Source organism: Anolis sagrei, chromosome 2 (genome assembly GCF_037176765.1).
Source record: "Anolis sagrei isolate rAnoSag1 chromosome 2, rAnoSag1.mat, whole genome shotgun sequence".
In the NCBI taxonomy this organism is placed as follows: Eukaryota; Metazoa; Chordata; class Lepidosauria; order Squamata; family Dactyloidae; genus Anolis; species Anolis sagrei.
This window is the reverse complement of record NC_090022.1, coordinates 252521937-253098652: the sequence shown is the minus strand read 5'-3', so window position 1 is coordinate 253098652 and position 576716 is coordinate 252521937. Positions and strand designations below refer to the sequence as shown.

General features: G+C 39.4%; 7 protein-coding genes across 18 annotated transcripts; 3 read left to right on the top strand and 4 right to left on the bottom strand.

Moving 5' to 3' along the window:
• Nucleotides 1-21243: 21243 nt before the first annotated feature.
• PCSK1 (proprotein convertase subtilisin/kexin type 1) lies at nt 21244-70832 on the bottom strand. Its single transcript, XM_060761811.2, has 14 exons — nt 70267-70832; nt 60100-60204; nt 52880-52990; nt 51936-52082; nt 51019-51095; nt 46968-47056; nt 44537-44709; nt 37556-37768; nt 32975-33075; nt 30446-30679; nt 28727-28884; nt 27282-27415; nt 24807-24968; nt 21244-23825 (listed from the first exon to the last, which is right to left on the bottom strand). The coding sequence occupies exons 1-14, from the start codon at nt 70444-70446 to the stop codon at nt 23466-23468; spliced, it is 2244 nt and encodes a 747-aa protein (XP_060617794.2). The 5' UTR covers nt 70447-70832; the 3' UTR covers nt 21244-23465.
• Nucleotides 70833-159333: 88501 nt separating this feature from the next.
• CAST (calpastatin) lies at nt 159334-249670 on the top strand. 8 transcript variants are annotated; one of them, XM_060761814.2, is made up of 33 exons: nt 159334-159672; nt 174419-174478; nt 186427-186486; nt 203226-203285; nt 208509-208574; nt 210084-210134; nt 212183-212239; nt 212328-212441; nt 214330-214425; nt 214507-214569; nt 216424-216522; nt 217840-217923; nt 218007-218060; nt 220301-220399; nt 220511-220609; nt 223745-223843; nt 225655-225738; nt 228247-228294; nt 228869-228973; nt 230268-230366; nt 230726-230827; nt 232031-232132; nt 233102-233185; nt 236162-236209; nt 237230-237325; nt 238267-238374; nt 239261-239362; nt 240730-240822; nt 241226-241279; nt 242149-242241; nt 245425-245499; nt 247056-247110; nt 248274-249670. In XM_060761814.2, exons 1-32 carry the CDS (start codon nt 159622-159624, stop codon nt 247104-247106), a joined length of 2556 nt encoding a protein of 851 aa, XP_060617797.2. In that variant the 5' UTR covers nt 159334-159621; the 3' UTR covers nt 247107-247110; nt 248274-249670. The 8 variants fall into 8 exon arrangements, with proteins under 8 accessions (XP_060617797.2, XP_060617802.2, XP_060617801.2 ...); XM_060761813.2 differs by having other exon boundaries at nt 159338-159672; nt 230265-230366; XM_060761815.2 differs by lacking the exon at nt 159334-159672 and adding an exon at nt 166382-166488 and having other exon boundaries at nt 230265-230366.
• On the bottom strand, nt 245490-280827 carry ERAP1 (endoplasmic reticulum aminopeptidase 1). Of its 2 annotated transcripts, none has more exons than XM_067464533.1 (20): nt 280697-280827; nt 276829-277373; nt 275433-275571; nt 273775-273909; nt 272505-272625; nt 271466-271620; nt 269380-269493; nt 268792-268923; nt 267130-267261; nt 266915-266980; nt 265766-265923; nt 264789-264868; nt 264166-264349; nt 262628-262784; nt 254447-254631; nt 253759-253920; nt 253196-253336; nt 253016-253097; nt 251837-252020; nt 245490-247083 (listed from the first exon to the last, which is right to left on the bottom strand). In XM_067464533.1, the coding sequence occupies exons 2-19, from the start codon at nt 277302-277304 to the stop codon at nt 251871-251873; spliced, it is 2769 nt and encodes a 922-aa protein (XP_067320634.1). In that variant the 5' UTR covers nt 277305-277373; nt 280697-280827; the 3' UTR covers nt 245490-247083; nt 251837-251870. The 2 variants fall into 2 exon arrangements, with proteins under 2 accessions (XP_067320634.1, XP_060617795.2); XM_060761812.2 differs by lacking the exon at nt 280697-280827 and adding an exon at nt 280472-280642.
• Nucleotides 280828-309101: 28274 nt separating this feature from the next.
• LNPEP (leucyl and cystinyl aminopeptidase) lies at nt 309102-372282 on the top strand. Its single transcript, XM_060761822.2, has 18 exons — nt 309102-309258; nt 332854-333694; nt 336808-336946; nt 339932-340063; nt 341345-341465; nt 346647-346801; nt 347119-347232; nt 350100-350231; nt 352166-352297; nt 354519-354673; nt 357353-357441; nt 358711-358894; nt 359010-359166; nt 360203-360387; nt 362685-362846; nt 365537-365677; nt 366509-366590; nt 367595-372282. Exons 1-18 carry the CDS (start codon nt 309237-309239, stop codon nt 367724-367726), a joined length of 3075 nt encoding a protein of 1024 aa, XP_060617805.2. The 5' UTR covers nt 309102-309236; the 3' UTR covers nt 367727-372282.
• Nucleotides 372283-397546: 25264 nt separating this feature from the next.
• On the bottom strand, nt 397547-449258 carry LIX1 (limb and CNS expressed 1). Its single transcript, XM_060761823.2, has 6 exons — nt 448907-449258; nt 430459-430622; nt 408596-408736; nt 401322-401417; nt 399081-399158; nt 397547-398201 (listed from the first exon to the last, which is right to left on the bottom strand). The coding sequence occupies exons 1-6, from the start codon at nt 449013-449015 to the stop codon at nt 397917-397919; spliced, it is 873 nt and encodes a 290-aa protein (XP_060617806.2). The 5' UTR covers nt 449016-449258; the 3' UTR covers nt 397547-397916.
• An 8710-nt stretch (nt 449259-457968) lies between these two features.
• RIOK2 (RIO kinase 2) lies at nt 457969-477046 on the bottom strand. Its single transcript, XM_060761824.2, has 10 exons — nt 476897-477046; nt 475589-475727; nt 474122-474238; nt 473672-473847; nt 472855-472943; nt 466428-466619; nt 465665-465757; nt 464662-465168; nt 461864-461960; nt 457969-458274 (listed from the first exon to the last, which is right to left on the bottom strand). The coding sequence occupies exons 1-10, from the start codon at nt 476960-476962 to the stop codon at nt 458113-458115; spliced, it is 1638 nt and encodes a 545-aa protein (XP_060617807.2). The 5' UTR covers nt 476963-477046; the 3' UTR covers nt 457969-458112.
• Nucleotides 477047-477150: 104 nt separating this feature from the next.
• LOC132767170 (uncharacterized) lies at nt 477151-552961 on the top strand. 4 transcript variants are annotated; one of them, XM_060761827.2, is made up of 14 exons: nt 477151-477405; nt 489838-489975; nt 490840-490889; nt 499821-499920; nt 501557-501645; nt 504116-504230; nt 510960-511079; nt 519728-519958; nt 535551-535709; nt 540269-540416; nt 541243-541386; nt 545615-545824; nt 550581-550612; nt 552053-552961. In XM_060761827.2, the coding sequence occupies exons 1-13, from the start codon at nt 477355-477357 to the stop codon at nt 550607-550609; spliced, it is 1584 nt and encodes a 527-aa protein (XP_060617810.2). In that variant the 5' UTR covers nt 477151-477354; the 3' UTR covers nt 550610-550612; nt 552053-552961. The 4 variants fall into 4 exon arrangements, with proteins under 4 accessions (XP_060617810.2, XP_067320633.1, XP_060617808.2 ...); XM_067464532.1 differs by lacking the exon at nt 552053-552961 and having other exon boundaries at nt 550581-550808; XM_060761825.2 differs by lacking the exons at nt 550581-550612; nt 552053-552961 and having other exon boundaries at nt 545615-546979.
• Nucleotides 552962-576716: the final 23755 nt, after the last annotated feature.

The window sequence follows — 576716 nt, the reverse complement described above, 5'->3', positions numbered from 1 at the left end:
CTACAACTCCCATGATCATCTGTCAACCCACCCACCCCCAAATCCTGCCAGTATTTTAAGTTGAGCTGGGAAGGGTACATGTGCCAGCTTTAGTCCAGTCTCTTTGTGGTTCAAGTAAATAAACATATAAACATACATATTTGACATATATCTATATCTATACCTATATCTATCAATATATTAAAAGACATCCAGCATGAAGAATCAAGTTACTTCCAAGACATAAAAAACCCCAAGATAAGCAACTGTTATCTTTACAGTGGATAAAATAAGAATGAATTATAATCAATCCCTGGTAAGAGAGAGCAATGCTGGAGATGGTATTAAAGCTCCCTCCTGGGAGACAGTCTTCAATGAGGTCAGATCTAGCTGTCTCTGATAGCCTTTTCACTGCTCCTGGCAGGCAACTCTTAATGCTGCGAAATGATGCCTATCAGGTGTATGGCAGTACATGCTCCAGGAATGGCTATGAATCTAAAAGTCTCACACCAATAAAATTTATGCTAGCCCTGGACATAAATCGGACCCTTCCCCATGGTGTCAATGGAAAGGATTTTGCACTAGGAAATGGAGAAGGAGTGGGAAAAAGTGAAAATTCAGCAAGGCTTTGGATTTGTCAGAAGCACCAGCATCAGAGCTCTCTGAAACAACAGCACTTAAATAGAATGCAGACATATAATTAAAGCGACCACAGCAGGCTGCAGGATGCCTCAGATCTTTTGTCATATGTTTGGTTGGTTTGCCTCTTGGCCTGGGTGGTTAACACTGAATGATGGCCTGCTAGTCTGATACGTGTTGGGTGAACTTTCTGAATTTCAGAAGGCTGTTTGCTTTGATGAAGAGTGGCGAAGCAAGTCATTTAATGGTAGTGGAATAATATTATATAATTAGTTAGAGCCTACCTTGAGTTAAAATCCCACCCCGGTGTCTGGTTTGCTTCTTAGTCACTGTAGTCTTTAGAAACAAAGAAAAATGGTTGATTTTTCCCTTGCCAGGAAACTCCTGACTCAGCTATTCCTTAGTCTGTCATTTTCTCTCTGCCATGATTTGCTTAGCTGATGTCTATGGATGATAATCAAACACCAAGTAAGTCTCTATATATTTGAAGGAACCTATGTCTATATTTAGAGAGAGAAGCTTATGTTCCACTTGCACCACAGCTCCTAAAAAAGGATCCTGCCTGGATTGGTCCCAAATGGAACATTGCACACTCTTAGACAAGTGTCTGAAGCTGATACAGATCTGAGTTTTAATTGTCTTCTAAAATTAAGTTGCAACTGAGGCTCTACCATCTTGGAACATTGGGGTTGCAGCATTGGTTTGATGTGGGTTACACATTCAAATATCTGTAATAAAGGCACAGCAAAAGGACATAAATAAAGTGCAATCCAGCTGCTTCGTATTATTAGTGTTTCAGTCACCTCTGTATCCAGTGCCAAGTTCTCCGGGGTTGAGTCAGACCACCAAAATTAGAACTGAACAAAAGTTAACGCTTACATAATCATGCCGCGAACAAAGACTATGACCTAGCATGCTGAGAATTTGTAGCATTCAGAATTGTCAATGAGAGGAAACTGATGGGGGAATACCATGCTCAGAGCCACATTCCACTTTTCCTGCTCATGTTTCATAATTAAGGGTGGCAATTAAGACCAGTTTGTCTTTACATTTTCTTCCCTCCACTTCCTGGATGATCACCTTAAAGGCAAAAGCTCTGCCTCCTATCACTTCCCTAATAGGACAACTTGGAAATGAGAGGGTTTTTTTTAATGTAAGCTAAACATTCCTACTGGCCATTCTGGTTCAGGGATTCTGGGTGAACTAGCAAAATTTCCAAGGTTGCCTAAGGGAAATATGAAGAAACTATGACTCACCAGTTGCATTTCTTATCAGCAGCAAACAATCAGAAGGATGATGGGAACTGTCCATCATTTCTAATATATCTGTCAGTCCTATATAGCACATTGGCAGGGAAGGCTAAAGATCTTGTGAAACTACAATTTCCAGGATTCCAAAGCATTGAGTCATAGCAGTTAAAGTGGGATCAAACTCTGAGGATGGCGGAAATTGTAACCCAGGAGTATCTGGAAGGTTAGCCTTTGCCTACTCCATCACTAACACATCTCCTATCAGATTCCTATAAAACACAAACAAAAGTGAAGGATGATGGGAGCTGTAATCCAGGAATATCTGAGGGTTTATAGATTTATCACCCTTGCCTTAATACTTATTGAAAGTCTGAAGAATGTTTGGCTCTCCAGATGTTGTTGGAGGGCATTAACTCTTGGCAGCATAACCAGTGGTGAGCGTGATGGGCCCTGAGGTATAGAATTGGAAACACTATGCAATACTCCAGCATTTCCTGCCCTGTGTTTGATTCTGTCCCCACTTTGGAGAGGTCTTTTATACATCCCTCTTTTTTTTATCCTTCAGATGGTCCTAACATGCATTTCTGTTCTTTCTAATTCTGGCAGCAAGCAGAGAATTATAATTATTATTATTATAGTTGTTATTTTAGTTTCTGCTTTTCTCCCAAAATTGGAACTCAAGGAAGTTTACAATTTACAATAAGCAGTGTAGAAGAGGTCCCAGGGTGTAGGGTCAACCACTGAGGCTGGATCTATACTGCCCTATATCCCAGGATCTGATCCCAGATTATCTTCTTATCCCAGATTATCTGGCAGTGTAGACTCATATAATTCAATTCAAAGCAGATAATCCAGGATCAGATCTTGACTTATAGGGCAGTGTAGATCCATCCTGAGAAGGCTCTCTCTAGCATCCCGCCAAAATGCTTGTGAGAAGAGGCAGAAACAATCTTCAAAGCCTGTTAAAAAGCTGCAGCTAATTCAAAAAACAGTGTCTGCTGAGAGGACAGGACATTTTTAAAGTACCATATATACTTGAGTATAAGACAAGTTTTTCAGCCTTTTTAGGCTGAAAAAGCCCCCTTGTCTTATACTTGAGTCAAAGTTACTTATTATTAAACTGTGTTATTATTATTATTATTATTATTATTACATTTATTATTTTACTCTTTATTATTATTGGAAGGATACGTAAGCACATTTACATTGAAGGAGGTTAGAATAGAGTTGGACAGTCTTATCTTAAATTACAGTTTTATGTATATATTGAAAAACATTTAACCTACTGATGCCTCAATTAATGTAATTTTATTGGTATCTATTTTTATTTTGAAATGTACCAGTAGCTGCTGCATTTCTCACCCTCAGCTTATACTTGAGTCAATATGTTTTCCCAGTTTTTTGTGGTAAAATTAGGTTCCTTGGCTTATATTTGGGTCGGCTTATACTCGAGTATATATGATAACTGTTACTGGGTGCCCATTCTCACATTCAAAATGTTCATGCATGGAAAGTTTTCCACTGTGCACAACCCAGAGATTCAAATTGTTTTACAAAAGGAAGTCAATAAAGAGTTGCAAGTACATTTACACACAACAATAATCTAGCAATTTTTTTTAAAAAAAAACCCTACCTAATATAAAAAAATTCCTGAATTAAGATGAATAAAATTTTCCCAAAAGGCTTATCAAAATTTAGAAAGTTGTTTAAAACCATAGATGAATTCTTTTTTACTTTTACTTTCCAGCCCCTTGCAGAAGGCTGTGCAAGAGGAGTGGCACTCATGCAGTTCACAAATTAAATTGTATGTGTCCACTTGCTTCCAGACGTTGTCCAAAAGCTAAAGCTGGGTGTCTATTTGGACACAGCTCTTACTTAAAAAAAATGTCTTGAGTGAATGTGAAACTCTGATCTTGGCACAGCTGCTCCAACTGCCTTTTTGTTTCTGGAAACAACTCTCCAAATGCTAAGGTTTGACTGGCCAGGTGGGGGCTTTTAAGCCGAGAACAGTCTGCATTCTTGCTTCTTTTTTGTCCCTCTGTGCTTTTTAGCAGGGTTGCTTGCATCAAATAAACTTTCTGAAATCATCTTGTTTTTTGCCAGGACATGGTGTCCCAGGACAAAAGCCAGACGTAGCTGTTTGCTTAATCTGGCAACTAGTGACCATTATGATCTTGCAAGAAAGAAGAATGGGATTGTGGTTAAGGCATAGACCTGGGTACCTGGGTTTCCAGTTTGTTCCCCTAGCTGATTCTGTGGTTACCAAACCTGTTTCATCCATTTACAGTTATTATTATTAATATTATTAAACAGATGGCTGTATTGTATTGATTATCAGTGTAGCCGTGGTAGGATGTGCATTATATAATCATAAAATACAATACAGTAGCAACACAAGAACGCTCAGTCCGGTAGTAACTGCTCTGCTCCAAAAGACGATACTGTCTTCTTAGGCCCGTAGCAAACTAGCCTCCTGCTGGAGCAAACTGTGCTAGCATGGCCCTGACGTCATGAGACTGCGCCTCTCTCTCCGCCCCTTTCTCCCTGCCAGAGTGGTTTTTCCTTTGCTAGGGCTGCATTGCCAGCATACTCTCTCAGTTGGCTGGATTCAACTGGTAGAGCAGTCTCTCTAGCAATAGAGAGAGGATTAAAGATGGATGACTGTGTGAACGACCAGAAAGTTGAGAAAGAAATTATTGAATTATATAGATGTAAGTAAATTACATGACTAATAGATTCCAAATTAAAAATAAAATAGTATAAATGTTGTATAGTTTTCGGCTGGCCCCTCCAAGCTGAAAACTAGCCATGCTTTGATTGCAGGTGAACTATAAATCCCAGTAACTGCAACTCCCAAATGTCATTCCCCCCCCCCCCCAAACTCCATCGTTGGTGGAGTTCAGAATGCTCTTTGATTGTAGGTGAACTATAAATCCCAGAAACTGCAACTCCCAAATGTCATGGTTTTTCCCCCCCAAGACTCCATCGTTGGTGGGGTTCAGAATGCTCTTTGATTGTAGGTGAACTATAAATCCCAGAAACTGCAACTCCCAAATGTCATAGTTTTTTCCCCCCAAGACTCCATCGTTGGTGGGGTTCAGAATACTCTTTGATTGTAGGTGAGCTATAAATCCCAGAAACTGCAACTCCCAAATGTCATGGTTTTTTTCCCCCAAGACTCCATCGTTGGTGGGGTTCAGAATGCTCTTTGATTGTAGGTGAACTATAAATCCCAGAAACTGCAACTCCCAAATGTCATGGTTTTTTTCCCCCAAGACTCCATCGTTGGTGGGGTTCAGAATGCTCTTTGATTGTAGGTGAACTATAAAACCCAGAAACTGCAATTCCCAAATGTCATGGTTTTTTTCCCCCAAGACTCCATCGTTGGTGGGGTTCAGAATGCTCTTTGATTGTAGGTGAACTATAAATCCCAGAAACTGCAACTCCCAAATGTCATGGTTTTTTTCCCCCAAGACTCCATCGTTGGTGGGGTTCAGAATGCTCTTTGATTGTAGGTGAACTATAAATCCCAGAAACTGCAACTCCCAAATGTCATGGTTCCCCCCCCCCCAAAGATCCATCCCCCCAACTCCATCGTTGGTGGAGTTCAGTATGCTCTTTGATTGTAGGTGAACTATAAATCCTAGCAACTACAACTCCCAAATTACAAAATCAATTACCCCCCCCCCCCCAACACACACTGCATAATCCGTTTTATCTTCACAATCGCCCATTCTTTTCTGATCTGACACCATCCCTACTCAAAGGAAAGAACACAATGACATGGCTTCGCATGGATCGTAGTTTGCTGCTGCTTCATGCAGAATTGTTTCGCTAGCAAAACTGGCTCATAGCCTCGGGGGAAAAAAGGCGGGGCTTTGGAGCCAGCTCTAGCACAAGCTCGCTCTCGCTTCCTGTAGTTTGCTACGGCTCTTAGAATATGTACCTATTAAAAAGGAAGTGTGCTGATTTCTTACACTGTCATTCACACACACACACACACACACATACACTACAGTTAATAGAATGAATATAAGCATTACTAGTGCCATCTAGTGGATCAAGTTGTTGTAGCCCAGCTGCCTGCTAGATTCCTTTTTCACCCAAACACCACACAGACCAACAATAATAATGTTTATTAAGACAAGAGTATCAAATATAAAAAACAGTTTCAAAATAGTGTTCAAAATAAGCAGACTAAGCATCCAATAAAGTACCAGAAAAACTCAGTATGCAAAAGTAGTTTCAAAGCTGCACCCTTGAGCTAGATTTCCAGGAGCTTAACGAAAAGCAATGACCATATTTGAATATGAATTCCAAAGATCACTGAAGGCAAAAGCCCTTAAACTAGAATTATATCCAAAAGCTTGAAAACATGAACATGATCATAATCAAAAAGCTTGATACTTGAACTTGACTATAATCCCAAAGGCTTGAAATTTGAAACAAGATTTGTAATCCAAACAGGAGGCGTGGAATTTAAACAGGAAAACAAGATACAGACCCAAGAACAGAACTCCTAACTCAGAGCTCTCAAGACAGGCACCTTGACACATGAACATTCAACATTGATCTCCTCATCAAACATTGCCTCCAGTTCCTTAAGAATATTTCATCTTGTCCATAACATCACACTTTCTGACACCTGGGTTCCCTTTGTTTGTCTTTTAGCCTCTGAGAACAGTAAATTTGTCTCTGTTTCACACTATCCCTTCTGAGCTATAACCCTCCTTTCTCCTCCACATTCCTTTCAGAGTCAATCTCTGGCCAATTCCCAAGAGAATCACTGCCTTTCCCCCTGGCAACAGATCTACACAAAACATCCCCATTGTCTCAGAAAACACTTTCGCTTTCCCCAAAAGAAACACCAGGCTCAACCAGAAAATCCCCATCCTCATTCTCAGAGGGTTCACAGGCCTCAACGCAGGTATTATATATCTGTTTTAGACAAAATTTTATCAGTGTTCCCTAGTTTAGGGCCTTCAAGACTAGATGGAATACAATGCCCATCACTCAAGCTAATTACCACATGGAAATAGGAGTTGTAGTCTAAAGTCCAGCAATCTAGAGAGTATTTTCCTTGTGTTGCATAACAGTGCATAACCCAAATTTGGAAATGATGCCAATCCAATACAAATAGTGCAAGATTCTTGAAATATCTGCTTTTTTGTATTGTCGAAGGCTTTCATGGCCGGAATCACTCAGTTCTTGTGGGTTTTTTCGGGCTATATGGCCATGTTCTAGAGGCATTTCTCCTGATGTTTCGCCTGCATCTATGGCAGGTTTCCGTTCATTTATCTATCCATCTATATAACTATCTAGTAGCTCTAGAAAATGCTAACAATCACATAACTTTGGCCAAGATCCTATTTGAATCAGGTGGAGTATACACCAAGAACAAAACTGGTTGTGATTGTTGTTGTGTGCCTTCAAGTCATTTCTGACTCGTGACACCTATAAAAACTTCCTCCCCTCTTGTGTGGTCCCAAATGAAATATACCTTTGTACAACTAAATAGGCATCTTGCTGGTAGCCCTGACGCTCTGAAACTTGTTATCTCCTTTTGTTCCTGAAGTTTATGGGGTAAATAGAATCACAGAATCACATAATCATAGAGTTGGAAGAGACCTTGTGGGCCATCCAGTCCAACCCCCTGCCAAGAAGCAGGAAAATCACATTCAAAGCACACCCGACAGATGACCATCCAGCCTATTTACAAGCCTCCAAAGAAAGAGCCTCCACCACACTTCAGGGCAGAGAGTTCCACTGCTGAATAGCTCTCACAGTTAGGAAGTTCTAATAGAAGGAGCCAAAAATCTTAACAGAATATGTATGATTTGAGTTATATACCCCCTGTTGTACACCTGAGGGCAGGGATGTCTAGACACCTCCTCATGCTGGTTTAATCCCAAAATATGTCAGTGTAAATCATTACAAGACTCCATCCATGGCTAATGAAACGTCTTAAGTTTTCAGAAAGGCCCCAAAGCCTTTCATTCTGTGGGAGAAGCAAGAATTCTGTAGCTCTTTCTCCTCTTTTATCAAGCAAAATATAAGACCAAATACAACAAGCTGTTTGAGGGTTTTTTTTTGGGGGGGGGGGGGATAATAAATAAGGGAAATTGGATGGCAATGCCAACAACAATTGTAGTAACATTTATAGTTGGGAAATATTTTATTATCATTAGACTTCACCACATGCAATAAAATAAGCATTTCTACACATTTAAGAAATGGCTACCAAGAAATGGAGCCTATCACATGATGCAAGCTCATACCAAGGGTTCCAGGTATTTCATTATTTTTAAAGTGTGGGTTTTTTTTTCTATGCTTCCTAAGTCAATTGATAACTGACTTCTTTTTCAATTCCCCATATAGAGACAGGTAAAAATGCCCAGTTTAACATGTGATGGGAATTCCCCCTTGCCTGCTTGCAAACATAACAATTATGTCATCATGGAGGGAGAAGCCGAGATGGACAGTTTTGCTTTCCGATTATTCTGTTCTTCTTCTATTACAGTTTTGGAACCAAGGAGAAAGGAAAAGTAATTTATATTTCTTTTAAAATGTAAATTAATTAGACTTACCTTTTGAATTGAGAGCTATCCGTACTTATAAACAGAAATTGTAATACCCAAAGAAAACGAGGGAGGAAACAGTGAAAGGAGAAGGCAAATAGATAATTAGAAAAGAAAGTGGAAAGAGTGAAACTGTGATGGGAGCAGGAATATCATCTCTTTAATTGCAAAATGGCAGGTTGCAAAGCTTAAGGGAAAAACAGTGATGCCAAATACTTTACTTATGCCATGGGATGAAGTCCATTGTTTTTCTCCTTTGCTGTTACTTACTTCTGTGAATTAAAAACTCAAATGTATCCATTTTAAAATGAATTTGATCTACATCTATCTGTTTTTGAGCAATATTAAAAATTCTAACTGGTATATACAGTATAGCAGAAGAAAACCTTTATTTCACAGAGCGCTCCAGTTATAAAAAGGAAAAGAGATGCAAAATGTAAACAGGATAAGCACAAAATACAGAGTCATCTAGGATTGTGCTCGGACAAAAATAAACTCTGAAGAGTATACTGCCCTCTAGTGAAGATTTTTAGAGGAAAGTGTCAAATTTCACTACAGTTTAAATACAAACACATGGAAATCAATAACTGCATTTTGAAACAGTTGGTTATGTAACAAGCATCATCATTCTTATATTTATTTATTTATTTGCTTTATTTCTATACCGCGTTTCTCAACCAAATTAGGTGACTCAATGCGGTCTCAACCAAATTAGGTGACTCAATGCATTCTTCTAGTTCCTCTCCTACCCTTTTCCTTAAATGTCCTTGTAATTTCAATCCTGTGATATTTATGAAATAAATATTGTCTCAGTTTAAATTATTCATGCAAATCAAGTGGGTAGTTGCATTAGTATGGTGATAGTATGTCCTGAGACACCTTTAGGAATAAGTATTTTATTTATCATACACCATTGTGAACTGCATTCCACCATCTGGAAGGTGTGAAGGATATAGTGTCATTTGGTGTTGTGCATTCAGGGTAAACCTTGACCAGTTTTATGTCCCAGCTTTTGGTGGGGGCCTTGATCCATTTTTTTGGGAGCCTCCCGAAATTGGGAGGACAGATATCTGTTTTTGCTCTGGGGTGCTGGAAGAACTATTGATCCATTATGGGGGAGGGCTTCCCAAGTTTTCCTCCCCATCATTTTATGCATTTAAGCTGTTTTACTCTAGAGGAGAGGTGCTCAGCTGCAGGCAGATGTACACTTTAAGGAGGCTTCTTATCTGTTCTACTCTAGAGGAAAGGTGCTTGGCGGCAGGCAGGCACACAATCTTTCTGGGCCTGCACACCACACATGTACTCTTTCCAAGGCAAGGAGGAAAGTTTTGACTTTCTTACTCTAGAGGAGGTGCTTGACTGCAAGTAGGCATGCATACTTTCTGGACTTGCACCCCACACACACGCTTTCCAAAGCAAGGAGGCAAGTTCTGACTTTTTTACTCTAGAGGAGGTGCTCAACTGCAGGTAGGCATGCACGATTTCTGGGTCTGCACATGACACCTGCACTCTTCTCAAGGTAAGGAGGCTGCTCACTAAAAGCAGACGAGATGCCAGGATCAGCTACCGCTTGCTTTCGTGTTGAGCTGGTTTTTGTACTGGGAGGGGGCTTCTGATTACGTGCTCCTGAAGGTAACAAAAGTAACAAAAGAGTGAATGTAATGAAGGAAAATGGATTCACGCACAACCCTAGTATCATTTGAAAAACAAGACTATTTTTATATAAAAGGTCTGCCATTAAAACCATTGATTTGGACCAGGTTAAGTCATGGGTAGAAAGCCAGCGTGGTGTAGTGGTGTAGGTGTTGGGCTATGACTCTGGAGACCAGAGTTCAATTCAATATTTGACCAGGGAAACTCTCTTGGCCATGGGGACCATGAATGGCCCCAGAAAACCCCACCATAGTCGCCTTAGGTCAGAAAATTCCTTGAAGGCCCAACAACAACAAAGTGTAGAGCTGATGAAATCAGTGGGGGAAATTAATTATGATTACATTAAATCCCATTGATTTTAGTGGGTCTTTTAAAGCATGGCGGTCTGAATCTAACCCATTGTTTGACTACTGAGACAAAAGCATTGATGTTGACTCCAACCAAGACAGAAAGAAAACTGCAGTTAAATTGATTTACCAGGAAGTGTCTATTTTAGTGGAGTCAGTGATGATTCCCTTGTCCTCAAAGATACTGCATAAAAGAAAAAGAAGGCACATATGTATAAGATCCATTTACAGCTTCTGGGAGAAAGGTGGAATATAAATCGAATATATACATAAATAATATGCTAGAGCAGAATTCTTTGAGCTTCCCATATCATAGATGACATCGCAATGGATCATACTAAGATGACAGCTCTTCTTTATTTGAACACAGCTTGTGATTTTAGATAAAGAACACTATTGTTTATATTCAGAACACATGTTTGATTTACAGTGTCAGCCTGAGCCCTATTCCAAAGTTCCAGTTGTAGAGCTTGGCAACTTCTTCCACTGACAAGCAGCTCTTATTGTAAGGAGGTTGCTCCTAATTCTTAAGTGGAATCTCTTTCCTGCAGTTTGTATCCATTGCTCTGTGTCCTGATCTCTAGAGCAGTCAAAAAGAAACCTGCCTCCTCCTCAAGGTGACATCCATTCAAATATTTCAACATGGTTCCCATGTCCCCTCTTAAACCTCTTTCTCCAAGCTAAACACGTCCTGCACCCAGCATGTATTAACTCAGCAGCAGGTTCCAGTGAAACATGTTGTTTATGATGATGCCATGTGCTTCAAATTCAACATACGGCAACCCTCTTACAGTGTTTTGTTGGCAAGATTTGTTCTGAGAGGCTTTGTCATTGCCTTTCTCTAAGGCCCCCTCCACACAGCAATTTAACCCAGTATCTGAAGGCAGAAAATCCCACATCTGCTTTGAACTGGATTATCTGAGTCCACACTGCCATATATTCCAGTTCAAAGTAGGTAATGTAGAATTTTCTTCTGCTGTGTGTTTAAGAAACCAAAGACATTTGCTTTTTCACAAGCATTGTCCTTTTTAGCAAGGGAAAACAAGAGAAAAGGCAAACATATTTAATTTTCAGGAGGAAGAAAAGTGAAAACTGTACTTTATAAGATATATGTTTTTGACAATATTCTAAACACATCTTTGGGCTTGGCAAGCGGGTAAAGCATCCTACATGGTTATGTTTGTTGGTTCTTGGTAAATAACTGTTCAGGGATTTGTTTATTTAATATTCCACCTAATAATATGTCTATTAAAGGGAGTTAAGTTATACTGCATGAGGTATAGACTTGTGTATGAATTCAACGTAGGGTAGTAATGCTTATAGTAACCATTAGATGGAGCTCTGTCCTCCAAGATTGCTACAAAAATTCACATGTGGTGGGATGTAGGATGTTTCTGTTGGCATAATATAAGAATTACAAATTCTGTTAATCTATTCCAATTGGCCTGATTAATTCCATTTTGACAATAACTGAGACCTCACCCTTAGCCTATATTATTTTGCTGAGCTTTGCCATTTGCGCTGTGCTAGACAAGGCATGCTTTAACCTAGTGGTCCTCAACCTGTGGGTCCCCAGGTGCTTTGGCTCACAACTCCCAGAAATCCCAGTCAGTTTACCAGCTGTTATGATTTCTGAGAGTTGAAGGCCAAAACAGCTGGGGACCCACAGGTTGAGAACCACTGCACTGAAATATTATGTGCCCAGGGACACCTCTTCTGCTGTTATGGCTACAGTGCCAGACTCCAAGAAAATCTTCACAAAAAAACAAACAACCTCTAATCACATTCTGTACTGGTCCCATAGACCTTAGATAAGAGTGATCATATATGCATGTGATATTGCTAAGGAGTACTTGTCACTTCAGTCCGACCCTTCAATTTCATTCCATTTGTTCTGTTGTGTGGACTTTGCACAATCTGCACTTCCCAAATTGTGTAGTGGCAGAATTCCATTCTGTGTGACAGAGGGCTATGCATTGCCTCCAATAAATATATAAATAAGAACATATTTAAGGGAAATACACATTCCCATAACAACAACAACAACAAATGGAACTCTGAAAATGGAGACAAAGGGCCTGATTCTGGCAGCCCAAGAACAAGCCCAAGAACAAATGTCATCAAAGCCCAAATTAAAAAGTTGAAAACAGATCCCAAGTGGAGACTCTGCAAGAAAACAGATGAAATAATATATCACATCCTCAGCTGCTGCAAGAAGATTGCGCAGACAGACTACAAGCAGAGGCATAATACCATTGCTCAGATGATTCATTGGAATTTGTGCCACAATACCATTTGCCTGTGACAAAGAACTGGTGTGATCACAAGCCTGAAAAACTTACAGATAATGAATATGTCAAACCACTCTGAGACTTCTGAATTCAGACTGACAGAGTTTTCGAGCATAATACTCCTGACCTCACGATTGTGTTAAAAATCCAAGTATGGAACCAAGTATGGACCTCACAACCTCTGAGGGTGCTTGCCATAGATGCAGGCGAAATGTGGCCATACAGCCCCAAAACCTACAATAACCCAGTGATTCCAGTCATGAAAGTCAAGTATGGATCGCTGATGTTGCAATCCCAGGCGACAGCAGGATTGAAGAGAAACAACTGGAAAAGCTGACACGATATGAGGATTTAAAGCTCGAACTGCAAAGGCTCTGGCACAAGACAGTAAAGGTCATCCCAGTGTTCATCAGCACACTGGGTGCAGTGCCTAAAGACCTTGGCCTGTACTTAAACACAATCAGCATTGACAAAATTACCATCTGTCAGCTGCAAAAGGCCACCCTACTGGGATCTGCACGCATTATTCATCGATCCATCACACAGTCCTAGACACTTGGGAAGTGTCCGACGTGTGATCCAATACAACAGCCAGCAGAGTGACCTTGTTTGCTGTGTACTAATCTTTTTGTGTTTCAAATAATATTAATTCTGAATGCATTCAAAATATGATGTAACCAAACTTTGCAAAGTGGAGTAGATAAACATGTAAAAGGAACGTATGCAGCTTAAAAAAATACACAGTTGTATGCACATTTGAAAAAATGCACCCCTATTAAAGATACAGAAAAGAAATCCATATAATCCATATACTTGGCAGATAGAGTCTTGATGCTACTGATAGAATACCCTACTAAAGGAAGCCAATTTTTCTAACCCTCTCCTTCCCCTCATTTTCTCAGTTACACCACCCATAGGCTACCAGTGGGGCACCTATCTCTCAAGAACAGCTTTTCATGGGGCCAGTGGGGTGCATATGGGAAGAGGAACAGGCAAGCATCTGCTTCCCTTAGCAGCAGCCATCTACTGTATTAGACTCCTGTAGAGAACAAGGCCTTCAGAATCACAAGAGGTAGTTTATATCCAACCCATTAGATTTCTAATTATTCATTGTATTCTTCTTAGTTTGTCCTGAGATTTTTAAAAAGTCCCCTTTGGAGGACAACATGGCAGTGACAAATGACATTAAACTATTGCCATTTTCAGCATCTGGCACTTGCAAAGCAATTATAGGACCGGGTTGCTGTAAGTCTTTTGGACTGTATGGCCATGCTCCAAAAGCATTCTCTCCTGACATTTCACCTGCATCTATGGCAGGCATCCTCAGAGGTTGTGAGTCTATAGGACTATTTCTTGTGCTAGCATCAACACATACAATCAATCAAAATTAGAAATTACAAGCAGGGAGTTAATGTTTTCTCAAAATTTGAATCATATGATAGAATTATAGAGCTTGGAAGATTTATTTTTTGGATTGCAGCCAGCTAGGGTGTTTAGGGAATTCTCAACACTGTAGTGTTATGCTTCCTTGAGTGACAAGAAATCCAAGAGTGTGCTATGGAATGAGAAAGCACTAGAGATTTATACCTTTGCTTGCTTGCTTTATTCATTTATTTTATTATGGTTTGTTCTGTATTCATTTTTTATTTATTTTAATGGTTTTATTCCCTAAATGCAAGCAAGTTTCTATTGGCAGCAACCAGAGTTTGAAAACAGGTATCCATTAAACCTACACCCAGTTCCCAGAAACAGCCTCCACAGAGACCTCTCCAAATGCATCCCTGCCCTTTTCAATTTGTTGTCGAGTGTTTCCTTGTCCAGTTATCTTGGGTACTGCCTTCTATAAAATAAAGAAACATTCCCAGTTTATTAAAGAAGAATTCAGGCTCAAACAGATGATATTTTCTGGAAAATAGAGTAATAGACTCATTCCCAGTAATCAAGCTGGCGAAATTCACAGGATGATGTCAAGAAGAAAATTAATTGAGCAAGCGATTGACACATTTGTGAACAGCAGATGGTGCTCTGAGTAACAGAAACTTGATATTTGCCTGGAAATGACTAATCTTTCCATAGTTTGAGAACAAACAAAAGTTTATCTTGGCTGTGAGGTATTGTTTGCGGAAGAGCTAGTGCAGCTCTTCCTGACATGGCCAGGTAAAAAGATGAGACAAGCTGCAATGCCTATATACTGTACAAGCGTTTGCTTTTTGGTAAGATACACCAAACTGTCGTCATAAAAAAGAAATCAGGGAAAGAGCTCCTTTAAGCCATCTGCTCTTTGTTTAGAATCTAGTTTGTTTAGAATCAAATAAGAAGAGATTAGATCAGTGGTTCTCAACCTTCCTAAAGCCACAGCCCCTTAATATAGTTCCTCGTGTTGTGGTGACCCCAACCATAAAATTATTTTAGTATTATTTTATATTTCATAACTAATGTTGCTACTGTTATGAATCGTAATGTAAATATCTGATATGCAGAATATATTTGCATTCACTGGACTAAATTTGGCACAAATACCCGATATGCCCAAATTTGAATACTGGTGAGGTTGTGGGATTGATTTTGTCATTTGGGAGTTGTAGAAACTGGGATTTATAGTTAACCTACAATCAAAGAGCATTCTGTACTCCACCAATGATATAATTGAACCAAACTTGGCACACAGAACTCCCACCACCAACAGAAAATGCTGGAAGGGTTTGGTGGGCATTGGCCTTGAGTTTGTAGTTGTAGTTCACCTACATCAAGAGAGCACTAAGGCTCAAACAATGATGCATCTGGACCAAACTTGGCATGAATACTCAGTATCCCCAATGTGAACACTGGTGGAGTTTGGGGAAAATAGACCTTGACACACTGCCATGCACCGAGCTCGCTTGCTCTCCCCTCCCCACTTGGACTCTCAGAAACAACCCTCCCCTTTGCTGAAAGGTCAACTGAGAGCATTCACCATCTGTTTCTAAAAAGGAAGAGAAGGACAGGTGGAGAGATCTTCAGCCTTCTCTGCCAAAGGGATTCCTAAGACTATCAGAAATATGTTTTTTCTGATGGTCTTTGGTGACCTCCCTGACACTCCCCTCACGACTCCCCCCCAGGGGTCCCAACCCCCAGGTTGAGAAACATTGGATTAGATGGATGCAAAATTGGTGATTAACTGAGTAATAACACACTTTTCTTTATTTCCTCTATATAGCTATAGTGGTAAGCCAACATGGTGTAATGTTTGAGTATTGGCCTATGACTCTGGAGAATCCCCACATAGCCAAGATAACTCATTTGGTGACCTTGGGCAAGTAAGTAACTCATTCGCTGGGTTTTCCTACACCTGTAAATAATTCTGAAGTGATCACTACAGGGTGTTGACATGACATTCAGTAGTTTTTGGTCATTAACATGGAGTACACTGGGTTGAACCAGTTTAGCCTGCACTAAGGAAAGTTGAGGAATGCTCTAGAGTTTCAGCAAAACTCTGCAGCAGCTCTGTAATCTGGGCAGAGTGTGAACAGCACAACCAGCTCTGATGTGAACCGGTCAGCTCTGTGCATGGGCTGACACCACCACCTTCTTTTCACTGCACTTGTCAGTGCATGAAAAGAACCTGGATCAAGTCTATGCCATAATGCTCAAGGAGATGTGTCCACCCATTATGTTGGCTTCACAGGTGTGACTGATGGGGATGAGGGACAGGGCCTTCTCAGTGGTGGCCCCACGGCTGTGGAACTCCCTCTCGAGTGAGATCAGATCGGCCCCCTTCCTCCTGACTTTTAGGAGTCAGCTAAAGACCTGGCTGTAGAACCAAGCGTTCAGCCCATCATAGGAATATTTAAAATTAAAGTTGAAAGTGCAATGACCCAGGACTGTTTACGGACAACGGCTATGTCTTTGTCTGATATGTGATGTTATTTTGTGTGATGTGTTTAATAATATTTAATGTTTTATCAGGAGAGGGTCATTTTTGATGTTTTAGACTATTTTTTCTCGTTGCATTGAATTGTTGGCAGCACTGTGATTCACTCTGAGTCCCTTTTGGGGTTGAGAAGGGCGGTATACAAATACCGAATACACACACACAAACACATATATAAAAGATGCACCCTGACTTAAGTCTTGGAAGGGCCCTAAGACTAGCCCCAGAACTGGTCAATTTTTTCTGTAAACTTCAGCTGCAAAATAACTTGAGTGGGAAGATTAAGCAAACTGCAACATTTTGTTCTGTGATAGTTTTATTGTGCCATCTCATGCAGGCACCCATTTCCCAAAAAAAAAAAAAAGAAAGAAGTGAAATGGTCAATTCCAGCTATGGGGTGTTCATGACATAGCAGAATTGCCATCAACCCTTTTGTTGTGTTATAGGAATGCTTTTGATTGCTAAGCATGGCTAATACTTACCTGGTCCTTTTTTCCACCGAAGTTGTGGCCCTCCAGATGTCTGGGCCTCCAAATCCCAGAAGCCCTAGCTAGTTTGTCTGATAGCCAGGGATTCGTGGAGCTGAAGTCTAAAATACCGGGGGGGGGGGGGGGGGAGGACACGCTTGACACTGCCTAGCTCTTCTTTCTCTCTAACAAACTCTCTTACTCCAAGATCCTCAACTATAATTAAATCTTAACCATGATAGAAGACATAGCTGCATTTTCTTTAACCATAGTGTACCTTAACTAGGTTTAAATCTTGCAGTGGATGGGAATTTTCATTAAGTTTGTTGTAGCCATAACCTTTGAAGAAGTGTTACGACTCTTGGTGAAAGTTCCAGGAGTTTTCACACATGAGAAGACTGGAATAAGAGAAGAAGTGCACAGTTTTAATTATGGCCAATGGTTGCAAATGGTGTATTTGTATTTGAACCAAGATCCAATGAGAACATTTTGCTAGAAGACAAAAAAAGGCAATAGGTGAATGTTTCCACCAGTTATCTTACATCTCTTATATATCTTTGCTATACTTTTTAACTTGGCTCTTTAAATACTGATTATGGAACGTTCCCTTCTTTCTGAGAAAGATTATTTTCTATGTCCTGCATTATAGACTTCTTAGATCTTCAATTGAAGGAGCACTATCCTGGTTCACTACATTTAATGGAAATGACATATGCCAATGCCTTTATTGAGCTTTTATTACTTTATTCCATCAAGTAAAACTCTGGGATCCTTAATAACCCCGCAAATCTTCAGTTCTAAGTGCACTTCCTTATCATGCTGCCCAGGCCTGCATTACTGCATGTTTAACATTCAGAATGTTCTGCTGATAACAGGCATTGTTACATAAAACATTTCAGGGTAAAATGAGAGCAAATCCATTTGTTGCTGGCTACCAATATCACACTAGTAACTCATCTACACCCTGAAGGAAAAATAAAACGGCTTGTAGCTGAGATTCTCCCCTGGATCATTGTTCCTTTTACAGCTCCCACAGACAATGTGAAGTCTTATGTATCTCTACTTTATGCATCAGAGAAAGTAAAATAGAGTAGAGGAAGTTGGCTGTACAGCTGCTCATGCTAAAATAAACCTTTAAAGGTTTTAAAGACGGCACAAGCAGAGCTGGGGAGATGGGACAGCGCTAGTTTTTGGAACAATACCATTAGGTATAGACTTTTTGAGGATCAGGCCAATGCAAACTGGACAGTGAAAAACAAATAAACAATACATTACAAATTAAGTGTTGTCTCAACATACTAGAGTAGTGGTTCCCAACCTTTTTTTGACAAGGGACCACTTTGACCAGGGACCACTCTCCAACATTAGTACCAAAAGAGTTACAAATCAGTTTTTGGTCAACTTTAGATTCGGTTTGGTTATTTGGGATGCTGATTCAGAAAATTCCATGGAATATATCATATCAGCTCTAGTTTCTGATACAGAAGATATGTCATCCAGTAGTTGCCATCTTCTCACCCACAGAAAACCATATTTAGTAATCTAGAACTGATGTGGTCTATCCAATGCAATTTTCTGAATCAGCACCCCAAATAACCCCAAGAAAAGGCCTAAAAACGAAGGCACCAAGGTGCCCCCGTTTCCAGGCACCACGTGGAATGGCTCCGCTCAGGGGGAGGGAGGATGAGGAGTCAGGAGGCTTGTTGTCACACCTTTTGTGGGTAGTTAGCCTCTCCCCTCCTGACATTCCCGTTGCCTCGGCACTATAACAGGGTTTTGTGAAACCAGTTGCTCTCATTCAGTGGTGTAGATGGTAAAGCCGCAAACCATATTTTAGTTCTTTGGGACCACAGGTTGGGAACCACTGTAAAAGAGATTGGCTATAATGCCTGTTGCTAAAGTTAGGGAAGGGTCCTGATCATGGAAGTTGCCCACAGTTCATTGCAGCTCTTGGCTACTGCAGACAGAAGGGAAATGCACTCTTCTTTGTTGTATGTGACTCAAATGAAAAAGAAATGGAATTAAGATGTTTGAAGTCAATTGTACCTACATTTTGACTCAGGATGTTGCATTGATATTGTTGTGCTTGAAACTGTCACCATTGCTGGATGCTATAACATGGTATATTACAATAAAGCCATTGGGGTGTAGTGGTTTGAGTGTTGAGTTATGACTTTGAAGACCTAGGTTCAAATCCCTGCCTAGTCATGGAAAACCACTGATTGACTTTAAGCAAGTTACACTTCTTCCGCCTGAGATGAAGCCAATGGTGACCTCCAATTAATGTTGCGAAGAACATCCCATGATGTATTGCCTTAGGGTAGTGGTTCCCAACCTTTTTTTGACCAAGGACCACTTGACCAGGGACCACTCTCCAACATTACTACCAAAAGGGTTACAAATCGGTTTTTCATCAACTATAGATTCTGCTTGGTAATTTGGGCTGCTGATTCAGAAAATTGCATTGGATAGACCACATCAGCTCTAGGTTCTGATACAAAACACATTCCACTCTGAAGTCGCCATCTGCTTGCCCACAGAAAACCAGATTTAATAAACCTCAGCACTATAAGAAGGTTCTCTGAGACCAGTCACTCTCGTTGCAACTGTGTAGTAACGGTGAGGCCGCAGGCCATATTTTAGTTCTTGCAGACCACTGGTGGTCCATGGAACACAGATTAGGAACTACTGTCTTAGGGTCACCTTAAGTCAGAAATTACTTGAAGGCACACAACAACAATACTATCACCACATTTTCTCCTCTCTGTTTAGCTAACTCTGTCATGGTTTTGTGCACATTTATACCATTTTACATATTATTTTCCAGCTATTTCATTTTAAGAGATCTCACTCTATGTTGTGTTTCTTTACAAATGTTAAGACCACACACTCTGGGCTCTGCTAACACATTATGCTGTATTATGTATTTGCTATGATAAAACAAATATAACTTTTCACATCACATCGCATCACATACACGTGGCTGTTGTCATTACAACATGCCATTAAAATACTTTACTAGACAAAGATCGTTTGGCTTAAATAAAAAAAAAGGTTTGTTATAATTTATTATTTTTAAAGTTTGTCATCATTTATTCTTCTTTAAATTGCATCTGATAAAAGCTTTAATATTTTATAAATACCTGTAAAGAAAATATAATGTTCAGTTTCTTTGAGATAAAACATTTGTATCTTTCATTTTCACAAAACATAGACTGGCACCAGAAAAAGACTAACAAAAATAATTTTAAGTCTATATACAATGCACTCTAGGTTGGAAACATTCAAGCAATACAAGTCGTATCAGATTAATTTAATTAGAGATTTTGTGGGTCCATTAAATTGCATTATAAGCAATGATCTTAAGATCTTAAAGAAAAAACAAATAAGCAAAATCACATATTATAAAGAGTTAGCCTGAATATAGTAATCAGGTACTGGCCATTGATGCAGCAGTTATTAAGGTGTGGAATGATAAAAAGCAATGGATAATTATTCGTTCGACTATTTTCTCAAGAAAGAAGTCTGTATAATTATCTAAGATATTTGTGAGAGTTGAAAGCATTATGTTGTCCATAATATAGCTCCCAGGTTTTCAGACTTTTAGAAGGAAAACATTGCTATTTGCTTTTGTTCCATCACTTCCTCCATTGGTTTAGGCCAATGGTTCTCAACCTATGGGTACCCAAGTGTTTTGGCCTACAACTCCCAGAAATCCCAGCCAGTTTACCAGCAGTTAGAATTTCTGGGAGTGGAAGGCCAAAACATCTGGGGACCCACAGGTTGAAAACCACTGGTTTAGGTAATTTTATCACTGAAATGCTTAGTTCTTTAAAGTTTAAGGCCTAAACGGTGTTGGAAGTGGAGAACATTCAAGTAAAATCATTGTCAAAACCTACCACTATTTTGAAGTGTTAACAGTAGGACAAAAGGAAAACAGATTATTACATCTAAGGGATATCATATTTGGATTCAGAACATATAGCTGGCACTTGGTTTCCCCTGGGATTTGGTTCTAGGATTACCCATGGATACCAAAATCCATGGATGATCACACTCATTATATACAATTGAGCATTTGAATGTTGTCACTTATGTAAAATAGCAAAAATCAAGGATTGTTTGTTGAAATATTTTATTGGGGGGGGGGGGGTATTTTCAAGCTGTGGATAGTTAAATCCATGGATCCAGAGGGCCAACTGTGTAATAATCGTGCATTCTCGTTAGCATAAAGCTTTCTGTCATTACTAGAGGAAATTGGGTGGCTAGAATACAATGGAATTCAGTGCTCGAACTGTATTACAATGAGAGCATTTTCCCGAACAAGGGAATATGAAAACAGAAAGTAAAACAGGAAAAACCCAAAGAAGCAACCATTAGCATGGATTTGGGAACAGCAAAAGTATGTGTGCTTTCCATAATGGCCATGATAGTCATTGTGCACTACCAACTATCCCATGGTTATTGGCACAGCCACATTATTCAAGGTTAGTTGGTACCCATGACATGCACCTGCTTGTCTCCCTGGAAGCAAAAACATAGTGCATTCAATAGGAAATAGTTTATTTTTAGACTGAAGAAGAAATATCAGATATCCTAGTTGGTTTCAGAAAAGGCAAAGGCACTGGGGATCACATTGTGAGAATGGGACTCAACAAAATGAAAAATACAGAAGAAAACCAACCTGCACTTTATAGATTATAGCAAACCCTTGACTGTGTAGATCATTAAAAACTATGGATCATTCTTAAAGAAATGGAGTGTCCTGTTGTGTAACATTTGCTGAGGACAAGAGGCTAATTTTAGAAGACAACATGGAGAAACGAAATGGTTTCCAGTTGGCAAATGGGTCAGGCAAGGCTGCATTTTTTCATCCTATCTATTTAATTTGTAAGCCGAACATATACATAAAATGATTAGATTCAAAGAGAGGAGGCATGAAAATTGGAAGAAAGAATATCAACAATTTGAGAAATGGAAATGACTTGAAGGCACACAACAAGAACAACAACAAAGCCCTATACAGGCAGTTCCCAAGTTATGAACAAGATAGGTTCTGTAGGTTTGTTCTTAAGTTGAATTTGGATGTAAGTCGGAACAGGTGCATTATTTAAAGGTAACTCCAGTCAGAAATATATCTATATATAGCTTTGGATAGCATAATTTTATTATTATTTTATTATTAACACTCCCTGTGGTGTTTCTTTGGCTGTCTGTGAACTCATTCAGAAGATTTCACCACATTTTCTGTTCCTGTGATAATTGGATTTTGAAAAAAAATGGCTTATTATGGAAACAAGGATTGACGATTAAGCTTCAGTGGAGACAGTTTCTCCTCATGATAATAACTCTTTCCAGAGTGAATTTCCCTTCCTATGGGAAGATTTCTCTCACTTCCTGTTCTCTCACCCTCATTCTTAACTATGAACTGTTTGTAAGTCAGATGTTTGTTACTAGGGAACTACCTGTACTGTATTTCACCTGATAACTTTTCTCACCTTGGAGTAAGCCCTGTTGAATTCAGTGGGACTTACTCTGAGTAGTCACACATAGATTACACTGTAGCAAAACATAACAGTATTGTGTGGAAAGAAGATAATTCAGTATTTCTTCTGCAAATGGATGCAGTGCTTCCCAACCTTTGGTCCTCTAGGTGTTTTAGACTTCAGCTCCCACAATTCCTAACACCTGTAAAATGGCTGGGATTTCTGGGAGTTGAAGTTCAAAAGATCTGGAGGACCAAAGGTTGGGAACCACTGTAAAGGCATATGATTGCTAGCTTTGGTGTCCTTTGACCTGAAATAATATCTCCTGAACTCAACAGAAAGAGTATCCCTGATGTGGATTGGGCCTTCAACAAACCATCCTTAGATATTCTTCCTATGCTTCGTGTTGCTAAAGTATGGATTTCCCTTTTGAATTTCCAAAAGTGAAAAAAAACCACCCTTATTTAAATCAGACAATGTGGGGTGTACACTGTTGCATTACGTTTGGGATGGGTCTCACCTGAAATCATGGCTACAATATTTTTCTGGTTTATTAAAAAAAAATATTCCTGTCCTGAATCTCAAATGTTTTCTGAAGATCAAGGTTTTATTTGATTCTTGAAAAACGCTTGTCTACCTTGAAAGGATTGCTGAATGCTTTGAATAAATCAGTGATTATCTCAACATCTAAGAAGCTGCATTTCTTCCTGCTTTTTCTATTCTTTAGGTCATTCATAAATACAATGCAATGAAAGCTGAGTTCATGCAAATTGCCAGAATAAGCAGGACTTAATCTGAAATGAGGAGTGCTATGGAGATGAAGCAGGTGAATATTTCCAACCTAGTGCTTTTTGCTGTATCTTTTTTAATCTTCCTCATTCAAAATATCAACCAAGGCTTGCAGTAGTCGATCATCTCTATGTTTGTATGGTTTAGAATTGTAAAAAAGGTCAACATAGTCACTATACAGAGACTCCTCTGAGTCTTTCAACTGGGAGGCTCGGTTTAGTTTCTCGAGAGCTTGTTGGAAATGTTCATAGGGAATGTTGGTGTTTCCATTAAGTCTCTTCTTTGAGACCTGATTGCTGGCCATCTGGCTCCGAAATGCGTTTTGCAGTAGACGGAGCACTGCATCTGAAAAGGGGTTCTCCTTTGTTTTCCCATTGCTGCTGGTAATTTCTGCCTCCTTGGTTTTTTCCTTCAAGTTCTCCTGTGTAGTGTGTTCCTGAAACATATATGAAACATACATGAAAAATATACATGATGAAGAAGCAAACAATCTACAGACCCACTAAGAAAATCCAACAAATGCTATGTTCAGCAAAGGACAAGAGGGATCTTCTCACCTCTCTCCAGGAGTCTACAATATACTATGCAGGTGTGGACAAGTGTACATAGGGACCCCCAAATGCAGCACCCAAAATGAATAAAGGAACATGAAAGACACTGCAGGCTACTTCAGCCAGAGAAGTCAGCCATAGCAGAGCACCTGATGAACCAACTTGGACACAGCATATTATTTGAGAACACAGAAATGCTGAACCACTCCAACAATTACCATGCCAGGATACACAGAGAAGCCACCGAAATCCACAAGCATGTTGACAATTTCAACAGAAAGGAAGAAACCATGACAATGAACAAAATCTGGCTACCCAGTATTAAAATCATAACTGTAAATAAAGAACAACATTAAAAAAACAGGGGAACTCCAGACAAGAAACAATCAGGGACAGCTAATCACTTCTCAACAAAGGATTCCCCCAGGCAGTAAGAAGCCACACCTTGAAAACTGCTAGGGGGCCAGTTGAAACATTCACACATACCTCCAACAGACAAGAGTTCTTTCTCCCACCCTGAACATTCTACGGATATATAAGCCCCATTTTTCTAGTTTCCAACTGACCTCACAACCTCTGAGGATGCCTGCCATAGATGCAGGTGAAACATCAGGAGAGAATGCTTCTGGAACAGCCCAAACACAGTGTTTCCGGCTATGAAAGCCTTCAACAATACATACATGAAAAAAAAATACACAAGAGTGCTGGATCTCATTTGAAAGAGATCACTAGGAGCCAGGTTTGGCCTACATCATTTTGATGCCCGAGAATAAGAAAAGTCAGGTAAGCTATAAAGCAAAACAATCCCCTTTGATTCTCCACATACTTAAGGAAGAACTGTATATGCATGTGAATAAAAGTGATACCTCTACAAAGTCCGTCATCTTTTCCACTCCTCTCCTATCATTTTGGACAGTGTTGTATGATGTATAAATTCGGGGTTTCTTCATGTGCTCAGGCCGGGTGGACGTGCCATGCAAAATCAATTTCCAGTTCACAATTCGTCCTTCATTTTGCATTCTTCTGGACTGAGAGACAACAACATCAGCATTAGTCTTCTGTAGAATCATGAGAACCTCGTTCAAAATACTCCCTGAGAGATCCATTATATGGAGATTCATCAATGTTCACTGCTATGATCAAGGTTTGGAAAAGCTATTTTGGACTACAATTATCAGAATCCCCTATCTGTGGAATTCTATGAGCTGTAATTTATAAAAACCATTTTTGAAGCTTTGTGTAATAAGCCGGTTCCACTTGTAGACATAATGGCCCCTTCATTAAGTTATAGTTATATGTTTTAATCTCACGTTCATTCCTTACAAGGGAAAAAGAAGAATTTTCCCCAGTCACTTTACAAAGGGGGAGAATGGCCATGAATTAATCCCTTATAACTGAATTCATTCTCTTATGCTTAGTTCCAGCATTTGCTTTACAGGTTTTTACATTTGGATGCAATATGTGTAATAACTTTGAGCAATATAGTGAAAGAAATGATATCCCTAGAACTAGATCAAAATATAGCTTATGTCTTGAGAAGAAAAACTATTGTTGTTGGATGCCTTCAAGTCATTTACAATTTAGGGTGACCTGCAGGTCTCTTCTACACTGTCATATAAAATCCAGATGATCTCCTTTGAAATGGATTATATGGCAGTGTAGATTCTTATAATCTTTATCAAATCAAATAATGTGTATTATCTGCTTTAATAATCTGGATTATATGGCAGTTTAGAAGGGACCTAAGTTACCCTATCATGGGAAAAACTATACTCTGCAACAAAATCCTGTCTTTCAAACAAACAAAAATCCCCAAAAACTAAAACATCAGAGGACATCCCAACTATAAATGTCCTAAAGCTATGGAAAAACAGCATGAAATATAAACACTGTGATATTAGAAAATATTATATTTAACACAGGTCACTTCCACACAGCTGGATAAAATCCCAAATTATCTGCTTTGAACTGGAATATATGGCAGTGTAGAATCAGATAAGCAAGTTCAAAGCAAATATTGTGGGATTTTCTGCCTTAGTATGCTGGGTTGTGTAGGAAGGCCTGCAGTGAAGCCAAATGCAGATGGGTACCATTTCTATTTCTAGCAGCTTGAACTTCTTCTTTTTTTTTTTTTACACAAGGAAAATAGTAGGTTTCATGAATTGGTGTTGTTTTTTTAAGTGTTGGATGCTTGTAAAACTTCACTTTCTTAAATGTATTTAGTTCTAATTGGGAGAAGTAGAAACTATAAGTGAATCTTAACAGCTAAAAACAAGTGGGGTCATCTCAAATCCACTGCTGGCAGCCCACATGACATTTGGAAGTTTCTGCTGAGTATCACGAGTTTTCTTGCTTTGCTCCAACTTTGCCCACCTTTGGACAAAGTCAGGGGATACTAGAGCTTTCTGGAAACTTTGGAGTATCATGAGTCTGCATGACACTCTGAACAACAGGTTCAGGTCTGATTCACAACCTCATCACAAAGGCTGCTGGAATCACTACACATTGTGGCGATTCTGGCAGTGTATGTCAGAGGGAACCCATTGCCCCATGCCCTGCAGCACCCAATTCACCATCGACCACCCAGCCTTTCCTTTGTTCCTGGCAGAATACATGAAGCCTCCTGTGTTGCCACCACGGTTGCATGCTCCACTTCGCCCTCCCTTTAAGCATGGATCTCCGCCGGAAGTAGCTGTGCATCATGTAATGGGAGCCAGTGGGCTTTATGCTTAAAGGGAAGGCAAAGTCGAGCATGCCACTGAATTTACCCCTCTCTGGTGAGATTCGTCTGATCTGTGCCATCAACTTTTGCTTGCATGGGTGATGACTTGTCCTGTATTGCTGCAGCTGCTCCCAGCCAGTCACATAGCTCCATTGAAACTCTTGGCTGTTGTGGACACCTCTCTTGATGTGAGAATTGGATGCCCATGTGACCAACAAGAAGAAGAGAATATCTGGACACCAATATGGTGCTGAAGCAAACTTAATCACATGCACGTTGTTGTAGGTTTTTCGGGCTATATGGCCATGTTCTAGAAGCATTCTCTCCTGAAGTTTTACCTGCATCTATGGCAAGCATCCTCACAACCTCTGAGGATGCCTGCCATAGAGGCAGGTGAAACGTCAGGAGATAATGCTTCCAGAACATGGCCATATAGCTTGAAAAACCTACAACAACCCAGTGATTCTGGCCATAAAAGCCTTCGACAATACATTAACCATATGCAGTTGGCCACCTTTGGACTGGTGCTGGCTTTAGTGGCCAGTGTAGGCTTGACCTATGTCTCCACTTTATTATTACTTTTATCTATATCACTGCTTCTGACATTTTCCTTACTCACCAAATCAACAATTTTTAAAGTCCATGTTCCTGTCGGATCCTCTCCCCAGGTGTGAACTGACATAAAATCCCAGTCTTTAAAACCATTAGGTGACTTGTCCCTTTGCCTTTCAGCCAGTAGGACTGTGTTGGTGCCTGCATTAGAAAAATGGAATGAATGTCTGTCTTAGTATAGCTTATATGTGGAACAAATATGTCTCTTAGCTCTCAGAAATATATCTGTTGTTGCAGATGAAGAAATTGATGACAAATGATAACTGAGGATAAAAGCCCTTTTCTCTGTCTTACCACCCTCACAGGTACATCTGGTGGGAACACTGGGAAGGGCCTTCACAATGGCTGCTCCCAGGCTTTGGAGCTTCATTCCCAGAAAGCTTTAGCACCTTTCTTATTATCATTCCATAGGTAGATAAAGACTTTCTTTTTTGGCAAGCCTTGGAGGATAGATTAGTTAAGAGGGAATATGGACTTGCCGAATAGCATGGATTTTCTATTTGTTGTTTTTCTTTTAATGGTCTATGTTTTTAATAGCTTTGCATTTTTATATAAGTTAATATTTTAAATTTTGCATGCTGTGACTTTTCAATTATGTTCATTTTAATTATTGTTAGCCACCTAGAGTCCTGAACTGGGAATAGTTGGGATATGAACAAAATGCCTGATGATAACTTTGCTCGATAAGCTAAGGTTCACAAAGCAGGGGGAATCCAGACAAGAAATAATCAGGGCCAGCTAACACCTCCAAACAAAGGATTTCCCCCAAGCAGCAATCAGCCAGGCTTTGAAGCTGCAAGGGCATTAAATAGTAATCAAAGTGGTCAATTGCAACATTCACGCTTGCCTCAAGCAGACAAAAGTTCTCTCTCTCATTTGGGACATTCCACAGATATATAAACCCCACTTGCATAGTTTCCAACAGACCTCACAACCTCTGAGGATGCCTGCAATAGAAGTAGCCAGGAGAGAATGCTTCTGGAACACGGCCATACAGCCCAGAAAACTCAGTGATTCTGGCCATTAAAGCCTTTGACGACACATTAGATTCATATTGACTAGAACCTTGTAACCCTGAGAATCCATAACATAGTAAAGAGTACATATATCCAAATAGACTTTTTGTGGATGTTTGGAGAAATGAAGAGCAGAACATGTAATTCACTTCTATCTTCATTAACACTTTTAGTACGAAGTGTGTTCAGGAGAATTTGACGATTTAGTACCTCCAGACCTTAACAGGCATATATACAAAGCAGAGAGATGGGCCAGCCTTGATAGAGAGAGTTGAGGGACAGACAGGTTTTCCATGTAAGCCAAGATTCTGCTATTGATCAGAATGTTAAATATGAGTAAAACACTAAAAGCAAAGAAAGAAACAAAACTGATGGTGATGACCAAAGAGGTACAGTTACTATAGGAATAGAGCAATGGATAGATGATGTCTGATACCTGATGGGGAAGTTAGGGTCACATGAAGATCACCTCTACGGGAATATTCAATTGTGGCTTCAAACTGTACATGTTCCAGAGATTTAATGGCATTTTCTTGACCTTCGCAAGCTGTTGTGGGAATTTCAATGGCAACTTCACCACTAGCTTTTAGCAACCTGGCAACATTATGGGAAATTGAATTATTATTTCCCCCAATTATCTCAAATAGCTCTGCTGCTTTTATTTAACAATTCTGCTATTAACTACAACAGCTGTTGCATGGAGTCATAAAAAATGAGTGAGCACTGAAGAGGGGTTTTGGGGCATTTTTTTCATCAATGCCAGACAATCTTTCCATGCATGTTGGTACTTTGCATCAAAAAGAGAAAGGGCAGTAGGTCATGCAGAAACATATTTGGGCCAATTATGGAAGTCTTGGGCTCTTTCACAATACATCGTTAGAACACTATGAATCCATATCAACTGCCATGACATATTAACAAATGCTGGAATTAGCAATTTAGGGAGAGGTAGTTTGAATTCTCAGCCAGAGAGTTCTAGTGTCTTGCCAAACTACCAGCTGCAGGATGTAACCTCGGCAATTGAAATGGAATTATAGTGCTATAATTGTGTAGTATCAAAGTGGCCCTTTGATAAAGGGTCTGATCACAAAGGCCAGGCGAAGAATCTGTCACCCTGCATGCAGCTTCCTCTCAACAACACACGAGGGAAGTGTCGCCATTCTGCAGAGGATCCATGCTGGCTACATTGGTTGGGGGTAGGACCTCCATCTGAAGTCACACAATGTTGTGTGATGGCCAGAGTGGGGCTCCATCTCCAGATGGTGGAAGCATCATAGGACACTGATTTAGGTGTGTGTGTGATGAGATCGAAAGAGAAAGTACAGTCATTCCTCTACTTTCACTGAGGTTAGGGGTACAATACTCCTACAAAAGTGGAAAAACTACAAGAAAACTATTTTCTAGAAATTTCTAGGTTCTCCTTTTGACTCTGTAGTCAATTTCTCCAAAAATCACACTGGAGGACCTAGAGATTGATATAAAAAACAATTTAATCACATCCACAAAAGTGGAGGGATGACTGTATTCCTTGCTGCCTTCTCACACTGGAACCAAATTATAGACACAGACAAGATTTTTAATAAATATTCTTCACATCTCAACTGTACAAATAGTGGAGCCTCTCCTCTCCAGACAGAGAAGAAATGCCAATGGAAGTTTGAGGCCACTATGATGCAGGAAGCAAGCAGACCTTTGCTCGCTCCCTACACCTTTGAGAGGTATGGAAACCTCACTTAACAGTGCACTATTTTCAGACCTGCCATGGTTTGGAATGCCATCAATAGTACAGTTTTACCCATATGTGTGTTTTTGTCCCTGCAGTGGGAAAATTTACAATCACACACAAAGAAAACTCTGTGAAAAGCATGGAGATCCCAAAGGCTCAGAGGAAGTATTAATTCCTGTATATCCTTGTAGGATATAGCATTGGCAGCAGGCCTCCATGGTTCTGGACATTACCTGCTACTTATCAATGGACTGAATTTGGGTCCATTTGCATACATGGTCCCCAACTTCCCTTTCTTGCTCATTTCATGTGAGAGAATCGCTGGATGAAAGCAATTCATTTTGGGCATTTTTAAAAATGTGCTTAATGAACTGGAGATATAAATAATACCAGTAGGCTTCACTCAGAAACTATCAATGAGACTCTTACCTTGGCTCAAAGCTGCTGTCCCTCACAATGCACTCTTTCTTTTCTGGGATGCCTTTCCAGCTTTTAGGATCTGCCAAATCTACCAATGCTTTAGCATTGAGTAATCCAAATCCAAATCTGCTGTTCACCATCAGCCCAGCCCCATTCTTCTTCCATCCTGGATTGTTGGCCAATGGATCGAATTCAGATGTCCAGACTACCAAATGCTGCATATCCCTCCAGGTTAGATTAGGACTATCACAAACAAAATTCTAGTCAATTTCTAAATATCTCAGTGGTCTTTAGCCACAGTCATTGGGATGAAAAAGTTTCTACACACTAAAACACATTATTTCCAATGGGTGAGGCTCCTCACAGAAATTTAGGTGATCTCGGCAAAATATCACCCAACAAAATATGGTTGTATTCCCACAGCACAACGGGTTCCAACTGTACTCCCTATGGTTCCAGAAATTACTGGAACCCCAGCCATATTTTATGCAAGAAAGATTGCCATCATCAAATGTTTATCTAGGATATATAAAGAAACTCAGTTCCATGGCTGATATAATGGGAAAGGCTATCTATATTCATTTATTATGAGAGTTTATTAGTCATCTTGATTTATGATTGTGTTGTTGCTGCAGTAGATTTAATTAATAATATTCCTATTCCACTCTTCACTTGTTTTCTTAGCATTTTTTCTGGTCGGAAAGAGGAAAACAATCTAGTTGGAAGACCGCTTTTTTCAACCACACACACCACCACCATCTTAATAGATTTACCCAGCTACTGGAGATGATCAACAACCAGAAACTTGCAAGGTACTTAACTGCCAAATAAATATTGCATTTATTGTTTTTGGACTGTACAGTTTGGGGAACTGTTTAAACAGTTCAGGAATCTGTTTAAACATGTATGATGGTATGTATGCTTAAATACAGACAGATATCTGAAGTTCTGGGTTGGGTGATGTTCTCATTTGTATAACAAAGATGACAGAAGAGAAAGAATAGAGTAGTAAAAGGGTTCATGGGAAGAGCAGTCGAGTTCAGTTCCATTTCAGTATTACACATTCTATATCTTCCATATCAACAATGCATCATGTTTCATTTATAATCTACATTTTAAAAATCTGCAGAAAAGTTATTCTTAAATATATGTTTAGCTATATATTTCTATATTAAATGTCTCTATATAGATTGTATATATTTTTGAAATCTCAGATTGATGCTAGTATAAAATGTAACAGACATATGTACATGTGAAACTGACATGAACTGAAAAATATATTCCTTTCCCCTGCTTTTAGTCCCTTTTGAATACATTTTCACACAAAATACACATCTACCTATACATTTTTCATAAAATAAGCATTTCTAGGTGTATTTTTGCTATCTCTTTTCCTCTCTAAATCTACTTTATCTCTTTATTTCATTACTTTTTTTGCATTCTATGAGGGTTGTCTGGAAGGTGAGGTTACAAGGCACGTAGCTCTCGAAGAGAATTTTCGCAAGGGAAGCTGGTATCACTGTTGTGTAGCGGGAAGCCAGCAGAAGCGAACAAGCAGTGACAGTCATCAGTAGTTCATCAACTGGCCCTGTGGTGAAGGTTAGAAATAGGCGTCCTTATGCCATTTCCCACCAACTGCAAAATTTGGACTGTAATATGCTACCTAAATGCTATGGCCATGAACACCGCTACAATTTATCACAAGAAAAATCGTGGCGTCAGTGTTATAGGACAAAAAAGGGGTTCTGCTTGTTCATTTTTTGGAAAGAGGTGAAACAATCAATGCTGCAAGATATTGTGAGACCACAAAGAAACTTTGCAGAGACATCCAAAACAAACGTTGTGGGATGCTGACGGTGGGAGTCTGTCTCCTTCATGACAATGCGCATCCACACACCTCTCATGCAACACAAGAGTTATTAACTTCATTTGGTTGGGATGTTTTAAGCCAACCCTCTCACAGCCCCGATCTTGCACCCAGTGACTATAATCTGTTCAACAAATTAAAGAACACTTGGGTGGAAAACACTTTTCTGATGAGGAGGAGGTGAAAATCGAAGTGATGAACTGGCTGAAAAAGGCAGCTTGAGACTTCTATGACACAGGCATCAAAGAACTTGTCGCACGGATGATCAAATGTATTGAACTGAATGGCGATTATGTGCAAAACTAATGCTATACTGTACCTATGCTATAATCCATGCAAGTTTTATAAAGATATATCCATTCTTTGTATTTTTTTAAAAAAAATCTTGTAACCTCACTTTCCAGATATCCCTCATATTTCTTTGCACTGCATTGAAGACTGTATCTTCTTTTGTCCGTTCCTTATATGCATTTTATTCACATTCTTGTTCACGTTTTGGGCAAAGAATGCCTTGCATTACAAAATTTGGGAAAGGATGCAGTTCAAATAATAACTACATTTGGATTTAGATGTTAGCTCAGGAGCTAGGCATTGGGTCAATTCCTACTTCACTGAGGACCACACAATCCCCAAGAATTTCTAATGAGTGGTATTTATTTATGCAGACTTACTTGGCTTCAAGAGCAAGGGCAAAAATCCCGGCAGCTAAAGGTGCAGAAGCTGAGGTCCCAGTGTGAGTGGAGGTGCATTCATTATGAAGGTCAGCACTTATCTGAAGGCAATAAACACCATGCAGCTGTTAGGCAGTCTGCCAAAGTTTACCATTGGAAAGCATAAACAACAGCCTTTATTTTGTAATGGGTTAAACCTTAGAGTTTTCCTCTTCTTTCTGTTAACATTTTATGGTTGAGAATGGAAAACTCTTTCTTGTGAATCTATATTAAGTATATTTTTGTATCCCAGTGACTCATATTGAAGGAAAATACTCCCACATCAAACAGCTTGTCTGAGTCTGAGACCCCAAGAGTATAAAAATAAGTGTTTTGTAGTAAGATATGAATCTTAAAACATATCATTGGGTTGGGCCAAGGCATTTGAAAATGATTTCTGGCTTTAAAAAAATATGTAGAGGTTAAGAGTGAATGCTCCTTTCCCTCAACAGGAACACAGAACTATAATTTGGAAAATGAAAGAGGTGGATTGTAAGAAAACGAAATAATCTACTTTGATGAAGTACTTAATGTGCCTGCTTTTGCCATTATAATTGCGAGGAATCAGGGCATGGCAGTGTCTGCCATATCTTAGTCACCAGTTCAGAACTATTCCAGATTCCAGGGCTAAAACCTGAAATGTAGGTATGACACCCAGTGATGTTAATGGGCCCTTCTGTTGTGGTCCTTAAGCACTAAGGGGTGCAGGGGTGCATACTGCATTGAGTGATACCATCAAAGGGGGTGACACCAAAATTGTTGTCCATAGAATTTCTGTGCAGTAGGTTACTGTGAGTTTTCCAGGCTGTATGGCCATGTTCCAGAAGCATTCTGTCCTGACGTTTCACCCACAAGTATGGCAGACATCCTCAGAGGTTTTGAGGTCTGTTGGGAACTAGGCAAGGGAGGTTTATATATATGTGGAATGTCCAGGGTGAGAGAAAGAACTCTTGCCTGCTTAAGGCAGGTATAAATGTTGCAATTGGCCACCTTGATTAGCATTTAATAACATTGCAGCTTCAAAGCCTGGTTGCTTCCTGCTTGGGAGAATCCTTTTTTGAGATGTGTTAGCTGGCATTGATTGATTCTTGGCTGGAATTCCCCTGGCCTATAGAGTCCAGTTTTAGTGGTTCAGTTCACCTTGGAGGAGGTGGGGTTTGCAGATTCTTTTTGCACAGTCTGCCAGGGCTTTTATTGTGCTTCTTTTTTTAGTTGGGTAATGGTTGGAGTTTTTATGTAGGTATCTCTGTGTGTAGGTTTTCTGTAAACTGTGTGGCTTAGTTGTTGATTTGGTTTGCAAATGACAGGAACTTCTAGAAATTTTAAAGCTATCAGCCTATTCAATGCTAAGCAAGGTGGCCAATTGCAACATTCACACCTTTTTTAAAAAACAAACAAACACAAGAGTTCTTTCTCCCACCCTGGACATTCCACAGATATACAAACCCCATTTGCCTAGTTTCCAACAGACCTCACCGCCTTTGAGGATGCCTGCCATAGATGTGGGTGAAAATCAGGAAAGAATGCTTCTGGAACATGGTCATAAAGCCCAGAAAACTCACAGCAACCCAGTGATTCTGGCCATGAAAGCCTTCAACAACTTCTGTGCAATGTTTCAGAAGAAATGTATTTTTGAAATATAAAAATAACCTTGGCATCATGTCCAGTCAGGCAAACTTCCCTTCTTATTTCTCTCCCACATGCAGGTTTTTGGTGACCATCAAAATCGTGCAGGTTTCTTCCTCCACTCCCAATACCTGTTCTTTAAATTCTTAATAACCACCTCAGTTCTTTTAGTGTGGTACCTTCTTTCCTTCAACCCAAGCCACCAGATTTTTCTAGCACAAGAAAACATTTCTGAGGATTTTTTATGGGCAGGTTTGAGAAGAGATTCATGGGGGTGACACTATGAGTTACCGCAGTGGATGACACCAACCCCAGTGACGCCACTACATTAAACATGATAAATTAAACTTTAACCACAGAGGTACAGAGTATGCCATTCTCATTTAAAAAAACAAACACTTTATCTAACAAATGAACAAACAAAACTCAAGAATGTGGTATGACCCTGCGTTCACTCCCCCTTCCTACAAGGTCTGAAGAAGAAGAAGATGGCCCGGAGATCTTGAACTCCTAGGGCCCTTCCACACAGCCCTATATCCCAGAATATCAAGGCAGAAAATCCCACATTATCTGAGTGTGGACTCAGATAATCCAGTTCAAAGCAGAGATTGTGGGATTTTCTGCCTTGGTATTCTGGGATATAGGGATGTGTGGAAGGGCCCCTAGACATCATATGCATTTTAACATTGATGAAAGGCTTGATAACTCATCCACAAAGGTGATTTACTGCAAAGAGTGGTCTTTCTCATCAATTACACTTGTTAATTTTACCGCCATCTGTTTTTAAAATTAATTTCAGTGTTAGCACCGCAGGAGTGGTGTGGTTGCCAATGTCATGTTGTCACACCTCAAGCTGATTTAACAAGAGTTCAGAAATGAGAGGTCACTAGGATCTGGTATTCCCAGTGGTCATGCTGACTTGGGATTATGGAAACCATAGTTCTAAACTGAGGATCTGGAGATTTATCATTTTGCTGCTTTCCTACACTGGTGTCTCCCTTCTTCCTGGGTGAATGATAGCAATAGCAATTCACCAAAATATAGCCAAGGTGAATCACTCCAGAATGCTACCACTTGAGCGTTCGCAAGCACACTTGACACAAAATAAAGCAACAAACAATACTTCACCTATCATTATTCACTCAGCTGGGAAGCATGTAAGTCAGAGCAAAAGGGAGGGAGCATTGCAGAGTGTGAATAAGAGCTGTAATAGGAAATCCTGCCCTCAGATTTGTAACACTGCTTTTCTTTAACCCTGAGAGCTAATGACAGGTTTCCAAAGATAGTGCAATCTTTGTGGAGGGCATTTCTTAGCTTGGGTTTTTTTTTCCTGAGAGATTATTGTCTGACAATACTTCCATCTGGAAATCACAGTATTTACTTAGTATACTAAAGAGCTCTCTCTCCAATTTTACAGAGCAGAAAGGGGGCAATTAATTACTCTTAAACATTGGCAAGCTTTATGAAAAAGCAGTCTAATTTATTTTTAAAATATGGCTTTTATTTTGAATAGGATCTTGCTGTTATTGCCTGGATTGCATACTGCTAAAGAAAGATACTGTAATAACACGTTGAACATTTCTGAGAAACCCACAATGAATTATTTCAAATCAGAAACAGCTTATGACATACAGTAGCATTACCACTGTTGATTCATTTTATCATCATTCCCATAATGAGTGATTCACAGGTCCAAGTCATCCTATGGGTTTTCAGTGGAGACTAGAACCTTGATGCATCGATTTGTATTGAATCCAAGCCCATTCTAGTAATTGCTGTCCCACACCGCATTTAATCTGGTCACCAGGTCATGGTTTTGTTTGTGTGAATCAGGCATCAGAGAGTACATGAATAATGTAAGGGGAATTATAATAAAACAGTAGAGCATCATTGTTATGCTTCTGTAACCATTTCTAATTGGGTTATTATAGCTTCTGTATTTTGTTTAAGCACATAATTGTAGAGGAAATGCTATCATGGCAATCTTAAATGAATCCATATGATGGCTACAAGTTGATCTTTGATTAGAAAAGCTCCAGAAAACATGCCAATTTTCTTCCTCAACACTAAAAGCCAATAAATTATGTTCTACCACCATACCAGGGGTGATCCAGTTTTTCAGGGTGGTAAAAGGTAAAGGTAAAGGTTTTCTCCTGACATTAAGTCCAGTCATGTCCAACTCTGAGTGGGGTGCTCATCTCAATTTCTAAGCCAAAGAGCCAGCGTTGTCCGTAGACACCTCCAAGGTCATGTGGCCAGCATGACTGCATGGAGCGCTGTTACCTTCCCACTGTAGTGGTACCATGGCATCAAATTTCAGAGAATGTCCTTTCAAACACAGAGTATGGTCCCATATCCACAGGGTATGGGACCAAAGATCATCACCTATCTCCAAATACATGAAACCATGGACAATGGCAAATCCTTTATTTTGACTATACATGGGGTGGAGGCATCCCATAGAATTGCACTGGGGGACCTAGAGAAGCCCACAAACACTTCTGTGGGGGAAAACTATTTTTGGAGTGTGGACAAATGAAACTGTGGACATTGAATCCATGGAGAAGGCTGTGCTACAGTATCATTTTTAATTCCCGGGGGGGGGGGAGCATGGGGGTAAAAGTAGGGAACGTTTATTTTGATCAAATGAAATGGGAGTGGGTGAATAATAGAATGGGATTTTTCAGAAGAAATATAGTCTGTGTCTAAGGTTCCATAGTTAATGAATCAGAGACGGGAAAAATTACATTTGAGGATACAATTCCCAGAATTTCCCAACCAATATGACCACTGATCATGGCAATTCTGGGGTTGTAGTTCTCAAAACTTTGAAAAGAAGTAGGCACATTAAAACATTAGCACTGGTTAGTCAATTTCCCCCTTCAAGAATTGTTAAATGAGATCAAAACAACTTACAATTTTCTGGTCAGTATAATCCCCGCTGCTGTATGCTGTGGCCAGTGTTGAAGAACACTTCTCTGCATACCATGGAGAAAGGCCTTGCTGCGAAGCACTGCTGATGGAGATGGTGTAGATGCTATCTGTATAGCCATCACAGTCACAGTTATCTCCTTGTCGGCCACCATTCCCAGAAGCCCAGACAAAAATAGAGCCTTTCCCTTTTCGCCCCTGTAAGGAATGAAAAAAGGAGTATGATTAATACAAGGATGGAAGCATCATGGAAGAACAACCCAACAGAGATTATTGCTCCATCTCACATGCATAAGGTCCAAACAACCATTCTTAGTGTTTTGGATTTTCTAATACAGAATACGGAACAGTTACATTGTGCATGAAAAACCCCAGAATCGCCTCACTCAACATGGCTCATGGATATGTTGGCTGAGGGAGTCTGAGTGCTGTAGTCCTAAAATGTAACATGTTCATATTTTGATCAGAGTTTTTCTACACCAGTAAAACAACTGATGCACACCCTGAATCCAGCACTTGCAATCTTAATGACACACGGCAACTTTTGGTACATAAAAAACAATGGATTCCCAAAATCGCAAACAACACAAACCCACTACAAGCCGTAGTACATAAATCACAGAGGTAACTTTTGCAGCTTATATAATACAATATTAAACGTGCATCCAGCAGCATTGAGTGATATACAAGGAACAAAAAACTGTTATTTATACAGTGATTTTACACCAGTCACAAAAGTAGAGTATTTTGTGACTGGTGTAAAGCAGACTTCTCCTAAGGGCATGATATCCCTTATGTTCTGTAAAGATACTGTTGAGTGGAGCTTCGAGTCTCTTGTAAGAGGATATCAACGTAGAGGATTTGCAGACCAGTTTTGACTGTCTTAAGTCTCCCTCAGGTGGAAACAATATGAAGAGTACAATGAAGTGGACATTGCCTTTAACCTAACATCACTCCACACTAAGCAAAGTCAGGGGATACTCATGATGTCACAAGTATTGTCCAGCAGGAGCCAGCTAGAATACCAAAATGCCAAGGCTTTCTTAGGCAGATGATTAAAAGACTACATGTTTCCAGCAAAAAAAAAAAAGAAAAAGAAAGACTCCCTGGGACCCAAGAGAACCCCCAAATATACATGTTGTTGAGGAATAACAACCTGGAAAAGCCCATGGAATGAACAGGCTGCAAAAAAACAACAATTACAATTATGTGAAGAATATCTAATGTGCATGTATGTGTCTGTGCGTTTTCCATTATATGCCAAACATTTTATAAATCAGCAGGGAATAATTGTTGTAAGATTTCATCATGTGGTGACTATTTACTTTTAAAAGAATAATTAAGATTATGCTTTTTAAAAGGCTGTACATTGCCTCACATCCACCACTGGGAGAAAGACAATATACGTATGCACAAATAAAATTTAATAAAACAAAACATATATCCAACCCAATTTTACCACTTTGTTTGCTTTGTTTTTCTTTTTTCTGCTTGAGCTATCCTAATTGGTCCATTGAATAATATGAGTCAATAATATGCAGAAAAACAAAGTGTAACAAATAAAGATGGAATTCCAGGTACATTTAAAACACACAACTTAAAAAAATAGAAATTCATTTCATTTTTATTTGTTTTGTTATAATATTGCTGATGAATTAACCATGTATGATTCACTGGAAATGCATTTGTATTTTAAGTGTTCTATGTTTGGCTGCAGGCGTTTACTTTCCTTGGGAAGAACCAGGAAAATCTATAAACTCTGGTTTCCTGTAAGTTCAAAATTCATCGCCCTCTATAATTGGTGTCAATGGCTAGTTTGCACCCATTGCCTCTGCAGTCCTTAGTGGAAGATGAGTTAGAGAAGTGGTTGCCAGATATTTTTTGACCAGGGTCTACTTGGCCAGGGACCACTTCGGCCAGGGACCACTTTGACCAGTGACCATTCTCCAACGTTAGTACCAAAAGGGTTATGAATCAGTTTATGGTCAACTTTAGATTCAGTTTGGTTATTTGGAGTTCTGATTCAGACAATTGCATTGGATAGACCACATCAGTTCTAGCTTCTGATACAGAACATATGCCATCCAGTAGTCGCCATCTGCTCACCTACAGAAAACCATATTTAATAATCTAGAGCGAATGTGGTAGTAGTAATCTTTTGTGGGTAGTCAGCCTCTCCCCTCCTGACATCCCCGTTGCCTTGGCACTATAAGAGGTTTTGCAAGACCAGTTGCTCTTGTTACCATGTGGTTTCAAGGCAACTGTGCTGTAATGGTGAGGCTGTAAACCATATTTTCGTTCTTGCGGACCACTGGTGGTCAATGGACCACAGATTGGGAATCACTGATCTGGAGGCCTCGATAAAAATACAAACATCTGCAAGATACTGAAAGAGCAGCAAGAAAATAAAAGTGGTGGATGGATCTTTTAGCAGACAATGCTTACTGAAGGAAATACATGCAAAAATATTTTTAAAAAGAGGTTTGATTAATGTAGCGCTCAATATAACGAACAACGTGATTCACTGTTATTTCTCCTTGAATGAATTTCCAAATGAAGAATGAATTAATATCTCCAGAAAGGAACATAGGACTTTATGTTCTCACTGCCAAGAAGATGCATGGTGTTGTTTGATATCTGTAGCATTTGGATGAAAGTTAGGAAGAAAGGCTCTCTCCACAAACTGCTGCAAAAGCCTGGGTCCTGAAACTCAGCCTTGTCCAAAGAAATGGCATCCACTGGGGGACAGATATAAATTAACTCTTGTGTGTTGCTGCTGTGTGTACTTAAGTTATTTTCAATTTATGGTAATACTACCATGGGGTTTTCATGGCAAGATTTGTTCAGAGGTCAAGAGGCAGAACACCGTCCGGGAGCCGGTCATCGTCTGAGCGGAAACTACGGCCACCTCCTCCTGGTGCTGTTGGGACCGAGGAAGTGGCAGCAAAAGGGGGGGAAGACTGGGAGCCCCCCCCCCTTGCACTGCATTGCACACCATGAGTTAGAGAAGTGGTTGCCAGATATTTTTTGACCAGGGTTTACTTGGCCAGGGACCACTTCGGCCAGGGACCACTTTGACCAGTGACCATTCTCCAACATTAGTACCAAAAGTCTGGAGTTGTCTGGAGTTGCCTTTGTCTGGAGTTGAAAAAACAAGATTTCTCCAAGATCATCCAGTTTATCCAAGAACACCCAGCTGGGTACTAACAAGGCAAGCACACTACTAACAAGGCTAAGCATGGATTTGATCCTTGGTCTTCTAAAGTCTAGTTTAGGCGTGGGCAAGCTTCGGCCCTCCAGGTGTTTTGAACTTCAACTTGTTTTGGAGTTGAAATCCAAAACATCTGGAGGGCCGAATTTTGCACATGCACGATCTAGTTCAACCCAAGATTGGTATACCAATCTGCTTTGCATGTCCTTAATAAAAATAATTGTCCCAATTTTTACAGATTTATTGTTTAATCTGTTTTAATTAAGATTTCAGTAGTTTATTGCTGAATTTATTTTAGCCCCTTATCAAAAATGGAAAGAAAGGACATTAACTTAATTAAATAAATATGTTTTGAATAGGTAAGCAGCTTATGGCACCTTTGTACCTGGCCCATGGCCTCTCTTCTTTAACTCTGTACAAGTGAAAAAACAAATCGTCTTTGTGTTAAATGGGAACATTTCCCTACAGCAGTAGTGACCAAAATGCAGCCCTGCAGCCATATGTACCCCCAAGCTGTTTCTGAGGTTCCCCAAGTCACCCAGACTGGCTTTTGCTAGAAATTGGGTGAACTGGCTCTACACACACTGTGATTCCATTGTAATTGCCATGGCAACATTAAGGGGAGTTATGGTATTTGCAGTTTAGTGATGTGTCTATCCTCTTTGGTTTTCTTTACAGAAACAGTTATTAGCTTGCATTTACTAAATGTATGTATAATGCAGGAACTTTAATGGTAATAAGCCTAATAGCTTACATGAGCCATATCCTGAGTAGTGGTCCTAAGCAGGCCTCAACTTTGTCCAACTCATCTGTCCTATGGGAATAATCCTAGCATCTTTGATCATTCATTTGTAAGGGCAACTGAAAATATAAGTGAAGTGCTTTGAGAACTTGAAATACAATTGCTACAGTTCTAAACTGCCTTGCAGCCATTTAGCTTTGTGTACTTTTGGTGATGGATCACTTCTATAACTATGCTAATGTTCTTGTTGCAACCTTAAATAGAGCAAGCTGCTCCTTCATCTATAACAATCTAGTTCTAGGGAACCAATCCCATGGATCAGTTAAGGCATTGGTACAGAGGAGCATTTCCATTGGCATCAAAATTCAGTGCTGGGAAAAGTTACTTCTTTGATTGCCAGAGTCTCTCCACTAAGAGGTCCGTTGCAAATACACAAAGATATCTCATGATGAGAAGCTAGCTGTCTATTATTTTCTATAAGTTCTAAAATGTATTGGTTCTCATTACTTCATCAAATGCAGAGAGATATCTCAGACAACCATTAGCCATCAAAGTGGTATCTTCATAATTTATGTCGTCTATGGAATACAAAAGCAATATGTATTTTTATATTGTCTTTTATAATTACAAGCACATAATTTTTCAATTTTGTTTTCCTGGATGGTTTATTTTTCTTGTAAAGAGCTTCTGCATTACAACTTTGTTTATATTGGTCTGTCTGTACCTACCTTCAATAACTTAGATTGCTCTCAGGTCTTATATAATAGTTTAATGACACATTTGTTGTTGAGCCCTTTGAAAGTAATAATCCTACACCTGTAGGACCAAAGGTTGGGAACCACTGGACTAGAGCAAGGATAGGAAACCTCATTTCTTTCAAATGTTTTTGACCATTTAAAACCCAGCTAGCACAGTCACTGGTCAAGAATTATGGAAGTTGTTTCTCTCAAAGCAGGTCTCCCTGTAGCTTAATATAGAGGTATGAAAGGAAGCAATGATTGAACATTTTTCTTTTTAAATCCATGAATCCCAAACTCTGGTTCGTAGGTATTGATAGATCTCAACATCTAGAAGTCGTAGCAAGCATGGCCAGTGGCTTCTGGATGATGTAGTTTAACCACATTTGGGAATCCAAGTTGAAAACTACTGGTTTCTTTAAAATGCATATTGATTACTCAGAAAGCTCTTTTCCAATCTTGTTAGGAATGCTCAGTGATGTTTTTTTATTCAAGTCAGTCAGAAGATTCAAGAAACATTCCCAGTGTAGGAGTAACTCGTACCGTACTATGGATCCACTAGTTATAATTCATGCTCTTAAAGTGGGCTCTTTCCCTCTGGTTTTCTGCCTACCAAATATGTTTGAGCTGAGCTAGTGGTATCTGGGCCATCCCTGTCAGTTGGGAATGGAATTCACTCTAGGTTTTAACCAAAGATTTAAATTAGTTCTTCAGGGTACTAAACCCTACAGTCAAATAGGTTCAGCATCTTGGATAGTTCCTTTAAATCTAGACAAAGCTTGGGAAATCCCCCACTAACATGGAAGTCACCAATTGCCACAGAGTTGGACACAACTTCCATAACAGCCAGCTGATGGAGCTAGAGAAAGGAGAGTTGTAGCTCAGCATGCTTGATATACACAAGGTTTAATATTCATAGGTAACTGTAAAGTGTCAGGCAAAGATACATTACCATTCATCTTTGACAGTTCTTTGGTAAAATTCTTATCGTCATTGTTGATTTTTGTGGATTTAAATAAAAGAAAGTGTTTGTATTCTACTGTTCTCCGGCATTTCCAAGGCTTTTTGATTCCATGTCCAAAAGCCTTCTATGCCAATTCACAGAGCCTTTTAGCTAAGTATACGGAACTAAGCAGCAGAGCAAGCTTGTTTTCTGCTGCCCTGGAAAGTAGGACGTGGAACAATGGCTTCAAACTACAAGAAAGGAGATTCCATCTGAACATTTGGAAGAACTGACTGTGAGAGCTGTTCAGCAGCAGAACTCTCTGCCCCGGAGTGTGGTGGAGGCTCCTTCTTTGGAGGCTTTTAAACAGAGGCTGGATAGCCATCTGTCGGGGGTGCTTTGAATGCAATTTTCCTGCTTCTTGGCAGGGGGTTGGACTAGATGGCCCATGAGGTCTCTTCCGACTCTATGATTGTATGATTTAGGCTCTTAGCTGTTATTAGAATTTATCTCCCATTAGCTGTAGCCAGTATGGCCCAAGGGGAGGGATGGTGGGAGATGGAGCCCAATACTATCTGAAATGCCAAGCAAATTTCTTCTTCATTGTTTTAGGTTGGTCAATTACTTCCTTGAAGGAAAAGATTTCATCTTTTGAAATGCTGAAACCAAAGCCTATTTGTCACTGCTAATGTCACATCCTCTAAATATATGTAAAGCCCAAAACACTATAATTCTTCCCTCCCTGACGAAATGGCTGGTATGGCAGTGCTATGTGTGGATGCGTCATAAAATGTTGCCAATGAAAAGCTGCTTGGTGTGCCTATAGAAGTCCACAGAGGAGGTGCTTCCCAACATTTATTCCCCTTCCCTTAATTAGAATTAAACTGAATTATTCACAGGCTTATGCAATAATGCTCTGTATCTTGGCTTGCAAAGAAAGGTAAGTGCAATATTCACGAAGAAGAAAATGTGCATGAATATTTTATAGGCGCTCTCTGCATAAAACCTCATTAATATTCAAAGTAAAACAAGCGGTTCTTGTATGGAAGGAGGAAAACTGAAAAAAGCAAGAAAAGAGATTTGGGACTAAATAATGCTTAAAAAGATGAAGGAACGTCCATCAGCAAGACACTAAGCTCTAACTTCTAAACATTTTGAGATATTTCCCTTTGACTTATCTCTGAAGCTTCTTTCATGTTTCTAAAAGAAATAATCCATCTAAAATAACAGCCCAGCAAAGAATACAGATTTCCTTGGATCAAGGAAAAGATTCATATTTTCCTGTTCCCCAGCCTTTGAAAGGCTGCAAAGTAACACTCTGAAAAGATCTCACCTTTTTAATTCCATATTCAAAAGCCTTCTGTGCCAATCTACCTGGCCCTTCGACAGTTTTCCCGTCATCATTTGGACCCCAGCTGGCACTATAAATGTCCACGTGATCTGGGCTGAAACCGATTGAACTGGCTTCTATGGCATCAGTGACTATTCCGTCCAGCATTCTTATGCCTTCGTGGAGAGATGGGAGGGAGGAAGAAAGCAATAATTATTTCGTGCTGTCACTATATTAGCAACACAAAGTGTTGCATGTTGCCATGTAAACAGAAGTGCATTGCCCTTTAGAATAAGCAGCCTGGAAAATACAGGAGGCAGAGAAATCAATATTCCAACATATTCATTTAATGTCCTTCCCTTCTGAGACCCAGGATGGCATGGGGCTTGCTCTCTCTACCCTGAGATGCAATTGCTTCATTTGGCAAAAACATAAAGGGGAATAGCTACATCAGATTGGAAACTAACAGCTTGCAAACACTCATTAACACAGAATAATTTAAAATGTGAGAGTCGTCAGCACAGATGTCGGCAGCTGTCCCATTTCCATTCATTTTTACAGGGTCTGTCCCCTTTAGCACTACATCACATCCTTCTCAGGATTCTCCACTGAGAATGTGTGTTTGACAGAGACAAACACACAGACAGAAATGACTCTGCTTGCAATACTGGCATGCAACTCAAATGAAAGATAAATAAAGTAAACACAGATCGTTTGGAAATTTGTCTGGCACAGTAGAAATGTAGGATGGATTTTTTTTTACTTTGCAGGCTTTATTATTCTTGATGAGATTTTGGAGCTACATGTCAATCATTCTAGTATTTTTAAAAAAATGCAGAGCTAGAAAACTTCCTCCTGGTCTTCTTCCACCACCTTCAATTACCAACTTCCCAAAACTTCAGCTGTTATCAATAATAGCCTGGAGATTCTGGGAGTTGTAATCCAAAATTCTCACTATTCTAACTTCTCATACCCCCCCCCCCCCAAATCAATTTTCTTTTATTCAATCAGATATAATCAATTAATAGTTATACACTGTAAACAATGGGTTCCTTTCAGGGTTGGTTATTATTTGGCTATATTTTTTTATTTCTTTACTTTTAAAAATCGACATTGCACTGCTTTCTAATAGAATTGGAACACAACATTCTGAAAACTGTTGATATTTAAGGATGACTGTGTTCTGGTTCTCATATTTATTCAGCAAATCCAAAATCCGCATGTTTTCATTGTCAAGATGCAAATCAGTCAAAATTTCCTCTCCCATTCCTGGATTGCAGTGGTTACTAGGCTGTGTAGCAGAGCAATGTCCTGGTCACTTCATGCAATGTCATGACATTAAGAATTTGCTATGTTGGGAAATTACACCTCACTTCAGCAATCAGATTTGCTCCCTATGGGAAGGAAGCAACTACATTCATTTGTTTTAGAAACACATTCCAATCTATTAGAATCTTCGAAGAAATCACAACAGCAATCCAGTCCATTATGTGGAGCCATGACATGAAATTGCCACAAAAGCTTTCGGTAACATTCTCTCCCTTTCTGCCTAAGTTTGACACCACTTGCCATTAGGCTTATGCACGGATTCGGAATGGTTGGTTCCCTTTGGCCAATCCAGCTTGTTTGGCTTGACTGGATGGCCATAAGGGTAAGGGCTCACCCGTCACATTTTTTTGTCCATAATGGGACCACATGGCAGCCGATCATGGATCCTCCTCTCATGTGGGTTTTCCTTGTGAGCCCTGCCTGTTGGGCCAATCTGAATAAAAGAAATCCATGATGTGTCTTATGCATTGCTTCCTTAAACCCAGACATCCTTGAAAGGAAGAAAGAAAAGGGTCCCAGGAAGAATTTTTCCTTAACCCTGTTGCTAAAACCCAGACTCCCTTGAAGGAAAAGAAGGAAAGAGTCCCTGGAAGGGTGCTTTCTTAACCCCATTGCTCAAACCTAGACTCCCTTGAAAGAAAGAAAAGAAGAGATCCCGGAAATGGAAAGGAGAACTTTGTAAGTTCCCATTGCCGGCAATTGGCCGGATCTTCCCGGATCTTTTGGCTACCAAGCCAAAAACAGATATTTCCATTAGCCAATTTTTGGGAAGATCACGAAAAACAGGTATGGGTTTCCAACGAAATTCAGATGCCAAAACTGAATCACCTTCTAGCCAAATTGCACAAATGTACTTGCCATGACTCACTGCAATGGAGCCCTGGGGTTTATAGTTTGGTGAAACATCAGCAGAGAAGCCTAAAGTCCTACACAGAAAGCTACAGAATCACAGCTCCTTTTGTTCCATATCATTGAAGCCTGGCAGGTAAAGTAGTATTAAACTGCATTTATTCTACAGTGTAGATACACCCTTTGTTCAGTACCCCTTTAATCCTTATATAGAGAAAATGTTTTACTAAAACCAAATATTAAATCAATTTTTTACCTCCAACTTTGGAATTGTATGCCACTCCAACTCCACATTTTAAGTTGTTTGCTTGCATGGCAATCTCTCCTGCACACCGTGTCCCATGCCTGCAACAAAACCACCAATTCCAAACAGATTATACACAAATAGGAAAGATCACAAGTTAGTCTATTATATATGATAAGGATTCCATGATTATGCTCTGCTTCCTGAAAATTTGATATTTAAAACATTTTTTGGTCTCATAGCTTTTTGATTGTTTACATAAAGCACAATAATTTTTTTTTTAAAATGCCAGGATTATTCATTCAAATCTATCAAACTCAAATGGAGTCAACAGGGATTAGATCAGGCTTGGGCAAACTTTGGCCCTCCAGATGTTTTGGACTTCAACTCCCAAAATTCCTAACAACCTCGGGCCCCTTCCTTTCGTCCCTCAGCCGCTTAAGCGTCTGAGGGGTGAAAGCAAGGGTCCTGAGGCTATTAGGAATTGTGGGAGTTGAAGTCCAAAACACCTGGAGGGCTGAAGTTTGCCCAAACTTGGATTAGACCTTACTGTCAGCATAGAACATAGAGATGTTGTAATTAAATATAATAGTAAGTTAGATTTTATAAAGAAAAAAAACCTGATTTTCTAAACTATGAAATACTACTTTTTAAAGTAATGCTTATGATATCACAGATTTAAATGCATAGCTCATTTTTATTACTACTGCAGATTAAGTGCTAAAATATTTTCATTGATGTGTTCTATGATCCCTCACCTTCACTACATAAAAGGATGGCTCCCTCGTGAAAAGCGGCTTTCTTTAGCAGTTTTATATGTAATATAAAATACAGTTTTGTATGTAATAGAGCAGTTGAATGCTTCCAATCTGAATTCCTTTTTCATATTAATGATGAATAGATTTGAAGTAGAGACCACAGATTTTAAAAGTAGAGCCAATGGTCTCCCATTGCCTATAAATGCTGCTGCTTACAGAGTGCTAAATTTTCAAAAGCCTGGAAACATTTATCCTTTGAAAATCTTCTACTTTGATGCTATTATTTGTGTTGTGACAGCAGCTGTACAATGAATTACACATCATTTTGTCCAATAGGGACTGGTGAACCCTGTTGAAAGTTTTTTTATTGTGCCATTACAAACAATGACAACTTTATTGGTTTGTAGGGGCTATTTGGTCAATATTCTACTTTAGAAATGAATAATTAATTTCTGCCTTCTTGGGCCCAATTTGCAGAAGAGCTATTAAAGCCTATATGACTGTTTGACTGGATAGGCTACAGAAAGGGAATTGACTATCTCCATTTCACAAGGACTAGATTGGTTCTCAATCTAGTGGCGCAGCTGGCTGGGTGTCAGCTGCATTAAGATCACTAGTGACCGAAAGGTCATGAGTTCGAAGACAGCCCAGGTCAGAGTGAGCTTCCGGCCAATTTGTGTAGCTTGTTGTCGACCTTTGCAACCTGAAAGACAGTTGGATCTGTCAAGTAGGAAATTTAGGTACCACCTATGTGCAGGGAGGCTAATTTAACAAATGTATGAGGCCATAAAAAATCTCCAGCAAAAGCATACGGGGAATGTGGAAAGTACTTCATCAGTGTCACAGATGGACGGTGAAGCGACAGCTCCCCTGGTGGCCAGAAAATTGTAATGTTAAATAGCCTTTCACCGTCTGTCTATATGTGTTGTGTACTATGGCATTGAATGTTTGCCATGTATGTGTACATTGTAATCCGCCCTGAGTCCCCTGCGGGATGAGAAGGGCGGAATAAAAATACTGTAAATAAATAAATAAATATTGGCCTCACCAAAAAAAAAAAAGATATATTGAACATACGTCAGATTAATAGAGCCATCTTATTCCTCGGGCATATGTCTCCTCTATGTTCAATGAGCATATTGCCCTTTCACACTAGACATTTATAAGACTATGAATCTATTTTGACTGCCATGGCAACATCCTATGGATACTAATGGTTTGGAATTTAGAGCCAAAGAGTTCTAATGCGTCACTGAACTACAAAAGCCCAAGATTCCACAACATGTAGTCATGGCAGTTAAAGTGGAATCATACTGCTCTCATTGTGCAGTGTGGAAGGATTCCAAGTAAGTGTTCATAAAATTGTATCCTTTAGCTCCTTGAATAGTGATTTCCTCTTTCCAGCAAATGTATTCTGAGATGACTCAGGCTCTCTACTGAGAATTCTGTGGGCTATACCAAATCCCCTGCCTGCTGAACCACACCTTGAAAATCACAATAGAACAAAACTGCTATACAGTTGTGGTGCAGATATCTCGATAGTGATTTTTTAAATACAAAACCAGAATCATATAGCTGTACAATACTGAAAAATCGCTTTCTTGGTTCTTTCCTCCAGGTTTAAGGTCAATATATATCTATCTGGGGTTGGTAGGGGAATAAGCGGGCCCTCAAGTACGCCGGCCCCAGACCATGTAAGGCCTTAAAGGTTAATACCAGCATCTTGAAAGTAATCCGGTACTCAATCGGTAGCCAGTGCAGCTGTTGGAGAATTGGGGTGATACAACACCTCGCTGGCACCCCGGCAAGAAGACGAGCCGACGCATTTTGCACCAGCTTCAGTTTCCGGATCACTAACAAGGAAGGCCAATGTAGAGGCCATTACAGTAGTCAAGCCTTGAGATGTCCATCACCTGGATCACCGTAGCCAGGTCGTTCCTAGATAGGTAGGGAGCCAGTCGCCTAGCCTGATGTAGATGGAAAAATTCAGATCTGCTCACAGCAGAGACTTGGGCCTCCACTGTGAACAGTGAGTCCAATAAGACACCAAGACTCTTTACAGAAGACGATGGACGTAGTGTCTCGCCATCCAGAGTAGGCAGCTGGATCTCCCTCCCACCCAGACGGCCCAGCCAAAGGATCTCCATCTTCGCTGGATTCACACTCAACCTGCTTGCATGCAACCATCCAGTAACGGCCTCAAGGCACTGATGGAAATTTTCGGGTACAGAGTCTGGCCGGCCCTCCATCCTCAGAATGAGCTGAGTGTCATCAGCGTACTGGTGGCACTCAAGCCCAAAGCTTCGCACCAGATGTTAAACAACAGAGGAGAGAGGATAGCTCCCTGCGGGACCCCGCATATTAGCGGAGACCTCTTGGAAACCCTCCCTCCCCTCACCACACGCTGTCCCCGATTCTGGAGGAAGCAGGACACCCACTTAAGGGGTATCCCCCTAACCCCAGTCATGGCTAGGTGGTGGGTCAGTAGATAATCATTGTATTAGTTTCATAGTCACTTATTACACTGCTCAGAGTTACTGGTCAAAAGCTTGGTTTCACAACCATGTTTTTCATTTTTTCCTGAAGGTCAGGAGGGAGGAGGCCAATCTTATTTCACTGGAGAGGGAGTTCCATAGATGAGGTGCCACCACTGAGAAGGCCCTGGCTTTAGTCCCCATTAAACGTACCTGCGAAGGAGGTGAAACCAAGAGCAGGGCCTCCCCCAACGATCTTAACTTCCGAAGTGATATAGCTCATTGGACAATTTCCCCCCTGAATCTCTATGCCAACATGCTCATAAACTGGGAAGCTTGGAGATTTGCAGACATCTTAACAATCCTAACATTTGGGATATCCAGAAATGTAGCTTTCTGAAGATTTGCCATCACTGACATCTGGAAACCACCAGCCACCAATAGGGATGGAAGGAATTTTGTAATTCCTCATTGCCAGATTGAAGATGGGTTCCTTACAGGAAGGAAACTCCATCAGGAAGAAGAGAACAGAGAGAAATTTGTAAAGTTCCTTCTTGATATTCAGTATCTAACAATGTTTAGCAAGAATTATTTTGCAAAGAAAACCACTTTGTGGTTGTTTTGCATGAAAAAATGTTTCTATGAAGAAAATGGGCTCCCCCTGCAGTAAATACTGCTTTCTGTGTTTGAACATGCACATACACACACACACACACACCACACATGTTTTTGTCCACAGAATAAGTACCATGCAGCATGTTGGGATGGCTAAACATGCAAGGATGACATAGTCATTGGTATCAGAAGTTCATTGGGTTGATCTTTACTCACTTGTTTTCATTTGTTGGATCATATCTAGGAAAGGGATCCTCATCATTGTCATTGAAATCATAACTTGCCTCTGGATCCTTGAATGAGACAAAGAAAAGAAAAAGAGGAAATTGGATAAAAATATATTCCAAATCGAAATGTTGAAGTAATGGAGTAGCACATAATGTAAGAACATTAGAAGAGCACAGCAAAAAGCAATTCTCGTTGGCATCCTGTGTCCACATTAAGCCCTCATAATTGCCTACAGGAAGCCCATGAAAAGGAAATGAATACAGTAGACTTTGATCCTAGAGTTAATCGGTAAGTATTGTAATTAGCCACCATTTATAAACGTATCCTTCATGAATGTATTTATATTAATTATAATATACATTGCTAATAGCTTGCATTAATCCCCCCTAGAAACAACACACTTTTCTAAAAAATCTAAAATGTTTAAACACATACAGTATGGTTCTCTATCTCAGAGATTCAATATCCGTGGTTCCATTTATCCACACTCCAAAAAATATTTCCCCCAGAAGTGTATACTGGTCACTCTAGTTCCTCCAGTCTAATGTATGTCCAAGCATCCCGCTGAATAGCACTGGAGGCCCAAGAGAAGCCCACACATGGAAGTGTTCGTTGGTTTCCCTAGTTCCTCCAGTGCTGTTCGATGGTATGATTCTCCCTCAAGTATCAACAAAATATAGAAGTCAATATTATCCAGGTTTTCAGATGTCCACTGAGTTTATACTCATGTTTAAAGTCTCTTAATGATGAGAGCATCATGGGCTTATCTCATATTTATCCTCACTATATCCCAGACAAGTAGATGATGCTGATGGATAGTAACTTGAATGCCATTGAGAGATACTGCTGAACAAGCCCTGGAAATCAATGGTCGGTGATCACTGCTGTTAAAGTATTAAACTCACATAGTTAGAATAAATATCTGTGTGATTCCACTCCAAACCATCATCAAGCACTGTTATGACAACCCCTTTGCCAGTAATCCCCTTTTGCCACACTGGAAGAACATGGAGATCCAATTTGGGCAGAGATTGAGTCATTCTTGTGTCTTGCTAGGAAAAAAGAAAAGAGAATACATTTTTTTTATTCACACAACCAACTTGCAGTTTTTCAAGTTGCTCCTGACACGAAAAAAAAAGCTCATCAAATCGCCTCTCTATTTTAAAAGTTTTGGAAAACTCTAGTAGAGATCCAGGAGACCACTACAAAAGAATGGGACAGAAGTGACAACCAAGAAATCTCAATAAAACCCAGCTATGTCACAAGAGGTCACACTTTTAGACCAGTCCAGAAAAATCATAAGAGTGAATATTTTCCATCTCAAAACCTGAATACGCTTTCCAAAAGTTCTTGTATAATATAATGTTCATTTTTACTATAGGAAACTAGCATCATTTATTAAGAGTTGTAAAACCTTATAATAATTCCATGTAATTTTAGTGTATTCCATGTACAATTTTGGAAACAATGCTGAAATAGCATTTCTTATGACTTTTAAATTTGGTAAGGTAAAGGTAAAGGTTTCCCCTGACATTAAGTCTAGCCGTGTCTGACTCTGAGAAGTGGTGCTCATCTCCTTTTCTAAGCCGAAGAGTCGGCATTGTCCATAGACATCTCAGTAGATACCTCCAGTATGACTGCATGGAGTGCCGTTACCTTCCTGCAGAAGTGGTACCTATTGATCTACTCAGATTTGCATGTTTTCAAAGTGCTAGGTTTGCAGAAGCTGAGTCTAACAGCAGGATTTGAACCCCCAATCTTTTGGTCAGCAAGTTCAGCAGCTCAGTGGTTTAACCCACTGCGTCGCCAGGGGGCTATTAAAATTTGGTATGTAAATGAAAATTCTTACCAGATACCATTGTTGATTCCACATCGGGTCATTGAAAAGATTTTCTGCTGAGCCTTTGAATACTGAACGTTTACTTCGTTTTTTTCCATACTGCTGTTCTGCCCAAGAAACCTGAAAAAGAAGTGTCTGAAGTAAGCACGGAAACAAACCAAACAGTGTGCTTATTTTAGTTATTATGCCCAAATCTTATTTATTACATTGACCTTTGTCATGCTACGTCTGTCATGTCTGATAATGCTGACTGCATCAATAGGAACTTCAGTCCAAAACATCCAGAAGGACCCAAGGGGGGAGGCTGCTCTAGAGGACGAGCAATTTAGGGCTACTCATTGAATTTAACTACTGAGGTGTGTCTCATGCATTGCTGAGATAAATGTATGTACCTTTAACCTGTCTTTAATTGGCCATAGAGAAATTATATTTTCTGCAGAAGAGGACTCATTTAAATAGGTACTTTTTTTTAAACTTCTCTTTCCTTCATTTTTAGAGTGTCAGCTTAGTATTTAGCATTTGAACAAGAAAACGATTGTTATTCACAGGCCATATGTTCCTTCACATGACAGCACCAAGCATCTGACAGCAGACTATTCACATTATGAAAACTGTTACTACTAGGTCATAACTAATAATAGAACAAGCACATAAAAGACAGTGGGGTTGCACGCCTATTAATTTAATATGCTAGTTTATGGATATATTTGACACATCCTGTTTAAGGGCAAAATGTTTTATATTGCTGGATTATTTTTGTGACTTGGTGTTTGTTTTTACTTTGGAAAATGAAAGCACTTCCTAAAACTCTGGATCTTTTAACTAAAAGTGTAAATGTTAATTTTTAAAAAGGGCAAGGTTTGCCATTCAAACATGTCAGGAAATATGGTGCTTCTGACCTACTAGAGATATAGATTATTTTTATTTATTATTATTATTTGTACATATCACCTCCAGAATAATATCTTCCTCAAAGAGCTTACAAGAGTACTTATGTCTTTAAAAAGTAGTGGTTGCATAGGGAGGCTAGGGAGAAAAGATGAGATCAGGCCTGACAATATTCCCTCCTGAGGTTAATAGCAGAAGAGGTTAAAACATTCACCATCCCCGCACCCTTTGATCTCCTCATTGCAGTGATCAGTGATGCTGGCTGGAGTGAGGCTGGCTGGAGTGATGAGGCAATTGGAGAAGCGAGTGGGGTGCAGAAGGGGGTGGCACAATGAGTTAAACCATTGAACTGTTGAATATGCTGACCTAAAGGTTGGCGGTTTGAAGCCGTGGGTCAGGGTGAGCTCCTGCTTTTAGCCCTAGCTCCTGCCAATCTAGCAGTTTGAAAACATGCTAATGGGAGTAGATCGATAAGTACCACTTTGGCAGGAAGATAATAAAGGCTCTCATGCAGCCATGTCAACAACACAACCAGGTGGTAACTATGGACAACAGACTTGGAAATGGAACAAGAGTACCTCCTCATGGCCAGAGTTGAGCATCACCTCCAGAAAACCAGAGATGAAAGGGGAAGCATTTGCCTTTGTTCTGTGTACTTGTATGTCATTGTTATTCCACTGTATTAAGCCATTGAATGTTTGCCTATCTGTGTATGTTGTAATCTGCTCTGAGTGCTCCCAGGGAGATAAAGCAGAATATAAATAAAGTGTATCAGTATTATTATTATACTTCTTCTCTTTCTTCTCCCTCATGTGTCACTCTGGCACTCCCCAGATAACCTCCCTCCAGGTAATAAGCAACAGATATGAATCAGGTTGTACCCACTGGTCTCTGCAACAAGGAAAACAATGACAGGACAATCAGGGCAGACATCTGGACTCTATCCCGCCTCTACAGTGGTGTAGGGGAGGTGGTGGTCCAAACCATCCCAGGGTGGATCCAACATTCACCTCTCTGAACTGGCTCTAGGACAAGTGATCACCATAGATCCATCTATAGGACAATGTTCAAACCACAGCAAACAACCGGGCTCTCAAAGGCATATCTACTTCTATCATCATCAACATCATCATCATCATCATCATTGGCTATCACTGAAGGCCGAGTATGATTGTCTTCCGGATAAGGGAAGAAAATCCCAGGGGAATTCATATAATTTGATGCTATTTTCTCAAATTGAATTCAGTTGAAATTCAAGTCGAAACCATCTGTTCTTCTCTTCTTCCAGCTATGATTAAACAGGGAGCTAAAACCTTACCATAAGATATCTATTCATACTTCTCTGCAGGAAACATATGTTCTGATTTATATTCTGATATATGTTTTTATATTAGCAGTACTGTAATTCTATTTTCAAAGATCATAGCCAGAGCCAAAGACCCATCCTTATTTTAGCAGGCATCTAAAGTCAAAATTCTTTAATATCATGCTCCACACATATTGTGTAAAAGTATATTAAATTTTAACTAAAATGCACTAAATATACCAAAAAAGTAGAGGACGGAGCCCTCATGTATATCAGTTCATTATTCTGATAAATGCTAGGTGTCAGCAGTTATCTATAATTTTGGGATGCACATTTTACTTCATACATGTCCAAGATATTTTAAGCATAGTGGTTCTCTGTTGAAAATTTAATGTGTATTATTAATTTATTTGTTGTCATACTGAAATGACTATCAATTAATATTTTTTTCCAATTGCATTTTTGTCTTTATATAACCAATTATCAGCTGTGACAATGTTTTCTTTTCATATCCATACTTTTTTTGCCATTTGAAGTAGGCTCATGATGAGTTAGTCTTTAGTCTTCCAAAACAGGGGCTATTGTTCAAGTGGAGAGAATTGCAGAAATGTTTGTTAACTTTCACATTTCCAAATTACAGCTCATTCTGTTAAGTACTAATTTGAATAATAAATGTCATCTGCAAGCAAGTGGAATCTTATCTTTTAAATGTCACTGACAACATTTTTAAAATGCCGAATTGTTTCTTGATATAAATTTCAAGTAATTATTTCATGTTAGGGGATTTTATCAGAGATCCTACATCATCTCAGTGTAGCAGAAATATCCTCTGGAAGCATTATGCTATGCTAACAATACACAATATTTTTACTGAATATACATCATATAAAAAATGTTTAACGTACATAGCTGTGGCCTCATTGCACAATTATTAATGCCTAGTGAAATGGATGCACTGCTCCAGATGCATTATTGTGTACCTGCATAGCTTCACAACAAAACCTAACCCCTGATCACCAACTGGGTGGATATATTCATACCTCTTTGTCCAAAAAAACCATAGCAAGACCTATGACTGAATATATAATCAACAGGATTCTGGTCATTGTATCTAATTTCAGATCCAAGATATATTACGATTTAGTAAGATATAGTAAGATTTCTGATTTCAAGTCTTAAGAAACGGGTTCCTTAAAAAAACAACAGACACTTTGAAATGAATGAGACTTGTTAGTCATAGCTAACATGAGTCTTGTTTCTTTCAAAAATCTGCTCCATATGGGGTTAATATTGGATTTTGTCCAGGATACTAATGAGATTTCTTTTATCCAAGAGTCATGAAAAACCAAGATACTCACAGTCAGGCCTGTAGCGAGGGGGTGGTTTTAGGGGTTCAACCTCCCCCCCGAAATGTTTCAGATTTTTTTAAAAAACCTGGTTTAATCATGAATTTTAACTGGTTAACCAAATCCCCATGCTAAGTCTATGAGATGCAAAAAATTAAGAGTCCCTCCAGAACTGTAAGCATTATGTCAAGCAAATATCGACAATTTATTCACATTGTCATTACTTGCAGCAATAGCCGATGTAGTGAAGCAACCAAGTTGGGGTGTGTGTGTTGAATGCTCTCATTAAGGAGGCCAGACTTGGTGGAGGTGGTTGACAGGGGTGGAGCTGCAGGCTATGGAAGGTTGCTCTGCCCTCTGCTGTGCTCTTTGCTTCAGCGTGAGCTAGGAGGCAGGTTTCAACCCTACCCCCCCCCCCCAAATTTCAACCCTCCCCGAAATTTTCAACCCCCCCCCAAATTTTCAACCCCCCCCCCAATTGTCAACCCTCCCCGAAATTTTTTTCTGGCTACGGCCCTGCTCACAGTTTAAATACAAACCAGTTAATGATACAAGAATCAATGTGATATTGGATATCATAAAGTAAGGTGGAGGAATGTCATCTATTTGAAAGCATCCTCTGGAATGTGTTGTATGCCTTCAAAACATTTCTGACATGATGAAATATCACAGGATTTTCTTGGCAAGATTTACTCAGCTGAACTTTTTTTGCCTTCCCCTAAGACAGTGGTTCCCAACCTTTTTTTGATCAAGGACTACTTGACCAGGAATAACTCTCTAACATTAGTACCAAAAGGGTTACGAATCAGTTTTTGTTCAGTTTTAGATTTGGTTTGTTTATTTGGCGTGTTGATTAAGAAAATTGCATTGGATAGACCACATCAGCTCTAGTTTCTGATACAGAACATATGCCACCCAGTAGTCACCATTTGCTCACCCACAGAAAATCATATTTAATAATCTAGAGCTGATGTGGTAGTAGTAATCTTTTGTGGGTAGCCAGCCTCTACCTTCCTGACGTCCCCATTGCCTCCGCACTATAAGAGGGTTTTGCGAGAACAGTCACTCTTTTTCCCATGTTGTTTCGAGGCAGCAGTGTAGTAATGGTGAGGCCACGGACCATGTTTTCATTCTTGAGGACCACTAGTGGTCCACAGACCATAGGCTGGGGACCACTGTCCTAAGAGACTGTGACTTGTGCAATGTCACCCAATGGATTTCCACAGCTGAATGGAGATTTGAATCTGGAACTCCTAGTATACTATTAAAGCTTCCAGCATTTCTCACCAATGGCTTCACTGGCTAGAACAGTTTGGAGTTGCAGTCCAACATTTGCTTCCAATAGCTCTATAATAAAATATTTGCTACTTATATACCACTATTCCAATAAAATATTCCAGTGTGGACTAGGATTGGGAAGATTCAAATCCGTCCATGTTACGAAGCATTTACTGCATTTTGTTGACCGCCGTTCTCAGCCCTAGGGCGACTCACGTTCTCAGCCCTAGGGCGAAGCACACTGGGTAATTCTGGGTCAGTTATCACCATTTACCATTCAACTAGGATATGAGTTCCATATATAGCTTGAGTGCCTCAAGCAAAGGTAGAATATAAATGTATTTTAAAAATCCAGGCTAAAGAAATTCTTCCCTCAAACACAATGTTTAATATGACGGAGGACTGAACAATATTCATATGTGACATGTGAATCAGCCATTGAGTGGGATGGCACACAGTACAAGTAAGTCCTTCTGTGCTCACTGGATTTCTTCCCTTAGAAATGTGGGCTGGAATCCTGAATAGTCATAACATGAATAGACTTAAGTTTAAGGGAATTCAGCAACGTGACTGATACATATTGATACTTATACACAGGAGTCCCCTTGCTCATTGATCCTGACTAGGAAGTGTTGATATGCATGACAACATCCTTGTCCCATTATGCATTGTTGCAATTCACTGACAGGACTCCTCTATTAAATAGTTACTAGCTGTGCCCTGCCACGCGTTGCTGTGGCCTATAGTAAAACTTATCAAAGTTGAGGTAGATATCTGGACTATTATGAACGAGAGGTCCCTACCTATTCCTTCCCCCTTTTCCTCCCCCTTTCTCTCCTTTCTTCCTTCTCTACCTCTTTCTTTCTTTCGCTACTTGGTTTCATCCTTCTCTCTTTCCTTCATTCCCTCCCCCTTTCTTCCTTTGCCTTTCTTCCCTCCCTGTTTGGTTCCTTCTTTCTCTTTGTATTTCCTTTTATTTCACCACCATCATAACAATAACAATAATGCAATGCATTGCCTCTGGGACCTGACACCTCTCCCATTCCCCCTAAAAGGGTCTCATAGGAACAATACCATAATAATAATAATAATAATAATAATAATAATAGAAATAACAACCTTTACCCGCCACGTGTTGCTGTGGCCAATCTTCCCTCTTTCTCTCCTTCTTTCCCTCCCTCCCTCCCTCCCTCCCTCCTTCCTTCCCATCTTTCCTTCTCCTCTTCTTTCTCTACCTCTTTCCTTCCTTCCCCCTTTTTCTTTCTTTTCTGCTGTCTCTCTTTTCTTTCCTTCCATCTTTCCTTTTCTTTCCTTTTCTTCTTCCTTCTTTCTCTAACTTTCCTTCCTTCCTCCTTTTTCTTTACCTCCCTTTCTCTTCCTTCTTTCCTTCCTTCCTGTCTTTCCTAGATTTTGACAGAGCGGGAAGGGGCGGGGTGGGGTTTGGAGGGGGCGTGAAGTAAAAGGAGGTAAGATTGGGGTGGGGGAGTGATGGAGTGTGGGGTTGTGTGTGTGTGTGCGGCGGCGGGGGGAGTGGGGTTGCGTGTGTGCGTGCGGCGGCGGGGGGAGTGATGGAGTGTGGGGTTGCGTGTGTGTGTGCGGCGGCGGGGGAGTGGGGTTGCGTATGTGCGTGCGGCAGCGGGGGAAGTGATGGAGTGTGGGGTTGCGTGTGTATGTGCGGCGGCGGTGGGAGTGGGGTTGCGTGTGTGTGTGCGGCGGCGGGGGGAGTGATGGAGTGTGGGGTTGTGTGTGTGTGTGCGGCAGGGGTGTGTGTGTGTGCGGGAAGCGGCATGGCGGGGCTTGGAGTGGGCATGGTTTCCGCAGAGGGAACGTTGGCCGGAAGGGCATGTGCGCGCGCCAGGGAACTTGTGGCTGGGCGCCAATGCGCATGCTCAGTTGTTTTGCCGTTTTGTGAGTGTGTTGTTGTGTTGTTTTTCATTTTGAGTAGATATGTTTGTACCTTGTGAGTTGTGTTATGGGCATGGGAATTTTGGTTAAGTTTCGTTGGGGTTTTTTTGAGTTTTGTTTTTTTTGCCATTTTGAGTGTGTTGTTGTGTTGTTTTTCATTTTGAGTAATATGTTTGTACCTTGTGGGTTGTGTTATGAGCATGGGAATTTTGGTTAAGTTTCGTTGGTTTTTTTTAGAATTTTATCCTTTTGCCGTTTTGTGAGTGTGTTGTTGTGTTGTTTTTCATTTTGAGTAGATATGTTTGTACCTTGTGGGTTGTGTTATGGGCATGGGAATTTTGGTTAAGTTTCGTTGGGGGGTTTTTGAGTTTTGTTTCCTCGTTGGATGCCCCTAACAAATTTATATATATAGATGTATACATAAAGTTATATAACATGCACCATGATAGAAGATTTTGGCCATGATTAGTGCTACAGACTATGGATAGTGCAATGATAATACTTACTCGATGGTCATCCGACAGCCTTTTTGTGAGGAGAATAGCGCTTCTTCGAGATCTTCTTGTATGGCTTTGATGTCTGAACAGATAATGATTTTCAAGTGATCCAATCTGTAAAGCACAGGAAGATTCCAAAAATATTTTCTATAGTGAACTACAGCCAACAGCAACTGACAATCAGAATTTCCTTGAAATGTGTTAAACTGAAGGGCATTGAGTTTTGCAAGGTGACATGCTTTTGAATTTTTTTAAAAAATGGGAGCATAAGGCCTGTGGGACTTAAATTTAGCATCACCAATATTTTCAAACACTCTGTATTCCCAATAAAAATGAAAGCAATTGCTAAAAAACACTGTTTTCATATACCAAACAGGAATGTCTATTTACATGAGAGATATGATAATAATAATAAGATCTCACACTATTATGCATGACGTGAAGACGTGGCTGTGGAGTCAGGCCTTCAATGAATGAGACAACACCATAGGACCCTGGATGGAAGTTGAGGTAGATCCATCTTAATAGGACGACTGACCACTGTAGTTTTATATATAGTGTTTTTAAAGTTGTTTTTGTAATTGTGATATATGATATTTTAATGAGTGTATATGTTTTTATGGCTGGAAACCGGGCTGAGTCCCTCAATGAGGTTGAGAAGCTCGGTATAGAAAACTGTGAAATAATAATAATAATAATAATAATAATAATAATAATAATAATAAATGTGTGAAAATTATATTGACGATCCATATTTTTAGAGCACAGCATTATTTTGCCCCTTTTATAAAATGAAGCTTGGACACATTATACTCCATTTACTCGCTCTTCTTCCTCTTCATGCAATCCTATGAATGCTTGCTCAAAAGTAAGTCTCACTAATTTCCATGGGACATACTCCTTATCAAGGGTAAATTGTACCCTTCTCCTTTCTGCCTATCTCTTTGCATATTCTTCACTCATATATGTTTTATTTAGCTATCTAGTTGTTGAGTTTATATTCTTTTTCCAAATGATGAGATGCAAAGTGGCTCATAATAATATCATGGAATAAAATAATACAGTTCAGATTACAAAACAAGATAAGCAACTCCCACCATTACTAACAGCCGCAGGCCACTTAAGCAGCTGAGTGGGGAAAGGAAAGGGCCTGAGACTGTTAGGAATTCTGGGAGTTGAAGTCCAAAACACCTGGAGAGCCCAAGTTTGCCCATGCCTGGTTTAGATAAATACAGCAATGTACAATTAATGACAGTTTACTTTGTCTGGTTTTAGTCTCAATGTTGCCAAGCAGACCTTGCAAGCTTATGAGGCAACAAAGCCTGTAAACAGAGATCTCACTTTCAAACTGTCACCAGTTCTCTGGGAAAATATCATTGGATTGGATCTGCACTTGTACTTAGCAGACACTTAAATCCCATTGCTGTGTGAGCCTTGTGTTCAACAATACTGGAAAGAATTAAATATGTATAATTTAGTTATTAACTTTATTTACCTTTTTTTCTGCCAGAATTCACTGTCATATAACTCTTAATAATATAATCCAGAGGGTAAAGATAAAAACATTGAAGCTACAGTATTAAAATACAATGAAACCAGTTATATTATTGAAACACATTATAACCGAAAGCACCTTAAAATTATTAGAGCACCAACCTAATGAAGGACAATATATTGTCGAAGGCTTTCATGGCCAGAATCCCTGGGTTGCTGTGAGTTTTCCAGACTGTATGGCCATGTTCCTGAAGCATTCTCTCCTGGCATTTCACCTGCATCTATGGCAGGCATCTTCAGAGGTTGTGGGGAGCTAATCACCTCCCAACAAAAGATTCCCCCAGGCAGTAAGAAGCCAGATCCTGAAACTGCTAGGCCATTACATGCTAATCAAGGTGGCCAATTGAAACATTCACACCTACCTCAAACAGACAAGAGTTCTTTCTCCCACCATGGAGAGTCCACAGATATATAAACCCCGTTTTCCTGGTTTCCAACAGACCTCACAACCTCTGAGGCTGCCTGCCATAGATGCAGGCAAAACATCAGGAGAGAATGCTTCTGGAACATGGCCATAGAGCCCAGAAAACTCACAAAAATCCAATAATAAAGGACCATGCCTTAGCAAGCAATCCTTTGCCAAAAGCCCACCTGAATAAAAAGGTTTCTTCATGAGAATAACAAAGATGGGGGAAACATGTTCTCTTTTGAAGATTAATTCAATTAATCCAACTATTATGAGATTTTTGTTGGTCGTAACAATCCCTCCTTGGCGTTCTCATATCCCATAATTGTCTCCCAACATCTGATTTGTAAAGAACCAGTGACAGAGTGGTTCCACAGTCTGTTAACTTCACTTCTACTCAGCATTGGCTATTACTCATTTGGGCATGCAGTGTGTGCTTCTAGATGGGCACAGGCAGAAATGTTCTCCCCTGGGGGCCATACAAGCTGTCCAAAATGTCCCTCCCTAAACTCACTAAATGATTTTTTTTTTAAAAAAAATGAAGATTACCACAGTATGTGAATAGGTATAGTACATTTAAATATTCACACAATATGGGGGAGTGGGATTGCCTCTTTTTTCAAAGGCAGGTTACCATTCCCTGAGGATTTCAGCAGGAGCTATTCACTTTGAGGGGGAGGACAGAAAAATGACAGTATGGGGTCTCTGTAGGAGTCGAGGGATTCCTGATTCAGGCATTATGAGTATTTCATTCAAAGAAAGCCTTTTCTTCCTAATTCTTTGTAAGTAACATCCTACTATTAGGCAGAGAGAGGTAATTGCCCCAGTAAAGGTAAAGATTTTGATATTAAGTCTAGTCATGTCAGACTCTGGGAGGTTGTGTTCATTTCCATTTCTAAGCTGTAGATCCACGTAGTCGCCTCCTAGGTCAAAGGACCAGCATGACTGCATGGAGTAACATTACTTTCCCATCAAGGTGGTATCTATTGATGTACTCACATTTGGATATTTTTGAATTACTAGGTTGGCAGAAGCTGGGCCTAACAGCGGGAGCTCACCCCACTCCCCGTATTCGAACCACCAACCTTTCAGTCAGCAAGTTCAGCATCTCAGGGGTTTAACCTGCTGTGCCACCAGGGGGCAGTAGCAGCAGTCATTCCCATCTGCCAGAAGACAGAGCTTATTCATGCCTCATCGCTGCCTTCTGTAGTGTTCTGAAGGAGACACAACTCCTTGTTCTTTGCTTCAGGCAGCAGGACATCTTGCTGCCCCAGTAAATATGCATGCCAGTGCCAGTAGCTCCAATCACTCCAACAGACATGTGCTGGAGCCAATGAGACATGATTTCCAACCAAGCTGAGTTGATTTTTGCTAATGACAACGGCACCGCTTTTATAACACCTGAGTTGGCTGCAGTGGCACAACGGGTTAAACCGCTGAGTTGCTGAACTTGCTGACTGAAAGGTTGGTGGTTCGAATACGGGGAGTGGGGTGAGCTCTCACTGTTTGAATCTGCAGAACAAAGTGAGCTCCCGCTGTTACCCCAGCTCCTGCCAACCTAGCAGTTCAAAAACATGCAAATGTGAGTAGATCAATAGGTACTGCCTTGGCAGGAAGGTAAATGGTGCTCCATTCAGTCATGCCGGCCACATGACCTAGGAGGTGTCCATGGACAATGCAGGTTCTTCGGCTTAGAAATGGATATGAGCACCACCTCCAGAGCTGGAGATTAGCACCACCCCTCAAAGTTTCTATGTTTCTGTGTTATCTGTGTTTTGCTATCTCTAGGCATTGGATGTATGCCTTTGTGTTCATATATACTGAGTCTAGTAGACTAGTAGACTAGTGGTACTAGTAGACTAAAGAGATCCTTACCTTCTCATGAACCTTTGGATATTTGGTATAAAGCATATATTTAGTGTAGAGGAGGTGTCCAGAAAAAAATACAGAGATCTCTACGACATTTGTGTTTTATAAAGTTTAAAAGACATCAACACAGTAGTAATAACCAATAGCTACCCTTTCAACATAAATGCCAGAACGGTTTGTATCTAGTCAGGGCCGTAGCCAGGATTTCGTTTCGGGGGGGGGGGGGGGGGGGCTAAAAAAAATTCAGGGGGATTTTTTTGGGGGGGGGCTGAGTTTTGGGGGGGGCTGAGTCTGAGTGAAAGAGGGTCTAGCCTAGCAAACCTTTTGTATCATTACCCCAATACCCCCATGCATATGGGATATATTGAGTATGGTGATCAGATCATGATATGAATAAACATAACAGTTTAAATAATGCACCAGTAAGGCCTTTTCGTGAACCACCATGAGAATTTTGGGGGGGGGGGGTGCTGAACCCCCTCAAGCCACCCCCCTGGCTACATGCCTGTATCTAGTCTAGGTTTTGTCCCAAACTTTAATCTTCAGTCTAAACTACACTAAAAAGGTTGGAGCCAACAGTACATTATTTATGGATATCGAACCATACAGAATTGGTTTGCTAATCATAATAACCTTGTAAGCCCTCTTTGAGAGGGTAGGTTCAATATTTTGGACGAAACCTTGACCACATTGCTGATACAAGAGTCATCATGTACAATTGCTTGAGAAATACAAGTAAAAGGAAATGATGTTGCTATATCTTTTTAAAAATAACATTTCTAGCTTACTTCATTTTCAGTGAGTTTTTACATAATTGCATTTTCTTACATACAGTTTGAGAAATCCCAGTCCACTTCTGCCTTGTAGACTTCCGATTATGTGGTATGTCATTCGCTTAACCAATTGTGGGGTGGAGGCTCACTGCCTTCAACATCAGATTTTCATCATCATCGTTGTCATTATAAGCAATCCCTCATGGCTGAGTAAGATTGTCTTCCAAGGGCAGAATCTTGATGGTATGTAGTAAGTCAGGCATGTAGCCGGGGGGGGGGGGGGGCTTGAGGGGCTTCAGCCCCCCCCCCCCCCGAAATTCTCATGGTGGTTCGCAAAAAGGCCTTACTGGTGCATTATTTAAACTGTTATGTTTATTCATATCATGATCTGATCACCATACTCAATATATCCCATATGCATGGGGGTATTGGGGTAATGATACAAAAGGTTTGCTAGGCTAGACCCTCTTTCACTCAGACTCAGCCCCCCTCCCGAAACTCAGCCCGCCCGAACCCCCCCCCTGAAAAAAATTCACACACACCCCAAAACGAAATCCTGGCTGCGGGCCTGTCGTAAGTGATTGTAGAGACCTATACTGGACCTGTGTGGTCTTTCAAAGGGAGGACATATTTTTCCAGATGGAAGGTGGTCCCAGCAAATGCCAGGACAAGGGGAGGTATTATAGTGCTGCAAAATATATTTTAGAGGAGGGAAGTGGCAGAAACCACACTATTCCTTGCCTAAGAAAATCCTATGAACTTCATAGGGTCACCATAAAATGGCAGGTGACATAGAATCATAGAATCATTGAGTTGGAAGAGACCTTGTGGGCCATTCAGTCCAACCCCCTGCCAAGAAGCAGGAAACATAAACACACACACACACACATATATTATGGTGCTTAGGGATTGAATTTGTTAGATAAAACAAGAAACTTCACTACAGAAGAGTGTGTATCTCTTTTGCTGCAGTAACCCATCCTCAAACAGATCTTTCTATGCATAATATGGAGAAAGATTACATCCTGCTGTGTTATCTATCTATGGCAGCAGCCCCTTTAGAACAACAGCTCACAATCCTCTTCTCTGTCCATCCTTTTGTGTTAATACAGTCAGCCTTTGGTACTTGCTGCAGTTTGATTCTAAGACCCCCCCCCCTCCCCAAATAGAGATACCAGAATGCTTCAATCCCATTACATACACCAGAGTAGGAAAATTGTGTACCTTGGATAAAACAGCAAAATCATGGTTTGCTTTTGGGAAGATTTTTTAAAAATATTTTCAAGTCATGGATGATTTAATCAATTGCACAGAACCTGTGGATATGAAGGGACAGCTGTATAACTGATTCCATGGTGATGCAAAAGGCAAGAAAGGGAACATTTTGGTCCTGAAGGCTGTTTTTACAGCCATACTCCTTGCAGCAGTGCTTTTCTACTAGCAAAGGATGAATTCCATCTCGGAGAAGCTTCCCAGAGGATGGATTTTACCTTTTACCCTGTTTTCCATTTACCTGGAGCCCCCAGTGGTACAACACGTTAAATCCTTGTGCCAGCAGGACTGAAGACCAACATATCGGAGGTTTGAATCCAGGGAGAGTGCGGATGAGCTCCCTCTGTCAGCTCCAGCTCCCCATGTGGGGACATGAGAGAAGCCTCCCACAAGGATGGTAAAACATCAAAAAAATCTGGGTGTCCCCTGGGCCACATCATTGCAGACGGCCAATTCTCCCAAACCAGAAGCAACTTTCTCAAGTCGCTCCTGACATGAATTTTTTTGTACCTGTTTGAAAAATGCTTCTTTTTCCAAACCAAAAACACAGGACCATTTTCTTCTGTGCTAGGATGTGCTTTTGTGAATCAGTAGGATCCATAGAGGGAAAAGGACAGAAATGTCCACTGGATTCTCCTAAGCTTTGCTTCTCACATGTAGGTTAGTGTGGTGGTCATCCTTACACTACATATCAGAACTGTGCTTCTCTGCTCTGAGTCGATGCCACTGCAATTTAATCAATGCCCTGTCCACTGATCTCAAACAGACAAGAATGTCTCCTGCTCTTGGTACAGTGACATTGGAGACAACAGAGACTCTGATCTTGTTCACTTGTGTTTTTCAGCACAGCAGTTCATTAAATCTGACCATTAGCCACTACTTTTAAATGTGTGTGTATGTGTGTGTGAGAGAGAGAGGGAGAGAGATTTGCTTTCAGCATTAATAATAATATGAAACATGGCCATACAGCCTGGAAAACTCACAGCAACCTATTAGCAACAGAGTTTGCTTATTTCCTGCAGGCAGTGAGGATGATTAAACAAAAATTAATATTAGACTCTGATCTCTATCTTTTTCATTCTCAGCTCCGATTGCTCATCTTTGGACTCATTCAGCAGTTCCTTTAGAAACCAAATTGGCGGAGATTGGTTTCAGGACTGTGGAAGCCAATAGCTGAAGTACAGCAGACAGTTAGCAAGCTCTGCAAGACAACAGAAGCAAGCCTTACGCTATTACTCAAATGAAGTTACTCATCCCTGACAACACTGACGTCATGATGTGCCAAAATTGTTTGGTGGGGAATGGCAGGGAGGGGGAGGAATCCTATGGGATGAGAGGGAACTACCAAGCAACACTATGAACTTTTAGGATCTGTGAGTTTTCTTTTCCCAATCGACGGTATATAAAAATCTGGAGAGGATTTGCAGTAAACGGATCCATTCCTATGTCTGGCACAACATTATTAATTTGTTATAGAGGAAGAAGAGGAACTGAAGTGGGAAGAATGGGAAAAATCCTGGATCTCAATTGTTAATCCAGGCTAATTGAGACATTCTTCATGTACAATCTCAGATATCTCTGGCATCTCAGGTGTGAATGAAAGGCACTCTGCATATGCTCAGGAGCACCATCCTTTAGATTGCTGAGTTTCTGGCAAGATACTGAAGGACCCAGCTAGAAATATCCCTTATTTGGCAGGAAGAGAGCTGTGATGGTTAAAAGCAAGGCCAGTTTGAATTGCCAAGGGGATTCCCTCCTGTAGGCATCTCCCTTGTGCCCTGCCTTGCCATCCCCAACAGCTGTTGCCAGTTTTGCTCCACTTGGCTGCATTTGAGCTTGCTTTTGAGGGAGCCAAGCATTGCAGAGCTCAAGGGAAAGAGGGCAGTTCTTTTGCTCAGGCATGGGCAAACTTGGGCCCTCCCTCCAGGTGTTCTGGACTTCAACTCCCACCATTCCTAACAGCCTCAGGCCCTTTCATTTTCCCCTCAGCCACTTAAGCGGCCAAGGAAAGGGCCTGAAGCTGTTATGAATGGTGGGAGTTGAAGTCCAAAACATCTGGAGGGAGGGCCCAACTTTGCCCATGCCTGCTTTAGCCCCTCAATACCCCTGAGCTCAAATACTGCCATCTTAAGAAAAACAGGGATGGATTGGGAAGCCAAACTATTTATCTCCTCCACTGTAGAATGGATGCAATTTGGCACTACTTTAACTGCCATGGCTCCATGCTATGGAATCATTGGAAGTTGTAGCTTAGTGAGGCATTCACTCTCTTTCAGAGAAAAGGCTACAGATCTTGTAAATCTACAACTCCACAGCAGTGAAAGGGTGTTAAACTGTAGTGGAGATGCACCCCATGTGGCTAGAAGGAGCTTGGAACGAGTCCCCAATAAATAGACAAACAAACACTTACTAAGGTGGGTTGTTGAAGTTTTTTTTGGGCTGTATGGCCATGGTCTAAAGGCATTCTCTCCTGACGTTTCGCCTACACTTTGGCAAGCATCCTCAGAGGTAGTGAGGTCTGTTGGATGCTTCTAAGGATACCTCTGAGGATGCTTGCCAAAGTGCAGGCGAAACGTCAGGAGAGAATGCCTCTAGACCATAGCCATACAGCCCGGAAAAACCTTCAACAACCCAGTGATTCCGGCCATGAAAGCCTTCGACAATACTTACTAAGGTCTTGCTTTCTTTGAAGCAGCGTTTCTCAACTTGGGTGTCGGGACCCTTGAGGGGGTTGTGAGGGGGTGTCAGAGGGTTCACCAAAGACCATCATAAAACACAGTATTTTCTGTTGGTCATGGAGGTTCTGTGTGGGAAGTTTGGCCCAATTCTATTGTTGGTGGGGTTCAGAATGCTCTTTGACTGTAAGTGAACTATAAAGCTCAGCAAGTACAACTCCCAAATGTCAAGGTCTATTTTTCCCCAAACTCTACCAGTGTTCACAATTGGGCGTATGGAATATTTGTGCCAAGTTTGGTCCAGATCCATCATTGTTTGAGTCCACAGTGCTGTCTGGATGCAGGTGAACTACAACTCCAAAACTCAAGGCCAATACCCACCAAACCCAGTATTTTCAGTTGGTCATGGGAGTTCTGTGTGCCAAGTTTGGTTCAATTCCATCATTGGTGTTGTTCTTTGATTTTCGATGAACTATAATTCCCAGCAACTACAAATCAACCCCCCCCCCCCCCAACCCCACCAGTATTCAAATTTGGGTGTATGGGATATTTGTACCAAATTTGGTCCAGTGAATGAGAATACCTCCTGCATATCAGACATTTACATTACGATTCATAACAGTAGCAAAATGACAGTTGTGAAGTAGCAACAAAAATAATGTTATGGGTGGGGGTCACCACAACATGAGGAACAGTAGTAAGGGGTCGCAGCATTAGGAATGTTGAGAACCACTGCTTTAAAGGAAGCTGCCTTCCTTCAAAAGCAGGCAAGGGGAGCAGAGTGCAGAGCACAGCAAAGTGAGGCTTAAGGGAGATCCTTCATCAGGAAAAGCGCCCTTGGGAGAACCCATCCCTCTCGCCCCCAACTCACAGGCCTTTCAGCCACTTGCATCTCCTGCCAATTAGAAATAGATAGAGCTGTCACTGGCAGCCCTCTGCCTTGACAGAAGGGACATGAGCCTTGATTCGGAGAGCCCCTGGTGGCGCAATGGGTTCAACCCTTATGCCGGCACAGGTCGGTGGTTCGAATCCGGCGAGAGCGTGGGTGAGCTCCCTCTGTCAGCTCCAGCTCCCCATGCGGGGACATGAGAGAAGCCTCCCACAAGGATGGTAAAACAGCAAAACATCCGGGCGTCCCCAGGGGAACGTCCTTGCAGACTGCCAATTCTCCTACACCAGGAGCAACTTGCAGTTTCTGAAGTCGCTCCTGACACGAAAAAAAAAATTCCGGAAAGAAAGAAACTTGAAAAAGAGAGAGGGGATGGAATGATAGAATCATAACATTGGAAGGGACCCCGTGGACCATCCAATCCAATCCCATTCTGTCGGGCAGGGATACATAATCAAAGCCCTCCCGACAGGTGGCCATCCAGCCTCCGTTTAAAAGCGTAAAGGGAGAGAGAGAGAGAAACTCGAAGAGCGGGTTTAGAATAATAGAATCTTATTGTTGTTTACTTTTATCCCGCCTTTCTCCCACGAATGGGACTCAGAGCGGCGAATCGTAGAGCGAGAAGGGTTCCCAAGGGCCATCCAGTCCAACCCCGAACACAGCATCCAAGCCCTCCCGACAGATGCCCAGCTCAAAAGCCTCCCGAGAAGGATAGGCGCGCCTCCTTGGAGTCCTTACCTGCCCGAGGAGTTCGTACTCCAGTTCCCGGGCGATGGCTTGAGCCGCCTCGGGCCCGCCGGGGATTTCAGCTGCCCACTCGTTGACAAACTGCCTCCCCGCCCGGCTCGGGCTGGCCGCTGCCCAAAGCAGAGCCAGCGCCACGCAGAGAGGATGCCCAGCCCAGCCCAGCCTTGCCATGGCACCACCCGGAAAGAGGAGAAACCACAAGACTGATCAATCAATCAATCAATCAATCAAGATGCGGTCCTCTTCTGGGGGGTTCCTTCTCCTCTGGTTGCTACGCGATCAGTGCCGTAGGCATAAGCCCTGGGACCCCAATTGCCTGCCTCTTCCCGCGTGGCGCGCTGCTCGGTCTCTGGCGGGGCTCCTCATGCTGCCCGGACCCCCGCCCGCCCCACAGCCAAGGGAGGAAGCCAGGAAGGAGGGAGGGAGGGAGGCAGGCTGCGGACACGTCAAGACGACGGAAGCCGAGCCCTGACGTCAGGTGCCCGGACTCGCTCTTTCGGGGGAGGATCCCGGGGGAGAAGAGGCAGCCGCGCGCGGGAGCAGCAGGGAAAAAGGAGGAGGAAGAGGAGGAAGAAGAAGAGGCGGGGAGGCTTCCCCGGGGACCATTGGGAGCTGTCCATGGTGCGAAGGGAGGGAGGGGGAGAGCCACGCCAAGCCCGCTCACTCTCCGCTTTTTCCATCCAGCCAGTCATCTTTCTCTTTCTCTTTCTCTATCTCTATCCCCTTCTCTATCTCTGCCTCTATCTTTATCGCTGTCTCCACCCCTTCTCTATCTCTATCACCATCTCTATCTCTGTCCCTTCTCTATCTCTATATCTATCTTTATCTCTATCTCTACCCCTTCTCTATCTCTATCTCCATCTCTATCTCCATCTCTATCTCTACCCCTTCTCTATCTCTATCTCCATCTCTATCTCCATCTCTATCTCTACCCCTTCTCTATCTCTATCTCTGCCCCTTCTCTATCTCTATCACCATCTCTATCTCTATCTCTGCCCCTTCTCTATCTCTGTCTCTATCTTTATCGCTGTCTCCACCCCTTCTCTATCTCTATCACCATCTCTATCTCTATCTCTGTCCCTTCTCTATCTCTATCTCTATCTTTAGCTCTATCTCTACCCCTTCTCTATCTCTATCTCCATCTCTATCACCATCTCTATCTCTATCTCTACCCCTTCTCTATCTCTATCTCTGCCCCTTCTCTATCTCTATCACCATCTCTATCTCTATCTCTATCTCTACCCCTTCTTTATCTCTGCCCCTTCTCTATCTCTATCACCATCTCTATCTCTACCCCTTCTCTATCTCTATCTTTATCTCTATCACTATCTCTACCCCTTCTCTATCTCTATCTCCATCTCTATCTCTATCACCATCTCTATCTCTATCTCTGTCCCTTCTCTATCTTTATATCTATCTTTATCTCTATCTCTACCCCTCCTCTATCTCTATCTCTATCTCTATCTCTATCTCTATCTCTGTCACCATCTCTATCTCTATCTCTACCCCTTCTCTATCTCTATCTCAATCTCTATCTCTATCTCTGTCACCATCTCTATCTCTGTCTCTACCCCTTCTCTATCTCTGTCTCTACCCTATCTCTGTCTCTTTTTTTTATCTCTATCTCTATCTTTATCTCTATCTCTATCAACATCTTTATCTCTGTCTGTACCCTATCTCTGTCTCTGTCTCTATCTCTACCTCTTCTCTATCTCTATCTCTTCCTCTTCTCTTTATCTCTATCTCTACCCTATCTCTATCTCTATCTCTATCTCTACCCCTTCTCTATCTCTATCTCTACCTCTATCTGCCTATATTATCTACCCATTCTTCAGCTAAGATTCTCTCCATTTCTCCACCTGCTTCTGTTGTCTATCCATCAATCCACTTATCTCTATCTATATATCTATCATCATCCCCCCCTCTCTCTATATATATGTATATTAGTATCTATCCATCACCCGCCTGCCTATATTATCTATTCATTCTTCAGCTAAGATTCTCTCCTCTTTTTCTCCATCCACCTGTTTCTGTTGTCTATCCCTTCATCTACTTAGATTCCCTCTCACCTCCATCTATTTCCCTGTATTTTCTATCTTATCTATTCTCTTTCTTTCTCTATCCATATAGATAGAGAAAGAATATTATCTGCCTATCATTCATCTATTCATCTCCATCTGTCTATATTATCTGTCTCTGTAGCCCTCCTTCTGTTTGCTTATTCTGTCTATTGTCTTCTCTATATTCATCTGCCTATATTACATACCGACCTCTGTATCCATCCCTCTGTTTATCTATCTAACACCTCTCTATCTCCATCTGTCTATATTATCTCTGTGCCCATCCATCTCTTTGTTTCTTATCTATTTATCCTTTTATTGCTATCTGCATGTAATATCTATCTATCAGTATTATATCTATCTATCCATCCATCACCTGTCTCTCTCCATCTGACTACATTACCTCTGTATCCATTCCTCTGTTTATCTATCTAATACCTCTATACCATCTATTTATCTATCTTCCTTTTATTCATCTTTCTGCATATATTATCTATCTATCTATCTATCTATCTATCATTCTATCATCTGTCTTTATTATCTATCTCTGTATCCAGCCAGATTTCTGATCTATCTATCTATCTATCTATCTATCTATCTATCTATCTATCTATCTCCATCCACCTATATTATCTATGACTGTATACAATCATCTTTCATCTTAAAGTATTTAGCTATCTATCTGCCAGTGTTATCTATCATTATATCCAACCATTTTCTACTTTGTCTATCTATCTATCTATCTATCTATCTATCTATCTATCTATCTATCTATCCATCCATCCATCCATCCATCCATCCATCCATCTATCTATCTATCTATCTATCTATCTATCTATCTATCCAAACCACCTATCACTGGCTTTTCTCCAGAGAAGCGTTTCCATTTCTCTGAGCAGTGAGGGGGTTTGGTTTTGCCCGCAAATAGATCTAGTCAGAAACCAGTTAAAAAAATTTCACAGTGGCATCCTAATCTGATATCAAGCCTCTTTCTGAAACTCTGACAATCAAGAGCAACAAAAGATTATTCCTTGTGGTGGGAAGGGAGGCTCTTCTCCAAATGTGTGAAGCTTGTAAACAAAAGAGAGAAGGGGAGGATGAGGTTAAAGGTAGACCACCTTCCTCCATCCCTCGCTCCAGTGTGGCTGGCTTGAGCTTAGAAAGGAAAGGGTCAGAGAGATTTTCAGATATGTGTTCTGGGAGGAATGGATGGAGAAGAGAAGCAACACCCTAGGGGATGAAGACATGGTGGGGGGAGAAATGCACAACTATCTGAAGCTGGAATTTGTTTGTTTTTTACCTCCAACCTGACACTTATTCAATCCGGGCAATATTTTCTGGGCTAAATGACAAGGAAGAAAGAAAAGAGAACAGGAGAGAGAGAGAGAGAGAGAGAGAGAGAGAGAGAGAGAGAGAGAAAGGAAGAGAGCCCATTTTTTAGGAAGGAGGGGGTAAGTGGGAAGATGTGAACCTTATATTTTGGCAGCCTGTCATTCATTCAGAGTCAAGAGTCAATGATTCCATCTTTTATATCAGCTCATCTCCCTGTCAGTTAAGCCTCAGACTCTCAAAATCCAGGCTTCTTGGCTTTATAAATGATATTGCAAAGGCACCTTAAACACTCACTTGTTTGATCTGGCACAACCATTCATGGACTGCAGCTTCCTTCTCCGAATGCATAATGGCCCTGCCTAACTTGTTATACCAGCCAAACTCTAACTTTGAAGTTCCTTCTAATGTTCAATCAAAATCTGCTGTCCTGCAACTTAAAACCATTTGACCTGGGTCTAGTCCAGGCCTGGGCAAACTTGGGCCCTCCAGGTGTTTTGGGCTTCAACTCCCACAATTCCTAACAGCCTCGGGCCTCTCCTTAAGCCTGAGGTTGTTAGGAATTGTGGGAGTTGAAGTCCAAAACATCTGGAGGGCCCAGGTTTGCCCAGGCCTCCTCTAGTCTCTGAAGCAGCAGGGAACAAGCCTCCCCTCTTCTCTCTATGAAAGCCCTTGACGTATGTAAACACTGCAGTCATGTCATTGCAGTCTTCTCTTCACCAAGCTGAACAAGCCCGGCTCCTTCAACCTTTAGCTATAAGCTTTTGTTCTCCACACTTGTTATCAAACTTGTTGACATTCTTTGAACTTGTTCCAACTTGCTTATTTCCTGCTGAAAATGAGGCATTTTCATTTATTTCTATTTAGTGTAATGTTATCAATTTTTTGCATAATTTTCTAAGTTTATTAAGGTCATTTATTTTCCTTATCTTCTAATGTTTTGACTACCCTTCTCAGTCTTGTGTCATCTGCAAACTTGATCAGGATTCCCACCACCCCATCAATTGGAATGTGTGTGTGTTTAACCCATAGATTTAATGAAATTTGACACCACTTTAACTACCATAACTCAGTGCTATGGAGTCATGGTAATTGTAGTTTTACCTTCTCTACCCAAGAGTGCTGGTGTCTCATCAAACTACATCTCCCACTATTCCATATCACTGGGCCATGGCAGTCAAAGTGGTATCAAACTGCATTAATTTTATAGTGTAGATATGCCCTGTCATTAATAAATATGTTAAAGAGTAATAGCCCTAAAGAACAACCTGACACATTCCACTCGAGATCACCTTTCAGATTGAGGCATAGCCATTGATAGTAAATCTTTGCACATGATTTCCCACCAACTGTGGATTTCCCTCCTGCATGTCTTTCTGATAGACCAAAGGTAGGGAAGATGTGGACTACCAAAGGTTGCCATAAGCCCTATAAAGCATAGGCAGTTATGAGAGATAATGGGAGTTGCGATCCAAATGCATCTGGAGGACAACGTGTTTCCACTCCCTATTGTATTGTTTATGTACCGACAAAGCTGTTGTCCTTTGGTATTGTATAGTAACTGAAATGCTAATTGGTGATGATGAACTAGGGAAGGTCATATAGCTTGATATAACTAGAGGATTTTCCCTTTCTTCTAGACCACAGGATATTTTGAGAAGAGAATAGATCTACTAAACACTATTGGGTTATGTATGCAAGTTAAAGCAAATCCCACTAGTCAGTAAGTGTAATTAATTGGTTACAGGGGACTTGTAGGTAAACACACATACACAAATAGGTGTGCCAAGGTGCGAAGCCAATTTTGTTTAATAATCCATATTTACTGAGCAACCTCCTTCCTTTCACTGTTGCCACCATTCTCTCCTCCACTTTCACAGTTCTTATCCCAACAGTCTTTTAGATTATGTCCTTTCCCCTCAATCAATTGGGATTTTTCTCTGATCCAGCTCTAAGTTAAAGCAAATCCCACTAGTCAGTAAGTGTAATTAATTGGTTACAGGGGACTTGTAGGTAAACACACATACACAAATAGGTGTGCCAAGGTGCGAAGCCAATTTTGTTTAATAATCCATATTTACTGAGCAACCTCCTTCCTTTCACTGTTGCCACCATTCTCTCCTCCACTTTCACAGTTCTTATCCCAACAGTCTTTTAGATTATGTCCTTTCCCCTCAATCAATTGGGATTTTTCTCTGATCCAGCTCTATATAAAAGCTTACATTTTCTGTTCTGCCTTTGTTTCTTTTCTAGGTTCTTTCCATTCTCTTGTGAACGATTATTTTCTTGCTCCAGTTTATTTCAAAGCACACAGCTCCAGCCCCTCAGCTATTCTATCCTTTTCTTTAAATTTCTCAGAGTGATGGTAACTGAAATTAGAGCTTGTTCCAGGTCTGTTAAGCTATGCAGAGTACTGGCAAATTGAACTTATTAGTGACACTGAGCATTGCTTTAGATGACCTGACTCTGTTCCTCAAGCCATGTTCTTAGATGCTTCTGTGTTGTGTGATACTTCATTGGTTCGACTTCTATTCTTGGCTGTCTTTCAACTTAAATAAGGAAGACCTCTTTTTGGTGAAATGTAGACCATTGAACATTTACTTTTTGAGGCTATAGCTCCACAAATTCCACAGCCAGCATAACAACTGCACACCAAAAATAATAACTCGACATCAAGATTAGAAAAAGTCCCATGTCCTGCTTAAATTTTGGGTTAGGTGCAGTGGCAGCTATATTGAGGAATTGCTAGTGCTCAGATCTCCCCTCTGAGTAGAACTAGGTCAACCTGAAAGCACAAAACAGAGTAACCTAGTGTTCCAGAGATCAGGACAAAATAATTGCTCCTTTCTATGACAACTCCGACAACTTTCTATGACAACCCCGCACATGCGATGTGCGGGGATTGATGAATGCAAAGCTGGGGTGAAAATTTCTGGAAGAAACATTAACAACCTCAGATATGCAGATGACACCACTCTGATGGCCGAAAGCGAGGAGGAGCTGAGGAGCCTTCTAATCAAGGTGAAAGAAGAAAGCGCAAAAGCTGGGTTGCAGCAAAACATCAAAAAACCCAAGATTATGGCAACAAGAATGATTGACAACTGGGAGATAGAGGGAGAAAATGTGGAGGCCGTGACAGACTTTGTATTTCTAGGCACAAAGATTACTGCAGATGCAGACTGTAGCCAGGAAATCAGAAGACGTTTACTTCTTGGGAGGAGAGCAATGTCCAATCTTGATAAAATAATAAAGAGTAGAGACATCAGACTGGCAACAAAGATCCGCCTAGTCAAAGCCATGGTATTCCCTGTAGTAACCTACGGATGTGAGAGCTGGACCTTAGGGAAGGCTGAGCGAAGGAAGATCGATGCTTTTGAGCTGTGGTGTTGGAGGAAAGTTCTGAGAGTGCCTTGGACTGCGAGAAGATCCAACCAGTCCATCCTCCAGGAAATAAAGCCTGACTGCTCATTGGAGAGAAGGATACTAGAGACAAAGTCGAAGTACTTTGGCCACATCATGAGGAGACAGCAAAGCCTAGAGAAGACAATTATGCTGGGGAAAGTGGAAGGCAAAAGGAAGAGGGGCCGACCAAGGGCAAGATGGATGGATGGCATCCTTGAAGTTACTGGACTGACCTTGAAGGAGCTGGGGGTGGTGACGGCCGACAGGGAGATCTGGCGTGGGCTGGTCCATGAGGTCACCAAGAGTCGGAGACGACTGAACAAATGAACAACAACAATGACAACTCCTAGATTCTGGGGAACTGAATTCCCAAAGGGTAACATTTCCAAGTTCTGCTTAACTTTGTGAAAATGTACATAACCTATATCTTTTTTTTTAGTAGTTGCTTTTATGGTAGCAAAACAGCTAAAAAATGGATCTTATTTATGAGCTGGGCCTGACTATGATTGTCTTGATCTAGTTAAAGGTTAGCTGTTACAGTGGCCTAGATAAAAATTGAACCTCATATTTGTACTTAATGATGATACTTGTACTGGGATGACAATTTTGAAAAGGAAAAAAAAAAGTGCACAAAAAGGAATATCTTCATTCTACACATGCATCTAATCTACACCATAGAAATAATAATAATAATAATTAATAATAATACACATTATTTATATTCTGTCTCCCTTATGGGACGCAGAGTGGATTACAGTATTTACATGCATAGGCAAACATTCAGTGCCATTACAATCATATACACTGAGACACACAAACACAAAGGCAGAGGCTTCTCCTTTCATTTCCAGCTTCTGGAGGTGATGCTCATATCTAGCTCAAGGGAGGGCTTTTCTCCCTTTTCAAGCCAAGGAGCCTGTGTTGTCACTTCCTGGTTGTGTAGCTGGCAAGATTGCTTGGAGTGTTGCTTTGCCTTTTCCTGCCAAAGCGAGACCTATTTATCTACTCACATTTACATGTTTTCAAACTGCTAGGTTGCCAGGAACTGGAGCTGACAGATGGGAGTTCACCCTGTCTCATTGATTCAAACTTCCAACCTTCAGGTCAGCAGTTCAGAAGCACAAGGGTTTAACCCAGTGGTTCTCAACATGTGAGTTCCCAGATATTTTGGCCTTCAACTCCCAGAAATCCTAACAGCTAGTAAACTGGCTTGGATGTCTGGGAGTTGTAGGCCAAAACACCTGGGGACCCACAGGTTGAGAACCATTGGTTTAACCCATTGTGCCACCATGGATCCACTGTACCACCACAGCTCCACGAATGCAGTTTAACACCACATTAACTGCCTTGGCTCAATGGCATTGATCCCAGGAGTTGTAGTTTGGTGAGGCACCACTGCATTTTGGCAGGGCATGTGAAAGATTCTGGAAATGACAACTCCTATGATTCCATAGCATTGGACTATGGTAGTTAAAGTGGTGTCAAACTGCATTAATTCTACAGAGCAGATACACCCAGATGTAAGGAACTGACTTACATTTTGTGGCATTATGCTGTGAATATTCCCAGCACAGAATGTTAGACCAAGCATGTTTGATGGATCAGTGTGCCTAGGACTTCAACCTTAATCAACTGAACTAATGAATTCTAATCTACAATCCTGAATTAATATACAGGGTTAGTCAAAATGCATAGGCCAAACATACATACAATTGTATGTATGTTTGGCCTATGCATTTTGACTAACCCTGTATATGAGAACATAGCTTTAGTTTAGTAATCCCAGAGCATTTGATGATATTGATATGCTAGCATGTTTTAGAACAAAGAATATGGTCTTCCTTTTTCAGGATCATTATTTTTTACTTTTCAGCACTGAAGCATGGATAACAAGTAGCACTTCTGATGGGAGATGATATTTTCCATTAAATCACTACTTTGGAAGATGGTTTCAATTTAGAGAACAGTGCAGGGATTCAGAGCAAATTCACCTTCTTCTGCCCAGTCTCCCCTGCTATCAACCTTGAAATCAGAGGTGGGAAATGTGTGACCCTCTGCCATTGCATTGCAACTTCCATCAGTTCAACTAGCACAGCCAATGGCAAGGATCATAGAAGTTGCAACCCAATGAAATCTCGAAGGCCAGGTATTTTCTGTTCCTGCTTTTAAAAACACACCAGTAAAAAATCCTGATAACATGCATATTGCTTGGATGATATCTTTTCAGCTCATTTGACAAAAGGTACATTTCATATATGTGTACAGAAAGATAGCATCCCCTCTTTGTTTTCCTTTCTAATTACTTAATTCTCGACCTGGGTTGGGACCCCTGAGGGGAGTCACAAGGGGTTGTCAGAGGAGTTGCCAAAGACCATCAGGAAATGTAGTATCTTCTGTTGGTCATGGATGTTCTGTGTGGGAAGTTTGGCCCAATTCTATCATTGGTGAGGTTCAGAATGCTCTTTGATTGTAGGTGAACTATAAATCCCAGCAACTACAACTCCCAAATGTCAAGGTCTATTTTCCCCAAGGTCCATCAGTATTCACATTTGGGCATATCGAGTATCTGTGCCAATATTGGTCCAGATCCATTATTGTTTGAGTCCAGAGTGCTCTCTTGATGGAGGTGAACTACAACTCCAAAACTCAAGGTCGTCTAGTATTTTCTGTTGGTCGTGGAAGTTTTGTGTGCCAAGTTTGGTTCAATTACATCATTGGTGGAGTTAAGAATGCTCTTTGATTGTGGGCAACTATAAATCCCAGCAACTACAACTCCCAAATGGCAACATCAGTCATCCCTCACTCTCCCCTCCCCCCCCCCCCCCGCCAACCCACCAGTATTCAAATTTGGGCATATTGGTATTTGTGCCAAATGTGATCCAAATACATCTTGCATATCAGATATTTACATAATGATTCATAACAGTAGCAAAATTACAGTTATGAAGTAGCAACGAAAATAATTTTATGGTTGGGGGTCACCACAACATGAGGAAATATATTAAGAGGTCACGTCATTAAGAAGGTTGAGAAACACTGTCTTAGAGCTAAAGAGAGATGTGTTTGGTAGTTGGATTCCTGGCATTGCCTCCTCAAGAGGAGCATATGGCTCCTGCTATTTTTATGAACAGCGACTTCTCTGTTTCAAGGGAAATGGGAAAGGGCTTTGTTCCTCATTATAATGAGAACTTAGCAGTCTAGTATATGTATCAGCTAGTGTTGAGAGAGCTTGCACTGAAGCTCTCGGGAGACAGGGAGAGCTTATAGAGATAGAATCATTTTTACTGTAGTTCACAACACAAAGGGTTGGATCTAAAAGCTACCCTGATACAAAAGGGATCCTTCCATTAGTGTGTGGGTGGGCATCCCTTTTTCTACAGACCCCAGGTATCTTATCACTCAGCCATATGTGCTGTCGAATTCCTGCTCTAATAGCTGTTCCCATCTTAGCAGCATAAGGCAAAAACATGTTCTGCTCTATAGTCTTGCAGAGCACTATGACATGGATGGAGCCAAAGGCAAGCGACTGGAGCTAAAAATACATCTGATGAGAAAGGGACTTCTTGACTGCTGTTAGGCTATGGAACTATCTTCCAAATGAAGCTAGAATGATTTCCTTTTTGTTGCTCTTCTGTTAGCAGAGAAAGACTTTTAAAATTATTATTCCAGCATGTTTTGACAAGCTCTTTATAAAGAAATGGCATTTAATGGTGTCCCGTACTGATTTTATTTCTCACTTCTTTGATGGCTGAGTTATAAATTGGGAGAGGTAGCATGGCTTAATGCTACAAATGTATATTTAGGGCTCTATAAGACTGGGGTGCAAATCCTTGCTCAGTTATGGAAATCTACTAGATGGCGTTAAGTGGTTCATACTCTCAGCCTCAGAGGAAGGCAGGAAAAACAAATCTGGCCTAGAAAAATCCAATTGTCATAAGTTGGAAATGGCATGAAGGCTCACAACAACCTCATTATGAATTCCTTGAAAATCTATGGATAGCATAACTATATTTTGATTTTGGCATGTTTTAGTGATATGTGTGTCCATCTATCAGGATGTCCATACCAGTAAGGAGCTAGCTGTCCCCATGACATGATGTGCCGAGGGGGAGGTTGAGAGGATGGATAGGAGCACATCAAAGATAAGGCCATCTGGCCTTATGAGAAAATGAAACTGTAGGATAGCAACTGTGGGAATGGAATGTAGCCAGTAGAGGGTGATGGGACTGGGCAGTAATATTCAGGAGGGAGGGGGACGGCGGGAAACCTTTAGAACTGTCTTTCTTATGGCTGTGGTAAGACGGAATAAAGCTGTATCCAAAGATTTTCCTTTGTGAGCGTGCTTCTGTTCCAAGAGCCTCCAGGTTCTGACACCATCTATATATGTTTTAATTTTTGTAAATTGCATTGAGTCTTAGTTCGGGGGAAAGAAAGGAAGCAACAACAAAAGAAAAGTGCCATCTTTCTGCTGAAAGATCTTATTGCTAATAGCTCAATATTCAGTGTGAACTCAGAATAAGAAACCACTGAAGGATGATGTCATGGTGAAGAGTCCATGGCCCCCTGGGATACCCCTGAGGGTCAGATGAGGACACCAGGACCTGATGTTTTGCACCCCCTGCCATAAATAGCCCTTGGCAATGAAGAATTGCAAATATGGAAGATGAAATATCTAGATCTCCCAGTCCCCTGTTTTCATTCTTCCATTTTTTTGACTAACTACTATGCCATATTCCTTTCCCTATTTAATACTGTATATTAAGTTGAGAAATGACATACATGTTCACACATTTTAATTTATGATTACTTTAGTTTTAGCTTTTGCTCACTTATGTATTCAACCTGGAAATCTTGTAGTCTTTTTCTTTAATAATATTTTCTGCACCTATTGACCAACAAATTATTTTATAACTGCAATATGAATCATGGTTAAAAGAAGAAGAAGAAGCCCTGAATCACATGCTAATGCTTCTCTAAAATCAATACTTTTAGACGTATGAGAAATATTCTCCAAGCTCTTTTCTTGCTTTTGTCTTTATGATGGAATGTAAAAACAGTAACCCACGCAAAGCATTAGGTGATGATGAGCAAAGTGTTTTCCTGTTCCATAAATAGTATTCCTGTTTGGTTGATTCTTAGTGATAGATTTGTTTATACTGTTGGATTCCTAGTGGTATTACAGCTGTAACACATTCTGCTGCAGAGTAGCAGATGTGTGTGTTTGTTTGTGTGGAGGAATCACTAAAAGTACTACTTGAATTTGTGATATATCATTAAATACTTCCAAGCCCCACAAATTTTATCAAAGGAGCAGAGAAGTTTAAAGCATGCCTTGAAGCCTTTTTCTGAAAACTATGTTTAAGTTTTTGCTGATTGTCCCTTTGTTTTATTTTTCAGGGGCAAACAGACTCACCCTCTTACCCAACTATCAGAGGGGAAGATAGGTAAAGTTGCTATAAGGTAGAAGACAACAAGCTCTGATCCTCTTTTCTTGCCATTTTGGATTTATTGAAGGTGCACATAAATTACCCAAGTTGTTTCTTGCAACCCTGCTTAAGAGGAAAAGGGGGAAAGTAGCCAACTTTTGATTTATTACATTTATATCCTGCCTTTCCCACCAATGAGCACCTCCTCCTCCTCACTTTAGACTCATAGAGAAAATAATGTGACATGGCAGTTAGTGATGTCAAACTACATTAATTCTACAGTGTAGATGCATCCTGAGTGACTGGTTGAAGGTTACCTGACATATTCCATGGCTTGGTGGTTGGCATAATTCAAAATTGTGGCCATGGCCTATAAAGCCCTATACAGCTTGGATCCAGACCATCTGAAAGATTAAATTTCCCCATTTGAACCTGCCAGAGTTCAAAACCCTACAGGGAAAGGCTTTCTCTCAGTCCCACTACCATTACAGTCTTATATGGTATGGACACGAGAGGGGGCCTATCTCAGTGGCTGCTTCCACCCTCTGGACAACCTTCTATAAGAGACTAAGTTGGCCCCTTTCCATTCATCGGCACACAAAGACATTTATTTTTAAGCAGACTTTTAATTTCTAATCAGGGGAACGTCTTACTGGGTTGTTTTGCTCATTTTATACAACTTTTGGTTGTTTCTTTAAATTATTTTTTCTTATTCTGTGGCAATTTCATAGTTTCAAAATTTCCTTGTGTATGTTTAATTGTTTACACTATGTAACATGATGTTTGTTCCTGGTTTATAAATGTCATTTCCTAATTAGTTCTATCATAAAAACACAGAAAAAATTTATTAAACTGCAAAAGCTTTGTTTTTGAGGGACATCCTGTAACACATTTTGCTGTAGTTTTTCAATGAGTATCATAGACTCATAGAATCTTTGAATTGGAAGAGACCTTGTGGACCATCTAATTCAACTTCCTGCCAAGGAGCAGGAAAATCATATTCAAAGCACCCCCGACAGAAGGTCATCCAGTTTCTGTTTAAAAGGCACCAAAGAAGAAGCCTCTACCATACTCCGAGGCAGAGAGTTCCACTGCTGAACAGCTCTCACAGTCAGGAAGTTCTTCCTCATGTTGAGGTGGAATCTCCTTTCCTATAGTTTGAAGCCATTGTTCTGGGTCCTATTCTCCAGCAGAAAGCAAACTTGCTTCCTCCTCCCTATGACTTTCCCGCACATATTTATACATGGCCATCATGTCTCAGCCTTCTCTTCTGAAGGCTAAACATGGCCAGTCCTTTAAGCCGCTCCTCATAGGGCTTGTTCTCCAGAACCTTGATCATTTTAGTCTCTCTTCTCTGGATACTTTCCAGCTTGTCACCAATTGTGGTGCCCAGAATTGGACACAGTATTCCAGATGTAGTCTGAACAAGGCAGAATAGAGGGATAGCATGACTTCCCTGGATCTAGACACTATACTCCTATTTATGCAGACCAAAATCCCATTGGCTTTTTTTGCTGCCACATGACATTGTTGGTTCATGTTTAACTTGTTGTTGTCCAGGAGGACTCCATGATCTTTTTCACACATACTGTTGTTGGGCCAGGAATATCTCATAGAATCTCAACCTACTCAACATAGTTTGTGCAGCCACAAAAATGAAGTTTCTAGAGAATAACAATACTTTCAAAGTTAGTACTACACAATTAAACAGCAAATAACACTTTCAAACCAGGAACAGAACTTTTTTAAAAAATTTTGTTACTTGGTGTTATCCCTGGAAGCTTCCTTGGGTCTGATTTTGGGAGAAAGGTAGCAAACAAGTATTTACCAATATATATCTTATCTCTGTTTACAGTTTGTCTGTTCTGTGGACTAGTCTATTACTCCAATAAATGTATTGCTTTTATCACCTTTCTGGATCATCCACGCTTTCTGGTCTGAGCAACTATGCTTGTGCCATGCATTCCGGTTCTTTGGCACCATAGGAAGGTCTTGTCCTTCAACTTAGGCCACTGAACTGGGGTTGTGGTTTGCTCCGGCATCCACAACCATTGAGAGAGAGGGAACAGGAAAAGCTTCTCAGCTTATTACTCCTAGGACCCTGGACTTTTAGAGATTATAAAGCATTTTTCCCTGTTGAAACATCATGTTTGTGTCAAAGAAAGAACTAATTGTCAACAATAAACACCATTTTGAGTTACTTGTTGTGTTCTGGTCCTTGGGAGTTCCAGTTTCCCTAAAGGAGGGCAAGAAGCAATCCCCTGGGGAAAGAAGTCACGTCCATGCCTCTTTCTCTATAGCCCCAGGCACGACGGCACATGTTCCTTTTAGTCAGAACTAGCATTTAACCTTCATTTGAGTTTTATTATCAAATCTGTCCTGTTTTCTTTGCACTGACAGCTGATTTTCTTTGACTACTTCACCTGCTATTCAAGTACTACCACGTACAAGGAAAAACAGATCAAGTGTAGGTCCAAAGGACAAAATGTCCTTTGGACACAACTTCCTGAACTATGATCCCTTTCAAACTGTCTTCCAGATCACAGAATTAGAGGGGATAAATCTAAATGATGAATAATCATGTGTACTAAAGTCATTGCACTAATTATAGTACTGTTGATGTTATATTGATTATGACTTTTGCTACATACCGTAATGATTACTAGAGCACATGGAGCATATAAATTTAATATGCTAAATCCTATACAGAAATTTGGAAGTTGAAAACATAACTGATAACTGAATGGGGTTGCTGTGAGTCTTTTTATTTATTTATTTATTTATTTGCTTTATTTCTATACCGCATTTTTCAGCCCTTAACAGGCGACTCAATGCTGTATGGTCATGTTCCAGAAGCATTCTCTCCTGACGTTTCACCCACATCTATGGCAGGCACCATCAGAGGTTGTGAGGTCTGTTGGAAACTAGACAATATCTGTGAAATGTTCAGGGTGGGAGAAGAACTCTTGTCTGTGTGAGGCAAATGTGAATGTTGCAGTTGGCCACCTTGATTAGCATTAAATGGCATTGTAGCATCAAAGCCTGGCTGCTTCCTGCCTGGAGAAATCCTTTGTTGGGAGGTGTTAGCTGGCCCTGATTGTTTCATGTCAGGAATTCCCCTGTTGTTTGAGTGTTCCTCTTTATTTACTATCCTGATTTTAGAGCTTTTTAAATATTAGTAGCCAGATTTCGTTCATTTTCATGGTTTCCTCCTTTCTGTTGAAATTGACCACAAGTTTGTGGATTTCAGTGGCTTCTCTGTGTTGTCTGACATGGTGGTTGTTAGAGCGGTCCAGTATTTTTGTCCTTTCAAATAATATGTTGTGTCCAGGTTGGTTCATCAGGTGCTCTGCTATGGCTGACTTCGCTGGCTGAATTAGTCTGCAGTGCCTTTCATGTTCCTTGATTGATGAAATGAAATGCAAAGATTCAGAATGGGGGAGGATGCCTGGCTCGACAGCAGTACGTGCAAAAAAGTCCTCGTGAACAACAAGTTAAACATGAGCCAACAATGTTATGCATCGTCAAAAAAAGCCAATGGGATTTTGGCCTGCATAAATAGGAGTATAGTGTCTAGAATCATGGAAGTCATGCTACCTCTCTATTCTGCTTTGCTCAAACCATATATCTGGAATACTGTGTCCAATTCTGGGCACCGCATTTAAGGGAGATGTTAACAAGCTGAAATTTGTCCAGAGGAGGGTTACTAAAATGATTGAGGGTTTGGTCTGATGGCCATGTATGTGAGGGGAAATCATAGGGAGGAGGGAGCAAGCTTATTTTCTGCTAGAAACTAGGGTGTGGATCAATGACTTCAAACTACAGGAAAGGAGATTCCACCTGAACATTAGGAAGAACTTCCTGACTGTGAGAGCTATTCAGCAGTGGAACTCTCTGCCCCCGAATGTGGTGGAGGCTCCTTCTTTGGGGGCTTTTAAGCAGAGGCTGGACGGCCATCTGCGGGGGTGCTTTGAATGCAATTTTCGTGCTTCTTGGCAGGGGATTGGACTGGATGACCCACGAGGTCTCTTCCAATTAAAGAATTCTATGAGTCTATATTTGGGCACTGTGATTGATGGTCCCTATGTAGACTTGTCCACAGCTGCATTGTATATGGTAGACTACTCCAGCAACTGAATTGTTGCTGGAGTAGATGATTTGGAGTACTGGATTGCTTGTTGGTGTGTGCCATTTACTTTAAATACCTGGAAGGGCCAACCAGGCAAAATTCACTTTGGTCATAAGATTTAATACCTCTTATAAAACTATGGTCTTTTTCATCCGTGCTGTTTGTTTCTTCCTTTCATCCAGTCTCCATATTTTCAAGAAATTAAAAGCTAATCTTAACAGAGTTTGCATGTGTAGAAGCGATTATGAAAAATACAAGGAACACCTGTTTTTCGCTTCAATTATGGTCTGTACACTAATAATGAGTGTTTATTTTGAGATATTGCATTTGCTTGTGTAATAGTGCATGACACATTTTCAGCGCTACAGCAGATAAACAGTGAAAGTGGCTATGAGAATCTGAGTAAACGTAACACAAACATGCCCTCCCAGCACATCCATGGAGTTGAAGAGAGGTATTATGACACCACGCATTACTTCCTCTGTCCGCTGCAAGATGAGCAGGAAGCAGCTGGCGAACAATCCTCGTCTTTCCATTCTTAGCAACCTGTCTATAGCTGTTTACCTAAACTCTCAGGTTAATTCAGCCAAAAGACAGAAATTGCATAGGCAGGACTATATAAAAAACAAAAGGTGATATGGACGCATCAGTATCTTTATGGTAAAGGGCAATAAATTCAAATGGATATGTTGTACCTAATGTTATATGTCTTGCCCTTTCCTCCCTTAAATGCTCATTCAATCTATTTCACTGAAGGTAGCTGCCTAGAATGGACAAGGTTTTGTGAGTGCTTAAGAGCTCATCTGCACATTTATACTGGAGTTACATGGGGACAACCAGGGTGATCATCATTTCCAAGAAGCAAAGGCCACTGTCCATTGATACAGTCCACTGTTTGGGGCCAGAAAAGGACCAATGGCTGGATCTGGAGGGCATTCGGTTGACCAAGGCAGCTGTATATTATGCTTTGATGCACTGCATAGACTACTGCAATGTAAAGAAGTCCATGTTTAAGTCAAGAGTGTGCATTTCTAGACTACACATACTTATTTACTTACTTAGGCAATCCCTCATTGTCTGAGTAGAATTGTCTTCCAAGATTGGTGTACTGGTGGTGTTTATGTAGGTGACTGTGGAGCCCTATTCTTGATCTGCATGTTCTCCCGAAGGGAGGGCATTGGTTTCCAGGTGGAAGACGGTCCCAGTCAGGGTTGGCTTGATGCGCCTTCCTCTTGGCATGTTTTTGTCTTTTTTCCTCCATTTGTGCCTATTCAAATTCTACAGCACTGCTGGTCACAGCTGACCTCCAGCTGGAGTGCTCAAGGGCCAGGGCTTCCCAGTTCTTGATGTGTATGCCAGAGTTTTTAACGTTGGCTTTGAGCCTATCTTTAAATCTATTTTCCTGAACACCAACATTCCATTTTCCATTCTTGAGTTTGGAGTAGAGCAACTTCTTTGGGAGACAGTGGTCAAGTATTCGGACAACGTGGCTGGTCCATCAGAGTTGATGGCAGAGGACCATCACTTCAATACCGGTGGTCTTTGCTTCTTCCAGCATGCTGACATTTGTCCGCCTGTATTCCCAGGAGATCTGCAGGATTTTTTTGAGGCAACACTGATGGAATCGTTCCAGAAGTTGCATGTGATGTCTGTAGACAGTCCATGTTTCACAGGCATACAGCAGGTTTGGGAGGACAATAGCTTTATAAACAAGCACCTTGGTATCCCTACGGATGTCCCGGTCCTCAAACACTCTGTGCTTCATTCAGAAAAATGAATTTAAATGAAAAATGAATTGAAAGATGAAAAATGAATACAATTCCCAAGATGTCTCATTATTTGTGACCCTGGCTACGACTAGCATGGATTGGAGTTGTCATTCTTTCAGACCAATGGTTCTCAACCTTCCTAATGCCACAATACCTTAAATCAGTTCATCATGTTGTGGTGACCCCCTACTTCATAACTGTAATTTTGCTATTGTATTGCTATTCCTATTAGAGGACAAGTGCCACAGGATGACTCTCATAGTGGCAATATTTCTCACAGTGGCAACAAGGCTGAGAAAGCAACTTCTGATAGGGGTATTACTTGAAACCATGTAGATGTATTTTGCACAACGGACTTCTCCTGAGATGGGAGAATTTATAATGACTGTTGGTTTTACTGATGGATCTATGGACCGTAATAAAATGGTTGTTGATCAAGTATATGTGTGTGTGTTAAAGAAAACCTTATACTGTTTATTATTGTGTGCAGCTGCTAATGTAGGTCCACTAGTAAGTTTGGACCACACGTGGTGGGGTATAACTGTATTGGTTTTAGGATACAGTTTAGCTTTGAGGAGCCTTTGCTCAGGCATTTTGTTCAACCATTTGTACTGTTCTCTCATTTAGAGGAAATTGAAGAAGCCTTATTCTGTATTGCTTACAAGGACTATGTAAGTTTGTTGCACTGTTTGTTTTTGTTTGCAACATTGCAAGTTTATGTTTTAACTCTGCTGATTAAAGTTTTTTTGTTCTTTTTCCTCTTGCCTGGATGCAATGTTATTGTGCTTCTACATTGGACCTGACTGAAACACACTATGCGCAACAAGTTGTAGTTGCTGGGATTTATAGTTTGCCTACAATCAAAGAGCTTCCTGAACTCCACCAATGATGTAATTGAACCAAACTAGGCAACAGAACTCCCATGACCAACAGAAAATACTGGAAGGGTTGGTGGGCTTTGACCTTGAGTTTTTGCATTGTAGTTCACCTACATCCAGAGAGTGCAGTGAGGACTCAAACAATGATGGATCTGGACCAAACTTCAATATGCCCAGACCTTGACATTTGGGAATTGCAGTTGCTGGGATTTATAGTTCACCTACAATCGAAGAGCATTCTGAACCCCACCAATGATAGAATTGACCCAAACTTCCCACACAAAACCCCCATGGTGATCCCTCTGATGCCTCCTTGTGACCCCCTTCCAGGGGTCACAACCCCCAGGTTGAGCAATGCTGCTTCAGATGATCACAGTTCCTCAGTCCTGAATGAATAGCTCTTTAGGTGTGATAGATATGTGTTACTCATTTGTGAGAAAGGGTTCTTGGAAACTGAGGGTGCATCCACTGTAAAATTAATGCAGTCTGACAACTTAACTGTTATGACTCAGTGCTATGGAATCCTGGGAGTTATAGTTTTATAAGGTCTTTAGCCTTCTCTGACAAAGAGTGATGATGCCTCACCAAACTACAAATGGCAGCTAAAATGGTGTCAAACCACATTCATTCTACAGCATAGAAGTACCCTGGATTTCTCAAGGGGTCTAGAAGCATGGGGAACTCAACCTGTTCAGTTTCAGATATCTATTTCCTATGAAACTGGTTCTTCACACCTTTTCACGAGCACCATTTTCAATGTTACTTTTGGCTCTATTATATTCATTACAAAAGAAGTAATGAGAAAGTAGAAAGGGAGTACATGAAATGTTTAGACTGAAAATTAATTCAATCATGTTGAGCATGAACACTAATAAGTGAAAATGTAATTTGGTATGTTGTTCATTAGCATGATGATTAAAATGCCAGTGTTGGGCCAAGGCAAGGGATGTACAGAGAATAGAACAGAACTTGTCATGTTGACATTTTGTTGCTGGGTCCTTCAAAAAGGTCTCTTTCTGCCCTTTCAAAGTGGCCTTCCTCCAACCTGCAATTTCCCCCCACATGGATTATAAAGCCCATAATATGACTGGTGTCTGGCAATGGTAGGAGTAATAACATCTAGGAAATGTCAGGTTGGGGAAAGCCTGTCCAACTACTCGATTTCTTCCTGATCTGCATCTCACTTTTCATTCCACCCCCACCAAAAAGTCTATTTCATTCACTCTTCAAATGCCTCAGCTGTTAAAGATTAATAAGGAGCAATTTATTTCAGTCAGTGGGTACTGATCCACCACAGGTGCCTCAGTGAAAGCATAGCTTTGGCATATGGCCTAAGGGTTAATCAATACAATTTACTACTAGTACTACTACTCTGCCAACTTAGCAGTTCAAAAACATGCAAATATGCGTAGATCAATAGGTACCACTCCAGTGGGAAGGTACTAGCGCTACAGCAGTCATGCTGACCACATGACCTTGGAGGTGTCTATGGACAACGCCGGCTCTTTGGCTTAGAAATGGAGATGAGCACCAACCCCCAGAGTCAGACACGGTTGGACTTAATATCAGGGGAAAATCTTTACCTACTACTACTGCTGCTGCTGCTACTACTACTACTGCATACCTGGAAAGACTATCCTTTCAAGAGAGAGAAATTCTTAATCTGAAACTGTTAACAAGGTTGCTTGGACAATATAGAAAGTTAGCTGAATTTACTAGGAAAAATAGGTACTTGACAAACTGCTTAGAATTCCATTTGGGCAAAAAGTCGGATAACAAACAATGAAACAAAGAGTTGACGGTAAAATCTAAATGGAGCCCTTTTACAAGGGTTGAATGAAAAGTAATGCCTCCACCTTTGTTACTTGGGTTTGAATGGGAATATTTTAATAAATCAAATACAGAAATAATCCTTAGAATGTACTCTTTAACTACAACTATTCACTTTTCCACATAATCACCAGACAATTGGATACATTTCTGCCAACAATGAACAAGTTTTCTGAAGCCGTCACAGAAGTTGACACTCTGCTTCCGTAATCAGCATCTCACAGTTCTCTCGTCCTGGGTACCCATCATGCACAGGTCTTCTGATAGCCAAGCAAAGCAATAACGTGTCCCACATGTTCTTGTGAAATGCCGATTTCACTCTCTGAGTGATACGACGATCAACTTGAATCAATCTGTCAACTTTTTGCTTGTGAAACTCAGTGGTTGCTGTCACAGGACATCCAACTCTTTGTTTTTCACACAAATCAGATGTTCCAACCTCAACATCTTCAAACTTACTCACCCAACGACGCACAGTACTCACATCAATACAATCACCATAAACAGCTTGCATTCTCTGATTAATCTCCTTTGGGGTGACACCTTCTGCTGTCAAGAATTCAATGACTGCACATTGCTTAAGTCACATTGACCGACAGTCTGCACAGTTTGCTTCCCGCCAAACTGGAACTGTAGAGGAGAGTCTACTTTACAAGCCAGTACCTGCCGCATACCAGCACTGCCATCTGTCGAGGAGTTACAAAGGTGGAGGCATTACTTTTCATTAAATCCTTGTAAATACACACACATACACTTCATTTGAACTCATCTGTTACTCCGGGCCCGTCTATACAGCCATTTAATCCAGTTCAAAGCAGATAATCTGGTTTTTATATGGCAGTGTAGGAGGGCCTCATTCTGTGAGAACCGGCTGGAGTGAGATGAAACAAGATGAGATCAAACCAAACCTGTCAGAGGATGAAAACAGCACATTACAATATTGAAAGTTACCCAGCATTTTAAGTCAGTGATAGCCACCATTACTAACTAAATAAATATACCTACACAATAAATAAATAAATAAACACAGAAGCTCTTCATTATTGATAATGTACCAAAATCATCAGAATTAATAATCCTCTACTTTAGCCTGCCCTACAAGCTTGTTAATTGCCTCTCTCAGCCTTGAAAACAGCTATTATGGGCTGTGTGTTTTTCTAGCCTGCTTTCCATTCTCTGATTCTTTTGTCTTTTGCTCAGTTTGTTTGCTGTCTGTGGTGTGTTTGAACAGAACTCCATTTACTGATCTGTTCAGTTCAATTAAATAATGAGGCCTGATTTATATTCCAGGAAACAATGCTGTTTAAATGTTTGCTTTCATTAGCTTCGTTTGCATATGACAAGATGGACTGAATTACAAAAATTCATTGGGATTTCATTTAGAGCATATTTTGAGACTATTCTAGCCAGCTAGCCATTTGGAAATGTACCTAGCATGGTCAGGACCAATGGTGATATTGCTTATGCTTTGAATGAAACAACAGCCTGAGTGGTTGTAACTTCAGTCCTTAAATATGTATTTCTCACCATGTTCCACTTGGGAAGGAATCCCACTGGAACATTGCAGCACACCCAAATACCTGGGAGTTACCCTGGGCTGTTCTCTGATCTACAAGAAGCACTGCTTTAATGTCAAACAAAATGTGGTGCTAGAAACAATAGCATACGAAAGCTGACAACCAGATACAATGAAGACATCTGCCCTTGCGCTTTGCTAATCTGCTGCTGAGTACGCATGCCCAGTGTGGAACACATCTCACCACACTAAAACATTGGATGTGGCTCTTAATGAGTCATGCCACATTATCACAGGATGTCTGTGCCCTACACCACTAGAAAAATTACACTGTTTAGCCTGTATCGCACCACCTAACATCCACTGGGAAGTAGCAGCCAAAAATGAAAGGACCGAGGCTTTGACATCTCCGGCCCATCTTCTGTTCAGATATTAGCCAGCACGCCAATGCCTTAAATCAAGAAATGGTTTTCTAATATCTACAGAGATATTTGCAGGAACACATCAGCAAATGAGAGTCCAAAAGTGGCAGGCTAAAACCTAGAACCACAATCCATGGCTGATACCAAATGAGAGACTCCCTCCTGGGCACACAGAAGTGACTTGGAAGGAACTGAACACACTGCGCTTTGGCACCACGAGATGCAGAGCCAATCTTAAGAAATGGGGCTACAACATGTGAGTGTGGAGAAGAGCAAACTACAGACCACCTACTACAATGCATCCTGAGCCCTGCCACATGCACAATTGAGGACCTTCTTATAGAAACACCAGAGGCACTCCAAGTGGCTAGCAACTGATCAAAGGACATCTAATATAATGCCAAGTTTTTTAAAACTTTGTGTTTTTTAAATACATTACAAATGTACCTTTGGTTTGCTCCTGATGCGATAAATAAACCAGGTTCCATGGAAAAGGGATGACATCCAGCAGTTTTCCAAAAAGAAGATAGTACACATGTTTATTAATAGATTTTTACACTTACATCTTTAAAAATAAAGAAGAAAGCCTTTCTTGTTATAATATCTGTCTCTCTCCTCACAACTGATCACCATACCTTGTGCCTAATGGGATTGAAAGGAAGAGTATTTTGGAACAGAATCAACTATATAGTAGCTCTTAAACATCTCATATTTTTCTCTTTTTTTTACTGTAGAATTCACATTTATTACCAAAATCAATAATTATATATAGATTATCCCAAAACATTTGTGCAAGTTGAGAGTTGATCAGCATTAGTGGAGTAATGATTGAATGTATTATCTTATTGGCTCCATATGAAGCATTCTTTGTGGAGTTTTTGTTGCTCCTTACGAAAGGTTATTTGGGGAATTTTAGTTGCCATTCCCAACCTGACTTTCCTTACCTTCAAGATCTGCACAATCTGATTGCTGGCTATGGATGAGGGGGTTTGTAGTCCAACCTATCTTGAAAGTGTCAGGTTGGGAAAAGTTGCCCTTAAAGCATGGTATCTAAGAACATGGGCAAAATTAAGTATATTACAGATTTTGCACTATCTCTTTCTTTCTCCTCTCACTCACCCCTAGTCACTTGTATGCTGCTCATATACCCTTCAAACATTCTACATTTTGACAGGCCATTTCCCAAGAGATTATTATTTTAATGGATATTTTAAGAAGCATTTTGACCGGTCATTTGCCATGAGAATATCCATTAAAATAATATTTAAAATCTATTGAATACATTATTCATTATACCAGTACAGGCAACAAGGTTATGTTATTTTTAATGCATTACACTAAAAGAGCCAGGGCTATAGCTGGGGGGGGGGGAGGTTAAGGATTCACCCCACCCCCCAAATGTGACAGGTAAAAATATCCCTGGTTTAGTCATGAATTTTAACTAGTTAATCAATTTATAAGGAAACCAGTTTTTTTTAACCTGACACATTTGGAGGGGGGGGGGGTTGAACTTTTAACCCACCCACCCCCCTCCCCCCAGCTATGGCCCTGAAGGAAGCATAACAATACATCCTCCTCTAAACAAAAGAATGGCCTCCCTCAGGAAAGTGTGCTTGCTCCATCAGTGTTCAACATTTGCACAAATTATTAGCCACTGCTGGGAGGGACAAAGAGTTTCATCTATACTGACGATCGTGCCACTATACTGACGATCGTGCCAACACTGCTCAAGGAGGGAGCTTTGAGATGGTTGAACAGAAGCTCTCTGAAGCTTTAGGCGCTCTTACTGCCTATTATAGAAAAAACCAGCTTATCCATAATCCATCCAAAATGCAGACGTGTGGTTTTCATCTTATGAACAGACAAGCATCTCAAACTCTGAAGATTACCTAGGATGGAATTCCACTGGAGTGAGAGTCCAAAAGTGGCAGGCTTAAAACCCAGAACCTCAATCAGTGGCTGAGACCGGATGAGAAACTCTGTATGTAATCCAGCATTTGATTGTGCACTCACTGGGGATTCTGGGCCTGTTAGGCACACTGATGGTGACAGTGGGGATTCTGGGCCTGCAGATCAGCAAAAGAATCAGGAGATTTTAAACCCTGAGAATGAGAGCTCTCTGTCCGAGGGAGACCACATTCCAGAAAGGCAGTTCCCTAGAGATGCAAGATCAGAGGCAGAAATGAGCTCAGGGAAGGAAGCTGCAATAGAGGAAGAAGCAACTCCAGGTGGACGAGCTAATGAGTAACAGTTAGATAGAAGATTAATGTTTCATCAGCTTAGGATATCTCATGAAGCCTATTAACAAAGAAGCCTTTATCAGTTTTGGAAGGTCAACGGCGCAGGTTAGAAAGGCCAGCAGAATATTCACTCAGTCCAGACAACGTTGAATTTGGAGCCAAGTCATGGATTTTAGTGTGAGGTTTCCTTATGTTCACGCTTCCTGATTCCATGTTTCATGTTTCATGTTCCTGTGGACTGCTCTTGTGTTGAATATTTGGAATTTGCCGGCTTTTGTATTCATGGTTTTTGATGCATTTCATGTATTCTGAACTCTGAGGATTATTCCTGTTTTTTGGACATTGATTTTTACAGTATTTTGCTAGATTGCTTTTTAAATATATTCTTCAATAAACTGTGTTGCTATTTTGTCTTGAACTGGATTGTGTGTTAAGTACAGAGATGATTCCCAGCCTTGGAGTGCAACAAACTCCCCCCTGGGCACACAGAAGACTGGGCAACTTGGAAGATGCTGAACAGACTCTGCTCTGAGACCATGAGATGCAGAGCCAATCTTAAGAAACCGAGCTACAAAGGGAATCCGTGTCATGCAAGTGTGGAGAAGAGCAAACCACAGACCACGTACTACTATACAGTCTGAGCCCTGCCACATACACAATGGTGGACCTTCTTACAGCGACACCAGAGACACTCAAAGTGGCCAGCTTCTGGTCCAATGAAATCTAGTATAATGCTAAGTTTTAAAGTTTGTTGTGTTCTTTTTTAAACACATTATAACTGTACCCTCATTTTGCTTCTGACACAATAAATAAATAACCCTGATAGAGAATAAAATAACTCAGCCTTATCTAAGTGACCTTGAGATGTTTTGGATGGTATCATCCAGTGGCAATATTTTTAAATACTATTTTTAATGCATAACCCATATTATGACTTGAGGAAGGCTCAATTTGTTTCTGTTGCAACTCAAGTTGCCTCCATGCACAACAACTTCACAGGAAACTACTGGCGGTGGTTGAACCTAACAAACATTTCTCACCTCTGCATTTTCTATAGCATAGTGTATATTCAGAAAGCCACACAATTCTTTCTTAGGATTTTGTGAAGAGGATCACATTCTTTTCTCAATAGCAACCCTAATCCTCACAAGTGGTAGCAGGTGAATGATTGATGATATCAAAACACAGCTTTCCTATGGATTAAGCTGATGATTAATTCATAAAGACTTATGGGGAGAAAGTTATTTTAGAAGCAACCTGAGCACTCAATGACTTGAAATTCCTAAATGTGCACACATTAGATGCATGAAGCTGGAGTGACTGCATTCGCTCTCATGGGAACAAAGATTTGTTCTATCAGAGAATGTGTGTACTGAATCCAGAGTAGAAAAGCCAGAGTCAAGGTGGAAAACAGAACTCAATTTGTCAGGGGAAACCACATCCAAAATAGTTCTGAATAGTGTCCTCAGGCACAGGTGAGGATGGAGAATATCTTGGATGAGGATGGAAAAATCAATTCTCAGAGGAAATATTTCACATTAACATGGTGGCTGAATAATTGGAAGCAAAATAAGTTTCTAGCAATCAGACAATGAAGAATACAGCCACACTTATGTAAATTGCCAAAAAAAGCTTCAACTGCCCAGAGCTTGAAAACTGCCAACAAAGTGCTGCTTCCTAGCATAGAGCTTGGAGAAGTTACTTCTTTGAACTCCAGCTTCAGAATTCCAGGAATTCCAGCACTGTTTGGAGAATTCTAGGAACTGGTGTCCATTGAAGTAACTTTCTCAAATTCCCAAGCCATACCTTTCATAAAGAAGAGGCAGTAAATGGCCTAAAAAGTCAACTTGCCAGTGTAGATCTTCCTGTTGTCCCCAGCCACATTTTTCTCCATGACATCACTGAGGCAAAGGGCTTTGGAAGCATTTTTGCTCACTAAGTAGAGTCAACTGCAATGGAGCTTTTGGAGGAAGCTTTGCTGAGGTGTGCAATTGCCGGGATGTAGGCGATTTAGTGCATCTTTACAGTTTTTTCACACCATATAATTATAGCTCCACAATCCCACTTCAACTGCCATGGCAACATCCTATGGAATCCTATGGCTCTATCTGTAGGAAGGTTGAAAGGTCAAATATCCTGCGAGAGATCTACTCCAAAACATCCATTATCCTCCTATATACATCTATTAATCTTCAACAATCAGAGGGTTGAAGATTAATAGATGTATATAGGTGAATGTAATGAAGAAATTCCACAGCCGGGAAAAAATTACCGAAAACATCCTCTCATACATTCTCATCAAATGAGCCTGTGAGAATGATGCAATAATGAGAGAGCCCTCCCAAATGGTAAAAAACAAACATAATAGGCAAAAAATAAAACTGGAATTGACGTCATGTCACTTTGAGCTCTGTGAAAACATTTCTATTAATGGAAAAAAGATACACTCAATTTTTATATGCTATTCAAAGGTTTTATTCTAGCTGGAAGACAATATCAAAAACAAAGGTTACCCTTTTCACTTTCTTGTGACCTTACCAGATAACCCAATGTCCTTTTGCGATCGTTCCTTTACCGGTCAGCCTACAGAGCTCTGACTCCCTTTGGCATTTTCTGTACAGACTCCCTTCTGAACTTGCCAGCATCCCCCCTTTTTTCTTTGCTGAAAGAGTTCAACCTATAAGTTCCATATGACAGTTTGTGCTTTGCACTAACTTTTTAAGAAATGTCACCTATACATTGTCTGTTATTTAACATTTAGCCTTAAATCACTAGACCTTTGCTTTATTCAACTTAAATATTGGAGCTGTCATTAAGGAGTTCTGTCTGTCTAACAAAAATGTGTGGGCTTATTTATTACTCAGTCCATTTTTAAAAGCTATGGGTTGTATCAAATGGATGGAAAGGGGTTTTTTTTTTTGGACTACAACTCCCAAAACTTCCCTGTTTCTGAGGATCTTGCATAAAATAAAGTGGGGGGGGGGAGGAGTTATAATGTGCTTTATGTTCTAATAGTCTTCTTTTTAAAGCTTGGGAAAGTAACTTTAAAAAAACAGTGGTTATGTTAGCTGTGGGAGTTTAGAAGTCATGGTCCAAAAAGGACCTCCTCTAGCTCTAGTTCTGTCCATCAGACCATAAGAAGAGGTGAGCTGGGTCCAACCAAAGGCCTATGTAGAGTAGCTTTCTCTTCATGCATGGCTGCATCTATTGCCCTTGGGAAGCCAACAACCACAACATCGAGTGCTATAGACACTGCTTGAATTCCACAGGGGTATCTAGGGGCAGATTGGGGACCAACAGCATCAAAACAGCTTTACTGCTTATGAATTTATTTCTGGATACAATTCAAAGTGCTGCCCATGATTTACAAAACTCTATATGACTTAGGCCTGGACTATCTAAAATACTCTATCTCCATATATGAACTTGCTGGAATCTTGAGATCTACAGGAAAGGCTTTCACTCAGTTCCAGTATTTTCACAGGCTCAACTGGAGAGGACACAGGCCATAGTCTTCTTAGTGGCTTCCCACTCTCTGGAATTCCCTCCCTGCTCTCCTTTCATTAGCAAGCAAAGGTTTTGCTGTTGTTGTTGTTGTTAATATGTAAACACATGTGCTTTGTTTTTAACTTTGATACTCTTCTAAATTAATTTTATATTGCTTCAAATGTGGAGATTTTAATTTTTAAACTGATTTAATTTTGTAAGCCACATTGAGTCTCAATGCATAATCACTGTCATCACCATGGCTATGAGCTACTGCTGACCAATAGGTCAGTGGTTCAAATCTGGGGAGAGCGGGTTGAGCTCCCTCTGTCTGCTCCAACTCCCCATGTGGGAACATGAGACAAGCCTCCCAAAGGATGGTAAAACATCAAAAACATCCGGGGCACCCCCTTGGAAATGTCCTTGCAGACAGCCAATTCTCTCACACCAGGTGTGAGTTGCAGTTTCTCAAGTTACTCCTGACACGAAAAAAAGTAGTATGAGTGCAAAGATGACACAAACATGTGCCTGATATATTCTGCATTTTCTTGAGAGCCCACTGCCCCAGTGTAAGCTTACTCCTTCATCCCCAGATGCTTAAAAGTGGATAGACTGCACTCAGGTACACCTGTAATAATCAGTAGTTAGAGAGATGGAGCTTTGGATATGAAATCCAACTGGAATGATGATACGGCTGTTAATACTGTTTTTATTGTTTTAATTAATGTTCTATTTATTGTTTAATTATTATATTGCTTTGTTATATGTAGTGGCATCAAATTATTGCCAAATGTAAGCGCTCCTGAGTTCCCCCTTCGGGGGCTGAGAAGGAACGGAATAGAAATACCATCAATAAAATAAATAAATAAATTATCCTATTGGCGCACGCCAAGGGGAGGAGGCAGTGCAGAAAGAAATTCCATGTACATCCTTATGCAATGCCCCCAGTGTCATTAACAAGATGGAGGCATCACAAGGTGACACAGTCCCTGTGCCATGAAAGGCCATGGTCATAAAAATGCCGTGCATACCAGTCTTGGGATTCCTTTCAACTATACAATTCTTTTCTTCTGTTTTTGTGACTCCACTCTTTCCCATACCTTGCCTATTTCCTAGCTTGTCTCTTGCACTTAATAGTTTTCCTTCAAGTTCTTTTAAGTGTTCTTCTTTTAGTCCTAATCTGAGATTGTAATAATAATAATTTTATTTCTTACCCACTTCTCCTTGGGGCTTCAGATGGAATGCACCATTGCTAAAAACACATACTTATCTAAAACATCCATATTAAAACATATTTCTACAAAATACATATTAAACATAAGACACAAGTTTAAAATTCATGATTTAAATTGGCTGGATAAGCCTTCTGGAAGAGCTAGGTCTTCAAATATGTTTTAAATTCTGACAGCTCATTGTAATGTTTGACTGACATCCAACTGTTGACCCCATGCCTGCATTTTACAATTGATGGGATGCTTTGGTTTAGGAAGTCATTCACAAATCAGTATGTGGCTTTTTGAGGACCCTAATCTCCTTATTGTTACCCAAACCCCATGTCTCCATATGTCAGATTGTGGTGATAGTGGTGCTGTTAAAATTCCTATTCTCTCATTAGAATCCCAGTCCTGTGAAAAAGCCACAACTCCATCTGATATGAGGAGAGGTTGGGTCAGTAACACAGGGATGGGAATCTGTGTCCTTCCAGACATTGCTGCATTGGGGAACACCCTTTGGCTATGTTGGCTACTGTCCAAGATCACCTGTTTCATAGTGTCATCTAGCTTCATTTGAAGCAGGGAGATTCAAAACAAGGAGACAAAGGAAAGCAGGGAAGCCCAAGGCAGTTGATACAAAGGAAATAGGGGTATGTTTTCAGTTGAATAGCATACTGTGGGTTCTATAGAAAAGCCACTTGAGATTTGAAAGCTTGTTCTCAAGAGAGTGCTCCCTAGAAGATCTATCCAACCCATCAGATGCCCACTTGCTGATGAGGCTTAGGGGTAGTGTTTTGGTATGTTCTCTCAGGAAGAAAGGAGAGTAAGGAAGTTGTGATAGCTTTCTCTTCATTCCCACTCTGCCAACAAACCATTCATCATCGTCATCACCGCAACCACCGCCATCGCCATCGCCATAGCCATCACCATCACCAACACCACCATCACCATCACCACAACTATAACCACCCAATAGATTATTTTTTTTCTTTTAAATAGAAAAATGCTCACCGGGCCAAATCCAACTTTTAGTATCATTTAAAGTTAACTCACTGAATCAGTGCAAATTTGGTAAATCAACACTCATCAAAATTACATTAATTCTCTAGATTCATGCTGGTTGGGACCAACAATTTGATATTGACCTAGCAATCTCATCACATTGACTAAATCTTTGATTTCCCTTTCACTGCCCAGATTTATAGGTCTAGGCTTCTTACTAGTAGGTGGATGGTGAGTAAGGCCTATCTGGTTTCTTGTTTCCTTCTCTGCTCTTCACATAATATGTGATTTTGGAGGTAGCTGCTATTTAGGGTGCTTCTATACATGACAGAAATGCACGCCAAAGTAAGATTTTAAAATTTGCTTTGGTACAAATTTCTGTCCCCACCCCAATCTTCCAAAAAAACCCAGGCTTTCCCAGTACGCTTTTTTAATTTTAAGACTTATCTTGGGGTTTTGGGAGCGGAATGGGTGCCTTCTCAGTTTTTCAGGCTCATGGTGTCCGAAAAATCGAGATGGCTATGTGGATTGGGTCTGGGTACTCACCATCCACCTACTAGTAAGACGCAATCCCTGGGCCCAATCCACATGGCCCACACCTGGTAAGGCCCAGATATTACCTAAGATTGGGATCTTACCAGGTATTTAATTAATTTGGAATTAATTTAGTTTTACCAGAAGCATCATTTGGATGCCTCCAGTAAAACTGAGACAGGTCTCATGTTAAAGGCCTGTCTGGATAGGCCCTTAGTTTCCCTGTTTTATCCAGGTACATATGGCTATAGAAAAGATTGCCTAGATTAAAATCATATCCTTTACCTGCTCAAGCTTTATTTATTGCATAGTGTGCTACTGACATTCCAATGCCAACATTACCTATTTCTCCAGTTCTTCTTCACCATTTCCTAGTGACAATGCTGCTAAAAAGAATGATGGGGAAATGGGCTATGAGTGGGCATTCAGTCTTTTTAAAAAGTAGTTTCACTGTCAGACACGTTGTTAACTAAGGTATACTGTCCATTCTAATAGCTAAAATATTGAAAGAGAATCATTATTTTTATAAGACCTGGTGTTCAGATAGTATGGTTTGAAGATACAGTATCTGTCTAAGTTGAAAATGTTAGACAAGGGCTTATACTCAACTTTAGATATGATGATTGGTATGTGAATTCACACTCTGCAGAGAAGTTCCTCTCTAGTTTTGGTTGTGAGTACCCACCAATCACGTATTTGATTTATTTTAAATGATTTTCATTTTTACTCTGCATTTCATTTTTCCTCTGCTCATGCTTGAGACAGAGTCACCGAATTCTCAAAGTGCGTCACTCTGAAGCAATTGTTTGGTTTAGTATATGATGTCATTTCAATTCTTACATTCTCATTTGGTGGACTTAATCCATAGACTGCCACCTACATCCTCCTTTTATGAACAAGATTCAAAAGCTACAATCACCATGGAAGTCCTTTTTTCTTTTCCCTCCCAGTTTGCAGTACCAAGGCCAGGCCAGCTGTCTCATTATATAATATGAAGAAATCTCTAAAGACTGAACAATGGGGAAGAAACATGTGTTGAAGCATGCCACTCGCATGAAACTCTAATTGCCAAGCAAAAATGCTGAACGGGAATTGACAGCTTGGTGTTCCAAATGTTTAGTCTGAAGACATCAAATTCATTATATTTTCCAAAGCATTCACTTTTTTGTCTTATATGTCGAGATGTTTTCACAGACTGCTCTGGAAAGATACCTTCACAATACTTCTAGAATACAAATAGGCCAACACAAAATACAAAAACAGATGGCAGTGATATCCTTATGACATATCAACAACATTTTGTTCTCAACTTGAATCTCTCCCTGGTACATCTTTTCACTTGCATTTCTCAAATAGTGAGCAAATCAATGTGCTACTGGAAACTGGAAATACTTCCACCGAGCATAATTTGTGGAAGGTTATTGTTGACATATGGTGACCCTAAAAACATAAAAATGAGACAATCCTGTTGTCTCAATCAGGTAGAATATTTATGAAGATTCCCATTACATGTAATATTGAAAGGTTTTTAAATGATCTATCATTAGATGATAAATGGAACACAAACCTAATTTGTATTGTTATGTGATTTCAGCATTGCAGAATAGTGGGTTCAGGGTCCCAGCATGTCTAAGCTTCGAAGCTGTAAATCAGATATAAACAGGGTGAAGGTGGGATCAGAGGTTTATTCACTTTGGCCAAAAGTGGATGTCGGAGAGAAAGAAATCTCAAATCAGACATAAAGGCAACGGATACACACAGAGACATTTATAGAGACTTGACAGCAATTCAGAAAAATTGACTTTTGCCACTCCAGGCACAGATTAGTGAAAGTTATGCTCTGCTCACTTATTGGTGGTGATGCACTGTCTGCTGCTGCAGCTGATTGGTTTCCTGGTCTGGCGGGAAGTTTAATAAAGTATCATTGCTCAGTTTGAAGCAAGTGGCTATTTTCTGTGTCTGCCTTCTTTAGGTGCTTAGAGAGAGGAATGTGGGCAAGGTCCGGATCTAATTAGCTTTGATGGGTCTATTCCTGTCAGCTGGGATTTGACAATGGGTCTGACCTCAGAAAACAATGGGTGCTGAAACACCTTGATGGGTTTCCAGGGAGGGACAAAAGAAGGGTGTTGGATGCCCTGGTGAACTTTTGGGATGGTTGGAGATTAATTCATTGTTGGGTGGATGGGTTCATTGTTGGCCAGGAAGAATGGACTGCCCTTCTCAACTGCCAGGAGGAGTAATGCCATTAACCCTGTATCCTCCCTCTGAGTACTTGGGGGAAAGGTCATCAGCTGACAGGAACCTCTGTGGTCATTTGATCGGACCTCTCTGGGCCACAAATGGTTGGGGTCCCTGGTTTCAATAAGACTATTACTACAGGAGAAAAACACACAGCCCGTCATTTGTTTTTAAAAGGAGCAATGAAGAGAAATTAATTACAAAACAAGGTTTGGTGCTTGTTCTCCTCTGAGGCATGAGGATAAAAAGAAAAGAATCCTGGCTGGTTCAATGAGTCAGTGGGGAGGAAACTAAGCATATTTTAATGAGCGCTACCTGCTGAAGATTTATATAAGCTATTCCAGTTATTTTTCATGGCCATGATATAATCTCTGCTAGAGCAATATAATTAGCACAGTGAAAGAACTGACCTTTCTGAATATCTTTTTTTACTTTTTTCCTCCATTATACTAAAAATATCAGTGTGATCTTTGATGTCCTAAGCACTGTTGAGTACTGTAAAGAGAGAGAGAGCTGCTGTTCAAAGAGAAATGTAGAATTGATCAGCAAACTGTTATTACTATAATCTACTGAAAACAGAAAATGAAACAGGCTTCATATAATAATCTAAAGGAGAATATAGAATCAGAAGTATTAATATGTTACTCTTGCCTTGCTTTTTAAAATTTGGGTCCATTTTGCTACGTATTAAACAACTCTGTCAACATAATCTTATTCACTATCATGTTGAAAAGTTATCATACGCTGGATCTACACTGCTATACAATGCACTTGGATCTACGTTATATGATCAGTGCAGATGAAGATTACCAGCTCTAGTTATCACCCATGGAGGACACCAGCCAAGAGAGAGAAGGACTCAAGACATAGGAGGATTGGGCCTTCCTAAGGTTTGAAAGGAGCTCCTGGTGGCGCAGTGGATTAAACCACTGAACTGCTAAACTTGTTGACCAGAAGGTTGCAGGTTCGAATCCGGGGAGCAGTGTGGGCTACTGCTGTCAGCCCCAGCTCCTGCCAACCTAGCAGTTCGAAAACATGCAAATGTGAGTAGATCAACAGGTACTGCTCCGGCAGGAAAGTAACAGCACTCCATGCAGTCATGCCAGCCACATGACCTTGGAGGTGTCTTCTGACAACGCCGGCTCTTCGGCTTAGAAATGGAGGTGAGCACCAACCCCCAGAGTCAGACATGACTGGACTTAATGTCAGGGAACACCTTTACCTTTTCTTTAAGGTTTGTGTGCAGGTACAGCTGTACCAGGAGCTCCAGTTTTGTTTGCTTTGCATTGAATGTTTGTTGTAGCCCTAAGTTTCAGGGACTCTGCAGATAGGTGGCTTCTTTTGGCTGCAATCATAGGGCAAGCCACCTGTCAATTAAAGTTAGGTTCCCTGGTCCTGCCCCTTTTTGGATTTTGGAGGGAATAGGAGCCAGTTTGGGTTCAGTCCACACAGAGAAGCTTTCCATGCAGGACATAAAACCAAGAGCTCCTGTAGAAAGCTTCGTCTTCTACAGCTTGGCCGGGGTTATATAGCCCACAGCTTGGCCGGGATCATACAGCCTTACAGCTCCTTTGCTGAGAGACTTCAGCTAGCCATCACAGAAACCTGAACTCCTTTTCCCCTGGAAGTCTACAAAGCTCTGCTTGGTAAGGGTCTCTCGCGGAAGCCAGAAGCAGTTGGTACCGGGTGTAGGGGCTCCACGCCAACAGAGGCAAAGACAGACTGCCCAGATTAGAAGTTAAGGATTTCCCCATTTTTTACAGTTAAGAAGATAGTGCCTGTTCCCTGTGGACAAGATTGGAAGAGCCAATAGACTGTTAAGAAAGCCTTAAAGTACTTGTTTGTTTTCATTAATAAAGAACTTTGTTGAACCTTTGAGCAATCTAGAGACTCTGTTTTAAGGAAATCAAAAGGTCTTTAATCTGAGGCAGCCCCGGCAGCCCGTTGGGCACACAGAATTTATGTCCTGTCTACAGTCTTATGCACAGGCCCAGCGTGCGACAGCACAGTTTGAAAGGAGAGGCTTTGGAAGTAGCTCCTGTAAAGTCTTTTCTACACAATATCCTGCAGACTAAATGTCTATTTGTGGCACCATGTGGGGGAAAACTATAACTGCCACTTGGAGTTTGTTTTCTTAAACTTATTCATTATTCACAACCCAGAAAATGTCCCATTATGATATTCATTACTTTTCATAAAATCATAAAGTTACTGTAAAGGGCATGGAGTCAAAAACTCTGCCATGCAGGAATACACAACTAAGGCATGCTCAAAAGATAACAATCCAAGATGGAGCACTGCCATCTCCAAGAAAGTCTATTCCACTATTCATCAGCTCTTGCCATTAGGAAATTCTTCTTAATACTAGAGAGGATCATTTCCTTTGCAATTTAAATTCATTGATTCATGTCCTAGTGTACATTTACGAGGGGTCTTCAAAATGTTTCAGCACTGTTTGAAACAGTGAGGGCAGGAGTAATCTGAGAGTGTCATGCAACTAGTCTGTCTGGAAAGTCAGCTGACCTTGCAGTTTAGTATAAGAGTTGTCCCACTGTGGTGAAGATGGCTTCCAAGCTTATGCATTGCACCAAACAGGACCAGTTCTCTGTCATGCACTTTTTCAGGGCGGAAGGTATGTCAGGAGCACAAATCCATCTCCATATATGGGCTTAGTATGGAGACAAAGTTCTTTCTTGCAGACTCATCTAAGAGATTAATTTTTTTTTAAATGGCCATACTATTGTCATGAATGCAGAGCACATCAGACATCTAGCTACAGTCATGAGCATGAGGAATGAAGAAAGAACCCTGGAAATGATTTGCAAAAACAGAAGAATAACAGTCATAGAGGTTTCAGGAAAGCTTAATGTGAGTTTAAGGGCGCTTCAAGACAGTGCCAAAATCCGTTCCCTCAAAAAAAAAAAAACAAAAAACTGGCTTTTCTGTGGAGGGGGGTCTAGATGTCATCCCAGTAACATCCAGCCACACTGTCCGTCCTGTCCCCCCAAAAGGTCCTAAAATTAAAAAAACAAACAGGGCAATCATTATGGTGGTTCTTCAGTCCTCCTGGTGCATAGAAATGACATGCCAGGAGACTGGGGGAGGGGGGGGGGGAGAGGAAAATTGCTTCTCACCCCCCCCCATCTCCTGGCACATCATTTCTATGCTCCAAGAGAACTGAAAGACCATTTTAATGGTGACCTGTTTTTTTTAAAGACTTGTTTTAGGGGGCTTGGGGGAAGGGGTGCCATCCTGCACTTTTAAGCTCCAGAAGCCCAAAAGGTATGAGATGGCAAATGGCAACTCACCCCCGGATAGTTTTGGTTGGTCCTGGAACTACCCAGTGGCGAGTCCCCACAGACCCAATACCCCATTAGACCTAGACCTTTCTGGATCAATTCAAGGAAACTCTGGTCTCAGAGGCCTGTTTGGATGGGCCCTTAGATCTGCCTATATTCTGATTAATGAAAGCCCTAAGTTCAATAAAGCATGTGTCAGGTGGAGGTGCGTAAGTACATTCTTCTTAATACAGAGGAGTATAAGCCCAAGCTTAATGAGAAGATGTTTGTATGATAATGATACAAAAGCAGCGATACACAAGTGGCTATGCTCAACCAAAAACATTTTTTGCCGATGGCATTAAAAAGTTGTTACAATGCTGGGGAAAATGCAGTGCAAAAAAAGGTTACCACATAGAAAAGTGATGTAATTTGTTTTTGAAATTCTTAATAGAGTTTTAAAAGTGCTGAAACTTTCTGAAGAACAATGTAGAATTATTGCTGTTTGACATGGCTCAATGCTATGGGATTTGTAGTGGTATAAGGTATTTAGCCTTCTCTGCCAAAGAGTGCTGGTACTCACCAAACTACAAATCCCAGGATTTATAATTCCTCTGACCAAATCTTGCTAAGAAATCAGTTATAGGTTCACTTCAGGGTCTCTATAATTGGAGATTATGATAATAGCAATCCAGTGCTGAGAAAATGTGATTGCACCGCAAAAGAGCAATGCAGCTTTGAAGGACGGTATCCATACTGTACTCAGGACATAGGTAGCAAATCTATAGAGCGTTTCTGCTCCATAAAGAAGATTTGTCTCAAAAACACTGTTGGGAGCAATGAAGAGTAGTTGTTAAGTGTGAGTTTAGAAGTTTGATTGAACATCTTTCAAAAGGGCGAATCCTTGCTTAGAAGATTTTCTTCTAAGGCAGATGACATTAACGGATATTTATATGTGGCATTTCCTGCACTTAATCCTATTAGTCACAAAGGGAACAGAGTCATTAATCTGAACCGTAAGTTGTTTATTTCTTTATAATGCTGCATGCATGGAGGTTGTGTTTCAAAGTGAAGGCAGGTAGAAAAGGCCTCTCTCAGGGGAATAAAATGGAGGAAGGGAAGAGAAGGATATGGCATGGTTGGTGGAACTGGAATGAGAATTTTGTCAATTTCAAGGCAAGAGAAGGGTACGGCTAGAGATGGGATTATGTAAATAGGACTGGATTTAGGAGACTACTACATCTAATTACATTCATTCCAGATTTCAATTAACTGTCAATGGGTTTTATTATTCTTCATATAAGCACCCCATTGAGCAAAGACTACAACTGGAAGATTATTTTAGTCTACTGTCTGATGTGGGACACCCTAACTCACTGACCATTAAGTAATGCTACACAATTTATTTTACAATTGACTGTTTAATCTAGTTTTTTTAAAAAAAAAACTGGTTTTCTTATTATAAAGATTATTGTGTTTGACTTCACTTCTGTTCTTTGTCTTCTTATGAGCATATGTCTTTTGCCCAGGGCAAGAGACAGATATGATGATCAACAGGTCCTAATGCTTTCCAGAATTAAGATCAACTTTTCCTTCTGAGATCAACAACACTGGGAATGGGATTCTAATGTTCATTTATATATGACCTTTCCCCCCAACACTAGGAATACTCACACCAATGCAGAATAAAATACAGTGAATAGATAGATAGATAGATAGATAGATAGAAGAAAGATATGAACAGAAAGGTATTCACCTGCCATCAGGACAGCAAGCAATGGCAGTGATGGCAGATCTTGTATTTCACTCCTGTAATAATAATAATAATAATAATGATGATGATGATGATGATGATGATAACAACAACAACAACAACACTTTATTTGTACCCTGCTACCATCTCCCCAAGGGAGTCGGTGCGGCTTACATGAGGCTGAGCCCAAACACAACAATACAAGCAATAATAACAACAATACAAGCAATTAAAAAAAACATAGACAATAAAATAACTTCTGCCTGTTCTTCAATGCGGAGAACATCAGCAAAGAGTTACACCGCTTTATATGGCAGGATAGATGGGGCCATTATCACCTTTGATTTTAGCCCTTCCACACCTAATATGCCTATGTTTAAAACGGAACTTGAAAAAGTAACTTTTTTGGATGACAGCTCCCACTGGCCATGTTGACTTTGGATTTCTGTGTTCTAGTCCTCCAAAATAACAGTTTCAAGATATAGATTATTTTTATTGAGCTATAAATCATTGGTATAAAGATACTTTGCATTTTGAATGAGAAACTCAGTCATTCCCAATGCTTGAAGAAGAAAGAAAGAAAGAAAGAAAGAAAGGTTAAGTTGTAAATATTCATTATTCTGGTAATATTTGGGGATGGTACCAGTGGCAACCTCCATTTTGGTGACTGTAGATCAGTGGTTCCCAATCTTTTTTTGGCCAAGGACCACTTCATCAGGGATCACTTTGACCAGGGACCGCTCTCCAACACTAGTACCAAAAGGGTCAACTTTAGATTCGGTTTGGTTATTTGGGTTGATGATTCAGAAAATTGCAATGGATAGACCACATCAGCTCCAGTTTCTGATACAGAACATATGCCATCCAGTAGTTGCCATCTGCTTGCCCACAAAAAAAAATATTTAATAAGCTTCAGCACTATAAGAGGGTTTCGCAAGACCAGTTGCTCTCGTTGCAATGATGTAGTCGTGGCCGCAGTGAGGTGCTTTGAATGCAACTTTCCTGCTTCTTGACAGGGGGTTGGACTGGATGGCCCATGAGGTGTCTTCCAACTCTATGATTCTATGATTCTTGTGGATCACTGGTGGTCCGCAGACCACAGGTTGGGAACCACTGCTGTAGATATTTGGAACACTGAAATATGAGAAGAAGGAGAAGGCACATTCAAAGTTAAAAGATAATTGGAAAAGATGAAAAAGCTTAGCAAAGTAAAAAAAAAAGTAGGAAAAGAGGGAGACAGATGTCATTCATTCACTAAAGGAAGCTATGGCCATAGGTTTGCAAGAATGGTTCTGTTCTGTTTATAACTTGAGCTCAAGGAGATCTTTCATTTATAGGGTTGCCATACCTTGAAGCTGACTCTGTGGTAAATAACATCACTATCACAAAAGCATTAACTATCATCCTGCCTGTAATCTCTGGTATTTTGTCTAACTATGGTCTATTGCGCAGTTCTTTCTGAAATCTCTTCCTTCGATGAGAAGGGAAAGGTGCATATAGGCTTCTTGTAAAGGTCGACATTACTAAGTGACACTACAGATCAGTGTTTAACCAGTATCTATAATCTGAGTTGAAAGGGATTATGAAAATGTGTTTCTGTCTTTTCAGTCTGAAAGAAACACAAGCAAAGCAAGACTTGGGGGTGAAGGGAAATGATGCTGCTCTAGCGGATATGTGTCTCCCAGCTGAAATGCCATCTGCCTGGCCTCAAATTGTTTTGACAGCTAAAAGACAAACACTTTTTATAGAGTTGGTGTGTGCCAACAGACTGGTGGCCTGTTGAAATATTATGAGCTTTGATATTTTCATGACAGGCTTTTCCACTTTTAACAATTGTCAGGCCAGGTATAATCTTAACGTTAAAAAGCTGTTAGGATTTCTGGGAGCTGTAGGCCAAAAACATCTGGGGACCCCAGGTTGAGAACCACTGCCCTAGGGTCCATTTCTGCTCTGTAGTTTTTCTCATGTATCATGTTCTGCAGTTGATGGTGGTTGGTAGTGGTAAGCCTAGCAGTTGGTTATTGAAGGGTTAATGTAAGTCTTAGTTTTAAAGGGTTGAGTAATCTGTAAGTAAGAGTTCATGGGTGAAAGCAATTAAGGGTGGTATGCAAGTGATAGGTTGCAGCTGGGTGTTTCTGGATATAATGAGCTAACCTTGGGAGTGATCTTTGGGAGAAAAGTGTTTGTTTTATTTTGGTGGTAGATGCTGCTGGTTTCCCCCGAGGTTTGTGGATTTTCGGTATCCTGACCTGTCTCCTGAATCTTTGGACTGGCTTTTGGCTATGGTATAGACTCTTGATCCCTGGACTTTGCTCACCGAATTCTTGGTGTTTGACTGTAGTCAAAAGGTCCACTGGACTGGACCTTTTGACTACGGTGTTATCTTGAACCTGCAACAGTGTTTGCTGTCAGTTTTTGTTTATATTATGTGGCTGAGTGCTATTTTATGTTTTATATTTTGTACTATTAAAACCGCCAGGAAGCAAGTGCTGTTTTAATTAAATTGTTTAGCACAAACTTGGTGTTTATTTGATTCACCTCTGCCAGAATAATGGCAGAGCCCTGGCATCATGACACCCTCTCAACCTATGTTTCTGTAAGCCAGGAGTTCTAAAAGTGTGCTTCACAGAACCCTTGGGGCTCTGTAAGTGACCGTTAGGGGCTCCACATCAGACACCACTGTGCTGCTTCCCTCCTCCTCTTCTTTTCTTCTCTTCCTCCTCCTTCTCTCTAGACCAGTGTAAAGGTACACATCAGCAGCAATGGGCTGCTTCCTTTCTCCCCACTTCCTCTTCCTCCCCCCCTCCTTCTCACCCTCCTCCCCTTCCCTTTCCCCCATCTTAGTGATGCAGGCTGCCAGATATATGGCACATCCAATGGGCAGCCACCCTGGGGCTGTCCCCCAGAGTGGATTGGTTGGCAGGAGCAGCTTATTGCACAAAAAAGAGAAAAGCCAAAAACTCCAAGCTCAAAAACTGCCAGTAGAGATCACAGGAGCAGAGCTGAATCAAGGAGCCAAGCTAAGGGACTCATCAGGCAGTGAATGTGTTTGAAAGGCAAAGGAGATAGAGAAGGAGAGAGGGGATGGTTGGAAGTAAACAGAGCTGTATCATTAGCCAGGGGAACCATAATAATGAGGGTGTTCCAGGCATTAAAAGAAGACATGGCAAAGAGGGAGATTTCAACACCACTAAACTCTGACAAACTCTGCCACAAGAAGCAGGCACATTGTTCACATTAACTTCAGGTGTACATGTAACATTGTAACATTTTTCAAATATCTTAACTAGTTGTTATCCTATATACCTTCTATATACCTTATTATTCATACTTCTGTATATGTATTGTGTGTAATATGCCTCACAGAACATAGACAGATAGAACTAAACACTAAACAGTCCTTTTGCTTCACAAAGGGCTCAGGGGCTGAAAAGGTTTGCTGTAAGCCAAACATACCCAGCTCCCACAGCCATTCTTCATAGGGCTTGGTTTCCAAGAATTTGATCATTTTCGTTCCCCTTTTCTAGACACCTTCTAGCACAGACATGTGCAAAATTTAGCTCCCAGAAATCCCCATCAGCTCACCATCTGTTAGGAATTGTGGGAGTTGAAATCCAAAACATCTAGAGGGGCAAAGTAGACCCATGCCTGTTCTAGTTTGTCAATAAGTTCTTGAATTGTATAGAGGACTGACTTTTAAGTTTCTAGGTTAGTTTAACAATGGCATCATTTATATAAATAAAAATGTAATGTTAGTTTGTGGGATTAACATAACTCAAAAACCACTGGACGAATTGACACCAAGTTTGAACACAACATACCTATCAGGCCTATGAGTGATTATCACTCATAAAAACACTGAAAAACACAATGGAAGGGACTTAAAAAGCCAAAAAAGCAAAAAGATGCTACAGCGCATGCGCAAAAATGACTCCCCCAGCAAATAAAACACACAATAGCATACCCACACTCCCTTCCAGATTACTGTTCCCAGCATCCCCTAGATCAGGCCCTTTAGGAGAGGAGGATGATCCAAATGCACTGCTTCCAAGATGCAAGCTTTCTTCTTGGATTTCTTTGAGAGCATTCCAATCCCTGCATATTTCCAGTTTCTTATTCCTTGATTGCAACTTTTGTTCCCATTCTTCAGTGAGTTTCCTTCTAATTCTAGGATTTATTGGAATAATGTGCTTTTGAAAGAGAAACACATATACAGACGAGTTTAATAAACAGCAGGGCTCGACGAATGTGGTTTTAGGCATATTGGCACCAGGTTAGCCCCAATATATCAAACTACAGAAGAATGCTTCCTGGCTAACCAATAGAGTGGCCACCTGTCCAGTTCTACTGAACACAGTTCTCTATTATATTATACACAATATTTCTGTTTTCATGAACAGCAGGTGATACTGGTTTGAGGACCACAAACTTCATGTTCCTGCGTTTTGGTTTCTAGCTAAAAGGGGTTTCTGTCTAGGCCTCTTAGGATCAACAAAGGCATCCGACATAACCTAGTCCCTCCTCGCTCTACACTGTCTTTATTTGAGACTGTTAAGAGCAAGTGAATCATACTGTTCCGACTGTACCTGCTGTTACAGTAATATGCTTCCTGATTCACTTAACTTATTGTGTGAAACACAGAGAGGCTATTAAGATATAAGATTGCAATGTACTGTACTCTGAGTCCTCATCCCATTGACTATGATGTAGAATCTCAATGTGGCATATAGTATGTATGAATGACAACTTTGTCGTGCACTAAGGACAGCTTGAACTTTTAGATTTAAAAATAATTTATTGATGCTGATAGAAAAGCGGAACTGGTACTGTTGGGAAGAGTAGGATTCAGTGTGTCCCATTGTTAATTTATGTGTGTATGTGTGTGTGATTTATAGAAAATTGGATGTTCATTTGTCAGCATTGCACCCTAGTGGCAAATTTTGTTATTGGTTCTTTCAAAATTATCCTTTTTGTTGTTTCAAGTTGTCTTCTTAAGCTGCGAACTTTCTAAATCAAGGTGGACCATTGTTTGGTGGTTAAGGGGCCATATTGCTTTCCCTAGGAAAATTCATTCAGGGCTTCATTTTGACCAGAAGTCCTTGAGGTTTTTCCCTCTTCTAAATGCCTCTCTAACATCATTTCAGACACAGAGCTTCTTAAGTTATTGGATCTGGCAGGTATCCCCCCTCCCAATGTGCCAAGGACCAGCACCATATTTGTGGCCATGGGTTACAACAGTTTCCTGCTTTCCTGGAAACTTGCTACAGACCAAAAGCCAACTGCTCTTTGATCATCACCAATGGCTCATTGACTACCAATTTTAATAGCTCTGCTTTAGGAGTTGTGGGGGACAATTTTGACACATTTTGGCCCATTTTGAAGTACATCAGAGGAGAGATTGTTTCCTCTTTACAAGGAGCTCAAAATTATTAAATTATTACACAGTACCAGAATGCATCTATAATATATAGGAAAGGAGATTCCACCTGAACATTAGGAAGAACTTTCTGACTGTGAGAGCTGTTCAACAGTGGAACTCTCTGCCCCGGAGTATGGTGGAGGCTCCTTTTTTGAAGGCTTTTAAGCAGAAGTTGGATGGCCATCTGTCGGGGGTTCTTTGAATGTGATTTTCCAGCTTCTTCACAATGGGTTGGACTAGATGGCCCACGAGGTCTCTTCCAACTCCATGATTCTATGTAGAATTAATGCAGTTTGTTCCTTCTTTATCTGTCATGGCTCAACGCTATGGAATTCTTGGACTTGCAGTTTGGTGGGGCACCAGCGCTCTTGGACAGAGAGGGCTAAAGAACTTATACAATTACAATTTCCATGATTCCATAGCATTTAGCCATGACAGCTAATGTGGTGTCAGACTACATCAGTTCTACAATCCAGATACATCCTCATTTGTATACTCTCCAAATGTCCTGATTTACCAAGGGCGGACATGATTAATTTTCCATCATCCCGCTTTTTCATTTCCTTTTAAAACATCTCAAGTTCTCTTATCTCCTACCATGTCTCTCCTTTGTCTTCATCATAAGTCACTTGCAACAAACTATGTCCAAAGGGCAAAAATAATTTTCAGCCAATTAAATCTGAAGGAGAGGGAAATAATCTTGCCCTGCGCAATAGGTTCAGGCAAAAGCAAAATCCCAAAGCCTCTCCTGGCAGAGGTTTTTCTCAGTGATAACTTCTGCCATCATGACACTGCCATGTGTATTCTGGCTTTCATTTGTGAAATGTATGCAATTGAAATTATATCTGAAGATAACCAGTTTTAAGGAAATTGATGGGGAATATGACTTTCTCAGTGGAGCATTTAAAATAAGAGTATCAACCACACTTTCAGTCCTTTAAAAACAGAACCACATGTTTGTCAGGGTTATAACCTGGGGGAGAGCCGTCTCCCCCAGGTTATAACCCTGACAAACATGATGTCAAAAGTGGACCCAAAGTGTATCAAGAGTTACCATCACTACCTTAATCTTTTTATCAGATTGCTGTGCTGTTTGTCTATTTGAGCTGCACCGTAATCTTGCATAAGCCTTTGCCCAGCGGTTTTTTATCTGTAATTCTAGTCAAATAAACCTAATGTGCTTTGAGGTCTTGATGAGCATACTATATTTGGCACTAATAGGCTATTATTCCATTAGGTTCAAAATGCACAAATTTGTATGTTGGTAGATTCCTCACTCATGGAGAATTTGTTGGCCTGGTTGTCTTAGAACAGTGTGACCCAAGCGTGGTTTTTAGTTCCCTGTCATTATTAGTGCTGCGTAGATAAAAAGGATATGCTGAGGATTTCAGCAATGGCAAAGAACAGAATGATTGAATTACATTATGCAAAGAGGTTGACACATGGAGATATTTCCAGTTGTGTCAGAGTGGCCTCTGTCATTGGTGATGTGTGCATTCAAGTGGCATAAAAGAGGTACAGCTGACATGGTGAACTGAACAGCTTGTAAGATAAAATTAAGCTGTAATGCAACCATATCTGAGGAAACAAACGAGGTATAATGTGTAAGAATAAAACCAGCATATTTTCAAGGTGTCTCATAAACTGAAGCTAACTAACGAGATGGTGCATAAAAATAAAAAATGAGAGAGAAAAAGAAAGATATTTTTATAAAACACTAAAGATTTCAAAACTGAAGAATTGTAACGTGCTATTCAAACATGGAAGAGAAAGAAAGAACTCAAGAGAGAAATGCAGACAAGCAACTGAGCACAAGCACATCAGAGCCGGTCTTTAGCACAGCTGGCAAATCACCAGCAATGATAAGATCTAAAGATTGCCAGTTCAAAGTCCCAGGATGGTGTGAGCATCCGACTGTCAGCCCAGCTCACTGTTTACCTAAGATCTACAGAGACACTCGCTGGAACACCTCAGCAAGTGAGAGTCCAAAAGTGGCAGACTCAAACCCAGAACCTCAATCAATGGCTGATACCAAATGAGAGACTCCCTCCTGGGCACACAGAAAACTGGGCGATTTGGAAGGCTCTGAACAGACTGTGCTCTGGCACCACGAGATGCAGAGCCAACCTTAAGAATTGGGGCTACAAAGTGGAATCCACAACATGTGAGTGTGGAGAAGAGCAAACTGCAGACCACCTGCTGCAATGCAACCTGAGCCCTGCCACATACACAATGGAGGACCTTCTTGCAGCAACACCAGAGGCACTCCAAGTGGCCAGCTACTGGTCAAATGACATTTAATCAACTACCAAGCTTGCAAACTTTGTGTTTTGTTTTGTTTGTTTGTTTGTTTGTTTGTTAAAAAATGCAATGCAACTGTTTGGTCTGCCCCTGACACGATAAATAAATACTGTTTAACTAAGCAGTTTGAAAATAGCTTGAGCTGTAAGTAGATAAACTAGGTACCACTAAACAAGCAGGGGAGGTATTTTATGACACCATACAGAAAAAGATCAGAAAATGCCCAGCGACCAAAAGGAAGAAGGAAATCCTGATGGCTCTTCATCATAGAGGATGAAGCAACAGCACCCCCCCCCCCACCCCGGTGGCTGGATTCGAGCGCAACTCCAAGGCGCCAAAAAGCTGGTCGTCGACACAACATATCCCCTTTCTGTTCTGTTTATCTCTGTCCTGTCTGTCCAAAATAACATTGAATGTTTGTCGTGTATGTGTACTGTGATCAGCCCTGAGACCCCTTGGGGAGATAGGGCAGAATATAAATAAGGTGTTGCTGTTGTTGTTGTTGTTGTTGTTATTATTATTATGTTGCTACATCTGACAGTTTTTTCAATCCTTGAAACTCCTTCAGTCCTGCTCACCCTTTTGTTAGCAGTTTGAAATTTTTTGTTCGAAATGGTGATATATAAATGATATATGTAAATAATGATACCACAGGTTGCCAAGAACTGGCAGGATGAATGCTTAAGCATGGACTTGATCACACAGGACTGCCCTTAGCCAGAGAAATAGCAAAAGTAATATACAGAACAGCATGTATACTATTATCTTTTCCTCCTTCCATTTTGCTATTCCTCCATTATAATATGTAATCTAAATGCACCATGGCGTGAAGAGGTAAACGGAATAAGCAAAAGTTATTTATTTTGGTGCTTTTAATGGTTGGGCAGCAAATAATGAGCAAGACACCCACTGTACGTTTAATGAGACAATTTACTTCATTGGTCATATGAAATAACTGATACAAATCATTTCCCCTTCAACGGATATGTAATAAGAATCGTGTCAGAGGAAAGTGTTTTGGACTGGTTAAGGAAACAGCTGATCTTTTAAATCATTCTGTAAATTATTACAGTTTTAGAAATGTAAGATGTCATATGCCATGTATCGTAATAAGCAAATATAGCAGGGGAACACAACAGCAGAAACAGTCAAATATTCAGGACAATTCTCCAACAACTGAAAACCAGGATACATGAGGCTGGGCATGGTCATCATCAGCGTGTGGATAAAAAGGTGTGGAAGGCAACAAAATGGCTACAAAGACCTTAAACGTCCCCACCCATAGTAATAAAATAAATCCTAGGCCTATAGACTTTGGACAAATAAAGATGGCAAATTTTAAAACTAAACTGGACCTAAAAGAGACAAAAGACATAAAAGGGGCAAATAGGAGACACTCAATGGCGGGTCCACCAATAACAACAGACCCTCCACCAACAGAAGAACCAGGGTTAAGAGAAATATTAGTGGGAATACAAAATGAAATACAGGGTCTCTCGAAAAAACAGGATAAACTACAAGTGGACTTCCAGGATAGGGCAGAGAAACAAGAAGCTCAACAAAAAGCAATACAACTAGAGGTATCACAAATTAAAAAGGAACTTAAGGTGGACATGGACCAAATGAAAGGAGAACTAACAAAAGCAATACAAGAGATTAAAGAAACTAAAGCTAGCCACATAAAAATAGAAAAAACACAAATGAAATTGGAAAAAAAATGGAAAAACTAGAAAAACAAAACCTAAAAGTTGAAAAAATACAAGAGAAGATAATACAAAATGACACTGAATATCAATTACGTTTTAGAAATATATTGGAGACAGAGAATGAAAACATCAGGGAGACCATGATCAACCTTTTGGCCAAAGTCTTAGATGCACCATCTCAAGAAATTGACAATGGACTGGACAGGGTGCATAGGATAAACACTAACTATGCGAAAAAGAATAAAACTCCAAGAGACACACTGGTAAATTTCGTTAGGAAAAAGACCAGAGACGAAATATTGAGAGTAAGCCATCTAAAACCAATTTACCACATGGAGTCCAAAATACTAATATTAAAAGAATATCCACCAGACACTCTAAATAAAAGGAAGAAGTATTTCTTCCTAACAGATGAGCTGAAAAGGCTAAACATCAGGTTTAGATGGGAAAAGCAAGAGGGAATTATGACCACCTATAAAGGGGAAAGATTTTGGCTTACCTCAGAGGACAAAGCCAAAGACTTTTATAAAAGGCTGGAAAAAGAGTTCAAAATTAGAACTCCACAAAGACCAGAAGAAAAAAGGAAAAAATCCAAGCGTAAAAGAAGTAAGTCCCCTGAACCCGGATCATTGACCTTGGACCCGAGAACCAACGACGAGGAACAGGATGATGAAGAGGAGTCTGACGAAATGGACCATGATGAAGCAAAGGAATAATATGGGAGACATCTTACAACAGGTAAAATTTTTTTCTAATAACGTTAACGGGTTAAACTCCCCAAATAAAAGGAAAATGTTGTTTAATCATCTAAAACGAGGGAAATATAACATAATTGCATTACAAGAAACCCACATATCCCAACGACATACTACTCATCTGGTGTATAAAAAATTAGGTAAACTGTACCAATCCTCAGCTCCGGAAAAAAAGAGAGGGGTAGCTCTTTATGTAGACGAAAACATCCCATCAGAACTCTTCTTTAAGGACCTGGAGGGCAGAATCTTAGCGGTAAAAATAACCGTAGGCACAGAAAACATCCTTATTTGTAACATATATGCCCCCAATGGCCCTAAAGGGAAATTTGTAAAGATCCTGAAAGATAAAATTTTAGCAGAAGACTTCCCCCACTTGGTCATACTGGGAGATTTCAATGGGATAATGAATCCAAAACTTGATAGAACTAGAGCCCAGAAGAAGAAGAGATCCGATAAGAGCAATACACTTCCAAAAAACTTTTTGTCCTGTTTTGAGGAATATGACCTAGACGATACCTGGAGGTTCCACAACACTGGTGTGAAGGACTACACTCACTACTCCAGTAGGCATTGTGTATGGACTAGAATCGATATGATCTGGACAACGTCATCTATTACGTCCAAAGTAACAGAAATTAAAATACTTCCACGGGACTACTCGGACCATAACCCAATAATCATGACACTAAATCATAACCAAAGAAGAAGAAAATGGAGAATGGACGATAACCTACTCAAGACAGAAGAAGATATAAAAAGATACAAAGAGAAAACGCGGGAATACTTTCAACTGAACACTAAAGAAGAAACAAAAATTCAAAGTGTATGGGACGCTTATAAAGCGGTGCTAAGAGGCCATCTAATTCAGCATGCGACAATCAGAAATAGAGTTAAGAATAGCCAAAGAGCGCTGGTGGAGAAGAAGATTGAGAAGACAGAAAACGATTTGAAAACCAACCCTGAAAGCCCTATCATAAATGAAAAATTGGAAATGCTAAAAAAAAGAAAAACATAGGATTGAATTGGAAAGAATGGCAAAGCAAATAAAATTCACCCGCCAAAGGGAATTTGAGAATGCGAACAAAATTGGAAGATTACTGGCATGGAAGGTGAGAAAGAAAACCCAACAACAACAAATTACCAGAATAAAGCAAGGATATAGATTATTGACAAAAGACAGTGAAATAATAGAAGAATTTTATAACTATTTCCGAGAACTCTATAGTAAGAAAGAAATTAACATGGAAGAAATAGTAAAATATCTTAGCAAACAAAAACTGGAAAAATTAACAGAGGAACAAAGAAAAGACCTTAACCGAGAAATATCGATAGAGGAAATTAAGAATGCGATTAGAGATCTACGCAACAATAAAGCTCCGGGCCCCGATGGCTTCTCGGCAAGCTTCTACAAAACACTGCAGGAAGAAATCGGGATCCCTCTTAAAGAAGTTATGAATAAAGCACTGCAAGAAGGAGTCATCCCCGACTCGTGGAGTTCCGCGGAAATTATCTTAATCCATAAAGAGGGCTCTGACAAAGAGGATATTAAAAACTACCGCCCCATATCCTTACTTAACAACGACTATAAGATCTTTACAACCATTTTGGCTAATAGGTTTAAAAATTTCTTAGTAGGATGGATAGGGGAAGACCAAAATGGCTTTCTGCCCAATAGAAACATCAAGGACAACGTAAGATCCATTCTTGATACAATTGAGTACTATGAAACCCATCACCAGAAAGAAGTTGCACTTCTGGCCATTGACGCCGAAAAGGCGTTTGATAACATCTACTGGGAATTTTTTAAATCCTTATTTCAGGAAATGGATTTTGGGTTTCAATTCAGAAATGCCATAGAGGCTATTTACAGAGATCAGAAAGCAAAGCTGGTTATAAATGGAATCGCCTCGGAGGACTTCCAAATCGAAAAAGGCACTAGACAGGGCTGTCCCCTATCCCCGCTAATCTTCATCTTTGCATTGGAAGTTCTACTTAAAGAGATAAGGGGGGATGAAACACTGAAAGGCCTAAGAATAGATAAACAAGAACTAAAGATGCGAGCCTTCGCAGACGACATCATTTGCGTTATAGAGGAACCAAGGGAGAAAATACAATTCTGGCTTGAAAAAATTGAAAAATATGGAGAGGTTGCGGGGTTCAAACTAAATAAGAGGAAAACCATGTTATTAACTAAGAACATATCAAAAATGAATCAAAAGAAATTAAAAGATCTCTCAGGAATAAAAACAGTAAATAAGATCAAATACCTAGGAATCTGGGTCACGCGGAGGAACCTAAATCTATTAGAGAACAACTATATAGAACAATGGAAAAAAATTAAGAAAGAGGTAGAGACATGGAAGACGCTAAATCTATCACTGCTAGGTAGAGTAGCAATTATAAAAATGAACCTTCTACCTAAGCTCCTATACATCTTCCAGAATCTCCCCATTGTCAGAAACCTCAGAATTTTTAAGGAATGGAATAAAGAACTTACAAAATTTATCTGGAAGAACAAAAGACCTAGGATAAAGCATACGATCATGATAAAGCCAACACATAAAGGAGGATTTGGTCTGCCCGATTTACAAACATATTACGACTCTTGTGCACTAACGTGGATCCGAGACTGGACTAATTTAACAAATAGTAAGATTCTTACCATCGAGGGGTTTGACCTGAGAAAAGGTTGGCATGATTACCTATGGTATGAAGGGGCTACAAAGGAAGGAAACTTTGGCAATCATTTTATAAGATCGGCCCTATTAAAGGTCTGGATGAGGCATAAAAAGTTTTTATTTCAGAAAACCCCGCTGTGGGTTTCCCCCCTTGAGGCAAAACATCGAAGACTATTAGGTTGGAGATCATGGCCCACCTATAAAAATATCCTCCTCAAAAGGAATGGTTTCTGGGAATTAAAAACGCAACAGGAAATAAGCAAAGACTTCAAGAACATCTCATGGCTACAGTATGCCCAGATTAGGGAGTGTTATAAGGAGGACAAAAAAATTGGCTTTGGGGAGGAAACAGACCTGTGGAACAAAATTCAAAAAAAGGGAAGAAAGGTAATAACAGCCCTATACCAGACCCTACTGGGGTGGGCTACCGAAACAGAGACAATCACAAATTCGATGGTCCTGTGGGCAAAAAATGTAGGGCATACAATACATTTAAGGGAATGGGAGAACATCTGGAAGAAAAGACTTAAATACACATACGCCTCAGACTTAAAAGAGAACTGGCTAAAAATGCTACACCGCTGGTTCCTAACACCACAAAAAATAGCAAAAATGTATGAGAATACTGACAATAGGTGTTGGAAATGCAAAACGACGGAGGGGTCCTTTTTTCACCTTTGGTGGCAATGTCGTAAAACAAGAGAGTTCTGGATGAGTATTCACAAAGAATGTAGGAAAATCCTCAAAATAAAATTCCCACTGTGCCCAGAAATGTATTTACTAGGTATTTATAATGAATCTGTTTTTCCCGATAAAAACTCAGAAAAGCTGTTTACTTTTTTTGCAACTGCAGCTAGAATAACATTCGCCAGACTGTGGAAACAGGATTTGACCCCATCTGTAACACATTGGAGGGACAAAGTTCTGGACATTCAAGAAATGGATGAGCTGACTTTCTGGCTAAGACCGAATAATGGAATAGGGTCTGTGATGACCAATTGGAGCCTGTTTAAGAATTATATGGAGAAAGAATTACAGGAATAAGTAATCCTGTCTGTGTGTAATGAAGGGAGGAGGATTATTATGTAAAAGAAATACAGTATTATGAAAGGATATGAAAATGAATGAAAATGAGGGGAAGTCGGTTTTAATAGGGGGGTAGGGAGGGAGGGAGGAGCTGAGGGAGGGAGGGGATTGTACAAGCAATGAATATGGTGTTCGAGTCATATCATTTAGTATCTAATGTGTTAGGCATAAACTGTACTTTATATATTTAGGTATTCATGTATTTATGTCCATATGTTTTTTGTATGTATGTCACATACGTTATGTCTTCTTTCACGTTGTCTACGTTCTTTTTATACAACAAACTTAATAAAAAAATATATTTTTTAAAAAAAACCTACTGGGAAGGGAAAACTCTGCCTCCTCTCCACCTCTACTTCCTGCTGAATCAACTGAGTGAAAACTACTATCTTACTCTGACTGTAGTTTGCTACAACTCAAGGATGAAGGTGAAAGTAGAACTGGGACATTTCAAAAGTAGTTGGGATGGTAAAAGATTAAAGGGGCTTGTCCCTACCAAACCATGACAGTTGGAGGATATGGAGCAGCAGTGGCTCTGGTGGGAATAGGAGGCCCGAAAAAGAAGATTTTGAAGATTTTATGTTTCTATGTACGATACAATAAAAAAAAAATTAAAAAGGAGGCCCGAAAAAGATTGATGGCCATAGCTGAGACGAGATTATATGTACAATCATGTGTTTGTACTGCAGACATTTCAGATCAAGCCTCCTAAGTTTCCCAAACATAAAACCACTATATATTCTTTGAAGCATGAGAACTTCACCATTAACTTCAATAGCAAGGAAGTCCTACTGTGATCTAGCCCACTCCATCCTTCCCTCTGCAAGACAGTACAGGTGTCTGAGTGCCTTTCAATTTGGAAGAAAAGGACTTCTTGGAAATAAATAGCACATTTGTTGGACTTGTTGGGTTGCTAGATCACATTAAGAACTTTTAAGGACATTTTTAGCCATTTTTAAGAGAGGTTTCTCAGGTTTTATGCAATTCTCTTCTTAACCTGAAGGAGCTTCCCTTCCCCAACCCACCCCCCACACATGCTAAAAAGTCATGTAATATAACAAAATGCTTAGAAGCAACACAACAATAGATAATTGATGTGTTAGCTAAAAATGAAGCTTACATCGGTAGGGAACAAACAAACAAGGAGTCTTTCCTGTACTCTTCCTTGCCTGAAACCCATATCCTGAAGACAAGGAGCATGAAAACACTTTTGCCCGTTCTAGGTGGAATCCAGAAGTAAAGTCTTATGGATTTTGGGGATGCACTGCAACATCTTTTTCTTGTGGGAAAAAGAAGTTCCACCTATGCACCAAAGACTCCATAACGTATTTATGAATTAATACATTCAACCTTAAAACTGGCATAAAGCTCATGTTAATCAATGTAGTGCATTGCAAATGTATGAAATGGTTCAATGTTTTCCTCTCTCACTGCCCATTGTCTATGTACTTGAGCTCAGTTCATATGAGGACATGATGATAACTCTTCTCATACAAATTTAAAAGCCCTGGCTTTTAATGTTCTGCTAAGAGAATCCATTGTTTTCATGTTCAGTATTATCCCCATGAAAAGGAACACTCATGTACTTACAGTCTGTTAAAGAGGGTTGAGCGATATGATGACAGTCATCAATTTTATATAAGTTTTATGTAATATATAAAATAGACTTTCTCCCAGGGCAGATCTTATGAAGGCTGGATTTGGATGAATCCTGAAATTGCCAGATCTCATTCCCAATTGAGCATGCTCAGAACTGGAGGCTGCAGATCTTCCTTTATGCACAAAAGGTGAGAGAGGCACTCATAAAATTCATCTTTGTGTTTTCTTCCAATCCCCATTTATTACTCCCTATTTTGTGTTTTCACAACACTAACCACAAATGTGGACATCCCTGTGAGTGCCCTGTGTGGGGTTATCCTTAAGGCTGAACCAAATATATAACACCTGAAAAAAAATAACTGACTGCCAATAAATAACTGACTTGAGAACCTGCCTTGCCCTTTATAGATTATTTGGTCTTTGAGATCAACTGGAGAACCCCTTTTGATATGGCTGTATTCTCCTGAAATCTCTTTGGCAGTCATTCAGAGAAGGGCATTTTATGTGGTGGCACCTATTTTATGGAATGCTTCCACATTTTTAAAATATTGTAGGCCTTTCATCTTTGTTCAACTCAGTGTCTATTATGTGGCCAACATAAAAATTAAGACTGGAACTCTGTTGGTGACATGTGTAGAACTAGAATGCAGACGCATATGAGAAGCTCAGCCTGTCATTGAACATCGAGAAAACCAAAGTGCTCTTCCAGCAGTCACCAGCCAATCCCTCTGCAAATGCCAGAAATACAGATTAATGGTGTAATGTTAGAAAATGTTGACCATTTCCGCTACCTTGGCAGCCACCTCTCCACAAAAGTCAACATTGACACTGAAATACAATACCGCCTGAACTCTGCGAGTGAAGCATTTTTATGAATGAAGCAGAGAGTGTTTGAGGACCGGGTCATTTGTAGGGATACCAAAGTGCTTGTTTATAAAACTATTGTCCTCCCAACCCTGCTATATGCCTGTGAAATGTGGACTGTCTACAGATGTCACACTCAAATCTGGAACAATTCCATTAGCGTTGCCTCCAAAAAAATCCTGCAAATCTTTTGGGAAGACAGGAGGACAAATGCCAGCATGCAGGAAGAAGCAAAGACCACCAGCTATGTTCCTACAGCATCAACTCTGTTGGACTGGCCACGTTGACCGAATGCCCAATCACCGTCTCCAAAGGAGTTACTATACTCCCAACTCAAGAGCGGGAAATGTAACGTTGGTGGACAGGAAAAGAGATTTAAAAATGGGCTTAAAGCCAACCTTAAAAATGGTGGCATAAACACCTAGAACTGGGAAGCCCTAGCCCTTGAGTGCTCTAACTGGAGGTCAGCTGTGATCACCAGTGCTGCAGAATTTGAAGAGGTGTGAATAGAGGGTGAAAGGGAGAAACATGCTACGAAGAAGGTGCATCAAGCCAATCCTGACTGTGACCGCCTTCCACCTGGAAACCAATGTCCTCACTGTGGGAGAACATGCAGATCAAGAATAGGGTTCCACAGCCATCTACGAACCCACCGCCAAGACACTAGACTTGAAGGTCCATCATCCTCGGGCTACGAGGGATCATCTAAGTAAAGTAAATTAAGAACTAGAGGACAACATTAGCTAGGATCTTGGGAGGACAGTTATTTCTACATCCACTCCCAGCTTAATATAGGGGACGTGGGGTATACACACCATGCATTGCAGTCTTCCTGGGTAATTTTAGCCCAAGAAGAGCCTTGTAAACAATAGATGAGGCACAAAATCACTTCACGTCTTGTTTCTCAAAACACCTCTCCTGGACAAAACGTAATTGGGGGACACAGTGAAATTCCCCTAACATCCCCTACAAGAATCTTGGAAACATTTGAGATAAAAAAAAGAATGTTACCCTGGGGTTCGGGGTGCTCAAATATGTGAAATTTCCCCTAGATGTCATTTGAGGCATGCGCTTGCTTGTCATAAGATGATCCCAGCATACTATTTGCATTTATTCAACTGTTGTCATACATAAAACATGAGACTGTTTGCATATCTCAAGCACTATAAAGTCTCCCAATGCATATCTCAAGCACTATAAAGTCTCCCAACTATGAATCATTGTAGGATAATAAATAAATAATCAGTTTAAAGTATAAGTAGATGTGACTTTCTCTTAATATCTTCTTCCTTTCTGTAGCATTTCGCTCTACCAACAGTATATAAATAAAATAGAGCATTTCCCATTACAATTTAGCATTCCTGGAAAGACATACAGTGAAAGCATCACAGCTCGGTAAAGTTATATTTGGATTGCAATGCCCAGAATCCTTCAAGAAGCATGACTTGTAAAGGACTTTGACGAGTATAACCTGAAATTTAAAAGTTTATCAGCTCCAAGACCCACAAATGTATTTTCTAGTGTGCACACTCTCCACTGCCCATCGTGGCTTTTTAGTGAGTGTGCACCTAGGAAGATGGAAAGCTAAGTGTTTTTCATCATATTTAATCAGAATTTTTCAATTTAGTTGAAAGCAGATTTGGTAAAATTATGATTCTAGATTACAACTCCCAAAATTACCATGAGAGATTTTCTTTGCTGGTTGGTGATTCTGGGAGATATAGTCAAAAAGTAATCTTTTCAGTCTTTAAGTTTGACCTCAGTGACCGCCTGCAAAGATTGGTGGCACTGGGTAATTTGCAGACATAATTTGCAACCTGTGATATCTCCCTGTTGCCTTTGGTTAAGCAATGAAATATTTCCTTTACACATTTTTTTTCCACCAGCAGTTCAGGATGTGATCAAAGATTTATTGCAATGATTATTTTCTCACTTGCTGACGTAAATTTGCTTTATGGAAAAACCTGAGATGTGTCTCAATATGCCTCTAATGAACCATAAGTCTGAGTCAGAGCAGCTGATGATAGAAACTCAGGGCAACTTCTGCTGGAAGAACCTGTAAAAAACAGGGAGAGGTATATTTTCTGACTAGGAGCTCTTTTAGGAGGTTACAAATGCTTTCCAGTAAACACGGATAAAGTGTTTATTTTTCCAACTAATGAGTGGCTACACTCACCCAATAATTAACATTTGCTTTCAGGTGGAAGTGTCATAAACTAATGATACAGGAGGATTACAGGAAAAGTCTTATTGACTCTGACATATGCATTTTATCACCTGGATTCTGTAAATAGTGCTCAAGGCAATCACTTAAGACTTCAACAAACAAAACTGGGGGAAATGCGGAAAAACAGGGGAAATCGTCTTCTTGAGTGTAAAATAGTCATCTTTGCATGGGATTCCATCTTTTAAGAAGATGGAGAATTTACTTACCTCCATTACACAAGATCGCTTCCTCCCATCCCGCCTCAACCATCGACTTAGAGGCATCATTCTTAAGGGACAACTTCTATGGGCTACTTTACTCTCCCGCGTCATCTCCTTAAGCTAGAGGAGACCCAAGGTACCATCCTAACTTCCTATAGTTGGTATAAAAAAGAACAAAATAGTTTAAAGGTAGTAATAGTGCAATTTTGAAAGACCAGATTACCAGGAAGGAGAAAAGGCAGCAAAAGCAAAGTGGTGATATCTTACCATTGCACTATTCCTTAGGATTACACACATACACACACACACACATACACACACACACATATATACATACATACACACACACACACACATATACATACACATACATATACACATACACATATACACACTGTTACAGTCTCTTGCAGAAGGATTTTGGGTATGGTTCCATTATGCAGATGGAAGCACTGGAGGTACTAGACTTAGTCCATGAACTGTTTTAGAAATGTGTGGAAACTACAGGAAACAGGGACAACATCGGTTTGATTTTCAATGGGTAAACATTTCCATCAAATAAGAACAGGCAGAATAAGGTAAGAGTGATAAAAATAATATTTCACATTTGTATCATGTTTTATGATCTTCAGAATGTTTCTCATACGGTGCCATTCTTATCTCAGACTGTGTCTTTAGCGCTGAAAGATAGACCAGAAATATTACCTCCAATATTAGGGCAATATTGTAACATGGTTCTCAGAGCTCAGGGCCAGAGTCTATCATTGTCATGGGCCATCTCTCAAGGAAACAAGGGTGCAAATATTCCAGTTTTGAGCAAAAACAAAAGGCCATATGCACATCTCCAGCTTAGTTAATAGAACAGCAGCTTGCTTAAATTTTGCAAGGCTTCATTTGCCTGATGCTGCAACTTCCAAAGACTTTTCCAGGGTTATTTTGTAGGTATTTAATTAGTTTCCTTCTTCCTTCCCAGTTCTTACATCACCACATTCACTCTTTGCTCTCCAGTCATCTTCTGTTAAGAAAGAAGAAAACTGCATACAAGTACAGACTGATTGAAAAGTCCCCCATTTTGTTCCTGTTTTCTCCAATTCCAATTTTATACTGGGTTAAAACTGGCTTGGGGAGCTGGTATAAAATGTCTCTGATCTTTCAGAGAGCTGCTAGAAAATATTTTGAGGTAAACAAATGCATTAATCACCAAAACAGGAACAAAATCTGGGACTTTTTAATGTGCTTAGTCAGTCTGGATGTGCCCTAAATGAGGAAGGATGACCATCTCACTTCAGTTAGATCTGGAACCACCCCATTTGGATAGCTGTCTTAAATCTCCAAATAGAAACATATGTTTTTTTTCTATCCGGTCCCCATTTCTTTCTCATACACTCACAGTTTGAATAATGCTCCATCTACACTGCCATATAATGAAGTTTCATAATACAACTGCATTAGGTATATGGTAGTGTAGATGGGGCCTAAGTTGTGAACAACTATAATTGGTACCTATGTTAAGTCATAATGCTGAAAGACACTGTTAAATATCTCAGGTTATGGACCAGAAATTTCTGGGTCTGGAATGATCCTGAATTGGCAACCCTATGCCTTTTGCCATCTAGTGGCGAGATATCAATAAAAATTGAATTCATAGCTGTTTGGATAAAGAGCATGAATTTCTCAGTATGTGATGTTTCTCAAGCAACCATATCATATGTGGATTTATACATATGCTCTCTTAATGGGTACCCACAGTTTTTAATAACCACTACCTATGTTCCTATATAATATGGATATGCAAGAAAAGTTCCTCACCCACACAGGCATACTTTTCTATTATATGACTGACACATGACACATTACAATCAGAATTTTAACATATCACAAATCAGTCCTAAGAAGTGCAGTGAGAGGGAAGTTCACGGATCCACCCGGTGGTTATGAAATTCTGGTTGTTCCCTCTCCAAAATGTTGAGATGAGGTGAAAAATCACAAAAAGATGACTTAAAATATCCTGCCCCTAAGTTTTTTAAAAACCTTTTAGTTGATATAGTAGATGTTCCGCTGTGCCTTCGACTAGACAATTCCCTAGACAGCTGGCCCCAGCGAAGACCCAAAATCTCTCCTCGCACTTTACTATTGTTCTGTATCCAAAGCTATAATGACCTATTTCATATTGCTCTATCATTACTACTGCCATATGACATATGCACTTTATCCACCAGGCCTATTTTTTAAATTGCTGTTGCACCAGTCCGCCCACCTGTGACAAGAAATGAATGTCATTATTGGTTGTTGATTTCGGGGCCTGTTTTTATATATTGTTATAATATTGTTGATTATTTTACTGTGTTTTTAACGGTGTTGATCGTGCTTGGCCACATGTAAGCCACCCCGAGTCCCTTCGGGGAGATAGAGGCAGGGTAAAAAAATAAAGCTGTTGTTGTTGTTGTTGCTGTTATTGTTGTTATTTTACTGACACAAAATTCACAGCAAACAAGATATATATGCTGGATTTCGTATCACAAAATCACAAGTCGAACACTTCCCAAGCATCTAGGACTGTGTGATGTATTATGTGTTGTTGTTGTTGTTGTTAGTATTATTATTACTATTATTATTTGAAACACATCAAGATGAATCCACAGCAAACAAGGTCACTCTGCTGGCTGTTGTACTGGATCACACGTCGGACACTTCCCAAGTGTCTAGGACTGTGTGATGTATCGACAAATAATGTGTGCAGATCCCAGTAAGGTGGCCTTTTGCACCAGAGGCACTCCAAATGGCCAGATACTGGTCAAAGGACAGTAGCAAAATTACAGTTATGAAGTAGCAACAAAAATTATTTTATGGTTGGGGGTCAGCACAACATAAGGAACTGTATTAAGGGGTCGTGCAAGTTGAGAACCACTGACTAGCCCAACCAGAAGTGCTAGCTACACCTCCATGTTTCTTTAACCTAGTGCTGATCCCTTGAGTTAGAGAAACTGACAGTCATTGTAATGATGAGCAATCCACTGTCTTCCTGAAAGTATTACTTTGATCTGATTGCCAGTAATATACTACCCTTCCTCTGTACAGTCATGGCAATTACATAAGCGTGAACTATACAAGTTGACTGGAGCTGCGACCTCATCACTCTTGCTCAATTCTCTCCCAGCTCATCACCTAAAAAAACATCACAGGCCACAGAAAAATCAGTCTTGTGGACAAAGCAGCCTGTTGTTTACATCTTATTATACGATTGAACCCACATAGTTATAAGTTCTACTGAATCCACTGATTCAAAAATGTGCACATTTATATTAGCATTACAACTCAGATTTCTTGAGTGGTTTCCTTGGACATATTTCATCTCAACATCCACAAAATTGCCCATTTGACATTCTGCAAAGTTCCATCTTGGCCCTATACTCATTTACATATACATGGAAACATCAGGTGGGATCACCTGAGAAACTAAAGTCAAGTGTTATCAGCATGATCTCATATTATTCAAGGCAGGTGATGCTGTGGACATGCTGAGCCACTGTCTGGACTCATTAATAGGTTAAATGTGGGCCAGACATTTGAAGCTTAATCTTTTAAAAATGGGTAGGTTAGTTCCTTGTCCTGAGAAGATGATGTAATGCTTGTCTATGTGGGTTATCATAAACCATGAATGGACAAAATTTGTTGCTTGGAGTGCTCCTTGATCCTATATCTTCTCTTTTACTACTAGATCGTAGCATCTCCAGTGATTAGAAGCACCTCCTACTAGTTTTTGTTTCAGGTGGTTTATTAGCTATGAGTTACTGTCATGTATAATACAACACTTAGAATTGAGAAGTATTTGTCTGCTAGAATTTGACTGCTAGAATTATGGTTTCCCCAGAAGAGTCACATTACACATATACTGATGGACCTATTTGTATACTTGTTTGTTATGATTCAAAATGTTGGTGCTGAATGGATGTATTGTCGAAGGCTTTCACAACCTCTGAGGATGCCTGCCATAGATGCAGGCAAAACGTCAGGAGAGAAGATGGCCATACAACCCGAAAAACCTACAACAACCTAGCTGAATTGATGTTTTATAGTGTGTTATTTTCTTGCAAGTTATATTTTAGCATTTTTTTTTACTGAAGATGTGTACTTTTATGTATACTCCTCTGGAATTCATTTTCAGACATAGGAGCAATTTATAAAATAAAGGACTGCAACGACAGATAGGAATAGACAATGTGGAACGAAGTATGGACTCTGAGTTGGCGAACGCTGCGCATGAGATTGGCTTTTGACTGTGATATATATTGTTGTTTTAATTGTTATAACTGTTTAACTGCTGTTTTTATACGTTTATTGTATTATTGTGTAGGCGTCGAATTGTGCCATTTTGTAAGCCGCCCTGAGTCCCCCCTCAGGGGTTGAGAAGGGCGGGGTAGAAGTATACGAAATAAATAATAAATAAATAAACTAAAATAAAGTGAGATGTTGTTTATTCCTTTCCCGATCATTTATGTTGTGATAGTACATTTATGTGATAAGTTCATCTGACTTTGGTATTGTGATATTTTGCAACTTCCCATAAGCATTATTTCTGATTGGAAAACTTACCTGCTTGTTAGAGTCATACCCAATATGCAGTCCAACCCAAAGATATTCTGAATCACTGTATGAGGGCTGTGCAAACAACAGGAAGCAGCTGCATGATTGATTGAGTGTGTGGGTAGGTGGTTGAGTCCACTTCAGGGAGTGAGACAAAGGGGGAAGAAGGGTGGAATCTGGAAAAAAAAATCAGATCTCTGCAACTTGAAAAGAAAGAGGATGGTATTACATACGGAAAAAGTAATTTCTGCCTCTGAATGAGTGGCATTAACACAGAATATGGAGAGTGTGACAGATTCATTGAACATACAAGCAATCATTAAGAAGCAGGAGAGCAAACATTTGGCATCTGTCAAGTGCGCCGCAGACGTCATCAAAAAATAGAGTAACGGTCATGCAGCACTCTGCTACCTGTATTCCTAACTACAGTTTCCCATAATCACCAGACAGCCTGAATATACTGGCTAGGATTATTGTGTTTGTAGTCGAACACATTGGCTGGAGAAAAGTTGTAGCAGTGTATAAGATAAAATCCCAGCGCACCTAATTAATATTCAATGAGAGGTATGTTTTGGAAGTGTTTTTATACTGTCGAAGCTGGGTATCTTTTCCACATCAGTGCATACACCCTGGGAAACAGCGAAATCTAAACACTCCTGGGGCTCACTTCACCAATGAGTATCAGTGCAATAAATATGGTAAATAAAAGTGAACATCTGGATAGCAGCTGGCTAATGACGCAACTGTAAAAATCCCTGTAGCCCGTGAAAGGTAATTTTGTGCCCCATATCTGTACCTTATACCCGTGTGAGAAAGAAAAACTTCATTTAAATATATGTTCAGAGAATTAACAGTTATGAAACTGAAGCTGAGATTTATTGGCATTTTGCCTGCTCACATACTTGTTAAATGTGACCTTTGTACTTCTAGTCAATAAGACTGTGGAAATATTAATCCTGCAAATTGCAGCTGCCGGTCTGTAGAGCCCTTTGGATCTCTTTGATTTATGTTCAGACAGTTGACAAGGCACATAATGAAGAAAATGCAAACACAGCTGCCTGTTCACCAACAAACAAGCTATTAAGTCATCATTAATCCCAAACTCAAGAGTGGCATATTAATTTTGAAATAATGGTCTTCTGTGATTTCAATAAACTTAAGAAGTTAATTATATCACCTTTGGATCTGATTTGATAGTGTAATTAAGATCTTCCAAAACAGTTGTGTCATGAGAAACATGATTTCATAGCTTCTTCAGAAGATCTCATACTAGTGACTATCATCTGTTCACTAAATTGAAGGAACACCTTTGGTGGAAAACACTTTTCTGATGACAATTAGGGGAAAATCAAAGTGACAAACTGGCTGAAAAAGGCGAAGGGAAGCTTCTATGACACAGGCATCAAAAACTCATCCCACAGATGACAACATGCATTGAACTGAATGTTGATTATGTGGAAAAATAATGTAATACCTATACTACAATCCATGTAAGTTTTATTAAAATATATTAATTCTTTGTATTTTTAAAAAACATATTGTAACCTTACTTTCTGGACAACCCTCATACATAGTAATGACCAAAAAACGAACATGGAAGAAACCAAACTTTTGAGAGTTGCCCTTCCAGGTCCAGGTCTTTGAGGGCTTAATTCTTTAAAATCTAATTTTTAAATTTTGCTTATTTAACATTATTTCTGGTACTGAATTCAGGTTGTTGCCTCTTTTCATATAAGAGGCATCCAATCCTTATTCAGCATGCAGACACAATAAGGTTGTCTCCTTACTTGGAATAATTATTCGTGCTGAATTTGGTTAATGGCAATGAGGAGAATTTATTTTGGCCTGTTTGGAAGAGTTTGTCTAAATTTGCAAACTTTTTCATATTTAGGATGAAAAGAAATTGATTCTTGAAAAGAAAACAGAGAAGTAAAACAGAGTTGCAGATTCCCCATTTCTATTTTTGTGAACTAGCACAAAGCTGTAAATAGTATAGTTTTGTGGCAATAATAGCAAACAGATCACATCAGGAAAAGCTCCATCTAAAAGGTTACACTGTTTATCAGGATTTTGTGCTATTAACACATGAACTAACAGAAGCTGTCCAAGTTGCAGAACTAATTAACAGGTTGAGATACAAGCATGGAGTGATGTTGCTTAGCAACTAAGCAGCAAAGTCTAGAGGAGGTTTTATCCAGGGCTTCCAGGTTCTGTTCCACAGAGCTGTGTTGCTGTCTATTCCTATGTGGATCTCCATAGCAAAATAGTCTGCTCTTACCAGTCATTTGGAGTTAGAGCCTTATCGCACAAAGTAGGAAACACGTAATTGCATTACAGTAATAGCAACTTTAGTGGCAGTTTACTGCATGACATTGTCACTCTTCAATTGTTCCATATTTATTTATATTTATTGTATCAGAAGCAAACCAAGGGTACAGTTGTAATGTATTTTTAAATTGTTCCATGAGAGATGGCTTTAAAAGCCATTCCTTTTTCTAGCTGAAAAATATCTGTTAGTGAGCTCCTTTCCTGTTATGTTGCACAATGAGTTCTTGTACAAAATTGAGTATTTTCTCTGATTTTTTGGATGGTTAGGGGAATCTAGTGGGAATGCTCTGGGTGGGGAAACATGGGGAAACATAGTGATGTGAATCATATCATTAAGTTGGAAGTGAACCCAGAGACAATTCAGTTCAACCCCTACCAAACAGGAACACATACTCAAAGCACTCCCAACAGATGGCCATCCAGCCTCTGCTTAGGACCTTTAGAGAAGGAGACTCCACCACATACCTAGGCAGCATATTCCACTGCTGAAGAGTTGTTACCATCAGGAAGTTCTTCTAGTGTTTAAGTGGAATAGTTTTTCCTTAGTTTGAATTCAACTAAACAGAATTCTAAACAGAATTGCTTTCTGTTTAGAAAGCAAGCTTGCCCCCTCTTTAGTGTGACATCTTTTGAAATATAACCTACTATTATGTCCCTTCTCAGCCTCCTTTTCTCCAAGCTAAACATCCCTGCTCCCTGAACTATTCCTCAAGTGCTTGATTTCCAAATCTTTGATCATTTTAGTCACACTCATCTGGATACATTCCAGTTTGTCCATCTCCATCTTGAATTGCAGTGCCCAGAACTAGACACAGTGTTCCAGATGAGGTCTGATCAAAGCACAATAGAGAGGGATTATGACTTCCCTCAATCTGGAAACTACATTACACATGTATTGTTGAAGGCTTTCATGGCCAGAATCACTGGGTTGTTGTAGATTTTTTCGGGCTATATGGCCATGTTCTAGAGGCATTCTCTCCTGACATTTCACCTGCAACTATGGCAAGCATCCTCAGAAGTAGTGAGGTAGTGTTTGCTCAAAATGCATTCATCATATACTAACAAGAGAATTTGTTGTCTGCCATTCAGAAGTGTTTTATAAGGGATTCCTCCTTGTTAACCAAAATAGCCTCATCTCTTTCCTGTATTGAATTTTTCTATTACTTTGACAAATTCAAGGAGAAGCCAGGTTTAGTCACTCCTTTGTATTGTTTTAAGTCCCATGCCATAATGGGCTGTAAGGAGCCTTCAAGAGCACAGAAACCCCATGTTCCACATCTTGGAAAAGTCAGAGTTAATTCAACCACGGTCATAGTATCCATTTAAACAACATTTTTATCAGTTGGGCATCACTTTGGGAAAGCTGAGTGGTGGTAATAAATGCTTCTAATAAATTATAAATAATAATAAGTAAATGTTACATTGAAAAGAAGTACATTCACATTCATTATTTCATGAAAATTTAATCTGTTGCATGAATTACTGCTAATGCATTAGTTTAAAAAATGCAATTACTAACTATTGGCCCAAATTATCCACTCTCCAATGGACCAAAATAATAAAAAATAGTAACATTTTCCAAACCAGTTAGCACCATTGTCTCCATTAAAATAATGATCTTTAATCATTTTAATTATATATATATATATATATATATATATATATATATATATATATATATAATGTAATTTTTATTTAAAGAATTACTTCCCAGCTTTGTCTCAGCCTTTTCTCTCGATACTCTGCAACAGCACCCTCCTTCCTTGACAAAGAGCTTATCTATGTCATCTAAGGACCACGAATGGTATCTAACTTGACTTTGTAAAGGACTACCTACAGTGGGGGTTGGTGGGGCTTTCAAGCCAGTATTTCAGTGGCTTCTCTGGGTTTTGGCCTGAACTTTATAGATGCTGTCCAATGTTCTGAACCTATTTTGGGCATGAGGGGTCTCAGTTGACTTCAGAGAGATTTGGAAGATCAGTACCTTGATTAGTTCCTTTAACATTCAAATTAACATCCAAAGTGGATTCACCCACATAACCACAGTTCACAAAATGAATTTTAAATCACAGCAGACCCTGTCCTCTTTAGAATAGGTGATATTTCCAATCTATTTCCCTCTTGTATTGTCGAAGGCTTTCCCTCTTGTTTCTGTATTCCGCTCTTGTCTGATTTTAGAAGAGCTACTCATATTGCTATGGAGCCACTTGTTTACATTCTCTACTTTATCTCCAGCTCAGCTAAGTTTCTCACATGTCTATCCAGTTTCTATCTCCTTTCCTCCTGTCTCATTAGTTTTCATTCCTCCCTAAACACTCGCAAGTAACTGTATATCTGTCTGACCTCTCTATTCTCAATCCTCCTTTGCATAATTAACCAAAGATTTCCCTGTTCCATTCAAATGATGTATATATCTATATAATTTTGTAATAAATCTGGTATGTTATTGTTTCTCTCCATTCATGTATTCCTGAATTTCTTATGTAGTCCACACACACACACACACACACAATGATATATGATAACATATGGGAACTGATGGTTTGGCAGCGTATGAGGCAGCTTTCTCTGTCTGCAAGAGCATTAGTGTAGCTTTGCACAAAAGACATGGGTGCGAAAAATGTAATTAACCAGACCTTGTGGGTGTCTCCTATCCACCTTACCAACCCACATGTTAAAGATTATGAAGGGGGAAAAAGCCCATGTGGATCTAATTATGGCTGGCAGGTTATATCAATATGACAAAATCTGCTAGGTGGACAGGCTATGTAGAGCTGTTCATACTGTGAGTCTCAATAAATTGTACAAGAAATATGTTTTGGTAAATCTGTTTACTTTCCATAATATTGCTGTTTATATTACTGGAATTGGCGCAAGCTTTTGGAAATTTTACAAACCTTGGATTTTTAAGCCAAACGAAACAAAGGAGGAAAAAGTATAAATGAACAAAAGAAAATTATTACGTGTCTAAACATTCACTAACAACAAGTTCTAAAATATTAATAGCTCCAGGGGGCTGTGAAACTCGGTCCCCTTATGTGTTGGTCCAATTAGAGCACTGAGAAACCCAACAGGAATTCTATTTTTACACTATCATGATATGTGTCAGAACTTGATGCGTCTCCAGAGGATTCTTTAGTTGGGAGAACATAGAGAGAAACCTCCACTCCATTTTCAAAGAAACATCTCTTTTTGACAGAAGAAGGTCTTTTGGCAGCAAGATCAAACAAAACTCAAACAATCTCAGAAACTGGCTTTCATGACTAATTAGTTATCCTTTAGCCAGGCCTTTAGCATTGCAGAAAATATCAATTCCAGGGTGATATATTAGAATGCTATGGAAAAAGCAAGCTGTAACTCAGTTTGGTGCAATGCAGTAAAGCTTCAGAATTCTAATTCTGTTAGCTGCACTTAGGATCGATGCAGTCTTCTCTGAGGCATTATGCCTGACCAGACAAATATTCTGCTGAAGAAGCATGATGAGCAGAAGTCAAGCTCTCTTTCTTTCCTACAGCATAAAATTTATTGTGTATCTTCAAGCTGTTTCTTACCTACAGCGACGTTAAAGGTACCCTATCATAGGCTTTCTTTGGCAAGACTTGTACAGAGAAGGTTTGCCATGATCTTCCTTTGAGGCTGAGCGTATGCTTCTTGCCCATGTTCACTCCATTTCCATGACCGGGCACAGATCCAAATTCTGGCTGCCAGAATCTTAGTCCAATACCCAAATTTACGCTACACTGGCTCTCAAACAACATAAAATAGTTTGGCAAAAATACACTACTATTACTGCTCATGTTACAGCCTGATACATTAAAGATTGATTGTTTAATAGTTTCTCCTGCCTAGGTCCAGCTTTCAGTCCAAGAGGAAAAGAGGGGTGCCACAGTTCACACATCCTATAGCACCATATAGAATAGGAGTGGGCAAAATATAGCTAGGGAGCCGCATACATGCATGCACACAACACATTTCTTGGTCCATCGGATAACACTGCACTATACTTTTCCTTGCAAAAGAAAATATGGAGGTGGGTGAATGGTCTCTTTTGCAAGCTTCCAGGAATAGTGATTCACCTTTAAAATAGGTTGCATGAGTCCACATCCTAGATCAATCAGGGTTCCCCATGATTTGGAAGACTTTTTGATACATTTTGAATGTATAAACATAGACTCTGGATTAGGAGGATGGGGAGCAAAAGCCTTCCAAGACTATCCATGAAATGATGAGACAAAATATAGGCCACCAATGCATCAACCAAGTTGAGCCTCCTTGGGTATTATTTACCACAAGTACTAAATGAAGCATGAAGAAGCATTAAGACAGCTGTAGTTATTGAGCCCTCCCGGGAATAATAAAGGCTGCTTGTAATCTATCCTATGCACATTTACTAGACTGAACACATGAATTGAACTTTGAAATACACATACTGTTTGTTTAGATTCTTCATATTTATGTGTTTTATTGATGGGTGGAGAAAGGCAAAATGAATAACAACCTGCTTCCCAAAGTTGAAAGCTCCACTACCTTAGAAACAGATATGCTTCTGCTGTGAATCTGAGGACACAAGGCTGTCAGTGCAAGTAAAACTATCACACAGTTGACAAGAGTATGCAGATGTCTCACACTATATTGCTCACCTGCCACTGTAATTTCTCACAATGCTCCACAGCAATGCTACATCACTGTATGCAATCACAATGGTACAAGAATATTCCCATTACTCTCCATCTCTTCTTCAAAGAACCCCATGACAGGGAGGGTGCATGCTAGAAATGCCCTACTAGAAAACCCCCTTGGACCTTCAGGCCCCTTGGGCCTAAAGAAAGTACTGAAAAGAACCTTGTGGAATGGTATATGATGTGCAGGGAGGAAGAAACCAGAAGCCCACTCCCTTTCAATTTCTGCATATGCAAAGAGATTTTAAATCACATTGCAGCGTTGAGACCTAAGAGCATTGGACTTCAACCACAGCTATCTGATTGTTAATAGTTATGAAACTCAAAGTGTGATTAGACAGTTATGAATCAGCCAAATATATCTGGAAGGCTGGCTGGATTAAGTGAGATCTTCACAGAAGCCTTCACAGAAGTTTGCAGATCTCTCCTAATATTGTTCATAAATGCAGGGCATATTATATATTTGGTGTTGGAATAAAATTCAAGGTAGATCCTCCTGCAAATGAGAACGCTTGCAGCCTGTTACCCCAAAAATATTGTTCTAATCAACGTCTGTCCTGTAACTTTCATTTCCTGGGATGAGGTAAACAACAAAAACAGTATGAATTTCAAAGCCCAAACCTATCTCATCCCATCCTGATTTTCCTATGATAATTCAAATTCAATAAGTGAGTGCTGGGAGCTGTCAGATGTGCAACATATTTTAATAAAGAGGTCATAGCTTTCCTTTTCAATCAGATGCACAAAAGATGCCATTGTGAATTAAACTAAAATAGAAGAATGGCACAGAATGTCAGCCTAGCCATAGATCAGGTTTTCATTTTGCAGAAGTGACTCATCTTGTAGCTATGGCAACTTCCAACTAGCATCACCATGTTAGCTGTGTCCCACTTCTCATCAAGGCCAAAAACTATATCTGGACTGCATCACTTCAGACAACTGCATGGTTCTCTCATAAGATGGAATGCTTCCTCACATTAAAACAACTACAGCTGTGATGTCTCTCTCCACCACCACCCCCCATTATGAAAATGTACCTCTTATTTTTCATAGACTTCCATACCAGCTTATGCAACACAGCCTGATGATAATATGAAAAACATAGGAAACAGGCCATAAAATAAATTTATAAAGGAAGGGCAGATAACTTTGGACCCTCCACAAAGTTGTGTAGGCCACAACTAGGCAAAATATTTCATGGAAAAAATGATTAGAGTTGCCTTCCTTTTGCATGTGAAGTTGTAATCAAAGCACATCCCTGCCATAAATCATAAACTAGGAAAATGGTCAAAAATCTTCTTGGGTAGGAGTTTTAGCCACATTTCTAAAGATGCCTGACATAGATGCAGGTGAAATGTCAGGAACATGGCCATATAGCCCGAAATCCTACAACAATCCAAAGGTGAAGACCTTGTAAAACAACTCTAGTGATTATAGCAATGAGCCAAAGTGTGTCAATTCAACATTAATTTGACAGTGTGGATGCTCCCGTTGTCATTTGGCATCCAGTGAGAGTTCAGGTTTAATTTCCTCTTGAATCCAGATATATATCTTTATAGCCATCCATAGTGGTCTTCTCCAGCAGCACATCCCAAATGGGTTGGTTTTCTTCCTATCAGCTTTATTTACTCCCCCGTGTTCACAACCATAGATGGACATTATAAATACTATGGCATGGATAATCCTGACTTTTTAATCTAATGAGATAACTACATATCATCTGGTACCTCATGTTATTTACATAGGCATGAATGAGAAAACCAAGTTGTAGCCCTACTCTCTACCAGAAGGAAAAAAATTGCACCCTTCCTGGCTTTAGAATATACAAAGGAGTTATCAGCATTACTTATGCTCATAGTATAGGATGATAACAGTGGTCATCCCTACATATGCTGCAGCCATTTCAACTCTTCATATTCAGTAAAACCCTCTAATGAATAACAACCTTATCAATAATCATCTTTGTATATAACAGAACTTAAAGAACTGCTGATCTAAAATTTGTATAAATTAGAGGTGATTTAAAGCTTCTTAGTTAGTAGTCTGTTTAGTGAGTTACACTCAATGACTTTTACAGAATGACTACTTCCTGCCAAAGAAGAAGTAAAGATTTTCTCTTTGATGAAACAACTGATTATCTGTAAACGTCTGACCTGAATGTAGAATTCAAAATTAGAGTTGGGGCAGAAGGTTTGCAAGCTGTGACACATCATTCAAACCATCATTTATGGAGAAAGCTTTGAATTTACTAGGAGTCTTATCTTCAAAGCCTGCTTAATTTCATCACACCGGATCTTGAATGAAGATTGGACTGAAGCTGACCTTGGGTGAATCACACATTCTCAGCCTCATGATAGGGTCGCCAAAGGTCACCATAAACTGGAACTGATCTGAAGGCACACAACAAGTAATTTGAAACAATTAGACTGAGCCTCCAATGCTGACTAAAATGAATTGTAATTAAATTATATTGCTCAGTTTCCATGCATGAAGTGCTACAAGATTTCAGCAGAAATGACAAGAGTGTCATCATTGTAGATTGCACAAGTTTATAATAAGCATGTGAAGAAGAGAAGGAACCAGCCCTGCTAACTCAACTAGGCATTGTCTACATTGTGTGTAGAGGAGAGGGTTTCAAAATGTGTATTGGCCAGTAGGCTTGTGCGCTGAATTTGTTTCTTCTGTTTCCTTCAGTACCTTTGGTCGTTTGGGAGCCCATAATGGTAAGGGCCCTCCTGGTACAAAAACCCACCCAACACGAAACCAAGCGGGAGCCAATCTTGGCTCCTACTCTGTTTTTTGGCATCACAGTTTAATTTTTTTATTCATCCCTCAGCAAGCAAATCAAAAACCTTTATTTCCTGAAAACTACTAGCAATTACCAATCCTCTTCCAGGAGATCATCGCTCTTCCTTACCTGGAAGTGGGAAGCCTCCTTAAACTGCCTTGGAAAGAGTGTGTGGCTGCTGACATGATGCAGACCTGGGAGAAAAAGCATGCACACGCCTGCCTGCAACACCTCTCCTCTAGAGTAGACAGCGTTAAGAACAAGAAACCTCCTTAAAGTGTTCCTGCCAGACTGCCTACTTTAATTGCTTTGTGTCTTTTAAAATTACCTACTGTAAGATGTTTTGACTCCCGTTCAGGGAGAAAGCAAGGGTAGAAATCCAATAAATAAACAAGCATGGCTAGGGAAATGGATGGATAGAGATAGAGGATATTAGGATGACTGTCTTATAGGCTCAGCACTCGGATCTCTTCCTTCAAAGAGTACAAAAACAATGAGAGCATTAATGCAGGAGATCAGATTGCAGCATGAAGCAGTTTCTGAAAATGACTACAAAATGCACAGGATGATCATCACAAAACTTGCTTTTGCCACATTGCTGCAAACATGTGGGAAGTGAATGGCACATCATAGCTGTGTGCACATTTTACATGTTTGGCTTGCAATAATATACATGTCTAGTCAAAGGTAATCCCTATGAAATGCATAAGGACTACAGCCCTGACTTAATATTTATTGAAAACTGAAGATTAAACTGTTTCTTACTGAGGAGAAACAGCCTTGTGATTACCTCTTTCAAAAGCAAGAAAGAACCACCAGATGGCAACATATACCATTATTTAGCAATGGTTAGCAGATGTCTTACTATCTCTTGTAGGCCAGGTTTTGTTACCTGTTATTGAAGTTCATTGTTCACTTCCCTATTTTGTACTGCCATTAATACAGTATTGCTAGTAAGTAGGTCATATCTAGAATCCTTCTGTTTATTGTATCCCAATCCAAATGACAGTCATAAGAAGGCTGATAACCATACTATATTCCATCTTTCTTCTACACTGCAATCTGCTCCAACATGGTGCTAAACTACAATTTCCAAGACACAAGACTGAAACAGGGCAAATGTAATATTTTCCAGCAGAGAAATCAAATCTGAGAATTACCTTCAAAATTAACAAAAGGAGACAAGCCTTATGAGAAGATGACTCACAAATCAAATGTCCTCAATTTCTTCAATTTAAGAAAATTTAAATGAATAACTAGCAGAAGTGGTAACTATTTGGAAGTGACTCATAGATTCAAGGGACAAAGGAACTCCATTAAGCCATGCAAACTCACTATTAGATTATTTTGGGCAAACCACACTCTCACAGATTCAAATGAAGGCAAGGGCAAACCCCTTCTGAACAAATCTTTTCAAGAAATCCACATGATGAGTTTATCTAGGGTCATCAAGGCACACAACAATAACAACAACAAGAAGTTTTGGGTTCTAACCCAGTGGTTCCCAACCTCTAGCTCTCCAAGGTGTATTGGACTTCAACTCCCAGAAATCCCATTTTACCAGCTGTTTGGAATTTGGGAGCTGAAGTCCAAAACACCTGGAGAGCCAAAGGTTGGGAACCACTGTTAACCTCTAAAACAGTGTTACTCAAACTCTGGTCCTCCAGGTGTTTTGGACTTAAGCTCCCAGTAATCCTAGCCATTTTTCCAGCTATAAGGAATTGTGGGTGCAAAAGTCCAAAACACCTAGAAGAACAGAGTTTGAGAAACATTACTCTAAAGCAACAGGGGAAAAGCTCATTCCATTATCTAAATTGTTCCTTTAGATATTTAAAGATAATTCATCTCTCATATTTCCTCTTAATCTTCTTTTATTCAAATTAACCATATCCAGCTCTCTCAGCTTTTTTAATTGGGTTTGTTTTCCAGAACCTTTATCATCTTGGTCACTCGACTCTAGACACATTCAGACTTGCCGGTACATTTCTTAAACTATGGAATCCAGAACTGAATAGTGTTCCAGGTGAGGTTTGAATAGAGCATAACACAATGATATTATTACTTTCCTTAATCTGGACACTATAGCTGTCTTAATGTTGCTTTTTCTTTTGCCATTGCATCACATTGTTGACTCTCGTTAAGCTTGTAAGTCTGCAAGGACATCTAATTCCTATTATGGCTGTTGTCAATCCAAGGACCTTTAGTCCAAGAATGATAAGATGGGAAATCCAGATCTTGCCAATCGACAATAAGATGACTAAGCTGGGACAAAAGTCATCTTGATACAATCTAGCTTATTAGGGTGAGTTGTATTACTTTTTTTAAGTGACAGATATTTCTATAGGTTTCAGCTATACATTTTGTCTGCTATCCTGTTAGTCGGTAAGACTAGAGTTATGGCCACATAACTGTTCCCTATTCACATTTACAGGTTTGTTTTTTAAAATAATCTTTATTGAAATTTTTGGTTTACAATTAAAAGAAAGAAAATAAAGAAAAAGAAAACAAACAGAACAAAAAGAAAAGTGTAGAATAAGATCCATGTCTAAAAAAGTGTGATAAATCTACTGAAAGTAAGAAAAACAGAAAAAAAAGTGTGTGTGTGTGTAATATTTAAAATGCAAAGATAGCGATAGTAAGACACTGAAGTTATTTTGACTTCCTGGTATATTCTAGAGGTCCATTTCTTTTCTCTTTTTCTTCTTCTCCCCTTCTGACTTCTTGTTCTTGTTTGTTTCTTCCCCTCTCCCCTTAATCTCTCCCCTTATCTCTATAATTCTATTTTGCTAAGTCAAGATCCTCTTGTTTCTTTCTTTGAAGTATTCAATAACTTTTTCCCAGTTTGTTTCTTTCATGTTTGTTCTTTTATTCCTTGACATTAGAAAAGTATTGTGGCCTCATTACCATGATAATGACATCTGTATCTACAGTGAAGACATACATATATGACATACAGTCAAACATATGTGAGATACAGTGAAGATGTCTGTCCTTGCACTTTGTTACTCTGCTGGTGAGTAGTAGACATGCCCAGTGTGGAACACATCTCACCATGTTAAAAAAGTGGATGTGGCCCTTAAAGAGACATGCTGCATTATCACAGGATGTCTATGCCCCACACCACTGGCGAAATTATACCGTTTATCCGGTATTGCACCACCTGACATTCACCAGGAAGTAGCAGCCAATAATGAAAGGACCAAGGCAGTGAAAAACTCTGGCCCATCCCCTGTTTGGATATCAGCCAGCACACCAATGCCTTAAATCAAGAAATAGTTTTCTAAGATCTGCAGAGATGCTCAGCAAGAGAGAGTCCAAATGTGACAGACAAAAACCTGGAACCTCAATTCATGGCTGATACCAAATGAGAGACACCCTCCTGGGTACACAGAAAACTGGACAATTTGGAAGGTGCTGAACAGACTGCACTTTGACACCACGAGATGCAGAACCAACCTTGAGAAATGGGGCCATAAAGTAGAGTCCACAACATGTGAGTGTGGAGAAGAGCAAACCACAGACCACCTATTGCAGTCTGAGCCCTGCCACGTGCACACTGGAGGACCTTCTTATAGCAACACCAGAGGTGCTCCAACTATTGTTCAAAAGACATTTAGTACAATGCAAAGTTTTAAAACTTTGTGTTTTTAAATACATTGCAACTGTACCCTCGGTTTGCTTCTGATATGATAGATAAAATAACCATGATCATAAATGACCCTGAAACCCACCTTAAAAATCAGTCAGCTGAGTAACTAGGTTCTGCAGTGCTGATGAGTGGGGCCAATGATTATGTGACCAGTCTCTTCCCATCAGTAAATGATAGTGCAAGGAATGGAAGCACAGATCCTTGCAGCATGCTTTTATAAGTTTGTCACACCATCGTTGACTCAAAGGAGATGTTAGTAATGCCATCCTTCTGCTCCTGAATCATCACTAATGCAGAACTCAATCACTGGACAGGTCAATAGTTTTTAAGTTGGGTTTCAGTGCTCAGAACAGATATGATGCCTTTTGTCTTCTGCCTTCTTGGGCTGCTTAAAATAGAAGTCAAAGATGTGGCACATAAATAGATATCTAAACTTTGCAGAAATGATCTAAAGAAATAATTCCACATCTTACTCCACCTGCTTCTTAAATCATAGCTACTTTTAGATGTGAGTGTGTTTCATTGTGATTTTTATCAATCCAATACAACACACACACACAAAAAAAACCCCTTCCAACTCTCCATAATCCCTTTATCCTGCCATCCTTTTTCCAAGCCCAGGCATTGACTTTTCCCCTGTTATCAGACTGCTGGATCAGGGGATCTTTCTGAAGATTTTAAGTTGCACTTTCCCATCTTGGTGCTTTCACTTTTGCTCATTTTATGCAGCACCAGTAAAACTATCCACATGATGGCAGGAGACAGTGGAAGACTTGCTCTTCATTGACAAGCTCTTTGGTAGCGAGTGCATCTGTAGTGCGTATTGTACGTATTGTATTGCATACCTATTGTACATCTTGTTTTATGTACATGTGTCCCTATTCTAGAGAGAGAAACCACATCAAAGTTTTGTTTTTATTTTAAAGTTGGGAAGATTACTGAAATGATTGTTTCCAAAAGGGTGGGTGTGTTGAGCTGTAGCAGCAAAGCCAAAGAGTCGTGTGGCACATTCAAGTCATTATAATACCATCCTTGCTGGATTACAGCCCATGATCACTGGTGAGATGGCTTGGCTAGTAGGGTCATTGAAAAGGCTGTTTGAGTTGTCCAAGCATCCAAAGTGCTGCACTTTTAAAGAATTTGGTGTATTTTCAAATTTTTAATGGAGGAATTTGTTTAACTTTCAGTAAGTAGCCATAGAAGAGCTGCTTTGTTGGTTGTTGCAGCTCTGTCTCCATTTTTAGGGATATTTGTACAATTTTCTTGGACCTGCACAAGGACACATCAAGATTTCTTTAAAAAATAGAGACTGCAGCATGCTTTGTTGAGATAGTCTCATAGTTTGACTCCCTTAGCTCTGTTCTGATTTTTTAATATCTTTTTAAAAAGAATTATATGGTGATAATGTGCCATTTCACTGATGACGATGATGATGATGATTATGATGATGATGATACTTTATTAATAAATGCCATATCTCCCAGAGGGGACTCAGAGTGATTTTCAACAGATATGGTAAGCATTCAATGCCAACAAAGAAACATATCAACAAATTACATCAAAACAAGACACATCAAATAATACAAAACAGCCTAACTATAAACTTAATACCAAATAAGAATATACCAAAAAAATCAAACTTAACAACCCTAGCAGACATAATCACATAATATAAATTTACATAAAATAAAACACTTAAAATAACTGGACCCGTATTAAGAGGTAGGATGTTTTACAATAACTGACAGGTTAAGGTCAATTCCAAAATAGACGGGATATAATGTATCTTAATGATGGTATATGTCGAGACATATTAGTCTTCCTCTTCTCCATATGCCAGAGTGCACTGGTGTGTTTTAGCAACTTTTTAAAGGTGAGGAAAGGGGGGGGGGCGTTTTTAGTTTGTTTGGGAGAGAGTACCAGAGGAAGGAAGGGACCATGGAGAAGGCCTCCTCTCTCATTCCCATCAGCTGTGCTTGAAATGAGGGTGGGATCAAGAGTAGGGCCTCCTCCACAGACTGCAGAGCTTGAGCAAGTTTGTAAACAGAGATGTGGTTCTGCAAATAGTCTGGGCCTGATCTGTTTAGGGCTTTATAAGCATTTTGTATTCAGCCTAGTAGCAGACTGGCAGCCAGTGGAGCTGCCCCAGAATGGGAGCCGTTCTCTCATGATATGGCACTCCAGTTAGTAACCTGGCTGCTGATCTCTGCACTAACTGCAGTTTCTTCAAAGGCAGCCCCATGTAAAGAGCGCTGCAGTAGCCCAAATGGGAAGTAACCAAGCCATGGCGAAGTCTGGCGCCTGAAGGTATGGGTACAGCTGGTGCACAAGTTTTAACTGTGCAAAGGTGCTCCTGGCCATCGCTAACACCTGGGGTTCCAGGGTCAGAGATGAGTCCAAGAGCATCACCAGACTGCGAACCTGTGATACATTACTATAGCCTTATGATTATTATTTTTAAAAGAGAAAGGTGGAGAGAAGAGAAGAGGACGGAAGGGAGTTGTTGCTCTGATATATCTCAAAACTTCAAAGAAAGCCACTTGGTACTGGAATAAAAATATTGCTCCTAGTGCAAGGATTAGTAGAAAATAGTCTGGGACAATAGAAACATCACTTGAATAAGTTAAACAGAAAAGCCTGCAAACTATATAGGAGGACTAAATATTAGACCTAGATGGCATTTTTTAAAAATCTGACATGGAAAATATGATTTGGCATTTATCTTCCTGTTCACAACAGCCTGTGTCAACTTTTCCTCGCTTGAGGGCGCTCAAACATGTTAGATGCCATATGAATTTTTCTGCATGTCTGAAATGACTACCCCTCCTTTGATTCAGCCAATAGCTTTCCTAGGCGCAAGGCAGACACATTTCACGGAGCTGTTTGTTGATGGTGATTCAGCAGGAAGCTATGGAGTGATTCATCATTGCTTCTGAAATTGCAGGCTGCAGAACATCCAAGGGAGGGGAAAGCAATACTTTTTAAAATCCATGTTAAAGTCATAGGCCACAATAGAGAGGGAACAACAAGTCTAGATTTTAGCGATTGAAATGCAATGTAGGCAAATGAAGAAAGAAAGTATCAGAAAAACCTCATAACTGTCACTTCTCCTAAACACATGTGACCCCCACTTTTCAGAGGCAGCAGCAACAACAGCAGCTAATATTGGCAAGGAGGCTGAAATGATAGGAAAAGCATATTTTTTTGCTTATATTGTGAAGGAAATTGAGAACCAAATTAGTAGTGTACATGCACTAAGTTCAAAATCACGAACAAGAGCAAACAGGCCTTTCTTTTACAGAATTGTCAACAATAAGGCTGATCAGATGTCAAAGGATGATCTGCTAACTTGCAGCATAGTGGCTGAATCATCTTTTTCCACAGAAAGTAAGGACAGAAATATGAAGAAAAGGTTGTGTCAGTGCTAAGCTAACAGAGTATATTAAAAAGATATTGCAAATTGGAATTTGTGCTAATATAATTTCACTACAGTTTTGGACGGGACATTCAGATTCAAGTCCCTGTTGATGCATAAAACTCACCAAGGGTGCTTCTACACGATAGAAACAACAACAACAATAACAACACTTTATTTATATCCTCCCCCCTCTCTCCAAGGTGACTTGGGGCAACTTACAACAAGAGGAAACAATGTACAATATAATAATGCAGCTTGATCCCACTTTAACTGGCATAGCTCAGGCCCCTTCTATATTGCCATATGAAATCCAGATTATCTGCTTTGAACTGGGTTATATGACAATGTAGATTCATATAATCCAGTTCAAAGCAAATAGTGTGTACTACCTGCTTTGATAATCTGGATTATTTATTTTCTTTTATTTACTGTATTTGTATACTGCCCCTCTCAGCCTTCTGGTGACTCGAGGCGGTTTACAAGGCAAAATTCAATGCCACAAAACACAAGTACAATTTAAAACATTAACATCAATAAAATCATAACAACAGCAATAAAACATAAGTCAATAAATCATCGTTAAAAAACATTCAGTCCCAGCGTATAGTTGTTCCATTTTCCTATGTCCGTTACTCCATATTTGCAAACGCTTGCTTGAAAATCCATGTCTTGAGTTTTTTCCGAAATGTTAATAGTGAAGAAGCTGATCTGATGTCCCTAGGAAGAGCAGTCCACAGCCAAGGGGCCACCTCTGAGAAGGCCCTGTCTCTCGTCACTGCCAGACGTACTTATGACGAAGGCGGAACCAAGATCAGGGCCTTCCTAAACGATCTTAAAGACCTTGATGGTTCATAAGGGGAGATGTGTTCGGACAGATAAGTTGGGCCAGAACAGTTTAGAGCTTTATAGGCCAAAGCCAGCACTTTGAATTGGGCCCGGTAGCATAGTGGCAACCAGTGGAGCTGGCGCAACAAGGGGGTTGTATGCTCCCTGAGAGCCACTCCTGTTAGCAACCTGGCTGCCATCCTTTGGACCAGTTGAAGCTTCCGGACTGTCTTCAAAGGCAACCCCATGTAGAGCGTATTGCAGTAGTCTATACGGGATGTAACCAGAGCGTGGACTACCATGGCCAAGTCAGACTTCCCAAGGTACGGGCACAGCTGGCGCACAAGCTTTAACTGTGCAAATGCTCCCTTGGTCATAGATTAAATGGTAGTGTAGAAGGGGTCTCAGAGCTATGGGAGTTGCAGTCTTTCAAGGTCTTTAGCCTTATCAGCCAGAGTGCTGGTGCCTTACCAAACTACAAATCCCAGGATTCCATAGCATGCTACCATGACAATTTAAGTGGTATCAAACTGCATTAATTAATTCAATTAATGTTAAATTAACATGCACCCCAGATGAGTTTAGATCACTTTCTTTCTCTCTCTCTCTCTCAGGCCCCAACTACACTGCTATATAAAATCCAGATTATCTGTTTTGAACTGGATTTTCTGACAGTGCAGACTCATATAATCCAGTTCAAAGCAGATAATGTGTATTATCCGATATGATAGTCTGGATGATATGGCAGTGTAGAAGGAGCCTTAGTCTTATCTAATTTATCTCAGAGAGCTGTATGAAGATGCCAGGACAAGGAGAACTGTGTATGCTGTGTTCAGCTCTTTGGATGGAGCCCCGGTGGTGCAATGGGTTAAACCCTTGTGCCAGCAGGACTGCTGACTGAAAGGTTGAGGGTTCAAATCCAGGGAGCGGGGTGAGCTCCCACCTGTCAGCTCCAGCTTCTCATGCGAGGACATGAGAGAAGCCTCCCACAGGATGGTTAAACATCTGGGCCTCCCCTGGGCAGCATCCTTGCAGACTGCCAATTCTCTCACACCAGAAGCGACTTGCAGTTTCTCAAGTTGCTCCTGACACGAACAAAAAAGCTCATTGGATAAAAACAAGGATATAAATGGAACTGAAAAATTATTGATAACATTGAATTTGCACTTATTTGCATTCTTTTTGGCATCCTCTCCAAATTATAATGTCTAGGTTTCTTTGGAGGGTGGCAATAGATGTTTGCAGTATAGAAATGCTTTCATTAAAAAGTTTGATCTACAGAAATTGTCTTGAATTGCTTGTTATCAAATGCATTTATTATCAGTTTCACATATTATTATTGTATCGCTATTTCTATAACAGAAATAGTCCCTTTTAAAATTAGTTTTCTGTGTATTAATTTTAACTATATATTTATTTTGAGAGTTTAGCAGTCACGTTGACAATAAAACTAAATTGGAAACAGCTTCGCTGGGACATAAAGTGAATATGAAACTAATTTCATATCTGGATTTAGATCCCACCACCTGGATATCTCATTATGTATATGCATGTATTCAAAACACAGACAAACCCCAATCTGAAAAACAGCACTTCTGGTCCCAAGCATTTTGCCTAAGGAATATTCAACCTATACGACTCTAGTTCATCTTCTTTGCTGCGGCAGCAATTAAAACTAAATAGTTTGCTTCTAGCTCTTGAAATTAAAATAATTCTTTAGCCAATTAATTGTGTGAGAGAGAAACAGAAAAACCAACCTAACAAGGTGACCAGACACTCCCTACGAGTCACAATGTTTGGAATTCATATGGGCAACACCCTGTTTGTTAAGGTGTTGTTTTAGCTTTATTTCTTTCTAATCAATATCACTTTTGCCTATCTCGCACAATACTTTGCCATTCATGCCAGTATTTGCACTAATAACTGTAACTCCTTGTACATTGCCCAGATATTTCTGTAAGAGGAGCAACAAGATAACTTCCTTGAGGGGAGGCAAGTGTCAACCAGATGTGGGGGGGGGGGGGGAGAAGGGATTAGTTTCAAGACTTCTGCTTAGAGTTTACATATCTGCATTCCTAATAATAGGGCAGAGCTGTGTGTGAAATGGGAGACAGTACTATAGCAAATGGGTTTGCCTTTGTTCTTTTCAAAGAGGTCAATTTTCAAAGACATATGGTGAAGGGAAAAGCTGTTTGCACACTTAACCTATGATAATTCATCACTCCTGCAAACACTGGTTTTTATAAGTATGGGACCATACCCGTCAACTGTCCCAGTTTTGGCAGGGACAGTTCCAACTGCTTTTAAAATGTCCTTGCTTACCTATCCTCTTCCCCTCTTTATCCTCCAAGTGCAATAATAGATTGAACTGAATTAACCCAGCAGGATGGCCTAGAGAAGGCAGAATCTAGCCCTTCCCAGTAGACGAGTGGTTCCCAACCTGTGATCCGTGGACCACCAGTGGTCCCCAAGAACTAAAATATGGTCTGCAGCCTCACCATTACTACACCGGTGCAATGAAAGCTAATGATCTCGTGAAACCCTTTTATAGTGCCAAGGCAACAAGGATGTTGGGAGAGGAGAGGCTGACTACCCACAAAAAGCACAACAACAAGCCTCCTGATTGCAGCTTCTTCTCCTCCTTCATCCCCCTGAGAGGAGCTGTTCCGTATGTGCATGGAAGTGGCGGCGGCTTGGTGTCTTCATTTTTAGGCTTGTTCCTGGGGTTATTTGGGGTGCTGATTCAGAAAATTGCATTGGATAGACCACATGAGCTCTAGATTATTAAATATGGTTTTCTGTGGGCAAGCAGACTGTTTTCTGTGGGCAAGCGACTACTGGATGGCATATGTTCTGTATCAGAAATTAGAGCTGATATGGTCTATCCAATGCAATTTTTTGAATCAGCACTCAGAATAACCAAACTGAACCAAAAACTTATTCATAACCCTTTTGGTATTAATATTGGAGAGTGGTCTCTGGTCAAAGTGGTCCCTGGTCAAAAAAAAATGTTGGTAAGCACTGCAGTAGATTGTGACAAAATCACACCTCTCCAGCTTATCCCAGTTTGTGTCTTTGTCCTCATTAATAACTTTTACTATCTTTTTCACACTGTGGCTCATTTTTTCTCTGTGAAAGTTTGGAGCATATGAGATACCACAAAATCAAGCCACATTCGCAAGACCTTGCACATACAACAATTCCTGCTTAGATCTTGTCCTGTTTCTTTTGGGGTCATCAGCATGACTGATCAGGCATGCAGCCGGGGGGGGGGGGGCTCGGGGGGCTTCAGCTCCCCCCCCCCCCCGAAAATCTCATGGTGGTCTGCGAGAAGGCCTTACTGGTACATTATTTAAACTGTTATGTTTATTCATATCATGATCAGATCACCATGCTCAATATATCCCATATGCATGGGGGTATTGGGGTAACGATACAAAAGGTTTGCTAGGGCAGACCCTCTTTCACTCAGACTCAGCCCCCCTGAACCAAACTCAGCCCCCCCCCCCCGCCCTGAAACAAAATTCTGGCTACGGGCCTGTGACTGATTCATGCTAACTGGAGTCTTGCCAAAAAACAAAGCGGCCATGATGTTTGCCCTACAGTCTGAAGGCAGAGTAATGCTAAGGCCACCAGAGATTTCTGCAGCCCTTTGGCAAAACCACCAAGAGAAGCCAATGTATATACACATTCATTAATCAGTCATCATTACAGGAATAATTAAATATATGCTACTGTTACATAACATTCATTGAAAAATAAAGAATTTGCATAAGGTAGCAGAATCTATCAGTGGTTCCCAACCTGTGGATCCCCAGGTGTTTTGGCCTACAACACTCAGAAATCCCAGTCAGGTTACCATCTGTTAAGATTTCTGGGAGTTCAAAGTCAAAATATCTGGGGACTCACAGGTTGAGAACCACTACTCTATATCATGAATTGTTTTCAACAAAAATATCCATTTTGGCTACCTGTATCTATGTACTCTCTTAGCAGACTCCTTTTAATCAAAAGTCCTATTCGAGTTCTCTTATTTATGAGCTCTATCTAGGACAATTGGAATAATTTAAAAAGTACCCATTCCTTATAGGAAACTGGAGTAGAAGGCAGGTAATGCATATCACACTCTGTTCCTAATCTGCAAGATAAAGGGTATTATCCATAACAATGTTTACATTTAGTTACAGTTTTAGAAGGTATTGGATCACAAATCTGTACCCTAAAACACGGTTGCATGTATGTCCAAGATAGCAACTTCTTGGAAGTTGCAGTTTTACAAGGTCTTTAGCTTTCTTCTGCCCAAGAGTACCAGTGCCTCCTCAAATTACAAATCCTATAATTTCATAGTTAAAGTGGTGCCTAACTGCATTAATTCAACAGTGTAGATGCACCACAAGATGACCGTCTTAATATAGTACTATTGATTGATGGCATGCAAGATGGAATTCATCCCAGGAGATCTGGCACCATTCCTCATGTGCTACTTATGCCTGATAGCTTGCAGTCGCCTGCAGCATTGCTCTTGTTGGGAGTTTGGGAACTCAGGTTGTATTAAACCACAGGCCTGTGCTGGGAGTGGTTACTAGAATAATACCTGCATTTCAGCTGAGAATGTACATTTCATCTACACAGGATGCCCTTGCATTTCCTGCTGGGTGACCTTGCATTTGGAATTGTCCCTGCCTGGACATGTGCTTCCCATGGGGACCACCTGGTTTTAAATCCTTGGATTATCTTGACCTGGCTTCTATAGCTATTCCTGAGTTGGTTTTGTCTGAAGTGAAAGAACAGTTCTGACATTTAGACAACTAAGAATTTCATCCTCAAATAAACACCAGACTTAAGTCTGTACTTAAATGTAAGCATCCAGTTTGCCTCACCTCATTTTTATTATAATCTTAAATAATTAGGATTTGAATTTTACTGCCATTTGTCCTCATTTTATCCTCCCTTCCTCTACTTGTGTTTGTGTGCATCTGTCTCTAGTCCACAAAGGTTTATATTAAAATAACACAGTGGTTCTATATACTCATGGCACTTAAATGTGGCAACAAGGCTTACTTTTACATATGTATGTCACAGGGAATTGGATAGATTCTCCAACTGTCCTAATCTAGCATGGACAATCCCAATTATCTGTCTCCCCTTTTCAGCTGCTTCTAAAACATCCTAGATTTTTTTATCTCATTCTGCTCTCCTCCTTTATCTTCAGCTTACTTTGATTGCTAAAAACTGAGTTTCAAATCCAAAAGTAGTTCACATTCAGTCAATTTACAGGGAAAAGAGAAGGAAGGGGAAGAATCTTGCCCTTCCCAGTGGATTCAGGCAAAAGCAAACCGCTGCAACCTTTGTCATCATAAACACACTGTGATGTTTCTCGGCCACATATGTCTTAGTTTTCATCTATGAAAAACTGGAGGATATGGAATTATAGTATTATTCTTAAAGGTATACAAGGGGCTTCTTGTTTTGTTGGACCAAACACAAATGGCCAACCTTCTGAAACATATTTAATTTCAAACATTTTTTCAGTTACTGGAGATAAAAAATATAGTTTCCACTAGAATAATGATTCCCAACCTTTGGTCCTCAAGGTTTTTTGGACTTCAGCTTCCACAGTTCCTAACAGCTGGTAAGCTGGCTGGGATATCTGAGAGTTGAAGTCCAAAACAAGTGAAGGACCAAAGGCTGGGAACTACTGCACTAGAAGAAATCTAGTGTTTATTGTTGTATTGATGTTTTGATGTTAATTAATTGATATTGCTGTTTTAATTGACTAATGATCTGTTTTGTACTGTTGAATTGGTTGTTAACCGCTCTGAGTCGCCTGAGGGCTGAGAAGAGCGGTATACAAGTGTATATTTGTTCATATTTGTTGTGAACCGCTGTGAGTCGCCTTCGGCCTGAGAACAGCGGTATATAAGTAAGGTAAATAAATAAATAAGTAAGTAAGTAAGTAAATAAATAAATAAATCTTCATTGAGAATGGACATTTGGCATACTTGCTTGAGAGCAAAAAGACTACTTTTCTGGTCTAGAAACCAGTGGCTCTAAGGCAGCGTTTCTCAACCTGGGGCTCGGGACCCCTGGGGGGATTGCGAGGGGGTGTCAGAGGGATCGCTAAAGACCATCAGAAAACACAGTATTTTCTGTTGGTTATGGGAGTTCTATGTGGGAATTTTGGCCCAATTCTATTGTTGGTGGGGTGCAGAATGCTCTTTGATTGTAGGTGAACTATAAATCCCAGCAACTACAACTCCCAAATGTCAAGGTCTATTTTCTCCAAACTCCACCAGTGTTCACATTTGGACATATTGAGTATTTGTGCCAAGTTTGGACCAGACCCATCATTGTTTGCATCCACACTGCTCTCTGGATTCAGGTGAACTACAACTCCAAAATTCAAGGTCAATATCCACCAAACCCTACCAGTATTTTCTGTTGGCAGTGAGAACTCCGTATGCCAAGTTTGGTTCAATTCCATCATTGGTAGTGTTCAGAATGCTCTTTTATTGTAGGTTAACTATAAATCCCAGCAACTATAACTCCCAAATGACAAAATCAATCCCTGCCAACCCCATCAATATCCAAATTTGAATGTATTGGGTATTTGTGCCAAATTTGGTCCAGTGAATGAAAATACATCCTGCATATCAGATATTTACATTACATTTCATAATAGTAGCAAAATTACAGTTATGAAGTAGCAATGAAAATAATTTTATGGTTGGGGGTCACCACAACATGAGGAACTGTATTAAGAGGTCACAGCATTAGGAAGGTTGAGAACCACTGCTCTGTCATTTAAGATAAGACTGTCCAGGGAATCCTGAAAGCTTTTCTCCATTTTATTTCATTATTCTTATTGAGGAGAATGAAGCCTTCCTTTCCACATTTTTGCAGCCTTTATAGTAAGGACTAGTATCCTGTGCATTGAACCCTTAGGAATGCAGTATAGTCTAGTTAGACCAGTTGATTGGTGAGATTCAGGCATTGCTTAAAATTGAAATACACACAAAAATACAAGTCATCTGTTTCAAGTAAGGCACACCTTTTCTTCTATTGCCTTCTCTACATTTCTTCACTGTATACCAGTTAATCAGTGCAGTACTTAAGAGCATGAGCTACAGGTTTCAAGTCTCTAATTCAAATTCAACAGTTACATTTGTAGGCAAATTTGTGAAAATCTTTTCCAGTTAATGGCCCAAATCCTTTTGTTTTTGTATTATGATTTGTTGTTCTGTGTTGTTTTGGTTGTTATTATTACAGGTATCGGGTATAATTCTTCAAGAGATCGATATACCATATATACTCGAGTATAAGTCGATTCAAATATAAGCCGAGACACCTAGTTTTACCAAAGAAAATTGGGGAAACGTATTGACTCGGTTATAAGCTGAGTCTGGGAAATGCAGCAGCTACTGGTAAATTTCAAAATAAAAATAGAGACCAATAAAATTACATTAATTGAGGCATCAGCAGGTTAAATGTTTTTGAATATTTACATAAAACTGTAATTTAAGATAAGACTGTCCAGCTCTGATTAAACCATTCTTCTTCTTAAATGTAAATGTGCTTATGTATCCTTCCAATAATAATAATATAAATAATAAATGTAATAAAAATAACAGTAATACAGTAAAATAATGGAAATGTAATAAAAACAGTAAAATACAGTAAAATAATAAATGTAATAATAATAATAGAATAAAATAAGAAATTCAATATAATAATAATAATAATAATAAAGAGTAAAATAACAACAACAGAGTAAAATCATAAATAACATTTACTCGAGTATAAGCCGAGGGGGGCTTTTTCAGCCTAAAAAAAGAGCTGAAATATCCAGCTTATACTTAAATATATACGGCAGTCTTGCTTGCTCTTATTTTTTTCTTGCTCTCTCTCTCTCTCAACAGGAAGGAAATACTCTTCTGCTATTATTCCTCTAGGCTCTCATTAAATAATTGGGAAATTATTGTTTTTATGGCTTAAGTTATTGTTTTATAATTATAACAGAATGCATTAAAATATTTATTGTAAACTGCCTTGGGAATATTTTTTCTAGATGTTCTTTCACTGTGAGAGTCTTCAAAAAGATGCACAGGTTGCCTGTCTGTGTTGGAAATCAATTCAAAATGCCGGCATTAACTTTTATAGTACGCGGGTGGGTCAAAACGTTTTGCCTCCCATGACATAAAAACATTATGAATGAACATATAATAGCAGAGGTTGCTACAGACCATAGCCTGAACTGTCCTCTACACAAAACGACCGTTCAACATAGTCACCATCCATTTTTACACATTTGTGCCATCGTTAACTTTGAACAGGAATCCCATTGTCATTCTCTGCATCAATAGCAACCTCATCATTAGAACCTCATTGTCATTCCCAACATCCAGACTACCCTGATCATTAGACACAATCACAGGCTGAACTCCAACAGTAATAGGCAGTAAGAGCACCTAAAGCTTCGGAGAGCTTCTGTTCAACCATTACAAAGCTCCTTTCTTGGGTGGTGATGGCACAATCATCAGCATAGATTAAACTCTGTTCCATCTGGCAGTGGCTGATCATTTGTGTAAATGTTAAACACTGATGGAACAAGCACGCTTTCAAGGCAGGCCATTCTTCTGTTTTCACTACCTGCTTCTTTGCCTGAAGGGGAAAAAGGAAGGGTCCTGAGCAGGCCTGTAGCCAGGATTTCGATTGGGGGGGGGGGGGGGGGCTGAGTTTTTTTCAAGGGGGAGGGGTTCGGGGGGGCTGAGTCTGACTGAAAGAGGGTCTATTCTAGCAAACCTTTTGTATCATTACCCCAATACCCCCCCCCCCCCATGCATGTGGGATATATTGAGCATGGTGATCAGATCATTATATGAATAAACATAACAGTTTAAATAATGCACCAGTAAGGCCTTTTCGCGAACCACCATGAGCATTTCGGAGGGGGGGGGGGGGCTGAAGCCCCTCAAGCCCCCCCCCCCCCCCCGGCCCGGCTACATGCCTGGTCCTGAGACGGCTGATAGGAATGGTGGGAGTTGAAGTCCAAAACACCTGGAGAGCCGAAGTTTGTCCATGCCTGGTGTAGCTGCACCCTGAGTTAGTGCTTGGCTATGGGAAGCCACACAACAACAGCCATAGAGCAAAAATAACTTGTGTGCTTTGGACTTGTAGGTTGATGCTTCAGACTGTGTGTTCAGACTCTTTATCTACGATTACTGGCTCTAATGATGAGGAAACCTTGTTGTGCCTGATAAGAGAGAGCAGGCCGAAAGCCCGGGCTGGCCAAAGGAGCAATCCGAAGGGCGAGGCGGTTCGGCTCTGTCCCAAAGTTTTGAGTGATAGATGGGCTTTTAAGCTCTCTCCAAACAAGAGGCAACGGAACCTCCCCTAAAAGGGCTCCGGGAGTTTGCCTAAGTCTCAAGCGTGTCTTGGCAAACAAGGAGCCTGGTGCCCAGCCCGCCTTTGGGGGTGTCCTCCTGGCCCTTCCACTCCTCCCTCCGGCCCACGAAACCCGGCGGGCCCCAGGAATGCGGGGCTGGGTGGGAGTTTCTCTCTGCAGGAAGAGGAGGGACTTGGGTGGCTCCGCAGCTGGCCTGGGCACTGGAGGGGAGCGACGGGGGGCTCCGTCGGAAAAGCTGCCTCACCGCCGCTGCCCTCCTCCTCCTCCTCCTCCGCCTCTCCCTTTGGCACCCTAAGCAGGCCCAGAAGAAGGAGCACACGCAGCCACCATGTCGCAGCCCACGAAGGGAAAGAAACACGCCGCCAAGGCTGGCAAGACGGTGAGTGCGAGCGGGGAGGGACGGGGCTCTCCGCGGCTCCTCTTGCGGGGATTTGAAGGCTTTTGTGCCTGTGTCAGAGGCAGAGATCTGCCCACTCGCTGGGCTGGGCTGGGACGGGCAGCGCTCCAAGGCAGAGAACTTGAGTGCGCCTGCACTGCTCAGTTAATGCGCTTCGATACCACTTGAGCTGCCCTGGCTCAGTGCTGTAGGATCGTGGCAGTTGTCTTCCTCTTTTCCCTTCTTCCTCCCTAAACTGCAGGGTGGGCCAAAAGTCCCCAAAGTTAGGTAACTTTTTGAAAACGTTTTCCTGAAAGTTAAATGTCTTAATGCCTAATTATTTCCTATCCATACAATACATTGGGATTGTAAATCTAAAGCAATACATTATTATTATTATTATTATTATTATTATTATTATTCATTTCCAGTATTTCTATCCAGTCTTTTCTCAACTCAGGGCGGCTTACACCGGCAACGATTCAATGCCGCAACAAACAAACAATATAAAGAATTATAACAATAATTTAAAAACCATAAATTGAATTAAAAACAATATAAGCAAGATTGTCAAACCATATAGTCATTAAATAAATAAATAAAGCTGTTACTGAATATTGACATTGCATAACATTGAGTCCTGGCAATTCAAGTAGTGTCAAACTGATTCTACAGCAGGCATGGGCAAACTTCGGCCCTCCGGGTGTTTTGGACTTCAACTCCCACAATTCCAACAGCGTATCAGCTGTTAGGAATTGTGGGAGTTGAAGTCCAAAACACCCAGAGGGCCGAAGTTTGCCCACGCCTGTTTTACAGTGTAATAAATGCATCCCTAAATGCATGTTATAGGTCAGTGGTTCTCAACCTTCCTAATGCCCTGAACTCTTAATACAGTTCCTCATGTTGTGGCGACTCCCAACCATAAAATTATTTTCATTGCTACTTCATAACTGTAATTTTGCTACTGTTATGAATCGTAATGTAAATATCTGATATGCAGGATATTCACTGAACAAAATTTGGCATAAATACCCGATACGCCCAAATTTGAATACCGGTGTGGTTGGAAAGGGATTGGTTTTGTCATTTGGGAGTTATAGTTGCTGGGATTTATAATTCACCTACAATCAAAGAGCATTTTGAACTCCACCAATGATGACATTGAACCAAACTTGGCACACAGAACTCCCATGACTGACAAAAAATACTGGAAGGGTTTGGTGGGCACCTATTGAAGTTGTAGTTTATCTACATGCAGAGAGCACTGTGGACTCAAGCAATGATGGCTCTGGACCAAACATAGCAAAAATACTCAATATGCACAAATGTGAACACTGGTGCAGTTTGGGGAAAACAGACCTGGACATTTGGGAGTTGTAGTTGCTGGGATTTATAGTTCACCTACAATCAAAGAGCCTCTTGAACCCCACCAATGATAGAATTGGGCCAAACTTCCCACACAGAACTCCCATGACCAACAGAAACTACTGTTTTCCTATGGTCCCCTTTGATACCCCTTCACAACCCCCCAGGGGTCCCAACCCCCCAGCTTGATAAATGCTGTTATAGGTGGTAAATGCATGTTATAGGTGGGTTTGGGGATGTACAGGGCTCTGCATTGTGGAATCTCTCATCTCCTACAATCCTGCACCTAAAGATGTGGGAATGGGGCCCTGTGTCATGTCTATCCATGCCAGATTGAATGTGGAAAGGATGAGGTGACAGACTTCAGGCCCCTCCAGATATTTTGAATGTCCTCTGAACCAAATCCACTGCCTGGATAAAAATTCGCAGATTCCAAAGTTTTGTCCTCCTGGTGCCTTGGACTCCCAAATTCCTGATAATCTTCCAACTGGGCTGGAGCTTCTGGGAGTCCACATTTATTTTTTTAATTATTGTGTCAGAAGCAAATAGAGAATATACTTCAAGTCACTTCTGGTGTGAGAGAATTGACTGTCTGCATGGACGTTGCCCAGGGGACAGCCGGATGTGTTACCATCCTGTGGGAGACTTCTCTCATGTCCCCAGATGGGAAGCTGGGGCTGACAGATTGAAGCTCACTCCATCTCGTGGATTCAAACCACCAACCTTCAGGTCAGCAGTTTGACCCATTGCACCACAGCGGCTCCTTGATGTCCACATCTATGATGACCGTTTAATGCAGTTTGAAGGCAGCTGGATAGTACAGTGTTTATGGTGCATGCCTTGCAGCTCACTTCAAGGGCTTTAAATCAAGGATGCATCTATATCAGGCATGGGCAAACTTGGGCCCTCCAGGTGTTTTGGACTTCAACTCCCACAATTCCTAACAGCCAAGTGGCTGTTAGGAATTGTGGGAGTTGAAGTCCAAAACACCTGGAGGGCCCAAGTTTGCCCATGCTAGATTTGTACAATGAATGCCGTTTGGCTCCACTTGAACTGCTGTTATTCAATGCTGTGGAGTGGTCACTTAGGGAGGCGCTAGCATTCTTGAACCAAGAAAACTATAATTGCCCAGACTGAGCTATGGCTGTTAAAGATGTGTCAAACCGCATTCAATCTACAATGTACAAGATTGCACATACGTAGATGCACCCTGAGATAAGGAAAGTCAGAGCATACTCCGAAATAGAGCCCTTAACACACTTCAGCATGCCTGAGTGTACATCGCATTGCATGGCGAAACCGATTGAGGGCTCTGTCAGTCAGCACAGATTGGCAGAGCCCTCCGCAGTTGTGAAGTCATAGATCTTGTGGATCTTTAACTGGTTCGAGGTCAGCCTCTGCATTGCATATGTGTATAAGCACCATCCAGGCTTAAAAGCTGGACTTCATATGTCGTCATCTGGAAATTGGAACCACTTCCTTCTCGGCTGGTTTCACAGTGGCCTAAGTGGTCAGTGTGGGTGTGCCACCAAGTATCTGGAAGATGAGGCTAGAATAGATCTGATGGGACTCAGTGTCCAAAAAACAAACAGCCCAACAACTGGACAGCTACAAATGTCCTATATTTGTTTGTGTTTTTCTTAAACTCTCATTCGATCTATCTAGTCTGGCCACTGGTAAGTGGATCTGTAGATGAACGTAATGAAATGGGAAAAAAGAACATGGTAGTTCCCACCTTCCTTTTAAGGACTATAGGTGATGATTACTATATGTATATCCAGATCACAGTGAGGTCTTCTACACATTGCTGGGCTTGCTGTTGTATTCCTTGGTCATTTCCAATTTATTATAATTTGATACACAAGATTAGTACACAGCAAACAAGATCGCTATGCTGGCTTTTATATTCGATCACACATTGGACACTTCTCCAGTGTCTAGGGAGGAGCCTTTAACAGCCGCACTAAACTACAAACCCCAAAATTCTGCAGGAGGCCGAAACCGGATTTAAAGTGGATTCATTCTCTAGCTTGATGAAGTAGTAGGATGGCAAATAATGCGTGCAGATCCAAGAAGGGTGGCCTTTTGCAGCTGACAGATTGTAATTTTGTTAGCGCTGATTGTTTTTAAGTGCAGGCCAAGGTCTTTAGGCACTGCACCCAGTGTGCCGATCACCACTGGGACCACTTTTACAGGCTTGTGCCAGAGTTTTTGCATATTGCTGGGTTTGTTGTTGCATTCCTTTAAGTCATTTCCTACTTATTATTATTATTTATTCATTTTTATCCCACTTTTCTCCCATGGGTGGGGACTCAACGCGGCTTATGGTCTATCTATCACATGGTTTTCTTGGCAAGATTTGTTCAGAGAAGGTTTGCCTTTGCCTTCTTCTGAGTCTGAGAGTGTGTCACTTGACCAAGGTCACCCAGTGGTTTTCTAGAGCCAAGTGAGCATTCGAACATTCATGTCCCAGTGTTCTAGTCCAACACCAGCACCATTCCACCATGCTGTTTCTCGCAATTCATTTATTATTTATGTTATTTATTTCATGCATTTCTACCCTGCCCTTCTCCCCCAAAAGGGGACTCAGGGCAGCCTCACACAAGCACCATACAATGCTATCAACATGTAAAACAACCCAAAATACATTAAAGACATTGAAAATCATTTAAAATATTATACAATTCATTAAAACAGTAACTTAAACATGCCAGTTAAAACCATATCCAAGTCTGGGCAGATTCAATATCACATTTTCAATTGCCAGTATTCACTAATCAAATGCCTGGTCCCAAAGCCATGTCTTCAATTGACTTCTAAAGGACAGGAGGGAGGTGGCCAACCTGATGTCCCCGAGGAGAGAGTTCCGTAGATGGGGGGCCACTGCCGAGAAGGCCCTGTCTCTCGTTCTCACCAACCGTGTTTGCAATTCTTTTAATCCTTCACCATTCGGTCTGTTGGTGTAAGCTGATGGGAGCTTCAATCCAAACAATATCTGGAATGCTGTGCAGTACCAACCTCTGCACTAGAGCTATGGTTGTGACAATAGAAGTGGACCCATGATTAATTTCTAATGTGTTTCAGAGGGGTGGGAATAGTCTGCAGTCTTTTCTTCTAAATCCCAGCAGTTACTTGAAAATAGGAAGTGGAATTGTGCTGTTTCCAAGTGTAACTGTGACTGAAGTCAGTAGCTTTCTTTACCATTGACTGCGCTGTTTACAGTTCCAGTGCAGCCGCTTTTGCAGAGATGCACGATTCTGACAGCTGCTTTAATAACTAGCTGATGCCCTTAAAAGTTTATGTCACCAGAACTTTACAGGGCCTTGAAGGCACAACAGCTCTTCTGCTTCCATCCCCTTCAGTTTCCAAACTGCAGGGGATCAAACAAGACTTGGGGTGCATTTACACAGTGTAGAATCAATGCAGTTTGATACCACTTTAACTTCTATGGCTCACTGTTTTCGAATCCTGGGATTTGTAGCTTGGTGAGGTGCTAGCATTCTTTGACAGAGAAGGCAAAAGACCTTAGAAAATGCAACTCCTTTGATTCCATGGCATTGAGCCATGCCAGTTTAGACTGCATTAATTATACAATATAGATGCACCTTTAGAAGCCTGGATCACTACTTTCAGGTACATGGCAACTGTCTTGAGTTTTGATAGAAATTACTCTGGATATGCTGAACTATATATGCCTGAAAGAACATGGTGTTTTCTGGCTCAGGTTGTTAAGTGGCAGTTATATAAAGAGTTGGTTTCTGTGGGTAGAGGCAGCAATTGGCTCAAGACACTTTCTCCAGGAAATGACTTGGGTATTAGCTCTTCCCTTGCAAAATAACCAGGGGAGGGGCTTAGTATTTAGAGCTCCTCCTCTGAAAAACAAAAATAACAGAGTGATATACGTTATCCAGCGGAGAGTTAGATTTTAGGATAGCATTTTTAAAAAATCATCCAAATAATGGTTTTAATACTGAATTCTCGTCCTCGTTGTCCCACGCCATCACACCACAGCCATTTTCCAATATACTTCCTCATTTTGGCACCTCCCTATGTTCATTATGCAGTCTTGATTTCTCAACATTTGGAGCCAGCACATGTGGGCTACAGCCTTCCCACATTGACATCTCTTGCAGGTGTGATATTGGGGGCCCTGATAGGACCCTTTGCAATGTGTTGCTATTATGTGCCCTCAATTTGACTCCAAATTATGGAGACAGGGGTTTTCTTGAAATGTATTACTCAGAGGGCAAGTATTACTCAAAGGGTTCCCACTGTCTTACTCTCAGCCTTAGAGGGTGTGATTCATCAAAACTCACTCAGTGGATTTCCATGTCTGAGCAGGGACTCGATCCCTGGTCTCCAGAGTCTTTGGGTGCATCTAGAGTTGATGCAATTTGACACCACTTTAACAGTCATGACTCATGGAATCATTTGTTGAGTAACCAGCCCTCTTTGACAGAGATGGCTAAAAATCTTGTAAAACTACAGCTCCCATGATTCCATAACACTGAGCCATAGTGAAGTCAAACTGCATTCATTTTGTAGTGTAGATGCACCTCTCAACACAGGTCTCAATGAGGTGGGGAGAAACAGGTTTGCTGGTTGGCAGTTATGGGTTGGTGAGACACTAGCACTATTTGGCAGGGAAAGAACTTTTAAAACAACAACTCCCATGATTCTGTAGCATTAAGCTATGGTGGTTTGAATTCATTTTGAACAGCATTAATTCCACAGTGTAGATTATGCCCAAGGGGACAAAACCTTCTTTCCAGGAATTGGGCCAACCGGGGTAAAAATAACTTTTTGGAACACACCTCTCAGTCAGGTCATTGGTTAGGGGCATGCTGGGAAATGTAGTCCAAGTGGTAATCCTCCAAACAAGCTCTGGAATGGAAACAGGAGGAGTAAAACCCTAATCCAAATGTAGTCAAGTCAGAGTGCATGTGCACTTCAGAATTAATGCATTTCAACACTACTTTAACTTTGGAATAATTTGAATTGCAGTTTGGCAGTGGCACCACTAGCACTTTTTGGCAGAGAAGGCAAAAGACTTTTTGAAACTACAACTCCCAAGATTCCATAACATTGAACCATGGCAGTTCAGGTGGTGTCAAACTGCATTCACTCTGCAGTGCAGATGTGCCTCAGTTCCTGTCCCTGCTCTCCTCCAAGGGAAAATGCTTGTCTGGAGGGCAGGAGGGGCCCCAGGCAAACAATTGCTTCTTTCCCCGCTCTCTCTCTGCCTCTTTTGGGCGGGTTTTACTGGAGCAATAGGGCCAGGTCTCCACCCCACTCCTTTCCCATGTGGCCCGCCCTGCTGGAGGGAGGGACAGGCAAGCAAGGCAGGCATCTGGGCTGTGGTTAGTAAGAAACAAAACCAAAGTTGGGAAGGCGAGGAGGGAGCTGCCCTGTGCTGTTTCAGCCATGGCTTTTGCAAGCTGGTGGTATGCTACGGTAAATATGCTCAAAATATGCTGCTAGGGAAGGGTTTGCGGTTTTGGCTTTCATGTTTCTGCAAAGGAGTGCCACTCACTGTCAGTACGGTTCAGTGGAGAAACTGCACTCTGGGGCTACGAACACAACTCTGTCCAGGTTGCACCAGGGATGCCTTTATCTACATTGAAGAGGAAGCTTCCACCCTGCTCTGGTATGCAGAGGCTGAGCGGCTCCCTTCCAGCAAGGTTTGCTTTTGTAGTCCTCTACACTGCGGAATTAGAGAGGTTTGATACCACTTTAACTGCCATAGCTCTAGGCCAGGGAATCCTGCAGCTTGTTGCCTGTTGTGAGGCATGAACTCTTTGGCAGAGAAGGGTAAATATCTCACAAAATTACACATTGTGGAATGCATAACATTGAGCCATGGCAAAGTGGTGTGAAGTGGCTATAATTCTGCAGCGTGGATCCAGAGTTTTGGGATGGGGTTGTTGATTAGGAAATTGGGCCAGGTCTTGAAGGAGGAGAGCAGAGGGTGTATCTACACTGTCCTTTGGAATATCCTTTGGAAGAGATGGAGAAACACCTTGTAAAACTGCAATTCCCAGGATGCCATATCATCAAAGCGGTGAGCTCTAGTGGTGTCGAACTGCATTAATCCTGCAGTGTTAATGCACCCCAGATCTTGAAGGACAGGGCTAGGTTTTGTGTCTGTACAGTTTCTAATTTGTGTGGATTTGTATATAAAAGCATAGTAAAATGGTGTCCCTTGTATACAATGGCAAAATCAAGGTTTGCTTTATAGATTAAAGTAATAATTTCAAGCCATGGATGGCTGGATTCATGGATACAGAGGGCTGATTATATGTAGGTTTTTCTTCATCAAAGTTGTGAAGAATCATATTTGAGCTGCTTGTATTATCAGCTAGTGATTGTGGAACCATTATTATATATTTGCCTCCTCGTTTTTCATTTACCTCCTCATGATGGCAACTGGACAAGTGGACATACAATTCACAACTAATTGAAATGTAAATGTCAGGTTGCTGGTTACTTAGCATGGCTGTGGCTGTGTGTGTGTGTGTAGTAATTCTTGTTTTCCCCAAAAAACCTTTTTGTGGCATGGTTGTAATCAGAGAAAAAAATGAGCCAAGACTTCTGAAATGTAAATAAAAATCAGGCTTGTTTTCATTCTGTGCAAGAGTGTAACACAAAACTGGTTTTCTTTTCAGAAATGCTGATAGCTTCAAGGACTTTACAACAGAGTTGCATTTCTAGCTTATTGTAGCATTCTCTGCAATAATTCACAACACTTTGAAGTTTGGGTTTCTGTCACTCAAGACCATACTAAGCAAACCTACAATTAGAGGGTTTAAAAAAAAGCCATCTGTATAATTTGCTGATTTTGCAAGCTTGAGAAAATACTTGTAAAATTGGGTAGGGGAGTTGCTGTGTGCAAGGATATATTGCAAGTGGGGGTAAAAGGAAGGCGATGCTCCCCTCAAATAAGAATTGTGCTCCCATGAAATTTTTATTTAGGCTCCAGATTTCTAGCACTGGAGAGCACGAGACATTGCAAATTATTCACACTTAGAATTGTCCTATTTGCTGTGCCTATGATTTCCTGATAACTTGGCTAGTTCCCTCTCTTGGTACCTTAATTGTGCTCCTAGATGCTCAACCAAGAAGTTACTTCGGTGCCAGAAATTTGGGGATTGTAAGAAAACCTAATGGGGTGATTTCTTATTGTAGCATGCCATTGTCTTCAAGGCATATACGCCTCTGTTATAGTGAACTTCATTGAACTACATATCTCAGTTTTGATAACGGACCACTGAATTTTGGACAGATGGGTCATGGTCAGCGGTTCAAATCCAGGGAGCGAGGTGTGCTCCCATCTGTCAGCTTCAGCTTCTCATGCAGGGACATGAGAGACGCCTCCCACAGGTTGGTAAAACATCTGGGCGTCCCCTGAGCAATGTCCTTGCAGATGGCCAATTCTCTCACACCAGAAGCAACTTGCAGTTTCTCAGGTTGCTCCTGATGCAAAAAAAAAAAACTTACTGATTTTGATGGGCAAGTTAGCAATGAGTAATAGGCAAAATATTTGCCTGTTTCTTTTTTTACTAGATTATGAAAATCATTTTTTTAGTTTGAAGTTTTAACTATTTTTAAAGTATTTTAAGCACATTGATTCACAGCACAATGCTATGCATGTCTATTGAAAAGCGAGTCCTATTACATTCAGTAGGAATCAGTTGTAGGTACAGTAGACATAAACAAACCCGCAACCCTGAATGCTAATTCCCCCAGGACGCATTTTGTCAGCCTATGGTTAAGAATTACATCCTTCTTATTCTATTAAGATTAGTTTTCTGGTTCAGTCATTGGCTTATCTCTACCACAGAATCAATTAGCAAGTGTAGATGAAAGGTGTTTGGTAGTCTTAATTAGGGTTGGGCATGCATGCAGAACAGTATGCTTGAAGCAGGTGTGCATTGCATTACACAAACTGTGCTCATGGGCAAGGGAATGACAAAAAACCACCCAGAAAGTCTCTGCACATAAAAGGAGGCGAACTCAAAGCCTCTTATTAGCTTAAAAACTCTCCCAGGCACTCATCTGAATAAAGAATGATCAATCATATTTTATATGACAGTAAACAGAAACCAGAACCTTGGATTTATTACTCAGTCAAAATACCTTAAATAAAATGGTAAGCATTACAATCTTTTATAATTTTGTATGCTCCCTGAACATATAAAATTTTGTTTTTTCCCCGAATCTTCATGAAACAGTATAGCCAAACTCCAGGATTTGTCATAATATATCCTGTCTGCTGCTGTACAAAACCCTTGTCAATACATTTCTGTCGATTGATCTATATTTGCTATCACCCCACCAAGGAAGTGATAAGTCCCTGTTGCTTGCCAAACAATGTAATACAGCAGAATGGCTACTTGGCAATTTGACTAGGATGGTGCAGCAGTTAACAATGTGTGTTCAAGGGTGTGGTGTCCTCCTATCACCAAATCTCCTGCAGTATACTGCAGGTGAAAACCATAGATTAGCATTATTCTCAGAGTCCTGAGAGAAACGGTAAAGACATTGAGATTGAGAGAGAAAGAGGTCGAGAGAAACTTTAGCACATATGCACAGTGAAAGAAAAGGTGATGGCAGCAATAGTTTTTCTGGACACTGCAATTTGAGTCTCCCAGTAAACTGGAGATTTTTATGGATAGGGACACATTGGAGCAAGGCTTGGGTTTATTTGCATGTATACCTGTTTGCTCCTTGGGACAAGTAAGCTTTCCCCTGTTCATTTACACATGCTTAAAATTTGATCCAGCTCCATTATCTTTGCAGACCAAGAAATCTACCCAAGGGCCTCATTTCTGAAACAGACTTTTTCAGTGTTGTGGTTGAGATAATGTACTTTTTATGTTGCTCCTAGTAATGGTTAGACCTTTTCTTTGTTGTCCTATAGCAGTATGCAATTAGTGGACTACCTTTTGGTCTGAGAGTCATTCAGTGCAAGAGAGGTAGGCACTTGCCAGGGATTGGGGGTGCATATTGCCCTGTTAGTTCCAGATGCCTCAAACCTACACCTGTTGATAGACTCTAGTTATAGCTAGCTGCCAGTTATAGCTAGCTGTCATTGCCCCCTGTGATGGGAAGTTGTTGCCAACTGCAAGCGAAATAACGTTGAACACCGTGAAAGTCATCCACTGCATGGCTATCACCCTCCTTCCAGCAGAATCAAATCAAAGAAAAGCTTCATGAGAACCACCAGCAACAGCAAGAGTATCCCTCTGGGCAGCTGAACCAGGAAATCCCAAATGGATGCCCCCCCCCCCCCCCATGAGGGTCTGCCTCCATGGGCAAACTAAGAATGGGCAACTTAGAAGTCCCTGAACAGACTCAGAAGTGGAGTGGGCAGATCAAAAGGCAACCTTGCAAAACGGCACTACCTAGAAGAATCCTCCACCTTGTGTGACTGTGGAGCAGAACAAACAACTCCACATCTGTATGCTTGTCCACAATGCCCTGCCTCATGCACAAAAAGAAGAATTGTTTAAAGCAGTAGTTCTCAACCTGTGGGTCCCCAGATGTTTTGACCTTCAACTCCCAGAAATCCTAACAGCTGGTAAACTGGCTGGGATTTCTGGGCGTTGTAGGCCAAAACATATGGGGACCCACAGGTTGAGAAACACTGGTTTAAAGCCACAGACAATGTGGTTGCTGTTGTCTGGTTTTGGTCAAAAATTATTTAGTTGCTTGTGCTCCCTTATCAGTCTTATACTTATTTATGTAATGCTTTTGACATGAAATAAATAAAGTTCTAGTTGGCAGAGCAGTATAACTCCACGTTTAGCAGATTAGAAGGGAGAATAGAATTGTCTTTCATGTTGCATAAACTTCATGAGGATATTTTTGCTAGAATAATACTGAAGTGATCTTGGCTGTCCTGAGGAACCTCAACTTGATCTTGTTGTCTATAGGAATGCTCTCCCATCTCTTATGTTGGGACCAAATGGAAGTTCAAGTTTTTCTTGAAATATTAGCCATGGTGGTTAGCATGAAATTGTTGTTTCTCCTGTTACACACTGTCAGTTAGCCTATACTGCCCAAGCGTTCATTTCTAGGGCCTATGGGCTATATTATGCAATATATAAAATTAACTGATACACTACATATGGGTAGAAGAGGTTCAAAGATTTATGTTCTCTGAATTCTTTCAAAATCCTGCTGCATTAAGGCCAGTTCTATTTCTTTTAAAATACTAGCCAATTGGTGCAAATAGAGGCTTTTTGCAACCCCTCCATTGTTTGTGTGGTTGGGGGGAGGGCATTAAGAGAAGTAATAATTTTGGCAGAGAAAGCTCAAACTTTCCTTACCTACCCATAGGAGTCCTGTTGCTGATCAGGATCCATTCATGCTGATTAGTAAGCAAAAAGGAAAGAAACACCCAACTATATGATACATATTAACTTGTTGAGCAATTCAGTTCTTTGTCCAAACTGTTTGTGAGGTTTAACTTGTAGATCGAGTCAGAAATTATAGGTGTGGTTATTAAGCAGCATACTCTATGAAGCACTTTATTGTGATTCATTGAACGCTATCATAAATGCTAATGAAGAAAATCCTGTTTGTTAGAAGGTTGTACAGGCTGAGTATCCACTATGTGGAATTCTGAAATCAAAAATACTCTGACATTGGGCTTGCTTTCTGATGGTTCAGTGTGACCAAACTTTGTTTCATGCACAAAATTATTAAAAGTGTCATGTATAAGATTGCGTTCAGGCAGTGTGTATAAGGTATTCATGAAACATAAATGAATTTCATGTTTAGACTTGGATTTCATCTCCAAGATAAAGTATCACATTACAAATATGCAAGTTTCCAAAATCTGAAAAAAAAATCTGAAGTATGGAACACTTCCAAGCATTTTGGGCAAGGGATATTCAATCTGTATGTACATGTCTAGACGAGCTGTGCAGTTTTCTTTTCCTTCACTGTATTTTTTCTGATTGCTGTGGTTATACACATTGAGACATTATTCTTTTATGTTTATTTGAGATACAATAATAAAAACATAGTTCCAATTCAAAATTGGGTAACAGTATCAGTAGAGAGGTTGGACTTTGAAATTGTACTATTACTGTTGATCTTGTTTGCCCTACCCAAAGGATACTTAACCAAGGCTTCGTGGATGTATATTTGTGTTTGATGTAGCAACACTTTGTTGTTGGATCCAGCAAATTCTTACAGCTGCTGTTTGAAGAGGAGGTTTATGGGCATCTAATGTTTGCATCTATGGCATTGTGTGTGTTTTGTAGTAGCTATATAGTACTTGGGGCAAAGGAATGTATTACAACAGTGTTAATCTTAGTGCTAGTTCGCATGAGCACTTTAGGAATTCCTAAAATAATATCAGATAATGGCCTCTGTTTCTGAATGAGCCACTCTGGATTCATTGCCGGAGATAAACCTTTCATATCCTCCAGTGTCAACATAAATAGAGACAATGCAAATGTATCATTAGATGCCATCAGGTAAAGACTATATATATTCCTGTCAGATTCTTTTAAAAAACAAGACCTTTCTAGGGAAACATAGTAAATTGGAAGAAGAAACTAAAACTTTATACATATATACAATATAGATAGATAGAGATATATTTTCTTGATAACATACATCTTGTATAAAGAGAAATTGTCTTCTTCCTTCTCTTCTTTTTATTATTATAGTCATACCCAGATTTATCTCTCCCAAAGGAGACTCAAAGTGGTGAAACATAAAAGCATTAGCATGCAAGTTAAAATATACAAATATGCAAACACTAAAACAGTATTAATTCTCAGTTAAAAGCCATTAAAACAAATTCAAAGTTTAAAACCACAGCATGCCCCAAATTGATCTTTAAAATCTTCTCCTTTAAAAGCCTGTCTGATTAAAAAGGTCTTAGCCTGCCACAAGAAGGACAGCAGGGAAGGGGCCCTTCTGGCTTCCATGGGTAGGGAGTTCCAGAGTCGAGGGGCTGCCACCAAGAAGGCCTGCTATTTCGTTCCCACCAACCAAGCTTGAGATGGAGATGGGACCAAGGGAAGGGTCTCTTTTGAAAATCTCAGGGCCTGGCCAGGTTGGATTACATTCAAGCCAGGGAACAATTGTTACCTTCTTTGGAACATCCCAGGATCTGAAACTTTGGTTTCAACTTAGTAAGTTTCAGATCTGGGTTTGTTCTCAGCATAACAACAAAGCTTCACTAATTTCACAATGATGGTAAACAATTGTGTATATCTTGTGATTCTTTCGCCAACCTGAACTAATCCATATGATGATGCCTAATTTTAAAAACCTTACCCAATCTAATGTGGATTAATTGTTCTGGTTATGATTAGTAGCCTTGATCTACATGCCTGCATAAAACAGAATATTGAAAATTCATGTTGCTGTCATGTGGCTGTCAGCTCTATATCTTCCTTTCTCTTTCCACACATTGGCACAACGTTCTGGAAACGAGACTGCAGTGTACATATTGGTTGTCTCCATGATGAAGAACCCAAGCTAAACAAATTTATGCATTTCGAAAATAAGAACATTTAGAGCAGGTGGTCTTCTTCAGACCTTGTTGCCAATGACAGGCCTGTTTGACATAATCAATTGAATTCAGCACAGCATTATATAGAAAGATTAGTCTCTCTTGTTGGTATTGTCTAATTTTCCCAATAGAATTAAGGAAACAGTTTGCAAAATAAATAAAGAAAACATGGTTGGAGGTAGGAATAGGGCTTGATTTCTCCCAATAAGGCTTTTGGGTTGGCCAGGGGGAGGGTTTTTTTTTTTTTTTTTTTTTGTGGCACCTGCTTTCTGTGTTATGAATTATAAATTTCCTATTTTATAAATAAATAGTTTGTGTTTGCTTCTTTGGTTGTATGTGGATGAATGGATGGGAAGGTGAAGAGAATTAAAGTGTTGCAACATATTGAAATCAGGTTGTGCTTTCTGCTCCAAAGATGGAGATACCGCTGTGTGGAAAGCTGAGTGGTAACACACTAAATTCTATTGTAGACTCACTCAATAAAGAGCATTTTTAAGTCACCACACACAAATCCTGTGGATTCAGTGGTGTTACTTGCAACAATTGTGTCTGTGAAGAATGACTGTCTGATTTCTGAGAATTTTTCCAGTCTACTGTACAACAAAAAGAGCATTTTTCTGATTTTATATCATGACTAAAACTATGAAAACTTTCAGGACTGCATTTGGAATGAAAATGGGCAGTGATATTTTTTTCGCAGCATAGCCAGGGAATGCTGCTCCAAGAATAGGAATCCTAAACTTCAGGGAGCATACGTAACTAGATGTATAATTCTCTGGATCATTACAGCATCTTGCTTAGTCATAAGCTTGTTAATTAACTGTTTGGCATTTCAATTTCTTACAGCATGCTGATAAAAGTGCACCTGGAGCATCTGGAGATAAAAAAGCATCAGAAACAACAGAGGTAAATGAAATTTTATTCTCAAAATAATAAATTTTAATCAGATGGGCTGTAATTGTGATATTAAATGCTTTCCCATTATCCCTGATGAAGTTACTATACTAGGTGGACCTGCCATAGTTGCAAGCAGAGGACCTGCAGATTCAATCAATTATGTATTCAAAGCGGAGGCAGGAACAAACCCCAGCTGCCAGGCATACATTTTGGGGCTTCCCTGCCAGACACCTGCTTCTGCCTTGTGATTTATCAAGCAGAAATAAGGTTGCTTAGAAGGCAAAGGTTTGTGACTGTTGTACTTCCCAGAGGTGGGAGACCCCAAGAATGCATTTGTAGTGGCTGTGGCTTACCGCCATCATTTTATAAATAAGGATGTAATTGTCCTTACTTTTGCCATTCATATGCGGTCCTGGAACCAAAGTCCTATGAATACCAAGGGATCGCTCTTTCAAGAAAGCAATTAATTCCTTACTCCTAGTACATTGAATTTTATTCCTGCAAATATTATGAAAGTTTTTAATTCATTTCTGCAACTGGAAGCTATGAATGTATAGATCTATGTTTCCCTTAACAGGGATGTGTGATTGGTGAGGAATATGTGGCTTCAAGGTGTAATTGAATTCAAGAGCCCATCAGATCCAGCTAGCATATCCAAAGTGAGGAATGATAGGAGATGTATTCCTAAGGAAAGATATGGAACAATGTGGGTTGCTGTCCCTACTGTTTGACTATGATAGCAAAAGCTTGTTGTTGTTGTTGTTGTTGTTGTTAAACTTTATTTATACCCCGCCACCATCTCCCCTCAGGGACTTGGGGCGGCTAACATGATGTCAAGCCCGATGAATACAATAAACAAATTATATATATATATAAAAATAATAGTTAGAATTAAAATTAAGATAGAATTAAAACAGGGGTCCTCAAACTAAGGCCCGGGGGCCGGATACGGCCCTCCAAGGTCATTTACTCGGCCCTTACTCAGGGTCAACCTAAGTCTGAAATGACTTGAAAGCACACAACAACAACAACAATCCTATCTCATCAGCCAAAAGCAGGCCCACACTTCCCACTGAAATACTAATAAGTTTATATTTGTTAAAATTGTACTTCATTTTAATTATTGTACTGCATTTGTGTTTTTTGCACTACAAATAAGATATGTGCAGTGTGCATAGGAATTCATTCTTTTTTTTTTTCCAAATTATAATCCAGCCCTCCAACGGTTTGAGGGACTGTGACCTGGCCCTCTGTTTAAAAGGTTTGTGGACCCCTGAATTAAAATAATATACCACAATAAAAACAATAGCATAAAAACAATAAAGGAGAGTTAACACAGTGGGATATAACATCAGGTATGAAGTGAAAAAACAATTATGGACAAGGAGTAAATCAAGATGGGCTAAGCCAGATGCACAGATAAAAATGGGACAAGGGCGGGATAGGAAACTGGAGCAATTTATCTGGTGGGAGGTACAGGAGGGACAAGCTATGGAGCTTAATTACCTTCTAGGAATAAAGAGAAGTGCATTAAGGAGATGAGTATATGCTGGGATGGACATAGTATGAGGATTGTTGTTCATTTATTAAAAGCAAGGTGGAACAGCCAGGTTTTCAAGCTTTTCCTAAAAGCCGAGAAGGTGGGAGCTTGCCTAATCTCCCCAGGTGATGAGTTCCAAAGCCAGGGGGCCACCATCGAGAAGGCCCTCTCCCTTGTCCCCACAAGCCACACTTGCGACTGAGGTGGGAGTGAGAGGAGGGCCTCCCCAGAAGATCGAAGGGGATGTGTAGGTTCATAGAAGGAAATGCGGTCGCAAAGGCAGACGGGTCCCAAACCGTTCAGGGCTTTGTAGGCAATCACCTGCACCTTGAATTGGGACCGGGGTGAGAAGGGCAGAATATAAATACTATAACTAATAAATAATACCAGTTGCCATTGGCTCACCCATTGAAAACTATGATAACCATATCTAAGAAACTAGAGCTGATGTGGTATACCCAATGCAATTTTCTGAATCGGTACCCCAAGTAAACCCAGGAACTGGTCTAAAAACCAAGGCACTAAGAATATTTGGGGGTGGGGGAGCTCTGTTACCTGAGTCAAAAATGACTAGAGAAGACTTGCAGAATCAAAGAAGGGATTAACTTATGTAATTGAAGTGGAGAGATAAGCTATTCTTAACTAAGATTTTAAATTCAAAAATTATAATGCCATAACAAAAATTCAAAAATGGTAATACTATTACAATGTGTATGTTACCGTGATTGTTGCAGCCAGCATTAAATCACAGCTAGGAAAAGTACTTTTGGACTGTTGTTGTGTGCCTTCAAGTGATTTCTGACTTATGGATATTGAAACACAAACCTATCATAGGAGTTTTGTGGTTGTTGTTGTTCAAAGGGGGTCTGTCCTTGCATTTCTCTTTGAGTGAGAGAGTATGACTTGCCCAAGGTCACCTAGTAGATTTTTATGGCCAAGGGAAGATTTGAAACCCAGTCTCTCAGTATCCTTGTCCATCTCTCAAACCATTAACCCACATTGACTCACCTTTTGGACTGCAATTCCCCAACTCCCCCTTCCAGTGTGAGTATTAACCATATCAGGAGATTCTGGGTGTTGTACTATCAAAAGTAACTTTAATGCTCTGCATGAAACAGGGAGCACCTTATTCTGAGTAAAGATGCTTAATTGGCTACAATGTCAGACACATTTATTAGTAAGCAAGTCCCATTGAAATAAATGTAAGCTACATCTGAAGAAACTTGCATATGATTGTACTGTAGTTAAGGTAAGCAAAATGGTTTCGTTTGCATGTAGAGGTCTACAATAATATTTGCTTTGTCGGGCACCTGGTGTCATTTGACAAATATGAGATGTCTAGAGGTTAGCCATAGCATAGAGCTGTTAGAATAGGAATGGTACATGATATTTTATCAATCCCATCCCTAACATAGTTTAGAAATGATTTTATAAAGTATAGGTTGAGTCTCCCTTATCCAAATTGCTTGGGATCATAAATATTTTGCATTTATGGAACTATATTTGCATATAGGTACATGATGGGAGATTTTGGAGTTAGGATCCAAGTCTAAACACGAAATACATTTTTGTTTAATTTTTAATATACAAATCCTACAGACAGTTTTATACACAATATTTTTGATAATTTTGTGCATGAAGTAAGGTGTGTCTGCATCAATCCATTGAAAAAACAAAGGTGTCACTATCACAGCCACAGATGTGGACAGTTTTGAATTTTGGAGTATTTTGGATTTCTGCATGAGAGGTTCTCAACCTGTAATTAGATACAGTTATAGTGTCAAGCCCTTCTTTCCAAATGGTTAGTTACTGTCATAATTTTTAGAAGTAGTTATTTACTTTTCCATCTATTATCAAATAATTACTTTTGGGGGAAAATCTTAATGTTACAGTCTACTAGCCTACAGTACAAAACATAATAACTTTTGTTTTCTCAGAAAAAGGTATGAGCCACAGCACAAGCTGGTGTCGGACCAATGACATATCTTTACTTCGGCATTTAGTGAAGCCATGTGTCCCTAAGTGTAAATATAACTAAAAGTTATAGATACACTACAAAATTATGTCTAGTTACAGTTGTAACATAACTTTATTATGCCTTGATTATTGCAAAAAAAGAAGAAGAAGAAGAATACTTTATAATCTCTTGTATATACTTGTGTATAAGTCAACCACAGACATTTGTCAAGGACAGGTTTTGGGACCAAAATGATGGATTTTGATATGATCCACGGATAAGGTGAGTGTCATTCTAAAGAGGGGGAAAAGCACCAGTGTCACCTTGGGCCCCTGGCTACTGCCATTTTTCCAAAGAATGAAAAAAACCCAGAACTGTTGCAGTAGTGGAGAAAATAGAAGAGACAGATACTTCTTTTAGGTTCTTCCAGGATGTACTTAGCTTTCACCACTCATAGATATTTCATTCATTGTTATGGTCTATGGTGCAGTTCTAAAACTGACCCATAGATAAATTGACCCAGTTTTATGGGGTCCGTTTTTTGAACAAAATTTCTAGACTTATATATGAATGAATATACAGGCAGTTCCCAAGTTACAACCAAGAAAGGTACTGTAGGTTTGTTCTTAAGCTGAATTTGTTTGTAAGTTGGAACAGGTAATTTTAAAAGTGTTACTCCAGCCAAAAATATTTATTTTTTTAGCTTTGGATAGCATAAGGAAGAGTTAACACCTCTGTGGCATTTGTTTTGCTGGCTGTGCCACTCTTCAGAAAATTTCACCTCACTTTCTGTCCCTGTGATAATAATTGGATTTAACAACAACAACAACAACAACAACAACAACAACATTTATACCTTACCCTCTCTCCCCAGGGGGACTCAGGGCAGCTTTGGAAAAATGTGGCTTGAGAAAACAAGGATTGGTGAGAAAGCTTCATTGGAAGCACCTTAACTCTTTCAGGAGTGGATTTCCCTTCTTAGGGGTAGATTTCTCTCATTTCCTATTGTCTCACCCTTGTTCTTAACTATGAGTAATTTATAAGTGGGATGTTTATAGCTCTGGGATTGCCTGTATACAGTAATTGTCCACCCTATGGGAAGACAAGAGAGGACAGGGAAGGAATAGAGCAGCAAGGAAAAGGGGCACAACCGCACAGCAGACAGCTTTGTTAACAGATACCTGCCAGGCACACTGAAATTAAACTCTCTGAGTTCAAAAGAGCAGGGTTCTGACATTTCAACTGCACCAGCCATCATGTTACTGTAATCGTTATTGTTCCTTTTGAGACTTCCTGGATGAATGGCAATTTGCTGGTAATGCAATCTCTTCTGCCTTTGTATTAGAGAGATGAGTAAATATCATGTTTCCTGAAGAACAGGGCCTTGTCTGATACATTTTCCTTTATCCTGTCATCTCATTCCTTCCATTGACGAGGCTTTTTTCAACCTACCTGCATAAAGAAAGGTGTTGTGCTGAATTCCTTTTAGCTAAAAATGCAGTGACTGGGATTGCACAAAGTGTACAAACTGCTCTGTTCTTGCATTGTGTGTTTAAAAAGAATATTGAAGTCATGAAAATTCTGTTTACTTCTAAAATATATATCTGGAAGCATTTAAATGTTGGTAAACATATGTTTATGTTAAAAAGTTATCAAGTGTGACTAAGAATTCATCTTATTGGTAGTGCCCTTGGCCCAAATAAAACAGAGCATAATAGAAGACAGCACAGAAAGTTCCATGTATTTAAAAAACTCAGTTTCCTACTTTTAGGTGAAATTAGTCTTCTCAGTCTGATCTCTTGTTATTTTATTTATTGCATCTGTATGCTGCATATCACCCAGAGTATCACCTTAGATGGTTTCAGAAACAGAATTTCATAACTTGTCACTGTCTGAATTTGCCTTTACCACATCTAACTCTTAGTTCCTTCACATTCTATACTGTTAATATCGGCTGATCCTTCGATAGGGGACTTTCCTTCAGTGTTGCTAACCTGAGCTTCAGTCTAATTTAGTGTTTCTCAACCTTCTTAATGCTGCAACCCCTTGATACAGTTCCTCATGTTGTGGTGACCCCCAACCATAACTTTTCTTTTTGTTGCTACTTCATAATTGTAATTTTGCTACTGTTGTGAATTGTACTGTAAATATCTGATATGCAGGATGTATTTTCATTCGCTGAACCAAATTTGGCACAAATACCTGATACACCCAAATTTGAATACTGGTGGGGTTGGGGGGAGGATTGATTTTGCCATTTGAGAGTTGTAGCAGCTGGGATTTATAGTTCCCCTACAATCAAAGAACATTCTGAACTTCACCAACAATGGAATTGAACCAAATTTGGCACACAGAACTCCCATGACCAAGATAAAATACTGGAAGGGTTTGGTGGGCATTGACCATGAGTTTTGGAGGTTTAGTTCACCTACATCCAGAGAACACTGTGGACTCAAACAAAGATGGATCTGGACCAAACTTGGCACAAATACTCAATATGCCCAAATGTGAACACTGGTGGAGTTAGGGGAAAATAGACTTAACATTTGGGAGTTGTATTTGCTGGGATTTATAGTTCATCTACAATCAAAGAGCATTCTGAACTCCATCAATGATAGAATTGGGCCAGACTTCCCACACAGAACCCCCATGACCAACAGAAAATACTGTGTTTTCTGATGGTCTTTGGTGACCCCTCTGACACCTCCTCATGACCCCCCCAGGGGGTCTATTTGTGAACTAATGAGTGGATTTAGGCCAGGAGTTGATCGTGTACAGACCTCCGGAAGTTATTAGATTGTCAATTCTTCACCATTGGCTGTGCTGATTGATGGGAGCTACACTTTGCATACACCTAACTTAGGCCATATATTCCAGATATTAAATGTTGCTTTCATGTCTCTAATTCTGAACATTCCCCATGTCATGCTTCCTGCTCTATTTCCAGAAAGATATGTGCATGTATAGTTCTTAGAGACCTCAAGATGTGTTTCTTATTTCAATAACTTGGCCATTGTTGCTTATCAACTTTCTGAGCTCACCTTCCTGGCTCCATGCCATCTTTTACACCTTCATTTGGAAAGTGAACATTTTGTGGTCACAGTGGGAGTAAAGGGCAAACAATTCTAATTTGTTTGTTTCTTTTCCTGGGCTCTTGCTGGAAAAAGGCTATGATTAAGATTATTATTTTAAACAAGTTGTGGTCAAATGTTTCAGGTATGTATTTTCTCTGTGGAACCCTCTAATTTTACTTTCCTTAGTTTAAAATAAATGGCTAGCATCCTACTTTAACCCTTGCACTGTGTGTCTGTCTGCCTCATGTTGGAGTTTTCTAGTTCATATTACCACTATAGTACATTTATGCTGCTGTTGATACAACCTTGCTGTAACCAATTTTGTGACTAGGATGAACATGCAAATGTTTTACTGTGATCAGCAGAAGAGCGGCATTAGTTTCAAAGAGAATGGGAAGGGGATTAATAACCACTTTCACAATTTTATTGGAGGAATTATCCTAGGTCCATAGCAAAATTGCAACATAGGACATGACTTTTTAAAATAAGGATTGTATATAAAAGTTTAGGTGGACATGAACAGACAAGAAGAGTTCTCTTTCATGTAGAATTCAGTGCAAAAGCTGTTGAGAATTAGTGAGTTTGTTATATGAGGTATGAGTGGGAAATGACAGCGAATGGCCAGCAGAACAACGTTCTTTATGTTTTTTATTTTTTAGGATTTTCATACTTCCATTCAGTGTGGGAATTTTAGGTGATGTCTTCTAGGAAAGAATATCTTGCTCTTCAGTAGTTTGTTAGTCATGTTGTTAAGCATAGATCCTAAATCAAGATGGGCATGGTGGGTCACTATGCCCATCAATCCTAGCATGATGAGACACGATGGAAGTCACAGTCTAATAGTATTTGGAATGCCAAAGGTTGTCAACTTCTCCCTCATGAGGGTCACCAGATTAAACTGATTAAACTGACAAATGTACTTGTAAAGGTATTGTTGCAAAATAACATACAAAATATCAATACCTTCTGTAGGAAGTCATTGCTACAGGTACCGGTACTTTCGTGCAGAAGTGAAACTATTTAAAACTTTTATTAATCACCATTAATTTAGCATTCAGTTCATAGTAAAGCCTAGAAAGTCTCTAGTTCAGTGCCAGTTAAAAAGGTTGGATAGTAGAAGATGGAGAAGAACCTTCAAGGCTGTAGGAAGCTACTACTAGTGTTAGTAGGAAATTTGGGATTAGATGGACTGTAGTTGCACATGGAATATAACAATATCCAATGGCTCTGTGCATGAAAGTAAATGTGATAGCTCAATGAATATTGTTTGAAATGTGTATAACTGCAGAATGAACAAGTACCGGTAAGTATCACACATCCTGCTAATTATACTTCACATAGAAACCAGACTTTTTGCATGACTCAGGGTCTACTATTAGAGAGCAATGAGTATTTGATGAGGTATACATTCTTCCCTGAAATGTCTATGTTTTTAATGTGGGATAAAATTAATTTGACGTAGCCTGATCTACGTCAGATATAAGATGACAGAGTTCTCATCTTATATTTGACATAAATCAGGCTAAAAGAGGCTCCTTGCAACGTTTGCTTCTGGGTGATAAAGTTATCAGCTGAAGATTCTTCATCTTTAAGAACCACTCAGGCCTAGGCAAATAAGAAACTCAAGACTTGCAATTTATAAAGGGATATGAAAGTAAGGATATCTTTTAGATAAATTCCTCATTTTGGACTCAGGCACTTTATAATATTTGCATCCTAGTTCCTCTCCTAAACAGTGTAGGCAAAAGTGGTCATTTGGGTAGGCAAAAGTGAGTAAGCCCAAATCCTGTAGTTTGTTAGAAAAAAAAATCAGCTCTAGAGTTCCAACTAAAGTAACCAATATATTTAAATCAATGTAAGACAATAAAAGAAATATGAGACAGTCTTAGGAAAAAGCAAGCATATATTCAGTACCAATACACTGTAAAGCAGACTCAATTGTTAACTTACTCATACCTGTATTTACTCAAATCTAATGTTCCCCTTTTTTGGCAAAATTAGGGTGTGCATTATATCAGTGTCATACAATACAGTAATCTTAGTATGTGTGGATTAAGATTAAAACACAGTTAAATATGATAAATACACTTCAAATAGTATTTAAAACTCACAACCTCTCCAGCAACATGCTCCCTATCTTTTTTAAACAGAAAGGTCTGCTTGTGGAAGCCCAGCAGGAATGGAGCCATCCTGATCTCTCTTGGGAGGAAGTTCCACAGTCTGGGAGCAGCCACCAAAAAGGCCCTCTCCTGTGTTCCCATACATGCTTGAGCCGGTGCTGGGACAGAGAGAAGGCCCTCCTCAGTTGATCATAGATGCCTAAGAGGTTCATAGAAAGGGAAGACCTTTCAGAATACCTGGATCGAAGCTGTATTGGGGCTTTGTAAGTCGAAACCAGCACTCTGAATTGTGCTCTTTAGACCAACTGAAGTGCCTGAGCTCTTTTCAAAGGCCCCATGTTGAGTGTATAACAGTAGTCCAGCTGGAATGCCACCAAGGCATGTACAACCGTGGCCAGATCCGACTTCTCCAGGAACTAGTACAGTTGTGCACTAGTTTTAATTGTGTAAAAGTACTCCTACTCCTGTTCATTGCTGATACCTGAGTCTCCAGTTTCAGATAAAAGTAGCAATAAGTGACAAAGCATGTTCAGCTGACCTATAACAGAATATGGGTCATTCCAGGCAACATGTAGAAGGAGAGGCAAAAGCATTGGGGAGACATAATCCTTTTAATCTCTAGAGTTTCTGGAGAACATCCGGATGACTTGAAGGAATGAGAGAAAGGCAAGCTTCCTTGATGTCTCTGACGTTCAACACATATACAAAGCTGAACAAATCACCCAGAGAGGTGAATGCAAGCAACTTCCCTTTGTTTTTCTGCTGTCTTGGATTAGCCAGGAGTGTAAGAATTTTAAACCAACAGGAAAGTGGGAGAATTGGTTTCCCTACACAATGTGTTCATTTCTGCTGTGTTTGCTCTTTGCAGTACTTAGTGATACAGGTATCTACTGAGTGTTTTGTTGCATCACTTTTCTCCTCCTTATACCAACAATAATTTGTGATGGGTTTTGTTTTGCTTTATGAGAAGGCAGATTGCAGTGTGGCTACCCTTTCTGCCACATTGCTGCTGTACCTTCACTTCTTTTGTGCTATTTTTTAAGATGCTTAGATTCCAAATTAGGTGCAAAACTGTTGTGTCACTGTAATGCAGTTTGAGCTACTATCTGGGGTCCTATCTACACATGCTGTAAAATCCAGAATGATGTAGTTTATAAGGGAGGGGTAGTGGATAGCAAAAACACACACCTCTAATGCGCACTGCAATGTGCAACCACACTGAAAATGTGTTTAAAAAGTTCAAAAGAAAGTCCAGCTGATGACTGTAAGAATGCTACAGAGTAAAAATTCAGCAGCAATGTGGACGGCACTCATGTAAACAGTACCACCACTAGAAAATTCAAAGGACGGAACGAGCTATGGCACTTTAGGTAAACAAAAGACCTTTGAAGGAACTAATTTTTCTAATCTATGTTCTAATCTGGAATTATGTGGCTGTGGAGAAGCAGCCTGTGTTTTGAGGCCTTGGCTTTTGTAAGCCGCATCGAGTCCTTTGGGAGATGCTAGCGGGGTACAAATAAAGTTTAATAATAATAATAATAATAATAATAATAATAATAATGTCAATCACTTAATATGCTGTAGGTGAAGAAAAATAAAACAGAATGGTGGATACTTCTATGATGATAAAAATAGATACTTGAGTATTTTATTGGAAAGTGGATGATGGCAGTTGAGTTGAAAGGCACTTGCCAATTTTGTGTGCTTGAAGAATTGTTATTAGGGAATAGCAGAACCCATTAAAATCTGGTATTAAGGAGTCATGAAAGGACCAGAGAGGCCATTGAGTGTGTCTCATCTTTCTTCTTGAGATGCAAGTTGTCTATGAGTGTTGCAAAGCAATTTCCACCCAAAACATATCTAACTGGAAAATACAGTAATGTTTGGAAAAGTAGAAGTTGGTGGGACAACACTGTGTAACATCATTTTTGTTCCTTGGGTTATAAATGCCATGTCCTAATTTTTTCTTTGATAAAAACATGGAAAAGGTTTATTAAACTGCAGAAGCTTTGCTTTTGTGGTCTGCACATTGAAAGGTTAAAAATGGCACATTTTCATTAAGGAAAATTACAAACGAAGTGCCTAGACTGAAGGAAATAATAGTACTATCTTCAGCCACAAAAACGGGACATCCAGCAGCACATTTTGTTATCATTTTTAATTAATATCACATTGTGTCTCAACCAATTAAAAATAGCTTGTGTCAGCCACAAAAACGTAGTTTCTGGAGTATATTATTTCAAACTAAGTACCACGCAATTAAACAGCAAATAACACTTTCAAACTAGGAACAGAAAATCTTTAAAATTTTGTTACATAGTGTAATCACATTACAGATGGGTTTGATTCAGTAAAAGAGGCAGGAGATCTGAACATGTAAGACATTGATGACCAGGACTTGTGAAGGCCTCTCATTCATGGGATCACTAAATCATAACAACAGAATAATTATGTCAGCAATAGAGCTTTACCATCATGGTAAACGGGATTTTTTTAAAGCCCCACTTTGTCAGTAACAAAACTGAATAATTGTTCTTTCCTTCACCTTTCTCCCTTTGTTTTTTGCTTTATCATAACTTATCATAACCTGTAATGCAAGTGCACATACATTATTGCCTTTTTGTGTCCCAATGTTGTAAAAAGCTGAAACTTTAACGAATAAATAGTGATACTTGCTGCTGTTCACCTTCAAGTCACTTCTGACTTATGGGGGACCTGAAAGGGGACCTTTCAAAGGATTTCTTCACCAAGATTTGTTCAAAGGGGGTTTGCCTTTGCCTTTGTTTTTTACTGAGGCTGAGAATGTGTGACTTACTCAAGGATATCCATTGGGTTGATATGACTGAGAAGGGATTTGAACCCTGGTGTTCAGAGTCTATGCCTCAAACCACTATACCACATTGTCTCCAAGCAGTGCCAAATAATGATACCACAGCAGAACATAGAATAACAGAGTTGGAAGAGATCTCGTGAGCTATCCAGTACAACCCCCTGCCAAGAAGCAGGAAAATCATATTCAAAGCACCCCTGGCAGATGGCCATCCAGCTTCTGCTTAAAAGTCTCCAAAGAAGGAGCCTCTACCACACTCCAGGGCAGAGAGTTCCATTGCTGAACAGCTCTCAGAGTCAGGAAGTTCTTCCAAATGTTCAGGTAGAATTTCCTTTCTGCATTTTGAAGCCATTGTTCCGCAACCTAGCCTAAGATCTGTATTTATTAAACCATCTTGCACTATATTCCTAAACTTTTCATTTTTTTTATATTGCAGAAGAAGACTCCTGCGGAATCCCCAAAAACACAGACAAGTGGCACATCTCCTGTCACTAAGGTAATTTGATCAACAATTGCCCGGCCCAATATCCTTGAAATACTACTAATCTTGACTCTTTATTTTTATTTTTATTTTTTGCTGGTGTGATTTGCCTACAGTGACATATTGTCTTTGCAAACTTCTCAGAACCATGTTCGGGAGTTGTGTACTAGTATCTACAGTTGTATTTTTCTACTGTGTGTGCATGCTTTCTTGTATGTGTGTGTTCAAGTCACCTATTGACTTATATTGACCCCATAGGGTTTTCTTAGGCAAGGAACTCAAAGGTGGTTTTTCCAGTTTCTTCCTCTAAAGTCTAGCCTACAGCAACTGGTATTAATTGTCAGTCTCCCATCCAAGTACTGACCAGGGATTACCCTGTTTAGCTCCTAAGATCAGACAGGATCTGGTTCTGTGTAGGAGTTAGCAAATCCTTTGTGGCATTGGCTACTCTAAATACCTCCCTAACAGTTTGAACTAAGTTTGAAGTTATTTGGAGTTTAGTAAATAGGCGTGTAAAGTGCTAGTCCGATAGGGGAAGGGAGGAAAAGTAATCCCAGTGGATATGTTTAATTATTTGGTTTTCTTTAAAATCCTAAGTAAAAAATCTTGTTGGTTTGAATTTTTAAAGCAGAAAATAGTGTGCGTCAGACAGTTGTAAACCCCAGTAGAGATCCAAGATGGGCAGAGGAACAAAGCCAAGCAGGGAATTCCTGCTATGTGTTATCACTGGTTAAAGTTACGAGATTATAGTTGATGGAAATTCCTTCAGAAGTAATGCTACCCAGAACAAAGCTTAGATATTTAACTACAATACAACACCTAGAGTACCCTTGTCAGCATGGCCACTAGATTACAAGAAAAAAAAACGCAAAGGAGATTCAAAATATGAAAATTGGCAGAATATGGTACTTCTTTCTAGGAGCATTTAATCCCCCAATTTTCTACAGTAGTATTAATGTGTTTCCAAATTTCCCTATCACAGGCGCCTTCCCAAGACATAGAAGGGATGGAGACACCTAACATATTCCTCTTACTGCAAAAAAGACCCAAAATTAATAATAAACCTAATCAAGGGTGGGAATAAAATGCTGCAGCTGGTGTTGGGAATTGCGAGAAAATAGTCTGGGACAACAGAAAGATTATATAAATATCTTTTAAAATCAAATGACAACAACATAAAATGCCACAGCATCCTGGGACAGCCCTCCTTGAAATCTCACCACACTTGTTCTTCTGGGTGAATAATGACTGTCTTAACCATTTTTTTAGTATTTCAATAAGTGGTGAAGAGAGATATTGACAAGCTGGAATGTGTCCAGAGGAGGGCAACTAAAATGATCAAGGGTCTGGAGAACAAGGCCTATGAAGAGTGGCTTAAAGAGCTGGGCATGTTTAGCCTGAAGAAGAGAAGGCTGAGAGGAGATATGATAGCCATGTATAAATATGTGAGAGGAAGCCATAGGGAGGAGGGAGCAAGCTTGTTTTCTGCTGCCCTGGAGACTAGGACGCTGAACAATGGCTTCAAACTACAAGAAAGGAGATTCCATCCTAACATTAGGAAGAACTTCCTGACTGAGAGCCGTTCAGCAGTGGAACTCTCTGCCCTGGAGTGTGGTGGAGGCTCCTTCTTTGGAAGCTTTTAAACAGAGGCTGGATGGCCATCTGTCAGGGGTACTTTGGATGCAATATTCCTGCTTCTAAGCAGGGGGTTGGACTGGATGGCCCAGGAGGTCTCTTCCAACTCTATGATTCTATGAAAGTTGTCTTTTGTATTTTGGAGCATTTCAGATTTCAAATAAGCGATGTTCAGTTTGTACAGTAGGCATTTAAACTCCTTTCTCCCCTTAATGTCATCTATGATATTGCTACATTCAGAAAAAAAGTGGAATTGACAAATCTTGTGATTTAAAAGAACTGGTATCTAGGATCAGTTCTGTTCATTATCTTGTATTGCAAGCCACGGAGGTGTAATGCCCCCACTATATTGAGGCCGCATTGCTTTTTCCGTTTTGGTTAGGCTGCCTGCTGCCTACTTCCTCCTTTTCTTTGGGAGGATCTCTTGAACGTCTTTGAATAAATATTCATAGAGAGGTGGAGCTTTAAGCCTGCAGAGCAGAGTGCTTGGAGGGTGTGCTGCTTGGATTGGCTGTGTCATCCTCAAATGACAAGGGCTTGGCCAGGACTGTCTTAAAACTGAAACTGGGGCAGGACAGATACCAGCCGAAATGAAAACAAGCTTGTGATAAGGATCCATGTGATTTGCTTATTTGGAAACTGGGAAGCAATATCCTGAATGTCTAAAGTGAGTACTTCATTGGTGCTGTTGTTGTCTCCGGGACACTTTCATTTCTACCTTAATGCCTGGAGTTGGATTAATGTTATTTAGTTTGGGCTTCCTTTTCTGCACATCTCCATTATACGCAAACACAGCCTGAATTGGGTTGAGATAGGTTTAGGAACCAAACTACCCCATTTCTGTAGTTGTGCATTTTCAAGCAGATCTTCTTTTCTTTCTTTCTTTTATTCCTAGCCTTTTTCACAAGAGCGAATGTTGTTTTTGTGTGTTTCTCAGGAAGGATTTTGTAGAAGGGGTGTGGTGCAAAATGTTTAAAGTTCAGTAAGCTTTCCAGGATTATGTGGCTAGAGATTGTTCGCAGAAGTCTCACTAAATGAAGCCAACTGTCAGGATCCCACAGTGGCGTCTTACATATTCAGTGACTTTTTCTTCCTTCTATTATATTTGGAAATGCATGTTTCGGGTGTGGCATTCAGTATAGCAGAATACCTTTCTGTGTTGAGGCATGTCTAGGTGTCCCTTCCGGCCCATGAACTGTATTTATTATAATTTTATGTTTTAAGTACTGTATTTATTCCATAACAACAAAGCTGAACGCCAGAGCTGTTGCCAACCCAGCAGCTTTTTTCTTTCTAAACATGGAAATAACTTTTTAGTCTCTTGTGGGTTTTTTTAAAAAAAATCAGTCCTCTTCAACAGTGAGGTTTAGAGTTGAGTGCTTTCGTTAAATTAAATGTTAATGTTTTAAATTACTGGAGCCTGTCATCCTGAGAGAAAGGGAGGGTATATATAAACTCAATAAATAAAAAATGCAGTTAGTTTTAGTCTGACTCATCCTTATGTGGAAGTCACTGACCAACTGAATTTAGTGTTATTTACTTCTGAGTAGATATGCATAGGATTCCACTGCTGAAATTGAGTACAGTAACGCCAATAGTGGTATTAAAATAGCTTCATTGCTCTGATTTTTCAATTTGAGTGAACTTTAACTTGTTATAGAGTTTGTCTATCCTAACAAAAAATGTGTTTCACACTACATTCCCAGTCCGCGCTGACCCCACGGAGGCAATGTCAACATCACACACACCACACATATTCTGGTGAGATTGCCATAACCAGCCACACATTTCTCCATGGCGAACTCACCTTGGTGTAATTGAGTACTCAACAATGTCCAAATCTTTCATATTATGTTTTGTCCACTTGACTGTGGCTGCTCTTCCCACCCCTCCCATGTGAAAATACATATTTCCTGTTAAGTGGCAATGCCCTTAATCGCAAGTTTGAACTGCTTCTTCAGTAGCTCGATGTCATTTCCCCACTACTTCTCCTATATCCTGCCAAAAACAATAGCCCCTCCCTCCACTGACTATCTTTCCACCACAAAGTCTTCTGCTAGATTTTCAACCCCTTTCCTCACTATCCACACCATCCCACTCTCCTTCTAGTGTCAAAATTTAAACCCCTTTCCCAACAATCCACATCTTCCCCACTCTCCTGATTTCAAAATTCTTTCCAAATGAGCCACAAGCTTCCCACTCTCCTAAAGGATCACTTGTGGCCTCCCACTAACCTGTTCTGCCTACTACTAACTCCTGCTCCCCATCTTCACACCAATGTGATGCTGCTTCAGAGAGGTGGCCATATGCAAAAAAAACTTACCAGATTTTCTGGAAAACTGCAGTGTAAAAGTCAAGATTTTTTGAACTGGATTAAAGTCCAAAGCATCTTATTCCAAACTAGCCATCCTCTGCCACGTATTGCTGTGGCCCAATCTGTGTAGAAGTGTTTTGTGTATATGTGTATATATCTGGTTTTGCGCGCTCGCATTGTAATTGGGTTTTTTTTGCTTTTAAAGTCTCTTCTGTTGTGTTTTTCAGTGAGTTTATGAGTGATGGTCAGTCGTTGGCCTGATAGGTGTCATGTGTCCAAATTTGGTGTCAGTTCGCCCAGTGGTTTTTGAGTTATGTTAATCCCACAAACAAACATTACATTTTTATTTATATAGATCAGGGGTCCCCAAACTACAGCCCGCGGGCCACTTCCGGCCCGCCAAGGGCCCTGATCTGGCCCACGGAGGAGGAGCGCCTCCCCCCCCCCCACACAGTGCCCCTCCACTGGCTGGCTCACGCTGTCCGTCAGGCCCGATGGACAGCCTGAGCCAGCCAAGGGAGGCTGCTCCGTGTGGTCTACTCGCGCGTAAAGCATCTCGCGAGGTGCTTTACTCGCAAGTAAGCCGCGCGGGCCTGCTCCTCCCTTGGCAGGCTCATGCTGTCCATCGGGCCCAATGGACAGCCTGAGCCAGCCAAGGGAGGCTGCCCTGGCGCTCCATGCAGACATGCTGGCCACATGACCTTGGAGGTGTCTACGGACAACGCTGGCTCTTCGACTTAGAAATCCAGATGAGCACCACACCCCAGAGTCAGACACGACTGGACTTCATGTCAGAGGAAAACCTTCAACCAGGAAAATTGTGGAAGATCCAGGGTGGGAGAAAGAACTCTTGTCTGTTGGAGGTAGGTATGAATGTTTCAATTGGCCACCTTGATTGCCATTTCATAGCCTGACAGTTTTTAGGGAGAATCCTTTGTTGAGAGGTGATTAGCTGGCCCTGATTGTTTCTTGCCTGGAGTTCCCCTGTGTTTGAGTGTTGTTCTTTATTTACTGTTATAATTTTAGAGTTTTTTAAATACTGGTAGCCAGATTTTCTTCAGACTAGAAATAGGAAGATTTCCCATTCTCTGCTCCTGGAATTACTGCCTAAAGAGGTCTAGAAAGAACCCCCTCTAAGGGCCCATCCACACAGCAAAATAAGATATGTGCAATGTGCATAGGAATTTTTTTATTGATTTTTTTTTAAAAAAATATAGTTCGGCCCTCCATTGGTCTGAGGGACAGTAAACTGGCCCCCGGTTTAAAAAGTTTGAGGACCCCTGATATAGATGAATGATCAGGAACATAATGTATCAGGATCACAGCAGCTACAGGATGACTATGATTTTTTTTAGTCCATGTAGACAAGCCTATAGTTGAAGGTGGAATAGTAAAAATGCATGTAATTCATTGCATACGTTATGTGTATTAACATTTGCTCTTTGGAATCCATTCATATTCTTAGCACATTAAGGAAATTCTTAACATTGTTTCAGAGATAAAATAATGTTTTTAAAGAAGCAGTGGACTGATTTGGATTATGTTTTGAACCGGCGAATTAACTGAATGCTTATAATCGTTTTAATTGTGTTAATTGTAACTGTGTTTTTCAATGTATTGTTTTTTGGCATCTAATGACTGCCTGCTGTAAGCCGTCCGAAGTCCCTCTTCAGGGGTGGGAAGGACAGGATAGAAATGTCCCAAATAAATAAATAGACATTCCATATAAATCAACATAAATAAATTTGAAAGAGGAACTGCATCACGGACGGGCTGTTAGTAAGGGGATTTTCTGTCTTATTAGAAATTAATGACTTTCATTTACAGTGTAGTAGAGTGTGGTATAATGATACCATTACTCATAAGACTAACTGATGGGACAGAAGATGAATTAGGTGAAATGGGATTGAGAATCCTGCTGTTATCTCTAATCCTACTTTTATTTTCCTTATCACACTAAACTTTTATGTCACCTTGTTCCATTTTCAATCTCCTCCATCCAGTCTCATGAGAGTATCTGATTGTTGGTACTCTCAATAGCATCCTTGACTCAGTTATGCTTTAATAGCACTATTTTCACATTTCTTTTCATCTACATTAATAATATGATCACTGACTATTGTATTCCTCCTCTTGCTACATGATTGGTTTGTCTGATTTTCTCAAAATATGTAGCCATAATAGTGCAGCAACACTATGACAACATCATGATGATATGACTGTGCATTGGCATTAGCAAGCCCTCTGCAACTGCCAAGATCTCTTCTATTAGAGAAATGACCCAAGAAATTAAAGCCACCATCCCTTGCCATTTTCATCCTCTTTAATCTGCAAGTTTTGCTTTCCTTAAACTGCAGTTTTGCAATGGAACTGGTTACAAAAAAAGTAAGTAATACGATAACATGGTGGTATAATAGAAAAACAACAAAAAGACACACACAGAAACCTTTTGGCTCCAGAATACAGGGGTTAGGGATGGGACTTCCCTAAAACCTTTTTCCAGCTGTATTAGATCTGCAGACCAGAGGTTCACTTACTTAGAGAGTATTCTCTTGTGCTAGTGGACTGCCTCTGGCCTTTAATTGATAATGAATCTTTTCATAAGAGGCCAGAAGTGCATTCTGAATAATTGATTCCTCTTCATTTCTTCCCAATCGCCAGTAGGAGATCAGAGAAACAAAACACAATACCATTTAGGATCAATTTATTCAACTGAGGCTGCAATTGTTTTCAAAATTAGCTTGGAGTGAAACACATTGAACTCAGTGGGAATTCTTTCTAAGTAAACGTGGATAGACATTTATAATAAGCCTGTCAGAATGAATTTGTTTTATATCAGTGGAATTGAAGCACAGCCAATTCCAAATCTATTCAGGTCCATATTACTTTGGAATTCTTAGACTGGATCCAAAGTTCTTAATAGTAGAACGGTTCCTGCTGAGGAAGCTTGAAGGAAGTGTTTTTTGTTGTTGTTTATTTCTCCTAGATGCTTAGGTGGGTTAGATCTGGATCCAAATTCATTTTGTGGAAGGAATATGGTAGATTCAACCACCTGGGCTCATAAGACATGCTTCTGCTTATGTTGTAAGTCACCCTGAGTCCCCACTGGAGAGATAGGGCAGGGCAGAAATAAAGTCTCATTCGTTCATTCAAAATACATAGCTGGATAGGAGGTCTAGTAGAGATTCATAGTTTCTATAAAGTGGCTTTTGGACATTTATAACAATTGCTTGAATGAGCCAAGACAGTGATTTGAGTTTTGGTCTAGGACTCTAAGAGAACAACGAGAACAACAACAACAACAACACTTTATGTATATCCCACCACCATCTCCCAAAAGGGACTCTGGGTGGCTTACACAGCACTACAAGTGTAGTATATAACATAAACAGTACATGAGTATAAAAACAATATCACATAAAAGTTATAAAAACAGCCACTATTAACACATGAAATAAAATAAAAACACAGTTTAAAATGCAGAACATCTGTAGTTAAAACTTACTGCCTTCAAATCACAACCAAAGTGTCAACCTCATATGGGCCCATTTCAGCCTATTCGAGGCAAAAAGCCTGCTTAAAAATCCATGTTTTTAGGTTGGGGGAAGTGTAACCCCATCGAGCACAGGTTTCCGCCCTATACCCCAATTGGCCTCATGACTGACCAGGAGGACCTCAGAGAAGGTTTGAAATCCCTCCTTGGCCCCTTTAAACAATTCTTGCTGGAAAATCCCATTGTAGGATTGCCTTAGCTTTACTACAAGCCAGAAAAAACTGGCAGGCAACAAGAAGTACTTGAGAGCAGGACTTGCCACTGGTTGGACAAAGGGACAGTAGGCAGAAATACGGTTGTAAGGGGGAGAATAATATTCCTAGCTGGAACTAATTAGAGAGGTCATATCTTCAAGCATCCCATCCAGTGACTTGTTGTAATTTCTGATTTCCATGTGCCTTCATTTGATGAAGAATCTTGCTGCCTAGGTGGAGAGTAGTAATTAATTAATTTATTTATGATATTTCTACCCTGCCTTTCTCAAACCCACAGGTGACTCAAAGTGGCTTACAACCAGGCAGGCATTTGATGCCTTAACAATATACAATTAAAACCACATTAAGGCAAATTTGAAGGCAAGTAGGTGACCCTGGGTCCTGGGAAGGGTCCAGGATTCATGATATGCAAAAATAGACTAGCTCTACAGACAAGCCACAAGGCATACTTTCCCTGCCCTTAGTGTAAATAGTAGGGTCTTGGACCTTTTTGGTGAACATTGTAGATAAGGCGAAGGTTTGTTCTTTAGGCTCACGTCCCTCTCTGATTTCAGATATCTGGAGGCAGTTAAGGAATTTTAGACTAAGCACTTAGTAATCTTATTAGATAGCACTGGTCAACACATATTTTGGTGTCTCAAATATTGGACCTGTTTCTGAATATATTTGACCTGCTGGTTCCAAAAACGGCATCAGTTTTCCCCTTTCAGCTCTTGTTTTTTGAGATACAGAATAGAAAACCATGATAACCATATATAAGTATTTACTTACTTAGGGGATTCCTCATTGTCCATGTATGATGGCCTTCCAAGTTCTTGGCAGACACCTGTGCCTGAGTTTTTTTAATGTTTGGAGGTCGGTGCACAGCTGATCAACACACAGTCTTCACAGAGTGAGGATGCCAACCAGTGGCGTGATTAACATGGCAACTGTGACTTCTCAGTCTGTTGCAGCCTTCTTCCACCTTCAGAGCCATTGTACCATGTTATCTTCTGTCTGATCTGCCATTGAGGTCTTCGGATTGGACTGTGTAGATGGAAATATTATTAATTTATTGTATTGTGAGAAGGGGAGTTAGTTTGAATGGCCATGCTTATTAGTCTGCTTTTTTTCAAATTGTAGCAATAAATTCCTGTTGCAATTGGAGGCCTATCTGCTCAATGTCTTTCATCATCATCATCATCATCATCATCATCATCATCTACTTATTAATCGCCCTCCATCCGAGATGCTCCAGGCGATTTACATAGCAGAAATTATACAGGATAAAACACATACATACAAATATTAAAATTAACATGGGTCAAATGCTCTAGTAAAAAGCCAGGTCTTAAGTGCTAGGATAAAATGCCCTGACTCACACATGGCTCTCAAATAGGGAGGCAAGGAATTCCATAAGACAGGGGCAGAAATAGAGAAGGCCCTGCGTCTGGTGCTTTCCAAGTGCACTTCCCTAGGACCCGGTATATAGAGCAAATCGCGTTGGGATGGTCGTGGCGACCTCCGATGATGGTAGAAGGAGAGACGGTCTCTAAGATACAATGGACCCTGGCCATATAAAGTTTTAAAGGTCAGGACCAGCAACTTATACAAACCACGATACTCAATTGGGAGCCAGTGTAGATGCTGCAGCACTGGTGTTATATGGCATTTCATGGGTGTTTTTGTGAGTAACCTGGCTGCAGCATTCTGGACAATACAGAGCTTCCGGGTCGTAGAAATTGGAAGGCCAACATACAAGGCATTACAATAGTCTAGCCTAGATGTGACCGTGGCATGGATGACTGTTGCCAGAGCCTCATCCGACAGGTAAGGTGCCAGTTGCCTCGCTTGTCGTAGATGGAAAAAGGCCTGTTTGCTGGCAGCAGCGACCTGAGCCTCCATCGTTAGCTGCAAATCCAAAACGACACCTAGGCTCTTAACGGTAGGCGATGGAGATAGAGCAGCACCATCAAAGGTAGGTAACGGATGGGTCGGACCTATCGGGCGGCCATGCCACAGGATCTCAGTCTTCGCCGGATTCACCTTCAGTCTGCTAGCACGTCAGGTATTGACGTTACTCCAGGCTCCAAGCGCAACAGGAGTTGGGTGTCGTCCACATATTGAAAGCAGTCCAGGCCGAATCTCCGAGCCAAACTGGCAAGGGGTCTAACGTAGATGTTGAAAAGAAGAGGGGGAGAATTGCACCTTGGGGTACCCCGCATAGGAGGGGGAACTTTCAGAGACTTGGTCGATATATTCCACGCACTGACTCCGATTTTGGAGGAATGAATGGAACCAATTGAGGGCCTGACCGCGAACTCCGGACATGGCGAGACGGTAGATCATTAAATTGTAGTCAACGGTGTCAAAGTCTTGGCCTGATGATATCAGTGTCCTGAAATGCAGAGACAAATATTGATTGTGATATTACAAGGTCTGGATCATATTGTTAGAAGTGACCTTGGGCTTTCCAAACAAAACTATTCCATCAAACAACTTACACAATTACAAAGTTTTTCCTAACTTTTAATATATTTGCAATTGGAATTCATTGGCTAGACTCTTATAGTCTGGACTTGTTACTGATTGCAAAGCATTTAAAAAAATTTCTCTCAGCTATTTAACAGCCCATGACTCTGGTCATTGTGAGAAATGGCATGGATGCTTCATTACTGCTGTGTAGTACGTACATGAAATTGGAAATCTCTGTTTTTGAGTGTAGCCTGTTCCATGCAGGTCAGCAAACAGTTCTCCATTCTTGTGATTTAATAGGGTGTGCCTCTTTCTAAGCAGGCTACAATCTCTTCCATTTCTATTTTGCTATGAATCACTCCACTATTGTTGGTTACCAAGCAACAGTTTCATATTTACATCCACATGTATTCATATGTTGCATCAGTGGGCAAAATCTTACTTGTCCGTGGCCTCACACCGTGGCAAAAAGAGATGGTGTAAAATAAAATAGTTAAAAGATTCTTGATGATTACTTAAAGGAGATTAGTAGAGGAAATGGGTAGTAATAAATCTATGTAGTTGCCTGCCAGTCAGGCAATTAGCTAAAGTACATGCTGCTGTCTTGGATATTTGCTTTGTTTTGTTGTGTCACTGCCTCTGTGATTGGCTTGACTGTTACTTCAATGGTTCACAAAAGTAAAATATGCCCGGCACTGCTGCTATGCAAATCTGTATTGTGGGATTTCTGTACCATGTAAGTATGTACTTGTAACCGGTTTTACTATATTATTGTTATTATGTTGAGTTTCCTCCTAATTCTTCATTTGCCGTAGCAAACTACAGGAAGCGAGAGCGAGCTTGTGCTAGAGCTGGCTCCAAAGCCCCGCCTTTTTTCCCCCGAGGCTATGAGCCAGTTTTGCTAGCGAAACAATTCTGCATGAAGCAGCAGCAAACTACGATCCATGCGAAGCCATGTCATTGTGTTCTTTCCTTTGAGTAGGGATGGTGTCAGATCAGAAAAGAATGGGCGATTGTGAAGATAAAACGGATTATGCAGTGTGTGTTGGGGGGGGGGGGGGGTAATTGATTTTGTAATTTGGGAGTTGTAGTTGCTAGGATTTATAGTTCACCTACAATCAAAGAGCATACTGAACTCCACCAACGATGGAGTTGGGGGGATGGATCTTTGGGGGGGGGGGAACCATGACATTTGGGAGTTGCAGTTTCTGGGATTTATAGTTCACCTACAATCAAAGAGCATTCTGAACCCCACCAACGATGGAGTCTTGGGGGAAAAAAACCATGACATTTGGGAGTTGCAGTTTCTGGGATTTATAGTTCACCTACAATCAAAGAGCATTCTGAACCCCACCAACGATGGAGTCTTGGGGGAAAAAAACCATGACATTTGGGAGTTGCAGTTTCTGGGATTTATAGTTCACCTACAATCAAAGAGCATTCTGAACCCCACCAACGATGGAGTCTTGGGGGAAAAAAACCATGACATTTGGGAGTTGCAGTTTCTGGGATTTATAGCTCACCTACAATCAAAGAGCATTCTGAACCCCACCAACGATGGAGTCTTGGGGGGAAAAAACTATGACATTTGGGAGTTGCAGTTTCTGGGATTTATAGTTCACCTACAATCAAAGAGCATTCTGAACCCCACCAACGATGGAGTCTTGGGGGGGAAAAACCATGACATTTGGGAGTTGCAGTTTCTGGGATTTATAGTTCACCTACAATCAAAGAGCATTCTGAACTCCACCAACGATGGAGTTTGGGGGGGGGGGGAAATGACATTTGGGAGTTGCAGTTTCTGGGATTTATAGTTCACCTACAATCAAAGAGCATTCTGAACCCCACCAACGATGGAGTTTGGGGGGGGGGGGAAATGACATTTGGGAGTTGCAGTTACTGGGATTTATAGTTCACCTGCAATCAAAGCATGGCTAGTTTTCAGCTTGGAGGGGCCAGCCGAAAACTATACAACATTTATACTATTTTATTTTTTATTTGGAATCTATTAGTCATGTAATTTACTTACATCTATATAATTCAATAATTTCTTTCTCAACTTTCTGGTCGTTCACACAGTCATCCATCTTTAATCCTCTCTCTATTGCTAGAGAGACTGCTCTACCAGTTGAATCCAGCCAACTGAGAGAGTATGCTGGCAATGCAGCCCTAGCAAAGGAAAAACCACTCTGGCAGGGAGAAAGGGGCGGAGAGAGAGGCGCAGTCTCATGACGTCAGGGCCATGCTAGCACAGTTTGCTCCAGCAGGAGGCTAGTTTGCTACGGGCCTTAGATAGGGAGGGGAAGTGCTTTTTTCCCATAACGATAGTTTCTTGCACATGAGTAGAATAGGGCATTGCAGACTATGGTATGATTTGAATGTAATGTTAAGCAAACTGTGTTTTACCATGATATCAATGAGCTTTGGATTCATGTGATCACCATGTGATTATGACAAGACCACCAGGAAATCCATTTTGTGTTTTTTGTTTTTTTAATATGATCACCAAAATGGTACTTTTGAACCTAGTGTTTTTGACTGTGGTTTAGGGGAACAGGTAGGATTTGGGCATAATGTTAGAACATGATTAGTTAAAAATGAAGATGTCAGCTTCCAGTCATTTTATGTGACAGAGCCAGAGGATGAGAAGGGAGCAGAAAGCTGACATAGCTGAGGCTGACCCATGTAACTCTACACAGTGATTCATCAAGCTGAATCCACATTGAGCCTCCTGTGGCGCAGTGGGTTAAACCCTTGTGCCGGCAGGACTGCTGAAAGATACGTCAGAGGTTCAAATCAGGGGAGAGCGGGTTGAGCTCCTTCTGTCAGCTCCAGCTCCCCATGCAAGGACATGAGAGAATTCTGTTTTACAAGGATGGTAAAACATCAAACATCGAGGCATCCCCTGGGCAACGTCCTTGCAGACAGCCAATTCTCTCACACCAGAAGCGGCTTGCAGTTTCTCAAGTCACTCCTGACACAGGAAAAAAAAATCATGCTGTACAAATCAAGCAGTGAGTCATTTAAATCTCTTCCAATCCAGCTGACAGTCAATTTTTAAAAAACGGACGTTTCACCAGAAAAAAAAATGTTGCCTTGTATCAGCAGAGACTGAGTTTTATTTGGTTTTGTATTTGTGTTCGTTAACATTAATGGTAGTTTTATGGGTTTCATAACATTTATACCTGAAGAAGTTTTTTTTCCAGGAGCCAAAGCCTGATGAACCGAATCTGCCGTTGTGCTTGTCAGTCACTGTTATGAGTAACAGAGTTTTGGATTAGACAGGCCTTTTGTCTGAGCTAGGTGGGGTGGTGATATGTTCTTATTTGATGGAGAGAAATAAATTGCTAAAAGGCTATTTCTTGGTTCAGTTAATAGGAGGCCAAAACGCAAGGAGCTGTCACCATGACTACTGTACTTACAAATGTTTAGAATTCAGGATTTCATCTTGAACTTCTTTTTCTTGGAACGTTTGTAAATTGATAAACTCAGTCAATCAAGGCATGAGTAGGGATATTGATAACAAGGTCACTTGGAGATCTCTTCTTCAGATGATTGCTATAAATCAAAGTCTACTTGATGGCAATAGCAAATTTATAAAGTATGGCCCCGGTATCTACAGTTTTCTTTAATCCATTCCTAGGCATTTTCTAGGTCCTCCTGTTCGATGCTATGGTATTTATGGGCCAGACAGCTTTCATTTCCTTAGGATTCACTAGTATCCATGATTCTGGGCAACCCTATGAATCTGGGATTATATCCCCCATGCTTATGGAGATTATACTGTATGTATATACTACTTTATCTACAACTTAGACTTTTTTTTTAAAAAAAGGAAGGCAATGAAATATGCCATTTTTAATATGGTTTGAAGTTGTACTTCTAAAACTAATTACAAGTTTCAATACAAAGATGATTGGAATCAATTGTTGTGCCCATTGAAGTAATTTCTGACTTACGGTAGCCTTAAAGCTGAAAAGCTTGACTTGTCTAAAGTCACCCAGTGGATTTCCGTGGGGTAGAGATTCAAACCCTGGCCTCCAGAATTGTAGCCCAATGCTCAAACATCTAAATAATAACAACAGCTACTACTAGTAGTACTACAACTTTATTTTGTACCCCGCCTCCATCTCCCTGAAGTCGCTTCTGGTAGCTTCTGGAGTGACTGGTCAAAGGACATTTAATAGAATACCAAGTCTGCAAACTTTGTGTTTTGTTTGTTTTTAATGCAATACAGCTGTTTTGGTTTGCTCCTGACATGATAAATAAATCTCCCTGAAGGGACCCAGGGCAGCTTACATTTGGCACAATGTGCCTAAAACAATGCATAATAAGCACACAATACAATACAAGATCAAATCAATAACATATACTGTAAAACAAAGTTTAAGCTCAAAACAGTGCCCAATAACCAATGATGAGAACTGTCATAAAACATAGCTAACTAAACCAGGCATGGGCAAACTTCGGCCCTTCAGGTGTTCTGGACTCCAATTCCTACAATTCCTAACAGCTGGTAAGCTGGCTTGGATTTCTGAGAGTTGAAGTCCAAAACATCTGAAGGGCCGAAGTTTGCCCATGCCTGATCTACGATGCCGGCTCTCTAGTGAAATCAATACAGTTGCTCAGTTTGACTCAATAATGATTTAAATTCATTTCATGAGATATTACATTTCAAGGAAAGATTTTTCCATGGAAAAATGTAGTATGTAGGGGAAATGCTATATGATTTTTCCTGTGTTGAGTTCTCATTGTTGTCAGCTAGATGTCTGCAGAAAACCTGCAATCAGAGATATAGGTCAATAGAATTTTCTTGCTCATGTTCCTTACCATCAGGTATTAGCTTATTGCTTGAATATTGAGGGCAATATATTTCCTCGTCACCCATGGCCAAGCAAGCCCCTTTTAAAGCCTTCCAATTTGATAGGTATCACTATGTCTTGTGCCTTTTTTTATAAAGGTAGTTTGTACTAGACTTAACTCCTATTAAGATGCATATTTACTTCATGACAATACTGAATGTGACTAAGGATGGGTGGAACAGATACTAGTCCTTTATTAAAAGGTGGCTTTATGCAAGCCATTTGGTTTGTCTTGGTTGACTTGCTGTAGAGAGAAAGTATGACCTCATGGTCTAGCATTTATATGGTGGAGATGGATGGGAAATGCGGGCAAATTCAGATAGCCGGTGATAACTTAATAGAAGCTATTAAATTATTGAATTCTGGCTCAGGTGAAGCTTCTAAATGAATATTCTAAACAACATGGAATCATAAAGTTGGAAGAGACCTCGTGGGCCATCCAGTCCAACCCCCTGCCAATAAGCTTGAAAATTGCATTCAAAGCACCTCCAGCATCAATGTACTGAGTTTATAAAATGTGGCCACAAAAAGTTATTCAAATAAAGTGAAGCAGAAGAAATAAAGGAAGAATTTGGAATGATTCTTCCACAAGCATTAGGCTTTCTACATGTGCACTTTTCAGATGGCCTAGCCTAGATTTGCAGTGATTTTTAAGGCTGGTTTTGGAATGCTGGGATGGAAATGGATTTATGAGTAATCAACTAGTTTATACAATAATCCTAACTGCATAATAATTCATAATTACAAGAACAAATACATGTGTACATCATTAACCTTGATGAAAGTGGAGTGGGAACTCTGTCTTGATTATCATATTTCTTCATTTGTTTTGTAAACAGTCTTTATTGGTATCCTTTTGTTCTTCTTAACTCAAGCCATAGGCATTTGATAGCACTAAAAGTCTTTTCAAAGCACATTCAGTCCTTAACCAACACTCTTCAATATTACTCATTTCATTGAATGTGATTTTCCTGCTTCTTGGCAGAAGGTTGGACTAGATGACCCAACTCTATGATTCTATGAATAAATGTAATCTTTTCTGAATGAAACATAGTGGGATAATATGAAAAAGCAGTGTGCAGATAAATGCAGATATAAGTATTCTCTTTGATTTTGGTTCCAATATCTTAAGTGTTGAATAAGTGGTGCAGCGAGTTAAACCACTGAGCTGCTGAACTTGCTGACCAAAAGATTGGCAGTTCAAATCTGAGGAGCAGGGTTCCTGCTATTAGTCCCAGCTTCTGCCAACCTAGCAGTTCAAAAACATGCAAATGTGAGTAGATCAATAGGTACCATTCCAGCGGGAAGGGAACGGGGTCCCATGCAGTCATGCTGGCCACATGACCTTGGAGGTGTCTACGGACAGCACCGGCTCTTCGGCTTAGAAATGAAGATGAACATCTACCCTTAGTCAGACATGACTAGACTTAGTGTCAGGGGAAAACCTTTATTTTAATCCAAATGTGTGTCTTGCTTGATTTTTTAACTGTTTAAAACAATGAAGTTGTTATTGTGTGTTGAGTGCACAAGAACACTCAGATTGAAAAAAACCTGCATTCACATCCTAAACAAAATCTATCAGGTTTAGCAAAGACCAGCGAGCTTTGGAAAACAAGTATAAATATTCCTTGCTCTATTAGGAGGAAGTTGTCATAATTTTAACATCAGTGTTAATATTTCTGTTGCATAATAAATTTATACACTTTTGTACTTTAATGCAGGTCCCATCTTCTTCCACTGTTGCCCCAAAGACTACTGCTATGAAGCCTTCTGAAACAAAGGTGTGTCTTCCAAAACAGAATATAAGCTAGCGACCAATTTGTATCTTGATCGAGTAGCTGTTTCTAACTAGGATAAAGTTATGATGTTATATTCAATATTTTGATCAGCGTGTTCAGTAATTCCTTTTAATGAGTAAGCTGGCAAGTGATTGGCTGCCTGAATTCCTAAAAGAGAATTCCTAAAAACAAAGCACAATAGTTGCAGTCTGGAAAATCACATGTTAGACAAAACTTAGCCAGAAATTTGAAAAGTAACAGTCTGCCTTTCTACCCTCATTTCTACATCAGAATATTAATCTAAAGAAGTTATGATTTTTTAACAAATTGCATGTTTTTGTTTTATGCAGAAATTTCATTATTATACGACAGTTACCTCCTTTTCAGGTGTTTACATGACCTGTACATTCCTGTTCCTTCACAGTCAGCACTTAATCTTTCAGCCATTATACTGTTTTTAAAATGTATTTTGTGATTGTAATGTTTTGCTGATGTTGATTTTATTTTGTTTCATTTTGTTTTATTGTGTGCGTTTTAATCTTGTTTTTTCGAGCTTGTCCCTTTGTAAGCCGCCCCGAGGCCCTTTGGAGAGATGGTGGTGGAGTGTAAAAATAAAGTATCATTGTAATTTCTCTGGTGAGCATTATGCTGCTGCTTACAAGAGAAATGCACTCCATATTCAACCATTTATTAATGCATATACACAAAGGAGAATTTGTGAGTGAATTATGTGCAATGTCTTCATCAATCAAATCTTATTTTGAAATTCTTTCTAATTTTTAGTACTTTTTAAAGTACTTCAACAGATTTCTTTTAAATCCTTTACAGATTTCTTTTAAATAGTTTGTGTGTGTGTGTCAGGAGCGACTTAAGTAACTACAATTCGCTTCTGATGTGAGAGAATTGGCCGTCTGCAAGGTCATTGCCCAGGGGACAGCTGGATGTTATACCATCCTGTGGGAGGCTTCAGCCATGTCCCTGCATGAGAAGCTGGAGCTAACAGATGGGAACTCACTCCGCTCGCCGCATTTGAACCGTAGACCTTTCAACCAGCATTCTGGGGGCTCCTGGTGTTAAATAGTGAAATCTGTGAAATACTGTTTCTCCTGTTACATTTATAATTAAGACTGACAGATGCAGTGCAATGCCTATATACCTAGCTAACATCAAATTATATATAGCTGAGAGTTTTTATTCCCATCAAGATGCTTACTAAGAAGTGATGAATAATTTTCTAATAATATGTTTGCTGATAATAATAATTATAATAGTAATTAGCAAACATCAAATTAGACATGGTTGAGAGTTTTTATTCCCATCACACTGCTTACAAAGAAGTTATGAATAATTTTCTGGTAAGGCAGAATTGTCATACCATATAAATACATTTCTCATTCTGTGCACCATCATCAGAAATCTGCAAGTTCTATTTTTACACTCTTTACTTATTCCAGCCTTCAGGTGGCCATATAAATAGACAAATAGTGGTTGTCCTATTTATAGTTTCAATCAGATAAACTTCACACACGTTTTACCTTGTAAGAAGGACTATCAAAAACAAATGTATTGAGATAAAATACAGAAGTTGAAATTGAAAGCCTGTTTAGCAAACAGCAAAGACTGGGGTGCAAGAAACATTCAGGAGACAGAACTGAAGAATAATACTGTCCTTTAGTATTGATTTATAGATGCAGAAGTGGTTAATAGAAGTTATTTAACATAGGAAGGAGAAAGGACACTGAAGACTAGAGGAGCAGTGGAAATCGGCCTCTAGAGAGTCTCTTCATTCATTTTAGTTGATTGTCAAAATGATTATAAGCATTACCAAAAAACAAAGGAAGACTAATTTAAATTGAGATATACAAATATCGACATAATTACCCTAGTTTATGTAGAACAGTGGTTGTCACCTGTGGGTCCCCAGATATTTTGGCCTTCAGCTCCCAGAAATCCTAACAGCTGGTAAACTGGCTGGAAATTTTAAACTGGGGACCCATAGGTTGAGAACCACTGATGTAGGACATACCATAGTGTGGGAGCTTGTGACCCAGGGATTGCATACCTGTCTGTGAGTTGTCCAACGACCTCATCAGACAGGGTTGTTTTTGGCAGCATATGACGGTTCCTCAGCAGTTTTGCAATGGATGCCGGTGGCTCCCATCCCATGACATAGAACTACTTCTTACGGGCCTCCATCACAAAACTGCAGACGGACTGGTGTATACTTCTGCCGTGGCAACACAGGAAGTTTCTCATGTTGCATTGGGATCAATGGATGGGGGACAACGGCGGATACTTCCTACTGTGGGATGAAGTTGAGAAGGAAGCCAAACAGTGTGGGACATGGGGCAATGGGTTCCCCCCTCCAGGCACCACCAGATTCACCACGATGATGAGGTCACAAGTATTATTGATATTTTTAATGCCCTTGGTGTCTCTTTATGGTTCTCATATTTCTGATTTGTTCAGAATAGTCTTCAGTGTGTCTGTCCTTAATCCTGGGTAGATTTACCACCTTCCAAATGCAAGTAGATTTAGGTACTCTGGAACTATCTACAGCCAGTATATCTATGTCAAGAAGAGAATTGTCATATGTGTTAAAAAACAGTTTTAAATTCACTTTGATACTCCACTTATTTTAATACTCTGTTTATTCTGCACATGATCTGGACAAGAAAGCGTGAAGGGTTCTTCTATTATTGGGAAATGTTTTAATATAAAATCTTAATTCGGAGAATTTAGTCGACACATTTTTTTCTTGCATAGGCATAGCATACTTAAGGAAAAATAAGCCTCTATCTTTCCCAAATAGAGTGCCATGCTCTCAGCCCCAGAAAACAATTGTGATAATTGTGCCATAAGTCAGAAACAACTTGAAGGTGCACAGTGAAAATAATGACAACCCTATCCTGAAACTAAGAAAGCAATGGTTAAAGTTTGTGGACTAAGAAAACAAGGGAATAGCTCCTAAGAGTCTTCCCTCCTCTTCTGCAGAATTGGTTGGTGTACTTCCAACACTTTGGCAAATTAAAAGAAGGGCTTAAACGCCTTTTCCTTCCTTGGTGCCAGGGTGATAGTATTTTCTTGTACTTGTCATCACTTATCTGCCTATCCCATTAAAGAACTTTCTTCACATTAGAGTGAAAACGGATACTATAAGAGCATAAAAATCTCAGAGATAATGTGCAGGAAGCTGTTGTTTATTGTTTCTCAAATAATGAGAGCCAGCATTGTGTGGAGATTTGAGTGTTGGACCAGAGTTTAAAATCCCTGCTCAACCATGGAAACGTTATGGGTGATCTTGGGCCAAGCCACCCTCCCACCTTCAAAGGAATATTAGGGCAGACCCCTCTTAACTAATTCTGTCAAAAAAAATCCTGTGATAGGTTCACTTTGTGGTTGCCATATGTGAGTTTGAAATTTATCTGAATGCACTCATCAACAGAAATAACAAATTTAGTTAGATCAGTGTACTGGTTACAGTAAAGTCTCGCTTATCCAACGTAAATGGGCCAGAAGAATGTTGGATAAGCAAAAATGTTGGATAATAAGGCGGGATTAAGGAAAAGCCTATTAAACATCAAATTACATTATGATTTTACAAATTAAGCACCAAAAGATCATGTTTTACAACAAATAGACAGAAAAAGCAGTTCGGTACACGGTAACGTTATGTAGTAATTCCTGTATTTATGTATTTAGCACCAAAACATCGCAGCGTGTTGAAACAGCTGTGGATCAGGCCAGGAGGCAGACTGCATTGGATAATAGATAACGTTTGATGAATGAAGGTTGGATAAGTGAGATTCTACTGTACTTGTAGGAATTTTAACTGCCTTTCTTGTCTGGATCTTTTGTAGTAGGTTCAAACACTTTTACACTCAAGCAATGATCCAGATACATAACTAGCATGTTCTATATAACTGAGGTTGGGCTTGTGTTTCTCCAACAGCAGACTCTCATGCCACAAAATCACTAAGGGGATTTAGAAGAGGATTTTCCAATTTTTCGTAGTGATCTGCTATTTAAAGGGAAGCCACTGGACATTATTTGACACTTAGCTATAGCTGAAACAGTGTTTAGATCTCAGTGACAAATGTTTGTATACTGGGCATTCAGAGCCCACTATAATGCCGTACATATAAAGCTGTTGCTTATAACAAATTAATGGGGTGAAGTGACAGTACTTTTGAGGTAATGAGAGCATCATGGCAGGGATATATATCTGTTTTATATGTGTTTCATAAGAAATTCTGTAAAATGGTATAAGAGCACAAACCAGCAGTCCAGCCTGATTGAGATAGTCGAGCAGTAAAAGGTTCCAGACATATTTTTGTAAAGGAGGAAAGTTGTGAAATGTATTTACAGACTGTTAACTCCCTTGTCCCAACATACCCTTACAATTCTTTTGATGCAGTTGATATTTGCCAGTCTCCTAAGTGGGACAGTATGCTAGAGAGGTCACTGTTGTACTTGGCACCAAAGACCCACTATTATCTTACAGTGATCAGTTGCTAGGCTTCATATGTCCAGCTTTCATATATCTTATCAGCAATTGTGAGCTTTTGAGCTTATATGGTTCTGTGGGAACCCGCTAGGAGGAAAAGGAGTGGTGTGTGGGAAAGAAGAATAGCCCTAGAGTTTGGAAAATTCAGGCCAGTCTGATTAAGGGAATTCTGGTAGTGATAGTCTGATCAACACGGGGACATTCATATTTGACCCCATGTATGTGTGTATTTGACTTCAAGTTGCCTGGCAGATTTTGGTGACCCCATGGATTCCATGGGGTTTTCTTAGGAATATGTTTACAATATCTGGTGTTTGTTGGTGGTCTTTCAGCCAAGTACTAATTACCCTGCCTAACTTCCAAGATCAGACAGGATCTGGTGCTTTTAGGATGTGATGCTATGTCACCTAGCATTTTTTAAAAGCAAAACCAAATGGAAAAACATGGAAGCATGGAGTACTTAGACATGTCGGTGTAACCTGTAAATCATATCTAAAGGGAGAAGAACTTATGATGGCAACCAGGGAAGACTCTCTGTCCAACTGTTACTGAATTTAGTATTGTGATTCAGTATAATTAAAAACCTCTTTTGAAAGTTGTTTTCGGTGTTAATGCTCTGTGCTTTAAAATGTCACTGTCCCCAGTTTTTAAAGACAGATTGCTTTAACATTCCTTAAGCAATTTCTTTAAGAAACCTGAGTTTGTACTCCCAATATTAGGCTTCTTCAAGCCAGCCAAAGACCAGTGGATCAGAGTCCCACAAAAGGAAAAGAAACAAGAAGAAGGTGGTAACAGGCCTTGGTTTCTGTTTGTCTTTGTTTGATCATAACAGCAGCCACACCAGCAGCATGTGCTCATTCATTAGTGCTGAACTAATAAGCTATGTCTGCCTTTATTTCTATGAGATCACACTTGCACTCTTTTCCCAAAGGCATAGTACACCATGAAAACAAACCACCCAAACATTTTTGTCTTTTTATCTTCTTTGATGTATTTTGTTGTTTAGGTTATATAAAAAAAATCCTGGTTATACCTGTGTAGTGATGGGACATCGCCATTGGGAAGCATATGGAGTCTGCAATATAATTTACTTCCTTCGGTTAAAAGGAGGAAACTAGGATTTCTTGCTTTTGCTTAGAGTTTGAAAATCTTGTACGCTTTTAAAACACATTGGGGTGTTGTGTGTGTGCTTGCATCAGAAACATGCTTTTGCTCAATTTTTGTCTGTTTGCGCCAGAGAAGTGCTTTTGCCCCATTTTAAATCAAGAGGGAAAAAATATGCAGAGCTTGAGTTGGAGTGAGCAATTTATTTGTGTGACATTTGTATATAGTTCTGAACTAAATGCTTTGCTGTTATGCATATATGAAAGTGTTCCTAAGGTCTTCTGAGCTGCCCTATGTCCTATTTCCAGATAAGGAACATCTACCTTGCTTTTTATTGTATTTAAATTATCCTCTTCAGCATCACCCTAACATATCTTTTTGACATCTCTGATGCCACTTTGTTTTGTACGTTGTTTTCCTTCATTCTGCTGTCTTCTAGCAGTGAGCAGTCTTGTCTCTACTACAATGGTTCTCAACCCGTGGGTCCCCAGATGATGATTTGGCCTTCAACTCCCAGAAATCCTGGCAGCTGGTAAAGAAGCTGGGATTTCTGGGAGTTGTAGGCCAAAGCACCTGGGGACCTACAGGTTGAGAACCACTGCTCTACTATTTTAAGATTTATTGCATCTGGAATCTTAGCATCTTTAGCTGCTGTCACAAGATTGCAGTTCCTACCACCAACAGTTCACAAAACTGAACTTCACAAAACTTCAGTCTGCCCTCTGTATCTACATATTCTTCCTCCATGAATTCAACGAACTATGACTCGAAAATATTTTTTTAAATATCCCAAAAGCAAACCTTGATGTTTTGTGTGCTGAACACTATGTTAATTTGTTGGCATACCTGCTATAGCTTCCTGCCATTTCACAAATTCATAGGCTCTCTCCAGCACATGTGACTTGGTCACCATTTGATATACAGAATGCCATTTTGCTATGCCATTATGTTTAATGGGACTTGAGCATCCACAGATTTGGGTATTATTGGGGGGGGGGGGGTCCTGGAAGTAAACTCCAGGAGATACCAAGGACCCACTGTATTCTACCAGATGGTCTTGAGGGAGACTGAAACATTCTATCCAATCCATGTCATGCTGTTTTTGCTAAATGTTTCTAAATACTTCTTCATTTTAAGTGAATTTTATGCCTTTTTTTGCTTTACTAATTCAAACTGTGTTTATATTGCAGGCAGCTCAAAAGTTAAAGGCAGAATCTGAAAAAGCAGCTGAGTTAGTCAAGGTAAGATGGCACAGTTTTTATTCTAAATGTGAGTGAATGGAGCCTACTCCAAGGATGGCCAAAGTCGAGTCCCTAAGACCTCCTTCAGCACCACTTTTTCCTGACTCTTTTAAAACTAACCATACTTTTCCAACGCCATTCCTGTTTTTCCTCTTTATTTAATACAAGCCTCTTCTGAGCCTAAAAAAGTAAAGGACCTGAGAAAAGTGATGGAATTTCTGCCTCCAAGGTGAAGAAGGTATTTTTCAGATTTTGGAAAGACAAGGCGCTCCCTTCAGCCCTGGCAGTTGGCTTTAGCTGGCTTAGCGCATAAAGTAGGAATGGAAAAATATTCCAATATATTTGGAAAATTTCCAGGTCAAAATGGGCTTCCTGGCAGTCAGGAAGAAAAAGTGAGCATTTTCTGCAGTTTGTCTTGTACAACAATTACTTGGTGGAGAAAAAAACACCAGGATTTTCTCCTTTCAAAAATTCATTTTTCTCTTGTGTTCTTCGGCAGCCCAATTCCACATGTCTGAGTTGAATGCCAGTATGTTCCTATTTATTTAATTAATTTGGTTTCTTCCTTTTAATGATGATATAGATAGGGGGTTAAGTTTCATAATCTTGATTAGGGAAAAGTAGGATCTTTGGGAAATACAAGTTTTAATATTTTCAGATTATAGGTGTACATCGATTAACAAAATAAACTGGTAACAGAGGCGGAAATAGCATTGAAGGAAAGGGGATAGGTTCGTACATTGCAAAAAAGAAGAGCAAGTCAAGTTTTAGCAAACCTTTTATTCTAAATTTAAATATATAGACACGTGAAATATAAACCATGTCAGTTTAGCCAATAATAATAATAATAATAATGATAGAATACTTTATTTATAGACTGCCCCCTCTCCCCGAAGGGATCAGAAGCTTTATTCACAGAAGTTTCATTCTGAGAATTCCTGTACTTGAAAGGGATATTAATATACTATATTTTATGTATAAATCAATTTACATTAACATTACTGAAAAGAAAATAAGAAAAATATAAATTACAAAATCTAACAGAGCCTACCTAGTTGACTTGCTGAGAATACCTGCAAAACACAGGTATGGAGTTTATTTCCAAAAGGTATCAAATCCAAACAAATTGAAAAATGAATTAAAGGGGGAAATACAGTGTTAGCTAGGAGTAAAATATTATGTACAGATCAAAACTATCAATATGTATCACATCACTTTGGTACAGGGCTTGGGAAATGTTTATAGCAAAATAATGCATATCCTCAGAAAAAAAATCCTGTAAAAAAATCAGATGAATTTGGTACTTTCTGGAAACAAGGTCCACAGATGAGCTTTAGTTCCCCACCTAATACTACAAGAACAGAACAAGAACTACTGGAAGGACTACACAGGCCTTCCCTCCTACCTTTCCTTTTTGATGAAGATAATAAAAAATGTATCTATTGAAAGATTGCAAATATCTGGCACACATATTGCTTGCAAATGATGTAAACAATGTGTGTACCCCCCTTGACTCAGAATTATGATGTTTAGAGAGCTTCGAAATCCCACTTTTGTGGTTATTTCTAAGCAGCATAATCACTCTGTTGCTGAACAGGAAGTGAAATGCACAGAATTGTTCCAAAATATCGGACAGAGCCACATGCCTCACTTCCTGCCCCAGAGTTATGTCATGTAGCCCTACGGATCTTAGTTGCCATTCTGGAAGCAAGGCAGAAGATTTCAGAGATGAAAAAGAAGTATGGTTCAATTCAGTGTAATCTCCATTGATCGTGTGGAAGGATTGTGTCCCTCTCAGTTAGAGCTGTGCATTGATTGGGAGCAGAGGCATTAGTTGCGTTGGGCATCCCTATTTCTAAGGTCGTTGTGTTGAGAATTATAGCCATGTGATGCAAGTTTAGCTTTTCGCATTTGGATAGCGTTGGCTCTCAAAATGATATAATGCTGACTAGTATTTTGTGCATTTTGCAAATTAAATTCCTCTGCATGAAAAACCAGTAAGATCAGTTTATAATTAATTTTTAATATTTCTCTTTGTGTACACACAGTCTGATGATTCTCAAACTAAACAACCACCTGAAGAGAAACAGAAAGACCCAGGCGGGGTAAGTTATTTATGCATTATAGTACTGCAATTCATTTTAACACAGATTTTAATGATACTCATAATAAACAAGCAAAATATGTTTGTAGGCAAAAAGCCCAAGTAAACCTTCTGTGGTAACACAACCTACACCACCGAGTCCTGGAAAACCTGCACAGATGGACAAGGCACCAGTGCAGTTGACATCAAAAGAAGAAGCAAAGGTAAGACAAAAGTGGAAAACTCTTTAGAAGAAACCACTTGTGTGGCATATATAACTGATGCCAAAAATTGAGGGAGAATAAATAAGTGGAATACAGTTTTTATCAGGTCAGTGCAAAAATACAGTAGCATTATACCAATTCAAGTGACCTGTATTGTTGACATTTCTCAAGAGATAAAAGCATGCTAATAATAAACAAGTTTCCCATACAATTAACAAATTTCCAGAGGGATAGTTGTGCTAGCTTGTTGCATCAAAGCAATAGGCTTGTGACATTTTAATAAAGTTTAACATAGGACATTGGCTTTGATAAACTGTCAGAGTGTACACTACTGTAATACATTAATATACAAGGATATGATTCCATTCTTTGTGCTTATAAAGTTTTAACACAATTCTCTGCAAGTACTAATGTAATCTAATTTGAGTAAAATGAACAGAGTTTTCTAAATGATTGCTTTAATACATCAAAATCTCCCAGTAACTTGAGGAAATGCACCAAAGTCAACTAACTGCTCAAAGTATCTATGTTTTAGCTGATTTTAGCCGTGGTGGCGCAATGGGTTAAACCCTTGTGCCAGCTGAACTGCTGACCTGAAGTTTGACGGTTCAAATCCATGAGATGGAGTGAGATCCCATCTGTCAGCGCCAGCTTCCCACACGTGGACATGAGAGAAGCCTTCCACAGGATGGTAAAACATCTGGGCATCCCCTAGGCAGCATCTTTGCAGATGGCCAATTATCTCATATTTATTATTATTTATTCTTATTTACAGTATTTATATTCCACCCTTCTCACCTTGCAGGGGACTCAGGGTGGATTACAATGCACATATACATGGCAAATATTCAATGCCATTAGACATACAACATATATAAACAGACACAGAAGCAATTTAACATTCCAGCTTTCTGGCTTCATAAGGGTATGCTCTATTCCAGCCACAGGGGGAGCTGCCGCTTCACCGTCCACATGTGACACCAAGTCCTTGATGGAATACTCATACCAGAGGCAACTTGCAGTTTCTCAAGTCACTAAAAAAGCTGATTCCATAATGCCTGGAGATAGATAGATAGCTAGATAGATGGATGGATGGATAGATAGATAGATAGATAGATAGATAGACATGTCTTAATATGATCCCATGTAGTTATTTGGTAGTCCTTGGGTAATATTTCTTGCTATAATGTTGATACTCTATGTGGAGCAAATGTGTTTAGAAATTATATCAGTCCAAAATAGTTGTGTTTTTTAGCTAACTACTGTCATTAATGCAAACTGATTTTTGAGATAGTGAGTACCATTTTATTTGGTTTTAAGTTTTAGTCTATTAAATTCCATTATGTTAGGTACTAAATTACTTTGGAAAAGTCAGTACCATGGATTTGATTCTCTACCTTAAAGAATGGTACCAAAGGTAATCCCAAGGAAAAAAAACGATATAAATCTGCACAATATTTATTACAATGGTAGAGGGGCTTCAGTAAAGTTGCCTACTACTAATATACTTGAGATGTAATATGTCATTGTGGATGGAAATGAAAGTCCATATCTAATAATCTGTATTGGGATTACAATGAGCCTTGGGTATCAATGGGGACTTGATTCCAGGACAACCTACAAATATGAAAAATATGTATGCCCAAGTTCCTATTAAAAACATCACTTCTGCCTTGTGAAGGAACCCTGCCTTTGAACGATAGAGTGGTGGCTGGTGTGTACCCCACCGTAGATTCATATATACAGCATTGTGTATAATTAAATCTATGCTAGGTTACCTACAGATATTGCGGGCCCAACTGTATTTTCATTTTTCAGCCTTATATGTTTAAAGCTTGTGCAAAATTCATATAGACCTGTTTATCTCATTTTGTTTCCTTCCCTTCAGGTTAAAACTGACAAGAAGCCGTTGGCTGGCCAAGCAGCTGTTGCTGCCACAGGCGGAGGAGTTACAGCTCCTGATAAAACAGCTGCATCAGTGGAGGTGCGTTTAGTTGCACGTGATATTTCTCAAATGCACCTGTAATCATACGTTTGCTCTGAAAAATGCATTCTTTATTTTCAGGTTAAAGAAAATAAATTGGCAGCCACCACTCCTGCCGCTGCAGACAGTAAACCAGCCGAAAAGGTGAGCAGTGTTTTATTTATCTAATTATGTAAAATATATACAGCACAGTATGCTATAAATGGTCAATTTTAACTTCAATGGTTCAAACTACCCATATGAGTAATCTTCCTCTCCTGCTCATCTTTTATTGCTTCTCCTTCTACTATTGGTTAAAGTTCCATCTACACTACCATATAATGCAATTTGAAACTGCATTATATGGTCATAAACTTCATTATATAAGTCTACACTAACCATATAATGTGGTTTCAAATTGCATTATATGGCAGTGTAGATGTGGCCTAGATTTGCTTCACATTCCATAGCTTTTCATTATGGAATAATCCAGTAGCTAAAACTTTTGTAGCCCATTCCTTAGTAACCTTCTACTGTATGGCATGCTGTGAGTTTTCCAGGCTGAATAGTCATGTTCCAGAAGCATTCTCTCCTGATGTTTCACCCACATCTATGGCAGGCATCCTCAGAGGTTGTGAGGTCTATTGTAAACTAGGCAAGTGGGGTTTATATATCTGTGGAATGTCCAAGGTGGGAGAAAGAACTCTTGCCTGTTTGAGGCAAGTGTGAATGTTGCAATTGATGACCTGGATTAGCATTGAATAGCCTTGCAGCTTTAAAGCCTGGCTGTTTCCATTGAAATCCACAAGCATGTGAATAGTTTCAACAGAAAGGAGGAAACCATGAAATTGAACAAAATCTGGCTACCAGTATTAAAAGAAACCCTACAATCAGGACAGCAAATAAAGAACGACACTCAGAAAATAGAGGAATTCCAGACAAGAAACAATCAGGACCAGCTAATCACCTCCCAACAAGGGACTCCCCCAGGCAGGAAGCAGCCAGGCTTTGAAGCTGCAGGGCTATTCAGTACTAACGAGGGTGATCAGTTGCAACATTCACACTTGCCTCAAACAGACAAGAGTTCTTTCTCCTACCCTGGATGTTCCACAGATATGTAAACCCCACTTGCCTAGTTTCCAACAGACCTCACAACCTCTGAGGATGCCTGCCATAGATGTGGGTGAAACGTCAGGAGAGAATGCTTCTAGAACATGGCCATACAGCTTGAAAAACTCAAAGCAACCCAATGATTCTGGCCATGAAAACCTTCAACAACACACTTTTACTGTATATTTATGACTGGATTTCTCTTGCTTTTGGTTAGGGTTACTCAAAATTATTTAAATAACCCTGATCAAAAAAAGAGCAAAATGTTTTAGTTTGAACTTACTTTAATACTGTGTAGCAGTAGAGTCAGGTCAATTTTCTTTACAAGGATCAGTGACTAGACCAGAAACATTCAGCCAAATAAACATTTGTGGAATGGCTTGACTGTTGAAAGTTGCATAAGGAGTAAACATTTCAGGAGCATTTTGTGTAGAGAGTGATGTGTACTACTTGCTTAAATGTGGTCAAGTGGTAAGGAGAGCAATATCCTGGCAAAATTATTTAGGCAAGCATTTTATTTTGTTGTTCGGTCTTCTCAGCAGTAGAATTTCCAGAATTTAATATTTAGTTTGGATTATCTGTTTAAAAAACCAGCAAAAAGGGTAAGTTCTGCTGAGGAGCAGAAAAATAGCATCTCTTCGATATAACTTCCCTGTTCATTGGTTTTACTATCATTTCTTGGGACTTTGTTGTTGAGACTGTTTTAGATTGATTTATATTTATAAAGTGCATAAACATAGGCTTTGTGCAATTCTGGACACTCTCATTGACATTTAAATGAGAACTTTTAAATGTTCAAAGTTTTCTATTCAAGCAGACAGTGCCGAAGGTAGGCAAAAGTTTTAAATTCATACTTCAGGAATAAACTGCAATTTTTGTAAGAAAATAAATAATCTGTATGTTGTCTAGTCTGACTTAGATGCTGCCTTAGATGATTTAATAGATACACTTGGAAGTCCTGAAGAAAGTCAACCAACACCTCCAGCATTTACTGGACCGCAAATTTCGGTATGGGATTTCTCTATCAAATTATGGCATCTAATTTATTAACCCTGCATTTTGTCCATGTTTACATGCATATACACGGGTTATCTGGAAAGTAAAGTTACAAGAATTTTTTTAAGATACAAAGAATGAATATATTTTAATAAAACTTAGATGGGCTGTAGCATAGGTATTACATTATTTTTCCACATAATCACATTCAGTTCAATACATTTGTTATCCATGGGAGGAGTTTTTGATGCCTGTTTTATAGAAACATACAAATATTGTCACTTCCAGTATGTCCTGAGTTGGCCAGCATAAGGCTATATATAGGTCTAGTTCCATCCCTTCTTTTTCCAGTTGTGAGTTCTCATACAGTGATCATTTCCTTGATTCACAGTTTCATTTTCACCCCTTGACCCTCTCCTTGGAAGGAAAGTAAGCAGGTCTGGAGTTGCATTCAGTTGCTTCTTAAGTTACTGAAAGGGCTGGCACATACCATTACAGTGGTGTTGAAAGGGTGATTACATGCTTTTCTAAATTTAGATTGTAGAAAACAGAGAGGTCAAGTAACAATCAAGGTTTCATAGGAAGATAAAAGTAATAGGGCTCCAAAAAAAACTAATAAAGGGACTATTTTAAATCTAAAGTGTAGTTTTTATTACTCCCTTGAATGAGACTGTACAATAGCCTTGCACCCATCTTTTCCGTGATCAAGAAAAGGGTAGAGAAAAAGATCCATTTATCACGTTTCCATTTTTCAAATGAGAACAAACCACAGTTACCTGCTACTCACAAACCTTGAACTGTGGTTTATTCTAGCCACAATGGTGTTTCAACAACATATCAAGTTTTTTTTAAAAGTTTGGATTTCAACAATCAGAGGTGTGTTTGTTTCTTTGGGGTTTGTTTGTTTGTTTTTGTTGTTTTTACAAAAAATAGAAATACGCACAGAATGAAAGTGTTTAATTACTGCATTGGTTTTAGGTGATCTAATAGGGAAAATGTTTCCTTTTTTGTTATGATCCTGGCAACATTCTTCTGTTCTAGGGGCAGGAAATTACTTATGGGTATAAATGGAGATTTCTTCCCAATTCAAAGACCAGCTTAAGAGCAGATGTTTCCATTAGCACTGCAGATCTCTAGTATTTTTAAGTAGCACTTTAAAACACAAGATTGGTCTTTCAAAACCAAACATAAGGATAGAAATAAACCATGATTACTTGGTTCCATACACAGTGGGGGATTCACATTAAGTGAAACTTTTGTTGTCCTTTTCTCTTATATAAATTTGGTTTGTTGATTTCGAGAAAACTGACAATACTTTATTTGATGCAGGAGGGCCCTCTATCTTCCTTATATATAGAAGAATTGGGCAAACGAGAGAGCTCCATCCCTCCAGAGTACAGAAAACTATTGGAGGTAAGTCAGAGGTCACAAAGTCTACCTAATACGTTTTCTCTGCTGCATATTGGTACTCATCACTAATTGATTTTGTTTTTCAGAGTAAAGGAGATGACAAAGTAGTCCCTCCACCACCAGCAACAGATAAATCTCAGGTATGGTGAGTTTAAATATCAAAAAATTGAAAACAGAAAATTATAACTGTTTCTTAAAGGACTGCTTTTACATTAGTCTGTTTTTTATCCCAATCAGGCAAATTTACTCCCAATGAAATCTTTCATGCATGACTAATCTAGTTTGGAATTGTCCAACTCAGTACGCCAGTACTTTTGCGTCAGCTGCAATTGTACCTCGAAAAGCCTGACTCGGCCAACGTGGTCCATGCCTTAGTTACATCCAGAATTGACTACTGTAATGCACTCTATGTGGGGATGCCTTTGAATATGGTTCGGAAACTGCAGTTAGTACAAAGGTCGGCTGCAAGATTACTAACTGGAGCTAGCTATAGGGAACATACTCTGCCCCTACTAAGGCAGCTCCACTGGCTTCCGACAACTTTCCGGGCTCAATTCAAGGTGCTGGTTATTACCTACAGTGCCCTGTATGCTTTGGGTCCAACCTATCTTTGAGACTGCATCTCTTTCTATGATTGGGCATGGCCTTTGAGATCGGCAAGGGAGGACCTTCTCTTGGTCCCACCACCGTTTCAAGCGCAGTTGGTGGGGACGAGAGAGAGGATCTTCTCTGTAGTGGCTCCCCGACTCTGGAATACCTTCCCAAAGGAGATTAGATTAGCCCCCACCATTGAATCTTTCCGAACATGGATTTTTTAGCAGGTTTTTGGCCTCAAGTAGGCTGAAATTAGCCCATATGAGGTTGACAATGTGGCACTTTAGTGTAAATTGATGGCAACTAGTTTTAACTACTGATAGTTTTGCATTTTAAATTGTGTTATTTTATTTTATTTTATGTGCTGATAATGGTTGTTTTATAATTTTTATGTAATATTGGTTTATATTCAAGTATTGTTTATGTTATATACTGCACCACATTGTCTTGTAAACCACCCCAAGTCCCTTTTGGGAGATGGTGGCGGGATATAAAAAAGTTGTTTATTTTTATTATTACTATTACTATTATGTATTATCCTGCTGTACTTGAACAGTCTTGGTTATTATAATTATATTTATGATTCAGATAGCTTGACTGTAACAGTCCATGGATTAAATAGTTTTTAGTATTATTCATGGTTAACGTTGACATATCATGTCTTCACTTAGTTTCCAGTAGAAATAGTGGCAAACATCCTAAGAAGTTGATATAGATATCCACAAAAGACATTCCTACCCTTTGTGTGGTGTTAAATGGTTGCTGCACTCTTGATTGAAGATCTTTAGACCACATTTTGTCTGTGAAGGGTCATAAGACAAAACTGATGTGGAGGTTCATAGGACAAACCTGCAAGCAGCTATTGGAGCCATCCAGTAGTCGCCATCTCTTCACCCACAGAAAACCATATTTAATAATCTAGAGCTGATGTGATAGTAGTAATCTTTCGTGGTTAGTCAGACTCTCCCCTCCCGACATCCCTCTTGCCTCGGCACTATAAGAGGGTTTCGCGAGACCAATCACTCTTGTTGCCACATTGTTTTGAGGCAACAGTGTAGTAATGGTGGGGCTGTGAACCATATTTTTGTTCTTGCTGGTCCACAGACCACAGGTTGGGAACCACTGTTCTAGAAGAACACTGAAAAATATTGTAGCACTTTTTAATGAAAGAGTTAATTGAAATGTCATATAATATGGCTCCTATATCCATTGGAGATATGTTCTAAGACTTTGTGTAGATACTCAAAACCCCAGGTAATCATGAATCCTATTGAAATGAAGGACCTTTAGTCAAAAATATCAAAGAGTTAGGCTGGTGGATCTTAAGATGCCTACAACAACCATATTTTGTCAAAAGTGGATAAATGAAACTGCAGATACCATGGATATGGGGGTCATACTGTATTTTAGTTCAGCAAGCTATTCTCAGCAAATAATTCTGGGTAAAAAGAAGCCCATCACTAGTAATGGTTAACAATCCCAGGACATAAAGGTATCTCTGTAGGAAAAACAAAGCGTTCCTATGTTCTGTTGTTCTTTCTTTTGCTGTTTCAGAGTGAGTGGCAGTGGAGAATTTGATACATAAGCCACTGTGACAATGGGAGGGAGTCATCTTTCCCTCTGTTATTTACTGCTATTATAGTTCTTGAAGGAACAGCTGTTATTTTCATTTCAGGAAGCAGCAACCTATATACACCTCTAAGCTAATTAAGTGAAATGCCCACAGGTTCTAAGCAGCTATTGGGTAAATAGTATAAGCATAACTCATTTTTTGTTTTTAATGTAGCCAACCATGACAGATGATGACCTTGCGGATGCTCTGTCATCTGATTTTGCTTCCAGTCCTGCGTTACCTGCTGGAGAGAAGAGTGTTGCGCCAAAAGAGGTACTGGTTTTGCTACCTTTCCAATTTAAGCCAAAACATTAAAAACATAAATGACTATTTTAATAGGTTTTTTCCTGATATTGAAATGAATTTCAATTGTTTTTGTTACAGAAAAAGCCTGCGGAAGAAAGTGATCTTTTACTAGCGGAATCTGCCACTTTAGCTAAAAGTGCAGCTCCTCCCAAAGAGAAGAAACCAAAATTGGAAGAGGTATATTCTTTTTGTATAGGAAATATTCTTAATTGTTCAAAAGATACTTGTTGAATCTTTCATGACCTTTTAACCTGTGAAAGTGAGAAAATTGTGAATCCAAGAACCTGGTTTTTCTACCTGATAAAACATTTATTTAGGTATTTGTACATCTTCTAGCATTACTCTGTGGTTAACATCCACCAGAAGTTGGCCATAGAATCGTGCTGGGGGACATGCAGATGCCTAGAGAAGTGTCCTCTTGAGGAACTCTGGTCCTCTAGTTGGTCAATATCTGGCAGAAGTTGACCACAGAATTATGCTGGGCGTCCTTGATCATAGCAAAATTCAGCCACAAAAATAGCCCTCCTCGTCAATAGAGCAAATAACAAAAGTTTTTTTTCATAATTGAGGAATTTATGAAGAAGATATTCAAATAATGAAATCCAAAAAGTCAAACGCTGGGTACCATTAATGTAAACCATGTTGGTTATTCACCATATTTTTAAACCTGGGGAGATTGGAGTGGATCCTGTTGAAAGAAAATGACTTCCTCTGCTATTCTCGTCCAACATGCCTCTTGCTTAATGGCCTAAATTGATTTAAAATGTTAGTAGTAGATTGTAAGTATACAAAGCCAGACATGCATGGTACACACAGTGTTATAGAAGAGAGATATGGGCTAACATTTTTAAAAAAGAATTAACTATTCATTTCAAAATAATTTCAGCTTGTATATTGTTGTAGTCTGTAATGAATATCTGAAAGAGTTGAGGCCAAATTTAAAATAGTCTGTTCGTATAAAATGTCTTGTGATAGCCCCAGGAAATTTCTTAAATAGATCATTGGGCTTTTTTTAAGCATGTGTCCTTGTTAACTACATTGCTTGTTGAAGTCAGGATGTGATTGCATTTCCTTTTATATCTGATAAATTAAACTTAGTTGCTTTCATAGTATGCATTTTGTATTGGCCAGGCCTCTGTGTTTTTGCTGTTTAAGTTTCATTACAACATCACTCTTACAGCTGTCTACTGAGATTAGAAGCATTTAGCATATCAATATATTGTATTGTCGAAGGCTTTCATGGCTGGAATCACTAGGTTCTTGTGGGTTTTTTCGGGCTATAGAGCCATGTTCTAGAGGCATTTCTCCTGACGTTTCGCCTGCATCTATGGCAAGCTTCCTCAGAGGTTGTGAGGTCTGTTGGAAGTAGGAAAAATGGGTTTATATATCTGTGGAATGGCTGGGGTGGGGCAAGGAGCTCTTCCCTGCTGCAGTTAGGTGTGAATGTTTGGCTGATCACCTTCATTAGCATTTGAAGGCCTGCCTGAGCCTGGGAAATTCTGTTGCTGGGAGGTGTTAATCTGTGCCTGGTTTTTTTCCTCTCTGTTGTTTAGCTGTTATAATTTTAGAGTTTTTTAATACTGGTAGCCAGATTTTGTTCATTTTCATGGTCTCTTCCTTTCTGTTGAAATTGTCCACATGCTTGTGGATTTCAATGGCTTCTCTGTGTAGTCTGACATGGTGGTTGTTGGTGTGGTCCAGCATTTCTGTGTTCTCAAATAATATGCTGTGTCCAGGCTGGTTCATCAGGTGCTCTGCTATGGCTGACTTCTCTGGTTGAAGTAGTCTGCAGTGCCTTTCATGTTCCTTGATGCGTGTCTGGGCGCTGCGTTTGGTGGTCCCTATGTAGACTTGTCCACAGCTGCATGGTATACGGCAGACTCCTGCAGAGGTGAGAGGATCCCTCTTGTCCTTTGCTGAACGTAGCATTTGTTGGATTTTCTTGGTGGGTTTGTAGATTGTTTGTATGTTGTATTTCCTCATCAGCTTCCCTATGCGATCAGTGGTTCCCTTGATGTATGGCAGGAACACTTTTCCTCTGGGTGGATCTTCATCTTGACTCTCGTGGCTTGTTCTTGGTCTTGCAGCTCTTCTGATGTCTGAGGTGGAGTATCCATTGGCCTGGAGAGCCCAGTTGAGGTGGTTCAGTTCATCTTGGAGGAGGTGGGGTTCGCAGATTCTTTTTGCACGGTCTGCCAAGGCTTTAATGGTGCTTCTTTTTTGACTTGGGTGATGGTTGGAGTTTTTATGTAGATATCTATCTGTGTGTGTGGGTTTTCTGTAGACGGTGTGACCCAATTGTTGATCTGGTTTGCGGATGACATATCAATATATTGTATTTGTATGCCATATTTATCTGAGGTGGTTAGAAGCCACATTTTTATCCTGAAAAAGGACCCCTCGGCTTATACTCAAGTGAGGGTCCTGGCGGGAAGGCATGGGACTGAAAGAAGCCCTTTGCAGGGCTTCTACCAGCTGCGTTCCTCCTCCCCTTTTGGCACAGCAACCCAGCTGGATCTCTGTGCTGAGAGAGGAGGAGAGGAAGGTGCGCAGCCTCTCATCTAGGTTGAGAGGAGAGGAGAAGCTGTATGCCTCAATTAATGTAATTTTATTGGTATCTATTTTTATTTTGAAATTTATTCGTAGCTGCTGCATTTCCCAACCTTGGCTTATACTCGAGTCAATAAGTTTTCCTAGGTTTTTTGTGGTAAATATATCGGCTTATATTCAGGTTGGCTTATACTTGAGTATATATGTAATTTATTTCTAACTTCAAAAATGAGGATCAGATTAAGGTATGTTGCTCAAGCCAGTTTCATATATTAATTGCAAAAGAAATGCAGTTTATTGACTTACTTGTGTATTTATGCTTTCAAGCTACATCTCAACTTTTAAACAGAGGGTGGATGGCCATCTATCTTGAGTGCTTTGATGTACCTTGGGAGTCTCTTCCAACTCTATGCTTCTATAACTTATGTTGACCCCATGAATTTCAAAGGGTTTTCTTAGGTGAAAAATACATAGAAGTGGTTTTGCCAGTTGGTTCTTCTGAAATATAGCCTACAGCAGCTGATATTCATCAACAGTCTCTCATTCCAGTACCAACAAGGTCTCATCCTACTTGGCTTTCCAGATCAGATAGGATCTGATGTCTTTAGGTCGTTTAGGCCATCTACCCGCATTGTGATGTTGTAACTATTCTCTCTCTCAGTTTAATGCTACAACATCAGTCCTAATAATCTCAATATGCTTGTAGGTATAATATAGCATCTCCCATATTTTTAAAATGCATAATTTTCTTATATAACGCAGATTGGTGACATGGCTGCCTTGGATGCACTTGTGGATACCCTTGGGATGCCAGAGCCAGAACCTGAAGTTGATCTTAGTTCCATTGTAGAAGTTGAAGAGGTATTGTTTACAAAGAAAAAAATGAAACCATCTGCTATCTGCCAGATACTCCGTGTGTGTTATTTTATTTTTCATTAGTGCTAGCAGAGACCTAAATGTAACACCACAGCAGACTTCCTCACTCCCTGCAGTCTTCCATTCCACTTCAAAACTTTGCCTGGAGGAAGGTTTTTAAGGGATCTGGAGACAGCAGGGAGGAGTTCATCTCTCTAGGAGGCACTTCCATTAATTGGAGTGCTGTGAGTTTTCTGGGCTGTATGGTGATGTTCCAGAAGCATTCTCTCCCGATGTTTCACCCACATGTGTGGTAGGCATCCTCAGAGGTTGTGAAGTTCCATTAATTGTTAAGGAACTGTGCACATGTACATCCCTAGTACTTTAATCTTATTGATTTTGATATCAACATTGAAAGTCTGTTCAGCATGTACCTGTTGAAATGAACAATGTCTAAAGTTGATAAGCATTGATAGAATCTCCAAGCCAAACACAAGGTTGTTACCATAGGATGTATTAGTAAAAACAAGGTGAAAATACCCTAAAAGGACTCTAAAAGGATATTTTTATTTATAAAATTTTCAAATGTAGTGAAAGCTTTTCAAAAGAGAGATTTTCTTCCTATTTAAACACAATGTCTCAAAAGTTGCCAAAGCTTGAGACACATTGGGGTTTTTTTTCTGATTATAAAAGTGATCATTTAGAGCAATTTTTGGAATGTTTTTCTTGTTGTAAGGCAGGACATTTTTCTTGAGTTTGTAATACACACAAGTGTCCTTTATCTTGCATTCTGTTAATTTTAAAAATAGTTTAAATGTATGGATTTTTTTAAAAAAATGATTAATTAGTGGCACAAGTTACTAGATGAAGAACAAAAATTGGAAGGAAATCCAAAGGTGTAAAAAAATCTCTTTCAGGATATTTCCTCCAGCCCTACTCCTAGCCACCTATTAGGCTTGGTCCCAGTTTGAACAAAAATGAATTATTATATTCAGTGGTCCATTTAATATACTCTCCAAAAACGGACTGGGTAGGAGGGAACTGAAAAACTCTGCAAAACGGATTGAGAGAGCCAGATTTTATCAGCTACTGGAGAGGATAGACTTAGGCACAATATACCTGAGGTAGGGATCTGGTGGGACTTCTGGAGAAGATAGGATTACTGCAGGCCAGAGTCTTTTTCTCTCTCTCCAGCAGCAGCAGTAGTGTTCCTCCGTTTCTTTTTGGAAAGTTCTCCAGAGAGGGACCTGCTGGGAACTCGCTTTCCCAGCAGCACTTACATGGGGTGGGCATTGAAAAGGTCTCTGAGTTCCTCTTGGAGCATGATGGGAGTTGAAGTTTCTCTCTCTTTCTCTCTGTTTCTCAGCTAATAAAAAGCCTGGTTGTGCCCATGTACTGATTGGCTGAGAATGGACACAACCGGCAACTACAATTCCCAGAACCCTCTCTTGCAATTTGTCTTATTTTTTAAAATGTTATGGTGAAAACTTAAAACAATTCTAAAAAACCAGTAGATTGATGAATTGTTTTGAAACTTTGCAGGCCTGCAGTTGTAGGTGGGGTCTAAAACTGAAGTATGTTTCATGCAGATACGCCTTAAAATGACTGAAGGTTGAGCTTTTAAAGTTTCCCATTGTAGCCAGCACCCCTCACGATTCGAGTAACTTCGCAGTAAACAGAACAGGGGGTTAGCCGTAAATGGACCCCAAAATGGCATGCCTTTTTGGCCGAATTGCACACCTTTACTATTTATTATTCAGGAACAAAAATCCATGAGGGTTGATACAATGTGATTATTTTATTATTCTTTTATTCAGCCAAAGGCCAAAGAAAGAAGGGAGAAGAAACCTGGGGAAGATGATGATACAATTCCTCCAGAATACAGATTAAAACCAACCTTGGTAATGCTTTTATCACATTTTATTGTATTTGTTATAAATTCATCTCTTTTTCAGGTATGGCTCAGTTTTAGAATATTAAATTGATTAGGGCGTTCTATGTCTTAACCCGCATTACCTTAATGTTCATTTTTCCTAAGTTTTGCCATATTGAACTCACATTAAGGGAAAAGTTTCTGATTTTAACACTAGTTGATGACGCTTTAACAAGGGAGAGCTCTTTTTACTCATATTCTTAGCTGGGGTAGGACAGATTTGGGATCAACAGGCCATCATTTTAAGGGAGTGTAGTAAAATTTTGGAAGTTCCTAGGAGGGGGCTCCAGGCAAGCCAAAAATAGGAAATAGCTTCCTTGATGCTTGTGCTTGCAGTCGTCTGAAGATTTAGATATAGGACCTTCTGTGCTGCATAAGATGGGAGAGTATTGCATTACAGTTTGTTCTCCTTGTATAACCAGTGATGATAGGCAAGGGAACACGGACAGGAATCCCTTTCATACAGCTGTCTCCTTCTTTCTGAGGAAGCTCACTGATGTCTTTCCGAACTTACCTTGACACCCACAACAGTTGTAAAACGTGTTCATTATATTTTATTACCCCTTTAACCTAAAAAAAAAAGGAGTGGGCAGAATGTAGCTAACAAACAACTCCAAAATATGAATGTAACGATGAAACCAAGACCATTGTTACAATTTCTTTCTTTTTATTTACTTATTCCTGCCCTTTTTTCATTATGGGAGCCAAAATGGCACATTGCAAAGGCAGAAACAAAATACACACACAAAATATTATGATAAAGTTTTAAAAAGCATTTTTTTTAAAAAAAAAAAAAACCCACAAAGACCACCTCACCCCCTGCCAACCCCAGAGATCTCTCCGCTCCGAGGACCAATATTTATTGGAAGTTCCCAGTTTTAAAACCTTGCGTCTAACAGCAACTAGACGCAGAGCCTTTACAGTAGTGGCGCCATCGCTCTGGAACACTCTGCCACCAGAAGTTTGTGCCTTGCGGGACTTATCAGCCTTCCGCAGGGCTTGTAAGACATATTTGTTTCAACAGGCTTTTGACCTTTGATCTGTTGTTTTAATTTGTGTTGGATTCCTGTTTGTTTTGTAAGCTGCTCCGAGCCCTAGGGGAGTGGCAGCATATAAGTTTGAATAATAAATAAATAAATAAAAATAAGTAATATGGAATGGACACAACTATGGGAACAAAGACATTTTAAAAACGTATCAATATGTGTAAAAGAAAACTATTATAAATTAATATGAAAATGGTATACAACACGAGTAAAAATAGCTGATATTAACAAAAATCACTTTACAAATTGTTGGAGGGGATGTCAAGAAATGGGAACATATACATATGTGGTGGCAATGTAAATATGTAAGTAATTTTGGGGGGAAAGTATTTAAAGAAACAGAAGATATTATGAAGATAAAAACTGAAAGGTTTCCTAATATAGCTTTATTATCACTGTATAGTAGTAAACAATTGAAAAAAAGATGAAAAATATGTAATATCCAGCTATTAACTGTGAATGTGAAAAATGATTACCTACATCCCATCCCATTCTGTGGAACAACAGAGAAGAAGGCTTCCTTGTTTGCCCATCAAGTGAGGCTCCATTGGCAGTGGTATTCTTAGGAGGTTCTCTCCTGTAGATCTTAATATCCAAATACTGTAGGTTCATTATAAGTTTTTATAGGCTCATTATAGTTTAGCTTTTGTTTAATAAAAAAGAAAGAAAGAAAAACATTAGAATTATAGGTGCATATTTTATATATGTAATGATTAGGGACTGTTGCCTGCTACCTGATGTTTTTGCCTACAGTTCCCACTATCTTTCATAATTGGTCAAGCTGGGAGGAAGGATATGGGTTAAATACTTTGAGGGTGGGAAAGGGCAAGACACAGTCACCATTACACTTTTTACTAACAAGGAAATAGATGCATTTCTGTCATGCATTTCAAAATACATTAAGAGCGTATAGTCTTGCCAGAATCCCAAATTACGTGTTAAGGCAAGACACAGGTCACCAACCTGACTTCACCTCTCAGGCAATACATAGCAGACACAAATAAATATCCTGGCACCATCCTAATTTTCATTTTTCTGACCTCATTGTTTCACTGCATGTCATAAGGCAGAGACATTGAAAACACCTCTCTGTAATGAACACTTTAGGTTGTCTACCCCTGTTTTAGCCTCCTCCTTCTTCTTTTAACATTTGATTGTATGTGCTTAATTTTCTCTGTGGCATTTGAAAAAGGATTACCAGTATGTTCAATAGAGAAACTGGGAAGAAAGCCTTTTCATTGTGGGGAATGCATGTAATGCTTTGGAGAGAATATATGTGTGTGTGTGTGTGTGTGTATATACACACACACACACACATACACTATTATCACTATAGACACATATTCTCTCTCTCTCTCTCTCTCACACACACACACACACACACACACATATATTCACTGTACAGTTAACATTTTTCTTTCACTTTTTAGGATAAAGATGGGAAGCCTCTGGTGCCAGAACCTGAAGAAAAACCTAAGGTTGCCAATTATACCTTCTTGATTTACTTTTCATTAGTTGCATGGCAAATAAAATGGTCAAACTGAACTATTATTTTCTATGACTATAGCTTTTACTGCAGACTGAAGTCTTAACATTCAGAATTAAATGTTCTGCCTTTATAGGAATGTTTTTTTTTTGTTCTGTCATTGTACTTAAAGTATTTCATCCAATCATCTCTCTGTCAGTATTTCAAAGCTTTTCTCATTATATGGTTCAATTTTGGTTTTATTGATGCAGTAGTTCTAATATAAATGAATCAAATCAAGATGATGGTTCTGGCAAACATGCACACATATTAATATGCACAGTAGTGCGCCCAGACTTGTACTATTTGCTATTGTTGTGCCAAATAACTTGTCCAGATTATATATTGATTTTCTAGTCAGAGGCTACAACTCAAGCTGTCTTTCCCACAAACTGTATGACTGTTTTCTTTATTTCCACATTACCTTTAGTGCTTTGACTTATTATTTCATAAATGACAATTTTGTAGTTCTCTTTTTGAAATTCACCCAATTACCCTGCATCACACTTTTCTTCTTTCTTTTACAGCCTATTAGTGAATCCGACCTAATTGATGAGTTTTCAAAAGACTTTGATAGTCCTGCTCCTCCTGCAGAAGTGTTGAAACCATCTAAACCTACGGATTCATCTGTGGTAGGTTCCCTTTTTTTAAAAAAAAAATAGCCCTATCTTAATATCTATTGTGTAAAAATTCAATAACTAAAGATAAGGGAGGCAAGATTTAAGCATTGGATTGCTATTTTGCCTCTTCCTAACACCAGGGGTTTGTGATCTCTACTGAAGACAAGGTGTGGATGTGCCAAGGGCAGGGGCATATACCAGTCGCATAATGAGAGTCCATTTGAATGACTGTTGGGGACAGATGACAGGGGCATTCTTGGTGGTGGCCCCTCAGCTGTGGAACTCTCCATTGAGATAAGATCAGCCCCCTTCCTCATGGCATTTCGAAAACAACTTTAAATGTGTCTTTTCAAGCAAGTGTTGGGGAGTGAGATGAAGTAGTTAAATGACAACCTCGGGATTGTGCAATGGCTAGAGTCATAGAATCATAGAGTTGGAAGAGACCTCATGGGCCATCCAATCCAACCCACTGCCAAGAAGCAGGACAATCGCATTCAAAGCACCCCCAACAGATGGCCATCCAGCCTCTACTTAAAAGCCTCCATAGAAGGAGCCTCCAGCACACTTCAGGGCAGAGAGTTCCACTGCTGAACAGTTCTCACAGTCAGGAAGTTCTTCCTAATGTTTTATGTTTATGTCTATGTTCGATGTTTTATAGTTGAATGGTTTTAATCTATAATTATATGTTATTTTAGATATGTGGTGTATTTTACTTTTTCGTGAGGCATTCAATTTAGCGATTTACTATGCTGTGAGTCGCTTTGAGTCATCCCAGGGGTGAAAAAAGTGGTATCGAAATGAAATAAAATAAAATACATACATACATACATAGCAGTTTTCTACTTTATCTTTGCTGCAGAAGGGACAGCTATTAGAAGCTGGAGATTGTATTATCTTCCAAGGATATGTTGGATGGTTTCCCTCTCCCAACATACTCTTCACAAAATTATCAAATGTTTGGCTCCCATATAGCTTCTAGGATTATTAAGAGACATTTTGCCATTTCTAGATTCCTTCTGAACCATTTTAGTCCCATGAGAGGCCTTTTTTGTGATGAGGAACTCACTTCCTAGGGGCCTAAAACTCACTTTTCTAAGAGACAGATATTGTGAAATGCTCCACATGTTCCTAGAGCTATTTGGGAACTTAATTTTTTTGAGATATTTAAACTGATAGGAGCATCTTAATAATCAAAATCCATTATTTTATATATAAGGACATTCTTTTGGGACCTTTTTTAATGTACTAAAACTAAAGAACCATCCCAATAATCATAATTGATTGGCTGTTTTTTTACCTCCAGAAGCCTGGAGTTCCTGTGCCCCCAAAAGTTCCCAAAGGAGAAGCAGCTGCCTCACCCGTAGTTCCTGTTTCACAGCCTTCAGCTCCATCAGGAGTTCCTACCGTGAGTAACCTCTGGGAACCAAAAACTGATTCTAGATTTGGAGGATAACACCCCCATTTGTGTTCATTGTAACAAAAATGAAAATATATTGCAGAACAGGAAATGGACTCACTTCTAATATCATTAGTCAGAAGCACAGCTGGGGAATATTACTCTTTCAGATTTCAGCTACCTAGCCTAACCATGGCTGGGGGGATTTGGGGAGTTATAATCAAATCTACAACTTTCCCAACTTTGAACATTATCAAGATGACACATCTAAGTATATGATAAGTTGAGCAATGGGGTTGTATTCACATTCTAGGAATCTGGTCCTGGTTATCTGGTTGTCAGATCTGATTACTATTTTCATATTTCAGAAACCGTCACCAGCTGAGTCCAAAAAGAAATCTACTGAAGAAGTGGTCTCTGTTGCCTCTGCTCCCTCTATGCAGTCTTCGGCTCCATTAGCAGTATGTCCAGTGAGTAACCTAACCACCATTAACACACAAAAAAAAAAAAAACCAAAGGATTACTTGTTGAAAAATGTGTATACTTAATTTGTTGTAACCATTGAATCACTACAACCTGAACTGCCAATGGCAAATGTTTGGGATTTTGAAGAATCTGAAACATTTTCTCCCTGGACATTTGAGATAAGTTGATTTCAGATTTTCTCTGCTGCTACTCATCAGCTATAAATGTGTTGTATCTACTAGGAGCTTCTCTTGACTAAACCCCATTGATTTTAATGGATGTTTTTTATGTATATAGACTCTGTGCATTTTCACTGGGCGAGACTGGGGAAGGTCTGTCCTGCAGTGAGAACTGGTCCATAAATCTGAGCAGTTTTGTCACATTTATTTTAATTCTTCAGTATTTATTCATTTATTATTTACTACATTTATACCCCACCCTTCTCACTCCAGCAGGAGGACTCAGAGCAGCTAATTCTTGCACTAATTGTATTCATTAGCTGTTTTGTTATTGGGAAAAAGGAATATAGTGTCTAGATCCAGGGAAATTATGCTGCCTCTCTATTCTACCTTGGTTAGAACACACCTGGAATACTGTGTCCATTCTAGGCACCACAATTGAAGAGAGATATTGACAAGCTGGAATGTGTCCAGAGGAGAGTGACTAAAATGATCAAGGGTCTGGAAAACAAGCCCTATGAGGAGTGGTTTAAAGAGCTGGGCATGTTTAGCCTTCAGAAGAGAAGACTGAGAGGAGACACGATAGCCATGTATAAATATGTGAAGGGAAATCACAGGGAGGAGGGAGCAAGCCTGTTTTCTGCTGCTCTGGAGACTAGGACGTGAATGGCTTCAGACTACAGGAAAGGAGCTTCCACCTGAACATTAGGAAGAACTTTCTGACTGTGAGAGCTGTTCAGCAGTGGAACTCTCTACCCTGAAGTTTGGTGGAGGCTCCTTCTATGAAGGCTTTTAAGTAGAGGCTGGATGGCCATCTGTCAGGAGTGCTTTGAACATGATTTTCCTGCTTCTTGGCAGGGGGTTAGACTGGATGACCCATGAGGTCTCTTCCAACTCTATGATTCTATGTTGGAGGAGTAAAAAAATGCAAGAAATGACAAACATGTGAGCTCTTATACATATGGTAACATTGTTGCTTACAGCCCATTACTTTCAAATAACAGTTGGTCTAAATAACATGATTTATAGAGTGCGCCGGTTCCTGATGAAGCCCTGGAAGCCTTATCTGGAAGTTTAGGAAAAAGAGAACCTGAACCAAAAGAAAAAAAGCCTGCTGTGGATAAAGTGAAGGTAAGAAGATCAGCCGCTGCCTTCTATCTTCCTGATCTTGAACCTCAATTACTTTCTGACTGATACACTAAAATTTCCAAGGATACTGAAACCTAACTTCTGGTATGTGCGTAGTCCTGAGATGAACAAGTTGAGTATCCTTTATCCAATGAGCTTGGGATTGGAAATGTTTTGGACATTTTAGGATTTTGGAATACTTGTATTTAAATATACTTACATAGTGAGATAACATGGAAATGGGGCCCAGGTTTAAATGTTTCATATACACCTTAAATAGATAGCTTGAAGGCAATTTTATCTAATATTTTCAATAATGTTGTGCATGTAATGAAGTTTGTGCATATTCTATCATCAGAAAGCAAAGATATCACTCTCTCAGCAACACATGTGGACAATTTTGAATTTTGGAGTATTTTGCATTTTAAAATTGTATAAGGAGTGTTCAGCCTGCTTTTTCTTCTAAAATATGGACTTTGGAAGTTTCCCATTACAGTGCCCAGACTTCAACACAGACTAAGTCAAATTATTCATGGTACAGGAAGGCTGGGCTATGCAATTCCTATTGTCCAGAGCCTGGAAAAGTGCTTTTTCAACTACAATGGCGAGAATCTTCCTGATAGCATGGTGTGAAGATGGTAGTTGGAATGACATTTTTCCAGGCTCTACTTGAAAATGCCATAAGAAACAGGAAACACTGATATAACATCTAGAAACAGGTCTGAAAATGGAGTAACCATGGAACATTTCATGCATTTAACCATCTCTTATTTTGTAGCTAGGAAAGTACCTTTGCTTGCAGAATATAAAATGGCTTTATAAGAATTTTATAAACTGCATATAGATAGTGTAACTGTATAGTACTGATTAGCTGCATTTTTATGCAGTGCAACAAACTTCAATCATGTCTTATAAAATGTAAAATGCCGATACATGCTTGAATAATATATGAAATATCTCCCATCCGTCCAGGAGAAAACCAAAAAAGACAAACGAGAGAAGCTTGGGGAAGATGAAGAAACCATCCCTCCTGATTATAGACTTACTGAAACAAAGGTAATTCGTATTTTATCACATAACTTTCTGTTGAAAGTCCCCCTTTTATGTAGTGCCTTGCCAGAGAATTGAGAATATTAATGTTCTCAAATCATTATCTATTCCCCCACCCCTTTCCCTTTGCTTTACTGTTCATCTATACTCTGTAATGATTGGCAGCTGCTCTTTACCTGTTGTAGGCACATGCATCTGCAGTTGAATCAGACAGAGCAGAGCCCTATGTTTTCACAATTTAGGCTTCATTGCATTGCTTATCACAGACGTGTTTATAACGTAGCACAGAAAATCAGTGTTTCTCAAGCACTCAGTCTTTGTCTCCAATACCAAGGCTGCTTAAAGCATCCAGCTAGACAGAGAATAAGGAGGAAGCGAGGGGGAGCGGGGGGGGGGGGGGGCTGAGGGCATAAGCTGGTGTAAAGAGTGCTGTGAGAGATGTATGGATTTTAGGCCATGGAGTTCTTAAATGATTTGAAATCCATCTCTTGACTTGCAAGCATCATAGTGCAATGCAGTTCAATAACACAGACTGAAGATATTGCTACTTAGCTGCTATCACTGAGGAGATGGGTGGCTGTATTTATTTATTTTATTATTTATTTATTTACTTTACTTGTATACCGCACTCTCTCAGCCCGTAGGCGACTCAGTGCGGTTTACAGCCAGGACAATATACAAGGTGCACAACATTAGCATTTAAAACAGTAACTAAAGCAACTACATCGATATAATAGTACATCAATATAACATCTATACATCTATATAACTAATCCATCACGTCTCATCAGTAAAGTCATAATCCGATCTCCTCGTCCATTATTCCAAGTTCCAAAATCAATCAGTTGGTTGCACTGCTTAATTAAACGCCTGTTCAAAGAGCCAGGTCTTTACTCTTCTCCTGAATGCCAGCAGGGAGGGGGCCGATCTAATGTCTGCGGGAAGGGTGTTCCACAGCCGAGGGGCCACCACTGAGAAGGCCCTGTCTCTCGTCCCCACCAGCCGTGCTTGTGAGGCTGGCAGGATCGAGAGCAGGGCCTCCCCGGACGATCTTAATGTCCTAATTGGTTCATAGGGGGTGATGCGTTCAGACAGATAGGTCGGGCCAGAACCGTTTAGGGCTTTAAAGGCTAAAGCCAGCACTTTGAATTGTGCCCGGTAGCAAATTGGCAGCCAGTGGAGCTGGCGCAGCAGAGGAGTGGTGTGCTCCCTGAGTGCCGCTCCTGTTAACAACCTGGCTGCCGATCGTTGGACCATTTGTAGCTTCCGAGCAGTCTTCAATGGCAACCCCACGTAGAGAGCATTGCAGTAGTCTATACGGGATATAACCAGCGCGTGGACCACCGTGGCCAAGTCAGACTTCCCAAGATACGGGCACAGCTGGTGCACAAGTTTTAATTGTGCGAATGCTCCCCTGGTCACCGCCGAAACCTGGGGTTCCAGGCTCAGCGATGAATCCAGGATCACACCCAAGCTGCGAACCTGAGTCTTCAGGGGGAGTGTAACCCCGTCCAACACAGGCTGTAACCCTATACCCTGTTCAGCCTTACGACTGACCAGGAGTACCTCTGTCTTGCCTGGATTCAGTTTCAATTTGTTCACCCTCATCCAGACTGTTACAGCGGCCAAGCACCGGTTCAGGACCTCGACAGCCTCCTTAGTAGCAGGTGGGAAGGAGTGACAGAGTTGGACATCATCTGTGTACAGATGACACCGTACCCCGAAACTCCGGATGATCTCCCCCAACGGCTTCATGTAGATGTTAAACAACATAGGAGACAAGATGGAACCCTGAGGAACCCCACAAGACAATGGTTGTGAGGTAGAACAGGTGTCTCCCAATAACACCTTCTGAGATCGACCCTCTAGGAAGGACCAGAGCCACTGCAGAACAGTTCCTCCAAGGCCCATTCCCGCGAGGCGTCCCAGAAGGATACCGTGGTTGACGGTATCGAAGGTCGCTGAGAGGTCCAGCAGAACCAACAGGGACACACTCCCCCTGTCGAGCTCCCGGCATAGATCATCCACTAAGGCGACCAAGACTGTCCCTGTTCCATGTCCCGGTCTAAAGCCAGACTGCTCCAAATCCAGATAATCCGTGTCGTCCAAGAATACCTGGAGTTGTGAAGCCACCACACGTTCCAGGACTTTGCCCAAAAAGGGGAGATTGGAAACTGGCCGAAAGTTGTCGAATTGAGTGGGGTCTAGTGATGGTTTTTTCAACAGCGGTTTTACTATAGCTTGTTTTAAGCTCGCTGGAATGTTGCCTTCCCGAAGGGAGGCGTTAACCACCACCGTTACCCACTCGGCCAATCCCCCTCTGGCTTGCTTCAGAAGCCAGGATGGGCAGGGGTCTAGGAGGCATTTGGTAGGCCTCATTCCTCCAAGTATCTTGTCCACATCCTCGGGTTTCACCAATTGAAATGAATCCATCAAAACCGGGCAAGCAGATGCTCCAGCTACATCCTCAGAGACTGCCGTTAATATGGCATCCAGCCCAGAACGAATCAAAGCGACTTTGTCTGCGAAGAACTGAGCAAAAGCTTCACAGCGTGCTACCGAGTTGTCAGGGCTCCCATCCTGAGTGGTGGGATTTAAAAGGCCTCTGTATTATGTTATAGCTCTGTATTATGTTATAGCTCAATCAGCCAGGCTATCTATAAGAGATATCATGAGAATACTCTAACCTGATAAAAGCATTAATCATTGTAGCAATATACCATCTGAGTAGGAAGAGATGGATGCCATCAACACCATGAAATTGCTTAAAAGCACTACTGGCAACTCTAAACAATATCTCATTTATCAGCTGTTCCACATCCTAGAACACATTGAAGCTTTGTATGTGTTCAGATGGGGTAGTGTGTATTCTGTCAATTCCTCACAATGTTATTTTATTTATATCAGTGTTAAACCCTGCCAAAGCATATGTACTATATTGCAAAAACTATTGTTATTATGTAACTACTGCCTTTTTTGCAGGATAAAGATGGGAAGCCTCTTTTGCCAACACCTGAAGAAAAGCCTAAGGTGTGTATATAAATATTTCACTAGGTTTTCGTGAATGCTTGTGTTGTTTAAATAACATTCTAACATTTGTTTGTTTGTTTGTAATATTTGTTCAATTATATTTGTTTGTTTGTTTATTCAGTTTCTATCCCAAACACGACACAAGGCTATTATTCAGCATGATTGAATAAAAATAGAATTAACACTCCAAACTGTTCACGTTCTATAATGACACAATTAAATGAAAACACAGGTTAAAATGCACCAGTGAGGTAGAGGAGGGAACAAGTGTGATAAAATATCTCTATCTCAGAAGTCAATCCTTTGCACACAAAAAAAGTTCTTTGCTTACAAGTAGAAGGACAACAGGGACTCCTCGATGTCCCCCTCGATGGACTGTCACCTTGTCGTGGTGAGGGGGCTTGCGCGTTCCGATGAACCTGTAGGCACAACAACTGGAGTCGTGCACAACAGGGAGGTAGGACAAAAATCAAGGAAAGAAGCCAGCATCACTCAGAGCAGCAACTGAGAAAGGCAGTAGTGTCTCTGAGGGAAGGATGGCAGGACTAAAAAAAGACCATGTCTTGAAAATCATAAAGTTAAGGGAGGTTCATGTGAGGAGATACCATGAACACAAAAAAATTGATAACCATTTTTATAATTATAATAATAATAAAACTTTATTTATATTCTGCCCTATCTCCCTGGGGGGACTTAGTGCACATCCCTACATATAAAAAGGCAAACATGCAATGCTTCAGTAAAACAAACAAATACCGCTATAATAATCCCGAATAAACCCACATATGAAAACAATATTATTAGAACCTAACATCAATAAAATAAACAAAACCATAGCCAAACAAAAATTATATAATGGCATAAAATCTGAACATAAAACATCCATATTTTTTCCTCATAAAGGAGAGTGCCCTCACTTAACTGACATACTGAAATCCATAATTCCAAAGATAATGGAATATTGGTCTGCATATTGAGCAGTTGTAAAGAAATAAAAAATAATCTCATTTTGATTTTTAGCCTCTGAGTGAAAGTGAACTTTTTGATGCTTTGTCAGAAGGGTTTTCTTCTTCACCTGCACCAACGTCCAAAGCTGTCCCAGCTGCTTCACCTCAAGTAAGTCGATACACTTGTGTGTACAATTATGAGAAATTGAAATCAATGTGTAAGCTGTGGGAGAGTGACTTGATATCTTTTTCTGCTTTATTTGTCTTCAAACAATTGTCCCCGCCCCCCAGCACCTCAGTATCTACATGGCAGTTTTCCAAATGGTGTAACACATTAGTATGTTGGCTTCAGTGTGTAGATGTGTCATGGAAACATAACGAGAAACTGCTCATTGTGTGTGAAATAATCAATAAACCATATATTTTAAAAATATAAATGAAAGTTTTTCATCAGATATGTTTTGTTGCTGTACATTTAATTATTGCAATTTGCATTTGTATCTATCCTCATAAGGAGTTGGTTTAACCTGCGGTTTGCTAGTAAAGCTGAATTACTGTGTTGCGAAATGATGCATGTCTCAAAAGTTTGTCACTAATATGAAATGTTTGAAAAGCTCTGATCTGTATAATCAATGTACATTTGCTTTTCTGGAAGAATTGTAGCAAAATACCTATCCTAGTCATAATAGTTTTGGACATATAACTTGGGGGCATTTATAGTTTGTTATGGTCCTCTGTGATGTCAGTAGTGTTGGTGACATTTATTTATTTAAAAGTTTTGTATACCGACCTTTTCACCTCTCTTGAGGGACTCAGACCAGTTTCCAATCATAATATCACATATAATCAATAAAACATCATAATACATATTACAGTAAAACAATCAATAACTATAATGGTCAGTCGTCACACTAAAATCGTTGCTCATCATCCTCCATCCATATCTCAGGGTGTTGGCTCACTCGTCGAATGCTTATTCATTTATTCTGCATTTACAATAGTCCATCTAAATAGTATTTTTCCTACATAATGTGCCATATATGTTATAACGTCTCCTTACAGATTCTGTCCTTTGTCTGACAAGTTTGTCAACCTCTTGCCATTTTGCAGAAATCTAAAGGGGCCAGCAAGCCTGCTGCTGCCTCCACTGAAGAAGTGGTCTCTTCCGCCTCAGCTCCTGCTGTACACTTGTCAGCTCCACCAGCAGCAGCCACCTCAGTAAGATGGAGAATGTTTCCTAATTATTTCAAATGTTTTTAGATCTGTGATTGCAGCATGCTTTAAAACACTTGCTTCTTTAGAAAAGTGGTGTCCAACCTTTATGTCTCCAGGTGTTTTGGACTTCAGCTCTCCAAATTCCTGACCATTCAAAAAGCTGACCAGGACTTCTGGGAGTTCAAAACACCCAGAAGAGCAAAGGTTGTACACCGCTGCTTTAAAGTATTTATACTCTATCCATAAGTTGCTTATTGTTTAGCCATTATTGATTAACACCTTTGGAAGATTTCTTCAGAAGAACCTGTAGAGCATTGTACTTAAAACATGGGCCCCATACCTGCAAGGCATGCATTTCTGGACTTCAAGAGAATACACAAATCTGTGGAGAACTGCAAATCCTATTGAAATGAAAGGCTTCCAGAGAATACTATAGAGTATTCTTGGTGGACCTTGAAAATGCCTTGAGAGACCATATATTGTCAGAAGAAGATAGATGAAAGTGCAGGTATCAGTCCTGCAAACAGACATAGGGGTCCTACTGTACATAATTTGAGCCCATTTATTTTCTGTTTTTTCAACTAAGGGCTGATGATCTTAACAGAATTTCCTATTTTTGAACCACAACTTTTCACCAGTCAGGCTTGATTTATATCTCTCTGCACAAATGGGAAAATGGCTTTAGGTATGCTGGAAATACAAGTCTTCTGCTTTCATTGGGAGCGGAATTAAGAGTGCTGTTCTTCCCTCTCTATCCCAGGTGATCCTTTCATGGTTATTGTGATTGCACTGCACTTAACTTTGTATAACATGGCTGCTTGCCTTTTGGCATTTCTACTGGAGATAGCATGGAGCCTGTTTTGTTCTTATTTTTTCTCACATCTGTTAGGATCGGAAAGAACTTGATGATGCTGCAGATCGTCTTGCAGATTCACTGGGACAGAGAGAACCTGATCCAAATGAAAATAAACCGGTTGTGGATAAAATAAAGGTGAGGAGAGCGGTTGTACCTCTGCCTTGCTTGGGTGATAGTGGTTAGTATTGCATCCATATCTTAAAACCACAATCAGGGAACAGTATTAGTTCCTGTGTTGGAAAAGTCTTGTCTTCTGAGGGTAAAATCTGAATCTCTTGTCCACAAGATCTCAGCCTAAGAAAGGCATATTTGCAGCATTTTTAAGTAAAAGGAATTATTATCAACTAAATTTGTGGTATTACTACATTCAGTGCTACCTTTTTAAAAAATGCCTGTTTGTATGTGTGTTTCATTTATTTGTATTGTACACAAGTGAGCAGAAAGAAAACCGAATTTGTGATCAAGCAACAAAATCTTTTTTGTACCTTTCAATAATATTGTGAGCCGTTGTCTTCCTGATTTATGTTGACAACCATCTATGGGTGTGAAATACCTTGTACCTGATATGAGACAAAAGCCCTGAATAGACAGCTGTGACAAGACTGCTGAATTGCCTTTGTACGTCAGCGTACAAAGATTTGCAATTCTTCTAGTATAATCCAAAGTGCTATGTCAGTGATTAGTAATCTTTGAGAAGGTGATTGAACCAAACAATGATTAAAAGCAGAACCAAAATCTCACAGAAGAAAGTGTGGTCTTGGTTTTGAAATATTCCATTACAAAGTATCGTTTGTAAGCAGCTCATCTTCAGAATTCCTAAAGAACAAAATGTTTGTTTGGGTATAGTTTTTTTTAAGCTCTAAAAATAAAACTATTTTAAGGAATATTTTGAATATACTGTCAGCCCCCCATGTCTGTTGGCATTAAAGGGACAGAACCCCTGTAAAACTGAAAAAAAACTATAAATAAAGGAATTATTATATTTTTAACCAGATAGAACATCTTACTAGATCCTCCAGCACAGTTATGGTCATCTACTGCTAGAAGCTGAACAAAGGATCACATTGGATGACTTAGATTCCTAGAGAGATATTCTCTAGAGCAATTGTTCTCAACCTATGGGTCCCCAGATGTTTTGGCCTTCAACTTCCAGAAATCCTAACTGATGGTAAACTGGCAGGGATTTTTGGGAGTTGTAGGCCAAAATACCTGGGGACTCAAAGATTGAGAACCATTGCTCTAGAAGTCTCTAGGTTCTCCTACATTACTGAAGGTCAAAACTGCCAATATGAAAAGAAATGACTGTATATGATAAAGGCATTGATTTGTGAGTTTTCTTCTTCTATTTTTGTTTGTTTATTTTAACCTTTAAAAGCTGTCTTGGCATTTCAACTATTTTGGAAAATGCCCAAATTGGCCATCACATAAATACCTGTTTGTGCATGGATAGTGTTCTACAGAAGAATTAAAAGCACAGTTTTATGTTGTTGTTACTCTTATAGGAAAAAGCTAAATCTGAGCATAGAGATAAGCTTGGAGAGAGAGATGATACCATCCCACCTGAGTACCGGCACCTTCTAGACTCTGATGAGAAGGTAACCAGTTGCTTTGGGAACTCATACATTACTTACCATATATTTTAATTTTAATTGGCTTGTCAAGGTTCTCATTTTTCCATGGATTACCACAATGTTTTCAAATGATGCCTTCCATGCTCTACAGAAACCATGGTATCTTAACATGGATCATGAAAGTTTCCTGCTTCATTTCCTCTCATATGAACAGGGGTGTTGCTTTCAGTTTTTCAACTGCAAGTAAGACGTTAAGCATACAACTAGTAAAATGCCCAATGGTTATAAATGGAATTAGAATTTAGAAATAGCTTTAGAACCCATCATTGTCTAGTTTTTGATGAGTTTTTGCTAAATGTAGGTTAAGTTGTAAGCAAGAATATTGATAGCTTTACTAAATAATGCTCCTTTGTTGTTTTTCCTAAAGGGTAAGCCAATAAAGCCATCAGGCAAGGATGGTGAAAAAACGAAGGATAAAAAGGTAAGAGGGAATCTCTATAAATTGTATGTTGTCTGGGCTGGATTAAGCTATGCCATAATGTATGACCAATTTTAGTCCTCATACCTAGCATAATATAAAACCCGAATTTCATAAATGTTTTGTGTATTTTCCTAATTTTGAGCATCTTCATAATCTGAGCCCTTATGTAATAGTTTATGCATAAAGGCAACATAGTGACTGCATGTGGACATCCCTGCTTGGCTGTAGGATCACATCTGATTCATATGTTGCATGTATGCATTAAAGGAATGTTTACTCTTTAGCTAAAATGCTCCCAGAACAGCTTATATAACAGCAGTAACAGACAAGAAACTTCTTGCCTGCAACCTAACAATCTAAAATGTGTGACACGCAAATGGAGGAAATGAAGGAAACATATACATGTGTTCTTAAAGTTTTTTTTAATCATATTCTGGCAGGTTTGAGTGAAAACCCAATGGGGCTTTGTCATTTGACAGTGTTGCTTGAGTAAATCAAGTTTTAGTCCCCAAATATGATAAACCCATCAAAACCCAATAGAGTTTCTTAGGGCCCTTCCACACAGCCATATAACCCAGAATAGCAAGGCAGAAAATCCCACAATATCTGCATTGAACTGAGTTATCCGAGTCCACATTGCCATATATTCCAGTTCAAAGCAGAAAATGTGGGATTTTATTCAGCTGTGTGGAAGGGGCATAAATCACTGCTTACATTCCATTATTTTCAATGAATCTTCTATCATTACGAATACCATTAAATTTAATCCAGTGGTTTTAACTTGGAAATGGGAGGCTTTTTCTTCACAGAATATTTTGCAAATGCTGTAAAACTTTAGATAATATTTTAAAGCATTCTTTTTATTGCAGAAGCCATCTGACGATTCAGCAGCTATTGATGCCCTTTCAGGGGATTTTGATAATTGTGGGAAACCACCAGTCTCACAACAGCCTTCACCAAAGGTGGGGCCTCTTTCTTAGATTGGGAGAAGTCATTCTTCAGTTAAAAGTTGGGGGTTTTGTGATGCTCTTGGAATTTATATGGAAAGTGTAGCCAAAGATACAGATTGCAGAACAGGCTTGAACATGCTTTTAGAGTTACAATAGGATTAAATTAGGCAACTTCCAAGTGAGATATGTTTTATTTATGGTTGATCAATGAACCAAACATTGATTGTGCTATTCTGAAAAAGTAGCGCCTGTTAGGCTGAGTGAATATTTTATTCAAAAAATACATAAATCACATGGTGTTAAAGATGCCAGGGTTCCCTTGGCAGAGAAAGGATTGTTGTTGTTGTTGTGTGCTTTCAAGTTGTTTCAGACTTAGGTTGACCCTCAAATGACCTTGGAGGGCCGTATCCCGCCCCCGGGCCTTAGTTTGAGGACCCCTGCCCCTGGTCTAGAGCTATCCCTTGGTATCAAGATCTTAGGCTGTTTATGCCAGCATTGTCATCAGTATCTTAATTCACCAGTCTACATAGATTGGGCACCTAAAATATGGAAATTGTATTTAGAAAAGTGTGCACAAAAAAGATGTGTACAACCTAGGTATCCTGAACAGGTGGCTGAATCATTAGTATTATTAAACTTTTTAAATAGTGATTTATAAATAAAACATGTCCTGCAAATTTAATGTCAATGGAATGTGTAGCAAATATGAAGTTCCCTTTTCTATAATTTATACTGTATTTTATACTTCTTTGCTATATATATACCAATAAAGGCTTATTGGATTGGATTGGAAATTTAATGTTTCCTACCTTGATGAGGGAAACATCTCAATTTCTCCGGTCTGTATCAATTGTTCAGTCTAGAGCTCCATCTGCCTCTTGTAGACTGTATTTTTTACAGTTTTTGTCATTATATAATTCTGCATGAAGCTTCTTTCATTTTAGGCAGGTTGGCGTTTGGTTGCTTCTGCAGAAAGCTTTAGAAAATTAACATAATTGCATCTCAAACCAATATTTTCTTTCTAGCCAGAAACAAATTCAGTACACTTTCCGCATTTTCTCCCACTGGTAGCCTTAGACTAGTAGGAACTGCAAAACAGTATATATACATGCTTTTACAGATTCAATGTGGTTGGCAATGCAAACCGTACAGCTGCTCTAGAAAAGGGGGGATTTGTGTAGAAAACAAAACACAGAGTTGCCCCACATCACTTTTCCCATTAGTTAGATTTTCTAACTAATGGGCAGTTATGTAACAGTGGGAGAATATACAATAAATGTGCCTTTACCACAGCAATGCAACTATTGTTTACTTTTATTTCTTAGTTTTAAATCTAAATTTTATTAGGCTCCTTAATTTCTTCAGTGTGAATTGTGTTCAGTTATGGCAAAGAAGCTTGTCTCCTCATTTGACAAGAACATTTCTTTGATCTTAACTGTTCTTGGCATACACCTCATGCATGTATTCCTAACAGTCAGCTCTGTTACATTTGAAAAACCTCTCACAATAAAGCTGTCTGAATCATGGACTTGTTTCTGGAACCATCTCTTTGATCACTTGAATACTGAGATGTCTGTTGCTTGAAGGAGTGTTTGTACTTGTCTCTCCAACACACTATAAAATGGGCTCAGTGGGTGTGTCTCTTTGTACAGCCACTGAAATAAATGGAACTTGCCAAAGAACATAGATGAACATAAAATACCTCCATTTATAAATTTAAATTTTAAGTTTGTAGTAAATGAGAAGTTGATAGCATGAATAGCCATTCTTGGATGTGCAGAGGTGCAATCTACAATCCTTGAGTTATATCACCTTGTGCTACATAGTTCCACTGGCAAGAGCCACAAGACTTTTTTTTGTAGGCCTGGGTAACAACGCAAAAATTTGTTTCTAAAATCGATTTGTATTTGGGGGGGTTTTTTGTTTCGATATTTAAAATAATTACAAATTTTTCCCTTAAAAAAGTTCGGTATTTACGAAATTTCGTTAATATTTACAAAACATTTTGTAAAGATGGCGCCCTTTTTTTTCAATATTTTTTAATTTAATTATTAATTTAGTAGAATAGGGAGGAGAAATTATTATTAAGGAGGGAAGGCAGGCACTCACTCTGGCGGGCCCTCAAGCGCTGCCGCCGAGTCGGGCCCGGCTCCTCCGAAGCAATGCGAAATTGGGAGAAGGGCTCCCCAAAGGCCATCTAGCCCAGCCCTCCACTAAGGAATTGGGAGAACGAAGCACAACCCTCCGCTAAGGAATTGGGAGAACGAAGCACACCCACCGCAAAGGTGAGGAAGGAGGGACGGGCCCCCTTCCCGCTGAGGGTCGCTCGCCCTCTCGCTCGCTTGCTCAGCCGGCGCCTTCCCCGCCCTCTCCTCCTCCTCCTCCTCCTCCTCTTTCAGGCTCTGCCTCTGACTGGCTAAGGAGAGGAGAGAGAGGAGAGCTCCCAGCAAGCATCTAGCCAAGCCATCTTACGTATTTCCGAAATGGACGGAAATACAAAATTTTTTGGCGCATGCCGTTTCGATATTTAAAAACACTTCCGGGTTTAAAAATAAGTTTTGTAATCGTTTTGTAATTGCTAAAATTAACGAATATTTAACGAATTACAAAATTAACGAACAAAACCGCCCAGGCCTATTTTTTTGTTCTGTTGAATTCATTGATTCCTTCTCTGCCTCCCCCGCCCCCCCCCCTTAATTTTTTGAATTTTGCTTCAGAACCGGTGTGAGGTGATAAAATTTAAGAGATTGTGAGCTGCTCCTCAGCACTCTCCAGACAATGTTCTGATATGCCAATAGTATAAGCATCAGTAATCCCCAAAGTTTTCACACTTTGTGTGGATATCAGCAAAGTATCTCTTTTCTGGAAAAAATGTTTCCCACAGCCTTAGCAACAGTTGTGTTTCAGTCTAAACATTTACAGTCAGTCGCCTTTATTTCGGTCAACAAGTAAAAGTAGAATGATGGAACACAATATTTAAGTAATTAATAACATCACATTTGGCTTATGATTAATGAAAACAAGTATCACCATTCGTTATCAGTTGAATGACTGCCTTTATAATCTAAAGCAGGAACTGATTGCCAATTAGTAATAAGTCTCCCAAGTACTCTTTGTTGCACTCTCAGCACTTACAGGTTATTCATGAAGCACTTGACTAAACATTTACATACAAGCCTTCTCCTTTGGTTGTAGGATGAAAAAACAAAAGAGGCCCCCACATCTAAGTCAGCTAGAAAGGATGAAAAGAAATCAAAATCTGGTAAAAAGGTAAGGAATTGTTTTTATTTTATTTTATTAGAAGTATTAAATAAATTGTACAGGTTGTGGTTGGTTCAGTCACATTTAAGCTGAGTTTATTTTGGGGGTATCCTGCTTCAAATTCCCAAGCTTAGGAGCTATTATTTTGTCCTCCTTTAAAAAAATTGACAGTGATTCCTAAAGCTGGTGTACAGTTTGATAAATATGGAAATACCAATAGGACAGTGCAACATAGAACTCATAGATTGCTCTTCCTCGCAGAACCTCGTATGCATATCAAAGGGAGATGAATGCAGGGAGCAAAAGGTGTTTAACCTTCTTCTAGTGGAACCATATTGTTAACTGCTGTCAAGTTGACTTTGACTTATGGTGCTCTCAAGAATGAGAGATCTCCAAGACACCCTATCAACAACCCCACTTAGGTTCCCTGATTGAGTCTGTCCTTCTGGAATGCAGTCTTCTTTTCCTACTGCCATTACTGTCTTTTCTAGTGAGTTGCGTCTTCTCACAGCAACCCATCTTCTCAAGATGTTTCCAAAATATGACAGACTCAGTTTAGTCATCTTGGATTCTAAGGAGAGTTCAGGCTTGATTTGCTCTTGCATCCATTCTTCTTCTTTTTTAGCAGTTATCGGTAACCATATACCAGCTTGCATATTAGTACCTTTCATTCAGCGTTAATCATTTCACTGTGGAATGAAACAATCTACTGTATATACTCATGTATAAGTCTAAAAAAATTACTTGAAAATTGACTCTGAAACTGCTTTATCTACAGGTCAATGTAAGTATTGTATCTTAAATTATCAAAATGGAGTCATCCTCTAATGGAATCATCCTTCAAGTACAGTCCTGTTGTTCCTAGGCTTGCAGCTTTAGGCAGCCTTGGCAAATATTCAGGAGTGATAGTAGTTATAAGTGAACAATATATGAAGCCACAGGTATCTACCCTTTGTTTAGATGAGAAAAAATTGTTAACCACTCAGGTTTAAGGCCATTTTACACATATGCAGATTTTGTTTCTGAGATGATATTGAATGATGTAAGGATCCCGAATGGCTGGTATATGCAGATCATCTGACTTCCAAATGCTGGTAACTATAGGTGAGCTTAGTAGTTCAAATTGGGTTTGGAATCCAGCTTTTGATGTAATAGAAGGAATACTTCCCTTCCAAACTGTTACCTTCTGTTAGTATTTTTTTTTGGGGGGGGGGGGGGGGGTAAAAGACACATGCTGTTGTCACTTCCAGTGATGTATGGCTAACATGAGCAGAGGGAATTTAAGTTTAAAAACAGACACACACTTATCCAGCATCACTGTTTTGGATGTCACAACAAATGGATCAATTAAGAATAATCTATCAGAACTGTAGCCAGCTGTAGGTTTCCTGTGTACCATAATGGGGCGCTGTCAAAAGCTGCACTTCTCACTCCCTTATTTTTGACAAATACACACATTTTACGCTTTTAGTAATTGGCCATCTTCTTTTTAAAATTATGTATCCAGTGTTTATTACATCAGTTGAAAATTCAAGCTAGTAATCTTGCTGTTTTATTCCTCTAAGGCAAAGGAGCAGTCTTCCAGTGCAAAATCTGAAAAACAAAAAAAGAGTTAAACAGGTAAGAAGTAGTTAAGCTGCTCACAAACATCCAAGATACTTTAATAATTGGGGGGGGGGGGGGGGGGGCTCTTCAAAAAGCCAAGTTTTTTAGGCCTACATTTTAGGACTTAAGAAAAAAGATTAACTTGCATTATTTCAGTTGATGAGATTCCTGATACTTAAGATGATTAAAAAAGAAAAAAGCCATTGTGGACCTACACTGGGGATCCTAAAAACAAGGAGTAAGGAACCTGTCATCCTTCCTGCTTTAAAACTTCTATTATTTCAACCACTGGTCATGTTGGACTGTGACTGGTGCAAACTGGAGGACCACAGGTTTCTTCTCCCTGCCTTAAGAATGAGCAGACAATGGGAGCCTCAGCATTCTTAGGGATTGCTGTTGGATAGTTCATCTGCACGTTTTCCTTTTAGTAACAGTGTGCTGATTTTTTTTCTTGTGTCTGGAGTGACTTGAGAAACTGCAAGTCGCTTCTGGTGTGAGAGAATTGGCCGTCTGCAAGGACCTTGCCCAGGGAACGCCCAGTTTTGATGTTTTATCATCCTTGTGGGAGGCTTCTCTCATGTCCCCGCATGAGGAGCTGGAGCTAATAGAGGGAGCTCATCCGTGCTCTCCCCAGATTCGGACCTGCGACCTGTCGGCCTTCAGTCCTGCCGGCACAGAGGTTTAACGCACTGCACCACCAGGGGCTTCTAGTGTGCTAATAATACCTATTCTTTTTAGGAAATCAGCCACCACTTCAGCAATCATATCATAATAAATAATAAATTATAATAAACTTTATTTATACCCCCCCCCCCCCCGCCCACCATCTCCCCAGGGACTCATGGCAGCTCACAGAAGCACTACCAGTGCCGAACATAAAATAAACAATACATAAACATATATAGACTATAACAACGTAAATTTACAACAGCAAACATGCATAAAAAGACATAATAAAATGTTTAAAATTCGTAAAATGCAGTGGTGCTTGCGGGTAAAGCTAACAGTCTTAAATAATGTTCAAGATGTATCAAATTTATATCTGCTTTATTTGTGTATTTTCAGTTATCTATGTGGAACTGTTCTCAGTTTCCCCTGATAGAAGTCTGTTCTATGTAATAAGCTCTTTTGACTACTTAAGCCTGTTTTCTCCATTTCTCTTTTCTTTTCTCCACTAGTGCAAAGAGTTTTCATGATGGTGATGGATAACTGCACTTGAACAAAAACTATTTTGCAGAAGCAAGATAGCCTCCTGAGTGGTTTTTATATCGTGGTATCTGGATATTTTGGCATGCTATGCACTTTTTTGCTATTTTTGAGAATGAACTAACTTTTTCTAGTCATTTATTTTCTTGTCCTTATTTTGTAATTTTCTTCCGTTCTGAGAGGGAAAGGATGCTTTATATTTGTATGAAATGTATTTCCTATAAATTTAATAGCAATGGAAAAAGTCTGCAGAGTTTTGCACATAGTCTTCACATAGTGCCTGTAAATCTCAATGAGTTCACTAAATATGTGCTTGTGCACTTGTTCGCTATATATTTTAGTATAATTTGTGATTTAAATCAGCAGTTGGCAACTGATAGCCCTCCAGACATTGTGGAACTGCAGCTGATGGAAGTTGGTGATCCAGCACCATCTAAAAGCCTGTAGGTGTCCAACCTTGCTTTAAAGATTCTGGATTGCAATGAACTTTTGTATATCATCTGCCTATTTAGGTCAATGGGTATTCCTTTGGGAGAATGGTAAAAGGAGCACCCATCTGCAAGACTTTGAAGTAGACACAGCCTAGAAGTTATACCTTCTTCCAACAACATAGTATTGAATATGAACAGTGCCATTAGTATTTTATTTTTAAAAACTTCAGTGCTTCCTGTCACCATCTTTGGTGCTACTAGCTTCCAGTAAGGATATAATAGTGCATCACAACTACCAAATAATAAAATCGGAGGAGATGCAGGTTGGCACACTCTTCAATGGACAAAATAGTACACAAGTCTTTAATGGACAAAATAGTACACAAGTCCAACCACAACACATATTCAGAAGACACAGAGCAACTTTTTCCTGATATATATGTGCGGAGCAGATTTAGAGTTCATTTGGATGCGAGGCTTGCTCAAATCTCCCTGACGTATTGCTTGTTTCCTTTTGTATTTCTTGCAGTGAGAGAGGGCTTATGGCTCTAAGTACCAGATTCTGATATGCTTTGCAATCTGAGTAGCATTACCCTTCTTAACTTGTGGGGTGTGGTATTGCTCCTTGCTTAATAAAATGGTTGAACTAGCTTTCTTATCTACCATTTTGTCAGATATGCAGGCGACCAAGAATATCACCTGTGTGAGCCTTTTTCAGCTGCACTGAAGTTATCACAAGATAATGCCATTTTGTGCTATGGCTCTTGTTTTCTTTCAAAAGGAGGAAGAGTGGGAGATGTTGCCCATGGATTGCATCTTTCACTTTTAGGAAAATCAGAATTCAAGTTGTCTTTTACCATTTATAATATTAATGCAGCACTGTATTTGGCAGTCTGTATGGAAATTCTGTGTCACACTAATAAAGTTTTTGGAAAGTATTATCTTGTAATGAAATCCTGGGTTTTCATCAACACATCATTATTGTTGGAAGAGTTATGTATGAGCAATGTTAATCCTCTCTGTTAAAAAAGATACACACATTTGTTTAAATCCAGTCCCTGCTTTGTTCTCTCTTTTTCAAGGTCCAGCATCTAGCACTGTTGCATGTGCAGTTGTTTGATCAGGCCTTTACATATAGGCAAAATTGCAGTTCTTTGTTCACAATAATTGACATGAGTCCTATGGTACACATATCTCTGAGTAAATACATCTTATAATTCAAAATATGCAATTAAAACCCCAATTCTTCATCATGATTACAACAGCTTTGCAAAAATAAATTAAAATATTAAATATTATATTAATAATGTCGCATATATATCACTTGTCTAAAATAATGAATACTGTAATCTAAGCCTAAATCACACTTGAATCTGTAATCACAAAATTAACATTACTGAGTTTCTTTCGTCTGATTTGTTTGGGATAAAAAGTGTTTTGGATTTTTTCCCCCATATTTTGGAATGTGCTATCTTGGAAATGGGATCCAAGTCTTAAATACAAATTTCATTTATGTTCGATGTATACCTTATGCACATCACCTGAAGGTAATTTTTATGCAATACTTTTAATTCTGTGTATGCAACAAGGTTTGTATACAGTGAATCATCAGAAAGCAAAGATGTAACTATCTCAACCACCCTTGTGGACAATTCTGAAGGATTTCAGATATCTTGATAAGGATACCCACCCTTTTTAAAGTAAGATGTGAGGAGAAAGCAATTGCTGTCTGGTTTCAGGTGAGAATATTCTTCAACTTGGGTTGCAGCACCATGTCTACCAGGCTCCAGGGAAAGGTTTTAGGCAAATAACTTCTTCACAGATTTTGCCATCTGTGAAAATGGGGAACTAAGTAACCAACTGCCAAGACTTGAAATAATAATTAATAATAAGGAGAATAAGCCCTATGAGGAGAGGCTTAAAGAGCTGGGCATGTTGAGCCTGAAGAAGACAAGGTTGAGAGGAGACGTGATGGCCATGTATAAATATGTGAGGGGAAGTCATAGGGAAGAGGGAGCAAGCTTATTTTATGCTGCCCTGGAAACTAGGATGTGAAATAATAGCTTCAAACTACAGGAAAAGAGATTCCACCTGAACATTAGGAAGAACTTGATAACTGTGAGAGCTGTTCAGCAGTGGAACTCTGCTGAAAGTGTGGTGGAGGCTCCTTCTTTAGAGGCTTTTAAACAGAGGCTGGATGATCAGGGGTGTTTTGAATGTGATTTTCCTGCTTCTTGGCAAGGGGTTGGATGGCCCACGAGGTCTCTTCCAACTCTATGATTCTATGATCTAACATTGAGCTTTTGAAAATATGTTGAAGTCCAGTGTGGAAACATATCTCTGCATTGTCACAAGTGCACTTCTATTTCTGCATGACCTTGTAAGCACATTTGTAAGCTCTGTACTTTTTTAATAGTTAAAAATAACAATTTTGCAATTCTAGCTATGTTTAAAAATTTTCCAATAAAACTTTAAATCCAAAATTTATAGCCCCAAAAGTAGGGAGAGTGGGAAAGGAAGAGAATCCTGTTTCCTTTATTACTTTGGAAACAGAATGACCCCATCGCTATTGGCAGCTTTTCCCATCAATAGTGAGGGCAGTTTGAATAAGGGGTGGGAGGCAGGTTGGCAACATGGTGTGGAAAGTTATGTGCAATTAGCTCATAACAAGCCACCAATAATTTCTCTAAATAAGACCTAGGTCTCATTTGGAGTGGAAATCCACAATGCTTTCAAAGTCAAATATTGGTAAAACTTGTTTTGCTTTGTCAGGGGCTTGTGCAAAAGTATTTTAAAATAGTGGCAACTAATAAGCTCAACTTAAAGTGTGTCTTTAGGAGCAATTTGTGTACAGATACCTCCACTCCAAGGTGCTAAGGCAGTTACAGCGATACAATTTAGTGAAGGTTGCAAATACATAATGTCACACGGACAGAAGGTGTTAGTGCTGTTCCCTTGCCTTTGAAAATGGATTTATATGCTCAGACTTTTGTCTCTAGAGTACACTTAAATATTTCCACCCAGCAATCCCACAAGTTTATTTTCAGAATTTTATATTAACTTATTTTGCAGGCAACATGTATCACATCTTTTCCAGAACTTACATTTCTTAATCCTGAAAGGAAGTCAAGTAGACTTTCAAACACTGCTATTGATCTGTAGCCACCTGATGATTTTTTCAAGGTTCTTATCCATCCAATTGATGTTTTCCTCAATGGTTTCTATTGTCTGTTGGACAGCACGGAGCTCTGCACTTTTTTTGTCCAGAGAGCTGAAGTATTCTTTAACCTATGGGGTTAAAACACATACTACAATTCATTATTGCATCATTATCATTGTTATAGGATCTAAAAGCCAACATGGTGATGTGGTTTGAACATCAAATCCCTGCTTGGCCACAAAAAACCACTGGGAGACCTTCAGCAAGTTATGGTTTCTCAGGGCTCTTCCACACAGCCCTATATCTGAATGTGGACTCAGAGAACCCAGTTCAAAGCAGATATAGTGGGATTTTCTGCCTTGATATTCGGGGATATAGAGCTGTGTGGAAGGGCCCTCAGTCTCCAAGACAGGAAAAGATAAACTTTTCTGAACAAAGCCAGCCAAAAATGCATATGCTCACAGAAGCATTAAAAAATACCCCATTTATGGTCTTTGATAAACTAATGCATTCCCAAACAGCCTTTTCTTTTACTTCTGATTTTTTTAAAAACATCCCAAACAGGATACTACACATAATTTATTGTTCACTTGAAGTACCAAAACTTCATTTATCTGCTCCAAGAACCTTTACGATAACCCAGTGGAAGCTTTCCAATACAGTCATCTAATTTGTGAATCATTTGTCCATCAAATTATAAATGCCTCACCTTCTGGTTTGGCTCACTTTTGCAATAGTAATGACAGGCAGCGACTGGTATAAATGCTATTCTGCTTCCAAGGGGTTATCTAACTCTTATTTAATTAAATTCCCGGCCTCTCAAAATTCTAGCTCTGATTCAATAAGATAAAATCCAGGCAGTTTACTGTCAGAAATAAAGCAATCATTTATTTGAATACTTATATCCTTCCTTATATCCAAGGATCTCAGGAGACAGTGTTTAAGATCTTAATGCTTGATTTGTCTTCTACTATTGCTATTATTTTAGGCAAGCTGAACCAATTATAAAATTTTAGGGAAAAAACGAGTTAAGAATAAACCTTACGCATCTAAATCTATATTGGACCCAAATGAAAATAAAATCAGAGCAGTGTGTAACTAAAAATATGAAACATATACATACATCAGCAAGTTGAGCCTTTGTTGAATATTTATTTGTTACTCCAGTAATCATGTGTGCAATGGAATGCGAACCAAGGTCAAACCTACAAAGCAGTAATATGTACAGTAAATAAACATCTGTATGGTTTAATTTAAAAACAGGATTAGAGGTACTGGAAGAATATTAAGAGTAGGTACCTACTTTTTCACAAGTGTCTGCCAATTGTCCTTCAAAAACTTCCAGGCTAATTGATAACCTACAGGATTCCTTCCAACACTTACAACAATATAAGGAAGATCTTGAGTCTTTATAATATCACCCCGCAACCCTTGTTCCATCAACCTAATATAAAACCAAAGACACCACTTTGCTGAAACAAGGAAATAAATACAATTTCCTAACACAATATCATTTTCTAGAATCTAATGTGGATAAAAGATCTACAGTGCCAACCTATAATTTACTTGGAAATAAGTCTTAACAGCTTTTTTTGCAATTCTACAAAGTAACTGGCATTTGAAATTTTATGCAACCATCTACTGTAGTGACCTTAGAAATTATAAAGAATATGGCAACTGCCACAGGGCAAGTGGCCATTCTTAGGTTAGCCAGCTGCTTCCTGGCCATTTTATTTTAATATACAGAAAAACTAATCACATATACATAAAGCAGATTTAATAACAGGTGGAATTAAAATTATTAAATCACTATCCAATGCATACCATGGCCTACACATTAGTGACTTATAAATCAACTACACTCACCACTGAAGCCTTTCTTTATTTTGGCTGAGGCTGAGGACAGTTTCAATCAATTGCTTTTCAGTACTGAACTCAGGTAGTTGGCATTTGCTGAAAAGGAAGTCCCAGCCCACGTCTGTCTGTGCTCCAACAGCATATACAGCAAACTTGATATCATTGGGCAACCTGCAACAAATTGGGCTTCAAATTACATTCTGATGTGCATGTTATTTTTTTTAATAACCATGGATACAACTGCAAACTACTATGCCCTTAAGACATCAACACTACTGAGATTCCACCTGAACATGAGGAAGAACTTCCTGTGAGAGCTGTTCAGCAGTGGAACTCTCTGTCCCGATGTGTGGTGGAGGCTCCTTTGGAGGCTTTTAAACAGAGGCTGGATGGCCATCTGTCAGGGGTGCTTTGAATGCGATTGTCCTGCTTCTTGGCAGGGAATTGGACTAGGTGGCCCATGAGATCTCTTCCAACTTTATGATTCTATGAATGATGAGAAGGGGATATTTGAATCATCTCCCCTTTTTCACAGTTATATCTACATCTAGAGGCAATCACTTGCAGCTGGGTATTATTTTCTGCCGAGGGTAGAGTCCTGGCAGTGGGTTCATTGTAGGTCACAGCTTTACACTACATGTTTTGTTCTGTGAAGATTAAGGATGCCATTGCAACATGCTAAAAGTGAAATACTTACTTTAGTGTTCCATTGGAATGCTTCCATTTTGTAAAGTATTCTTTTGCTTTGTCCACACATGGTTGGTACCTGCGCACACAGGCAAACATAAGAAGGGAGCTCCGAAGTATTCGCTCTGACATTGTGCCTTCATCCTCCCAAGACTGTTTGTCAATCATGTTTTTAAACAGATTGACAATGTATCCCTAAAGTGAATTCATAAAAAAGCAAATCAGTGGAGTATCCCAAGAAGCCCCAGTGAAATTAATAACTTTGCCTAGGAAAGTGTACCATCAAAAGTCATGGTAGGTAAAGGTAAAGGTTTCCTCTTTACATTAAGTCTAGTTGTGTCTGACTCTGGGGGGTGGTGATCATCTCCATTTCTAAGCCAAAGAGCCAGCGTTGTCTGTAGACACCTCCAAGGTCATGTGGCCAGCATGACTGCATGGAGCACCGTTACCTTCCTGCAGAAGCAGTAACTATTGATCTACTCACATGTACGTTTTTTTTTAATTAAATTTTATTTTGAAAAGATAATACACCAACCATATATGTTGCAAAAATGTACACATACACAAACAAACACACATACACAAACAACCCTCCATACAGTTACCCCTCCACCCACCCCCAGTGCTACCCACCACCTTGACTTCCGTCACTAATCCACGCAGGATTTATGCACAACTTATTTAACCCTCTATACTTCTAATTCAATAAATTCCTCTTGTTTTTATTTCTTTAGCTCTCCCGTCAAGTATGCTAAGGCCAGCTTCCAGTTTCTTTCAAATATTTCATTATTTTCATATTTCAAATTGCTTGAAATCTTAGCCATCTGTGCATAATCCCACAATTTATCCTTCCAATCTTTGATGCTTAATGTTTTCTCCCCTTTCCAATTTTTGGCAATTGTAATGCGTGCAGCCGCAAAGCTGTACAAGCAGATTTCTCTCTCTGGCTGTTCTAAGCTGTCTCTGAATATCCCTAATAGGCACATCCCTGGGTTCTTTTTTACTTTGTTGTAAATCATTTTATTTGTTTCCTTTATTATTCTTTTCCAATAGATCTGCACCAGTTCACACGACCACCATACGTGAAAGAAAGTCCCTTTCTTTCTTTTGCATCTCCAACAGGATCCTGTTTGTGACTTGTCCATTTTGGCTAGGAGGGCTGGAGTTATGTAGCATCTGTAGAACATTTTATATACATTATCTCTAATTGAAGCTGCCACTGTAAATTTAAATCCATTGTTCCACAGGTTTTCCCAGATGTCAAAATCTATGCTTCTCCCTAAATCTTTTGCCCATGAGATCATGGGGGTTTTAACACGATTATCTTCCAAATTATAGTGTAGAATATATTTGTATAATCTGGCTATTAATCCTTTTTCCCCTTTATCTAATATAGTTTCCAGATCTGATTTTTTGGAAGCAAATCCCCTCTTCTCGTCTTTTTTGAATCTATCGTATAATTGATGATATTGGAACCAATCTTTAATACCCAATTCGTCTTTTCCCCTCAGTGCCCATTGGCCATTGGACCTGATAAGTAGTTCCCCGTATGTTCTGACATCATCCTTGCAGGTGGGTCTCCCAATGGCTTCTATTGGCCTCAGCCATAGGGGTGTTTTGGATTCCATCCCTAATTTGTATCTTTTCCAAACATCTATTAAGCTTCCCCTAATTACATGTTTATTGAATGCCTTATTTAATCTCTCTCCTTCATACCAGAGGTAAGAATGCCATCCATATCTGATTCCATGTCCTTCTAAATTTAGTAGATTTATGTTCCGGAATTGTATCCAATCTCTGAGCCAGCTCATGCAGGCGGCCTCATAGTAGGTTTTTAAATCTGGTAAATTTAGTCCTCCCCTCTCTTTGGTATCAATTAAATTTTTGTAAGCAATCCTGGCTTTTTTCCCTGCCCAAATGAAATTCATGATATCCCTCTTCCACAAATTGAAAATTTTAGTCCCTTTAATAATAGGTATGCTTTGAAAAAAGAAAAGCATTTTGGGAAGTATCATCATCTTAATAATTGCAATCCTGCCCAGCCATGTTAATGGTAGCTTTTGCCAATTGTTCAAATTTCCTTTGATCTCCGACCATGTCTTCACATAATTATTTTGAAACAAGTCGATGTTCTTGCTTGTGATAGTTATTCCCAAATATTTTATCTTCGGGACTACTTTACAGTTAGCCACTTCCTCTAATTTCCTAATAATTTTAGTGTCTAAATTTTTTGTAATAAATTTAGATTTATCTTTATTTATTTTAAAACCCGAAACCTCTCCATACAATTTGATTACCTCTAATAATTTTGGAACGCTCTGTGTTGGATTAGATAAAATACAAACCATATCGTCTGCATATGTTCTGATTTTGATTTCCTGGCCTTTTACTTTGAACCCTTCAATTTCATTGTCATCCCTAATTCTTATACTCAAAATTTCCAATCCCAAAATGAATAGTAATGGCGAAAGTGGACAGCCTTGTCTAGTCCCTTTCTGTATATCTATGGCTTTTGTCAGCTGTCCATTTATTTTTATCTTAGCAGATTGCTTAGAATATATTGCCCCCACTGCTTTTCTAAAGCGATGGCCCACCCCATATAAATCCAAGACCTTTTCCAAATAAACCCAGCTGACCTGGTCGAAAGCTTTTTCCGCATCCAAAAAAAACAATGCTAAATCTTTATTGGGGTCGCTCTCCGCTACCTCCAAAACATTCAGAATTGTTCTGACATTTTGGCTCAGGTATCTATTAGGTAGAAATCCCGCTTGATCCTTATGAATGATTTCTGCTAATGTCTGTTTGAGTCTGTTTGCCAAGATTGTAGTAAATAATTTATAGTCACAATTTAGAAGCGAGATGGGTCTGTAATTTTTAATTTGGTCTAGGTCTTTATCTGATTTTGGGATTAGTACAATTGTAGATTCTTTCCAAGAATCTGGAATCTCACCTTTTTCCAAGACTTTATTCATTACAGACACCAGTAATGGTGTCAGCTCTTCTTTAAACGTTTTATAATAGAGTGGGGAAAGACCATCTGGGCCAGGAGCTTTATGTGGCCTAATCTTATCTATTGTTTCCATTAGTTCGTCTGGTGAAATTAATCTATCTAGATTAGCTTTCATTGCTTCAGTTAATCTTACAATCTTGGTCTCATTAACAAATTGAATGGTCTTGTCTAAATCTTCCTGTTCTTTTTTGTAGAGCTTTGAGTAATATTTTTCAAAAATTGTCTGGATTTGCTGCAAGTTTGTAATTGTCTCTGGTAATCAGTTGGGATTTCTTTGTACCTTTCAGCTGCCAGGCAAGAAATTTGCCTGGCTTGTTTGCATTCTCAAAGAAGTTGTACCTATTGTACCTGATTTTCCTCTCAATATCATTAGCAATCAAGAGGTCATATTGCTGGTGTAAGTTTTTCAATTCTGCTAGAATTTCCTTTCGCTGCCCTCTTTTCCTCTCCAGCTCTATTTCCTTTCCTCTAATCTTGACTAATAACTCTAGTTGCTTTTTATTATTACCTTTGTACCAAATTGAATTTTGCTGAATTAATACCCCTCTTATTACAGCTTTTCCAGCCTCCCAAACCACCCTATCCTCTAGGTTATCATTGGTGTTGTCTTTCAGGTAGTATTTTAATTCCTTTCCAATTTTATCTCTATGTGTTTGTATCCTCAGAATATAGTCGTTCATTCTCCAGCCCCCCCTGTTGCTATTTTCTTTTCTTAGTTTCAATAGAATCGGATTATGGTCTGCAAATGTTCTTGCTAGGATCTCTATCTTTTCTGTTCTGCAGATGATGTCTTTTGTACCAAATACCATATCAATTCTGGAGGCTGATTTGTGTCTGTGGGAGTAGTATGTAAATTCTCTCCCAGTTGGATTGAGAGTTCTCCAGATATCGAACATATCCCATTGATGTATTTCTTTCAAAAAAGCACCCGGTAATCTGCCTTCTTTCTTGTCTTTTTTTATTCTATTACTCCTATCTAACTTTGTATCCATGACCCCATTAAAGTCACCTAGCCAAATCATATCTTTTTCACCATATTCGGCAAGTATACCCGCAAGTGTCTTGTAAAATTCACTTTGTTTGGTATTGGGGGCATAGATACCTACTATGAGAACTGATTTACCCTGGATGAGAACCTTGATTATAAGAATCTTGCCTTCCTTATCTGAGAAAATTACTTCAGGGTACAGCATTTTCTTAATGTATATTGCAATCCCATTGGTTTTCTTACAATTGCAAGAGGTGAATAACTGGCCTAGTCTTTCTTGCCCCAATAGATGTATATCCTTTTCTACCATGTGGGATTCCACTAAACAAGCTATATCAGGCTTAATTTTCTTCAAGAAATGAAATACTTTCTTACGCTTTGATCCACTGTTTAAGCCATTCGTATTCCAAACAATAGTATTCAGAGATTTGGTGCCCATTTTAACAGTGCATTTTATAATTACCCTGCTTCCCCCCGCCCCCGTCTCCCCCTTAGATAAACTTATATAACTTATATAACTTTCTCAAACAGAGTCCACTGCTACCCAACTTCTTCCTCTTCTTCTTTCTCTTCTTCTGGAACAGCTGGCGTTTCTTTCTCCTCCTCCTGCTCTGGCTCCTTCTCTTCTTCTGTATGGAACTGATGGTTTTGCCCCAAGTTCTCTTTCTTATTTCTGCCATGTCCTTGTCTTTTTTGTCTTTCTTCTTCCTGCTGGGAGTCTTCTTCAGCGTCAAAGTCCTTGTGATATTTTCTTAAGAACTGCTCAGCCTTCATGGTATCAGAAATAGAATGTCTCTTGGTTTTGTAGTAAAAGGCCACTCCTTGAGGGTAGAGCCATCGAAAGGATATCTTCTTCTGTTTGAGTTTGCTCACTAGGAAAGCAAAGTCTTTCCTTTTTTTCAAGAACTTTCCAGGGATCTCTTTTAGCATCAAAATTTTCTTTCCCCCTATTATAATGGGGGATTCATATTGTTTCTTCAAAATAATATCTTTGCATATTCTTGTGACAAATTGCACAATGCAGTCCCTGGGGAGTTTCTTTTGTTTTGCTATTGCAGAACTCACTCTGTAGCATGCAGATATGGAATCCATCATCACTGAGAGGTCATCCTCCCCCAAAAGGTTTGCCAACAATTTACTTATAAACAACTTCAGATTGTCACCTTCTTCCCCCTCTTGGATCCCTCTTAATCTTAGAGTGTTATCAGCAAGTTTGAGTTCTAGCATGGCCATGTTATCCAACATACTTTCTTGCTTATCATTAAAGAGTTGTTGAGCCCCTTCTGTTTTTTCAAGCCTTTTTTTAATAAGTTTCTGATCAGTGTCCAGTTTGTTCACTTTTGCCTCAGTCTTTTCTTGGCGTTCAGAGATCTGTTTCAGTTCTTTGGTAACTGCCTCCATTGAGGTCTTAAGTTCCACAAACATAGCTTTAATTTCTGAAAGCGTCTTCTCTTGAGACTGACTGGGTTTTTTTGCCTTCTCTGTCACCACTGTTGACGCTGCAAACGCGTAGGAGGAGATTGGTCCCTTGGGCGTCCGCGGTGACCCTTTATCCATAATTGATTGTAGTTTATGAGCGTTTGTTCAAGGTCGCTGCAGCAGTGTTATCTGCCTGAGAGAGATGGAGACGTGCTTGAGAAGGGGCGGAAGAGAAGCTGGGTTCAGCCCACCATCTTTTTCAGTTGCATTTTAAGCATTTTAATCATCTTGCCATTTTTTTTAAAGAGAAGAAAGCAAAGCTCAGTCTGTTTTCTGCTTATATAGATCTTATGTAGATCTGGCCTTTAAGGTTTTGCTGTCTCTTGTCAAACCACAGAGCAAGATTTCAAAGATTTACTGTTGTAGCAAACAGCTTAATGGCTCTTCTTGGGAGACACTTAAGGCAATTAAGGATCGTAAACTTTACAAGTAGGAATGTGGAGACAGACTTTGACAGGTTTCCTTCGTAAGAGCACCACGTGGATAGTGTACTTTAAAAAGCAAATATTGCAGTCTTACTTGAATCTGTTGAATATATTGGATGTTGAGAGCGTAGCGAAGAGGACAATATCGCGGCGGGAGCTGTCTTCACTTTGAGATCAGACAAAGTGATTTTCTGCAGACCAACTCTCCTTTCTCTGTCTCGCCCGAAGATAAGGAATCTGTGAGGAAAAAGTTGCTTTCTCCTCTCACCGCTCACGATTCTTCACGGAGCTCCGGCTCCATGCTGCTGCCTCTCTCCGCTCCCAACCCATGTACGTTTTTGAACAGATTGGCAGAAGCTGAGGCTAACAGCAGTTCACCCCGGTCCCTGGAGTCGAACTGCCAACCTTTCAGTTAGCAGATTCAGCAGCTCAGCGGTTTAACCCACTGCACCACCAAGGGACACAAAATATATGAACTAAAATCAGTTCTGCAAACAAGCATTCTTGTTTCAAGGAAGGAGGACTAATAATAAACTGAGTCACAAATGGTTTAAGTAAGCAATTGATCATATAAAGTGGTTTGTAGAAGAATCCACTTTGACTTTTAGAGTTCTAACTAAAGTTAAACACATGCAGACACAGAGGATCTCTGACTTCATTGCAGCTCAATGCTAACATATCATTAAGTACAATAAATACCTCACAAAGGATAACACTTTACACATACATCCCAATCATAGAAAGGAGTTGTTTTTCAGAATATTAAAAAGCGTCTAGCCTTACAGTTTGGTGTCTACAATAGTTATTTTCTTCCTCTACCTGTCATAAATAATAAAAGACGGGTTCCTTTATCCCACACTAGTCAGAGTACCGCTGTCATGGCCAGCTCATTCAAAAAATAAATCTATCAAGAGACAGTATCAGAAACATCAAGTGTAAAAACAGACATTGTTTCCACACAAAAAACTTCTATTTACAATAACAAAAAGACTTGTGTGAGCACAAGGAACCATCTGATCTCTTTACTGAAACTATTGACGCAGCCTGTATATGTATATAATACCTGTTTTACCATGTGTTTCATGTACTAATTAGCTGTCACTTCAGCCTGAATATTATTCTGAAACACATTTAATTTCATATTTTCTAAGCTCTTTACACAACGTGTTAGGACAAAGTTTTATTGCACCTGTCAGTTTGCTGTGATTGGAAATTTACCAGATGAACCTAACCAAGAGTAAGCTTTGTATTTACAAAGTACCCTGGGTGACAAGGATTGTATAAAAGGTTGGTAGGAAATGGCAGCTGGCGGAATGTGCCTTATGGGTTGAGTGTGGGTGGAAAGATCCCTGCCTTAGAGAAACGGGACTCTCGGCTGCTCTCATCTACATTACATACCTACATTCTATTGCTTTATCACAGCTTTTTGTTGTATTAAAGTGGTGGTGCAATGGGTTAAGCCCTTGTGCTGGCAGGACTGCGGTTCGAATCCAGGGAGAGTGGGTTGAGCTCCTTCTGTCAGCTCCAGCTCGCCATGTGGGGACATGAGTGAAGCCTTCCACAAAGAAGGTAAAACATCAAACATCCAGGTGTCCCTTGGGCAACATCCTTGCAGATGGCCAATTCTCTCACATCAGAAGTGACTTGCAGTTTCTCAAGTCACTCCTGACATGAAAAAAAAAAAACAACTCTTTGTCATGTGTTTATGTTACTGGACTAAAAGATTCTCCGAAACAATCAGCTATTTGAAATATTTTGTTTCAATCTTTGTTTCCTCATACCCAAGAGGCCTCCTATGCCTTCTGAACATGTGCTCCCAGAATGATACAAGTTTTAAAAGGAAGTACAAATTTGCAACAAAATAAGTTTCACCTCTCCATCAGCTAACCCTAACTGGATTGGAATCCCATTCATTAACTAAAAAGTGCCTTTTGGTCACAGATGGGCAATTCTGGATCTATCCCTGTGTGTCTATGTGCAATAGAGCCCAAAGATTTCTACATTCCTGTACAATTTCAATAACATCTTGAGACTAAATTTGGCTCAACAATATAATTTCTTTCCTCACATACATTTTTGTTGTATTGCTAATCACTTCCATTGGAGCCCATCTATTAAGTGGCTCTACATATTGCCTCCTCTGCATATTATATTCAAATGCTTACATCATTCCCCACAGCTTCTACAACAGATGATTGCTACTTTTTGTTAGCTTCTGTCTCCATAATTAAATATGTGAGCAGACAACCTGCAAGTGCCACTGCTACCTGGACTTTCTCTCCAATTTACCTTTAACTGGTGTTCAGTCTCATTCATATCCCTCTTCTCCAACAGTTTGTACAAAGGGATAAGTTCATCCAGTCCTTGATGCACAGGGATATTTTCTGATTCATGTTTTAGGTATAATGTTAAATCAAGAGCTTTGGTAATGGACAGCTTTCCAGCACTGGAAAACAGGAAGTATTAAGCATATAAAATGTTTTAAGTAACTGATCCATTATTATGTAATGAATTTTCTATTTAATAATACAGCTTGAACATCCCTTTTCCAGAATTCCAAAATTCAAAATACTCCAAAATTGTCTGCACAGGTGGCTAAGACAGTGATATAACTGCCATCGGATAGTTCAATGTACATAAATGTTGTTTTGGACACAAAATTATTTTTAAAATGTTATCTTCAGGATGTTTGTAGAAGGTATATATAAAATATAAATTAACTTCATATTTTTGATATTATGTAATATATGAAAACTCAGGTATTCCAAAATACTAAAAATGCTAAAATCTAAAACACTTTTGGCCTCAAGCATTTTGGATATGGGATATGCATTCTGCATATATATCAAACATGTATATTCAGCCAATACTTAATTTCTCAAAATATACATTACTGTAATATAGTGCCCAGTGTAGCTTTGGACAACAAACTATGTCAAGAGATGTATGTTTATTGATGCCATTCAAAACAAATAGATTAGGATATGCAACAGGCTACAGGCTTCTTGTAGTGCCTATGCTAGACATTATGAGTACACTTTCTAAGGTAGGATGGGCAACTGCTTAGGGGCCAGGGACAATCCCCTCAACTCCACTTCCCTGTGCAGTCCCTTTCACAATGGTGACTGAACTGGCATCACGCCTCTTCCTGCTCACCATTTTGAGAGGGACTGAAGAAGAAAATGTATGCACTTGTAGGTAATATAGAACTCCGGGGAGCTTGTGGCAGTGTGGTTATATTTGCATATTTTTAGAGACTCTGCTGCATAGCTTAAATGCAAAAACTGCCCCCAAAGTAAACCAAATTTTGGTTGAGATACTGATAGGGGCTTTGCAGGGTCTAGGACCTAAACATGGCACAAAGGCTGCACTTTCCCCTCCCAATTCTTGGGGAAAGCTCTCTGTCTTAACAGAGACACAACTAAGCTCAAGTATGATGCTGGTGAAAATTGAACTAGTATCTGCAAAGGGCTACCACACACAGAAACAGAAATCTTTAAAGGACAAATGCTAACCCACAGTGGGAAGAAGAAACAGTATTTTATTCTGAAATATAATGAGATCTGAAGCTCGTAACTATTTTTCTCTATTCATCTAATTTGAGTCCCCCTTTGGGGGTTGAGAAGGATGAGATACAAATGCTCGAAGTAAATAAATAAATAAATAGTTCTTCCACTATTTGTGGAGTTATGTTTCTGGAAAAGCTATGGTTTCCATTATTTATTTGTTACATTATAAAGCCATGTTTCTTGTTGGGCTGTCCTACACAACAATTAAGTTTGCAATCTTTAAGAAAGAATCATATAGTTGTGCTCATAATCTCTCACCTCACCAGTTGGAATGCGCTGTTGATGAGGCTGGCCCTATCATTACTGCTCAGAATTTTATGGTTTTCTTTTAGAAGATGAATCAGAGCATCCCATCCATCTTCACCATAGTGCACAATATAATAACCATTCATTCCTACATTAAATTTTATCCATTTCACTTCTTCTGGGAGGGTGATAACATCTATAAATAAAATATATTATGGTCAGTAGCATGTCAATAAGTTTTTCTATACTAGCAAAAAAAAGAAAAGAAACACAAATAAAAACAAACCCACCCAACCACTTAATTGACTAGCATCATGGTCTACATCTGTCTACAAATGTCAGTCTCAACTTCTGGCATCATTGTGCAGACCTCATCAACCTGCAGCCCTCCAGGTGTTTGGAGCACCAGCTTATTCAATGGTCAGGAATTCTGGGAGCTGAAATCCGAAACACTGGAGGTCACAGGTTGAAGACACCTGCCTTAGAGTCTTCTATTAAAAAGCTGTGACTAGGAAATCAATTTTGTTTTCAATAGCTGAAGAAAAGGACACTACAGCTCTGGACCTTTTCTACTTCTTAACATATTTGATAATAACACTGTTATGCACTTACAATATGAATTAGATTGCACACACCTGTTCTTGTTGTCAGCAAAAACCTTTGAACAACATCTGATTTACTGGTAATATATGTTAACGGAATATGCCACAGATTCCTAAAACAAAATATGAGTCAACATTATTAATTTAAATGGTTACTGCAAATGTCATATATGGTTACTGAGAAACAAAAAATCAGGTTGTTGTGTGTTTTCCGGGCTGTATGGCCATGTTCCAGAAGCATTCTCTCCTGACGTTTCACCTGCATCTATGGCAGGCATCCTCAGAGGTAAGAACTCACAACTTCTGAGGATGCTTGCCATAGATGCAGGCAAAACTTCAGAAGGGAATGCTTCTGGAACATGGCCATACAGCCCAGAAAAAACACAACAACCCAGTGATCACAGCCATGAAATCTTTCGACAACACATTAAACAAAAAAAAATTATTACATTAGTCATGAAGAGTAACAGGGCAATGGTAACTCAAAATACCTCTAGTTATGAAGACAAGGTTCTTGCTAGCAGAAATGCCAGGATAACTATTCCACTGGCTGAGATTTGCTAGCAGAAGGCCAAAATAGGTGGAGTAGCGAAGCTAGAGAAGTTACTCCAGATCCAAATTTCCACCGGTCCAGGAGCAGCCACAATGTTAACATCACATTAAACTTTGCTATTACTGTTCATGTGTAACTGCAAGTTATTTCTGACTCGTAGGGCCTCTAAGGTGACCCGATCACGCACAATCTCTTTCATTTTCTTTCCTCTGAGTGATTTGTTAAAGGTCTCTCAAAGTTCAACTCCAACACTTAAGCCATTACACAACACTTGGGTAAGGGATAAAGAATGCTATGTAACTAATATATCTAGGCTGAGAATGCTTTGGATTCAACAAAGCTTCAGCTGGCTCTACTGCCAACTCTGATGATCCTTGCCAATTCTAGATTGCGTTCTTAGTCAGAAATGTATGTCTAGACTTTAAAATATGAAGTTCATTTATTCCTTCAGCATTACCCTTTGGGTGAAGCAAAATTAGAGCTCTTCATATAGTGTTCTTGTTGCAAATGGACGTTCTTTCCTTTTACTGTCACGGTGACTAATGGATATCCTTTTTGTAGCGTCCAAGTGTTCATTATTGCTGTTACATCATTGATAACACTTTTTGTCCAGTGCTACATATCATGGTCACAAATACAAAAGGAAATAAACAATGTTTAACAAGCAACATTAGAGGTTAAAACCACATATTTATTATACTTGTGTGACTTCCCACAATTAAGGAAAGAATAGTTTCAATTGGGGTGTGATGTTTATAATACAACGCAAGAGAAGATTTAAGAAACACTTTATATAGTATAGCCTCCTAAAACAGTTAAATGACATCCCAGACACATTATCTTTTTCTTCTGGAATTTCTTCTGGAATTCTCATTTTCTTTGTCTACCTAACATCATACAAAGTTAAACTATGGGAAATTGTATTATTTCTTATTTCTTCTGAATTACAGTTTTAAAAAATAGCCATATTTAGAGAAAAGCCGAAAACCTATTTTGCTTCTGCAGAAATGAACCACTGCAAACCAAAAAGTTAAAGTTAAAGGTTTCCCCTTGATATCACATCTAGTCGTGTCTGACTCGGTGGGGTGGTGCTAATCTCTATTTCTAAATCAAAGAGTCGGCATTGTCCATAGATGCTTCCAAGGTCATGTGACTGGCATGACTGCATGGAGCACTATTACCTTTCTGCCGGAGCGGTATCTATTGATCTTCTCACATTTGCATGTTTTCGAACTGCTAGGTTTGCAGAAGCTGGGGCTAACAGCATGAGCTCACCCCGCCTCCCAGATTTGAACCAACCTTTTGGTCAGCACATTCAGCAGCTCAGCATTTTAACATACTGGACCACCATGGGCTCCTACTGCAAACTATAGCCTCATGAATATCCTCTCCTTTCCCCTTGTTTCATCTGCAAAGTATGAATTTTTTTTGTTAACTTGACTTTACAGCACTGACAGGTTCCCTTGTTATTTTAGGATTCAAGAATATATTCCTAACTATCAAAATTCAAGTGCTGTTCACCTTTATTAGTGAAAGACATTTCTAATACTTTGGAGAAATGTTTACAGGATTCTAAACGCAATCATGGAATAAAACACAAACTTACAGAGCTTGAGATTGTTTCCTTGTTTCTTGGGCAAACTCCGGCGGCAGCAGCATCCACAGAACAGCCCTAAAACAGTCACAGGACATTAATAAACACAGTTGCCCAATACATCACAACTTGAGCAAGCACTGCTGTTCCAAACAGCAGTTCAAGTTGGTAACACTTTTAATAGGACTGCTGACTTGGCAGTTTGTAAGACAATAAGTAATACTTGCATCTGACAAACTGTTCCACAGATCCTTGTTTTGTGTATTTTGATAGCTGAACTGCAACAAGTATTTCACAAGTCCAGCCTTAAACACCTCTGGACTGAGGTAATCCTGTAACATGTTCAGAATACAAGCTCCCTGGAAAAAAAGAATTAAACAATTCAGTTTATAAAATTAATTTTATTACAAGTCTGAATTTAAAATATGTCATTGTTCTCTGCTCCAGCAAGAACGGTTCTAAGCTTTGATTCCTCATCTTCGGGTTCATTCAAAACTTCTTTGTTTCCACAAATTAAAATACAATTAAGTAGCATTCTTTGCATACAGAAAATGGCCCAAAATGGCAGGATCAAACTGTAATTGGTGTCAAAGTTGTTTCCACCAAGTACTGACTCAGGGGAAACTGATTCAACTAACAAGTGCCAGGATACTTTTGTTTTCTTAACCTCTGTGCTTCATAGTGTGTAGAATCTTATGCACATGAAGCAGTAACAATGTCGATAAAGTCTGTTATAGGTTGTGGAAAAGTAAACTATGTATATGTGTGAAAACTTCTTCACTCTTTTTGTATTTTTGTACATTGAGATAAACACATAATATGCTGTCAATGATAGCAATAAGGTAAAAACTATGGATCACTAATCTCTAGCCCAATGGAGCTAATGGAAGTCTGAATTCATATAAATCTCACTGGAACCAAGAAAAGCATCTCTCTAATAAGAGAGAAACAAAAAATTCTAACCTGCAAAGTTCTGTTGAATTTAAATAAAAAAGCAATAACATTTTGGTGATCAAACTGAAACTTCAACTGCAAAAACCCCCACCCTAGTACCTTGCAACAGTTGTAATGTTTTTTTTTATCCAAATATATTCTTACATTGGTTTATATACTCAGAATTACTGTATATACTCATGTACAAATAAAAATGCCAAAAAAGGTCAACTTATATATGGGCAATATTAAGTACTGTACCTTAACTCTTACTCAAAAAAGGAACCACTGAGTAGAATAGCAAAAGATGAGAGTTTAGTTCATCCAGGAAGAACCTGAAACAAGCACTGACCTCCCTCTACTCTCTCAGTCACGGCACCATTTCTAGTCTTTTGAATAGCTGGGTGGGAAAATGATGATGGTCAAGAGGTATCCCTCGGTGTTAGGGTGTTTTCCCTTCTCTTTGGAATGATCCTCAAATGATGCACATGTCATATCAAAATCCATAATTTTGGACCTAAAACTTGACTTTGACTTATACATGAAGTCTACTGATACACAAGAGTAAGTGTAATGTTTTTGTTGCTGAGACAGTGCCATTCAGACACAATAGAATGGAACCAGCAAGCAGAAGTATAAAATATTAAGGAATAATCCACACTCCTTTCAAAAAATCCAGTGAGGACTGCACATACTCAGAAATTCATGGGAGAATAAAATGCAAGGAAAGTCGGTATAAAATGGAGTATAAAATAGGGATAACATGGGAAAGGGCTTGGTTGGTAAATTGAACAGAAATATTACCACACTTCAGATAATAGAAGTTAAGCAAGTCTGCCCATGTGAAATAATTAAATTTTAAAGCCATTGTAATAAGCTTAAATGAAAGCAAAGTTTTTTTTCACATAAGAGCAAAAAAACCCAGATTAGACCCCATCAAAAGATTCTTCTTTTACCTTATCATAGGAAACATCATCAAACATTTCTAGAATCTGAGATGGCTCTTCAACAGGAGTAGATATAGGATGTGAAGAGTTTAGAGCATCTACTTCCATGGCTTCAAAATACTTGTTTAAAAAATAATCTTCCTGTTAAAAGAAATAAGAAGTTGAAATATTCTTTTTAAAACGTAATAATAATAAACTTTATTTATACCCCGCCACCATCTCCCCGATGGGAACTCAGGGCGGCTTACATGAGGCAAAAACATTCCCATCTTCTCAATTCAAAAACAGAAAATAAAGGTTAGACAGGAGAAGGAATTAATTATTAAAACTCTTTATAATTACTTTATATTTTCCAGAGAAATTTGAAGCAGTATCCTGGTGTTGCTCAGTCACAGATGGCTTCACAAAGTGATTATTAATTCTGTTTGCATGCTCACATTCTTTTAGAAAGTGGACATATAAATGTAATTTTTTCTTGCAGGTCCAACTTGTTGTTAATAACTACAACAACTTTGACGACTAACCAGCACATTTTAAGCACTAGTTTATATTTATATATATATATATATATTTTAAAAAAACAAAATTAATACTCACAACTTTCAGTTCTGGGTGGGTCACCCTGACTGATAAAAATTCCATAAACTTTGCAAATCCTTCATTGAGCCAAAGATCATTCCACCATTCCATGGTGACCAGGTTTCCAAACCACTGCAAGAATAACATATCTTAGAAGCAGATCAGTTATTTTTTCACAAGTTTTATTTTATGGCTGTACCTTGGGTGAAGGAAATCCTGAATATTCTCTGCCTTATTCACTTTCTAACTATCAACATACTTTCTGCAATGCTCTATGAGCGAGTGGTATAGATAACCATGGGAATTTGATTTTTTACCCTAACATTACATATACAAGGAACAGCCAGGAAGAGTCATACTAGTATTTTACTTGTGCAACAATAAAATATTATCTTTCTGGCTAATGGTCAAAACACTAATTTATGCATAAAAATGTGACTGTGTTTATCATTAGGTAGTGCAAACACTGGAGATCTCTATAAGCAAACAGGGTATTTACGTGGACTGTATAAAAGCGTTTAACCAGACAGGCTAAATTATGAAAAAAATCCCTCATTACTGATTTTAAAAAAGGCTATGAGTAACAAAAACAAGCATTTTTAATTTCCCTACATCACTGGAGAAATTACACTGTTTAGATGGTATTGCACCACCTGACATCTGCCAGGAAGTAGCAGCCAGCAATGAAAGGACCAAGGCAGTGACATCTTCGGTCCATCCCCTGTTCAGATATCAGCCAACATCTTAAATCAAGAAACAGCTTCCTAAGATCTACAGAGATACTTGCAGGAACACCTCAGCAAGTGAGAGTCCAAAAGTGACAGGATAAAACCCAGCACCTCAATCAGTGGCCGAGACCAGATGAGAAACTCCCCCCTGTGTTTTTAAATGTATTTTAACTGTTCCCTCAATCTTGCTTCTGAAATGATAAAGAAATTTCAGTAGAAGAGGTACTGACATTGAAAACAAGGAAGTGGCTCCTTCCAAAACAATGTGTAGCTCTAGGCCTCTCCTGGGTTCTTTTAGTGCCAAACATTAACTCATATACTGCTACAGTATAAGTTTTATTGGTTGTAAATGATTCAGAGAGAAGCATACCAGACTTTTCACTGATCCACTGATAGGACCCACAGCCAATGGTAGAAATGGGCCCTCAAAACAAATTATAAACTTGGCCAACAATCAAATTTCTCACCACTGGATATATGAAGAGCCCTTGAACTGGAGTACATCCCTCAAACCAAATTAGCAACAGAGAAAGATTCACTCCCCAAGTTGATTTAGAGTCTTCATATCTTTTCCCAGCCTCAAACTACAAAGTGAATCCAAACATACTCAACAAGGTCACAAATACAAGTTAACTCTTTCACACCATTGGACAAATGTTAACCTTTGGCTACTAACAAGAACTCAAAAACACAACTGATGGGTGGCAAGTGGCTTTATTTTCAAAATTTGTAAACATTAGAGTGCAAATAGTAACCTGTCCATTACCAAATTAAAAACTCCACCATCCTCAGTTCTTGTAAATAATGTCTGTGATTTGAGAGAAAAGATAAATAATTATGAGGGGTTTGTGAAAAATTCTGAATTGGAAATGTGTCCACCATCTTAAACAAAACATGTCCAAGGGTATTTGAAGGATCTGTCACTCCAAGGGCAAGGAATCCACTCTTGATTTTACTGCTGCTCCTCTCGAATCTGCTTTGAGTTGAACAGAATGTCTCCTGAATCTAGAACCTCGAGAATTTGGCACTGGGAGGATCCCCTCCAACTCAGAGTATTTGAAGGTGGACTGACCATAAAGTCAAAAGTGGAGTTGCCATCCTCATGGCAGCAGATGCTTTGGTCACCCCAGCAAGATCTGGTTTAACATTTTTATGCCTTATATTTACTAAATAAAACATTTAAATGTCCAAACAGCCTATATCTAAATTACCAAACTAAGAACCCATTATGTCAATGTTTCTCCTATGATAATGATGAAGTAATAGAGTACCACCACAGATACAGCTTTTCATCGCTCATTTGCATTAGAAAATACAATTCAGCAGATATTTGTATTCTTCCTGCTGCAAACAGAGAAATGTCAATCATAACTTACCTGGTGAGCAAGCTCATGGGCTACAGTCAAGGTAATTCCAAGTTTACTTGATGCTATGGATTTTTCAGGATCATATAACAAAGCAGTTTCCCTGTATGTAGTCAATCCCCAATTCTCCATTGCACCAGACTGAAAATCAGGAATAGCTGCTAAGTCTGTAATGAAATAATTTTAAATATAATTCTCCCTTTAAAACTAAACAATATACTGTAATACTGACACTTTTAACGGTCAAATTTGGGCTGTGGCTGGGATGTTGCATTATTCATTTTCATGCCAATTAGTGATATGTTTTATTGATTTTAATATGGATTAGTTTTTTATTTTTGTAATGTACTGTTTTTATGAGAACTGATATTGTCATTGTCTAATATGTTGATGTGATTTTACCTGTATTTTATGAGGTTATGGCACTTGTATGTGCTTCTGTAAGCTGCCCTGATTCTTTTCTGGGAGATGATGGTGGGGTATAAATAAAGTATTATTATTAATAATATTATGTTAGTAAACATTTAAGTTTCATTTATATAAAACATTGCATTTAATGATGATGATGATGATGATGATGATGATGATGATGATGATGATTGAGTCCAAATTGGGAAAAAACCCTGAAAATGAGCATGGACTCCTGCCAGTCAGGGATAATATGCAAGAAGAACCCAATCATGATGGATTGCTCCTCAGTCCATCCCAAGATCACTTAATTTATCTTCTTGCATCATTGTTTCTAATTTAAAAATATTAAAAAATGGAAGTTGACCTTCTTGACAGAAAACGAAACAGTCGTTGAATATTTTGAAATAATGTTACAAAGCTCTATAAATAGTTTCAAATAAATGAGAAAAGGAGTTTTGGACATTAAGAAAAAGCTAATTTATACTATACACTATACTAGCTATTTACAATATACACATTTTTATTTACTTTTGAAAGTAAATGCCATGGAATGTTACCGTCAAAATATTGATCCAGCTTGCAAAACTATTATTTGATTAATGTACTTGTTTTTCTTAGGATATTTCAGAATAAAAAGTACCTTGTTTAGGTAAAGGATATGGAATGCTAAAATATTCCTCAAAGAACTCTAAGAGCTTCACTGCTGCATCCAAGGCATAATCCGCTTGGCTGATCTTGTGTGGTACAGCATATACCGAAACCTAAAAACAAACAAACACCAGTACATTGTGAATGCAACTGTAGAAAGATGGAGATCACAGCTTCACAGGCTATTTGATGCAGTGATCACCACTCTGAATAGCACTGAGGTACATACAATTTGTCAGCTTTTCTCTAAATGAAAACAAAACGAAGCAGCTATGGTGGGCCCATCATATTTGTGGGCTCACAATTCACAGAATCAATCAACTGCAGATTCAAATGAATAGAATATTGTAATTTGATTCTATGGGAGAGAGCATACTAGACGTTTGCTTGTGGGTGAAAGATGGGATGACTTCTTCACATGGAGAAAGTGGGCAGATGGAGGAGCTTACCATCACCTCTGCAGCTGCCCTATGCCATTGCCAACAATGAGTTACTGTATAAACCTTGCTTCAGCCTCTCTGCAAGCCTTGATCTATACAGTAAGTTAAGCTCCTATTAAAATAGTGTAGGGCAGCAGATGTTGTAGTGAGTCTGGTCTCCTGAGGCATCACGTTCTTCAGTATATACCCATGTATAAGTTGACCTCGTGTGTAAGTCAAGGGCAGTTTTGGGGGCCAAAATTATGGATTTTGATATGACTCACAGATAAGTTGAAGATCATTCCGCAAAGAGAGGAAAACACCAATACTTCCTCTGGGAGCTGGCCACCATTGCTATTTCCTCACCCAAGCATTCAAAACGGCCAGAAGTCGCACCACAGTGGAGAGAGTAGAGGGGGCTTGGTGCTTCTTTTAGGTTTTTTCTGGGATAGACTAAGCTCTTGCCTCTTATTACTCTATTCAGAGAAGGGGATTGTTTCCTTTTTAAAAATAAGTTAATGTACAGTACTCATACTGAACTGTGGATAGGTTGACTCAGTTTTTTTGGGTTAATTTTTTTCACTAAAATGTCTAGACGTATACATGAATATATAGGGTATGTCATAATTAAACTTGAGATATTCTCTCAGGGAAAATGAAGCACTACTTGCTAGCATATTATTGTACACAATTTCGCAAACAAAACACATAACTTAGGTAACAAAAGTTGTTGACCATTATCTATTTAAGAAAGAAAACCATTATCTCTAGAACTACCACTGCAACTTTAACATTTTGCTTAGGGAACTATTTTAAAATTATATATATATATGAAAACTTTACCTTAACTCCCCGGGTAGTACTTTTGGAAACCGATTTAAAATCTGAAACAATAAAGGCCACAAGATAAGTGCTCATCTTTACGCTGGTCTGAAAGTGGTCTTCAAGGAGCCATTCCTTGAGGTTGATAGATTTCACCTAAAATGTTAAAAAGAGCTATTACAGTTCATCTTTATCTTAAAAGTATGTTTATAATTTTTTACACAGGGAAATGTACTTTATCATCTTGACAGGAATTAATTGCTACATCCTCTTTTTAATAGTTGCAAACCCATAGCCAGAGACAATTGGTACTACAACCCTTTACATCAGTGGTTCTCAACCTTGCTAATGCCGTGACCCCTTAATGCAGTTCCATATGTTGTGGTGACCCCCAACCATATTATTGTTTTTGTTGCTACTTGATACCTGTCATTTTACTAATGTTATTAATCGTAATGTAAATATCCGATATGCAGGATGTATTTTCATTCACTGGACTAAATTGAGCACAAATACCCAATATGCCCAAATGTGAATGTTAGTGAGGTTGGGGGAGGATTGATTTTGCAATTTGGGAGTTGTCGTTGCTGGGATTTATAGTTCACCTATAATAAAAGAGCATTCTAAACTCCACCAGAGATAGATTTAAACTGAACTTGGCACACAGAACTCCCATGACCAACAGAAAACACTGGAAGGGTTTGGTGGGCATTGACCTTGAGTTTGGGAGTTGTAGTTCACCTATATCCAGAGGAGTGCTTTGGATTCAAAGAAGGATGGATCTGGACCAAACTTGCCACAGATACTCAGTATGCCCAAATGTGAACACTGGTGGAGTCTGGGGAAAATAGACCTTGACATTTGGGAATTGTAGTTGTTGGGATTTATAGTTCACCTACAATCAAAGAGCATTCTGAACTCCACCAACGATAGAATTGGGTCAAACTTTCCACACAGAATCCCAATGACCAACAGAAAATACTATGTTTTCTGATGGTCTTTGGTGACCCCTTTGACACCCCCTAACGACCCCCTCAGGGGTCCCGACCCCCAGGTTGAGAAACACTGCTTTACATGTTTATGCCTTTAATGGGAATTATCCCCAGGCCTAAAAGTAGCATATCAGAAGGCAACTGCTCTCTACTGTTAATACTAACTAAAGGTAAAGGTTTCCCCTTGACATTAAGTTTAGTCATGTCCGACTCTGGGGGGTGGTGCTCATCTCCATTTCTAAGCCAAAGAGCTAGCCACTGTCCACAGACACCTCCAGGTCATGTGGCCAGCATGACTGCATGGAGCACTGTTACCTTCCCACTGAAGCGGTACCTATTGATCTCACATTTGCATGTTTTTGAACTGTAGGTTGGCAGAAGCTGGGGCTAACAGCGAGAGCTCACCCCATTCCACTGACTTTTCGGTCAGCAAGTCCAGTAGCTCAGTGGTTTAACCCACTGCGCCACCGTGGGCTCCACTGTTAATACTACAAACTCAGAATGCATAATCTTTCTTGCATTTTTCAAGACATCAGTGAATTAGATTTAATAATTTGCTATGTGAGCACAAAGATGCATATAACAAATGCATATACTCCGAGAAGAGGTTTTTTAACAGTATGTATATTTTCCTCTTTTTTCCATCCCACAACCAGACAATTCAAAATACCAATAATAGATACATACTAAAGGCATATTAGAGAGTGCAAAATATCTGGGTTCTCTTCGGATCTTAACAGAAAATTTTGCTTTGAATGCAGGTTCATCAAAGCAAGGGAAAGCCATACGAGCAGCTGTTGGTTCAAACTGGGTTGATGCAAGCACCCTGGAATGAAGGAAAACAATATATTTACACTTGTCATTCATACCTGCCATGCTTACACTAGTCAAACTCTTATATTAGTCATATACAGAGAAGCTCGCTAAGAGTGTTCCTTAATGGAGACTTAACTTGACGAAAGGCAATTAAAATCAGTTTATGTGCTAAAAATATTAATCATGCAATTTTTTCCACATTTCCTTAGAAATAAACCCCATGCTGGGCTTAATGCAGCTTTTGTTGCAATAAAAGTGAACAGTACCACAGCATTAGTTTCAGGTGTTACTTCAAGTTGCCTTTTCTAGAATTTACATCTTGAAGCAGATCTAACACTGGATTAATTTTTATATTCCTTCATCTCTAGCTCCTTTGCTTGAGAGTACATATAAAGATATTACCTATAGCATTCTTGGTGGGAAAATGCATAGAAAAAACAGACTATTTTATAGGACTCCATATTTCTTTGCTCTTTAATTTCTAAGATAAAAGATGGAAGGATCAAAGCTTTGTTCAGGGCAGTAAATAAAGCTTTTATATCACGAGAGTAAATAAAGAGCAACACTAAAAGAACAGGGTAATTCCAGACAGGAAATAATCAGGGCCAGATAACACCTGCCAACAAAGGATTCCCCCAGGCAGGAAGCAGCCAGGCTTTGAAGTTGCAAGGACATTCAATGCTAATCAAGGTGGCTAATTGCAACAGTCACACTTGCCTCCAACAGACAAAAGTTCTTTCTTCCACCCTGGACATTCCACAGATATATAAACCTCACTTTCCTAGTTTCCAACAGACCTCACAACTTGGTTGCCTGCCATAGAAATTTAATATACAACCCCCTTTTTAATCAGAAAAGGCAAATGGGAAAGCTTCATATCAGGGTGTGCCTACAAAGCAGAATTATTTCAGTTTGACATCACTTTCATCATTGTAGCTCAAAGCTAGGGAATCCTGGGATTTCTAATTTAGTGAGGCATCCTTTGGCAGAGAAGGCTAAAGATATTGTCAAACTACATTTCCCATGACTCCATAGCATTAAGCCATGGCAGTTAAAATGCTGTCAACTGCATTAATTCTACAGTGTAGATGAATCCTCAGTATTTTCCTATTATAAAAAAGCATTTAAAACCTCAAAAAACAGATTTCTGAAGCAGACATCAAATAAGATATGAAAGATCCATACAAATCCAAATGTAAAAACATCCAAATACAACAGCAAGGGGTGAGAATGTTTCAAACATTACTCTGCAAGAGGATTAACCTACCTTACTTCTCCTTCAGGAGTTCTGTATGTGCTTTTATAGAAACCATGAAAACTGTCAGACAAATTTGCAGAATACTCAATACTAACAATGTAGTTGCCAAGGCTCAATGGTTCAGTTACAACCAATGCGATCTGCTCAAATGGTGGATATTCTAAAACTGACACTGTTTTATCAATATGGATATTTTCTTTGGCTTCTTGGATGACAGCTTTGGTGATCTGGAGGTATTTGCCGTGCAAGATGATTGAATTGGTTTCCTGGGTAATATTAATCTCTATTTTGGCTAATCCAGTAAAGGTCAGAGTGGTGAGATTTGGATGAATAAGAAGATCATAATGAACTGGAAGGACATGCTTGGGAAGTCTCATTTTGTTCCAAGGAAATGGACTGCTTCCATTTCCAGTAACTGAATATCGACTGTGCTGATCAGAGCCAAATACAGATACAATGTTGAAAATTGCTAGCAAGAATATCATCGTTGTCTTCGGGGCAGATTTCTGATCTTGAAACCAGGGTGAGTGCCAGGTTCGTATGGTATAGGAAATCTAATAAAGAAAAACATAAAGATTAAATAAATATACTGACTCTGAGATAAGCTTTGACACCTGAGCACGTTTTTGAACTCACTTCTCTCCCCATCCACAATTTTCTTGTACCACTTAGCCTCAAGGAGAATTTCGGAAAAGTCAAGAGGTTTTTGAGGAATTTCTCTCTTGTAGAAATGTGTTTATTCCTAATAAAGTCACTGCCCTTTTGAATTTCTGGATTTTTAAAAGGTTTCAAATAGAAAGTAAGCAACAGGTGGCTAATAATAATAATAATAATAATAATAATAATTCCGAATTCAGACAGATAAGAGTTTTGGAGCACAATACACCTGACTTCACAATCCTGTTAAAAAACAAAGTATGAATCGTTGATGTTGCAATCCCAGGCGACAGCAGGATTGAAGAGAAACAACTGGAAAAGCTGACACGATACGAGGATTTAAAGATCCAACTGCAAAGACTTTGGCACAAGCCAAAAAAGGTGGTCCCAGTGGTGATCGGCACACTGGATGCAGTGACTAAATATCTTGGACTGCACTTAAACATAATCGGCACTGACAAAATTTCCATCTGCCAGCTGCAAAAGGCCACCTTACTGGGATCTGCACGCATTATTCGCTGATACATTACACAGTCCTAGACACTTGGGAAGTGTCCGATCTGTGATCCAATACAACAGCCAGCAGAGTCATCTTGTTTGTTGTGGACTCATCCTGTTGTGTTTCAAATACTACTACTACTACTACTACTACTACTAATAATAATAATAATAATAAAGCAGCTTAACATAGGGTTGTTGTAGGTTTTTTCGGGCAGTAGTGAGCAAAGCTTATTATTTTATGTATTTATTTTTTGCATAAATGACAAGTGCTCTTTGGACTGAAATGAGAACAAGTCTTTCAAAAACACACTGGTTACATTGTATTTGATTGGTTAGATTAGTTGTGCTAAGATTTTTAGAGATAAAGTTAAATATAAATATTTAATACATTTTTAAAGTGCCCAAAATGCTATGAAATCATGTGATTCCTAGTTTGGTGAGACACCAGCACTTCTTGGCGGAGGAGGCTAAGGACCTTGTAAAACTATAACTCCCTTGATTCCATAGCATGCAACCATGGCAATTAAAGTGGTATCAAACTTTGTTAATTCTACAATGTAGATGCTGCCTGAAGTGACATGGTGAGTCTTGTGAAAGACACTGAAGCCCTCAAGCCCTTTTAACAGTGACTTGTTACTTAGATGTCAGAGTTTCATAATGTTCAAAAAATAGAGCGGGGAATTATATCCACTTCCTCAACATTAAAAGTAAAGGTTTTCCCCTGACATTAAGCCCAGTTTTGTGCGACTCGGGGGGTTGGTGCTCATCTCCATTTTTAAGCTGAAGAGCCAGCATTGTCTGTAGACACTTCCAAGGTCATGTGGCCAGCATGACTTCATGGAGCACTGTTACCTTTCTGCAGAAGCGGTGCCTATTCATCTTATTTTTAAAATTTTAAACTATTATATTTGGCCCAGCCATTGGTTTTTAAATGCCGGGCCAAATGCTGTTTATTGTTTGCTTATGTGATTTATATTATTTCTATTGTGTTGATTGTTTTTGTTATTGTTTTTGTTTATTGATGTACTGTGGGCTTGGCCTCATGTAAGCCGCACCAAGTCCCATGGGGAGATGGTAGCAGGATATAAATAAAGTATTATTATTATTATTATTATTATTATTATTATTACTCACATTTGCATGTTTTCGAACTGCTAGGTTGGTAGAAACTAGGAACTCACACCACTCCCCGGATTTGAACCTGCAACCTTTCGGTCAACAAGTTCAGAAGCTCAGCAGTTGAACCCTCAATGCTATACATGCTTTTATTTTTCTACAAAGTACAAGAAAATTCCATCCTTTGAACAGCCATGGCTCAATGCTCGAGAGTTGTAGTTTGTTGGGGTACCAGCCCTCTTGGCTAGAGAAGGTTGAAGACCTGAAAAAACTGAGCCAATGAAAACGCTATGGAAATTGTGTCAACCACGGTAGTCCACGCTTTGGTTACATCCCGTTTAGATTACTGCAACGCTCTCTACGTGGGGTTGCCTATGAAGACTGCCCGGAAGCTCCAACTAGTCCAACGTGTGGCAGCCAGAATGCTAACACAAGCAGGGAGCATACTACTCCTCTGGCTGCCAATTAGCTTCCGAGCACAATTCAAAGTGCTGGTGTTAACCTATAAAGCCCTAAACGACTCCAGCCCAGTTTACCTGTCCGAAAGTATTCTCCCGTATGAACCATCTAGGTTGTTAAGATCGTTTGGAGGGGCCCTGCTCTCGGTCCCACCGGCCTCTCAAGCACGTTTGGTGGGGACGAGGGACAGGGCCTTCTCGGTGGTGGCCCTTCGACTCTGGAACTCTCTCCCACTGGAGATCAGAACTGCCCCCTCCATTCTGTCGTTCAGAAAACGGGTGAAAACATGGCTATGGGGTTTGGCTTTCGACGAATGAATCAATATTTCTGTGATCGGATGGATGACGATGAATGAGACAACGAATTCACTATGACGACTGGCCATTGTTATTATGTGATTGCATTTTGCTGTTATAACGTTTTAATTGAATATATTATATGATGTTTTTAATTATTGTTTTGTGAAATTATCGTTGGAAAATGGCCCGAGTCCCCCGATAGAGGGGAGAAGACCGGTATACAAAATTGCTAAATAAATAAATAAATAAACCTTATATTATGATGACTGAGGACACCAGACATACTCAAAGTGAGGCCCTCCAGCCGCCTGGGCCTCCAACTCCCAGAATTCCTGGCCACTGAAGAAGCCTGCGAGGGCTTCTGGGAGTTGGAGGCAGAAAGCGCTGGAAGGCCACAGTTTGAGGAGGCCTGAGTTACTCTCGCAGAGGGCGCGTGCTAAGCAGAGGGCGCATGCGCAGTGTGGAAATCCAATCTGTCGCGGGGAGGGAAGAAGTAGGCCGCAGTTGCGAGCCTGGCTTTCCTAGGCTGCTTTTCTCCCTCTCAAGTTGTATCACTCCCCTTTGCGGCCCCTCAGCCTCGGAAGGCCGCTTCATGCCGCCAGAGAAGGCCCCCTTTTTACCTGTTCGGGACTGTCGAGAGGCCCGCTTTGGCTGCCGCTTCTCCCTCCAGGCCCCGGGAGTGAAAGCGAAAGCGAGGGGAGTCTCTGAGGGCGACCTTCGAAGCTTCTTTCCTTTCTACACGCAGCTTCCCATCCCCCCTCCCCTTTCCGGCCCATTTACAAGGACTACTGTACGAATGAAGCGAGAGGTCGGAAAAGGCCATGAGGAAATGTTACGGTACTTACTTCTACGGCAGAAGGACTTCAGGTTTATATGTACGAGGGCCGCTCAGCTGTGAGGAATATACGCTCCAGTTCACATGTTCTGGTTTCCTCGTACACATTCCAGCAACTTCAGGGATGCCAAATGGAAAGTGGGAGAGGCCCCAAACTTTCCTAACAGCCTCAGGCCCCTTGGGACCTCCCTCCAGGTGTTTTGGACTCCAGCTCCCACAATTTCTAGCAGCCTCAGGCCTCTCTCACTTTCCATTTGGCATCCCTGAAGTTGCTTAAGCTTAGTTACCTGAGGCTGCTAGAAATTGTGGGAGCTGGAGTCCAAAACCCCTGGAGGGAGGTCCTAGGTTTGCCCAGGCCTGCCCTACACCTATTGTTGTCATTTGATCATAGAAGAGAAGGCTGAGAGGAGATATGATAGCCATGTATAAATATGTGAGAGGAAGCCACAGGGAGGAGAGAGCAAGCTTGTTTTATGCTTCCTAAGAGACTAGGACGCGGAACAATGGCTTCAAACTACAAGAGAGGAGATTCCATCTGAACATGAGGAAGAACTTCCTGACTGAGAGCCGTTCAGCAGTGGAACTCTCTGCCCCGGAGTATGATGGAGGCTTTTTCTTTGGAGGTTTTTAAACAGAGGCTGGATGGTCATCTGTCAGGGGTGATATGAATGCAATATTCCTGGCAGAGGGTTGGACTAGATGGCCCATGGGGTCTCTTCCAACTCTTTGATTCTATGATTCTTGGCAGGGGGTTGGACTGGATGGTCCACGAGGTCTCTTCCAACTCTATGATTCTATGAATCACAGAGTTGGAAGAGACCTCGTGGGCCATCCAGTCCAACCCCCCTGCCAAGAAGCAGGAAAATTGCATTCAAAGCACCCCTGACAGATGGCCATCCAGCCTCTGCTTAAAAGCTTCCAAAGAAGGAGCCTCTACCACACTGGGGAAGAGAGTTCCACTGCTGAACGGCTCTCACTGTCAGGATGTTCTTCCACATGTTCAGATGGAATCTCCTTTCTCGTAGTTTGAAGCCATTGTTCCGCGTCCTAGTCTCCAAGGAAGCAGAAAACAAGCTTGCTCCCTCCTCCCTGTGACTTCATAGAATTATAGAATCAAACAGTTGGAAGAGACCTCATGGGCCATCCAGTCCAACCTCCTTCCAAGAAGCAGGAAAATTCCATTCAAAGCACCCCTGACAGATGGCCATCCAGCCTCTGTTTAAAAGCTTCAAAAGAAGGAGCCGCTACCACACTCTGGGGTAGAGAGTTCCACTGCTGAACGGCCCTCACAGTCAGGAAGTTCTTCCTCATGTTCAGGTGGAATCTCCTTTCTTGTAGTTTGAAGCCATTGTTCCGCATCATACTCTCCAGGAAAGCAGAAAACAAGCTTGCTCCCTCCTCCCTGTGACTTCCTCTCACATATTTATACCTACCTTATCATGTCTCCTTTCAGCCTTCTCTTATTCAGGCTAAACATGCCCAGCTCTTTAAGCTGCTCCTCATAGGGCTTGTTCTCCAGACCCTTGATCATTTTAGGCACCCTCCTCTGGACACATTCCAGCTTCTCAATATCTCCCTTCAATTGTGGTGCCCAGAATTGGACACAATATTCCAGGTGTGGTCTAACCAAGGCAGAATAGAGGGGTAGCATGACTTCCCTGGATCTAGACACTATGCTCCTATTGATGCAGGCCAAAATCCCATTGGCTTTTTTTGCTGCCACATCACATTGTTGGCTCATGTTTAACTTGTTGTCCACAAGGACTCCAAGATCTTTTTCACACAAACTGCTCTCGAGCCACATGTCCCCCAATCGGTATCTTTGCATTTCATTTTTTCTGCCTAAGTGGAGTATCTTGCATTTGTCACTGTTGAACTTCATTTTGTTAGTTTTGGCCCATCTCTCTGTTAAGATCGTTTTGAATTCTGCTCCTGTCTTCTGGAGTATTGGTTATCCCTTCCAATTTGGTGTTGTCTGCAAAACTGATGATCATGCTTTCTAACCCTTCATCTAAGTCGTTAATAAAGATGTTGAACAGGACCGGTCCCAGGAGGGAAACCTGCGGCATGTATTTATTTATTTATTTATTTATTACTACCTTTCTACCCTGCCTTTCCCAAACCCAAAGGTGACTCAAGATGGCTTAAAACCAAGCAGCCATTTGATGCCTTAACAATATACACTTAAATGGGCACAATTCAAAGTGCTGGCTTTGGCCTCTAAAGCCCTAAACGGCCCCGGCCCAGTTTATCTGTCAGAACGCATCTCACTTTACGAACCACACAAAGACTAAGATCTTCTGGGGAAGCCCTACTCTTGGTCCTGCCACCGTCACAGGCACGTTTGGCAGGACAAGAGACAGGGCCTTCTCACTGATTGCCCTGGACTGTGGTTTTTAAGTGGCTATAAGTGATTTTAATGTTTGTATATATTTATGGTTTTATGTCCCAGCATTGACTGTTTACTGTATATATGTTGTGCTCCGCCCTGAGTCCCCTTGAGGGTGAGAAGGGCGGAATCTAAATGTTTTAAATAAATAAATAAAAACATTTAAAACAAAATTAAAAACCATACAAAGAGCTTTAGTGTCATATAAAAACCAATGCCTTCACTGTTAATCTTGTTGTCCAAACACATTGTCTGAGCCATTCCAAAATTAATTATCACATAGTTCCGTGTTTGTCTATTGCACTGTGTTACCAAAGTCTTGTTTGAAAAGCCATATCTTCACTTTTCTACGAAAGGTGAGGGGGGGGGGGAGGTACTGAGTTTAATGGGAATTATCCCCAGGCCTAAAAGTAGCATATCAGAAGATAGCTGCTTTCTACTATTAATACTAAGTAAAGGTAAAGGTTTCCCCTTGACATTAACTCTAGTCGTGTCCTACTCGGGGTGGTGCTCATCTCCATTTCTAAGCTGAAGAGCAAGCGTTGTCCATAGACGCCTCTAAGGTCATGTGGCCAGCATGATTGCATGGAGCACCATTACCTTCCTGCCAAAGCGATACCCATTGATCTACTCACATTTGCCTGTTTTCGAACTGCTTGGTTGGCAGAAGCTTGGAGTAACAAGGGGAGCTCACCCCGTCCCATGGATTTGAACCACCAACCTTCCTGTCAGCAAGTTCTGCAGCTTAGCAGTTTAACCCACTCTGCCACCTTGGCCCCATTTATTTATTATTTATTTATATCCCACTCCTTCTTCCCAAGGGGCAGCTTATAGCAAAGCAAATGAATACAGAAAATGATATAACACAGACAATAATCAGATATCACTTAATAAAAACAAAATAGCACAATAGTGTAAATATAAATAAATAAACAGCTTAAAAGACCTTTTAGCCCCCTCAAAACAGTATACTATATATATAAACTCCATTTAAAACCACCTAATTCCTATGATCAGGGTATCCAGCATTAGAAAATTGTAGTTCTAATGACCATTTAAAGTCCTGTCCAATAAGATGGTTGATACTCTTGTCCATTAAATAGCAAGGTTTTCATCTCCTTCCTGAAAGTTATGAGTGTGGGTGCTGGTCACTGCCTCTTTTTTTCTCTCTGGGCACATGTACACTAGAATTAATGCAGTTTGACACCATTTTGACTGCCATAGCTCAATCATGATAGTTGTAGATTTACATTGTCTTCAGGCTTCTCTGCCAAAGAGGATTGGTGCCTCACCAGTCTACAACTCCCACAGTTCCCTAGCGTTGAGCCATGGCACTTAGAGTGGCATTAATACTATAGTTTAGATGCACCCTCTGAGGCCACATAGCTGGGATGGAGGGAAGGGCCTGTCATCTGTTTTAATGGCGGGGAAGTGGTAATTTCAGCAGGTGTTGCCTGTTTACAGCCAGTTAATAGGCAACTTCTGAATTTCCCTCTTCTACATGCTCATACAGGAGCCCTTTTCAGTTCCCCTTTGGCAGATCTTGTGAAAGTTACAGATTCAGATTGCAAGGTGTGCTGGCTAGGATTTCTGGGAACTGTAGTTTTAAAAGTCAAAAGCTTTTATAGGCAAGATGCTCATCCAGTGGCTTTCAGCTTGCTGCCACAAGAGGTAGCTGTTTTTCTATTCTTGCAGCCACGTTCAGAAGACCAAAATTTTTAAAGAAAATACATGGTACAGGAAAGCAATTTTTGTTTTTTTTCATGTCTTTAATGCTTAAATTTAACTGAAATAATGTGAATAATTATTTTCCAAAAATTAAACATCTCCCAGGGTACCAATTTTAAAAGAAAACTAAATTGTAAGGTTTTTTTTTTTTTAATAAAAGTGTTATGCTTGTTCATTCATTTCTTCAACATCTGGTGTGGTAATTTGACAAGAATTTTGGAAGAGCAGTTCCAATTCCTGCTCAGCCATGGAGACCCAGTAGGTGACTTTGAACACGTCACACTCTTTGCTTCTGAGGAAAGTAAAGGCAACGCTCTGAATAAATCTTGCCAAGAAAAACGTAGATTGAACTGGCATAACAACCAGATGCACCCCAATACTTGAAATAAGATGAACTTTGACAGTAAATAAAGTGAAGAAGCAGCCCAAGACACTAATGCATATATTTGAGAAGGAAGCCATGTAATATTTTGGTACTTGCCGACAAATAAAGATTCACCATTAATCTGGAAAATACTAAGACAGTCAGATTTAAGATTAATTAATCTTATTCTGGTCAATAGTCAATATCAAAACCTTTCTGAAGTTTCGTTTTTTAAAAAAGTACATAGTTTTCTTTTTTCAAAGGTTGTTGTTCAATAAAAGATCTATTTAATTGCACAATTGACAAGTATCTATGGTGCTATAGTTGTTTTTATAGTTTATCTGAGTATCTCGGATAATCCTGTACTGGCTGAAGTTAATTGGTAATATAGGCCATATAAAGACAATGCGTACTCTGTCTATTCAGAAGGAAGTTGAATTCAGTGGAGTTTAAATGTATAGGATTTCAATTGAATTTCAGTTGAATTAATTTAGTGTCACATGATGAATGTACATACCCACAGTTGAATGTATATCTGCATAAAGCACTTCATGCTACAATAACTAGTTTATAGAAAACAAAATGGTAGTATAAAACAGGTTATACAGGTTTGTGGAGTTTCCTTCCTTTTTAAAAAAACGTTAACCATTATGACTGCTCTTCTAGAATTTTATTGTTTTTACAGGGACACTAGCCCAGGGTTTGTGTGTTTCATAGGATTGGAAGCAACATGCCCTACAAAAATTGTAAATTTTCATTTTAGTTAAAATGTAACGGTTCGGGTCCTGTCTATCTTTGCGATTGCACCCCCTTCCCCATGAACCACTGCAGGTGCTAAGATCTGCCAGGGAGACCTTCCTTTTGGTCCCACCACCGTCACAAGCGCAGTTGGTGGGGACGAGGGAGCGGGCCTTCTCGGTGGTGCCCCTCCGGCTTTGGAACACCATCCCCAGGGAGATCAGGCAGGCCCCCACACTGTCCTCCTGTTTTATTTTGTCTTCTGTTTTTGGGCATCTTGTGCTGTGTGTAATCTGCCGAGTCCCTTCGGGGAGGTGGTGGTGGGATACAAGAATAAAATTGTTGTTGTTGTTGTTGTTGTTCTTATTATAGCAATCATTTTTGCATTAATGTATCTGAAGTAGCATAAAGAATTACTTCAAGTTCTCTGGGTCAAGAGCAGCACATATGAAAGAAAAAGAATGGGAATGATAAATGTGCATCTAAGCTATGACTGTTGAGTACAGTTAGAGAAAAGCACCAATCAATTAAAAAAAAACATTCCTTTTGGTCACATTTTTGTACACAGTATTGTGTACAACAGTATCTGCATCAAGATAAATTTCCCCTGATATTAGAGAAGGATAAAAAAGATTACGGCTTTCCTCCCATATCAAGAGAAACCTCATACTATCCTTTGTGTGTAGAGTACATACCTCTGGGCGGCCAGGATCAGAGATTTAAAAGACATTTAGGAATATTCTTTTCTTCTTTGTGTGGCTGTTTTTCATTTAAAATGTGTACAGTGAAGTACAAAGATGAAAGCTCCTTCTCCACAAAGCTATTTCCTGAAGTGAGGAGGTCAGAACATTTATGAATTTCAAAAGGGATCACTTGAGCACTCAGGCATCATTAAACATTATTATTCTGAAATACTGTTATGCTGTGGTCCTGTCAATTACCTGACATTAATCTTTTCCAGGGAAGAGGGCAAAATCTGTTCAGAGTTCACAACAACCATCCATCTGGGAGCTGTCTGTCTGTCTGTCACTGTTTGAAAGTAATTATGATTGTTCCAAGGAATGAGGAGAATCGGAGTAGCCTTCATTTAAACAATACAACCATTTGGATTTCATTACTGATTTGAATACTTTTACCTCTGGCTGTCTGGCTGTAGATTATTTGGAAGGATCAAAAGCTTCTGTGGAAGTGAGACATGATTACATTTTATAGCTGGTAAACATATTTTAACTTTATTACACCAGTGTGATTGAGCAAATATACTGTCCCCCATCCATGATACTGTTGCTTTTGTTTTAGTTAGATCAAACATCTCCTTTAGATGCCTCCTGAAAGTAATATAATTTTTATTGCACTCTTACACAATTCTTCAATACAACTTGTTCAATCCTTATTCATGTAGACTTTCTTTAAAAAAAGAAAGATTGTGGAATCCATTGCACTAAAGAGTGCTGGACTTTCCATCTTTAGAAATCTTTAAAGGTCTTTAATCTGAGACTGGATGGACATTTTTCAAGGGTGCTTTAGTTGTGTATTTCTGTGTGGCAGGTGACTGGATTAGATAGACCTTGTGGTTCTTTCCAATTCTATGATTTTGTGATCTTCAATCTTTTTTGTTTAAATCTAGCACAGCTCTGGTGCAGCAACACTAACACAACAGAGCTTCCTTTGCTCCTTCCTCCATTTGTTGGACGTGTCTGAAAATCAGTTCCAAAGTGTTGCTCACTGGAGTTAACTTTGGGGTGCTCAGGGGATGGTGTGTGAAAGAAAATCATTCCTCTCTCTCTCAGTGCATCTACACCAGGGGTCCACAAACTTTTTAAACAGAGGGCCAGGTCACAGTCCCTCAACCTGTTGGAGGGCCGGATTATTTGGGGAAAAAAACCATGAATGAATTCATATGCACACTGCACATATCTCATTTGTAGTGCAAAATCCACTTGAAAACAATACAATAATTAAAATGAAGAACAATTTTAACAAATATAAATTTATTAGTATTTCAATGGGAAGTGTGGGCCTGTTTTTGGCTGATGAGATAGGGTTGTTGTTGTTGTTGTGTACTTTCAAGTCGTTAACAGACTTAAGTTGACCCTAAGCGAGGGCCGAGTAAATGACTTGGAGGGTCGCATTCGGCCCCCGGGCCTTAGTTTGAGGACCCCTGATCTACACTGTCGGACTAATGCAGTTTGACACCACTTTAACTACCTTGGCTCAATGCTATGGATTTTTGTGAATTGTGGTTTGGTGAGTCACCAGCACTCTTTAGTGGAGAGGGCTAAAGACCTTGTGAAACTACAACTCTCATGATTCCATAGCATAGAGCCACAACACTTAAAGTGGTTTCAGATTGTATTATTCCTAAATGTACTCTCAATGCACCAATAGAGGTGGTTCAGATTCTGCTAAGCCAGTGGTTCTCAACCTGTGGGTCTCCAGATGCTTTGGCCTTCAACTCCCAGAAATCCTAACAGCTGATAAACTCAATCACAACTGCCTTGTCTGTCTGTGTTTTTCAAGAACATCCCAGGATGGCGTATACCTAGTTCAGAGTCACTGTCTTTGAACACAACTTAAATAAAACACAGGATATAAAAGAAAACAGATGAGAGAAAAAATATGTTCAGTAAACTATGTCTTGGCAAGGTATAGGTTTCTCCTTTAGAAGCCAGAGCAGTGGCAGTTGGAACCTGGATAAGTGCTTGCAGATGGTCCAGACATGATGGAGGCATGTCTAGTTGCTTTTCAGTCCTCTCTGCCCAGAACAGAGGCAGTTGAAAATGTTCTCACCAATGTTTTGTGGATTGTAGCACTGTCTTCCCTGTAGAAAAAAAACTGGAAGAGAGGAGCACAGTATATATAAAGGTTTTAGTACTGTAGAAGAAGCAAGTCAAATAAACTGTTGAACAGCTATTACAGCCTGGAAATTCTATCTGAACATTAGGAAGAACCTCCTGACCATAAGAGCTGTTCAACAGTGAAACTCACTTCATTGGAGTGTAGTGAGGGCTCCTTTGAAGGCTTTTAAACAGAAACTGGATAGCCATCTGTGGCAAGGGGTTGGACTGGATGGCCCATGTGCTTTCTTTTATCTCTGATTCTATGATGTTTATACACAAAGGAAAGTGAACAGGTCATGTCTGGTAGCTAGATCTTGGGTTTTTAGCTTCGCTGCTATTATCAAGTGCCCTGATGTATGTCTTGTTTACCTTGTTTGTGTTACTGTAATAACTCTCTGCAGGGCAGCCTATGGAAACTGTTCAGAAACCAATGCCAGTCCAAAATGCTGTGGCTAGAGTGCTTGCCTTAGCTAGTTTCAGGGAAATATTCGCTCCTCTGTTGAAGCAGCTTTGCTTGCTATCAGTTTATTTCCAGACACAATTCTTTTTTATTTTTTAATATATTTTATTGATGTTTTCAAATACAGTGGTGCAAATCATTTAGAGGAGTAGGGGAGGGCGTCAGGAAAGGTAGGAAGGGTAGCAGACACAATTCAAAATGCTGGTTATGGGCTATAAGACTTGAATTCAGACAGTGTGAAAAGCTGTTATCTTCCGCTGCCTGAGTTTTAAGATCCTTGGAGAAGAGGTTTGTATTCGTCTTGCCACTATCCCATGCACATGGCTCTCTTCCCTGCCCTAGGAACCTCAGATAGCCTTAGCTTCACTTTTTCCCTAGCAGAGAAGATCTTCCTGTGTATGTAGACATTGAGTCATAACTCTGATGCAGCAAGTGTTTTAATTGGAGTGTGTTGTATTTTTATCATTTTCTAATATTATAGTTTGTTTTGAACTTTTGCATTATCAATTATTTTTATTGTATATATGATTTAATTATAGACAGCCTTGAATCCCATACTGAGGAAATATGTTGGATATAAATAATAAATAATATAAAAATAAATTGATGTGAAAATGCACTGAGAATACTATGGCTCAATAATTTTTGTCATTGTGTGAGATTTGGATTTCCCTGGCTGATACTTCAGTATCTCTGAAAGTAGGAATACCATTCATTATCCAGTTTAGATTAAGTTCAACATGGCCGTGTGCTTATCTGTGTGTTTCTGTGGTTCCCTCAGGTTTCTGCCTGTGTGCAGAATGACAGTTTGTGAGAAGCCACAACTTGATATGTGTTGTATTAAATGTCTGAATTGGCAGCATCTTCATTTTGCTAAAAAGTAGAGAAGCAAGCAATGCTCAGTGATACAAGAAGAGTGTAATACCATCTGTAGGAACTATCTCTTTTGGTTCAAATTCCACCTCAGATCAAAATCATTTCCATTCACTTCATCTTCTGTGCTGCTTACGCATTACAAAAGTAAATGTGGTTAGCTATTTTCAGGAGATGTTCCAAAAAGTGGTAAATCAATACACATGAGGAGTAATTACGGGTGCAGAAGATGAAATGGAAACAAGTTGTGGTTGACACTAAAGTATGTAAGTATAATCATTCTTTCCAATGGGGTGCTTGATGTCAACAGAAAGAAACCTAAATTTGAGGTGTCATCATAATTTTTTTAAAAATTGATTTTAAAAAATACTGAAAATGGGAGTAGATGGTGGAGTACTTTCCATGGATGAAAGTGCTGGGAATGAAGCATTCACATGAGCTATTCCATGAGGACATACAATATTTTGTTGCAGGGTCAACTTCTAAGACATGATACATATAAACACAATACAGACATGTATGTTCATATCACACATTGTTCTACAGCAAATTTGCATAGAACAGTGGCAGGGGGTTGAAAGAGAAATAGAGAAATTAATATTTATAAATGTGCTGTCGAAAGTATACTTGGCAAAGCTTTTTTATAGTGTCAGATGCATTGCTTGTCACTTGGCTTGCCATTTCACTTTGCTAATACAAGGTAAGAGCATGTGTGAAATAAGATACTTCATAAGATCTTAACAGAAGAGAAATCCTTTGTTTGCCCTTCATTTTTTGTTAATTTAAGTATGTCTTGTTTACCTTGTTTGTGTTACTGTAATAACTCTCTGCATAACTGTCCATAAGCATTGTAGCATCAGCAGTCTGCTATAGCACTTGGTAGTTAAACAGGCATCTTCGAATACAGGCATCTCAGGAGTTGATATCGTTAAGCACTGTTGTCTCTAAGTAGTATCCTGCATCCATTATAACTATAAGGAGTTTAATGGGCATCCATTACAATCATAATAGGCAATGTTGAACATCCATGTTCAACATCTACACAAATGACCAGCCACTGCCAGAAAGGACAGAGAGTTTCATCTATGCTGATGATCGTGCCATTACTGCTCAAGCAGGAGCTTTGAGATGGTAGAACAGAAGCTCTCCGAAGCTCTAGGTGCTCTTACTGCCTATTACAGGGAAAACCAACTGATCCCTAATCCATCTAAAACACAGACATGCGCCTTTCACCTTAAGAACAGACAAGCATCCCGAGCTCTGAGGATTACCTGGGAAGGAATCCCACTGGAGCATTGCAGCGCATCCAAATACCTGGGAGTCACTTTGGACCATGCTCTGACCTACAAGAAACACTGCCTGAACATCAAACAAAAAGTGGGCGCTAGAAACAACATCATACGAAAGCTGACTGGCACAACCAGACACAGTGAAGACATCTGCCCTTGCGCTATGCTACTCTGCTGCTGAGTATGCATGCCCAGTGTGGAACACATCTCACCACACTAAAACAGTAGATGTGACTCTTAATGAGACATGCCGCATTATCACAGGGTGTCTGCGCTCCACACCACTGGAGAAATTACACTGCTTGGCCGGTATTGCACCACCTGACATCCGCCGGGAAGTAGCAGCCAATAGTGAAAGGACCAAGGCAGAGACATCTCCGGCTCATCCCCTGTTTGGGTATCAGCCAGCACGTCAACGACTTAAATCAAGACATAGTTTTCTTAGATCTACAGAGACACTCGCTGGAACACCCCAGCAAGCGAGAGTCCAAAAGTGGCAGGCCCAAACCCAGCACCTCAATTCATGGGTGATTCATGGGCACTCAGAAGACTGGGCGACTTGGAAGGCGCTGAATAGACTGCGCTCTGGCACCACGAGATGCAGAGCCAATCTTAAGAAATGGGGCTACAGGGTGGAATCCTCGGCATGCGAGTGCGGAGAAGAACAAACCACTGACCACCTGCTGCAATGTACCCTGAGCCCTGCCACATGCACGATGGAGGACCTTCTTGCGGCAACCCCAGAGGCACTCCAAGTGGCCAGATACTGGTCAAAGGACATTTAACCAAATACCAAATTTACAAAATCTGTGTGGTTTTTTTTTCTTTTTAATCTCAGTGTTTTGTTTTGCTCTGTTAGAATTGTAATACAATGGTTGCTGATGACACATAATAGGCAACATGTCTATTTTAGCATAAATGTTTTTCTTACCAGTGCTATCTTTACTAATATGTCTGTGCTGTTTGTCAAGAACAGCACAGTTGTCATGAACAGTGTTCTTCATCAGTTCACCCAGGCTATCAGGTGTCAAATCAAAACAAAGGTGCTGACTGCTCCCTGTGTATGAGATCCAATTAAAACAAAGCTCTTTGCCATAACCCTACTTGTGGTATACTTATCTTTGGCAGCTTACCATTCTAATTCACCAGGTACTGCAACCACTAATCCATTATAGGTCATACTTGCCCACATCTCACAGCATTGTTTGAAGTGCATACACTCTCATACTCTCTCTTATGTACATTTCAGGATGTGTTTTGCCCAGACAAAATGCATCCTGAAATGTACATAAGAGAGGGTATGACAAGATTAAAAAAAAGATTACAATGTAAGTGACTAAAGTTTTTGTTTTTTGCCCTTGTGAAGATCACTTTGTTTTGAATCTCAATCCACACAAAAATTAAATATAAGAAATTATTACATGTATAGCCTGTAATAATATTAATGTCTTAGATGTCTGTCCAAGAAGTAAAATCCTGCATAGATGTTTTGTCATTCCTTATATCATGATGATAATCCTGCAGTCCAAGAAATGTTGAACTGCAGCTCACAGCATTCCTTACTATTGCCTATGCTGGCTATGGATGCTGTAGTAATAGTTCAACAATATTTGGATAACTGCACAATTCTCACCTCATATCCGGCAGGGGTTTATTATAAAATATGGATGCAACAACAGCAGGTGCATGTTAAGGGGGAGGGAACATTCAAATGTTTGTGCCCCCCCCCCCCAATGAGGAAGAAAAAGGTAAAGCAAATTCTAACCATTTTCATTTCCAATACAAGCAGGTCATTTAGAAAATTCATGGGTTTTAATTTGTATATTCAGGACCAAGCCACCTCAGAACACTTTGAATCATGGATAATTTGAAATATTGTTGTTGTGATCTTCTCAGTTCTTGTCATGATTGATACTGAGCTCAAAGGGAACAAGAAAGTCTTAGAAGGATATTAAATAATGCCGTTGTTCTCATTTAATAAGAAAACCTGCTTGTTCACACCCTGGAACTGTGGCTCCAGTGGAGATAGATAGAAGACAGGCAGACAGACAGACAGAGGAATTTTAAATCTGGTTCTATTTGATATGGATAAAATTGTTACAAAATCAACTTTATGGACTGTAGTTTTAAGCATTCCCAGCCAGTATGACTTCTGGGATTTATAGTCCCAACTGTAATTATTCCAGATTCTGCTTTCAACTGGGAAATAGCATTGTTCTGGTCCCAAGATTCCTGTGTTCATCAGCAAGCTGCACATAAGGAGCAACACAAGCACAGATTCCCAACAGATGGCCAATGCTGTCAGCTCTGATGATACCACTTATTTGTTAGAAAGTGGAAGGAAGACATGGAGCCTGTTTTTAGTCCCATTTACACTTCCTAACAGATGGCCCATGCTGTCAAAACTGCCAGCACCAACTGCCCTTTCAGGTCTGCAAGCATGATCCTACTCCAATAATTATTCCTTTATTTTTCAAGTTCTTGTTTGTCATCTTACTCTTAGTAAGTTGTGCTAGCATGGACATTAAAACCACAAATCATTTTTACATACTCTTAAAAATAGAAGTTAAAGCTAATTATCACAAACCTATAAATATTACTGAGAAACAATAAATTAAGTAGGACCATGTGCATGTTTGGATAGTACATAGGAGTCTCAGATTTCATAAGGGCATTTAAAAATAAACCCCTGATTTGGGCCTCTTCACACATAACTTGGAAGCAACAATAAGTAAACATAAATAATACTTGCATTCTCTTTCTCTTTTTACAAGCAGTGTGTATTTTTTTGTTCTACTCACAAAAGGAATATATTCCTTATGTCTGTGGGAGGCTTTTCCCTTTGCAGAAAGGGTAACATACAAATACAGCAAGATCTCTCATGGAGAAATAATATAAACATAATAATATCTATAATATACACAACCAGCACAGAGTAAAAATCCTGTAAAAGATGTTTACAGGTTTGAATAACTTGGCGTACATGCTTGGCAACTGTATCAGCTATAAAGATTGTGTAGCACTGGTTTGAGTTTTGACAAAAGTTTTGGAGACCAGTGTTCAAACTTCTACTCAGCCATGGAAAACCATTGGGTGACCTTAAACAAGTCACACACTCTCAGCATCAAGAAGTGGGAAAGGTAACCCCCATCTGGACAAATCTTGTGATAGGGTTGCCTCGGAGTCAGAAGTGACTTATATGCACAACACAACAGTGATTCTCAGCCTGAGGATCCCCAGGTGTTTTGGCCTAAGACTCCTAGAAATCCCAGATAGTTTACTTGGGAGTTGAAGGCCAAAACATCTGGGGACCCACAGACTGAGAACCATTGAGCTAGAAGATGAAAATCATCTTCCACTGGTGGAGAAGAGCTCTGCTGATGGGTGGAGAATACAGTTCTAGAGGTCACCAATATAAATCTACTGTCAGAAGCGTTCCTTCCCTTTGTGGAATCACAAAGGGATAATGTGTATTTTATGCACATTCCAAGAAAGACAAGATAGAGCAGGGCTTGTTAAACCTTTCCAACTCATGACTCCTTTCACCCAAGAAATGCTTATAGGTATACAAAGCATAATTCACTGATAATAAATAATAAATAATTGTTTTTGAAACACTTCATTTCCTCAAAATGAAACTAGTTACACACAGTTAATGAAATTAAGTCACATATGAGAAGAAAATCCCACAAACCCCCTTTCTTTGTCTCAGATGTTAATTCGAATAGCTAAGGCAGAGGATATCAAGAACTTCTTGATGTACTTTTAATCAAATGTATACAGATTCCTCCAACCTCCACAAAGTATCAGAATCTGCCCTCCCATTAGGTACAATGTAGCAGCCAGCCCAGAAAGGAGATGTTGAGAGTCATGGAAGGATTTTTAAAAGTATATTTACTGCCAAAGATGATAAGGGTGCTAGAACAATTTTCTGTGTTATATGCTAAAATTCACTTGCCTGGCTTGGGTATATGCATCTTGGCTTGGAGAGCACACCATTTTCTGTTCTTTTCTTTACACAGCAAAATGTATTGGGCCAAATATACTTTCAAAAGAGAATGAAAGTGATGCTGAAGTTCTCTTAGGAGACTGGAATTGTCATTGCTTAAGTATGACAGTTGCAACCTGATTATAAACTACTGTGCTGGATTCCAGGTCTGTACCGTTCTCTTATTATTTCAGATTATTATTGTTTCCAGAATGCACAAATCCACCCTACTTTGTGAAATGAATGTAAAAAAGAACTTGAATTTCTTATCCTCCAAGGCAAAGGGCATGGTGTGCTCATATACTGCCAGGACTGCTGAATAAACCACAGTCTGTTAATTTCAGTTGATCTTACAAGGCAAATTTTCTGTTGAGCGCTGCCATGTAGACACTGTCAGTATGACTGTAACCTGTCACATCTGTGTAGCACCATACAGGGAAAAATGATTTTTTTAAGGTCACCTGTCAGTTTCTGTAAGATTGTACTAGTACTTACAGCAGACGTAATCTCTGTTGTTCTTACATTTTTGTCACTTAATGAGGAAAGTACTATGTATATGTTCTCTTTGATGTACTTTCTAATAAAGCTAGTCTGCCCATTATGCAAATGGAAGAAATGGCTTAGAGTGGCAATTTTGGGGTGTGCTATTCCTCTATAGGTCTCCCTGGCCCCATATGTTCTTTAGGGGGCAAAACAGTATAAGTCAATGGCCTGCCCTAGTGCTCATTTACACTGACTACTTACATTGGAAGAAACCATTTTTGCTGTGTGGATGACTAGATTAACATGTCTGGAACAGGTTTGAGGCCAGGATGGTGATTACATTTACCAAGGAACTTGGCCTCAAATTGCTATGCATTTCCCCCCATTTCCTCAAGAGTTTTGCGCCAGTGCTCCAAAGGAATATGAGGTGGTGAAAAAAGGGGGAAATGACAGTTGGCAGTGGCTTATCCACCTCCATGGGTTATTTAGCACCCTGTTGCCCAGCCAGTATTTGTAGACGAAATGTCCTGGACCTCAGCCAGTAAAATGTCTTGGCTATCCGTGCTTTGGACCATACCTGCAGAGGCCAGAGGGTGCTATGGTGATCATGTTCTGGGACGGACTTTGGTTGAACAACTTTGACTACTGTGGGGAAAAAACATGGGATTAGATAGGTCATTGATCTGGTTCTACATGACTCTTCTTACGTTGAAACCTTTAATTAAAGCTAAATATAATTGTAGTTATTTGTGACAAATGCATACATACATGATTTCTTTCCCTTTTCATGTTGACTAATTTTGCAGGATTTTACCAGTAGACTAATGTGGTATTTCAGTAGCCATACAATCCATTCACTCCACATCTTAATCCCAAATACATTGTTCACTATAAACCCCTATTTAATTCAATATAGTCTAAATGTCTTCCCTGGTTTCATTAGGCAAATGGTATTTTCAGTAGGCATGTAACATAAATTTCTTGTACCTGTATTGGAACAGAAATCACAACATGTAATAATTTTCAATTACCGCTTACTACCATTAGAATCCAATAGATTTTTAACTTGAGTTTTACATTCAACAAGAGACAAATTCTGTGTTTTCCCTCTAGTGTAAGCTCCATAAAATATTTCATGTTAAAAATATCTCTTTTCTTCTATCATTCGGAAATCCCTCTTGGTTTTTAAACAATCCATTTGTACTGTTTAGAGTGGATACCATTGCACTCAATATGTAATATGATGACAGGAGACGTAATTGTATTCACACCGGAACACACAGATACAGTATTAGCTGTGCTTTTTGCAAGTCAGATACAAAAAAAAGAGTTGCAGAGCACCTTGAATCAATAATATTATGTGGGATGAGCCGGCACCAACATCTTTCCAGACACTAACACTCACACATCCAGTTACCTAGGTCACAATGCACAGAATGTGAATCTATCAAGCACAATGAAAATACCATATTTGAATCTAAATTGATTTTATATGGATTATTTTTGGTTCCCTAGTTTATATGTCTCCATTTAATTTTTATGGTTGTACTGGATTGTCTTTATAATTTTATGAATGCCAGGCTGGGGTTGCTTTTAGTGGTGAAGACTTTGTGTATGTATGTATGTATGTTGTATATATGTGTTTGTGTGTGTGTGTGTGTAGGGAAAGTAGGAATTATGAGCAGATTGTTTAGCATATAGATTGTCTTGATATGAATGTTTATTTTCTTTCTGTCTGTTTTGTGATTTGGCTTTTTATTAGATTCTTTATATCTTTCTACTCTTGTCTAACATGGGAAAGGTCAAGAGAGAATTATTAGGAGAGTTAAGGTATGATAAAGAAAATAATTAAATTGCTCTAAACTTCTGCAAATATCATGTGGTTGGTGGTGAAGTACAGCAACAACTGACCATCCTGGATCATTACATACAAACTATGTTATCAATTCATTTCTGCAAAGCATATTTTGAAATAGGATTGTAAAGAAATCAGATCTGAAGCTTCATTCTTGCTAGGTGACAAAATAAAAGCTATCTAATAGGCCTGGGTAACAACACAAAAATTTGTTTCTAAAATCGATTTGTATTTGGGGGGGGGGGGGGTTTGTTTCGATATTTAAAATAATTACAAAATTTTCCCTTAAAAAAGTTCGGTATTTACGAAATTTCGTTAATATTTACAAAACATTTTGTAAAGATGGCGCCCTTTTTTTTCCAATATTTTTTCAATATTTTTTAATTTAATTATTAATTTAGTAGAATAGGGAGGAGAAATTATTATTAAGGAGGGAAGGCAGGCACTCACTCTGGCGGGCCCTCAAGCGCTGCCGCCGAGTCGGGCCCGGCTCCTCCGAAGCTAAAGTTTCAGTGCGGAATTGGGAGAAGGGGGTCCCCAAAGGCCATCTAGTCCAGCCCTCTGCTAAGGTTTGAATGCGGAATTGGAGGAAGGGGCTCCGCAAAGGCCATCTAGTCCAGCCCCCTCCTAAGGTTTCAATGCGGAATTGGGAGAAGGGGCTCCCCAAAGGCCATACATTCCAGCCCTCTGCTAAGGTTTCAGTGCGGAATTGGGAGAACGAAGCACACCCACCGCAAAGGTGAGGAAGGAGGGACGGGCTGCCTTCCCGCTGAGGGTCGCTCGCCCTCTCGCTCGCTTGCTCAGCCGGCGCCTTCCCCGCCCTCTCCTCCTCCTCCTCCTCTTTCAGGCTCTGACTGGATAAGGAGAGGAGAGAGAGGAGAGCTCCCGGCAAGCATCTAGCCATCTTACGTATTTCCGAAATGGACGGAAATACAAAAATATTTGGCGCATGCCGTTTCGATATTTAAAAACACTTCCGGGTTTAAAAATAAGTTTTGTAATCGTTTTGTAATTGCTAAAATTAACGAATATTTAATGAATTACAAAATTAACGAATGAAACCACCCAGGCCTACTATCTAAATATGTATAATGTTGGAATCACAGACACCTTAAAGGGCCAGACTCAAAAGTGGCTTCAAAACAGAGTTTATTAAAACTAAAGAAAAAGGATGCAGAGGTACTTAAATGCAGTGCCACTGATCAAAACTCAAGAAACAAACCAGACCTGGTCCAAAAGATATACAGAAATATAATCCAGATTAATGGGATGCAAAAGGAAAGAATCAAACAAAGCGCTCTGAGGCAAAACCAAAAGGCACAGTATACAAATGGTTAACAAAAAAGAGGGGCCGCAGGAAGAGAAGCGTTGTCAGCCAAAGTCCAGGGTTGAAGCTGGAGAAATCCAAAACAGCGCTGCTCCAGTATCCGCAGAAGCAATGTCTTTAGCCAAACCGGTCCAGGTCCAGGAAGGGAGAAGTCCACATTCACAAGAAGGCAATTTGGGTCAATAACATGTAAACGATCAGGAGATTCAAACTGCAGATCCAATGCTGAAAACGAAACAGGCAGCAACAAGTCTACAAGAATCTTTTCCAATACACAGCACCCAACACATGAATGTTCACCAAGGACCCATCACCCCTGAACCCACTTTTATTTACAAATCATCATCAGAAGATGAACTGACCACCACCCCATCATTATCCCCCGCAGCTGCTCGCGGCTCTTCATGTAAATTCCTTGTCTTTCCTTCCAAGTCCTCCATCTCCTGTTAAGACTTAGGTCCCCCCAAAAGTCCGTTGGATCCCCTGATTGCCAGTCTTCACCTCCAGGGAACCCCACAGAGGTATCACTAGTTGTTGGCTCCTCACAAATAGCTTGCACTTCTCTTATCTTAGTCCAATCCATGGTGTCTCCTTCTTCTCTTTCACTCATTGACCCATAATCCCCAGAGAATCCCTCAAACGACTCCTCATCTGTAGGTGTGGTAAATATGTCCTGGATCCTCTTTCTCTGCTACTCATCATCAGAATCCTGCTCCCAAGTAACCCTTTTCCCCCTTCTTGCACCCATACTACTGGACCCATCATCCCCAAAGAATCCCTCAAACGACTCCTTATCTGTAGGTGCTGTAAATATGTGCTGGATTCTCCTCCTCTGCTGGTCATCATCAGATTCCTGCTCCCGAGGAACCCTTTTCCCCCCTCTGGCACCCATACTACTGTTTATAACATTACTCAGAGGCTCTACTACAACATATAAAGCTGTCTCTCAAATGATTACTTAATGCATCCAGCCATGGCCACAAAACATTACATGCAATAGAAATAGAGCCAAATCAGATGGATAGGCCTCTTCAAGTGTCCTGGTAGAATGGAACTACATCCTAGATAACAATTGAAACAGCAGGTGGTCAGATGCTTTCAGCTGGTTAATAATAATAATAATAATAATAATAATAATAATAATAATAATGTGCACCCCGCTGTTTCTCTCCCCAAGGAAGCTGGAAGCAGCCAATCTTCACTTTTTCATAATAGCAAAGCAAGAACATGAAGTTGTAGTATAATAAAGCCATGGCTCGTATGATCTTACAACTGCTAGGATGTTTCAATTAGTAGAGTCAAAGACATCATGTATCCCCTTTCAACTTCATATTTTTGCCTAAAATTAGCTGAAAGCCTCACAGTAGCTGAAGACTATACCTATATGAACAATCTTCTTGTCAGGGAAATTACTTGCAGATGGCTTGAGCAATTCGCTTTACAAAATTATCAATTTCTGGTGGAAATAGAAAATTGCCAAAATGTATTTGTTGACAAAGATCAGCACAGCTGTCTGCACTTCTGAACATCCCTTGTGATTGTGACTATGGGTTCTGTCAAAATGAGCCCTCCAAAATTCACTCCAGTGCTACAGATCCCAAATGATAATTCTCCTCCTGGTGGGTGGTTGACTTTCCTGGGATCTCAGCCAGGGCTTCTGGATCTCCTCAAGGAGCCATTACGTTTGATTCGAACTATCAACAATCATCTTTCAAAACTGAAAACAGGAAAGGGGCTGTCCTCCTAGAATAGTTGATGGCTGTGAGAAAGGAACTAGCAGATAAGTCTTATGGGGATTCACAGCCAAGGACACATATGTATGCTTGAAGAAAAACTCTTAGTCTCACATAACAACTCACTATGAATGAGTCATAGCACAAACAACATGAAGGACCAATTGCACCAATGTCCCCTGTATGATTGGTTTCCAATCCATGTCCCTTTCATTCAAAGGAAGGCCTGTATCACAAGCTTTTGTGCATTAATTATGAAAGATAGCAGAAGATGCACTGAACTGAAGTTAAGGTGCTGAGATATTTCTGCAATAGTCTTAAGTGAGGAAAAGAGTTTATCCTTCATCACACTACAGAATGAATCCACTTTAAATCTGGTTTCTGCCTCCTGCAGAAATCTGGGGTTTGTAGTTTAATGAGGCTGTTAAAGGCTCCTCCCTAAACTACAAACCCCAGAATTCTGCAGGAGGAAGCAACTGGATTTAAAATAGATTCATTTTCTAGTGTGATGAGGTGTGTTAGCCAAAAATATGGCTCTATTAGGAAACAATATCCCTCATCAGAGTTTAGCAGAATTACAGGCCTCAATCTTGGGTATTTAGTATCCACTGGGGTTTGGTCACAAGACCCTGTTTGCATACCAAAATCCATAGGTGCTCAGTTTCTACTATATATAATGGCATAGTAAAATGAACCCACTGGGAATGGGTTCTAGGACTAGGATACCAAAATCCATGGGGCTCAAGTTCTCTGATATAAATGGCAAGATCAAGGTTTTTTTGTTTTAAATTTTTTCCAAGCTGGATGTTTGAATCCCTGGATGCAGAATCTGACAATATAGAACGTTGACTCCTGAGATTCAACCATCCACAGCATGAAAAAGAATTTCCTGGCTGAGACTTGTGAGGGGAAAAAAGCAGGCGGTATCATATTTCAAATTAAAAGACTTAGTAATTGCTTTTAGATTGTACACATGCACCTGACATCCTTACATCCTAACTAATGAAAAGATTAGGTCAAAGGCAGTGCTTCAGTGAGCTTTCAACTCACCATCTTCTCCAGTTGAGGAGGGGAAAAAGGGCAAAGAGGAATTTGATACAGATCCACAAAGTATTTATAATAATGCATTGTAAGAGGTAGAAGAACAAATGGCAAAATCTTAGCCAAGGAATTCAGAATGTGTATAATCTTGCACTGGGATCTATATTATCTGAACTCCCTAATTCCTCTAACATCAGTACGAGGATTGGGAAGAGAATGTCTGATTTTCCAACATCTTTCTCATTTGATGATTTTTAGGAGCTTCTGTTTCTGTAAGACCTAATTATTGTCACATAATTTGATTTTCTTCTCAATAACAGCTAGTGTGACTTCATTATGGCTGGAATCCAAGGTTCCATGCATGCTATTCTACTTGTTCATATGTAGCTTTTCTTTCGCAAAAGCTGTTCTCAGACCCACTTCATCAAGGTTAAGAACTCAGTAAAGCCCAACTCATGATGGGACAGCAAAGAAGGTAGTATTTACCCCATAATTGCCGCCCCCGTGTAGATGTGGACATTTTTCTGTTCCTGCAGTAAAAGGTTTGAATCCTACCTAAAATATTATATCTCTGCTTGTTTGTTTTGTAGAGCAAACAAGGGAAACTGTGAAATGGCTTATCTATTGCATTCACTGTTGCCTTAGTGAACCCAATTTCTTTTTTTTCTTTTCCTTTTTGTCCTTGGCAGTGTTTGCTTTTTAACTTCTCTTATCACACAGAGTTGTGACTATGTCTCTTTTTTTACCGTTACCATTCATAGAATGTATCTGTATCCATGACTGGTGACTTGAAAGTATTGAAAACTACAATTAAAAATAGCAGCAGGGGTATAGAATGGGTTCTAAACGCCATACTTTCTTTCTTTTTTTTTTTTTTACTGATTGTTCACATTTCTAGATTTAATAAAATAAGAGTAGTTTACTGAAACAGACAATGTCTTAATAAAAAGAAATAACAGTTATTTTAAAAACCCAGTAGGCCCCTTCAAACTTGGCTAAAAGATGGCATGCTGTTAACAAACAACTTACCATTAAGTACACATTTATCTAATATGTTGCCAAATCTTTAATGCCTCCATAAAATTGCAATAAAACCAAAGCAACAGAAAGGGAAAAATATATTATCTTGCCCGTGATTTCTGCAATGTCCAGTGTGGATCAAGACATGACTTAGAGCTGTTATTCCCATCTATGAAGAAGGGTATGACAGCCACCTGTCTTGTCAGGAGAGTATTATATATCTATGATGCCACCACTGAGAAGGTCAATTCCCCAGGATCTGGCAACGCTATTTCCAACAAGATGGAACTAGAAATCAGATCAGAAACACTGAAGCTAATTATATTAAAATTCTGCAAGTTCACATAGGCACATATGTTATTATGTATTATGGTAATATTTTTTCTTTTGATGTTGAAACATCTTTCAAAGTCTTTCATGATCTTTCCAAAGCCACTCATTCTCGTCTCTTGTGGAAGTGATGATTAGATTATTAATCCTCAACTCACACACAAGGCCTATCTTTAACTGATAAGCTACTTTAATGAGATTCATGTGTAATTATTTACAAAGTGCACCAATCTTTCTCTTCTTTTCATCTCTCCTTGCTCTCTTTTCTGTGTTTTTCCTTTTTCCTCAGATGACTTGCACCCATTTGTGTAGAAAAGGTGGAGTATAAATAAAATTGTTATTATGGGGGTGGTTGCAGTTGTTGCTGGTTTTTAAAAAGAAAAATAGAAAAGCAGTGCTGCTAATGATATGACTTAATTTTGACTGGAGAGAAAAAAAAAACAGCTGCAGTGTGGCCTCACCCACCAATTTCTTACTTGTGGATAAGGGAAGTAAGGATTAATATTATTAACTGACTAACGAAACTACAATGGCACCCACTTTACTTTCAATCACCCAAATGGTTTGGAGTAGACAATCTGTTTTAGTGTAATAATGAGAGTGCAGTGGATAATGAAAGTGCAGTGGATCCAACACATCTGGAGGCTGCCAGTTTGAAAGATCCTACTTAGATCATGTATTTTAAATTAATTGTGTGAAATACCTGTCAGTCTTCCAGAGCCCCTGAGGCAACATGTGACAGATGTAGGGAAAACATTTTTAACTTTAAAGAAACACATAAAAACATTCCAAATAAAACAACTTCTTAAAATAGTTTTTAAACCACAGACTGTTAAAGCAGTCCAACAGTCTCTTATGATTTGAAGGAAATGCAGAGTAATAAGTTTCAGCTACCTTCTCGAAACTCAAAAGGGAACTGAGCACCCAGCATGACTTCCTTTGAGTAGGAGCTGTGAACCCAAGATGCTGCTACAGAGGAAGTCCTGTCCTGCCATCAACAGGGCTCCTGTCAAAAATCTCAGATTTTGGATAGGTTCTTTTGGGAGGAGATAGTTTCTTGACCCCAGGCCATTGATAGCTTTCCGTATTAGAACCAGAACTCAGCTTGGAACTAACTGGAAGCCAATGTCATTCACTTAAGACTAATGATATGTGGTCTGTAGATAAGATGAAATGCCTCTGGTTCTATCAAGTGCCATCTAAATGCATTGTCCATTTTCAGGCTTAAAATACATGTGTAGATGGACTGTTGTGGACTATTAGCCAAAATGCTGCGAAATTTTAACAGTACAGATAGTCCCTGAGCTACAAACATACGGCGTACAAATGACTCATTGTTAAGAATGAAGGTGGGACAACAGGAAGTGTGAGAAATCTACTGCTCGGAAGGGAAATTCACTCCTGAAAGAGTTAAAAGGTATATCCACTGAAGCTTGGTCACCAATCCTTATTTCCACAAAAAAGCCAAATGTTTCAAAATCCAATTATCACAGGGACACAAAGTGAGGAGAAATCTGAACAGGGGCACAGACAGCAAAACACACCACGGGGTGTTAGCCCTTCCTTATGCTATCCAAAACTAAAACATATATATTTTTGGCTGGAATCACACTTTAAAAAGTACCTGTTCTGACTTACATACAAATTCAGCTTAAGAACAAACCTACAGAACCTATCTTGTTTGTAACTTGAGGACTGCCTGTATACCCTAATTAGGTTCATGGACCACAACTGTGACCAGAAATTACATGCCAGTGGAAGAAAATCCAGCCTGCAGAGCAGTGTATTACACATGTCAATACAGAATACTTCCTATCTGTCTGTCTATTGTATCAGGAGCGAACCAAACAGTTGTATTTTTTTTTTTTAGAAAAAAACTCCCCAAAGTTTGAAAACTTGGCATTCTATTAAATGTCCTTTTACCATTAGCTGGCCACTTGGAATGCCTCTGGTGTTGCTATAAGAAGGTCCTCCATTGTGCATGTGACAAGTGGCCTGTGGTTTGCTCTTCTCCACACTCGCATATCGTGGACTCCACTTTGTAGCCCCATTTCTTAATATTGGCTCTGCATCTCGTGGTGCCAGAATGCAGTCTGTTCAGCACCTTCCAAGTCGCTTAGTTTTCTGTGTGCCCAGGAGGGAGTCTCTCATTTGGTATCAGCCATTGATTGAGGTTCTGGGTTTTAGCCTGCCACTTTTGTACTCTTGCTTGCTGAGATATTCCAGCAAGTGTCTTTGTAGATCTTAGAAAACTTTTTCTTGATTCAAGTAGTTGGTGTGCTGGCTGATATCCGAACAAGGGATGGGCTGGAGATGTCATTGCCTTGGTCATTTCACTATTGGTTGCTACTTCCCAGTGGATGTCAGGTGGTGCAATACTGGCTAAACTGAAATTTCTCCAGTGATTTAGGGTGCAGACACCCCATGATAATGCATGATGTCTCATTAAGAGCCACATCCACTGTTTTAGCATGGTGAGATGTGTTCCACACTGGGCATGTATACTCAGCAACAGAGTAGCAAAGCTGAAGGGTAGATGTCTTCACTGTATCTGGTATCCCCAGGTTGTGCCAGTCAACTTTCGTAAGATATTGTTTCTAGCGCCCACTTTTTGCTTGATATTCAGACAGTGCTTCTTGTAGGTCAGAGAATGGTCCAGGATAACTCCCAGGTATTTGGGTGTGCTGCAATGCTCCGGTGGGATTCCTTCCCAGGTAATCCTCAGAGCTCAAGGTGCTTGTCTGTTCTTGAGAAGAAAAGCACCCAGAAGCGACCAGAAATTATGTGTGAAACTTGAGCTTAAAGAGAAATAAGCATGAGTCAGCAAGCTGCTCTTCCTAAAAGCAAGTCTACGACTTTGGTTTTGTACTTCAATCAAAATTTCTAAAGTTTAACATTCCTTTTCTAAATCTAATTAAAAAATATTTCTAGAATTGAATGTAATTTCCTCATAATAGTATTATGTTTTCATTTAGAGAAACAAGAGACTGGAAATATCATGGGATAAAATACCTGAAATTTAGTGTTTTTCCTTTCATTTAGAAATCAAAGTCTTCCAACAAACAAAAGACTTTCATTTCTAAAGAGCTGGCCTGTTTAATAAGTCAGAAAGTTTTTGCAGATTTACGTACTTTTATTTGTTTTCGGAATACAAATAAGATGCAAATAACTTTGTGCAGTTTAGGAGGTTTCAAAAAATAGAACGTGGATACCTCAAAGGATGGCAAAAAGGGGAAATGAGTGGTTTTATTTGCTAATTACAAATTCTTTTATTACAGCTTATTTCTTGCTTATGAATGCAACAAAGCAACAAAAATGCAGTAATATATGTTTATATAAAATCGTGCTTATGTATTTCAAATACTGGATCACAAGGAAGAGCTGCATGGGTTCTCATAGTTTGCAACAGGCTGACTTGAATAGATAGGTAACTGGTAAATATATTTGCAAATAGGAAACTGGTGTGGTGTCATAGTTTGAGCATTGATTGGACTTTGATTCTGGAGAACATGGTCAAATCCCTGCTTGGACATGGAAACTTACTATGTATCTCTGGGCAAATCACACTCTCTCAGCCTCAGAGGAAGGCAAAGGCAAATCCTCTCTGAGCAAATGTCGCCAAGAAAACCCTGTGACAGGTTCACCTTAGGGTCACTATAAGTTGGAAATGACTTGATAGCACACAACGACGACTTGAATACAGGCTATCCTCTCTCTATCCCTCTTCCCCGAGTTACAAACCCCGACTTACAAATGACTCATAGTTAAGAATGGAGGTGAGACAACAGGAAGTGAGAGAAATCTTCCCCTCAGAAGGGAAATTCGCTCTTGAAAGAGTTATGATGGGGAAAAGGTGTCTCCGCTGAGGCTTTCTCAGCAATCCTTGTTTCCACAACAAGCCAAATTTTGTACCTATTCTGACTTACTTACAAGTTCAACTGAAGATCTTTAAAGAGAGACATGGGGGAAAGGTGTCTGAAGCTTTCTCACCAATTCTTGTTTGCACAACAAGCCAAATTTTGTACCTATTTCGACTTACATAAAAATTCAACTGAAGAACTTTAAAGAGTTATTTAAAGTTTAAATGGGATATAAATAATAATATTTTAAAAAATTGGCAACATGCCAATATTTATATATATTGGATATATCTGGAGATATATATCTATATATATATATATATATATAGATATATCCCGATTTTCCTAGAAAACTGTATAGTAAAAGGAAATGTAATTTTTTAACTGGATTAAAGCCCAAAGAGTCTCATTTCAAGCAAAATATCAAGAATGTCATGCACCTGGATTTCAGCGCCTACAAGGCTTTCTTTTGGTCTGTTTAGACATGCTCTAAGAGTTACTGTTGGGGAACCTGAGCTGTTAGGCTCAAAAATAACCCTCAGTTAGGGTAATTCAACCAAAATATAGCAGAATAACAAGAGTGAACTCCATAACTAGCAAAACTTATGTGTGGTGAGCAGGAACAGCCTTTTAATCTTTAGGATGGCTGAGGGTTGCAGAGGCAATCTTGAGGTTCAAAAGATTTATTAAAGTAAAAAATACATTGTTGATAGAAAAGTTTTGGAGCTAACTATCTCGCTAAATTGATGTATTGGTGTTTTGATGCTGATGTTAATGATGTTAATGACTTGTGATGCTTTTGTTTTTTTAAATGCATAATGATTTTGTATCCTGTATATCTAAACTGTTGTAAACCGCTCTGAGTCGCCTAAGGGCTGAGAAGAGCGGTATACAAATAAAGTAAATAAATAAATAATATAAATAAATAAATAAATAAATCTCATCTTCTAAAGAAGGTAAAGAGGGAGAAAACATGGCGGCATAACAGACTTTGTATTTCTAGGTGCAAAAATTAATGCAGATACAGACTGCAGCTAGGAAGTCGGAAGACGTTTACTTTTTGGGAGGAGAGCAATGACCAATCTTGATAAAATTGTGAAGAGTAAAGACATCACACTGGCAATGAAGATCCGCATAGTTAAAGCAATGGTATTCTCCATAGTCACCTATGGATGTGAGAGCTGGACCATAGGGAAGGCTGAGCAAAGGAAGATAGATGCTTTTGAACTGTGGTGTTGGAGGAAAGTCCTGAGAGTGCCTTGGACTGCGAGAAGATCCAACCAGTCCATACTTCAGGAAATAAAGCCTGACTGCTCATTGGGGGGAAGGATATTAGAGGCAACGATGAAATACTTTGGCCATATAATGAGAAGACAGGAAAGCTTGGTGAAGAGAATGATGCTGGGGAAAATAGAAGGAAAAAGGAAGAGGGGTCGACCAAGGGCAAGATGGATGGATGGTATCCTTGAAGTGACTGGATTGACCTTGAAGGAGCTGGGGGTGGTGATGGCCGACAGGGAGCTCTGGTGTGGGCTGGTCCATGAGGTCACGAAGAGTCGGAAGTGACGGAATGAATAAACAACAACAAAGAAGGTTAAAAAAAGTCCATGTAGCTACATTTTGCCTACAAAGAGGCAAAATGCGTCCTCACAGGGAGAAAGAAAAGCAGCAGTAACATAGTGGACACCACATGGCCTTCCTGGGGCAATTTAAACTTGAAAGGAAGTTCCCTCACAGAATTCCATTAGTATGTCATCAAAAGGGGGCGGAGACTGGCTAGCAGTAGAGATAAAGACAAAACCCTTTAGGAAACATGCGTAGGAATGTGGGAAAAGGAATCCCTGCGCTTAGCCCTGTCTCTAGTCTAGCTACTCATTGAGGACTGGAAACTTGATGACACAAAGGCTTGTGTAGTCCAGGGATGAAATCCAACAAGTTGCACATTGCTGGGGTTTTGAGGACACCTTTTGAGTTTTAAGAAAATGTCATGGCCCTGAGGCTGTTAGGAATTGTGGGAGTTGAAGTCCAAAACACCTGGAGGGAGGGCCTAAGTTTGCCTGGGCCTGCTCTACGTCGTAGAATTAGTGCCTCGCTGCGGGCGGAGACATGCAGCAGGAGGAGGGGAAAGGCGAGTGAGGAGGAGCCGGCTTGCTCCCCTCCCTCCCGGTCCCTGCGTGTGTTTTCGTGAGCCTCTTCCTCCCCGTTCGGGCTTCCGCGGCCCTCCGCAGCAACATGGAGCGCTTCCCCAGCGGCGGTGAGTAGGGCGGCCTCCCGCCTCGGGCCTAGCGCGCCCTCCCAGTCGCCGGGCGGGTTGTTCCCCCCTCGCAACCAGGCTCGTTGCGCCTGCCAGGCCTTACTGTGGTTGGTGTTATCTTTAGCAGCACAGGCCGCCTTCAGGAGAGGCCCTCGCCTTGCCCAGGCTGCGAAACTTGAGGCAGCCTCAAGGCCGCGCATGGCTCTGGGCAGCCCGAAGGTCAGGAGGGGAGGGGGCCTCTCTCTCCCTTTCTCCCATCTCTCCTTCCCTTCTTCGTTCGCCCTCTCGCCTCGTTTTCAGTCTCTCTCTACTGCCTCTTTTTCTCTCACTGTCTCTCTTCCCCCTCTCAATCTCTTTCTCCCCCTTTCTGCCTTCCTCCTCTCCCTTCCTTCCCCCTCTTGTCACTTTCTCTCCCCCTCTTATCTCATTGTCCTTCATTCTCTTTCTCCCTCCTCTCTTATCTTTCTTTTCCTTCCTCCATCTCTCATTCTCTTCCTTCTTCTCTCATGCTCCTTCTTTCTTCCCCCTTTCTCTCTCATTCTGCCTTTCCCCCTCTATCTCTCCTTCTCCTCTCTCTATCCCTCTTCTTATATCTCTCATTCTCTCATACTCCCTCTCTTTCTTACTCTCTTATTCAGTGTTCCCCTCTCCTTCTCTGTATCCCTCTTCTTATATCTCTCACTCTCTCTTTCTCCTCTCATACTCCCCCTCTCTTTCCCTCCTCTCATATATCTCATACTCCCTCTCTTTCTTCCTCCTCCCTTCTCTCTCATTCTTTCTTTTCCCCCCTCTATTTCCCAAACTCCTCTTTCTATCTTTCTACTTCCTCTCATATATATATGAGAGATGGAGGAAGGAAGATAATGAGAGATAAGAGAGGAGGAAGAAAGAGAGGGAGTATGAGATATGCGAGAGGAGGGAAAAGAGAGAGGGAGTATGAGAGAAGGAAGAGAGAAAGGGAGATATAAGAAGAGGGATACAGAGAGGAGAAGGAGAGGAGGAACACTGAATAAGAGAGTAAGGGGTAAGAAAGAGAGGGAGTATGGGAGAATGAGAGATATAAGAAGAGGGATAGAGGAGAAGGAGAAATAGAGGGGGAAAGACAGAATGAGAGGGAAAGAGGGAAGAAAGAAGAAGCATGAGAGAAGGAGGAAGGATGAGCATGAGAGATGGAGGAAGGAAAGAGAAGGAGAGGGGGGGGGACACACACTGAATAAGATAGTAAGGGGGAAGAAAGAGAGAGAGTATGAGACCTCTCATTCTCCCTCCTCTCTCATATATCTCATACTCCCTTTTTTCCTCTCCCTTTCACTCTTTCCCCTTTATCTCTCTCCTTTCTCTTTCCCCCTTCTCTTACATCTTTCTCTCTTCCTCCTACTCTCATTCTCCCTCTTCTCTCATATATCTCATGCTTTCTTCCTCCCCCTTCTCTTTCCCTCTCTACTTCTCGTTTTCTTCTTTCTTCCTCCTCTCTCATATATCTCATACTCCCTACCTGAGCTAGCGGGGGTAGTCTCGGACCTGGCATTGGAGTCCCAGCGGCTGCTTGTGCTGGGGGACTTCAATGTCCATGCTGAGGCTGCCCTAACGGGAGCGGCTCAGGACTTCATGTCTACCATGGCGACCATGGGTCTGTCCCAACAAGTATCTGGCCCCACCCACAGTGCTGGACATACATTGGACTTGGTTTTCTGTCAGGGATGGGAGGAAGGAGGCGGTGTTGAGGAGTTATCCATCTCTCCGTTGCCATGGACCGACCACTTCCTGGTCAGCTTTAGACTTACTGCGCCCCTTAACCTCCGCAGAGGTGGAGGACCTATTAAATTGGTCCGCCCCAGGAGGCTTATGGATCCGGAAGGATTCCTGATGGCTCTTGGGGATTTTCCCGCCACCGCGGTTGGTGATCCTGTTGATGCCCTGGTCGCTCTCTGGAATGGGGAGATGACCAGGGCAATAGACACGATCGCTCCAGAACGTCCCCTCTCAAGTAGCCGATCTAAACCGGCCCCTTGGTTTACTGAGGAGCTGGCGGTGTTGAAGCGAAAGAAGAGGGAACTAGAGAGCGTGTGGCGTTCGGATCCGAGCGAGTCAAACCGAACACGGTTTGTGGCCTTTTTAAGGTCATATGCCGCGGCAATAAGAGCCGCTAAGAAAACTTTCTTCGCGGCCACTATTGCGTCTGCAAAGAACCGTCCGGCTGAACTGTTCCGAGTTGTCAGAGGCCTTTTAAAACCCACCATTCAGGATGGGTGCCCTGATGACTCGGCTGCTCGCTGTGAAGCTTTTGCTCGGTTCTTTGCAGACAAAGTCGCTTTGATCCGCTCTGGACTGGACGCCGCATTAACGGCAGTCTCTGAGGATGTAACACGAGCATCTGCTTGTCCGATTTTGATGGATTCATTTCAATTGGTTCAAACCGAGGATGTGGACAAGGTGCTTGGAGGGATGAGAGCCACCACATGCATCCTAGACCCCTGCCCATCCTGGCTTCTAAAGGAGGCCAGAGGGGGATTGGCCGAGTGGGTTAAGGTGGTGGTTAATGCCTCCCTTCGGGAAGGCATTTTTCCAGCCAGCTTAAAGCAAGCTGTGATAAAACCGCTGTTGAAGAAGCCATCACTGGACCCCACTCAATTGGTAAACTATCGGCCTGTTTCCAATCTTCCCTTTTTGGGCAAAGTCATGGAACGTGTGGTGGCCTCACAACTCCAGGCATTCTTGGTAGACACGGATTATCTAGATCCGGCACAGTCTGGCTTTAGGCCGGGACATGGTACCGAGACAGCCTTGGTCGCCTTAGTGGATGATCTCCGTCGGGAGCTCGACAGGGGGAGTGTGTCCCTGTTGGTGCTACTCGACCTCTCAGCGGCCTTCGATACCGTCGACCACGGTATCCTTCTGGGACGCCTCGCGGGAATGGGTCTCGGAGGTACTGTTTTGCAGTGGCTCCGGTCATTCCTCGAGGGTCGGTCTCAGAAGGTGTCACTGGGGGACTCCTGCTCTACCCCACAACCTTTGTCTTGTGGGGTTCCTCAGGGTTCAATACTGTCCCCCATGTTGTTTAACATCTACATGAAGCCGCTGGGTGAGATCATCCGGAGTTTCGGAGTGCGGTGTCATCTGTACGCAGATGATGTCCAACTCTGTCACTCCTTCCCACCTGCTACTAAGGAGGCTGTCGAAGTCCTGAACCGGTGCTTGGCCGCTGTGACGGTCTGGATGGGGGCGAACAAATTGAAATTGAATCCAGACAAGACAGAGGTGCTCCTGGTCAGTCGCAAGGCCGAACAGGGTATAGGGTTACAGCCTGTGTTAGACGGGGTCGCACTCCCCCTGAAGACACAGGTTCGCAGTTTGGGTGTGATCCTGGACTCATCGCTGAGCCTGGAGCCCCAGGTTTCGGCGGTGACCAGGGGAGCATTCGCACAGTTAAAACTCGTGCGCCAACTGCGACCGTACCTTGGGAAGTCTGACTTGGCCACGGTAGTCCACGCTCTGGTTACATCCCGTCTTGATTACTGCAACGCTCTCTACGTGGGGTTGCCTTTGAAGACGGCCCGGAAGCTCCAACTAGTCCAACGGGCGGCAGCCATGGTATTAACAGGGGCTGGACGCAGGGAGCACACAACTCCTCTGCTGTACCAGCTTCACTGGCTACCGATTAGCTACCGAGCCCAATTCAAAGTGCTGGTTTTGACCTTTAAAGCCCTAAACGGTTCTGGCCCTACATACCTATCCGAACGTATCTCGGCCTATCAGCCCACCAGGACCCTTAGATCTTCAGGAGAAGCCCTTCTCTCTATCCCACCTGCTTCACAGGTGCGGCTCGTGGGAACGAGAGATAGGGCCTTTTCTGTGGTGGCCCCCCGGCTTTGGAATGCCCTCCCTACTGAATTAAGATCAGCCACCTCGCTAATGGCATTTAGGAAAAAACTAAAAACCTGGATGTTTGAGCAAGTCTTCAATTGACCTTCGATGTGATGTTTTATCTGACCATGGATTAGCAATCAAGATAACGAATTGGATGATGATTTTAACTATGAGATGTCCCGATCTGTATTGGTGGCCCAATACTGTGTATGTTTTTTGTATGTATTTTTATTTTAATTTTATATGCTTAAATGAATTGTATATTTTAACATGTTGTAAACCGCAATGAGTCGCCGCACAGGCTGAGATATTAGCGGTATACAAGCATACCAAATAAATAAATAAATAAATAATAAATAAATAAATAAATAAATACTCCCTCTCTTTCTTCCTCCCCCTTTCTCATTCCCCCTCTGTCTCTCCAACTCCTTCTCTTTCTCTCTTCCTCTTATCTCATTCTCCGTCTTTCTCCCTCCTCTCTCATATATCTCATACACCCTTTCTTTCTCTCTCTTTTTCTCCTACACTCTCCCCATCACTCCTCCTCTCATCTCTTCCCCCCTGCTCTCATACTCCCTGTCTTTCTCCCTCCTCTCTCATATATCTCACACTCCCTTTCTCCCCCTTTTTCTTTCTCTCGTACTCTCTTTCCCCCCTCTATCTCTCATTCTCCTCTCTTATATCTCATTCTCCCCCCCCCCTTTTCTTATACTTCCTCCCTCTTTCTCTCACCCCCCCCCCCCCAATTGCCCTTCCCTCCTTCTTGGGGTAAAACCCACCCTCCGTGGTTTTGCACAAGGCACGATGGAGGGAAAGTTTGGCGTGTGGCGGAAGCCGGCCTCTTTCTGTTTCGCCTGAGATGCTGCTAAGGCTTCTGCTTCTGCTTGGGTTGGAGGGGAGGGGAAAGGCCCCAGAGGGTGCTTTTTCGGAAGGGAAGGTTGTATCTTGAAGGCCAGGTCTTTCAGGAGAGTTGGAGAGGGCCAAGGGAAGAGCCCAGGAGCCCCCTGAGAATGGAACAAGGAGGGCTGTATGTCCTGTCAACACAGCAGCCATGCCTCTGACCCCAAAGTGACACAAACTCTTCCAGCACCTTCAGTTTGTTTGTTTCTGTAATTTTGTTTACTGTTCATAATAGTACAGGTTGGATAACTCATATCTGAATGCTTGGGGTCAGATTTCCTAGGATTTTATTTTCTATTTTTAGAATACAATATCTGTATTTGTGCATGAAGCCAGGTTTGTGCACCTATGTGGTTGCATGCACAAAATATTTTAAAATACTGTGTATAAACTTCCAGGCTATTTGTGTAAAGCAGGCATGGGCAAACCTTGGCTCTCCAGGTGTTTTGGACTTCAACTCCCACAATTCCTAACAGCTGGTAGGCTGTTAGGAATTGTGGGAGTTGAAGTCCAAAACACCTGGAGGGCCAAAGTTGGCATGGGTGAACTTTAGCCCTTCAAGTGTTTTGGACTTCAACTCCCACAATTCCTATGCTGATAGAAATGGTGGGAGTTGAAGTCTAAAACACCTGGATAGTCAAAGTTTGCCCATGCCTGGTGTAAAGTGTATATGAATCATACATTGATCTTGTGCTGAGACTTGTGTGCATTTTACACTGTAGAATTCATGCACATTGACACCACCGTAGCTACTATAGCTCCGTGCTATGGCATCATGGGAGTTGTAGTTTGACAAGGACTTTAGCCTCCACTGCCAAAGAGTGTTGATTCCTCACCAAACTCTCTCTCCCATGAGTCCACAACATTGAGACATGACAAGTGGTGTCAAACTGCATTCATTCTGCAGTTGGATTTAAATTTGATTAAATTTCTAGATCCAGAAATTCCTAGAGAAATGTACTCAAAGGTTAAAACCCTGCTATTTTTTTTACTTGAGAGAATACCTCTCTAGGAATGTCCTGATTTTTCAGCATGAATAGAAAATCTAGAAATATAACCAAATCTATGAATGATTACATCCACAAAAGTTAAACTTACAAATGTGGAGGGGTGGACTATATTGCGTGAAGAATACCTTCATTTCTAGCTGTCATTTATCTAACCCAAATTTTAACCTTTTTAGAGCTGGAAGCCAAGGGGGTGTCATTAAACTAATAGATAGGAAGGAGCCCCCAGTGGTGCAGTGGGTTAAACTGCTGAGTTGCTGAACGTACTGACCAAAAAGTCAGCGGTTCAAAATCTAGGAAGCGGGTGAGCTCCTGTTGTTAGTCCCAGCTTCTGCCAAGTTCAAAAACATGCAAATGTGAGTAGACCGATAGGTACTGCCTCGGTGGGAAGGTAATGGTGCTCCATGCAGTCACACCGGCCGCGTGACCTCGGAGACGTCAATGGACAACGTCGGCTCTTCAGCTTAGAAATGGAGATGAGCACCATCCCCCAGAGTCAGACACGACTAGACTTAATGTCAAGGGAAACCTTTACCTTTTAATAGATAGGAAACATAATTGCCAGCTGATGTAAGATTATTCTGATTTAGTATAAGCTCCCTCCCCCCAATTCTAGCCCAGTCTCTGTCAACTGATACCCTCCCAAAACTGTAAGTCTTACTATCTTTGATTGTAGGCCATGCTGGTGCACATACAGATAGAAAGAGTAGTCCAAAGTAGAGGGAGGGTTCAGGGAGTCATAAAAATGTGGTCAGGTGGTATCTAACTCTTGAGAAGTGTTACTTTGCATTTTAGAAATGGATGGAAGGTTAAAATGGGAAATACATTAAACATTATTTGCAATATTTTCTTGCATTTTAATTCTTTCATAAGAAATGATAGTATTATAAAGACCAGTTTGACTTTGAAATTTGGACGTCACTACATATCTCTATCTGTAGATCTGTTTAAAAAAGCCAGAACCCAGAAGGGACCAAAACTTTGGCTTTCTTGGTTTCTTGGTTGCTTGGAGAAGTTGGTTGTATTTTGTCAAGGAATTGAGGAAAGGACTTAAAAGTTACTAACCTTGAGACAGGTGTGCACCACAGGAATGAGATATCTCATTCATAGGGATGCTAGAAGTGGAAGATAACTTGGCAACAAATAGCTACTACATTCAGGGGGGTATGTTTGTTGTTTCCTTGTGGCTTTTTATTATGTGACAGATGTCACTTAGTTTCAATGTATACACATCGATTAAAACTCTGCCGAGAAGCAAAAATTGATAGGTCTGCAGGACACTTGCCAAGCTTTACAGTACTTCTTTCAAGATATAGATTGAGGGCGGCACTCACAGCTAACTAGATGGGTAAATTATTTTTCCCTCGTTCTATTTTTTAACAAAATTTCACTTATAGACAAGCTCAGGAGGGTGTCTATATTTCCTTTCTCCTACCTAATGTATGCTCACAATGACCCTGTGAGATGGATTCAGTTGAAAGATGACTGGCCAAGTGTCACTCATATTAATGGCCAAGTAGAAATCAAGTAGACACACATATACAGATCAATCTCCCCAGCTCTCCTCCAGCATTCAAACGATGATTCTACACTGGCTCTTAGTTTACCTGTTTCGGTCTGAATTCCTTTTGCTACTCCCATCCTCCATTTGTTAGATTACTTTTGAACTTAACTATGGGAGGCACAGACAGTATACACTTAAATAGTTGGAGAATATAGATGGGAATGCAGCATATGATGTGCAAAGCATTGTTGCCTTGTTGCGGTGCTGGAGCTTGAGCACCCCAATGACGCCATAGGCGAAACCATGAAGGGACACCCAAGACAGGAAGTTCATGGCAGAGAGGTCTGACTAAAACGATCCCTGGATGCCATAAAAATTGATGGAACCTTAGATATGCAGATGATACCACTTTGATGGCTGAAAGTGAGGAGGAGCTGAGGAGCCTTCTAACCAAAGTGAAAGAAGAAAGTGGAAAAGCTGGATTACAGTTAAACATTTTAAAAAAACCAAGATTATGGCAACCAGACTGATGGATAACTGGCAAATAGAGGGAGAAAGTTTGGAGGCAGTGACAAACTTCATATTTCCAGGCACAAAGATTACTGCAGATACAGACTGCAGCCAGGAAATCAGAAGATGTTTGCTTCCTGGGAGGAGAGCAGTGACCAATCTTGATAAAATAGTTAAGAATAGAGACATCACACTGACAATGAAGATCCTCATAGTTAAAGCAATGGTATTTCCCGTATGGATACGAGAGCTGGACTATAAGGAAGGCTGAGTGAAGGAAGATAGAGGCTTTTGAACTGTTGTGTTGGAGGAAAATTCTGAGAGTGCCTTGGACCGCAAGAAGATCAAACCAGTCCATCTCCAGGCAGTAAAGCCCAACTGCTCACTGGAGGGAAGGATATTAGAGGCAAAGATGAAGTAGTTTGGCCACATAATGAGAAAGCAGGAAAGCTTGGAGAAAATAATGATGCTGAGGAAAATGGAAGGAAAATTGAAGAGGGGCTGACCAAGGGCAAGATGGATGGATGTCGTCCTTGAAGTGACTGGCTTGATCTTGAAGGAGCTGGTGGTGTGGAAGGCTTCTGGGAACTCTGACGTGGGTGGTCCATGAGGTCACGAAGAATTGGAAGCGACTGAACGAATAAACAACAACAGTATATGATACTTTTATAAGAGAGAGAGAGAGAATCTATTGGTGTGTAGTTACCGGTGTAACAAAACTCCTTTATTACTGTGATTTGTAGTGTTGACTTGCCTGTGCCTGAAATGTTGCCTGAGGTAACCTGCCGAGCCATGTCTGGCTTTTGGCAGAAATGCACTACAACCATGTGCCTGTGATTCCTATTCTCTGTGTATCTGCTGGACAAGATATAAGTGGGTCCTTTTCTTAATAAAGGAGATGTCTTTAGTCAAAGATATATTAGACAGGAAATAGATCCTATCTGTCAAAATCACTAGGTTGTTTATGACTCTTGATTATATAGTAAACAGACCAGAACTACCTTGCTATTGATTTTTGTAAGCTGATTTCAGCATCTTTTTTTGACTGAAGAGCAACTTAAAACAGTTATAAATAAAGATGGTAGATAACAAGTATAGTTAATATAATTGTTTATACTAGCTTACAAGTTATTTCATTCTTCTGAACCTTATATACAGTTTGACAATTTTTACTATAATAAGCTGGTATATGGCAATTTTGATGAATTCACTTGATATGTGTGAAATGGAAGCAATGGAGAGAACAAGTATGTTTTGTCTTCATAGAACAGCATCTGTAGGCCTGATTGGTGGGTAATCAAGCCATGAGTTTATATCTCCTTTCTTATTCCAATAACAATGCAGATAAATTTTGGTCTCTAACAAAGGCATGCCCTTTGCTCTACTGCATCCTGGTCTTAACTGAATCTCTGAGCATTTGAGAGAAAAAAATTAACCTGCTTCAAGATAAATTATTTCTTTTACGTGCATTGTAAAACAAGGTAATATGCTTGTTGGTGCTTTCAGTCAGTCACAAAACTAATGAAATTATTTGTGATTAAGATACAAATTGCTATAAATTATGATTATCTGGCCTGAAGGGAAATCCAATTGTAAGATTGGAAGGTCATCTAGATAAGCCTTTTGTATAATACCTGCAGCAAATAAATAGCTGACATAAATCAGGGTTGGGGAAAACCTTTTTTCTATCATTAGTAATCTCAGGAAGGGAGGCTTTTCATCCAGGTGGTGGATGGGACCGTTTGTTCTTTCCACTCCTTCTTATATTTGTCCAGCAGTGTTGAAAGGAGAGACATTTCTCTCTTGAGGTCAGAATTTCTTCATACAGAAATCCTCCTTCTATCCATCACCCTTTATAGTTTGTGTCCTATCTTCTGTTCTTCTCAGTTCCCACATCAACATAAGAATAGATAGAGCCATAGCTTACCTACCCCTGATCTTAGGCCTTTTAAAAATTGTGTCAGAAGCTACTTGAGAAACTGCAAGTCACTTCTGATGTGAGAGAATTGGCTGTCTGCAAGGAGATTGCCAGGGGACTCCCAGATGTTTTACCATACTGTGGGAGGCTTCTCTTATGTCCCCATAAGGGAAACTGGAGCTGACAGATGGGAGCTCACTCTGTTTCGCGGATTCAAACTGCCAACCTTCAGGTTAGCAGTTCAGCTGGCACAAGGGTTTAACCCATTGCACCACCACAGCTTCACATTGGGGTGAGCTTCCATTTGTCAGCTCCAGCTTCCCATGCAGGGACATGAGAGAAGCCTCTCATAGGATGGTAAAACATCCAGGAGTCCCCTGGGCAACCTTCTTGCAGATGGCCAATTCTCTCACACCAGAAGCAACTTGCAGGTTCTCAAACCGCTTCTGACACACACACAAATCTAAAGTGTAATGATCCCATACTGTGTTTTGTTCCTGCAATCAGACTATGTTTTTAAAAATATTGTTTTCAGTTTTTCAGTTTATGAGTGTAGCAACAAGTGTTCTTGGTTCAATTTGATACAATTTTGAACCAGAATGTTGTCACAATATATTGTTTGGTTGCTTCAGCATTTGTTTACATTGTCAAGCTTCTCATCTGACAAAGAGAATATCATATGCCAAGAGCAAGCATGATATTACTCAGAAGTAATCCAAAAATAATGTTAAGAGCCATTAGATTTTCACTGAGGCATCAGAGTAAAAATTAGCTTGTTTTCTTGAGAGATTCTTAAGTTTTCACCATTGACTCTGCTACTGGTAGGGTTTTGCTACAGCACAACAGTGATGTTTCTCAGATTAATTGTTCTTAAGAAATGAAAAAATACATCCCTAGTCTGAAAATTGTGGAAATAGTATTTAATGGAAAAATGGCTGGCATGTGCCTGTAATGTAAGCAGTCTGAATATAAAATGCTGGTATTATATGGCCATGCATGCAATCTCTGAAAAAAAATGTTTTTCTATTTCTGTATCTTCCCTATTCCTGTAAAAAAAGAGGGAGCAAGTTTATAATGTCACATACAGTTTCTTTGGGAAAATATTTTTTAAAGGTAAAATGAAAGAAATTGCTTTTGCTAAGCATTTAGAACACAAAATAAGTGGATTCATCTGTGTCAATGTCTTTTTATTTCTGTAGATACTTTCTGCCAGCATATATTTTGGTGAACTGGGTTAAGAAAGCATTTGAGCATAATCCTCGCATTTGGCAAGATTTCTATATGCTCTATTAATATTTATATGACATCATGGCTTGTCTTATCAGGGAGTGTGCTGGCATTAGCATCATATAATTGGAGACAGATAAACACACATGATGTTATCTGAATATGGTACCAACAACAACTTCAAACAATTCTAAATTTAGCATCATGTCTGATGATCACACAGACTAAGTACTGGAATGTGTAAGACCTCATTTACACTGTCATATAAAATCTAGATTATCTGCTTTAAATGGGATTATATGGCAGTGTATCCACTTCAAAGCAAATAATGTGGACTCTCTACTTTGACAATCTGGATTATATGGCAGTGTAGAAGGGGCCTTAGAAATTTGTTCAGTACCATTATCCTCTGAATGATCAGAGGAACTATGTAATATGGTAACAAAATATTTTACAGAAGTGTGTGAACAATGATTGATTTAAAAACAAGCAAAATTCTAGATTAAGCCCCATGAATCCAAATTTTATTTGGCTACATGAGGGAACATGGCTCCTGCTCTATTTGGAAGACATGATTATATGCAAAGCCTATATCATTGGCCAGTACCCTAAGGTTAGGGGTGGATGGAAAACTTACACCTAACCTGCCAGGGCATCAGTGGACAATAGTGGCAAGTGTGGGGGCCAAATTTTGCTGTCACAAAGCTGTAGCACCCCATTCTGCTGAAAATCAAGCAGAAAATAGCATCAGAAGCCTAGTTTCGGTTTTGACTTCTCCTTCAGCATAAATTATTTTAGTGTGTGACTGTTCAAAAATGTGTTTGTGGGGTTTCCTCTTTTCATACTGTGTTCATGTTCTCTTGGATGGGTCTGAGGTCAGATTCCATGGTTTTACTGCCCAAACCTACACATTACCATACATGCATGTGCAAACCTGGGGTCGCTCAAGTGATAGCTGCATACATGAACTACATGAGATAATTCCTACCTTGCTGTGGGATCTGGAAAAAGGATAGATGTGCTTCATTTTTTCTTACACGGTGAGAGGAGAGATGGTTATGTACTTCTCTGGAGTATTTTCTCCAAATTCAAAACCTCCAGAAAGAGTTTCTTTGTGCTTTCTGAGGCTTGGCGTCACAGGTCTTCTAGAGATGGCCTGGGAATTCCCTTCTCCACTTTCTCAGGGGAGATTCCTCATTCAAGGTATGGCTTCACACCATTCCATTAAAGTTGAACTACAAGCCTGTTTAATAAGCAGGCTCCCTTCAGACTTCCTGGGATACATTTTGCAGACAACTTATATTTGGCTAAAGAAGCCAAAATAATTTGATGTGTCCTTTTCCAGACTGAATGCACACTCATACTTTAAATAACTGAAGCTTCACATTACCACCAGTTCTGTTCCCCACACAACTGTGTAAACTATTGACTTCCTTCTGGATGGCAGAATGGTGCCCTTATACCATAACTTCGATATATAGTATACACTAATATATCATTTTCTCTTTATAAAAACTTCAAATGAAAAACCAAGAATTGTGGTCCCTTGCTGTGCAGAGTTTGTGGCAAATTGTTCTAGTTATGTGGACAATTTCAACAGAAAGGAGGAAACCATGAAAATGAACAAAATCTGGCTACCAGCATTAAAAAAACTCTAAAATTACAACAGCAAAACCACAGAGGGAAAACAATCAGGGACATCTAATCACCTCTCAACAAAAGATTGCCCCAGGCACTGCCAGGCCATCAAATGCTAATCAAGGTGGTCAGTTGAAACATTCACACCTAGCTCCAGCAGACAGGAGTTCTTTGTCCCACCCTGGTCATTTCACAGATATATAAACCCATTTTTCTAGTTCCGACAGACCTCACTACCACCGAGGATGCTTGCCATAGATGCAGGTGAAACATCAGGAGAGAATGCCTCTAGAACATGGCCATATAGCCCGAAAAAACCTACAACAACCCACTGTTCCAGTTCTCTTTCCTAGTAACTGCTGCTTTGTAGTATTATCAGGTAGGGCTTGTGTAGGATCACAGAACATAGCAGTCTAACAGGCTCTGCTCCTTTCAGATATTTCCTTAGCAGTATCTATGAAAAAGCTCAACATCATCTCTCTCATGTTTGCTCCTTTACTTTCAATACATTCCTGCTCCAGTGTTAGTCTCAATGAGGTCTCTGTCATGTGCGCCAGGTGTCCTTTCACACTACACATTTAGAGCAATTTGACTGCTATGGTTCTGTTGTGTGGAGCTATGGGATTTGGAGTTTATGGGGTGCTATTTAGGATTCCCTCTCTCTAGTACCTCTTCAAACTATAAACCTCAGAATAGGATATGATGCAGCCATGGCAGTTTAATTGGATTCTTAGGGCTATCAATGTGTAATGTAAAAAGGCCTCATTGAGTTATAGGCTATGCTTTTCAATATGTTCACCATACAAACCCACAAGCAAAATTCCATTTGATTGAAAGTCACATCCCAAGAAATATGTTCTCTACTAGATTATATTACTTGTCTTAAGTGATAGTTTCGCAGTATGCTATAATTTTCCAGGGTATACATGCTGCTTTTTACCTTGCTGCTTACCTTGCTCCTCCTCCTCCTCCTCCTCCTCCTCCTCCTCCTCCTCCTCCTCCTCCTCTTCTTCATCATCACTTTTTAATTTGTCACTGTCCCACCATTTAGAGCTGTAGTAACTATATGACCAGACTTAGCTACTGCCTTGTATGCTAACAAACTTTTCGGTATAAACGAGGCTTGGCATGATTGCACCATTTAACAATATAATATTTCTTGCTGTGTTATTTATAAAAATGTCTTCTAAAAATTGGGTTTACAATAGAAAATGCAAAGCACAGTAGTAGAATAACAGAAGTCATTCAAAGGCTGTCTAATCCAGTGCTCCATTAGCGTGGGAAGCTACTATATTTCTCCATGCCTTCAAAAACAGCTTCAGCTAAGGATAGTGTGTCTCCTCTGAATGAATGCCTGGGGAAGGTAATGGGCTGGATGAGGAAAAAGAAATGGAAACAATCCAGGCAAAACAAGTGCTTGCCATCAATGATCCTAATCTGGGGATGGAGTTGTGTCAACTAGTTATGGAAGGGGTTACACTCTCCCTGAAAGACTGTTTGCAGTTTGGAATGTTCCTCTATCTGTCTCTCTAAATGTCAGCCCAGATAGATGCGACTATAAGGAGTACTTATTATCAACTTTGGCTCATATGCCAGCTACACCCTGTCCTAGATTTAGAGGACTTTAAGATGGTAGTGCATGTACAGGATCACCTTCTCCCATACAATCTACCTCCCACACTGAGGTCCTCTGAGGGGCATTTGCTCCAGCCTGCCAGAACCCGACTGGCAACCACCACCAGAGAATCTTTTCATCGGCCGCCCCACAACTGTGGAACAGCTTGCTGGTAGAGCTCTGACAGCTAGATAAGCTGTCGCAATTTAAGGCACAAGTGAAGACCTATCTCTTCCAGCAGGCCCACCCAGACAGTTTTAATGACGAATTTTAAACTTGCACTATATGTTTTGTTTTGTGTATTTTAATACATATTATATGGAAATAGGTTTTAATATCTGTATTCTGCAGAGTATTTTAAATGATTATATGTTTTGATTATGTGTTTTAGCAATGTTATAGCCCTCCTCTAGACATGAGGAAAGGCTGATAGAAATAATAATATTATTATTATTATTATTATTATTATTATTATTATTATTATTATTGCTAAAGTAACCCAAGAGGCAACCACATCTGTTTAAAAACATGCTATGTGTGTCTCCAACCATCTGCAATTAAATGTGAAAAAGGCTCTTAACATAGTTATAAAGTTGCTGTGAGTGAAAACTAAACACAGTTGCAAAGCTCCTAACCTTATTAGGGATTGTGAGAGGAAGCCACAGGGAGGAGGGAGCAAGCTTGTTTTCTGCTTCCTTGGAGACTAGGACGCGGAACAATGGCTTCAAACTACAAGAGAGGAGATTCCATCTGAACATTAGGAAGAACTTCCTGACTGTGAGAGCCGTTCAGCAGTGGAACTCTCTGCCCCGGAGTGTGGTGGAGGCTCCTTCTTTGGAAGCTTTTAAGCAGAGGCTGGATGGCCATTTGTCAGGGGTGATTTGAATGCAATATTCCTGCTTCTTGGCAGGGGGTTGGACTGGATGGCCCCTGAGGTCTCTTCCAACTCTTTGATTCTATGATTCCATGATCCCACTTCCTGGAGCTTATTTAAAGAATTGCATTCATCTGAACACAGATCAGAGTCCTTTTAAGAACTTTGTGCTGAATACATGAAGGTCTAAGTGCTTGGAATTATGCGGTGTAAAATACAATTTTAAATCTTTGTTTTAAGTATAGTAGCATGAATACAAGATGGGTATGGTGCTAGCCTTGCCCCCATACCATTTGATAATGCCTGAAGACAACTCTGAGATGGGAGCTTTCCAGCTGTTCAAATCTGATTTTCAGAGAGCACAGGTAACTGCAAAGGAGTGGGAGTTTGCTACCTTCTGCTTCTTCTGACAAAAGTAGTTCTGACAAAACTGTTAATGGATGTCCCTTCCTGGATTTAGATTGAAATGGCTGCTTCTCTTTTTAGTATATCAGAGCATTGCTTTTGGTCATATAGACAAAAAATTCAGGAAAATATTGAGGAGTTCCCACACTTCTTTTAGTAGGAACTTAGAAATGATTTTAAACATGAACCTCATACAAACTCTCAATGTGTTGAATTGTCACCTTTGACACTTTTTAAAGGGCCAGTAAAGATTCTTTGTAGTAGCAGCATAAAAAAGTAAAATGTATTTCAACATGTTCTGTTACACAAATATATTAAAAAGTACTCCTCAATTTATTGTAAAGTAACAACAGAACAGGGTCTTCTGCATTCTCTGTGCAAAAACCGAAGCCAAAGTAGCCTGAAGGATTTTATTGCAGATGCTGATAAATTAAGAATAAAATGCTTGTTTAGTTATTTAAAGAATTTCTATCCCACTCTTCAGCCAAAATGTGTCCCGTCCCCCTCCTTCTCCGGGCTCTGAGAGCAGCTTCAAGTTTCAGAAAATCCATCCTACTTCATAGTTTTACATAGGTGTGTTGTTGTTTTTTAGGTCCTATCTGTTACGGACTTTTATAGAAATGTTATGCCAACTACATAAATCAAGTATAAAGATAGGATACAATGATTTTAGTAACTGATTATGCCACATGTCCTTCCCCAAAGTACAAAAGTGAAAAATAATAGGATGAGCTGTTACTAAGTATTATACCATTTGCTATATAGCACTAATATTCCATGTGTTGTGCTTATATATGCACACTTTTAAACTGCTTTAAATGCTGTAACAATCATTGTCATGGGCTGGGATTAGAAAGAGGAATGAAATGAAAAGGTCTATTTTACTGTCAACCTAGTCATCATAGTTTTAATATAGCATCTAAACCAGAAGTGGGGAATATTTGCACATCTGCATGTTTTGGAGTATTACTTCTCCAGTGCTTTACTGTTGGGCATGCTGGTTGGGGACAGAAGTCCAAAATATGCACTTATCCTGCTTTAGACTTACGTCCAATCTTAAAGACATCTCATTATGTAGGTACAGGCAGTCTCCAAGTTGTGAACAAGATAAGTTCTGTAGGGATTTTCCCAGGCACAGCCAGGCCTTCAAATGCTAATGAAGGTGGTCAGTTGAAACATTCACACCTAGCTCCAGCAGAGAAAAGCTCTTTGCCCCACCCCAGCCATTCCACAGATATATAAACCCATTGTCCTAATTCCAACAGACCTCACTACCTCTGAGGATGCTTGCCATAGATGCAGGCGAAACGTCAGGAGAAATGCCTCTAGAACATGGCTCTATAGCCCGAAAAAACCCACAAGAACCTAAGTTCTGTAGTTTTCTTCTTAAATTGAATTTGTATGTAAGTCGGAACAGGTACATTTTAACTGTAGCTCCAGCCATACACACACACATATATATACACCCACACATACATACATACATACATACACATATACACACATACACACATACAGAGGGAGAGGGAGAGAGAGAGGGAGCTAGAGTTAACTAGCTAGCTAGCTTTGGGTAGCATAGGGAAGGGTTAACACTCCTGTGGCATTTGTTTTGCTGTCTGTGCCCCTGTTCAGAAGGTTTCACCTCACTTCCCATTGTCTCACCCCAGTTCTCAGGATTTTTGTACAGAAACAGCAGGGTTTTTTATACTGGGAAAATATTAACTTTCCTTTCCATGCCAAGACTTGGTGGCTGTATGAAAATGAAAGGAATGAGATTTATTATAGAAACAAGGGAACTCTTGCTTAGGATATGGTTCAGTCAGAGTCAAGGTTCACTTTGTCCCATTCATTTCAAGAAGGCCAGACTGAAGCATGTGCATAATTTTCTCATCAAGATCAATGGGGCTTTATACTGCTTAACTTTTTATTGGATCTTTCTCTTAGATTTGTTTAGTCATTCAACAGTGTTTGTTAAACAAGATAAATGTCCCCTTGATAACAGCTATCTCTCAGCACTCAGCAGAAGACTAAATTATTGGCATGATGTTGCATATTGGCTGCTGCTGTTATTCACGGTCAGGATGTGAGAGAATTTTCTAATTGGACTCAAATGGTCTTTACACTGAAATCACGCTCATAACATTTTAGGGAGATTTTATATGACAGAGAAACTATTAAGAAATTACACTGTGTGCTTTCTTAAGTTCTTTGGAGCTTAGTGGAGTACAGAAACGCAACCCTAGGCTTCTTCTTGAGACAAATTGCAGCTGTGGAAGAAGAGTGTAGCAGGAACATATGATTGAATTACTCTCCCCTCAATGCCCTTATCCTGATGGCAACCCTTGGTTGTTTATCAGAGAGGGAGGAAGTCCAGCAAACAGCTGCTAACTACATACTCAATGTAATGTATTCATGCATATGCAGACTATAAGAAAAGACAAATACTTATGAGAGTGGAGCAATAACCATTCTTCCTACCACAACTTTTAAGAGAAGGGTCTCTGCTTGCAGAATTGACAAATTAGTCTTGTTTTGAACATAGAAGGCAATGGGGCAGGATACATTTATGTACCCAATGAGAAGTGAAACCTCAAATAGACTTACAATTCCATGGTTTTTGTCCTATCTCCTCCATAGTGGCACAGCAGGTTAGACCACTGAGCTGCTGAACCTGCTGACCGAAAGATTGGCAGTTCGAATCTGGGGGGCGGAGTGAGTTCCTGCTGTTAGGCCCAGCTTCTGCCAACCTAGCAATTCAAAACATGCAAGTGTGAGTAGATCAATAGACACCGCTTCTGTGGGAAGGCAATGACACTCCATGCAGTCATGCTGGCCACATGACCTTGAAGGTGTCTACGGCTCTTTGGCTTAGAAAAGGAGATGAGCACCATCCCCCTGAGTCGGACACAACTAGACTTAATGTCAGGGGAAACCTTTACCTTTTTATATATTCTTCAGCATAAAGGGAGCATAAAGTTTTCTTAGGCAGGTTAGAACTGCTTGTCCTTGATGAGGAAGCAAATCACAGTCTCCTAAGAGTGACTCACAAATGTGCAACACTGAGGGTAATGACAAGTAGAAGTATTTCTAAAGTTTTCTAAAGATCTTGAAAGATTATGCAAATTTCTATCTGTTTTCTTTGGTTGTCCAAATAAAAAAGAAAAGTCAAGGTGAAACCAAGTGTTCTCATTCTAAAATTACTGACACTTTCCTCCATGTTTTTGTGCTTGCGTGTTCATTTGCTTTCAATACATTTTTAGATTGAAAAGGATCTTTGCATATCAGTTCCTAACACTGGTTATTCCTTGTCAGCATTTCTAAAATCATTCTGGTTCCACAAGTCAGGAGCCAGTCTTGACTTCAATCTTGCATGACTTTGGGCTAGATTTACAATTAACTTCTGGGAACTGTATTTAAATATTTCTTCTCATCATTGCTTTTTTCAGTTTCAGAAGCAAAATTGCTTTCTATACAATCTTGCTATTTAACCAACTTTCCTTTGAATTAATTCTCATCAAAGTCATTGTTTTGTCCCCAAAGAATAGGAGGTAGATGAGCAAGCCCTAGTTTTTGTCACTGATTTACAAACTTTGAAAATTCACTAAATGGTATAAGCAGAATCTGGCTACTTTAGAAGAATGAAAAAAAAGGAAAAAATAAATTTATCTTCTGTGAGGTGAGATATAAGAAATAAGTTAAAAGCTAAACAATGAAATAATTGTACCTGTCAGTAGTTAGAATATGCTAGAGTAAAATGACATTAAACAAGAAGATAAAGATATGAAGAATAAGTCTAATTATAGTAATAAAAAAAAGAGAGAGGGAAATCAAGTATGTGCTTTTGGTAATCATGAAATGCATATATCCCTAGTATTTACAGTCAATGGTGTATGCTATGGACATACAGTTCAGATGTTAATTGTTATCAATCATCTTCTCTGACTTACTGTAGAATAGCCATTCTTTACACAGTTTCTTAAAATACAAATAAAAGACTTGTGATTGTATAACTAGCAGATGGCAGTTTTTACTCTCCTTTCTATCTGTAATCAAGAACATTATACAATTTGATCAGTTGGATCAGAGTATTTAGAGGAGGGGCACCCTGTGCCAGGCAGCCTTCTGGACCAATGTTGGACTAGAGCAGACATGGGCAAACTTCAGCCCTCCAGGTGTTTTGGATTCCAGCTCCCACAATTTCTAACAGCTGGTAAGCTGTTAGGAATTTTGGGAGTTGAAGTCCAAAATGACGGGAGGGCCGAAGTTTGCCCATGCCTACTCTAGAGCCAGCAATTATTTTTTTCCATGTGTTAGGGACCACTGCTTTAAGTAGCGGTGCTCTAGACTAGGGCTTCTTAAACCTTTCTTCCTGAGAAATCTTTATGTGAGCCCAGGCATGTACACAGGTAGGTATAAAAACCAAACATTTACTGATAATAAATTAGCGTTTCACACGGCTTGCTAAACAGGTTTATTTTCCTATTTGTGGAGTACATCTAAAGTATTTTCTGCAGACTCAACTGTAAACACTGAATGTTGTTGTTAACAGATTTGTGTAAATAGGTGGCATTCAGAAATCTTTTACTGTTGCCAATTTTTTTTCATGACTCCAACATTGAACTAAGAGTTTGGGACCTGCAGTTTAAGAAGCAGTGCTCAGACTGTACTTTATGCCATTCCTCACTGTTGGCTGTAATGCGCAGGGATGATGGAAGTTGCATGTCAGCAACATTTGGAAGATCACATGGTTCTTACCCATGACTTACACTGTCTTAAAAAGGTCCATCCCACGAAAAATATTTTCTTCTCTTAAGTCCTGAAAAGGTTTTCATAAAATCGTATTTTAATGTTGCTACAATTTTATTCAGATATTGTTTAAGAAAGTGCAGAAAAATTCTGAGAGATTAAGTAATGCTTTTGTTTTGCTATACAGTATTTCCTGTCCCATTTGCCTCTATTATAAATCTTCCTCTTGAGTTGCCATCTTAATAGCTATTTTCAACATTTATATTTCTATAAAAATACTATACACTATTTGTATCATTTTTAAAAGGCCACTTGAGGAACATATATATCAAAATATAAGGTCCTTCAAGGAACATAGTGTTACCATTTGTTCAATAAGCTTTTCTCAACTGTGTTCCAGAATTGAAAATGCAGAGAAACACAGAGCCTGCTCCTATTTTTGAAAGCTGAAACATAAACTTACACTCTTTCTAAGAAGCATGGGTAATACTTCTAATATGATAGAAATCATAATTATAACAGAGTGGATCAATGAATGCGCAGTGAGCGGAAATAACCGAGTTGGAGAAGCTCTGATCAATAGGTTGATTCTCATATATAGTTTTTACATCCAGTAGTGCTGATTAGGTCCTATGTGTATGTGCCATTATGGGCATTTTTTGTTTGATTTTAGATTTAAAATTTGATTGGATATCTCTTGGTACTATTTTAAGTAGCTATACATGTCAGTGAAGCTATACAAAGCAGCCATAGTTGTGCAAGCTGTAAAAAGTAAAGTAAATGATAGTAAGTTGTACTCTTTTTCAGATACTTTTCATCCCACTCCTAATTCCATTTTGGACATTCTCAAGGAAATTAGTGAGACTAATATCTCAGTCTGGTATATGATTCCACCTCAAGACTTGTTGACTGTGATGAGGCTGAGATATTTTAACTTACGTAAAGTCAACCAGTGAATTTCCATGACTGATTGGGCATTCAAACCTTGGTCACCACAGTCATAGTCCAATGCTAAAACCATTACACTACTCTGGCTCTATAGATTTACTGCTATGAAAAGAGCTTGGAATTAAAGGCTACTAATATGCTGCCTGCCTATACCTGAACAGGATTAAGGCCTCATTGCAGAGATGGTTTGTACTTGGAGCAATTGTCTTCCATCTATATGTCTGAGATTGGCTTCGGTTTTTTTCTCATTAAGTTTCATTTGTTTATATCAATATTACCTCTGTTTATAGCTTGGAGGCTATGCCCAGATAGTGATGGTACAATGTCTCTAGAAGCAGATAACTCTCTCAACATTATAAATTCACTATCCATAACCCAATATGCAATCATTTAAGAAAGTTGTACTTTTAATAGATATCTGATAGGGCTTAGAAAGGGTAAATTAGAACAGCTACCCTACTGCATTAATGATAAAATATAGTGACACAGTTTCAAACATGAGAGTACAGCTCCATTCATTTCAGTGGAGAGGTAGCAATTCTACTGAGCCAAGAGATGACGAATTTGTTATGTGTATCAAGCTGAAACAGTGACTAAAACAGTCTTTGTCAACAGGAAAGATGTGGAGATATCAGATGTTTGTGCCCAGGAAGAACTCATAAGATTTGATACCAGATTGTCAAAACCACTACTACTTAGAGGAACTCAGTGTTACACTTCATCCACGTGGATAAAAAGCAACAATTTTTAATGACTTCCTGAGTATTTTCTTACTTTCTTATCTTTGGGGGAATAAAAAGGACTCAAGAGCCAAGGGAATTCTACATAGATGTGTACTTTTACAAGGTCTTTCACCTTATCAAGCTACACCTCCCATGATGTCATAGTATTGAGCCATGGCAGCTAAAGATTGTCCTATAGCAGTCCTATAGAAGTTTAGGCTGTTTGACCATCTTGCTGTATTATATAGTATACTACCCAGGCTGGCAGAGGCTGTCTAATGTTTTAGGCATGAAATTTTCTATTATTCTTTGTTTAGTTATCCTGTCAGAAGCAACTTAAGAATACAGTTATAATGTATAAAAAACCACAAACTTGGCATTATGCTAAATTTCCTTTGACCAGAAGCTGGCCACTTCAAGTGCCTCTAGTGTTGCTTTAAGAAGGTCCTCCATTGTGCATGGGGCAGAGCTCGGACTACATTGTAATAAGTGGTCTGTGGTTTGCTCTTCTCCACACTTGCATGTAGTGGACTCCACTTTGTAGCCCCATTTCTTAAGATTGGCTCTGCATCTCATGTTGCCAGTTCTGCAGTTGCCTTCCAAGTTGCCGAGCCTTCTATGTGCCCAGGAGGGATATTCTTATTCAGTATCGGCCATTGATTGAGGTTCTGTATTTTTTTCTGCCACTTTTGGACTCTTGCTTGCTGAGGTGTTCCTGTAAGTATCTCTTTAGATCTTAGGAAGCTGTTTCTTGATTTAAGTCGTTGGCATGCTGGCTGATATCCAAACAGAGGATGGGCTGGAGATGTCAATGCCTTTGGTCCTTTCACTGCTGGCTGCTATTTCCCGACGGATATCAGGTGGTTCGATACCGGCTGAACAGTATAATTTCTCCAGCGGTGTTGGGCGTAGACATCTTGTAATAATGCAGCATGTCTCATTAAGAGCCACAGCAATATTCACAATTTCCAAATGTGGTATAAGAACTTCAAACATGCCTAAGGAGGAGTTACAAATGCGTACTATCTTATCCTTAGGCATGTTTGAAGTTCTTATACCACATTTGGAAATTATGAATATTGTTGTTAATGCCATCAATATTGGTCTTTTTATAAATCCGGTGCTTAAAATGTGGTGCTTTTGTCAGAGCAAATATCACAGCACCTGTTATACCTCATCAAGGAAAAATTGTGCACCAGCTTGGAGCTGTAACCTTTGTGTGAGGCATTTTATGACAAGCCGTGTAGTGGCAAATTCAGATGTGCAGGGTTTGTTAGGTCATGAAACATTACTTTTCTGAATACAACATCCAGAATCCCTTAGCCAGCATAGTGTAATATTTACTTTTCAGAACTCCAAAACCTACATAAGTTTGTTCTAAATACAATTCGGTTAAATGGAGTTTATTTCCAAGCAAGTTCCATTGACCATACCATTGCAGTATAACTGAAAACTTACATTTCTGCTGTGAAACATGCACTGATATGTGCATATAGCATCAAGTTTTGTTCAACTTGGTAGTTCTTGTGGGTACAGTAATATGGAAGTTCACATCAAGGCTACAAGCCTGTGCTTGCTTTTGTGAGAGTAAGCTCTGTGTTATTGTGGGTGATTGTTCCTTAGAAATCAAAAGTCGTTTTTTTGTGCTTGACAGAACACATTCACTCATGTTCCTCACTCATGTTTAATGATATGTTCCTTTTGTGTTTCTTAGATCGAATCCAGTTACCTAGGAATATGATTGAAAACAGCATGTTTGAGGAAGAACCTGATGTAGTTGACTTGGCTAAAGAACATAATTTGCACCCGCTGGAGCCTGATGAAGTGGAGTATGAGCCAAGGAGTTCTCGGCTTCTTGTACGTGGACTTGGAGATCATGAAATGGATGAGGATGAAGAGGATTATGAATCATCATCAGCTAAACTTCTGGGAATGTCTTTTATGAACAGAAGCACTGGCCTACGTAATAACTCAGGGGGTTACAGACAGAGTTCTGATGGATCATGTTCTGCACCTTCTGCAAGGACCACAGTGATTTGTGCTGTTGTTCTTGTGATTGCTGTCTCAGTAATAATGGCAATCTATCTTCTTCCCAAATGTACCTTTACCAAAGAAGGTTGTCATAAGAGGAACCACACAACAGAAGATATATATCCTTTGGCAACAAATGGGGAGCCCTTTCCGTGGGCAAATTTTAGACTTCCAGGTTCTGTTGTGCCCATACATTATGATGTTGTTTTGGAGCCAAATCTAAATACTATGACATTCAAAGGTTCTGTTCAGATAACTGTGAAAGTTCATCAGGTGACTTGGCATATTATACTTCATAGTTCAAAACTTAATATTACCAAGGCAACCATTGCTTCATCAGGTTCAACCCTGCCTAAACCAGTTGAACATCTGGAATATCCATTGAATGACCAGATTGCAATTTTGGCTCCAGAGGCTCTTCTTGTAGGACAAGAGTATAACATCAGCATGGAATATTCTTCTAATTTATCAGACACATATTATGGTTTCTATAAAATTGCCTTCAAAGATAGCAATTCAACAAGGTAAGCTTGGAAAATTATTGTTGTTTTTATTTGGAGTAAATCCACATGCATGTAATATGTAAAGAAAATCTGTTTGAATGAAGCCGTATCTTGGTTGAATGTTTTCTTCACTCATTTAGCATCAGACCTCTCCTGGAGATCTGTACTAAAATAGCCATTTCCCTCAACATTGCAAAAGAATGTAGCTCAGTTAAAAAATAAATCTACACCATTTGTTAATATTGTCCCTACTGTTGTCTGTTAAAGCATCTCAACAATAAAATAAACTATTATTCTTTAAAATCCACACAACTATTCCTTTTCCCAGAAATTCCTTTCACTTGAATTTGTTTCCAGATTCTTGTTTCTTTGGCCCATTCAATTTCAATGTTGAGTGCATCTGTATATGGAAGGAATCCTGTGTTGTAACACAGATTTATCCCACAGAGCTTCCTGTGGTCCTGGAGGGGATAAGTGTGGTCTTCCAGATGCTGTTGGACTGCAGCTCGCATTAGCTCTAGCCAGCAGAGCCAATGGTAAAGGAAGCTGGGAGCTGCAATCCTGCAAAACCTAGTAAACCACAATTGGTCAGCTGTGTTACAGAGTCTGTGATACAGATTGCTTGGGATACCAATGTCTCTGCAGTTGTGCAGAGCAGCTGGGGCTCCTAAACACATACCTAGGAAAGGCAGATTTCAGGAAGTCAAGCCCAGTGCTTCCTCTCACTGAATATTTCCTGAGAGAACGATTGACTAAAAGGAATAGTGGACTATTCAACATTGGTTCCTTAAGTCCAACATTGTACCCAAGCTCTTTCTTGGCCTTTTGCTGGGGTTCCATTTTGCAAATGTTCTCCTTGTGTTTCTGGAAAGAGTATCCATCCAACACTCTCCTTCATCTGGTTTTCCCCAAAGCAAAATCTGGTTACAGAAAAGCACATGACACCCTCTGCTATTAACTCACATGATCTTTCCAGTGGAGACCAGGCTGCTTGAAACCAGGGCAACCCTATGAATAGACAACATGGTGAATTCTGATAACCTGTTTTACTTGACTGTGTTTTACTCATAAAAAGGGTTATTAAAAACAGGCTAATAAGCAGTTTCTAATAGCAAAACATTATGGGCAAGGTTTCATTTTTCCTTTGCAGGCTCAATATATTCCATCTTAGCTATGAGGAACAGAAACCCCCTTTCTTCATGGTCAGGACTGAAGCCATTCAAGCTAGCAAAAGAGACAGAGTTTTCTGTGTCTCCTTCTCCAGCCCATTCACTATTTTTAACAAAAATTCTATGCACTCACATGTTACTGCATGCATGTGGTGTATTACAGCCAGTAATATTATAACATGTTCTGTCCAGTGTTGTTGCCAGCAGTGGTTTGGTCTTACATTCATTTCAAACAGTGCCGTAGTCATGCTCACTGTTATATCATTGGTATGGATATCTTTTCATTGCATGCTGTCATAATGTTTATGGGAAAATGTGTTGGGAAAGAATATGTAAAGAGTTTAATGTGACAGCTGCATGAGAGATGATGAAAAATCTGTTTGCTTCATGTCATTAGTATGTCAATCTAGAATGCTTCCTATCGCTATCTCGTTGTGGTAATGGCCAATTTTAGGACACCCACTTTGTTCTACCTTGCCCTCTTCTATAGTTTTCAACATTTACCTGTTAGAAAGATGAGTGCTATAATGGTTTTTTATACCAATTTCCTATTATTGGTAACTTTCTTGAGTTTTCCCAACTTTTCATTGTCAATGACAGTTTTCTACAACCTGATGTGCTATAATGTGCATTAGCATCCGATGTACTACTAGTTCAATGCTAGCACTGGTTCTGGCTAGGATGGGGGAAATTCCATTCCTAAATCTATTTTTTCCATACTCTCTGTCCAGAATACCTGAAGGATGCAAGGTTGAGCAAGCTAACCTAGAACAAAAAGCACAATGCTGTACCTTTTTGAAGTAGACACTAATTCTGAGCAATTTAGATGTCCATGTCAGAACAATTTTCCCCCTTCCTGCCTATGTTTTATCAGAACTTATTGAGCTGTGGAAACATTTCATACTTCAATACTATGACATTCAAAACTGGAGATGGCAGTGTATGTTTTTTTCTCTGTGGTGGCCCCTTGGTTCTGGAACTGGAGATGGCAGTGTATGTGTTTTTTTCTGTGGTGGTCCCTCGGCTCTCTTCCTAGGAAGATCAGACAGCCCCCCACTCTCTCCATTTTCCACAAGGAATTAAAAACTTGGTTGTTCCATTGTGCCTTTGCTTAGCCGGTTCACTTGAGAATTATCCTGACCTTATCTAAGCTCCTGCACTTTAGTTGGCCCCTTTCCTGTACTTATGACACTTTAGTGGCCAAGGGCATTACCCTGGCAACCCAGCCCTCTGACTATTGCACTCTCCCTCTGTTCTCCCAAGGAATCATTGCACTTACTCTGAGCCCAAACCCAGTTTCAAATTGGCCAGCCAGGGTATTGTTTTATGATGTTAATTGATTTTAATGTTTTTATTATTTGTTGTTATTGATTGTTTTTACTGTGTCCGTTTTATTTGTAATCCTTGGGCTTGTCCCTCTGTAAGCCGCCCCAAGTCCCTTTGGGGAGATGGAGGTGGGGTATAAAAATAAAGTTGTTGTTGTTGTGTTGTTGTTGTTGTTGTTATTATTGTTATTATTATTGCTTAAGAGGCTTTGAGCAAAACCAAATGCCAAATCCAAAATGTAAATTAGAATGTTTGTGTCACATTTTAACATTTGGCTAGCTTAATACTTAAGAAAAACAGATGTGTGTCAATTGCAATAAAACTGAATAGTGTCTAAAACTGCAACAGATGTGAATTGGCTTAGAGTAGGTATAATGGTGACCTGGAAAACTTTATAAAGCATCACATGTACTAAAATTATATGAAGAAGAACAAATACCTGGAGTAATTTCAAATAGGCTATTTGTATGCCTAGTGTGCTATTAACATATTTACAGTTTTAAAGACTTTCTGGAACAGTAATAAGCCTTTCCTCTAAATATTTTTTTCAACTGCTTTGAATGTATAACAACCTTAAAAAAATCATAATATAAATTACATTTCTAGCATTAAACACTATATTTTTTCTGTTTTTATCAGGTGGCTTGCAGCAACTCAATTTGAACCCCTGGCAGCAAGATCAGCATTTCCATGCTTTGATGAACCAGCATTCAAAGCCACTTTTCAAATCAAAGTCAAGAGGGAAAAGCAATACTCTACTCTGTCAAATATGCCAAAGGTAAAATTCTGTACCCTTATTTAAATTGGTGTGGGGATGGGACAGGGTTGGACATCCTATTATGCTATAGTGTGTAGTAATACTACTGCTACTACTATTGTACTTTTTATTTGTTATCTGCCTCCTCTCATTGCTCAAGGTGGGTTACAGCACAGTTAAAATACATAGCTAAAACAAAGGTTCATAAAATAAATAGATTAAAAACATGGAACAAAGATTAAAATACAAATACTAACAAAATGAAAATTTAAAATTCATGGTTTAAAATTGATTAGGTAGGCCCTGTTGGAAGACATCTAGAGTTTTGGAGTTGGGTGCCATCTCTACCCAGATGACACAGAACTCTACTACTCTTTTCCACCTCATTCCAAGGAAGCTCCTCAGATCCTGGACCAGTACCTGGCAGTTTTGATGGACTGGATGAGGCCCAATAAGCTGAGGCTTAATCCAGACAAGACAAAGGTCCTCCTGGTCAGTTGTGAGGCTGATCAGGGTATAGGTGGCAACCTGTGCTCAATGGGGTTACATTCCCCCTGAGGACACAGGTCTGCAATCTGGGTGTTTTCCTGGACTCATCACTAATGCTTGAAGCACAGGTATTGGCTGGGAGGGCATTTTGCACAGTTAAAACTGGTGTGTCAGCTGCAACAGTACCTCGAGAAGCCTGACTTAGCCACTGTGGTCCACACATTAGTTACATCCAGAATAGACTATTGTAATGCTTTCTACATAGGGCTGCCTTTGACAACAGCTCAGAAACTGCAATTAGTACAAAAGTCGTCTGCCAGATTACTAACTGGGGCTAGCTATAGGGAGCATACCACGTCTCTATTAAAGCAGCTACACTGGCTTCCGACTAGTTTCCGGGTCCAATGACCTGCAGGCTTGACTGTGCTTTAGAAATGTTAAACTCTTCATTTTATCAATTGCTGTTGTCCTTTGTATTCAGTTAATTTATTGTTCTGGTGCTATGTAATTTTATTCCTTTGTGGCACCTTGAGTGCTTTTGTGAGCTGCCCCGAGTCCATTCAGGGAGATGGGGCAGGGTATAAATAAAGATTATTATTACTATTACTATTACTATTATTATTATTCTATTGTATTTTAAATGAAATTTAAATTTAAATTCAAGTGTAACGGTCATATGTTTTGCCACATAATTGGATAAACTTTTTGATTGGTGGAAAACTCACTATCGTGATGAAGTGCTCAGGCTTTATCTTCTACATTAATGTGGAGAAAATATAAACATGTGGGCATTGCCTAATGAATGTTTAGTAGGCAAAAGACTATAAGAAAAGCCTTGTTGGATCAGATAAAAATATCACCGTGGAGATCTGGCTTAATGGTTTGGATGTTGGACTAGGAGAATTAGGTTTGAATCCTGGCTTAGCCATGGAAACCCATGGGCTGGCCTTTGGAAGTCAAACTCTCTCAGCCAGAGAGGAAGACAAAAGCAAACCTTCTCTGAATAAAACTTGCCAATAAAACCTGATGATAGGATCCCCATTAGTCAGAGTTGACTTGAAGTCACATGACAATAGCAACAAATTTAGTATCCCACAGTGGCCAGCTCCACGTGTTTGTGAAGTGCTCAATATTCAAGCCTGGACAAGTCATATAACTAAATTTTGTTTACAGTCCACCTTGAGGGGAAGGGCCACCTAATTACTTCTGGTTTGCATAAAGCCAGACATAATTAGGTAGGCTGACACTGACCCTTGGACCGTCACTGAATGGTACTAAACTTGAAATTATATTCCAAAGCTAGTGTTGTGCTACAGTCAATCGGTGTGGGTGGGTAGATAAGACAATTAAATTTTAACTGATGGCTACTTACTACAAAAGTTTCTATGCTTTTCTGGCAATCCTGCGAAACAAGGCGTTTTGTGTTCTTGAGAACGACTGAGACTAGGTACTGTTTGTGCACTGGGAGAGGCACCTAGTGTTCATCAAATTCAATGTCTCACCCTATCAAGTGGTAAAAGGTTCACTCAGAGGTCGTGGTTGCAAAATGCCACGATTTCAAATAGGGGCCGTTTTTTTAAACACCCTATATATCATCTATGGAGCCGGAATTAACATTATTGTTACCATAAATTCAAGGTGTTTGGTGATAGAAACACTGGAGATGGGAGGGAATGGTAGCTTCAGGGTGAAACTTTAAGCTAACAAAATAAAAAATGTTATTTTGATAATGATTTCCTACCTACCCATAACTAGCAGGAGGATTTGTTGATTTTTTCCCCTCTTAATTATAGCCTCATTTTTTTTTGTAATTATAGCCTTATGTGTTTTAAAAGCTGCTTGCCCATGGCTGTATTTCTTTTCATTATTCTGAAGGTTTGAGCCATTCTTCTTCAGTACAGGATAATGTTTATTGAGACGGTCCACTAAGATCAAAATCATGCAATGTATCATTGTTAACTTCAATTTTCATTTATTAACCTTCAACTTTCAGAATCTCCCATTACTGCTTATATTGCTAGGGCTTCTGGAATTACTAGATAGGAAAAACGGAAAAATTGGGGAAAAAACGGAAAAATTGGGGGAAAACAATTAGAAAAAGGGGGAGGGGGGTGGAGTCTCTAGAAGCAAAAGTCTCAAAAATCTTTCATTAAGGTCTTCATGTTATACAGTTTGAATACCGTGTAATATATAGATTATTTATCATCAGAAAAGAACATATTCTACACACTGGCCTTCTCATCTCTAGGAATTATAGTCCCAAATTCTTTAGATGGCTACAGTTGCTCAGATGTGGACTTCATGATATTAATTGCAAGCTGTTAGGCAGTGCAAGTGTAGGAAGCCTCAACATCTTACACCATACATTCTGTATATTAGGATACATATATCTATATATCTTTGCATTAGTTTATTTTCTGAGCATCAATATAGGCTGATGCTGTGGTTCTGTCTTGTTCCATGGTCTTTAGGCTTCTATTTACCAATTAAGCACCAGTGTCGCATTTGTCTTTCCAGAAAGCAATAAAACCACTGACAGATGAATTGGTTCAAGATGAATTTTCTGTCAGTTTGAAAATGAGCACTTATCTAGTAGCTGTCATTGTCGGAAATTTGGCAAATGTCAGTAAGGAAACAAGTGGAATTTTGGTAAGTATACTTCTAACTTACTTACTTTTTCCTTCCTTGTTATTTTTCTGACACAACATTGTGGTGTATTTCCTTAGTATATAGGTTAAACAGTGTTCCCTAGTTTTTGTGAGCAAATCATCAGGTGTTGATTGTAGTTTTCTTATCTGGATTAAGCAGAATCAAAGCATTCTATAAGGAGCCCCCAGTGGCGCAATGGGTTAAACCCTTGTGCTAGCGGGACTGAAGACCGACAGGTCGCAGGTTCTAATCCAGGGAGAGTGCGGATGAGCTCCCTCTGTCAGCTCCAGCTCCCCATTCGGAGACATGAGCAAAGCCTCCCACAAGGATTGTAAAACATCAAAAACATCTGGGCGTCTCCTGGGCAACATCCTTGCAGACAGCCAATTCTCTCACACCAGAAACAGCTTGAGTCTCAAGTCGCTCCTGACACAAAAAAAGGAGTTCTGTAAATGCTCATTTTACCAATATAAAATTATTTCAAAAGGCTCTCAGAGTCCAGTGGAACCAGTTATGCCATACACAGGATTTGCACTCTTGCAGGAGATATATTGTGGGGTGGATTCTATTGGTAAGGCCAAGAATCTATTGCTTCTTTATAGTTCTGTTGTTTCCCACTTTTCTCCTTTTGGGAGGGGAATATTTGTTTTCACCCTTTTTAATGCTTTGTAAAATGTTTTCATTAGAAGAGAGAAACAAGAATCATTTATTTCTGGTTTTAATCAGTTATTTCTGTTGTTTAGCACAGAACTGTAATGAAGATGTATTAACCTTGTAGAAGCTGCTCCTTTTTTAACAGAAACTAATTATTCAGAAATCTTGTAGCATAGATGTAGGGTTGTATATCATTGTATTACTTGTTAAACAAGTGATTGGGAGAGATATGTAAGTAGCATGTTGCGATCCCTGTATCCATGTTTCAACACCTACCCCCATGGATACCTGAAACTATGGATAATAGGAAACCCTGTTGTTGTTGGTTTTTTTTATCATACATGGGCTGAAAATGAAAGAGAATTTTATTGGAGGATCTAGAGCAGCCCACAAACGCTTTTTTTCAGAGTGGGTAAGTCAAACTGGATATCGAATCTGATTAAGGGTGTTGTACTGTACTATACTGTCCATTGTAGAATGCGAAACCAGTTCTCTTTGAACTACTTCACAAATGTAATCATGTTCATTACATTAATAAATCTCTAACATGTACAGTGTTCTCATTTAAACAATATAGATTACATTGTGTCTTCCTCTAACTTGCAACCATCTTTCCTGCTGTGATAGGTATCAATCTATGCTGTGCCACAGAAATCAGTACACACTAAATATGCTTTGGATAAAACAGTGAAACTACTTGAATTTTACCAGAAGTATTTTAATATAACATACCCTCTTCAAAAATTAGGTAAGATGTTTTATGTTATTTTCTTATGTGATTGTCTGACATGCTACAAACATCCATTATGTTATAGTATTTAAACTTTTTTAAGGGAAAGATTATATGCAGTGCACGTAATCTTTTTCCCCTACATCTTTTCTGGCAGAAATAATTGTCTTAAAGTCTGTAGGCCATACTTCTTTGATTCATTTCACATCTGAAAACACTTCCAGGAATGTTGTGAGATTGAGGGAAATTGTTAGCTTCATATTCTCCTATGTTTGAATTTTCTAAACCTTGAATTCTTTTTACTCATATGTGAAAGTATGCATGGATTTTGGTAAATTCATTGCAAATATCCAAATAAAATTTTCTTCTACTTGCATTTGCCAAAATAAGTAGGGCTATTTCCAGCAGAGAGGGAATAATATTGTGTCTTCCTGTCATCATAGAAGCACAGCAATACATATCTAGACATAGGCACACCTAGATCTGCAAAGCTGTTTTTATTTTTCCCTCATCAAATATTTTTGACTCTCAAGTCCTTTCCATCCTAAATATAAATAAAATTGTAAATCTTCATGAACTCTAATAATAATAATACTAACTATCAATAGTGAGAAAGTGGCATAACTCCTTTTTCTTTATTTTGTTAAAACTCGCAGTCACTCAGTGTGCATGATTAGCTGAACATGTTGGGATAGTCTCTGCATAGTATACATGCGCTTGTGTTTTATTTTTCTAGGCCAACTAGTTTTATTTATTTCCTAGTTTTCCTAGTTGTTAGTTTACATACTAAATTTTTGTAGATACTTTATAAAGCTTAGATAAAGTCATCTCTTGCTCTCAACCTTCCAGTCAAATAAGCAGAAGTAGAAAAGGACTGGAAAATAGCTGGCAAGCAAGTAAATTCACCCACTGATTATTAAATAAACATTGGATGGCTGTTGATGAAAAGCCAAATGATGGGATGGAGATCACTGAAATAGAGGTGTTTTAGTAAGATGGGTTGTTTTAACATTTTAATGCTTTTATTTTGGCAAGAGCAGCTATTTTTGATGTTGATGTTATATGTTTTCAGTAACTGCAATGGTTCTATTTTAAGTTACGTTAATTTGACCTACGTACTACTGTTTTTTGTATTGTTTTAACTGCTACTTGCTGTAAGCCGCTCTGAGTCCCTTCCGGGAGAAGGGGCAGGATATAAATAAAACTACTACTACTATTACTACTTCTTTTTCTTATTCCTCTGCTGCAGCAGATAGAAGCTGCTAATAGGAGTAGAGTTTAGGCAGCTGTTGTAGCTGCAGCCCTTCTTGAACTGAGATTGTATGGTGATGTCTCCGGTTGGTATCTCACTTCTATTTTATTTCATGCAATGCTTGAAATAGCAATAAGTTCAAAGAAATAATAAATGAAATGTATATGGCAAATTAATTATTGAAGAAGGGCTTTTCTGAACATGATGCTTAAAGGACATAAGATTATTGTGTCTCAGACCTTCCTAGTGAGGGTGTACTCTAATGCCATTAGTAAAATGACACTTTTGATTACTCATACCCTAACCAAGACTGCCTTGGATCCCCTCCGGAGTGAGAAAGGCAGGATATAAATATGATAAATAAATGAAATCCAAAAAATATTTCTGAGACTAACCATACATAACAGCAAGATAGGTTCTTCAAGCATTTTCTGTACCAAATCATTTAATGTTCAAGAGCTGTATTTGAATGGTTTCCAGAAATACAGTGTTAATCAGTGGAACTATTCAGAGTGGCATAGTGTAATTAATACTCTGTTGACTACATTCTGAAACAGCTGGAGTTTTCTTACAGACTGTAAGAGCGGATTTTCCTGTAATGCATTGCAAGTAGTTTAACTTGCAATAATTACGCATATCTTAATCAAATCTGTTATATGAAGGTAGTGTTGAAGCTAGTGCACCAGTGATCCCAATCAAATATCCAAAATGCAACAGATCTTCTCTTCAAGGGGAGCATACATATCTTCAACCAAAACATGCTAAGTACTCTTTCCCAAAGGGATCAACCCACCGGCTTAACAGGGCCTTCATCTATCTTGGATCCTATGTGTTGTTCCCAGCTCCTGTTCTTATTTTTACTGCATCTTTTAGGTTGGACATGTTAGTGAGAAAGAACTGGGTGTCATCCTTATAATCCAGTTAATGTAGATATTTTAATAATATGGAGTGGAGAGTGAACCTGCTGAGCAATGCACTGCATATGCCATGCCGGCTATCTTTAGCACCATCTTCTGGACAGTGTATCTGCCATATATACACAACTGAAGCAATACCTTGTTTAGAAATGATAGTAGATCCATAGGACAATAGTGTTGATACTCACCTTGCCTCAGGAGGTGCAGAGGATATGATATGAAATGACTGCCACTGTTGCAACCTCCACAATCTCCCAGCCCATATGAGATACATGGAAAAATTCCCATTGACCTCCTCCTGTAACACAGTCCTGCACATTTTGAACATTCTAGAGACCACTCGATGTTTTGTCCAAAATGCATCCAGGAATTCCTTTTCCTTTTACTAGCCTCCACTTTTCTTGTTCTTTGTTTTGGTGGCTTGTTTTAAAGATCTGTCCTCTTTTAACAAGCTGTGGGTAGTTGCCGAATCCCAGCATGTTAAAAGAGCGGACCTGATGGGATCCCTGCTGAAATCTTTAAAGAGGGAGGACCTGAGCTGACACATCAACTCCACCAGGTCATAGAAAAAGTGTGGGTGACCAAGAAAATCCCAGCAGATTTCAAGGATGCCACCATCATCACCCTCTTCAAAAAAGGGGAAAGAACAGACTGTGGAAACTATCGAGGTATCTTCGTTCTAACCTCAGCTGGGAAAATCCTCGCCAAGAATCCTTGCAAACTGCTTTTTGCCCCTCTCAGAAGACACCCTCCCAGAATCCCAGAACGGCTTCCGCCCCTCCAGAGGAACCGTGGACATGATCTTCACTGCACAACAGCTCCAAGAAAAATGCAGAGAACAAAATCAACCTCTGTACATGGCATTCATCGACCTTGCAAAGGCATTTGACACAGTGAATCGTAGCGCCCTCTGGACCATCCTCCAAAGAACTGGGTGTCCTAACAAATTTGTGAACATCCTGCGGCTCCTCCATGATGACATGATGCAACAGTCTTGGACAGCAGTGACTCCCAAAGTGACCCATTTAAGGTGGAATCAGGCGTCAAACAGGGATGTGTTATCGCCCCAACTTTATTCTCCATCTTCATCACTATGATACTTCACCTTGTTGATGGGAAGCTTCCCACTGGAGTGGAAATCATCTATCGGACAGATGGCAAGCTGTTTAACCTCAGCAGACTGAAAGCCAAAACCAAGGTTACAACAACATCTGTTATAGAACTCCAGTATGCTGATGGCAATGCCGTCTGTGCGCATTCAGAAGAAGATCTACAAGCCACTATAAACACCTTTGCAGAAGCATACGAGAAGCTCGGCCTGTCATTGAACATCGAGAAAACCAAAGTGCTGTTCCAGCAGTCACCAGCCAACCCCTCTCCAATGCCAGAGATACAGCTTAATGGTGTAACATTAGAAAATGTTGACCATTTCCGCTACCTTGGCAGCCACCACTCTACCAAAGTCAACATCGACACCGAAATACAACACTCCCTGAGCTCTGCGAGTGCAGCATTTTTCCGAATGAAGCAGAGAGTGTTTGAGGACCAGGACATCCGTAACAATACCAAGGTGCTTGTCTATAAAGCTATTGTCCTCCCAACCCTGCTATATGCCTGCAAAACATGGACTCTCTACAAATATCACATGCAACTCCTGGAACGATTCCATCAGCGCTGCCTCCGGAAAATCCTGCAAATCTCTTGGGAAGACAAGCGGACAAACGTCAGCGTGCTGGAAGAAGCAAAGACCATCAGCATTAAAGCGATGCCGCGATCAACTCTGCTGGACCGGCCACATTGTCCAGATGCCCGACCACCGTCTCCCAAAGCAATTGCTCTACTCCGAACTTAAGAATGAAAAACGGAATGTTGGTGGACAGGAAAAGGGATTTAAAGATGGGTTCAAAGTCAACCCTAAAAACTCTGGCATAGACACTGAGAACTGGGAAGCCCTGGCCCTTGAGCGCTCCAGCTGGAGGTCAGCTGTGACCAGCAGTGCTGCAGAATTTGAAGTGGCACGAATGGAGGGTGAAAGAGAGAAACATGCCAGGAGGAAGGTGCATCAAGCCAACCCCGACCAAGACCACCTTCCACCTGAAAACCAATGTCCTCACTGTGGGAGAAGATGCAGGTCAAGAATAGGGCTCCACGGCCACCTATGGATCCACATGAATACTGATCATGGAAGACTATCCTACTCGTTCAACGAGGGATAGCCTAAGTAAGTAAGTTGCCAAGTCAAGTTTATATGTTTTGCTGTTTACGTACGCTTAGTCAATGATTCTGGATGCAGCTGTCATTTATTTTTCTTGTTGCAAGCAAGCACAAAACTGCAGCAGAAACACATTCTCATGCAGGCTGAAGAAGCAGTCCCAATCTTTCCTCAACCTTATTCCCAATGCCAATGCTACTAAAAAGGTTGCAGCTGGACAGAAAGGACAAAGAGGAAAAGGAAGCAGAAAGACATTTCTTTGTTAGAAGCTTTGTTAATTGGGATATGCCTGTAAAGGTGTACAGGTAGATTTATGGTCATGGTCTTTGATTTATTTGAGCTCTCCCGTGTGATAAACAATTATTCTAAAAACAGTATGCACATAGTATGCATATCCATGCAGCATCATATCAGTGTAGCACTTTTAAAATAGTGGAGCTGCACTATGCTAAATACTGAAGGGATCATATTAATGGTGACAAATATGGAACCTACTTAGCAATAAACTGGTTGCGTAGAAGTAGAAGAGAGAATGAGTTACTGAACCACAGATATAATTTTGTGCATGTTTCTTACCATCTTGTCTGGGAAATTGCATGTTCCTTGTGCTTTGAGTTTTAAAGATTATATTATTTATGATGGATATAGAAATAGATAAAGATTGTGTCTGCCATTGGAATTAGCAAATCACACAAACTTACTTCATCAGATAATAGTATAGTGTGTGTAACCAAAGGGTTCAATAAACTTAATTAGTAGGGAGTTAGACATTCTAATGCTACTGGCTTATTTTAAATGCTTCCTTGTACTCCCTGCAGATTTGGTGGCTCTTCCTGACTTTCAAGCTGGGGCTATGGAAAACTGGGGATTGATCACTTTTCGAGAAACAACACTTCTCCATGATGACGAAATGTCTTCAGCAATGGATAGAAAGAGAGTAGCATCAGTGATTGCTCATGAGCTGGCACACCAGGTGTGAAATGCATTCAGTCTTAAATCATTGCCATTCTGATTCATGCTATTTACAAGTGAATTTGCATTTGGTTATTTCTGCCTTCTAGAAATGGTATTCTCCATCACTCATGAGGATAGTATGATACTGCTGGACTGATCTTGATTTGTGCTTCAAATTTATATATGCAATGAATAACTAAGAGGAATGTTGTTATAGGCAACCAATTCTTATATGTGGATCTTTGAACCCGTCTCAAGTCTTTTTTGTTTGTTTAAAAATGTGCATAATTACCTCTTCTGATGCAGTGAGAATATTTATTTGTTTTGCATTCTTAGTGGTTTGGAAATCTAGTGACCATGGAATGGTGGAATGACCTCTGGCTGAATGAAGGATTTGCCACTTTTATGGAAAACTTTGCCATGAAAGAAGTGTTTCCAGATTTATATAATGTAAGCATATATTGGGTATCTATCTATGTGTTAAAATGTTTCATTTGGATCTGTCTCACACTTCACTTTCAAAATCAAGAGCTGGTTATAACTTTATCTAAGATGCAATTATTTTAAAGAAGAAGCTGATTCATATCCAATTTGCAGATTACAAAAAATATCAGCTGTCTGATGTTTAGTATGTAATGTAAATGCTCAGTTTTACAGTGTTGACTTATGGTCTATCTTTTGAGTTTTCACCCGACTCTTAATAACTATCAGCAGGTACATATTCCATACAATGCAAATAATGAAACTATTAATTTCTGTATCAGCTACAGTCAGTAAAACTGTTATAGGTAGGAGAAATTGTACCTTTCCTTGCAACATATTCAAAATGCCTAACAATAGAGGCAATTGGCACTAATAATGTGTGTGTGTGTGTTGTGTGTGTGTGTGTTGAGGTATGGGAAGAAAAGTAATGTTGCCAGTCTAAATTAAAAAGGGAAATAATACAGTAAGCAATCCCTAGAACGACACCTCTAAAGACTGAATTTAATCATCTGCATTGATGTATGTTACTACATCCAAGTTTTAGTGTGTCCCCTCTGAAAGGAGCCAGATTTCAGTAAAGTTATTGAGATTCAACTGCCCACTCAAGGGCAAAGTATTTTGCATTTTGCAACTGGGATAACTTATAACAATATATTGCTACTGTAAGGATTGCTGAGCCAAGCCCAAAGGGAACAGGGAATACTGATGAGGATGGTAAACGGTGCCAATATTTCTCTTAATGGAAAAGGTTTCTGTGCTTTGACTCTGTGAGCCTGACTCTACCAAAGCAGTTGAGCGTAACTGGAGACTTTGTCATGTAGCCGAACTCATTATGATGGTATCTATTCTAGTGCTTACCAAGTATATGCTAGTTGTGTCATATGCTTTTTTTGTACTGAAGTTTTTTCAAAAAGTCTAGAGAAATATGACTTCTCAAGCACATGAGCCTCAGTAATTATGTATAAGATGTGTAGAGGAATAAAACAGATTCAATTTTTGAAAGTAAAGATAGGTAGCTCAGCTTAAGGAATTTCTCTTTTTCTATAATCTCTCTGCATATTAATTTCTGGGTAGGAGTAATAGACTTTGAACCAAGTAAGAAGTTGGTGAATGAAATGTTCACCACTTGGTGGTGCAAGGTTGCTTTATTAAACAGAAAATTTCTTTGTGAGTGAGCGACCTACCTACTTGACTTACACTGTTCACCTCCTTTTCTTTTCTCCCCTTCCCCCAGCACTATCTGCTGGAATGTCTGGCCACCTGGGGCTGACCTCGGACAGTGATTAATGATCTGCATCTAAAATGTTCACCTATGGAATATGTGTTCAGGAACAGGGGCTAAAAATCCTTAAATAAAACACATTATAATAGCCTACTGAAATTCACTAGGTAAATCAGTAATGTACTCCTTTGCATAAATATTACTGAATAGTAAGACCCACTATGCTAAAGGCTTTAGCCTGGATGTGACTTAAATGAAGCAAAACTCAGGAAGTTGGGGATGAAAGGAGGAAAAACGTGGCAAAATGTATAAACAGTTGCCTTTCTTTTGAGTTTAAGTAACAAAAAAGTATACTTCCTTGCTCTGGCTGACAGTGAGTGGAAGAGATGAAGTTCATACTGTCATTTTTCAAACCTATGACCATGTTGTTCCATTGTCTCTCACACCAATGTATATTGTTTGCTTTACGAGATCCAACATGCCTATGGCATGTGCCCTCACAATCTGTTTCTTTAAAGTGTATGCATTGCAATGAGTGGGTGCTAGAGGAAGAAATGTGGAGTGAATGAAGGCAAAGTCAAGCCCTGACGCGTAAACAGGTTTTGACAACAGAAAGATTGTTTCTGTTCTCAAAGTATTCATTGAGACTGGGAGTTGGGCATGGAAGTATTGCTTGCTTGCAAGCCATAACCCCATCAGGTTGAACACATGACTGCTATGAACCATGTTTAGCATGTTAAGCAGTGTGTGTGTGTCAGACAGAGAGACAGACAGATCAAGCCACTATTGCAACTAACAGACATATGCCTTTTAGAATCTTTTTCTTTTATACCTGGGAGCATAGATGTTCATTGCATGCCTGACATGCAAAATGTGTTGAAGGTAAAATAAGAATAAGGTCATACATAAAGTCGGGAAGAAGAGCTTCCTGGCAAATGCTCTTAGGTAATCATAAAAAGAGCTCCCATCAACATGGGATTGTTTGATCATATTTTGCTGTAATTATGGAATTACAGTTTGACAGGGAAAATTCTCTAAAATTCAATTTGCTCTTTGAGCCCAAATGTTTAATTTGCTCTTTGTGGCCTCAAATGTGCGACTAACCAGGGCAGCAGTAGAATATTCTCTTTCTGATTTGTCCTTACTAAGAAGTACTCATTTTTACTATCCTACAGTTACTGTCTATGGGATGCTGACAGAAGAATTAATGGTCTCAGCTTTAGAAATTCCATGTCCCTCTTTTATTTTATGTGTAATGTAACATCAATGTTATATGAGGTCTGGTGTATATCCCCCAAAGAACACCTAGATAATTAGAATTGAAAATGTGAAAAAGCCATTTCTTCAGATCTTAAATGTGTCTCAGTACTGAATGTACTATTTTTAAATGTTTTAAATGCTCAATATGTATTAATTTCAATTTTAATGTTACTGGAATTGTATGTGTTTTAAGCCATTGAATAATTGCCTATGTGTAAGCCACCTTGAGTCCCCTTTGGGGTAGAGAAAGGTAAGGTATAAATAGAGTAAATAAATAAATAAAGTAAAGCTGTTGGAAAATTTTCAAGTTCATTCCAACATAGGTAATTTTAAATGTATTCCTATTATTCAGGACGACTATTTTCTAAGCCTGCGTTTTAAGACTATGGACAAAGATTCCATGAATTCTTCTCACCCCATCTCCCTGGCTGTCAAGTCATCAGAAGAAATTGAAGAAATGTTTGATGCAGTCTCCTATGTCAAGGTAACTTCAAAAAGTACTGACCAATGTGCTTTTAATAAAGTTAAATGCACTTGCAAAGTTCACACAAATATGTTTCAAATCACATTCTTAGTGTGGGAAGCAGCAGGTCATGAGCTTAAAGGGAAATAAGTGTTTCTAGAATGGGTTAGGAGAGAGGGAGCCTAATGGAAAACATACACAACCATGTGAATTATTATTTGAATTTGAAATTTTAGTAAAACAAAATCTGGTTTTAGTAATATGTTTTATTCAAAACTTTTTTCCAGTAAAACAGTTTTGCGGTTAGGAATTCAAATTATGGGATTGAGCCTAGCCTTTTCAGCTTCCTTCTAGTCTTATTGTGCAGCTATGAGATAAGAGAAGCACAGTGGCCTCTAGAAATGAAAAAGAGGGAGAATAATAAGAAAAGCAACTTTATTTTTATACCCCGTGTCCATCTGCCCAAAGGGACTTGTGGTGGCTTACATGGGGATGGGCACATTAAAATATATAATGGCAACATAAAAACAGAATAAAACAACAACATTATAAAAAAATACAAAAGCAAAACATCAACCAACAACCAACGAGCTCTATGATAACAATCAGTTTCTGGGTATGGGTGGGCAGACTGGTGAAAAGACAATTGTGAGGATAGGGCTGATGGATAAAGTACACAGATCACATGAGAACAGTGAAGATGAAGGGCAGAGCATTATGAATTTAAGTGCAGAACAATAGTAAAATGCTTGGACAAGATTTTGGATCCTAGTTGGGGCCAAGCTATCTGGGAGATTGTCTAGCCAAGTATAGAGTATAACTGTATAGGACACTCTTGAAGCTTCAGCTTCCGTTAATAGACTTGGAAATGGCACAATTACTCTAGGGTGTTTTTTTAATATTTAGATAAAATTGTAACGTCTCTCCTTAATTTTTTTCTTCTTGCAAGTTAATTCTGTACCACATGTTTGATATATTATGATATATTGTGTATTTGATATATGTTCATTTCATTCAAAGAAACAGCTTTTATTTCTTTTTAGCAATGTTGTAATAAAGTGAATATATTTACTTTCAATAAATAAATGAACAAATAAAATAATTAATATCCATCTATGAAGCACAGAAATATGACATTTATGCCTGAATATATTCATACTTACTAACTACAAATATTGGTTCTAAATCCACATATAAATGTATAGAAAACAGATGTATGTGAACTGTTTTCCCACCCCCACTACTTTGGTATTTCTAACCATTCCACAATCATATGTGGCCAGGCCACATCTTGCTCAGATTAAAGGGATAGCTAAGAGCCTTTTTTACCGTCACATCTGTTAAAATGGCCAAAGGTGAAGTTTCTTGCATGTACCAGAACTGTTGATATGAGAGGGAGGGGGGCTCACAGTATGGGGACACATTATCCTTCTGCATTTTTAGTTGTCTTATCTTCAGCCATCCCCAGCTGCTCATGATCATCAAGTCTTGCCCAATTTGCAGACATCTGGAAGCAGCAATAAACACATGCAGGAGTATAGCAAAGGCTGCTTTCTTTTTCTCCTCCTCCTCCTTTTTTTTGGGGGGGGGGGTGGTCAGTGACTTTTTTATGGTAACTCACATTTGTACCATGGCTGATTACCTGAATTTTGTTAGTATCACTGCAGTTCCTCCCCCAGCCCCAGCATCTCTTGTTGGTTGGTGGATTTAGTGAGAGACGAAAGGTCCTCCAGTTTACCATTGCATAATTATTCACATGAAGCAGTTCCACCATGGCAGCATTTACATATGGTTTAACTGTAGATTGTTTCATGTGTATCAAGCTTCAAAGCTACAAAGGCGATAAGAGAGAGAGAGGCAAGCTTGTCAGTGATCTACCTTGTCAGCTGAAGCAGAAAGATTGGAGCAATGAATTGCATTGCAAAACTGCATATGACTTATTTTGTTTCTTACAGGGAGCTTCTCTTTTGTTGATGTTGAAGAACTTTCTCCACAATGATGTCTTCCAAGCTGGCATTCAGATCTATTTGCATGACCACAGCTATGGCTCCACTTTCAGTGATAACTTATGGGATAGTATGAATGAGGTAAGTCTCTTGAACAAGGGGTGGGAGGACTGAAGAAAGCTGGCCACACTGGCCTTATCTGCCAAATATTCCATGTCTGCCTCTCAGGGCTTGTGTAATAATTGGTATAGGTATTAAATGCCAAACAGGAAAGAAGCCCAATAAGAATAAAACAACAGATGCCAAAAGCAGAGATTTTTTTAAAAAATTATTTATTTATTTATTTACTATACTTGTATACCGCCCTTCTCAGCCCAGAGGCTTAGTTATTAAGGAATTATAGGTCTTAAAATTAAAATGCACAAAAAATGAAAAAAGTTATGATCTAGTGCAGAAAAGATCACAGTATACAAGAGTAGTTTAGGGGAGGGCAATTCATAACTAGGTTACACTACTACTGGAAAGATCCTCTGTAATGGCCACCAGATACACCATTAGATATATGATAAAATATGGTATAATTGTTAGGAAAAACTACCCTAAAATACAGCAGAGAATCCAAACATCAAACAGGATACAAAAAATTGAGCATCAGCTCACAGCTTGCAAAGCATGATGTACCGTTGGTTGTGGCTGTTTCAGAGCTTGGGAAGCAAACATGCAGAGTCTAATCTTAAAAACTCACAAAATGTTTATTTACAATAATAAAGAACTAACTACATTTCTTCATGGTAAAGTACTGGGTCTGAGGTACTTTTAACACCCATCTCTTCTAAAGTTTCAAAGAGAAGGAAAAATCATGCAAGCACTACATCTCTGACACACAGAGAGAGATCTCAAAGCACACAGCACATGCTTTCCATACTAAAGTGTAAGAAGGCAGAAGTCAGATTCAGAAAGGCTTGCAGTAGAGAAGTATCCATATTAAACAACCAATCAGAATGAGAGCCGAAAGAGAGAAGAGAGAAGAAAAAGATACATTCCCAATTGTCATTCAGGAGACATGGGGTAAGGGAAACCCTTAATAATAATAATTAATAATAATCTTTATTTGTACCCCGCTACCATCTCCCCAAAGGACTCAGTGTGGCTTACATTAGGCCGAGCCCACAATACAACAATGGAACAATAGCAACAATAATACAACAATAAATAAAATTCATAAATAGAAAATAGCAATAAACATTAACAATAACGCAACGACGTTTAAAAACCTATGGCAGGGCCAAATGTACTATTTAAATTTTAAAAAATAATGCTGGGCTTAGTCTATACTAAGCTAACTAAACTGTTTCTCATTGAGGACTTGAGACTTGGGCAGTGTGGGGTTGGAAATGGCCCATATAACCATAATGTGGTTATATGGGACATTTCCAGTTACGGTAATCGTTTCCTTTCCAATATTTTTGGGCTCACTGATGTTTTCTGTCAGTTTCCAAAGGGAGCCCCACATGTGACACTGCAGTAACCCAAATGGGAGTTTAGCAGAATATTCTCAATTGCAGCAAGATTCTCTGTCAAAACAGCGTTGTAGCTGACAGTCGCACCTTAAAACTGGAAAAAGGCACTACTTGCTGGGGAGCTGATAATGCTAGATTGAAGAGTATCTGTGGAAGCGTAACTGTTCCTTAGTTGGACTGTGTTGCAGATATCCTCCTTATTTCCTTATAGTCCTCAGCTAAAATCTGTATTAAAGATATGTGCAGGATCTACCAATAAGGAGTGAGTCCACTTAAAAATCTCGATCCCTCTTTTTAGAGGGAATAAGGTAGCTTTCCTTTTGGATCTTCTCCTTCCCCAGTGATCTCCTAGTGTTCTTCTAGCTAAGACCAACCTTCACAAACAGAGGTCAATCCTTTCTGGGCAGGCTTTGTTCTCAACTGTTGGTGTTTATGCAAGCAAGGAAGGGAATTTAATAATTGCAGAAATGAAATGATGGTCAATTATTCAAATTTGGACTTTCCTGTACTTTTAGCACATCTGCAAGAAATAAACACGAACCATGTGCTAACTAAAGCCGTTTTCTTTTCTTTTTAGTCTGATGATGATTTTAATAGTTGTTCTTTTTGTTGTTGAAAAGTTGGTTTTAAATTTAAGTAAATAAAATGTGTATATTTGTGTATGTGAAATTTTTTTTGTGTAAAGCTATGGTAACTTATAAAATAGGCAGCTTATTGCCCTCTGGTGGTGTCAAGGATGGGGGTTAAGACTGTTTGTTTAATGAACAGAGAAGCAAAGCACTGATTGTGTCCCTTTCAGTATTTTTACCTCAAAGCTTGTTCTTCTGTGTGTGCTTTCCTAGGTAACCAATGGAACAGTAAATATAAAAACCATTATGAAAACGTGGACTACCCAGAAAGGATTTCCCTTGGTGACTGTTAGAAGGGAAGGAAAACGTATCAATTTGCAGCAAGAGAAATTTGAGCATGATTTGGAAAACCAGACCTTTCCTTCAAGGTTTATTTTTTTCCTTTTGTTTTTCCTTTGAGTAGCCTGCCTGCAGGTTTTTCCTTCAACTTCAGGCATTTAAGTCTAAGACATTGTATCTATCTACTTGTAAAATATTTTCCTATGTATATTTTTAGATATACTCTCATATATACATTGTTAGACACTAGACTTCCCTCCTTACTGTATTTAAAGTTGTGCAATAGATTGGGGAAGCAATTATAAGATGAAAGTGGAGGGTGAGGTGACAATAAAGTAAAATGCATTTGTGACATTTCAGGAATTCCATAATTTCTGTAGGGAAAATGGGGTTGGTAATGGATCTCCAGTTTAATTTATAGGGTCTGATGTATTGGTAATGAACTTTACTCCTTGCAAGCCGTTTGTAAGATTTCTGTGCATCTTGCAGTGCATGTTATTAAAACTTCATTCATGATGAGAGCAGTGTTGGGGTGGGCAACTTGTGACTCTCCAGAAGCTGTTGGATTGCAGCGTTCATCAACCCTAAGCTGAGAAATGCTGGAAATTGTAGTCCAACTACATCTGGAGTGCCATATATAGAAGCAATGATAGGATGAGGAATATTAATTTGGAAAACGGGAAGCTGTGTGTCATAAAATAAAAAGAGTATCAATATAAACCCATTTTGTACATGCCAAGTAGCAGAAAAGTATTCTTTCCTTGATTTCTTTTTTCTGTAGTAATTTGGATTTGCTCTTTTTCTTTTCTTTTCTTTTCTTTTCTTTTTTTTGCTGTGAAATAATGTGTGAATCCTCATATTATAGGAGGAATGAAAGAATAAAAGCAATAAGGTAGACTTCCTCTGCTAACCACACAGACCTCCAGGATGTAACTATAATGACCCATCCAACGTAGTCTAATGAAGTTCTAAGCCAGTGGTTCTCAACCTGTGGGTCCCCAGATGTTTTGGCCTACAACTCCCAGAAATCCCAGCTAGTTTACCAGCTGTTAGGATTTCTGGGAGTTGAAGGCCAAAACATCTGGGGACCCACAGGTTGAGAACCACTGTTCTAAGCCAAAGTATTTTTTAGGAGCTAAAGTTGCAAACCTTGGCTCTTTGACATTAAATGGGGGACAGTAAGTTGCTGACACTTCTTTCCACATTCAAAAGAATCAATTGCTATCATAACTTTTGAAAAAATGCTCTGAGCAGGCAAATCTGGATATTAAATGAAGGATGGGGACTACTGATAAGTTGTTTGTCATCTAGCCAGTTCGCCATGGTTACAATTACAGAAGCCTGATTCCATTCATATAGTGCCCTCAGCTGGATCGAAATGACAGTATTTGTGTGGTTTTATATGTAGTGGAAGAGGTGTCATTACAGTCAAATAATAAAAGCTGAACTCATTTCAGTGCTGGATGCGGCACTGAATTAAGAGGAGCATTCTCTTTCCTCACCTATAATACAGAAAACTCAAATAAGCCATAATACTAAGAACACCTAAGGATTTAATGCTGATGTGATGGTAATGGTAATAATGATACTTTACTGCCACTTAGGTGAATTTTCTCCTACTTTGTATTTCTGCATATATCCGTAGTGTTGGGGTTCAGCCTGAACTTGAACTTGAACCTGATTCTCTGTTTGTTCCTCCTGATGCTAATGAAAGTATATTTACTGATGCTAGTGGAAGTGTACCTTTTGATGCCAATGCTCCTGAAATTAGTGAGGAAGAAACTGCTGTAGGTTTGGAAAATGCCAATGTTCCTGAAATTAGTGAGGAAGGAACTTCTGTAGATTTGGAAAATGAAAGTACCAGTGTTCCTGAGAATGTTTCAGAGGGAGACCTTGAACTTTCCCTCCCTTCTGCACCTGTTAACTGTAATGACAACAGAAGGGGCCAAATTTGGGAAGACAGAAGTAAAACACTCAGTTTGCGTCGATCCTCCCGAATTCAAGAATTAAAAACATTAGCTTCAAAACAGAAGGGCGGTTCACGGAACCGATTCTTGAGTTTTAATTGCAATACGCCAGGCTGATTGCCTCAGTTCAGGCATCGTTTCAGAATTGATGAAGACCTTGGCAGTTCTCCCGGTTCCCTGGCCATAGTTTAGGAAGATTTCTAGGATATCAAGTACAGTTAGTGGATTGCTAACAGATTCCAGTATTTTCCCAGTGAGGCTTTTGGTTTTGCTTTGTCCATTTAAATTCATGTTTGCTGATTTTGCTGTGGCTTTTGACTTGCATTTTTCCTTTATTTTGTAACCATTTTTTCTTCAATAAAAAAGGATTGTTTTTCATAGCCAAGTGTGGTGGATAGTTATCTGAGGGCCTCGTTCCCTGCTCTGGATTGCAACATGTAGTTAGAAAATGGCTTTTAAATGTTTGTGTGTATGCAATTAAAACAAAAGTTCCTTCAAGATCTATTTGTTTGTGTAGTAATTGCTTCTGCAAAACACTTCTATTGGCATTTTCATCAGTGGGATAAACTGCAGCAAGCCACACAAGCAACTATCAATATATTCCTAGGAATTACCATTATTACATTGACTTGTTTCTGTGGTTATGATGATTATTTTTACCCTGGGGATTAGTAGTAATGTGTTTTCCATTTTAATTTAACTTTGTGCATTTCCACATAAATATTGAGAATAGTAGCTACAGTTATCCTACACAAAAGTGTAGAATTTTACAATAAGTGTGTAATTACTTTTCTTTTTCAGTTCCCTGTGGCGTATACCTCTTTCTTACAAGGCCAGCAATCACAGTTCATTTCTCCCCTTTAACGTATATTTACTGGAACAAAGGTCAGGTATGTTTTGTGTCTTTGTGTGTGTCTCTTGAAAACATGGGAAGGGGGTGACAATGATTGACTTCATTTAGAGAAATTCATGTCACAAAAAACTCAGTAGTTCCAACCCCTGGTTCCTTTCACTCACTTTACTCTTTTTCACCTTGTAATCTCTCTCTGGATTGGGTACCCTATGTGGACCAATGGATGTGTTGTTCTGTGGGTTCATTGTGGTAAGCATGACCAGATACTGAATGGTATCAGCCAGACACAATTGGAAAAAAAAAGAAAGATCAAGCAAGCAGAAGAGAATTCTTAAGACACATTGAGATAACACACTAAACCCTATTTAGTTCTTCTTTCTAACTTACAGTTCTAGGTCTGGTATAGTTTTTTCCTGTTCTTAGGCCATCTATTCTTCTTTCTACATCACCTTTCCCCATAATTGCCTTGTGTTAGAAACAAGCTGCAGTTTTGTATCATTCCCGCATACCGTAGCCCCCCCCCCCTTCACAGCGTTCCCTGAGCTGTGATTGGCTGACTTGCTCTTCATAAGGCTAGAATTTGGAAATGTAACCTTTTTTTAAAAAAAATGACATGTCTAAATATATCGAGCACTTCTGAAGGTAGATACAGAAGATAAGAGAAAGGGAAGGGAATGTATCTGAATGGAAACATTGCATGGCTAATTTAACAACACACCCTGTTTACTTAAACCCAGCTAATGTATACATATAACGCTGTGTTTCTGTTGCACCCTACTTCTTTTGCTAATTATGAGCATATTGTGCTCCTCTCTTTTGAGATTTGTAGATCCAGGTCTTTGATGTCTAATCTGAATGTACTTTCTATTTGGCTGAAGGTAGCTCTTTGAACATAGCAGACCTACTTTGAAGTTTTAATGGAAGCCAAAATTGTTGTGGATAGCTTTATGTAACATAAATTACACTATCTAAGATATAGAATGAATGGGGCAGTAGAGCCAACCACAAAGATGGTTTGGAGCCTTGACCTTGTCCTCAACGCACTGAGTAAGCCCCCTTTTGAGCCTATATATCAGTGGATATGTTGTATATGTCCTGGAAGATGGGCTTTTTGGTAGCAATTACTTTGTCTAGAAGGGCAAGCGAGTTGTGTGCTCTTTGATTGGAGGCATCATATCTTTGGTTCCAAAAGGAAAAAGTAGAGCTCTGTACTGATATCGCTTTTCTGCCCAAAATAGCATCTAAGTTCTAAATATTAGGAAGGATTTTGAATATTGAAACAAATCAATCCTCTCTTTCTGCCCAGGTTTTATTGACCTTCCAGACCCAGTGGAGTGGATAAAATTCAATGTAGACTCAGATGGTTACTACATTGTCCAGTATGCGGAAGATGACTGGAATGCTCTAATTGAATTACTGAAGACAGATCCCACTGCTCTAAATCCCAAAGACAGAGCAAATCTGATCCATGACATTTTTAATCTAGCAGGGTAATTCTTTGTTTGTTTGTTTGTTTGTTTGTTTGGGGAGGTTGTTAAAGTAAAAAAACAACAATCACCACATTTGAGCAAAATGCTTGACTGTTTCTTATTGATGTTCCTTTAGGGTGGGAAAAGTACCTTTGGCCAAGGCCTTTAAGTTGATTGACTATTTAGAAAAAGAAAACAGCACTGCTCCAGTCATGCAAGCTTTGAACCAAATGAGCCATATCTTCAACCTTGTTGAAAAAAGGAGAATGCAGGACCTTTCATCCAGAGTACTGGTAAGTTCTTGAAAAGTTGTGCAGTTCTGAAGGTTAGAGAGGCTGTGTCAAGTAGCAGCACGATTCCTTGTGAAAACTATCTCTGTATGGCATCTGTTGTATTTTTGTTTATGAAATGTTATGTGTAATGATATCTCACTCACTTTGTAGACCTTGCCACTTAAAAGCATGTTGTAGTATCTTAGTGGATGAAAATACCAACTGCATATAACTACATTCCTTGTATCATGGTGAACAGAGATGCATATTCCAGACAAAACAGAAGAAATAGCACACAATACTTTTCATTTCTTCAAGCTTCTAATATTTTTAATTAAATATTATCTATTCTAGTCATATGCTTAAGACTGCTAGTACCCATTGCATGGGGCTGGGACTAGGAAGAGGTTTTGCCTTTCCCTGGGGTTTGGCAGACCAAATGTTCCTCTAACTCCCATGTTTAAAAATAAATTTCCAAGGACAAATTACCCATCCATTAGACTACTAGATGCAGCAGTCTATCATTTGAATGTAATTTCATCCCAGGCCTCCTTTAGGCTAGAACAAGCATTTCTTCAAAAAAAAAAAAAGAAAAAAAAAAAGACAGGATTGGTCAGAAATCCCTTTTTTGCCATTTAAAATAGGATAAGCGGTTGGGAGTGGGATATGACATTTAAATGATAAATCATGCTCTATAAAATAAATGGCCATTTTGCAGGGTGTTCAGGCAGCTTAGAATATAGTCTGGAACTGCGCTGTGCATTTTGGGAAGCCAGATCTTTCCCTTAAAAAAGTGTACTTTCACTAATGAAAGAAGATTTTCTTTAGAACAAGAAAAAAATGACTTTTTTGTGACATGCAGTGCCTACAGTGAGATGTTTTCCTTGTACCACCTCTTTACAACTTTACTGCTCATCTTACATTCCTAACAGTTAATCAATTCTAATATTATTGCTTCATGGAAAAATATAGTTTATAACTAACAAGTGCTACAAAGAAATAATTACAGAATGTCTGCAGTAGTTTGGTGGAAATTTTAGCCTTTGCTGTTTTGTAGTACAAGATAAACAAGCTACTTGGGGACAAGATAAACCAGCAGACATGGACAAATAATGGGACCCTCTCTGAACAAGAGCTGCAGTCAAACCTATTAACGTTCGCCTGTTCCCATGGCTTGGGAAAATGTACCGAGACTGCTATTCAGCTGTTTAACAAGTGGAAGGACTCCAATGGCACAGAAAGGTAAAACCTTAAAAGTGTTATTTGGTTCAAACCATGTTTGCATTACAAAAATTTAATTTTTACAAAAATGTGAATTGGCTGCTGTCACCACAAAAGGATGGTACTTTTTCTTTATATCGATTTATATTGACATCTTTTTACTAGATGAGAGACTATACTGTTCAATAGATGCTTTTGCCACAGAAGCACAATATAATAGCAAAACCATTTCCTGATTGTTCATATATGAACTGGATAGGTACAGAATGCAGCTTTCTCCACGTTTCCATGGGCTCTTTAATCTGATTGCAGCGAAACTGAAGCTAGATGTTGCAGTCAAGCTTCAAGAAGATTAATATGTAAAGTATAGATGAGTAACTTTGTGAAGGCCAAGAGTATTTCCCCTGCTGACCTTCCCTCCCAAAACAAGCACAATTAACATTGTTTTCCTCTGCAATCCCTCTCAGAATAATTACAGAAAGTGATGGGCTGCTAAGGAAAACGAAAGTGTTTGCAGGTCATATGTGGTTTGGGGTATTTGTGTAGATGGGGAGTGCTTGAATATTCGCATGTGAGTGGAAGGCTTCCTGTGTGATTTGGAGTACACATTTTAGCAAGATAGGCCGGAGTCTTAAAAAAAGATCACAAAAGTCAGGTTCTAGGGCTGAAGGCAGCCTACAGACTGCACTGTGTTCACTCCAATGAAACATGAGTTCATCTAATTGGATATGAGTTGGTTGACAAGAGATTTTTAGCTTTACAGCATTCTTCTTCATAAGAAATAACATTTACCTTAACCTTTCAGTCTCATCTCCCTCAGCACACCCATATACATGCCTTGTTTGTAGGTTTATTTTATGTTATGTATATGCTGCCTTTCCTCCTAGGCTTAGGGACATGTACTTAATTTTTAGTTAAAATGCTTTCAATAAAACTACAATAAAATATACAGGGTAAAAAGTAAACATCCCAAAATACTTATAGTATTAAAACACCAGTTGGAACAGTTTAAAATCACAATGCCTATGATAAATAGTAAAACATTTAAAAGTCCAGCATATTCTTTTTAAGACATTGGACCATATCAAGCAGGCAGTTCCTAGAGGTCTTTAAAGAAATTTACAGACTTTCTCCAAGCTCATTCTAAGAATTCAGTCCTGATTTGTAGAAATGAAACTTGAGTCTAGCACTCTGGGGAACTTTGGTTCTTCATTTCAGGGCAAAGAGCTTGTGTTGCTCCCTCAGCATCTCATGGAGAGCTCTTGCCACAAAAGAACTTCCTTAAGGCCCGTCGCAAACTAGGTTTCTGCTGGAGAAAACCTTGCTAGCAAGTCCCTGACGTCATGAACCTTCGCCTTTCTCCCCGCCCCTTTCTCCGCCCCTTTCTCTTTGCGAGCGTGGTTTTTCCTTTGCTAGGGCAGCATTGCCCGCATTTTCTCTCAGTTGAATTCTGCCAACTGAGAGAAAATGCGGGCAATGCAGCCCTAGCAAAGGAAAAACCACGCTCGCATGGAGAAAGGGGCAGAGAAAGGGGCGGGGAGAGAGGCGGAGTCTCGTGACGTCAGGGACATGCTAGCAAGGTTTTCTCTCGCAGGAATAGAGTTTGCGACGGGTCTTAGTGAGGAAGGGGGAAACCTACTGACCACATCTCCTAAAGCTAGAAAAGGGTTGCAATGATTAGGAGCTGTAATAAAGAAATTCCACCCTTTCTTTAAAGGCTCAGAGGGTGAAACTGTTCGGATTACCTTGATCTGCTTGAACCTCAATAGTACAGCAAAGAGTGGGGCTGGACTGTCCATTAGTTAACTTTCTCAGCTGCAGCTATCAGAGCTTCACCTTTTGTCATCTTAACTCTATTTTTTTGTGAACACTTGGAAACAAAATGGAAGTTGGCTCTGTGCCTATGGGACATGACCCTGCATGTCTGCTGTCTCATTGGTCAAAAATAGCACTTGTAATGGTATGCCATTATTGAATCATTAATGTGATTGTAGTCGTGTCAGCATAGTCCATGAGCCAACACATAGGTTTTTCAAGCCACAGTACTGTATCCTAATGGAAATGTGAGTAACTCTATTCTGATACAATTTTTACTCACGGAATTACAGTGTTTCATAACATATAGCATTGGCTCATAGTTGCCAAATATCTAAAAAGTTTTGCAGTGCAAGCTTGTATATCATACAGATTGTTTCATCTGTTTGAGAATTGTTTTGAGAAAAGCTATCACTCATCCTGTTTTACCTAATGCTTTGATGTGGATGATATTTTTGTCTATTCTCATAAAGGTTTTCCTTTCCTTTTCCCCTTCTCTTTAGCCTGCCAACAGATGTTATGAAGATCATATTCATAGCAGGGGCGAAAACTGGATCTGGCTGGGACTTCCTTTTAAGCATGTATCATTCTTTGGTTTCTGAACCAGAAAAACTCAAAATCCTTGAAGCACTGTCCAGCTCAGATGATGTTAGAAGACTGAGCTGGTATGAAGCTGTTCCCCCAACTGACATGCTGCTCACTTTTACTGTATTAATTTTGGCTACCTTTCGTTAAACCAGTTGAATACGGTTGATTGATTTAAATATGGGTCATTGAGAAGAGCACAGTGCATCTGGTGACATAGAGTAGATGTGTCTTCCTCCAGGTCAGGTTGGAGCATGTATATTTCACAACAGTATGGAAACAAAATAGAATAAATATTTTAAATATGGGAGTGAGAGCTGAGAATCAAGGAAACTTCCACAGCTTGAATAAATAATAACAAGCATGTTCTGTTTGTGCAGATGTTCATTTAGTCTTGTTGGAAAATCAAAGCCTGTGCTTATGTTGTCTTACTACAGACATCCATGTACCGTATTTTTAAATTGGACTGCAAGGAAACAAACCTGAACAGGGTTTTAAATTGCAGCACAATGTATCATTTTAAGGGTTTTATATAAGACTAGCCATCCCCTGCCAGGTGTTGCTGTGACCCTGACTAGTAATCTGGAAATGAAAGTAATGAGAAAGTGTTGGTTTCTAATATATGTAATTTCTTTATGCTTGTGGGTAAACAGCATTTCTTCTTGTTTCTTTGTCATTGTTGATGTAGAGATTGTCTGGTTTGCCTACTCTGGATAATGCAACATATAATTGTCCTTTTTTCTGAATAATCTTTATTTAGATTAAAATACAAAATACATTTTGTATTTTGTACAAAATACATCAGTAGTAGCTACTGATACTAAAGAGAATCAGTAGCTTTAGATAGCTAATATAAGAGTATAGTTAGAATTATTTATTTATTATTTTATTTCAGTTACTTCTACCCCGCCCTTCTCACCCCCGAGGGGGGACTCAGGGTGGCTTACAAAAAAGGCACAATTCGATGCCTATGTCAAATATATATACATACATAAAAGCAATTAAACAGTTAACAGGTTAAAATCATTAGTACATAACACAATAGTATGATTGAGAATGATTGAGATTGAGGGAAAAAGAAAGAATAGCAGTTGTGTAGTGTGTGTGGGGGTGTCTGTGTATGTAGAAATAGAGAGAAAAGCAGCGAGGAGTATAAAAGCAGATAAGAGTGTAGCATTTTTGACTTCCCGGTATCTTCTATGAGGTTCTTTCCTTTTCCTTTTCTTTTTCCTTTTTTGTTCTTTTTTATCTTGTTCTCCCTCGATTTGTATTATCCATCTATTTCTTTTTAAATAATTATTTTCATGTTCTTTTCTTTTATTAGGTATGTTGTTACTTGTTTCCAATCTGCCTTTGGCATGCCCTTCTTTTTAGATAATAAATAAGTCAGTTTATCCATATTTCTTATGTCTAGGATTTTTGTTAGCCGCTCCATTATAATTGTCCTTCTTTAGGGGCCCTTTTCAAATCTATGATACTATATCTGTCATATACATATGTGTGTGTGTGTGTGTGTGAATCATCTATATCTATCTATATCGCTGGCTGGATGGCTCTTTGTCAGGAGGGCTTTGTTTATGTTTTCTTGCCCTGGTGAAGGGAGTTGGACTGGATGGCGTTAAGGCAGCATTTCTCAAACTGGGAGTCAAAACCCCAGGGGGGGTCATGAGGGGGTGTCAGAAGAGTTGCCAAAGACCGCCAGAAAACACAGTATTTTCTGTTGGTCATGGAGGTTCTGTGTGAGAAGTTTGGCCTAATTCTATCATTAGTGGGGTTCAGAATGCGCTTTGATTGTAGGTGAACTATAAATCCCAGTAACTACAACTCCCAAATGTCAAGGTCTATTTCCTCCAAACTCCATCTGTGTTCATATTTGGGCATATGGAGTATTCGTGCTAAGTTTGGTCTAGATCTTTCATTGTTTGAGTCCACAATGCGCTCTGGATGTAGATGAACTACAGCTCCCAAACTCAAAGTCAATGCCCACCAAACTCTTCTAATGTTTTCTGTTGGTCATGGGAGTCCTGTGTGCCAAGTTTGGTTCAATTCCATCGTTGATGGAGTTCAGAATGTTCTTTGATTGTAAGTGAACTATAAATCCCAGCAACTACAACTCCCAAATCATTTTTTAAGTGATGGTCACTCCTTGGATCTGTAGGTGTCTTCTGGCCAAATGTGATGGCAATTAGTCCAGTGGTTTTTGAGTTCTGATGTCACTCAAAATGAACAGAGTATTTTTATATATAGACTAGCTGTGCCCTGCCACGTCTTGCTGTGGCCCAGTCTGTGTATATGTGTTTTGTTTGTGTATATATTTGTGTATATGTATATATATGTGTGTTTGCATATGTGGTTTTACGCATGCGTTGTAATTTTTGTTTTGTTTTTTTGGCTTTTTAAGTCCCCTCTGCTGTGTTTTTCAGTTTTTTTATGAGTGATGGTCACTTGCTGGCCTGAGAGGTGTATTGTGTCCAAATTCGGTGTCAATTCGTCTAGTGGTTTTTGAATTATGTTAATCCCACAAACGAATATTACATTTTTATTTATATAGGTTATTAACTCTGAACTCCAGGCTGTGGAGCCATCTAACACAAAAGAATTTTTTTTTCTAATTTGAGTCTCAAATATTATGCCTAATATTGAAAAACAACCAAGTAATTATAAACAGGTTGTAGTTTGCTATGAATTATCTAGTTCAGGTGATAGGTGATAAAGATCTCTTGGAAGTATAAAATGCCCATAAGCTGTCTCTGTCTGTTTTCTTTTAAAGGTTAATGCAAACAAGCCTGAAAGGAGACATCATCAGATCACAAGATCTTCCAATTGTTATAACTACAGTCAGTCAGAATTTGCCTGGGCACTTGCTGGCATGGGACTTTGTCAAAGAGAACTGGGATCAGCTGATAAAGAAGTAAGACCTTCTTTAGTTCTCATAATAACTAATGTGTGTACCTCCACATCCCAGGGATGCCATATCAACAGTTTCTAGCATTTCTTCTTTCAGTTGTTTTAGACATAAATTCCTACCATTCTTAGCCATTGGCTATGCTAATTGGGGCTTTGGGGAGTTGGAGTGCAAAACATCTAAGGACCAGCAGCTCAGTAGCACTGCATTTCCTAAACTAACTGCATGTCTCTTTAACAAAGTGACACTGCCGATGCTGGTAAGCATCCTGGCTAGATCTGCTCTAATTCCTTGGATCTAGGTAACTGAAACTGCTTTTGTTGAACAAAATGTGCCTCACTGGAACAATATAACAATGATTCTGAGATCAATTTTGGAAATCAAGCAGGGTCAGCTCTGGATAGTATCTGAATGGGAAATTGATGTTAATTATTGCTAGCTCTGTGTATTCCTTGCCTAAGAACACCATATAAAATTAATGGGATAAGTTGCCAAGCAACTTGAAGGCACACAAATACTGAAGACTTTAAATTGTGTCAATTTTTAGTACACTTCACATGATTTGCTATGATGTCTTTTAAGCAACTGTGATGATTATTGCTAGAAGTTGGTAGCCAGCTCCCTATTTTTGGAAGATCTGGGGGAAAACTCAGCATAGCCTAGAGGCCAGTAATGTATTAGTCAGTTATAAACAGGTTGGTCTTAAAATTGGTTTCTTAATTTTAAAATGGTATGCACTATATTCATCATGAGTTTCATAAATATATTAACTATCATTTGAATTAAATATACTCTAAGTAAACATTAGTAATGTTGATACATTTTCCTGAATTTCAGATTTCACCGTGGATCATACACCATTCAAAATATTGTAACTACAACAACATGCCACTTCTCCACCCCAGAACATCTGCTAGAGGTTTGTTGCATAAACTGTTGCAAAAACTATTACAAATCGATAGGAAATAGGAACCAAAAATGCCGTTTGTCTTGCATTAGTTGTTTCTTTTTTTTTTCATTGATAATAATGTAGGATCCCTCCACTAAAAGTATAGAAATGATTTCCAGTAACCTAATTCATTTACTAATATGATAGTTATCAGCTTAAACTTTAGGCATTTCAAAAATTTAAGAAATTATGTTATGCTCCTTTGATTTCTTCTATATCCTTCCAAAACTGGAGGTAGGGAGGGGGAGATCCTTTTTCCTCCTTCTGTCCACTCTGGCCTTTTGCTCCTTCTGCTATCCCACTCGTTGCTGATGGCCTTTTTGGTAAGGTTATGACTAAGCTGCCCCCTTAATGTCCAGGGCACTGAACTAGAAAAAGCAGAGGAGGTTCTCACACTTCCACAATAGCATTGTTAGTTTTCCAAACTAATAATAATAATAATAATAGTAATAATAATAATAAAATTTATTTTTGTACCCCGCCTCCATCTCTCCAAAGGGACTCGGGGCAGCTAACATGGGGCCAAACCCATTCAAAACAATTTCAAATGTAACACATCAAAATGCATAACAGTGTAAAACAAAGGAAAACAACAACATTGTAATGATATAAATCAGGCATCAAAATCCACAACCAATAACAAAATTCAGTTTATCCACTTCTTAGCGGAGGACACATTATTTCTTTCATGTCTTCTCTACCTTGTGTGCCAGGACTCATCCAGCACCTGGATGGGTTATGTCAACTAAACATAACATTGTCTAATTTTGGACTCTTCCAGTAATAGCATTTGTATCCTTTCATTTTGGTGGGATTTTACAGTCAGAATCTATGATTAGCTCATTTAAGTGTTATTGTGGGGAGAACTGGGGAGGAAAAGGTGTACATTGTTAAACACTGTTTCCTTCTGTGACTACCCTCAGAAGAAATCCCCACCATCCAGTTTTAACCCATGTGTTATATTACTCTTTTAGGTTAAGACATTCTTTGAATCTAAGTCAGAAGAGACTTTTCAACTGCGGTATGTCCAAGAAGCCATTGAGACAATTCAGTTGAACATCCGATGGATGGAGAAAAACTTGGCAGAACTAGAAAAATTGCTATAGTGGTGACAGTTCCTGGAGAGCTTCGATTAGCCACTTGGAATGTTGCAGCTCTTGCTCTTTTGCTGCTTGTGCAGGGAGTCAGGGCTGGAAATGGGTGATGCAACTGTTTTTGCACTGTGAGAGGATTCTAGTTAGCTCAGGGTACATCTTTTCCTATGCTGGCTCTCTTTGGAGGGTTTGGGGACTTGACATATTTGCTGATTAAGAGGATGTTTATACATTGACCAACATTCACACAATACAAGGACAATACTTTTTATCATCATAGTACAGCTCCCTTCCATTATAGGAAAGTCCAGTTCCATTTTCTTCATACTGAAAGAGACATCAAAACAAAAGAGAGCAAGACGAGAACTCTCCTGAGGGCTGCTTATTCTTCGCAAAGCACTGTTTAATTAGCCTTCCTCATTGTTCATCGCTTCTTGAACTGTAAATACTATGCCTGCTGTGAAGCATGTGGGTTTTTAAATTAACATGATTATAAACAGCTGCTAAGATGCACATAATGGAGGTGAGCAAAAAGTTGGATTTCGGGAAGTTCTAGATCTTGATTTATCAAAGTGTTTTCTAAAAATGATACAGATGTCAGAAATATATATCTATATATAATATAAACAATTATTGTTAGAAATTTTTTATTTTTGTCTGCAACATAGCTGGGTGCTATGGATACCACGCACTGAATAATTCAAATAGTTTTTGTAAAGACAGAGGTTAATATTGTGTTTTTTGATGGTGGTGGTGAAACTATGCTGAAAAATACAAATTGTCAAAAAGCATCTGAGTGGTAGTTTGGAGAACATTTTATATCAAGAAAGTTTTGTGATGAAGATTTCCTTTTCCCCAAGGTATCCCAGGAATTCAAAATGTCTTTTTGTGAATATTTATTTTTTTCATGACACCATAAGCTAGAATCGTTACACTGTTGTATTTTCTACCCCAAAAATTGGTTTTGGCTTGCCCACAAGGCAGGTGGCTGGAGTGTTTTACATCCAGCAAAATGAAGAAAATTTGGCCCAAACTTCTGCTTCTTGAGGATGCTGTCTGGCTTTCAGATCATGTATTCATTTCATTTATGTGCCAAATAGCATTTACCATACCATTGTGGCAGTACAAGAATTGTCAGTCTGCAAATTCTGCAGCTTTTGAATCATTCAGATACATTGAAGTCAAGATGCTTCACAATTGTTTGAGTATACAGTCCTTTCTGGAAATAGTCATATCTGTTCTTTAGCCAAAATCATTGGTTTGCAAGCCATGAAACATGTCCAACATGCTTTCACCAACAATATAATCATTACATTTATTAGTGTAAATTATCTCATGCCTATGAAGTGCTCCTTCCTTGTGCAGGGTATTTATGATGAAGCAGATAGCAAAGCACTTGGAGGTCATTTAACAGAAATAATGCACATGGTGTTCAGTACAGGTCCATAGCGACATCTCACCAATTCAAAATACACGAAGAAAATGAGCAGGATACATACTTGGTTTAAGTCTTTCAGCCACTTGATCTTTCACATGGGAATCCCAAAAGTTTTCAGTCTTCCGATATTACTTTCCCGTTGTTTTCTGTGTTGTCTATATCAAAAATGAATGCTTAATAGACATGTGCAAGATCTTTTCCAAATAAGCCGTCAGCGTCAAGTCAGAATGTTGATGCAAATTTTGAGTTCCTTCCTCAATTTAAAAAAAAAAAAGGAAAACTTAAGCCCCTGTTCAAAGGCATATTAAGGTATATGATTGGGAGTCCAGATAAAAGCTGACACATTTAGTGGTTGTTCAATCACTTGCACCATTAGGCAAGCATTACCTGAATGGTCCAAAGGTGAACTAAAACCATGTGCCACATCTCCTGTGGTGTTCCAATCATAACCTGGTCTTGCTGGCAAAGAATAGCCCCTCACTACAGACACCTGTCAGGCATTTTGGTGGTTGATATCCCTTTTTCTGGCTTGGCCTACTGTGGGATATTTTCCAAAAACTGATTTGTGTTGACTTTGCATATGATTGGGCAACTTGTGCATTCTCATCAAGAGCAGTGAGTTTAACTTGCACGCTCCTTCTGTCATTTGGCCGAAATTCATTGGAGTGATGCTAAAGGATGCATATAGATGAGTGAGAAATATGTACAGCAGCTCCCATGATGTTTGTAGTGGGAGCCAGGGTTTTGTTTCAGTAATTAGACTACACAGGACAGTCAGAGCTTGGCAGGCTGACATTTCAGTGCTGGTAGCTTTTGCTATTGAGAGGAAGAGTTCAGTATGGAATTAGTCAATCATGTTAATAACCCTAAGATGTTGGATCCTATCTTCCTAGATAACAACAACAACTTCATTCTTACATCCCACCACAATTTCACCAAAGGGACTCAGGCCAACTTACACATGGCACAAGGTGCCTAAAAGTAGAACATAAACACAGTATAAAATACAATAAGCAAAACACATACGTATATAAAACACCAACCAAAACTCAACAAAACCACTGTTGTAAACGTGGCCAGACTATGGACAATAGGGCAAGAGAATGGTATAAGTGCAGAGCTGTAACAATGGAGAGAGGGCATGGGATAAAAATGCAGGCTGCATGACTGTTACCAGAACAGTTAGGGACTAAGCATTCTCAAAAGCTTGTTTCAATAGCCAAAACTTCAAGTCTTTACGAAAGGAAGACTGTGGGGGCCTACCTAATCTCCCAGGAGAGGGCGTTCCAAAGCCGAGGGGCCACCACCAAGAAAGCCCCTCTCTCTCATCCTCAGCAACTCCATTTGTGATGGTGGCAGGACTGAGAGGAGAGCCTTCCCGGCAGATGTTAGAGCCTGCTCTGGTTCAGGGTGGGGGCAGGGGGGGGGGGGGTTGGGGATAGCCGTGAAACTCTGACTTGGTGTCATTTCTAGCATTAGAGCAGGATAAAGACAACTGTTCCAAACTAAATGTCTTTTTTCTAATTTTATTTCATAGTTCTCTGCTGAGGAATCTTTTAAATCTCTGTCTTCCTTATGTCTCCAAATCCCAGTTTTATATAATGCTGTACTGGGCAGCTTGCTTTTATTCCCCATGTGCTGCCTTTAAAAACAACACAGGCATGAAGCTGATTCGTAGTATGCTTTAAAACTATTTGGAACCATTGTGAAGGTAGAATGATTAGGCTGTCAATCAAATCTAGCTGTTCAAATATGAATTTAACACCATAAAAATGATTTAAAAAACCTCTTATGGATAAAACAGTTTGTGAGGGGAGGAAGAAAATTTCCTTAAATTATTTGAGAATGTACTTTTGGGGACTTCTGAATCATTAATAGTCTGAAGGCAGATCGATCAATAGAGCCCTTTAAAATTAGAGCCCTTTAAAAAAACTTGGTTGAATAATTCAACATCTTTATGGAACCAAAAACATTATCTTGTATACTCTTTTGCCAGGAGGAGAGGCAATCTTGTTTGCTGGGGAATGAGTGAAAAGCAGGGGAAAATTATGTGGAATGACTGCTATCTTAATTCTCTTTCAAGTCACCTGACTGTGTACCTTGAATATAATGCGTACATGCACTTGCTACTGAAAATGTGAGTTGTACTTGAAAATACAGTGCAGATGTATTCTAGAATTATGAACACGTTTAAATTAAAACTTTAAGAATATTTTTCAATTATGTATCTTTCTGTTATGAATTTTGCATTAAGTTGCACCTAATGTTTAAATAGAAATGTAAATTCAACTTTGGTTAGCTCATATCCGAATCTGAGACCTGAGCCCCAATGGAAACAAACAAAATTCTTTGTTTTCTTTCTGAATTGGAAGGTGTGGAGAGCAAGGGAGAAGTTCAAGCTATAAGTGACAGCTCATGCTTACTTAATATTAATGTAACCTGAACTTGTCTTGAGTCTCCTTCAAAAGAAAAATGTACCATATTAATATGAGAGGTCAACTTTTGTGTACTAAAAGATTTTCTGCTATGTTTAGGGCTAATGTCAGTAGTTTTTGTTTCTTCTTCATTTGATTTAAAGTTTCCTAGCATACAAAGACTTGATTTTCATGTCAGGCTCAAAACTGTTGTGTTTTAAGATATGTTAATTTAGCACTGTATGCGTGTGTATCTTTATCCCAGTAAAGTGTGACAACGCCCCCAGTTTCGCATACACAGCATTGAGAACATCATTACATTTTATGGTGAAATTTTTTTGAAATCTTTTTATTTTTAAAAGACATTTCAGTGTAGAAATATACTGCATAAATTAATATTTTCTCCCAGTTTGTGCATTAAAGCATTCTGGATTTGGTTTGTATTGGAAACCGATCAATCATGACTGTATTTTAAATCAAATAGTAATAACTGTTCATGTGCCTTAGGATATATTATAAGGACTATGAGATTAATATATTAATATATAATAGAAGCTTGGCTTTAGCCAGACAAACAACCTTCTTTCACAACTGTCTTCATGGGCTATAAAAGAGGTGTGGCTGTAGAATAATACAATAAAGGTATATATTTTAGTTCAAGTTAAAAATCCTTGTCATTCTGAAATAATATTTGAAATAAACCTGATTTTAGTCTGTCTGAGAGCTTGGAGCTTGCAACCACTATCCAGAGTTTGACTATTTCCAACTTGCATATGTGTATCCATACAAACACATGCATGAATGTAGAGGGAGAAAGCATACAATTTACATCGATTTTCTTTTGATTTGTTATATAAAGCTTTCAGAAGTATGTGATGCATATGTGCATGTGTATACTCCCATAACATGATTCCTACATCAATCACATTTTGACACTGCTGACAGCAGTAGGGAAAGGGCAACTTGTATGAGAATCACCATAAGAGGGATTTGAAAACCTTTATGATGGTAAAACCAGAGGAAGGAAGGTGGTGGGGGCCCACAGGGTGTCCCTGGTGTGAACTGGAAGTAAAGTTTTGTGAAGCACAGATCATCCACCTCTTGCTATAATGGAAATTAGACAGAAACTAGTTGAGTGATGTGTTTCTACAGTTGTATATGCGTTCCTCTTACTTTATTGTACTTCATATAAATGTGGCCCATTGCCCAAAAGGAAGGGGACATCACCCCCAGAATGAGACCATGGGTCACCACCAACTGAATATGCAGATTTTGGGGTTTGTTGCAACACTATAAGTCAGGTTTTGAACAATAAAAAAGGACTGACTTCCCCTAAAGATGTACAGAGTGTGGAGTGTAGGATTGTATGTGAAGGGCTTCTTGTACCATTGTATAGAGTTGCTAAAATAGATTCCAGGAAGAACAGAGCTAGTGGCCATTATCAGGTTGTTTTGGTGGATGATGTTAAACTTTCTTTAAACCGCCATCCATCCCATTAAACTAGATAAAGAAGCTGGAACTTCAAGGTATTGGATCTGAATACTAAAATAAGTTTTCCAGACAAGTTTTAAATGCACCTTCTCTATACACATGTTGCATTTTCAGCTACTGTGATTTTTCTTTACTTTTTTCACACTGTACCTTTTTGAAATTCTGGGAGTAAGGAAGTATTCCACATTGTAGAAAGTTGAAGGAAAATATAGCTTGATGTGTGAAAATCATTGTATTGAACAAGCTCTTGTTTTTCCCCTCCAACTTTCTCATGCAAAAATCACACGTTAGCTTGAAATGCATCCAGTGTTTAGAGAAAAACAAAACAAAACATTAAAGCTGTTTTTACATGTGCCTTGAGAGAGACTCCATGTGTGTGTTGGTATACATCAGTCTATCCTCCCCTTCCATGTATAGCTTGCTGTTCTGTAAACACATATACATAATACAGCAATGTTGTTTGAAAGGTCTGTAGCCAAAGTAAAGTGCATACTCTCCTTCAAAGCATACAATGGTCAAGATAATCTGTCCCCCCCCCCCCCCCACAAATGGCACATTTGTATTTTAAGTATAACAAGATCTGGATGGTAGTGGTCAAGAGGTGATATTTCTGTAATGCAGTGTTTCTCAGCCTGGGGGTCAGGACCCTGGAGGGGTTGCGAGAAGGTGTCATAGGGGTTGCCAAAGAACATCAGAAAACACAGTATAAGTCCCAGCAACTACAACTCCCAAATGTCAAGGTCCCCCCCCCCCCCCCCCCCGTCCAAACTCTGGCAGTGTTCACATTTGGGCATATGGAGGCTTCGTGCCAAGTTTGGTCCAGATCCATCATTGTGTGAGGTCTACAGTGCTCTGGTTGTAGGTGAACTACACTTCCAAAACTCAAGGCCACCAAGCCCTTCCAGTATTTTCTGTCAGTCATGAGAATTCTGTGTGCCGAGTTTGGTTCATTTCCATTGTTGGTGGAGTTCGGAATGCTCTTTGATTGTAAATCCCAGCAGCTACAACTGCCAAATGACAAAATCAATTCTCCCCAACCCCACCACTATTCAAATTTGGGTGTATTGGGTATTTGTGACAAATTTGGTGCAGTGAATGAAAATACATCCTGCTTATCAGATATTTACATTGCGATTCATAAAAGCAGCAAAATGGCATTTATGAAGTAGCAATGAAAATATTTTTATGGTTGGGGATCACCACAACATGAGGAACTGTATTAAGGGGTTGCAGCATTAAGGAAGGTTGAGAAACACTGCTGTAATTGATCTCACTGGTTTAAAAGTTGTCTATTCCATTATATGTTGTATATGTGCATTGTAAGGATATAAACTCTTAAGGAATGTGGCCTCTTTTCCCTCTTTTACTCGCTCCATGTTACGGGATACTGAGCCCTGAATGGATTTGCACTCGCATGTGCATATCTTTCACCTGTTCTCTATTAGAACATTCCCCCTTCTGATAGTTTGGCTTTCTTCTGGAAGATGTTATCTCTCAATGCACTCTGAAGTTTATTTAAAAAATGCCTCATATTACTGTACATGTTTGTATGTATCTCAAATTGTTTGTATGTATCTGCTCTATGTGAGCAGTTAGATGTTATTCCTTATTTTCCATTTCAAATGTTGATGTCATTCAAATGCATAAAATGTTCTGCCTATACTTAGAAAAGGGGTGGCATGAGAATACTTTCTGAATTATGTCCGATTCCTGCTGGTCTTCCTACAAAAAGTTGACAGTGCTTTATCCTTTTGATGAAATGTCTACAGTTTTTGCCACTTAAAATTGTAGCATTGCCATATTAAATTCTCAGTTCATAGCCTCCAAGGACCTAAGCAACCTAGAACTGCTATGTTACTCAAACTTGTAGAAATACAGCTCTTTTCATCTTTTTCATCAACTCAACAATCTGACATTTAAAAAAAGTTAGTCATGGCAGCTTGTCGAAACTTACTGTAAAAATCTAAAATAGTTACACTTTTAAGAAAAGGAACAATATGATGGAGTTTGTATGGATCATTAAAAGCCACTGATCACACAAGAAGTGGGTTTGAGAGTAAATTTGTACCCCATCTATTGAGAGATGTTCTGTTCATAACAAGTAGATATCTTGATAACACCAAAGTAATTCTGAAATGTCAGTACTTAAATGAATATAGAAAGGAATTCTATATCTGTGTTCAGTACCTTAGAGAAAGTGCAAGGTACAATCACATCAAAACAGTAGCACTTCAAGTTGTACAAAGCTTGCCTTGCAGAGGACATGTACGTGTCAGACATGTAAACACATTAATATGCAAATTTGTGGGTTTCCTTAATTTGTAAAGAAATAAAAGCCTATTTTCTTATACTTTGAAAAAAAGTGTGTATAACCAGCACTGACTGAAGGGCATGTGTATCGCAAACACTGTTGCATTTTCTTTTATTTTGTGAAACAAAAAATAAAATCTTTTAAATACAAATGTGCCTAACTTTCTTTATACTTTTTCCTGACACAGAACTATTTGCCAGATAAGGCTGACGACCTGGTAGAACTACAACTCCCAAGATTTAAGTGGTGCTAAACTGCATTAGTGTACATGTAATCTAAAATACTGGAAATTATGTTTAAATTGTTTTCATCATGCTTTCTAAAATAACATTTATTTTTAAACTTTGGTAAATTAATGTTTTAGACGAATATTTTAAAAACTATTTCAGGCTGTCTTGAATCCGATCTTGGGAGAAATGAAGTAATAAATCATGGTAAATGTATATTGCCGACAAAATATCAACTAGACTACAGTGGTGCAGTGGGTTAAACCGTTGAACTATTGAATCTGACCTAAAGGTTGGCAGTTCAAAGCACAATGAAACACAAAGCAGTAGTTTCCCCATCACACCTGGAAATATAGGTCTCTGCAGCAAGCCCTCTAGTGGCTCTACTGCCCTTTTGCCTTTGGTCTGGTCCACTACCAGTCCTATTAGCCTCAGATCTGGCTGGCTGCAACTTGCATCTGACTTCCTAACCAGTCAGTCAGCTCAGCCTTCCTATTGGGATGCAGCTCCCACTAGCCGCAGTCTACTTAGGAAAAGGGTAAGGATGATGGGAGATAGGCTGATGGATGTTTGAATGTTTTACCATCTTTGTAGGAGGCTTTTCTTACGTCCCCGCATGAGGAGCTGGAGCTGACAGAGGGAGCTCATCTACACTCTCCCCGGATTTGAACCTCTGACCTGTCAGTCTTCAGTCCTGCTGGCACAAGGGTTTAACCCATTGTGCCACCAGGGGCTTTATCTATCTACCTGAAGTGAACACTTCTAACATAGAGCTGGTCCAGGAGAAGCTCTTTGGCCGTATTTCCATTGCTGATAGCCATATGATAACAAGTTGAGTAGTAACGAGTAGGTTATAAACTATGTATGTCCTAGACTTCAGATTTCACCTTGAAGTCAAATATGCGGGGAAAAAGCAAATGTGTTCTGCCTTCTTTCATTTTTTTTACTGTGTTGGAGTTGGCTTGGATTTATTTCTGCACATTCCTCCTTTCAAGAATATCCTTGTTATCTTGAAGATTGAGGGAGAAAGAAGAAGATTTGAAATCCTGTGTGGCCCTCATGTGAACCACACAGGAAGAAAAAAAGGCTACTTTTTATAGCCAGTTCACCTCCCAAGATCTGACTGTATTTAATTATCAGTATAAAATTCAAACCAGCATACTGCTGTCTAAAAGGGAAAAGAATGATTAAATAAACCAGCACTACTTTTTCTTTTTCAAGTCCTCCCACCTGGGGGAGACAGCTCGCCAAACTAACTTCAATGTAGTAAACAAACTTTTCAAAAAGCGAATATTGCCTCCTTGGTACTGTAACTTCAAGAGTGGATGATGTGTTTTAAAACTGGACAACTGATTGGAAAACTTAAAGCATGAAATGCTAACACAGCCATGCTAGTAAACCAGAGATGTAAACAGATATGCTTTCTGCAGCAAGAACCTCCTTCGGCTGTCTTGAATCTCCAGACTCCTTATTCTTTTTCCTGTGTGTTTGTGGTTTTCAAATGCTACTCAAATATCTGATTAGTGTGCTCTATAGTTTAGCTACTTGGCTTCCTTAAGCTTTCCCTGTGATTCGTCCAGGGTTCCTCATGTTTGAATCAAGCTGTGCATTCCTTAACATAACATAAAACAAAAGGGGAAGCAATGCTGGAGCAGTTTTTTTTAATCCACATTGTTATTGAATGTGACCAGGAGATCAGCTACAAATTGTTAACATCTGAATGTCGGCACTCCTAAGCTTAAAACAAAATTATTCGGTAGCAATATGTAAGTTCAACATTTTTCATCTCCGAGAACTAACTGTGCTGTGTGTTGGCAACACAACTTTTATTCTAAACCTGAAGTTTTCTCCATTTTCTTCTGAATTTGCATCTCTTCTTTAATGAAGGAAGCCTCTGAATAGCAAAACAAATTAGAAATTGTTTTTAGATGTAATCACTATGGTGATCTATGGAGCCCCCCGGTGGTGCAGTGGGTTAAACCCCTGTGCCGGCAGGACTAAAGACCGATAGATTGCAAGTTCGAATCTGGGGAGAGGCAGATGAGCTCCCTCTATCAGCTCCAGCTCCTCATGCGGGGACATGAGAGAAGCCTCCCACAAGGATGATAAAAACATCAAATCATCCGGGCGTTCCCTGGGCAACGTCCTTGCAGACGGTCAATTCTCTCACACCAGAAGTGACGTGCAGTTTCTCAAGTCACTCCTGACACGATTAAAAAAAAAAACTGGTGATCTTACCATGAAGCAAGTGTGAGGCATGTGCAGTGGTACCTTTCCACACTGTTTCCAACCTAGATTTTTACTAGATCAATTTCCACTACTATGTAGAACAGCTGTTCCAGATTCTGAGGCCCAGTTCACCAGAATTCTGACAATGCATGTGTTGTACTAAGAAGTGGTTGTTGTTGTGTGCCTTCTAGTCATTTCCAACCTGTGGTGATCCTAAAGTGACTTTTGTGTAGTTTTCTTGTGAAGGTTTGTTCAGAAGGAGTTTGCCATTGCTATTTGATGAATTGCATTTCCCACTGTAGACCAACTCAGACACTGTGGTCTTCAGAGGGGGCCCTCTTCTTATTCCTACCCCCATTACTGGCAGGAATGAGAGAAAGGGCCTTCTCCGTGGCCGCCCCCCACCTTTGGAATTCCTTTCCCTTCCAGGAAGAAATAGTTTTATATTTTTTGTTTTTATTGCATTTATGGTTTTAAAATGTATTATGATGTGATTTTTTCTTTTTCTTTTAACCAATGTATGTATGTTTATATGGCATCTAATTGTTGCCGATTAGTACGCTACCTGAGTCGCCTTTGGGCTGAAATGGGCGGGATAAAAGTGACGTAAATAAATAAATAAATCCTAAGGAGTGAAAGATGCCCCCCTTCCTCCCTGTCTTCAAGAAACAGCTGAAGATATACCTTTGCTCACTGGCTTGTGAATAGGAGGAGGGGTAGTTGATAATACTACCATTATACCTCTGAGTAATAGCTACCATCTGTATCCATGCCCTGTTCGCCTCACCCGTTCAATAGATATCTTGAGTAATGATCAATCTACTTGCCCCAAGGCACTGGGAAATTGATGCCTCTGTTCAATGTTTTGTCTTATGTCTGATATAACAGGTTGTGTTTTTAAATTTTAATTTTAGTTGTTAAGTCAAAAAAAATTTATATGTTGGGTTACCAAATTTCGTCACTATGGGTGTATTGTTGTTGTGTTCAGGCATTGAATGTTTGCCTTTTCTGTTTGGAATCCTCCCTGAGTCCCTCCGGGGAGATAGGGCAGAATTTAAATCAAGTTTTATTATTACTATATTTCTCTGAGCTGACAGAGTATGATGTGTCCATAGCCAAATAATAATAATGATAATAATATGCAAAATAATACAAAAACATCTATATAAATAAAATGTAATGTTTGTTTGTGGGATTAACAGAACTCAAAAACCACTGGTCGGGATTGCCACCAAATTTGGACACAAGACACCTACTACCCCAAGGAGTGACCATCACTAAAAAAAACCCTGATTTTGTCATTTGGGATTTGTAGTTGCTGGGATTTACAGTTCACCTACAATCAAACTCCACCAACGATGGAATTGAACCAATTTTGGCACATAGGACTCGCCCATGTCCAACAGGAAATTCTGGAAGGGTTTGGTGGGCATTAACCTTGAGTTTGGGAGTTGTAGTTCACCTACATCTAGAGAGCACTGTGGACTCAAACAAGGATAGATCTGGACCAAACTTGGCATGAATATTCCGTATGTCCAAATGTGAACACAGATGGTGTTTGGGGGAAATAGACCTTGACATTTTGGAATTGTAGTTCCTGGGATTTATAGGTGCACCTACACTCAAAGAGCATTCTGAACCCGACGAAAGAGAGAATTGGGGGCAAACTTTCTACACAGAACCCCCACGACCAACAGAAAATACTTAAGGCCATCCAAACCAACTCCCTTCACAGGACAAGAAAACGTAATCCATGCCCTCCTGACAAAGAGCCATCCAACCATAGATATAGTTAGATAATATATAAGATTCACACACATATTATCATAGATTTGAAAGGGGACCCCTAAAGAAGGACAATTATATGTTGCATGTTTCAGAGTAGGCAAATCAGACAGTCTCCACATCAACACTGACAAAGAAACAGCAAGAAATACTTTTAACCCACAAGCATCAAGACATTACATACATTAGAAACCAACACTTTCTCATTACTTTATTTTCAAGCTCACGAGACTGGGCCACAGCAACGTGTGGCAGGGGATAACTAGTACAATATAAAACAAAAACATAGGCATAAACTGTTAACAAAATATATACATTAAAATCAATTTAAAACCAGTTCCGCTCTCTTCTTCATGCAAGGTAAGCGGCCAGGGGCAAAGATTTCAATAAGGGGCCTGGACTTTTTGGAATGGGCTGGGCCAAGACTAGTACAAGGAGAAGGTGAAAATGGGGCTGGCTGAATGCAACAGTGCAAGGATCGGTCTCAGCAATGGCCCTACTAGGGGACCGGGGCCACTCAATTCCAGAGCTAATTAAAGGACTATAAATAAGGATTTGAACTCTAGTATTAAGAGCCATAGTCCAGTGCTCAAACCACTGTACCACACTGGCTGTCTAAGGCCCCATCTACACTGTCATGAAATGGCATTATATATGTAGGCTCATGTCATTATAAAGCAGTGTAGAGCCAGCATCTAAAGGCAAACCTAAGGAGTCCATATCAGAGAGGAAACGTTGGCTAATCAATTAGGATTTGTGAATGCAACCCATTTCAGCTGTCTGTCTCCAGTCATCTCTTGAAATTCTTTCCCCCCCAGCACAACCACTTTGAAGTCAGTGACACAGTGTTTTCTGCATTTAATTATTTGCTCTTGCTTTGTCTTTTTAAAAATTGTACTTCTAATTCCATATTACTCTAAGGCATACTGAGTTCTGTTTTGGTGAGAAAAGTATGATGCAACTCTCTGACCCCCAACTCAATTATGGGGAGGCAGGATTATGGATGTGTATTTAAGCATCCCTAATTCAGTTCCAATATGTGATCTGCACCACAGGACTAACTGGGTTTTTCCCTCCACCATAGCAGATACAGACAGCTGCTTGAACACTAACTATAAGTCAAATGGTTCTTCAGTCTTCAGGAGAGGCTATGCAAACTAGCCCATTCAGATGAGTTTTGTTAAATTGAGTACATTTAAAGGCTTTGTACTTACTCTGAAATGTGATCTCATCAGTTCCTTAATGATTACATCAAGAATTCACTTGGCTTGCAGTGTAGTGATCACAGGATGTTACATAGGGATCTTACCATTCTTACTTACCTTTCTAATGGAGACGATAAGTGAGGCAAATCTGGAGGCTTCTGGACCATCGGTGGGTGCAATTTGGCCTCCTCTCTCTTGTCCTAAACCAGGCATGGGCAAACTATCTAACTTGTGGGCCACATGGCGAGCCAGTGTGTGGTGAGAGGGCCAGGAGGGAGGGGGTTCTCCCCAAGTCCCCTCAATGCCCTTTCCTCCCCTTCCTCTTCTCTTTTGGAGGCAGAGAGTGAAGGAAAGACAGGAAGCGTTTGGATCCCAAAAGGATTGGCCTTGATCTGGATGAGATGGTGGACAGGAGAGAAAAAAGTGTATCCATTAGACCTCATATTGCCTACTCCAGATATAGAATCCCAGAATCCAAGAGTTGGAAGAGACCCCCAGGGCCATCCAGTCCAACCCCCTGCCATGCAAGAAGGCACAACCAAAGCACTCCCAATTGACAGTCTCTGCAGAAAAGCCTCCAGAGAAGGAGACTCCACCACACTGAGGCTACCTATGCCACTCTTCAGGAAGTTCTTTCTAATCTTTTCAGCCAAATCCCTTTTCCTGTCATTTGAATCCATTGCACCCTTGTCCCCTGGTCTCTAGAGGAACAGAAAGTCAGCCCCCCCCCCTCAATGGGACACCCTTTTAAATCTTGAAACATGCTTCTCATTTTCCCTCTCTTCTTTTCTCCCAGCTACACATCCTCCAGGAGGAAAGGAGGAAGGGAAAAAAGGAGAAAGGAAAAAAGAAAGGGAGGAAGAGAAGAATGGAAGGGAGGGAGGGAGGGAAGGAAGAAGGAAGGAAAGACCAAAGGGAAGTAAAGATAAAAGGGGAAGGAATGGAAGGAAGAAGAAAAAAAGAGGGAAGGAGGGAAGGACGAAAGTGTCAAAGGGAAGGAGGGAGGAAAGAGGGAGGGAAGGAAGAAAGAAAGGGTGGGATGAAAGGAAGGAGAAAGAGGGGGGGAAGGAAAGAGGGGGGGGGGGGAAGGAGGAAGGAAAGGGAGAAAGGAAGGATAGGATGGTGTGAGAGGGGAGGGTATGAGAAAAGCAAGGAGCCACATCTGACCCCCGGGCCTGGGTTTGCTCATACCTGCCCTAAACCCATATAAGTTTCTCCAAGTCTTATTAGAATGCCTCTAGAACAGTGTTTCACAAACTGTGCTCCTCCAGGTGTTCCAAACTTCAGCTCTCAGAAATCCCAGCCAGCTTACCAGTTAGGAATTGTGGGAGCCGAAGTCTAAAACATCAGGAAGAGCACAGTTTGAGAAACTCTGCTCTAGAGAGCCGACCTATTGAGACATTCCTCACTGGTGCTCAGAACAGTGCCCTGTTTCTGTCCCATCCATTATCCAGATAGAATTTTATCCTCACAACTCAGAAGGTCAATTAGGCTGAGAAACAGTAATTGAACCAGCGGCCTTTGTGGTTGTGTGGGGCTTTGAACTCAAGTCCTGCTCCAATGTTTTGACTTCCTACTCCACTGACATCTGCTATACGTATGAAATTACTATATGCTTAATTGAGCTTGTGCATAAAATAGATGCCCTAAGTGCATTCTTTCCCAATTTATGATCAGTTAGAGAAATGTTTCCCCACTTCTGAAGAATCTGTCCAGTCTTGCTAGATAGAGTTTATAGAAGGCTGAATTCTTTTTAAAGGCTGTGGGAAGTATGGTGATAACCTAAATCATTTTCACTTTGTCTGTATGTCCTGCATGAAGTTTCAAGTCAAAGATCTTGCTATACGATTATGCATATTTTGCTTCAACCACTTAGAAGGAATGCTCTTTCCCCCTCTGTTTCTTGGCTGATATTATCTTTAATTGCACTCTGAAATATAAAACAACGTTACTTCATCTAACCATATACTTTTGTATGCCTTTATGTATCCGGATGTATATGTTAACTCTTGTAGTTTCTGTATCGGATTTCACATAGCTATATTTCTCCACATGGTAAATGTTAAAGTTCCACATTTGGTTACATTGTGGATTTAAACCTAACAAACCAAAGAGTAAACTTTTTAAAGCTGTTGTTTTATTTCTGTGCCGGCAAATTTTGTTTGGACCCTAGAATAGCAATAAAATGGTCGATGGTTTCAGGTGAACTACAATGTTATATTCTTTGCATATCTGTTGACATTTCACAGACGAAAACTGGGACACGTTTGGCCAAGCAACATTGTAGTGTAGCCAAGATTGCAAAAGTCATTAATCTGGAAGGCCACACAAGTTAGGAAATACTACAGTAGTTTCTTTTTGTCTGTGCCTATTGGGAAGGATAACATCCTGCCCTCTTATCTCAGCTGAGTGAATGGTTTAAAATCTACTTTTGCACTTTGAATTCCCTTTACAGCGATGATTCCCAACCTGTGGTCCGTGGACCACTACTGGTCCACAAGAATGAAAACATAGTCCACGGCCACATAAGTACTACAGTGTTACCTCAAAATTACTCAGCAATGAGAGTGACTAGTCTTGTGAAACCTTCTTATAGTGTTTTTGTCATGACAGGAGCAACTTGAGAAACTGCAAGTCACTTCTGGTGTGAGAGAATTGGCCATCTTCAAGGACGTTGCCCAGGGGATGCCCAGATGTTTTGATCCTTGTGGGAGGCTTCTCTCATGTCCCCGCATGAGGAGCTGGAGCTGATAGAGGTGGCTCTTCCATGCTCTCCCTGGATTCAAACCTGTGACCTGTCGGTCTTCAGCCCTGCCAGCACAGGGATTTAACCCTCTGCACCACTGGGGGCTCCTCTTATAGTGCTGAGGCAACAGGATGTTCGGAGGGGAGAGGTTGACTACCCATGAAATATTACTCCTACCACACCAGCTCTAGATTATTAAATATAGTTTTCTGTGGGCGAGCAGATGGCGACTACTGGATGGCGTATGTTCTGTATCAGAAACTAGAACTGATGTCATCTATCCAATGTAATTTTCTGAATTGGCACCTCAAATAACCAAATTGAATCTAAAGTTGACCAAAAACTGATTCATAACCCTTTTGGTACTGATGTTGAAGAGTGGTCCCAGGTCAAAGTGGTCCCTGGTCAAAAAAAAAAAAAAATTAGGAACCACTGCTTTACACCAATTGAAGTAAGCTGAGAATTGAAGTGGAAAGTTGAACAAAGAGAGAGGGACATTTTAAAAGTACTTGAAAATGTGGGATGACTAAAGTTCCACATAGCACTTAATAAGGTCTCATCCAAAAATACCCATTGTGACCCAAAATCTTACATAATGTTTAATCACAAACAGCACCCCCGGTGGCACAGTGGGCTAAGTTGCTGAGCTGCTAAACTTGTTGACTGAAAGGTTTGAATCTGGGGAGCAGCGTGAGATTCCGCTGTCAGCCCCAGCTTCTGTTAACCTAGCAGTTGCAAATGTGAGTAGATTAATCTGGCAGGAAGGTAACGGTGCTCCATGCAGTCATGCTGGCCACGTGACCTTGGAGTTGTCTATGGCCAATGCTGACTCTTCAGCTTAAACATGGAGATGAGCACCAAGCCCCAGAGTCAGACACGACTGGACTTAATGTCAGGGGAAAACCTTTACCTTTACCTAAGTCTCACCCAACAGGGGACTTTTACAATTCAATCAGCAATGCTGATTTCTATTTACATGTCCTGCCTGTATTATTGTTTTTTTTTTGCTGATCACAGATAAAGAATTATTAAAGAATACTCTATTGTTTCCCCCTTAAATAGTGCACCTTCTTTGTCCCAGTTTCCCTGTGGAAAACATTATTGTGTGTGTATGTATGTGTGTGTGTGTGTGTGCCAGCTATTCACTTGTCATTGTTATGTACCTTCCAGCTCACTCTCTGAGCTGTGGTGAACCTATTATAGGGTTTTCTTCTCAACATTTATTCAGAGATTTGCCATTGCCTTTTGATTAGGCTGAGAGAGTATAACTTGCCAAAGATCATGCAGTGGGCTTCCATGGCTTAGTGGAGATACAAAATCTGATCTTAATCTAAGACAAAACTTACTACACCATATTGCCTCATGAGGCTGGTGATATATTCTAAAATAGTGGTTTGGGCATATGTGCACACCACAAATTTCTCTTCAATCTTTGCTAGATTCCAAAAGATAGGACATGGATGGAGGTGTACAAATGAGCAAAAGCTGGGCTATATTTCAGTTGGTTAGCTGAAATAGCTGTGACGGCATAAGAGAAGACTGTGGCCTTATTAGGTTTAACATACCTTCACATCACAATTGGCTCTATTATGTCAAGGAGCCAGCCTGAAAGGGGGGATGGAAAGCTGGGGGTGATGGAAGAATTTTGTGGAGTACTTGTAACAAGGAGTAAGTAAGGTTTTTTTTTTTTAAAAAAAATGAAGCTAAATCACCAGATACGAAATTAGGAGGCTAAAAAGATGGTGTGAGGGAGGCAGCAGATTGCTAAATTAAAAACAACATCTGTGTTCTTTGTCGATAACAATGGGAAATAACCTTGGCTGGTATTTGGTACTGTAGTTATGGATTTCTAACCTAGAATTACCAATTTGTAACTAGTCTGTGTTCAGTGTGATTGGGAAGCTACATAAATGCCACTTTAGTCCACCTTAAAAGCTCTCCACTTGATCCATTCAGTTTCTAATTTGAGCACAAAGGGAATGATGTTTCCATGCCCTGCCAACAATGAGTGAGTTGGTGACAGTCAGAATCAGAACCCCTGTTGTAAATCCTTTTCACAGCCTTACTCACTGGCAGGAAGAGTAAAAATATTATCCTCCTTGCATCCGGATTAGAAGTTGAATGGACCTTCTTTGTCCTATCTGGAGGTTATCTCTCAAGATGAGCTGAAGGCTAGATTGAGCCAGGAGATGTTCTATTGACATAATTGAGAAGCTGATTTAGGATAAAAAGGTAAAGGTAGTCCCCTGACATTAAGTCCAGTCATGTCTGACTCTGGGTTGTGGTGCTCATCTCCATTTCTAAGCCGAAGAGCCAGCGTTGTCCGTAGACACCTCCAAGGTCATGTGGCCGACATGACTGCATGGAGCGCCGTTACCTTCCCGCCGGAGCAGTACCTATTGATCTACTCACATTTGCGTGTTTTCGAACTGCTAGGTTGGCAGAAGCTAGGGCTGACAGTGGAAGCTCACACCGCTCCCCGGAATCGAACCTGCGACCTTTCGATCAACAAGCTCAGCAGCTCAGTTCTTTAACCCACTGCACCACTGGGGGCTCCATCTGATTTAGGATACTTGAGTGTAAATAATAATAAAACTGGCCTATATACTATATAATCTATATAATAATAATACTGGTGTATATAATAATGATAATAATATCAATGATACTGGTCTATATAATAATGATCAGTGTGCTTTAGGGAAACCCTCCCCTCCCCTCCCCTCCCCTCCCCTCCCCTCCCCTCCCCCCTCCCCTCCCCTCCCCTCCCCTGTTTTTGATGTCAAACATGTTTTTATCTGTCACAGGTGTGACATCTATATAATAGTAGGTCTGTGGATACATAAAAACATTTGCCTGTTCAAATGCTATGTTCTGTCCAAATTTTGAAGCAATCGGTGAAGTATTTTGGGAGATTTGAAGTCATTCACAAATGGACATTTACATACACACACACACATACACACACACACACACAACCCTGTGGTGTTTGTTTTGCTTCTGTGCCCATATTCAGAAGATTTCACCTCACTTTCTGTCCCTGTCATAGTTGGATTTTCTTTTAAAAAAAATCTTGTTGTCAAAACAAGGATTGGTGATAAAACTTCAGTGAACACACCTTTACTCCATGATAATGCTTTCAGGAGTTTTCCTTCTGAGGAATGGATTTCCTGTTCTTAACTATGGGTTTCACCCCCTTTCTTAGCTATGGGTCATTTGTAAGTTGGATGTTTGTAACTTGGGGACTGCCTGTAGTTCAAATAATCCAAGATACCAAATTAAATCCTTCCATAAGAATGCGAAAGCTGTTGTCTCAGCCAGGTTTAATAGCCAAATTGAATTTTCTAATTTATTATGTATTCATTACATTTATATCTGCATCTTATCTTCCAACTTTCAGTCCAGAACTCCTGCTAAGATGCTGCACTACTCTGACATTACTTTTGTCCAGTGCTTTAATGTATACTAAAAGGATATTCTTGGTTTCAAACTACACAGTCTCCCAAAAGTTGATGCCTCAAACAGGAGTACGGCACAATCAGAAAGGTATGTGCCACAAAATTATATAATCACAGTTGGAAGGGTCCCGAAAGGGCATTGTTCAGTTCCCTGCTGTGTATGAATATACAACTAAAGCAATTCCTCAAAATCATTATCCAATTTCTGTCTGAAGGCCTCCAAGGAGAAAAAGCTCATCATGCTTAACTACCCAACTTGTTGGTGCCATCAGAAGTTCTTCTCAGTGGAGAACGTCTGTTCTTGGGATTTGTTTTGTAAAGTATCCTGTTTTCTTCATCTTCCTTCACAAGCCATTTATCTTTATAGCTCTACAGCCCATTTCAGCTTGAAAGCAGAAGGCCTCTTCTTTATCCTGTCTGCTTCCCTCCTTCCTCTCTTCAGAGTGTGTAAGTCTAAAGGGACCCAAACATGTCACAAATCTGTAAAACAGACATGGGCAATTCAGGTATGTCAGAACCACAGACTATTACACAAATAATGATGTTTGGAAACTTATATATATGTGTACCTTTTGTTGCTGTTTTGAAATGAATTTTAAGCATTTGTTGTTTGGAACAAAAAAAATCTACACCTTTATTCTGTACTTTTGAAGGATGTGGGGTCTACGGCACAAAACTTACCATTGTGAGAGATGCGAGAAGGACTTTATCAGCTGTGCGGCCCTGAGATACCATTTTCAAGCCAAACATCTTGGGAAAGTCGGCACAGAAATTTTTAGAAAGAACATTGAGCCACAGAGTTCATCACATCATGCAAAGGTAAGAGATGGAGGGTGCTGGCTCCCTACTTCTTTGCTTAAGCCTGAGTATCATCATTATCAGTTTCACAGTCCAGTTACCAACTGGACATTGGGAGTATCAATGAGTCTGATTCAATAAAGAATGTAGGAATCAGTCAGTTATCACTGGTTATTGTAGCACGATCTAAACACTGTCACAGAATCACAGAAGTTATTCTGCCACTGTGATTCTAATCTAAGGTAATTTCATTCATATGTTTTGTCAGTCCATTTGGAATTGCTTCCAGAGTTCCTAGCAACACTATAAGTTCACTTCTCCTTTTTCTACAGTAGTAGATGTAGTAGTTGTTGTAGTAGTAATAGTTGTAGTAATACAGTGGACCCTTGGTATCCATTGTGCTCTAGTTCCAGGACCCCCCCCCCCCCAGTGGATACCAAAACATGTCGATGCTCAAATCCCATTATATACAATGGTGCAATAAAAGGGTATCCCTTATATAAAGTGGCAAATTAAAAGGCTTGTTTTTTGAAATTTTGTTTGTGAATATTTTTAAGCCACAAATGATTAAATCCATGGATGCAAAATCAAGGTAAATGGTGGGTTGACTGTACTTTGTTTTGAATTGAATATAGTCTGTTAATGCGGTGTAATCGTTTATTCATTCAGTAATTATGGCCTTGTAATGTGAAATGCTTGCTAATCACCAGACAACTCACCAGTGAAGAAACATAATGAAATCTGGGTACAATCCATGCGTTGCATCCTGTTAGCCACTTATATATGCATAAGTATATCTTTTCTTTTCGTGAGAGAGGGGTGAGCTATTCTTTGGCCATTTGCGCTATGCTTTAAACCTTCCCTGGCATTTGAGAGGCTTTTAGAGGGGCTGCTCCTGATTATCAATTGATGAAGACAGGGAAGGAATCCAGATGACGAAGATGAGGCTAATCTGGCCTCCAAGGGAAAACAAAAGGAAGATGTATGTCACCGGGGAGTGTGCTATGTTTGCCCCAGAGTAGAGTAGAGAGCGCATGCTTCTGATTTGTCCAAGTTCCCTGTCCTCTAGGGTTTGGAACGAGGAGAGAGCATAGAACTACATGGGCAAAGTGTTACATTCCACCTGCTTGATGTGAGATCTTAACTCCCTATCTCCTGTTGCCATCTTTGTCCCTTTTTATCACAATGTTGTTTTTGTCGTAACCCCTACTGTGTCTCTGGTTTGCAAACTAGCATCACACAATACAGTGACCACATGCTATCAATACCACACAGCACCTCACATATCTTGCATTTTCAACAGACTGACCATGAAATAACACAGATGGAAAACCTAAGGTGTTGCTGGATGATGGCTCTTAAGAGGAAAACAAAATCTGGGGCTATGGGAGTGTCTACATCATGTAGAATGTGTAACAAGCAATTTGTAACAGTCCATGTTAGAGAAAACCATGAGAAACAAGAGCATCACTTCACTGCCAGAAAAAGAGGTAACATGTCTATTTTGAACATGATCTTGAAGTTCTTCATTATGGTCTCTGTAAAATCACACGTATGGTATTTCCTGTGCCTACGCAGTCAGAGACAGAATCTTCTAGAAAGCTTAGATACATTTTAGATGGTAGCTCTGTCTACTTTCCCCATATCTGCGAATTCACAAGGACAAGGTTGTGCTATGCACTGACATACCCTACCTGCCTAAGGTGGCTTCCTGCATTCACATGTCTCAGGAAGTGATCTTGCCAGCCTTTTTCGAGAACCCCTCCTCTTCTTTCAGGAGATGTGGCTGCCAGGGTAGCTGAAATGGTCAAGGTTTTCTAATGTTACACCTTTAAGCTGTATTTCTGGCATTGCAGAGGGATTGGGGTATACTGTATTTACTCATGTAAAAGCAAAAGATTGGGCAATGTGTTTACTCATATAAAATTTAGTTTAAAAATCAACCCAAAAAACATGGGCCGAGATATCAATAGATCATTGCAAGTACTGTATCTTAACTGTGTTCCTGGGTATCATTTCTGTAACAGAAATTTAGTAGCAGAGGCATAAATAACATGGAAAGAATAGGGATAGGTTCCTATACCTCAAAAAAGACGAGTTTAACTGTTTAAACAAATCCCCCCCCCCCCCACACACACACACAAAATATGCACATGAGGAATGAAACCTCCAAATCAGGTAAACAAAATATATGTGGTCTTTTTAACATGCTAGGGGGAGTTGGTGAAGCAGGTTTATGTATTTCGCCTTTGTCTCTGTTTTACTGTTTAAAAGTTTCTGGAAGTAGCTGTTGTTTGCCTTGCCTGTTGTAGGTAACCACAAAGCTCCCTTAGAATCTTATTCATTCCCAGCTGAAGCTTTATTGGATTGCTTACTACAGACATATTGCTGCAACATGACACTGAAAGTTTCTATTTCTCCAGTCCTCCTTCACCATCCTCCCATTGCCAAGGCTGTTTTTTTTTTTTTTAAACCCAAACCTTCCAGCCAACCAGAAAATGGGGAAGAAAGGGATGAGTAAGACTTTGCAAAAAGGAGCTTCCCTGTTTGAGGCTTTATAGACTGTACATTCTTTTCAGGAAAATGTAATGTATTTCTCTTTCTTTCTTTCTAGCACAAATGTCTATTGGATTTAAGCCTGAAAGCATCTTAGAATATAGAACACCAATGGAAATCAATAATTTTATGGAAACAAATCTCCGACCCACCCGAGGCTCTGTGAGATTAGGCTGTGCATCAGAAGTTGAAGGAATTATTGGCTCAATAAAAGAAGAGTTTCCAATGCCAATAACTTACATCACTAAGGTATAGATGATCCCATGCCCCACTTGAAAATTATGATCACAGTATGTTCTTTTCCACTAAAGGAATAGTGCTGGCATTCCATATTTAATTACTTTTCCATATGTGTGTGTATATATGCATTAAATGCTCATTAGTTCCCTATGGTGAGGAGATCCTGTTTTATGAACGCTCAAAGTGCAATATTTTATTTGGGAGAAAATTCACCTATTTCTGTCAGAGAGAGATGCTTCGTTTTGTTGGTGAAAATCCAAATGGAGTCCCTCCACCACTGTAAATATAATAATTTACCAATTGCTAGCATATCTGACTTTAATTGAAACCCCTCAAAGGCACATCATAGAGATTAGGAATCTCTTCTCCCCAATGAAATCCCAGACTCCCTTCCTTCTTTATTTGGATCTGTTGGCTGAGGGTCAAACTAAATTTAGCACCTTTAAATAAGAGTAGTTGAAGATATGTATAGTATGAACCTTGTATAGCAGGGGATACATTTACGTAGTTGGTGTGAACATGCAGCACTGTGGTTAATAGTGAATCCTATTGAAATGAAGAACTTCTGACCAAAGAATACCACAGAGTTTTGCTGAAGAACCTAGAGAAGACATATTTTGTCATATGTGGATAAATGAAACTGTTCATACAGGGACTGTACTGTATTTTTCATAACACGTGATCCTCAGCTTTGTATATTCACACAAATGTGTCCCTCCAATACAAGGAGCATACTTGAGGTTCTACTGGAGGGCATTGTACATAGGCCAAGTAACATAAGGAATTAGCCATTTTTTGTATTATTCTATGTAACAGGGTGGCTCGTATATAAAAGGAACAGACATACAAGAGTGGTCTGACGTGGACATGGTTCTTTTTAGCAGTGGCTTTAGAGATTTAGAGGATTACCAAAAGAAAATTGCAGAGGTACTAGAAGAGTTAAGAAGAAGACTGATGAAATCTTCATGGGCCAACAGGTGTGTACTCAAACTTGAGTTCAGTACTATAAGCTTCTGCCTCCATTTCCATCTGACATTTCTTTTCTCTTTATAAATAAATTCCATAAAACTAATTGTGCCATCCAATTCTTCCTTTTGCAGGCTAATTTTGCAGAAAATGACCCCATTTTCCTTAAGATTCTATTTCAAGTGTTGTAAAGATCAACATGGCCATTCACTTGATATTATGCTTTGTTATGGCATCCTTTGGTTTGCAATATTTCCAGGTAAGAGCTGACTTTCATTTTGAAGGCCGTTCCACTTCTATTCCCACCCTTCACTCATTATTCCTGTAGTACTAATATTATTTCAATATTATTTTCCATTGGCTCACAATTTCTTGAATTTGGTTTTAGTTAAGATGTGAAGATAATGTAGGTCAAGGCAGTGACATTAGTCTTATCTCTTGCTTGGTGTTAACAGGTTTAAAAGAGAGCTTTTATCACCAGCTCTACCTCTGCAGTGACAATGATAAAGTCCAGCTGTACACAATGGCTCTGTTAAAATACCAGGTTGAATTTGTCAAGGCATCCACAGAGAGGGTGAAGGGTCTCATACGTTTAATGAAGTACTGGTTCAAAACTTCCTTTGCAGAACCAACAGAGGAAAATAAGTAAGTTGCTAGTACAGACATGCCATGTTTAATTTCCCTTTATAGCGCCAGATCATTGTGTTTTCTCAAGCTACAAATAATATTATATGGAGACTTATGTATCTCAGAATCCTCTAGCCCAGGCATGGGTAAACTTTCTAACCTGGGGGTTGCATGGTTGGCCAGAGTGAGGTGAGCAGGCAGAGAGGAAAAGGGTTCTCCCAAGTCCCCTTCTTGCTCTTTCTTCCCCTTCCTCTTCTCTTTTGGAGGCAGAAAGTGAAGGAAAGACAGGAAATGATTGGATCCCAAAAGAGTTGGCCTTGGTCAGGATCAGATGGTCGATGGGAGAGAAAAAGTGTATCCATTAGGCCTTGTAGAATCCTAGAATCCTAGAGCTGGAAGAGACCCCCAAGGGCCATCCAGTCCAACCCCCGCCATGCAAGAAGGCAAAACCCAAGCATTCCCGATAGAGAGCCTCTGCAGAAAAGCCTCCAGAGAAAAAAACTCCACCACACTCCGAGGCAGCCTATGCCACTCTTAAACAGCTCTTGCTCGCAGGAAGTTCTTCCTAATCTATTCAGTCAAATCTCTTTCCTTATCATTTGAAACCATTGCTCCCTTGTGCCCTGATCTCTACAGCAGCAGAAAGTCAGTTTTCCCCCTCCTCTTCAATGGGACACCCTTTTAAATTTTGAAACATTGATCTCATTTTCCCCCTCTACCTTCTCTTCTCTCAGCTAAACATCCCCCAGGAGGAAAGGAGGAAAGAAAAAGAGAATGAAGGGAGGAAAAGAAGGATGGAAGGGTGGATTGGAATGGAGGTAGGGAGAGGAGGGAGGAAAGAAAGAAGGGAGAAAAGGCAAAAGGGAAAGAAGCAAGGTAGGAAGGAGAAAGAGAGGGAAGGAGGGAGGAAAGAGAGAAGGAAGGAAGGATGAAAGGGTGGAAGGGAAGGAAGGAGGGAGGGAGAAAGAGGGAGGAAAGGAAAGAAAGAAGGGAGGGAGGGAAGGAGGAAGGAAAGAGAGGGAAGGAAGGATAGGATAGTATGTTGAGAGAGAGGAGGGCCTGAGAAAAGAGCCCAAGGGGCCACATCCAGCCCCCAGGCCTGGGTTTGCCTGTACTTGCTCTAGCCTATACAGCCACTCAGTCTGGGATTCTGTGAGCTGCAGTTCTCTATGCAGTAGCCAATATGTGAAAACAGAGAGCATGAATAACTGATGGGAAGCAATGCTTAATATGTTATCATAGAGATATTCATAGTTACTATTGAAAATCTCACCGTAGCTAACAAATGAAATGGAAACACAATTGAATTTTGCTGCTGGTCTTCAACACTGATTTGATTTACAAGGTTTGATTCTAACCATTCCTTATAGCAGCTCATTCCATGAAAGTAAGTCTGGTGCATGTTTGTGTTTAGGTTTCGCAGACTCCCTTCCTCCTACGCAGTGGAACTCATCACAATCCATGTATGGGAGCTAGCTGGGAAACCCATCTTTTTCAGTTTTGTACAGGGGATGCGAGCTGTACTCAAGCTTCTGATTCAGTATCGGGATATATGCATTGTATGGCACAAGCATTACAGACCAAATTTTACAGTTTTCCAAAAGGTGTTTTTGAAACAAACCAGGTGAGGGAGCTTCAGAAGGTTCCTTGAACATTGATAGGGATATTAAGTGATACCATCAGAATTGTTGCTTGTTTGCTACAAGGGTTAGTAAGGATATGTGAACAGTTTTATATGGAAACATTTTGAAGATTCAGGCCATAGTGAAAGATACCTCAAATTCTTAGAAACAGCACTGGATTAGGAATACAATGGAGAAAAACTATTCTAGAAATTATCTTAGAGCAAAATAATTATTCTGAATCCCTGTCCTTGGCAAGTGTTCCCTCAGGGCCTTAATGAAGAACCAAAACTTGTAAATTCTAATATTGTCTTTATTGACTTTAGGTGGTGTTGTTTTTGCTATTATGGTTTATATCAGTGGTTTGCAAACTTTTTTTGCCCAGGGACCACTTGGACCAGGGACCACTTTCCAACATTAGTACCAAAAGAGTTATGAATCAGTTTTTGATGAACTTTAGATTCGGTTTGGTTATTTGGGGTGCTGATTCAGAAAATTGCATTGGATATACCACATCAGCTCTAGTTTCTGATACAGAGCATATGCCATCCAGTAGTCGCCATCTCCTCGCCCACAGAAATCTAGAGCTGATGTGGTAGTAGTAATCTTTCATGAGTAGTCAGCCATTCCACACCTGACATCCTCATTGCCTCGGCACTATAAGAAGGTTTGCGAGACCACTTGCTATCGTTGCCGCATGGTTTCAAGGCAACGGTGTATTAATTGTGAGGCTGCAGATCATGTTTTTGTTCTTGGGGACCACTGGTGGTCCACGGATCACAGATTAAGAATGACTGGTTTATATAGACAAGATTTATGTTATATTTGCCATTAATTGCTGTGTAAGTAGTTATGAAAGAATTGATTTTGAAAACTTTAAATCAGGATCAGGAATTGTGCAGCCCATGGGCTACATCTGGCCATTTGCAGGAGTTTTGAGATCCACACCAACTCTTCCAGAACCCAGAAAGCCTTGAAAAATAAACCTAAATAAAATAATTCCAGAAATATTTATTTAAAGAAACCTTTGCAGGACTGTATGGCACTTTTTTGGGAGGCTCTCCATCCTATTGCAGCATACCTGAGGTGCAAGGAGCAGGCCCAGGCCTGTCTACACGGATAAAAAGATTGTACTCACCTTGGAGCTATCTTGATACTGACACATGATGTATGATCCCTTTAGCAGTGAAAGCTAAAGCTTTTTTAGCCTTTAATGCAATATAACAAAATTCACTTCTTGCTCTACAGTTTATAGGAAAATCAGCTCTGTTGCAGTCATATGCTACATGGGTATAATCTAGACCAGGGTAGCTCCAGGAGAAAGTGGTGGGACTTGCTGGGTAGCAGGAATCATAATTTTATTCCCTTCATTATCTCTTGTTCCATCTTTACTCCCATTCCCACTTTCCATGGTCACATTTTCAAGCCTGATCCAGCTCTCAACCGCTATCTTTCTGTGTTGGAAAAAAGAGCAGTGCTGATCTGGATTGGGGTGTCTGCTAGGTGTTAATGGGGTAAATTTGTGGCAGCATTGAAGCTAATTAATCTGAATTGTAGCTAGTTTATTTTGGTAGTCATAGGGTGACCACAAGGTCAAAATAAAGGTAGAGCCATGCTGAAGGAAAAAATCCTCAATTTTAGAAGTTGTGGAGTTATAGGAATTTTAGGGGAAATAAGATTAAGTAGATTCAGTGTTCAGCTCCAATATCAACTAACTAAAATGAATAATCTAACTACAGAGAACAATCTGAAACATAAGGGAAAGGTCTAAAATGAATAGTTTTCACTTGAAGTTTACTATTGGCCGCGTCACACAAGATTAAAATCGGCGGCATGCGCTGATCTAGTCCCAGTCACCCATAGAACCGACTGGCTCCCATCAGACAACGTTGTGTGGACTCCATGGGTGGAGGAGGGTGGAATGGGTGTTGCCATTTATTTTAATGGGCAGAAGCTGCGCATACCATGCTTCCTCCCATGGGATCAACAGCTGCAGGAGCTGGACAATGCGGGGTGAAGGGCAGCAGCTTCCCCATGCCCTGTGGTGAAGCGAAGTGAGGTGAGTTCTTGTGGGTTTTTTTCGGGCTATATGGCCATGTTCTAGAGGCATTTCTCCTGACGTTTCGCCTGCATCTATGACAAGCATCCTCAGAGGTAGTGAGGTCTGTTGGTAGTGAGGTCTGTTCCAACAGACCTCACTATCTCTGAGGATGCTTGCCATAGATGCAGGTGAAACGTCAGGAGAAATGCCTCTAGAACATGGCCATATAGCCCGAAAAAACCCACAAGAACTTAGTGATTCCAGCCATGAAAGCCTTCGACAGTACATTGAAGTGAGGTGAGCCTTTTTGGTGGCCATGTGATGAGGTCACAAGTTATTTTCTGTTATTGCTTAGTGATGGATGTTCAGAGATTTGTTATTATGTATTCATTATCCTCCTGTTATAGATATATGTTATTATATGCAATGGATGGGTGAACTTTCCTAAATTGTTGCAAATTATTAAGCTGACCAAGCTGTGTTTGCAGACATCCAGTTCCTTTAGTATACATGCTGCAAGGCGCATTCAATATCTCCTCAAATACATCCACAGATATAAGTGAAGATTTACACCAGAATATGTTACCAAGAGGCAGTGCCAGATTTAAGACAATTGAGGCCATGTAATAGTTAAGTTATAAGACCTCTTACATGGACTCTGAAGGAGGCAGGTCCGGTAGGCCTACACTGCCTGCTTCATGGCACACTCCCATATCGCTCCAAAACAGAACACCTTCAAATTTAGAATTGCACCACACAAGCAAAATCCATCATTATATATATGTAGGCAGGAAGATGCCCCCCCCCCCCCCCCAGCCAACGGGGCCATGTGCTTAAGCATACCAACCACAATGATAAATCCGGCACTGCAGAACAGGTGTCTGCATCTTAGTACTTGATCCTCTCTTTCTCTTCATCAGGCCATTTATCCTGGATCCAGTCAACCCAACTTTTAATGTATGCGAGAGCAGCAATGCCTGGGATGAAGTTGCTTATGTGGCCAAAGAAAGTCTCCATAAGCCTCTCTTCAAAGGAATGCAAGCAAAGGAGCCATGGCTTTTTACAAATAACTGGTGAAACTGGGCCTGTAACTGAGCTTCATTCATCTTCATGTAAACAAGAAAAACATGTATGCAGGTTTTGCTACCATTAGGCATGTACTATAACTAGCTTTTTCCCCAGGAAGAATATCATCTTGGTTATCTTGCAAATGTGATAAGTAAGGTTTCAATGATTTCACTAAACATATCCAAACCTTGATTTGAATACAGTTGAGTCTCACTTATCCAAGCTTTGCTCATCCAACTTTCTGTATTATCCAACACAGTCTGCCTCCTGCCCGGATACACAGCTGTTTCAATACATTGTGATGTTTTGGTGCTAACTTCGTAAATACAGTAATTAATACATAACATGACCAAGTATTGAACTGCTTTTTCTGTCAATTTGTTGTAAAACATGATGTTTTGATGCTTAATTTGTAAAATCATAATGTAATTTGACAAATAATAGGCTTTTCCTTAACCCCTCCGTATTATCCAACGTTTTTGCTTATCCAACGTTCTGCTGGCCCGTTTATGTTGGATAAGTGAGATTCTACTTTAATGAAGAGAAATACGCACAGCTTTTGCTAATTTCAAGGAATTTCTACTTTTCTTCCCTGAAACGAAGGGACTCATTTACTATAGACAATTCAGTCAACTTTATTTTGATTATACAATAACAATTGCCTTTGCTAATCAATGCTTGTATTTGTTCTTAAAGAAGTCAGAATCCTAAACTATAATTTTTTTAAAAAAAAAACCCCTAAAATTTTCCTGGTCATACAGATTTTCACATTGTGTAATGGCAGCTTTGGAGTATTTTCCATGTAATGTAGAAGGAACCTCTCCACCCTTGCTGTGAACTTGCATATGATGTCCCTGCTGCTCAACAATCCCATCTTGAGACTCTGCACATTACACAATTTGTTGAAGGCCAACAGTTGCTTCTCCTTGATTTTAATAATCCTGAATTAGCCCATTGCAGCCTGGTCAAGCCACCTTGCCCTAACGGTAGCCACTCAGAGCTAGACTCATGTGATCATCATTTGAGGAAACAGCACTATGATCACTGTACAGCTGACTGAGTGCTAAACTTAGGATTTCTTTTTTTTCTTTGTAGAACCGCAGCTCTTGTCCAGCTTTCCTGGTTTCTTCCAGTTCTCGAAGTGCCACTTGGAGCTCTTGTGAAATAATGCCTGGAGTGTCTTGTTCCTTCATAAGCCAGTCCAGAGCCATGTGACTTCGCATCCTTTCATCCAAACTGTATTGAGAATAATAGGAAATCACCTCCTGTTACCCACCCACCCCAACATTAAGAATTAGTAACAAATATTTATTTATTTATTTATTTATTTATTTATTTATTTATTTCAGGCATTTATACCCCGTCCTTCTCGACCTCCGAGGAGGGACTCGGAACGGCTTCCAAACAGGCAATATGTCACTGTCTTCTAAAATCTAACACATTGACAAATAATGTATCAAGTCTGGAATTTTAACCTTCTAATGTTGACTTTTCAGAACAGATATGGGCAGTATATTGGACCATGAGATCCACAGCAGAAACATAAACTAAAGTAAAGAGCAGTTAATTTACGTCGGGGTAGAATTTCCATGGCCAATGGCCACAGATGGCCTGGAGTGGAGTGCTGTGTAACTTCTGCAATTACTCCAAGGATTAGAAAACTCTTATAATTTTTTAAAAAACTGCTCTCCCAAAAATATAATTATTGGGTAATACATGCTTTACCCATAACATCTTGTTTTCTTCCAAAAAAACCTTTAACAAAATCATCTCTCCAGAAATTTACTAGGTTCTCCAGGCTATTCTATGGTATACATTCCCTGGACCATAGAGTCACCCTAGAGGATCTAGCAAATTTCTTCTCTGGGAGCAGAAGAAAGATAATTTAATAACATTTGCCTGTATCCATGATTTCAGGTAATAGCAGTCCAATTGGAAATGTAACCCCTGTGGATATGGGGTCTCAAGGTATATTAAACAAAGTTGCAGCAGTTAACTTTGCATAGTTTACATTGCTTTTCCATGCTGTAACATAACAAAATATGAAAAAGTAGTGGGATACCTCTGCAAAGCATTGCAAGTAAAGATTGGTAATAACTGTTGCAGAATATCCCAAATGTTACACTTTTATTCTAAAAACTTACTTGTCGAGAGCACTTAGTTTCACGTAAGGCTTTGAGGCTTCCATTCCAATGCAGTAGTTGAAAGACTATCATCAGTTCCTAAAGAACAACAATGAAAATAATGGCAAAATAAACTGCTTTAAAGCAAATTCTCACTTTGATAATAAGATAAGTAAGGTTTTGGAGTGGGAAATGGGCATTGGTTCCAAAAGTGTACTATTACCTCTCATGTGAGAGCAATGGCATAAAATCCAAGGATGTTCTTTCATTTGCACAAGAGTAACGCATAGCTGTTAGTTCTATCAGTTTTGAAATTCTGGAACATTGATTATGTTTTTCATTGACTATCATAAGAATCCTAGATCGGCCACTCAGTTAAGAAAACATACCTAATATCTTCTCTAGGCTGATCCCCTCCCTTTCCATTCCACCTTAAGAACCAGCTGCTGGATTAGGTAAAGCAATATCTTGCTGGCAATTGGGGTACAAGGGAGAGGATGGTCCCCCATACCAACAAGATTGTGACAAGGACTTGCAATGTGCTTCTGAGTATCTGCCTTCCTTGCTGGTGGTAGGATGATGGGAATGTCATCCTACCTGCTCCCAGATCACTATAGACCTCTTTTGCCCAATGTGGCTCCTACCTCTTCAGATGGGTTGTAATTGTAGCTACATAGGATTAGTGACTACAAAGCAGTTATGGATCCTTAACTCTAGTTTATGAATAAGTAACCACAATACTGAATACCATACTATACCTTTAATTAAAAATGGCAATACTTGTCATTTTGAAATGAATGCTAAAATCCAACCTCTTCTTTAGTGCTGCAGATTCAGACCAAGATATTTTGCCTCTTTAGGACATGGTTGTTTGTGTTCCTCTCATCTTCCAAATGCAGAACATGAAAGGAACTAAATTGGCTGTTGAACCTTATTTTGATTTGGGTGACAATTAGAGAAGGCCTGCACAATCTGTGGCCCTCCAAGTATTTTGGAATTTGACTCCTGAATAAAATTGATAGTGCAAACTAAAGTTTGTTGTGTATGCATTCAAATCATTCCTGACTTTTGGTAATCAAGTGAGGTATAGAGATTTGAGTATTGGACTATGACTCCGAAGAGTCCAAATCCCTCCTCAGACATAACAGCCCACTGGGCACCCCTGGGAAAACCACATTCTCTTAGCTATAGAAGACTCTGTTATAGGTTCACTGTAGGGTTGCCTTGTTGTTGTGTGTTGAACGCACACAACAGAAATAATCATGGGGTTTCTGTGGCACAATTTATTCAGAGTGGGGTTGCCTGTGCTTTCCTCTGAGGTCGAGAGAGTATGATTTGACCAAGTGGATTTCTATGGCTGAATGCAGATTCAAACCCTGGTCTCTAGAATCGTAATCCAAACTAGAAAAGATCTATCGAATTGATTGCTGAATGGTAAATCAACACATAAATATGATTTTAAGTCTTGGATTACAGCTCCAAAAATGCTCTGGCTATCCTTGCTGTGGGATTCCAGGAGTGGTGGTCCATTTTTAAAAAACATTTCCAAATGATGTCTTAAAGAAATGGAAATAGATCCCATGTTCTAGCTTGTGATCATTTTTTTTATCTATCCCCAGAAGATACAATCTATGGTATTCCAATCTTTTAACAACTGGCATATGTTTGTGGTCTGCCTTTCATCAGACATAGGAAAAACAGCAATTAAACGCAAAGACAGTATAACTTTATTTATAAAGAACATGTATTCCCTGGACATATTTTGAAATATGACTTGGATCAGTTGTTTTGGAACATCAAAAAGTATCAGACTGAACCACATTGTTTTTCCAGTCCACATTAAAATCACTGTAGCGATGAATAAAAGGTATCTTTTCTCCAACTGGAATCTAATCTGGGAAACAGTGTCCAAAGGGGAAATGTCAAACCCCAATCTTTAAAATATTGTGGAAAAAAGTATACGTATGTGTGTATTTGTGACCACATGCCTTCTTCGGTTACCTTTGAAAATTCATTTTTCATTTCAGATGCTGCTTTCTGTCTTACCCAATTTGTACATTATAAATATTTGCGGTCAAAGAAATGATGGCACACTAAAAAAAATCAAAATAAATAATACCACAGTTTTAAAGCAACACTTTTACTAGCATGAAAGCTACACAGAACACAATGAGACATAACCATGCATGGGATTCCATTGGAAAACTTCAAAATACTACCAGATATGAACATAAACCAAACAAATCACATGCATAGCAGTACCTGAAATTCCAGCATGGTTTTCCCCAAGTTTGATTCCAGCATGTAATGATAGGCTCCGATACTTGTACTTGGGTCATCAGCATCATTTAAAGTACCCTTTAACAGAATGAGAAAGTTTCTGAATTATACAAGCATATTTTATGTTTTTAAAATATCCACTATTTCCTATTCTCAGATTACATCATTTATTGTGTAGAAGTGGTGACAAAATGATTTGATACCCAAAATTCCCAGTGCAGCTTGGGAAGTGGAACGCAGCTACCCAGAAAAGTTTCCCCTCTCTTTTTGTTTGGCTATTGAAATAGATATAGTATTTAGGCATAATTAGAATTGCAATTAGTTTTATACTTTGGATACTTCTGAGGCCAACTTCCTAAATGTGCGGTTTATGAAAAAGTTATCTTTTTGTACTCGTGCCAAAACATCTTTTAGCAATTATGTAATGAACAGGTAACAAGTGTGATACAAACAAGATGCGGTAGGTCTGGCTTCCATTCATGCTGGAGAGCATCAAATTTTAACAAGAGTTTCCATTAAATGAGAGACTGTGCCTGGTATCCTTAAAATGCAAACTGCAAGTTGATATCCCCCTCGCTTTTTTTTACTAAAGTGCCCAAAATTAGTTATTTATTTATATCAGAAGTGAACCGAGGGTACAATTGTAATGTATTTTAAAAACACAAAGTTTACAAAACTTGGCATTATACTAAATGTCGTTTGACCAGTAGCTGGCCACTTGGAGTGCCTCTGGTGTTGATGTAAGAATGTCCTCCATTGTGCACGTGGCAGAACTCAGACTGCATTGGAATAGGTGGTCTGTGGTTTGCTCTTCTCCACACTCACATGTCATGGACTCCACTTTGTGGCCCCATTTCTTAAGGTTGGCTCTGCATCTCGTGGTGCCAAAGCACATTCTGTTTAGCGCCTTCCAAGTCATGCAGTCTTCTGTGTGGCCAGGGGGGGAGTCTTTCATTCAGTATCAGCCATGGCTTCAAGTTCCGGGTTTTAGCCTGCCACTTTTGGACTCTCATTAGCTGAGGCATTCCTGAGAATATCTATATAGATCTTAGAAAACTATTTCTTGATTTAAGGTGCAGGCATGCTGGCTGACATCCAAACAGGAGGTGGACTGGAGATGTCACTGCCTTGGTCCTTTCTTTATTGGCTACTACTTCCCGATGGATATCAGGTGGTACAATACCGGGTAAACAGTATAATTTCTCCAGTGTGTATGGCATAGACATCCTGTGGTAATGTGGTATGAGAAAAGTTTCCCCACAGGATTGCAACATATCTGGGCGTCCCCTGGGCAACATCTTTGTAGACGGCCAATTCTCTCACACTTCAGAAGCCCAAAATTAGTGAACTGCAATGAATACATTAAAATTCTATCTTATGGCAAAACAAGACCAGACTAGTTGCTGCAGGGTCATGAGGGTTTCTTCATGTATTATCTTCTTGTTTTTAGATCCTTTCTCACAGTATAGGTCTCTGACTCTCAATTTGTCCATATGTGCATGTGTTCCCCCTTCCTCCTTCTTTGAGGATGAAATTGAATATTAAATGACTTTTATGATGCTATTTATATGTCCAACTCCACACCAAGATGAGGGATGGGTCAAGGGTCAAGAAAAAACTGAGATCTTGCTCATCCTTTGGGAGGCATGTCACACATTTTAGGACCTCTGTCTTATGTTCCTGGTCTATTTAATATTGCATATTCTACTTCAGTGGATCAATATATCAGCACTTGAGACAGAAGGAATATTTTTCTTAGCTTCATTTCACACACAACAACACTGTTGCTTTTTTACATTTCGGAGGACAATCTGTGAATGAAACCCTGACAATCCCTTTTATACTTCCCAATGCTCTAGAGAAACTATGCTGAACTGAAACGAACAATATACGCACAAGACAGTTCCTTTCACAGAACTGTCAGCTAATTTATAGCATTTGAAATGTAGAAACATTAACACACTGCTGTTGAAATATTTATGCTGGGTTTTAAATATCCCTGAGGACATTATCCCAGAACCCTGCAATTTTAAGCTTTTGCCTTAGAAAATTTCCATAAAAAATGATGAATTGTATCAAATGAACCTTCTTTTCCAAAAGCGCTTCTAAATAAATCATGGCTCATTTCCCCAAAACTTACATATGGTGTTGTCCCACAAAAGGGCACAAGTCTCATAAAGAAGATTGAAAAGAAAGGCTTCCTTTCATCCACAGACCAGATATATACACCGGGCCTTTCTCTCTGTTCTTATGTACCTAACTTTAAGAGCTCCTTTCCACTTCCCCCAAGAATCTCATAACCAAGACTTTCAATGAAAGAGGAAGAATTTCACATTAGCCCTCACCAGAACCTTCAAATCTCCTTTTCTCCTCTTATCTGCAGTTCCTTCTGCAGGGATTGGAGAATTTCATTAAGCCTTCTAAGGACTGGAGCATACATCTCTTGCTTAGCCAGCATTTCATAAAGAGAAAAGATTACACATTTTGCTGACTTATTCCTTGGACTAGCAACATCCTTGTACTGAATCGGAATTTTGTTTTCTCCCACCAGTAAATGCAAACTACTGAATCTTAACAACATTAGACTCCAAGACACATGTACAGTAATGACATTCAAGCTTCTGATCCACTTGGACATGCTTATAGCTTGTGATAGTGGGGAAATCACAGCAAGAACTCACTTTATTGTGGATTTGGTGGAGTGTAATTCACTGGTGGCTAGCCTTCAGCCAAGAAACTCTATAACATGTGCCCAGAGGTTACATGGCTATACACAGAACTGAGCTTTGTAAACTGAAGATCAATTATATATAGATATTAGGCTGTGCGAAAGTATTGTTAGTTGTGTAAAAATTCGTTAGATTTGTGCAAACAAATTGCTATTAAGAAACATGCAAAAAAGGGAGGGAGAAAAATTTAAGAATCAAAATATTAATAATGTTTATTAAGACACGGTAACATTTGAAACCCTCCCAAAATCAGTTTAATTTTCAGTATAAGCATTAAGCAACTTTGGTAAAGCCAAAGAGGAATTGCTAGACAAGGCTGCTTACCAGTCACCATAAGGAAGGGCAGCTAGTTGGGCTGGGCAGGAGACTGAGAGCACAGCATCCTGGGAAATGCAGTTTGGGAAGGCAAGGCCCCCTGTGGCAGAGAATTCAAAAGTCCCTGCCCTAAACTACATTTCCCAGAATGCAGTGCTCAGCATCAGAAAGCCCAATGAGGGCTGCAGCAGCCAGCCATTTAGAGTCATTCTAATAATAATAATAAATAAAATTATATGTTGAAGTTCTGTGGTAATTGTGTGCCATATAGACACACTGTTAGACATTCAAGGGGATTGCTGTTATGGCTTTTTGGGAGATAAATGTTTTTGTCAAAACTTTTAAAAATCCCCCAAAATCAGTAGATATGTGAATTGTTCTGAAACTTCCGGGGATTGACGCCCTAGTTATCTTGTGCATTGCTGTATATGAAATTCAAGTAGATAGATCTTGTAGTTTTTTTAAAAAGATTGTTTGTTAAAAAAATCAAAAATTCCCTAAAATTTAATGAATGAGTATAATATTCTGAAATTTTGTGGGCTAACAGTGGAAAATGTATGGTACAATTATAGCATGTTTCATCACAATAGTACTGGTAGTATTGATAGGATCTCTCATGTCAAACAGGCTTTTATTGAAGAGCCAAACAGCTTTTGGGACCTACAATACTGGGAGCAACACTGGCAGAGGATCTCTCAGAGATAAAGCAGTGGCACCATAGGTAACATTTGTTTATATTGCACATAAATAGGCCTGGTAAACCCCTTTTGAATGTTTTTCACTCTGGAAACCCTATGATGAGCTAGTCCAAAGTGAAAGAAGAGACAGTGCGAGAAAATGAGTCTCCCAGATTGTAAGGTACACAGTGAGCTACTGTAGTATAGCAGAGGACAATGATGTGTAGTAGGGCTGGGCAACCATGGAAAAATTTTGTTTCTCAACTCGATTCATTTTTAGGGGGTTTTTGCGTTTCGATTTTTAAAAGAATTCTGAAATTTTCCTTAAAAAAGTTCGAAATTTACGAAATTTCGGAAATTACGAAACAATTACGAATTGATTCGTTAATGGCGGGCACGATCGTGCAATGCGCTAAAAAAAAACCTCTCCCTCTGTTGTTGACTGTTGGTGTGATAATTATTTTTTTTTTCACTGATAAAACAAACAGCAACCCTAAAACTTGCACCAGACATGCGGAAATAATAACGAAACGATTTCGAAACAATTTCGAAACGATTTCGAAACAATTACGAAACGAATTGGAAACATTCGTTTCGTTTTTTAGTTGCTCCTGAATGGTTCAATATCGCTTCGTTATCAAAAAAAATAACGAATTAATAACGAATTACGAAATTAACGAACGAAACCGCTCAGCCCTAATGTGTAGCATTGTGGTAAATGACACAACTGGATCCAAGTCAAAAAGACATGCAGCTATTGACATGCTCAGAGGTAAATGTATCCTAGGAAAACTGGAGAATTTGGCCTCAGGTCAAGAAAAGTTTGTTCATTGCAAGCACATTCTTCAGACAACCAAAGAAGTGACTGTATACCTGTATATATAGAAGTCAGATTACATAATTGGAAGCAGAAGATGAATAAACTTTAGTCCATATAAAAACAGGACCAGGAGCAAATTGTGGCACAGATTATGAATTGATAAACTCAAAAATTAATATAAAACTAAATAAAAGCATTAAATCAACCATATTGCCAAAAACAACCTGAAGAAAATTCCCAAAGAATGTAAAGATAATGTAAAAAGTAGATTTGCAATATTAAATCTATTTGTCTTGAAGCCAGAATAACTTCTTCCTGAAGGCAGAGACCCTGTTAGGGAGGAATGCAAAAAGACACGATCTGCGGTCCTTCCACTGCCTGAGGGAAGGGGAGGGGGAGGGGGAAGGGCTTTATTGGGTAGCAGACAAACTTCTTCAAGGAGAAAGGGACAGAGGAGAAGCAAAAAATGGAAACCTAGGCTGCCATTGGCTTGAATCCTGTTGGTTGAGACCAACTAGAGTAGAACCACCCAGTTCATCATTTAATGTTAAGTCCACGTGCAGTCAAATCCAATCTATCCAATAAGTTTTAGGCCAAAATTAACAGAACATTTTTGGGAATCTCTTACGAGATTTTAATATAAAAGTATTGAGCCCAGCACACTAGTTGTGACTTTTACAGGCTATTCCCAAAGCATGTAGCTTTTACTAAATTCATAATGTGAAGGATGAGCAAAAGGGAAAGTATATTCCAGTTCCCTAGCTTGCATTTACATGTTTAGGGATATAAATAAATAAGTAGTAACTGTACATATGTGTTACTTGTTCAAGCAATATATACATAGTTCACAAAGGAATTTATCCATATATCAAGTCCAGCTATTTTCACAATGGAATACAGTTGCTGTTGACAAGTTACAATATTACTCCCCCACAAACTTACAGCTAACCCCAATTACAGCCTGATTTGGTTTTTGTATATTGAGTGACAAAAGCTCCTTGCTAGAGGCAACAATGCTGAAAAAATAAAATAAAATAAAGGGCTGCAATTAAGATACAGGAAAGCAAATTGAAGGCAGGGGATTCTTTACTGCTCTGGGTTAGCCCTGGGGCCATTACTGGTTTTCCTATATTTTGTACTTCATTTCAAGAATGTCTGTTTTCCCTGAAGGATGGAACTGAGTTTTTCTGAGCATTTATCTTAATGACATTATTCTTAACTCATGCTCTGAAGTTTGTTACAAAAAAGATGAATTATATGTCTTTTGTGTTATGGGACCAATGCCCTGTTGATTGGTGAGAAATTTGAGAAGCATGGGCAAGCTCTATACAATGAGATATCTTTACTTTCGTACTCGGAAAACAGAAAAGGCAGGCACAGGGGCAATAGAGAAATGCCCTGGCATGCTGCTTGACCCCCATTTTCTGGTGAGCTTTGTACCTATGACTCTTCAAATATGTTGGATTTTTCTCCCCTGAAACTCCTGTCAGCATCCCGAATGGTAAGAGATTATGAGAGTTGTAGTCCAAAATATCTCTCAAGCCAAATATTTCCTACCCTTGCTTTCCAGAGTATGACTAGATTCTTACTTCTAATACAATTGTGTCCTGCATGCCCCCTTTCTTAATTCCTTGACCACATTCATGATTGGTTTGCTTTTATGATCCCTATACATTTACTAGTTTAGGGAATATATAAAGACATGAAAGACAATTCTCACCTATTGGGGACCATCCAATGCAATCAACAGGAGTCTGCTCCATTGTAAATTAGGAAGCAGTGGGGTGATGTTGCCAAATCCTACCATGAGTGATCTCCAATGTGAGGTGGAATTGCAACTGTGATTCTCCTTCATAGTGTGTCAAGGAAGATCACTTGAAGGAAGGGGTGGAAATGTCAGTCAACTGCTTCCTGATCAATAGGGTAACGGATCTCTGTTGTTCACAGGGGCTATTATCCAATAAGTAATGATTGAAGTTGGGTTTTGGGCTAGGAGAGAGATACTAGGAGGTACATAATCAAATGGCTCAGCATGAATTGTGGTCCTTGTCTTGGATCTGCTTCTCATTTCCATTTTTGGAGAGGGACTTTTTTGGCATATTTTGTGGTAGGCATTTAAAAACATTTGTCTAAGAAATGCATTTGGATTGTTTATTACAATGATCACCTAATGGTTATAACTTTATGCAGCTAATCTAAAAAAAAAGTATGGAAAATTGGTTAATTCCAAGGTGGGGTGTGTGTAGCCAACACACTGGCATGGATACCTGGTGGCTTCCACAGTAGTAGGGTGATGTATTTGCTTTTGGGGGGAGAGCGTTGTGTGGGCTTTGGAGGATATATCAAAGTGCGCAACCCTATTTGAAAATAAATTCTGCATCTTGGCTAATTTTAACTAAAGTTTTGACTAAAACTTTAAGTTGCTTCATTTGACACCTGACATAGCCAGTATCTGCCACTTTTGGATATGTAATCCAAAAATATCTAGAGGGCAGTTTCCCACCCTTGCAGTAGTTACTTTTGACCTCGGCATCAGCCTAGAAGGTTCCACATGCAAAGGGTCTGAGGTCAAATGGGATACATTAATCAATGTAGCTGAATCTTATCAATGGGGACACTGTTATATAGATCCTGACACAAATCATTTCCTTCCTGCCTCTAGTACCACCACAGAAACAGTTGATGACAACAGACACATCTAAATAGGTTACTTACACTTGTTGAAGAAACCGCTTCCTGAACACTCTCCATAATAAATTCCTTTGTGATCTTACGACAAGGCAACTCATTGAAAAGAGAATTGATCAGAGCTACTTTGGCTGCATCTCTTCTTGCTTCTGCCCTGCTCAGGCAGCACTGAAATAGAAGCAAATGTTCATTTTCTCTCCTGGTATCAGACAGACATTTTAAGAAAAGTAATCCCCCCTAAATGTATCTCATTACTTCGATGCACCATCATTACTTAGGAATGAATCCTCCCATATAGCTCTTGGATTTCCTCCATTTTGATATTACATGTGTAAAGTGTAGTTTTGTTTTAATTCGAGAGGAAACTGCCTACTTTTATATGATTTCAGCTTCTCAATAAACACTAATTCACCCTCTGCAGAAAAGACTAGCTGTGGAAGTGTCCGAAAAGAGCAGTCATACCAGCTAAGGAGTTTAAACATCATTGTCAGAAGAAAAACTACAGCAATGGTTCTCCAACTAGGTGTCCTCCAGATGTGTTATACTCCAATACATCTAGAGTGTATGTAGTAAGATACTGAGAATGCACCAATTTGTAGTCCAATACATCTAGAAAGCACCAAGTTCATGAGAGATGCTAGCTTATAGAATTTGGGGTTTTAAATTTAAAACAAATTTGACTGGATATATGGTGGTGAAAGTGAGTACTTCATTATTTTCACCTCCTTTTTGAGTAGTTCATTATTTTCTCCATACTACCATTTCTTTCATTCCTTTGACAGGGCAGAACAGACAAAATATAATGTGTGAACTAAATTTAATATATGCTAATTTGTATAATGCATAAATTTTGTTTCTATCCAACCATCTCTACATATACTTTGCCCTTGTTTAGGTACAATTTTTTATTGTGTTATATGAAGGAAAGAAAAAAAAACCATTCGATCTTCAAAATTCAAGATACAGTTATTATTTCCCCAGTCCCACCATGTCCCTCTTTCCACCCGTGAATCACTACCCATGACTTCTGACACTACACCACATGGAACTAGTATTTAACAAAACTCTATCCTTATCATTACATTATTAAATTCCTTGTGCGGTTATTTCAAAATCTATTTTTGTCTTTTTTTTAAAAAAAAAATACCCAAAGGCAAGTCTCCATTTTCTAACAAAGACTTCATTGTTTTCCCTCCCTTAAGCCATTGGAGAGCTTGGCCATTTGGATATACTTGACTAATTTTCTACTCTAATCCTTAATGAATACTTTTTCCTCCTCCCAAGACTTTGCTATTGGAATTCTTGCAGCTACAAAGCTATATTGGCAAATTTCTACATCATGTTTACTAATTCTATTTTGAAACAAACCCAGTAGACACCTTTCCGAATTTAATCATGTACAAATTGATGGTGACTATGTTGAATGGTCGTTTTGTGTAGAGGATAGTTCAGGCTATGATTTGTATAATGTTCATAATGTTTTTATGAAACAAGAAGCAAATATTTTTGACCCACCCTCTTTACACACACACACAATATCTTCTTATGGTAAATATCGTAGTTGCAGTTATAGATTTGCCACATTACATCACATTAATTTCGGTGGACACTCGTATATCATTCTTTTACATGATGGACTTCGAACTGTATTAGCACATAGTACCAGTTGAGTACACACTAATTCTAGATCATTATGCCAGTAAGATAAATTTAATGTTTAAAAGTAGAATGCATATCTAAGTATGTATGCACTATGCAGCATTTTGGTGTACCCTTAAATCATGGGGAAGGATCCCCATTCAACCTAGCCCTAGTCCAACCCCGATTCATGACTTCCTTTAGTTCCCTGCATCAGCCAATGTTGTTGTTGTTGTTGTTGTTGTTGTTGTTGTTGTTGTTGTTGTTGTTCTTCTTCTTCTTCTTCTTCTTCTTCTTCTTCTTCTTCCTCTTCTTCTTCTTCTTCTTCTTCTTCTTCCTCTTCTTCTTCTTCTTCTTCTTCTTCTTCTTCTTCTTCTCCTTCTCCTTCTCCTTCTCCTTCTCCTTCTCCTTCTCCTTCTCCTTCTCCTTCTCCTTCTCCTTCTCCCATACATTTCTATCCCTCCCTTCTCCCTACAAGGGGACTTCTTTTATTAGTTTTCAACTTTCTCTTACTGGTCATACTTACTTTCTGAAATGCCAAGAAAAAAAATTCAGGCTTGCATGTTTTCAATAAGAAACATTATAATAGAAACCAACCCAAATAAGTTGGATTTAAACCATCTTTCTGAAGACTAAATCCCTTTTTAAAATAAAGGCTAAAGGGAAGTATTTATTTTAAGAAAGACAAGTAAAGTCACAGATCAAAGAGTCTGCACAAGTTTAAAAGCAAATGGCAAACATTTGCAAACCAAGAGATTTACACATCAAGAATAATTATTTCACATTCTGAAAGTAACTGGAGACATATATGCTTAAGCAAATGTAGAGTTATAATTTAAGTATTTGACACCTCACTTTCTCCTGGAAGATTTTAAAAGTAACCCACCTACTCAGCCAACACATAAACATGAGAGTAATACTCAAATGAATTGATCCCTGAACAGTTTAGTGAAAAAACTAAAGCATTTCTCTTAGGGCAAAGGTTCCTGCAAGAACTGCTCAACAGTAGTGTGTGAAAAGGTTTTGAAGTCAAAGTGAAAAGAACTATAAAGTATTTGAATGTGAATACAAAGGACCTACATCCTTCTTTAGTTAATGATCTTGGGCTGGGTGATTCACTCCCTTATTGTACACAAGAAACCATTAAAGGAGAGAAAAGACCCATGGCCTCATTTTGGAGAAAAACATTATTTTACAGAGGTAGAACTAATTTAGTTGCTACTTCAACTAAGGAGCCCATGGTGGTGCAGTGGGATAAATCGCTGAGCTGCTGAACTTTCTTACTGAAAGATTGCAGGTTCAGATCCGGGGAGTGGCGTGAGCTCCCTCTGTCAGCCCCAGCTTCTGCCAAACTAGCCGTTTGAAAACATTCAAATGTGAGTAGATCAACAGTGGGATAAATCGCTGAGCTGCTGAACTTTCTTACTGAAAGGTAAGGGTAACGACACGCCATGCAGTCATGCTGGCCACATGATCTTGGAGGTGTCTACGGACAAAGGCGGTTCTTCGACTTAGAAATGGAAAGGAGCACCAACCCCCAGAGCCGGACACGACTGGACTTAATGTCAGGGAAAACCTTTACTTCAACTAAAATAATTGAGGTTACACTTTAAGAAGTCTTTATAAAATAAATTTTGGGAAACCTTTTCCAATAATGAAAGTACAATCAGTCCTCCAGATTTGTGAGTTTGAGTTCTGTCAATTTGATTATTCACAGATTTGATTAATATGTTCTCTATAGGAACCTCTAGGTTCTCTGGTGGAAGATGACCATAGAATTGCAGCCAGCCACATCTGGGGCTGAAAGAAGTCAAAGCTTCCAGAAATAAAAGCAAGAAGCAGTGGAGTGACTAGAGCAGGCATGGGCAAACTTCAGCTTAAGCAGCTGAGGAGGGAAAGGAAGAACCTAAGGCTGTTAGGAATTGTAGGAGTCGAAGTCCAAAATACCTGAAGTTGGCCTATGCCTGCACTAGAGGGTTGCCACAAAAATCTATATCTCCAGAGTGTGGACAGTACCTGAGGGACAGAGAAACTACTGCTTTGTGTTTCATTGTGGAAAAAATGTTTGTTTATTTAATCAAGTCAGGTGATTGTGGAATACCTGTAAAAAAAACCCATAGGACAAATCACTTCAAAAGCAAACTCAGTACAATTATTGCGAGCAACATGATTGACAACTTAGACAGCCTGGTGACAGAACTACCCTTACAAACATAAATCAAAATTATTTTTTACTAATAAATATAATAACAAATGCAAACCTGGGCAACACTGGGTACACGGGCTAGTTTAATATAAATACACTTACCACTTTGCTGTATTGATTTACCAACTTTCCCTCAGGACTGGGGCTCATGAAAGTTGAAAGAGACCACAATGGGTTAAAAAGGGAAGGAAGGAAGGTAGGATGTAAATTCTCACAAAATGGAATGCAATATGCCTCTAGGGCACTTGGGGATACCACTGCTCCAAGATGACATAGAATGGCCAGGCTGTTCTTTTCATATCCACAGCTTCCCTGTTGAACTGTATTGGCACGTCTTTAGATAAAATAATCCATAAGAGAGATGGATGACATGGGCCATTGGGGAGAAATGGAGGGGAAAACCAAGACATGAAATTCTTGGAAGGAGAAATGGAGTACAGAAGGCCACAGAAGTGAATGGGAAGAGAGGGGAGGTCCAGATACTATTTTGGGAGTAGATATTACTTTCTTAAATACACACACTTTGGGTAAACAAAGACTGTAGCCATCAACGTTCTGATCAGGAATGCTTATTTTTCCTTTTCTTTTCTGAGAAAAAATGTTCTCTGCTTTAAAATAGTTCCAGGCAACGGAAAAGAGAGAAATTGGAATGGGGATGGGAGGAGGAGGAAACAGTAGGTGGCCATGCCGAAATAATATTGTTTAAAAATAGCTGTTTGTGTAATATGCCTCTTTTGTTCTGGGGAAAAATGTATCATGTCCACAATCTAGGACACACAAGCATGTATTGGTTTTCATGGTATCTTGTGTTGTAGGTAAAGGTAAAGCTTTCCCTATGACATTAAGTCCAGTTGTGTCTGATTCTAGGGGGTGGTGCTCATCTCCATTTCTAAGCTGAAGAGCCAGTGTTGTCTGTAGACACCTCCAAGGTCATGTGGTCAGCATGACTACATGGAGTGCTGTTACCTTCCCGCTGGAGCGGTACCTATTGATCTACTCACATTTGCATGTTTTTGAACTGCTAGTTTGACAGAAGCTTGGGCTAACAGCAGAAGCTCACCGCGCTCCCCAGATTTTAACTGACGACCTTTCAGTCAGAAAGTTCAATACTTCAGTGGTTCAACCCACTGCATCACCGGGGGCTTCCTTGTGCTGTAGTTTACATATATTTCAACTGTCCTGACTTGGCAGAGAAAATCCCAATTAATTCTATGGAATCTCACTTTTTCAATTACTTTGAACATGACCCATTTTCCTTCTCCTCCCATCATTTTCTTTGTCTTCTGCATACCACCATTAAAATGAACTGAGGCCACCTCTATATTGACTATTAAATGCAATTTCAAACCAGTATTGAAGAGAGTGCACAGGAAATCCTGATTACACAAACCACAAAGCACTGATGCACATGAAGGGTTTTCTTTTGCACAGTTTTAGGGATTTTTGTTGCCTGACTGCCAGAGTTTGAATTGCATTAAATGGTCAGTGTAGATGGATCCTGGATTAATAGCACAAAAGTGGTCAATTAACTCAGGTAGGTGGAAGGAGGCAGTATTTTGTCCTTCCTAATATGTACAGGCAAAAGTCAACTCCTGCAGCTTTTCCCATGGTGGCACAGTAGGTTAAATTGCTGAGCTGCTGAACTTGTGGACTGAAAGGTTGGTGGGAGTGGAGTGAGCTCCTGCTGTTTCATTGTTGTTGTTCATTCATTCATTCAGTTGTTTCCGACTCTTCGTGACCTCATGGACCAGCCCATGCCAGAGCTCCCTGTCGGCCGTCACCTCCCCTAGCTCCTTCAAGCTCGTGCTGTTAGGCCCAGCTTTTGCCAACCCAGCAGTTCGAAAACATGCAAATATGAGTATATCAATAGGTACTGCTTCTGCAGGAAGGTAACGGCACTCCGTGCAGTCATCCTGACCACATGACCTTGGAGAGGTCTATGGACAATGCCAGCTCTTCAGCTTAGAAATGGAGGTGAGCACCAGCCCCCAGAGCTGGACACCACTAGACTTAATGTCAGGGGAAACCTTTATCTTTAGTATGTCCAGGCAAAAGCAAACTGCTGCAGCTTTTCCTAGCTTGTTTATTCTTCCTCTTGCCATCTTGACCATACTCTGATGTGGCTTGGCTGCATATATCTTGTTGTCCTTTACTGAAAATGTTGAAGAGTATGAAACTTCTAAGGCATTTTGTAAGAAATATTTTTTGAAGTTTTCTGAGAAAAGCAGCTGACATGCTTATCACGGAAAAGCCTCCAGTCAGTGCCTTTCCAGCCTTGAGCCAATGGTACTAGTGTGGAATGCAAAAGACGGCCTAAATCAAGGCAAAGCTGTACCTAAATCAACTACATTCTAAGCAGAACTGATGAGCGCATAAGGGAACAGATGCATAGCAAATGCATTTTCTTGTAACTTCCCTGAAAACCTCCCAGAATTCTTGTGCATGCTAGTCTACAGACTTTTGGCTCCAGTTGACAAACACACACACCCTGGCCATATCTGCCACTGAATTCAGCATTACTTTTGAATATTGTTTGAAATTTTCATGGAAATCCAACACCTCTTGAGCTGTCTTCTGCTCACACAAAAGGGCCTCCCATCTGGAGCAAATGGAGGAGGGCCCGGCAGTCTCTGGGGAAGGGGATTTTTCCTTTAACCAAAGAAATCTATTGCTCTTGTGGGCACAGTTGGATCAAGCCCATTGGCTTGTACACAGACTTACGCACATTGAGACCAATAGGATTTTAATTCACTTAACTACTTCAGGTCTTATGGATTTTCGTGAGTCTTGCCTTATGACTAAATCTGGATCTAATCCTCTGTGCATTGCTGTTAAATACTATCCATTCTGATAAATACCATTTGCAGTCGTATGGAAGATAAATGGATAGACTGAGGGGTTTCTTTGTAGTTGCCTAGATTTTCATGCCGTCTCATGAGGCCAGAGTGGAGAATTCTTCGTGCATCCTAAGCTACTTTTTTCTCATTTTTCTCTCATTATACTTCCAAGTCCCGAACTTCATGAATAATAGTTGTTCTCAGTACAAAGCGTTTTATTCCAGGCACAAAGCAGAGATATAACAGAGCTTAGGAAAGCCTTTTAAAAATGGATTACAGTCTGACTCCCAGAATTCCCAAAGCAGTATGTTAGTCATACCACATAAATACTCTAAAGGTACCAGATCTTGTCTGATCTTGGAGGGCTAGGCAAGGTTAGTTGTGGTTACTATTTGGATGGGAGGCCGCCAATGAATTTTAGTTGCTGTAGGTTATATTTCAGAGAAAGAAAGTGGGAAAATAATTTCTGAGGATTCCTTGCCTAAGAAACCTCTATGAAATCCATGTCATCAAAAGTTGACAGGCGACTTGAAGGCACATGCACACAAGGTATTCATAATGTTTTCAAACTCTGGAGTATACCAAAGGTAAAGGTTTTCTCCTGACATTAAGTCCAGTCATATCCGACTCTGGGGGTTGGTGCTCATCTCCTTACTTACTTACTTACTTAGGCGATCCCTCGTTGGACGAGTAAGATGGTCTTCCATTATGGATTTCCTTGTGGGTCCGTATGTGGCTGTGGAGCCCTATTCTTGCTCTGCATCTTCTTCCGCAGTGAGGGCATTGGTTTCCAGGTGGAAGGCGGTCCCGGTCGGGGTTGGCTTGACGCGCCTTCCTCCTGGCACATTTCACTCTTTCACCCTCCACTCGTGCCTCCTCAAATTCTGCAGCACTGCTGGTCACAGCTGTCCTCCAGCTGGAGCGCTCAAGGGCCAGGGCTTCCCAGTTCTCAGTGTCTATGCCAGAGTTTTTAAGGTTGGCTTTGAGCCCATCTTTAAATCTCTTTTCCTGTCCACGAACGTTCCGTTTTCTGTTCTTAAGTTCGGAGTAGAGCAACTGCTTTGGGAGACGGTGGTCAGGCATCCGGACAACGTGGCCGGCCCAGCGGAGTTGATGTTGGAGGACCATCGCTTCAATGCTGGTGGTCTTTGCTTCTTCCAGCACGCTGACGTTTGTCCGCTTGTCTTCCCAGGAGATTTGCAGGATTTTCCGGAGGCAGTGCTGATGGAATTGTTCCAGGAGTTGCATGTGACGTCTGTAGACAGTCCACGTCTCACAGGCATAGAGCAGGGTTGGGAGGACAATAGCTTTATAGACAAGCACCTTGGTCTCCCTACGGATGTCCCGGTCCTCAAACACTCTCTGCTTCGTTCTGGAAAATGCTGCACTTGCAGAGCTCAGGCGGTGTTGTATTTCGGCGTCGATGTTGACTTTGGTGGAGAGGTGGCTGCCAAGGTAGCGGAAATGATCAACATTTTCTAATGTTACACCATTAAGCTGTATCACTGGCATTGGAGAGGGGTTGACTGGTGCCTGCTGGAAAAGCACCTTGGTTTTCTCAATGTTCAGTGACAGGCCGAGCTTCTCGTATGCTTCTGCGAAGGTGTTTAGAGTGGCTTGTAGATCTTCTTTTGAATGCGCACAGACAACGTTGTCATCAGCATACTGGAGTTCTATAACAGATGTTGTTGTAACCTTGGTTTTGGCTTTCAGTCTGCTGAGGTTGAATAGCTTGCCATCTGTCCGATAGATTATTTCCACTCCGGTGGGAAGCTTCCCATCAACAAGGTGAAGTATCATAGCAATGAAGATGGAGAATAGAGTTGGGGCAATAACACATCCCTGTTTGACACCCGATTCCACTTTAAATGGGTCACTTTGGGAGCCACTGCTGTCCAAGACTGTTGCCATCATGTCATCATGGAGGAGCCGCAGGATGTTCACAAATTTGCTTGGGCACCCGATTTTGTGGAGGATGGTCTAGAGAGCGCTGCGATTCACTGTGTCGAATGCCTTTGCAAGGTCGATGAATGCCATGTACAGAGGTTGGTTTTGTTCCCTGCATTTTTCTTGGAGCTGTCGTGCAGTGAAGATCATGTCCACGGTTCCTCTGGAGGGGCGGAAGCCATTCTGGGATTCTGGGAGGGTGTCTTCTGAGAGGGGCAGAAGGCGGTTTGCAAAGATTCTTGCGAGGATTTTCCCAGCGGAGGTTAGAAGGGAGATACCTCGATAGTTTCCGCAGTCTGTTCTTTCCCCTTTTTTGAAGAGGGTGATGATGGTGGCGTCCTTGAAATCTGCTGGGATTTTCTCGGTCACCCACACTTTTTCTATGAGCTGGTGGAGTTGGTGTGTCAGCTCAGGTCCTCCCTCTTTAAAGATTTCAGCAGGGATCCCATCTGGTCCACTGGCTTTGTTATTCTTCTGCTGGCTGATGGCATTGCTGACTTCTTCCAAACTGGGCAGTGCTGCAAGCTCATCCCTGGTTTGTTGTTGTGGGATTTGTGAGAGGACCTCTTCGGCCACATTGGAGCTGCGGTTCAGGAGGCTTTGGTAGTGTTCTTTCCAACGTAGTGCAATTGAGTTTTGGTCCTTCAGGAGTTTGGTTTGCTCATCTCCATTTCTAAACTGAAGAGCTGGCGTTGTCCGTAGACATCTCCAAGGTCACATGGCCGGCATGACTACATGGAGCGTGCCATTACCTTCCTGCAGAAGTGGTACCTATTGATCTACTCACATTTGCATGTTTTCGAACTGCTAGGTTGGCAGAAGCAGAGACTAAAAGTGGGAGCTCACGCCGCTCCCCGGATTTGAACCTGCGAACTTTCGGTCAACAAGTTCAGCAGCTCAGTGGTTTAACCCATTTCACCACCAGGGGCTCCTGGAGTATACCATACCAAGTCATATTGAAAGACTGCACATATTTTGTAAGGGTGATAGAAAACCAGCAGTTCAAATTTTTGCAGATGGCTGATTGCACTGAGCCTCTGTTCTGATCCTATGTTCTCCAATAGTTTCTCAAGAGTTAACTTGTGCTACAACTTGACCTCAGAGTCCATGTGCCACTAATTAGGGAACACCATTCAAGAAATCCTATTAGGCAGTAGCAACTCTGATTGAGAGCTAGAATTGTCTGCACACCTTCTTAATCCCAAAATATCCATTTTACCTCACCTGGACATACCCAGCATTTTTAGGAATTTTAATCATTACATTTGGCCCTGCCAAGGTTTTTAAATGTGCCGTGTTTTGTTATTGTTCTGCTTTGTTATGAGTTATTTATTGTTGCATTGTATCGTCGTCGTTGTGTTTTTTGTTTACGATGTATTTTGGGCTCGGCCTCTTGTAAGCCGCACTGAGTCCTGTGGGAGATGGTAGCGGGGTACAAATAAAGGTTTATTATTATTATTATTATTATTATTATTATTATTCGTAGTAGAAGTAGTAGTAGTAGTAGTAGTAGTATTGATAATCTCTTGCCCCACTTTTTCAGCACTCTTAAGGTGCCCCAGCATCCCAGCTCTTAAAGTGTCCCAGGGACCAGAACACTGTCAAAATGTAGGAATGGTTGAAAAGGATTCATTCATGTTTAACTGCACATACAATGCTGAACACAACATGACACTGAATCAACTGAGGAAAAGATAGCACACTTAGGGTGTATCTATGGCAGACCTGCACAATATACAGTTTGAGGACCACTTGTGGTCCTCCAAAGGATTTCAGACAGCCTGTGAATAATGTAGAGGATGTAAAAGAAAGTATAGATGGAACATGTACTTTGTCTGAGCCTGACATTACCCAGTACCACCCTACTTTTACTAGTCACTGTCCGAAAGAGCAGACTGATGAAAAGTGAGTTGTCAAAAAGCCTGTATTTACATCCCAACTGTCTCCAAACATGAAACTCAAATGGTTCACTGAAGAAATTATAACAAAATACAGCTATGAGCTTACATTACACACCAAATGATAAATACAAAAATATGCATTATCTTTGACTCAGCTCCCCAAACCCACATTAACTGATTGACAGAACACCAGCCACTGATGACAACAGGTTTTTGTTTTAAATTAAAAGTCTCTCCTACTAAACCTGACATTAATTGAGATCAGTTTAAAAATTTTTTAAACTTAGGTATGATAACAAATGCAGAGTTCCTTTATCCCCTGGCATTAAAATACCTTTCTGCAACAAACAGTTAGTTACCAGAATCCAGTCTAAACAAAAATGACTTTGGCTGCCAAAAGAAGAGCAGAGACGGAGCTGACTAAGTCTTCTGTATGAGAGAGTTCACTGCCCTAACTTGCCCTCACCAGATGTGCTGGGACAGTGTGGGGACTGACAGAAAGCCCTTTTCTGAGGCTCAGGCTTTCAGACGGTGAACCCAAGCCATAAAGGTCATAACCAGAGGCCTTTTTACATCACACAACTTTGATGCAGGCTGAGTATTTTTTATGTAGGATTACAAAAACTTCCAAAATCCAACATTGTCCATATGGGTGGCAGAGATAGTGACACCCTTGCCTTCTGTATATTGGGAATATGCAAACTTTGTGTCATGCACAAAATTATTAAAATATTGTGTATAAAATTACTGTCCATCTACATGCATTTGAAATGTACATGATTGTTACGTTTAGACTTTGGTCCATCACAAGATATTTCATTCATATGCAAGTTTTCCAAAATCTGGGGAGAAAAAACATCTAAAATCTTAAACACTTCTGGTACCAAGAATTTTGGATAGCGGATGCTGAACTTGTACCACTTTAACTGCTTTGCCCTCACCCTACAAAATCTTAGTTTCTAGTGCTGTTCTTCGCTTTCTGACAGAGTAACCTGATCCCTTCTTCTTTGGTGTATGTCTGCCTATGCTTCCAATTCTTGCTCTAGATATTTTGCATCATTTTATGTGTTGGCTTCACATTTAAGTAAAACACACATAGATTTCAGTACATTTGAGCTGTCTGAAAGAGGGCTTCAAACCAAGAACGGGCCGATAATGTTCTATAATATAAGCCATTTCCAAATCATTTTGCTTGAATGAAACCAAAGAAGATGTAATTTGAGTGTTGTAATTGAACTACCTTATTTATTTTAATCCTTGCAGTAGTTTAAGTATGGAATTTCGAGATTAAAGGAAAGGGCATGCAAAATATCACTGGATGGAAACAGAAGGCAGAGAGACCTTGGGGGCGGGGACAATGGCATCCCCCCCTAATAGCCAAGGATGTGGTTTCAGGAAGTTACCTAAGGCTACAATGAAGGAGATGAAAACCATATGCTCATATACGTAGGTGATGATTCTCCATGCCCAGTGAATTAAAGATCTCTGTAAATCACAATAAGCCAGAGTAATGAAATTAAGCTCTTGCCAGTACAGAAATAAATAATGGCTGTCTATACTGGAAACCCTATTAAATCTCTTGGAGGTTTGCTTCTTTGTTAAAAAAGGACTTAGAAGTCTCTCTTTGCTATTATAGTCAGTCCTATAGAAGACCGATAGGAGATTTAGGCAAGGCAATGATAACAATTTGAAATCATACTGACTGCCATGTTTCCATCTTATGGGATTTATAGTATGAGGAATTCTCTGCTAGAAAGTTCTAGTGTTGTACGTCAAGATGTGTTGTAGACAATTCAAAACCTCTTAACCAAACTACAAACCCTAGGAATCCATAGGATAGAGCTATGGCAGTAGTAGTGATACTGAAGTGCCATAACTGTGCAGTGTGGACACACCTGTGCATAGATTACCAAGTGAAAAAGTGTGAGTGGATGTGTTGAGGATGGACAGAGAAAAACAACTTCAGTGATTAGTAGTAATATGATAAAATCCTATGTTTCATATTTACAACAGTACAACTGTTCATTTTTTAAAAAAATCAATCCATAAGTTATATTTAAAACATTGTGAATAATTGCACAGATTCTAATCTTCACACATGCACGATTATTAATGTACAGGGTTAGTCAAAATGCATAGGCCAATAAGCCATTCAATTGAATGGCTTATTGGCCTATGCATTTTGACTAACCCTGTATTGTATTCAGCAGTCGTAAAATATCAATACTCTATTCAGATCACGAATCTATATTTATTAGCACATACTGGAACATATATCTGTTCATAGAAGACATTCTCTAGCCTCGCTCTATTACTAAAGAGTTAATTTCCATGGTTTAAAGCCAATTTCTAGTCAAACTAGGGTGTTGTTGTTTATTTATTCAGTCGCTTCCGACTCTTCATGACCTCATGGACCACCCCACACCAGAGCTCCTTGTCGGCCATCGCCACCCCTAGCTCCTTCAAGTCAGTTACTTCAAGGATAGCACCCATCCATCTTGCCCTTGGTCGGCCCCTCTTCCTTTTTCCTTTTCCCCAGCATCATTATCTTCTCCAAGATTTCCTGTCTTCTCATTATGTGGCCAAAGTACTTCATCTTTGCCTTTAATATCCTTCCCTCTAATGAGCAGTTGGGCTTTATTTCCTGAAGTATGGACTGGTTTGATCTTCCAGTGATACAAGGCACTCCCAGAATTTTCCTCCAACACCACAGTTCAAAAGTGTCTACCTTCCCTCATTCAGCATTCCTTATGGTCCAGTTCTCACATCCATAGGTTACTATGGGGAAGACAATTGCTTTAACTATGCGAAACTTCGTTGCCAGTGTGATGTCTCTACGCTTAACTATGTTATCAAAATTGGTTATTGCTCTCCTCCCAAGAAGTAAACATCTTCTGATTTCTAGGGTAGACCTACTGAATTACTTTCTGAATGATAAATCAGCATTTATGTAATTATCAGTGATTCAGTGAGTCTACTCTAGATGTTGTTGATATCTGCCTTCAAGATGTTTCCAGCTTATGGTGACCCCAAGGCAAGCCTATCACAGGGTTTTCTTGAAAAGATTTGTTCAGAAGAGGTTTGTCATTACCTTCTTCCAACGCTGAATGTGACTTGGCCAAGTTCACCCAAAGGGTTTCCATGGCTGAACAGGGATCCGTACCTTTGTCTCCAAAGTCAAAGTCCATCATTTCATGCTGGCCCCCAATTTGATTTAAACTCATATATCTATTCTGATTTGGTGGATATCTTAATGACACAATATAAATTATGTTGTTATTAAGCAAGCAAAATCAAATCCCAGCTATTGTTCTGTATTTGACCTCTAGTCTTGTATAGATTGCTGTCTGGAGTAAAAATTGGTAGACATACTAAAGATAATAGAAAAATATTACCTCATTAAATAATTTTTGCCAAAATAACATTAATTTCACTATAGTCCCATAAAATGGCTTTTCATATACTACTACTGTCTTTTCCAGATAGTTTCCTACTTTGGAAGCATGCAATGTTCTAATAAGCTGTAATCATTTTATTTTATGTCATTTTATTGTGGCCCAACTTTACCATTGTTTTTTAAAATGTAAAATTTATATATACAGCATATATACACAGGGGAGGGGGGTGGGTATTTTCAGAATTTACTGGGCTTATTTAGCCTGGTAAACTGGGAATACTGTCTGGACTGCAGTATTCTGCAGCCCAGAACCAGAAATAGTGGGTTTATCCCACGCCTTCCAAGAAGGTACGAAATAAACCCACTATTCACTGCAATTCAGGGTTTTCCTGGTTTGTAGTGAATTAATTTGGGACTGTCCAGAACATTGTCTGGACAACCTCTTCTTTATTGCGGTAGATACTGCAATAAAGGTCCTGTCTGGACAGGCCCTGAGTCAAATGAGATTATTCCTTGCTTTCCAAATTCCAGGATAATAGTAAAGTGTAGAAAACGTACTGCCACTGCCTCCTAATACTGAGAGACAGAAACAGGAGCTAAAAGCTTCTGACACCAAAGACATTCTGTATACATTTTATGATTAATGAGATTTAAAGTTAAAGGAAGCACAAACCAGTGTGCTTTAAGGAAAAGACATCTTGAGACTGCAAATGGAAATGCAATCTAAATGATAATAAAAGGAAGAGATTTCTCAGCACATCTATCATTAGGTCTCCTCTTGACTTCCCAATTTCCTGTCCATAGTTGCAAAGTTATCATCTTGCTATTTCTAACCTTTCCTCCTTGATGTATTTTCACAGTTAAGAAAATAACCAAGAGCATTTCTGAGGTAGGGAGGTGGTTTATTAATTGACTGATTTGCAAACATTTGTATGCTGTTTGCCATTTTAAAAAATCCCAAGGGACTTCACAATAAAATAGTAGTTAGATGAAAAGAGAAAACAAGAGAAAACAATAAAATCCATAGAAGCATTCATTAAAAAAAGAGGTAATAGGAAAATGAACTGAAAATGCTTGGAAAAACAGACATGTTTTTTATTTGGTGGTGGAACATTCACCTAAGTTCAGTCATAACTCACTGTAAGAACTTATTATTTGACGTCGGTGAATTTCCAAGCCAGCTGTCTCAGATCAAATGGGCTGATTTGAATTTTTATTTGTTTTGTTTTTGATTTAAGTAATCTTCTAATAATATGGAAATATAATAGAAAATGTCCTGTGAATATTGGTGGTATTAAGACTTATCTCCATTAGTTAAAAAAAGTTCTCAGTCTGAGTTGTACAGGCAATCTTCATGATGCACACCAACTTTCAGTAAGTATCATGATATTTTCACCAATATCCCAATTTTGCTCTGCACTCAGTGAAATTTGGAGGACACCCTGGAATATGCAAGGAAGTCCAAAATATCTGCAGACTTCATGGCTATCTGGAAGCTGGATTGGGCTCATTTTGGTCTCATCCATTGTCCACATGTACACTGTTGCCATCACCCTTCCTCTGAAGGGTGATGAACATAAGGAAGGGGATTGGTCTTCCTCATATCACTGCTACTCCTTCTTTCTGGCCATGGAACACCCCATGGGTACCTTACCACTGCAGTTGCATCTACTGAGATCAGAATGAGGCACCTATGCGATCAGTAAGGAGGAGTGGGTCACTTGCAGGGAGCTATGAGGCTGAAAATAGCAGTAGTGGTGACATATGGGTAAGCACACAGGCCAGCAATGGGATGGCCTATACAATCTGGACACATGGCCCCAGATTCAGTAGGTACATGCCAGTTCCTGGGCAGCTCTAAGGCACAAATGCCACAGATTAACCCATCCCATGTAGACAAGAGTAGTTAAAGCTAAGTGCAACAAACTGGGAAGACTGAGCCCAAACCAGATGTTTCTCTGACATTCTAGACAGGTACCTACACATTCTGAAAAAGTGCATGAAACCTTATCTTTATCATAGTACTGGCTGAGTTTTGGTTCGAACATTTTTCTCCTGCTTAATCCCTCAAATACTACAATGAGTCCTTAAAGCTGTATACATTCATTTGTTGTTAATTAGAGATGTATTAAACCTATTCATTATATTTAAATAAATACTTCATCGCTGACATTCCTATTGGTAAGAAAAGCAAAAACATCTGCTGAAGTTATGAGTGGGTTGACATCAGAGTTCAACTAAAGGGGAGCCAGAAATTTATCAGATAGTCCTCAAGTTGCCCTTCTTTACTGTAATTCAGAAATGAAATACCATTTTCACTGTTAGCTCTAATCACTGGGTCCTGATACAAATGGCATCAGAAGAATATGGGAAGTATATGAATGTAGAGATGCATTGAGCCATACTTCATGGATGTTAAGCATTCAATAGGCCAAGATATTGCATAATTCTTAGGTCAAAGAACAAGAGAAAAAAACACACAAAAACCAACCAAACAACAACTACAAAAACCAAAAAGCTAACAAATAACAAATCCCTTAAATGATTGCAACTTTAATGATAACTCCTAATGCAGACAACATCTGAGTGTCAGCATAATTTATATTTAAAACCAATATCACATATATAGAAAGCATACAAAAATGCACTTGAAAGCAAAGTCTCTGAGGCATATTTATTAAAAACACATTTGTAGCAAATAAGTTTAAGGCTATAGTACTAGAGTGTATCAGGTAGCTTTCAATGGGAGGTCAGATGTGGAAGAAGAACTACACAATTTTCCGTGTACAAATGGTTGCTTGATCACACAGAGAGCCCTTCCATGACCATTAGGGGGTTGGACTGGATGGCCCACGAGGTCTCTTCCAACTCTATGATTTTATGATTCCAGACAGGCACTTAGTCCAGAGTAAGAAAGTGGGATTAAAAATTCTGGTACCTTAAGGAGAGTCCTTACATGGAGCCATTAGTCTCAGGAAATGGTCACACGGTCTCCAGAAAGGTTTGGATAATGTGGATTGAAGGGAACCACAAAGGTTATGGGACATTCGCTAGGAGTTTTCTTCTAATTTTTTTCTTATTGACACTGAGATGCATTGCACCTCATAAGTGCTGATGCCGATATAGCTAAGTACACACAAGCAGATTTCTTGTCATCATCTCATCTCACCTCCTGTGGCCTTTAAATTTGACCTCTTGAACTCTGTTTCACTTTTGGGACACTTGCCTACCATGCCCCTGTGCAAATTCAATTTCATAAATATGGGAACTAAGGAATGGCTGGAGAGAGTTCTTATTGGAATTGCTTTTCTCTCGTGCTTCCATTTGGATCCATCCATTTACATCACTCATCATCTGATTTGGGATTATAAAATGAGGATAAGCGGTGGAGCAGTCTGCACCAGCACATTGCAAGGGACGCTTGTGGTTTTTTGAGTTTGGGGATATACAGTGCTCTGTAGCAGCACATCTCTCAGATTTTAAGCAAACCTTTTTATCATGTGTTTTTCATGCCATCCTGTGATCCAGCGTCATCTAGCCCCCCACCCCTTGTATCCCACTTTCTTCTGGAATTTAAGGTCTGTGTAGAAGGGGGCTGAATCAGAAGACCTGGTACTTTTTTCTGTTGTTCAAGGTCATATTAGAAAATCTCAGGGCAAGAGCACTTCCCCGAAAAGACCACTGTATCGCCTTATTCATCAAAGTTTTTCAGGTCACATCTGGCACCAGAACTGAGTGGCCTGACCATTTTGAAGACTTACATATGTGTAAATTCTCCTGTGGTATATTTGAACATGTTTGCTTTTGGTTTAAGGTTACAGAAATTGAATTGAATATTCGTCATGTAGGTGAATATCCATCTTTTTCTGCTTTAAGTGACAGTCACACTCCCTTGGGCTCAGAGCAAAGTAAAGACAAGCCCCAATCTGAATTAATCTTGCCAAGAAAGCCCTATTCACATTAGGTTTGCTATAAGTTGGAAACAACCCAAAGGCACACAAGCAACCATTCTTATTCCTTAATCTCTTGCTCCATGTACCTCTCGTACTCTGTTCTCATCCACCTCCTGGCTAATTGTCGTACAGGGAGCATACAACTCCCCTGTTGTGTCAGCTCCACTGGCTGCCGATTTGTTACCGAGCCCAATTTAAAGTGCTGGCCTTGGCCAATAAAGCCCTAAACATTTCCAGTCCAACTTACCTGTCCAAATGTATCCCCTTGTATGAGCCCACTAGAATTTTAAGATCATCTGAGGAGGCTCTGTTCTCAGTCTCACCCTGTTCGCAAGTGCAGTTGGTGGGGACAAGAGACAGAGCCTTCTCAGTGGTGGCTCCTCAGCTGTGGAACTTCCACCCCAGTGACATCAGACAGGTCCCTTCTCATTTTTAGAAAAAAGTTAAAGATATGACTTTGCACACAAGCATTTGAAGAATAGTGACTACGGACTTCAACATGGTTTGAATATGAATTATGAACAAGGATCTTGGATGAAAGATACTAGATGGAGTCCTTCAAATGCTAATGAAGGTGATCAGCTAAACATTCACACCTAACTGCAGCAGGGAAGAGCTCCTTGCCCCACCCCAGCCATTCCACAGATATATATAAACCCATTTTTCCTACTTCCAACAGACCTCACAACCTCTGAGGATGCTTGCCATAGATGCAGGCGAAACGTCAGGAGAAATGCCTCTAGAACATGGCTCTATAGCCCGAAAAAACCCACAAGAACCTAGTGATTCCAGCCATGAAAGCCTTCGACAATACAATAAAAACTCTATTTAGTCCAGTTATAATGTCTAAATGGTCTTGCAAGCAGTATCTGCAAAGACCTTAACAACAGAATATGGAAATGCTTTTTTCCTGTTAAGAGCAGAGCTTGGAAATTTTAATTGCCAACTAGAGAAGTATTTTATCATTTGCGAGGCTATAAGTGACATGCTCTGAGGACTTGTGGTTGATATTCATGCATCATGTGGATCATCGTATTTCCAAGTAAGATTGCTCTAGGATTATTCAAATTCTATGAGGTGCCATGACTGGAAAGTGGATAAACTGATCAAATATGCTTAAAGCTCAGAATTCTTTTGATTTAGTTTAATTGGCCATAACAATTTGTTGGCCCCGGTGAAACCCTTTTTTGATTTGTTGGACATTTCAAGGGATGCAAAGGACATCCTTTTCACTTCTGAATAACTGATGTAAGAGACTATAAGTCAAGAGTGACTGGCTTCTGGCACACCAAAGAAGAGCCATTCTAGTGAAGTACATAAACATATCTTGTAATCCTTAATACAATCAATATTAATACAACTGCTTAAAATTGTGCAGTGCTTCCATGGGCCCTTCCACACAGCCTTATAACCCAGAATATCAAGGCAGAATAACCCACAATATCTGCTTTGAACTGGGTTATCTGAGTCCACACTGCCATAAGTCGCCTAAGTATATCCCAGTTCAAAGCAGATAATGTGGGATTTTATTCAGCTGTGTGGAAGGGGCCTGTATGACTATTATGCCTTTCCACAAATTATACTTTATTTTCCCTTTTAAAAATCCCTTTCTTTTTTCTATCAGCATTTGTTCCCTCATGTATTTTGGGACCCAACCTTTATTTAAGGTATGACCTTTGCTCCTACAGGTGTTCTGGACTACAAATCCCACAATCTTTCACCAACAGCCAAAAACTTTCAGAGGGTCAAAGGATTCCTCAATACTAATCTTATGGATAGAATGAATTAGCAAGAGGAGGGACTGTGTGGTGCTATTTGGGTTTTCTTGAAAACTCAGGGGATAATAAAAATACAGTAAATTATGATGTTTGCTCATTTGGGGGGGCTAATTTGTAAGAGGGAAAAAACTCAACCATTTGGGATACTTTTGGATACTACTGAAATTGATGGGTTCTTGGATAATTCTCATCCATTTTAATAGATCTTCTGTTAGATAACCTTATAAGCTCACTAACTTGGATAACACAGCCATTTCACCTAAAGAAGTGCACATAAGATGTTTGCTGACATTTCCTCCTTATACCTTCAAAAAGACTCCTTGTTATGGCCAAAATAAGGACCCCCCCCTGTATGGGGGGGGGGGCTACTGAAGAAGTGGGAACTATCAGTGAACCCCTAAAAACCTCCTTAATTTTGTGTTACTCCCTCATAGAATCATAAAATCATATTTGGAAGAGACCTCGTGGGTCATCCAGTCCAACCTCCTGTCAAGAAGCAGGAAAATCGCATTTAAAGCAACCCTGAAAGATGGACATCCAGCCTCTGTTTAAAGTCCTCCAAAGAAGGAGCCTCCACCACTCCAGAGCAGAGAGTTCCACTGCTGAACAGCTCTCACAGTTAGGAAGTTCTTCCTAATGTTCAGATGGAATCTCCTTTCCTGCAATTTGAACCATTGTTCCACGCCCTTGCCTCCAGGGCAGCAGAAAACAAGCTTGCTCCCATCTCCTTATGAAAGCCCTCCAACAGCCTCTGTCTCATCCCATCTTACATGGCTTGGGAGGGCTTCTGGGAAGTGAAGCCCTCCCAATGGAGTAGTTTGGGGGAATAAGAATTGCTGAGAAAATGTTTCTTCTGTGGCTGTCACTAAATTAATTTATCTTAGGTTAAGCATGCATGGGAAGCATGCATATTTATCATCGAACATACCAGCAGCCTTTCCCTTGGTAATGCTGCTAATCATTTCCAGTAACATTTCTCCTCTCTTTGGAAATTGCTCATTGCTCTGAGACTCATCTGCACCCTTCTTAATATTTTCCTGAAGGGATCAATCTACAGAAGCCTCCAGGGCATCCATCTGAAGAGGAGATAGGCTCTCTCCAACCAAATGCCTCCAATATGCTTTCAGCGGCACCGCTAGAGGTATGTTGGTGTTGAAGGGCAAGTATTGACAACTGAAGCTAAACATAATGGATGCTCCATGCACACTAACAGCATTAAAAGTGCACCATCAATTCCTTTGTAGTGCACCAGGGAGACATTTGATTATGTGACAAGAAAAAAAAAAGGAATTGGTATTGATGCATTTGCAAGTATTAGCAAAGCAGAGTGAAATATTATACAGTGATGACAGTGTACAAAGTAGTAACATAATTTGGTAGAAAATACACATTCAATTGACCACAACACATTTCCACTGTATCATTCTCATATTTTATTTTTAAAAATGAAATAAAGAGAACTAACACTGGCTGTCTACTGTTACCTCATTCCTCATATTTCTAAGCTCTCTTGTAAGTCCAAGAAATTGTATCCAGTTTGTATAAATGTTTTTCATTGCCCTTCTGAGACTTTCTTAATACAATAGTTTTAAAAACCTAGAGAGGTGAATAAAAGCAATTATAAGACACAAAGGTTTAAAACTTTCCTTGCTAAGGAGATTTTTTTTTTTTAACATACAGTCCTACTGGCTCCTTTGTACATCCCAAAGCCTCAGGACCCACCCGAGATGTTTGTAAAAATTTCAGGTTGAATTCCTGGCATTTTAAAATCAGCTCAAAGTACCACAACAGCTCGCAAATGTAGTAGTTTGTTTTCCACAACTTCTCAAAGGCACCCTCACCAAACCCTCCAGATCACCCCAAATTGTTTTAAATATTTGGGCCTGATTTTGGGGGTTCTTTTTTCATGTGCTGCCCCAAACTACTCACGGATGCAGGCATTTGCTTTTCCGACTCCCTAGAGTCCACAACTCTTCTCAACTGGCCAAAATAGGTCAGTGTGGTTCATGGGAGAAACTGCACTATTCCTGTACATTTGCCCATTCCTTCTCCAGAAAGGAGACTGCAGTATATGTTTCTTTTTTTACATATTTGAACTTTCCCCCCTGCCTATTTCATTGGGAGACCCAACAATTAAGAACTGAAAGAGGGCAATGGATAGCTATGACAATCAGGATGAACTTATTGCCATAATAAATCTCTCCCCACTGTATGTTCTGTCATGTATTCTTACCTGAAAGTTACCAAAGCAGCTTCCTCCAGGGAGGGTGACATAACTCACAAAAGGCGGCCCAGGTGAGTTTAGTGACTCATAAAGCACGGTGCCTTCACTTGAAAATATGCCTTTCTGTTTCTGCTTATTCTCCCAGAATTCCTGAAGCATTGCCACAACATTCACTGAAAAATATTTTTAAAAATGAAAAAAAAATAACAATGTTCAAAATACACTTTTAACAACATATTTGTTTTACTAATAGCAGACTGTTTGCCCATATTAGGAGGTAGATGAGGCCATACCCTGCGTTAAAACATGTATTTCTTTAACTTTAAATTATATTGAGGGTATTCCATTAAAGCAGTGGTTCCCAACCTTTGGGCCTCCAGGTGTTTTGGACTTCAGCTCCTACAGTTCCTAATAGCTGGTAAGTTGGCTGGGATTTCTTGGAGTTGAAGCTCAAAACACCTGGAGGGCCAAAGATTGGGAACCACTGGGTTAAAGGATACTGTTTCATTATTTGGGCGGAGGCCACTAGGGGTTGCTAGAGAGAGAAGGATAGTCCATTTTATGGGGGTAGGCGGTGGATTGAAGGAGTTATACCATTTCCTCCTGTATTACTGCTATTCCCCTCACCCATGTCCCTTTTATGGAAACAACCCTCATTTATGATATGGGATGGGGGGAGGGAAAATAACTAGCAAAAATGGAGGAAATTGTTTTCCTCCTTCATCCTCCTCCCTGTAAAATGGACTATCCTTCTTGCTCTAGCACCTCCTAGTGGCCTCAGCCTGGATAATGAAACAGTAACTATTAAAGTAACAGTAAGGTACAGGAATTTTCAGAGAAACAGAGGCATAACTGATTCAATTAGATATACAATTATTCAATTATGTAACACAATGATGTATTTAATTTAAATTGTTAGTGCTGTTGTGTGCCTTTGACTCTAACTTACGACAATTTTCTCATGAGGTTTTCTTAGCAAGACCTTTTCAAGGGGAGAGGACTGACCATAGCTTTCCCCTGTGGGTGAAAGAGTGTGACCTGCCTAAAATCGCCCAGCGGGTTTCCATGGGGATTCAAAACCTGGTCTCCCAGAGTCCTAGTCCAACACTCAAGCAATTACATCATGTTGGGTTTCAGTACTAAATATAGTTTCACAACTATTATTGTTTATCTTGTATGCCTGAAATTTGATTTCAGAAAGTCACTCGGTCAGAGGGTTGGAATTGCAGCTATGTAGGGAAAATACATATGATTGGGTTTGGGCACAGTGAAATCTTCCTCTTCTTCCTTTTTCTTCCTGAGCAGAAATTAGCCTTGCCTCCTTAATTACAATCCAGCCCTCTGAAACCCTCAGCATTCATTTCCTAAGACCAAGAGATACCCTAACAAAGATCTGTATTTAGAGCCTTGTTCTAGGTCAGTGGTTCTCATCCTGTGGGTCTCCAGATGTTTTGGCCTGCAACTCCTAGAATTTCTAACAGCTGGTAAACTGGCTGGGATTTCTGGGGCGGCACAGGTTGAGAACCACTGTTCTAGAGCTATACAAAACCTGTAATATATCCTCCCCATGACTACAATATAAGGTATTTTACAGGGTAGACATTTTTACTAATTTTCTTCTCAAAATAAGAAACAAGTAATTTTAGCAATTCCCACCACAATGTTTTCTAAAACTACACAATTTTGGAAGATTATTCCCTATTTGGCGCTTCCTTGTACATGTAGTTGTTATGCTTTTAAAAAAGCATTTTTTTTCTATGCAGAAAATAGCATTTTTAAAATGAAATGAGCCCCCCCCCTCCCACAAACCACTTGTCACTTGTAACAATTTTTCAACATTTGGAAAACATGATTTTCAACACTTTCCCAAATGTTTCTTTTTTATATTCTTTCACTCAGTGGCATCAGCATGCTATTGCATCCCCTGCTTACACTGTCCATACGTTATGGGGCATGTCAGCATGATGTAGTGGCTTGAGTGCTGGATTATGGCTCTGGACACCACAGTTCAACTTTGCTCAACCATGGAGACCCACTGGGTGACTTTGGATGAGTCGCATACTCTCAGCTCCAGAAAACCCATTAACAGGGTCACCTTAAGGGTGACCAGAAGTCGGAAATGACTTGATGGCACACAACAGCAACAAATGTCTTTAATGCTAAAAATTGCTGACCCCTACTCAGTCAGAGTTCCTAATCACAGAAAAAGCCTATATACATATGCTTGGTTCCCCACTGCTCTTGATGTGAGGATTTTGAGGAAAGGAAATTGTTGGGAACCCGAAAGAAACGTAGTTGAGCCCCTTTTCCCCACTCACAAGATTGCTCATTTTTCAAGAAAGAAACGACAGAATGGGGCTATAGTTATCCACACATGTGGTGCCTGAGACCCAAAACCAAAGCTCATATTTCTCTGTTCCACGTTTGAGGGTGGTGACATCTCATCTAGAAAGCACAGTGGAACTCCTTATGGCTTATTGATCTCTCCTTTTCAGCAAAGCCATATGCTGTCAGATGGGATTTTCAAATGTTTGGATAATTTTACCTCATAAGTTTAAGATCCATTTAAAATGTTAGTGGCTGAAAATATGATAGCTTGCCTGTGGGAAATTGCTGATGTGATAGAGGGCAACCTGTGGTGGAGAACGCAGTTCGCAAAACCACAGTTAGAGAATTAGGTTCCCAACTGTTGTCAGAAGTCAATAAATTTAATATATTTTTTCATGTTTCTCAAAAGGGGCACAATATGAGCATTTATTCTGCTCCGTCCACCCAATGTAATGATTGGCACTCTAGAAATCCAATTTTTATGGCCCAGTTATGCTGAAAAGCTGCTTTATATGAGAGGCACAGAGTCTTAATGTTGGGCTAGTCTCTTATTCAGTGACTTCCATGGATGATCTAAGTGGAAAACATAACAACTCTGTAAAATAATATGAATAATAAAGCCTGGCTTGACCTACCTTTCAGAAGGGCATGGAGCTCCCTTGCCCCAATTAAACCAAAACGAAAATAGAAAACAGATGGTTATCTCAATCGGTGATGGTAGAATTAAGTTTTGACACAAAATGAACAAAGGTGAAAACCCAAGCATTCAATAAGAAAAGGGATAGAAAAAAAAGAAAAGAAAAATGTTTTCTTTTTTCTAAATTAAACGTGGGATCTTTCCCTTGAGACAAGCAGAATTTATTAGCTGCTTATTTCGTGTGCCCTGCTACTTACTGTTGATCTCTGAAACTTATCAAAGCAATCTAGTAGATGGAGCTATGATTGGTGACCTGTTGGTTTTACATTCAGGAAAGACAATACTTTCTTTGCTATGTTTTTTGCCTTTAATTTATGATAATACTAAAACTTAAGGTTATGGTAAAATGACTGAGTCTTCTGTCCTATACTCGAGTCTAACTGAATTAAATAGACATAAGTAGTTATTGTACTCATAAAGAACTACATTTGGTCCAACAATATCCAACCAGGTTTGCATTTGAAATCTGGTCTCTTTAAATACTCTTCAGGAAAAACACAGCCCTTGAAATGCTAGATTAGAAAAATAATTGGATAGCATAAAACATTAGAAATTCACTTTTTCCCTCTCTCTCATTCTTCTTTTTCTATTTTCCTTTCTGAAATGTAACTGTTTGTCTGTCCCACAAAGGCAGTTATTGATCTACCTCCCTGTCCTTCCTCCATGCAGGTAAAAAAAAGTTTTTTTTAAATTTGTAGTTTTCCCATTTTCGGAGCGGGGTGGCTGCTCCTGGATATATTAGCACTGTAGAGGAAAGCCAATGACCTATATAGCTACCAGGGTGATCTGGAGGCAGGATAATTATCTCTTTTGTGGTATTTCCCCAATGTCAGGGCTGGATGTTTTTGGACTTTTGTTCCCATCATCCTCAGTCAGGCTGGTCAGTGGTTAAGCTATTACTAGGGCAACAAGAGTTACAGTGTCATGGGCCCCTTGGTGGCAAAGCGGGTTAAACTGCTGAGTTGCTGAACTTGCTGACCAAAAGGTTGGTGGTTTGAATCTGGGGAGCAAGGTGAGCTCCTGCTGTTATCCTAGCTCCTGCCAAGCTAGCAGTAGAAAACATGCAAATGTGAGTAGGTCAGTAGGTACTGCTTCTGCAGAAAGGTAATGGTGCTCCAGGCAGTCATGCTGGCCGCATGACCTCGGAGGCATCTACAGACAATGCCAGCTTTTCAGCTTAGGAATAGAGACAAGCACCACCTCCCAGAGCCAGACATGACTAGATGAAATGGCAGGGGAAACCTTTACCTTTACCATTAGGCAATGGAGACTCGGAGTTTCGAACTTTACAGAAGCTATCTAAGATGCCTAATAGGCATGGGCAATCCAAGGTTCTAAATGGTTCTAAAGTATTTACAAAACTAGGAGGTACTGGTGCTTTGCTTCTACAGTGTTGCTAAAGTTATAAATGGTAGTTCCTAATTGGTTCTGTCATAAAAATTGCCAATAACGAAATAATAACGAAATTTTGAAAGTTTTGTTAGAGTTCTGAAATTTTTACCACCAGAACTTTAGCAACACTGTAGAAGCAAAGCACCAGCACCCCCTAGTTTTATAAGTACTTTGGAACCATTTAGAACTATGGATTGCCCGTGCCTAATGTCTAATCTATTTTAGTGGGGTGCTTCAACACCTTGAATCACTCCTTTGAAGTTTGGACGAACTCCCTGAGTTAGTTCACCTCCTCGCTGCCATTAGACTTACCAGCCTCTATGGGCTGTGGGTTCCCCACCTTCATTCTAGATGCTAATGGCTTAGTCATAAATTACTTTGTGAGCACATATGAACCAGCAATAAATGGGTCCTGGAATGATATCTTGGGGAGGTTTGCAATTAGGAAAATGAATGATCGGAGGGCTGGCAGCATATTACAGTTGTCCAAAGACTTTGGAGAGCTAGCTTTTCAATTTACTCTTTTCTGTTCCACCCATTTTCATCTATCAATCATGGTTTTTGGCAATCTTACCCACAAGACTTGGAATATAATCATTCTTGTTCTTGATCATTATCACAAAATTTCAAAGCTATGTCTGCACTTTGGCAGAATAAAATTTTTTTATGGTTTTGTTTATATTTTCCCCCATTGAATTATGACACAATTGCAGCACAAACTGTCTGCTCCGCCCAGCTGGGCAAAAGTGTAAGTGACATCAATTGTTTTTGTATCTCAGAAAAATTACATTACTAAATACAAAATCTAAAAGACAATATTCTATATGTTTACTCGGAGTGAATCCCAAACTGTTTTCAATTGGGCTTATTTCTAGGTCAGTGGATATATAATTACTGCCTTAGGCTGAAGTCCTATCCTCATTGACCTGGAAGTAAACACCATAGAAATCAATAATACTTGGTTTTGAGTAGGCATCTGAAGATGTATGCTGCCAGCTTCACTATAAATTTAAAGGACTTAACTGGACCCTACAAACAAGTTAAAAGGAAATTTTTCTGATTAAATGTGAACCAATTTAAAGAACACCCAAATAAGAATGACTGGGCCACAATCCAAGTAATCGAGTTTGGTGGTTTGTGAAATCTGCTTCATAATTCTGAAGCTGGTGCAACCCTTCACTCACTGATACCAAAGCAACACATGAATTCTATCTTGCACATGGTGCTACAAAACACTCCAGCACATAAGCTTCTTTCTCATTTAATCTGCCTCAGTTCCACTTTTCCCATGTAGTGCCCCAGAAACAGACAAATGCGAAGCATGCAAGGAGTGCATTTTGTGTGGCCTATTTCTTGGCCTTGGAACAGCTTAGAATGATAATTTTGGAGTTCAATTTGCAGAATGTTCCAGCTGGGGATTTGGGAAATTGTAATCCAACCGTCAACCTTTCCAAGCTCTGATACTAGTTATGTTTGCATCACACTGAATGCCTTTTCAGTGTTTTCTGAGTTAGTAACAGAATGAGCCAACAATGCTGCCTTGAGTGTGGTGCACCATTTGCTGCATTCACATGCTATATTTGTATATAATTTAGTATTGTTGTATGCCTTCAAAATCATTTCAAACTTATGGTAACCCCAAGGCTTATGGGTTTTCTTGGTAAGATTTGCACAGATAGTGTTGCCTTTCCTTTCCTCTGAGCCTGAGAAAGTGCAATTAGCCCATGGTCACCCATTCGGTTTCGCTGAGCAGAATTCCAGATATTGGTCTCCCAGAGTCACATTGCAACACTCAGACCAGTACAGCATGTTGGTTCATGCTATCTGTGAAGCAGCCATACATGTCCGCAACTTTTTGTTATCAAAAATAGGTTTCTATATCATAACTGCAATCATCAAGTAATATCACAACCAGTCAAAGACATTTTGATGCCCAGAGTGAAGTTGCAAATGTTGCTTCTCTAATCACCCAAATCAAAGTTATGATGTTCAAATTCAGGCAAGTTACTTGGCACAGGAAGCGGAAAAACCCATAATCACTCCTCCCTATGGTTATTCCTATAATAACTATCAATTAAATAATTAATAATTTGCCGCCCTTTCAAAACACCAAAATCTATTGCCTGAAGCAGCTGCTTCGGTCTAGTGGTCGGGCTGGTTCTGAATGAGACATTTTCCTTTAATGAGCTATTATAAGCTATTATATTAAGGAGTAGGTACTGCAAATCAAATTATGAAAACATGGTTTCATTAAATGAGTCTGTCATTAATTGCATTATTGTACATCTGGAACCAGTGCAATTCAGATTGGTTTACATGACAACGACCAAAACTATGACAAGTTAATTTTTGCTGGCGTACGTAAGTATGCATTGTACCAGCTATCTTTTAGTACACTTTGACTAGAGGATTATTGAGTGTTGTACAATGGTAGCATGCATCCATGACACAGACTGTACACAATTTTCTGTTAAACTTAAATATGCAATGTTGTTGTGATGCATGCCAACTTCCAGTGAATATCGATGGGTTGTTGTTGTTTTTCTTTAATCCAACTTTGCGTCACTCTAAGTAAAGTTAGGTGATGCTACATAATTTACTGGTAACTCTGGGATATTATGGGGTTTAATGGCAGTCTGGACACTGAACAGCACAAGGGACCAGCAAGAAGGACAGGATTGATCTACGCCCTTTATTCTGGTTGTGCTGGCTTCCCTTTAGGACATCACAGACACAATGGATGATGCCCAGGCACTCACACAGAGCTCCATTGCTGGCCAGGAGTGGCAGCAATATGAAGGGTGAGTGGGTGGCCTAGTAGGGCACCTGTGTTCTCAAATCAGCCGGACTGACTGGATGCCAATTCATTGCCACAGTGAGTTCAACCAGTGGCATCTGGCCACCATCACAGACACTTCAGGACTGGTCCTGGCTTAAGTAGCCTATGTAGATTCATTCTCTGTCTTGCATACACATGGATGAAATCCAGGATTTGCCTTTCATTAACAAAATTCTTATATTTACTCGAGTCTAATGCGCCATTGAATCTAATGTGCATCTCAATTTTCAAAACCCTGAACCCAATTTGCTGGTGAACGTAAGCAGAGTGGCAAAAAGTTCACTCTTTGTAATTTGGTTTAAAAAGGTGCACATTTCAGTTGCTGTTATACTGTTCTATTACCTGGATGGACTTCAAAAAGGTGCCTAGACAGAGAAGGTTGGCCCATTTTATGGTCGAGGAGGGGGAGTTGAAGGAGGAAAACCATTTCCCCCATTTTTGCTGGTTATTCCAGCAAAAAATAGCTATTAAAACAATTTCATCCATAAAAAGCAATATGGCAATTAATATTATTTTTCCATACCTATTAGAGGTGGGTGCAGTATTTGTTCCATTTGTTTCATTCAGGTATTCATTTCATACTATCCATTCGGATGGCACAAAACAAAAGAGCCATTTTCAGATGAAACAAAAGGTGAAATGAAAGAGAAAGATGCATGGTTTCCATTTCTTTGTTTGGTTTTCGGGCCATTCAGCTTTCTTCACGTGACCCAGGGAGTTCTTGTGTCAGAGGAAGAGGTGGAGGTGTTTGGGCCATTCAGAGACCAAGAAAGCAGTGATGTTGCCAGGCTATAGGTCTTCTCTGCAAATCCAGAGGAAAACCTCTCCAAATCAATGGTATCTTAAGTCCTGCCTTTAAGCTCGAGTCTCCTCTGCATAGGCAGAAGAAAACCTCTCAGAATCAGTGGTATCTTAAGCCCTGCCTTTAACCTCAGGGCTCCTTTGCAGATTGAGAGGAAGGGAAAGATGGAATGTTTTTAAGGAGATTTTATTTATAGAAAGAGAAAAAAATCCCTAAAAATTGGGAGATGAGCTAAATGTTAGAAAACTTGGAGAACTAAGAGTGGTCAATATGCCCTCCATGTATAGAATCATAGAATCAAAGAGTTGGAAGAGACCTCATGGGCCATCCAGTCCAACCTCCTGCCAAGAAGCAGGAATATTGCATTCAAATCACCCCTGACAGATGGCCATCCAGCCTCTGCTTAAAAGCTTCCAAGGAAGGAGCCTCCACCACACTCCAGGGCAGAGAGTTCTACTGCCGAATGGCTCTCACCGTCAGGAAGTTCTTCCTAATGTTCAGATGGAATTTCCTCTCTTGTAGTTTGAAGCCATTGTTCCGAGTCCTAGTCTGCAAGGAAGCAGAAAACAAGCTTGCTCCCTCCTCTCTGTGGCTTCCTCTCACATATTTATACATGGCTATCATATCTCCTCTCAGTCTTCTCTTCTTCAGGCTAAACATGCCCAGTTCCCTAAGCCGCTCCTCGTAGGGCTTGTTCTCTAGACCCTTGATCATTTTAGTCGCCCTCCTCTGGACACATTCCAGCTTGTCAATATCTCTCTTGAATTGTGGTGCCCAGAATTGGACACAATATTCCAGATGTGGTCTAACCAAAGCAGAATAGAGGGGTAGCATTACTTCCTTAGATCTAGACACTATGCTCCTATTGATGCAGGCCAAAATCCCATTGGCTTTTTTTGCCGCCACATCACATTGTTGGCTCATGTTTAACTTGTTGTCCACGAGGACTCCAAGATCTTTTTCACACGTACTGCTCTCGAGCCAGGCCTCCCCCATTCTGTATCTTTGCATTTCGTTTTTCCTACCAAAGTGGAGTATCTTGCATTTGTCACTGTTGAACTTCATTTTGTTAGTTTTGGCCCATCTCTCTAATCTGTCAAGATCGTTGAATCCTGCTCCTGTCCTCTGGAGTATTGGCTATCCCTCCCAATTTGGTGTCATCTGCAAACTTGATGATCATGCCTTCTAACCCTTCATCTAAGTCATTAATAAAGATGTTGAACAGGACCGGGCCCAGGATGGAACCCTGCGGCACTCCACTTGGCACTTCTTTCCAAGATGAAGAAGAAGCATTGGTGAGCACCCTCTGGGTTCGTCCATTTAACCAATTACAGATCCACCTCACCGTAGTTTTGCCTACCCCACATTGGACTAGTTTCCTTGCCAGAAGGTCATGGGGGACCTTGTCGAAGGCCTTACTGAAATCCAGGTATGCTACATCCACGGCATTCCCCGCATCTACCCAGCTTGTAACTCTATTGAAAAAAGAGATCAGATTAGTCTGGCATGACTTGTTTTTGATAAATCCATGTTGGCTATTAGCGATAACCGCATTTGTTTCTAAGTGCTTGCAGACCACTTCCTTAACAATCTTTTCCAGAATCTTGCCTGGTATCGATGTGAGGCTGACCAGACGGTAGTTGTTTGGGTCATCCTTTTTTCCCTTCTTGAAGATTGGGACCACATTGGCCCTCCTCCAATCTGCTGGAACTTCTCTCGTTCTCCAAGAACTCTCAAAGATGGTTGCCAATGGTTCCAAAATGACTTCCGCTAGTTCCTTCAATACTCTGGGGTGTAGTTGATCTGGCCCTGGGGACTTGAACTCATTAAGAGCGGCCAGGTATTCCTGGACGACTTCTTTCCCAATTTGGGGTTGGATGTCCTCCAAACCCTCATCCACTCCATCTTGCTGAGGTTGAAGACTCTCTTTTTGTGAGAAGACCGAGGCGAAGAAGGCATTAAGTAGTTCTGCCTTTTCCCTATCCCCTGTCAGCATTGCCCCATCTTCTCCTCGAAGAGGTCCTATCGCCTCCTTGTTTTTCCTTTTTCTACTGACATAAGAATAGAAGCCCTTTTTATTGTTTTTAATGTCCCTGGCAAGTCTGAGCTCGTTTTTTGCTTTAGCCTTGCGGACCTTTTCCCTACAGGTGTTGGCTATTTGTTTGAATTCTTCTTTGGTGATTTCTCCCTTTTTCCACTTCTTGTGCATGTCTCTTTTGTGTCTTAGCACAAAATGATAATTTCTAGTCCTGAGGGGAAGGGGAGCCTGGAAAGACTGCCCATGTTGGCCAATGGTCCAAAAAGTTTTGTTCATTTGGACAAAAGGATGAAACACCTCATTCAAAAAGGACCCCATTTTCAGAAGCAGCGCTCAAAAATGAAAATGGGGCCATACAAATGAGACAAACTGAAACGGATAGCGGTTCTATACAAATGCACAAGTCTAATACCTATATAACATAACTATTTCAGTCTACACTATTGTTTTTCCTCTGTCTACACATTTAAATAATCCAGCCACATCAAACTTTGCCTGGCTTTTACAATTCCAGTGTGAGGTGTGTGTTAAATTATAGTTGCTAATGGGAGGCAGCTGCAAGAAGGTGCACTTATAAGTTATAGTATTTGTTTAAATGATATGGTTTTACTGATTACGTGCCATAGACTGATTGAGGAAATGGAAGACAATTTTAGTAGCCTTGCATAAAGGAATATTCCTTCAAAAAATTGAAATATTAAAAGTATTAAACTCCAAAAGCCTGTATTTTTCGCCACTGCCAAATGATTATTTAATAATAGTCTGACAAGTTACTTAAAACAATCTTTCTTCTGCCAAAAAAGCTCCTTTTAAAAATTTAAAATTGACTAAGCAGGAAATACTTCCCATGTGTGTGTTCTTTATAAATGGTTCGTTTGTGGCAATGAAAAATTCTCTGGCTTATGGCTCCATTTCATACTGCTGGTTTAGGTTGCAAAACTTCAGCTTTGACATGTCTCTATCAATCCTAGTGATCCCCGGCTCAAACAACAGACTCCCCAGTTCTTCAGCTGATGTGTGGTCTCTTTTCTGCCAGTTTGGGCAACAAACTACCTTGTTTGGTTGGTTTTTGTGGTCCTTCACAAGAACCTCAGTCTCATAAAGCCAAGATACTGCTTTTAACAGTCTTGAAATACAGCCTTTGGATTTATGGTATGTATATCTTGGTTTTTCACAAATCCAGCAAGGCAGGTAGTCAAGTTGCCCCACACTTCTCTATGAAGAAGATAGTGAATTAACCACACTTCACAAGTATTTATAGCGGTTTGGTAACATTCCAACTGCCATGGCTTCATCCTACATACAGAATCCTGAGATTTTTAGTTTTATGAGAAGAATGGTTCAGGGCAGTTCAGAGGATTAAGTTATTTTTTAAACTAAAAATTCCAGATGAAGACAACACTATAGTTGAGGTGAGACACTGTTCTTGTTTGTGTAGAGCAGTGTTTCTCAACCTGGGGTCAGGACCCCTGGGGGGCCATGAGGGGGTGTCAGAGGGGTCACCAAAGACCATCAGAAAACACTTTTTTTTCTGTTGGTGATGGGGGTTCTGTGTGGGAATTCCCAATCCTATTGTTCATGAGGTTCAGAATGCTCTTTGATTGTAGGTGAACTATAAATCCAGCAACTAGAACTCTCAAATATCAAGGTCTATTTCCCCAAACTCACCAGATTTGTGCCAACTTTGGTCCAGATCCATCATTGTTTGAGTCCACAGTTCTCTCTGGATGTAGGTGAACTACAACTCCAAAACTCAAGGTCAATGCCCACCAAACCCTTCCAGTATTTTCTCTCGGTCATGGGAATTCTGTGTGCCAGGTTTGGTTCATTTGGTTCAATTTTATCATTGGTGGAATTCAGAATGCTCTTTGATTTTAGGTTAACTATAAATCCCAGCAATTAACTCCCAAATGACAAAACCACCCCCTCCCCACCCCGCAACCCCACCAGTATTCAAATTTGGGTGTACCGGGTATTTTTGTCAAATTTGTTCCAGTGAATGAAAATATATCCTGCATATTGGAACATTACAATTCATAACAGTAGCAAAATGACAGTTATGAAGTAGCAACTAAAATAATGTTATGATTGGGGGTCATCACAACATGAGGAATTGTATTAAGGGGCCACATCAGGAATGTTGAGAGATTTAAACATTAGTACACTAGGTATAGGTTGAATACCTCTTATCTAAAATGCTTGAGACTAGAAGATTTTGAATTTTAAAATTTTACAATACCTGTATTTGCATAAATGTATGTAATTTGATATTTTAGAGATGGGACCAAAGTTGAAATACAAAATTCATTTATGAAACAAAGTTTGTGTACATTGAACCATCAGAAAGTAACAGCGTAAGTATCTCAGTCATCCACATGAACAATCTTATTGGGATTCCGCTTCAGTTTATTGGCCTATAAGAGCCCATGAGAACATCCAGTCACTGGCCTTGCAAAGCCCTAGTTGACTCTGATAACAAGGGACCTCATCACATTAAATAAATTCCCCATCCCACCACATTTCATCTCATCACATGACTCACATCTACTTCTGGTGGGGTTCCGTGTTGGCTGAGTCAATGAAGCGTGGTAGGAGGGAGAAACCTGAACACGGGAGACTACCTGTGTTCATGTTGAGAATCATGGTGACAATGATGGGCAAGTGGGTGGTGTGGGTGATGTGGGATACCGGGCAACAGATTTGCCCTTCTGCACCATGAGTCTCCCACATCAACAACTTCAATGTGGCGAGGGCCAAGGAGAAATAGAACTGAATGTGATGAGTATAGTGATAGCACCTGATCCAGATCTTCTTATGACCTCATCCAATGGCTTCATATAGAAAGATACTGAGTGACATGGGGAATAAGATGGAATCTTGTGGTACCCCACAGCTAAATAGCCAAGGGCCTGAACAGGAATCCCCCAATACTACACAACTGGCCCTCTAGGCAGGATGGAACCACTGTAATATAATGTCATTTATTCTCATTTCACAAACTCATTGTCATTGTAATTGTTATTGTGTTTATTTATACCCCACTTTTTCTCTCCACAAGGAGACTTAAAGATGCTTACATTGAAAGCATTTCAGTATTGTAAATGAGATCCCATCATCCATGGTATAAAAAACCACTGGGAGATCTGGGAAGATCAACAGGGTAGCACTCCCTCTGTCTTTCCCCTGGATTAAATGGTCAGTCAGAGCAACTAAGGTCCTTTCTACGCTGCCATATAATCCAGATTATCCAATCAGATAATCCACATTATCTACCCTGAACAGGATTATATGAGTCTATACTGCCATATAATCCAGTTGAAAGCAGATAATCTGGATTTTATATGGCAGTGTAGAAGGGGCCATAGATTATGTAATAAGCATGGTGTTCTGAGCAAATGCAAGCAATTTTCTACTCAGAGTAGCAAGCAATTTTTTCACAGCATGTAGTTGTGGGTTGCATACTTCTTCTCTCTGTGCCTGTACCCAGAAGACTCCTCACTGATTAGAATGATCCTACCAGGTGAAAAGTTGAGGATGCAATCCTAACAATGTAATATGAGTTTTTGGCTTGCCACCCTGGTGCATAATAGGCAAAACAAAGAGTCTAAGCTGATTTCCAATCACATTTGCTTACAAGAGAGATAGCTATGCATATGCCAAGAGCACCCAATTAAAATATGATTATATACTGTGGGTAATCATGTTAAAGGGACTTCTGATGACTTTACTCATTGGTTTGAGCTGCAGATCTATGAAGGCTGTCAGATTAGAAGCAGGCTCTTCTCTCTGGTTGCATTGGAGCTGATTACATATTGACATACTTAGCCAAGATATAAAAAGGTCATCCTCAAGGACACAGCCCCTTCAAGCTGTGTGAGGCAGCAGACAAACCAAAATGTCTTTTCTTAACTCTGGTTTCTGAAATTATCTGAATGGACCAGGATATCAAATGACTATTTGAGATTGTTTGATATCCTGTTTTTCCCCCCATACTTCTATTTAATAAGCCAATATATAATTATCCAACTCCCCACTTTCCCCACAACTTGTTCAGAACAGATTTTCCTACATTTTCTCTCTGAAGAATTGTGCTTCCACCTTTAAGCATATCTGGTCTTAAGGCTTTCCGCTTTTTTCAACTGATGTAGCTACTGGTGATTTATCACTCCTTAATCTCTTTAGTACCTGTTGAACATCAGAGTATTTCCCATTTCTTTTTTAAGATCCTAGTGGCTTTGTGAAGAATGTGTCATTTCAGCTTGAGATCTTGGCCTTCTCCAGCTGCAGATTGTGAAAGACAATTTCAAAAACAGAATTGGTATCCTAAGTGAGCCCTGAATGAGTCTTACTTGTTGGTTCAAACATCCAACTGATTTCAGGATGATGAATACAATCAATGGGAATCAGTGGGAAGAGTGTTGCTGGATAAATGACCATGTTATGTTGAAAATTCATGGGAAAGTGTTCATCTGCCTAGTTTAGTTCACAAAAAAATGTTTGTAGTTTTCATAAATAATGTTCTGGACCTACAAAAGTTTAGAAGCCCCTGAGGCATCTTTAATCTTCTGAAAGGCAAACCAAATACAATTTGGAATAGACTTTGAGTAGAGGATTCATCAAACAGTGTGGTTCTAATCTGGATGTGATTTAGTTACCTCTGGCTGACCTTGAAACCGCCAAAGACATAGCACACAAACATGACCAGGCTGGCATTTCGAAGGAGCACCCTGTTGACATGGACTTCCTCTCTGTGACAAATCGGTCAGATCTGTTTCAGAAACCTGGTACTTGACATAATTATAGTACTGTGCTAACACCACATGGAATTATGGGGTTTACAGTTTGTGTGTTTATGTGCCTAGAAGTTGCCTGCTTACTTTTAGTGACCCCATTAATATCATTAGGCTTTCTAAGGCAAGGAATGCTCACAAGTGAACTATAGCATACAACACTTGGTATAAATTGGTGGTCCTATTCAAATACTCACCAGAGGTGATGCTGCTTAACATCTAAAGTTGGACAGGACCTGATTCCTTGGGTTATTTAGGCTAGAAGATGTATTTAGAATTCCCAGCTGAAGGGTTTTAGTTCCTCATGAAACTACATCAGCTGAAGTTGAATCATGGTGCTATATTTATGTAGCCCCCGCCACCCAGACCTTGCAAACAGACTTCTGAAGTGCATCCAATGAACTCTTTCCCTTTTTGCTTTAGGACAGTGGTTCTCAACCTATTGGTCCCCAGATGTTTTGGCCTCCAACTCCCAGAAACTCTAACAGCTGGTAAACTGGATGGGATTTCTGGGAGTTGTAAGCTAAGACATCTGGGGACACACAGGTTTAGAATGACTGCTTTTGGTGCTACCTTTAGTCTTGGTGTAACAGCAGCTTGCTTTTGGAAGACCATTGTTTCATCCATTGCAATATATTGTTACCAGAAGTGATTTCATGAAATAACAGTTATTCTGTCATTTTTATTCTTGGTTATGGGGAAATTTATGTTATTCACCAAATGATGTGAGGTATTCTTTCTGCTGAGAGCCAGCACATGTACTGGTTTGAACAATAGACATTGGAAACCAATGTTCAAATCCCTGTTCAACCATGGAAACCCAAGGAGTCACCTTTGGCAAGACACATACTTTCGGTCTTATAGGAAGGCCAATATGCCAAGAAAATCTCATGATAAGTTCAACTTAAGGTTATCATAGTAAGAAATAATTTGAAGGCACAAAACAGCAACACATTTTGTTTGTGAAAAAATTAATGTTATTGATCAAAATGAGAGATTTTGGTTTTTTTGTTTTTTGTTTAATATGGTATCTCTCATAGATGCTAATACTAAAATAAAATTTGCCACCCTGGTTCAGAACATATTCTGCATTTTAAGTTCCAACACATGGCCTCCATAGCCATTTCCAAAGGGTGATAGAAATCCCAAATACATTACAGAATGATAGGGCCCTTCTAGACATGCCCTATATCCCAGGATCCGATCCAAGGTTTTCTGCTTTAAAGTGGATTATGTGAGTCTGCACTGCCAGCTAATCTGGGATAAACAAAAAAAACCTGGAATCAGATCTTGGTATATAGGGCATGGGTGGAAGGGCCCATGGTCTTTTAAAGGATTGTATCCCATGCTATGCTAACAGAAACAACATTTGAATGAATGAATGAACATATTTTAAGTTAAACCCCAGCTTCATCCACCCCACAATCATTTCCAAGGGAGCAGGAAAGGTATAAAATACAGCATGGAAATGAAATATCTCCCTCGATCATTAATATATCACAATTAAGTTTGGTGAGTGTATCTTAAACAGAGAATACTACTTGAATTGCAGTTTGAATACCACCTGGGATAACGCCAGAAAAAAATCGATGGGAGGTACAAAAAATTAGCAAAATAATCATCAGGATAACAAGGATTTAATCCATGCTAATAATAGGTCTTACTGCACTGTAGCTGAAAAAGTTGGGGGTTAAATAAGGTCATTAGAAATTATTTTATGTCAGCCTCATTACCACTTGTTATCCCTTGGAGTTGCCCCCCCCAATTCTGACACCCTTTTTTGAAGTGGCTGAAAAAGGAAGATGTAAACTATATTTAAAATTCAGTCTTTTGAAATATTATGCGGCACTTGGGCTTAATTCCCTTTTAGAATAAGGGGACGTATTAGCATGCAACAGCTCATAACAGGCTAAAGTCCATAACAAATGAAATATATTTAAGGGTGCTATATCTGCATCTGAAAGATGTTGCTTTTTTCCATCAGAAAAAGTATTTTTAATGGATAACCCCAACTTGTGATTCTGCTGAAAACGATATTCAACTCCATTGTGTCTGGCATGTGTTTTCTGCTTTATTATAGCCATCCTAGCAGCCCAGGGATCCGTGGGTGGTCACAATAACTTTGTCTGAGCGGTCAGTACATACACTTTCAATCAAAACCTTGTCAGACGATCTTCAGGAATCTGCAGCAATGGTTGGGGTGGAGGGGAAATTTCTCCCACCTTTTTCTAGATCAGATTCTTTCTGCTTATAAGATGCATCTGCTCTAACAAGGTTTCCGAATTTTAAAAAAATCAGTTTATCAGGGGTCTGCAATAACAGCATGAAGGTTTTCTTCTGGGTGGCCTAGGAAGCTCTATTTATGTTTGTTTATCTGTCTAACTCTTGATTTCTGTCAAACTGCATAAGGAATCACCGATACATAACTCTGCTCTCACAAACTGCTTGTTTAAAACCCATCCATTTCATATACATTGAGAAAGAATGCACAAGGCTGGAGTGACTAACGCTCAACATTACTACTGACAAAGATATTACACAGACACTTTGAAAAAAGTATCTTTCACATAATACAAGGAGGCTAATGTAGGGGAGACTTAAGTTTCTGTATGAAATGTTATCCAACAAAGACAGCAATTGAGTAATTTGAGCTAAAATTACAACAAATTCTATGTAAACAATGGTTTGGAGAAAAACACACAGTGGAGAGATAAAACAGCTCTAAGTGAATTGATTCATCATGAGAAATTTTGCAAAACGTTGGAGTTGGATTTCTGCATAACATTCAGGAATTTTGCTTTCCTGACCACAGAATCAAGTGATTATGGACTAGATTCTCATGCTTTCTAATACAAAGCAGCAATGTATCCTTGCAGAAATCGTGAGTTAAATCAATTGAAGCCAGGAATTACCAAAGCTTCAGCTGCATTACATGAAAGCCAAATTCATACTGAAAAGAGTTAATTGAAAATATTTTTATAACTAAATTTGGAAACCTTTAGTGACCATATTAATTAGAAAACATAGACTTGGTTCATACTGATAGGACTGTTTTGGGATGCAGCACAAAGAGGCAATGTGCCCTAAGCAGGTGTGTGCGCGAGAAAGAGAGAGAAAGAGGGTAGAGCATTATAACAAGCACATGCTCTGTTTATTTAGAGATAATGTAAACTCTGATTTTAAAATCATGTTTAATAGTGTAAATGTATAAATATCAGTGTTTTGCAGTATTTTAAAATAAAATATATCAAGCCCTTCAAGTCATAGAAATAGTAAGTGGAGTAAAAGTTGTACATTTTTTAACCACAGATACGTTAAACAAATGAGAATCGAAGAAAAGCAGTTTCCTGAGTTCTTTTACATTAAAAAGATAGTAGAACAGTGGTCAGTAATAGTATAATTTCAATATCACACATATGGGGACATGCAGATGCAAAGATATCCTGAAATTTGTAAAATGGAATCAATATATTCGACAAACTTCCCTAAGACATTCCAGAGGCACAGGTAGCTCTTTGGCATGAATGCAAAGCATCCCCACAAAAGTTCAGAAACTTTGTTTGGTACTCACAGTCTTTAAATGCCAGGGCAGGATCCCGGTGAGGCAAGGCTTGGGAGATTATATGTTGTAGCGATTCCAAGGTTCTGTCCATCTTGGTCTCTCTTTTTCGAGGCTGCATCCAGCAAGTGTCCACATGCCTGACTCTGTCCCGTAGAGTCCTGAATGTATGCAGTTCATTGATGAACTGGATTACTGAAGAATCTCTTTCAACATCTGCCAATCAGACATTGCTCAGATTCAAAAGACCCTTCAGGGGGTCCCCCTCCTTGGCTCACTTATCTTTGTTGGAGGCTGAGCTAATTAGCTGGAGAGGCAGGCGGACAGAGGCCTTCCGAGGGCTTTCTTCTGTTCAAGACACCCACCTACCGGCTGGCAGGAGAGGCTCACCAAAGGAAAGGCAGTCCCGCCTTTCATCCTGACATTGAATGAAGCTGCTGAACCAGACAAAGTTGGGGATTCTGCTGACTTCATTAAAAAATCACTATGTTGAAGGGAAAGAAAGAAGATGAACTGGGGAAAATCGAAGATTAATATTGAATCCTACTGATTGTGGTGGTTGTGTGCTTTCAAGTCATTTCTGACTTAAGGCCAAACTAAATTGAACCTATTATGGAATTTTCTTGACAAGGTTTGTTCAAAGGAGGCTTGCCATTGCTATCTTCTGAGGCTGAGAGGTTGTCTTGCCCAAAATAATCCATTGGGTTTTAATGGCTTAATTCAAGTCCTAGTCTCCAGAGTCATAGGACCTCATCACATAGGGAAAATTCCCTGTCATAGAACACTTTGTCTACGCAGCCGGCACAGAACTTGCCGGATCTCATCACATATCGCACATCTACTTTTGAAGTGTGGTAAGAGGGGGAAATCTGAACATAGGATATTTTGTTCAGATAGGAAATCATGGGGACAGTGGCGGTTGCACGCATGAAAGGTACACTTTTACAGCGTGTGATGGGCAAGGGAGTGATCCGAGCCATTGGACAACAGATTCACCCTGCTGCTCCTTGACATGCCCTGCTGTCCCCTGTAATGTGATGAGGTCCCTAGTCCAATGTTCTCAGCCTTCCTTCAAGGATTTTAATCCCTTCTCGGTCATGGAAAATTACTGGCAATTCCCAAGATTGAGATAATGTGACTTACCTAAGATCACTAGTGGGTTTCCAGGACTGAGCAGAGATTTGAACCCTGTTGTTCTCCAGAGACAAACTCCAGTGCTCAAACTGCCACACTATGCTCGTTCTCATCCTATAGATAAATCGAACTGGGCAGGGCTTCTCAGTTTTTTATTTGCACTAAGTTGTTGTGCACCTTCAAGTAGTTTCTGACTTATGGCCCTAAGATGACCCTCTTGCAGTTTTTTTTGGCATTTTCAGAGGAGGCTTTACCCTCGCTTTCCCTGAGGTTGAGAGAATGTGGCATGTCCAAGGTCACCCAGTAGGTTCACATGATTGAGCACGCCCTTGTTTCCAGAGTCATAGACAAACATTCAAAATGTTAGTTATAAAAATGCACATTCAGCTAAAATAGTCTTCACAGCTAACTTTGGTTTTAGTAAACTTTGGTTGGAGCCAGCCCAACTTCGCTCAGGAAAAAGTTAACTACTTACACTGCATCTACACTGTAAAATTAATGCAGTTTGACATTACTTTAACTGCCATGGCTCCATGCTATGGAATCATGGGAATCTGTAGTTTTATAAGGTCTCAAATCTTCTCTGCTAATATGCTGGTCCTTCCCAAACCTGAACTCCCAACATTTCACAGAATTGAGCCACAACAATTAAAAACTGCAGTGTAGATGCACCAACTTGGCTAATGAGAAATTTGTATAATTAACTTACCAAGCTATTTGAGGTGATCGAATATGGACTATCTGGCAGGTTTATATGTGAGAATACTGTCTTTCAGATTTCCTGGCCACAAGCTATTTTTGGCTTTGTATTTCAAAACCAGGTCCTTAAATTGGGCTTGTAAACAAACTGGAAGTTGGTGCAGTTGATTAATGATACAGACACAGCAGTTATCAATATGGAGGCAGTCGCAACTTTTTTATCTGCTTTTTTTGGGTAAGGGTGCAAGTCTGGACACAGAAACCACATGGTCATAAAGGAGTAATGATGGGTCCAGGAGCATCCCTAGACCATGAACCTCTTCTTTTAGCTTATCTAGATTGCAACATCTACTAAGAACTGCCTAAGCAGGCATGAAAAGGAATATTGTTATTATTCTTATATATAAACATTTACATTTTGTCATTTCTCTATATAAAAGTCAAAGCATGTGTTTTTATATGTATATTTGAATCACAAAGACTCCTCCATGGCTTGATGGATCTGGACCAAACTTGGCACACATACCCTTTATGGTCCAATTTAAAATATTGATGGGGTTTGGGGGGGGGGGATTGACAGAGGTTGATGGGAATTGTAGTCCACTCACATCTGGAGAGCCATGTTAGTTTCACCCATGAATGAGAATGCTGTTCTCCTTCAAAGCAGTCAGACAGCCTACTTTCCAGAATGCATCTCCCAACATCCTTACCTCTTCGCGAGCCACACTGGGGATGATGGAAATTGCAGTCCCATCATCCCAGTGACCGATTAGGACAGTGGTTATCAACCTGTGGGGTGCAGCCCAGCAGTGGGTCATGAGAACAAAAATCCAGACCGCAAACCATCTTCTTATTTATTTATTTATTTATTTATTTATTTATTTATTTATTTATCTTTATTTTATTTCTACTCCTTTCTGCAGAGCTGAACAGCCCTGCCCCTTTTTGGTACTAATGTTGGAGAGTGGTTCCTGGTTAAGTGGTGCCAGGTCAAAGTGGTCCCTGGTCAAGTGGGCCTTGGTAAAAAAAAAAAAAAGGTTGGGAACCACTGAGTTAGGAGAAACATGAGTTGCAGCTCAGTCAGATCTGGAGTTGATGGGAGTTGAAGCCTGGGCAAATCTGGATGTGATGGGAGTTCCTAGATGTCAGGAATTGCAATTGTTCAAATCTGGAGCTGATGGGAATTGCCTACTGACCAGGTCTTTGACAGATGTTGGGCTCAAGGGGATGCCCAGAACCAACTGCAAGAGGACACTCAAGGGTTGCCACAGAGACTTCAATCAGTCAGATGTGCTCAGTACCCGAGGGAGAAAGAAAGTACTGCTTTGTCCTTCATCCAGGTTGATAATAATTATCCATCTTTTATCAAGTGAGGTGGCTGCAGAATGCCTTAAAAACGCACTCCCATGGGATAATTCCCTCCAAAAACAAACATGAACAATGACTTAAAACCATTTGAAAATTGAAGACACTGAGATAAATAGTCCAAAATTGTTATGAACTTTGTCCAGTAGAAAAAGAAGATATACCATAAATTATCAACAAGCACTTTTAAATAGGAACAAGTAGATAACAACCCCTCTTCTTCAAATGTAGAAAATAATTTTAGTGCAATAGCTTTCCATGAATAATATATTATTGGGTCTAAATTGAGATATAGTAACAATACATTATTGGCTGATTATCTGTGGGCAAGGAGGATACATATAAAAATATATATTTAGATGTCTTGTGAACTATACCAAGCATGCCTTTTGCAGAATACACTGGCACTTGTCATTACCAGATTTTACAATGACTTTCTCTGTAACAGCAATTTTGTCAATTCTAGTTTGTTCCACAGGGCCATCACACCTCAGGGATAATGGCAGGGTATCTCAATGCTGCCGAACCTGTCATTTTCTATATTGCACAGTATAACACATGCCAGATCTGGTCCTGTTTTTTTTAATTACTCTTCCAAAAAAGCTTGCTCCTATATGATACCTGCAGTGCGGGAAGCAGCAAGTCAGTTGAAGCAGGAGCTTCTGTTTGGACACATTGAGGGGGCAGACTTGTTTTCTGCTGCTCTAGAAATTAGGATCCAAAGAAATGAATTCAAATTGCAGGAAAAGAGATTCCACTTGAATATTAGTTAGATCTTCTTGAAGGTAATTGCTGTTCAGCAGTGGAATATGGTGCCTTGAAGAATCTCCTTTTCTGGAAGTTTCCGAGCAGAGGCTGTCTGCCAGGGGTACTTTGATTGTGTGTTCCTGCATGACGATTGTGTGTTCCAGCATGACAAGGGGTTGAATTGCATGGCCCCTGTGATCTGTTACAACTCTACAATTCTATGGTAATGTCTTCTGTGGAGAATATAAGGGTTTTTTTTGTATCGGGACAACCAGTCAAATTATATTACATTTCTAACAGAACAAAGAAAACAAACAGACAAAATACAAAATTTGTGAGTTTGGTAGTGATTAAATGTCCTTTGACCAGTATCTGGCCACTTGGAGTGCTTCTGCTATTGCTGCAAGAAGGTCCTCCATTGTGCATGTGGCAGGGCTCAGGTTGCATTGCAGCAGGTGGTCAGTGGTTTGCTCCTCTCTACACTCGCATGTGGAGGACATGAGAGAAGCCTCGCATGTGGGGGACATGAGAGAAGTCTCCTCGCAGGATTGCAAGACATCCGGGCATCCCCTGGGCAACGTCTTCGTAGACGGCTGATTCTCTCGCCACAGAAGCGACCAGCAGAATATTAGTTGATATTTCTATTATGGCAGCGAATGTTTAGGAGACAGGAAGAACACAAGTGGATGAAATGATTCCCCATGTCTAGAAATGACTAAAAATATTTAATGTATTCATTCTGCCAAATATATGCTTATTTGTGTTATCCAGGTGGAATTGGATGGTGCCAGGATCTTCCTGCTTTTGCACTACAGTAAGGTATGTTTCCAGTGGTCACATTAAGTGGAATGAGCTCTCGCCTTTAGCACCGTTTTCCTTCAGCCTAGCAGTTTAAAAACATACAAATGTGAGTTGATCAATAGGTACTGCCTGAGCGGGAAGGAAAATGGTGCTCCATGCAGTCATGCCAGACACATGACCTGGGAGCTGTCTACGGACAACACAGGCTCTTTGGCTTAGAAATGGAGATGAGCACCACACTTCAGAGCCAGAAAGGGAAGCCTTTACCTTTATCTGTGTATCTAGGAATTGAACGTCTACCCATCTGAGGTTAGGGAAAGAAGCATATTCTGAGATATAGGAAGAGCCAAACTAGTGTTTGTAGATGCCCAAAATAGTGGTTTGGAAGCAACCTGACGTGAGGGATCTGAATAGATTTTTGCAGGATTCAGTCTCCTGTGCACTTTCATCCAAGCAAAACTGAACTGACCTAGTGCTGTCCTGCTTCGCATGTAAGTAAAGCAGGAAGTTGTTCGACAGTATTAGTGCAATACATAGAATCATAGAGTTGGAAGAGACCTCATGGGCCACCCAGTCCAACCCCCTGCCAATTTCTTAGACACCTTTGCATAGGTAGCAGAATAAAGGTTAAAGATGAAATGGTCCAACCAAAATGGCTAAGTTTGATCTAAAGAAAAAACCACAGAAAAGGACAGTAAGCCAGTGATCCCTTAAGTTGTCAAAATAGAAACCATGAAGTCTCCTCACCTAAAATTTTAAGGAAAAATAAAGGAGTGTTCTTTCTCAAATGAGTATTATGGGAAACTTCATTTATTGAAAGAAGCTGATCTCTCTGTGTGTATTGTAATTGATTTTGTTACTTCACTCTATAATTGTAGAATAAGTGACAGATTTGTTTTTATTCCATCACAGCAATAAAACCACATGTAGCTTTTATCAGGAGCAGGGCTGTATGCCAGAGATTCTGAATATTTTTGATCTGTTGAGCCCTAAACATAAAGAAAACTGGTTCAAAAAGTCTTCTCATACCTCCAGGATACATGAGATATATTTGTTAAGACTATCAGGAACATTATTGACTTAACCTCTCTGTTTCCTGAAGTTCCCGATAAATAAAGTAAACTTTTGTTTGAATCTACATATGAAATATAAATGGAGCACTATGGAGTTCATCCCTTGTGTAAACTTTATGGTGACCTTTGATGGCTTCAGATATTTCAAGAATTCTACTGTTCCTTTCATGCTACAATGAAGAGACTGAATCCTTCTATTTTCCATTCCTACCTTCAAAACATTTCATACTCTGAATAAAATGAATCTTAAGGACAAATGAATTCTTAGTCTATGGCTTAGAATGACATAACATTTTTGCAGTGCAACCTTATGCATGCTTCTTTAGAAGTCCCATTCAGTGCAAGGGATTGCAATCTAAACCCCTCAAACTTCACCCCAACTGAAACAAAGGTTCAAGTACTTTGACCAACTTTTCCCAGTCATAAATACAATTAGCACAATTTCCTTCTGCTCTCTCTCCATGCCCTGCTCATTGAATTTCAAAACAAAATACTCAACTGGGTTGCTGTTGAGTTTTCCGGGCTGTGTGGCCATGTTACAGAAGCATTCTCTCCTGATGTTTTACCCACATCTATGGCAGGCATCCTCAGAGGGGTCTGTTGGAAACTAGGCAAGTGGGGTTTATATATCTGTGGAATGCCAGGGTGGGAGAAACAACTCTTGTCTGTTTGAGGCAAGTGTGACTGTTACAATTGGCAACATCCTGGATATTCTCCCACCCTGGACATTCCACAGACATATAAACCACACTTGCCTAGTTTCCAACAGACCTCACAACCTCAGAGGATGCCTGCCATAGATGTGGGTGAAACGTCAGGAGAGAATGCTTCTGGAATATGGCCATGCAGCTCGGAAAACTCAGAGCAACCCAGTGATTCTGGCCATGAAAAGCCTTCAGTAATACAAAATCCTCAACATCTAAATTCCAAAGGGAAAAATTAAGAGTTTTCACCAAGGTCTTTGTTATATCTTTTAGAACTTAATATGAAGTCTCCAGTCAATACCACTGAATACTGAATATTTGGATTGTGTTGTAGTTTTCACTTGAATTCACTTGACTGACCCTTTGCAAGCTGCTATGAGTTGAAAGATTTTTAGAGGAACAGCATGTTTGGCTTTACAAGTGGGTAAAGGTAAGTGAGAATTAAGTATTCAAATTTTGCTAGCTGCTTATATTACATAATGAAATGTTAGATCATGCTATCCCATAAGTATCCTTGTGAATCAAGTTACTTATCTTCAACAGCCTCACAGATACTTTGTACACTCCATAATATGATACCTGTAATTGAGTTTAAAGTTAGAATAGGTTATGGACTCCAAAAATCACGACACTTTAGGCAAATGGCCCTGGCTGCAAAAGCTTCAAGATCATCTATAATAGGCTGACCTTTAAGTTGAGGAATGTATAGGAACAAAATTTATTACCAGTTGCACAGACCCACTCCGAGATGGAGGGCCTGCCAGGCCTGTACATGATCACTTTTATTACTTGTCCATTTGGGCAGGATTTATACATGAAACCTCAAGGGCATGGAGAGAAAGAAAAACCAAATGCAAATTTTTTGGGTTCAAATATCTACTTATGCTACGTATATCATCTCACTTTTATTCAAATTTCAGAAACTGGTGATAAAAAATATCAGATCCAATGTTTTTGCCAAAACTTTAAGGCAATATAGTCAGAAGTTAATGGTGCTAATGGTAACTGAGGTACAAGGATGAAAATAACAGCCATGAGCAGCTTAAGTCTGTGGATTTGCCATGTTTATACATACGTATCTTCTGCATGGTTATCATTTTGTTACCTAACTTCATTTGCAAACACTGAAGGCATTCGATGCAGTGTATTCTTTAAGTACATACACTATTTCATAGTTTTACCTAGAAATTATAATAATTCCCAGCGAGTATGCTACACTGAATACTTATGCCCATATGCACATAAGTGGACTAGAAATTAGTCAACCTTGTTCTAAATCCATCTAAGTAACTCAGTGGTTCCCAACCTTTTTTTTTTTTTTTGACCAGGGACCACTCTCCAACATCAGTACCAAAAGGGCTACAAATCGGTTTTTGGTCAATTTTAGATTCAGTTTGGTTATTTGGGGTGTTCAGAAAGTTGTATTGGATAGACCACATCAGCCCTAGTTTCTAATATGGAACACATGCCACCCAGTAGTCGCCATCTGCTCGATCACAGAAAACCATATTTAATAATCTAGAGCTGATGTGGTAGTAGTAATCTTTCGTGGGGAGTCAGCCTCTCCCCTCCCGACATCCCCGTTGCCTTGGCACTATAAGAGGGTGTCACGAGACCAGTCGCTGTGTGGTTTCGAGGCAATGGTGTAGTAATGGTGAGGCCATGGACCATATTTTTGTTCTTTCAGACCACTGGTGTCCACGGACCACAAGCTGGGAACCACTGAGTTAATTAAATGCCAGAGATTACAGCCCTAGGTTTCCTTTCTTTGACAATTACTGTTTATGGTTCTGTCAAACAGTATCATGACAAAATGCTCTACTGAAACTCGGGCAAAACCCCTTCTTTATATTCCAGAAGGTAAGAATGGAATTTCCAAATTGCTAGATAACTCCTAGATACTGGAAGCCAACTAGTGCAGCTGACTGACTTTGGGGGTGGTAACTGGGTAGTGATGGTGGCAGACAATAGGGCGGCCTATACCCAGCCAGGCAAATTGTAGGGTTGTGTTTACTCTTTTGTTACCCTGTCATGTCGGGACCACGAGGGACCTTGGTAAGAGGGGACTGTCTCATTCATACAACTAAGGGATTTGTGAGTTTGTGATGGAGAATACATAGTAATCTAGGATCCAAAGAAAAATCACACTGGATACACCCAAGATGTGGCTTACTGGGATCGCCTTCAATACACTTTACGAGCCTAGTTACTCTATGGCCCCTTCAATAGATTTAACCAGCGTATATACTTGCCATTGTCCAGGTGTTGGGGAAGCCACAGCCCCACTGTTTTCATCCTTTCTCTTCCCCTACCCTCATACCTTTACTCCTTTTCTTTCTCATCTTTCCTTCTCCTTTCTTCCCCTTTTCTTTCCTTCCCCATTTTTCTCCCTTCTCCAGTTCTGAGGGCCTATCTCATAATGTATCCATGGCAACATGGCTGTCTTTGTGGCTGCTCCCCCCCCCCATCACATGCCACCTTTCTTTTCCTGTGACATCACAGAGGGCAACTTAACCTAGCTTTTGTGGTACAAACAGATAGACAGATGAACTTTGACTTTTATATGTATATAGATTGATATTTAATCACCATGTATGGATCCAAAATATATCTGGGTTACAATATAAAGAACTGGACCCTTTGTTTTTGGTGTTCTGCAACACAAAGGAAGAGAAGAAAGCATTTCTGCATGTTGTCAGCCCCAGAAGCTGGCTGCATCCAAACTTGACTTGATGTTATGCATATTCTCCCGCCGTTGTTTAGTGTACACATTGGCCTCCCCTTTTTGCAGACGCCGTCTGACTGTAGCTTTTTGCTGCTTAGTCAGCTGGCGCTTGATCTTCTGTCTGACCAATTCCTACAAGACGAAAAGCCAGTCATTACATTTGTTTGCATGTCATATCACACTCAAGGCATGATGTATACACCACTCACACCTCAAAAATGAGTTCACAATTTAGCACATTTTAACCAAGAAATGCTTTTTTAAATATAACTAATGGACAATGATTCTTTCCTCTTGACAACTCAGAATAAACAATCTGGAAAGGTTCCAAAAACTGGTGAGTGTGTTCATACATCAAAAGGTAGAGAAAGGGAAAAGCAGAGTGGAATGCACAGTATTTTAGAAAGCATTCAAATTTTGAGATACTACTCCCCCAGGTGGCTGAGACAAGTACTAGGACGCTGAAAAAGTACCCCCTATACACACAGTCATCTAACGAATATTCATTTGAATGATCTGACATGTCTTAATTGTAGGCCATATAGAATCATTGCTTAAACACAAGACAGACAACTCTACATGGCCAAGATTGTGATAAGTGCTTTCCAGCTATCTGGCAATTCTTTTTTCCCCAATATGTCAGGGACTTGTACAACCTTTGTGTTCACTGGTCTAAACTGTTGTCTTTCACAAAACCTCACCAGGGATAACAGCTAATGACTTAGGGATTGGCAGCACCAATGAATGAACCACTACTTTGAGTAGCCTGGATGTACATCACAGTGCTAGGCGTGCACCTAGGATACCTAGGTTCAAATCTCCAGACTCTCGTGAATCTCAATGAACATCACTATCACTACATGTGTTCATAAGGATGAAATGGACCAGGACCTAATTTATACTTCTCTGAGGATTCCAGCTACAGATCAGGTGAAACGTCAGGAGAAAATGCTACTAGAACATGCCCATACAGCTCAGAAACCATACAACACCTTAGTGATTCCAGCCCTTCGACAACACACTCATTTGAGCTCATTTGGAAGGATGAGATACTGAAGAAATCAACAAGCAAGCTTCTACCAGAAAATTATGCAAACAATATGCTTGCGATCCAGCAATGAACTAGCCCTATATTCAATGAAGTGAGAAATGCTTGGCCAAATGGGAATATCAAACTAATCATAGCTTTCTTTAAATTTATTGCATTTCTAATACCTCAAGTTTTCCATCTCTAGGTAAAGTAAAACTCTAAGCACTGGAGGGGAGACCAGGGAATGGGATTTCACAATAAAAAGCAGTGGACTTTTAAGTGGGGGATTTGTAAAGCACGGGATAATACTTTCTTCTTTATTTCCCGATACTGAATTTTTATCTCTGGGGTAGAACTCTCTTGAAAGCTCTACCCAACAGGGCGTTTTTTTTTTTTTAAAAAACCTACATACAAACAACCATATTTGGATAGTTAATTTCCATGAAGAAAAAAAACCCATGGTCTTTATGTACAACTAGATTTTTATTTTGGAGCTGCTGCTTTTTAAAAAACCTTAGTTCTTAGATTTTTTCCTGTTCTTTTGCATGTTTTCTTCCATAGTAACTGCAATTGTTGATGCAAGCCATTTGCTTTCTTAAGATTCTTGAGAAAGAGAATTACCCCCTTTTGATTGCGCTACCAAAGGAATGTAAAGGTTGCTTTCTAGTAGGAATTTAAAGAATCTAGGAGACAAAGCCAGCATTGTTTCCAATCTATCCCTTTTGTCAGAAGATCCTTGGATTGCAGAAGAGGAATTTGTGAACCTTTCAGATTGTATGCTTTTGCTCTGGTATGTTTTCTCTCCATTTTATAATGTAAAGTGAGGAGAACTACTTTGTCAGTCAGATTGCTCTCAATCCTGTTGAAGGGGGCAAGGGAGTCATATGTTGGGCTTCCATCAAAACAAAGGAGGGATGCATTCCACCTCCATCTGTGAGGTTGGTCAAGGGGAATGTGTTGGACACTTCTGCTTTCATTCATAATACAGACAGTCCCCAAGTCACAAACAAGATAGGTTCTCAAGTTGAATTTGTAAGTTGCAACAGGTAGATATATAAGTGTAACTCCAGCCATACGTGTGTGTATACACACACACACACACACACACACACACACACACATGCATGCTTTGGATAGTATAGGATAGTATAGAGAAGGGTTAACACCCCATGTGGTCTTTGTTTTGCTGTCTGTTCCCCTGTTCAGAAGGTTTCACTTCATTATCAGTCCCAGTGATAATTATATTTTGAAAAATTTGGCTTGTGGAAATAAGGATTGGTGAGAAAGCTTCAGTAGAGGCACATTTTCCCAATGATAACTCTTTCAGGAGTAAATTTCTCTTCCAAGGGGTAGATTTCTCTCACATGCTGTTGTCTCACTTCGTTCTTAACTATGAGCCTTTTGTAAGTTGGATGTTTGTAACTCAGGGACTGCCTGTACCTACTATATTTCTTTAATTCTAAGACACACTCCCACCCCCCACAATAATTCATCTGCATTTTACGATTGATGGCGTATTAGAATTGAAGAAATATGGTAATTACACATTTTAAACTAGCACAGATAAAAACATCAATTCAAGCCACTATATTTTTCCTAGTCATTACATCTATTAAAATGCATAAAGTATTTACAAATGAAAATGCAAACAAACATTTGAAATAACAAGGTTGTTGTAAGTTTTTCGGGCTGTATAGCCATGTTCCAGAAGCATTCTCTCCTGATGTTTTGCCTGTATCTATGGTAGGCACCCTCAGAGGTTGTGAGGTCTGTGAGGCGATAGATGCAGGCGAAACATCAGGAGAGAATGTTTTTGGAACATGGCCATATAGCCTGAAAAACTTACAACAAGCCAGCAATTCTGGCCATGAAAGCCTTCGACAATACAAGAAGTAACAAGTCCATTTTAAGCTATGTTTCAAAAGGGCAACATAAATCTCCAAATCCATATTCTCTTTTAACTTCCCTACACTTCTCAGCAGCCCAAGCTATTCAATAAATTATATAGCCACTTGGAGGCACTCTTGTATAAAAGAAACAATCACAGTTTAGTAGAGACATGAAAGAATCTTAAACAAAGCAACGGCAAGGTTAGTTAACAAGCCTTTGTCCATTTGGGGGCTGTGCATTTCCTTCATTATACACAGTGTACAGTAAGTAAGCAAAATTGGAGATTTGATTAAAGTCCCGGGTCCATAGCAGCTGCTGAAGCATTACCATTGTAATGATTCAGTAAGAACATTACCCTGGAGCAAGATAAAATTAATGAATATTTAAAAAAATGTGTTATCTTGAAGAAAGAACCCCCAATGACCTTCAGAGGTAACTACAACAGTTCATTATCTCAAACCCAAAGGTTCATGCCTTCAAAAGAGGTAGCTCATCTGGATTCAATTAGAAGATAAGTCATTTCTGACAAGCTTTAGAGAAATTTTAATTAAGATTTTGTAGATTCTGGATAATTTAAACTTAAGAGTAAAGAAATAACAATACTCTTGAGTTTTCAGCTATGGGTCACAAGGATCTTGGTTGTGTGTTACTCAAGATTCATACTAGGCAACCGAAACAGGTATTTCCAAAAGAGGTATAAAGAGCTCACTGAAGGCAGAATTACATTGCCCAAGGCCCACAGTACTTGTAAACAACTATATGATAGCAGGCCTTGAGAGACTGTGTCCTAGGCACACTTACTGGAGGAATTGTTGACCGGCTTCCAGCGCTGCCAACTGAAGTCACACTTGTGGTTCTTGTTCTGTGGTCATTGATGTGAAACAAGGCCTCTTCATCTCTGCAATACAGAAAGCATGTTTTTACTCCAACACTTTTAATCCAAATACTGCTGGAAGCATTTACCTTTACAAATATCAACTATGTCATCAGAATAAAGTAGATAATATTAAAGTAGACAATATTAACCATGAAAAGTAGCCATTAAAAACTTGCTGAAATGAAGTTAAGGGCATTTAGTCTATTACTTATGAATATCACAGATTTTTTGTCTTTTGCTGCTTGTAAACTATTATCAGTAAGGCCTTCGACAAGGTCCCCCATGACCTTCTGGCAAGGAAACTAGTCCAATGTGGGCTAGGCAAAACCACGGTGAGGTGGATCTGTAATTGGTTAAGTGGACGAACACAGAGAGTGCTCACTAATGCTTCCTCTTCATCTTGGAAAGAAGTGACAAGTGGAGTGCCGCAGGGTTCCGTCCTGGGCCCGGTCCTGTTCAACATCTTTATTAATGACATAGATGAAGGGCTAGAAGGCATGATCATCAAGTTTGCAGACAACACCAAATTGGGAGGGATAGCCAATAGTCCAGAGGACAGGAGCAGAATTCAAAACGATCTTGACAGATTAGAGAGATGGGCCAAAACTAACAAAATGAAGTTCAACAGTGACAAATGTAAGATACTCCACTATGGCAGAAAAAATGAAATGCAAAGATACAGAATGGGTGACGCCTGGCTCGAAAGCAGTACGTGTGAAAAAGATCTTGGAGTCCTCGTGGACAACAAGTTAAACATGAGCCAACAATGTGGCGGCAAAAAAAGCCAATGGGATTTTGGCCTGCATCAATAGGAGCATAGTGTCTAGATCTAAGGAAGTAATGCTACCCCTCTATTCTGCTTTGGTTAGACCACATCTGGAATATTGTGTCCAATTCTGGGCACCACAATTCAAGAGAGATATTGACAAGCTGGAATGTGTCCAGAGGAGGGTGACTAAAATGATCAAGGGTCTGGAGAACAAGCCCTATGAGGAGCGGCTTAGGGAACTGGGCATGTTTAGCCTGAAGAAGAGAAGGCTGAGAGGAGATATGATAGCCATGTATAAATATGTGAGAGGAAGCCACAGGGAGGAGGGAGCAAGCTTGTTTTCTGCTTCCTTGGAGACTAGGACGCGGAACAATGGCTTCAAACTACAAGAGAGGAGATTCCATCTGAACATTAGGAAGAACTTCCTGACTGTGAGAGCCGTTCAGCGGTGGAACTCTCTGCCCCGGAGTGTGGTGGAGGCTCCTTCTTTGGAAGCTTTTAAGCAGAGGCTGGATGGCCATTTGTCAGGGGTGATTTGAATGCAATATTCCTGCTTCTTGGCAGGGGGTTGGACTGGATGGCCCATGAGGTCTCTTCCAACTCTTTGATTCTATGATTCTATGATTCTAGGAAGACCGCCATATGCAGACAATATACCATTGCCTGAATGCCTGATTTGAGACTGTTATGGCTTGAGTGACTACCTCTACTGAATCAGGATGCGGCAGTTTCATGTTTTAATTTGTCTTCCACGACAAAGAAAAAAGATAGAAAAAAGAAGTATAATTTAATTAAAAAATTACAGGGTATGGTGGTGAATATTTAAGCTATCTTACTAGTTCATCCTGGTTTTCTGGAGCACAGAATTGATTATATATATATATATATATATATATATATATATATATATATACATACACACACACACACACACACACTGTATACCATATATACTTGAGTATAAGCTGAGTTTTTCAGCCTTTTTTAAAGACTGAAAAAGCCCCCCCTTGGCTTATACGCGAGTCAATATTATTTATTATTTTACTGGGTTATTATTATTTTTAATTACATTTGTTATTTTACTCTATTTACTATTATCATATCATTTATTATTATACTCTATTATTGTTATTATTACATCTATCATTTTACTCTATTATTACTGTTATTATTACACTTATTATTTTACTCTATTATTACTGGAAGGCTACATAAGGACATTTACATTGAAGAAGGTGAGAATAGTTTAATCAGAGTTGGACAGTCTTATCTTACAGTTTTATGTAAATATTCAAAAACATTTAATCTCCTGATGCCTCAGTTAATGTAATTGTATTGGCATCTATTTTTATTTTGAAATTTACAAGTAGCTGCTGCATTTCCCACCCTCATCTTATACTCGAGTCAATACGTTTTCCCAGTTTTTTGTGGTAAAATTAGGTGCCTTAGCTTATATTTGGGTTGACTTATACTCGAGTATATATGGCTATATCTGGATGGAGACTTTCTCTCTCTATCTCTCTCTCTATATAATATCTGATGTATTAAATAATTTGGGTTTAATTCACAAGGAGACTGAATTAATCAGGACTGAGTTCACTCCACTATGAAATGACCAAGAGATGTATAGGCAGCACCATTTTAATATTATTCCACAAATGGCAATGTGTAACAAACTGGAATTCCAGGACATGATCAGTATAATGTATTCTTATAGCATCAGTCAGTTAGAATGTTATATTCCAGGGGGGAAATGCACAGTGAGTGTATTAACATTTGAAATAACTTTCAGTATTTTTAATCTGGAAAAGGCATATTTCTTTTTTATAAAATAAAACCTAGTACTTCAAAGGGATTTTAAAATAAGAAATATGCATTTTTCAGATTAAGAAAGAGAGGGGGAAAAAAAACAAAGCACGGGAAAGCCTTTGAATGATGAATGCAAATCTATACCTGAAAGGCTTGAATTCTTTGTTTGCTGCAGACAAGTCAATCAGATCAGGGCATTCATCTTCATATTCTTTGTCAGCAGGATCTTCTCCTTGACCTGTCTGATCTCCAATTTTGGTAGATTTTTCAATTTTCTTTTTATCTTCAGAAAAATCAATTACAGAGCCTTCTGCATTAGCCCCATCGCCAGCAGCAATAATTTGTCCTTCAACTTGTTGTAAGGCACAGCTGAGCTCCCACAGCTCCAAACTTTGTTCACTTTCATCTGCACTGTCTTCTTCACTGGTCTGTTCCAAAACTTCAGAGGCTTCTTGCGCCTCATCTGTGAAGTCCGCACCAGTCTTTTGATCTGTGCCATTATCCAGAGTTATTCCCTCTTCGGGGTTTTGCGCACCAAGAGTTTCATGACCCTCATCATGAGGGCCAGCTGGGTGAAGCAGCTCATCATCCTCCTGCATTTCTTTGGTATAACCACTGGCCGCAATTTCAACATCAAGAGAACATTCTCTCCTAGCAACAGAGATTTAAAAAGGAAGGAAGTAAAGCGTGAATATTTCTATATTAAGGGCAAACCTTCACAATTCTTTTAAAGTAGGTGTGGACAAAGCATAGTCTCTGAACTGCATATAGCCCCAAGGCTGCCTTTTTTGGAGGAAAGGGGTTCCTAGAGAGGAACATTAATTTTGAAATAGATTCTTAAATCTTCTAAAATGTAAACATTCTTTAATAACTTTAGCCTTATAAGAAAAGGATAATGACTGACAAGAGTAATTAAAAGATTTTTTTCAGACCATTTTTTTTTAAATCCACAAGTTCTCACAAAACAAAACATGAGACTACACATCAACAATGGGCCCAAAACGTGGGATTAATGGAGGCCTGGTTGACATTTCAGAATGGCAAATGCCTTCCTGGAGAATAGGACCAAAATGGACTGTATTCAGTGGGTGGAGGAAGAATTTGAAGGGTGAAGAGCTCTTGATCTCTGATCATCCAAGTAGCTTACCTAATGTCATTGAATGTTGGATAAAGTTCACTTTCAAAGCCAAAGCGCTTCATGAAGAAATCACGAATGCATTTCACATCTCTGTCAAAATACCTGAACAAAACCCCAACATATTCACAAATTAACTGAGTCACAAACAGCATCTTAGTAGTACAGCTTTGTCAAAATGTATACATGAACTCGAATACACACAAACTCAAATATATTTGAAAATGTTTCTCAAAGTCATACAAAACAGTCCCAACTCAAATATGACAAAGAAAGTGCTGCTCGTGGGTGAAATGTGTCCCCTGAACCCCACTATTGTACCCCCTTTTAAAAAATCTTGGCATAATTTTCAGGCAAACTAAATTACCACTTATTTTGCTACAAGCAACTCTCTTCCCTACTGAACACACATAGCAACCTCCATAGTTAGGCATTTGTAGACAAAGAGGAAATAATGCCTAATTAAGCAGTTTGGTCGGAACATGAGCCTCTAAGATTCACCTGAAAATGATAACTAAGATGACCCCAAAGGCACAGAATTATGCAGAACATCACCCTCTTCCATTTCCCCCCAAATACCTCGTTTTGCCTCATCTTTCCTTCAGAACATATTATTTTGTGGGTATACAATACTGGCAAATGGGTGGGTGAGATTAGGCCTGGAAGGGACAGAAAATGGAAAGTGGCTCTTGGCTGCCACATTGTTGTCAACCTTTGGCCTACCATTATCATAAAACAGCAGCACATTGATAATACACAAAAGAGGTTCACATACCATTCCGCATTTGGATGTGAGGTAGACACCATTTGAGGGAAATCTATCATTGTGATCCGATCTTCATTATCCAACATGAGATTGAACTCGTTAAAATCCCCATGGATCAAACCATGGTTAGCAAGCTTGACAATTAATTCCATTAATTCATTATATAGAGAAGCAGGGTCTTCAAGTTGATGCACTTGACATCTAAACAATGAATAAAAAACACCAGCCTAGTGAAAACCAAATGCAACAATAAACTTAACAAAAACAATGTCCAAATTAAGAGAAATCAATGTTAGGTTAGTGTTATTCTTAGTAAAGTTTAGTGAATTTGCATACTACAGATCTGACTTTCAATGCAGTTGCAGGCCTATGTAAAAGCCATATTTACTACGTGGGAATTTGGAAAGTGAGATGCCCCTAGTGATCTACGTAAACAGATACAGCCAAGAAACATAATATAAAGAAAATAAGAAGTTACGCATAAAACTATTTTCAGATTAAATTTTATTCTACCTGAGAATTTCCAGGGATTTTTCCCAAAGGAAAAAAAAAATACGATACCTAACTTATCATAAGAACAACCAAGCCTACCATTATTGTGGTCCAAATGTCAATAAACAAATGTTTATAAAGTATACTTTTATATTTCAAGGAAGTTGAACAAAAATATTGTATTTTAATTCCTCCAGCCATGAACGCTACATCCTTTTTCTCCCAACCACACAATTTCTGCACAGCTAAAAAATACTAAACATTCAAACAGGGAACAATGGCCTGCCTGATGGTTTGGTCAACATAAGAGCCCTCAATATTATTTTTGATTTGTGCTGTCTGCACAGATGACTTTTCCCTGGTAACAATATTTTAAAATAAAGATAACTTTCCTTGAATACAATAACATAAAAGCAATTTGTAAGAAAAGAAAACAGAACAAGCTATTGTTCATAACAGAGGAACAAGACTCATTCAGAAGGGTCATTAGATATGCATTACAGGTTGTTTGTAAAGCAACAATCCTGCAAAGGTGCTCCTAAAATGGACATACTATCCTTCAAGATGCTTCCTAAAGCATCTGCAGTACTTATATGGTGTTTCCTAAAATCCTAAACATATGTGGTTTGCAAACTACAATACCTTTTCATACCAAATCACTTCTGGTTGTCCTTTATGAATAAAAACAGTTTGAGAACTATATATATTTAAAATTTTCCGCCATCAAAGTACCTACTTCAGCCATCAGAGAAGCCACAGCTCATACAGAAAAAGTCTTTATACTATCAAGATATCCTTTTATCCTTTTTGCAATATCTTTTGTATATGTGATATTTTAAGGGCTTATAAGAAATGCTGAGTGTCTAAAACAGGAATTTTCTTTTTATTACTCTTCAATTAATTCAAGTTTTGAAAGTGATTCCTTTTTGATTAAAGAGTTCACTCCAGATGGCTACCTTATCATATTTATAATGTGACCTTGTCATTTTTTGCAAAAGCAGCTGATTTAGTCTTGATCCCAGAATAAAAATGAAGGTCAGATTGGACACTAATGCCTTCAGCTGTGCAAACACACAGTCAGCACTTTGCGAGCAAAGACCGCATATTGTTGTTAATATAACACCAGAGAATAAATCTGAAATAGTTGTAAGCATTCAACAATCTCAGCTTCATCTTTTTTGTTTTGATTTCAACTCTGTGTCTCAAAGAAATCTTAACAATTCCAGGACTTGCAGTGTGAACATATAAATACGGGCAGAACAAATTCAGTCATTTTTGCTGCTTTCAAGTTTAAGGGAAGGGACTTTTATTTTTAAATGGTATGGTTACACATTTTAGACATTTTATAAAACAAATGAAAAGAAATAAAAGTAACACCAGAAAATATGTTGAACGGATGTTATAAGCAAGTGTATCAGCACAGAGACACAAAATAAAAGCCAGTTGTGATATTGTACTCAAAGTCTGACATTAGCTTTTTGTCAAGACAAAGGGCCAGCAAGCCTATTCAAAAAGGAAATTACTAGAACTGTGCCTAATCAGAAAAGCTCACCTAGAAAATTGTTAGCTGCTCATGGAACTTGAATAAGGCTCACTGAAAACAACACTTTCTCTTAAGGAAAGTGATCACATGTTTTAGCAAGAAATGTGGTAATTTGCAATTTTAGCTGCACTTCAGTAGCTGTTTCTGAACATAAGAAACAAAATTAGATTAGTATGAAAAGAACCTCATATCTGAATTTTCAGCCACCCCCGTTAGATAGCTTAGATTAAAACCCCCATCATCTCCCACATCATGACTTGTTGTCAAGAATGCACCACGTTAGGAAAATCTAGTTCAAGATAAGTTGTGGAATAGATAGAGACAGTGTGCTTCTCAGCTCTGAAAAATACAGAAAAGAAGGTTCCCTGCCCAGAGAAAGATAAATGGCCCACAAAGTACATTGTTTTCAATAGGAGCGGGCAGAAATTGCTAGCTCTTGTAGAATTACGCTTAAGTACAATACCCATTTTGAATTTGAAAAGAGTGCTTATGAATATTCAATATTATTCTGTATTGAGCTCTGTGGCCCAGTGGCTTGTTGAGAAAGCTGGTCTAAGTAAAGTGTTCCTACAACATACATTATTTTCAAAATAAAGACATGAGCCTCAGAACTGGGGATTAGGATAGACTCCTCATTAAGGGACGATACCAGTTCAGGTACCCGGCAATGCCTGGGCTAGGTGTTTTTATAATGATAAACATAAAACGTATTCATTGTTGTGTTTTGGATTTTAAGAATGGATCCATTAGAAAATGCATAAGAAGTTGGGCAAACCACAACCCCATCATCATCTGTTATTGTTCCAATCACTCCAGAAGATAAAGTTGGGTATCTTGGGTCTGTGTACTAGATTTCATAGAATCATAGAATCATAGAATCAAAGAGTTGGAAGAGACCTCATGGGCCATCCAGTCCAACCCCCTGCCAAGAAGCAGGAATATTGCATTCAAATCACCCCTGACAAATGGCCATCCAGCCTCTGTTTAAAAGCTTCCAAAGAAGGAGCCTCCACCACACTCCGGGGCAGAGAGTTCCACTGCTGAACGGCTCTCACAGTCAGGAAGTTCTTCCTAATGTTCAGATGGAATCTCCTCTCTTGTAGTTTGAAGCCATTGTTCCGCGTCCTAGTCTCCAAGGAAGCAGAAAACAAGCTTGCTCCCTCCTCCCTGTGGCTTCCTCTCACATATTTATACATGGCTATCATATCTCCTCTCAGCCTTCTCTTCTTCAGGCTAAACATGCCCAGTTCCCTAAGCCGCTCCTCATAGGGCTTGTTCTCCAGACCCTTGATCATTTTAGTCGCCCTCCTCTGGACACATTCCAGCTTGTCAATATCTCTCTTGAATTGTGGCGCCCAGAATTGGACACAATATTCCAGGTGTGGTCTAACCAAAGCAGAATAGAGGGGTAGCATTACTTCCTTAGATCTAGACACTATGCTCCTATTGATGCAGGCCAAAATCCCATTGGCTTTTTTTGCCGCCACGTCACATTGTTGGCTCATGTTTAACTTGTTGTCCACGAGGACTCCAAGATCTTTTTCACACGTACTGCTCTCGAGCCAGGCGTCACCCATTCTGTATCTTTGCATTTCGTTTTTTCTGCCAAAGTGGAGTATCTTGCATTTGTCACTGTTGAACTTCATTTTGTTAGTTTTGGCCCATCTCTCTAATCTGTCAAGATCGTTTTGAATTCTGCTCCTGTCCTCTGGACTATTGGCTATCCCTCCCAATTTGGTGTCGTCTGCAAACTTGATGATCATGCCTTCTAGCCCTTCATCTAAGTCATTAATAAAGATGTTGAACAGGACCGGGCCCAGGACGGAACCCTGCGGCACTCCACTTGTCACTTCTTTCCAAGATGAAGAGGAAGCATTAGTGAGCACTCTCTGTGTTCGTCCACTTAACCAATTACAGATCCACCTCACCGTAGTTTTGCCTAGCCCACATTGGACTAGTTTCCTTGCCAGAAGGTCATGGGGGACCTTGTCGAAGGCCTTACTGAAATCCAGGTACGCTACATCCACGGCATTCCCTGCATCTACCCAGCTTGTAGCTCTATCGAAGAAAGAGATCAGATTAGTCTGACATGACTTGTTTTTGATAAATCCATGTTGACTATTAGCGATGACTGCATTTGTTTCTAAGTGTTTGCAGACCACTTCCTTAACAATCTTTTCCAGAATCTTGCCCGGTATCGACGTGAGGCTGATCGGACGGTAGTTGTTTGGGTCATCCTTTTTTCCCTTCTTGAAGATTGGGACCACATTGGCCCTTCTCCAATCTGCTGGAACTTCTCCCGTTCTCCAAGAACTCTCAAAGATGGTTGCCAATGGTTCCGAAATGACTTCCGCTAGTTCCTTCAATACTCTGGGGTGTAGTTGATCTGGCCCTGGGGACTTGAACTCATTAAGAGCGGCCAGGTATTCCTGGACGACTTCTTTCCCAATTTGGGGTTGGATGTCCTCCAAACCCTCATCCACTCCATCTTGCTGAGGTTGAAGACTCTCTTTTTGTGAGAAGACCGAGGCGAAGAAGGCATTAAGTAGTTCTGCCTTTTCCCTATCCCCTGTCAGCATTGCCCCATCTTCTCCTCGAAGAGGTCCTATCGCCTCCTTGTTTTTCCTTTTTCTACTGACATAAGAATAGAAGCCCTTTTTATTGTTTTTAATGTCCCTGGCAAGTCTGAGCTCGTTTTTTGCTTTAGCCTTGCGGACCTTTTCCCTACAGGTGTTGGCTATTTGTTTGAATTCTTCTTTGGTGATTTCTCCCTTTTTCCACTTCTTGTGCATGTCTCTTTTGTGTCTTAGCACAGTTAGAAGTTCTTTGGACATCCATTCTGGCTTCTTTGCACTTGTCCTATTTTTTTCTCTTTGTTGGCACAGTTTGCAATTGCGCCTTGAGTATTTGGTCCAGATCTGTCATTGTTTGGGTTCACAGTGCTCTCTGGATGTAGGTGAACTACAATTCCCAAAATTCATGACCAATTTTCCCCAAAGCCCACCAGTATTAACAGAAGGCCATGTTATGTCTGTGTGCCAAGTTTGGTCCAGATCCATTGTTGGTTGAGTTCACAGTACTTTCTGGTTTCAGGTGAACCAGAAGTTTCAAAATTCAAGATCAATTCCCCCAAACTCCACCGATATGCAAAGTTTGGCATGCTGTGTATGTGTGCCAATTTGGTCCAGATCCATCGCTGAGACCACTACAAACCCCATTAGCAACAGATCTGGACCAAACTTGCCATACAAACCCAACATGACCCACTTTAACTCCTGGTGGGTTTCTTTTTGCTACTTTTATTGTCCAGGGTCCTCCCTCGAGCAATTTTGGTCCAGATCTGTTGTTGGCAGGAATTATAGTGTTCTCATTTATTATAATCTCTCTCTCTCTGTATATATTTGAAGCCCCTTAGTGGTGCTGAGCTGCTGAACTTACTGACCGTTGAGCTGTTGAGCTTACTGACAGAAAGGTTGGCGGTTTGAAACCAGGGAGCGGGGTGAGGTCCCGCTGTTAGCCCCAGCTTCTGCCAATCTAGCAGTCCAAAAACATGAAAAATGTGAGTAGATCGATGGGTACTGCATTGGTGGGTAGGCAACAGCACTCCATGCAGTCATGCCAGCCACATGACCTTGGAGGTGTCTATGGAAAATGCCAGCTCTTCGGCTTAGAAATGGAGATAAGCACCACCCCCCAGAGTCGGACACAACTAGACTTAACGTTAAGGGAAAACCTTTACCTTTTACATACTCTCTCTCTCACTCACACACACACACCAGGTCCTCCTGGTGGTGCAGCAGGTTAAACCGCTGAGCTGCTGAACAACACTGGATCTTCGGCTTAGAAATGGAAATGAGCACCACCCCCCAAAATCGGATACAATTAGACTTAATGTTAAGGGAAAACTTTTAGCTTCTCTCCCTCTCTCTATATATACATACTATCATTTTCTAACCATGAGCCAGAAACAACAGCTACTTTTGTTCCATCCACAGAATACCTCTGGCAGTTTATCAAGCTATATGCTACACTGAAGCATATACTCCTAATGAATGAAACTGAATAAAACTTTATTTATAGCCTTCTCAATCTCCCTGAATGGAATCAGGGTAGCTCACAACAAAACACAATGGCAAGCATTGACTGCCGACAGTAATAAGCAAATTAACAAACAAATCAAGAACAACTCAATAATTATAAACCAACATTAATGAACAAAACATAACGTAATCCACATAATTTCCAACATATTAAATCCTTAAAATAGCATTTAAAATCTCTACAATTAGGCTAAATTTGTTGGAGGAGAGATGGAAAAGAACAGGTTAAAACACAAACTTCTTAAAAAACACAAACAGTTATACATTATTTTCTCTGTGCTATCAAGGCATTCTTACTTACAGTGGGTATCCATTGACAAGTTCCATTACTACTGCATGTCGATTGTAGTCATATGGCTTGGGAACTGGAAATTTTCTGTCATGCAAAGCCTGGCCAAAAAAATAAGGGGAAAGGGAAAGAAGAGGCAAAACTTACATAATCAGCAATATATTCATATCTTTCTTTCAGCTAAGGTTAGGACTAATGAATTAATGTATTATTTGATAATTTGAATAATGGATACTAATTCTGGCCTAAATATAATCAGGTAAACTGATACCAAGCAAAAATCCATCCAGTTGCAAGAATGTAAAAAAAGGCATAAGAGTGCAACAGAATCATACCAAAGGACATGTCACTCAGTGGCGAAGTACTTGTTTTTTATGCCCTAGGTTCAATACCTGCACCCCAGGAAAGAAGCATCCCATTGAAAGCCTATCCTGCTAGTCAGTGTTAATAATACTGTGCTAGGTTGTGTATAAAGAGGTCCCTAATCTAGGAGCCTGTTTTCAAAGGAGCTACCTACAGCCTTCAAGGAAGTCCAAGACAAGACCATGAAGTCAACAGACATTTTCTTCTCCTTTCCTCTCCAGAGTTTAAAAACGTATTTTTGGACAACAATATCCAGAAGTCTCATCCCCTGCCACCAATTCTAGCTATTTTAACTCAAGAAGTAATAGTTCCAACTATGCCCTTCTTCTCTCTTTAATAAATTATATTCAGGTACAGACTATACCTTTAAATTGGAGATTTATTATTGTGCCACCCACAGCCGCTATTTAAATTGGTTAAACCCTATGGGCCTGGCATCACACTATCAAAAGAAAACAACCAATACCTTCATGTAGGCAAATTCTTTCATTGCAGCCAGCCGTGACAGATAAAGCCATGACATCTTGTGCCGGTGTTTATGATAATCACGCTTGTTTTTTAAGTTCCGAAAGGATGTTCTCCCAAGTCGATGTAACTTTAGTGCAAGTTGCTCCTCTTCCTCATTTGCAACAATATAAATGTCTTTCAAAAACAAAATTGGAGTCAAATTAGGGTTATTATACAAAGATAATTTTAGCACATCCAAATTGTATTTTTGTACTTCTCACTTAACAATTGAAGAGATTCTAGAGTTATATGTCTCTAGAGAGCCTATCATTGAATTTTTGCTGTTCTTATTTGTTGTGAACCGCTGTGAGTCGCCTTCGGGCTGAGAACAGCGGTATATAAGTAAAGTAAAGTAAATAAATAAATTCACTACAATATATAACAACACACAAATAATGTTTGCAAATACCTGATTCTTTTCCAACACCCATTTGGTTTCCAACCGAACTGATAACTTGTCGAGAAGAAAGAGTTTTCAAGGCAAGATAATCATATCCTCCATTAGTTAATCGATAGCCCTGAACAGCTGGAGAATGAAAATAAACAAACCGAGAAGTTAAATATTTATGCACATTACTAGTAAATAAACTATGAAGACATTATTTCCTTCCTTTTTCTCTATAAAAAAGAAAGTCGAAGCAGCTTGCAGTAAAACCAACAAAACAATTTCAAGCCTAAAAAAATATAAACATGAAAATAGAATTAAGTATTAATGATATTAAAAATAAACAGTTAAAACTGATTTAAACCCCATTAATAGTTAAAACCACAGAGAAGAAATCTTTCTCAGTGGCTAATTTGACCTCTACCAAGGGATTTTGTTTCAGCATCATATAATATGAGGGTGGATTAAAACGTATTACCTCCATTGCTCTAATTTCTTTCACAGCTACTGGACTATCAATGCATGATATGATAGAGGTAACCTTACTCTACTGATATAGTCCTTTATTTTTACAATTGGCTGATTAGAACCATGAATCTGAAGCTCAAAGAGAGTTGTAATTATATTTATGGCAAAAAGAGGTTGTGCACCTAAGGAAATCCATAATTGCTTGAAGAATGATTTCATCCCTTCTGACTTTTACCTGTTTGGACCTCTGAAAGTCAACCTATGTGGTTTCAGATTAAATAACTTGAATGACATTAAAACAGATTTAAAACCACAGATCACAAAACAAAACCCTGAATTTTTCCAAAATGGTTTTGATGCCTGGGTTAAATGATGGCGCAAATGTGTATAAATTGATGGTTACTATGTTGAACAATAGATTTGTACAGAGAACAGTTCAGGCTATGATCTGTAGCAACCTCTGCTATTATATATTCATTCATAATGTTCATGACACAGGAGGCAAAAATGTTTGAGGCACTCTTGTATTAAACACTCATACTGCAGACTGTACTGAAAACGCTGAAACAAGGATATTTAAGGGCATCTTTGGCCTCATCTATGCTGACCATTTAATGAAGTGCCAAGCTAGTTTCAAACAGCCAGGCAACAAACTCATGTGGAAAAAAGCCCTGAATGAGAATCAGGGCTCTGTGGGATTGTATAATCACAATCCAGGCCTCAAACTGGTTCCAGAGTTTCCTATGCAATCATTTGAACAATGAAACCACTTACTTCAATACCAGAATGAAACTGGATTCTAAGGTCAGTGTAGATGGAGCATCAGCAATTAAATATTCCAGGTAATGGCAGCTTTTTCAACTTTGGATTGTTTGTATTCATAAGAAATGTGTGCCCTATTGATTTTTAAATATTGGCTCATGCCCTTGAAGACCTGTTCATCAATATTAACAAATCTGAAAAATAAGATCCAGTGACACAAACACTATTTGTAAGCTATACATGCCAACAATTCATACTCACTTTTAATTCGCTCATAAGCCAAGAGCCTGTGTTTTGCTAATTCTCTCAGAATTTTGTTGCATCCCCCATGTTTGAGGCTGGCAATGGAGGCAATCAGGCTAGGAGGAACTATTTCATGGTTCTTCATACCCATCTCAACCTGAAATAGTAAAAAAAAGAAAAAAAAGAATGAGATCATTTTATTTGTCTTTTTAAGGACAATTCTATAGTGAACTTTTTTTGGGAGAAAGGGAGAGTAGAAGTACAAAAATAAAAATAAACCCATAAATTCTTAATGTGTGCCCTACTCCCAATTTTTAAATATTGGCTAATATGATATTGCTCTTGATGACTTATTTATCAACGCAAATGACTCTGTAGAACAAAATCTTCTTATAAGAACCTGTTTGTGCCTTTAAATCTTCTGAGCAGGCTTTCCAGGTTTGCAGATATCTTTAATAATAATAATAATAACAACTTTATTCTTGTATCCCACCTCCATCTTCCAAAGGGACTTGAGGTGGCTTACATGGGGACCAATACAAACAAAGGTTACAAGTAACACAATTAAAAACAGTAAAATGTATAAAAACAGTAAAACCAATAACATGTAAGACACCATAAAACATAAGCTATCCTTTTATAGGCCCCTTCCGCACAACTGCATAAATTCCACACTGAACTTGCTTATATGGCAGTGTGGACTCAGATAACCCAGGTTCAAAGCAGATATTGTGGACTATCTGTCTCGATATTATGGGTTATATGGCTGTGTGGAAATGCCCATAAAGATTTTGTCAGAGAAGTGACCACATGGGGAAAAGGGGCTCATATATATATATATATACTGTGTTGTTTATATTGGTTTTTAACCACTTTATAATGTATTGATAGATTACTGATATTCTAACTTGCATGACACAAATACTTTACTTGTATCTGTTTTAACTTTGGTATGATATCTCGAGTCTCATCTTGATTGACAGACTTTTCTGTCAAAGAGAGCTGGTGCTTCACCAAACTACAAATCCCAGGACTCCATCGCATTGAGCCAATGCTGTTCAAGTGGTGTCGAACTGCACTCATTCTACAGTGCAGATCAGGCCTGGGCAAACTTGGGCCCTCCCTCCAGGTGTTTTGGACTTCAACTCCCACAATTCCTAACAGCGGCTGTTAGGAATTGTGGGAGTTGAAGTCCAAAACACCTGGAGGGAGGGCCCAAGTCTGCCCAGGCCTGAGGCTGCCTCTCTCCAACAGGGCCCTTCTTGGCCTGTTCTGGCCACAAGCCAACCCTAAATTAAGAACAGCAACTGGCGAAACGCCTCTTACCGCAGTTAACACCCTGAAGTGCTCCCGGGAAAGGTATCGGAGCAAAACGACATTGAGCTTCCCCATGGCTCCAGCAAACTCTTCCGAAGGTGTTACCTTCCAGAGCACTTCCTCCCTTGTGCTTCACACAAGTCTGGGTGCGCATGCGCACTCTGCACCGTCCCTCACTGAGCATGCGCAGTCAGAGAGGGTCGACATCATCGGCGTCCTGGGTCCTTGCAGCTCAACAAAAGCTGTTACAAGCATTTTGTGCAGCTCGGGTTATTATTGTGTCTTTATTCCATGTTGATAATATTTTTACTTTTAGTTTACACCTGGGCACGTGTGCTTTTTCCTAGCAGAAGCTGTCGTTTTATTCAGGTGTCCAGCTGGTGGCTTTATCTAGGTGACAGGACTCGTTGCCTAGGAGACGCGACGCGCGGGAGGAAGGAAAGAAGGAAGGAGCCTTCGAGAGCGCCATGAGCTTCCCCGGCCAGCGCCCCGTTCCTTTGCCTCGGGCGGCAGCCAAGGTAATAACTGGGGCGGGTTCTCCCAGTCGAGTTTAATTAAAATCCTTCGAATAGCCGCCTTCGAAGGCTCAAAGTAATCCTCAGTAGTTCCCCCAGGCCATGCCTCCTTTTTGGACTTCAGTTCCCAGAAGCCTCAGCTGTTTTGGCCAATGGTGGGGAATTCTGGGAGCTGAAGTCCAAACCCTTAGAAGAGCAAAGTTTGGGAAACACCTCATTTGAGGCAGTTAAACTGTTTCCAAAGGGGATAACAGTGTAGTGTAGATGAACCCTACATGAATGTGGGGCACCCCAAAGCCCTCATCATCCATTCCCTTGCTCAGGTCTTGCAAGCTCCAAACTGTGGGCCCTTCCACAAAGCCCTATATCCCAGAATATCAGGGCAGAAAATCCCACATTATCTTGAGTGTGGACTCAGATAATCCAGTTCAAAGCAGAGATTGTGGGATTTAGGGTTGATATTCTGGAATATAGGGCTGTATGGAAGGGCCCTAAATTACTTGAGTCCACACTGCCATATAATCCAGTTCAATGTGGATTTTATACAGATGAGTGGAAGAGGCCTCAGATAACCCAGTTCAAAGCAGATAGTGTGGATTATCTGCCTTGATGAACCTCAAGAAATGGGGCCACAAAGTGGAATCCACGACATGCGAGTGCAGAGAAGAGCAAACCACTGACCACCTGCTGCAATGCAACCTGAGCCCTGGTACATGCACAATGGAGGACCTCCTTGCGGCAACACCAGAAGCACTCCAAGTGGCCAGATACTGGTCAAAGGACATTTAATCAACTACCAAGCTTGCAAATTTTGTGTTTTGTCAATTTGTTAAAGATTTGTTAAAAATGTAATACAATTGTCTGGTTGATACTGACACGATAAATAAATGTGCCTTGATATTTCCAGGGCACTTCCACACAGCCCTATATCCCAGAACATCAAGGCAGAAAATCCCACAATATCTGCTTTCAATTGGAACACATGGCAGTGTGGACTCAGATAATCCAGTTCAAAGCAGATATTGTGGGATTTTCTGCCTTGATATTTTGGGCTGTGTGGAAGGGCCCTAAATCTCATCACCAGTTTGATTTTCTTTTCTTGTTATGTCCAAGGTGGGATTCACCTATGCAACACGGTGTTGCCAGCTCAGGGCTCATGCTTTTATGGAAATTTTAAAGGTATTTAAATTTAATTGAAATTTAATTACCTTTAAGATGATGGTTGCTATGGAGCATATTTTAACATGTATGATTTTATGCTTGATTTAATGAATGGTTATGTTACATTGTGGTTCAAATCCATGGACGGGGTGAGGTCTTGCTGTTAGCCCCAGCTTCTGCAAACCCAGCAATTTGAAAACATGCAAATGTGCGTGGATCAATAGGTAGGGTTTCAGCTTCTGTGGGAAGGTAACGGCGCTCCACGCAGTCACGCTGGCTGAATGGCCTACGAAGTGTCTATGGACAACACCTGCTCTTCGACTAAGAAATGGAGATGAACACTACCTCCCAGAGTCAGACATGACTAGACATAATGTTACATTATTTAGTTGTTAGTTGTTTCACGGGTGTCGTGGTTTTATCATGTTGTACGTTATTAATTTTATGCGTATTGTGGTTTGTGATTATGTTATGTTATGTAAGTGCTTTTTGATTTTACATGCTGTATTATTTATTTACGACATTTATATGCTGCCCTTCTCACCCCGAAGGGGACTCAGAGCGGCTTACAAGTAAAAAGTAAATACAATATATTATATTATCATCATAGCACAATATTAATATTATATATTACATTGTACTATTACATTATACTGTAATATTATTAGTAATATTACATTTAATATAAATATATAATTATAATATCATTTTATTATTAGTAGTAGCAGCAGTATATTGTATTACATTATAATATTATCAATATTACATGTATATACAATATATTATATTATATTATATTATATTATATTATATTATAAGCACAGTGGAGGAGACAAGATGGAACTTCCTTCCTGGCCCCTCTCTTCACTCTGATCTCAGAGCAGTGGTTGGTGCTGGAGGGGAGAGGGGGTTCCCAACCGATGACACTGGAGGCGAGATGGAAGTGCCTTCATGGCCCTTCTCTTCATTCTGATCTAAGAGCAGCAATTGGTGCTGGGGGGGGGGAGGGGGGCTCTCAACCGATGACACTGGAGGCAAGATGGAACTGCCGCTTTGACTCCTGTTCTGGGAAAAAAGCAGGATAGAAATAAATAAATATAAGAGTTGCCATGCTTTCTTAAATCATAGAAATAATTGCTCTGGTTGAGAAAAGGACATTGAAAATTATGTTGCAAATTGTATGCTGATAATAGTTGTATCAGTGAACTAAGGTTTTAGTCTTCACTCAGCCATAGAAACCCAGTGAGTGATATTGGGAAAGTCACATTCTTTTAGCTTCAGATGAGGGCAAAGACAGATTTTCTTTTAAGCTTGCCAAGAAGTTGGAAATGACTTGAAGGCTTACAACAACAAGCCAGTTCAAATAATAACTGAAAGGCCCTGGCCAATTTGTCAGTGGTATAATGATATTAAAAGATTTAAATTAAAACAAGCAGGAAATGGTGGGGACATCTGGTACCAGTATAGGTCTTGTAGCAGATGTTCAAGATAGAACAAGAGACAAATGTTGATTTCCTGAATTTGGATGTCCTAGATGAGAGGTTTTAAACTGCTTGAAGTATTTTACTTGCATGCTGCTCTGAGATCCCACTATATAGCATGGGATAGAAATGTTTAATAAATAATAATGTGTGACCCTGTAGATGCTTTTGGACTGCAATTGACAGTGTCCTTAGCAAGCACAGTAGATTAGAATGATGGAAGATGGAGTTCAAAAGCACATTCCTGGCTTTGAGTGATAGGCTTTTTTTACTACTAGAATAAACTAAAATAGAAGTTCTCCTTGGTTGTCAGCTTCATTTTAATTTTTACAGGAGCCAAACCTGAAATAAATTCTTGCCTACCAGTGAAATGCAGAGAAAAACATATTCATGATTAGAAGCAAGTACAAGAGAGTTATTCATGAGAAGACTTGATAGATTAATTGCCCCAAAATCAGGCTCCTGTTGACTTTCAAAATAGTAAGGATTTATAAGTAGATGCAAAGTTGTAAGTACAACCAGATGCTGGATTCTGCTGGAATAGTTAATTTTCTGTGAGTTGAATAGATTCAAATGCTAGGGATCATGGGTCTAGACTTATGTAAGCTGTGAAATCTGACATTAACACCGAAGATGATTTAAAACCTTGTTATTAAACGTGACATCCAGAAATAATATAAATCAGTTTCTGTTTGTTTAAAAATATTTATTTAGCTTAATATTTAATCACATTAACACCATGCAGTATTTGGAACATGTTATTGAATCTGGTTTTGTGAACTTAGGCATATTTTATTCATGATACATGTACCTCTTCATTTAACACGCTAAGACTAAATCTTTCATATGTAAGTGGGGAACTGCCAATAAATATCTAATAAGCTTAGGTAATGAAAGTGTTATAATAAAATATTGTGTACAAATACATTTGCAGCTTAGTCACCAGTATCATATTTAAGGATTTTGGCTGACATGCAGAAACCAATAAAAACCTCTTCTGTCACATAGAACTGTGCCTATTTACCTAAAGACCCTTACTCTATGTAGTAGGCCACTGTTAATATACCATACATGTTCACTTTTTGATGAACACTAACCAACTGTGCAGTATATATTTAGCACAGAGTAAAAGCACTAAAGAGATCATAAGGCGATTCAACTTGTATGTAGAACACATCATGCAATGTGTGGGGCTTGACGAATCCAAGGCTGGAGTTAAAATTGCTGGAAGAAACATTAACAATCTTAGATATGCAGATGATACCATTTTGATGGCTGAAAGAGGGGAGGAGCTGAGGAGCCTTCTAACCAAGGTGAAAGAATAAAGTGCAGAAGCTGGGTTGCTCTTAAACATAAAAAAAACCAAGATTATGGAGAAAACGTGGAGGCAGTGACAGACTTTGTATTTCTAGGTGCAAAGATTACTGCAGATGCAGACTGTAACCAGGAAATCAGAAGACGTTTACTTCTTGGAATGAGAGCAATGACCAATGTCGATAAAATAGTGAAGAGCAGAGACATTACACTGGCCACGAAGATCTGCATAGTTAAAGCAATGGTATTCCCAGTAGTAACCTATGGATGTAAGCGCTGGACCATAAGGAAGGCCGAGAGAAGGAATATAGATGCTTTTGAACTGTGGTGCTGGAGGAAAATTCTGAGAGTACTTTGGACTGCAAGAAGATCAAACCAGTCTATCCTCCAGGAAATAAAGCCCGACTGCTCACAGGAGGGAAGGATATTAAAGGCAATGATGAAGTACTTTGTCCACATAATGAGAAGACAATGATGCTGAGGAAAATGGAAGGAAAAAGGAAGAGGGGTTGACCAAGGGCAAGATAGATAGATGTTATCCTTGAAGTGACTGACTTTGTTCATGAAAGAGCTGGGGTTGGCGGCGGCCGACAGGGAACTCTGGCGTGGGCTGGTCCGTGAGGTCACAAAAAGTTGGAAGCGACTGAATGAATAAACAAGATTGGAGGGCGTAGTGATTTGAGCCTTGGACTATAACTCTGGAGACCAGGATTCAAATCCCTTCTCATCTATGGAAATCCACTGTATGTGAGCCCTTTGGCAAGTTATACTTTATCAGCCTCAGAGAAAGACAGGCAACAAGAATTCCCACAATAAGTCAGAAACAACCTGAAGGCTAGTGGCAAGTTAGTGTCTGAGAACCTACTATGTAGGATGAAATATAAATAAATAAATAAATAAATAAATGTATGACCAGATGTAGCTAGCCCAGCTACCATTTTTTTAAATGAAAAGAATCCTAAGGAACATCCTTAAAACAACCGATATCACATCCTTTGTTAACATTTCATCCATACTATATATATAAAAAAGACGGGAGGACAGAGTTGGTTAATACTGTTCCTGGACTCATGGAATTACATATACTTCAGATTGAGAGTTTTTTCTTCACCACATATAGGTGGTTTCAATGAAATGGTTGTGATAATGGTACTACTAAATGCATTTTGTGTAATGATTTAGATATGTTAATATTATGTACCAGAATTTATTTCTGAGTGTGTTACAAAGCAAATATGACATTAAAATACAATATAAAACAGTAACAGCTATTAAAACCTGAAACTCAATTGTAGTACAGGTTTTAATACCAGATTCTTGTTGACTGGGCCTCTTAAGTTAGACCTAAGATAACAAAACGGTCTTTAAGTGGTAGTTGAAAGATTACAGAGGTAGTGCTAGTTGAACCTCATCAGAAAGCCTGTGTCCAATACCATGGTACCACCATTGAAAAAAAGCCCTTCTCTGATAGTAGCATGCCTTTTAATTTTAGCAGAAACACTTCAATTGGGACCACTGAATACAATCTTAAGGTTTTATTACTATTGTGAGAATGTAGCCTTTCAGGTGACCTATATGTAATATACAGGCAGTCCCCAAGTTACAAACATCCAACTCACAAACAACTCATAGTTAAGAACAAGGGGAAACAACGGAAAGTGAGATAAATCTACCCCTTGGAAGGGAAAGTCACCCCTGAAACAGTTATCATGGGAAAAAGGTGCCTTAACTGACGCTTTCTCACCAATCCTTGTTTCCCCAACAAACCACATTTTTTAAAATCTAATTATTAGAGGGACAGAAATTGAGGTGAAATCTCAGACATAAAAACAAACACCACAGAGGTATTAACCCCTTCCCTATGCAATCGAAAGCACACACACACACACAAACACGTCTGCTGTTACACTTTAAAAATGTACCTGTTCCGGCTTACACACAAATTCAATTTAAAAACAAATCTACAGAACCTATCTTGGATTGTTGTAGGATTTTTCAGGCTATATGGCCATGTTCTAGAGGCATTCCCTCCTGACGTTTCACCTGCAGAGGTAGTGAGGATGCTTGCCTCACTGCCCTCACTACCTCTGAGGATGCTTGCCATAGATGCAGGCGAAATGTCAGGAGAGAATGCCTCTAGAACATGGCCATATAGCCCGAAAAAACCTACAACAACCCAGTTATTCCGGCAATGAAAGCCTTCGACAATACATAGAACCTATCTTGTTTATAACTTGGGGACTGCCAGCATTTGAAGCATCAAAGTTTAAACCAGCATTTTAAACAGGGTTTAGACCACCTGTACTTTGTACCTTTCTTTGCCATAATTCATCCTTTGTTGCCAGCTAAGCCTTGGAGGAGCTATTTTATGACTAGTTATTTCCACATGGTAGCCTTTTTGGATCTGCTTCTTATTTCTACCAAACCAAATCAAATCATTTATTTCGGTCATTGACCAGCACAGAAAATAGTGACATTTTCATACAAACTTGGTATGTTTGATACATTAAAAATATAAATATAATGACTGAAACACAATATGGGTGAGGGAGCAGAAGGGAAGGGGAAACAGGGTAAAAACATACAATGCCCAGATCCATCTCCAAATTGTAGATTCCGAGAAGGAGATTACTGGACACACAGTTAACTTTTGGGACTAGTCATTCCCTGACGGATTTTGTATGCTGCTGCACAGAACTTTGCAACATTGCTACCAAATATGCATGTGGCCCCCCTGAAGGTTTGGGGCATCTGGATACTTCATGAAGCACAGACAAACCTTGATCAATGAGGCTGCTGAAAATTTGTACGTAACATTATTTCAATTTGTAGGGAACTTTCCTTGTTTTGCATTTTCATGTATTAGGGTAGAAAATGCTCTCAAACTTAAAATATCTAATGCACTGACAGTATCCAAAATCGACCCATAAAGGTACTAAATAAAGAAAAAAGGATTCACTGCCCCTTTTCCTATTGAGAGACACTGACAAGTGCTTTGTTTTACGGTATTTAGGATTTATTCGGTATTCATTCAGGTTTTGCAAAACTTTCCTCTAGAGGGCAATACTTCATTCTTGAAAATTCCACTGAAAGATGATAAAGACCTAAATTTGACTTTTATAAAAAGGAAGAAATATTTGTTTTCTAGGGTTTTTTTTTTTTTAAAAAAACTATCCTTATTACTTCCACTTTATTTCTACCTTGGGTACCAATGTTTCTGTTAAAGAAACAATATTCAAGAACACATCCAATTTGTTCACTCTGTTATACCTGTAAACAAGACAGAAGGGACATAAGTTATTTACCAGTCTAATTTGTAATTAGAGCAAATTACAAAATCCTTTTGTTCCAAACATTCTAAATTGTTAACTACATCTGCATTTACTGAATTTCAGTCTGTAGATTAATATCAGGAAGCATTCTCATCACTAGGTTCTTGTGGGTTTTTTCGGGCTATATGGCCATGTTCTAGAGGCATTTCTCCTGACGTTTCGCCTGCATCTATGGCAGGCATCCTCAGAGGTGAGGTCTGTTGGAACTGAAAAAACCCACAAGAACCTAGTGATTCCAGCCATGAAAGCCTTCGACAATACATTCTCATCACTTTCTCAGCATACTAATTTCACCTGGACTAGCAAGGTCACAATACTCTCAGTTTAGTATAGTACAAAGTGCTTTGTATCACCTTAAAAAGATAATGAATCTAATTTAACAGTAAATAAACTATGGCATAAGCTTCAGTGGATCATAATGCAATTTTCAGTTCCTACTGTTACAACATACTGGCGTTGCTAGCCCTCCAGAAATTAACTTTTTTTTTATTTAAAAAAACCCCAAAACTAATAAAGGATAAAATTGGACATTTCTTTCAAGTGTGACACTATTAATGGTTTCTTTCCTGTTATATCCAGAAAATTTTGTTTTCCTCTCAGAATGGCCTACAAATATTAAAAATCTGTGAAACAGCTTTTAATCACAGATTTCTAACCTTAAAAATGTGGCCCAAGAACAAAAGGGATTGATCAGGAGGGGAAAAAACTGACAGATACACCAGATTCTTGTTTACATAAAGCCTTTGTTCATAGTGAATGTCAAGAGAAATGTTTCTTTTCTGTGGTTAATATGCTACTGCTTTCAATGGTTGATTTATTTACCTACTTTTCAACATTACAACTACCTTCAATCTTTGATTTCAATGCAATTGTCCTTGACCATGCACATGGAGGCTACGAAACTCTTACCATTAAGTGTCAACAATTTTATTACAGACCTTTATTACATAAGTGCCCAATTGTGCACTGCACATATTCTGGTCTCCTGGGCTCATCTAGGTCAGTATAATAGGAATGAGAATCATATAAATGCTCTTTCCTTCCCTAGGAAACTTACCACAGACCAGCAACTTGACAGGTCATGGACCAGCACAGGTCCACAGACTGCTACTCTGAGTACAACTGAACATGTTTCAACAAACCTTTTTTTGCAGAAACTAACAATATGTAAATGTTACACGGACCTAGCATCAACAAATAGTCATTTTGAACCTTCTAGATTGTGGTTAAAGAAATGTAAGCAAAAAGACACCCATTTTGAACTTCCTGGATACTTGAAGGCTTCTTTCAGACTATATCCAGGAATATTTTTTTTCTTTCATCAGCTTCTATTTTTCTTATGGTTTCGAGTAAGGTGGCCAAACTAAGAGCTAGATTTCTTTAACGTATTGGGAGCCACCTGGTGAGGTAGACCTAGGCTGGATCTATACTGCCATATAATGCAGTTTGAACTGCATTATATAATCTGTTTAGACCCATATTATGCAGTTCAATGAGGTTTGTGCTTGTTGGGCACAAACACGCCCTTCTCTACTTGCATCGATCTTGGTGACACTGTTTTATTCTCTAGATGAAGGAGGAAGAGATGTAGATGTGTAGGACCAGCTGCTCTTCACCAGCTGCTGAATGGGTGGCTCTTATGGGGAGGCGAAATTCATGGGGTTATGAAGGAGAGGCACTGTACAATTTGACCTCAAATTTCTTCAAGGAATGAAGGAGCTCAAGGGAACCTCTTTAGTCAAAAAGCTCTCTTATGTTTTGCGGCATCTCAGATTTTCCAAACTCAATTATAATATCTTTTCAGTGAGATGGTATTAATGACTTTGCCCTCCTTGCTTTTTCAGTAAAGTTAAATGAATATTATATGTATTGCACTCGTATGTGCAAACTATGACCTCCAAGGTGAAGACATTGCGTGATCCTAAAAAATAGTACCAATGAAGTATGTTTAACTGAGAAAGAAAAATCAGTGTTTTCCCCCTTTTCTGTGTTCTCATTGTAATATTTCAGTGCAAAGGCTGATAGCACTGTTAGCAAAATTCTATTGGATTTCAATTTTGTCAATTAAGACTTGGCTATTGTGCCAACAGTTGAGTATTTGAAGGTTAAATCATCACGTGGCATTGTGTTTGCTCATGAACTTAAAAACAAAAGCAGAAACAGAATAACCCCTGTTGATGATTGCTTTTTCCCAGCTTTGAGGTTGACATTTTGCTTTTAATTTGAAAGAAACTTGAGCCACATTACTTTCAATGTGCACACTAGTGTGGCTTGTTGATTGTTAAATGCTTGCTTTTTTCCACTTCTAATTTCCTTTTAGCTCTTAATATGGGAAAACACTTAAATGTTTTGATGTATTTGGCCAACAATTTGTGGGATAGTAAAAATAATAAGCAGCTTTCACCTTTTGTTTGGTAACAATTTTAATAACCTGTCATTTAAATGGCTTCTTTTGGTACCCTACTATTAAAGTCTTGTCTTCACTAATGAGCTTTTTTGTAAGTGTTAGAGATTCAGTTCATTATGATGTTCAGGAAAATTGCCACAAGCTTGCCTATTATAAACACTGCTCACAAGACAAAGATTTCAGACAATATCTGTAGTCCAGTAAACTCTGCAGTGTTGTTTTGAATAACTCTACCAAATAATGTAGCCTATCAGACTTAGTCCTGAGTTCAGGCACACAAGAGGGAACAAAAGACCCGGCACCCATTCCTATAACAGGCATTTTTCTGCTCCTCGCCAAGTCTACAGTTCACTGTTCGGTCACTGGTGTCTGTCATTTTAGCACATTTAAAGCAGTTCTCAGTGCCATTCTTGTTCTCAGAAGCTTACTTGGGTGCTTCAGACATCGCCTAGCTCATTATTCCCAGCAGAAGGTTAAGGCCTTTTCTGTCAGACCGGAACTCTTCACTAATTAGAGACCTTTGTTTCGCACTGAATGTGTCATGCCTGCAAGCCTTCCTACTGGGATCAATGGCATTTGTGTTCACTTTCATAAATGTACAATAGATGCAAACCTCAGCGGAAAACTACCTGCTTGGCTTCTGCTAAGGAAAGCTTGTGCAACCCTTTATAAAATGTAGGCAATATCATGAAAATTAACTGTTGGGCCTGCTGCACTGGTTACCAAAACCACAAGTGTTTCCCATCCTCATCCAAATTCTGTGTTATTTTCCGATTCTTGAAATACTCTATGCATATAGGAGATTGATCAAATATAACATTGATTTGAACTAAATGATAAAATGTGGCAAATGGATAGTGAAGTGGCTATATTGCTTGGTTTGAGAAATGGTCTGGGGTTGCTGTGCATTCAGAAATCCTTGTTATTGCTATTGTATATACTCATGCATAAGTCAAAATTGTTCTTGCACAAAAAATCGACCCTCCAAAAAGTAGATGTTGACAGTGGTACATCCTTCTTTTATCAAGAATTTGACAACTGCTCATTGTTTCTGTGTCATATTAACGATTATGCAACACCCAGAAATACAGAAAATATGTAAGTCATACAGTAAGAATTACTCTACTCAGCAGAATAATGGAATCGCATTTAGATTTAGATTAATATTGTTAGAGAAAATGGTACACTGGGATTTTTCAGTACAGTCTTCATTTTAAAAGATCTGAAAGGGTGTCAGATTCACTAAGCTTTTAATGATGAACCCATATTTTAAGAAAGTAAGGTTGAAGTTGCACTCGAAGCACTTGGGAGAAACAAATCACTAGTAACAGGAAACCAATACTGCTGTTTCAAGCAACAACACCCACTCAATTCCTAATTAAAAACTAACAACAAAAATGGAGGACAAAACTGGTCCACAAAGTGGAAATGCTCAATATACATTCTAGTCCTCAAGAAAGGGATACCAAGGTTTATAGTACCCAAAGGAATATTATATTAATTTCCTAAACAAGCAGGCTATGAGCAAAATTCTACAAAAAAGACTTTTACCATAAATGGAGTGAGAAATGTCAGATATCCAAGCTGGGTTCAAGAGAGGAAGAGGCTCTACAGATCATATTATAAATATATGTTAGATAATGGGACACACAAAAGAATTTCAGAAGACAATCATTTTGTGGTGCATAGATTATAGTGAACCCTTGGACAAAAATGACTTTCAGTTGACAGTGTGGTCAAGGAAAATTGTTTTTTATTACAGTATACAAGTTAAGCCTTGTATACAGTTTAACTTGTATGCTGAACAAATCATATGTAAAGCAGGATTAGACTCAGAGGAAACAGGCATGAAAACTGAAGAAAGTAACATCAACAGCATAATGCAGTATATACTGATGACACCATATTACTAGCAGAAAAAAGTTTTGGAATCATTACTGAAGAAAGTCAAGGAAGAAAGTGCAGAGGTTGGTTTACAGTTGAACAATTAAGAAAACAAAAATAATGACCACAGATGATTTCCATAACTTTAAAGTAGACAAGACATTGAGCTAGTTCAAGATTTCGTATATTTTGGCTCAGCCATCAAAACAGAAACTACGGTGAAGAAATCTGAAGGAGACTAGGACTCTGAAGGCTGGACAATAAAGAAAACTGATAGGAAGATAACTCATTTGAAATTGGCTGCTAAAGGAGAGTTCTGTGGATATGTTTTGATCGGCCTATTGAAGGCATCGGTGTGGTGTGTATTTTGGATTTGGTGGTATTTTCCTTTATTATGTTTCTGCTCATTTTTAAAGTTTTGGTGCTTCTTCAGTGATTGCTGCTCTAGATGAATGCTTACAAATGTTTAGCTTTTTTTTGTCTAAGCAGGACATTTTATTATATGCCTATAGAGTAATTGGCATGCATATTTTTTGCTTACAAACTGATTTGTAGAATTAATCCTTTTGGAATTGTCTTGTAGAGAAGGAAAAAGAAAAACACTATCAGCTGACAATTCCTTTATAATCCTTCCTTTTAACTCTCAGAAATGGAAGGGAATTAATTGAAAGTCTAGGAATACCAAAATGGAGACAGATTCATTACTTTTCGCTTGCCAGTTTGTCATCTACTAAGATCTTTCATTTCTAGATGTTTGTGTCAGCATACTCCCCGTTGTTGTTGTTGTTGTTGTTGTTGTTGTTGTTGTTGTTGTTGTTCTTTTTAAACAGTGATGGTCCTGGTTTTGTTTTTCTAGGTTGGAAAGCCTTTATCCAAGCATTCTGCAGGTAGTCATCTCTTTCGGGATTCAACATATCAAGATAATTCAGTGATTCGAGAAGATAAACAGGCCAATGAACTTCAAACTTCTTTTATGAACAGAAATGACCAAAAGGTGAAAAGGTTTGGTTTGTCTGGATCCAGCTTATCCTTAGTATTACAATAATAAAAATATTATCAGGTTGGATATATGGATTGATATTCCTACTTAATACTTCAAAATGTATTAGTATTCTAGTATTGCAAATGTATGGAGCATGCATAGAAAGGACTTGCCAATGAAATATTTCAAATGATTAGTCCTATGGATTTATTCTAAAAATGTATCTACTTATCCAATGAATTCTGCCTCCTTTTATGCATACAATATTTTATATAGAAACTGGATTGAACCTGGATGTCTTTAGCATATGTATTACGCGCGTAATTTATTATCTGTTCTTTTTTAACTTATATAATTAGCCCTCCACATTTTCTGGGGTTAGGATCAGAGGATTTCTGCAAAAGCGAAAAACTGAATAAAAAACTCTTTTTTATCTGAGAGACCACCTTTCTAGGAATCCCTTGGTTCTCCAGTAAGACTTTGTGATTTACTTTAGTCAGGCTTGAGTCCCTATATTGGAAGAAAGGCAGGATAAAAAGGAAGTAAATAAAATAAAATAAAATAAAATAAACTTCCTCTGATAAAAAAAAATAGTTGGCACTTCATATTTGCAAGTTTGACTTTTGCAGATTTGATTATTCACAGATTTGATTAAAATGTTTTCTCTAGGAATCTCTAGATACACCAGTGCAGTTCCATGGTCAGCACCTGCCATATATACTGTATTTTATAGTATTTTGCAGTATTACAGCTTTGTTAGATTATTAAAAAGGCATGTATATGTTGGAGCACTGTTTGTATAGCTGATAATTAAGATTGTTACTTATATGTTCTAACAATATATTTAATTCTATTATTGGTGGGTTTTATTTTTAGAAACTGCAGGAAGAAAATGTAAGGCTAAAGTACGAATTAGAAGATTTAAGGTACTGATTGTTTCTAGATTTAAAACACTACAAAGGCATAGTTTTGCTGTCTTTGTGAACTCTTAAATCTGATATCTCTCTATGATAAAAAGTGTGACATAATGGGGTAGGCAATTGCGGAAAGCTAGGGGTCTGCATTATTCTCTCTTGAGATCTTGGCCAGCCACACGTTCCAGCTCTCTCTATCTTCTCTCTATATAAAAATGTGTATTTTTATATGCTTATTTAGATGTATACTTGAACCACGAAGGGTTCTATATAGCCTGATGGACCTGGACCAAACCTGGCACACATGCTTTTCACAGTCCAACTTAAACTACTGGTAGGGGTGATTGTATTCCATCAATTTTTAGGGCTATCATTGGTGTGAATCCCATTGATGATGGATCTGGCTCAAACGTGTCTCGCATACCTATCATGACCATGGGTGGAGGGAATAACAGGTTGATGGGAATTGCAGTCCACCCATATCTGGAGAGCTGCATCATAGCCACGGATGATGGATCTGGACCAAATTGGAACAAATAGAAATCACAGCCAACTTGAAATGCTGGCAGGGTTTTGGGAAGAATGACAAAGGATGATGGGAGGTGTAATCCACCAACATCCAGGCAGTGTTGTGTTAATTGCACCATACTTGGTACTTGTGCTCTTCATACCCCAACTGTCTTAGGAGCCAAGGCAGAGAATAATAGTCCACCCACATCCAGAGCCCCGTGATTCCCTGACTGGTTTGGAGAAAGCACAGTTCTCCTCCAAACCAGTCAGCTGGCCCAGCCTAGTTTCCAGAATGCATATCCCAACATCTTTTCCCTTTTCCTAAGCATGGTGGGGATAAGGTGAGTTGCAGACCAAGAAGGCTGAGCCGTCTGACTGTTTAGGAGGACAGGCACGAGTTACAGTCAGCCAGATCCAGGGCTGATGGGAGTTGCAGTGGACCAGAACCAAATGCAAGAGGGCAGTGGAGCCTATATATTCAGGATGTGGTCAGGACCTGAGGGACAAAGACACTGCTGCTTTGTTGTTGTTTTTTTTGTGATAAATAAGTTTGCTTATATAACCAAATCAGGTGACTGTGGAATGCCTTAACGAAAACCCTAAGACAAGTCACTCTAAAAGCAAATGCAGTGCAATTACTGCCTACATGTGAGACAATCAAGTGATTTAAACAACAACTTAGAAATGAATGGGAAAGGCCCAGCTTCAACCCCAAGGGGCCACTAGAAGATTGTTATGGAGACCTATATCAGTCAGGTGTGGCCACTACCATCCCTACAATCATAAAACTAACTATTGTTTTACTAATCAATACCATTACATAATGCCAACTTGGGCACAGCTGGGTACATAAGCTTGTTTTCACTAAATACCCTCAAATAGCCCTGGAGGCTTTCTCAAAATGTTTTTGGAATGTCCAGGTTTGAGGTCGTTGTGAGGTCAAAAACTTTTTTTTGCAAAAGTTTGGACCCCAGGGGGGCTCCAAAGGTGGTAGAAATGCCCTTTGTAAAGATCCCTTACCTTTTTCCGCCTGGATGGCAGGGCCTAGAAGAAGTCTGCCAGCTAGTTTGCAGCTTAGGTGGGCCTGGCAAAAGCAGCAGTAGCCATTTAAGATCAGGGAAGGCACCATTTTAGAGAGGGGGAGTGTCTTAGGCCCGAGTCAGCATGAGAACGGCCAGGATTGGTTTAGGAAAAGGGGCGGAGTTTAGAGAGACTTGGAGGGGAAAAGAGCCTTTTCAGTGAGAAAGAGAGGGAGTTGGAGATTAGAGTAGGGAGAGAAAGGGTGTTTTAGAAGTTTGTGCTTGAGATAGTTTAGGAGAAGGCAGTTTGTCATAGGTTTGCCAGCAAAGTCAGCTGAAGCAAACTGGAACAGCTATGAGGGGCAACATAGCTGGATTGTAGTTAGTTAGACCATAGTTTAGGGTAGCTAAGCTACAGAATTAATCCTGACAGAGATTCAGTTCCTGTTAGGTTTGCTTGTTAAGGAAGAGAAGAAAATCTCTGTATTGTAACAAAGACAGAACCATTATATGTAACCATTACGCATTTCAAGACCAAAGCCAAATTTTCTCTTTAACAACCAAGATATTAAACAGCACTTACTTTCTTGTGTTTTTATCAATAAACTTTCATCGATTATTCAAAATTTTAAAAGCCTGAGTCAAGTGTGCCTTTGTGGCTATAGTTCCTTAAACAGGCTCAACTGTTTTTTTTTTTAAAGAAATAATAAGACACAGTGCTTGGTGGTCTTAAAAACACCTTTAATATTTTGGGCAGCTAGAGTGTTCCCTTGCATTACAGATTGGTGGCAGAGGTTGCGGGATTGATCGATTTGCGATCGATATCTTTATATTGGTGGCAGCGATGCGGGATTGATCAATAGCAATATCATTATATTGGTTTGCAGTGGTGTGGATCGTGTAACATCTCAATCCAGAACATTTTTTGATAATCCTGAGGTAAATTCTTGCCAAAACGTGACACTTTAAAAATTACCTCAGAGACAGGACATCTCTAGCGCCATTTTAAAACATACATTAGGCACCATGGCACCGCCTAAAGCAAAGAAGGGTACTTCTGAAGAACCAGAAAGAGAAGGGGATACAACTGCTTCTGTAGTTGAGGAAACTGAGACCCAAGTACAAGAGAGTAGACAAGAACAAATAGCTACCTCTTTGACAATTGAAAAGCTTAGGCTAGAAATGAGGTTGAGAGAACTTGAGTTTCAGGCAGAGAGAGAAAGAGAAAAGATGCAGATGGAGAGGGAAAGAATGCAAGTTGAGATAGAAAGGGAAAGAGAACGTTTAAAACATGAGGAGAGAATGGCAGAACTACAATTGAGAGAAAGAGAGAGAACTCCTAACTTAAGCCAACAGCAGGACTCTAATATGCAAAGAGTTTTAAAGAACTTTCCTCGTTATGTAAAAGGGGACTGTGTAGAGTCATTTTTGGCTAGCTTTGAACGGGCTTGCCACGATTTCGAGGTACCTGAAGCCAAAATGATGGTGTACCTGAGACCACTACTTTGTGGGGAACTTAGTGAGGTTTACGCTGACCTGAGAGAGTCAGAAAGTGCGAGTTACCTCATATTTAAAGAAAGGGTTAAGCTGAGGTTTGGCTTGACACCTGAACAAAGTAGGAAAACGTTCAGGGAGATCAAAAGAAAGCCAGGAGAAACCTTTTCACAATTGGGAAGCCGAGTAGAAAAAGCCTTAGAGAGATGGCTTGAAGGAAGTAAAACGACCACTTTTGAAGAGTTAAAGCATTTAGTTTGTATGGAACAGTTTTATCGGCTGATCCCCATACAAATGAGGTGGTTCGTTAAAGACAAGAAGATTAAACAAGTGTCAGATCTCGCAGCTTGGTTGGATGAGATGGAGCATGACTGGAATGTGAGTCATAGCTCAGGAGCCACCAAGAGACCGAGGGAATGGGTTCCAAAAGAGGAAACTGATGTGGGAAACCAAAATCCTGTCAGGAGGGACGTCATTTCAGAGATTGCCACAGGAAAAAATGTCTGTTACTTCTGCCATCAAGAGGGTCATAAGAAAATGGCTTGTCCTAAATTAAACACCCAGAAAAGGCCAATTACACCACCAAAGCCAGTTAAAGTGGTTAAACAAACATCTCCACACAAAGAAAGTCAGTCTCCACACGCACAGGAAGAGCCTGTAAAGATAATGCGAGTATGGAGTACTGAAAAAGAGACAAATGGGGATTATTTGAGGGTGATAAAAGTGAAGGGTCAAGAGCTAATGGGGTTCAGAGACACTGGGTCCGAAGTATCGCTCATTAGGCCGGAGTTTGTCAAGGAAGACCAGATACTTCCAGGCCAAAAGTACAAGTTGAGAGGAATTTATGGCCCTGTTTTTGAAGTGTCAGTGGCTGAAATCCCAATAGAATACAAGAACTTCTCTGGAAAATGGAGAATGGGACTTTTTAATGATTTAGAAGTTCCAGTATTGTTAGGCAATGATTTGGCTGAACGATGTCGGCATGTTAATATGATTACCAGAAGCCAAGCTAAGCTAGAGGAGGAGGCTGAATACAGTGTTGCCGAGGAGCTACAATCTACCTCACGAACGGAAAATGACAGCCAAGAAATTCCCTTCAGCTTAGACCAAAGCCATATGAGACAGTTTGAAGCAACCCAGCAACATGATGAAAGCTTAAAAACTTTATGGGATGAAGTGGTCCCAGAAAACCGCCCATCTACAAGTGAAGAACCAGTTTTGTTTAAAGTTGTGGAGAATAAATTGTACAGAGTTGTGAGGAGACAAAAGGGTCCCAAATTCTTTGAGGAAAGAACACAACTGATAGTGCCACAAAAGTATAGGGCTAAAATCCTCAAGTTAGCCCATGATACCACCTTCAGCGGACACCTGGGTATTAAGAAGACCAAAGACCGCATCCAGACTAGATTTCTTTGGCCAGGAATGGGACGTGATGTGACAACCTATTGTAAGACCTGTGAGACTTGTCAAATGGTGGGAAAAGCCAAAGATAAGACAAAAGGACTGTTAGAATCAATTCCAGTTGTCACTGTTCCCTTTGACAAGGTCGGGGTGGACATTATTGGCCCTATGTCCCACAAGACACTTGATGGACACAGATTCATCTTGACTGCCGTGGACTTTGCCACACGATACCCAGAGGCAATTCCATTAAAGGAAACTGACGCCAAAACAGTGGCAGACGCGCTGCTCAATATATTTGCACGCGTGGGTTTTCCTAGATCTATCGTTACAGATCTTGGAGCTACATTCATGTCGCAGATGATGCAAGAACTGTTCCGGACCTGCAAGATAAAGCATCTTACTTCTACTCCATACCATCCTCAAACCAACGGCTTGACGGAAAGATTCAACGGTACACTCAACCACATGCTGAAGGCGTACGTCCACAAGAACCCTAATGATTGGGACAAGAAACTTCAACACTTCTTGTTTGCCTATCGGGAAGTTCCACAAGCCAGCACCAAGTTCAGCCCATTTGAACTGTTATATGGGAGAACACCAAGAGGACCTATGGACATTTTGAAGGAAGCATGGACAGGAGCAGAGGACATTCCAGAGACTGATATCAACAGTTACATCGAAGACTTATGAGGACATTTGACAACCATGAGAGACTGCGCAGCCGAGAGTTTGTCAACTGCCCAGCTGAAGCAGAAAGAACAAGCGGATCTTCACGCAAGACACAGATGTTTTGATGTGGGAGATAAGGTCCTGGTTTTAAAACCAAGATCTAAGAAGAAACTGGACGTTTCTTGGGAGGGACCTTATGTAATATTGTCAAAGATTTTGGAAGTCACTTATCTGGTGGGGGAAAACATAGATGGGGGAAGGTGTAAGAAATTACATGTGAATATGCTTAAACCTTACTACTCCAGGGCTAAGGTAATGCAAGTATCCCAGGAGACAGATGGGGAAGTTTCACTGTCAGGATGGGGAAAGGTAATGGCTGATTGTACTTTACCCTCTGTGGATGAGAATACCAACTTAACATATCCGCAGAAACAACAGTTGAAGGATCTACTATACCAGCATAGGGAGGTATTTTCCAATATACCGGGTAAAACCCATTTAGCTTGTCACCGGATAAACACAGGGACAGCTAACCCTATAGCATCTGCCCCATACCGCATAACAGGAGAACAAGCCAGACTGATCTCAAAAGAGATCCAAGAAATGTTAAACCTTGGTTTAATTGTACCATCGAGTAGCCCATGGTCATCTCCTATTGTGTTAGTCCCAAAACCAGATAATACCATCAGATTCTGTGTAGACTACCGTAAATTAAATCAGGTTACCATCTCAGATGTGTATCCGATGCCGCGTATAGATGAGCTCATAGAGACCATAGGGTCAGCCCAATACATAACAACTCTGGACCTCACAAAAGGATATTGGCAGGTGACTATGCACCCAGAGGACCAGGAGAAAACCACTTTTATTTCAAAGGATGGTTTGTATCAATTTACCGTCCTCACTTTCGGACTAAAAAACGCCGCAGCAACCTTTCAAAGGTTAATCGATCAGATGTTATCAGGGATGAAAGACTTTGTGCAGGCCTATATAGATGATTTATCGATATATAGCCAGACGTGGGAACAACACCTGGAACACTTAGGGAAGGTGTTGCACAAAATCTGGGAGGCTGGTTTAACAGTCAAAGCCTCTAAGTGCCAAATGGCCAGATCACATGTCAAATATCTTGGTCATATAGTGGGAGGAGGTTCCATATTGCCGGATATGGATAAGGTACAGGCAATACGCGAATGGCCTAATCCCAAAACCAAGAAACAAATCCGATCTTTTTTAGGAGCTGTAGGATTCTACAGACGTTTTATTCCTAAATTTAGTTATCTGGCGGCTGTGTTAACTGATTGCACGAAAAAGACATCACCTGATAAGATAAAATAGACAACTGAGTGTCAAACTGCTTATGATTTACTAAAGAGTGCCTTAATGACTGAACCTGTGTTAATAACGCCTAATTTTGATCAACCTTTCATTTTGACCACAGATGCATCCAAGGTAGGACTTGGAGCAGTGTTAGGACAGGAAAATAAAGAAGGTGTGGTACAACCTGTGCTGTATCTCAGTAAAAAACTAATAGAAAGGGAACAGCACTTATCGGTAATTGAAAGAGAGTGTTTGGCTATAGTGTGGGCCATCACTAAGCTAAAACCATACCTATGGGGGAGAAGGTTTACTCTTTGCACAGATCATTCACCCTTAAGGTGGTTACACCAGGTTAAGAGCACTAATAGTAAGTTAAGTCGATGGAGTTTAGCACTCCAAGATTATGATTTTGAGATAAAGCATATAAAGGGCACTCAAAATGTCATCGCAGGTACGTTGTCCAGAGCCACGAGTTAAGTTAAAAACTAGGATTGAAAAAGGTATTGTATTTACTAGGTTAGAGTGTTTATATGCATTGTTGTAATGTATTTAACATGTTTTTTTTCCAGGAATGTATTTATTGTGTATATTGATTGCTTAATGTATAGCATTAACATTTGCATATGTGGGTATTGCAGAAGGTATATAGATAATGTTATATACATAGATTAGATAGATAGGTTAGTTAGAGGGGTTAGTTAGACTTAGGATATTGTTAGGCTTTGCTTCAGAAGAGGTCTGCAAACCTCTTCACTCCGCAAACCGTCTCGAGGTGGGGAGGGAATGTAAAGATCCCTTACCTTTTTCCGCCTGGATGGCAGGGCCTAGAAGAAGTCTGCCAGCTAGTTTGCAGCTTAGGTGGGCCTGGCAAAAGCAGCAGTAGCCATTTAAAATCAGGGAAGGCACCATTTTAGAGAGGGGGAGTGTCTTAGGCCCGAGTCAGCATGAGAACGGCCAGGATTGGTTTAGGAAAAGGGGCGGAGTTTAGAGAGACTTGGAGGGGAAAAGAGCCTTTTCAGTGAGAAAGAGAGGGAGTTGGAGATTAGAGTAGGGAGAGAAAGGGTGTTTTAGAAGTTTGTGCTTGAGATAGTTTAGGAGAAGGCAGTTTGTCATAGGTTTGCCAGCAAATTCAGCTGAAGCAAACTGGAACAGCTATGAGGGGAAACATAGCTGGATTGTAGTTAGTTAGACCATAGTTTAGGGTAGCTAAGCTACAGAATTAATCCTGACAGAGATTCAGTTCCTGTTAGGTTTGCTTGTTAAGCAAGAGAAGAAAATCTCTGTATTGTAACAAAGACAGAACCATTATATGTAACCATTACGCATTTCAAGACCAAAGCCAAAATTTCTCTTTAACAACCAAGATATTAAACAGCACTTACTTTCTTGTGTTTTTATCAATAAACTTTCATCGATTATTCAAAATTTTAAAAGCCTGAGTCAAGTGTGCCTTTGTGGCTATAGTTCCTTAAACAGCCTCAACTGTTGTTTTTTTTTTAAAAGAAGAAATAATAAGTCACAGTGCTTGGTGGTCTTAAAAACACCTTTAATATTTTGGGCAGCTAGAGTGTTCCCTTGCATTACAGATTGGTGGCAGAGGTTGCGGGATTGATCGATTTGCGATCGATATCTTTATATTGGTGGCAGCGATGCGGGATTGATCAATAGCAATATCATTATACCCTTCACCTCCCAAGATGTAATTTTATTTTTATTAAAAATACTAGAATAATAGAATCCTAGAGTCGAAAGAGGGCCATCCAGTCCAACCTCCTGCCGTGCAGGAAAAGCACCATCAAAGTACCCCTGACAGATGGCCATCTAACCTCTATTTAAAAGTATCCAAAGAAAGAGCTTCCACCATACTCTGTATTCTATAGAAGCTATTAAGTTTCTATATAATAGAAACAACAGGCTCAGGATATGAACAATGCACAAATAAAGTTTGTGTTCGGTTAGAATAATTATGTGTTGGGTATTATTGGTCAAGAAGAGCACCAAGGTCTCTGAGAGTGGTCAGGTATATCAAAAGATATCATTTTTTGGCAATATTTTAATCCCTGGAGGATAATAAAAATGGCCCTGGCACTTGACCCACCCATGTGATATAGAGGATTCAGAGAAAAGCATACAGAAGGAAAACATATTCTTCAGTTACTGCACAAGCTGATAATGTTAGAAATCTGTTTGAAACTTCCATAAAACTACTTATTTTTCTTCCCAAATGTTTTGAGGAATAGGAAAGCATGAGTGGTTTCCAGTTGCTCCTCACAAGAAAATTGTGAGAAACCAGCAAGAAACATTCAAGCTATGCAAGTTTGTTTGTAGCACAGTAAAATACATTAGAAGTATTTTCTAGGAAAATAACAAGGGTTTTGAGTGATCGGTTTCAAAGGAGAAAGAAAAAAAATCTTTCTACTTTGAATATCTCTTTTAATAGTTCCAATAAATTGTAGCTATTGAAGATCGATATAACCTTCTGTGAAGATTTGACATTCTTTATAAAAAAGGGAATTTTCTTTCCTAGGAGCCGTTATGAAAAGCTTATAGAAGAAGGGAAGAGTGAATGTTTTGATGAAAGACGTATTAATCTTCTAAAGGCTCAAGTACTGCAGCTCGAAAGGCAGGTAATATAGCAATTCACAAAACAACTGAGCAGAATTTTGTGTGAAAGACTTTACAAAAGTTGTCAACATGTGGGAATGGGGAAAAGATCTTTTTTAAAAAAATGTGTTTAAAACTCCTGAAGCTGTTTGAAACTTAAATTCCTGGAGGTTTTGTGTGCTTCATTTCATCTTTCTCATCTCTCCTTTTTCTTTTCCCTTATGTGGATGGTTCAGTTTGTGGTGTGTGATTCACTGTGAGATATAATGAGCTATTAGTTTGAATATCTGGGGGTGCAATCCACACGCATGCACACACTTGTTAAATTTATGTTAAAATATGATACAATGCATAGGAAATGGAAGCGAAGTAGAAATCCACAAAACCTATATAAAGAAGGCGGGAAGGAATGTATTTAGTCAGTGGTTCTGTTCCATGGTGTTAGGGGGAGGTAGTTAGAGCCCTTGGCTTTCTTGGGACTTTTGCTGATTCCAAAACCTTCCATTGCCTGTATTTACAATTTTCAATGTTGGAGCTTGGTCACTGTGACTCTTTGTTGAGTTCATATACTGATGTTGTTAATTTAATTTTTTAAAATATGATGTACTATATATTGTTAGAGGAGCCCCCGGTGGTGCAGTGGGATAAAGCACTGAGCTGCTGAGCTTGTTGACCAAATGGTTGCAGGTTCAAACCCAGGGAGCGGCGTGAGCTTCCGCTGTCAGCCCCAGCTTCTGCCAACCTAGCAGTTTGAAAACATGCAAATGTGAGTAGATCAATAGGTACCGCTCCGGCAGGAAGGTAACATCGCTCCATGCAGCCATGCCAGCCACATGATCTTGGAGGTGTCTATGGACAACGCCAGCTCTTCAGCTTAGAAATGGAGATGGGCACCACACCCCCGAGTTGGACACGACTGGACTTAATGTCAGGGGAAAACCTTTACCTTTACCTTTATATTGTTAGGACTAGGTATTGTAGTGATTTGGTAGCTGCCTCCTAATGAACGAATGAGAAGGCGGCTTTGGGAATTTCCCCAGTTCTTCATTCCTTACCTGCCATTTGTTAAGAACTGTCAGTGATAGGGTTGACAGAGTAAAAAATTGAAGAGAGGCTCTTGTACCTTTAAGGGTTTTATTAAAGAGGGAATTCCAACAGGTGTTGCTTGTTATGCAACCAGGAAATAAGCAACATCTGCTGAAATTCCCCTTCAGTTTTCACTCTGGCAGCCCAAGTTAGGGATGGCTGGAAGACAGAATATCTTAGTTTATTGGACATTGTCAAGAGGAAGAAAGATGAGACAAAGACTTGTGACTTTAGGCAAAAATCACATAATTTCCAGGACATTAAGCTATATTTTAAGAAATTAAATATATACATTGTTATACATACTTAGAAAACTGGGTGAATAGGGTTAGCCCAACTAAAGGAGAGGACCATATAAAACAATGAGGTGGAAAGAAAAATATGGAGGATTATTTTAAAATCAAAAAGAGTTGCAATAGGGACATATATTTAGCTAGGGATATTCCTTATATTTATTCACAAAGCCTCTGTTCAATGTCAACATTTTCTTCCAGTTTTTATAAAAGAGTATTTAAGAAGAGGTAAAATTGGGTATTTTTTAAAAAATGTTCCATTTATGATTTTTTTGTACAGCTGGTGTTACTTACAGAAGGATTAAGTTCTCGAGCTGCTCTTATGTTGGAGTTAAACACTTCTTTAGAAGCTCTTGGTGACAGGATTAGGTAAGCAGTGGAGAAATACTTGATCTTCCCTTGAATGAAAGGGATATGAAAGCAGGCAACCTGGATAAACTGATGATCACTGTCGTGGCCCATGAAGACCCTCGTTGTTTACCCCTAGTTTAGCCCTTTTTAGTTAGAGGGATTCATATTTTATGTACAATTTCTGGGGGGTCAGCATCCTTGCATTTGAAACCTCCATTGCCTTGCCTCTTTAAGAATTCCCCCAGGGGTGGAGTCTCTGGCAAGGTACTTCTGGTTCTTGGTAGAGTCACCCTTTTTTCGTGACTGGAAGGTGAAGAGAGAGGAAGGCTGGAAAGTCTACAAAATAGCATGTCCAGTAGGAGTTGTATTCAAGTCCAGTCAGATTTAAATATTGAGACCATCTTAGAGACAGTATAACATCATACAAGAAAGAGACAATAAGAAAAAATAAAGATTCAACAGCCTCAGTTCATCCAGAACTGTGTCTCTTCCTCAAAGACTACTTCTCTCTTTAAAGACTTTGTAGTGAGACTCAGGAGGATAAAAAAGTCTACAATTCTTGTTAGTTAATAAATTCTTGTTTAATTCAACTATATAGTCTCCGATCTGTTCTCTGTGAAGCCAGTTCATCTTCCAAGTAGTTAAGATAACATGGAAGCAGTACAATCAACATTTGTTGTGTTCAATGTTTTGAGGTTTAGAAACCTCACATTCTCTTAATTAAACTTACATATACAATACAATACACACATTTGCTGGTATTCTGTTGGTGAGATGTTCATGCGTAAGTTGTATTATGTAAATTGTGGAAATTATTTGCCATACTACAAGAGATGTATTCTGCTGACAGTAGTGGAAGAGAGTTGCACATATATCAATATTTTGCATTGCTGTTAAGCAGTGTGCAGTCATTACTGTTCATTGCACAGTGGCACACATTAATTGACACTTGTTGCACAATATTGCTATTCTGTGTGGGGATTGTGCAGTGCCAGTAAAACATACCCACGCATGCAGATTGTTATTCTAGGCTGAGGATGTTGGATTACAGCTACAATAAGAATGTTTTATAAAGTAAAAGATGTTTGGCCACAATTTTCTTAGTACTTAAGTGACAATTACGTGTTAAATCTCTTTTCTTTCTATTTCCCTCTATTTCAAGGGTGTGGGAAACCTGGGCTATAAGCCACATTCAAAACATTTGGGCTGTTTGAGAGGTTCCAAACCACTGAACACTACAATTTTAAACTTCTTTTAACTTCTTTTCCAAAAACATTCTCTATGTTTTTTAGCTTTTTTGTTCCTGGAAGAACAGAGGTTTAAGGATTATATACTCTTATTTATTTATTTACTGTATTTATATACCACTTTTCTTGCCCTTGGGGGGACTCAAGGCATTTTACAAAAAATAATGACAAAATTAAATGCCTTACATACATAAAACCAAATCATAAATCTAAACAAAATAGATAGATAGGAGGACTGCTGGGAGGTGCAGTCCAAGAATAGGTAGAGAAGGAAGAAAGGGGAGAAAGACGAAGGGAAAAAAGGTGGGGTGGGGAGGAAGGGAAGAAGAAGAGAAGGAAAGAAGGAAGGAAGGAAAGAAGGAGGGAAGGAAAGGGAGAAAGAAAGAAGAGAAAGAGGGAGGGAAGGTTAGCCACAGCAACACATGGCAGGTACAGCTTGTAAAACATAAAAATTAAAAAAATTCATTCTGGCTAATACTCATATTTCTCAAAATGTTGCCTCTTGCTTCCGGATAAGTATAGCTATGGCAAATATGTATATCACTAAAAAAACAAATGAACTACAGTTGGCCTTCCACATTTGTGGGTTTCACTTTTCTACATTTTATAATTCACAGATTTAATAAAAATGTTCTCTCTAGGAATCTTGACATCCTCCAGTGTGATTCTATGGCCAATTTCCAGCGGACCAGATACTTGCCCTAGAAGACCTAGAGTTAACTAGAGTTGTGTTCCTTCAGGTCAAAAAAAAAATGGGGGAATGCGTTTTTTCACTTTTGGAGAGTTCCTGTATAATAATAATAATAATAATAATAATAATAATAATAATGACTTTATTTATATTCCATCCTATCACCCAAGGGGACTCAGGGCAGATTCCAACAAACAAAAAGGCAAACATTCAATGCCTAAATATCCTGTGTCCCTAAGCTCAGCAAATGTTATGTTTTTCTTCATTATCACAAAGGCTCAAGGAAAAACTTAAAAGTACATTTTGCAAACATGTACTCATAATCTACTGTATATTGTGTTAGCTATCCATTCCCGCTACATAAAAATGTCTCTTTGGAATGTTTTTGAATAGCGGTTTTGCCAAATAAACATTATTAAAAATCTGTAATTATCTTTAAAATTTTAAAAGTTTATCAGAAATGAGTCCTGTGTGACTATGTAAACAGATATGAATGAAAATTCTTTGTTAAATACCTTTAACACTATTAATAGGTTATAGTTGTGTCCAGCTCTTTTCTTAGCACTGAAGGAACTGCCTCTGAAATAACCATTCCGTGTTCAGAACTTCGTCAAATGATTGAGCAATGTGAAGTAATGAGAAGCAAACTTCAAAGAAACCAGCAAGTGAGTTCAAAGATCATCAAGAATAAAATTTTAAACAATTAGTGTAATTTTTAAATGCATGAGGGATTTTTAATATTTAAATATATGGTATATTGTACAAATATAAACTATCAATAACTGTTGTCCGTCACTTTCTCGTGAAACCTGTACACTTTAATATTCACTTGTAGTAAGGACTTTAATTGCGAACCAGTTTAATGTAATGGTTTGAGTATTGGATTATGACTTTAGAGATGAAGGTTCAAGTCCCCGCTTGATCCTGCTTGGGCAGGTCATACACTCATAGGCCCACAAAACCCTATAAGAAATTGCCTTAGGTCTTCATAAGTCAGAAATGACTTCAAGGCACACAACAACAACAACAAACGTTTTGCATTGGGTTTGGGAAGAATTAATTGTAAAAGAGTAGAACCAATTACTTATTTAGGAATTGTTCTTAGTGGTTTTATATTTGTGTGTGTTTGTACATGTGTGTTTTTAAGTTTCTGCAATCTGACTTACGGTGATCCCATGAATTAATGAACCCATGAATTTTGTGGGGTTTTCTTTGGCTAGGAATACTCAGAAGTGACTTGCCATTGACTTCCTCTGAAATATAGTCTACAACTCCCAGTATTCTTTAGCAGTTCCTCACTGAGGTACCAACCAGGCCCGATTCTTCTTAGTTTCCAAAATATAATAGTACCACTTAACTTGGCACAAATTTTGGAGAACAGATCCATGACACCGTGAGTGGGATGAGATACATCATTCTTTTATAAGTTCTTACCACTCTTGTTGAAGCAGGGGAGGTTAGGGATCATAGTTGCATTATGTGCTAGGTTAGCCTCCTAGTAGTGCAGAGCAAAATAAATAAAAAGTCTAGAAGATACTTATTAAAATATTTCTCTGCATAGTTGTATTTGTATTTAATAAATATTTATTAAATATTTATCTCTTATGCTATATCAAAAGATCTCATTGTGGAAAACAGTCTTCAAAACAGCAATTCAAAATTATTATAAGATCACCTGAAATCAAATAGATTTGAAACAGTTGAAAGCAGTGCACTAATGCTTTGGTGATGTTTATGTCACAGTCGTACATTCTGTCTGAGATGATAGGTTGAGGAATTTTAATGCAGACAGAGACCACTCCCCTTACTGGCCATGTGAGGACCAGGGATGAAGAATACTAAAAGACAGATGACAAAATTTCACTTTCATTACTAATAGAAAAGCAACTTATCTTTAGATCCAGATGTTCCTGTCCAATACAAAGTTAATTTCTTCTTTCTTAGATAGAGAAATTGAGTTTCCTAAGAAGTCCCTGTACTGTTTCATGTAAAAAAATATTGAAGTGCTGTATAGGTAAGACTTGCCAACTTAATATATTTTGCTGCATGGCTCACACAGCTACTCCAAATATATTTCCCTCCAGGACAAGAGGCACTCTGAATTCCCAAATGTGGAAACAAAAAGCCCACAAAGCTTTCATCTTATTAAGATTCATTGTCAGTTTATTGGCCCTTGTTCAGCCTATTATAGTGTTCACCTCCTGTATATCTTCACCTGACTCCTAATGCAAGGAGTAATATAGTTGAGTTCTATCAGCATATTGATGGCATCCAACTGCAAAACTCCTGATGAATTCATTCAACCATTTCAATAGTTACTAAATATTATGATGGATACAGTGGAATCCTGTGATGCCTCACAGGTTAACAGGAGTCCCCTCGGGGAGAGGGCGGAATATAAATAAATTATTATTATTATTATTATTATTATTATTATTATTATTCTTAACTGGAGTGAACAAGGCCACTTTCTTAAGTCAACTGTGTCAGAAGACACAGGACCACTATGCCTCCTAGAGCTTTCCATCAATCATACAGAGCTGCTCCAGTAGGTTAATATGGTAAATAGGATCACCACACAGACACTCTAAATCCAACCTTTGGTCCTTTGGGTGTTTTTGGCATTGGCTCCCAGAATTCCTAACAATTGGGCAAGCTGGTCAGTGCTGCTGGGAGCTGGAGTCTAAAACACCTGGTGGACTAAAGGCTAGACACCACAGCTCTAAATAAAGGCAGTGCTCCCCTCATAGACTGTTGTGTGCCTCTGTATCCATCGGTTACTTTCAACCACCAACAAAAGAGATGGTGATTCTACTTCCATGTCTCCCCAATCTGTTACCTCTTTTTGGTATCATTCCAGCAGTGTTTTCTTCACCACTGGCAATCTGTCCCCAGCAGCTAGCTCTTCCCATCAAGTGAAAGCCATGATGGATTAAATAGCTTGTCTAGTTTACCTAGATGTTAATGAATGAGCACTGTAATAGCACAGTGATACAGCAGTGTACTATTGCTTTAGAGGGCCATAGGTTTTGCTGAAACTGCCCGTTTTCCTGTTGATCTCACTCCCAAGTTCCCACTATAGGCGGAGAAGATTGCTGCAAAAGTCTAACTTGCCTTTCCATAAATTTGTAAATTTGTGTTTGGCCATACTGGGAGGAATGCCCAATTCGTTTGTCCATTCTTTTATTAAGAAGCTTATAACTTTGTTTCCAGATATTATTGTTCCTGAATATAATTTTGATTTTTTAAAATCACATAATTGCCATTGAGGTATTGTGTACCTTGCATTTAAGTACAAGGAAGTCATGATCATCAGGATGCAATTGCATTACTTGTATATACACTCCTTTTGAACTCCTTGAGGAAAGAAGAAAGAAAAAACTTACAAAGAAATGGAAACATTTTGGATTAATCACACTGAAAGGGAAAACAACATTGCTTTTTAGGTAAACCTTGAATTATCAGATTTTATACGATGATTATCGTTTGTCAGATGACTATGGAGAGCTGTGCATAGTTGCTGGTTCACATTATGGTTCTTCCTGTTAAGAGTTTAATGTTTATAAATAATATAACAAACAAACATAATATGTCTAACACATTTTTATTTTTTCAGTGTCAGTCAAGCAGGAGTAGCTAGCTTTTATTTTAAAAAAACCCTCTTATATATTTTTGAGGAAATTGAGCTCAAGTTTGTTCTTGTCCTATCTCCGTGATATTAGAAATCACTTTTCATAGTCTATGTCAAGCTAATTAAATTTTTCAAGAAGCAGCAGGAAATGCTTGCTGGTTCTTCTGCAGGTTAATATAGTCTAATATCTCTCTTCTCTGCCTGAGTGGCATGCAGGTTTAATAACTAAATATCATTCAATTTTTTGGGGTACATTCTACTTCCATGTCTCCCCAATGTGTTACCTCTTTTTGGTATCATTCCAGCAGTGCTTTCTTCACTAGACATAGAATGTACCCCGAATGTACTCCCGAAAAATTAAATGAGAAACAGAAAATTGAGACCTTAGAAGCAAGTGAAAGGATAAGAGAAAAAACTAAAATAAATGAAATTCTATAAAAATGATTTTATGGCATATTCAATCAGTCTTGACACTAAAGTATAAAAAACTTAAGATGGCACATATTTCCATTAAGAGAAATGTCTACCTATTAGGTTGGAAGAAATGATACATTTTCATTTTCAGATCTAATTAGATATAAACGAAGAGGATAGGTTGTGAGCTAAAGTATTTTGACTAGATACAGAATCTGAGAGTTAATAAGGTTATAGAGGTTACAGAGGTAACCTTAGTGACATAGGGACAATAACAGGTGCTCCAAATTAAAGTATTACAAGGGGAGCAGCATCCAAAGACAAATTATTTCTGTTGCATTTGCTGTCTTTATTCAGAGCAAGGAGCAGTACTATGCATCTTCCCCAGTAATTTGCAGCATTCTTTACCATTGGCTATGCTGGCTAGAGATGTTGGAAGTTGCGGTTCAGCAACATCCAATTGAGCAAACAGTTCTTCCTCCTGCTGATCTTAAAGAGAGAAGAGAAGTTGGCTACTTTCAGCATTCATTTCCAGGTGTTAATGCAGATCATTTTGCTCCACTTCCCAGCATCGGAAAAGCCAAAAGGGAAAGATGATAAGGCATATTTCTTAAGCTGGTCAAGAATCCAAATAAACCCAAGAGCACCAAGTTGTCATGATTTGTGCCTGCTAAGAAATCATCGTATTCTCCAAGAGAGCTGTCATTTGGAGCCACGTGCCTTTCGAGATTTACCTCCTCAGATTCCACAGGGCATTGTGACAGATCCAGGGTTTGGTATATGTAACTTTTTAATCACCAGAAAATGCTAGAGGAAAAGTTTATGAACCCTGCTGAATGGAGTGAGCTGAAAAGCAATACAGAGAGCCTCTGTGAATAAAGTCCTTCTTTTCATGAAAGGCAAGTCCTGGACCCAGGTCATAATGGGAACAAAAAGGTTTCTCCATTCCTTCCTTACATGGAGGATCTCTCCTACTAATGTGCTATAGGCACCCACCCAACTGTGAAGAGTTGGAATAAACATTGTAGATGATGATGTAATAAAAAGCTAGGTAGCTAATTTCAAACTATGCCTGTAGGGTGGAATATAAAGCAGATTTTAAAAGCAAATCAGCTTCCTGAAGATTAAAACTGGTTTTAAAAATAATATGCCCTTCAAGGCCCCTGATAGGCTTCATTTCCTTTCCTGTTTATGGTGTTTATACACATGAGTGACTCCTTAATATGTATCTCATATGAGAGAACTGGTATCTCATCAATGTTCCAGTAGCACCACGAGTCTTACATTATAGCTGCTCATTCAAAACTAATTTGCTGCATATTGAGAAATCTATAGTTGCATATGGTGCTCCTACTTCATGCAGTGTACATTAGTTAAATGAAGGGGGTCAGGTGCAAGAATTATAATACTCAAATTGCCAAGGAGCCATTGTCATTAGCAAATCCCCATGTGTTGGCAGTCAGAAGATGAACGCTGTGGTAGTGTTCTGGATTTAATTTTGTGGATCTGTTTAGTGTTGTGGATGTTGATATTGAGCTTGTTCAGCCTGAGGATCCATCATTAGCTTGTGGCAAATTATGACTTAGTGCAGAATTCTCCTGAGAGCATCCTGTCTGTGCTTTGTCAGCCGCAAGCTGAATAGTTAACTGAATATGCCCAATCTCCTCTCAGACCAAGTGTCACTTCTGGACAAATACTATGATCTACTAGAGTGTAGATACGCCATTAATAAACATGAGGAACAATATCACAGTTGCTGCTATACAGTTTCCTTACTTGTTTCCATGTAGTGAAAACAAGTTTCAACACATGGGCTGAAGGACATTGAAGGAATTCAATCACAGGACAACAAGAATACGCAAAGTTAATCATTTTAAATAAGTGCAGTGACTCCTTTACCAGATTTAATAAGAGAGAACCTCTGATTCAGAAAACTCTAGTTTGTCTCACTTACTAATCCATTAAATGTGTTATTGCAAAAGTCTGTCCTGGTTATGGCTGAATGTTAATAGCTTCATAACAGTTTTTGAAATTGTCATAACTAATAGTGTTTCTTTATGTTGAGCAAAGAAAGCTTTGGATATGTATAATTTAGATATTTCTGAACCTTAGCTTTTTGCCTTGTGTGGAAGATTCTTTCTTAGTTGGCGCTGTGTAATAATTTGGTTGATTAAGGATTTTTCTAGTTCGATTTTAAAAATGTTTTTCGAGGTATCTGTGTGTTTTGATCTTGTTCTGTCAACTTCTTCTGCATATATGTATATGTCAAAATCTATATTTCAGAAGAAGGAACTGAGTATTTCTTGCCTTAAAAACCATAAGTCATCATAGATCAACAGACAGCTTGAAGGCACACATACATGATTGTTAAATCATCACTTCAGTCATGCTTCTGTCATAAACTCAGAAAATAGTTTTAAAGTATATTATGTACCACCATCCTCTATTACAACTGCTTGTTAGCATTAAGGAGACAGTTCTGACAAGACTTATAAGGATCATTTGTAAATCCTGTAATTAAATAATATAAATGAACTGCTTTAGAGTGTGATGTTTGTCCAACTAACATTATTAGGTGAAACTAGCTAATAGAAATGTGCTCTTTGTTAAACCCGAGCCCTTACCATTTCAAAATATTGATTCCCAATTGGTCCGAAATGGCAATGTTATGGTCAGGATATACTCAGGAGATCATTCTAATGTGGTGTGAAGCTGTCTCATTGGTGACCATTGATAGCCTTAGAATTGTCTTTTGAGCAACTGATAAGGTAAAATCATAGAGACTGACCAGGATTAGTGGTATTGTTGCCTGAAACAACAACTATAATATTTCTCCATATGTGCTTTTCTATTATTTCAGCTATTGTGAACTTTAACTGTACTTGATGGATTTTATAAGAGATAGTCTTCCCCTTGAACTTTTAACTTTGCACTATCTATAATTAGCTCTTCCAATTTGTTGCTATTTATAGTGCTAAAGTGAAGCATTAAAAAGTCTAATCATTATTTGAAGAAGGAGAATATTTTTTCTGGTCTTTCTGCTATTTATCAATTCCTACAAAACATGGCTTTGTCTTGATAATTGAACTAAGTGAACAAGATTGTGTTATTGTGAGTTACAAATTTCTGTCAGCACAATTCCTTATGGTAAGTTGAGTATTTAATGTCAATTAAATCTAATTAAATTGTTGAAAATAGTATATAAAAAGTGCTTTTAAATGTTTTGTTCACTGGAAGATGAATCTACCTAGAAATCAGTAGATGGTTTTGAAAATGGAGATGACCCAGGATTTCACTAAATGAGCATAAATTAAATGGATGGTGCTGTTCTGCTTTTTGTTTCCTTTAGGTTTCTGATCTTTCAAAACTTGCATTGCCCTGGACATTGGGACGAAACCTTACTGTGCAGTCGATGACCCTTTTGGATGTTTGCTATGGCAAAGTAGAAAATTTAAATCTTAGATATGTGGTAAGGACTTAATAATCTGAAATGTAAACAAACACAATTTTGCCTTGATTGTAACGTTTTTATTTAAAGTACTTTCATATGTTGGAACAAACTAGTGCAGTATCAAAATCTATTTCTCTTTTTAATCAGTAAATCTCCAAAATCCTGTTTGGCTTATTGTGTTCTATGGAAAGCATAAATATTACCACTGAAATTGAAATCAAGAGCTATTTAAGTAATCAGACAATATAATACCTTGCTGTCTTACCTCCAAAAAATGCCATTTGAGAGTGTAAGTCCTTTTATGATGCCACATGTGCTATATTATATCAAAAGCAATAGGCAGAGAAATACATTTTTAGTACAGAGAATCCAGAGGGAACCTTTTCGTATCAGTATATCTATCTTTTGCTAGTTGGCTATTTAACATGAGGATTGTGGGGCAGGCGTCTTGCTCATGACTGCCTACCTCTGTAAATATTTGTGTATTTTTAGTTTTAAAAATATATTTCTGTATTCCTGCACCTCATCCTATAACTTCTATTGTGTCTTGTCTTGTTAAACAGCTTGGTTGTTATATTTGTCCTCTTGTATCACTGCTTTTATATTGGCCCTGCTCATTCATCGCAGAAGCTTATTGAATCAATAGATGAAGAGAGCAATATAGTAGCTTCACCCTCATGTCTTTGCTCACCTCTGTCTCATGTTCTGTCACTCAGATCACACTGAGAATGACAGAGGTGAATCGGAGAGCTACTCTTATTTGCGAATTCTCTCTGTTAAGATTCCTCTACACTGTGATGTATTTACACAGTGTAGATTGTCTGTTAAGATTCCTCTACACTGTGATGTATTTACTTATGATGTTTTTTTTTGTATATTGTATTTAAACAACATTGGATAATGCATATTTTTAGAAAATAATTAATATTTAGTAATGTTTAATAATATGAAAATGGGAAATGATTTAGGATAATATGGCCTAGTTTAGAAGCCGAATTAAGCTATAATCTAGTTTTATATGCAAACTTGTTTGAGCCTTGGGCTGCTATGCATTCTGTTCCTTCTCCTGTGTGGCAATGAAGATTTTTTGAAACCATTGTTTCATTTCCTTTTTAATACTAATTAGTCATTTATCATTATATCTGTTTGTTAATATACACTACAATACTGAAACAAACCATAATTATATATCCTGGGCAGTGCTAAAAATATTTCCAGTCTCCTCTTTGTGTCCACATCAGAGTGGAGGAGGGAAGGACAACGTACGCACATCCTAGTTTACATCTGAAGTGAACGACCAAAGAATAGTTTGGTGATCTGTATAATCACTTGATTTGGTGTGGGGGAGAGGGGACATGGACTGGGCCAGAGGAATATACACTTGCGATCCAGATAAACAAAATATGTGGACTCCAATTCAAGATGCTGCCATTCTTTCCACAGTTTTCGTTTTATGATTTGTCTAGAAAATATCACTATCTTGTGTTCTAAATTGGTCATGTTGAAGTAAAGCCTACGATATGTCGATTGACATGTAAAAGAAGAAAAGGGCATTTTTAACCTCTGTAGCGTTTTAAGGGTGTGACCTTTAGAATCCAGACTGGAACAAATTGGCAGTGACAGCTCCTGATTTTTACTGATCTCACTTGAAAAATGTTGCAAATTGTATCTTGGCAGAAGTGGCTTTCTTAATAAATTATTCATGAAACTCACTTCATCACATGGAACACCTGCTGAGAAGAGTTTGCATTGCATATTAACATACATGCAGTAAGTTTTGCAATTAAATCTCCAATATACAACTCTATGTGCTGTAACAATTGTTATGCTAAAGGCAATGACAAATATGCATTTTCATTCTTGGAGCACTTCATAATTTTAATTTAGTATTTTGGGAAAAGGTCACCTTCCAGCAATGTAGAGAGAGTCATATGCAGTGTTTTCTTAAGAATGTCTGTAATTCTCTTTCTTTATAGTTTTATTGCATTCAATCTAACAGTGAATGCATTTGCAATGATACACACATTTGATGTTCATTAAATTTAAATGTAGTTTGTTTCCCTGAAAATTGGTTAATAACTATTAGATTTTTAGGTACATTCTGAGTCTGTTTTGCATTTATTTGCAAAAAGGTTTGTTAAGTCCATTGTAGTTCATTGTACATGTGATTTCACATAAAGAAGTGCATTTGGGAAAGGTATAGAACAGAACAATCTGGATTCTAGATTTGAAAGTTCTTAGATTCTAAAGCTTCAGACATGTATTTTAATAGATGTTACTGGAGTATTCTACATAATCTTGGCCAAACTAAATATTTTTTTCCATATAGCAATTTACATTTGCATTCATTTTTCTTCTGCACTAATGCAGTATATGCAGGTTTATAATACCTACATACCTTTATCTTAAACATATGCCTTACAGCTATCCTAATGGTATATTTCCCTTATTCTCCTCTCTAAATAGTAGCGTTTTTTTTTGCTTGGAATCGATTGTTTCTTCGCTTCACTTTTTTTTTCTAATTTACAGTCTCAGCTATTTGTTATTTTCAAGATGGAGCCTGTATTGGTCATGTTTTAATCCCCTTCCATAACCCTTTCAACAGGGTTGCTTTTAGGGCTCTGTGCATATACTTCATTACTTCACCAGATAAGTCTTGCATTCTATGAAAGAACAAGTATTCCTGTTTCTTATGTAATATTTGGCCTCCTAATTTTTTGGATAACGCAGAGGAGCAGTTCACATTGGTGTAGGTTTCCTCCCTCATGTTTTTTCCATAGGTAAGAATAGGTCCTATAGACCAGTGCTTTGAGATTAATATTGTACAGTATTTGTGGCCATTGGCTTCTGCTATTTCTGTTGTATCTAGAGACTCTGTGTACTGACGGTGGTTCATTGAACCACCACTTTGAGTGACATTCTTCTGTTTTAACTGTTGGTTCTTCTTTCCCCCTTAATTTATTCCTGCCTTATTAGAGTTTTAAGATTTCTATCTTCACTACTTCACAAGTTTGCAACAGTAGAACACTTCCTTAACACCTTCTCATTCCATATGGTGTTAACAGGCCTACCGTAAGTTTTACGTTCTGTTCAGAAAGCTGATACGTGCTGTGAAGTATTTCTTTTCTGCAGTATTTCATATCTTTTTGTGGAATTCAAGCTTGTCATTCTTTACTGATGGTAATCTTTTTCCAACCCATTGTTCTGTTTTTCTTTAAGAACTGGTTCAAATTCTCTTGAAGCAGAATGATGTTAACTGCTTCAAGTTATTTATAAGCCATAATTTGATGCAAACAATTGCCAGGAAAATATTTTAAAAGTTTAACCATTCATTTTTTTATTATTGGTATTGGAATTCTCTTCTTCATGGTGGTGTTTCCAAGAACATTGCTACAGTTTTGTTCTGAATGTTGATTTAGATATTATTTTGAAACCTCTAAAAGGTACATATGGATTAATGTCTCTATGGTATACTAAAGTTTTCAATATACATTTATTTTTACATCTTTGGTTCAAATGGCTATCTACATCAATAGGAAGGAGCTTACAGAATTCTTAAGATTGCATACAACTGTGGAAATTTTTGCAGTTTATTCTGATAATGGTTATATAACAAGTCGGAATCTAACATCATGATTTATTCTGATTTTTGTTAGAACAAATTCCAGTTTCTCACATTCATATATAATTATGAAAAGTCTTTCTAAAAGTGGAAACTTTGTCTTGATTTCTACAGAGGAGGTGAGCCATGGTTTTGATTATGGTTGGGAAAAAATATCGCTTCTGGTTTACTTTGTGGTTAAAATAAAGATCTTTTCAGAGACTATAACATTAAGGGTGGTTTGAGAAATATAGGGATGGTTTCCACAAATCTCTTTGTAGGGGATAGTTTAGTTTAAAAATGGGAAAAAGCATAAAAATTAAGAGTGTGAGATGTACTGAGGGCATGAGTCCCCAAAGCATCCCAGAGAACTGGATCCGCAGTTAGCCATCTTTGGTTTAGATTACTGTCTTTATGAATACATTCATATACAAATAAATGTTTATATTTGCATTTATATTCATGAGTGGTTTTACTAAGTCTGGTGCTCCATATTGGTGATTGATGGCTTTCAATGAAAGGAGAACTGGTATGGAACATCTACTGCTAGTATGCAACTTCTCCCTAAACTTGTAGACAGATTATTCCTGAGGCCCTTGCTACATATTAGTGCTTGATTATGTGTACGTTTCTCTCTCATTTTAAAGGATGATACTTCCTTTGGTTATGTTTCTGTGGAAGTCGCTCCAAAACATATTTATGTGTGTAAACAAGTTTGTTTTCTTACTTATCTATGGTACTGGTTAAATTGTTGAATTAAATGAGTCATATAAAGAAACAGTACAATTTGCCTGCATAATTTCAGTTAATATAAGATTCCATTTTCTTAACAGAACATGCTTGGAAGTTACATGTAAATTTATGATGGCACTTCTGTTGAAAAAATAACTTTGTTTAGCTTACTTAATGAAATCCATAGTAGAAGTTGTTTGTATATATTGGAAACATTTGGCATGAAAGAAAAGCCCTTAATGTGGAACCTTTTAGATCTTTCTTTGAAATAATGCACTGAAAAACTCCTGCTTCAGAAGAGAAGGCTTCAGCTGCAAAGAGAGAGAAATGGGCAGAGAGGTGATGCTAATCAAAGCCGATTTGATTGGGTAACCTTTCCTCCTTGTTCTGGAAGAAGAAGTATGCTCCTGTTTACTATGCTTCATTGTCTTTATCTATTTAAGGTTAAATTTGATGGCTCAAGCTGCTGCTCATACCAAAGGTGAAACCCTGAGCACAGAAATGTACTATGAAGTGACTTTGCAAGAGCTTTTTTAAATAGAATGGGGAAAAAACCCAATACCACTGAAATGAAATAAAATTTCAATTCATAATTTTGAATATTGCTAGATTTTGAGAAAAATATTATCACTCATTCTTAGAAAGTATATTTGTGTGTAGGGCATTAAACTGTCTTTGTGTTGATTTACTGTGTTTTGAATCAATAAGTCTTTACACGGTTTATACGCAGCATTGTTTTTCATTTCAAAGTTGGGAGATAGCTTACATATCATTCCGGGTGACCTCACATCCAGGCAACTTAACATCAGCAGTAGCATTCCATCATCAGTTTTTAGACTGGTTTTGATGTCTTTCTAAAGGGGAAATGTGCACACATGCACATGTCTGTGCACATGCATTACAGGAGCGTAGATCAGCCAGCAAGAACATTTATTCTTTGTGAGCTTTCATAGTGTAGCTCACTGGCCCCAGCAAGAGGAATGGAATAGGAGATGCAACTCTTAACAGCCGTTCATTTTGACTTCTGCACTTTGAACTAAGACACAGGAGGTGAACATTTGAAATCTGTAATCCACTGAAGGATTTGTTACAGTTTTCCATCATCTGTGAATACAACTAAATACATTTGTGGCTCCCCCCCCCCCCCCCATTGTGATGTATTTCTTCCTGCATGGAAACCATATTCATTTAGCAGATGATGTCATTTGCAAAGCAATCCTTTTGGATAGTAATGAAGTCAGTTAATAAAAGGTATTGTGGTACTTTTTTAAAAAAAAGTTTTATTTGGCATAAGATTTTTAAAATTAAGGACCTCTTCACAAGGGGCAAAATTTGGCGGCAACTCAGGTTCTGCCACTGAGCCCACCTGTTTCCATCACACACTGGAGAAGTACTTCCAGGGCAGCTCCATGGCAAAACTGCTGCGGAACCAGAATTGCTACTGCAGCAACACAGGAGGCTTCCAGTGGTTGTATTGTTCTCAGTGGGGCGACCCAACTCGCAGATGCTTCACCCATGTGGTAAGAAGGGGGCAAGCCAGAATGGTGTAGGGCATGGGGTGATGGGTTCCAATGTCCCTAGACGTGTACTGTCAGAATCACTATTATCCACAGCAGTTCTGTCGGCATGTTTGAAGACGTCCAAGGACTCATGTCTTCTTTGCCCTACCCCTGAGTTTTCTGCTGGGGGTGATTATATGCTTAAAACAAAGTGCTCTTAAAATGGGGCACTGTTAATTGTCAAGCACTTTTAAATGTTTATAGAGATCAGAGGAAATCTGCAGAGGAGTACAAAACCATTTAATCTAATGGCTTAAAGAAGAGGTTAACAATTAATCCAACAGAATTAATTTTTAACTATTTGAATATTCAAATAATTCAGATAATAAACAATTTCAGACTTCTGATTACCTTTTTCAAACTGTATTCTGATGACGGTGAGGTTACAGTTATGTATTTATTGTTTATTGAAATATTCCCAAGGAGATATGTCTTTTTTTTTTAGTTTACCCTGATTTATATACCTTAAAGAAAGAATGGTATATAAATCAATGGTAGCTTACTTCAGAGTCAGTTTACCTATCACTACAATTATCCTGCAGGGCATTGCTGGTTTTGAAACTAAAACTGTCCATATCATAATGACATTGCACATACCTTATGTTTATGGTGCAGCTTCTCTTGGGATGTCTAGTATAATTCTGGTTCTGGGAAAAGCAGGACCAAAATAAAAATGGTCTGGAATTGATCCTGTATGAGGAAATATTGAAATGGTTGTGTGTGTTGAACAGCTGTTGTGGATATTCACAAGATGAACTGGGCTGTTTGAAGGAACCCTTTAGACAGCAGATATCTGCTTTTCAGGAACAAACAGGAATTTTCAGCAACCCATTTTGTACATGAGTACAAAAAAGTGATAGTATTACTCTAATATTAGATACTCATGGCCAGCGATTGAAATCTTAATGTAAAATTAAGTTATTTCCACTTCTTCCTTTTGTTGACCATCAACAATTTTTGGGATCTTAGTGGCAATTGGTATCAAAGCAGGTTGGAGGGCAGACAAGAGCTAATTTATATTTTAGTTACATTTTATTTTTATGAAAATGAAGATAAAATAGGTAATCATAAATGCTTGAAAGTTACATTTATGTATCATTTTGATTTCATTGAAGTTGAAATATGTGTAACTCCATTGGACTGAAGTCTGAATTTGTATCCCTAAACTAATACTCATGTTTAGTTGGAACAGATGGATTGCAGGGACAAATTATCCAAGATGGACCGAATATATTTTTACTATCCCCTTCCTGTGTCCTTCAGATGTTTTCTGTTTTACCTTAAGCTTAGAAAAATAATTGAGCAGCAGAAAACAAACTAATATATTAAAGGAAGCTAGTAGCAGAATACATATGATACACCAGAGCTCCCACAGGAGTCCCATGGAACAAAATTGGCATTAAAATAACCATTTCCTTCTTGAAGTCCCTGTGGAGTATGATTATCTATTTAAAGGTTATTTTAGTCTCGCAGGGCCTGTATATATCCCAAGTAGTCTTCTTAAAAAATTAGAGGTGACAAATATGGAGTAAGTAGAGGGGCTACATGGGCTGGTGCAATCTGCTAAAGTCTGGGCAAGGGCAAAAATGGCACCTGCACCCACTAAAGTTTCTGATTCCTGTTTTTAGTAGATGGTGAGTGCTCAATTTCAGGGTTGGGATAAACTTGTATATCTCCATTTTAGTTGTGCTAAATTTGCGTATCTGTGTGAAACACAGCATCCTTTTTGAAGCAAAATTGCAATTTCTGTTCATTTTCAGTTGCCCTTTGTCTATTAAAATGCACACCTGTATTATCAAAAAAGGCAGTTCTTGAAATAACCTGATTTTCATTTCCAGTCGTCCCTATGTGAAATTTAAAAAGGTACCAGCTGTGAAATGTCTAATTATATGTAACAGTTGGAGACATCAAATGAGTACTGAATGAAATTGAAGGATTCAAAATTGCACCTAAATGACGAGGGGGGAAATGTATTGTGGTATTCAAGCAAATAAGCTGTCTTGTGAAGATATCTGCATGAACACCTACATCTTGTCTTGAGTGATTACTTTAAGTGGACATGTTTGGTTATCAGAATACATACTCACCTAATTTTATCATGCTCTTTGGAATGCACAGCTGTAGGTTCTCCTGTTCCTTTTTCTTTATTTTTTTAAATCTTTTTGCCATGATTGCTTCAAAATAATGGTTAATTTCTCAATATTTTTACTAAATGAAAACACGCTGTTCAATAAATTTCAAGAACAGCTGGCCTTTTCCAAGAGGAAAAGGACACAGGATTCTGTGGTAGGTAGAAGATAAACATTCCTTGCTTATGCTTTTTTAAATACGCTTGTTTAGAAGTTGGACATTTTTAAGTTTTTCCTCTTTTCCTCTTCTGGCTCCGAGCTTTTCTTTTGTGTGTGGAGGCAATCAGCTTTATTTGGACAGTGGCTTTGATCTCTGTTTTCTTGTTTGTTTTAAGAAGCTAGAAGTCTGGCACTTTGTTGTGCTTTATGCTTTGTCAGATCATGCTCCCTCAACACATGTTCTCCACAGATGGCTGAGAAAGGGGGCAGAAGAGGAGGCAGAATATTTGGAGTATGACATCTCTGCTAATGCTCCCAAGAGATTGTTTTATAATTCTTGGTTTGTCCGGTGTGGTGCCTGCAGGTGTTTAGCTAGGGCATGTGGCCTTTCACCTGGCATCATTAGCGTGTTTTCATTCTCTCAATGTTTACCATTTCTTCTAGCTCATTCTAATCCTTGTGCTTGCGCGTATTATGTTTTCACAGAGTGCCCTTGAAGGAAAACTTAGCAGGCTGTGGAGACACCTGCTTGCCATAAGGCAAAATCTGAGTTTCATGCTTGCCCCAGGACAGATGTCCTCTGAGACAGCTCATCATATCCTTCCAACTGTTGTTTATGCTCGACTGATAAATCATGCAGCTCAGTGTCATCAGTACATGGAGGAATGTTGCAGTGACTTGCTCACATTGTCGCTTCTGGTACCTTCCGCACCTTGGGTGAGTTTTGTGTTCAGCATGTTGGAAAGAGGTGGTTTCAGAGACATTTTATATGCTGCTCAGAATGTTACATGCTTGTTGTGCATAATCAAGTTTTATTCTGCCTCTGGCTGTTATGAATACTTCACTCCTGGTTATACTGCAGGGATAGAAGGTGCCAATTTCTTTCCCATAAACAGAGAGTGGGAGAATGAAATTAATGTATCTTGTACTGTTCATCTCTAAAAACACTGCACAGGTATTTTGACAACCCGTCATCTATATATATAAATCTGTTAGGTTGGTTCAACGGGACAGCAAAACTCCACAACCCCCCAACGAAACTTAACCAAAATTCCCATGCCCATAACACAACCCACAAGGTACAAACATATCTACTCAAAATGAAAAACAACACAACAACACACTCACAAAACGGCAAAACAACTGAGCATGCGCATTGGCGCCCAGCCGCAAGTTCCCTGGCGTGTGCACACAGCCTTCCAGCCAACGTTCCCTCTGCGGAAGTCATGACCACTCCAAGCCCCGCCGCGCCGCTTCCCGCACACACACACACAACCCCACGCTCCATCACTCCCCCCGCCGCCGCGCACACACACGCAACCCCACGCTCCATCACTCCCCCCGCCGCCGCACACACATACACAACCCCACGCTCCATCACTCCCCTGCCGCAATCTTACCTCCTTTTACTTCACGCCACCTCCAAACCCCACCCCGCCCCTTCCCGCCCTGTCAAAATCCAGGAAAGACAGGAAGGAAGGAAAGAAGGAAGAAAGAGAAAGGGAGGTAAAGAAAAAGGGGGAAGGAAGGAAAGTTAGAGAAAGAAGGAAGAAGAAAAGGAAAGAAAAGGAAAGATGGAAGGAAAGAAAAGAGAGACAGCAGAAGAGAAAGAAAAAGGGGGAAGGAAGGAAAGAGGTAGAGAAGGATGAAATGAGAGACAGAGGGAGGGAAAGAAAAAGGGGGAAGGAAGGAAGGAGAGAAGGAAAGAAAAAAGGGAATGAAGGAAGGAAAGAGGGAGTGAAGGAAGGGCGAAGATGTAGAGAAAGAGGGAGGGAAGGAAAGAAGGAAAGAAGGAAAGAGAGAAGGAAGAAAAGAGACCAGAAGAGAAAGAAAAAGGGGGGAAGGAAGGAAAGAGATAGAGAAGGAAGAGGAGAAGAAAAGATGGGAGGGAAGGAAGGAAGGAGGGAAAGAAGGAGAGAAAGAGGGAAGGTTGGCCACAGTAACACGTGGCGGGTAAAGGTTGTTATTTCTATTATTATTATTATTATGCTATTGTTCCTCTGAGACCCTTTTAGGGGGAATGGGAGAGGTGTCAGGTCCCGGAGGCAATGCATTGCATTATTGTTATTGTTATGATGGTGGTGAAATAAAAGGAAATAAAAAGAGAAAGAAGGAAGCAAACAGGGAGGGAAGAAAGGCAAAGGAAGAAAGGGGGAGGGAATGAAGGAAAGAGAGAAGGATGGAACCAAGTAGTGAAAGAAGGAAAGAAAGAAAGAAAGGTAGAGAAGGAAGAAAGGAGAGAAAGGGGGAGGAAAAGGGGGAAGTAATAGGTAGGTACCTCTCTTTCATAATAGTCCAGATATCTACCTCAACTTTGATAAGTTTTACTATAGGCCACAGCAACGCGTGGCAGGGCACAGCTAGTTCTCTATAGATTTTTTAAATGATAGCCAACCATATATGAAATTGTACTTCACGTTGTTTACACTTTATTCCTGTCTTTGCACATTTTAGCAGATTTATGGTTTAATTATTTATTCTTAATTGTCTATTGAGATTTCAAGAATTAAAATGGCTTTCTTTTCTTTTTTAAAAATAACCCCCAGCCCATTAAGCTTCTGTTCTGTTAGGTTCATCTTCAAATTATTTATTCTCAGTTACCCTATTACAGGTTGGGTACTCCTTATCTGGAAATCCAAAATAATACAAAGTTATTCATGCCAGTGGCTAGAATAGTGACGCCTCCGCATTCTGATGGTTTAGTGTACATAAACTTTGTTTTATGCAGAGAGATATTGTGTATAAAATTACATTCAGGCTATGTGTATGAAGTGTAAACAAATGTGTTTAAACTTGGATGCTGTTATGTATTATATGCAAACATTTCAAAATCTCTCTCCCCGCCCCCAATCTGAGGTGCAATGCATTTCTGGTCCCAAGTGACCTACATTGAGTCCAGGTAGCAGGTCAGCCCTTTCACAACCTTAGCTGAATATGATGACAAAAGGGAAATAAAGCTGGATTTCACTAGCATATTGATGATACCTAACTTCATATTCCCAGATGATTTCCTCTAATGGCTTCATATAGATTTTAAGGTTAAGATATGGAACAATGTCATATGCAATACCTCAGATATCATAGACTCAAGAGTCAGTATTTCTGCAGTTCTGCTTTCTGAAGACAATTTGTAAATATGAATGGAAAACACCATATAACTATGGCTGTCAAAACCACAGAGTTGATTAAACATTCTGCCTTGGTTCCTATAAAGATAGAACAAAAGTTAAAATATATATATCATGGTTAGTTATAGCTGGACAGCTCACATTTCGTGCACTATTCCTCTATGTATGGTTCATTATATCTCTGGATAATAATAATAATAATAATACTTTATTTGTATACGACCCTATCTCCCCTTGGGGACTCAGAGCAGTTTCTACATATGCAAAATAATACAGAAACATAAAATATAAAACAGAAACATAGACATAAACTGTTAACACAACATATACATTAAAATCAATTTAAAACCAGTTCCACTCTCTTCATGCTAGTTAAGCTGCCAGGGGCAAAGATTTCAATAAGGGGCCTGGACTATTTGGAACGGGCTGGGCCAAGGAGAAGGTAAAAAAACCCGGCACTGGCTGAATACTGTAGTACAAGGATTGGTCTCAGCAATGGTGGCCCTACTAGGGGACTGGGGCCACTCAATTCTAGGGCCAATTAAAGGACTATTAAAAAAAAAAGGTCGGGGCCAGAAGAAAAGGTTTCCTGGAGTATCAGAACAGAGATCTTGCCTTTATATTCTGGACCATTATTATTGTTGTTGTTGTTGTTGTTGTTATTATTATTATTATTATTATTATTATTTATACCTTGCAAAAGGGACTCAAAGAGACCTGACATAAATGCATTGGTATCCAGTTTAAAATATACAAATATGCACACATTAAAAAGAATTAAACACAAATAATATTACAAAATCAGTTAAAATCCATCAAAACAAATTCAGAGTTAAAAACCATAGCATCCTTTGACTAAATCTTTATATAGTTTCTTTTGATGACAGAAATTATAATTGTTAGACTAATTTTCCTAGGAGTAGATAGGCTAGTGTTATGAAGCAACATTATACCTAACTGCAATTTCAGAAATAATTCTTAGAATACTGAAATTAAAACAGAACTCTGCTTGTCAAATAGGGATGATCCTGTCTCGAATTCTTACTAAGAGAAAAGGGCTGGATTGAGGCGGCTCGGGGTCTGGATCACTTTCAAAGCTAGATCCCCCTTTGAACTAATGCTCAAATTCTGCTGTTGGTGTGGCAGCTTCATGCTGCAGCATGTTGGTATTGCTGCCAGGTCAAGAGGAGGGCAGAATGGCCAAGACAGTGACCCCAACATACTCTTTATTTACTCTGCAGATGGAAATGAGTCCAGGGTGGGGACTCTTTGGAAAGGGTTGTAAGAGATGCATATACTCCTCTATTCCTAGGAACATTTCTGTACACTAGAGTACAAGAAGCTTGTGTATGCATGTGTGTAGTGCCAGCAGCAGGATGGGTGGCATTGTTACTGAGAGCCCTGCCACATTTACTTGAATAGCAGAAGTGATAATCCAGTCCTGAAGAGTACCTTCAACTATAACAAAAAACCCACTGCATGTCTGGATATTCTTTTGTTGTCAACTAGTGAATTAAAGTCGTTTGAGTAATTGTGATCATGCAGATCCTAGATAGTCTTGAGAGCTGAGCAAATATTTTTCCATAGAGATACATCCACTCTTTCAGTATATAAACTGTGTGAGGAGCAAACTACATTTCTGAGAGATGCATCAGATCTTTCCATGTATAAACTGATCCTGATAACTAAACTATGTGTGATATGCAAGTGAGTATAATGTAGACGTAACCATGCCTTTTAAATAAACATTGTGTCCCCTTCCCCTGCTTTGAAATACACCCTAGAAAGCCCCCCCCCCCCCCCCATGTTCTATCTCTTACTTGCTGGCTTCAAAATAGAGGAAATGTGGTCAGAACATCTTGGGGAAACTTCTCAGTGTACAACAGCCAAAATTGACCATGGGGAAAGGGTTAAATACCTTCTCCTACACAATTTCTCTATTTAAAATAATTCCTTACCCAAGCTTCTTTAATCAGAAAAAAATCCCAGGTGTGGTGGTATTAGTTTACCCCGAGGCTCCACTTTTTAGAAGTTGGGGTCAAATACTATCTTTGTTAGTCCTGGGAATGATGTCAGTGCGCTGAGCTGTGAACAATTTAGATGACTCTAGAAATGAAAAGATTAATATACAGATTGGTAATTTCTGACATTTAATTGAATAGACAAAATGATTATTTAAGCTGCATACAAATATTTGTTCTTACGAATTAATGTGTTCAGCATCACTAATGAGCAACTACTTGAAGATGTTTTTGTTGATGCCATGGAGATTGAACAATGAATATACTTTCAGAAATTAACGTGTTTTGTGGCTAGCTCCAGAAACAAGCTTCTGTAATATTTCTGGAAACAATAAAGAAGCTTCCTAAAGAGTTAAGTTGAGGCAGGCTATTTATCTATAGATTTTCAGCCAGGGAGGATTAACTTACAAACAAAGCTAAAGTACAGAAAAAACATACCTCACCTTTTCAAATTTAGAAGAAACTTGTAATTGATAACTGCATGATTATGAAAAGGAAACTGTTTGCTCCCGTGTTAGGATGGGCTGTGGCCTGCCTTCTCGATAGTGGCTCCTTGGCTCTGGAATGTTCTCCCCAAGGAAATAAGACAAGCGCCCACCTTGTTAACTTCCCAAGGAAATAAGACAAGCACCCACATTGTTAATTTTCAGGAAGGAGCTAAAACCTTGGCTATTTAAGCAAGCCTTTGAGAATGGCTAAGCAGTATTGGAAACCATCAGACAGGATTTGGAATGATCACAAGATCATTAATTATAACTGCTGGTGAAATAGCGATATATATTTAAATTGTTTTTCACAGGACAAATAGTTTTTAAATGGTTACTTTTTAATACTTATATTTTAATTTGCACTAAATGATAATTGTTATTTTTATTGTTGTTTATCATGTATTGCCCATATTTTTGTATTTTTACCTGTTGTAAGCCGTCCCGAGTCCCTTTGGGGAGAGGGGGCAGGGCATAACTAAAAATGTATTATTTTTATTTATTATGTTTCTCTTATAAATGCATAATGCAAAACTGCTTCTTTAGTGGATGAAAAAGAGTTACTTTTATTGTAATACATCTCACCATATTCGTGGGAATGAGTTGGGAGGAACAGATGTTAGTGCCCCACTTTGGTGATTTGTGGGGTCTTGTAAGGTCAACTGCATCTAAATGGGAGAAATCACCTATTTTTGGAAAGTAAAGGTTGATTTTACCCACTCCAACCCTCCTCTTCCTTTCAAAAATAATTATGCCAGTCCTCTGTCTAGCATGGGAAGTATCCATCCAGCCAGCTCAAGTACCTGAAAAGCAAACAGATGGAAACTCCTTGTAGTTTACAAAGCACAGAATGCCCATAGCAATATTTGAGCATGGGCACCTCTGGTGCATCAAACTTATCTTTCCCATCCAGCTAAATGTATTCTAGTGGTTTGGTGCTACAAGAAAGGAAGCCAAATAGTCCCTCTTATCCTACAGGAAGTATTATGGCTTATAGAAATCTTGTATACCCATTTTTGAAATATAGAAGTTGGCCTCTTTTTTTGTTAAGTAATCTTAAATTGGTTTGGAAAAGGGGCATCCATTTCTTTTTACTGTTTCAAAAACCTATGGTAGAATACTCATTGTGCAGTATATCAATCTTATCTACTACGATATATAGTCTATTATATCTTCTATATATATAAAATTGCTCTGTGCATAATGAGTTCCTTAAAAACAAAAGAACCAATCAACGAAATCACACCAAATTTGGCAATAAAATGTCTCACAACACAAGGAGTGACCATCACTCAAAAAATTATGATTTTGTCATTTGGGAGTTGTAGTTCCTGGGATTTATAGTTCAACTACAATCAAAGAGCATTCTGAACTCCATCAACGATGGAATTGAACCAAACTTGGCACACAGAACTCCCATGATCAACAGAAAATATTGGAAGGGCTTGGTGGGCATTGACCTTGAGTTTGGGAGTTATAGTTCACCTACATCCAGAGAGCACTGTGGATTCAAACAATGATGGATCTGGACCAAACTTGGCACAAGCACTCAATACGCCCAACTATGAACACAGATGGAGTTTGGGGGAAATATACCTTGACATTTGGGAGTTGTAGTCACTGGGATTCACAGTTCACCTACAATCAGAGGGCATTCTGAACCCCACGAATGACAGAATCAGGGCAAACTTCCCACACAGAACTCCCATGACAAACAGAAAATACTTAAAGCCATCCAATCCAACTCCCTTCATCAGGGCAAGAAAACGTAAACAAAGTCCTCCTGACAAAGAGCCATCCAGCCATAGATAGATATAGATAGATAGATAGATAGATAGACAGACAGACAGACAGATATGATTCACACACACACAGATATAGTATCATAGATTTGAAAGGGATCCTTAAAAAAGGACAATGATATGTTGCATGTTCCAGGGAGTTCCAGACATTCTCCACATCAACACTGACAAAGAAACAGCAAGGAATAAAGACAAGCATAAAGAAATTACATATATTAGAAACCAACACTTTCTCATTCCCTTTATTTTCCAGAACACTGGGCCACAGCAATGCGTGGCAGGGGACAGCTAGTTCATATATGTGCATATTAGGTTGCTGGAATGAAATGTGATTGACTATATATATATTTTTTTAAAAAATGCTTGCCTGAATCAACTGATCTAGCAAAAAAGGTGTTAATGAATAATTAACATAGATGGAGGCCTAATTATCTGTAATTTGTTTTTTTAATGTAATATCCGTCCTATATGAGAACACATGCACCTAACCTTCTCTAGAGGGTTGTGAACAGTTATTTATGGTGTTAGTAAGCAAGGACATTTAGTGCCTTAGGTTAGAGAGATCCTGGTAAGTGGGTGGCTGTGATGAATTATTTAGTAGTCCCTTTATGTTTTTTTTTTCCCATGGAGAGATGGAAGAATGGGCTTTTTCCCCTGAAGTCTCATGAATAAGCCTATACTTTTGCAATGCAAGAACCAAAGAAAGAAAAATTAATAACTGCAGCTGATGCTTTCTGCCACTAGTTTGATGTAGTGCTGCAGCAAGATTTCTAGAATGCCAATGGATTTTCCAATAAATTTACCAAGTTGGTGAAATTGTGTTAGACTATTTTTCCATTATATGGCTTCTAATATAAAATCAGACAGGGTTTATTGGAGAACTTGATCTTTTCCTTTTTAGTGCTGGAATTTCTGGGAGCAGTTGTATTTCTTCATGTTCCTTATATTAGATGTTGAGTCTTATTGCTGATTTGGGAATCTTAAAGGTCAAATGTATTGATATTATAAAGCTATGCTGTGTTGAACAGTCATTTGCAACATATACAAGGTTACAAGCAACACGTGCAGTTTGGTGAAGAGATACAGAAATCTCTGACAATTTCTAGTCCAGCTGGGAATGGAAGTTTTGAACTACAGCTCACAAGGAATGAGCAGCCCAAGCACCGGAATTGTTCTAAACTGAGACTTGAATTCTTTCAAATTTCATTTTTGAACTTCATTTTTGAGAACTGTTAGGGACAGGAGACTAATCAATTGACTGTGAATTAGAAACATTTTATCCATTATCAAATTAACTGTTTTTCAGATAGGACCGAATACAAAAGCCTGGCCACTGATCAGTTCTCTGTCCTAATCTTATGCAGTTGTAGTGCTTGTTGGGCCATAGGTGAACTTATTATGGTTATGGTTAACCTTCATCAAAACAGGAAAAAAAACAATCTGTGTTATCCTTTTAATCTGAGGGTTTTTCTGGCTCCAGTGAAAATTCTAAAGATTTTGGGGCTGTAGAAGTGCCTATGTCCTATTGGTGGATACATAACAGAAGGTGTTATACAATATCCAGTCACTCTGTATCAGAAACACATGTTCACATGAGGTGCATCATTTGTTTTGGAGAGCTGTCAGTTTCCTTTTTCAGAAACATGTAATCAACACAAATGTGGTGTATTGGTTGGGACAATTTCTACCCCAGCTATTTTTTTGTTTATAAAACATACATCACACCAGTACATGGAAGGTTCCTGAAGCTCAGGAATATTGTTTGCAACTAATCAGTTTATAACAGAGCTTTCCAAAGTATTATGTCGTAACACATTAGTGTGTCAGCTTCAGTGTGTGTGTGGGTGTTGTGTGAATGTAACAGAAAAGCTCTGAGTCTATGTGAAATAAACAAAACCAACTTGCTTACAATTTTATATTGCAAAGATACCAATTAGTATGGTGTCCTAGTATGTTCCCCCTGGAAAATCTTGGAAATGTATGTTATTATCTTACAAACCATATATTTTTTAAAAATATAAGATATGTGATATGAGATATGTTGTACCCTCATCTATTTTGTTATTACAGTTTATGTATATATCTGTAAGGAGTTGGTTTAACCTCTGGTTTGCTAGTATAGCTGAATTACTGTGCTGCAAAATGATGCATGTCTAAAAAACAAGTCAGAAATATGAAATGTTTGAAAAAAGAAAAAAAGAATCTGCAAACCTCCTCCAGGGTGAACTGAACCTCCTCCAAGGTGAACTAAACTGGGCTCTACAGGCCAATGAATACTCCACCACAGACATTAGAAGAGCTCCAAGACCAAGAGGAAGCCATGAGAGTAAATAAAAAGATCTACCCAAAGGAAAAGTGTTCTTATCATACATCAATGGAACCACTGACTGCATAGGGAAGCTGATGAAGAAACACAACCTACAATCAAACATATGCTACATTCAGCAAATGACAAGAGGGATGCTTTTGCCTCTGCAGGAGTCTACTGTATACCATGAAACTGTGGACAAATATACGTAGGGACCACCAAAGGCAGGGACCACCAAAGGCAGTGCCCTAACACGAATCAAAGAACATGAAAAGCACTGCAGGCTAATTCAATCTGAGAAGTCAGCCATAGCAGAGCACCTGATGAACCAACCTGCACACAGCATATTATTTGAGAACACAGAAATGCTGGACCACTCTAACAACTACACGGAGAAGCCATTGAAATCCACAGGCATGTGAACAGTTTCAACAGAAAGGAGGAAACCATGAAAATGAACAAAATCTGGATACCAGGTTTTTTTTTTTAAAAAAAACCCTCTAAAATCAGGACAATAAATAAAGAGCAACACTCAAAAAAGAGGAGAATTCCAGACTCAATTCAAGAATCAATCAGGGCCAGCTAGCACCTGCCAACAAAGAACCCCCCAGGCAGCAACCAGCCAGCCTTTGAAGCTGCAAGACCATTTAATGCTAATCAAGGTGGCCAATTGCAACATTGATACTTACCTCAAACAGACAAGAGTTCTTTCTCTCACCCTGGACATTCCACAGATATATAAACCTCAGTTGTCTAGTTTCCAACAGATCTCACTGCCTCTGAGGATGCCTACCATAGATGTGGGCAAAACGTCAGGAGAGAATGCTTCTGGAACATAGTGATAGAGCCTGGAAAATTTACAGCAACCCAGCTACTCTGACCATGAAAGCCTTCGAGAACACAGTGTTTGCCTTATAGGATGATGCTGATTCATTATATACCTATTTTATAGGCCTAAATTTGTATGAGTTTTTAAACAAAATAATTAAATTAATCTCATTTAGTTGCATAAATAGGTGGCTAAATGTCCAGTCTGCTTCGATAAGCGTTGAGGAACAGTATGTCTGTCTGGTTTTCCCCTAGCCCTCTTTCAACATCCACATTTTAGTTTTACTCCTGGCAGCTGACATCTGGGAATAAATGAAATGGAATCTGCAAGGAGATTTGAGCCCGTGGAGCAAGACACTCTGAGGTTCAGTAATTGTTGGCTTCCAGGAGAGTCTTTCCGAGTGGCAAAAACAGCAGTAGTAGCAACAACAAAAACCAACGACACTGTGATGTTACTTGAGCCAGCTAGACATTGATGTTAACAATTCTTCTGCTAATGTTTCCTCAGGCAGCGCAGCCTCAATATAAAAAATATAAATTCATTCGGTAGTCAAGTACCTCTAGAGATACTACCACCTGAGGCAATTTTGTCTTAGATAATGCATGAAGGAATTGTGTTTCCACGTTCAGGAAAGTAATGTATCATGTGTATCTATCAAAATCAGCATGTGCAGGTTGTCATGATAACTGTTCTGCAAAATGTTTTATCAGGCTCTCCTTCACTTCTGGAAGTTATTACTGTGCTTACGGTGCCACGTGCTTCTATCTTTTTTACTGACCCTGCAGGAATAAAATGTTGTTTTTTTCCCCCTCAACAAACACAAATATTCTCTAAATTACTAAAATATGAATAAGTTCTTTTTTAAAAAAATCAAAGTATAAACAAACTAATCTACTGAAAACAAGCATCTGGCTTCTAGAAAACTGAATACTGAATGTTTAAAGTTAAGGTTTCCTTAGATGTGAATATTTCATTCAGAGAAATACTAGAGTGAACAGCTCCAGATATAAAATGTTTATGTTATTTATTTTTGATGGAAGAGTTTGGTTATTCGTATATGAACTTCAATTAAAACAGTTATTTATAAACATTATTTTTCTGTGAAAAAATGATTAAATGTAAAGGTTTTCCCCTGACATAAAGTCCAGTCATGCCCGATTCTGGGGTTGGTGCTCATCTCCATTTCTAAGCTGAAGAGCCGGCGTTGTCCATTGACACCTCCAAGGTCATGTGGCCGGTGTGGTGGCATGGAGCGCCATTACCTTGCCGCCAGATCTCACATTTGCATGTTTTTGAACTATTGATCTACTCACATTTGCATGTTTTCGAACTGCTAGGTTGGCAGAAGCTGGGGCTAACAGTGGGAGCTCACGCCGCTCCCCGGATTTGAACCTGCGACCTTTCGATTAGCAAGCTTAGCAGCTCAGCGGTTTAACCCATTGTGCCACCGGGCAGTCTAAATACAGACTAAATACATACATAAATATAAATATTTAGATATTTAGATATCTAAATAAATATTTAAATACATAGTCTAAATACAGACAATACTTAAATGTGACTGAAGAGAAGGAAAAATCAGTAAGGCAGTAAGCTCTTACATAAGACAGCAACAATATATGAGTGTCATATTAAAAATTCAGAGAAAATGCAAAGACGGCATGTCCATTGGTAAGTCAGTCTGGAAAATAGGTTCCATTATTCCCTCTTTATTAAAATGTAATAGTCACTGGCCAGTCATATGGATCCATGCTTGGCTTGTGTAATATTGTAGCACTGACAAGGAAGTCAAGATAAATTATGGAAGTTAAACATTAGTAACATAAAGTACAAAATGTGATGGGGTGAGTCTGTGAGAGGTAAGAGGACATGCAGGTTTTTGTCTTTTAAGATCTCAACAGCAAATTTGGTTATTTTCTATAAAGGGAGATATCTACTTTAGTCTGTAGATGGCAGTAACTTGCCACTGTAATAGCTTGTAGACCCTTTCATTTTTAACTGGTGACATTCATGTTTTTGATGAGGCCTACAAATGAAGTCCAACTTTCAGGGATGTATTATTAGTTTATTTGTTTATTTACTACATTTCTACCCCACTGTTCTCCAACCTGGAGGGGATTCAAGGTGCTTTACACCCAGGTAACCATTTGATACCTTCCAAAAAAACAACGTGCAACTCAAATCCAATAGTCCTTTATTGGTATATATAACAAGACAGTATAAAATACAGTATAAATTATAAAAAGGAAACTTCACATTTGCTACACATTCAGTTCACAAACTTCATTCAGGAACCTTGCCACTGAAAGATAACCATTAAGTTTTGGCAGTTTAAAAGCATAATTCAGCAACTAAAACAAGCATTGAAAACAGAATGATAAAATACATACATTATGACATTCAAAACACAAATATTATTTGTGTCTCAATGTAAACCAAAAAGCACAATGTTGGAGTTGACATGGAAAATTTGCATTCAGACTTGCAGCCAGTTGTGGATCGAAGTGATAGGAAATTACAATCTCTGAGGCCTCAAGGCCTTATCTTTTAAAATAAGAGTAATAATGGATAATTTTCACAGGGGTATTATAAAATTATAAGTACATTGAACCTTAAACTCTTTTTAATGGGTGAAGATCGATCACTAATACACCAAGTCCCACACATCGCCACTTTTTAAAATATAACAGCAACAACAACAACACTTGACATACTGTGTTTTTGTGTCAGTAAAATAATACTTTATTTATATTCTGCCCTATCTCAGGGTGGATTACAGTACACATATACGGCAAACATTCTATGGCGATTATACAATTAACAAAGACAGGCAGTACATAGACAGAGGTAAAGGCTTCCCATTTTTTTCCATCTCCGGCATCTGGAGGCTGTGTTCGACTCTGAATTCCTAAACAGCTGGCTACATTTTATATATCTGCTATATCAGAAACTGCTCATTCTTTTCTATACTGTTGCAGAATTGAAATAGGCATTCTTATCATAGCCAGAGTTCCACTGTTGTTCTTTGGGTGATTAGTTATTAACCTAACCATTACACTTCAAGTTGTAACGTTAAAAACACACCGTTAAATAGCCATGAAATCAGTTTTTGGAGAAACCATTCTTTTTTCCACAAGGCAGCATCAGACGAAGAGAGTATAGGCTGAGAGGCAAACTTGTGAGATTGCCTGCTGTCAGTTTTAAAATTCTCCTTTGCTTTCATACTATTCTGTTTTAGCAAAAGTGTTGGTTGCCTTTCCTTTCAGTCATAACTCGAGGATGATTGTCTTCCAGATGTGGTGTCTTGGCGTTGGGTCCATAGGTGTCTGTGGAGCCCTATTCTTTTTTTTAAATAATATTTTATTGTTTTTTTTGTTTTACAAAAATTGCAGTTAAAAAAAAGAGCCCTATTCTTGACATCACTAGTGTATCATTGGTTTTGCTTGTTATTCTGTTTGTGCCCTTACTTGTTTTACTAATTTGAACTTTCAGTACAGATGCAGGCTCCTGAACTCTCCCATAACTGTTTGTTGTTTATTCATTCAGTTGTTTCCGGATCTTTGTGACCTCATGGACCAGCCCCTGCCAGAGCTCCCTGTCGGCTGCAGCCACCCCCAGCTTCTTCAAAGTCAAGCCAGTCACTTCCAGGATACCATTCATCCATCTTGCCCTTGGTCTGCCCCTCTTCCTTTTTCCTTCCATTTTCCCCAGCATCATTGTCTTCTCCAAGCTTTCCTGTCTTCTCATAACTATTCATGTTACGATATCATTGCTCTCATGCTCACACTGTATTGCAGCACATTGAAATTCCAACATGAATTACACCAAAAATTAGGAGATGAGGGAAACAGCAAGGTGAAACTGTATCAATTATTACATTTTTAACTAGATTGACTTTTAGCATAGTAATTATTACAATCAAGCTTGTGAGCTATCCATGAAAAAATACTGCTAGAACCCTAAAGGGAAAGCAGCCAATTTTTCCAGTAAATGCTATTGAATTGGATAGACCTTTTTTTCATGAGAGTTTAGAATTAGGTCTTTCTATTTTTATCACACATCAAAAGCCTTTAAGTTTATATTACGACTGATAAAAATAATTTGCCATGATTTATATTAAATTGACCTATGAGTTTTAACTTCTGATTAATTCCTCCCAGTCTTTTGCTGAAAATATTTTCTCTAGAGATTGCTGAAGGGCATATGTTATTAATTTTACATGTTCATAAGGTATTTGTAGCATTTAGTTTAATCATAAACTTCAAATGGAGCAGAGAAACCATTCTGTCATGAGAAACCCAAGAGATGCTTAGGACTTTTTAGTGTATTTCAACCTTGCTTATATAGTTTGCATAGAGAAGATATCTATTACAAAAAAGTGTGATGTGATAGTCATACAAAAACACCACTTCTGAATATAATTAGTACTTAATGGCACATCATTCTGTGATTACTTTTTTATAGGGCTATAGGAAATGTGTCTAATGTTTCTTGCAGAAATCAAATATATCATCTTTGTATATTGCTTTCTAAATAATAAGTAGCAATTGTTAAAATGGATTAGTTCCTTGTAGCAGTGGTTTTAGTTTGAGTCACTTTTTGTACTACCCTTAATGTGCTGTTTATGTGCTTGTAGGGGAACATGGGATTACAGCTAGTTACAGATTGAACATCTCCTATTTGTAAATCAAAAATATCGTAAATCCTCGGTATCTGCTGGGATGTGGCTCCAGTACCCCAGTGAATGCCAAAATCCATGGGGTTCAGAACTCTCTTTGATTGTAGGTGAACTGTGAATCCCAGTGACTACAACTCCCAAATGTCAAGGTCTATTTCCCCCAAACTCCATCTGTGTTCATATTTGGGCATATTGAGTGCTTGTGCCAAGTTTGGTCCAGATCCATCATTGTTTGAGTCCACAGTGCTCTCTGGATATAGGTGAACTACAACTCCCAAACTCAAGGTCAGTGCCCACCAAAACCCTTCCAGTATTTTCTGTTGGTCATGGGAGTTCTGTGTGCCAAGTTTGGTTCAATTCCATCGTTGATGGAGTTCAGAATGCTCTTTGATTGTAGTTGAACTATAAATCCCAGGAACTACAACTCCCAAATGACAAAATCATAATTTTTTTAGTGTTGGTCACTCCTTGTGTTGTGAGACGTTTTGTTGCCAAATTTGGTGTGATTTCATTCATTGGTTCTTTTGTTTTTAAGATATTCATGCACAGAGCATTTTTATATATATATATATATATATATATATGGGATATAAATTAATTTTGTGTTTGTACTTGAGTCCCAATTCCAAGATATGTCATTATGTATGTATAAAATAATAATTTCAAAACACTTCTGGTATCACACGTTTTAGATAAGAAAAACTCAACCTGTAGGAACTCTAAAATAACAGTGTGTACTATGGGATTGTGCATAAAAGTTTACTGGATTCCACAATATGTATAAGCAAAACATGTTCTACAGATATGTTAACACTGCCTAAAGTTTAACTTTATCTAGGAGGATTGTCTGTTATTTTTGGGAATGATTGAGAAAAAGAAATGTCCTCCCATGTAATTTGTCTATCCAAGTCTGATTTCATGTTCTACAGACATGCTAACACTGCCTAGAATTTAACTTTATCTAGGAGGGTTGTCTGTTTCTGTTTTTGGCCAGGGGAAGAAATGCATATCTTTTAAAAAATGTTGTGTAAAGTGGGCCCTTCTCCATTGTTTTTCAGGAAATCCTGGATAGTTCCTTGACCCAAGAGTTCACTGTTGAAAACGTGCTTGCAATCCTTCCAGGCTTCCCCAAGGGTGCCCCCCAGCAACGTGCTAAAAGGGCAGTCGAAGCCCTGGTAAAGGCTCAGAATTATTCTCGGCATATGGCAATGCAACAGGTGAGGCAATTTGTGGAATGGGAGGGATGGTATTAGAGCTTAACACTCTTTTTTTAAAAAAAGATTCTTTATGACATAGTTTGCCATTGTTGGTATTTTTCTTCCTTGTGCTATCCTTAACAAGTAGACACTATACAAAGTACAATCCCTTTATCAAGCTGACTATTGTCGGTGCATGTGTACTTCTGACTCCCTGATAAATGCTGACATCCATGACCAGTTCTTGAGACACACAGGAACATGGCTAGTCCTTCCTTCAAACTAGAAATTAAATATGGTTCAGAGATGTCTTGCTTTATTCTTTCTGCTGTAGGAACCAAAATAGTTTATTAAAATCACCAACCTAAGTTAGAAAAGTTAGAATGGAATGAGAGGTCAAAATTTATCTGTTTATTTCTGATTGTGATATTAATCCTTGTTTTAATACATTTTGGTGAATTTGGATAAACTTGAAATGCTGATAAATCTTAATAGGGAAAATAGAATGCATTCCAAAGAAATATATAGGCTGTTGAAAGAAAATTATTTATTATTTATTTATTTAAAGCATTTATATTCCACCCTTCTCACCTCAAAGGGGACTCAGGGCAGAACACAATATATATACAGCAAACATTCAGTGCTGGAACATAAAATAAACTATAAATATACATAAACATTAAAATCAGTCATCTCCACTTAGAAGTAAATTGTTTGATAGCTTCCTAGAAGGACAAACATCTTTAAGAGCTTCCTACACTCCTTAAATTAAACTTGGCATGACCAGATTAAAAAAATGGCTTTAATAATGTGTATTCCTTTTTGAAGAAAGTGGGCCACCACAATCCAGCATGTGAAGCACATACTACATCTGTCTGTCTGTCTGTCTGTCTGTCTGTCTATCTCTCTATCTCTCTATCTGTCTGTCTGTCTGTCTATCTAGCCATCCATCCATCCCGTTTTAAGTTCCTGACATCTCTGGTTATAAAGATCTTGAGAAGAACTGAGAAGATGCTTAGTGTAAGAACTTGTCTTTCTCAGAAGAGAGTACTGGAGCAATTCAAAATAAGGCAGTTCCTTATTTTGTATACTACTTTATTGTAGGACAGTGGTTCCCAACCTTTGGTCCTCAAGATATTTTGGAGGACAGCTCCCACAATTCCTAACAGCTGGTAATATGGCTGGTATTTCTGGGAGTCCAGAAACACATGGAGGACCAAAGGTTGGGAACCCCTGATTTAAGAGAAAGTGTATTTATTTATTTATTTTTGCCAGTCTTTCTCCCTGTGCAGGTTCCAAGGCAACCTTTTAAAGGTACAGTTAAAACAGTCTTTATACAAAAGTTAAAAGGTTTTAAAAAATTAAATAGTTCAATTAAAAGTGGGTTAAAATCATATTAAAATCATAGATCATAATTAAAAAGATAAAAAAAAACACAAGTCCACCATAAACCCTTCCTGTTACATAAATTTTAAACAAGAGGGCTGCTGGAATAAGGAAAAAAGAGAGGGAACTGATTGAACCTTCTGAGAAAGGGAAATCCACAATCTGGGAATTATGTGTATGTATGTATGTATATATATATATGTATATATATATGTATGTATGTATTTTGTATCCAGCCTTGCAGCTTATATCATGAATTAAAAGAGAATGCAACTAAAAACTAGAAATAATACTGAAGAGCAATTTGAGCCACTAACTGGATGCTGATAAAAGATGTTTTAATTTGCCCAATAAAAAGTTTTAGTTTGCACCATATTTGTAAGTCTTTTTGTATCTCTTCTCACATTTTTTCATAATTGTTTTTGAATAAATCAGAGTTGTTGGATTTGAATCCATCCTCCCAGAGTATCTTTGGGCTGAAGATACCCTCCCAATAGCCAGGCGGCACAGAACTGGCACTCTTCTCTTGCTGCTGTTACTTCCTAGTTTTCTACTGAGAACTGGATCATTACATACATCGCATACACCAACACAATTCCAACATTTCTTCTCTAGCAACTCTCCTTCTAAAAGGGGTTGCCTGGGTTACAAACATATTGGCTTAAAGTCTTTGCTGAGTGCAGAACAGACTTTCAAGCAGACGATTTCTTGTGGGACAGTATTTTTTGGATTTAACCAATTCTTTTGGGGTTTCTAGTAGAACAACCAATCTGCTGCATATTGTTCGTTTTCAATCATCTTGGAACAATTTGATCTTGTGCTTGGGAAAGTACATTAGGTCACTAAAATAATCTGGCAGCTCACTCAATACTATGTGCTACAGATGGTCAAATGTCTTGAAGTCAAAATTGTCTAAGGCCTGTTTCATAATATTTGTTTTTCCGTGGGCTATTGGATTCCCTCAGGGGGCAAGGAAGTGAACATTTAATGAGTTTCAGCAAAGAATGTGCCTTCGTTTTTCTTCATTTATCTGCTGCTATTTGAAGTCATTGCAACATTGTATAGGTAGCAAAATTAAAGCATTAATATTTCCCTGGTACATTGATATTGAGTTCTGCTTGCTCTTAATCCAGGATCATGGACTTTGTTAATCTTGCTGTTGGGTGCAGCATGAAGGCCATTATCTGAACAAGAATGACTGAAGATTAATGTATAAAGAATGTCAGGCAATAAGTTGTATTTTTAATCGTGTAAATTTATTTTTGTTGTAGCTTTTGGCTCTCTTTCCGTTCAGCTGTGCAAACTGGAGCCTGGAATAGGGGAACTTTTGCAAAGATTATTTCTTAGAATAGAAATGCTTTTTGCCACATAAGCCTCTTTTGCAAACCTGGGAAACAATCTGTAAAGGTTGCCATTTAAAAAGCTTCACTGAAATGTTGTGTTTAATGTTGTGCAGTGACTACACAATTATTCATAGGTCCTTCTAAATTTAACTTTTTTTCTGGGGGTTTTCTTGGCTTTGTTTGCAGAAAGTTCTGCATAATGAGAAGACTTATCTGCTATCTCTTTGTGGTAGTGTTTGGTGGTAGGTTCTGCTAGTTTATGAACATAGCATGGAAAATATATGTTTTTTTCTCTATTGACCATGCTAACCAGGGGTTTCTGGGAGATGTGGCCCAAAACTTAATACCTGTATTTACATATAAAAACATAATGAGATTCAGTTTGCCCTCTATATTCATGGATTCTGCATCCACAGATATTAAAAAAATCCCAAGAGCAAACCTTGGTTTTGGCTTTTTACACAAGGGACACCATTTTACTACACCATTGTATACAATGGAAATTGAGCATTCACAGCTTTTGGTATCTATGGGGGGCGAGGGGAGAAGGGGAGGTGTTTTGGAACCAAATACCATTAGATACCAAGGGTCCACTGTATCTTGGAGATGTGACACAAATCTAAATATGAAATTCATTTATTCCTTAAGTACATCTTATACACATTGACTAGAAGTAATTTTGTACGATATTTTAGAGTATTTTGGATTTCAGAATTCTGGATAAGGGATGCTCAACCTGTCCCATGTATGCTACACTATTACTCAGGGGATCCAAAACCTTTCTTGTTTGGAGACTTCTCAGCTGCTCTTGACTGTGTTCATCACCATGTACATATTGGAATAACCTGGCATTTTCCATTTTCCATTATTTCCATTTATACTCTTGCCACTGCATTCTAGCATATACAATTACGTCATCCCATACCACATTATCATTCTTTTTTCTGTTGTATCTTCTTCTACACCTTTCTGGTAGATGCAATATGGAGTGTAGATGTGTTACATGATATATGAAGTGGAACAGAAGGTCAGAGTCTATTATATCAATATGGAGTATCTTCTGTACACAGACACACACCTTCTTACCATGTGCTATCTCAGCAATCACCGTCCATTGCTTATTGTGGAATATTTCTTTACCAGAACATGTCAAACAGCCACTGCTGTGTTGGCAACACCACTGGGAAAAAAAACAATGTATTGTTTGCTATCTTGTGTTGGAGGTTTGTGAAAGTATGTTAAGAAACTGGTAATATAGACCAGTAGCTAAGGATTTCCTATGACTTATCTAAAGGTCTTTCCACAACTTCCATGTAACCTTCTTCACTTTGCATTTGTTTTCTGTAAAATCCCAAAATTCCCCCAACGGTTTACATACTTCTGAAGGAGATTTGCAACTGTTGCATTCACTGGGAGAGACATAGCTGCTGTATTCTGTGCAAATTATTAACTTGCAAAAACCTTCAGGCCAGAGAGTGATTTCCTGTTCGAATTGTACTGTTCCTAAACTTTGACCACTCTCTGCAGGTGTGCAGCTGAAATCAGCTTGAGGAGTGTTTGACTATTATTTTCTGATAGGGCTCTAATTTTTATAGCAGACCTGACTCAGAAGGCAGTACAATGGCTGATGACATGGTTTATTGTTTTGGATGTCAAGTCAATCACAGTTTGTGCAAATTCTAGTTTGCAAACCAACTTCAGAAAATAGTTTCCATTTGTAGTGTGCTGCTTAAGAAAGAACATGATTAGAACCCAAAATTTAGCATGCCACTTGAGTTAAGTAAGTATGTATAGCTGGCTACTGCTGATGGAAATGATTATTGTACTGATCTGCTTTTGCCCCACCTCCAGATTCTTGCTTTACAAGGTGAACTTAATTTCTACAGAAATGTGTATAAACTTCAAGTTAAGTACAGTGAAGCTCTCTTTGATGGGATAAAGCAAGCATACCACACATTTCAAGATAATGTTGCCATGGTTCTCTGTTCACCGCTACAAGGCAAGTATGTGTATAGACATAACAGTATTTAAAACATAAATCTTCTAAATATGTTGTTCATTCATTCAGTCGCTTCCGACTCTTCGTGACCTCATGGACCAGCCCATGCCAGAGCTCCCTGTCGGCCGTCACCACTCCTTCAAGGCTTCTAAATATAGGTAGCAGTAAATACAAATTAAAAGTAAAGGTAAAGGTTTCCACTTGACATTAAGTCTCATTGTGTCTGACTCTGGGAGTGATGCTCTTCTCCATTTCTAAGCTGAAGAGCTGGTGTTGTCCATAGATGCCTCCAAGGTCACGTGTCGAGTATGATTGTATGGAGAGCTGTTACTTTTCCGCTAAGGCGGTACCTAGTGATCTTTTCACATTTACATGTTTTCTTTTTCTTTTTTAATTGATTTTTATTGGTAGAATATATGATTATATGGAAAGTGGGAGAATATTGTGAAGAAGATAGAAAAGTAGGAAATGAAGTAGAGCTAAAAATAATAATAGCAGAACATGAAGTAAAGAGAAATAAATAAATAAATATTTTAAAAGATATTAAAAGCCTAGTCCCAAAGGTGTTTTTGAACTGCTAGGTTGGCAGAAACTGGGGCTAACAGTGGCAGCTCACTCTGCTTTCCAGATTCGAACAGCCGACCTTACAGTCAGCAAGTGCAGCGGCTCAGCGGTTTAACCTGCTGTGCCACCAGGGGCTCAAAATGCAAATTACTGCACAAAATATTTGAAAACAATTCCAAATCTGAAATGTTTCCTGTCTTGCCGATTTCTATTTTTTGATACAAGTCACTAGGAAATAATTTATTATTCTTTCTTCTTAAAGATGCTCTTTCTTTTTACACAAAATTAAAAACGGAAGCTTCAGAGACTGCTTTGAGAGACTTTCTCACTGTTTTTAGAAACAATGCAGAGCAGATCAAATATGCAGTGGAAACTTTAACACCTCCAGGGAACCAGCATCGTGAAGGTAAGGATGTGTCACATTCCAGGCAGTAATGGGAACCCAAGGGGCAGAAGGAGACAAAGCAGCAGAGATGGCTATACAGTGCAAGCTTCGGTGATTAGCTCGTACAGGACTGTCAAAGGCTAAAAGCAGCAGAGGCCTTTTGTATCATCATCAAGCTTAGTGTAATGTACCCCAAGGAATAGTTACAAGGAGGTGGGGCTCCAAGTCTATTTTTGTAGCTTTTTGCCTGTCCAAACTCCCTGAACTAACCTTTTCTGGGTGGTGGTGGGAGGGAGAATGAATTGCCTGTACTGGGATCTTCCAGGGCAACAGTTCCCCTTTACAAATAAACTGTAGGCTTCCCCCCTACTGATTAAAATAAAAAAATACTCGTTCAAAATTGAGTGTGGAGTTCTGACTTTGGTTTGGGGTTAATGGAGAAGAATTGGAAAGTCCTGGGGCAGGGAATCAGACCCCGGGCCCACCACAATTGCTCACCCATGTTCTACATGGACTACTATTTGCTTTCCATTATTTCAGACAGCAGACTTCCCCACCCTACTATAGATTTCTCTGTAGATGCTGTACATGGATCAGTTTCATTCAAAACATATGCTGTACCATGGCCCACCTAAAATCTGTTTACATAGGAAGCTGACATAATATTTGTTAATCCACCCTGGTATTGTTTATGCCAACTAGGAGCAGCTCTCCAGAGTGTCTGGCAGAGGTCTTGTTCATCAGATGCCTGGGACTGCATCTGTAAAGCATGAGATTGGGACTGCCTGATATTCTCTGCTTGGGTATTTGCCCATATTGTGTAGTTACCATATGGAAATGGTGTTAATCATGTTGTTTAAACTATCCAAAATGTTTCAAGGCAGATTGTATTCACTTTGAATGTATTCACTGCTGAATAAATGTAGAATGACAACACTATTCAGCCATTGCAATTGATTCAACATTTGTTAATTTCTTGTTGTTTTTACTCAGTTGACTAAGAGCTCCAGAATGTATTCAGATCAATGGAAATATATTAATATCATGTGTTGCTATGTGAAATGCAGGACTTGAGTCAAATTTTCATGACCTTTTTCAGGATACTTCATTCAACTCCTACCCACTCCCTTTGACTTCTTGTACTTTTCTCTACCAAATGAAAAGTTAACTGCTTTTCATTGCCAGCAAGCATTCAGAACCATCAAGAAGGGAAACCACTGGAAATTTAATATGTTTTGATGTTTCCCAAATATTGTATGTGGTGTGTTTTCCTATTTGCGTATCATCCAGCAATTTTGTGAGGTAGGTTAGGTTTCAGCTGCACAGGATTACTCAGTGAACCTTGGGATTTGAACCCAGATCTGCCTAGCCAAAGCTGGTCTATTCTGATCTTTTATCCTGACTTCTTATTAATTCCTTTTTTAAAAACGGCTGTGTTTTCACAATAGTAGTATTAATATTATTATTAATAATAATAATAATAATAATTTTTATTTCTTATCCTCCTCTCCTCACAGCTTGAGGCGAGTTCCAACATTGCTAAAACTCATATTCACCTAAAACATTCTTTCAAATACACATATTAAAACTTATTTCCATAAGACACATATTAAAATAAACAAAACAAAATTGGATATAGAATGGTAGTTTAAAATTCGTCATTAAAACTTTATTAAAGTTACATTTTTATAGGTACTAGTGTAGAACGCTGCTAGATAAGGAACAGTATTATCATAGGTTCTTGTGGGTTTTTTCGGGCTATAGGGCCATGTTCTAGAGGCATATGCCTCTAGAACATAGCCCTATAGCCCGAAAAAACCCACAAGAACCTAGTGATTCCAGCCATGAAAGCCTTCGACAATACAGTATTATCATATATGAAGAATAAAGATTTTATATTTGTGCTGTTACAATAAGATATACTCCTAAATAATAGCTGAATTGATAACTTGCCAATATAAAAAGCAAACTGAAAGCAAGAATGGATTGTAAGTACAATTAATTAAAAATCTGGTACTCTTTTTGATATCTAGTAAATGGAGAGGCATTCATCAGATGCTGCAATACATTTTATATATGTTCATTTCACATCTTAGCTAGCTCTTGGTATTAGATATTAATTTTTGCAAATTGGAAAATGTCCTTCTCCGTTTTCTCAAGGACTGAATATATCAAATTTATTAATGAAAACAGAATAAAACCCAAGTAAATAAAAAATCACCCAAGATTCCTCTTCAGTCTTAGTATTCTAATTGTCTATATGCTGCTAAATAACATGTAGAAAGCTTTCAGTGTTACTGTGGCAAAGTCGAATATATACTCACCCAAACTGGTATTAAATCAAATTCGACAACTACAACAAAAATAATGTAAAGTTCATGGAGATAGCTCTTACTCTAAAGCAGGAATTTCCAGGCATTTCATGTTGGTGACACACCTTTGTAGACATGCATCATTTCATTTCTCAACATAGTAATTCAGTTTTACTAGCAGACCAGAGATTAAACTAACCCCCTAGAAGAGATATGGACATATATATATCTTGTAATAATGAAATGTATGGGGACACAACATATTTAATGAACACTTATATATATTTTAAAATATGATTTATTTCTCAAAAGCTTCTCATGTTCAAACAACACATTGCAGTCAACACAGTAGTGTGTCACGACACACAATTTGGAAAACTGCTTCTTAAAACTGTGAGTCCTGACCCCAAATGGGGTCTTTTTAGCTCAATGTTGGGGTCACAAAATTGGCAACAGTTAAAGATTTCTGAATGCCACATAGACATTTACATGAATTTGTTAGCAACAGCATACAATGTTTACTTCAGAAAATACTTCATTTGTACTTCACAAAATGGAAAATCAGCCTGTTTGGCAAACCTTGCAAATGCTGATTTATTATCAGTAAATGTTTTATTTTGTACCTATTTTATATACCCATATACCTGGGGTTGCGAGTGGAATAAGAAGCCCTGCTCTAGAGAATGAGCTGCTCCTTCTTCTCTCCATGTTTACTTATAAATGTATACCTTATATAATGCGGCTTATTTCCTCTAATATATATAAATTAAGTAGTAGCAAGGGTAGATATATATAGGTTTGAAGTTTATTTTCTGCTATAGGGTGGTTAAGGTACTAGGTACCTTAACATGGTATTAGCTTGACTTAAGATCAGCTAATCTGTAAATTTGCAGTCCAAAATCTCAGGAGGACCATAGGTTGAGAGCTACTGATTTCGGATATGTTTGAGGGCATCATAACTATATGACCCACCTACTTCAAATGATGAAATCAACCAGATGGGGAAAGATTGCTGGGAATCAAGAAACCAGGCAGTGGGAAGACAAGAAAAGAGCTGTGTATTGCAGTTCAGAGTGTATCAAATATATCACTTCATTTAGGTAGCTATGAATACATGATAGGATTGAGGAGCCAAACAAGGGAGTTCTTCTCCAACAAGGAAGTTTTACTGTTGAGGATAACTATCAGCTGTGGGCAAAGCTGAAACCAAGGCGACTTGGACCAGGAGTGACAGTAAGTCGCTCATTGACTTTGTGCCCTTCCTTTTTCTGCTTATTTCTTTCTACTTTCTCTCTCCCTTGTAAAAATCTACCCAAAACTAAAATCAAAAAGACTTAGAAGAAAAAGGTTCCAGTCACACAAATGGGATTTCCTCCACAATGTGAATTTCTATACGCCGAGAACAGGGGAAAGTAAAAGTGCAATGGAAAATTAACTGTTCTGTACCTATCAACCCCCTTTGGCTTGGCAACTTAGGAAAGGAAGTTCCCTTTTGCACAAATAGGATGGATTTAGCAGTAGGATGGAGGAATAAGCCTAATTGCCAGATCCAAAGACATTGCATGCCAAAGGTTGTAATGGTTGCAGTTGCAGTGGTTATCCAGTGACAGGCAAATTTCAAATGAAAATTTTACATGTTCTGCAAACACTTCAAGAAATTCTAATACGTCTCTTTGATGAGTTGTAGGATGCCTTTCTGGATTTATTTGAAAGTAATATCCTTGTGCTCATTTTCCAAAAAACTGAACACATGGTTTTCCAACACTGTGATATCAATTTCACTATTTCTAGGTGCATAAAAAAACTGGAAAGGGCTAGATGATCCTTAGCACCTCTTTAAAGCAGTACTGATTTGTTTCATATATCCCAAGAGCATGTTGATTTATGTCATGAGTTGTGCAGCTGAGCCCCCTGCTTTCTTTTAATTTATTCTTAAGGTGACGAGGCTTTGTCAAAGTTTGGAAAAGAGTTCTTCCTGTCCTTGGAACGTTCACTCAAAGTCTGTGGGGAGCAACGGGATAAAGCAGCCAGTGAAATGGAAATCCTACAGACAGAACTGGACCAGGCCTTAGAAACTCTTCAAGATTTAAGAGAACAAAAGGTGAAGAAAGCAGGAGCCAGCCAGCATTTTCCAAGACGTGAAGAGAGTAAGATGGAAGGGACAGAAGCGATGGGCTTGAATGTACTTTCCAGAAGAACACCTGAAGTGAATCCAGCTTCAAAATATGTTCCAAACAGACGTAGCCTCTTGCAAAAACAATCTTCGGTTGTAGAATCTGTAAACCCACCATGCAGACAAAAACTAGACAGTTCTGAGGGTGGAAATATTCAACAGAAAGGGAAACACCTTCATCGGAGCAAGAGTATGAAGGCCACTGAAAGGCTGCCCTGGCAAGATTAGAAATTGCTCTCTATTACAAGGTATTGCTATCCTGGCTTGGAAGAGAATTGAATTAACAGCAACATGACCCTCGTTGCCATCCTTCCTTCTTCTCATGACAAAAAAAAGCAAAAAAAAAAAGCTTAATTGCATGTTGCTTTCACACTCATCCACACACAACACACTACCTTTTCTCAGTCTGACACTCCAGATGTGCTGGATTATAACTACTATCATTCCTACTTGGCTGAAATGATGGGAGTTATAGTCTGGCACATCTTGTGGAAGGTGCAAATTGAGGAAGGCCTCAAATGGGAAAAAATGATTTACGGTAGGATTTTCACAGACTGCATTATCAAGCCACTTTGTTTACAACTATACACACAATATATCTGAGCAAAGATACACTTAACAACTACTTCAGATCTTGTCTTTTAGTGCTGACTGAAAACACAGAAAAATACCATATAGATATGTGGGTGTACGTAAAAGAAAGAAAAAAGACAGTGCAGGTAATGGAACAGACTTTGAACTTGTTTCATTATTGTTTTACAGAAACTGTGTTACTTTCCTTGACATGTTCAGTTGCTTGGAAACCATTCCTGTATCAGGCTTTTTATTCATAGCATTCCCCAAACCAGCTATAGTTCTTCTTAAATGGTCTCAGCTACCCAAAAAATACAATTGTTCTCTCTGGTTTCCTAACCCTACTGAAAGCAATACTTTGGACTTTAATTTGTATTTGTTTAATAAAGCTGTTTAGAGTGATAGACTCAGGATCAGGAGCAACATCCAAAAAGTTTACCATTTGCCCATCTTTTAAATTTTTTACAAGTGAATATGATACATTCAGGGGATGTTCTGTATTCTTATATATCATATACATAAAGGTGTTTGCTAATTAATAAATGATTGCAAGAGAGTGCAAGTTTTGCTGTTCATTTTCCGTTTCAGTTCTGAAATAGAAGGATGTATGCTTCACCCCCTTTTTTGAAGCCTTTGTGTGGGCATGGGAGACCACCCTCCACCTTGCTCTCCCTGCACAAATAGACGAATATGCGGTGTGGGATAACCAAAGGCTACAACTTGTTTATTGATTACAATACAAACAGAGTGGGCAGCCATGCATGTAATCTGGATCAGGAATCAGACAGCCCATTGCTGACTGAATCAACCAAATGGTAGGGGTTGCAGGCAGTTTTCCAACCAGTTCTATCCCAGTACACTGGTATTGCCATACCCCTAATAAGCCACCTGGATGCTCTCCCTTCCAATAAGGGGGGGGGGGGGTATCCAAACTGGACCCAGGTCCCATGCCAAATGCCACAAAGGTAGGGGGGACCCCTGCCACCGACCTTGACAGTTGTAGCCCAATAAATCCCAACAGAGAAAAATTGAATGGGAACTTCACTGTTCAGGAATCGATTCGAGAAGGCAGCCTGGCTCCCAGACTGCCACCTCGAGTCTTGCTCCGCTGATAGCTTCCCGTTCCCCATGCGCATTAGCTCTGTAAAGGTAAATAAAGAGAATACCCAGTAGTTTCAAATTCTTGTAGCAAGAGCCTTGGCAGAATGTATGAGGTGTACGCAGAGGATTACCCACTGCCCCATCTGCTTTATATTCACCGGGACCCCTATCTAGGCAGCAGTGGTGACCACCCCTATCCTAAAAGAATGTCCACCTGAGTCCACATATGGCAGGCCAAGCTCCATAAGGGACTGGCGGTAGATGGCCATACATTGATATCTGCATTGGGGGAGGGGGACTCGCGCATGGAAGAAACAAGCCCAGGCCGGACAGAGTTGCCCTTCTTGTGTCCCATGAACGATAAATGTAGTCCCCTTTTTTGGCCTGATCTGTTGGATTTCTGAAAATGGAGACTGCTGTTATCCCACAACACTACACCCCTTATTTGCAAGGTTCTCCCCAACTGTCTTGGAATCAGCTACTATCTTCCCTGATTTTAGCGCCCCAAAAATACTGTAGTGAATGCCACAGAGAACCAATTAGCCTCGTAGTGAGATGTACAAACCTTTTAAGCATTGAGTAGCCACTGAATTTAGAGTATGGGAGGGGCTGCTGCTCATCTTATTGCTTTGATAACTGCTTGCTGAACCCTTCAATAGCTTCTTCATCCAGAAGGCCTGGCACAAGTTCCCAAAACCAGCAGCCTGGCTTAAGATGAAATCCCTTCCAGGCAGGACCTCATGGTGTGGTGGATATGTTGGGTCTCCTTTGGTGTACCCAGAAATGCAAAACCTCACCCTTTACCAACAGCCAGTTGCTGCCTTAGCTGCCTCTGGCCTGAACTTGGTAATCTCGTAATGGCCAACCAATATGCCCTCATGGTTGCCTGAGTAAGTGCTTGTTAAGCAGCACTTCTCCCAGATTCCACGAATCTGCAGGATACTAGCAGAAAGAAGATGGGCACTCAGGGCAAGGGACTGGGACCTTATCTCCTGGAAACAGGATAACACATCTGCTACCTTGTTGTTCAGACCTGGAATATACTGTGCTGAGAATGTGATGTTAGCAGCCAAGCAAGTTAACACAAACTGTCTCACTGACCTCATACCCAGTCTAATTTCACACCCTAACTACCACCTGATAGTCACACCAAAAGCTCATCTTCTGATCTCTAAAGAGATCAATTCATATGTGAACTGCTGCCAGGATGGAAAAGAACTCCAGGAAAGAGAGATCATGAAGCGGAAGACCAGCTATCTGGCCACCTGGGCATATCCCAGTGGTCTTGGATGTATACCTTGCAACCTATGCTCCCAGTTGTATCCAAGTAAACCTGAACTCATTTATTTATCTATTTCTCAGTGTTTTGCTGCAATGATTCCTGCTGTGTCACCTGCAAGCAATCTTGCTCAAATTAGCCGGATGAAATGCTAGGTGCTAGCCTTGTTCTGGGGATGCAGCATGGACCACCCCAAACAAACTCCTAGTCCAATTAGGTTTTGGATATATATATATATATATATATATATATATATATGTATATGAAAAGTGGATGTGATATGTATGTGTTTGTATATTTATATACACACACGTGTATGTGCCAGCTCAAAGGTCTGAGGTCTGGCACTCCTTTCCCGGATCTGCTGCAGCAGATTGCAGCAGGAGCTAGCGTTGCCAATGGTGGCGGAGGGCGGAGTCTGGCCCTAATTTGCTGTGTGCCCCATGGGTGCCAAAACACACAAGGCACAAGGGGCTCCTGGGAAGGAGAAGCCCCAGGAGAAGATGGTGGCTGGAGGGGCGCCAGCCGCAACGTCCCTGCTTGGTGTGTCGGGCAGGGCATTTTATAGATATACAAGAAATGAAAGCTTGTGCCTTCATAAAGACATGATAGACATTTACTTTTTTAGGAAATATTTTTTTAATAATAAAAAGACATTAACCAAGAAGATGGAATGGAAGTCAATTCTCTTTTTCATCTTTTTCTTTTTGTACCTTTTTTTTCTTTTTTCATTTTTCACTTTTTTTCCTTATATACTTCTATCTTTTTCTCTCTTTCTATATTGCTATTGTTCTCACTCTTTCGTTGTATTATGGAAAATCTAATAAAATTCACCCCTCCCCCCTTCCAAGTCTAACGACAATAGGTGTAGGAGACTGACCAGAAGAATGACTACCAACGACACAAATGACATCTTGGTAGGTCATATGCTCTTTTAAAGAATAGCCCTTGCTTTGCTCACACCTTGTAGGACTTTAATTGATTAGGATGTTCTGATGTGATTGTTCTATTGGTTAGTAGGGAAAGAGAACCAGCCACAGCCACCAACACTAGTTAAAATCCTTACATTCTGCTGGTTTTCTGTAAATAATTTATGAGGCTAATTTGTTCTGCACTCTCTGATGTAAATAGCCATCCGCCCACTGTTTCCTCTGTATTGTATTTTAATTAGATTATGTGTTTTTCTCTTATTTTTAAACTACCCTGTGATATATATTTATATGAAAATGATGGGTTTTAACTACTCTTGATTAAAACCATAGCTGCTGTAATTTTATTAGGCAGTTTAATCAGGCAAAAAAATTATTTAAAAAGAAAAGGAATGAGGTTAGTTCCCTGATCACTAGAGTAATTTTATGTGAGATTACACATCATTGGGATTTAATTAATCTGTATATTAGAAACATGTGTTTGGACACCAACACTTAGTTTATAATAACCTTAACATAATTAATTCTCAAAGCATCTGTACTGCTTTGTTTGAAAATAGTCTCCAGCATCCATTTTTAATATTAAAACAAACCATGCTTTATTTTTGAATTGCACATTTCTTTTGAAGCGAGGCCAGAAAAATGGCATCCTGCCCTCAGTTGTGTTAATTCTCTGATACAAGGCTTACAAAATTCAATGCAATTAGTTACATACAGATGACCATCTTGCTATGTTACCCAAACATTCCTTTTGATAAAAATATGTTTTTCTAGGGAATGGGAGGTGTATTTTGCAAACCACATAATTTCAGTGAAGCCTCATGGGCTTTTTTTTTTTTTTTTTGCAGATTCTTCACTCATCCATAAGGAGACATAACAGGTTGGGTATACATCATTTTCCATTTGTGAAGCTAGCAGCATTGTCTCATCTTTTCATTGTAACAGGCATTTTACAGGCATTGTAACAGGCATGTATTGAGGTATTTACGATAGAAACGTCACTTGACACACCCCTTTGCCTGAATTTGTCTAAAATCCTTTGTGCTGTCCTATATTAGTGACAGCTATTTACCGCTCACTTTCCCAGTATTTAGTGTTCTAGTGCTGCGTATTAAAACAGTGCATTTTCATTGCTGTGACATATTTTGGAGAAAATCTTAGGAAAAAATCTTAAGTTAATCTGGACGCAGGTAATAACAAAGTTCTTGATACCGTTTGTAACTTGGCACCTTCCAAGGTGTGTTGGGCTACAATTTCTGTCTACTCCTAGCTTGCATCATTATGAGCCAACACCTCTAGAAGGTACTAGGCAATCCAGTTTTCAATGTAAAGAAGCTATCCAAGGTGCTGAACCTATTTTGGAAATGGTTCCTTAAAGTTCTGACTTAAACCTTCAATGCATTGATGAGGAAGGCTAATCTTTATTTTCATCATCATATAAATAGGTGGATTTTGAAGAGATCAAATTTGATAAAATGCAAGAGCAGAATGCATACAGAAAAAGTTACATAACAGCACTTCATTGGAATTGTCCTTTTTTCCATTGTATCTAAGACAAGGTTAATTATGACTCTACCTAGTTCAAATTCAAAACAAAGCTGTATGTTCTACTAAAGAACATGCCTGGACGACATTCTGAAAAACGCCCTCTAATGCTTGATATGTAGTGTCAAAATTGTTTATCTAGTTTTTAAAGAATTTGAATTTCATATACTTCACATCTGTCAGACCCCTCCATTAGAAGACATTCTTTCCCCGTTGTGGATAATTTTATGATCAGCATTAGTTGTTTACTACTAATAAATACCAGTTATCTTAGTCTTCCCTTAGATACAGTATCTCAGTAATCATCAAAGGATAACATTCCTCCCTGTTTTTTAATTAATATTCCTCCTCCCACTGCCCACTCTTTCTCACATACTTAATATATTTTAAACATTGTAGCTGGAGACTTTCCAGTATACATCTGTCAGCTGTTGCACTATACCACTTCTCTTCCTCATCTTTCATTTATCTTCTGCTGTGCAATAAATTCATACCAAAATGTCTCTACCTATGCCTTTCACTATCCCTTGGGGAGACAGATGGTCCTTTATCTTCATGTAGGAATCTTTATGTAGAAAAGTTGTATAACACTTCTAATTTCTGAACTACCATATTGACAAGTAGTGATCAGCATGACATTGAATCAGTTGCACATGAAGTTGATTTGGAGGAGAAATAACAAACAAAATTTCTAAAATGTGTTGCTATTAAAGATATAAGGAGCCATGCTGTAACAGACCAAAAGTCTTTTTATTCTAACATTCTGTTTCCTCAGTGACCAACCAGATTTCCAGAGGAAGCTCTGAAGGACAAGAATATAAATGGCATGTTCCCACCTTTTCCCAAAAGCTGTTACAGTCAGTATTGCAGGCAATAGCCAAATATTTATGAAGACCCTTATCCTCCATGAATTTCTGTAGGACCTTTGAAAGCTTTCCAAATTGGTGGCCACAAGTACACCTTCTGGTAGGAAATTTCATCGTTTCACTGTCTATCGCGAAGAGGTATTTTCTTTCACCTGTCCTGAATTTTCCTCACTCAACATCAGTAAATTATTCCAGGTTCTAAAATCGGATGAAAGAGAGAAAACCGCCCTAATTCTTAACACCATGAATTACGTTATATAACTCTGACATGTCTTCCTTTACTTGCCCTCTTTCTTAAGCTAAAGAATCCCAAACATTACAGCTATTCCAGAAGGGCCTTTCTCACCCCGGTGGAAGAGGCGTGTCCTAAAGTAGTCCCTCAAGGACTACTTTCAGGGAGGTGATGGAGCCACGGCAGGTGCACCACCCTCCTCAGTTCTAGCTTGGACAGTGAGGAGAGAGGATGCCTGGAAGAGAACTCGATGTCTTTGAGTATGCTGTTTGGGGAGGGGTTGAGAGATGCTGTGGTCCTCCTCCTCCCCCTTTCCCCCAACTGCAATGGGCCTCCAGCAGTGGGTCCTCCTCCTCGCAGTTCCTGGGTGGAGGACTCTGTAAGAACCCGCCATGTGGTTTGGGACTCTGTATTTCGGGACCTGCCACATGGGTTTCTGAGTGTTTGTCCTCTCCCTCCTTCCTTCCCCTTTGTTTCTCCCAAGGTGGCAGGAGGGAAAAGGTCCCCATGGCTCGGGGCTCCTATTGTTGTGGGACCCACCAAGTGGGTTCCAGGGCTTTTGTTCTCTCTTTCTTTTGTCCCCCGCTTTTTGTCCGGGAGTGGCCATAAAAGGGGGGGGGGGCAAAATAGAATGGCATGGGAATTGGAAATATGAAATTAATAATTCTGGAAAACGGAATTGCCCTCACCAAGTTCATTGACAATTTAATTGCTAAGTTCATGGTCAAGCTCACGGCCAAGTTCATGGTCATGCCCAGTGTATATTCAGGGATTGCATTGGGGGTGGAATTATTGATTTCTAATTAGGTAACAATAATAAAAGTTACCCTTAGTTAACCCAGTCACATGTGTGGCCTCTTCATTTGTGGGGGTGGTGTAGCAAAAGAGATTTTACTTTCAGCACAAGTGATTGCCTTTTCTTTACAAACATAAGTGGGACATCTTTTTTCCAGGGTACTTTTCAGCACAAAGGTCTGTATGAATATCCTCACATAACAATGATTTAAGGGTGACCTTGCACCTCAATAACTGCAAGTTCAATAAGTTGATACCAGGATTTGATGGTCTGGATAAAGATAACAAAAGAAAACAGCTGCTGTCAGCTTGTAAAAAAGATTACTTCTTGTTTAAGATCTCAAGTTTCATGTCAAAATTATTTTTTTCATAGTTTTGTGTCCTCATTAAAAACAAAAGTACTGAGAGCCACACAGCAAACTAGTAAAGTCATGAATGTGTCACAATGATATGTGATGTCTATTAGATCAAAATGTGAAGATTGGGTGTTATAGCGCTATAAGGCTGCAAGAGACCACAGTGTTATTGAACCTAGGCCTTTGTCCCAAGTCAAGGTTTTCCTACCTATCTGCGGTTTGCAGATTAAATTACATAATCCAATTGAGAGAGACAAAGCATGTCAAGGTGCCTGCAAAATAGATATTATCACGAGGTAAAACATTCATAAAGAACAACACTGATAATAAATCAAATATAGACATTTACCAGCCTGGCAAGGAGAAGAGGTAGCACCAAAGTTTGGAAAGGTTACATTTGTAGACTATGGCTGTAAAATAAAAGCCTTCCCAATTCTGGGAGCTGCTCTCCAAAAGCTAACCTTTAATTTGGTGTGTGCAACTGTAGGAGCCTATAGGGGTCACATTAACTCATCTAAGAAACTTTGGAGAGCCACCCCCCACCTCACCCTTCAATTTCAAGAATGCTGTGTGTCTGGATTGTAGCAGCAAAGTGAGTACAATTATTTTTAATTCATGTAGGGAAGTCCCTAGTGTTTTCAAGAAATACATTGGAGAAATATGGGACACTTATCAGCTGCTACTCAGTTCTTGTTCTTACTATGAGTCCCAATTTGAAATGTTAAAGGTAAGTACCATATATTGCTATAAGTTAGAAACAACTGAAAGGCACACAGCAACAAACACATCAGATAGGATAGTGGTATCCTACAGAAAAATAAAGAGGTCCTGAATTTTTTTCAGTTAAACTCCTTAAGAGTCAGGAGGAACTAACAAGAGACCCCAAATGATCTCTCTCAACAGTTCTGTAAAGCATGACACTGTATATGTTGGTGGTATTGAACTTACTGTGGAAATAAAAATGGGATAATAATGAACCCAATTGCATTGGAAAGGCCTCTGCCAGAAATTACTTTTGAGTAGTGGTTCCCAACCTTTTTTGACCAGGGACCACTCTCCAACATTAGTACCAAAAGGGTTACGAATCAGTTTTTGGTCAACTTTAGATCCAGCTTGGGGTGCTGATTCAGAATATTGCATTGGATAGACCACATCGGCTCTAGTTTCTGATTCAGAACATATGCCATGGTCAGCGACAAGGAAGGAGTGGCAAGCGATGTGAAAGGAGCAGAATTAAAATAAATAAAATAAATAAAATAAATAGGAAGGAGATTCATGAACCAGATTTTCATCCTCAAAGCCCACTGGTGGTCCACGGCACACAAGTTAAGAACCACTGCTATAGAGTCTCTCTGGATGATCTAGAACATTCCTGGAGAAGACATATTTTGTCAGATGCAGGTAGATTAAACCATGAGTACCAGTCATGTGGACATAGGGGTCACACTGTATGTGTGTTGAAAAAATTTCAGGATAGAATACAAAAAAATTGATTGAACCTGTTATGTATCTCACAAATATGCAAGATTCCAGCAAGCCATTGAGGAAAATGTGGACACCAAAATGACGAGAAAGAAGAAAATGACATCTCGTTTGCAAACGGCAACCTTGTTCTAAATTTAAGGGGAAAATAAATGAAAGTCACATGGCATTTGAGTATGACTATCAATAGTGAAATACTAGTGGTCTATTAGTGCTCAAATGACAGGGCAGACAGGCTGCTTCTGGCAATTGCCTTAGCTGTTTTTTTTTTTTGAAAAATATGTGATATGGTATAAGTTGGTGAAAATATGTGAGGTGAAGATTGGTGATATAATTTGATTATTTAAACCTTTATCCACATTTTTAGTGATTATAGAGATTACAGTTTAGGACTTTTAGGACTATTAGAAAAATCTGGAATTTCCGTGTGAGTATGTAAGGATTCACTAGGGCATTTATGGCTGGGTCTTTGAGTAAGGCTGTGGACCCTTTAGCCCCCCCCCCCCAAAGATATGAATTAATTGCTAGTCATACCACCCTCCTTCTTTGGTCAAACTGGTAGAAGCTGATGAAAATTAGCATCCAATAACCTCTTCTTTGGAGTTCTAAAATGTTAGCTGATACATTATATAGGGGATTTGTTCTAAATGTATTCCTGGTACATATAGCTCAGCAATCTCCCACTAGAGCTTCCATATTAAAGATGAACATTTTACACTGTCAGCCCATAAGGGATTTCCTTGACTTACATGGATGTTATGAAATGAGACACTTCGGGCAGCTGAAACAAGGGAAAGGGAGTGAGAACTGAAAGCGATGCAACCCTTTTTTCTGACAGATGGAAAACAAGAAGCAGTAATTGCTGATGTGTCCCACATTGACAGTTTTCTTTGATCTAGGCAATTTGCAGTCATGGCCAAACACGCAGGGCTCTGGAATTTTTTAAAAAAAATGATAACAAATTTGAATAGTTGGTTATGAAAAATATGAAAATATTCAAATCTATTCTCACTTTTAAGTGGAGTATTGCATTACTTAAAAAGTCTGATTCAAGGCACATGAATAACAGAAGGGCATCTTTTGATTTCATGTTTCTTTTATGTAATACAATTGGGGTCATTTGCTTTAGTTACAAGATTTTGATAAATATGCAGACATCATAGTATGTGAAAGAACTTCATGAATATCCAGGCCTTCTGTTTCTGATGGGCTTACCAGTGACGGAAGGATTTATTTGTTCTGATATAATTAATTTAAAATTTCATTATTGATGTTACTGAAACATTCTTTTTGTAAAATTTACATGTAAAAATGTTTTGTTTAAGTTAAAGTAGTCATTCAATGACAAGTAAGTAAGAATAATAAATTGAAATGTTCAGCATTCCTATTCAAGTGCATGCCATTTTTTAAAACCTATTACATTTTAAAATTTATACACTTTTGACACTTGTGATAGGCGGCACCTTGTTAGAGAAAATCAATTTTATTTAAAACCTTTTTTTAAACCAGGGACCACTTTACCAGGGACCACTCTCCAACGTAAGTATCAAAAGAGTTATGAATCAGTTTTTGGTAAACTTTAGATTGGATTTGGTTATTTGGGGTGCTGATTCAGAAAATTGCATTGGATAGACCACATCAGCTCTAGTTTTTGATACAGAACATATGCCATCCAGCAGTCGTCATCTGCTCACCCACAGAAAACCATATTTAATAAGCCTCGGACTATAAGAGGGTTTCACAAGACCAGTCACTTTCGTTTCAATGGTGAAGTAAGGTTGAGGCCGCTGATTATATTTTATTTCTTGCGGACCACTGGTGGTCTACAGACTACAGGTTGGGAACCACTGCCTTAAGGAAATATCTGTTTTGCCATTAGTAAAATATATTCCTTTTGAGATATTGTGTGGCTGCAAATCCCATCAGCATTCCCATTTTTTCTTTGTAATCTTATTTATTTTTGTAAATGTATGACAGCCAGCATTGTGTAGTGGGTTGAGCATTGGACGATCACTATGGAAAATATTTACAAACACACATGCGCACGCACATACACACATTGTAGGTTATGGGATTAGAAACTGCATTCCTGGATTATTTAATCAGTCATGTACATCACTTTGAGTCCCTGCTTGGCCACTTTAACCCTCTGAGTGACCTTAGGCAAATCACACTCTCTCAGACTCGAAATCCTTTCTGAAAAAATCTCGCCAAGAAAACCCTGTGACTTGGGGTTGCCATAGGTTGAACATGACATAAAGGCACAAAACAAAAATGAATTACTGCTAAGAATGTTATGATCTTTAATGTATTTTTTCCTATTAGACCTATGACTTAATTCCAAAGATTGCTCCCCTCTGCCATGCGAAAGTTAGACTTGCCATGTTTTCATAAAAGTTTTCCTGGTATATTGGCTTATTTATTTATTGTGTCAGAAGCAAACTGAGGGTACAGTTGTAATGTATTTAAAAATGCAAAGTTAAAAAATTGGCATTGTACTAAGTGTCCTTTGACCAGTAGCCGGCCACTTGGAGTGCCTCTGGTGTTGCTATAAGAAGGTCCTTCATTGTGCACGTGGAAGGGCTCAGACTGCATTATAATAGGTGGTCTGTGGTTTTCTTTTCTCCACAATCACATGTCATGGACTCCACTTCGTGGCCCCATTTCTTAAGGTTGACTCTGCATCTTGTGGAGCCAGAGCACAGTCTGTTCAGTGCCTTCCAAGTATATTGGGTAATCGTAGGGCAAAACATGGAGCAACAATACAATAAATTAAGCAATGCAGTTTCTCATTTAAATAGAATTACAGATTTGTTTTGGTCAAGCAATGAATATTTATGTTTTAAAGTATCTGCAATATTAACTACTGTATATTCTCAAGTATCAGCCTAGTTTTGAGTCCTTTTTTTAGGCTGAAAAAGCTCCCCTCGGCTTATACGAGAGTCTAGGTTATTTATTATATTACTCTGTTACTATTGTTATTACATTTATTATTTTACTCTGTTTATTATTATTATTTCATTTATAATTTAACTTTATATTGTCATTATACGTATTATTTTACTCTATTATTGTTATTACATTTATTATTTTACTCTATTATTACTGTTATTATTACATTTCCCCTATTTTTGTTGTTGTTCATTCGTTCAGTCGTCTCTGACTCTTCGTGACCTCATGGACCAGCCCATGCCAGAGCTCCCTGTCGGCCGTCACCACCCCCACCTCCTTCAAGGTCAGTCCAGTCACTTCAAGAATGCCATGCATCCATCTTGCCCTTGGTCGGCCCCTCTTCCTTTTGCCTTCCACTTTCCCCAGCATAATTGTCTTTCCACTATTTTACTCTATTATTATTTTTCTTACATTTATTATTTTACTCTCATTATTATTGGAAGGATACGTAAGCACATTTACATTGAAGAAGGTTAGAAGAATGGTTTAATTAGAGTTGGACAGTCTTATCTTAATTTACAGATTTATGTCAATATTCATAAATATTTAACCTACTAATGCCTCAATGACTGGAATTTTATTGGTATCTATTTTTATTTTGAAACTTACCAGTACCTGCTGCATTTCTCACCCTTGGCTTATACTTGAGTCAGTAAGTTTTCCCATTTTTTTGTGGTAAAATTAGGTGTCTCAGCTTATATTCGGGTCGACTTATACTTGTGTATATATGATATTTTGTTGAAATACATAGGCTAAATTGTAAACATAAATAGATAACAATCTTCATTTGTGTAATTTTTATTCTTTACATCAATATATTTCTTACCCTTTGTTTCTTGGTACTGCCTTCTTTGGATGTGTTTATTTTTCACCTGTTTGTTTCAATATAACACATTCTTCTCTGTGGAAGATAATTCTAGCCATATATAGAAATAATAAACCAGGGATGGGAATCCTGCTCCCTCCAGCTGTCGTTCAAATCTTAGCATTCCTTGCTTCTGGGAGTTACAAACCAATGCCATCTAGAAAGCTATATGACTCCTGCACTTATATTAAACAAAACCCTCCTCTGCATGTGTCCTTGCAGCTCTGTACTCACGGTGAAAGGGTTGCCCTCATTGCTTTATTGTTTAGGCAAATTTTATGGCATCTGCATGGCAGGGATAAATGTGGATGTAAATTGACTAAATAAAAATAAAATAGCATAAGTCTCCTGCAGTCTGGCTCAATCTCTGCTGTGGGAATGAATATTGGGGAAGGCTTTAACTGGCTTATCATGTCTTCCACAGGGGACAATTAGAGGGCAGATTGTTATTCTGGGTAGCTGTCAGATGAGAACTGTGCTTCTAGCACTGACAATTCTCAAAGAATTCAAGTTATTAGTTTGAGCAATCACCTGCCAGGTAGTAACTTTGCAGCGATGGTTAGGCATGGGAGAACTGAATGTGTCATCTTTGAACTGTGCATCCAAATGTCTTCCTACTGCCTTCCTTATTCTCAAACCTACTTTGAAGGTCTGAGGAGGAATGATATATTTTACTTGGTTTGAAAAAAATGCTAAGTATTTTCTCTAAAAGAATTAACTACTCCCTTATTTGTGCTTTAAAGCAAATAGCATTTTGATGCCAATAGTTGTTCAGCCCCTTCTTGTTAGTTTTTAAAAAGTATTAAATATCTACGCCCTTCTTTATACAAGAGATATGATTATCAAACCTCATTCCTTTCTAAAGATATACATGCTACTATATCTGATTCAATATTATCTAGATCAGAGCTGGGAGAATGTGGCCTGATACCTTCTGTCAGATAGAGGGTGGTTCTTCCACTGAATCCCATTGTAAAAGCCTACTCAAATGCCTCGAGTGCTCTCTATTGAGTGTGAGGGCATTTCCACCATGTTTTGTCCCCTTGGTCATTTTAAGTCTTTCTGTTCATTTCTTGTTTTAGAAACAAAAGTCCTCTTCTCAACCTGAAATCAATTCCCCAGACCAGCAGTTCTCAAAGTGTGCTCCATGGAGTCCTTAGAATCATAGAATCATAGAGTTGGAAGAGACCTTGTGGGTCAGTCAGCCCAAATCCCTGTCAAGAAGCAGGAAAATTGCATTCAAAGTGATTGGGATTCCATGCAGCATACTGTGGGGCTCCATGGTTTCCTCCCTTTCCCCCTCCTCCCACCAAGCTTTCCCTCCACTCTTCTGCTCCTACCCCTTCCCTGGCTCCTTTGCCACGAAAAGTCTTTTTTTGTCACCTTCCTTGCAGCCCAGATCCTTTCCCCCTTGCTTTCCTTGCTTCCAAAACCCTATTTCCCTCCCACTGCTCAGGGGGTGCTTTGCTTGTGCTTTTTCTGGATGTCAGAAGGGGGTGAGACTGGAATGTGCTGGGGTTGCTCTTATTACTGACTAGCTGTCCCCTGCCATGTGTTGCAGTGGCCCAGTTTGTATATATGTGTTTTGTGTGTGCATATATGTGGTTTTGTGCATGCATTGTAATGTATTTTTTTATTTTTTAGCTTTTTAAGTCTCTTCTGCTGTGTTTTTCAGTGTTTTTGAGTGATGGTCACTCATTGGCCTGATAGGTGTATTGTGTCCAAATTTGGTGTCAATTTGTCCAGTGGTTTTTGAGTTATGTTAATCCCACAAATGAACATTACATTTTTATTTACGTATATAGATATATAAATATTAAATATTATATAATATATACAAAAATCTTGGGGCTCCATGAGAAACTTTTGCTTCACAAGGGGTTCTGCAACTGAAAATGTTTGAGAACCCTGCTCTAGAAAAGTCCAGACCATTTGACTGAATGCATCCTCTTGTACGAACCTGCCCAGGCCCTGAGATCTTCAGGAGAGGACTTTCTCTTGCTCCCACCTCCATCTCAAACTTGGGAATGAGAGAGCGGGCCTTCCTTCTCGGTGGTTGCCCTGTGACTATGGAAATCCCTGCCAAGGGAAGCCAGAATGGCCCCCTCCCTGCTGTCCTTCCGCTAAAACCTTTTTATTCAGCAGGCTAAAACCTTTTTATTCAGACAGATTTTTAAAGAAGAGGAAGGTTTTTAAGATCAATTCAAGGGGTGCTGTGGTTTTCAACTTTGAATATGTTTTAATGGTTTTTAACTGTGAAATTTTAATACTGTTTATATTTAATTCTATTTTAATGTTTAGTATATTTATATATTTTAAATTGCAGGCTAATGCTTTTATGTTCAGCTGCTTTGAGTCTCCTTTGGGAGAGATACAGCGGGGTATAAATAAATAAATTTAATAATAATAATAATAATAATAATTATAATTATAATAATCAGGAAGGCTAAAAATGTGGTGAAAAACTCCCACTAAAGAATTACATTTTTTTTAACTTCTGGGGAATTAGGAAGTCAAAAAGGACCACAGTATTTCTCAAACTGTGCTCCTCCAGGCATTTTGGACTTTAGCTCCAAGAAATCACAGCCAGCTTTCAAGTGGTTAGGTATTGTGGGAGCTGAAGTCCAAAACATCTGGAGGAGCACAGGTTGAAAAACTCTGCTCTAGAGAACTTTAGTGAAATGGAAGCACATTGTAGAATTCTGTAGCAGATCATTTTAAGAGCATCAGTTACCAATCCCACATTTCATTAGGATTGAGCCATTAAAAGAAAAGATCAAGCTGCTATAATGGTGTATAGTTCTTCCTCCATATTTGAAGTTTTGACTTATCTGGACATTATTATTCATGGATTTGATTTAAAATGTTGTCCCTAGGAATCTAGGTTTTTCAACTTCTTCCAGCCATGGTGGAGAACCTGGAGATTTCTAAACAGAACATCTTTCTAGGAGTCTCTAGGTCCTCCAGCATAAGTTGACCATAGAGTTATAATGGAAAACCTGGAAATGTCACTTTCATGGGGGTTCTGTGTTTCTAACCCCAGTGAATAAGGAGGGCTGATTGTAAGATGAATACATACATAGACACAAAATATATTAATTGTAATACTCAGCTAACAGTCCTCAGTAAGTACTCTAATGGAACAGTTCAACATGTGAACGTTTTGAATAGGTTTTTCCTTCCTTTTAAAAGGCCATTAAAATTAACCTTCCTTTCAGCTCTTCATCATGGTTGTTCTATATAAAGTAGTTTTCCATCTTCTGAGTCAGTGTCCTGCTCTTCTCCACAGAACAGATGTTGGGAAGGAGTTTAGGTCTGGCTAAAGAACCCAAAGGCAGCTGTTTCATTGCCTATAATTACAGCTTTAATAAATGAATCATTTCCTTTGGAAGCCAATTGTTAGGGGCTGATCCCACCATTATTAGCAGTTCTGGCAATATTCCAGCAGTGTCTGCTTTTGCAAATAGGTTAGAGCATTTCTAAAAGAAAGAGCAATGAGTTTTGGGAGGAAAAGAAAAGCAACGAGTCAAAGCAATGAATGACCCAATTTTGCACAAATTAATTAGTTGGACTCTTTAGGCCACAGTTCACGGTATGTAAAAGCCAGCATAAACAGAGTATTCTGGAGAAGAGCTAAATTCTGTTAATGTCACTGAGATAATACTGTGTCATAAAGTCCCGAATACCTATGAAGTCCAGGATTTTTATGAGGTACTTGGACTTCTGTGTTGGGAGAACCCTGGTGCCTTGGTTCAAGACAGTGGGCTAGTCATAAATATGAATACTTGGATGTGGACAACAGGATTCTCCAATGTGTAACTTTTCCAAGCATTGGAATACTGTCTTTGAAAAAGAGGATATGCATAGTGAAATCTCAAGTACAGTTGCCCCTCCACATTTGTGAGATTAGAGAGCGAGGGTTCCTATGAATTTGGAATAACCTTGCATATAAATAGAAATCACAAACACTGTTGTTTTACTTCTCCGGGCATTTCTGGATCCTCCAGAATGATTCTATAATCAGCAGAAGTTGACTATAAAATCATGCTAGAAGTCCTAGAAATGCCTAAGGAGAACATATTTTTGCGTCAATCACAGGGAAGCAGCAGTAATAGCAAATGCAGTAATCTTCAAAATAACCAAATTCATAAGTACAGAAATGTGCAGTTTTCTTTCATAACACATAACAAAAATTGTACAAAATGCACCCACATTTCCAAAGAAATCCAGTGCTTCAACCTATCTTAAGCAAATTGAATATTAGAAAGACAAGTCACTAAAAATTGCTCATTGTAAGAACTTGCGTAAATTACTTTTTGAAATACTAAGCCTGTCCATGCTGGCAGGAAATCCTGGGAGTTAAAATGTTCTCCATACTTTTGTGTAATGTAAAGTGATTGAGTCTAGTTTTGGAAGATCTGGGTATAATGTCCCCTTTGAACTTACTGGGAAGACAGATAGTCCCAATTAATCTGTCCTCTCACTTTCCCCAATGCTTTTATAATGTTTTATAAAACAATCCCATTTATCAGTCTTTTCCCTTTCGTCTTCAGCTTACTTTTCCTGGCGCAAACGCTTTTCAAAGTGTAAAAATAGCTTGCACTCCATTAACTCAGTGGGAGGAGAGGTCAGGAGAGCACAAAATCTTGCCTTCCCTGTAGACTCCATCAAACGCAAACTGCTACAACCTTTCCTAGATTGCTTGTTCTTCCTCTTTTCTAACTTTCACAAACTTGACTACATGCTGACATTGTTTGGTTCTATGTATCCAGTGTATGAAATATTGAAGGGTTTCCATTGGCATGACACATTCATTTAGTTCCCTCCCCAAATTATTAATTAGGCATGCCAAAGGAATGCTTTGTAAAGGCAAGCTGGTGAAAGAAAGATTGCAAAGTGCTTTGCAAATTTGAAAAGTTACACAAAGATGAGTTGTATAAAACAGTAGTACTCAAAAAATCTACCCACAATACTCCTTTTCAAGGATTTTTTAAAAAGTTTCTTGTTAAAAACTGTAAAAGTTTTATATGCACATACTTGCTAAAAGATTACCCCCATTTATTCTGTTTTATTTATAATTCTGAGGTTGGTTTTTCATTTTTCAAACATTTCCCACAGTCACAGTCTGGTAAGAAATCCCTTGTGTTAACACCTCCGTTAATCACTTCTGCAGTGTTCTGTAAATTCTAATCTGTGATGGCTTTTCTAATTCCTTTGTTACTATGGAATGGTATTGATCAAGGGTTTATTTGTGTGTGTTCTTTCTTGTGCTTGAATTACGCAGGTAATTTGATTTTGAGGTCTGACTGAGGATTTTTCGATTTATGGATTTTACATTCTGTAACGCTAACTCCAACTTTTAAAAACACCTAGTTTGATATCTACTAAGATGAGAATACTATGAGGGTTTTGGAGGGTTTTTGTATTTCACTGAAAGTTTAGTCTTTCAGATGTATGGCAAGAGACTTTTGAGCAGCAAAGGGAAAATATTTTACACTCTTGCAATAAAATTTACAACCAATATAATCTCTTGTAATCTAAACCTATATACTGAAATCTCCTGATAAATGCACTGGTTCTTTAGCCCAATGCCTGGTAATGATTGCATTGCTCAGCTACTGGCATGACATACATTCCACATTCAAAGACCTTGTGCTTATTTCTCATGAAATTGGCTTGCTTTGGTGGGCAGATGTACTAGAGGCCCATGTATGCATACTTGGCTGCTAGAACACCACTGAGGTTTCATATTCCCTGAACTGAAATTACTTAATGCCAGATCTATGAAAAGACCATAAAGATTGGCCTCACCTTTGATGAGTTTCAGCATAGTTGTGGCACATCTCCAGAAATGCATGCTTGTGAGGTCCAAGGAGGAACAACATCTTCTGAAGTCAGAGCTGATAGAATATAGGATAATGGTGCAATCCTGTACACATTTCCTTAGAGGTAAATCCCATTGAGATCAACAGAACTTACTGTCAATTATTTAGTAGCTTTCCACAGCCTGATGCCCTCTAGGTGTTTTGGGCATGAAATCCCATCAGATGTAGTCAGTATCAGCAAGAGGCAAGACTGCAAGGAATTTTTCTACAGACACCTGATTAGCTTCTGTCCAGAGAAGGGTGGTGTATACATTTGTAGCCCTATTCACACTGACCAACACTGTTGTAGAACAGCTTATTTGTTGACTTTATCACACTATAGTAGTATCATGGTCTCACTTTAATTGCTGTGGCAACATACTGTTTAATTCTGTCATTTGTAGTTGAATGATGCCCAAGAGCTCTCTGGCTGAGAATTCTAATTGCTTCTTCCTAAACTGAAAATCCCAGGATTCTATAAGATGTTGCTATGGAAGTTAAAGTAGAACAATAATGTATACCTTCAACACAAGCCTGGTAATAAAAGGATGGCATTGGAATGGCCAACATTAATATGACCAGATGGCATCTGAATTCAAAAAGTCACATTGTCAGCTTCATTCAGTTCACTGTCTCCCTTTGGCAAATGTTGTTAAACTGGTATGGGAAGCAACCAAGAACTGCACTTGAACTGCAAGTGAAACCCTTGCTTTCTAACAGATCAATGTATAAAAACCTGATTTTGTGTACAACATGAAATCTGTTAAGGTTATTTTGAATTATGATCCTATCCTCTGGGGTGTTAGCTATTCTTCCCAATTTGGTGTCATCTGAAAATCTGATGAGCATACTTTCTATTTAATGATGCAAAAGCTATAACTTTTTTCAATAGGTACAAGCTTGGTAGATGCAGGAATTCTGTTACTGTAGTATATCTTGATTTCAATAAGGCCTTGGACAAAGTCCCCCGTGACCTTCTTGCAAGCAAATCAGTCAAATGTGGGCTAGGCAATACTACTATTAGGTGGATCTGTAATTTCTTAAGCGACCGAACCCAAAGGGTACTCACCAATGGTTACTCTTCATCTTGGAAAAAAGTGACTAGTGGAGTGCCTCAGGGTTCCGTTCTGGGCCCAGTACTTTCAACATCTTTATTAATGACTTGGATGAAGGTTTAGAGGCCATGCTTATCAAGTTTGCAGATGACACCAAATTAGGAGGGATAGCTAATACTCCAGAGGACATAATTAGAAAGCTGGGCCAAAACTAACAAAATAAATTTCAAAAAAGAAAAATGTAAGATATTACACTTAGGCAGAAAAAAATGAAATGCAAAGATACAAAATGGGTGATGCCTGGCTTGACAACAGTTCATGTGAGAAAGATCTTGGAATTTTCATGAACAAGTTGAACATGAGCCAACAATGTGATGCAACATTTAAAAAAGCCATTGGGATTTTGGGCTGCATCAAAAGGAGTATAGTGTCAAGTCATGGTGCCTTTATATTCTGCTTTGGTTGGATCTCACCTGGAATACGGAGTCCAATTCTGGGCACCACAGTTCAAAAGAGATATTGACATGCTGGAAGGTGTCTAGAGGAGGGTAACTAAAATGATCAAAGGTCTGGAGAACAAGCCCTGTGAGATGGGTATGTTTAGCCTACAGAAGAGAAGGTTGAGAGAATACATGATAGCCATGTACAAATATGTGAAAGGGTGTCATAAGGAAGAGAGAGCAGGTTTGTTTTGTGCTGCCCTTGAAACTAAGACTCAGAGCAATGGGTTCAAATTCCAGGAAAGGAGATTCCACCTGAACATTAGGAATTACTTCCTGACTGTAAGATCTGTTCAGCAGTGGAACTCTCAGCTGTGGTGGAAACTCCTTCCTTGGAAACTTTTAAACAGAGGCTGAATGGCCCTCTGTTAGGGATACTTTGATTTTGCTTTTCTTCATGGCAGGGGGTTGGACTAGATGGCCCATGTAGTCTCTTCCAACTCTATGATTCTATGATTCTACATTGAAGAGCACTGGGCCCAGGATTAACCCCTGTAGCATCCGCTGGTCACATTCCTCCAGGATAAAGAGGAGCCATAGGTAGCATCTTTTGGGTTCAATTGGTCAACCAATCACAAATCTATGTTATGGTACATTGTCTAGGCCACATTCTACTAACTTCTTTGTGAGAATATCATGGGTGACCTTGTCAAAGCCTTACTGAAATAGAGATAACAGGGACATACATATAGATGTAAAAGGGATTCATTATTCATGCACCATTTCACGCATCTTTTCATCCTGCCATTCTCCATAGGGTGTCTGTTTGGGTATCTTAATTTCCACATAGCTGGAGTTATTCTGTATCGCCTCATCTCTGGAAATGAATTGTGGAACTAATTTTGATGCCTTTCAAATAACTGGATTGTTCAGACATCTTGAATATTTTACCAGTATATTTAACACAAAGAAATACTTGCATGGCTTTGGAAAGGGTACCGTTGTAGGTGAACTATGAACCATAACCTTGGTTTCCTAAAAATAATTCCATATTCTTTATGCATGATTAAGCAGTACAAAAGGCTGAATTTTCTCTTCCCTCTTGTCCACAAAAAGAAGCCTGTTATTTTTTCCTAGAAATACATGTATTCATGCTCAATCAACAACCTAGAAGATCAGATCAGTAATTTACTTAAAAAGTGAAGGATGGAATAATCTTACATGAATCAAATGTTTATATGTTTGTCATTCTATTTTCCATATGATGGCTTTCCTTTCTTTAAGTATAGAAAATGGAAAGCAGGGTAATGCAAACATTTTATACATTTCTCACTTTTTTTGCAGGTCTAAATTGTCCTGATGTAGGTAATGATCTATAAACAAGAATCTCATATCTGTGACCTTAAACACACATTTATTGAGAAAATAATGAGCATTGCAAGAAGGAGGAAGGAACAGTAAAAAAATGTGTTGTCAAAGGCTTTCATGGCCGGAATCACAGGGTTGCTGTGAATTTTCCAGGCTGTATGGCCATGTTCCAGAAGCATTATTTACTGATGTCAGGAGAAAATGCTTCTGGAACATGGCCAGGCAGCCTGAAAAACTTATAGCGACTCAATTAAAAAAATGGCAGAATCAGCAATGACTTATAGTTCTCAAGCAAGTAAAGCAATGAATCTCCACCAGGATTTAGTCTGAATGTTAAAGGTGGTATCTTGCAGATTGTCACTAAAACTTTGATTAAAACTCAGAGTAATATAACCTGTCCACTGACATGGAATGCATCAGACATCACTAGATCAGCAGACTGTTGTTTGAGTATGTTTGCTTAATTTCATTCACATCAACTACTAGTTCTTTCTTCAAATATTTCCAAGGCTATCTCCATTCAGATTCACTTCTTGTAAAAGCTTGAAAAGTTCCAAGTCACATCCTGTGTCTACTGTATTTTAATCTTTGTTCTGTGTATTTTAACATGCATATTTTATATAAATATGTTTTAATATATGTATTTTACTGAATGCTTTCATGAAGATGTTTTGGAACTTTGTTGAGTCCCACTTCGAGCTGTGAGGAGAAGTGGATAAGAAATAAGTTATGATTATGATTATTTCAGGTATGATTCCTATAATCCCCTAGGGGTAGTCTTCTAAAGTAATGTTATCAAGCTCTGATGGGTAAAAGGTGAAGGTTTTCCCCTGACACTACGTCCAATCATGTCCGACTCTGGGGGTTGGTGCTTATCTCAATTTCTAAGCCGAAGAGCCAGAGTTGTCTGTAGACACCTCCAAGGTCATGTGGCTGGCATGACTGCATGGAGTGCCGTTACCTTCCTGCCAGAGTGGTACCTATTGATCTACTCACATTTGCATGTTTTCGAACTGCTAGGTTGGCAGAAGCTGGGGCTAACAGTGGAAGCTCACACCACTCCCCTGATTTCACCCTTTGACTTTTCAGTTAGCAAGTTCAGCAGCTCAGCAGTTTAACCCACAGCGCCCTTGGGGGCTCTGATGGTAGGCAATATTAAAAGCACTGCATGAAAAGATGCTGGAAGTTATACCCAAGTTCAAATGAATAATGGGTTTCTGTCTATTTTTCTCTCTGCTCCAGTATAGTTTCCACAAAATAGGAATGATTGTTAATTGTTGTAATTCCTGTTTCAAGCTGATGCCAACCCATGATAGGTTCTCTCATAGGGTGATGATGACAAGATTTATTTAGGTGAGATTTACCATGGCTACCCAGTTCGACTAAGAGAGTGTGACTTGCCCAAGGGCTTCCATGGATGAGTAGAGATTTAGACCCAGGCCTCCAAGAATTTCTGTTTACTTTTCAAACTATTGCACTGTTAAAAATCACATGGGTTCTGTTCACCGGTTAACAAGCTGAATTGCTGTGGTAAAAGGCCAGAGGCTTTAACACATTTTAAATGCTACAGTGATAATCTGCGTTCCATCAAAAGCATCAGAAGTGTAGCCAGTATTGAGACCTATTTGCAGTGGGCATTAGGGATGTGAGAATCATTTAAGCTTCTGAATCCCTGCAAAAACATGATATCTAATTCAAATTCATGTGCTCCAGAGATATTTGATCTTTCATTGCTAGCATAAACAAAGGTTGATGGTTCACTCTAACAACAGGGGGTATGCAGGTAGTCTGCACACATTAGGATTGCAGTATCTTTTAATGACAACTTAATATTGAATCAGTAACCTAAAGCTAAAAGGTTTATATATATTTTTTCCAATATGAATCTTTTCAGCTACTCTTATTTGATTCAAATCACAGGTCTTCTCCTCCTCCCTTGCTCCTTCTTTCTGTTTGTAAGAAGAACCATTGATCTATTTTAACCAACAATATTTTGCATTACAGTAAAACAATCAATACAGATATAAAACAATTCAATCTTCCAAAGTATGATCCCCTGGCATATTGATTCTTTGTTATTCTGAATCAGAAGATGTACTCATTTCTGCATAATTCACACAGGACTATTAATGTCTCCACTCTGACAAATTTCAGCTAGTTATATGTACAATCTCTACAGGAGATCTCAGACCTAAGCCCATATTTAGAAACTTTAATTAAAATTGCCCAGCAAAGACTGAAGCATGCTATCTGTAAGTATATTATTCATTATACTAAAGAAAAGCAACAATTTTGCCATTTTAAAGGGGCACTCTCCAATTGACCCAATTTGGTTGGGACAGTCCCAATTAATCCTCTGCTGTCCCACTTTTTCAACTTCTAAAAATATCATAGTTTATGCCCCAGTGGTGTAGTGGGTTAAACCACTGAGCTGATGAACTTGCTGACCGAAAGGTCGGCAGTTCAAATCCAGAAGCGGGATGAGCTCCCTCTATTAGCCCCAGCTAACCTGCCAACCTAGCAGTTCAAAAACATATAAGTAGTGTAAGTAGATCAATAGGTACCGCCTTAGTGGGAAGGTAAACAGCATTTGATGCAGTCATGCTGGTCACATGATCTTGGAGCTGTCTACAGACAACGTTGGCACTTTGGCTTAGAAATGGAGATGAGCATCACCCCCAGAGTTGGACATGACTAGACTTAATGTCAAGGGGGAACCTTTACCTTTACCTTATCTCTCCTCCTCCCATTTTCCCTCTTCCTTCTGAGCTTTTTAAATTGCTGCAAATTAAGTTCAAAGTGCAAAAGTAGTTTGTATCAATTAATTCTGTTGGGAGGAGAGGAAATAAAGCTGTAGAAGAAGACTCAGGCCAAAGCAAACGTGTGCATTTTTTTTTTGCTTGTGTGGACTTTCTCATTAATAATAACCTTTGCTATCTGAACTGCAGTCGCATGTTGCCTAGTTGCACATATCCTGATTTTCATCTGTAAAATGTTGGAGGTGTGATACCCCCAAATCAATGCATTACATGTAATACTGCTGCTTTTAACATATTTCCAAAGTCTGTAGGAAATTATATTTTGAGAGAAAATGTCCCCAAAGAGAATTGAACATTGATACATGTTTAAGTATGCATGTGTGTCTGTTTGTATTTACAGATTAAGGACATATATGGTAGACAGATTATCTGTCCAATCCTTGGCTGTCTCAAAACAAGTCATTTCATTCTTAAATCTATTGGAAGCCTCCATGAATCGAAAAGGATGACTTTCCCTAATCTTCTAGCTCTGCTTCGGAGGGTTAGGGGGCCTTTAAGAACAATGTAGGAAATGAAATTATTAATATGAGGGCAATCCTAGCTGGTAAAGATAGCCAGGTAATATGCCATCTGAGGCTCTGCTGAATCCAAACCTCTTTCAAGCCAAATTACTTTAGACTATTTCCATCTTGTCCTAAATGTGCCAACATTGTGGTTGTATCACTGGATAGAAGGTGTGGATTTGTTCCTTAAATTGTTCTCTGCCCTATTTTAAGACTCTTTGGGCAGCAATTTTAACCAGTAGAGTAGTTCTGATGGGATATTGTCTGTTGGGAGATCTCTGAGATAGGAGAATGTTCCACAGATAGAAAACCATTCCTGGTAGCAGAAGAGTATTTCTTCTGGCAGAAGAGGATCATCTTGCTTTATCTTAAGGGCTGGGTTTGAGCACAGCAGGTTAATCACCAGCTGTAGTAAATCTTGTCAACCAAAAGGTTGACAGTTTGAAGCCTGGGCCAGGGTGAGCTCCTGACCTTCAGCCCAGATTCCTGCCCACTTAGCAGATCGAAAACTGTAATGTGAGTAGATAAATAGGTACCATGTTAAAATGAGGAGGTATTTAGGCACTGTGGTTCTATCAAAAAAGGAGGAAGTTTAAGAACAAAAAAAATCTCTTGAGCAGGGAAGATGGAGCAACAGCACCCCCCCCCCCCCCGGCCGAAACTGAGCACAGCCTTCGAGATGCTGAAAGATAGAAAAGCCTATATATATACACCTCTATCTATGTTGTCTGTCTTGTCATCGTATAATTGACATTAAATGTTTGCCATATATGTATTCTGTGATCCACCCTTCGGGGTGAAAAGGGCAGACTATAAATACTGTAAATAATAAATAAATCCTACCCCCCACATTTGCATGTCTTAAATATTCACAAAGTTATTTATGGATTGCTGTATTTGTCACTATCTCAGCTGAAAAAGTATGTTCCCTCCGATTCTATAGAATTATGCTATAAGAACTACAATTGCCTAGAAAAGTGTTCTCTCAGTTTAAAAAAAGTGGGCCTACATTTATGGGTTTCTCATTTTTGTGGATCTCCTGTGTCCCTAATCCCTGCAAATGTGGAATACATAAAGCTGCCAGTGTGGCCAGTGCACATGATTCCAGAAGAGTGTTGAATCCACTCTTGGCATTGTATCTGCTCTGCCCCTATGATAATGCAGCTACTGTTAATTTTTGAACAGCTCTAAAGGTTGACAAAAGGTTGAATTGTTTTCACGACTCATACATACATAGAATCATAGAATCATAGAGTTGGAAGAGACTTTATGTACCATACAGTCCAACCCCCTGCCAAGAAGCAGGAAACATCTATCTTTTTTTGGACAGGGTACAAGGAACTATTCCATTGCCCTATCTGCCCCACCTCACACATTATAGCTGTCAAACCTTGGGTGGGATTGCATTGCTCTTCTTCCTTGTCCTTGCTTCTAGGAGGAAGGAGGAGGAGGAGACAAGCATTTCACAGGAAGAGGCAGCAAGAGGCATACTTCTGAGTGGAATGAAGAGAATAGTGCCTTTCATTTGGGGGCATTCTCTCGTTTTGTACACCACATGAGCCCTCACTGGCTGTATCTTCTTTTTCTGAATTGCCTTCTCACTCCCACTCCACCAAAAGGTATTTGAGAATTAGGTATAAAGAGGTCTCTTACATTGTGCTGTGCACATTAATTCTGTTAAATGCATCCCCTGAGAGTCTCGTCCGATATTGTTCTATGGTGACATGATACACTCTCAGTGTATCTGACATATAAAGCCAGATTCCTTGTATCAAAGGAATAATTGAACAAAAAGTCAGTGACAATTACTGAAATTTCATGTTCACAAATTGGTGCTTAGATGACAGCTGAAAAAGATGACATCTGTTTGTGCTTACTCTGGAATCCATTCCTATGTACAATATCCTTGCAGATGGTTAGGCCTGTGCACACCATTTGAAATGGCACATCATGCAGCAATTTGCATTTTTATTTTTATAGTAGCATGTCAAAGAAGCCAAGAGTCTTAAAGCCTGATATAAAAATTATGTTCTAATTATCTGTGAATAATTTACTATTCTTACTTTGCCTAGAAGTCAGGAAGAAATTTTAATTAGTGCTTGCCAAAATCCTGACTTTTCTTCAATATGTGTGAGCGGAAGATCAGTATAAAACTGGTGTGAAATCAGAATTTGTTTTGAGTGTAGCTATGCCATCTTCTTTTATGTCTTTGCTCCTTGTGTGCATGTGAGAATTGTGTGAATTTAAATTTATCGCTTTGTAATAAGACAAAATTTTCTCTATGTATGAGATGCTATGTGAAGATAATTTGAATTCTGAAACTAGACAATATTTATGCCCATAAGTGACTACCACTCATTTTGCAGAATTTGCTAGATGGGGTTTAGTTTAAATTTCTGGAGCTGCTATAGAAAGTTGTATTTTGGAGGCATTTATACCCCAGGAGTGAGCAACTGTGAATTCCTACAACTGTACACTGCAACATTTCTATCAGCTCTAGCCAATGGTCAATGGTGAGGGATGATGGAAATTTTCCAACAGTCGCTTAAGACTGGTATACCAACCATTGTCTTGCTGTAAAAATAACAGAATGTGAAGCATGACTCTGCAAGAACCTTTGATTTTGCCTTTTCCCCCCAAATGCAATACCGTTTTGATTTTGACTGATTTGGTTTCAATTTGGTCTGAATCTGAAGCAAATCCAACTTCTTTGAATTCTGCAATGATTTGGATTGGGAATCTCAAAGCTCCCCCTCCTCTCTGATGTGTGATATAAAGCACATACTGTTGTAGTACAGCCTGAGGCTGATGGGTTCATTGATGGTTTAGAGAGAATTGTGAGTTTTCCTGGGGCACAAAGTGATGAAGATTCAAGCCAGAGAAATGATGGTGCTGTCTGGGAAAAACCCGACTCAGAAAGTCCAAGCCCCAAGGTAAGTTAGAGGAGCCAGAAACTGCAACATTAGATAAGGAGTCAGGCAAAGAGCTAAGTGATATAGAAGGCTCCCAGGGAAAGATGCCTGTAGCTACAGAGATCAACAAAAGTCTTTGTTTACAGATTAAGTAGAAAATAACAGCACTGGTCAGAGCGCTTACGTGAGAAAGTTGAGGATAAAATTTGAGGGAAAAGAAATGACTTCATGGGTTCCTATTAATTAGCAAGTTGTTTGCCTAAGAGTTAGTTCAGGCAATGTAGCATTTAAGTGAGAAGCTAGGCCTGAGTTCTCTGGGTCTTGTTCCACGTCAAGCCCTGGATTTGGATTTCAGTATCCTGGAAGTTTTATATGTTCTTGTTTTTGTATTCTTGCTCAAGGTTTTACTAAATATATCTTTGCTTGTGGACTTATGCTGTACCTGTGAATTTCCGGCTATTCCTGGACCATATTTCTTTGAAATTTACATTAGACATTTGGATTACTGTCTGGTTATGACCTATTGCTGGCCCTTTTTTGGATTCTACATTGTATTTCCTTATTCCTGATTTTTCATATATTTTATGTGTTCTTTCAATAAACTGTTTGCTTATACTCTGGACTCTTGAGTGGTGCTGTGGTCATAGGGGTTTCCAGGCCTGGGGTGTAACACATTCTCTTTCTTCCTGCCTCAATAACCAGCATGGAACAGTAGATACCACACAAGTCAGCATTTGAACTCATGATGTTTCTTCATCATCATTTAGCAAGGTCATGCCTACATATCTCTAAAGGTAACCTTAGTGTTACAGTTACAATGCAAATGAGTGATATGATCCCTCATTAAATCTGCTGTATTTCTGCCTTAGTTTTATGAAGCTCTGCCAGTGTTACAAGTTCTTGGTAGCAAATAGCCAAGACTTCCTGCATTACAGCCCACATAGTACTTGCATGTAATGGCTGAAATCCTGTTAGTTAAGCCTAGAATGGACCCATTGTTGAATGAATGAGAAGTGAATGAATGAATAATAATGATAATATAGTAATAATTTCTTGCTTTTCTCTTTCCATGGACTGAGATGGGGAGCATGTAAAAAGACAACATGAACAATTTTATAATCTTTTACACTGTTTAAATTTATATCTTGCTGTGAGTTTTTCAGGACCTCTAAAGATGCTGGCCACAGATGCAGGTGAAACATCAGGAGAGAATGCTACTGGAACATGGCCATACAGCCCAAAAAACTCACAGCAACCCAGTGATGCCGAGCATTTATTTTGTGTGGTAAAAGCATCGCATAAATAAATAAGTATAAAAACTGATAAATTAAAGGGAGCACAAGCAGCTAAATAATTTTAGATCCAAAACAGGCAACAGCAGCTGCATTGTCTGTAGCTTTAAACAGTTCTTCCTCTGTGCATGAGGCGGGGCATTGTGGGCAAGCATACAGATGCTGAGTTGTTTGTTCTGCTCCACAAAAAAAAAAAAAACATACATGTATGCTTTTAATACAATTGTTTGCTTATCTCTTTTTGAACTACAACTCTCAGTATCACCTGACCAGCATGGCTAGAGTCTATGTAGGCTCAGGGTACTGGGAGTTATAGTCCAAACATGATATATTTATTTATTTCAATGTCCTTTGTAGAAAAGTCCACATTTCTAAAAGGCTATAGGGATTATATGCACGTGACACTCTTAATATTCAACAAACAATTCAGATTCACAACATACAATTTACTGGAGAAGATGGTCTGTTTAGATTTAGGATTAAGATTTACATTTCCTAAACATTATTTTCTCGTATTACACTTTAAACCTCAGCATATAAACCGGAATAGAGATAATAGTGATGCAACCAACTAGAGAGAAAATAACTTAGATTCCTATTTCAAAATTTATCCGGGGTTTTTATTTTGTTATATAACATCTGCTTCATTGCTATTTTGTTTTTAGTTTTCAGTATATCAATCCTTTTCTAAAGGTCTGTCTATTGATCTTCTTGTCAGCATAAATCAAAAGCTGCTATGACTCAAGATTTGGATGGGTAACTGGTATGAAAATAACCCAAGCAATATTAGCAATAAATAGACATGTGAACAGATATTGCTTTCTAATCAACATCTTTTATTCTGACATTAGGATCAAAAATGATTTAAAATGAACCCATCAGCAAATGTGCAGTTTTGTGCACATGGAACAAAGGCTGCCATTTTCATTCACAATAGCCTTGAGTTACTCGGAAATAAGTCAGACTGAATTGAAGGGGAAAGAATTCCTTGTAATCAAATATTGCTTAGTTCTGCAGCTTCAAAAATATCTCCTCTTGAACATAGATGGGTATTTTAATATGGAGGAAAAGGCAGCTGGTTTCATCGTCTTGTGTCCTATATGCCTCACAGTCTTTGTCAAGGTTGCTTTTGTGTTGACTCTCCATTCACTTCTTGGGCTTGTTTTGTCATCCATGATATTATTTATGGCTCTAACAACTCAGCAGGGAGGGCGCACATGCCCAGTTTGGCAATGTTACAGAACAAAACTCAAAGAGCCAAGGAGCCCCAAGGATTCCGAGACGTCAAAAGCTTTGTCAGGGAGGTTCTCCCCCCACTTTCTTTCAAACTATTCTCCTGGTAATATATACTGGAAAGAAAAGAAGCTGCTCCAGGCATCAGGGGAGGGGTCTGGCATGCCAAGGAAGAGCTCCTTTTAAGTTAAAGCATGTCATCTGTTCTAACTTTAAAAATGAATCTGAAAGATGAGGGTTTCGGCCTTCTGCGCTACTTAAAGTGACTTGACATGTGCAGGTTTTGTAGTGCAAAACCACCTTCAGCCAACTTGAAAGTGCAGAGAGGTCCATTAGAAATTCAGCAAGCGGCTTAGGGAAGAAAATCCTTTAGAGCCAATTAGATTCCATTTTTGCCCCTTAAAC

Coding starts and splice junctions, on each gene's coding strand:
- ERAP1 (XM_060761812.2), bottom strand. CDS start 280,627: ATGGGCCGGAAAGGGGAGGGGGGATGGGAAGCTGCGTGTAGAAAGGAA. Junction 273,910..275,432: donor CACTCTCTAATATGCCTTTA/GTATGTATCTAT, acceptor TTAACATTTTAG/GTGAAATCTATCAACCTCAA. Junction 253,337..253,758: donor AATAAAGAAAGGCTTCAGTG/GTGAGTGTAGTT, acceptor GTTTTATATTAG/GTTGATGGAACAAGGGTTGC.
- LOC132767170 (XM_060761825.2), top strand. CDS start 477,355: ATGAGCTTCCCCGGCCAGCGCCCCGTTCCTTTGCCTCGGGCGGCAGCC. Junction 535,710..540,268: donor GGCATATGGCAATGCAACAG/GTGAGGCAATTT, acceptor CCCCACCTCCAG/ATTCTTGCTTTACAAGGTGA. Junction 540,417..541,242: donor TCTCTGTTCACCGCTACAAG/GCAAGTATGTGT, acceptor TTCTTCTTAAAG/ATGCTCTTTCTTTTTACACA.
- LNPEP (XM_060761822.2), top strand. CDS start 309,237: ATGGAGCGCTTCCCCAGCGGCG. Junction 346,802..347,118: donor CTCATGAGCTGGCACACCAG/GTGTGAAATGCA, acceptor TTGCATTCTTAG/TGGTTTGGAAATCTAGTGAC. Junction 365,678..366,508: donor TGGGATCAGCTGATAAAGAA/GTAAGACCTTCT, acceptor CCTGAATTTCAG/ATTTCACCGTGGATCATACA.
- RIOK2 (XM_060761824.2), bottom strand. CDS start 476,962: ATGGGGAAGCTCAATGTCGTTTTGCTCCGATACCTTTCCCGGGAGCAC. Junction 474,239..475,588: donor GGCTTATGAGCGAATTAAAA/GTGAGTATGAAT, acceptor TTCATTCTCCAG/CTGTTCAGGGCTATCGATTA. Junction 465,758..466,427: donor TCACATCCAAATGCGGAATG/GTATGTGAACCT, acceptor GGTTTTGTTCAG/GTATTTTGACAGAGATGTGA.
- PCSK1 (XM_060761811.2), bottom strand. CDS start 70,446: ATGGCAAGGCTGGGCTGGGCTGGGCATCCTCTCTGCGTGGCGCTGGCT. Junction 51,096..51,935: donor CAGATATTTATTCTAACTAT/GTGAGTTTAATA, acceptor GTCTCATTCAAG/GATCCAGAGGCAAGTTATGA. Junction 37,769..44,536: donor TTGAATATGGAATTAAAAAG/GTGAGATCTTTT, acceptor CATTCCTTACAG/GGGCGAAAAGGGAAAGGCTC.
- CAST (XM_060761813.2), top strand. CDS start 159,622: ATGTCGCAGCCCACGAAGGGAAAGAAACACGCCGCCAAGGCTGGCAAG. Junction 220,400..220,510: donor AGAGTGTTGCGCCAAAAGAG/GTACTGGTTTTG, acceptor TTTTTGTTACAG/AAAAAGCCTGCGGAAGAAAG. Junction 240,823..241,225: donor TTCTAGACTCTGATGAGAAG/GTAACCAGTTGC, acceptor TTTTTCCTAAAG/GGTAAGCCAATAAAGCCATC.
- LIX1 (XM_060761823.2), bottom strand. CDS start 449,015: ATGCAGCCTCGAAAAAGAGAGACCAAGATGGACAGAACCTTGGAATCG. Junction 408,737..430,458: donor GCTGCTTTGGTAACTTTCAG/GTAAGAATACAT, acceptor CTTCTATTTCAG/TGCTGCCTGAGCAGGGCAGA. Junction 401,418..408,595: donor AAGCGGTTTCTTCAACAAGT/GTAAGTAACCTA, acceptor ATTCTGTTAAAG/GGTACTTTAAATGATGCTGA.